Source organism: Lontra canadensis, unplaced genomic scaffold (genome assembly GCF_010015895.1).
Source record: "Lontra canadensis isolate GAN:19392208 unplaced genomic scaffold, GSC_riverotter_1.0 scaffold125, whole genome shotgun sequence".
Taxonomy (NCBI): Eukaryota; Metazoa; Chordata; class Mammalia; order Carnivora; family Mustelidae; genus Lontra; species Lontra canadensis.
Window position 1 is genome coordinate 3,946,500 of NW_022631119.1, and position 538,675 is coordinate 4,485,174.

At 51.4% G+C, this 538,675-nt stretch overlaps 15 protein-coding genes across 46 annotated transcripts in view; 9 read left to right on the forward strand and 6 right to left on the reverse strand.

The window, feature by feature from the left end:
- Nucleotides 1–15,913: 15,913 nt before the first annotated feature.
- Nucleotides 15,914–31,911, reverse strand: LOC116857687 (WD repeat-containing protein 87-like). Of its 2 annotated transcripts, XM_032841997.1 has the most exons (6): nucleotides 31,831–31,911; nucleotides 27,124–27,245; nucleotides 26,085–26,252; nucleotides 22,606–25,484; nucleotides 21,884–22,143; nucleotides 15,914–21,519 (listed from the first exon to the last, which is right to left on the reverse strand). In XM_032841997.1, the coding sequence occupies exons 2-6, from the start codon at nucleotides 27,196–27,198 to the stop codon at nucleotides 16,142–16,144; spliced, it is 8,760 nt and encodes a 2,919-aa protein (XP_032697888.1). In that variant the 5' UTR covers nucleotides 27,199–27,245; nucleotides 31,831–31,911; the 3' UTR covers nucleotides 15,914–16,141. The 2 variants fall into 2 exon arrangements, with proteins under 2 accessions (XP_032697888.1, XP_032697887.1); XM_032841996.1 differs by lacking the exons at nucleotides 26,085–26,252; nucleotides 27,124–27,245; nucleotides 31,831–31,911 and having other exon boundaries at nucleotides 22,606–25,521.
- A 646-nt stretch (nucleotides 31,912–32,557) lies between these two features.
- Nucleotides 32,558–262,602, forward strand: SIPA1L3 (signal induced proliferation associated 1 like 3). The gene is made up of 22 exons (XM_032842051.1): nucleotides 32,558–32,730; nucleotides 120,644–120,715; nucleotides 163,068–164,896; nucleotides 168,984–169,114; nucleotides 177,108–177,296; nucleotides 178,161–178,335; nucleotides 181,047–181,150; nucleotides 183,791–183,948; nucleotides 190,871–191,447; nucleotides 197,595–197,869; nucleotides 204,655–204,906; nucleotides 205,880–206,017; nucleotides 214,786–214,913; nucleotides 220,695–220,813; nucleotides 222,181–222,608; nucleotides 234,825–235,046; nucleotides 249,809–249,974; nucleotides 250,745–250,991; nucleotides 253,326–253,469; nucleotides 258,347–258,482; nucleotides 260,231–260,312; nucleotides 261,491–262,602. Exons 3-22 carry the CDS (start codon nucleotides 163,378–163,380, stop codon nucleotides 261,632–261,634), a joined length of 5,334 nt encoding a protein of 1,777 aa, XP_032697942.1. The 5' UTR covers nucleotides 32,558–32,730; nucleotides 120,644–120,715; nucleotides 163,068–163,377; the 3' UTR covers nucleotides 261,635–262,602.
- Nucleotides 262,603–266,074: 3,472 nt separating this feature from the next.
- DPF1 (double PHD fingers 1) lies at nucleotides 266,075–279,601 on the reverse strand. 12 transcript variants are annotated; one of them, XM_032841942.1, is made up of 12 exons: nucleotides 279,470–279,601; nucleotides 273,383–273,543; nucleotides 273,179–273,286; nucleotides 271,541–271,668; nucleotides 271,187–271,270; nucleotides 270,698–270,776; nucleotides 270,366–270,497; nucleotides 269,433–269,483; nucleotides 269,220–269,339; nucleotides 268,062–268,174; nucleotides 267,381–267,492; nucleotides 266,075–267,227 (listed from the first exon to the last, which is right to left on the reverse strand). In XM_032841942.1, the coding sequence occupies exons 1-12, from the start codon at nucleotides 279,499–279,501 to the stop codon at nucleotides 267,157–267,159; spliced, it is 1,191 nt and encodes a 396-aa protein (XP_032697833.1). In that variant the 5' UTR covers nucleotides 279,502–279,601; the 3' UTR covers nucleotides 266,075–267,156. The 12 variants fall into 12 exon arrangements, with proteins under 12 accessions (XP_032697833.1, XP_032697834.1, XP_032697830.1 ...); XM_032841943.1 differs by having other exon boundaries at nucleotides 267,381–267,462; nucleotides 271,187–271,276; nucleotides 279,470–279,600; XM_032841939.1 differs by having other exon boundaries at nucleotides 271,187–271,276; nucleotides 279,470–279,600.
- A 14,018-nt stretch (nucleotides 279,602–293,619) lies between these two features.
- On the reverse strand, nucleotides 293,620–297,796 carry PPP1R14A (protein phosphatase 1 regulatory inhibitor subunit 14A). 2 transcript variants are annotated; one of them, XM_032841921.1, is made up of 4 exons: nucleotides 297,551–297,796; nucleotides 295,322–295,402; nucleotides 294,741–294,773; nucleotides 293,620–293,877 (listed from the first exon to the last, which is right to left on the reverse strand). In XM_032841921.1, the coding sequence occupies exons 1-4, from the start codon at nucleotides 297,749–297,751 to the stop codon at nucleotides 293,767–293,769; spliced, it is 426 nt and encodes a 141-aa protein (XP_032697812.1). In that variant the 5' UTR covers nucleotides 297,752–297,796; the 3' UTR covers nucleotides 293,620–293,766. The 2 variants fall into 2 exon arrangements, with proteins under 2 accessions (XP_032697812.1, XP_032697811.1); XM_032841920.1 differs by having other exon boundaries at nucleotides 293,620–293,857; nucleotides 297,551–297,793.
- A 7,132-nt stretch (nucleotides 297,797–304,928) lies between these two features.
- SPINT2 (serine peptidase inhibitor, Kunitz type 2) lies at nucleotides 304,929–332,646 on the forward strand. Its single transcript, XM_032842039.1, has 7 exons — nucleotides 304,929–305,437; nucleotides 325,874–326,044; nucleotides 328,281–328,340; nucleotides 329,624–329,677; nucleotides 330,261–330,422; nucleotides 330,757–330,795; nucleotides 332,045–332,646. The coding sequence occupies exons 1-7, from the start codon at nucleotides 305,332–305,334 to the stop codon at nucleotides 332,209–332,211; spliced, it is 759 nt and encodes a 252-aa protein (XP_032697930.1). The 5' UTR covers nucleotides 304,929–305,331; the 3' UTR covers nucleotides 332,212–332,646.
- Nucleotides 332,647–341,691: 9,045 nt separating this feature from the next.
- On the forward strand, nucleotides 341,692–342,488 carry CUNH19orf33 (chromosome unknown C19orf33 homolog). Its single transcript, XM_032842040.1, has 4 exons — nucleotides 341,692–341,827; nucleotides 341,941–342,047; nucleotides 342,146–342,220; nucleotides 342,334–342,488. The coding sequence occupies exons 1-4, from the start codon at nucleotides 341,806–341,808 to the stop codon at nucleotides 342,442–342,444; spliced, it is 315 nt and encodes a 104-aa protein (XP_032697931.1). The 5' UTR covers nucleotides 341,692–341,805; the 3' UTR covers nucleotides 342,445–342,488.
- A 253-nt stretch (nucleotides 342,489–342,741) lies between these two features.
- Nucleotides 342,742–349,673, reverse strand: YIF1B (Yip1 interacting factor homolog B, membrane trafficking protein). Of its 3 annotated transcripts, none has more exons than XM_032842035.1 (8): nucleotides 349,587–349,673; nucleotides 345,886–346,124; nucleotides 345,697–345,801; nucleotides 345,416–345,494; nucleotides 345,224–345,281; nucleotides 343,973–344,128; nucleotides 343,786–343,879; nucleotides 342,742–342,937 (listed from the first exon to the last, which is right to left on the reverse strand). In XM_032842035.1, exons 1-8 carry the CDS (start codon nucleotides 349,636–349,638, stop codon nucleotides 342,782–342,784), a joined length of 939 nt encoding a protein of 312 aa, XP_032697926.1. In that variant the 5' UTR covers nucleotides 349,639–349,673; the 3' UTR covers nucleotides 342,742–342,781. The 3 variants fall into 3 exon arrangements, with proteins under 3 accessions (XP_032697926.1, XP_032697927.1, XP_032697929.1); XM_032842036.1 differs by having other exon boundaries at nucleotides 349,596–349,669; XM_032842038.1 differs by lacking the exon at nucleotides 349,587–349,673 and adding an exon at nucleotides 349,427–349,519.
- Nucleotides 349,674–352,895: 3,222 nt separating this feature from the next.
- On the forward strand, nucleotides 352,896–362,429 carry KCNK6 (potassium two pore domain channel subfamily K member 6). The gene is made up of 3 exons (XM_032842034.1): nucleotides 352,896–353,272; nucleotides 359,952–360,347; nucleotides 360,483–362,429. The coding sequence occupies exons 1-3, from the start codon at nucleotides 352,951–352,953 to the stop codon at nucleotides 360,704–360,706; spliced, it is 942 nt and encodes a 313-aa protein (XP_032697925.1). The 5' UTR covers nucleotides 352,896–352,950; the 3' UTR covers nucleotides 360,707–362,429.
- Nucleotides 362,430–364,876: 2,447 nt separating this feature from the next.
- CATSPERG (cation channel sperm associated auxiliary subunit gamma) lies at nucleotides 364,877–390,161 on the forward strand. 10 transcript variants are annotated; one of them, XM_032841712.1, is made up of 28 exons: nucleotides 364,877–365,206; nucleotides 366,625–366,908; nucleotides 366,996–367,049; nucleotides 370,993–371,137; nucleotides 371,781–371,853; nucleotides 372,736–372,891; nucleotides 376,096–376,267; nucleotides 377,392–377,529; nucleotides 378,528–378,587; nucleotides 378,784–378,903; nucleotides 379,458–379,508; nucleotides 379,614–379,743; nucleotides 380,459–380,570; nucleotides 381,537–381,695; nucleotides 381,786–381,898; nucleotides 382,749–382,962; nucleotides 383,270–383,332; nucleotides 383,430–383,628; nucleotides 383,770–383,891; nucleotides 384,017–384,097; nucleotides 384,189–384,245; nucleotides 387,237–387,393; nucleotides 387,594–387,657; nucleotides 387,779–387,874; nucleotides 388,149–388,238; nucleotides 388,323–388,375; nucleotides 389,268–389,360; nucleotides 389,450–389,552. In XM_032841712.1, exons 1-27 carry the CDS (start codon nucleotides 365,004–365,006, stop codon nucleotides 389,351–389,353), a joined length of 3,252 nt encoding a protein of 1,083 aa, XP_032697603.1. In that variant the 5' UTR covers nucleotides 364,877–365,003; the 3' UTR covers nucleotides 389,354–389,360; nucleotides 389,450–389,552. The 10 variants fall into 10 exon arrangements, with proteins under 10 accessions (XP_032697603.1, XP_032697600.1, XP_032697597.1 ...); XM_032841706.1 differs by lacking the exon at nucleotides 388,323–388,375 and adding an exon at nucleotides 389,634–390,161 and having other exon boundaries at nucleotides 364,883–365,206; nucleotides 389,450–389,549; XM_032841708.1 differs by lacking the exon at nucleotides 388,323–388,375 and adding an exon at nucleotides 389,634–390,161 and having other exon boundaries at nucleotides 364,883–365,206; nucleotides 376,096–376,228; nucleotides 389,450–389,549.
- Nucleotides 390,162–396,302: 6,141 nt separating this feature from the next.
- PSMD8 (proteasome 26S subunit, non-ATPase 8) lies at nucleotides 396,303–403,400 on the forward strand. Its single transcript, XM_032841891.1, has 7 exons — nucleotides 396,303–396,680; nucleotides 397,716–397,788; nucleotides 397,907–398,009; nucleotides 399,188–399,353; nucleotides 400,362–400,462; nucleotides 402,003–402,114; nucleotides 402,843–403,400. Exons 1-7 carry the CDS (start codon nucleotides 396,318–396,320, stop codon nucleotides 402,978–402,980), a joined length of 1,056 nt encoding a protein of 351 aa, XP_032697782.1. The 5' UTR covers nucleotides 396,303–396,317; the 3' UTR covers nucleotides 402,981–403,400.
- Nucleotides 403,401–403,914: 514 nt separating this feature from the next.
- Nucleotides 403,915–407,139, reverse strand: GGN (gametogenetin). Its single transcript, XM_032841825.1, has 3 exons — nucleotides 405,543–407,139; nucleotides 405,052–405,359; nucleotides 403,915–404,111 (listed from the first exon to the last, which is right to left on the reverse strand). The coding sequence occupies exons 1-3, from the start codon at nucleotides 407,118–407,120 to the stop codon at nucleotides 403,994–403,996; spliced, it is 2,004 nt and encodes a 667-aa protein (XP_032697716.1). The 5' UTR covers nucleotides 407,121–407,139; the 3' UTR covers nucleotides 403,915–403,993.
- A 1,779-nt stretch (nucleotides 407,140–408,918) lies between these two features.
- Nucleotides 408,919–418,835, forward strand: SPRED3 (sprouty related EVH1 domain containing 3). The gene is given in 7 exon segments (XM_032841824.1): nucleotides 408,919–409,011; nucleotides 410,543–410,666; nucleotides 410,668–410,724; nucleotides 411,831–411,999; nucleotides 412,097–412,173; nucleotides 414,451–414,594; nucleotides 415,371–418,835. Coding segments are annotated over 6 exon segments (1,233 nt in total). The 5' UTR covers nucleotides 408,919–409,011; nucleotides 410,543–410,546; the 3' UTR covers nucleotides 416,037–418,835.
- A 1,866-nt stretch (nucleotides 418,836–420,701) lies between these two features.
- Nucleotides 420,702–423,482, forward strand: FAM98C (family with sequence similarity 98 member C). 8 transcript variants are annotated; one of them, XM_032841779.1, is made up of 8 exons: nucleotides 420,740–420,866; nucleotides 420,990–421,138; nucleotides 421,218–421,493; nucleotides 421,800–422,005; nucleotides 422,242–422,319; nucleotides 422,407–422,523; nucleotides 422,864–423,031; nucleotides 423,143–423,482. In XM_032841779.1, exons 1-8 carry the CDS (start codon nucleotides 420,802–420,804, stop codon nucleotides 423,185–423,187), a joined length of 1,104 nt encoding a protein of 367 aa, XP_032697670.1. In that variant the 5' UTR covers nucleotides 420,740–420,801; the 3' UTR covers nucleotides 423,188–423,482. The 8 variants fall into 8 exon arrangements, 4 of the variants coding, with proteins under 4 accessions (XP_032697670.1, XP_032697671.1, XP_032697673.1 ...); XM_032841780.1 differs by having other exon boundaries at nucleotides 420,741–420,866; nucleotides 421,218–421,371; nucleotides 422,165–422,319; XM_032841782.1 differs by having other exon boundaries at nucleotides 420,742–420,866; nucleotides 421,218–421,371; nucleotides 422,273–422,319.
- Nucleotides 423,483–424,510: 1,028 nt separating this feature from the next.
- RASGRP4 (RAS guanyl releasing protein 4) lies at nucleotides 424,511–437,181 on the reverse strand. Its single transcript, XM_032841778.1, is given in 18 exon segments — nucleotides 424,511–424,784; nucleotides 425,278–425,384; nucleotides 425,504–425,638; nucleotides 425,743–425,779; nucleotides 426,574–426,718; nucleotides 426,825–426,943; nucleotides 427,073–427,177; nucleotides 427,257–427,337; nucleotides 428,375–428,650; nucleotides 429,475–429,591; nucleotides 430,854–431,027; nucleotides 432,250–432,372; nucleotides 432,374–432,404; nucleotides 432,512–432,643; nucleotides 433,256–433,318; nucleotides 433,447–433,552; nucleotides 433,980–434,164; nucleotides 437,035–437,181. Coding segments are annotated over 18 exon segments (2,016 nt in total). The 5' UTR covers nucleotides 437,058–437,181; the 3' UTR covers nucleotides 424,511–424,727.
- A 5,359-nt stretch (nucleotides 437,182–442,540) lies between these two features.
- The window catches only part of RYR1 (ryanodine receptor 1), a 110,039-nt gene continuing 13,904 nt past the window's right edge, over nucleotides 442,541–538,675 (forward strand). Inside the window, 93 exon segments of the mRNA XM_032841976.1 lie at nucleotides 442,541–442,692; nucleotides 447,554–447,673; nucleotides 448,779–448,883; nucleotides 449,973–450,047; nucleotides 450,134–450,212; nucleotides 450,512–450,624; nucleotides 450,939–451,032; nucleotides 452,151–452,244; nucleotides 452,401–452,475; nucleotides 452,809–452,965; nucleotides 453,106–453,270; nucleotides 455,145–455,266; nucleotides 455,734–455,929; nucleotides 457,953–458,088; nucleotides 458,169–458,264; nucleotides 458,347–458,465; nucleotides 459,157–459,290; nucleotides 460,372–460,613; nucleotides 461,150–461,342; nucleotides 462,345–462,561; nucleotides 464,135–464,239; nucleotides 464,415–464,518; nucleotides 464,918–465,001; nucleotides 465,823–466,130; nucleotides 467,046–467,248; nucleotides 468,474–468,648; nucleotides 468,820–468,986; nucleotides 468,988–469,029; nucleotides 472,072–472,466; nucleotides 473,416–473,548; nucleotides 474,395–474,555; nucleotides 474,983–475,148; nucleotides 476,824–476,910; nucleotides 477,071–477,297; nucleotides 478,817–479,429; nucleotides 480,975–481,235; nucleotides 481,570–481,770; nucleotides 482,101–482,212; nucleotides 484,034–484,180; nucleotides 485,208–485,481; nucleotides 486,461–486,578; nucleotides 486,676–486,808; nucleotides 487,177–487,271; nucleotides 488,310–488,445; nucleotides 488,666–488,852; nucleotides 488,943–489,051; nucleotides 489,439–489,559; nucleotides 489,661–489,830; nucleotides 491,522–491,742; nucleotides 491,835–491,925; nucleotides 492,835–492,975; nucleotides 493,378–493,541; nucleotides 493,660–493,738; nucleotides 494,010–494,099; nucleotides 494,526–494,666; nucleotides 495,036–495,068; nucleotides 495,070–495,111; nucleotides 495,213–495,288; nucleotides 495,616–495,739; nucleotides 496,320–496,435; nucleotides 497,972–498,039; nucleotides 498,134–498,255; nucleotides 498,679–498,728; nucleotides 499,145–499,205; nucleotides 499,302–499,540; nucleotides 501,541–501,622; nucleotides 502,154–502,284; nucleotides 502,517–502,849; nucleotides 503,759–503,999; nucleotides 505,232–505,319; nucleotides 505,401–505,493; nucleotides 506,255–506,269; nucleotides 507,458–507,628; nucleotides 509,160–509,219; nucleotides 509,485–509,622; nucleotides 510,136–510,248; nucleotides 510,427–510,523; nucleotides 510,786–510,892; nucleotides 512,310–512,361; nucleotides 512,494–512,562; nucleotides 514,023–514,122; nucleotides 514,412–514,491; nucleotides 514,585–514,661; nucleotides 515,212–515,285; nucleotides 515,898–515,915; nucleotides 517,023–517,103; nucleotides 519,316–519,404; nucleotides 519,499–519,627; nucleotides 519,731–519,835; nucleotides 521,938–522,019; nucleotides 523,243–523,430; nucleotides 535,790–536,131; nucleotides 538,379–538,645. Of these exon segments, the coding sequence (XP_032697867.1) occupies nucleotides 442,645–442,692; nucleotides 447,554–447,673; nucleotides 448,779–448,883; nucleotides 449,973–450,047; nucleotides 450,134–450,212; nucleotides 450,512–450,624; nucleotides 450,939–451,032; nucleotides 452,151–452,244; nucleotides 452,401–452,475; nucleotides 452,809–452,965; nucleotides 453,106–453,270; nucleotides 455,145–455,266; nucleotides 455,734–455,929; nucleotides 457,953–458,088; nucleotides 458,169–458,264; nucleotides 458,347–458,465; nucleotides 459,157–459,290; nucleotides 460,372–460,613; nucleotides 461,150–461,342; nucleotides 462,345–462,561; nucleotides 464,135–464,239; nucleotides 464,415–464,518; nucleotides 464,918–465,001; nucleotides 465,823–466,130; nucleotides 467,046–467,248; nucleotides 468,474–468,648; nucleotides 468,820–468,986; nucleotides 468,988–469,029; nucleotides 472,072–472,466; nucleotides 473,416–473,548; nucleotides 474,395–474,555; nucleotides 474,983–475,148; nucleotides 476,824–476,910; nucleotides 477,071–477,297; nucleotides 478,817–479,429; nucleotides 480,975–481,235; nucleotides 481,570–481,770; nucleotides 482,101–482,212; nucleotides 484,034–484,180; nucleotides 485,208–485,481; nucleotides 486,461–486,578; nucleotides 486,676–486,808; nucleotides 487,177–487,271; nucleotides 488,310–488,445; nucleotides 488,666–488,852; nucleotides 488,943–489,051; nucleotides 489,439–489,559; nucleotides 489,661–489,830; nucleotides 491,522–491,742; nucleotides 491,835–491,925; nucleotides 492,835–492,975; nucleotides 493,378–493,541; nucleotides 493,660–493,738; nucleotides 494,010–494,099; nucleotides 494,526–494,666; nucleotides 495,036–495,068; nucleotides 495,070–495,111; nucleotides 495,213–495,288; nucleotides 495,616–495,739; nucleotides 496,320–496,435; nucleotides 497,972–498,039; nucleotides 498,134–498,255; nucleotides 498,679–498,728; nucleotides 499,145–499,205; nucleotides 499,302–499,540; nucleotides 501,541–501,622; nucleotides 502,154–502,284; nucleotides 502,517–502,849; nucleotides 503,759–503,999; nucleotides 505,232–505,319; nucleotides 505,401–505,493; nucleotides 506,255–506,269; nucleotides 507,458–507,628; nucleotides 509,160–509,219; nucleotides 509,485–509,622; nucleotides 510,136–510,248; nucleotides 510,427–510,523; nucleotides 510,786–510,892; nucleotides 512,310–512,361; nucleotides 512,494–512,562; nucleotides 514,023–514,122; nucleotides 514,412–514,491; nucleotides 514,585–514,661; nucleotides 515,212–515,285; nucleotides 515,898–515,915; nucleotides 517,023–517,103; nucleotides 519,316–519,404; nucleotides 519,499–519,627; nucleotides 519,731–519,835; nucleotides 521,938–522,019; nucleotides 523,243–523,430; nucleotides 535,790–536,131; nucleotides 538,379–538,645 (12,894 nt within the window). The 5' untranslated portion in view covers nucleotides 442,541–442,644.

Genomic DNA, 538,675 nt, shown 5'->3' on the forward strand with positions numbered 1-538,675 from the left:
AGAGAGTCAATTATCATATGGTTTCACTTATTTGTGGAGCATAACAAATAACATGGAGGACATGGGGAGATGGAGAGGAGAAGGGAGTTGAGGGAAACTGGAAGGGGAGGTGAACCATGAGAGACTATGGACTCTGAAAAACAACCTGAGGGTTTTGAAGGGGGCGGGGATGGGAGGTTGGGGGAGCCAGGTGGTGGGTATTATGGAGGAGCCTGCTTCCTCCTCCTCTCTCTGCCTGCCTCTCTGCCTGCTTGTGATCTCTCTCTCTGTCAAATAAATAAATAAATAAAAATCTTTTTAAAAATTTTTAAAAATCCAGTTTTATCAAGAACCCTGCTAAGTCAGTTTAGCAAAACCACGCCCCACCCTTGAGATCTGATCACCCATCATATCTAATGGGGTTCCTGCCAGGTGATGTCTGGTTGCCCTGGCCTGCCCGGGGCAGGCCTTTGGTAAGAATTTCATTAGGTCAGTTTGGCCAGAATCCCATCTTACTCCTGATGTTTCCTCTTAGTAATTTCCCTTCCACTGACCCCCTACCCTGCTCCTTGGCTATAAATTTGCACTTGGCCCTGTTGTACTCAGAGCTGACCCCAGTCTCTCTCTCCTGCTGCAAAATTCCATCACAGTGGCTCCTATATCTATCTGGATAGTCTTCCCCTGCTTGAATAAAATCTTCCTTATTGTGCCTTAACAAGCGTTAGGGAATTTTTTTTCTTAATTTCTTGTCACATCTACAGTCTTACCTATCTTTTCTTATCCCTCTTACCATATTGGAAAGATACACCCCCTGCCCTTGTCTGAAATTAATTCCAGCTGGGCTCTGGATCCCATTGTTTTCTCAAGGACCTCACATACACCAATATCCCCAGTATTCTGCTATACCTTTAAGACTACCATCTCCACTGAGTTGGCCCTATCAGCATATCAAACATGCGGGTTTCTCCCATACCTTCTGTTTATGCCCTCCCTCTATTGAGTTTACATTATGTTTTGTTCTCAGTATTCATTCACTTCTCAACCCACTGCTGTCTGGCTTCAGGCCCAATCACTACACTGAATCTGCTTTGGTCAAGGTCACGTGAGGGCCTATTCAGCCAGAGCAGCCCCACCCCGGTTGAACTGCCATTTTGCTGTAAAGCTTAAATTGACCTTGCCCCCCACCAGGGGAACTTACATCAAAGCAAGTCCGGGAAACCAGTCCCAGGTAACAAAGTCCAAATACAAGGGTGGGTCAGGCCAGGTGGAGGTAGTCAATCAGTGGGGGCGCATACTGTCTCCTAGCTACCAAGGAGTATGGGCCCCCGCCCTTTGGGAGCCTTTTGGCGCCAATCCTAACCAAGGTGTGATAAGCTAAATCAAATGTCTACTAGGGTAAATTGTAATTCAGTTGGTCACCTAGCATCACTGTGGAGTTTCCTGTGTGTGTTACAATCTAATTGGCCACCTGTGTGTGGCCAGGCCCAACCACATGGCCTTTGCTCTATAAAAGTTAGTCTGAAAAGCAAGGAGGGGTTCTCCTCTCTGTAGGAGCGGCCCCGGCCGGTCTGTTTGACGGTCGGTCTGATTCCTGATGCTTGGCGCGAAATAAAGCTTTGCTTGACGTTCGCTTTGTATCAGTCTCGCTCCTTTAATCACGGACCCATTATTGGGGTACCCAATTTTGGGGGGACTCAACAGTCATCACAACCTTCTTGTTGCTAAATGCAATGACTCCCCTTCAGTCCTTTTCACACATGTCCGAAGTAACAGACCTTACTGACCACTGTCTCCTTCAGACATTTGTCTTCTCATGGCTTCTCTGGTCCTACACTTTCTTCCTTTCTTTTTTTTTTTTTTTTAAGATTTTATTTATTTATGTGACAGAGGGAGAGAGAGAGCACAAATAGGCAGAGAGGCAGAGAGAGAGGGAGAAGCAGGATCCCCGCTGAGCAGAGAGCCCGAAGTGGGACTCTATCCCAGGACCCTGAGATCATGACCCAAGCCGAAAGCAGAGGCTTAATCCACTGCACCACACAGGCACCCCCGGTCCTACACTTTCTTGATTGTTCTTCTGCCTCTCTCTGGTTTTCCCATCAAAGTCTCTGTCAGGGAAATAACACTCTGAAAATTGTCACGTTTCTGCACGTTTTGGTTTCTTGAGCAAAGGAGAATGACATGCTGGGGGAATGTCTCCTTTTCTCCAGACCCATTTACTTCTCACGTTCCAGTGATGTTAGACCTAGGGGCATCTGCTTCTGTTCAAAGGGTAATAAAAATTCTCTCTCAGAGCTAAATGCTTGCATTATAAGGTAGAGACTCTACTCTTTCCCCCCCGGGGAGAATTTATTTATTTTGGGAGGGATTTCCTTACTTTAGGGAGATTGAATTTCTTTCCCTCTCTTAGGAGGGAATGGTGGCAGAAGGCAGCATGTAGTCTGTATAAACTCAGATTCATAATTTTCACATTTATCTCTTGTGATAAAAAAAAAAAACTTTTACATGAGTAGGATCGGTCTGGTTCCCATCATGTCACCTGTAGGGTACTGGACATGGGGAACTAATGCAGTTATTGTTATAAGTAACAATAAAAAGTCTGGTCTCTGACCCAGAAACCTCATGTTTCCTTTCAGAATAATATAATCAAATGTAGACATTAGAATTTTGTCTGTCTCCTCTAGTTCTACCCATTCATTAAATGGTGCTCTATAGAGTTACAACCTACACTCTTTTCTCTTTCTGGTTTATGCTGCATGGATAATCTCAACAGTTCCAAGAGTTCAGTGACTATCTCTATATTGATGACTTCCCAACTTCTATCTCCAGCCCAGGATTTTCTTCGAATTTCAGACATTAATTTCCCAACATTCACTAGACATTTCCATTTTCTTGCTCCATAGACCCCTCAAACTCAGCATGTCTCATACTGGGCACCTTTTCTCTGCCTTTCTTTCATCTTCACATAAAAACTCCTCCCTTTTTTCAGGAAAAACCAGCATGTGTTCAAGTTACATGAGATGAAAATCTTGTCACATTTCTTTCTTTCTTTTTTAGAGAGAGAGAACAAGCACACATGAGCAGGGGTGAGGGTGGGGATAAGAGCAGAGGGAGAGGGAGAGAGAGAGAGAGAGAATCTTAATCATGGTCCATGTGGAGCCTGATGCAGGGCTTGATCTCATGACCTGAGCCAAAATCAAGAGTCAGATGCTCAAGTGACTGAGTCACCCAGGTGCCCTGGAATGTGTTTTCATGTATTTATATCTTCTTTAATTTCCTTCAGCAATGTTTTGTAGTTTTCACCATACAAGTTTTTCACCTCCTTGGTTCAGGTTAGTTTCTAAGTATCTCACTCTTTTTGGTGCTATCATAAGTTGAATTATTTTCTAATTTACTTTACAGATTGTTCATTGTTACATATAGAAATGCAACTGATTTTTGTGTAACTTTGTATCCTGGTGCTTTGCTGAATTCATTTACTAGATCTAACAGCTTATTTTGTTTATAGTGTCTTTAGGATTTTCTACATATAAGATTATATTATCTGCAAACAGAAAATTCTACTTCTTCCTTTTCAATTTGGTTGCCTAATTGATCTAGCTAGAACTTCCACTACTCTGTTGAATAAAAGTGGTGAAAGCAGTCATTCTTGCCTTGTTCCTAATCTTAGAGGGAAAGTGTCAGCTTTCACCAGTGAGTATGTTGTTTGCTGTAAGTTTCTTACATATGACTTTTATTATGTTGAGGTAGTTTCCTTCTATTTCTAGTTTTATGAAAGTTCTTATTATGGAAGAATGTTGAATTTTGCCAAATGCTTTTTCTGTATCAACTGAGATGATCATGTGGGTTTTTTTCCCTCATTCTGTTAATGTGGTATATTACATTGATTGAATTTTGAATATTAAACTATCCTATCCTTGCATCCCAGGAATATATCCCATTTGGTCACAGTGTCTAATCCTTTTAATATGCTGCTAAATTCAACTTACTAATAGTTTGTTGAGGATATTTGCACCAACATTCATAAGGGGTGGCTGTCTGTAGTTTTCTTTCTTGTAGTGTCTTTATCTGGCTTGGATATAGCATAATGCTGGCCTCATAAATGGGTTAGGAAGTGTTCCCCTTCTGTTTTTTGGTAAAAGTTTGAAATGGATTAGTATTAGTTCTTCTTTAAATGTTTGGTAGAGGGGCACCTGGGTGGCTCAGTCAGTTGTATGTCTGCCTTCAGCTCAGCTCATGATCCCAGAGTCCTGGGATCAAGCCCTGTGTTGGGATCCCTGCTCAGCGGGGTGCCTGCTTCTCCCTCTGCTGCTTCCCCTGCTTGTGCTCTCTTGCTCTCTGTCAAATAAATAAATAAAATCCTTAAGGAGTAAAAAAAAAATGTTTGGTACAATTCATCAGTGAAGCCACCACATCCAGGACTATTCTTTGTCAGGATGTTTTTGATTACCGATTTGATCTCCTTACTAGTTAGAGATCTATTCAGATTTTCTCCTTTTTTATGATTTAGTCTTGGTAGATTTTGTGTGTCTAGGAATACATCCATTTCATCTAGGTTATCCAATTTTTTGGTGTGTAATTGTTCATACTATCTTTTTATAATCCATTTTATTTCTGTGTTTTCTTTATCTGGCTTTGAGATTAGAGTAATTCTGGCCTCATAGATGAGTTAGGAAGTTTTGGGCATGTAATTTTTTGGTGTGTAATCATTCATACTATCTTCTTATAATCCTTTTTGTTTTTATAATATCTTTATTTGGCTTTGATATTAGGGTAGTACTGGCTTCATTAATGAGTTAGTAAGTGTTCTCCTTCAATTATTTTTGGAAAAGTTTGAGACAGATTAATATTAGTTCTTCTTTAAATGTTCAGTAGAACACAGACGCCTGGGTGGCCCAGTCGGTTAAGCCACTGCCTTCGGCTCAGGTCATGATCCCAGGGTCCGGGGATCAAGTCCCACATTGGGCTCCTTGCTTGCCTGGGAGCTTGCTTCTCTCTCTGCCTCTGCCTGCCACTCTGCCTGCTTGTGTGTGCTCTCTCTCTCTCTGATAAATAAGCAAATAAAATCTTAAATGTTCGGTAGAACCTTTAGTAATGTCCCCATTTTCATTTCTGATTTAGTAATTTGAGTCTTCTCTCTTCTTGGGGGTTGGGTGCTTGAACTCACAACTCTGAGATCACAATTGGATGCTTAACTGACTGAGCCACCAAGGTGTCACTCCTCTCTTTTAGTCCAAAAAACTAAAGATTTGTCAGTTTTGCTGATTTTCAAAGAACCAACTTTTGGTTTCATTAATTTTTTTCTGTTGTTTTTCTATTTTTCTATTGCAGTTATGTCTTGATCTAATATTCTTTTCTTCCTTCTGCTATCTTCAAGTTTAATTTGTTCTTCTTTTTCTAATTCCTTAAATTGTAAAGTTATGTTGTTGGCTTGATATCTTTCTTATTTTTAAATGTAAGAATTTACAACTATAAATCTCCCTCTTAGTACCACTTTCACTTCATTTCATAAGTTTTTGTTTTCATTCAACTTCATTTCATTCAACTAATTCATTTCCCCCTGTCATTTCTTCTTTGATTCATTGGTTCTTTAAAAGTGTGTGTTTATTTCCCAGTTTGGTGAATTTTCAGTTTTCTTTCTGTCACGGATTCCTAACTTCATTCTTTTGTGGCTGGAGAAGTTACTCTGTATGACATCTATCTTTTAAAATCTATCGAGACTTAATTTGTGGCCTAACATATGGTCTATCTGGGAAAATGTTCCATTTTTCACTGGAGAAGAATGTGTGTGCTGTTGTTGGAGAGAGTGTTCTGTATATATCTGTTAGATTTGTTAGTCTGTTGGGTTAAGTCTTCTGTTTCCTTACTTACCTTCTGTCTCGTGGTTTATCCATTATCGTGAGTGGGCTATTGAACTCTCCAACTATTGTAGGACTCTCTGTCTCTCCCTTCAGCTCTGTCTCTTTGCTTTATATATTTTAATGGGATGTCATTAGGTATATAAATGTTTATAATTGCTGTATCTTTGTAGTATATTAAAGTTTTTATTAATACATACAATGTCCTTTATCTCTTGTAAGCATTTTTTATTTAAAGTATATTTTGTCTGATATTAATATAGCCACTCTTGCTCTTCTGATTACTATTTGCATAGAATAGAGTATCTTTTCCCATCCTTTCTGCTTCAGTCTATTTATGTATTTGGATCTGAATCGAGCTTCTTGTAGACAGCATACAGTTGGATCATTTTTTTAAAAATCTCTTCTGCCAATATCTGCATTTTGATTGGAGAGTTTGATCTGTTTGCTACATTTAATTACTGATAAGGGAGGACTTATTTGCTATTTTTTCTCTATGCCTTATTGTTTTTTTGTCCCTCATTTCCTGCATTACTGTCTTATTTTATGTTTAGTCACTTTTTTGTATTGAAATGTTTAAATTCCTTTCTCATTTCATTTTGTATATATTCTATAGCTATTTTCTTCCTGGTTTCCATGGGAATTGCATTTTACACCCTAAAGTTACACACTCTACTTTGAATTTATACTGTCTTAACTTCTACAGCATACAAAAACTCTGCTTCCTTACAATTCTTTCTCTACTGCTTCCAGTTGTTGATGTCACAGAATTAATTACATCTTTATACATTGTATGCCCTGAGACAAACTAATAATTCTTTAAATATTTTAGTTCCTTAAATTGTGTAGAAAATAAGATTTTGGAGTTATAAGCCAAAGTTACAATAATACTAACTTTTAAGAGTAATAACTGTTTCTATTTATTATTTATTTATAAAAATCTATTTATTTATTTTAGAGAGAATGGGAGAGAACATGAGTGGGGGAGAAGCAGAGAGAGAGAGGGAGAGAATATCAAGCAGATTCCCCACTGAGCGTGGAGCCTGACACGTAGGACACTAAGATCATGACCTGAGCCAAAAACAGGAATCAAACACTTAATCAACTGAACCACCACAGAGACCCTGTTTTATTTTTAATATTTTTAAATGTATTAGTCTCTTAAATCATGCAGCAAACAAGAGGTGCAGTTACGAACTATTTTTACCGTATTGCTAGCTTTTAAAAAAGATTTTATTTTTTTATTTGACACAGAGAGAGAGAGAGATCACAAGCAGGCAGAGAGGCAGGCAGAGAGAGAGGGGGAAGCAGGATCCTCACCGAGCAGAGAGCCCAATGCGGGACTCAATCCCAGGACCCAGATCATGACCTGAGCCAAAGGCAGAGGCTCAACCCACTGAGCCACCCAGGTGCCCCAGTACTGCTAGCTTACATAACTGCCCATGTATATATCTAATTGAGATCTTTATTTCTTCATATGGCTTTGGGTTACTGTCTAGTGTCCTTTTATTTTATCTTGCGGGACTCTCTTGAGCATTTCTTGTAGGGAAGGAACAGTAGCAATGAACTCTACTCCCTCAGCTATTGTTTATGGGGAATGTCTTAATTTCTCACTCATTCACTTCTTCTTTTTTTTTGTTTTTCTAAAGTAAGCTCCACTCCCAGCATGGAGCCCCACACAGGGCTTGAACTCACAACCCTGAGATCAAGACCTGAGCCGAGATCAAGAGTTTGATGCTTCACTGACTGAGCTACCTAGGCACTGCTCCCTCACTTTTAAGGACAGTTTTGCTGGATATATTATTCTTAGTTGACAGTTTTTTCTTTTTTCTTTTCTCCCCCTGCTCATGGTCTCTCCCACTCTCTCTAAAATAAATATATCTTTGTAAATAAATAAATAGAAACAATTATTACTCTAAAAGTTAGTATTATTGTAACTTTGGTTTGCCTTGCTGTCTCCACAAAGTTTCTGATGAGAAATCTGCTGGTAATCTTATTGGTGGTGGTGGGGTCGGGGAGTCCCTTGTATGTGATGATTTGCTTCTCTCTTGCTTGCTTTTAAGATTCTCTGTCTTTGTCTTTTAAAAATTTGATTACAGTGAGTCTTGCTGTGAGTCTCTGAATTCATTTGACTTGGAGTTCATTGAACTTCTTAGACATTTATAATCAGTATTTCATCAAATTTGGGAAGTTTTCAGCCATTATTTCTTCAGATGCTTTCTTTTTTGAGAATTCATTTCTCTTTCTCTTCTCCAGCAATGGATTCTTTGTCCGCTTCATGCTGTCCCATAGGACCCAGGAGTTCTGCTCACTTTTCTTCAATTTTTTTCTATTTCTCTTTCTCAGACTCAATAGTTTCCTTTGTCCTATCTTCAAGTTTGCTGATTCAAGTTTCTTTTCTTCTGCCTGCTCAAATCAACCATTCAATCCCTCTAGTGAGTTTTTTTTAACTTCAGTTATTATATTTTGCAGCATTTCTTTTTACATTTTCTATCTCTTTGTTCATATTTCCACTTGCTCATATGTCATTTTTTTACTTTCTCCACATCATTATTTAGTTCTGTGAGCTCCTTTTTTTTCTTTTAAGATTCCAGGTATTTATTTGAGAGAGAGCGATCAGAGAGAGCACAAGCAAGGAGAATGGCAGAGGGAGGGGGAGAAGCAGACTCCCCCCCTGAGCAGGGAGGCTGATTCAGGGCTGAATTTCAGGACCACAGGATTGTGACCTAAGCCAAAGGCAGATGCTCAACCAACTGAGCCACCCAGGTGCCCCTGTGAGCGTCTTTAAAACAGTTACATTACGGGGCACCTGGGTGGCTCAGTGGGTTAAGCCTCTCACTTCAGCTTAGGTCATGATCTCAGGGTCTTGGGATCGAGTCCTGCATCGGGCTCTCTACTCAGTGGGGAGCCTGCTCCCCACTCTCTCTCTGCCTGCCTGTCTGCCTACTTGTGATCTCTCTATGTGTCAAATAAATAAAATCTTTTAAAAAACAGTTACATTAAAGTTTTTGTCTAATACATGTACAGTCAGGTCTTTTGTGGGGACAGGTTCTGTTGATTGGGTTTTTACCCTTTGAATGTGCCATACCTTTCTGTTCTTTATATGCCTTGTATTTTTTTGCTGGACACTGGACATTTGAATTTAATAATATGAGGATTGTAAATGAAATTCTTCCCTTCTCCCGGGTTTGCTGGATTTTTATTTATTATTGTCCCAGGCTATCTCTGTGATGAGGCTGACCCTAAACCTCAGGTCTTCAAGGGTTTTTTTTGAGCCCTTCCCTGGCATGTGTAGTCACTTTTTTTTTTTTTTTAAGATTTTGTCAGAGAGAGAGAGATCACAAGTAGGCAGAGAGGCAGGCAGAGAGAGAGGGGGAAGCAGTCTCCCCACTGAACAAAGAGCCTGATGTGGGGCTCGATCTCAGGACTCTGAAATCATGACCTGAGCCAAAGGCAGAGGCTTAACCCACTGAGCCACCCAGGCGCCCCATGTGGTCACTTTCTGATTCCCTCTGTATATGCAGTTGTTTTTGAGTATCCTACCATTTAATGCCCATCTCCCAAAGGGTGGGGAGGAAATAGAAAAAATGAAGAGGGGAAATAAACAGCTCTGTCCCTTTAAATCCCCTGGAAGTCCCTTCAGTCAGAGGGGAAGGGCTTCCAACAATAGAGGAGGTACATTGTTGAAATGGTTGCCCAACTCTTTGTCTGCACCTCTGTGATCAGAAACAGCACTCAGAGGTGAGAGCACAGATCCCTTTATTTGAAGAGAGGGGTCTTTTTGCCTGTCTTGGCTCCTGGAATTTGTGTGCAAGCTGCTCCAAGAACACATGCACAGCTGCCTGCCACTGGGCTGGGGCTACTGTGCTAAAATCTGAAATTGACACAAATTAACTGCAGTTTACCATCTAAGCATTCCTCTGGAAGTTGCAAGCCTCAGTGGACTCCAGAGTTCCAGCATAGTTCTATCAGACAGATTCAGCCAGTGCGATTGTTTTCTACAAGGGGAAGCAAGGAAGTATGTTCGGCAAAATGGGGTAGATGGCATATGGGAGAGAATGACACTCTCTGAGTATACTTTTTGTGTACTGTTGACTTTTGAAAGTATGCTAATATACTCAAGCAAAAATAAATTAGTGAGAATTAGAAGGTATGGGATCCTATAACTGACAGCAAACTAACAGAAATGAAACTAATTCTATTTCAAATAAATAACATAACCCTTAAGGAAATAAGGAAGGAAGGAATGGAAAGATGAACTAGGCCACTATCTTATGTGCATAGCATTTGACAAATACTCTCAGGCTTGGGCAGGGTAAGGTATGTATGAGAAAAGAATTGCAAACAAATTCTGAATTTTTTTGAAGAGTGTATTTATTTGACAGAAAGAGATCACAAGTAGGCAGAGAGGCAGGCAGAGAGAGAGGAGGAGAAGCAGGCACCCCCCTGAGCAGAGAGCCCGATGCAGGGCTCAATCCCAGGACCCTGAGATCATGACCCAAGCTGAAGGCAGAAGCTTTAACACACTGAGCCACCCAGGCACCCCTTGAATTCTTTTTAATAGGTTTATTTATTGTAGTGGTATGGATAAGCAATTCTGAAACTTTTTAAAAAATTTTAAATATTTTTATTTGAGTGAGAAAGCCAGCAAGAGAGAGCTCAAGTGGGGAGGAAGGACAGAGGATGAAGCAGACTCCTTGCTGAGCAGGGAGCCGGACGGGGCGCTCCATCCCAGGACCCTGGAATCATGACTTGAACCAAAGGCAGCCGCTTAGCCAACTGAGCCATCCAGGCACCCCAAAACTATTTTTTAAAGATTTATTTTAGAGAGCACGAGTGAGAGGGACAGAGGGAGATGAAGAGCCTCAAGCAGACTCCATACTTAATAGGGAGCCTGATGTGGGGCTTGATCTCATGACCCTGAGATCACAACCTGAGCCAAAACCAAGAGTTGGACACTTAATTGTGCCACCAAGGCACCCCTGAAACCATTTTAAGTACACCATAGACTTGAGTAAAAATCAGTGTGTTTACAGTGTTAGGAGTCAGGGTACTGACTGTAGAAGAAGAGACATACTAATACGAAATAAGGACAGACAACAATGACCCCTCTGGAAATGGATTGAAATTGCAGGTACTAGTGTGAACTCATGTCTAAAATATATTTATGTAGATAAGCATGTTTATGTGCACATACATACATCTTTATGTGTATGTATATATGTGTATTTATACATACACATATTTCCGAGCTGTGTCTGCTGAAGGGGCCACAAAGCAAAGTCACACCAGTAGCAATGAGTACACTTAGTGCCCAGATCTTGTTTCCTAGGGCTGCCATAATAAATTACCACAAACCAGGTGGCTTAAAACAGAAATTAATACTCTCACAGTTCAGGATGCCAGATGTCCAAAATCAAAGGGTCAGCAGGGTTGGGTCCTTCTGGAGGCTCTGAGGGATAATCTGTTTATTGGGGAAAATCATCAAAAAGATGATGACAGCTGATGAAGTGGACCCAGTCACTTGGAGGCTCCTGACCCCCTCCTTTACCCTTGCTATGGAGGTTCTGCTTGCCTTTTCCAGAGGCTCCCAGAGGCTGCTCCAAGGACAGATATAAGGATGTGATGCTGAAAACACTTCATGGTATACACAACTGAACTTAGGGCCTCTTTATAAACTTTTAAGATTTGGTGGGTGGGATCCATTCATCTTGCTGCTGCCAAGATAAGCCTTGTATGTAAGTTCCTTTTGCCTATTAAAACTGCCACCTACCAACCTGGAGTGTCTTCTCTCTTTCTTCTCTCTCTCCCTGCTCTCCTTGTATGGGGACCGGTTTCAGATTATACCTAGAAAGCTCCCAGGAGGGCTGGGAATCAACACTGTTCTGTGCCTCTCTCATCTTCTTGTGGTTGCTGACAGTCCTTGGAGTTCCTCGGCTTGCAGTTGTGCTACTCCACCCTCTGTCTCTGTCATCACGTAGGCTTCTTCCATGTGTGCCTGTGTGTTGCCAAATCTCCCCCTCCTTGTAAGAATACCAGTCATTGGATTTATGGTCTATTCTGATCCAGTAGGACCTCATCTTGATTACGCCTGCAAAGACTCTTGCCAAAGAATATCACACTCCTAGGTTCTGCAGGTTAGGACTGTAATATACCCTTCTGGCAGGACACAATTCAACTCACAATAGTTTCTAGTACCATTCCCCATTAAGAGGAGCCAGGTCTCCCCAGAGCAATAGCTAATTCCAGAGCTGGAGAAGGGTGGATATAAGATGAACCTGGAATGTCTTGTTATACCAGAAAGTAATGAAGTGCTAAAAAATAAATGAAGAGAGCATGTCACAAAGAACATAAGAGGCTGAGGGCTGACTAGAAAATATGGTGGGTATGCTGGAGTCAGAAAATCATTTTGGAGCCATTGTGCTTTTGATTGGATCAACTAAGAATCATGAATGGAGGTTCAACCTGAGGAGAAATTTTGATGAGCCAAATATTTGTCTTAGAGTGCCTTCTCATATACAACTTATTAGTGTAAAGAAGGAGAATTAACAGTAAAATATAATGCAGAAATTGGGTAACCATTTACCAAGTGATCAAAGTTAACATGACCAATCTGGGGTAAATGGACACTGGATGCCCTATATATGATGCCCTAGGAGGACACATCATCATCTATACAGTATTCTCAAGAATGCACAACTTGGGGGGGGTGCCTGAGGTGGGTCAGTTGGTTAAGCATCCAACTGTTGATTTCAGCTCAGCTCATGATCTCGGGTTGTAAGATTGAGCCCCTCATTGGGCTGTGCTCAGAGCCTGCTTAAGATTCTCTCTCCCCCTCTCTCTGCACCTCCCCCTGACTCTCTCACTCTTCCCCTCCTCCTTTCTTAAAAAAATGCATAACTTTGATCTGTTCATGAAGAAACACCAGACAAACCCCAAACAAGGAATGTTCAGCTAGGGACGTCTGAGTGGCTCAATCAGTTAAGCAGCTAACTCTTGATTTCAGCTCAGGTTATAATCTCAAGGTGGTGGAATGGAGTCCCAAGTCAGGCTCTGTGCTGAGTACAGAGCCTGCTTAGGATTCTTGGGGCGTCTGGGTGGCTCAGAGGGTTAAGACTTTGCCTTCGGCTCAGGTCATGATCTTAGGGTCCTGGGATCGAGCCCCTTGGGCTCTCTGCCCAGCAGGGAGCCTGCTCCCCGCTCTCTCTCTCTCTGCCTGCCTCTCTGCCTACTTGTGCTCTCTCTCCCTGTCAAATAAATAAAATCTTAAAAAAAAAAAGGACTCTCTCTCTCCCTCTGCCCCTCCCCCTGCCCCCCTCTCTCTCTCAAATAAATAATCTTTTTAAAAAAAATTTATTTTTATTTATTTGACAGACAGAGATTACAAGCAGGCAGAGAGGCAGGCAGAGAAAGAGAAAGAGGAAGGGAAGCAGGCTCCCCGCCGAGCAGAGAGCCCAACGCCGGGCTTGATCCCAGGACCCCGGGATCACAACCCGAGCCGAAGGCAGAAGCCTTAACCCACCGAGCCACCCAGGTGCCCCTCAAATAAATAATCTTTAAGAAAAATGTGTGGTTGATGGGGGGATGATATTTTTCAATAATGGCAATGTTATAATCAAAATCCTAACTACAGAAAATAGAATTGTTGTTGCCAGGGACTGAGGGGAGGGGAAAATGGTAGCTAGTGTTTAATGTGTACAGAGTTTCAGTTGGGGAAGATGAGAAAGTTCTGGAGAAGGAGGGTGGTGATGGTTGCCCAAGAATGAGAATGTACTTAATGCCACAGAACTGTACATTTAAAAGTGGTTAAAATGAGGGGCACATGGGTGGCTCAGTGGGTTAAAGCCTCTGCCTTCGGCTCAGCTCATGATCTCAGGGTCCTGGGATAGCCCCGCATCGGGCTCTCTGCTCAGCAGGGAGCCTGCTTCCTTCTCTCTGCCTGCCTCTCTGCCTACTTGTGATCTCTGTCTGTCAAATAAATAAATAATTTTTAAAAGTGGTTAAAATGATAAATTTTATGTGTATTTAGCCACAGTAAAAGTGTGTCAGTGTAGGGGCACCTGGGTGGCTCAGTTGGTTAAGCCATTGCCTTTGGCTCAGGTCATGATCCAGGATCGAGTCCCACATCAGGCTTCCCTTGCTCTGCAGGGAGCCTGCTTCTCCCCTCCCTCTGCCTCTCCCCCTGCTTGTGTGCACTCTCACTCTCTCTCTCTCTGTGTCAAATAAATGAATAAAATCTTGGTGCGCCTGGGAGGCTCAGTGAGCTAAAGTCTCTGCCTTCGGCTCAGGTCGTGATCCTGGGGTCCTAGGATCGAGCCCCACATCCGGCTCTCTGCTCAGCAGGGAGTCTGCTTCCTCCTCCCTGCCTCTCTGCCTACTTGTGGTCTCTGTCTGTCAAATAAATAAAATCTTTTAAAAATAAATAAATAAATAAATAAATAAATAAAATCTTTTTTTAAAAAAGTGTCAGTGTTATGAAAGGCAAATAAAGGCTGTTAAATTGTTCCAGATTAAAGGACATTAAAGAGACATGACAAGGAAATGCAATATGTAACTATAGACGGTCTCCTAGAACAGAAACAAAATAATTTACAAAGGACCCTAGGTCAGGGGACAACATTGAAATTGAAAAATATCTAGAGTGTCACAGCCAGTACCAAGGTTTTGAGACTCCCTGAAGAGTCATCCGTAGAATTCCTGATTCTAGGACAACAAAAGCTAGACTGCTTTTTTGTTTTGTTTTTGGTCACAGTGTCTTATTTTTGACCAGGACACCCACTGATATCCTGCAAAATGAGATTAAATAGGTATTGCTATGGGCGCCTGGGCGGCTCAGTGGGTTGAGCCTCTGCCTTCAGCTCGGGTCATGAACTTGGGGTCCTGGGATCAAGCCCTGTGTTAGGCTCTCTGCTCGGCGGGGAGCCTGCTTCCCCCTCTCTGCCTGCCTCTCTGCCTACTTGTGATCTCTTTCTCTCTGCCAAATAAATAAATAAATAAATAAATAAATAAATAAATAAAATCTTTTTTAAAAATAGGTATTACTATTTCCTTTCTGGGAGTTTCAATGAATTTGTCCATTTCATCTATGTTGTCAAAATTATGGGCGTAGAGTTATCCATAGTATATAATCCCTATCCTTTTGATGTCTGTAGGGTCTCTAGTGTTGTTCATGCCTCTTTCATGCCTGATACTTGTAATTCGTACACTGTCCTTTTTGACATAGACAAAAAGAGGCCAGAAAGAAATGATTTAAATCAGAGCTGAGAGAGCCAGCTGGGCCATCCTTATTTTTGCTGCCTTACCTGGCTGTTGGGTCAGTCTTCCTTTTTGAGGCTTCCTGTCCCTGGCCCATAGCTTTTGTACCCTCCATGTGGGTCTGTACTGCTTGGCCTCTGAGGTGACTCCAAATTCTCAGAATGTTCTCCTGCCCTCTATCCCTGGCTTCTCCCACAAAAGCAAACTCAGGTAGAGGGAATAGAATAACAAAGGAGACATCATGATGAAGTGTGGCAAATGGTAAGAAGGGCTCCCTGATAGAAGCTGATGAAAGGCTCAGCTTACCTGGAGAAAGGCAACTCTGAAGTTTCCATGGTGGGGAGTGGAGCTCACAGAAAGAACACAGTTACTGGCAAGGACAACTTCCTTCACTTTACTACCCCATTCCTTCAACTCTTATCTTCTTTGTTGTTAGAGAGAAGGGACTCATGAGATACTCTCAGGGCCCCCTCAACACTCAACACACCTGCTGTTTGGGACTCCAGTCATCAGCATGCAGAGCTACGAACAGGGAAACAGAGTCTGTCTCCACTGTGAAACTCCAAGAACTATGCCAGGTCTTCTGATTCTAAAGTCCATTTTCTTTCTACTATATCAGCGCCTCTTATACTAATGCCAAATATTCATTCATTTTTGTGCCAGGTGCTTTCCTTCCTGTAGTCTTTAGGGGAGGATGGGGGAGGCAAGTAAGGAAGAGGACAAGGGAAGACTCTTCTGCCTGAAGGTCTCCAGAGGGTGAGCACCCACTAGCTTTTGGGATATTTCCCCACTCTCAGGAGTATATATCTGGTCTCTCTGGCTACCTTTCTGGGGAAGCAATGTTTGAGGTAGAGGGACACATTACAGCGATGCTACAAACAGGAACCTCCTCTTTATTCCACATATGGAAGCTGGTTTCTGGAGCTAGTTAGGAAAAGGGCTTTGGCCTGGCCCTACCTCTGTGTGGGCCCTACGGATAAGGGTCTAGATTAGGGCGACAAGGCCTTCCCCCAGGTGGGAATGAAAAGTCCTGACCTCTCGTCAGTCCCAAATTAGGGGGTGGGAGCAATGATGTGGGGCATTTCCTTGGTGAGATGAATATCTGCTTGGGGCAGGCTCTTCCAGGCAAGTTCCAAGATCCCATACTGAGCAATACCCATATGATTGATGGTACGGATGTTATTCTGACCTGGGAGGGGAACCACCTCCTGGAACTCCAGAGGACCTTTAGGGTTTTGAGAGCCACCACAAAACAGGTGGTAGAACAAGCGCTCCCCGGGAACCAGCTCCATGGCCTTTCGGGCCTCCTCGTAGGTGATCTCTTGGGATTGGGGTTCATCTCTCAGTAACAGCTCCTGCAGCAGCTTCTGGATTCGGGGGGACTTAAGCTGGTACAGGTCCACGAGCTGATGGAACTGTTCCATCCAAGCAGCGCTGTCTTTTGCATATCGTTGCTGCAACATCTGCAAGACGTGGTACAGTGCCACAAATGTCTCCCAGAGAGGAACCTCTTCCTTCTTCTTAGCGATGTCCTGGGCCTTCTTCTCCAGCTTGGGCAATCTGGGAAACCTGCCTTTGTCCTTAAAAGCCCAGAAGTCTTTTTGAAACATCAGGGCAAGGGTTTGTTTTTCCACAGAGGCCTGGGCACCTGTGACAGTGTCTCCCATAGCAGGAGGAAAGTGTGGCACCTCCATCTCCTTGAGAGCAGTGGATATCTGCCCTGCCCAGGCACTCCTGTAAGGCTCTTCTAGAAGATGCCAGTTTACACCCTTTGGGGTGGGGATCCCTTTGGTACCTAATGGGGACTTTGGTGTGGGGCCACTGAAAGGTTTTAACCAGCTTTCCTTTCTTTTTATAGGTGGGATAACTTTCGGGTACTTTGGACCCAGAGACTCCTTACTGGATTTCGAGATACGTGCGCTTCGTGATTCCAGGATCTGCCTGTGACGGTACACAATGGCTTTAAGTTGGGCCAGATGAAGCCAATCTAGGTTTCCCTTTGTGGTGAGGTCTTTGAGAAGCTGGCACAATCTGTGGAAACTCTCCCTAGAAAGCTGTTCTCCTGCCTCCATCCGTTCTAGAACATGGTGGATCCAGTCTATATCTGAGAGTCCTACCTGAGCACCTACTTCCTTGGCCCAGATTTGGGGCAAAGGTACACCAGTCTTTCTCATCAGGACTGGATGATGCTGCAAAATCCACTGCAACTTGGGGTCTAGTGGTTTGCCTTGGAGTTTGTGAGCTTCCATGGTCTGCCTCAATATGTCAGGTAAATATGGAGTCTTTAAGTCTCGTTCTGGGGACTCCAAAACTGTATCCAAAACTTGTAGAGGTTTGGGCTTATATTTCTTCAACAGTTCTCCTTGTCTGTCCATAAACCTTGACTCTGGAAACATCCTGGATGCCTCAAGTGCTCTGGCCTTTTCTTCCGGGGATACTTGTTTTGTAGACACTGGCACTGGTATCTTCTCTTGCGTGTCCAGAGCTATTATTTTCTTGGAAGGGACTTTCAGAACTTTTAGTTGTTTAGCAGTGTCTCTGATATCAGAGATTCTTTTTCCAATAGAAGGGATTATTTCTCTTTCCCTTCGGTCCTTTTGTCTTTCTGCTTGTGACTTAAATAATTTTCCTGTTTTTAAGATCTCTTTTTTCTTGTCTTTTTTCAAAGAGCTTTCCCCCTTTTCTTTCTCACTCAGACTTTCTGACTCTTCCTCACTCAGACTTTCGGACTCTTCTTCACTCATGCTTTCTTCCTCCTCCTCCCCTTCCTCCTCCTCCTCTTCCTCTTCCCCTTCTTTCTCCTCCTCCTTCTCTTCCCCCTCCTGCGCCTTTTTCTTTTTCTTCTTCTTCTCCTTCTTTTCCTTCTCTTTCTCCTTCTTCTTTCTCTCTTCCACCTCTACCTCCTTCTCCTCCACCATCTTCCTTTCCTCCTCTTCCTCCTCCTCCTCTTCCTCCTCCTCCTCTTTTTCTTCCTCCTCCTCCTCCTCTTTCTCCTCTTCCTCAGACAAACTCTCTCGCTCTACTTCATCCAGTAAGTTTTCTATTTCTCTGGATAGGCTAATTCTACTCTCCTCTTGACTGGGAAGCTTTTCCTTTGGTGTATCAAGTGTCTTTAGCTCTTTTCTCTTTTTCAACCTTTGTTCAAGCAGTGGTATTACCTCTTCATCCTTTGTTAGTTCTTCCTTCTCTTCTTCCTGTATGACTTCTCTCTGTTGTCTGGCCAATCTGCTTTCTTCCTCAGTTATTTTTTTCTCTTTCTTTATCATTCTTTTCATTTCCTTGGCCAGTTTTCTCTGCTTCTTAGCCAGCTTCTTCTCATCTTTGGTTACTTCTGGTTGTTCCACAGAAAAATCCCACTGTTTGGCATCAAGCTTATTTTGTTCCTTGCTCAATCTCCTTTCCTTAACCAAGAAGTTCCTCTTCATCTTTGTCATCTCTATTTCTTCCTGGATCACTTTCATTTCTTCTCTGGTAAGATCTTGAAGTGCCTTTAAGACTTTGCTGCTCACTTTTGATTGTGCCTTGGAAATGCCTTCCTTTTCTTTACTCAACTTCCTTACTACTTTGGCCAGCTTCCTCTCTTCCTGGGCATACACTCTTCCTCCTCTGGTAAATTCCAGTTTTCCTTTGGCAATGTCCCTTTGCTTTGTGGCCAATACCCTATCTTCATACCTCAGTATCTTCTCCTCTAGTGACAATTTCCTCTTGATTTGTTCTAGTTCATTCTTGGTTACTCTGAACTGTTTTAAGGTTTCTTTAGTCTCTCCTGTGGAGAGAATTTGGCTTTCCTCAGCCAGCCTGACCTTCTCCTGGGCCAGTTTCTTCATTTCTTTGCTCAGTGCCTTTTTTTCCTTAGCACTATCCCAGTCTCCTCTGAGCACTTTCAGTTCTTGGAAGACACCTCTCTTTTCCATAGCTAATTCCATCTTGTCCCGGGCTAGATTGTGCTGCTTCTGAGCCAGACTTTCTTCTAATTGGGTCAACTTTTTCTCAGCCTCATCCACCTTCTCCTTCCTCTGGGCAAGTGTTTTCTTTTCTTCCACAAGCTTCTCCTCTTCCTGAGCAAGTTTCTTCTTGTACACGTCCAGTTTCTCCTTTGCTTGGACTAATTTATTTTTGTTCTGGGCAAGGTTTTCTGTGATCTGGAGGAGATTCTCTTTCCTCTGAGCCAATCTCACTTTCTCCTGGAGCAGATTCTCCCTCTCCTGCGCCAGAGACTTCCCCCTCCAGTATAGTATATTCCTGTTGTTTTTGAGTTTTTCCTTGTCCTGGGCCAATTTTTCTTTTTCCTGGACCAGTTTTAACTTGTTCTCCATCAGTTTCTTCCTTTTCTCAGCAAGCCTTTCCTCTTCCTCAGGCAGTTTCTCCTTGTCCTGGGCCAGCTTCTTCTCCTCCTGAATCAGCAGTTCTTCTTCCAGGACCAGCGCTTTCTCTTCCTTACTCAGTTTCTGCTCTTGCCAGGCCAGGGTCCTGTCTTCCTGAGCCAGTTCCTCCTCTTCTTCAGCTAGATCGCTCAAGTCCTGATTCATTTCCTCTTCTTTCCGAGCCAGTTCCTCCTCTTCCCACATCAGCTCCTTCAATTCCTGGGATAGTTCTTTTTCTTGCAATGCCAGATCTTGCTCCTTCTGGGTCAGTTTTTCCGTTTTCTGGGCCAGCATCTTTTTTACCTCAGCCAGCTTCTCTCTTTTCTTTGCTATTTTCTCTTCTTCTCCAGCCAGTTCCTCAAATTGCTTGGCCAGTTTCTTCCTCTTCTGGGCCAGTTTCTCTGCTTCTTGGCTTAACTTCTCCTCTCTTTGGGCCAATTTTTCCTCATTGTGGACAAACTTCCTCTCTGCCTGGACCATTGTCCTGTCTCTCTGAGCCAGTTTCCCATATTCCCTGGCTAGTTTTCTCTCTTCCTGGGCCAGTTTTCTCTCTTTCTGTGCCAGCTTCTCTTCTTTCTGTGCCAGCTTCCTTTCTTCTTGGGCTCGTTTCCTTTCAGCCTGGGCTCGTTTCCTCTCAATCCAGGCCTGATCATATTCCTTTCGGATCTGTCTCTCCTCTTTTGACATCAGCTCTTCTTTCTCTTCTCCTTCTTCCCATTCCTGAGACACTTCTTCTCCCTTCAGGGTCAATTCCTCCTCAGGTTTGTGTTCCTCTCTGGACCTGTCCACTATCTTTTCCCAGAGCTCTAACCACTCATCCCATCTCAGCTTCTTCTTGTCCACATCCAGCTTTTCCTCCCCTGGGAGTGGCTTCCTTTCATCTGTTTGTTGTTTCTCCTCTTCTTCCAGATGCTTCTTGTCCCAGGCTTTCTTCCATTCATCCCAGGGTACCTTCTCATCCTGGGCCTGTTTCCACTCATCCCAGGACTTCTTCCACTCCTGCCAAGACAGCTTCCTCTCAGCCATAACTGGGCTTTCTTCTTGCTTAACTACTTCCTCTTCTGGTTTGGCCACTTCCTCTACTGCTGGGCTCACATCCCTCTCTCTTTTGCTCACTGTCTCTTTTTCATCCACTTCTATTTCCTGCTGAACTTCTTTCCTCTCTTGCTTAAAGGGTTTCTTAAAGGATTTCTTCTCTTCTTTCTTCGATATTCGTTTTCCCTTGGTTAGACCACCTGGTCCTAAAAAGAGAACTTTCTTTTTCTTGACTTTTTTGGGAATCACCTGGGTTTCCTGCACAGCTGGCACGTCCCCTGCTTCCTTTTGCTCTTGCACCTCTGGTATCTCGTATTCCCTTCTGCTTATTATGTCGTCTCTAATTGCCCTTTCATGAATAAAAATTGGTTTCTCCTCTGGCCAGACTACATCCCAGTTGAGGTCCTCAAGCAGAACCTCACTTTTTTCCTCCAACAAGGGGCAGATCTCCTGGAAAAGCTCCCAGCTGGGCTGTCGATCTGCCAGCACCTCCTGAGCCATGGCCACCAGCTCCATGTTTAGAGCTTCTGACATGTGTGTTTGGGAACCAGATATTCTAAGGGTCATAAGACGACATAGATCATCCCGCCATGATGAGCTGTCTTCAGGGACGGTCTTGCGGCCAGGCGCCCCAGCGGCACCCCGCCCTTGGGCTTTCAGCAGCTTCACAACTGGTTCTTCCTTTACAGCAGCCAGAGTTTCCTCAATTATAACTTCGGCTTCTTTTGTCTTCTTCTTGTGCCTCTTTTTGGGTTTCCGCGCTGTTCTTTTCTTGCCTTTTCTCTCATGGATTTTCCTTAGCGTCTTCAGGGTCAATGCAAAATGGTCCTTTGAGGTGTCTTTCTCTGGAGGTTGTGGCTCACCATCTTTTGAACTCTTTAACACACTGATGGTCGAAGAGATTCTAGGATGGACGGCTGTCTCCTCCACCGAAACTGGTGCAGCTTCCCTCTCATCAATTTCACCCTCTAAGAGACCTTGCTGTCTGCCAGCCTCTTTCATCTTCTTGAGGGCCCGCCACAATTTTCGGGCTGTAGGGAAGATCAGGAGATGGAGATAAGAAAGGCATGGGAGGCTTAAGTCACTTCTTTCCCACTAATGGTATGAGTAAGAAGAATTGCCGTAAAAGAAGTAGCAACAGAGGGAGCTGAGGCCTTAAAAAAAAAAAAAAGAGTTCTCCTTACTTTATTCTGGTGCTCCCCCACTTCTAAATCCTGTGGAGATAAGCATTGGAGTCTCCCTGAGTTTGGGTAGATTCTTCCTAGGAAGTTTGTGTGAAAAGATGCGTCTACTTGTCTCTGGTCCTACCTGATTGATATCTCTTGACCCATGTTAGCCCTAACTGTTTTGCCCCTTGGGAACGATGAGGCATGAATCGGATCACCCCATACGTACCATGCTTTTTGCCCCCCTTTTTGCCTTTGCCAGACTTGATGGGAGCTTTAGATTCTTCAGGAATTACGTCAGGTTGCTTGGAAAGGGATAGACGTTCAGAAACCCTTGAGACCTCTAAAGAAAAAGCAGGCTTTTCCTGTCCCTCTGACAAGGTCAGGTTTTCATTCAATCGCTGCTCCACCTGAGTGTGAAGTATTTGGAGATCTGTGGCCCTTATCCCCAACAGATGGTCTAGGGATTCATCCCCAATCATTTCCTGCCTGTAAAAGTCAAAGGAGGGGAAAGACCAGGATGAATCAGGGAAAGGACAACAGGGAGAATGAGAAGGAAGGAACTGCAAACTGCTGTGGAACAGGCAGGGGGCTTGTCACAGTGGCCAACAGAGACAGTGTACGTTGACATAGAGGATGGCCAAGAAAAAAGAAGAAGTCTAGAAAGCCAAGGTGGCAATGAACGGAGTGGTTTTTATGGGGAATGAAGAGGTAGGAGAAAAGAATGAGCAGGGGAACTCAGGAGTTAGGGGACAGACAGGAATAGGAGAAAAAGTGGAGACAGGAGTGAGCCATCAGGATTGTCAGGACAGTCTAGGAATGGAAAAAGACAATGAAAGAGAAAAAGGACAGTAAGAGTTAATGGAGAGGTATGAAGAGAGAGTGAAGGAAGGGAAAGGGCGAAGGAAACTAGAGGCTAGTCAAGAATTGCAGAAGGCACAAAGAACTTACTGCATCTCCCGGAAGGTCTCTCGGTGCTGGATCAAGCTTAAGAGTGAGGACTTACAGTGGATTCCAGTGTCAGGTATGAGGGTCAGGGCCTTACTCCTCACCCTTTGGTCCTTGTCCATCAATCCTTGGGCCAGAGGCATGGCAAAAAGATGAGTAATCATTCCTAGACGCTTTAGCCCTTCCCAGGCTAGCTCTCGGATCAGCGGGTTGGAATTGGCGGTATCATCCAGTAGGCGACGGGCTGTTTCAGAGCGCAGGGATGAAGACACCTCATAAGAGGCAAAGATTTGTCCCAGGGCACCAATGCAGCATTGGTACTTCAGTGGGGAAGCATGGATCATAATGTTGAGGATTGTCTCCACCAGGCTATTAATAGCTATTTCACTCATCTTTTTCCCTAGCCAACTACGGTTTGCTGAGTCTGTAAGGACACTGTAGGTTACATCCTTGGTCAGTCTCATTTCTATGAAGTTGTCATCCTCCTTTTCATAGGAATATTCTCCTGCATCATCACTTAGAGACTTTTCCCTACTGTGCCAGAAGAAGAATTGCTGGGACTTGTCCCATTCCGTTTCCCACACAGGTGAATGCAGGTTGCACTGTAGGTATATTGGGCTTCCCTCTGGCCAAAGACGGGCACGAATCACTGAGTTGGGGATGTAGCAGTCAGGAGCCAAGAGCCATTTCCGCCCATGACCAAAGTAGCATCTCAGTATTTGGTAAGGGTTGAGTCCATCCCAGGTAGACAACTGTAGTTGGGGAGGAACCACATAATGGGGAGGCTTGCTCACCTTCATCCCAACAGTCTCCTCTTTATATGAGAAACCGCGTCTGAAGGAAGACAGTATCATGGGGCTCCCTTGCTCATCTTCTTCTATGACATGTGGCACCGTATGATCAAAGGCAATGGCCCGCTTATTGACAAGTTTCTCTAGACCTGCTAATTCCTGTTTCCCTTTTCCAAGGTAGATGTACTTGGGCACAAACATGGTCTCAAAGGAGAAGAAGAAGCTTGGGGCAAAAGGCTTAGGGGCCTCTAGCACTTCATCTGGCATGCTCATAAAGGAAAGGCGAGCCAGCAGGTTTGGGTGAAGCAGTTTGAGACAGGACACCAGATAAAGACTCTGGTTAAAAGTCACAAGCAAGTCACCCCGGTCGTTTGCAAAGCAGAGTGGGCCAAAGTGCAGTGATGAATCCAGCATGGCTACAAGTCTGCCATGGAAGTTCCAGACCCGGACAGACCCATCAATACCCCTTGTGACAAAAAGACCCAAGGACAGGCAGACATCGAAGGATGTGATGGTACACTGGTGCAGAGGCAGTGTCTCTATATACATTGAGCCTTCTTGTGACTCAGAGGACAGAAAATCATGGAACTTCCAGAGACGCAGACAGTTAGTCTCCGTGATAGCGCCCACAGAGGTGGGTAAGAGTATCAGGTGTTTTAGGTGACAGCTGCTGAGAATGCTGGCGAGCGTCTTCAAATGCACTCGCTTCCCCTCGAGCACAGTTTCTGATAGGTGTATGTAGTCATCCATTCCATAGGAACAGAGCAAAGAGTTTTCTCGGCTACCAAAAAGCCCTCCAGGTAGTGTAGAGAGTGCCAGGATAGCTCCAAAGTGCATGAACTTCTCTATTCGGGCACAGTAGTTCTGGGAAAGCACTCTGATCACCCCACTCTGGTGTCCAGAGAACATGAGTCCTTGTAGACCCCGCCCCAGGTGGAAATGCCCATAAGCCAGACATTGTACCCAGTCCCGAGAGTCTGGGGAGGTGCACAAGAGATACTTGGCTGGGCAAGGGCAGCGGGTCGTGTCAAACACCAGCACCTCTGTGGTGCCTGTTGCTACAAAGAGCTCCTCTTTTTCTGGGTCATAGGCCCAATCCACAGCCCGGTCCAGGATCGAGAAGGGCCAGGTGAGGACGAGCAGATCCCCCGTGAGTGGGGACACAAAGCGCAATAAGCCATCCTCAGTAGTGCACAGGATCCGGAACCAGTTCTCACCGCAGCGGACCCGACGCAGCTGCTGGGGAGCAGAGCCGCAGACGTTGAAGAGGCTGTAGAAGCAAGGCAGACAGCGCAAGGAGAAGGTGTGGGTGGTTTGGCAGAAGAAAGTAGTGTTGTCAATAAACTCGAGTTCACACAGCGCCTCGCCAAGTTCTAGCCGCCGCAGCAGGTTGCCCAGAGTCATGTTCCACTCCTTGATCAGGCCTTCCTTGCCGGCTGTGAGCAGGGTGTGGGCCTCCGGCCGGCTGCGAATACAGATCACCGCCGAGACGTGGGCCTTGAATCTGTGGAGAGAGTTTCCCCGGGCGATGCTCCATACTTGGATTTCCCCACTCTTATTTCCAGCATAGAGAAAGCCCTGGTCCGAGCAGGTGAAGCAGCAGGTGATAGGGGAGCCGCTGGTGGTGGACATGAACCTCTGAACCTCTCCTAGCTGGCCTTGGCCCTGGCGCTCAAGGACCCTCACCACCGTCTCACACAGCACAAGGATGGAGCCATTGGGACCGTTCAGACTGATGTCCTGGACGAGCTCATCCCCAGGCATGGGGACCATGTGGGCTACTTGGAGGCCCCTGCCGCTCCGCTCAATGATCCAGGTGACCACTGCCCCCAGGATGCCCGACAGAAGCATCTTCATCTCCGGGTCATAGCAGAGGCAGTTGATGTTAAAGCGGCAGGGCACTATACCCAGGGGTTTGAACGACCGGAAGTGGTCCCCAAAGAGCCGCAAGATCAGGTCGCCACAATAGGCCACGAGGATGTGAAAGGAACCCGTGTGGACCATGCACTGGATGGGCGGCAGTCGTTCAGTCATGGAGAATATTCTCTTCTCGACCATGTCATCAGTTTTGCTCTTCATCCATACGACAGCCTACAAGAGAGTAAGATGGACCCTGACTAGGAGAGATAGTAGGAGAGGAAAGGGCTGACTATGGGGCTCCTTTGCCCTGTGCTTGTGCTGAGGAGGACTTGGAAGACTCTCGAGTGTTTTTACCCCCTCCCCCTGGTTATGGGAATTGGAAATACTGTAGCAGCAGGAAGTCTGGGACCCTTTCCCTAACCTTGGTCTACTTGAGGGAAATCAGAAAATCTCTTCAAGGAGAGATGGTAAGGGAGGAGGGGGGGATCCCTAGATCTCCGCCATTTTCTTTTCTTTTCTTTTTTTTTAGGTTCTATTTATTTATTTGACAGAGAGAGACACATCAAGAGAGGGAACACAAGCAGGAGGAGTGGGAGAGGGAGAAGCAGGCTTCCCGCTGAGCAGAGAGCCTGATGCGGGGCTTGATCCCAGGACCCTGAGATCATGACCTGAGCCAAAGGCAGACGCTTAATGGCTGAGCCACCCAGGTGCCCCATTGGTCATTTTCATTCAAGAGGTAGATCTCCCTTTGTCAGTTTGGGATGAGAGCTTATGTGGTCACGGCCCCTGTCGAGTGAGCTAAGAAGGAGAGGGAAGGTGAGGTAGTTTTACCTGTATTTCTTTGGTGCTTGTCACCCAAGAGAGGGAGGCGAAGAAGTTGGCATCACTGAAGTAATAGCATATAAGAGGCATATTTTGAGGATGGCGAGACTCTCTGAACAGTATCTGGGACTGGTCACTCAGCACGACCACTTCATTCTTTGGGTCTTCTGACGTTTGCTGAGGAGAGGCCTGGCATGAATTGACAGACCAGGACACACATGCACTAAATATACTCTCACACAAGTCTCAACAGAAGCCTTTCCCATGGTCGTCCTCATGCCTTGTTAACACCCACACACGCACGACTTGTCACTCGTAGTACGCCTGCAGTTTGCGAGCAGGTAACACAACACGAGACATAAGAGAGAACCAAACCCCTAACAGGGCCTGAATGGACAAATTTCATGGTGTGAGCACAGGGGAAAACAGATGTTCTTCCCAGCATACCCGTTTGCTAACACTCCTTTTGTCTACAAGGTACAGATGTCATAAAAGACGTATTTAACACATTACCCAGGCAAGTACTCCACTGCGGACCTACACGAAATGTAATCAGAGTGTGACAAAAGTCAGTGCAACTTTAAGTTCTTAAGGCTTAAAAGTGCACAAAGTTAAGACTATAACACACTACCTTTAAGCTTGATAGAGGAAGATTATATGCAATATGTATTATCGCACAGCAATAAGAGCGTGCGCTGTGACACATTCACCTGGTAGTTCACACAGAGCCAACCAGAGCAAAACTGAGCTTGGCCAGTGTTCTGCCTGCTGCCTAATCCCTTCTGTTTTAGAAAAATCTCTCTCCACAAAGGTTTGGTTCCTCTGACAATGCTCCAGAGTGTTCCCCTTCCACTACCAAAATGTACTTGTGAGAGATCCCTAGGCTCGTTTGGAAATGAACGGTCCACTTCCTACTAAGGGGACAATTGTTTTATGGTCTACTGGGCTGCTTTCTGCTTCCCCAGAAAATCTATGCTCTTCTGAAGTGCTCATAACAATTAAGGTATATAGAGGCCAATAACACACTTATGTCCTATATATGTATTACCTTGCTTTTATGTATGATGTCATTTAGGAGGTATTTAAAATCCTTCCATAGGGGAATGAGTCTGGTAGAAGACATCACCTTGATTATTCCTTGGTCCTCCTCAGGACCGTTGCTTAAAATACCTGTAGGAATCCAAAGGATGCCAGCTTAGATGTTACTACTTTTTGAGGAACTAGGGCTTAGAAGTCAAAATCCATGAACTCATGTGTATTGGATATTTCTTGAACGTCAGGAGCCATCCATAAGACACATCTTCTCATTTAACCTTCACTGAGGCCCAGTAAGGTATGTATAACCCCATTTTATAGATGAGGAAATTGAGGCTTGGGGAGGGTGAATAAAAGAGTTGAGGATTGAATCTTAACATTGGCTGTCATGACCCTGTAGGATATTATGGGCGAAGGAAGCAGGGAGGGGGGGCTAGAAGGGAATATCGTCCCAGACAAATAACATTTCTTTGTTGCTGGTGATGTGTCAAGAGAGCATTATGCCAGGACTTGGCAGTTTCTGGAATGCAGTCCTTGGATCTCCTGCTCTGGAACTCCTAGGGAAAGAGTGTGTCTTAAAATACAGATCCCCAGGTTCCATTGTAGACCAAGAGAAGCAGAACCATGGCAGTGGGACCCAGGGACCTTCACGTCTAACAAATTCCCTAGGTGATTCTATGGACATTCAAGTCTGACTATTAGAAGAGGAAATTGGGATGAGGGGGTCTCCCAGGACTAAGAGCCAACCCCACTTGCACCGCTGGAGAAAGGATCCAGCCTTCTGGCTTTGCTGGCCTTCCCAGGTTTGTGGAATAAAGGAGCTCTCACACATGAGGCCTCTGCCATGCATCTTCCCCATGCCCTTCTCCTTGGCCTTCGTGAGGACAAACCTCTACTTTTCCTCCTTGGATTGGGAAACCTACTTTTTAACAAGTCCCCTCTGTCAAGGAGTCTGTCATTACTGGTCTGACGATCGGCTTGTTTTCACTTGTAAAAGGAAAATGCCAGCCTTGCCTACTTCACGGGGTTGTTGCAAAGATCGAATAAGATAATTCCTGTTAATTCCTCTTTAAGGGTACTCTGAAGCAACAAACAATTAACAATTGCTGTTTGTAGGCTGGTCTGGTTCTCAGACCTAAGCGGTTCTCTCCATGACAGCTAAATTTATAGTCTGGCCAGCAGAGGGCAATGGAGGCCATCCTTGTACCTGCCAGAAGGAGGAAAACTGATGCACTTTGAGTTTGGAGAAGTAGCTCCTTCCAGAGTGAGATCCCAAGGCCAGCAGCATCTGCACCACCTGGGAACTTGCTGGGAATGCAAGTTACTGGGCCCCACATCAGACCTACTGAACAGGTAACTGACGGTAGGGCCCCCAAAGCTGGTGTTTACAATCTCTCTGGCTGATCTTAGGCACACTAAACTCTGAGAAGCACTTACCTGGGGTGCTTGGAGTTCCAGATCAGTTTGGCCCGGGCCTCCTGAGATGAGGTCAACAGAACCCACCCTCTGGCATGGCTCGGCCTAGGCCCTGTGTTGCCACAGAGACTTGGTGGCTGGATTTGGGGGAAGCAGTACGCAAAACGTATCATCCTCTCATGTGTAGAACGGGTTAGGGCCCCCCACCCAAAGTTTTCACATCAATCACTTCATTCCTTTTCAAAAGAATCCTGAGAGGCAAATAAATAGTATTATCTCCATTATACATTATGGGGACCATGAATTCAGAGTGGGAAAGGGATGTTGTGTTCAAGGCTACATGGGACAGATTCAAGACGAAGAGCTGATCCACAGGTCAGGCTGCTTCTACCATATCAGAGGAGGAAGAGGCTGCCAGCTGATGCCCAGGAAGCTCTCCGACCCACGGGCTAACTAATGGGAATTGGTAACTGGCTGTCAGAGACACTAATGTCCCCTCCGTCTCTGTACTCTGCCCAAGGCTGCATGCTGCCCTCCTGCCATTCCATTTTCACATTCTCTTCCCCTACAAGCCTACACTTGCCGCTCCTTTGGACCACTTTTCAGGAGCCAGTGTGAACTGCCTCAGATCCTGCCCATCAGTGGATGGCCCAGTGGGCCAGGCCCCACAGCTTATATTTACCCCAATGGCTCCTCCTTGAGACCCCGGAGCTACTGAGAGAGTAGTGATTTGTAACAAATTTGCAGTCACGCCATCACTTTCCATTGTTTCTAACATCTCCTCTGGGTCCAAATTCTCTTGGATAGCCTGCAAAAAGCAAGTGGTTAGGACCCTTTGTGGGCACATTCCTTGGGGGTTAGTGGGAAAGAAGGCCTTCGAAACCCAAGCCTCTGTGTGTTTTTTTGGACACTCTCTCCTACCCCATTTACCACCTCTCTCCTAAAGTTCCCCCACCTTTGATTCCCTAATCCCATTATCTGCCCTTAAAAGCAAACGTGGAGTGAGCTCCAGATGCCTTTGTCCCAGTAGTCTTGACTTTTTTGTATCGTGATAACCCAGGGGTTATCTCTCAAATGGGAGAATTCAGGCTCTGCAGTCAATTTAGGGGAGTTAATATTTGAAGCCAAGATTTGGTATGTCCTACTGACTATGAAGGCAAACCAGGTCTGTGACTGGGCACCGAACTACATCCTTTTCTTAGCCACAGTCCACTCCAAGACGTTGGGATGGAAGGCCAGACTCCAAGTCCTGTCTTTGTAATAAAGAGAATTGCCTCTAGGGGGCACTGCACTCCATGACAGTATTGGGCCCCTGGTCTCCTTTTGGGTCACTCAGTGGCTCCATATGCTATTGTAGGAAGGTGAGGGCATACAGTTCTTACCCCATAGAGCTTACAGTTCAGCAGGGAAGGCGAACATCAAAGAATTGTCATAAAATTTGACTACAATGAGAAATTCTGAGTGTTGGGTTCTATTATTCTTTGAACTTTTCTGCAATTTTTAATCTTCCCAAGCATAAAGCAAATTAAATTATGCTATTGATTCACTTTTAAGAAAGAAAGGAAAAACTGCTGAGAGTATATATAGCAAGGAGACTTGCCACCCAAAAGGATTGGGTGATGTGTGCTCCACTGTCAAGATAATGCCCTGCATGAATCCCATGGCCTCATAGGTGGCTCTCACAGGAGGGGACAGGGATGCAGAAACCCAGTATCAGAAGGGCCTAGTTAATTAGTCAGAGGGGCTATAATGCCACAGGCAATCTTGGAAAAGGAGTAGGCATTTTAAATACATTGTTTCATTGAATTCTTATGATGATTCTATGACTTAGCTAACATCCTCCATTTAAACTTTTAAAAATGGATGTGGTATGCGGCGCCTGGGTGGGTTAGTGGGTTAAGCCTCTGCCTTCAGCTCAGGTCATGATCTCGGGGTCCTGGGATCAAGGGCCACATTGGGCTCTCTGTTCAGCAGGGAGCCTGCTTCCTCCTCTCTCTCTGCCTGCCTCTCTGCCTACTTGTGATCCCTCTGTCAAATAAATAAAATAAGTCTTTTTTAAAAAATGGACTTGGTAAAAAATATTCAAAAGATACTATGGAGCATAGATTCAAAAAGTCACCTTTTCACACGTGATAACCTATCTTTGTTTCCCCTTCACAAAGGTAACGGTGGTTGTATCTTTCCATGGCTGTTCTGTATATACCCAAGTGTGTATGTGCAAGATAACCCTTACAAATAGTGGTGAACTACACACTGTTCTGCACCTCTTTCTCACCTAATATATCTTAGAGATGAACTCATATTAATACATATAGCTTGCTCTCATTTTTCAGCAGTTGCCAGCGGCCTGGTATTGATCATTTATTTATCCAACCTTCTATTAATGGACATTGGGCAGTTTCCAACCTTTTGCTACAACAACCCATGCCACAAATGAGTATCTTTGTTTATGCCTCAGAGTTTTAATTTTATTTTAGCTAAATGAAATTTTAAAATTGGAGCCATGTAAATGTTTTCTCATTAAGCATAACTTATTTTGGATATAGTGGGTTAAATAAAATATTAAAATTAATTTTTCCCATTCCTTTAATTTTTTAATGTAATAATTAAAATGGCATATGTGGTTGCATTATAATTGTGTTGGATAGTCTTGCTTTAGATTGTCTCTCTCTGGTGATGTTCTGATACCCCCCACTGGACTTAGCTCCCTCAGGTAGGAACCCTGTCTTAACTTCCCACTGTCCCACAATCACCCAACCTGGCATGAAGTACGGGCTTAATACAGTTCTGTTGAATGAATGAGCAAATGAATGACCCTCTGCCCTCTCCCAGGAAGAATATATGCTTCCCAGTTTCAAGTCTTACTGAGCATCTTCTTGGAGGAAACAATGTTATTGGTTGGGTTTTCTTGCTTGAGGACCTTTGCGCTTCAGCAATCCCCTCGGTAACACCTATGGAGTTGAAGTGGTAACATCCATTTTTTTTTTTTTAAGGGTCGGATTCTTGATTATTTCTGCAGGTGAACTAAATTTGAACAAAATTCCCAGGCAGTAGGTACTCAACAAGCACCAGACACCCTCAGAATGTGTGATCAACGACTGAAAGGTGGCTCACAGGGCCTCCAGGGCAGCCCTCTGGATGGTGGTCCTGAGGCTCCCATGGAGGAAAGAGCTCTGGAGATGCCTCGGCCGGCGAGAGGCCAGCACACCCGAGTGTCTACACGCTCGGGCGTCCCGGCCCTCGGCGTGGGTAGGAAGGAGGGCGCGACCGCCTGTTCAAGGCTGGAGCCATCCGTGCCTATTACCTGCGACGACAGGACTCCCGACAAGTGACGGGTACAGCGTGTGTGGAGATACCCGGGAGCTCCTATGTGAACGAGCAGACCTACAAGGAGCGCCTGGGTAGCGACCTTGGGGATGCTGCGGGAAGGCTCCGCGGACCGAGCGGTTACCCTCCAACCCCGCGCCCAGTAGACAGACCCAGGCGAAGGGAGAGAGCGCGCGTGCGCACTCGCGCGCGCCCGGTAGGAAGAAGCTCAGCGCGCGTTCGAAAGGGAAAAAAAAAAAAAGCCTCCCCCGCGGGGGCCCGCGGCATTTAGGCCGGTGTTGGCCCGCGAGCGCGCGTGCGCGAGCGCGCAAAGACGCCCTCCACTGCCGCTCCCCTCCACTGGGGGTCTAGCGCACAGCTCCGCTGTCCCCGCCTCTCCCGAGGCTCGCGTCCTCGGGGTAAGTACCTCGCGCCTGGCGGAGAGAGGGGGTGAGTCCGCCGGAGGAAAGGTGGAGGCAGACAGGGCTGGGAGAAAGGGAAAAGCCGCTCTTGCAGAGCGAAGAGCTCGGCCACGGGGCTGGAGTCTGCAGACGACACGCCTCCATCCCTCACGCCCCTCGGGGCTGCGGAAGTGCTCTGGAGACTGGAGCGGCACGGAGGCGACAGGTGGACTACCATTCCCAGAAGGCGGCGCGGGGCTGCGCCTACTGGTCCCGGCAATACCTGCGCGCTAGGCCTTTTTTTTTTTTTTCCCCTCCCCAGTTTGCTGCCGCCTAGGGCGAAACTACAGTTCCCAGAAGGCTTCGCGCGAAGCGGCTTGGAAGTGGGCAGCCTGGAAGTCACTCGGGCCACCCGAGCTGGCGGCGTCTCCAGCGAACCGCGCGGAGCCGGACGCCGCGGTCGTGGGGCCCGCGGGGCGGGCAGCCGGGACGCCCAGGTATGTGGGTTCGGGTGCAGGGGCGGCCTCACGGAAGGGTGGCGGGCAATCGGTGTCCACTCGGACCTCGAGGGTCAGCGCGGGTTGGAGACTCGGCGGACGGCCGGGTGTGGGCACCGGTTGTGGGGGGCGGCGGCGCCGGGACTCGCGCCCTCCGGACCTGGCCAGACCTGTGCCCGCATGGCTCAACTTTCGAGACGTGCTACCAGCAATGTATGGAAGAGCATGGGTGGGAGTCGGGTAGCGGTGGGTTCGCGTCCTGCCTCTGCCACTCGGGATCTGCGATCTAGGGAAACCGCACCGAACCTCAGTTTCCCCTTCGGTAAAAAGGGAATAAGAGTGTCTTTTGCTGGGGATTCTGTTGAGATGTTGAGGTATGGCGAATAAGGCGTTTGGCACATGGAAGGCACTTAACTACATGTTTGCGCTATTGTTGGCTCCCATGAAATTGGGTGAAGGTGTTAACATCTACAACATTGGGTTAGTTGAGGGTATGCATGTAAAGGGCCGAGTCCATAGTTAGTACTCAGTGGAGGGTGACTCCTGTTAATCGAAATTATTTTAGGGGCTTTGGTTTGGGAGGCAGAGACCCAGATTCAAATTTAAGCTGTGCCATTTGTCAGCCATGTGACCTTGGGCAACTGGCTTCACCTCTCTGTGGCTCGGTTTCCCTATCTGTGAAATGGGGATTTCAATAGCAGCCACCTCATGGAGTTTTGTGGATGCAGCGAGAATATTGTGTGTAAAGTGCTTAGAGCAGCATTTGGCACATAGTGAGCATTCAATAAATGGTACCATTTATTCAGCGTTTTTCCTGCGACCCTGAGACCCTCTAAGGGTGGGGCTCTGGCTCTAGTCTAGGTCTGGCCCACGGGGGCGGGGGCACCTCTGATCTAGTTGATTTTCTCTTCGGCAGCCTCAGGTTCCTTGTTTGTAAAATGGGATGACAACATCAGTCTCAGCGGGTTGTAAGGATTTGCTGAGATGGTATTCCTAGTCCAGAGCCATCTCCTACTAAGTAGCAGCTCTTATGTATTATAATTGTTCTTCTTCAATGTTCTCCATCTGGCCCAGAGACTGTCTAACTGTGGGCTGTGACATGACAGCCCTGAGCTCCCCCACATATTCACTCCCAGCCTCAGTGTCCCATCTGTGAAATGGTAGTCACAGGATTTCGTGCCAGGGCTGTTTTGATGATTCCAGGAGATAATTCATGTGTAGCGTTTAGCACAGGGCAGGGTGCATAGTAAGCACTTAATAAACATAGCTTATTTCTCTTAATAGGCTTTTGCTGCTTCTGTTTATATGCAGAACAGAGCAGGGATGAAGTTAGTGCCTCCCCCTAATTTTTATTCACCAAAGATTAAATTTTGAAACAGGTGCTGTGTAAGAGCCTGAGAAAAGATGGTACTGGCCTGCGGTCAGCAGCCCTCTGCTTACCTCTCCCACACTCCTCCCCGCAAGCCAGCACATTCACCCCAGTGCTTTATGTACTACCCCAGGGATGCAAGCACTTAACCCTGTCTCAAAGCCATATTAACCCCCTGAGCTCCAGCTCCAGATGTAGAGCCTGTGCTTTCTTGATGTCCCCTGGTGACTGTCCCTTGGGCACCATGAACTCAACATGTTCAACCTAAACTTCTCCTCCCAGACCCAGGAGTCACCATCTGGGCAAATGGGCTAACTGTGACCCAGTTGCCTGAGCCAGACGCTTGGGACTTGCACTTCTCCCCCAGCCTTCCCAGGTCCAGCTGACTGGCAAGAGGAATGGAGCTGCCATTTCAGAGAAACACCATTTCATTGGCCCATCATGGTCTCCCATCTCGTGGGCACCAAAAGTCCACCTTGGCCACTGGAGATGGCCTTTTCTGACAAGGTTGAGTTGTTTCTTTTAGATCACCAGAGATTAATGCCTGTAAAACATTATTAAGGGTCAGAGAAGACAATATCGACTTGGCCTGACCGCAGTGGCCACATGTGTGGCGTAAAGGCCTGGTTTCTTAGGGGCCCATTTTTACCAGTGGGGGCGAGTCATTCATTTCTTTCTCAAAAGTTATAGTGTGTCAGTGAGTTAGAATATCCTGTATGGGAAGGCAGCCATCCTGGACATTTGGGAGGCAGCGCACATGCCAGGGAAGAGGCTGGGAAGGGAATTTATTATATCCCTGTGTAGGTTTAAGTCTGTTGGCAGAAACCTGTCATTGTGATTTCATTTGATGATGGGAACCCGTGATCCCAGTCACATTTGTGATGGCCACCAAATTTACCTAAGTGTTTTTTTTGATCTGAGGAAACGAAGCAGTGACTTTTAAAAAAATCTTGGTCTTAATTGTTAGTGACAACAGCACATGGTTTTTTAGCAGTCTGTGTGGAATGGTCTAAGAGTTAAATGTGAGCCTGTTTTTCAGACATTGCAGTTGTCAGGTGGTAAATCAGAAATGGAATTTAGAATGTGCAGTAATTGGCGCCTTTTTTTTTCTGTACAACATATTTCACTGGTAGATTTCAAATTGGGGTTTGAAAAATGACACAGGTTATGGTAACAGCTTAACCTTGTCATATGTTTAACTAGCAGGATCTAAGTTAAAGGTATTTATGTTTTTAGAAGACAGTGTTTTTAGGTTTTAGAACGAGAGACTACTGGACGAGTTCGTGTATCCCCGCTTTCTTTGAGACTGATGCAGCTGTTACTTAGGACTGCTGTGGTCAGAGACTTGATTCGCGTGTGTGAAAATGGGTTGAATTTGGCTTTAAAAAGGTTATGCAAAGATATACGCGCTTGTTGTAACATGTCAAACAACGCAGAGATGAATAAACAAAGTAGTAGGTGCCGCCCTCCACTCTTAAAATCCCCTCCCCTGAAGGTAACCATTTACTCAGGCAAGGAGTATTTATTAAGTATCTGCAGTCAGGATTGGAGAAAATGGTAGTGACCAGAATGGATGTGCTCTGCCCTTGGCAAGTTTGGTAGATGCTCTCCCTTGCCTTTTTCTGTAGGCATCTGTTGTTTTCTTCCTTCTTCCTCACCGCTCCCCCATAAAGGAGGAGTAAGGATCAAACCACACATATGTATAACTTGATTTTTTTGAATTGATAATAGGACATATCCCTTCAAGTGATTGTATACAGATCTGACTACTTCTTCTTTTTTTTTTTTTTCAAGACTTTATTTTTAAGTAATCTCTATACCCATAATGGGGCTCAAACTTACAACTCTGAGATCAAGGGTTGCATATTCCACTGACTGAGCCAGTGAGGTACCCCTGGCTCATTCTTTTTAACAGCTAGACACACATTCTTCAGTATGAGGAAACCATGCTTTTATACCACCATTCCCCTGTCGCTGGGCGTTTAGGTTGTTCCTAGGATTTCTTTCGCCTTTGCAAAGATACGTCCAGTAAACGTTCTGGTACATACACAGTAGAGCATAGTGACTGAAAGCATTTGGACAGTGAACAAGACAGAGAAGATCCTCACTGTCCTAGGGTTTACATTCTAGCTGAAGAGATGTGCAATAAACAAGGTAATTTTTGATGCTCAAAGTATCATAGAGGAGTTAACAGGGTGAGGGGCTAGAGAGTGGTTGATAGGGCAGGCTGGTAGGGCAGGGAAGGGGTGGTTACTTTAACTGGGATGGTATGGGCAGGCCTGCATGAGCAAGAGGCACCAGCTTTGCCAAGAGCTGAGGGAAGAACATTCTAGGCCCCAGGAACAGCAAATACAAAGGCCCAGAGGTGGGAGTGAGTTGGCTACCAAAACAGAATCATTGTGGTTGGAAAAAGGCGAAATCCCATTTTTCAAGTTCATGCTACTTGAATTTTTATAAAATAATGCTAATTATGGTAATAGCACGTAACATTTCTTAATGCTTCCTCTCGACTAGTTGCTCTTCTAAGCATTTCACGCTTATCCTCACAAGACTCCCGTGAAGTTGCTAAGTGTATGGGACTCACTTTACAGATGAGGAGCCGATTCCAGACTCTAGACTCTGCCCACACACCAAACTGCTGCTCTTCCCAGGCCCTCCTTGCAGGGCTGAGGCAAGTTTACGGAGTGGATGCAGCATTTCCTTTCCAAGTTGTCTGACATGCAGAGCGCCGTGGACTCTATTTAGTACATCATTCATGTGGCGGCTTGCGTGGTCTGGGGAGGTGGTGGCATCGTTTCCACGGACAGACACGATGCGGTCCATTTCTGTTGGGATGTTGGTTTCAGAATTGAAGGCCCTTTCGCAGAGCCTGTCCTCAAATAAAACAAGGGTGAGCGTGCTTGAGGCGTGAAGGAGAGTGAACAAGGTGAGCGTCCCGTTTGGGTGAGCTTGGAAAGGGGACTTGGGCGGGTAGGGGAAAGCATGTTTCTGAGCACCAGGCCAGCATTTTTGGCTGTCATAGTATCAAAATACGTTCTAGCAACTACAGAGCCACCTACCACAGCACCCTGCTTCCACCACTGTAATTGTGTCCATTTTGATTTGATATGGCTTGGGCCTTATGGGTTGTTCGAATGAAGGGCAGGCCTTACCAGACATGGAGACAGTGGTGGGTGCTTTTAACACCAGAAGTGTGGAGAGCATCTTTCATCCCACCATCTAGGAAACATTTTTTTCCTCCCTAGCTTGTGTGCCAGGCACCATGCCAGACGCTGACAATCTGAAGTCAAATAAGAAGACACTGGCTCTCAGGGGTCTGCAGTAATATTGTCCATTAGAAGTACTACGTGAACCACCAATGTGGGCCATATACAGAACTTAACATTTTATAACAGCCACATTTACAAGAGTGAAATGAAATGCAAGAAATGAATTTTAATAATGTATTTTATTTCATCTAAAATATTACCATCCACATGTAATCAGCGTAAGAGTTATTGAGATGTTTTACTCTTTTCTTTTTTCATGTGAGGTTTTCATAATACAGTGTGTGTTTTACACCCTCAGACCATCTCCATTTGTGCCAGCCACATTTCAAGGGCTCAGTAGCCACACGTGTTGGACAGTGTGGACATAGGGCCTGAAACTCAGACGGAAATCAAGAGTGGTAGTTCATGGTGATCAGAGATGCCGTCCCTGTTGTAGCTTGGTGAATAAAGATGGGTGAGGGCTGAAAAGCATATTCACTGTAGGCAGGTATAGCTAACTACCTGGCTGTCGTCTGTCATAGGTGCCTTATGGGTCTGGCACTGTGCTTCGTGCGTGCCGTGCGTGCTGTGCGTGCCGGCAGGGACCATGATTATCCCTGTTGTACACCTGAGGAAGCAGCGGTCTGGCAACGAGAGGCCACTTGCTCAGGGTTCCTAAGTGATGGAGGCAGAATTTGAACTCCGTTCCAGAGACTGTTCTCTTAAATCTCTGTCGTCTCTGCTGTCTTAGTGTTTAAGGGGGATGGGCTCTGAGTTTTGAGCAATAAAAACCACTGGAAAGAAACATCACACACAAAATGAATTCCCAGAGTTTGTCAGGATCGGTCCTCGGCCCACATCGGTGCTGGGGTGCTGGTGTAGAGATGAGTGACTGATATTTGGATTCCTAACTTTGGGCTCTAGGTTTGGTGGAGACCGGTCTTATCTCCTAGGAAAGAGAGGGGACTTTGGGGACTAAGGAGGAGGGTGGGCAGGGACAGTGACGGAGGCAAGGAAAGGGCCCAGCCTATTGAAAGCTCATTCTAAACTGCTTCTTTGGGCATGAAGCCTCTTTTCTCTTTCCATTACTGACTGTCCCTTGAGGCTGTGGCCCTCTGTGAGAGCTTTGTGGCACCTTCTAGTGAGCCCAGCAACAGCAGCACTTACCCAGCAGGTGAATCTCCCCTTTGCTCTGATCCAAAGAGGTATTGCTGGGGCGCGTGGATGGCTCAGTCGTTGAGCGTCTGCCTGCAGCTCAGGTCATAGTCCCAGGGTTCTGGGATCGAGCCCTGCATCAGGCTCCCTGCTCAGCGGGAAGCCTGCTTCTCCCTCTCCCACTCCCCCTGCTTGTATTGCCTCTTGCTGTGTCTCTTTCTCTCTCTCTGTCAAATAAATAAATAATAAAAACCTTAAAAAATAACCAAAGAGATATTGCTGGATGAAGGGATGGGGTGAGGGGACACCACAGAGGTTTCTTCTTTCATCTGTGAGAGTCATTGTTCTACACTTCTAATGACTCTCCTGGTGCCCCCTCTCAGAAGCAGGATGAATCTGGGTCTCCTACCCAAACAAGGCAGGTACTGGAGATTGCTCAGTTTGCTCGTGTCCCCAGGTGGTGGCCTAGTGCCCGTCCCTGTCCCAGGTGGTGACTCATGAGGGTTTTAACCTCTTCACCACTCCCCTCCCCTGCTAGACAGTGCCTGGTATGCCACAGATGCTCAATAAAGTGTCTGTTGGCTGAAGTAATGATACTAGCCAGCAATCACCGGGCTCTCATTGTGTGAAACACACTGCTGTTTGTGCCTTTCATGTAATTTCTCATTTAATCCTCATCACTCTCCATGGGGTAGGTACTGTTATTACTCCCCTTGCCTATATAGGGAAACAGGTCCTGAGGAGTGCAGGTCCTAAAGCTGCAAGTGTCCCAGCCAGGACTCAAACCTAAGCCATTGGCTCCACAGTCTAGGCTCTTAAACACTCACTCTGCGGGCTCTTGTGGCAGGACAGGTGGATGGATGGCGTGGACAAGCTGGACCTACTGACTAGTCCAGCTTCTCCTCTCCACTTGTGCTCTCTGTCCTCCTGTTCTGGGATAGCCTTGCGTCAGGTCTCAGCACCTTTGGGCCCGGAGGTTTGAGTACCACTCTGGGCATGAAGTTTCTCTGTGATTCTGGAACCTGCACTTCCCCCTTTCTTTCAATTAACCAGAACTAACTGGATATTTGGTATTATGAAAGAATCCTGATTTTTTTTTTTTTTTAGGTACAATAATGCTGCTGGGGTTCTGCTTAAGAAAAAACCCTTATCTTTAAGACCCACATTCTGAAATACATGTGAACTGGTAAGGTTCAAAATAATATGTATTTGCTTCAAAATATAATGGACAGGCTGGAAGTTAAAGGGACAGGGGACAGTGTGTCTGGGAGAATGAAGAGATGAAGTAACTGTTGAAACCGCCTGTGGGGTTATTATATGCTTCGTTCACCTTTCTGTGTTTGAGATATCTCTTCATGAAAAGTTAGAATCAAGGACAACAAATTTCACTCGGAATTTGTCTATTTTGAGCTCAGGTGTAGGTACGGGAGAGTTTCTTGCCTCTGCCCAGTCCACTTGTATAATAAAAACAGGGTTTTGGGGCTTTCTTGTTGTTGCTGTTTCCAATATGGGAGTCAATACTTGGCCCAAGGCCTTTGAAAACCCCTTTGGTAAAGCAGTGTCCGGGAGCATTGATGACACCAGTGAAGGTCCCAGTGGCCACATGTGTCCCCGGCTGCTCTGAGTACTGGCCGCTCGGGGCCCTCCGAAGCAGTTTACAGAGCTCCCAGTTCCTGAGATCTGTTTCCTTCCAGCACCTGACTGCGGGGGCCCCTCCCACATTTTTTCCAAAGACGTGTTTCAACAGGAGGCCTCAGATCCTCCCCCAATCCTTCCCTCAGGGCAGAGATGCACAGAGTCTTCCTTTGATGGGTCTTTGTTAAGGCCCCACAGAGAACCAGAAGCCGGCTTTTGGTTTGCCTCTAGCGTGGCAGCAGGATGCAGGGAAGGTGCCCCCTTTCAGTTCTGACTTTTGAGAACAGAAGGGGCAAGATGCAGCTGTGACAGACAGTGCCTCAGACCTGATGGTACTCCTCAGCCAGCCAGCAGTTAGAACTCCTTTACCATATATGCACCCTCCCCCACATTTGCAGAGGCTCCTGTTGCCTTTGTTTTTGGGGGGACTTTCGCTTAATCCACATGTGGCAGAAATCCTTATGTGGAAATGGCAGGAAAAGAGGATGCCCTCGTTTGGTGGGAGTGGGATCTCTGCTTATCGTTTGCCTGCCAGGTCGGTAAACATGGTTGACGGGGACAGTCGCTCTGGTCCGATCCTGCCAGAGGCTGGCATTTGTTCCATCTCCTGATTTGTTCTTTTCCTCAGTGCCCGGTTTCTGTACACCACACTCTCGGCGTGTGGGCAGGAAGGCAGAACTCCTCCCGCAGCCCTCCGGCTTCCTCAGCCTTCTGCCCCCAGCATCCTCTTCAATTCTGTCCTGTATTCTCCTTTCAAAGGCTTTGAGGCGAGTCCAGTGTGGAGAAGACGTGAGGAGGCACTGTCACTAGCTTAACTTCCCTGTTGCCGGTATAGACTTGCACATGTGGGCTCCAAGAGTGGCAAACCCCAAATAGTCTGATTTTTCAACATAGGCATTTGGTGGGTATTCACGGAGCCGAACACTTTTCTAGGAACGAGGGAGACAGTAGTGAGCACGATAGAAAAGCTTCTCACCTCCTGGGGCTCTCATTCAAGGTGGTGGGGGGGGGGTTCAGAGAGTAAATGAGAACTCAGGAAGGTGCACTAAGCTGAAGAAATTAAACAGGGAAAAGGGATAGGAAGTATTAGGGGGGAAGGTGTTGAAGTTTTAGACAGGGTGGCCAGAGGTGGCCTCCCTGGGAGGTGACACAAATACAGGCCTATAGGAGGTGAGGCAGTGAGCAGTGGGGGTGTCTAGGCAGAGGGAGCAGCTGGTGCAGAGGCCCTGAGATACGGGCCTGGTGAGATTGAGGAGCTCCTAAGGAGGCCCATGTGGCCGGAGCAGGGGATGAGGGCAGAAAAGTGACAGGCTTGATGATCTCTTAGAATCCAGTACAAGTTTGTCTTTTCTTTGAGATGGGAAGGTATTACAGGGCTGATTGATTTGTTCATTAAATTTCAAAAAGTGCCCACATATGCCTGGAACCAAAAGAACAAAAATAAGGTACTTACCTCCCTTGCGCTGAGGCCACCACCGTCCTAGTTTCTTGCTGGCGGCCAACTTCTTGACCCTGCATTGAGTGAGTTTCCTGGCTTGCATTAGGTTGAACCTTATGAAATCACCTTTTTGCAGGGCCCAGAGTGTTTGAATATTGGCAGTTTTATGAGGTTCAGCTTAATAGCTTCCTTTCCAGAGCCTGAGAAATCGACCAGTGCTTTCTTGGCGTAGGGGTTAGTAGTCAGAGGTCAGGACCTCCTCCCCTTTTCTGCATCCCACGCTGCTCTGTCAGTGACGGCCCAACCGTGTCAGCGACGACAGCAGTGAGTACAGAAGGCCAGAGCCCCATACCCAGTCTTGCTGTTAAGCCTGACAAGAGGCTGTCTCTTCCTGCCGGGACCTTACCTGGGGGTGGCATTAGTCATTCTTTGGCTTTCTGCATCTTGGTGCCACCAGTTTTGAAATCACAGAGCGTTCCCAGAGGGAAGGGCACCCCTGGACTGTTGCCGGATGTTTAGCATGACTCACATGGTGGGGGAGCCCTCTGGGGCCGGGCAGAACTTCTGGGCATTCTGGATCAGTAACTGGGCAGAGTAGCTGGCAGAGCGCCCAGCCTGGGGTGTCCGTGGGGTATCTGCTGGACTGCAGAAGCTCAGGCTATGGGAGGAGGTCCAAGGAGTGATAGAGAAAGGCCTGTACCCCCTACTGCGTGCCACACCTCTGCACTGACCAGACAGTCTCACATTTCTAGAAGCCCAGGGCACTGGGCTGGGTTCTGGGTTCGGGGTGTAAAATAAAGGTAAAGGAGTTTTGGGTCCAGCCTTGGAGGTACTCAGTCAGGAAGTTGTGTCGGTTGGTCTGCCTTTGGTTGCAAACAATGGTAGTAGCAACAGCCACAGCAGCAGCAAATAGGTAATTTATGTAACATCGACTCTCCACCAGGCACTGTGCTAGGCGCTTCCCGCGAAGTGACTCATCCCAAGCCTCCCAACAAGCCTGTAAGATAAATACTCTTATTAGTCCCCTTTTTGCGATGGGACAATTAAGTTTAAATAACTTGCCCAACATCGCACAGCTAGAAAATGGTAGTGACAAGATTTGGACCCAGGGTGTATGACTCCAGAGGCCTCACTCTGAACTCACTGTATGTTTCTGCATTGGTTTGCCGCCCTCAGACCTGAGCAGACAGCAGAATCCCCGGGAGTGCTTGTTGAAATACAGATTGCCATACCTCACCCAGAGTTTGATTCAGTAGGTCTGGCTTGAGAATCTGCATTTTTTTTTAAGATTTTATTTATTTATTTGAGAGAGAGGGAGAACATGAGAGGGGAGAAGGTCAGAGGGAGAAGCAGACACCCAGAGGAGCAGGGAGCCAGATGTGGGACTTGATCCCATGACTCCAGGATCATGACCTGAGCCGAAGGCAGTTGCTTAACCAACTGAGCCACCGAGGCGCCCTGAGAATCTGCATTTAAAAATATGTATTATTTATTTGAGAGAGAGAGATTGAGCAAGCACGTGAGAGGGGAGGGACAAGGGAGAGGGACAAGCAGACTCCCTGCTGAGCAAGGACTCTGACATGGGGCTGGATCCCAGGACTGTGAGATCACAACCTGAGCCGAAGGCAGATGCTTAACCGCCTGTTACCCAAGCACCCAAGAATCTGGATTTTTGTCAAGTACCCAGGTGCTACTAGTGCTCCTGGGCCCGAGAGCACATTTTGGGAACCACTGACCTACTGGAATAGGAAACCCAGATGATAGTGGCCTGGTCAGATTTATGATCTCACATAACAAGCCCATAGATCGGCAGCACCAGAATTGACTAAGCACTTCCACAATACCTGTAAGCAAGCCCTCTATGTTGTGCCACTCCGCCATCCTTGGTTTGTCTCCCATGTCCTCAGACTCATTCTCATGGCCACAGGGTGACTGCCACAGCTCCTGTAGTCACACCTGACAAGGCTATATCTAGCAACAGAAAGAGGGCATCTGTTACTGACCATTTAGCTCTAACAAGTGAGGAGACCTTTCCTAGACACCCTGACTCTCAGATTCCCCTCATATCTCATTGGCCAGCATTGTGACACGTGACCAGGCCTGGGCAAATCACAGGCAAGAGCCCATCAGGATTTACTCTCAGGGCTGGAGGCTGGAACCATCTTTCCATGAAGCACATGACTGTTGGGAGGAGAGTGGCGATAGGAATAAAATTGGAGTAATATTTAGGAAAGAACTTGGAGAGGGGTTTGGAATTGGTAGGCAAATGACTGAATCTGCTGCAGAAGTTAGTAAAACAAAGTAGAAGCATCAGACTCATACATTTTCATGTCATTGTACTTACACACTTTGTTTTATAGTTACCTGAATCAGGACATCGCTTTTGTTCTCTACTCATGTCCACCTTCGAGAAGGTGTACCTAGTCTCAGTACCATAGGAGATGCTGGTCTTGTTGAGAAATCCAGTATATATTTTTTAAAGATTTTATTCATCCACTTTTGCAAGAGAGAGAGCATGCGTGTGCATGGGAGGGGTGGGGGGTGCGGCAAAAGGGGACACAGGCTCCCCGCTGAGCAGGGGGCCTGACTTGGGACTCCATGCTAGGACCCTGGATCATGACCTGAGGCCAAGGCAGATGCTTAACCGACTGAGCCACCCAAGCACCCGAGGAATCCAGTGTTTTATCTGAAAATCCAGGCACATGCAAGCTGAATAGTGAGGCAGCAGTCTGGGGCAGTGTGCTGGTGTTTGAGAGCATTTGCTCTGCTCAGAAACACTTGGCTCTCCCTTCTCCTTGACCAGTTGCTGTTCGAAGGGCTCCTCGTAGAGGCTCAGTTTCCCCTTCTAAGAATTGGCTCATAAGGTGGCTGGATGGATAAAAGGAAAAGAGACTGGTCAAGTGCTTACCCCAGTCGCTGGCACATGATAAGTGCTCACGAGTATGACCTCTGCTATTAACAAATGGGGCCTTTTTTTTTTTTTTTTTTAAGATTTTATTTATTTGAGAGAGGGAGCATGAGCAGGGGGAGGAGGGACAGAGGGAGACGCAGACTCCCACGGAGCCGGGGCTTGGGGCTGAATCCTGGGACTCCAGGATCACGACCTGAGCTGAAGGCGGACCCTTAACTGACTGAGCCTCCCAGGTGCCCCAACAAATGGGACTTTTTTTTTAAGATTTTATTTATTTATTTGACGGGGGAGGGGGGAAGCAGGCTCCCTGCTGAGCAGAGAGCCCAGTTCGATGCAGGGCTCAATCCCAGGACCCTGAGTTCATGACCCAAGCCGAAGGCAGAGGCTTAACCCACTGAGCCACCCAGGTGCCCCTAAATGGGACTTGTTAATTGAATAATTAAGTTACCATTTAATAAGCCTGCCCTCTCCTTCCAGCAGTCTGTGAAAGTGACCATTTTGCAGACTGTTTCCTGTGGATGCCTGTTGCTTGTGCTTATGGTCACAGTGTAGATACACGTGGGCTGTATCTACTACCTGAAGCTGGTAGTGATTCTGCCTTCTAGGTTGTTGGGTGGATTCAGTGCATGAAAGTATGTACAGCGCTTAGAACCGCAGAGAGCACTTAATACACGCTGGACAGTAGACCCTTGAATGACTCAGGGGTTAGGAGAACCAGCCCCCTTATGGTCAAAAATCTGTGTATAACTTTTGATGCCCCCCCCCAAACTTAACTCCTAATAGCCTGTTATTGACCTGAAGCCTTACCAATCACATTCACATATTTTGTATGTTGTATTATATGCTGTATTTTTGTAATAAAGCTGGAGAAAAGAAAATGCTATTGAGAAAATAAAAAAGAAGAGAAAGAACGTTTACACCGCTGTACTGTAAGAGCTATGCAAGTGGACCTGCCCCGTTCAAACCCATGTTCAAGGGTTATCAGTATTTTTTGTGTGTGTGAATGAGAAGGGCAGTTAAGAATCTTTATTATTTTTTCCCCACTCAGCTGCCCAGGATTTAAACACCATGACCATGATCACCCCCTATTTTCAAGGTTGAGGCTGAATCTGATTGAGGGCAGCATGTCATAACTACAGCTGATGACTGTTGAGCATTTTTTGTGGGTTAGGCTAAGTGCTCACTCTACTGACCTAACTCTCCCATTCACCCCATTTTACAGATGCAGCAGCCAGGGCCTAGTGGGGGACCTCTCTCATCTTGCAAGGAGATCTGGTGCAGTGGTTAAAACTGGAAACCCAGAGCCTTGCTCTTCTGGGTTACCTCTGCTCCAGACCACTTCCTTGCAGTGTGACCTCCAGCCTATGACTTCTGTTCCTGAATTTTCTCATTTGTGAAATAGGAATGATAATAGTACACACTAAGAGGGTAGCTGTGAGGGCTGGGGAAGAGAACTCCTGCCAAGTGCTTACAGGAGTGCCTGGTGCAGGGTGAGCCCTCCTGTTTTCTGGCCGTTGTTATTATTAGGCAAAGCCATGAGGCTGTGCTTGCAAAGCTGGCCGGAGGGGCCCAGCAGCGGTGCTTAATCATTAAGCTGCGTTGCCTCTGTGAGCGAGGGAGCGAGCGGGCGGGGAGAGGATGGGAAGACCGCCCAGGGAAAGGAGCCCACCTTCGGATGGTGAGTTTGTGAATGGAGCCGGCGGGCGCCAGCCGGGGGGCCAGGGGAGGCGGTGGGCACGGATCCAGCCCTGGCTCGCCCCGGGGAACAGGTGGCCCGCTCCTGGGTCGGCGCTCGCAGGCGAGCCGTCTTTGTTACCTTTGAGCTTTCTCTGCAGTCCATTCAGGCTCCTCAGACCACGTGTCTGGTGAGTAAGGAGTCCTTCCCCCGATCTCTCCCCGCTCCCTCCGCCCAGAGACTGTGGGCGAAGCGGCCCTCCTTGGGAGCGCGCCGGTTCGCTTCGCGGCGAGCGGGCGGGCGCGGGGAAGTCCGCGGCCGCGGAGTGCTTGCGGCCGCTGGGAGAGTCGCTGATGGGAGCCGGCGCGGCAGGTTCCCGTTTCCGCATTCCAGACACCCGCGGCCGGCGGTGGCGGGGGGCGGGGAGCCGGCGGCGGCGTGCGGGCAGGTGGCCTTGCCCCTTCCCGGGAGCAGACCCGGCGCCCGCGAGCTCCCCTAGGTCACCTGCCCGGTCACCGGCCGGCTCTGGGATCGGGGTGCGATCCGGCCGGCTCTGGGGTGAGTGACGTTTGCTAAGTTTGCAGGTAACTTGTAGAGCAGAGAAAGGTAACAATGTGTTTCTCGGTTTCAGGAATGAGACTGGTGCCTTTTTTGTTTTCTTTCTCCCGCCCCCCCCACCCCCTCCTCTGGCGTGAAATGTTTACCTGTCTGCTCCTAACTGTGAAGAAAGGTGGGTGGAGTGTTGAGGGAGTGAGAAGAAAATGGAGGCTATTTCTCCCCCAAGGAAGGAATCATTCCGTGAATGCTGAGCACCTGTGGGATGCAGACTTATCTGCCAGGGGCTATGGGACATCCCTGGTACAGAGGAGCTGTGTGGCCTCAGGTGGGTTCCTTTCCCTCTCTGGGCCTCCATGTCCTCATCTGATGAAGCGAGAAATAGGAGCACTATCCACAGGCCTTTCCAATGACTCTTACTATGTAAAATGCTCACAGCCTGTGCACTCAGTGGTACTCAGTGTCAGCTGTCCCTGTGCCCCCCCCCCCCCCCCAATTCTCTGGCCTTATCTCTGACTTCTCAACTGCTGCTGGCTGTATTCCAGCAGCTCGGGCCTCCTCCTGTTCCTCCTCCTGTTCCTCCCTCAGGGTCTTTGACCTGGCTGTTCCCTCTGCCTAGAACACTTCCCTTAGTATCCCCTTCAGGTCTCTGCTCAAATGTCATCCTCTCCATGAGGCCTCTGTCCTTACTAAATAGCACCTTCTCCACGACTCTTAGCCCTTTAAATGTGCTTTATTTTTCTTCATAGCATTTATTAGCCCTTGACATAATTGCTTATCATTTGCTTCCCCCCCCACCAGCTATAGGCTCCATAAAAGCGTAGGGACTTGTGGTAGGTGTGGGATAAATTATTTTATGAATGAATTTATGATATCAGGTGCAATATTGTCAGAGGACGGACGGCTGTCCGCTCTTGGGTTTTGAGTTAGAGTGTCACCGACCAGCAGCTGTGGGGAGGTGGCATACCCACACCCTCCCTTTGATCCTCATGGGGCCTGCCCGAGGCGTCCAGGCCTCTGGCTTCCTGCCCGTCAGCCGCTTCAGTCTGTTCAGTCCTGGCCCTGCCGGTGGCTCATCCAGGCAGCCTGGATTCACGTGGCAGGGGATGGATGGCCTTGGCCCTGGTAAGTGTGGACGATGTGTGCGGGTTCATTCAGGTGGGGAGGCTTTGTGGGAGACACCACCCAGACATACACATGTCCCCCTGTATATGGGAAGCCTGCCTTATTGCCACATCCTGCGTGGTGTTCCTGCAGAAGGTCGGGGAATGCCTTGGAAATAAGAATTAACCGGCCAGGCACTGTTTATTGGTCTTCCGTGCTTTACCCGGCCATCATTCTCGTCCTGGGGTTGAACAGATTTTAATTAAATGGTGAACTCGGTGAGTCTCTGTCGTAGCTGACACCCCATCAATCCTCTGGCTCCTGGTGTCAGCAGCTGGTTCTGTAAAAATACCGTGGGCAGGGCTTCCCCAGGCTCCGTGGATCCAGGTTAGTGGCCCTCTTGGATTTCTCCCGACAGCATGAGACACTGAGGGACTGAGGTGCTGGCGGACTTCCCGCTGCATCATACACCATCACACCTCTGGGCCTGCCGCTGTATTAAGGATGTGCGAAGTGTCAGTGAAGCGGCTCCTGCAGCATCGAACCATGCCCTTTGAGCTCCAAGTGCAGTGGTTTTGGAGCTGGGTTGAGGCCCCTCCTGAGAGGCCACTGCACACAAGGCTCAGGTCCCAGCACTGCCCACGCTCTGGGCACAGTGTTTACCTTCTCTGGGCCTCTGTTTCCTTATCTGGAAAATGGGAATAATTGATAATTCCTGCCTTCAATGAGAAGTTCAAGTGAGATCAGGTGACCTAGTTAGCACCATGTCTAATACATAGAGAATAACTGCTAAATGGGAGTGAGAATTAGGAATCCAAGCCCCCTTCAAACTTTTTTCTGTCCCTGTTTTGTGGACTCCTCTCTGCCCCACGTCCATTTCTGCATCCTCCCACAGTCCTGTGCTCAGAGTAACAACCAAGTACTGTATAGGTCTTTCCACATTTGCCCCCATGGTTATATAATCCTGTAGAGAGAAATGTTATCCCATAAGGGATAATATTACCCTCATTTTCCTGCATTTGGCTTTTCTGACGCAGCAATACCACGTAGAAATGCCTTCAAGTTCATAGGTAGCACTCACATTTGCGCCTTTTTTTTTTTAAGATTTTATTTATTTATTTATTTGACAGAGATCACAATTAGGCAGAGAGGCAGGCAGAGAAAGAGGGGGGCAGCAGGCTCCCTGCCGAGCAGAGAGCCCTATGCGGGGCTTGATTCCAGGACCCTGGGATCATGACCTGAGCCTAAGGCAGAGGCTTTAACCCACTGAGCCACCCAGGCGCCTCCACATTTGCTCTTCTAATGGCTGCGTAACACAGGGTGGTGTGGGTGTACCATAATTTATTTGGCCAGGCCATCCCTCATGCTCATTCTCTTTGTTTCTGTGGCTTTTTTTTTTTTTCAAATTATTATTTTTATCGATAGACTTCTTTAATTAGATTGCAGGCATCCAACCTGCTTTGCCACCTTGTTAACTTAAGCTCTCAGCCTTTGAGAATGAATATGAAGTAGCATTAACATAATGATAGCTCTGGTCCAGATCGGAGATGTATTTTCTGGAGGGTTCTCACCAGGTCCAGCACAACTTTGAACTGTCTACTTTAAATGCTTTTTAATTATAAAAGTGATTAATAGATTCATCACCCTTAATACAGATCAGTTGTGCCTAATGAATACTTGTTAACAAAATAAGAGGAGGTTTGTGCGTTTTCATTTTAAGGATCTTTGTTATCCATATCCACCAACCGATTTGGTGGGGATCTTGGATCAATGGGCATGTTTGATTTCCTTTAATTATGGAATATATTGGGCTTTGTGAAGCTTGCACAGCAGTGTACAAGGTAGAGGTTTCTTCCAGTTCTCTATTACTACAGGACAAGCACCCCAAAACATAAGGCCTTAAAATGACAAACCCCGGTTTACTGAGCCTTATGTGGATGGCTCTCCTGCCGGTCTTGATGGGGGTTTCTTAGGTGGCTACAGACAAAGGGTGGATGGAGCTGGGACCCTCAAGCTCTTTTACTTGTGTGACACCTTGGAGATGGCTGGGCCACCCTCACTGTGGTCTCGGTTCTTCTTCCGTGTGGCCTCACTAGCCAGTAGACTGGCTGTGGACTTACAACATGGCAGCCCAGGGCTTCCTGAGCCCTCTGACGGCCTCGTCCAGAACTGGCTCAGCTCACTTCAGCCTCATTCAGTTGGCTCAAGTGAGTCACAGGGTCAGCCCTCATGTAGCATGGAAGGGCTTACGTAGGACTTGAGTTCCAAGGGGTGGGGCCTGGGGGGGCCATCTTTAGAGACTACCACAGCCTTCATTTTCTCATGTGAGGAGAAGTGCCGAGGTGAGCAGGAGAAGGTGGTGACACAACTTACCATTGCTCCTGTGTCCTGGGCTCCTCTCTCTCTGCGTCGCTGCTGTCCTTCGCCTCACAGTGATAGGAAGGCTCTTCTGCTCCAGCCCCACGTCCTTGTCACAGGCATGAAGAAGCAAAACTCTTAAGGGAAGGGAGTCAGTGTCTCTATCAGGAAACTACGACCTTCCTTGAAAATCTTCAGCTGACTTCTACTTGTGTCCCTTTGGCTAGAGAACCCCACGGCATGCCACCCCTAGCTACAGGGAAGTCTTGGAAATGAAGTTTTTAAAGCTGGGCTTTTCACCGGGGCATCTGGGTGGCTCAGTCAGTTGAGCGTCTGTCTTCAGCTCAGGTCATGATCCTAGGGTCCTGGGATCAAGCCCCACATCGGGCTCCCTGCTTGGCGGAGAGCCTGCTTCACCCCCTCCCTCTGCCTGCTGCTCCCCTACTTGTGCTTTCTCTCTGTGTGTGTATCTAATAAATAATTAAAGTCTTAAAAAAAAAAAAAGAAAAAAAGCTGGGCTTATCACCACCCTAAATGAAGGGTCAGTATTGAAGAAAAAGAGAGAATGGACATGCCAGTAGCGGCATCTAGAAGTGTCTGTCCGGACAGTCTAGGAGGCAGTAAGGCAGCACACATTCATTTGCCGTCTGTTAAGGAAGTGCTTGGGATAGGCCGGGCACCAGGCCCCTTACAAAGGCTGCAGGTATCTGGGAAGGGAGCACATCTGGGGGTTAAACTGATCCTTTGCAGCCCCTAACTAGATAATTGCTCAGCTCACACCTCCCTGCTAGATGTTTGAAGTTAGACTAATGATAATAATAATAACCAGTCTCATTAAGGGCTTACCTTGTGTAGAGGAACTATGAACCAACCCACTTTGTCTTCGCCACGGCCCCACAAAGTAGGCACTGTTACCAGCCTCCTTTTCAGATACAGAAACAGACCCGCCAAGTTAAGTGACTTGCCATAGGCCCTCCCTGCTTACCTCCCTCCCGCTTACTCCTGGGGAGCAGTGCAGTCGGCACGTCACATGTGGTCTCTGGTGGTCTAGCTCTGGAGTTGCTGAACCAGGGCGCCATACTTTTTGAGTTTATTTCCAGAACCATTTCTTGTGGAAATGAATATGTAAGTGACGGTGGGACAAACCATGAAGTAGAAGCCACCTACTACTTTATCCCCTCCACTCCTGCGTCCTCCCTCACTGGTTCCATCTGTCAGTCACTTGGTGAACATGCTTCCTCACCGCTTTCTCAATGTATTCCATTTTTTAAAAGATGGTCTCTGGGCACACAACAGCAGATTAATCAGAATCCTTAGTGCACGATACACTGGCATTTTGGGGTTCACCTAAAATGTCCGTTATAAAATATCTGCCTGCCCAGGAATGAGAACAGGAGCAGTAACACATGAACCTGTGTTGTGGTACTTCCCATCCCACCCCCTGCCTGCCCTCCTGGTGGTGACCAGCACCTTGAATTTGTTGTTTGTCATTCTTTATCTTAAAAACAATTGTGGGGGCGCCTGGGTGGCTCAGTGGGTTAAAGCCTCTGCCTTCGGCTCAGGGCATGATCCCAGGGTCCTAGGATCAAGCCCTGCATCAGGCTCTCTGCTCGACGGGGAGCCTGCTTCCCTTCCTCTCTCTCTGCCTGTCTCTCTGCCTACTTGTGATCTCAGTCTGTCAAATAAATAAATAAAATCTTTATAAAAAAATTATGTTTGAACTTTATACTAATGATATTGGCTACAAATGATGGATAGTCTTGTGGGACTTGCATTTTTCACATAATATTGTGATTCTAAGATTGAGCCAGACTGTTTTCGGGTAGCTGTAGTTCATTCTGTTTTTTACTGCTGTGTGATATTTCACTGGCTGAATATGCCACGTTTTTTGTGTTTGTTATTTGCATGCCAATGAGCGTTTCACTAGTTTCTAGATTTTTTGCTATTCATGGGCTACTGTGAATGTCGTTCCACATATTTCCTAATAGGCATCGATGAGAATTTCTTTGGGGGGTGTACAGGGCACCAGATTAATGGGTTGTAGGATGTGATCATCTTTGACTTTGCCAGATATTGTCAGACTGTTCTCTAAACCTTGTCGCCAAGGGCTCGGTTTGGTAAAGCTTTTTTTATTTTTTGCCAGATACAAAATGAGATTCTGTGGTTTCAGTCGTGCTTCTGTGAAGACTAATAAGACAGAATATCTTTTACTCTTCTTCGAGATGTAGCTTGGTCATCACTTTTGGCTACTTTTTAGTACTGATCTGTAGGTGTTTTTTACGTACACTCGATCCTAGAACTAGGTGGGGGTTAGGGGTGCATACTTACCATGTAGTTGAAAAATCCACGTATAACTTTTCACTCCCCAGAAACTGAACTACTAATTGTGTACTATTGATTAGAAGCCTTACTGGCAGCATAGTCGATTAACACATGTTTTATATGTGATACGTATTATGTACTATATTCTTAAAGTAAGCCAGAGAAAAGAAAATGTTATTGAGAAAATCACGAGGAAGAGAAAACGCATTTATAGTACTGTATGGACTACGTGGACCTGCATAGTTCCAATCTGCGTCGTTTCCAGGTCAGCTGTATTCTGGTTATGGACCCTGGGGCAGCCTGTTTAACCTAACTGTACATTTTGGGATTCTCATGTCATCCTTTCCTTGGTTGTTCCTTCTCCCCTGTTTGCCCTCTCCCCAGCTCCGTGATAGCTTTTTGTGTATCCACAGCTCACAGTGATTCTCTCTTCTTTGGAATGGTCCTCAATTTGTGGGCATTGTTATACATGGATGTAGATGTAGGACCCGTTCCACTCACTCTGCAGAGCTTTTTGATCCCGATAGGTTCAACTGCATAAAATAGAAAACTGCATATAAAACAAAAGGACAGTGGCCTAAGCAAGATAGAAGTTTAGTTCTCTGTCACATAAAGGAGCCCAGTGCTGCATTCTTATCGTGAACCCGGGCTTCTTCTACCACTTTGATCCATCATCCTTGTCCTCCTGCCTCATGATTCAAGATGGCTGCTCAGGCTCCAGCCATGGCATCCCAGCAAGCTGGGAAGAAGGGATGAACTTGGGCACCCCTGTCTCTAAAGGGTCTAAAAGACTTAATGGAAGGAGCACACATGTTTTCTACATTCAGATTCTTGCTCAGTACTTAGTCCCAGTACCATTTATAGTTGCAAGGGGTCTGAGAAGTATAGTCTTTATTTCACAGGACCTTGTTCTAGGCTAAGAAAACCTGCTAAGTTAAAAGGAGAGATTCACTGTTGGATTAGGCAGCCAGCAGCTTTACTAGTTCAAAGTGTTCCCTAAAGAGGAGCTGCCAGAAAACCAGGATGGTACCTCAAGATGATGCTCCTTTTGATTCTTTGATTTATTACACAAATACTTCTTGAGCACCTGTTTTGTTCCAGCACTGTCCTGGGAGTTGGGAAGTCAGTAACGGACAAAACAAATGAAGGTCCTCATGGGGCTTACATTGTGAAAGGAAAGATAGTAAAGAAACAAAGAGTATATAGTAAGTCCAAAAGAGAGAATGGGTGTGAAAAACAGTAAAGGAGGCTACACACAATAAGTAGCATGGGGTGGTCTCTAATTTTTGAAGACATGTGATGCTGTTGTAGAGAGCGGGGGGTCAGGGCAGGCCGCTTTCAGGAGATGACATTAGAGCAGAGGTGAGGAAGGGGAGTGCGGGAGTTGTGTGGGTATCTGAGGGAAGAGCATTTGGGGCAAAATAAGTACAGGGAGCGGGGGAGGGGGAGGGAAGAAAGATGGAGGGGAATGAGAGGGGCCGATCGATTGTGTGTGGCCGCGGGGGCCACAATGAGGACTCTAGCTTTACCCACACTGACATGAAGCCCCAAGAGAAAGATGCCATCTGATCGTCAGCTGTTGACAGTGACAGTACTCACAAGCCACTTCTCTGAGTCAAGCTTTCTCTTTAATCGCCTCTAGACACCTTGTGAAGAAAAATAGTTTCAGTTTACCTAAGACCACGCTGGTTTTATTTGTAAGGGCCACCATCTGTCCCCATGGGATGATTTTAAAGTTAAATAGTTTGTTTTTTATCTATGAAAGATAAGAATTTTTTTTTTAAGGGCACAATGACAATATTATGGTCCTGATTAAAATAACTAACAATGGGGATGCCTGGGTGGCTCAGTGGGTTAAGCCTCTGCCTTCGGCTCAGGTCATGATCCCAGGGTCCTGGGATCAAGCCCTGCTTTGGGCTCTCCCCACAGCCTGCTCCCCCCCCTCTCTGCCTGCCTCTCTGCCTACTTGTGATCTCTGTCTGTCAAATAAATAAATAAAATCTTAAAAAAATAAAATAACAATAATAATAATAATTGCTTGATGTCATCTGGAATCCAGTTAGCGTTAACATTTCAGATCATCTCATAAATGTCTTTTTAGCATTGATTTGTTCTGATCAAGGTCCACTGTGGGATTTGGTTCACATGCCTATTAGTGTCATTTAATCTGTGGGTCCCCCCACCATTCCCCCCGTGTTTTTTTGTATAGTTTATTTGTTGAGAAAAGCCCTGTAATTTGTTGTTTGGATCTCCCAGAGTCTGTGTCTGGGATAGTATTTCCACGTTGGTAGTGAACTTGTTCTTTTGTTCCTCTGTTTTCTGCAAATGGGTGGTTGCGTTTGGAGCCTGGGTCGGATTCAGGTTTGAGATGCACACACACGCACGCGCGCGCGCACACACACATATTTGTGTGTGTGCGCGCGCGCGCGCGCGTGTGTGTGTGTGTGTGTGAGAGAGAGAGGCGGGGATGGCAGTGAATTCTCCAGGCTGCTGTTGCGTGTTCTGTCAGCAGGTGGGCAAAGCCCATGATCTCTCTCTGTCATGTTCTGTAGAGTTACTGGCTGCAAATAACCATTTCCTAGACCCATGATATCACTTGGGGTTTGCAAAAATTGTGACATTTGTAGTTCTGTCCTCCTCTTCATTTATTAGCTGGAATATTTCTCCAGAGAGAAACCTCCCTCATCTATTATTCAGGTATCCTGAGGGTATCGACTCTTTTGAACTTTTGTTTACATTAGAAATGAGTATCGAACAACTGGGCTGGTGGCTTCTGATCTGCAGTTTTTCCCTTTGGTGATTCAAGTCGTCTTTGTTTTCACATTCATTCATTCGTTGTGTACTGGTCTCCGCTGTTGGCAAGCCTCCTCTTGGTTTGGGGATAAACAGACGAACCATCACAGATACCTCATTGTTTAGGCACAGGTGCTGCGGGCCTTACCTTTGGCCAGGTGGAGCCTGTGTGTGTCACCCTGTCACCAGGGAGAGATGACTCCAGGCTGCTGTTGACATTTCCATTTTTGTTCTCTTTTACTGGCCACATATTATCAGACCTACAGCCTCTAGAGAGTTCTTGCTTCACGCCAGGGGATTAAACCCTTATGCTTGGGTTTTTGAGCATCTGAATTTCTTGTGATCAGAAACTCCATTCCTAGACAAAAGAACAAAAAAGGGCTCTGCTCCGTTGGAGGGGCTCGCCTTCTAGTAGCCCCGCCAGGGGCGAGCCGTGACCCCAGGCAGTGTTGTCTGGGTCATAAATTCTTTGGAGCACGAGCACGCATGAAATCACTCATGAAATCACTCGGATGCCTTGGGATCAGTTAGGCATTCTGTTGCCCGCTACCTAAGGGCTTTCTTTTCTTCTGGAGATTACAACACATTTACTCCCTCGGGGGGGGGGGGGGGGGGAAGAGTTGATCCAGAATGTGGTGGAATTCATTAATTCATCCAGTCCCTGACTTGTTCCTTTGGCAGATACTTACTGAGCATTGCAGGCCTCCTGAAGGCTGGGGTCAGAGCCTGGGAAGGCCTGTCCTCCTGGAGTGTAGGTTCACGTTGAAGGTCACAGAAGAGAGAGTAGTAAACAGATGAATCCGCTGTTTAAGGTGGGGATGAGTAGTGCTATGAAGTGATTAAAGCAGAACGATGAGAGGCACCCTGGAAGGTGGAGGGGGCTGTGGGAGGCTGGATAGCTGGGGAGCTTGGGGGCGAGCTTCACCCTGGCGGGACAGAGGTGCCAGCCTTGCGAGAAATCTGGGGCAAGAGGCGTGCTGGCGTGAAGAACAACCAGCGCAGAGGTGCTGAGGTGGGAGTGAGTTAGGTGTGTGGAGGAATGGGCGAGTAGCCCATGTGGGTGGTGTGTCGTGGAAGGGGGTGGAAGGGTGGGCAGGAGCGGGAGCCTGGTAGAGGGTTCTGCTTTTATTCTGAGTGTACTCGCGGACATTGCCTCTTGTTGCCTTGGAAGCTTGATGGAGGGGTGACTGTGGGAGGAGGAGGGAGGCAAGTGTTATCAGAGGGAGGGGAGGGGTGGTACCTGACCCCAGTGTTGGCATCCACGCTCGAGACAAGTGCATGGCCTGACATCTTGCTACGGGATCAGTCAGCGGGTGGTGAGTGGGGTGAGAGATTGGAGGCTTCGGTCTGCAGGTTTGGGAGGATGGTAGTAATGACCATCCCTGGCCCCCTTTAACACGGGCTGAGGTGTCCTACTCACACACATCTCTTTTGACCCTCTTTATGGTGCACTCTTATTCCCCATTTTACAGATGAGGAAACTGAGGCCCAAGGAGACTAAAACCTTGGTCCTTGTCATTGGGCGAGTCAGGGCTGGGTTGGAACCTGGATAGCCCAACCCGCGGTCTGACCTTGCTCCCCTTTCTCTCAGTCCAGACACAGCTGTTAATTCATGATGCTGACACAGCCCATTCCCAGGAGGAGCTGATGTCCGTGTCCTACAATGATGAAGTCAGGAAGGGCTCAAGTCCACAGAGGTGGCCCTTCCACAGTCCCCACTAACCTAGATCCTGATGTGCCTTTTATTACAGTATTCATTACAGGGCAGAAAACGGACTTTCTGGGTGGTGACACATAGGTAACTTTAGGTGTGGGCCAGATAAGGTGTTTGTAGGCCCTAGGACTTTGAGCCCCGAGCCTGCTTAACTGATTGGGCAGAAAGTCTCCTTGTCCATCAAACCCTTCTTATCTCTTCCTCCAGGGATCCACGTGTAAAGGGAGCTCACTCCCTGTGTGGGTGTGACCCATGGGATACCTGAGCCAGCCACATGGCTTTACATGGTGTCCTCTGGGAGAGAGGGGTGTCCCCCACCTCTGTCTCCATGTGGGGTGGGTGAAAGGTGGTGCACTTTGGCCCTGCTCGCTGCTCAGCATTACTGAGAGCTGCTGGTCCTCTCCTGTTCTTTCTTGCATTTAGGTCACGTGGCAGAAATTTAATATTGATCGTTTTTTTATTGATTTAAAACTTACAGAAGCCACATGGTGATTGTAAACGTTTCAAGCAGCAGAGCAATATGTAAAGCAAAGCATGGCAGTTCCCTTTTCCCCTGGTGGCCCTGGCACCTGCCTGGAGTGACACTAAGTGTGCCTTTCTTGCTGTGTGTGTAGTAGATGGTGTTTAAGAGCCTGGGCTCTGGGGCCACAGTGCATGGGTTCAAACCTCAGTTTTGTTATGAACTGAGTTGGGCCTTAATCATCCTGTGCCTCATTTTCCCCATCTGTGAAATGGTGATGGCCTTAACCTCTTGGCTTGTAAGGATTCATCATGTTAATATATGTAAAAGTTAGGTGCCTGGCATGTGGTAAGTACTCTCATGTTAGCTATTTCTGGTACACGCATGTATAATTGTTCTAGAAACATACTCTCTAGGTAAGTTGTTCTGCAGACTACATTGTCCTTTAAGGATCTGCCTTGGAGAGCCTACCGCAGCTTTGGGTCAAGGTCAAGGTCCACCACATTCTTTCTTTCTTTCTTTCTTTCTTTCTTTCTTTCTTTCTTTCTTTTTTTTTAAGATTTTGTTCATTTGAAAAAAAGGACATGAGAAGGGGGGAGAGGCAGAGAGAGAAGCAGGCTGAGCAGGGAGCCAAGTGCGGGGCTCAAACCCAGGACCCCAAGATCATGACCTGAGCCAAAGATAGTTGTGTAAGCCACTGAGCCACCAGGTGCCCTGGCCACATTCTTTTTAATGACTTTTTGGTGTTCCATCCTGGCAGTGCCCTGGACATTCTGTTCATTTCCACCTTTCCTTATTATGACTCTGAGCACATAAAATCTTTGTTTGCTCCTTAGATTTTTGTTAGGACAAAGTCCTGGGGTCGCAATTACTGAAACAAAGTGTAAAAGTATGTTTAAGGACTTGTGTTATTATTCCTCGCAGACTTGCCTGTTTCTGAGCCATCTGCATTTCTTTGTTAGTTTTCTGGGTTTCTAGGGGGTAGCTTTTAATTTCTTACTGATTTGTAGGGGATCTTTATATTACTAAAGGTAGAAATCATGTGTTATAGGATGCAGGTTTACATCCCTAGTGAGTTGTTTACCTTTGAATTTTGTTGTTACTATTTTTTTTTTGGTTGATGTTGTTGTTTGCTTTTGTGCTTTGGCCTTTAAGATGAGATAAACACTATGTTTTGTTCCTAGTTACTTTATCTTTAAAGTAAATAAAATAAATAAATAAAGTAAAAAAATAAAAAAAGATTTTATTTTTAAGTTATTTCTGCACCTATTGTGGTGCTCGAACTCCCAGCCCCGAGGTCAAGAGTCGAATGTAGAGCTTCATTATTTATATCCAACACCTGGATTTTTTTTCCCCTCTGGTGTTAGGTGTGAGATACGGATCTTAAATGTGCCCCCTGCCAACAGTTAACCAGTTGTCTCTGGTAGTATTGATTGAACAATCCATCCTCTCCGACCAGCCTGAAAAGCTCAGTACCAGCCCGGCCCCTGTCTGCATGTTGGAGTGTTTACCTCTCAGTCCCCGGCAATAACTAGGTGTCGGAGTTTGGTGACATCGCCATCCATAGTGAGGAGCCTGGAGCACAGACCTCGCTTAACACCTCACCACTTGGATGAGGCAGAATCTGTTTGGGAAAAGGGTAGACTGAGTCAGTGACCGGTGTCCTTATTGCTAATGTATTTTCAGCAGCTTTTCCTGCAGCCCCTCGGCAGACCTTCCTTTTGTCTGGCGATAGTCCCTGTGATTGCCCCTGGGCTGTCGTGGCTTGGGTTAGGTCTGTTCCCTGCCTCACTGGCCCAGCCAGGACTTCTGTGACAGGGTTAAATGCCAGTAGAGGTCACAGGCAGGTGTGGGTGCCCTCAGACAATTTAGCCTGCAGGGCCCCCCTTGATGGGGGCCCGGTTTTTGTGGGTACTCTTCAGAAGAAGTCCATGGTGGCCACTGTGTGACGTCAATGAAAGACTCCTCTGTCACCATGGCTGGATTAAACCAAGGGAAAAGCTGGCATCAGGTGACAAAACTTGAGGACAGGCAGCAGGGGGGAGCATTCTGGGGCCTTGGTTGTGGGGAGCTCAGCAGGAAGTTAGCATAAGACAGAGGGAGGACAGCCTCAGAGCTGCTGGATCTGTGGAACTGCTTGCCCACCTGCATGGCATGAGGCCTGACATGCAGCTGCCAGCTTTGCCGCTCAGCTTTGCCTTGTCTTGGCTGGGTGTCCTTCGGCAAGTAACTGAACCCCTCTCTGTGCCTCAGCTTCTGTATAATGGAGTAATAGTAGCTTCTGCCCTTGGTTTTCCTGAGGATCAAATGATCCATGCAAAGTGCTTAGAACTGTGGCTGCCACATAGTAAACACTCAGATAAATATGAGTCATTGTTTCTCTCTCTGTCCCCCCCCCTTTCCGTGTTTCAGAGGGTGGGGATAAAGGGCCCAGGAGATGTACTGAAGTGTGTGGGGCAGATATCATCACTTAGGTATTTCCTGAACACCTACGACTCGGCACCCAAATGCCCGGGCCGCAGCAGGGCCCAGGACAGGCACAGTCCCCATACTTGGCGCTGACATTCTGGAGGGGAACTGGAGCCTAAACAAACAAATAATGTCATGTTAAGTAGTGAGATGTGCTGTGAAGAAAACAGACTGGGGGAAAGACTGGAGAGTGGCAGAGGTGATCAGGGCTGACCTCCAGAGAGGTGACTCTGATCAAGACCTGAATCTAAGGAGCCAGCTGTGGAAACATTGGGGAAAGAGCATTCCAGACAGCATAGCAAATGCAAAGGCCCTGAGGCAGGAGCTTGCAGAGCATGTTCCAAGAACTACAAGGAGGCCATGGTGGCCAGAGAGCTATGAGGGAAGGGAAGGGAAGGGAAGAATGATAGTAGATGAGGGCAGAGAGGGATACAGGTAGGAGGTTCTTAGCCTAGGTTCTCTGGGTTGAAAATGACAGAAGCCCATGTCCAAACCTAAATGAATTCTGAGATGCCTCCTGGAGCTTGGGACAGGCATTGTCTGCTGGCCTCATGATCCACAGGTTCAGGGCCCCGAGACAGGGGTCTGATTGGCCCAGCTTTGGTCACTTGGCTACCTCTAATCCATTGAGCTCTGGTGAGGCAGTAGGCATGACACACACATATCTCATAAAATAAGGACTTTCTTTGACCTCCTGGCCTAGGGCATCATTCCTCTTCTTCCGAATACGGCATCAACATGTGCTGGTTAAAAACAGGGGTCCAGTGGCTGGATTCAAAGCTCAGCTGCTTGCTAGCTGTGTGACCCTGGATTTATCACTTTACCTCTCAGTTTCGTCACCTGTAAAATGTGAATGATGGAGGTTTCTACCTGAAGGGGCCATTCAGTGCATTAAATAAGTGTACGTAAAGAATTTAGTTTGAGCCTGATGCATCTTAGGCACTCAGGAAGTACTGTTTAACATCATCCGCATCTTTCCTCTTGGATAGCGCTCTGTAGTTCAAGCTAGGGCTTGGGAATAGAGTCTGGAATTGATCCCAGCTCCACCACCTGCTAGCTCTGTGATCTTGGCCGATCTATTCTTTCTGCAGAATAGAAAGAAGAGCCGGGGGAGCCTGGGTGGCTCAGTGGGTTAAGCCTCTGCCTTCGGCTCAGGTCATGATCCCAGGGTACTGGGATCAACATTGGGCTCTCTGCTCAGCGGGGAGCCTTCTTCCCCCTCTCTCTCTGCCTGCCTCTCTGCCTACTTGTGATCTCTCTCTCTGTGTCAAGTAAATAAATAAAATTAAAAAAAAAAACCCAACAAAAAACAAAAAAGAAGAACCAGCCAACAGGACTCATTCACTGAATGTATGTGTGTTGTCTACGGTTTGGGGTTATTGTAGAAATTCAAGTGATCCTGATGTAGGAAATGTTAGGGTTTGAAGCCAGTGGCCAAGAAAGAATTCTTGAGATGTCTTTGGTGCAAAAAGGTGGTTTTTTTAAAACACAGGGACAGGGTCCATGGGCAGAAAGAGCTGCACTGGGGTCGTGAGGAGTGGCCCATTATATACTTTCAAGTTGGGAGGGGGTCAAGGAGAGCATAAACCTCCCAAGTTTTGGAAACAAGGTTTCCAGGATCCTGAAGGGGCCAGCTATTGTTAGGAAAGGTCGTTTATTACTGTTGAGTAAAAACCCAGTCATGAGACCCTTCAGATGTGTATCGGTGGGTCATATATTTGGGGGATAATTACTAACCTGTATCTTGGGGGGTAGAGATAAAGGAAGTTTCCAAAGGAATTTTTATATGTTAAAGTAGACTCACAGGCTTGTTGGGGTCGGGCTAAGATGGCCTTTAGTCCTTAGCCAAGTGTCAGCATTGAGGCACCTGGGTCCCTAGAAGAAGGTCTCTCTTCTGGTTTCAAGGACTTGTCAGTGGGCTGTAGGGAATAAGGAAATTTAATAATTTCTCTTCTGCCTTTGTTTCCCACATCACTCCCAAGTGTCTGGGTGCAGTGCAGCTCTGGCTCCTGATCTCAGCCCCTGAGTGTGACCTGATGGCGAGGGTCATGCTGGGACCTGCCTCACCTCCTTCACGGTGGCTGGTGCGGCGGCTAGTGCAGGGCCCTCTTCCCCGTGCCAGGCAGCCCACTGCTCCCTGTAGGCACATCTGCCGCCTCCTAGGCTGTGAGCAATATGAGAGCAGGCCCCAGGCCCGACTGCCCCCACCCCCACCTGCAGTGCCTCGTGGGAGTGCAGGAACATTCACCTTCCTCAAGTTTCTCCTCTTGCGAAAGATCTGAAAAACAGCTTTCTCGTTGGATCACACCCATTCCCTGGACAGTGAGGCTCTGAACCTGGGCTGGGCATTGGCACCACTTCCGGAGTCTTGGGAACAGCTGGGATTCTCTGGCTTTGCTCCTGGAGCGTCTGTTTGGGCAGGTGTAGTGGATATCGGCTGCTGGTTTGGCCCAGCAACCACTCAAAGTTCTTTTGTGTTTTCCTTTTGAGAATTGCTCCTCGGTCATCCAGTTCATTCATTCACTGAGCACGGCTTTGTGTGCGACACTCCTTACTCTAGGCCTGGGGGGCGGCAGGGGGTAGCAGTGAATCAGACACAAGCCCTGCCCTGGAGAATAGAAGGAGGTAACTATCTTATAAGTTGGAAATTATAAGTTATACAATGGATAACTGTACGTTAGCTGGCAGGATTATCGCACTGGCACTTTCTGATTTCAATAATTACACAGTAATTGAGAGAATATCATTGTTCTTCGCAGACACCCACAGCTTTCTGTAGGGATTCAAAGCAAGAAGAAATTCAGGGGAAAAGGGAGGCAAACCCATATTGGCTGAACAGTCATAAAAATGTCTAAAATATTTGTCTTTTTTCAGTTTGGGGGTATTGTTATTGAAGACTCAGCCTTAATGAAATGCTCTGTCATACAGAATAGGTTTCTACTCAACAAATCAGTGCTTATATGCACAATTTTGAGTTTACAGATTCTAAAAACTTCAGTAGTTCGGGTATTTGCAGATTATTTTCATTTTTCTCTTTATATGTGTATGCATTTTGCACATTTTCGGAAAAGAACTTTTAGAAACTGGAATAAAACAGCTTTTTTTTTAAAAAGCCCCCACCCACCTACCCACCTTGGGAAACATTCTGGTCCAAGAGGTTTGGATGTAGAATGGGCACAGTCGGGCTCTCTGATTGTTCCGCTCCTCTCTGCCCCAGTGATTGGCTCAGGAAAGGGCTCATGAGCCCTGTCAGTCTGTTCAGAATTTATACATGTCTCTTGCTAGAGTTGCCAGGAAAGAGGTGCTTGCTTTCTCCCAGGGTGCTAGTTGTGGGGCATGAACCTAATGCTACAGGGGCCACATTTGCCCAAAGGGTGAAATAGAAATGACATTGGAAATGATTGGTTCTTGATAAATTCTTTGGGCAACTGGAAATCAGAACAACCCCTGAGCTTTTCAGTAACATGAACCAAAAAATTGCTTTTTCCTTTTTCTCTAGCCAGTCTGTACTGGGTCTCTGCCACTTGCCGCCAAGAGTCATATAAGTGATACAGGAATTCTTGTGGGCTTTAGAATCTGTATTTTAAAATTCTCCATAAAGGAGCACCTGGGTGGCTCAGTTGGTTTAGTGTCTGCCTTGGCTCAGGTCATGATCTCAGCGTCCTGGGATTAAATCCCACATCAGGCTCCCTGCTCAGCAGGGAGTCTGCTTCTCCCTCTGCCTACCTCCCCCCCTGCTTGTGCTCTCTCTCTGTCAAATAAATAAAATCTTTAAAACAAAATTTTCCATAGTTTGTATGAATCAGGTGTTTGAGAACCACTTTGCTAGGCTTTTCCGAATGGTGGTCTTCAGACTTCAGTGAGCAACAGACTTGGTCTGGGCAACTTGTTAAAAATACAGGGGCTCTGTTCTGCACTGCTGACGATTCTGATCTGGGGTCTAGGTATATCTGAGTTTTGAGCAACATTCTGGGTGATTGGACATTCATCAGAGTTTGAGAAGCACTTTGGTAACGGTACAGGGCTCATGCCCAGTGTAGGGCCTTACCCACAGAGGGGGCCCAAGGATCTTTCTCAAATGAGTGAAATAGTATGAGTCTAGGTCTTCTCTGGGAAATCATTCCTTTCCTGCCTGTTACCCAGCCTTGCACATCACATCATGTTTTAGGGGACACTTGGTTAAATATGTGAGCATTATTAACATAATAGTTTTGCCAGTATGTAGCCCTTCAGGTAACTTTGTAAAGAGCTGGATATAGTGCATGCTGAAATACTGCTTGAGATTGAGAACAATCGTCTCTTGAAGAGGAGTTTTTGGTAATAGTGGAAACTGTTCAAGAAGATAATTACTCACTGAATTAGTCCCAAGTAATTTACGGTGAATACGTCCCTCGCATGCATATGTGTGTGTGTGTGTGTGTGTGTGTGTGTGTGTGTGTGTGTGTGTGTATACACAAATGTGTACCCATACTTACGTGGAGGTGAAGGAAGGGCCACAGCTCTTTTACTTGGGTGAAAGGGAATCTTTTGAGTTGACCCATTGGGCCAGAAAATCCCTTTTCAAATACTGTCTTGTAGCAGCTTTGCTTTTGAGGCCCCTGATAGCTGAGAGGAAGGGGGTGTGGAGCCTGACTGACTGCCCGTTTGGCTCTCACCCCAGGCACGTGTGACTTTGCCGTTGTCTGAAGTCTTTTCTCCCCCAGGATTTGTACCCCATGCTTAGTTCATATAGCTCAGCTACCAGGAATTAGGGCGTGGGCTGGCCAGGATTATTCCTGATCATCTTCAAATATTTTTGTTTGTGTTCCCTTAAAAGAATTTTGATAAGCCATACTTCTGTGTGCATTATAAAGCTAATGTCTAAAATAATTTGATGGTAACTTTACAATGTCATTATTTGTGGGAGAAAGAAAATAATAGTATATATTTTGTAAGATGAGGCAAGATGGAGATTGTAGTTGAAATATGTTGCAATATGCCTAGATAAAGTAGGTTTCACCACTTTATTGTACAAAGCACACAGAATCTAAATCATGTACATTTTACCCCTGGGAATTTTTTTCTAGGGTACTCAAAATGTTGATGATCCTGTAAACTATTCCAATAAAACAAATCAGGGCCACTAACCTCTACAGCTTTGAATGTTCAGAATTTAGGGGAGCCCAGCGTGGGCCAGAATACCCTGTTTTTAAAGTCAAGATTCATATTTAACAGAAAGATGTGTAAGTCCCGGAAGGACAGACAAGTCTGGGGGCTTAAGGAGCTTTATTATTCATTAGACAACTTCCTTCAAACCAATATTTTGATGTTTTGTGTTGTTTGGAGTCCTAGAGGCTTACACACCCCCTGGGCAGTGCTCCTTGGGATGAGGCAGGCAGGTGTATAGTATGGGCTGGGCAGCTGAGAAGGTGGGTTGGCTTGCAGTCTGATCGGTTTTGGGAAGGGGAACTTGGGGCCATTGATGATCTGGATGTTGCTTCACTTAGAAACATTCGTGCCTTTGGATCCATTAAGAGTCTCCATAAGGGCACCTGGGTGGCTCAGTCGGTTAAGCATCTCAGTCTTGATTTCAGCTCAGGTCATGATCTCAGAGTTGTAAGATTGAACCCCATGTCAGGCTCCCCATTCAGCATGGAGTCTGCTTGAGATTCTCTCTCTCCCTAGACTCCTTCCCATCCCCTATTTGTGCTCACACATGTGCTCTCTCTAAAATAAAATAAGTCTGCACAAACCCTGGGGATAAGCACATTCAAGCCTGAACACTGTCAGCTTAAAAAAACTGGGTGTTGCTTATCTCAGAGAGGAGGAAGTCCAAAGGTTACAGAGATGGTTGATTGTTTCACCACCACCACGGCAGCCATTACGGACGGAGTTTCTCTCTTTTCCTGGTTCTGGAAAAGTCTTCCTGTGTGCAGCCCTAGCCTGAGCCCTGGAGCACTCTGGCAGTGTTGGGCATCCCAGCCAGACAAGATGGTGTCTACAGGAGGAGGAAGACGGGCACCCATCTTCAGAAACCTTGGTACCTCACTCCTCATATCTTATTGGCCCAACAGACTTGGGCCAGCCTAGCTCCTTAGGCTAGCCTTATCACTGAGATAAGTAACAAACTAATACCTGAAGATATAAAACACACAAAAAAAGTCACTTCCTGAACACTGAACAATTAACATGGTGACTAAAAACAGCTTACACATCCTTCATACCACCACTGCCCTTCAGTCAATAGCATCTCAGGCTTGCATCACCTCTGTTGACCTTAGTCAACATTTTCATGTCCACATGTGGTTCCAGCCTTCTACTGATTGTATTTAAAATGTAATCTTGAGATTTCCTGCTTATTGTTTTGTTTAAAAATGTTATTATTGTGTTTTGAGAGCATACAATTTTCCCATATAAAAATTAGATGGAAACGTATGAAGAATTATATACATTCTGCAAAGTTTGAATTAAAATCCAAAAAGACATTTTACTGGGAAAAAAAATATTATCCTGGAAGACATTTCTTTGTAGTGGCCCCTGGTCCATCATAAGCCCTCAATACATGTTGCTGTTGAGTGGAATTAGGTGGTGAGTGAATTGGGAAGAAGTAGAGGGGTAGTTATTGAATTGACAACTTTTAAGAACCCTGGAACCAGAACTAAATTCTAATCCTGCCTCTGCCACCTTTCAACTTGTGTCCTTGAACAAATCATTTAACTTGTCTGAGCTTCACTTAATCTCCTGGTTAAGAGGATTAACTCAAAGGGTACTGAATCAGTAGGGGTAGCCTACCTTCTGCTGCTGTAACAAATAACCCTAATATCTCAGTGGCTTAAAAGACTTTTCATTAAGTGATTAATTCCACTGTTCTTCATGGTTTGATGGTGGTCTCTGCTCTACATCATCTTCATTCGGGGACCCAATTTCCACCATCTGGAACAGGTTTGTTTATTCAATAAGGGGGAGATAGGGGCTTATATGTCAGCCCTCAAATGATCCCACATGGAACTGATTCCCATTGCTTTTGCTCTTGTTTCATTAGCTAAAGCAAAGCTTATAGCCATAGCCAGCTTCAGGGTTCTGAGGAAGTGCAGTTCTACCCAGTGCCTTAAAAGTGAATCAGAAATAATAGTAAGAATATTATCATCTACCACAATTGCCCTGAAGTTTAAATAAGGTAAATTGTATGAAGCAGTCATCATTAAGTCACAATAAAAGTAGGAAATTGAACTACTAGTTTGTCATGGTTGAGGGTGATGATAGGAGAATATCATCACCACTTTCATCCTGCAAATTGCAGTGGGGACTGGTGGATAGCTTGGTGAGTAAGGAGCTGGCCTGGGTTCCAGTCTCATTTCCCCTACTTGCTAACCCTGTTAATAAGAGTGATTATAGTAATGAACTCCTGGGGATGTGGCAGTTTGATGTTTGTGCATGGAAAGGATCAGTCCAGAGCCTGAGCTGGACACAATTAAAAGTGGGTTGTTTTTCAAAAATAAGAAAATACCGGGCATCTAGGTGGCTCAGTGGGTTAAGCCTCTGCCTTCGGGGGGGTCATGATCCTGGAGTCCTGGGAATTGAGTCCTGCATCAGGCTCCCTGCTCAGTGGGGAGTCTGCTTCTTCCTCTAGCCCTCCCATGTCTCATGCTTTCTCTCTCTCACATTCTCTCTCTCTCTCTCTCTCTCAAATAAATAAAAATCTAAAAAAAAAACCAAACTCAAAATGGATTAAAGACTTAAATGTGAAACTTAAAACCATAAACATTCTAGAAAAGAGCACAAACAGTAATTTCTCTGACATTGGCCATAACAACATTTTCCTAGATAGTTCTCCTAAGACAAGAGAGACAAAAGCAAAAATAAGCTATTGGGACTATATCAGAATAAAAAGCTTCAGCACAGCAAAGAAAACAATCAACTAAATGAAAACCTACTGAATGGAAGAAAATATTTTCAAAGGACCTATCCAATAAAGGGTTAGTATCCAAAATACATAGAGAACTTCCACAATTAACACCAAAAACCCAAATAGTCCAATGTAAGAAGGGGTAGAAGACATGAACAAACAGTTCTCCAGAGACATACAAATGGCCAACAGATGCATGAAAAGATTTTCAACATCACTCTTCAGGGGAATGCAAATCAAAACCACAATGAGATATCACCTCACACCTGTCAGAATGGCTAAAATCAATACCCAAGAAACAACAGGTGTTGACAAGGATGTAGAAAAAAGGAACCCTTGTACACTGTTGGTGGAAAGCAAACTGGTGCCGCCACTGTGGAAGGCAGCACAGAGGTGCCTCAAAAAATAAAAAATAGAATTATCACAGGTTACAGTAATTCAGCTACTGGGTATTTACCCAAACAATACAAAAAACACTAATTCAAGGGGCGCCTGGGTGGCTTAGTGGGTTAAGCCTCTGCCTTCGGCTCAGGTCATGATTCCAGGGTCCTAGGATGGAGCCCCACATCGGGCTTTCTGCTCGGCAGGGAGCCTACTTCCCCCACCCCTCTTTGCCTGTCTTTCTGCCTACTTGTGATCTCTCTCTGTCAAATAAATAAATAATTTTTTTTAAAACCCCTAATTCAAAAAAATATATGCACCCCTATGTTTACTGTGGCATTATTTACAATAGTCAAATTATGGAACACATACACACACACACACACACACACACACACACACACAGGAATATTACTCAACCATAAAAAAGAATTAGATCTTACCATTTGCAACAACAAGGATGGATCTAGAGATTATACTGCTAAATGAAATAAGTCAGAGAAAGACAAATACCATGTGCTTTCACTCATGTGGAATTTAGAAATAAAAGGGAAGGACAGACAACAAAAGAAGACTTAACCATAGAGAACAAACTGTTGGTTGCCAGAGGGGATGTGGAAGGGGGAAGGGTGAAATAGGTAAATGGGATTCGAGCACGCAAGATGAGCACTGAGTAATGCCTCTTGCTGAATCATTGTATCCTACACCCAAAACTAATATAACAATGTTAATTATACTGGAATTAAAAAATTAATAAATAAAAATACCGTTGCCAAGGGGAAAAAAAACGGGGTCGTTACTTTTGTTGTCACCAATATTGCTTCACTAGGTAGCCCTGAAATACCCTACATCAAGTAAATTTAAAATTACTTCTTGCTTCTCTCTTGCTTCTTTCCCTCCATACTCCATTTACTCCCCATACATACCCTGCAGGTTTTGATATGTCATTTTTCAGGAGTCCTTCATTTCTAAATGATGTGCAATTTTTTAAACTCCTTTTTAGAGGTGGGGGGAGGAGCAGAGGGAGAGAGAGAATCTCAAGCAGGCTACATGCCCAGCACAGAGCCCAATACGGGTCTCGAACCCGCAACCTGGAGATCTTGACCTGAGCTGAATCAAGACTCAGACACTTAACCAGACTGAGCCACCCAGGTGCCCCAACGTTTTCTTTTTTTTTTTTTACTGTAAGCTCTACACACAGTGTGGGGCTTGAACTCACAACCCCAAGATCAAGAATCGCGTGTTTTACCAGCTGAATCAGCCAGGTGCCCCGAAATGATTTGCAAGGGTTTTTTTTGTTTGTTTTTTTGTTTTGTTTTGTTTTTTTAAAGATTTTATTTATTTGACAAACAGAGATTACAAGTAGGTGGAGAGGCAGTCAGAGAGAGGAGGAAGCAGTCTCCCTGCTGAGCAGAGAGCCCGATGTGGGGCTCGATCCCAGGACCCTGGGATCATGACCTGAGCTGAAGGCAGAGGCTTTAACCCACTGAGCCACCCAGGCGCCCCATGATTTGCAGTTTTTAAACATGTTTCCTGAGGTAGGACTTTTTGCATCTGGCTTCTGTCACTTTGTGTAATGTTTTTGATATTTTCCATGTTGCAGCATGTATCAGTATTTCATTCCTTTTTATTGCTGAGTAATAAATACCTCTTGTACAGGGATGTCAGACTTTGTTTATCCCTTCACCAGTTGATGGATATCTGGATTGTGGCCAGTGCTGGGCTATTATGAGTAATACGGTTGTGAACATTTAGGTACAAGTCTTCTTGTGGATATATCTTTTCATTTCCACCTAGGAAGAGAGTTGCTGGGTCATTTGATAACTGTGCTGTTTAACTTTTTAAAGGACTGTCAAATTGTTTTCCAAGGTGACCACACCATTTGATAGTCCTAATAGCAATGTACTGAAGATTCCAGTTTTTCTGTATTCTCACCAACACTTGTGCTTATAGTCATCCTCGTGGACGTACAGTGATGTCTTACTGTGGTTTTGATTTCCCTGAGGACTAATGGTATTGATCATCCTTTTTTGTGCTTATTGGCCATAGGTATGTCTTTCTGAATCTTTTGTTCATATCTTATTGAGTTGTAAGAGGTCCTTTTAATGTTCTAGATAAGTCGTTTATCAAATATGTAATTTGCAGATATTTCTCCTCATCTGTGACTTTCATTTTATTTCTTTTTTATCTGGCTGCTTGGAGTTTATGTCCCACCTGGTACAAGGCACACGTTACAGGTTGTCAGGAAGGCTCACGTGTGACTTGGATAGTAATCCTTTTTGGTGTTTTGCTGCTTCAATATAAAAGAACCCAACTGCTTCTGCTTGCTGCGGCCTGTCTAGTCCCCCAGGTGGGGTGGGGAGGGGCCCTGATGAGCTTAAGGCCTCCTGAAGTCTGGTGGGAGTGGTGGTCGGTGGTGGCCACTCAGGACTGGGGGCTGCTAGGCTGCTTCCTCATGGCCAAGCCAAGTCACGGGATTGTGCCGCTTGAGGTCTGGGGAGATTCCGAGAATTCTGGGGACTCCCAACACTGTGGCCACAAGCCAAAGAGTGGACTTCCTGAGAAAAAGGCTTGCCCAATAATGACTTGAGAGGGCCTTGGGGGGCTGGGGTGGTATGGAATGGCTTCCCCTTAAAGTTGAAGTTCAGCAGTTTTCCTTGAATGAATGTTTCTCAGGTCCTTAATATGCCTTGGATTTCTAGAGCCCTCAGATGGTTGTATTTTACAGTTTTATTCAGTTTTATTGTTGGATTTTAGCGGAAAGAATTTTCTGAGCTCCTCATTTCACCATTCCAGAGGTCTGGTTGGCAGTTGTGGCTTTGATTTCCTTTTTAAGACATACAAAGAAGTATTTGCAAATTTCAGATACATAACCCTGGCTACACATGGCGATTCATTGGGAAACTTCTAAATTTTTTTGATTTTTTACATTTTACTTTTTCTTTTATTTACTTAATTTTTTAAAGGTTTTATTTATTTATTTGAGAGAGAGAGAGAGCATGGGTAGGGGGGAGAGACAAAGGAAGAGTGTGAAGCAGATCCCCACTGAGCAGGGAGCCGGACCAACACGGGAGTCAATCCCAGGACCCTGGGACCATGACCTAAGTCACAGGCAGATGCTTAACCCACTGAGCCACCCAGGCGCCCCCATTTTACTTTTCCTTAGGAGCAGTTGCAAATATAAGAAATGGAGTGTATGTCACCTAGTTGTGACCAGTCTTGTCTCATTTATATTCTGACTTTGCCCTCCCCTGCCCATTATTTTGAAGCACACACTATATACATCATATCATTTTGCCCACCAAGATTTCAGCATGTAGTTCTAAAAGGAGAAGTTCTTTTCTTTCTTTTTTTTTTTTTTTTAAGATTTTATTTGTTTATTTAACAGAGAGATACACAGTGAGAGAAGGAACACAAGCAGGGTGGGTGGGAGAGGAGGAAGCAGGCTTCCCGCTGAGAAGGTAGCCCTATGTGGGCCTCCATCCCGGAGCCCTGGGATCTTGACCTGAGCCGAAGGCAGACACTTAACGATTGAGCCACCCAGGCGCCCTGAGAAGGTCTTTTTTTAAAACATAACCACAATACCGTTATTACAGCTGAAACAGTGAATAGTAATTCCTTAGTATCTTGAGTAGACTGGGGGAACTTTGAAAAATAAGCTGCCCAGTCCAGTGAGATCAGACTCTGGGGGGGGAAGTCCAGGCATCAGAGTAGGTTAAACTCTTCAGGGAATTGTGATGTGCAGCAAAGGCTGACAACCATTCTGTTAGATTTCTCTCTCCCTTTACAAAGTTGTCCTTCCTTACCAGTTTAAATGCATTAGAGTCAGAGTATTGTGATAGGAAAAATTCTCTTTTAAGGGGGAAGGGTTTTTTTTTTTCCCCTAATAAAGAATCAGTTTTGATGAACATTCAATGGATAATTTTATAAAGACTGAGTCTCATCTGTATTCTGGTAAAAGAGCTTTATATAAACCTTTAAAACCAAGTTGCTGGTTTGAGTTATTTGAATTTCTCTAGCCTTATTTTTGGCCAACTTTATCCATTACTCTCCTAAAAGAAGTATGTTCTCACAGTGACTGATTTTGTCAGTTCTTCTATCTCTGAACATTTTAAACATTTAGATTCCTATTTCCTTCCTAACTTTTTGCCATGTAAAGTGAAGGAAAACAGCAAACTATCTTCTCCCCCCGCCCCCCACCTTTTGCATTTTCCAATCCGTAGTTGCACTTGGAATGTTTTCTGATGTTGGTGTCATTCACTGTGTTGGGTGACATCAAATGCCATTTCAGCCCTTCTGTCACAGGCTCCCGTCCCTGCAGGGTTCAAGTTAGGGAGCCAGCCTTCAGCTCTGTCTTCAGGACGTCAGGACATTGCCGACGCCTGCCCCACTCAGAAGTCCCTGCTGCGTTTCTGATGCTTGTGTGTGGTAGGCGCTTGGAGGAAATGTGCACATTAGGAACAGCAAGCTGTGATTTAACACACAATTTTGCGTGGCCCGGGTGTGTGCTGGGCTAGTTCCCCACCCACTCTGTTCGTACCATTTGGTCTAGACACAGAATCCCCCCACTCCCCTGCTGTGTGATACATGGCTCACTGTTTTTCCCAGAAGTGCTAATAATTCGTTTCCAGTTCCTCTTGGATTTTGATGCTGCCCACAGCAGCCTTGGTCCGGAAACACTGACCTGTTTGAAGACAAGTTCCTCGGGAGGGAGAATCAGCATCGCAGGGCTCTGCCCTTCTCAGCTTGTCACGGTAGCGCTGGGCCTCAGCCAGCCTCGTGTACCACCTGCTTGGGCTCAGCGAGGGATGCCTTGCAGTGACTTGCTCCTGATGGCAAGGACAGGTTTGGACAGAGCTCTCTGTCCTCAAGGGAGAGTCACAGGGCCTTGATTTGCAGGGGCCGGTGGGATGTCATGTGAACAGCTTGGAGTGCTGGGAGGTGGACTCCTGAACTGGGATTTAGGAGCATTCCTGTGTCTTCCAGATGACTTCTGCCGCGGGCCTCCCTCCCTCTGTGTTGCCTGTCAGGGGCCAGCTCTGTCTTGCAGTCAGCCACAGGAGAGAGAGGCTGGATCGTGTCATACCAGCCGTTCGGGTGGGGAGGTGATTCTGACTTGCCTCCACTCTCCTCCCCAGTGCGTTCTTCTGCTCAGAATACCGTTCTGGATGGTCTGGCTTCTGTGCGGCCTCTGGAGGCCTGCTTCTCTGCAGCCATTCTCTTGTTCTCCTCCCCTGTCAGGCAGAGGGGGAGGGGGCAGGCAGATGTCCCATCATGCAGACGGAAAACAGGGGCACGTGGAGGGCTCAGGACTTTTCTAGAGCCCGGGGTTGAGGGCAGAGCAATTTCTGCAAGGCCAGACGAACAGCACGGTGGTTGGAAACATGGCTTCCCAAGGTGGGCAGACCCGGTGCTTCCAGGGTCCCTGCCGACCGGGGAATTTGGGGCAGGCTACCATGGCCCTCCAGGGCCTCGGTTTCCTCCTCACAGTTTTGTTTGCTAGGCCTGCCATCACCAAGTACTATGACTGGGGGGCTTAAACAGCAGAAATGTACTGTCCCATAGCTCCAGAGGCTGAAGTCCAAGATCGAGGTTAAGACAGGGTTGATTCCTTTTGAGGTCCGTGAGGAAGAATCGGTTCCACACCTCATTGCTAGCTTTGCAGGTAACATTTGGCGCTCTGTGGCTTCTGCCGCATCGCTGTAATCTCTGCCTTCATCTTCCCACGGCGGTCTCCCTGGGTGCGTGTCCGTGTCTAGATTTCCCCTTCTTAAAAGAACACCAGGCCTTTTGGAGCAGAGCCCCGCCCTACCCCAGTGTATCTTCACTCCAACTTAACTATGGCTGCTGCCACCCCAGTTCCAAATAAGGTCCGATTCTAAAGTACTGGAAGTTAAGACTTCAACACACACATTTTGGGGGGAGTCAGGTCAACCCAGAGCAGGGAAAGGCAGCAGTGATACTACTGCCCTGTACCAGCGTTGTCCCGACGGACCCACTGCTTCCATCCCTGCCTCTTCCGTTCCATTCTCCATTCCAATAGAAATGAAGTCCTGTCAGACCCCAAATGTAAACACTTCAGTGACCTCCCGTTTCTAGAAGTCGGTGTCTTGGGGCTGCAACTAACAGAACACCCAGCCCAAACTGATTTAAGGATATCGTGAGATTATTGGCTTAACAGAACTGAAGTCCAGGGTGAAATCTGCTTTAGGTGCTGCTTGATCCACAGCTCAAATACTGTTAGTGCCAACACTGAGGTTTTTCTTTGTGATCTCACAGTTGGTCTCTCTGGGCTGTTTTTTGTTTTGTTTTGTTTTGTTTTTTGGGTTTTGTTTTTTAGATTTTATTTGTCAGAGAGAGAGAGAGAGAGAGAGTGAGCACAGGCAGAGTGGCAGGCAGAGGCAGAGGGAGAAGCATGCTCCCTGCTGAGCAAGGATCCCGATGTGGGACTCCATCCCAGGATGCTGGGATCATGACCTGAGCTGAAGGCATCTGCTTAACCAACTGAGCCACCCAGGCGTCCCTGGGCTGTTTTTATTGGCAACACTTACGACACCAAATGTATGGAGCTTTTCCTCATTCTGACTGATTCTCCAACTCCCCAGATGCCAACCGGGTGTGCTACCTACCATTCTGTTCAATTCTGACAAAGCCACCCGAGCCCTGAGGGGCTCATTGCCACTGCAGACATCAGTAGCAAATCCCCGATCGCTCCCTGTACCTCTGACCACTGGGCTGTAAGTTGGGGGGTCCAGTGACCCTCGTCTCAGATTTGATGATTTGCTGCTGGAATGGCTCACAGAACTTAGCTGACACTTTCATTTACTGCTTTATTGGGAAGGATATGACTCAGGAACAGCCAGATGCAGGAGACTAGACAAGGTGTAGGGAAAGAGGCTCCGATCTTCCATGACCTTCCCCCCCACACAGTACCGCCCTGCTCCTGGACCTGGGTGCTGTCTGCCCCTGTTGTTGATCAAATCACAGACCGGTGCTGGTTAGCTTCATCTCCAGCCGCTCTCCCTTCCTGTAGGCTGAGGGGCGGGACTGCCAGTTCCAGCCCTTTTATCATGCCTCGCTAGTTCTAGTGACCGGCCTTCATCCCGAAGCTGTCTGGGGCCTCAGAGAGATTTTATTAGCATAGACTCAGGTTGCCAGAGGCTTGTTTGTTAAGAATAACACTAGACGTTCCCATCACCCCTGTCATTGATCAAGAAATTCCAAGGGTTTTAGAAGCTCTGTGTCAGCACCTGCGACAAAGGGCCGCCGTTTCAGTCTCAAGTTGGTGGTTCTCTGATGGTTGTAAGATGATTGCAACAAACCCCAGCCTTGATTACGAGGCACAAGGCCAGTGGAAAAAGAGGGCAGGAGACCTTTTTTGTGGGACCTTTTCTACAAGTGCTGAAACGCACTGCGAGCCAGCTTAGGTCACGTGCTACAACTATTACCATCACGATGACCGAAGATGGGGGAAGGCTGGATGCCTTGATGGGCTTTGTTAGGCCTGGGTCAGGGCCTGAGCTCCCTGGCTATCACGTGGCCTGAAGGTGGTTGGGGGGGGCGGAGCATCTGAGCTCCAAGGGAAAATAGGGTGCTTTGTGGGAAAAAGTCCTTGTCATGGCGAAGGGCACCGTGATGCAGCCCCTGCCAAGTCTCACTCATGGCTCACCAGCCAGGCTTTCATGTAGCTTCTCCAACAAGCCAAGCTGTTTTCCGACCCCCGAGCCTTTGTACGTGCTCTCCCTTGTCCTTAAAATGCGCTGACTTTTCACCTGGCCTTGTCCTTCTCATCCTGTAGACCACAGCTTAAATGTCAGGTCTTCCAAGAGGCCTTTCCAGACCATCCTGAATCTACACCAGGGCCCCTGTTCTTCTCACCCAGCAAACCATCAGAGTAGTTATCGTATTTAATTATGTGTTATGTTTGCATGTTTCATGTCTGTCTGCTCCACAGGAAGGTCAAGCCCAGGTCTATTTATAGTTCCTCCCATTGTATCCTTAGTACATACTAGGTGCTCAAAAAAAAAAAAACCTGTTGAGTGAAAGTGGTTGAATTGGAATGGTTTGCTCATTTTTTTTTTTAAAGGTTTCATTTATTTATTTGACAGAGAGATAGAGAACACAAGTAGGCAGAGCAGCAGGCAGAGGGAGAGGGAGAAGCAGGCTCCTTACCAAGCAGGGAGCCCTATATGGGACTCAGTCCCAGGGCCCTGGGGACCCGAGCCGAAGGCAGCTGCTTAACCGACTGAGCCACCCAGGTGCCCCTGGTTTACTCATTTAAAATTATGGCTAGCCTATCATTGACCTGGAGCAGGGAATAAAGTAGTATTAAAATAGTATTAAAGTAAAGTAGTATTAAAAACCGTGGTAGTGAAATTTCAAAGGGCAAGTTTTACTCACTGCTGAACTAAAATGCATGCTTCAGCCGTATGTTTGTAGGCCTTTTGGCATTAATGATGCCCAGACCCTCCTTTTAGAGTCTTGGGGCCAGCTGACATCTTCCTCTCCTAACACTAAAAACTTCACCACATTGGCTGGAGTATGACAATTAACACATGTTTTTAATTAGCCTATTATCGGAGAGGGCCGGGGAGTGGAGAGCTAAGGCCAAGTGTTTTAACACATGGCTCTCCAAATACCTCCAAGGAACCAGCTGCTGAGACTTCAGAATCTCGGCAGTCCGACAAGGATGGGAAGTGTTGTTCCGGGTCCCTTTCCACCTGCCTAAAGCCACAGCCAGCCTCCTAGTGCAGAGCGAAGTGATCACCAAACTGGGAGAACAACGAAGGTGGCTGAATTTTCCTCTCTGGTGGAAGGCAGGCGTGGGGATGCTCAAGGATGTTAGGGATCATCTCATGGAAGAATTAACTTCGGCAGCCGTCAGGTCAAGCAGAGAGGCTGTAAAGCGAGATCACCTTTAACCTTTCCTTAAGATGTTGAGGATTCGTTAACTCTAGGTTTGGCTCACCCAAAATGCTGACCCAGAATAGCAGTGGTGTAAATGAGAGAGCGGTTGATTTGTCTTTCGTGAAACAGTTTGAGGGTGAGCAGCCCAGGGCTGACGAGGCAGCTCTGCAGTGTTGGGGGCCTGCCAGTTTGTTGCTCCCTGTTCCTGGGATGTTGCCTTCATCTGCATGGTCCAGAACGACTCCCCGCCATCATGCACATTCCAACCCGTGAGAAGGGAAGATGTGAGAGAGGACAGAGTGAAATTTCCTGCTGCCTTAAGGCAGGAAATTTTTTTTTTACCTAAAATTCACATAAAATTTCCCCTTTTAAGTGTCCGATTCAGTGGTTCTTAGCGTATTCACAAGGTTGTGCCCTACCGTCATAATCTAATTGCAGAACATTTCCGTGACCCTAAAAAGAAACCCAGAATCTATTCACTCCCTCTTTCCCCCTCCTCCCAACCCCTGGCAACCACTAATCTACTTTCTGTCTCTATGGATTTGCCTGTTCTAGACGTTTCACATAAATTGAATAATGCAATATAGGGCCTTTTGTGTCTGGCTTCTTTCACTCAGCATAATGACTGCCAGTACTTAATTTCTTTCTGTGGCTGGACATTCTTTTGTATGGATGGACCACATTTCGCTTATCCATTCATCAGTTGATGGACCTTTGGATTATTTCCACTTTTTGGCTATTTTGGATGTAGTGTGAATGTTCATTTATGTACAGATTTTTCTGTGAACGTATTTTCAGTTTTCTTGGATATATGCCTAAGAGTGGGATTGATGGGCCATGTTTTAACTATGTTCTAACTTCCTGAAGAACAGGCAGAGGTTCTTAACATAGGTGTGCCATAGACTTTTGGGCATTGACTTCTCAAAATCTTGTTTTTGAATTCATAAAACACATGGTATTACAAAGTAAACCAGTTGTGTTGAAATACGGTTTTGGAGATGTGAAGGTAACAAATCTGTGATCTAGTATGGCAAAATCAAAATCCAGTGATAGGTCTAGTAACTGTGTGATTTCTTTTTTTTTTTTTTTTTAAGATTATTTATTTACTTGAAAGAAAATGAGAGAGAGAGAGAGAGCATTGACTGGGGGTGGGGGAAGTTGTCAGAGGGAGAAGCAGGGAACTCGATGTGGGACTCAGTCCCGGGACTCCAGGATTGTGACCTGAGCCGAAGGCAGTCACTTAACCAACTGAGGAACCAGGCACCCCAATAACTACATGATTTCCAAGTACTAAAGGGTGTGAATGTTCTTTTGAGATGTAAGAACTAATGTGATTTTATAAAAAAAAAAAAAATACCTGTGATCTCTACTGGTGACAAATTCACAGGTGTGAAAACTGTGGTTTGCCTGTGTTCATAGTTGAAGGAAATGCTAAATTTCAGTTAAAGGCTAGTGAAAATAGGTCTTTTTCCCCCCACTCTAAATTACTGGAGCTCCTGAGTACTATTACACTTCAAATGGGTGACCCAGAAGTCACATACACCTCTTCTGGTCCCATCTTGTTGGTCTGAATTTAGTCAGGTGCCCACACCTTGCTGCAAGGGATGCTGGGAATTTTAGTCTTGATTCACATCTGCCATGTGCCTGGCTAAATGTAGGAGTTCAGTTTTTAAAGGAAGAGGGAGAATGGATATTGGGAGACAAGAAGTCAATATGGCACTATACTCCATACAGCCAGTTTCTTCCCTGGGTTCAAAACATGTGTTCTTTCTTCTGAGATGTACCTGCCAAAGGGGTTTGCCCCTTAGAGGCCATGTTGTGCGAACAATGTGCTGCGGCTTTTTTTTTTTAAATAAGATTTTATTTATTTATTTATTTGAAAAATAGAGAGCATGCATGAGCAGGGGTTGGGGGCAGAAAGAGAGGGAGAAGGAGCCTTCCTGCTGAGCAGGTAGCTACACGCGGGGCTCAGTCTCAGGATCCTGAGATCACGACCCGAGCCAAAGGCAAATGCCCAACCGACTGAGCCACCCAGGCCGCCCCTATAGTGTACTTCTTGAGGCCACTAGATGCTACTCAGAGGGGCGATCCACTCCGTGATGAACTGAGCCTGCCTGAGGGAAGAGCATATGCTTGACTCTCATCTCACATTCACACCGCAGCAGATACTCATGAAGTGGGAATGGACGTCTGTGCTCTTTAGATTATTGTCCTTTTGGGGGAAGTGGGAGGATGTAGGGGGCCAGGTGCATCATTGAGTAGGTTGAGGTAAACATCTGATGCAACCACTTTGTACCTTTATACTGTGCCAGAAGATGTGCGGTTGGCTTCTCAAATGACTGGATGTTGGTGTTATATTGAAATGCTTGATTCGAAGTGTCCGGGCTCCTCTTTGGGTCACCCGAGGCAGATGAGGGACTGATTTATTGGCTCAGAATCCAAGAAGGTCAGCAACAAAGAGAGACGGCAGCTTAGGTGTCAGGGGTGGGAAATGGCAGGACGTGTATGGCCCATTGGCAACGTGACCTCCCCGTGGTCTTGCTTGTGGGGGTTGAAGAGCAGTGATACTGCTCATAGTAACAGTAATGGCTGGTCTGCAGTGCTTGCTTCCTGTATGCCTGGCCGGGTGCATGGATGAACTCATTTTACAGCCTCGTGAGCTCGATCCTGCCGTGTCCCCATTTTTCTGAGGCACGGGGTTAATTGACCCACTCAAGATCGTATGTTTGTTTATTTGTTGTAGAGGTGGGATTTGAACCCAGAGGGACCACTTTTGGCCTGTGCTTTAAATGAACCTTAAAAAGGAAGATGAGGGAGGAAGCTACAGGGCAGGAGTTAGAAGGCTTGAATTTCTGGACAGAAGTTTGTGTTCACTTTCATGCTTTTGCTTCCCCAGTATTTATTTTTAACAATGACTTTTGAGTTTCCGTAATTGTGCCATCACAGACCCCCTCCCTCCGTTCTTGCCACTGCACAACCCCCCCCTTCCTCCGTGGCACCAAGTAAATGCTCACGTTGACTACTGAACTCTTTCTCCCTTGATTCTAGGCCAGCCCTCAGCCTGGTTTCAGGTTTTAAGACCCAGTGTTTAGCTGTCCTAGTTTTAAACATGAATTTTAAAAAAGCAGTTGATTTGTTACGCAGCAAATATTTACAGGGCACATGCGGTGCCAGAGCTGGGCCACCAGACACAGGTACATCATTAAGCACGTCCCTAGCCTTCCTGGAACGGACGATCTGGAGGGGAGGCAGGGATTCAGACACTCAACAAATAACTTCACCAACACTGATTGCTGCTGTGATCAATGCCATGAAGGGAAAACACAGGGAGCTTGGAGAGCAGATTACTACATGGAAGAGAGGGCCTGACCCGGGGATCTGGGAAGCTGGTAAGGGGGGGCTTCCTGAGGGAGCACAGGTCTTTTCCAAGCCCCCAGGATGAATGGTACAAGAGGGCAGCGTCCGGGTAGAGGGGAAGCAGACCACCTCCAGGGTGAAGTTGAAAGTCCTAGGCATCGGTCAGAACCCCCACCTCCCACTGGACTCTGAGGACACCACCTGACATCAAGGCTCCCTCGCCTGCTAGCAAGTCCGTTTCCTCCTCTTTAAGCTGGGTGCAACACTGGTCCTGGTGCCCACCTCATTGGTGGCCATGACGGTTAAATGAGTCCTTATACATAAGACCTCTAGAACCCCCTCTGGCATGGAGCAGGGGCATTAATAAATAACTAAGCCTTTTATGTCATGGGACTGAAAACCGCTAATAGAAAACCGGAATCCACGTTAGACCAGGACTTGACAGGGACTGCCAGACAGGGGAACTTGGTGTGGGGGTCAAGGGTGCAACCATTGGATACTACCCCCTAGGAGGGATGCGGAAATATGTTTGGTCTTACAGTGGCCTGGAGGCCAAGAATGCTTAACTTCCTGCAGTGCAGAGGATTGGTGTTAAAGGATTGGTCCACCCAGAGCACCAGCAGTAGCGTCCCCCCTTTCGCCTCCGGGGATGGTGTCTGCTACTGTGCGTCCTTGGAAAGATGGCTGCTTTAGCAGGTGCGGGCTGCCCCAGACGCCCTGACCACCAGCAGCCCTCCTGAGATGTTCCCGAGCCGCCCCTGCCCTTGCAGCGCTTGGAAGCACTGCCAGCTCTTTGGCAGAAGGGGTGAAACCAAGAGTCCTGGTTTATCAGTCCGGGTTCTTCGGTTGCAGGCAACAGAAACCCGCTGGGCACCTGCCGTAAAGCTGAGACCTGGGTCCAGCAGCTCTGGGGCATCTTGAAGACCAGTACTCGGGGCCGCACCTTCAGGGTCCTGGCAGAGGAGGAGGCAGCAAGGTGGCAGGAAGACCTCTGACTGTCGCTGGGCTCCTGGGCGTGATTCCCAGCCTCACCACCACTTCACAGGTTTTCCAGCTTTCCTGGGCCTCAGTCTGTCAGCTGTAAGACAGGGATAGACAGGAGGGTTGCTGCCAGGAGCCAGCAAGCTGATACTTGGGACCTTGAAAACAGTGCCTAGTACAGAGCATGTGGCCAAGTAAATAATAGCCAGGATTTTTATTTTATGCTATTTTCATTATTTGGTTATTTGTGTCATTATTATATTGTTAGCATTAGTGCTGTTTTTATCAGCAGCTTGGAATTCGAATTCCTGAGCAAGAGCAGCTGATTGGCCCAGCTTGGATCACGAGGCTGAGTGGGGCCTGTGATGGGCCAGGCCTCCCCCAGCCCCCTTGGCCAGGAGGAACTGGAGAGGACCGGTTGTCCCCAGAAAAAGTGGGCTGCTGCCACCCGAAGTTAGGGCAGAGACACCGGTCAGGACCCCACTCCACATGTCCTCCAGGCTCAGTCACTTGACCTCATAAATTGCCCTAATAAATATCGTTTATTTGCCTGATTTGCAAGAGGATATTGAGATAGGCAAGGTGTCTTCCTGGCAGGTCTCCCAAGTTCAGAGGGAGACAGCTGGAGAATGAGGATCCTGGTTAAGACCAGGTGGCTGGAACAAGGCTTGGCCCTTAGGAAGTCAGTAAGTGTTTCTTGAATGAATCAACGCACAGGGAAATGCGAGAGGTTTATGGGAGCACACGACCAAAGTGGCTGCTCTCCTGTCCCCCCAGCGATTGCAGAAGAAGCCTGTGGTTGTACCTGCAGCCTCCAGGGGAGGTGCAGAGGGCCGCATGCCTGTATCTCCTTGCACACAGTAGGCGTTTAATAAATGACCGCCTTATGATCTCCCGGGTGCACAGTCCTGCAGTCCCCCCTGTGTGGCGGTCGGGGGCAGACCCAGAGTTGGGGAGCTGGCTGCCTTCTCTGTGGAACAGGATGTGCAGATGTGGCTTCAGGATGCATCTCTGTGGAATGCGGTTGCTAATACAAATGAGCTTCCTCACGTCACAAGGCGTTTATTATGTGAACAGTTGGATGACTCGCCGTTGGACTGGGCGGGCTCTCAAGGGGAAATTCATAGCCACAGTTACGCTTCAGGCTTCCCTTCGGAGAAGGCCTTTTCTCCACTAAAGACTCTTAATAAGGAAGTTAATAATAGCCCTCACTTTCCAGGTGCCTGACACCGTGCAAAAGGGTTAAGCCACGGAATCCTCCCAGCATCCCGTGAGGCCCGGATTAACATTAGCCCGTGGTGCTGAGGCTCAGTGAGGAAAAACAACTTGCCTTTCGGGTTCACAGCAAGTGAGGAAGAGAGCTGGGATTCCAGCCGTGGCCTCTCACTCAGAGCTCAGGCCCTTCACCCCAGACACAGTCTCCCCTTTCTCTCTGTAGTACTGACTTTAAAACGGTCTTTTATTCATTTGCACGTGGCACATTATTTAAAAATAAAGTCAGCTTTCTTCCTTCCCCTGAACCCTCCACTGTGTCCCGCCTCCTTTCAGAAATTCTCTGTGTATGTACAACTACGATATGAATGACAGCCATGCTCGTGATCTACACCAAGGGCAGCCGACTACAGCCCACGGGCCTTAGTTGGCCCACCTCCTGTTTTTATATGACCTGGGCTTTTACCTTTTTACATTTTTAATGGCTGGGAAATAAATCAAAAGAACCTCTCATGACATGAGAAATGGCATGACCTTTGGGTTGCGCGTCCACGAGTAAAGTTTTACAGGAGCACAGCCGTGTTTATCCGGTTAGGTATTGTCTCTGCTGTGTCCACGCTGTCTCTGTGTATGACTGAGGTGGGCCCGGTCCTGCCTCCGCGCATGCTCACTCAAAGCATTTCTTGGGCACTCGCTGTGTGGCAGGCCCCTGGCTGGCAGCCATAGCAGGTCTAGGCCTGCCCTCTGGAACCCACAGGCTGCTGGGGGAGTCAGACGGTATCAGGCAGTACCACATAAGGATGTATTTAGGGGCGCCTGGGTGGCTCAGTCTTTAAGCACCTGCCTTCTGTTCAGGCTGTGAGTCCTGGGATCGAGCTCCCTGCTCAGCTGGGAAGCCTGCTTCTCCCTCTCCCACTCCTCCTGCTTCTGTTCCCTCTCTTGCTGTGTCTCTCTCTGTCAAATAAATAAATAAAATCTTAAATTTAAAAAAAGAAAGGACCTATTTAGGTACCTTCTCTCACCCTCTGCCCATTATTCCTGCTTTGTTTTTATTTGTGACCCTTTTTTTAAAAAGCAGGTCATGCATTTGTACACTTGAGAAGTCCATGTGTGTGTGTAGACATACACAGTGACAGGTCTTTCTCTGCTGCTCCCTTTCCTGCCTACCTCATTCCTCCACCCCTTAAGCAACCATTTGTATTAGTTTTTTTTTTTTTTACATACCCTTCTAGAGTTTTTTTTTAGGCAAATTCGTATATCTATTTTTATCTTCCCTTCCTTATGCAAAATGTAGCATACACCCTATCCTACAATTTGCTTTTTTTCTTTCTTTCTTTCTTTTTTTTTTTTTTTTTTTAAGAAATCTCTCTTTATGCAGCCCAGTGGTTGAACACTAAAGGTTGGGTAGGAGTTAATTAGGGGAAAGAGAAAGGTGTGTATTGAGGAAGAGCATTCCAGGCAGAGAAACTAGCCTGAACAGAGTGTGTGGAGGTCCTGGGGAGCATGGATTCCTCCAGGCTTCAGGGAGGGGCCTGTGAGGCTAAAGTAAAGGAGGAGGGGCCTGTTCTGGGTGCTTGCGCCTGAAGGCCAAGGGAGGGACCATGGCCTCGATTCTAGGAGCACCTGGGTGTGGAGTTCTGCTCTGTTTCCTTTCATGCCCTGCTTTTCTCTGTGGCCAAGTGCGTGTGGCCTTTATCACGTGTGGCAAAGGAGAGGCCAAGAATGTCCTTGAGAGCAGGTTATTGACTGTGGTTAATAATGAAAGAAAATTTCTCTTGTGAGTTCTTCCCAGGAGGTGTATGGGGGGGGGGGGCGGTTTACAGGATGGTACCTCCGGCTTCCATGGTCCTTATTGATCATGTGACACCGGGCAAGTCCATCACCACTCTTTTTCAATAGACACAGTCATGGTGCCAGCCACAGGGCTTCTTGGAGGATAACATGCACGCTGTGCTCAGTTCCAAGGTAGACGCGTACTGAGCACTCAGTATGTGGCAGTGATGGCTTCCGTTTATTTTCACAGGCCTGCCTTGGGCTCAGACTTTGTTCGAGAAGCTCACAATGAAGACTTTTGATTAGGGAGCAACATCATCTGGGTCCTGATAACCCCTCTGCCAGTTACTGTCTCCACTGGGCAAGTAAATTATGCCCTGTGTCCTTGACTTTTTCCATCTATAAATGGAAATAATAATACCTGCCTCGTGGTCCGGTGCTGAGGAGGAAATGAGTTAACATTTGTGTTGCACTTAAAACAGTGCGTGGCCAGTGGTGACGACAGTGGCTGCCGGCTATTATCGGCAATGTTACTGCACACTCTGCTTTCCCTCAGGAAGTCTCTACATTTCTCTGTGGGGAACTTGGCCGTGATGGCAGTGCCACCGTCATTCAGGGCAACAGTGACTTTTGTTACTGGGAACACCTTGCCTCTTCCGAGAAACACTTTCCTACACGCACGTATCTGGAGCAGAGGATTGTCTGTTTAGTCAGGAATGGAAATCCCACTAGGCTCCCATTTTTATGTCCTTGGCCATATAAAGCCACGTGATTGCTCTTAACTGCAAGGAAGGCTGGGAAATCTAGAATTTTCTTAATTGTCTCTCCAGTAGAAGAGAATTAAGAAAATTCTAGATTTTCTTCATTTTATTAATTAATTTTCATAATCGCAGGGGTGCCGGTGAATATTTGCAAGCACGTGAATCCATTTACCAGTCTATCCCTCACTCCTCCCAGCATATTACACATGTCCATGTTGGGGTCAGTTTGCACAAAGTGACCCCTGGAATATGGCAAAACTGCTGGCCTCCAACCCAAGGTCCTGGAAGAAAGCTTGTGAGCAACCCAGTTCTAAAGCTTCCTGAGTTGTATCTGTCTAATCAGGGAAAACAATTATACCTCCTAGATCAAAGTCTAGAGGCAGTCTCTGGGAATAGCTCCTAAAGCAGCCAGAGAAAGGCTGCGGAACCGGTTTTTTCTAGGCAGGGCTTATTTACCTACTGGTCTGATTGCCTGAAGGACAATCCCATTGGTTCCTTGAGGCCTTCCAGGTCTCCTCCTCCCTTGGGCTGGGCCTCTCTCAGCAGACGGCTTCTTCCCCCGGGTCAGGGAGTGCCTACTGTGTGTCAGGGTACTGTCCAGGGTGCTGGAAATAATAATAGGAAATAACCCTGCGTTCACCAGGTGCCAGGCATTGCAGGTGATTGGGGTAACTCATTTAACCCTCTCGGCAGCCCCAAGAGATGGGTCTGCCTGAGGCCCATTACAGATGTTTGAAAAATCAAGTCTTAATTAAAAAGGAAACCTGATTTTTCATAATGTTCAATTTTTCTGAAATATAGATATCTGGTATCTTAGAATAACATGAACCTTTTCACTGATGGCTTATTTCAGTAGCCTGATTTTTTTTTTAAGATTTATTTATTTGTCAGAGAGAGAGAGAGAGAGAGAGCGTGCGCGCCCGTGCGCGAGCGAGCACAGGCAGGCAGAGTGCCAGGCGGAGGCAGAGGGAGAAGCAGGCTCCCCGCCGAGCAAGGAGCCCGACGTGGGACTCGATCCCAGGATGCCGGGATCATGAGCTGAGCCAAAGGCAGCCGCTCAACCAACTGAGCCACCCAGGCGTCCCCTGATTTTTTTTTTTTTAATAGATTTTACTTTTTAGAGCAGTTTCAGATTCGTAGCAAAATGGCTACCCATGCACGACCCACCCATGCACGGCCGCCCCCGTCATCAACATCGCCCACCAGAGTGGTACATTTATTACAGTTACAATTCACGAACCTTCTCTGACCCATCGCTGTCACCAGAGTTCAGAGTTTACATAGTTTCCACACTCTTGGTGTACATTCTGTGAGTTTGGACAAATGTGTAATGCCACATATTTACCACTGTAGTATCATAAAGAGTAGTTTCACTGCCCTAAAAATCCCATGAGCTCTGTCAGTTCATTCTTCTCCCCTAACCCCTGGCAGTCATCAGTCTCTTTACTGTTGCCGTAGTTTTTTGCCTTTCCCATGATGTTTCAGGATTGGAATTATACGGTATATAGCCTTCTCAGATTGGCTTCTCTCACTTAGTAGATATACTTAAGGTTTCTCTATGTCTTTTTATGGCTTGAATACTATTCCATTGTTTGAATGTACCATACTTAATCCACTCACCTCCAGAGGACGTCCTGCTTACTTGCAGGTTTTGGCAATTATGAATAAAGTTGCTGTAAACATCAGTGTGCAGGTTTTTGTGTGAAGAGAAATTTTCAGCTCCTTTGGGTAAATACCAAGGAGCATGAGGAGTGGATCCGGATCATAAGAGTATGTTTGCTTTTGTAAGAAAGCGCCAAATTGTCTTGCAAAGGGGCCAATCCGTTTTACATTACCACCCACAATGAATGGGAGTTCCTGTTTTTCCACATCTTCACCAGCATTTGGTGTCAGTGTTCTGGATTTGACCATTCTAATAGGTGTGTGGTGGTTATCTTACTGTTACTGTGTTTTTGTTTGTTTTTAAGTAAGCTCTAGGCGCATTATGGGGCTTGAACTTATGGCCCTGAGATCAGGAGTCATGTTCTGTACCAACTGAGCCAGCCAAGTACCCCTCTCATTTTAATTAATCTGCATTTCCTGGATGACATATAATGTAGAACATCTTGTCATCAGCTTATTTGTCATCTGTAGGCTTCTTCAGTTGGGTGTCTATTAAAACATTTTTTAATGACCCATTTTTTTAAACCTTTTGCAAATATTTTCTCAGTCTGTGGCTTTTCATCTCATCCTCTTGATATTATCTTTAACAGAGAAGTTTTAAACTTTAATGAAGTCCAGCTTATCAGTGCTTTTTTTCATGGGTTATACGCCTTTGGTGTTATATCTAAAAAAATGATTACCCAAGGGCACCTAGGTTCTCTCCTGTATTATCTTTTAGGAGTTTCATAATCTTTTGTTTTACCTTTAGGTCTGTGATCCATTTTGAGTTAACTTTTGGGAAAGGTGTAAAGTCTGTGTCTGGATTCATTTCTTTGCATGTGGACCTGCGGCTCCAGCGGCATTTGTTGGAAAGATTATCTTTGCTCTGTTGTATTGTCTCTGCTCCTTTGTCAATGATTAGTTGACTGTGCTTATGCGGGTCTATTTCTGGGCTGTCTCTTCAGTTCCATTAATCTCTTTGTCCTTTTACCAGCACCGCCCTTTCTTAACTACTGTAGCTTTGTAGTAAGTCTTGAAGTTGGGTAGTATCAGTCCTCTGACTTTGTTCCTCTCCTCCAGTATTGTGCTGGCTATTCTGGGTCTCTGGCTCTCCCTATAAACCTTATTTTATTTACAGCTTTTTAAAATTTATTTAGAGAGGGCTGGGGAGGAAAGGGGGTGGCAGGGGGAGAGACTTTCAAGCATATTCCCCACTGAGTGCAGAGCCTGACAGATTGATCTCATGACCTTGAGACCATGACCTGAGCTAAAATCAAGAGGGGAACTTAACCAACTGAGCCCCCCAGGCGTCCCCTCTCCATATAAACTTCAGAATCATTTTGTCAGTATTCAGAATTGCTGGGATTACATTGAATCTACAAATGAAGCTGGAAAGAACTGGTATCTTTTTTTTTTTTTTTTTTTTTTTAAGAGATGGGGTTTCACTGGGTACCCAGGCTGAAGAGCACTGGCTATTCATAGTCACAGTCCCACTACTGAGGGGCACAGAAGTTTTGACCTGCTCCATTTATGCCTGGGCCAGTTCACCCCTCCTTAGGCAACCTGGTTGTCCCGCCGCTCCTGGAAGTTTACCATATTGATGCTGAACTTAGTGCTGACATCTGATGGGTATCCTCCTGCCTCAGCCTCCCATGGGCACATGTCACTGTGCCCGGCTAGAAAGAATAGGTATCTTGACAACATCGAATCTTACCATTCATGAACATAGACTATCTCTGCATTATTTAGTTCTTTGATGTCTTTCATCAGAATTTTCCTCATATAGTTCTTGTACATATTTTGTTAGATTTATCCCTAAATATTTCATTTTGGGGGATGCTAATGTACATGATATTGAGTTTTTAATTTCAAATTCCACTTTTTCACTGCATTATAGGACAATGGTTGATTTTTTATATTAATCTTGTATGCTACAACCTTGCTATAATCACTTACTCGTTCCAGAAGCTTTGTGTTTTGTTTTTATTTGGTTTTCAGGATTTTCTACACATATGATCATGTCATCTGTGAACAAAGACATTTTATTTCTTCCTTTCCAATCTATCTTTTACTTCCTTTTCTTGTCTTATTGCATTAGCTACGGCTTCCAGCATGATGTTGAAAAGTAGTGGTCAGAAGGGACATCCTTGCCTTGTTCCTGATCTTACTGGGAAAGCTTTGAGCCTCTCAGATTAAAATTGAAATTTTAATGAAATTGTCTTTTCAGTCATTAGTTCACCTAAGCCAAATGTTTGGAAGGTGGGAACCTTGCGTCCACTTCCCTTAGCCCAACCCTGACTGAGCAGTATGTTTTAAAAACATGTCTGAATGAATGAGTGAATGAATGACTCTGGTGGTACAGTGAACAGCTAAACAGAACTGATGTGCAATATCTTCTGGGCAGATGTCAGCTCAGGGTTAGAGAAGCAGTGGGGGACAGTGATTGAAAGCAGACCCGAGCCAGGGGCTGAGGTTCAAATCTGGTTCTGCTGCTTACCTGCTGGGTGATCTTAGGCAAGGGACTTCCCCTTTCTCGGGACCTTACTGTTCTCCTCTGTGAAATGGGGATATTAATCAGACCTACCCTCAGAGGTGGTTGTGAGGGTTAAATGAGTTGGAATTGGAAGGTGTCCGGCACACAAACACACACATAACAGTTTTCTGGTGCTGTCAGGTCTTACGTGATAGTTTTGAGCATGAAGAGCAGTTGAGTCTTGGCTTCAAGTATGTCGAGTCCTAAGCTCAATTGTAGTGGAAGTGAACCCCAGTTTGACCAGTAACTTTGGCTAAAAACAGCTACCCAGCAATTATTTTCTATTTTACATATAAAAACGTAAAATTTGGGGGCACCTGGGTGGCTCAGTAGGTAAAGCATCTGCCTTTGGCTCAGGCCATGATGGCGGGGTCCCGGGATTGAGCCTCATATCAGGCTCCCTGATCAGTGGAGAGTCTGCTTCTCCCTCTCCCTCTCTTCCTCCTCCCCACCCCTCTGCTCCTGCTCTCTCTCTTTCAAATAAATAAATAAAATCTTTTTTAAAAAAAAAACATGAAATTTTATATCCAACTTTGGTCAATAAGCTTGCTTAGTACAGATATGATTATAGAGTTGGAATTTTGGGAGTTGTAAGCAACTGTGTGTTCTTTGTGGGAGAAGGACACGGCCAGGCTGAATCTCCTGAGAATAACAAGTCACTTTCCCAGACGCCCTGTCATTCCAGTCTCAGGGAACAGCCCTGTGCAGGGTGGGGGCTGGGCCGTGGTTAAGGGCCCCATGCTGTACTTGATCCTTACTGAATTGTGAACTTGGGCAAGTGACACAGCTTTTTCAAGTCTTGGTGTCTTTCTCTGTAAAATGAAGAACCAAGTTCACCACAGGCTTGTTAATGAACTCTAAACTAGTAAAACACCTCGTACAGTTCCTGGCACATAGTAAGTGTGTGTTAAATGTTAGTTGTGTTAATATTATTGTAATCATTTTGTTGTTTTTATTATCTTTTAGTTTCTGTGGAATATGACTGGTCTGGTATTCCACAAGTAGAGTTTACAACTCTAGAAGATTATCATCATTTCATTAACCTGACTAGAAATAAAGATCAGTATATTCATTCAGCAAATATTTACAGGGCTTCTACTCTGTCAGGCACCTAACTAAAACAGGATACTGTGTGATATGAGCAGTTGGTGAGAGGGATACCTCAGTGGGGTCAGAAGGGCCTGTCTGAGGAAGTGACATCTGAGCTGAGACTTGAAGGATGAAAAGGGGCCAGCCATGCAAAGAGTTGAAAAAAGAAGGTTCCTGGGGGAGAGGGCTGTGGGTGCAAAGGCCCTGAGGTAGGAACAGGTTTGGCAAGTTGGAGGAACAGAGAGGACGCTGGCATGGCTTGAGTTGGATAAACAAGGTTCAGAATGTAATGGGAGGGATTTGCTCCCTGAAGCCTCTACTTTGTTCCATCCCTGGGAGCGTTTGGAGGAAAGGGTTATTGGGAAGCTGACTTTGGCATGTAGGAAGAGGTATGAGGGGACCAGAGTCTGGCACTTGCCTTGCTTGAACCTTCTGGAGGCCCTTCCTCAGGAACTCCAGTTCAGGAGGAAGAGACCCTTCACCCCACAGCTAAGTTCTCTGATTTCTCAGACAAGAATGTGGTTCACATTTTTGTCCCATCAGTGGCCCAGCTGTGCTCTGATGCTCTGTTCCTGAAGCCTACTTTCTCCTTCTCCAAAGTAGGACAGCGGAAAGCTAGCTGCCCTGGAGAAGTGTCAGAAAAAAGTCCAGCCAGATGGAGTCTGTTTCTTGGTGGTGTGGGGGATTAATGAGCACTTTCCTTTGTGCCAAAGGTAAGGAAGCTATTAAAATCCCAGGGCTTGGTGCAATAGAGTAGCAGGTAGGAACCTAGACATGGGTGTCAGCTCTGACTTCACCACTTCCCCGCCCATGTGACCTTGGAATAATTTACTTGTCCCTTGTCTTTGCTTTCTCATCTGTAGAATGGGGACTGTAGTTCCCATGCTCAGAATAGTGCCCACTGGAAATGCGGGCTACCATTACCATCACCTTCTGATTTTAAGTCAGTGTCACCGTGAGATGAAGTCCTCTTTCCTCATTTTTTTCTCAGCAATTAAGAGGCTTGGATTTGACTCCTATTTCTCCACACTTGAGCCGGATTCTTGCCCAGGAGCTTGGCGTCTGGCAGACAGCCAGGCCTCTGGTGCCAGCAGCAGCTCTGCTCCTCGGGGCGGGGACAGGTTATTTGATGCCAAGAAGCTGAGAGTTGACAGGATATTTGTCACGAGCCATCAGGAACCCTGTGACACCCCCACAGTGGTGATTGCTCCTGCCAAAGGGCCTAAGACCCAGGAATGGAGTTTTTTTTTTTCCCAGGGCTCCCTAATTTCCATTCACTGTATGTACCTGAGAATCACCTAGGAATCTTGTGAAAATGCAGATTCTGATTCATCAGGTCTGGGGAAGGGCTGAGGGTCTGCATTTCCATGGAGCTCCCGGGGGATATGGATGCTTCTGGATACCACTGCCCCCCAGACCAGTTCCCACCTGGACTGCTTCTCAGACCACAGAGGGCCATCCTCACTGAATCCAGTCTGCATTTTCACCAAATGCCTTGATAATTCACTGTTTTTTATAGTTTGAGAGCCTAGACCCAGGGTTTCTCAACTCCATGCCTTGACCTTGTAGACACGATCGTTCTTTGTTGTGTGGGCTGTCCTGTGCCCCACCCCCAGTCCTGACCAGAACTGTCTACCAGTGTTCTCTGGAGTGGGGGTGGCAAACCACCCTCCAGTGAGAACCGGCAGCCTACAGCCGTCAAGCTCGGCTGTGCCCACAGATGCGCAGACCCCGAGGCAGAGGTCATGGCTGCTTACTTTCTGGGCAGGGTCAGGATCACCAGGCCTTCCTAGTCAGGATGCATTCAACTCATGACATCATTGCTTGTTGGCACAGCACATGCAGACTGGGCCTTGAGTTTCTACCCACCAAGTGGGGGTGCGAGAACCTTAGTGAGCCAGCCTTCCAGAGGAAAGGATATGGGGTTCACCACTGAGTTTGTTGGCGTTGCTTAGAAAGACACACGTGGGCCACCCACCTGGCCTTTTTTGCTGGGCCCAGTGTTGTCTGTTTGCCTGAGCGGAGCTCCTGTGTCTGCTTAGGGCTCTGTGGGGCAGGGTCAGAGAGGCATATCCTCTGGTGTCTGCTCCGCAGACTTCTGGAGTGCTGTGGGTTTCTGTTTCTACCCCTCCCCTCGCTCCCCTCCACTTCTCCTGGCTGCCGAACCACCCTGGAGTGTCTCTGAGTCATTTTATACCACGTCTTGATCTCTGTGACCAGAAGGACTGATGCCTGGCAGCAGGGATAGAGGCATCTTTTTTTGGCCTCTTAGGCCTGGCAGGTGGCAGGTGCTCTTGTTAAATGGGTCCAAGAACCTCATTTAGTCACTGGGTATCTCTTTGGGGGCCTCTTGTGTGGCGGGCACTGTGTTGGGCATAGCACTTAAGGGGAAAGCAACAAATTGAGACCATGGGGGGGTTGGAGGGTTTCCCTTCACACAAGACCCTGGCCGTGGAGGGAACATTTATTGAATTCCATCTCCTGCCAAGTTCTGTGGGGCCTGGAACACTACTGGCCTTGCCTTCATGGCACTTTCTGTTCTTACTGGGGGTGGGAATGAAGAATAAACATACAAGCAGCCAAACAAGCCAAATAATTGCACATGGGCTAGAATTACTGCTGTCTCACCGCTGGTCCAGCAGGAACCAAGAACCCTGCGCCAAATGTAAACTCATGTGCCCTTTGCCACTGGCAAGCCAGTGGGTCCTTTGAAAGAGTCTGCTTTTCCTTGATGTGTAGCTGGTGGGTGATCATAGGGTCTTAGGTGCTCAGTGGACATCTCTGCCCCCCAAAAGGGTGGACGTGTGTTTTATTGAGTCACTCAGATGAACAGTAATAAACATTCATGTAGCTCTGAGTGCCTCCATTCTAAGTGTTTTAAATTCCCCCAGCAACCTTAAGATGTTGGTACTATCTCTGTCCTCCTTTTTCAGATGAGGCACAGAGAGGGGAGATAACTTACCTGAAATCCCAAAGCGGGTAAATGGCAAAGCTGGGATTTGAACCTGAGCTATCTGTCTTTGGAGTCCTTGTTCTTAATGCACTCTGGGAACACATCAGGCATTTGGACATGACCGATACTGCTCACCGGTTGATCCAGACCAGAGGAAGGCCCTGCTGGGGCAGGAAGGCGAAGAGTTCCAGTGGCAGACCTTCAGGGAAGAAACCCGTCCTAACACCCCCAGAACCAAGGCCAGAAAAAAACCTAACAGCCAGGCTAGGGAGAGAGCAGTGGCTCCAGGTAGTTACCGTCTCCCTGGAAGAAACTGGCCTGGCTCCGGGAGCCCCCCCTCCCCACATGAGCTCAGTGGGTTCATTGCTGAGACGGCCCCCAAGACTGTGCCGAATAGCAGTTACCAGGAGAGAGGCTGCTGAGCTCTGTCCTGCGCGCTGATAGCCTGTTAGGGGCATGACAGGCCACCCTGTTTCCTTGGAGCTAGAGAGTGATTTCTCTTAGGGACTTGCTGCCAATAGGGAGATTGGGGACCGAGTTTGGATATGAGGCTTTGGAGTCACACTGTAGCTAACCACATCCTGGCTGCACCCCCTGCTGTAGTGTGACTTTGAGCAGGTGACTTCACCTCGCTGAGCTTCAGGCGCTTTATTTTTTAAATACCTACCTTACTGAGGTCTACGTGTATGGGAGTGGTGGCGTTAACTCACTGAGGTCATCTTATGTGAAGTGTTTAGTCCAGAACTTGGCCCTACCGTTGAGCGCTCAGTACACGGAGAGATTATGTTGTGGGAGGCAGTGTCACCAAGTGGGTCAGGCAGGGCCTCTGGAACCACCACTCCCAGCTCATTGGCCCGGGACCACTGGCTTTAGCCTCTCTGCGGCCGCATTTCCTTATCCTAAAACAAGGATACTGTTAGTCCTAAAGAGGGTGAGCATTCAGTGAGTCGGTGCTTGTGAAACATAGAGCACACTTTAGCGCGCGGCGTGACACTCATGGTCAGCCCCATAAGCATTGGCTGTCACGATGACGGTCAATTAAGAATGTGGGCCTGGGACCTAGCGACCAGGTGAGGAGAAACCTTCCACAGAAAGCTACTGTTGGGTCAGCCACCTCCCCTGTGGGCGTGAGGGTTGGTGATGGGAGGCTCTGGTTGTATCAGGGACTCTTTTCCTCTTTTCAGAGGAGAGTTGGCCTCTCCGAGTTGAGTAATACAAACTCAAAGGGGACAGTGAGGAGAGCCAGGGAGTAGTGTACACCATGACCTCCAGGAGTAAAGGAAGGTTCCATTCAGGTTGAGCTGTATGCTGGCTCTGTGGTCAGTTGTACAAGGCGAGAGCAAGCCTGAGAGTTGGCAGACCTGGGTTGCGGGTATTCCCAGCTACTTGACTTGAGGTGATTTCCTCAGACTTGCTCACGGCAGTGTCCCGTCAGCATAGAACTTGGTCAGTGCTGGCTGTGGTGGGGACAGCAGAGTAGCGAGGTGGTCAGGAGGGCAGGCCCCAGATCAGTCCCCTGGATCCAGCCTTCTCTGTGTCATGTCCGAACAGTGGGACCTTGAGCAAGGCACTGAATCCCTTCTGAGCCTCAGTTTCCTTATCTGTGAAGTAGGGGTGTTAGCACCTGCTTCACCTGGTGCCGGTTGAAGATCATGTTAATCTCTATAAAGTCCTTAAAGCGGCACCTGGCACAGAGAAAGTCCTCGAGAAGAGCACGTTGGCCTTATTGCTGTTACTGGTAACCCTTCCCAGAAGACAATGTAGGAAGCAAGTATAAACCGTGGATATGTTCCAGGGGAACAGCACCCTGATGAGGGAGCTTGGGAGAGATCTCCCTCTGGTAGGGTTACTTAGAGCTGACATTTGAGCTTCCGTGTTGCTAGAATGTTAAGTGAAGAAAGAACGTGCAAAGGCAGGGGGGAGGAAGAGCGCGTTGACTAGGAATGATGTCTTACTGCCACAGGGACAGCTTTCCCAAGGTCAGATCATTCCACGAGATAATTTGAGGTGGTGTATGAATAAACACTTTAAACATTTTAATAGTTGTACTTTTATTTTAATGCGTAACAGGAAAAGAATTTCAATAGCACATCAAACCCAGTGTTCCATGGCTATTTCTGCTTTGGGTGAGGCTAACGTTGGCATGTAAGCCAAAATAAACGTGAATGCAGTTAAAGAAAACTGCAGAGTAAGTGATAGCACAGGTGGTCCGGGGATGGACGCGGCAAAAAGGGAGCTGGTGCGTGTAGATCCTAGTGGCTGGGGCGCGTGACAGTAGGAGGAACCAGCTGAGCGGGGCTTTACTCTTGGCATTCAGATGTGAAAAGGCTGAGCTCCCTCCGGGGGTTGCTGAGCCGTCGGCCACCCCTTTGCCCCCTTCTCCTCTGCTCTTTGCACACGTGATGGCACTGAACCCTTACTCTACGAGGCAATCTGCTGGTTGGGACACGTTGGGACACAGGTGCCAAGATGCCGGAGATGCTAGGCTAAGTGATGGAGATGATGAATTCTCTCACTGCAGAGTGTGACAGAGACAAGCTCTGTGGCCAGTGTAGAGGTTCAGCGACCCCTTGGAGAACTGGGTGCTTTCTCTCTATTCCGCGGCCCTCGTGGACATCCGTATCATCCCGACGTTGGCCTTGTGTGACCTTGTGTGGTCACAGGATAGCTGCCCCAGCCTGAGGGTCACATCCTTACACACAGTACCCCAAGCAGGGGAAAGCGGCAGGGGAAAAGGCTTTCTCTCCCTGTGTCTTTCCTTTCCAAAGGGAACATGTCCTCATAAACGTTCCTAACCCCGGCAGACCTCTGTTTCTCATTGGTCATGAAGGGACCAGTGATTGTCCCTGGTTATAGGGGAGGCTGGGGAAGCAGATATCTCTGTAGTGAGAGGCACCGAGAGACAAGGGTCGGGAGTGACTGTAAGCCACACAGCCAGTACTATTACTACCCACCTCCCCAGATGAACAAAATCCAGGAGCAGAGAGAGGAGAAGATGGCTTGCCTCCGTCTCTGTAGAGTTTGTATGTCAGAGCAGGGATCTGCACTCACATCTTTCCTCCTGCGGAACCCACGGTCTTCACCTTTGCCTGGTACTGCCTTCCTGGCAGGGGACACCCAGAGTGTCATAATGCAGGGTGATGAGAGGCATGCACCAAGTTCTGCAGGGAAGCGGAGGACAGAGATCCTGCTCAGGCATGGGCAAGGGGAGTGAGCTGGAGAGGAGAGGAAGGAGTGTGTAGAGAATCAGGCTCAGCAACGGTGCTGGCCTTTGAAAGGACTTCCGCTAGGTACAAAAGACGTGGTGTGAGGAAGGTGGGCCCCAGCATGAATGAAAGTGGGTAGTGGGACAGTGAATGCCGGGTAGATTAACCAAGGCTCCTTGGGATGTAAGATCAGTTGGTCTTAAGTCACTGGGAAGCTTGGAGGAGAGAAGCTTCAGGGCCAGCCCGGGTAGGGGGCTCAAACATGTCACTGGGGCTCTGTTTCTCTCCCTTGCTCCACTTGGCTTCCCTGTCCACACATGCAGGGTTAAGGTGCAGATCCTCCTGATTTATAAACCTGGGGGAAAGAGGATTTCTTGTCTTCAACATCTTTACACAAGGCCTAGGGAAGACTCAAGTTGGGGATCTCAGTCCATTCTATGTGCTATAATGAAAATACCATAGATTGGGTAGCTTATAACCCTAGAAATTTTCTCACTGTCCTGGAACCTGGGGAGTCCAGGATCAGGGTGTTGGCAGATCTGTTGTCTGCTCAGGGCCAGCTTCCTGGTTCTTAGATGACCATCTTTCTGCTCTGTCCTCACCCATGGCAGAAAGGGCAAGGGAGCTTTCTGGAACCTTCTTTATAAGAGCATGCATGAGATTGACCAAATCACTTCCTGAAGGTCCCACTTCTTTATACCATCGCACTGGAGATTAGGTTTCAATATACAAATGGGGGTGGGGGGAGACGTGCATTCGGTCTGTAGCAGCAGGTCCTGCGCCCGTCTCCAAAGGTGGGATGAAGGATGAACCCAGGGCCACAGCCTTGCCAGAATGGTGGAGCAGGGTGACAGCAAGGTGGAGAGGGAGCCGCCTGAATGAAAAGGTAGAGAAGCTAGGCTCACGACATATGTCCACTGGCACATGTGCAATCTGTGTTGGGTGCCTACAACTTCTGTACTTGAGTTTCCTAATTTGCAAAAGGGGGACTCCTGTGACCACCCTTAAGTCATACGTGGAGTCTAGGGCAGGCTGCACCTAATCAGCATTCGCGAGGATGGGTAGGGAGTGCTCCGTGGAGCCTAGAGCAGTGGCCTCCCCAGTGGAAGGCCCAAGATGATACTTTGCTGGGACCCAGTGTTACCCGTGAAACCTAGATGGCTGGAGTTTGGATAGCAGCTCTGGCCCATCAGAGTGGTATAAGCCCGGGCACGCAGCTTGACCTCTCTGTGCCTCCATTTCCACATGTGAACCAGGGAGCCAAGTGCTCGGCACACTGCCAGGTACGTGGTAGACATCAGCAAATATTTTCTCGATGAGCGCATGAGTGGAAAAGCTGAGTCAGAAGGCACACACAGGTTGTTAAGCCTTTTGGGGTTTGTATGGCCAGGCGGTCCTCCAGAAAGCCATTACTCCCATCAGTAGAAGATGAGATGACCCATTTCCCTGTTTCTTCATCAACACTTCCCTTTGAGAGTCTTATTTCCTGGAGAAAAATTCCTTGTTCTCTTGATCAGTAACAAAACCAGCCTGATGTTATGGACACATAAAACGTCCATATTTTTCAGAGCTACAAACTGTAACGTGTAAAACAACCTGATGTCTGGGACTTTTCCTTCAGCAAGAAGGAGGGGAGGGGAACAACAGTTAGATCTAAGGAATCGGTGAAGCTTGTGGGAGGGATCTTGGTAATTATTGAATCTGGGTTAGAGGACACGGGAGTTCACTGTACCTTTCCCTCTACCTTTTTTAAGAATGTTAACAAAACAAACCCAGCCCACTCAGTCCCCAACACACACACACACACACACACACACACACACACACACCCCTAAACAGCTACTTAACTCCTGCTGCCCATGGGCAGTTGGAGGACCCAGTGGATCCATGACAGTCTTACAGGTATTTCTCTCCCTGGAGCCCCTTTGTGGGGAGATCCTTTGGGCTCAGCTTCTGGAAGGGTAGTGGCTTTCAGGCCCAAAGCAGCAGTTTCTCATCTGACCAGGGCATTCAGCGCTCTTATTCTGAAATGAAGGTCTTCTCTTCCCTCCATGGGAAAGTGGGATGACAGACTCCCTAGTGATTAACTCCTGGGAAACCCCCCTTTTGGAGGTGTGGTTGTGCCAGGGGGTGGAGGGAGTCACGAGAGCTACTCGTGTCCAAGGACCTGTGTGCTGGTGGCAAAACAGAACCGGCCAAGCCTCCTTCTGCAGTGACTGGATCTTGATCCCAGCCCCCCTAGTCCTCTGAACCCACAAGATCAGGCCTTGGCCAACCCTGCCAGACAGGCTCTGTCCCCAGCCCCTTTTCCAGACTGACTTGTGAGTAGGTGGCGGGCTGTGAGTTTTCCAGCCGGGTTTGTTCTGCAGGGAAGTTAGGGAGGGGCTTTCCCATCCCATCTGGTGCTGGGTGGGGTCTTAGTTGGCAGAGGGTGAAGGGCCTGGAGCTAACCCTAGACCCTCAAGAAAGGTCATCATTTAAGAATGTTTCTTAGGCAGCCCCACAGGAGACCCACATGTGGATGTGGTCAGCTATAGTTTCCGGCTGTCTCACTTCTGCTGAATTTCGGCCATTTCTCATTTCCTTTAGGAAACAAAATTTGTCTGGAGAGAAGTATGAATAATCATGATGACACACTTGGCAATAGGGACATTGGAAACCTTGCCCTGAAGCTCACAGTTGATGTCATTGTTGCCAAGGTCTTGAGCAGTGTAGACCAGGGAAGGGGAATGACTGAGTCACAGGACCTGGGTTCAAATCCCAACACCACCACTTCACAGCCAAGTGACCTTGGGAAAGTCACTTAACCTTTTTAAAAAATTTTATCTATTTAAGAGAAAGAGAGAGCAGAGGCGGTGGGGAGAGGCAGAGGGAGAGGGAGAAGCAGGCTCCTGGCTGAGCAGGGCATCCAACATGGAACTCCATCCCAGGACCCCAGCATCACGACTGAGCTTAAGGCAGATGCTTAACCGACTGAGCCACCCAGGTCCCCCAGTCACTTAACCTTTGTCTCAGTTTCCTCATCTATGAAATGATGATGATACCTGCCTCGTAGGATTGTAAGGTTTAAATTAGAGAACATGTGTCAGATGTTGTAAATGGCCTCTTCTGTAGTAGTTGCTCATTCAATCCTGACCGTGGCAATTGCTGTTATGAACGGGCACAGTTGAGATTGAGAACTGCTAGTCTGTAGTTGGGTTCAGGTGCAACCAGAAATTGGAGGAGAGGAACAACAAAGCCTCCTTCCTCCCCAAGTCTGTAGTTTGGGTAAAGAGGCTTAATTTTGGCATTTAAAAATATTACTTTTCAGGGGCGCCTGGGTGGCTCAGTGGGTTAAGCCTCTGCCTTCTTCGGCTCAGGTCATGATCCCAGGGTCCTGGGATCAAGCCCCGCATCGGGCTCTCTGCTCGGCGGGGAGCCTGTTTCCCCCTCTCTCTCTCTCTTGCTGCCTGCATCTCTGCCTACTTGTGATCTCTGTCTGTCAAATTAATAAATTTAAAAAAATCTTAAACAAAACAAAAGTATTACTTTTCACTTGATGTTTAAAATCTCATAGAAAAGCACAGGTGGGAGACTTTAAGGGGGAAAAAAAAATCTCTCTCCACTTCTCTATGCACACCCTGCTAACAGTAGGAAAAAAGACTTGAAATAAACCAACATATTTACAGTGGTTATCCTTTGGTGGGGAGATTATGGATAACATTTTATTCTTCTTTGCACGTTTCTTTATTTTCCAGGGTTTTCTTTAAAAATTTTACTCATTTATTTGAAAGAGACAGAGCAAGAGCAGGAGGAAGAGGCACAGGGAGAGGGAGAAACAGACCTCCCACTGAGCAGGGAGCCCAATGTGGGGCTCTGTCCCAGGACCCAGGGATAATGACCTGAGCTGAAGGCAGCTGCTTAACCATCTAGGCACAACCCCCCAGGTTTTTTTATATGCATATATGTTTTTATATATATGCATTCTCACTTTCCTTCTGCCCCTCCCCACCTCCTGTGCTTGCTCTCTCTTGCTCTCTCTCAAACAGATGAAATCTTAAAAAAAAAAAAGGTTAAATGATCTTCTCAATGCCTGTACCGCTTTCTTTTTTTTTTTTTTAAGATTTTATTTTATTTGACAGAGAGAGAGATATCACAAGTCGGCAGAGAGGCAGGCAGAGAGGGAGATGGGAGGAAGCAGGCTCCCTGTGGAGCAGAGAGCCCGACGCAGGGCTCGATCCCAGGACCCTGGGATCATGACCTGAACCGAAGGCAGAGGCTTTAACCCACTGAGCCACCCAGGTGCCCCTGTACCACTTTCATAAACAGAAAAAATATGTTCAAAAGTACAGAATCACCGGGCACCTGGTAACTCAGTTAGTGGCCAGCTCTTGGTTTTGGCTCAGGGCCCTAGGATCAAGCCCCAAGTTGGGCTGTGTGCTGAACAGGGAGTCTGCTTGAGATTCTCTCCCCTGCCCCAAATAAAAATAAATCTTTAAAAAAATAAAATGAGTGATGCCTGGATGGCTCAGTCCATTAAGCGTCTGTCTTCAGCTCAGGTCATGATCCTGGAGTCCTGGGATTGAGTCCCACATTGGGCTCCCTGCTCAGTGGGAGGTCTGCTTCTCCCTCTCCCTGTGCCTCTTCCTCCTGCTCTTGCTCTGTCTCTTTCAAATAAATGAGTAAAATTTTTAAAGAAAACCCTGGAAAATAAAGAGCAGGCCTCCCTGCTCAACTGGGAGCGTGCTTCTCAGTCAGCCTACCCCTCCCCGTGCTTATGTGCTCTCTCTCTCTCTCTCTCTCTGACAAATAAAATCTTTTTTAAAATAAATATTTAAAAATTGTAAAAGTAAGGCATCGTGTGAGCTGTGGTTTCTGGGGAGATTGGGTTGAATTCTCCCAGAATACAGCCATCTGTTTAATGTTTGTGTCCCAAGAAGCCTGTGTTCCAAACTTCCTCGATGAGGTGTACTTCAGCTCTATAAAATTTCTGCTCAAAAAGTTGTTAATATCAAGGCCAGGTACTAATCAGCCACCCCTCCACCTGCCCATCCCTGCTCTAGGTACTCACTTCGTCTCCCATCCTTCTCTTGAGATGAAAGAACTCCACTGCTTTTGTGACTCTGACCTCAAGAAGGAGTCTCATTTTTAAAATGAGCGTAACAGTATTAAGTACGTCCTAAACTGTCACACATTTCAGTTCATTGCCATGTACATCTGGGGGCTTACTTGTCAGCTGACGTTATGAATAGCAACAAAATGGAGAACAAAACAGTGGATTGATGTATTCAGCAAACATGGATTGAAGAGCTGTTCTAGGCCAGGTACCAGTGAGCAAGGTCGACACGGTCCTCCTCTCCGCAGAGAGAGGGGAGAAGACATAAGAAACACACAGAGCCACACAGACGTGTCCTGTGTCCTAAACGCTCAGAAGGATAGGATTTTTTTTTTTTTTTTTTTTTTTTTTTGGAGCCATAGAACAGGGGCTTCCCATAGGCTCCCCAAGGAAATGAGGTTGAAGTAACATGTTCTGGGTGCAAATGGAAAAAGTGAATTTGGTGGACATCTCTAGATAAGCTTCGCCTCTGAATGTTTCCAGCTGCGGGCAGGGAGCTCCAGATGGGCGTTGCTATGGAAGCATCTCCCAGTTCTGACTTCCTGACTGAGTTTATTTCCGAGTTTCCCGTGCCCGTGCCAGTTCCCAGCTGTAAATACAGACGTGGTGGGGTCCCTTCTTCCTGCGGCCTCATAGCTGTGCAGAGAGCGGATGTGGCTGGAAGCCAGCCTGGGAGCCTCCTCCCAACAGAGTTCATTGCAGAACCTGCCGCGTTGTGCCTTCTCTTCCATCCAGGCTCTTATTCTCTTTTTTTTGTCCTCTTGTGGGACTGTGCCAACATGCCCCAGCCTGTGTTTTGAAACTTTAGACCCCAGCTTGTATTTGATGGAGAAATGAGCTCATGAGGGCTTCCTCCACCACCCAGCTACCCGGAGAAGTTGAGTCAAATCTCTTTCATTCCGATCTCCCACTGAGGCTAGATTTGCCACCCTCCTGACAGAAACTGGGCTGGTTGTTCTTTGGGACTGTTTGCGAAGAAAGGCCTTGGCTGACCTGAACAAAGAAATAGCAAACAAGATGGGGGAGGGGTGTAGCTAATTGCTTACGGAGATGGAGACCTTTCAGTTACCCTCCAGTGCTTTAGAATAATAATTGCTGATGTGTTGAGAATGTACAATGCGCGAGGTATTCTTTAAATCGTTTTAATCCTCTTAACAACCCAATGAAGTGTTTATCATTATTATCCCCATTTAACAGCTGGGGAAACTGTGGCCCGGGCAAGTTAAGTCCTTGGCGGAATTGCTGGACTTGCTCTTAGAGCACCTGGGGCTTCAGGTGAAAAAGGAGGATTTAACCAGAGGGTGCTGGATGGTTCAGAAAACCAGAAGCAAAGCGGAAAGGATTGTGTACTCGGCAGTTACCTGGTTGCAAGTAACAGAAACACCACAAGCCCTATGGGAAAGGATGGGCTCCCGCAACTGGAAGGCCCAGAGGGGTGGGGTCAAATTCTGGGCTGGTTGGGCCAGGAGCTCGGGGCCATCACCAGTGACCCACTTTTTTCCGACCATCCATTTTTCCCTCTGATGATCGGGTCCTCCTCAAACCGGGCTGCCCTGGAGGATGCAGACTGGCTGTCAGCACTGGTCCAGGTCTGAGACTCCCTTCCTTCCTTGAGGGAGAGGGGAGGTATCCAGGCCTCAACGGTAGTGGAATGTGTCAGAGCTGCTCTCTGATTGGACTGGCTCAGGTCATGTGACCTTCCCTGAACCAGTCACTGGCCAGGGTGGGATCGCGGTCAGGCTGGTAGCTCCCGCCCAGAGGGTCACAGAGGAAGGGCAGGATGGGTGCTGGGAATGGCCAAGGATGGGAACCAGAACACCAATGCCACTATCAGGATTCTTTCCTTACGGCTCCCGCCCTCCCTCTCACCCATGTCTGCTTTATTCATTCTCTTATATTCTCTCTCTCTCTGCCTTCCCTTCCACTGGGTGGGAAAGCTGGCTATCAGCAGACCCCCAGTTGTACACCTTGCAGGACATGTCCCTGCAGAGAGCAGCTCTGTGTTCTCTCAGACCAACCCTACCACAACCCAAGGAAGACAAGATGTCTCCGTTTGGCCCATTAAACAGGACCAGGAAGGAGTTCTCAGGACAGGCCCAGCTGAGACCAGGTGCGCTCTCCTTGGGTTGATCAGCTGTAGGCAGGGATGGGGTCCTTGTTCACTCTGTCCTCTGTCCTCTCCTGGGTGCCTACTGTGTCCTCTTCCCAGGACCTCTGAGGTGGGACTCCTCTAAGCAAGACCCTGAGGACGGGGATTGGGCCGTACTCTTTTACCATAGGGACACTAAAACTTCATTTCACTCCTGGGCCACTAGAGGATGAGGGTTGTCCCACGCAGTGTCCACGTTTCCAAAGCAGCACCCTGTGGAAAGACAGGCATGCTGTGGCCCCGGCCTGCCGCCTGCCCCTAGCCCCATCCTGCAGGTCCCTCTGCGTCTGCCTTCCAGCCACCTGGCCGGCTTCCGGTTCCTTTGATGCAGGGCATTTGTGCCCTGCCCCTGGCATGCTTCCTCTTCTCCCTGTCTTCCCCTTACACCTCCCCGCCCAGTTCTGGCCGGCTCAAGCTGACTCTTCTTTCAGATCTCTCTTTAAACATCGCTGAAAGGGGCCTGGTCCTGCTGCACACCACCCTTCTTCCCTGAACTCCTCAGCTGGAGTATTTGAGGCCAGTCATACTCTTGATGGTATCAGCTCCCTAAAGGCAGGGGCTACATCGACTTTGTTAAAAGTGTAACTCCTTCCACCAGATACACACTTTACTGAACCTTGCTGAGGAAATGAATGAAATTGTAATAGTAATGTAATAAAAACAATAGCTACTTCATAATGGGAATACTACTAAGCAAAGCTTTTAAATAATGACTTCCATTTATCAAATATAATAACAATACTAGTTTATTAAGCAGTGAGTGCCAGCCATTATTCAAAGTCCCTTACCTGTGCCATCTCATTGAATCTTTCTTTTTTTTTTTTTAAGATTTTATTTATTTATTTGACAGAGATCACAAGTAGGTAGAAGCAGGCAGAGAGAGAGAGGGAAGCGCTCCCTGCTGAGCAGAGAGCCAGATGCAGGGCTCGATCCCAGGACCCTGGAATCATGACCTGAGACAAAGAGTGGAGGCTTTAACCCACTGAGCCACCCAGGTGCCCCTGAATCTTTCTTTTTTCAAGATTTTTTTTATTTATTTGAGAGAGATGCACGAGATGGGGGAGAAGCAAACTCCCCGCTGAGCAGGGAGCCTGATGCAGGGCTCAATCCTAGGACCCCGAGATCAGGACCAGAGCTGAAGGTAGACGCTTAGCCAACGGAGCCACCCAGGCGCCCCAAGGAACACCTTTTAGTAGTAATTCTCATACTGGAATCTGAGGGAAGAGTGTAGGTTTTATGAAGATGCCAATCCCAGTCAACACTCTTAACTATAAAACTAGATCATTTTAGGTTTCCACGGTAGACATTGTGTTCTCGGCGGTGTGTGTATGTATTTTATATACAGACAGACGTATCTAAAATTATATATCTGTATGCATGCACATAGGATCTCATTACTTTATTCAGGTCTCTGCTTGAATGGCTGAGACACTGCCTCAGGCAGGCCTTCCTGAGCACCCTGCCATCCCCTTCTGTCCTCTGCTGTGTTTCTCTTCATAGCACTTATCCTCTGACCTCATATGTTTGTGTGCTTTGTGCCCCGTTCTCCTTGGCACGTGAGCTCTGAGGCAGGCGTCATTGTTCATTCCTTGTGCTCATCTCGGAGTCCAAGAGCAGCATCTGGCTCCGAGTAGCCCGGTGAGTGTGTGCTGAGTGACTGTGAACAAGCTCGAATAGTGACTGTTGTCCGCTTGTTACGGATGTGGACCTGCGGCCCCCAGAGGCCTGGCCCTCCTTGCATAGAACAAACTGGGGCCCACTGCTGTTCTCACTGGAGAAAAGGCGAGAAACTTCCCTAGACCACCATTTGTGCTGTCAGTCATGCTTCTCCATTGACTCCCATTTCCCTGAGAGAGGCAGATACGGGCCAGGGTCTCTTCTGCCGGGACTTCTGCTCACGGGGCACGGACACGGAGAGGTGGGCGTCAATGGCTTGGATGGTGCTTGTTCTGGGCAGTTATTCCCTGAAGAATAGACAGCAGGAGACAGAAACTTCCATTCTGAAGGCCTCCCTCCTCAGGAGGACCCTGCACTTCAGCCCTGTGCGTAATGTCGTCCAAGCCCAGTTTGTCTGGGGGACACCCTCAGATGTCGTTCCGGATCTTAGTTGCCATGACAGCTTTGCTAACATCTTTTGGGCCACCTTTCTGCCGGGCACTTTGCCAGTCACTTGATACCTGTTAGCTCATTTAACCTCCCAGCAGTCCCATCGAGGATAGAAATTACTCCCCCTCTCCGCTCCCCACTGTACTGTAAGGAAGCCTGGACTCAGAAAGGTCTGGTGAGGAGTCCTGGGGTACGCGGTGCTAAGAGGCCGAGCTGGGACTTGATTCTGGCTCTTGCTGGTTCTGGAGATGGCATTCTCCTGGCCACGTGGCCTTACCGCTCCTCCGTCTGCCTTTGGGATTCTCCTTGTGACTGGAGGAGGACAGTCTGGTTTCCTGTAATGTGATGTGGCTTGTTCATCATGTTGTAAAGCCCTGCCAGCCCGCACGACGCCTTGATGGGTTGGAGGAAGTGGGTGGAGGGCTTTTTGCTTGTTTATTTCTCACAGACATTCACCACACAAATGACCAAACTTCTCTTTCTCCTTGAGACTGGTTTCCATCTTGGGCAGGGGAAAGAGTTGGAAAGCTGCCAGAGGAACTCTGTTATCGTCCAATCAGATCTATCTATCCACGGCTGAGAACCCTCCCACATGGCTCCATCTTACCCAGAGTAAAAGCCACGGTCCTCACCATGGCCAACCAGGCCCCACGTGATCTATCCCCATTATCTGTGGCTTCATCTCCTCCTTCTGTTCTCTCACTTGCCCTGGTCCAGGTCCCGAGCCTGTCTCGGGACCCTTGCACGGGCTCTCCCTACTACCAGGAAAGCTCTCCTCACCTACCCACAAACTCCCTAATGTCCTAAATGCCTTTGTCTATATGTCGCCTCCTCTTCTCTGTTTTTCTCTGTACCACTCTTCTAACCCATCTTTTACTACCTTATTGTTCATCTTCTCCACTAGAATCATCAGCTCCAGGGTCTGCACCTGGATCCCTATGGCCAGAACAGTGCCTGACACTGAATCAGCTGGCACTCGGTACACATTTCTTGAAAGAGTGAATGGGCTCCCAAGTACGGAATGGTCCAGTCTTGCACTGTTGTGCTGGGGGAGGAAATGGGTGTGTGGGGGGTCATGTTTTTGCTCCTCAGGCCTCAATGAGCTACTCCCCTACCAAGCCGCAGCTCTGGGCTCAAATGCCAAGGTAGATAAGCCCTGGTTCTCCAGGCTGATTTAAGCCATGGAGGGAGGATGCATCTGCTGAGTAGAACACAGATCCTGCACCCATGGCCTAGCTGCAGGGGAGGCTGTGACAGCCAGTCCCTGGACTTGGTCATATTTGGTCAGGGGAGGTAGGGCCAGCCTTCTGCTAAGGCTCCTGGGTGGGATTCCCAAATCAGAAGAAGGATAATAATTTATTTGCAAAGATTATGCAGCCAAAATATCTTAATTCTTTAAACATTTTATTAAACTATATCTATATGTATATAGATAAAGTTGTAGATACAGACATATATATATAAAGATATAGATACAGATAAATAATAAATAAAAGCAAGGGCACTTGCTGAAAATGTGTAGTTAGATGAACTTTTACAAACAACACAGTGATGTAACCAGCTCTAGAAACAATATTTCTATCCTCCAGAAGTCCCTTTCCTGTTCTCTCCCAGTCATTCCTCCCTTCCAAGCAAAACCACTCTCTTTTTATTTTTTTTAAGATTATTTATTTATTTGACAGAGAGATCACAAGTAGGCAGAGAAGCAGGCAGAGAGAGAGGGGGAAGCAGGCTCCCTGCTGAGCAGAGAGCCCAATGCGGGGCTGGATCCCAGGACCCTGAGATCATGACCTGAGCCGAAGGCAGGAGCTTAACCCACTGAGCCACCCAGGCTCCCCTAAAACCACTCTCTTGACATCTGTCTCAAACCTGGCTTTGAACTTTATGTAATTGCTCCTTTGTGTTTGGTCTTTCTAGTCAGCATTAGGTCCATGAGATGTCCTTGTCATTGCATGTATTAGATTTCATGCCCTCTCACTCCTGTACACAGTCACAGGGAGACCTGACTGGCAGGAAGAAGCCAGCCTTGAGAATGGATAGAGCAAAATGTGCAAAGGCCCTGGGGTAGGGATAAGTTGGGAAGGGAAAGGAGGCCAGTGTGCTGGGAGGATTTGAGCAATGGGTAAAAGGAAGGGGATGAAGTTTGAAGGATGTTTAAGCAGGAAAGCTATCCGATATGATCTCTGTCCGATTTGATTGCTCTGTGTGTGATGAAAACCTAGGAAGGCAAGAGTGGACTCTGGGACACTAGCAGTGGGTCTGATGGAGTTGTCCAGGTGAAAAGTGAGAGTGGTAGCTTGGCCTAGGAAAGAGGAGAAAAGAAACGGATTCAGGATGTATTTTGGAGACAGTAGCAACAGAACCTGCCAGTCAACTTGCCACGAAGGACAAGGGAGTGAGAGACCTAAAATTCCATTGTGTGTCTGCATCTCATTTTATCAGCTCATCCCTGCTGGTGGCCACTCAGGTTGTCTCCCATTTTCCTCACTCAGTGAGGCCGCTCTAGCCAACACCCACAGGCACACGTTCTTGCTGAGCTGGGTCTCGAAGGATCAAGGGCAAGGGCTTCCCAGCCAGAGGGAATCACTCAAGCAAAGGCTGGGCCCTCCCTTGCACGCGCCCAGCTCAGACCCGAGCATAGGCTGCGGCACGGGAGCACAGGACCTGAATCCACCACTTGCATGGGTGGATCCGCTGCCTATTTTGAGATGTTTTTTCATGTTCTCCCATCCCCCATCTTCCCCAGAGCTGCTTTTGCCTTCAGTCCCCTCCCCTCTGTAGGTTAGTCCGGGGTGCCCACCAGCAGTGGAACAGCAGGTGCTCCCGTCCGAGCTATTGCCCAGCGCGGGAACCTTGCTGTGCACGGGGTCAGCTTTGGTGTCCTGTCTCACGAGTCATGGCAGGGCTTAAAAGCATTGGCTGGTGAGGCTGTTGGTTGAGAACCAGCCATCAAGACTGCCTGGCCTGTAGGAAGTAGATGAACAAGAAGCCCTCTCATTTCTATGAGCTGGATTCACTTGTGTTCTTTGTCCCCTGTTCCCTACTGTTCCTTGTCTCTGGCCTTGTTCTTGAGAGTGTGGGTCCCTCGGGCAGCCGCAGCTGCTGCTGGCCTCCTCCTTGGCCCTCTCTGAGAGACTTCAGGCATTTGGGGCAGCTCAGTCAGCATGAGTTTAAAACAGTGTGGCCTGCAAGCATCCGAAGAGGGAGAGCCTTGGGTGCCCTCCGGCCCCCAAGGATCTGGCTCCCACCCTGGCTCGGGCTCCTCTCTGTTGGAGGGTCTGGCTAACACTGCCTTGTCAAGATGAGCACCTCGGGGAGTCTGCTTTCTGCCCGCCCAAGGGCTGTGGAATAGGAGGAATTGTGGATCACGGGAAGGTAAAATCTGACACGTTTCAGCCCCGGCTAGGTTAAAAAAAAAAAAAAAAAAGGGGGGGGGGGGTGGTCAGAAGGGGACAGCCTTGAAGGAGAAAAATATAGGGCATTAATGAGCTCAGCTGAGTACTCTCCCAGCTGCGGGAGGACGTGTGAATCATCGCAACCTCTTTAGAAGACAGCCTGAAAAAGAATTTTTATTTATTTTTGAATGAGCAGTATATGCACGTGATAAAACATTCAGATGGCACCCAAAAGGAGGGACGGTGAAAAGTAGGTGGCTCTCTCCCCACCCCTGCCCTGTCATCCATTATAACCTAGTTCCCCTCCCGTGAGGACACCCATTTTTCAGGTGTGTTCTTCCGGAGATGCTGAATCCAAAGATAAGCACGTCCTACACACACAGTTCTACACCTTGATCTTGGAACCGTTCCGTAAGAGAACTATCTAATATTCCATAAATAGCCTTCAGCGCAGCACCCCCACTCCTGAGAATCTACCCTACAGGAAAGAAATGGCCCCAGTACCAAAAGATGTTCATTACAGAATGGTTTGCAGTGGCAAATGAATAAAACCCTGGAAATAAAATTCCCATTTTTCAGGGAATGATAGAGTAGAACCAGGCACATCCGTACTGTGGAATATCCGCTGCTAAAAAGGTGGGTGAAAGCCTGCTCGTTGATTTGGAGGCGTTTTCGTGATATGTTTAAGGGAAAGCAAGATTCAGAGAAATCAAGTGATATGATCCCACTTATGGAAAATCCAGTGACAAAAGCTTATGCGTTTTATGTGTTTGAGTGGTGGTATCGTACCCCCATTCTCAGTCCACCTTAGGGACCTGCTGGGAGGGTGCCCTGGCCAGCAGGTGGAACGTCCACGGCATTGCTGTTGGTGAACCCACACCCGGACCTTGGTCAGACTAGGAGAGGTGAACGTGGGTGCCACGTGAGAAGTCCCTTCTAACCGACCGTGACAAGCACTTTGACCTCCTTCCAGTCTCCGTAGAATGAAACATGCAGAGTTCAGCTGTTTGAAGCGTTCAGCGCGACCAGATCTGCCGCCCATAAGAATAACACGGGGAGTTCTAGAAAGTCGACGCATCGGGGCCCTGGCTGCGCTCCAGCTGTAGCTTCGTGGAGCAGGCAGCGCAGACGAGCCTGCCATACGTCCACAACCAAGCCCGCCACACACGAGCCACCCGTGACATGATTCTCACATCCTCTTCTTAAACCAGATGAGCCCTGTTGGTGGGGAGCGTGGAACCAGAAGGAAGGCTCTGAGTGGGCACACCCTGGCAAGACCACTGCATGGCACCATTCCGGGGGCACTGTGTGCGCTGTGGCCTGTGACGGCAGCAGCCATGGCTCTGTGAGATGCCGCATGTCTTCCCCTTTCCAATTTCTGGTTCCAGAATAAGGATGCATTCTTCCGGGGTTTTGGTATTGCCCTCAGAATGGCTGTGGCTGCAGTGCGTTGGGGCTAATGACCCATTCGGGTTATAACTTGTCTTCTGCTGGGCTGCACTTGCAGTGGCAGGGAAAGCTCGTAGGGGCAAATAGAGGCTCGCTGACTAGACCATGTTTATTCACGGTGCTTGCTCCCCTTCTTGACCGTGTCCCTCACCCCGGCCCACTCCCACTAACAAGACAGGGGACACCTCCTGTCTCTGGAGCAGCAGCTCTTCCTCTCTCCCCTCCTACAGTTTCATCAGAAGTAAGAGCTCCCTTCTTCCTGGCTTATCCGCTCCTCTGCCTGCCTCAGAGGTAGAGGGGTCTGCTTGTCAACGACTTAGCAGCTCTGTCCCACACAGGGTATTTATATGTATAAAAGGACAACCCTCAGGTTTCTGGTTTGAGCAGATGGGTAGTCGATGCTGTCTAGTGGCCACTCTCTGCCAGTGGATGGGAGAGACACAGGAATGGGTAAGGTAAGGTAAGGACACATAGATGTTTCTATATGTATATATACATGGGGAGAGAGAGAATTTAACATTTTTATTGAAAATACAAAAATGTGCCCCCAGCCTGAAAAAGCCAGGTAGCAATTTTGTTCATTTATTCAATTCATTTAACAGACGTTTGGTGACCTGCTCTTGTTCTGTGCACAGTCTGAATCTGGCAGAAAACCACTCTGGAAAAACTCACGAGAGCTGTGCCGTCTTCCTTTTTGGTCTAACCCTCCCGGCCACCCCATCAGCAAGGCCTGCGTGTCCTCGATTTGAAATTCACGTCTTTACCAGCCTCCTCCGCCCCCAGCCTGGTCCCAGCCACCACCGCCTCTCCTTGCACAACACAGCGGCCACCTCGTTGTTCTCCCTGCTTCTTCTGAACCCCGACAGTCTCTCTGCAAGAACCAGAGGGATCTTTCACAAATGTAAATCAGGACATGTCACGTTCCTGCTCCCCATCAGACTTAGAATAACAAGCATGTGTCTGAGCTGGGCCACAACGATCTAGCCACGCAGGCCTCCCATGGGTTCCCTTGAACAGACTCACACATTCTCCTCCATCTCCTGGGATACTCTTTTTTTCTTTCTTTTCTTTTTTTTTTTTTTTTACTTACATGAGAAACTATATTATCAACACAGCGATTGAATCAGGGTGGCCCCTCGAGTGTCTTTTAATTGAGGTATAATTCACAGGCCATAAAATCCACCCTTATTAAAGTATACAATTCAGTGGGTTTTGGTGTATTCATGAGGTTGTGCAATCATCGTCAGTATCTAATTCCAGAATGTTCTCATTGCCCCCTCCCCCCAAAAAACCTGTACTCATCAGCAGTCACTACCCCCTCCTACCCTCCCTCCTCCCACCCCCTGGCAACCACTAATCTACTTTCTGTGTCTATGGATTTGCCTCTTTGGGACATTTCATGTAAATGGAATCCTGCAGTCCATAGTCTTTTATGACCGGCTTCTTTCAGCATGATGTTTTCAGTGTTCATCCACATCGTGCATGAATCAGTACTTTATTCTTTTACTGGTTGAATAATATTCCATTGTGTGGATGTGTCACGTTTTGTTTATCCGTTCTTCAGTTGATGGACATCCTGGGGTGTTCTTACTTCCACTTTTCAAATGGCTTCCTTCTCCTTTCTCTTTAGCTCTGGGCTAAAATCCACCTGAATGAATGAATGAATAAATAAATAAATAAAATCCACTTGCATTTCCTGAATGGTACTTCTTACCATTTCCACTCAAAAAAGTATTTGTTCTTCCTGTTTATTTTCTGTCCCCTGTTCTAGATGGTAAGTCTCGTAAGGACAGGAATGGTGCCTGCTTTGTCTACCGTATCAAGCGCCCTACCATGCACAGTGTCCAGTGTACAGTAGTGCTTAATTATTGCTGAACGAATGACCCAGTAGATCTCCCCTAGTTCTTATTTCACCTCCTCATAAGGCAAAATGGTGGTAACCCTGTTCTGTGGGAAATTCTGCGTCTAGCTTTCTGCCCAGTGCTGAGGAGAGATCGAGGGTCCTCTAAAACCTGTGAGCACTGTACATGGTGGCCACTTTCTAGAGGGATTTCTCTGGCGTAGAAGGCTCTCCCACTGGCCATCTGCTGCGTAAGGCCACAGTATTGTCTGAAAGTACACTTGGCTGCCGGTAGCGGAGTTGAAACAACACCAGTACAAATTCCATAGAAGATCATTGCTCTTGTGAGCAAAGTGTCCAGAGGTTGGCAGCCCGGGGCTGGTGTGGCAGCTCCACAGGACCCTTCTGTCTTTCTGCCTCACTGTCCCCAGCAGAAGGCCTTCATCCTTAAAGTGGCATCATGGTCCAGTATGGCCTCTGGAGTCAAGCCAGTGAGTCGAAGCCAGGTGGGAATTGGGGGGGGGGGGGCATAAAAGCATAGTCCGGCTCCAGGGCTCTGGTGAGGAATTTTCCTTGAAGTCCCACCTCTTGTTGGCCACCCCTAGCTGCGGGGCAGGTCAGGAGATGTGGTGTTAACCGAGCACCTGGAGAAGAAAGGGGAGAATGTCTGCTGGGCGGGCAGCCAGCACCCAATAGGTCCATTTTCTGCCCACAGGACCCCGGGCCCTGGAGCCAGCTTCTCCTCACTGGCCTGGACCTTCAGGCTCCCTTCCTTCCCTACGTGGCCAGAATCAGAACAGTGCCTTTCTCTGCAGAGAAGGGGGTTTTGAAGCTTTTCATGGGCCTTCAATGTAAGAAATTTACCATGTCACCAACAAGAATAAACATCAGCTCACCTTTATTGAACGCTCACTACATGATAGGTTCTGCTCTAAAAATTTTTCATGGAGTAATTTCCGTAGTGCTCACAACGCCCCTATTATTACCCCCATTTTTTTAATTACCCCCATTTTATAGGTGAGCAAACTGAGGCACTGATAGGTTGGTTGAGTAATGACCCTACATGGTCTTGCTGCTAATAATGTTTTTTTCATTCTTTCCTTTTAATATATGGTGAATAAGAGGATTAACAAATAAAGCCTGACCTATTTTGGTAGAGTGACCACTGTTCTACCTTCCATCTGATTAGCTGAGATCTGGGGAGCGCTTTGTGGAAAAGCACCCAACAGTCAGCCACACTGACAGGCTGTTTTTATGGAGTGCAGGAAGGGGCTTAACTGTTGGCATATCCAGCAAACGGCTGGTGACAGGAGGAAAAAGGATCCACAAGCTATGCAGGATTTCCCCAGCCTGTGAGCCTGGGGCCAGCAGAGCACAGTGTGGTGCCAGCGGGCCGGGCTTGGCCCCTAGAATCGCAGTTTCCTTGACCACTCTTAGATGCCCACAGGGAGAAGGAAGGCTGTTCCAAATTCAGGTCCTCGGGGAATTAATTCAGGCACCCAGGTCCTCTCTAGATGCCTGTGATCACTCATGCTTAGTGGAAATCTGATTCCCAAAGTTCATCCTTGAGCCGAGTCCTTCGGAGACACCTTCGTATTGTGTTAGTGGCTGTGAGAACCTTCTTGGGGGGTGGTACGGCACGGCACAGGGCTGCCAGAGCCCAGCTGTGACCGGGTGAAATATTAGTTAGGCATGCCTGTGGCTGCAAGTATGGGTCTGAAGTGGCGCTGTCATTTTGGTACAAAAGATGTGTCCAATGACATGTGGTTCTGTGGTGTGGCAGAGGGCAGAGTGAACACCAGCCCTGCTCTGGCTCTCTTGCCCCCTCCTGGCCACAGATGGCTGCTGCACCCACCTTCCCTGGGGGGCCGGGGCACCCGGAGTGTTCAGTCCTTCTGTGTTGGCTGACTGGTGTTCTGGGGACAAGAGGGACCCTCTCAAATCCAAGTGTTACCTCCACATTCCAAGCTGGAACCAGACCGATAGGGGAAGGGACGAAGGTCTATGGGAATGATGTTGACCACTTTTTTTTTTTTTTTTAAGATTTTATGTATTTATTTGACAGAGATCACAACTAGGCAGAGAGGCAGGCAGAGAGAGAGGGAGAAGCAGGCTCCCTGCTGAGCAGAGAGCTCAGTGTGGGGCTTGATCCCGGGACCCTGAGATCGTGACCTGAGCTGAAGGCGGAGACTCAACCCACTGAGCCATGCAGGTGCCCGAGGCTGACCCTTTTTATGAGGAGAACACTCTCCTCAAATCCCTGAAGGAGAAGCCTTCACCTACACTAAATGAAGATAAGAGCCAGACCCACTGGGTTCAAATCCCATGTGCCATCACCTTGCTCTAGGATCTTGGGCAAGTTACCTCTCTGTGGCCTCTGTTTGCTGGTCGGTTAAAAATGGAGATGCTACCAGACCCTCTTCACAGGGCTGTTCTAAGGGTTAAATGGGTTGATAGTTAACTGAACACAGTGCCTGGCATGTAGTCAAATCAAAGCAAAAACCTCGTGCTTCAGGCCAGAGTGAGAATTTGCAAGGCCACATGGGTCTGGGAACTCAGCAGGGAATCCCAGACCCCAGCCAGTGGGGAAGTGAAGTGTGTCACTGAGGTTACGGTCTCTTCCTCTTTACAAGAAATTGCCAACTGCTCTCTTAAAATGTCTCTTCCTATGTGTGCTCCCACCCACGGTGACAGAGAGTTCCCCTCAGTCTACGGCTTCAGTACATTGGGTGTGTCCAAGTCCGACGTTCTGGCCAGGCTGCTGTGCGGGAAACGGTCACACAATACCACTTTACCTCAGTAGTTCTCGGCAGACCTCTGTCTTGTGTCACGATTCCACGGAGTCGCTTGGGTGAGGCTGGAGGCGGGACGGCCGTGGGACCCCCTGGCACAGAGAAGTCCTATACTGTGATCCTTCTTTTCGGTGGGGGTGGTGGGGGACAGGAAACAAGGACATAAGACCCTCCAAGTCAGTGCACCAGCCTCAGTCATTATCTGTGGACTGAATCAATAAGTGAAAGAACTAGCACTAAGTCGTTAGCGTGTTATTAATAGAATATAGGTCATCAGAGAAAGCATGATTAATTGCAAGATGATCTCAGCGGCTGCTGTACAGTATAGCAGCCGAGGACCTAGATTTTCCCAAGGCAGAGTCTTTGCACACAGCAGCTTTGCTTTGTTGGCAGGTGGGTAGAGGCCCACCTCTATGAACAGATATCTTCCTATCACTCTTGCAAATCCCTCTTTCAAAGATGGGGTGAGGATGGGTATAATGGGAATCTTCTCTAAATGAAGGATGATTGAACCACTTTATTATAGGCCCCTGATGCCCCAACGTGAAGCCCTGGTGAAGTCTGGAAAGGAGAAGGCAGCTTCTAGCAAAAAGCCCCAGCGAGCCGGGTTCCCCCATCCGCCGCTTACACGATGAGCTGCGTGGAGGACGAAGGTCTGGCTGCCCCCATCAGCGTTTGGTCAGGAGAGGGGTGTACGTGTGGCCAGGCCCTTTTAGGGGTTGGCCGAACTCTGCCCAGAGTGTGTGTCCTGCTCCAAGACAGAAAGCACAAGAGAAAGCTGCCATCTCTGGGTGCAGGGAGAGAAAAGAGGACGTAGGCATGGCTCTAGGCTTTGGGGCTCACAGGCCTGCCCGCTGGGAGAACAGGTGCCAGCAGTCAGACTCTCTGACCCGTTGGATTAGGAATCGCATCTTCACTTGGTCTTCCGGGAGGACCAGGCGGAGGGGAGTGGAGAGGTTTAAGTGGCTGAAATGCCTGCTTCACAAGATCACAGTGAGCATCAAAACCAAGGGCAGTAGCAGGTAAATACTTTGAAACGTGGTATGAGACTGATTGTCCCTGTTACTGTGGAGCAGCGGATCTTCTGTCAGATACTCCCCCGAAAGCCCAGTTTTTAAAGCAGAGGGAGCGGCCGTCGGTAAATAGGGGTCTGGGGACCTGTAGCCTCACCCGCTGCCTCCCCTTCCCTCTGTAGTATCCCCCCTGAGGACCGCACCTCCTCGGGCTCTGGAGGGGCCTGGCTCTGCCTCCAGCTAGGCCTGGGCCCCACACAAGTCACGTGAGCGTTCTGAGCCTCAGTTTCCTCATCCATCGAGTGGGCAGTTCAGACTAGGTCGGGTTGTTCTTCACCCAGTTCCTACAGACAGGGGCTTCAGAGAAGCCTTTGTCATTGATGAAACAGTGTTTTTGTTTTTGTTTTCTGGAGAGACATGACATGACACGGTTTTGTTTTGTTGGCTTAGAAAGGATCCCAGTCACTGAAACATGAAGGAATCACTGTTGATTGCTGACGTTCCCTTCCGGTTGCATCAGTCAGTTATTTCTGTCTTGTAAGTGACAGGATCTTCCCAGCACAAACTGACTGGAGCTGCAAAGGGAAGTTAATGGCTCTAGGACCTGAAAGTCCCCGGGCTGGCCTGACCAGAGTCAACACTCAGGTGTCCTCAGGAACACACCCTTCTCCACTTCTGGGCTCTGCCTCTCTCAGCTTTGACTTCATTCTCTGATGCCCCCCACCTCTCAGGTGGCAGAGAGCCCTCAGCAGCCCCCGCCTTTCATCCCAGGCCCTCCCCCCAGTACTTCCCACACACTTTCCAGGGCCTACACTGATTGGCCCTGCTTGGACCCTGTGTCTCTCCCAGAGCCAATCACTGTGGCCGAGGGGAGAAACCAGTCAGGTTGGGAGTCAGGCCAAGATACCCTCTCACCCCCAGGTGCTGTCCTCTGGGATTCTGTTTCTTGGGGCAAACCCTGGGAAGCGAGATGTGTGGCCCTGTGAGTGTGGCCTGTGTGACAGACAAGTGGGCCAGCCGGGCTGTGGCTGTGGCGGGTGTGCTGGGATCACTGAGCAATTTCCAAGGCCATCCTCCTTTCCCAGGTGGTGTGAAGAGGGACTTCACTGGGAGCTCTGGGGTCCTGGCTGAATTGCTGGCCCCATTGCCCACCTTTGCTGCCGTTGGCACTAACCCCTCAGTGTCCTCCCCATGGATGAGGGACCCCGTACTGAGGGACAGGACAGCTCTCCCTGCCACACGTCACTGCTGATGTGCTTATGAAGAGTCATAGACCTCACTTTAGAAAAGGGAAGGGGGAGAATGTGAGTGGCAGAAAAGCAATTTCCACTGTCGTTTAAAAAGGCAGCCATTAAAATTTTACAGGAGCTTTATTGCAGGGGCCTCCCGATCATCCCAAGAAATTTTTTCTTAATGGAAAGTCTGGCGATAAAGGGAAATGTTCTGGGTGCCTCTGATTCCCTCCTGCCCTGCAGAGCATCTTAAAACCCACGATTGTCAGGGCTTCATAGATCAGCACACCCAAGAGACTATTTCTGAGCTTTTAAAGACTATGTGTTTTTCTGTTTGGTGTTTCTATGTACAGTAACTGTATCTAATTTTATTTTGTGCTTTCCTAAATGGCTTGGTAGTGAGCTATGGGAATTGTCAAGAACTGCACTCAACTCTGCCCTTCAGTGTTAATCGAGTCATTTGGTTTTGTGAACAAATGGAAATTCAAGTCCGTCTGCTTAGGTATCAAAGGAAGTGTTTCAACTCAAGGCCTGGGACAGTCTGTACTGAACGACTTCAGGTGTGGCTAGATCCAGAGCCTCCCAGGTGGTCAGGGCCCTGTTTCCTTCTTCCTGGCTCTGTTTGCCCCTGTGTTGGTTTTGTTGTCAGAAAAGCTCTGAGGCAGCTCCGCGTATCTATCCAACCAGCTAAGCAGTGCCCCAGGAGAAACGAACCATCTCTTTCCCTATAGTCCCAGGACATGGCCTGAGGCCACTGTTTATTGAAGCCAATCACCTTGGCTTCAATGCCAGGGCCACCCTGAACTCTCTCTGAGGCCAGGAGCAGGGACAAGGAGGTTCAGTGGCTTTACTGGCCCAGCCTCGATCATATGACCACCCTTTCAGTTCCCTGCCAGCTCATGGTGGAGGTGGGGGGCATTCCCATAGGAGTCCCAGGTGCTGACAGGGAAAGGTCAGGTTCAGGGGACTGACTCGGAGAGGGAGACGAATGCAGGGTGGACCCAAACTGTAGGTGCTCACAAGGATCTGAGTCTGTCCCCACACTCACTGGTTATTACCTTCCCAGGGGACCTGCTGCCCCGTTGTCACTCTAGCTGGTGTCTGGCTTCAGGATTCCTCATCCCAGGTCCTTGGACTCTTCCATCCAAGGACGGAATTCAGAGGACTATAAAGTTGGCCAGGGGAAGAAGTTACGTCTTTATTTCCTCTACTGTCTGAAATTGAGCATTTCCTTTCTTTCCCAATGAGGGGCACAGGCCACATTGTACCAGCAGTAACTGTGACTTTGTCACCACAAGAAAGTAAAAATATTTCAGTATCACATTACAGTTGTTGCAGATATTGCAAAATATCACTTACGCCCATCTGTTTCTAAATTACTCTAGTTATTAGACCCACCACTAGGATCTCATAATTTAAAGCATTCATAAAGAAGCACGAATATTACTGTATCTCAGATTAGGGGTTTTTTCTGCAGATACTTTGATATCTGAGTATAATTGGTTTCCTTTATAACCTTGTGTGTTGTATTTTGTGCACTTAAAAAGATGATTCCAAGGAGGAGTCCGCACTCTTCTTTAGCAGGTTGCCAATGGGGGTCTGTGGTACAGGAAAGGCTGAGAAGCCCTTTTGGCTTCTCCAGGAATCTCTAGGGGCAAGATTATTGAAGATAACCTGATTCCTGGATTCTGGAAAGTTGGCTAGCTGCTTGCTAGTTTTCCTTCTGGGAGCTTCCTTGAGCTGGCTAGAATTTGAGCTCGGCCTTAGTGTTGGGTAGCGTTCAGACATTGCGGTGCTGGGGAGGTGGGGCAGGGAGGCATTGTTAGCCTGTAGTTAGCTCTCTCTTCATGGACCACCGTGACCATTGGCCCAGCCGAGTAGTCAGGAGCGGGCCCTGGAGCCAGGCTGCCTGGGTTCATCCCAGCTGTAATAAACTTCTGACTGGCTGGGTAGCCTCAGCCAATGGACTCTTTACCCCCTCTGTGCCTCAGTTACCTTCTCCATAGCACGGATGAAATCATAATGTCTATTTCTTAGAGTTATTGAGAAAGTGAAATGAGTCAGCGTGTGTCTGCTAGGACAGAGCCTGGCACCTACGGAGTGAGAGTCATTAATTTAATGGCCATTCCCTACAGGAAGGTTCTAGATTATCCCCTCAGATCTCACCTCCCTGCCTTAGTGAGTACCTAGCCTACCTGACAACTGAAACGTGAGGGTGAACAATACGGACAGTGGTCGCTCAGCCTGGAGACATTCATTCATCCATAAAATATCCATTTAAATATGAACAATCCTACTAAATATTCAAAAACATAAATTAATAATATAAAGTTTTCATTGAAATATCCATTCATATATGAACAACCATACTGAATATTTTAAAACATAAATTAATAATATGAAGTTAAGTCAGGACAGATGCCACTCCTCTGCTCATAGTTGTCTGAAGGAAACATCCTCATAGTGGCCTTCCATCTTCCCCTGTCACCTTCCTGCCCTCATCCCCTCACCCACCCTGCGCCGGGTACACAGGCCTCCTGCCGCTCCTACAATGCTCCACACGCATACTTTGCCTCAGGTCCTTTGCACTGGCCATCCCCGTGGCCTGGAAGTCTCTTGCCCGGACAACCATGGTCTCCTGCATTGACATGTCTGTCCTCTTCTCAGGCCTCCTCTGACCAGTCTGGGACGCAACGGGCCCATCACTCTGTTCACCCTGTTTGGTTTCCCTCAAGACACTCACCGCTCCCTGACTCCACATTATTTGTTTGTTGTCTTCCTCCTCTTTTGGAGTATCTACTCTCTGAGGACAGCGACTTTGACTTTGGTTTTGTCCCTAGCCCAGAGCACGTATTCAGTAAATATTCGTTGAGGGAGTGAGTTTGTGACTGACGGAAACTAGAGCAGGAAGGCTCAGGTTGGCCGAAGACGTGACCTTGCGTTGTTCTTCTCTGCAGATGCGCAGCTTCTGACCAGCCTCAGCTCTCCTGGGACCCTCAGGAAGCACTAGTGTCCGGAACACACGGAGGGTGAGTACAGTGTGGCTCTTTTGTTTCTGTAAATGTTGCAGCTAGGACACGTAGCCTCTTGTTATTTTATTTAAATTACTTAAAAAAAGGATCAAGGGGAACATGGAAGTCTCCTTCACTGTCCTACACGTCACCCGCAAGCCTGCTGTCCTCCCTGGGAGGTGGTTACATCAGCGGTCGAGGGCAGGAGGCATCCTGTCAGGCCTCCTCCCGCACGTGAATGGCCCCCCTCCCGCAGAGGCACACTCCCTGCTTTGCAGTCTGAGGAGGGAAGAGGCCACGCTCCACGTGGGCACGTTTCCCGCCATGCCCAGCAACGGCGGAGCTTCGAGATCTTTGGTCATCGCATCTGTTGGTATAGCACACTTCTTTTAAAATTCAGTTTTAATTTCAATTTTAACTCCATTGACTTTTTAAAATAGTCCCTCTTTGATGTCCAGTTCTTTGGGTGTAAGGAAATGCACTCGGCTGTCACCCCCATCAAAGTACAGAGTTGGCCCCTTTGACCGCCACCCTCACCTGCCTACCCTGTGCAGATGTGCCATTTCCCTTCGGGCTAAAGATACAGTACAGGTACTTGGCTGTTCCCTTGGCTGTTTGTTGGGTCTCTTCACATCCCTTCATCCTGGCCTAAGGCTCTGCGCACTTACCCGGAGTGTGTCTGTGGGACAGTGTCAGGGGTCCACATTTCCATCAAATAATGCTTCTTAGCACAATTCTTTATGAACTTTTTTATTTTGGGGGTGGCCAGGTGGCTCAGTCAGTTAAGCATCTACCTTCAGCTCAGGTCATGATCTCAGGGTCCTGGGATTGAGCCCCGCATCGGGCTCCCTGCTGAGCGGGGAGTCTGCTTTCCCCCACCCTCAAATAAGTAAACAAAATCTTAAGGAAAAAAAAAAAACTTTTTTATTTTGAAGGGATTTTAGATTTCAAAAAAGTTACCAAAATCATATGGGAAGTCCACATATCAACCCTTCACCCAGCATCCCCTCACGCTGCCATCTCATGCACCGTGGCGTGATTACCAGAACCAGGAGGTGAGCGCTGGTCCAGTACGATGAGCTTAATAGCAACAGGGTTTGGTCACATTTTTCCTCTTTTCCACCAGTGACCCTCCTCTATCCCAGGAGCCTACTCAGAATGGCGCACTGTGTGTGGTTGTCCTGTCTCCTTCATCTCCTCTGGGCTGTAATGGCTCCTCAGTCTTCCCTTGTGTTTCCTGACCATAACAGTAAATACGCATTTAAACCCCTACTGTGATGTCCTTTCTAGGCACTGGGGCTTCAGGAAGGAACAAAACAGAATCCTTTCCCTGTGGGAACCGACATTCTTCTGGAGAACAAAGCAATAGACAGACAAACAAGTGAACATAGGAGAAGTCGGGTGGGGAGAAGAACTACAGCGATGGGTAAAGCAGGAAGGGGGCTGCCTGGGGGGAACACGGGCGATTTTAGGCAAGGTAATCCGGGAAGGCCTCTCTGAGGCAGCCCCGAATAGAAGCAGTAGGGCAGATGCCCAACCTAATTCTTCCACTGGCCAGTGGGAAAACTAAATCAATTATCTCACTTTGGAAGGGGGTTTCGGGAATCCTGGCAAACAGGACAATGCGTTCCCTCTCCGAGGGACAGCCCCTCCTTAGCTTTCTCCCTCTGTTGCCCTGTGAAAATGCCGAGCATTGCCTGTTCTTGTGATTTTTTTTTTCCTTGATAGAAAGCAAAAATGAAGAATTCTCGCTAGTCCAGTGAACCCAAATTATGCTACATCAGATAATTTTCAGTGATTTGTGGATGAACATGTTTTGTTTGTTTACATTGTATTTGTTATTATTAGTTATTAAGTTACTTTTGCAGCAAAAGATGCCAGCTTTTCATTTTGGTGGTACTGTAGTCTTTCTTTTAAATTGTGTGTGTGTGTGTTGTGGTGTGTGTGTGTGTTTTGTGTGTGTGTGTGTGTGTGAGTGTATGTTTAAAGATTTTATTTATTTATTTGACAGAGATCACAAGGAGGCAGAGAGGCATGTGAGGGGGTGGGGAAGCAGGCTCCCTGATGAGCAGAGAGCCTGATGCAGGGCTCGATCCCAGGACCCTGAGATCATGACCTGAGCAGAAGGCAGAGGCTTAACCCACTGAGCCACCCAGGCGCCCCTATATATTTAAGTTTAAAATGAATTGGTTTACTGGGGCGCCTGGGCTGGCTAGTTGGTGGAGTTGCGTGTTTCTTGGTCTTGGGGTGGTGAGGTCGAGCCCCATGCTGGGTACAGAGATTACTTAAAAAAAGAAAAATTTTTAAATTAAAATGAAGTATTTTAAAGAAAATATTAAGTGAGTAATTGCACAGATGGGACTAGATGCAGCTGAAAAGGAAGAGCAGAATATGGTGACTGAGGCTTCGCAAACACTGTTCAGCCCCCGTCTCCCCCTCTTTCTTCCTCTAAGTCGGGGTTCTCATGCAGGGACCTAAATGGAGGTTGGCAAACTATTCGTGTGGACTTATGCCCTGAGCCATTTGTGTTACGGTGGGTGCATCAGGCAGGAGTGCTTTTATTTACTTTTTTTTTTTCTTAAGATTTCATTCAACTGGGAGAGACTCAGCAAGGGAAGGAACACAAGCAGGGGGAGAGGGAGAAGCAGGCTTCCCGCCAAGCAGGGAGCCTGATGTGGGGCTTGAACCCAGGACCCTGGGATCATGACCTGAGCTGAAGGTAGACACTTAATGACTGAGCTACCCAGGCCCCCCCAGGAGTGCTTTTAGCTGCAACAACAGAAAGCCCAGCACCCACCTGTTGAAACAGATGAGGACTGATTTCTCTACCGTCACAACAAACCTGGAGGCACTTAGCTGGGGAGGCTTATTCAGGGACTGATAGTGGTGTCCCGCCTGGAGCTTCTTGGATTTGCTCAGCCTTCCCCTCCAGGCCGCAAGGTTGCTGCTGTGGCTCCAGCTGTGACAAGGAGGGGGAAGGTCAACCCCAGCAGTACATGCCAGTCATGGACTGCTTGAGCCTTCCCCCCACCACCACCAAACATCCCCCCAGAAGATTTCCACTTACATATCACAGGCCAGAAAAGTGTCACATGGCCTCCCCCAGCTTCAGGAAGGTGGGAAATTTCAGTTAGCTTTCCAGCCTCTCCTGGGGCAGAAGCCAGGGAAGAAGGGACTTGAGCATGTCAGTTGGGTTGGCCGGCTAGCAGTGTCTGGGTCCACAGGGGAAGAAAACAATAATCATTAACACTAATGGGTCCCAATTCTGCGTCCACCCCTTCCCTGAGCACTTCCCCGTGCATGATCTCATTCCCTGCTCCCGCCCCGCACTCACCCTATGACGTTGCTGCTCTGATCCCCCACACAGTAATGACTTACTGAGGCACAGAGTGGTGAAGCCACTTACCGAGTAGAGGAGCTGGGGTGGGGACCGTGGCAGTCTCTCTCCAGAGCCTTGGCTCTTGGCACTGCGCTTTGTTACCTCCCAAGAGGTCGCAGGATCCCAGACTACTGGCTCTGTGACCTCAGTTGAAATCCTTCTAGCCAGGGGAGGAACGGGGCTGCATCTTTTGCTTTAGGGAAGTTTCTGTCATTCCAGAGCTTTCTCGTGAACCACATCCATGCTGCGAGAACCCCCTCTCCCTGGTTGTGGTCTAGTCTTGGTGAGCAGCACCAACCCCACATCTCCTTCCTGGCTTGCCGATCGATGGCTGAGAGGACTCCTGGCCTCCCCCTTTCCAGTTTGTACCTGTGCTTTTAATTCCTCATCCTAGAGTGAGGCTCTGGCCTTATTCCCTTTCTGGGGGGTTCTGCTGGCCGATTCATTTACCACACGCCTCCTCTGTGCCCAGCCCTGTACTGTGCTGTGTGGAGAGGCCGCTTATGGCGGGATCGACCCTGCACCCGCGGGCTCCTCATCCAGTGAGTGGCAGGGCTGTGTGGGGGAAGCCTGAGGGTGGTGGGCTGCCATCGGAGCTGCCTAGCCAGTCTGGAGGTCAGACAGGCCTCCCAGAAGCAGCTTTGGGCCTTCGAGGAGGAAGAGACTCATCAAAGAGCACTTTCTCCTTATCCATGTCCCCTGTCTTCAGTGAAACTGCCCCTTAACAGCTCTTCTTTCTGAATCCCCACCCCTTCCTCTATAAAATGAGGGGTTGGGATGTGGGTCACCATCCATCCATTTTACAGACTTGGAGCATTTCCCATTTTCCGGTCTGGGGCTGGGCCCTGGGCTTACAGGGATGTCTTCCAGGAGAGACTATCCCGGGAGAGCTCTGTCGGAAAACAGCCAGGAGTGAGGAGAGCTCTAAAACGGAAGCCCCAGGGCTGCGGAAACTCAGAGGGGACACCAGAGCCTGCCTTGGAGTTTCAGGGCAAGCTTCTTAAAATCCAAATGGCAAAATCAAAAATGGTTTGACATGGTGGCCAAGAGCACAGGCTTCAGACTCCAGCCAAGCCCAGGGTAGGGAGCTTAACCCGGGAGCCTCCTAACCGTACGGAATTGAAAAGCAATTGCGGAGCTCCGATAGAGAAGTGCGGAGCATGGCATGAAGCAGTTACATAGTAGACAAGGCAGTGGGTAGTCACGGCTTACATGTAGTAGCCCTCACTGTGTGTCAGGGCTCAGGCAGCTTAGTCTCCAGCCTGTAAGATAGTAAGCACTCGCTTATTCCCAAATATGACTGTTTACTTTGTGTCCGGCCCCAAGCTGGATATAGCAGTGCCGTGCTCTGGGAACGGAGCTTGCACAGCTGAGGCCTGGGTCGGAAATCTCACGGGAGCAGAGCAGAGCAGCTCTGGTGTGTCTGAAACTCACGACTGTTGGCTTCCCCTTCCTTTTCCAACTCAGTAGTCCCGGGGCCTTTCAGCACTGGCCTCTAGCATGTGGGCTGCCCTTGACCTCTGTGGCCAGAACGCATGGATGCTCTGCTCAGCCCATCAGGCGAATCCCAAATTAGACCTGACAGTGTGATTTATTCTCTGGGATGGAACCGGGAGGGCAGAGCCCCAGTGGGTGATTCCGCGGGAAGGTTGTCAGCCCGAATTAGCCCAGGCCCTTTCCTGCAGCCTTGCTGCTTCAGCTTCCTCTAGCTAATCGGGTTTTCCAGGCTGTTGCTGGCTTGTGAGCAGCCTCCTCCGGTCCCCAGGGGCTGAGACTTGGCCGTGATCCCTAAGGAGCCGTGTTTGATGAGGGTCCTCAGGCAGGCTCTGTCTGGAGGGATCGAGGGGCTCTGGGTCCTTTCATCCCTCACATCAGGAATTAAAAGTGGCGTTTCCCGTGCTCGCTTCGGCAGCACATATACTTAAAAAAGTGGCGATTCCCCAGGGACAAGTTGTTCCATCCCCTTCTCTCTTCCCTTCCCTGAGGTTCCTTTCTGGCGGCCAGAGGCCACACCGCCTTGCTCCTCACCTCCCATCTGTGGTCCCAATTGCCTCTGCATCGAGCTGCCTGCCTTCATTCACAGGAATGCTAGTGATAGGCAAAGTTCTGCTGCAGCAACGGGTTGACCCCGAAGTCCTAGAAATTGGACCCAACAGATGTCCTTCCCTTACTCGTGACACCGGGCAGGTCAGGTGGGGGGGGTGCTTTATACTGTACCTCAGAGACACAGATTGATGGGGGCTCCTATCTCGAAGCCTCACGACTAGATCACATAGCTCCCAGGGTCACCACAGCAGGACAGGGAACGAGAGAGTCACACAGCACTTAGATGCCAAGGCCCAGAGTGACACAGCTCATTTCCGCCCACACCCAGAGCTTGTTGCAGGGGCCTGCCTCTCAGCATGGGGACTGGAAAGGTATTCAGTGAGCACTAAGTGTCCTAGCCACGATAGTCAGGTGTGGTCTTTATTAAGCACCTTCTGTGTGCCAGGCCCTCTAGGAAATACAAAGGGGTCCCCACTTTTCTCAAACTCAGTTCAGGGAAGGAAACCAGAATCTGAGTAAGTAATTACAGAAACAGCTGTGTCATTGCACCTGTGCTAAATGCCCGGACCATGAGGGCAAATCCAAGGGAGGCCTGATGTGTTTGGCGGGGTCAGGAGATGCCTGTGGTAAGGCACTTGACGGGAGGCCGAAGGTCATGGGAAGACCTTAATGGAATGGGAGAGAGCGTTCCCGGTAGAGGGAACAGCATCCACGCAGTTCTGCACTGGGAAGAGCTCGGCTCTGTGGAAGAGCTGGAAGGCTGGTGGAAGTGCAGGGTGACGAGGGGGGGGACGTGGGGAGGAGCTGGGTATTTGGAACACCTACCTTGTGGAGCTGCTGCAAGCACTGAGCGCGGGCATTGTTTCCGCAAATACCAAGTCCCTGCTTTTTGGCAGGCAGCGTTTTAGGTACTGGGGACAGAGCGGTGAACAGGACAGCAAAACCTGCTGTTTTAGAGCCAGTGAGAAAAAGAAATAAGGTGATTTTCCCGAGTGAAATGATAAGACCAATAGATAGGGTACTTCCACAGAGAGTGTAGAGCGCGCACGCTTTTGGCTACAAATAACCGAAAACCACATTGGTTCTAGCGTAAGCTGTCAGGGAACAGGTGGGCTCCCCAACTCCCAAGTCCAGGGGTTCTTCAGGTGGCCTTCTGGGCCTGTGACTTGGCAGTTCCACAGAAGCATGGAGGACCCAGGTTTGTTCTGCCACAGCCCTGCTGTCCGTGATGCTGCCCTCCCTTGAAGGCAGGCCCCGTCCACAGCCCTGGTGTGGCACCGAGGGACACTGTGGGCAGCCTCAGTTGGAAGCAGAAGCTTTTCAAACTCTATGTGCCCCAAGGACCTCCACTAGCTCACTTCTGTGGCTAATGAATTGTAGGGGTGGTGGCTGCTGCCGTCATCCCAAAGGGAGACCATGGAGAACAGGACCAAGGTGGGGCAAGGAGAGGGAGAACGAGGGGCAGTTGGGAGGTGGAGTGGACAGGGCTTGCTAGTGGCACGGCTGCTCGAGAGAAGGAATGCTGAGCAGACAGACACAGACTCACGCAGGCGTCCACCTTGCACTGTGGCTTCTTCCCACACAAGTCATGGTCCTCATTGGTATTTACAGGTTCAGAAATCTATTTTTTGAAGATTTTATTTATTCATTTGTCAGAGAGAGCACAAGCAGGGGGAACAGTAGAGGGAGAGGGAGGCACAGGCTCCCCGCTGAGCAGGAAGCCTGAGGCAGGGCTCAATCCCAGGACCCTGAGACCATGACCTGAGCTTAAGGCAAATGCTTAACCATCTGAGCCACCCAGGTGCCCCAAGAATCCTGCTTCTTTGGCTGTGGGACCTTTTTGTTTTCTAAAAGACACCTAGTAACACATTCTACCGAAAAGATTGGAAATATTTTGCTTCCGTGCTTCTCCTCCAAAATATTTTGCTTCCGTGCTTCTCCTCCTCACTGGCATATTAGAGTCATGTGGGGAGTTTTAAGACATCGCAAGGCCTGGGCCCCACCCCGGACCAGTTAATTAGAATCACCGAGGGTGGGACCAGGCGTGGGCTGTTTTTCTTTTAAAGCTCCCCAGATGTTTCCAGGGTGCGGCCAAGGGTGAGGACTCCCACTTTATCATGTCCTTGGGTGAGCTTCACGTGTATAAAGCTGTACTGTTTGCATCTCTGATTATCAAATCCTTGTGTGTTGTTTAAAAAAAAGAAGAAGAAAAAAAAAAATCAAAGGACCCAGAATCCTCCAAGATGATCATGTTTGCAAACTAATATGTTCTTCCCCCGTTTTTTTGAATACTTGTGCTAGAAGACCCATTCGTTTCCTAAAACTAGGTGTTCCCTGTCTTTTCAAAGAGATTTTTAAGAACTTTCTGGGGACTACTTGAGCTGTGTAGGGATTGTAGAGGACATAATCAGCTGTCTGCTTCTCTTTGTAAGTTTTTTAATTTTGTGACACATTTAGAATCATTATGATATAAAAAATGGTGAACTGTCAATGTTGCTACGTCTTCTCACATATCAGAAAACAGCATTCTACTCTTCACAGGCAGCCTTCGTGCAAGAGTCATTTTTGGGGCCATTTTATGTGTTTCCAACATCCGTCGTTTCCATGTCCATCTGAAAGTGTGATACGGCTCTTCTTTTTTTTTTTTTTTTTTAAGATTTTATTTATTTATTTGACAGACAGAGATCACAAGTAGGCAGAGAGGCAGGCAGAGAGAGAGGAGGAAGCAGGCTCCCTGCTGAGCAGAGCGTCCGACTCGGGGCTCCATCCCAGGACCCTAGGATCATGATCTGAGCTGAAGGCAGAGGCTTTAACCCACTGAGCCACCCAGGCGCCCCATGGCTTTCCCAGTTTTTAATCCCGTTCATTCATTTCTTCATTCGCTCCTTCAAGCATTGATTAATTTCCCGTCAGCTACCCCAAGAACTGGGGTGGAAGACTATAGGGAAAATGGCCTGTGTTGGGACTCTACCCTTCCGGTTCCACCTGTGTGACTGTGACCAGAGCACTAAACTGCCTGTGCCACAACTTCCCGGTCTATAAACTAGAGGTGGAGAGTCAGGGATTTCACACAGACCCACCATCCTGGGTGGAACATGATCTGAACTGACAGATTATTTGCTGCAGAAACATCCACGTGATGGAGGCTTCCCCAGGCCTTGCCGGGGTGCAAGCTCTTTTGCCTGTCTAAAATCCAGATTACCCAGAATTCCAAAATATGTCTGGCCCAAGAGGTTTGGAAGGGATCCTGCAGCATAAAAGCACTTAGCACGGTGCCTGGCACATAATTAGTCCCGAGTTAATGGTACTGGTTTATTATTATTATTATTTACACACATACCTCACCTTCCTTAATCATCATCATGGAAATGCAAATGATAACCACGGGGAGACACCATTACACGCCCACCTCAGTGGCTAAAATAAAAGACAACATGGGAGGAGATGAGGTCAGAGAATTCCATGGGAAGCGTTGTAGGGACTGAGGCTTTCTCCTAAATGTATAGTGGGAAGGTCTGAGCACAGGACGGACGTGATCAGAGTCATGTTAACAGAGCCCCTCTGGCTGTGTGTGGGAGCAGGGGTGGGAGCCAGGAAACTAGGGCAGAAGCTCCTGCCAAGTCCATGGTCCAGGCAAGAGACACTGTGCAGGGGAGTAAGCAGATCCTAATATTTTCAAGGTGGGGCCCACAGTAAGTCTGAATGGACTGGGTTGGTGGGATCGGGGGCAGGGGGACTGCCTGGGAAGGATGCACTAAGGTTTTGGCCCCAGTACCAGGTGAAGAGTGAAGACATTGAGACAAGGAGCACCTGAGTAGAGGTTTGCAAGGAGAAGGCGAAGGTGGTATGAAGAATCGAGAATACACGTTTGGGTCTGTTAAATGTCGGATGCCTTTTTGGCAGTGGGGCAAGCCAGCCAGGAGGCACCTGGATGTTCAAGTCTGGAGTTGAGGGGAGAGGTCCGGGCTGCAGAGGGAAATGTAGGAGTCCTCAGCGAAGAGACAGCATTTAAAGCCAGGAGATTAGACGAGATCACCAAGGGAGGGGTGTTGCTGGAGAAGAAAAAAGCTGTCCAGAGTCATGGTGAAGAATCCGCCGAGCAGACTGGGAAGGGGAACCGGGGGAGGGGGAGACCCGGGCAGCACGAGCTCCAAGGCCAGGTGTGGGCAGGCAACGTGGGGGACAAGTGGGAGACGTGGGGGCGGGCTCAAGATGGCTTTGGAGGGGGACGGGGGGGCTTTTTGTTTCTGAAGAGCAGTTTCAGGTTTATAGAAACTTGGTCCCAGAGAGTCGTCCCCACCACTCGATAGCCCCTGGTTGTTACATCTCCCCTTCGTGTGGTGCATTTGTCACAGCTGATGAACTGATGTCCATTCTCCTTAGCTAAAGTCCCTCATTTGCATTAGGGTTCACTCTCCGCATTCTCCGTTCTGTGGGTTTTCACAGATGTGTGACATGGATCCACCAGAGCAGGACAGAATAGTTTCAAGCCCCACCTGTTTGTTCCTCCTGCTCGCCCGTCCCCACGGCGGCCACTGACTGATCTGCTCCGAGACCCGGCCTTGCATCTGCCTCCCCAGCAGACATGAGCTGAGTGAACGTGGGGCCCCGTGTGTCCTGTTTGTCGTTCTGTCTCTAGTGCTCAGGCCACATCTGACACACTGTAGTTGCATAGTAAAAATGTTTGAAATTAATGTCTTCTCTGATTTGGAGAGGGACCAGAACTTGAAGGAGACCTTGGAATCAGAGGCTGTCACTCCAGAGTGTGACAAAAATGTGTCTTACAGACCTAAGCTTCTGTCCCCAGTGAGCCTCTTCCCTCCTCCCCTCCAGATGAGTGTTAGGGGATAGGAATGATTGGAAATGTCACCCAGACATTGGGTGCCCCCACACTAACCAGTGTCCCCTGGCAGGACTGACATGGCTTCCCCATCTTTGAAATGGGATAATACCAGTATTGACCCCACAGAGCTGTCCTATCAAGTCAGGGAGATAATGTGGTGAAACACCAGAGGTGTTAATCAGTGTGAGCTGTTGTTGAAAGTAATAATATCATTACCGTTTTTCTGACTTCACGGCACTCACCAGCTGGTGGGGGAGATAGATATCAAATCATCCCTCAAATAACCACGTAATTTAACTGGCAGTTAAACTCTTAAGGAAAAGCCAAGTTGCCTTGAGAGAGTAGCAGGGCGGGAGATGAGGGTCTTATTTGAAGCAGAGGAGTGGGTCTGGGAGGGTCTGAGGAGACTTTTCCTGAAGAAGTGCCTCTTCAGCCTAGACTTGAAGGATGAAGAGGAACTTCCCCAGGGGCGAGGTGTCTGGGGCAGAGAGAATAGCTTGTGCAGAGGCCCTGAGATGGTGTGTGGCTAAAACATGTTGGAGGGACCTGGTGTGTGCCCTGAGTCGGCACGGGGCAGGGTTGGGGGGCGGCACTGAGTCCGCAGGCCTGGTGGTAAGAGATTTAGACTTTAATCCCACAGCCCCTGGGAGCCACGGAAGGGTTTTAAGGAGAGCAGTGACACTGTTCGGTTCGGTTTGGTTTTTAGCTCCTGCTTGCACTTTCAAGGCTCAGTGTCCTGACTCCTTTCCCTAGGACAGTATGTATTGTCGCTGCAAGCTCAGGGGGCGGGGAGACAGCGTGTACCACCTCTGTAAGCTGGGGGCAGTGGGGGACAGTGGCTGCAAGGTGGCGCCAGCGGGGGGTGGGGGGGGTGGCATGAGCAGACGCTCCAGCCCTCCCCGGACCCTGGCACCTGGAAGCGCACTGTCATCTGGCCACTCAGTGTGTAGGGTTGAAAGGAGCCTTCGATAAGAAGAAGGTGCCCTGGTTCCAGGCTCAGATCTCCCTGGGAAGGCAGTGGCTCGCCAGCCCAGGCCAGGCCACGGGGAGACCCACAGCACAGGTCCCAGCAGCCCTGTCTCCGCCTCAGAAAGTCTCTGGGCCTTGCTGACCCGGGAGCTCTTCCTCTTCAAGAAGGGACCCAGTGCGCTCCCCACGAAGATTGCCTTGTTTCCCCCCAGACCCGGAGCTGCCAACAGCACCCTCCTTCCCTGGTTCCCTGTTTGTTTTATAAGATGCCAACCAGAATGTTCTCTCGGTTCCCTCTTCTGGGCCAGGCCCCAGGGAGGAGCAGGACAGGATGGGGAGGGGAGTTTCCTAATTACCTTTGTCTCCTCAGCCCGGCCCAGGAAATAGCTGCTTTTGTGGGCCAGTTGTCTGGGGGGCCCCCTGCCAGCGCCCCCTCCAGCCTGGGCATGGTGTCAGACTCCTGGGGTGCAGAGATATCCCGGTACCCTGAGCACCCACTCTGCAGGAGGGGCCTCTGTCGGTGGCTCGGTGAGTGGGGGCCCTCGCTGCCCCTTGCTCTGCAGTGCCCACGGCTGCCTGCTCCCAGAGTGAGGAGGGTTCTGATCCCAGGGAGGGTGGCCTCCCTCCAGTTGGGTGCCTTGAGTCTTAGGAAATCCACAAAGCTTGCAACTGGGGCTCCTTAGCTGTGCTAGCCACGCAGCCAAGAGACTCTTACAGAGCCTCTTAAACAGATGGGCTCCCCATCCAGGCCCGGTGCTTGCTTTAAGTGTGTTCTGGCTATTGTTCACTCATTTAGTCCTCCCAACAGCCCCAGGAGGGAGATACGATCAGTTTTATAGATGAGGAAACAGAGGCACAGATAAGCAGCTCACTCATCTGAGCCACACAGCTAGAAAGTGGCAGAACAGGATTCAAACCCAGGCCATCTGGCTTCCTAATTACTGTGCCGTGACCGGCCCCCCTCCCCAACCCACCCCCCCCCCCCCCCCCCCCTCCTCCCCCCCCCCCCTCACCGACCCCCCCCCCCCCCCCCCCCCCCCGCCAACCTGCACACACACTCCTTATCGCGCTGCTGTGGATTTTCTCCGCTGCACTTATCATGATCAGTTTGTTGTCTGCTGTGTTGCCTGCCTACACTCTTCAGCATATACGATCCTCTGGTGATATGGATTACATGCTACAGATTACGCGTTTTGTTCGTTACTGTAAACCCAGAAGAATTTCTAGGGTAGTACCTGGAGCACAGGAGCTGCTCGGTCAGTCTGGGTTGAATGAATGAACCAAAGTTGCTGATGAAAAGGATGTCAAGAAACTGGCGCTCTAGTACCGCTGGTGGGGATATCAAATGGTAAGCCACTTGCCAGCACAGGTTAGCAGTTTCTTTCTTTCTTTTTTTTTTTTTTTTAAAGATTTTATTTATTTGAAAGGGAGATTGAGAGAGAGAGAGTGCACAAGCAGGGGGAGGAGTAGAGGGGGAGGGAGAAGCAGACTGACTCCCCAATGAGCAGGGAGCCCGACACAGGGCAGACGGGCAATTTCTTTAAAGTTAAATATGCAACTATCCTGTGACCCAGCCGTTACAGTCTTGGGCATTTATCTGTCCCAGAGAAATAAGACTCACATTCACACAAAAACCTGCACACCGTTGTTCTCCCAGCAGCTGGAAACTGGAACCAGCCTAGATGTCCTTCAGCTGATGAAAAGTTAAACCAGCTCTGGTACCTCCATACCATGGTAGCCTGCTCAGGAGCCAAAGGGAGCAGACTATGGATAACATGTATCAGTGCAGATGAACCATTACACAGATGTCATCTAGAACTTTCGTAGCTAGAGGGGAGAAGTCAATGCCTGGCTTTCAAGCTTGGAAGGACAGGCTGACTCTCCCAGTAGGGGGAATGCAGCTGGTGACTTCAGTTGAAACCTGTGCTCCTGGACTGTTGTTGTTGTTTTGTTTTTGTTTTTGTTTTTGTTTTTAAAGATTTTATTTATTTATTTGACAGAAATCACAAGTAGACAGAGAGGCAGGCAGAGAGAGAGGGGGAAGCAGGCTCCCTGCCGAGCAGAGAGCCCAACACGGGGCTCGATCCCATGGGCTCGATCCCAGAACCCTGAGATCATGACCTGAGCCGAAGGCAGAGGCTTTAACCCACTGCGCCACCCAGGCGCCCCTCCTGGACTGTTTTGAAGATCCCAAGACCTGGACGAGTTATGCCCCATCTTACTCTGCCTGTGCTCTGTACATGGAACAGCCAAGCCCGGATGGCCACACATCTGTTTACAGCACGGTCTTCAGAATGGTTTAAACCTACTGCTGAGACCTGCTCAGAAACAAAAAAGATTCAAAATATTACCGCTCACGGACAAGGCACTTGGTCACCTAAGAGCTCTGATGGAAGTGGACAGTGAGATCAGGGTTTCCTGCCTGCTGACAGATACAATACCCATTCTGCAGCCCACGGATCACGGAGTCACTGTGGCTTTCAAGTCTTACTATTTAAGAAACATGTCTTATTGGGGCGCCTGGGTGGCTTAGTCGGTTGAGCGTCCGACTCTTGGTTTTCGAGGAGTTCCGCACTTCAGTGGAGGAAGCCGCTGCAGATGTGGGGGAAACAGCAAGAGAACTTGACCTGGAAGTGGAGCCTGAAGATGGGACTGAACTGCGGCGATCTCATGATCGAACTTTGATGGACGGGAGCTGGGAGCATGGGTGAGGAAAGGAAGTGGTTTCTCGAGATGGAATCTCCTCCAGGTGACGATGCTGTGAAGACTGTTGACCTGAGGATTTAGACCATGACATAGACCTAGTGGATAGAACACCAGCAGGCTCTGAGAGGACTGACTTTTCTTTTAAAGCAGGTCTCCTCGGGGGTAAAATGCTTTGAAACAGCATCGCATGCGAACAGTAATCATTTGTGAAAGGAGGAGTTGATCAATGTGGCAAACTTCACCATTGTCTTTTTTAAAAATTACCACACCCCCCAGCCTTCAGCAACCACCACCTCGATCAGTCTGCAGCCACCAACACCGAGCTGAGAAAACCTCCACCAGCAGAAAGATTACTACTCTCTTAAAGCGCAGAGACGATGGTCCGCATTTTTTAGCAATAAAATATTTTTAAATTAAGATAGCTACGTTGGGGTTTTTTAAACATAATGTTATTGCACACTTTATAAAAAGACATTATAGTCTAAATATAACTTTTGGGGCACCTGGGTGGCTCAGTGGATTAAAGCCTCTGCCTTTGGCTCAGGTCATGATCCCAGGGTCCTGGGATTGAGCCCACATCGGGCTCTCTGCTCAGCAGGGAGTCTGCTTCCCTTCCTCTCTCTCTGCCTGCCTCTCTGCCTACTTGTAATCTCTGTCTCTCAAATAAATAATAAATAAACTCTTTTTTTAAAAAATCATAACTTTTATATGCACGAGAAACAAAATTCATTTGAGTCACTTTATTGAAATAATCACCATATTACTGGCCTAGAACGGACCCTGTGGTCTCTGTGGGGTGTGCCGGTATGTGGCACTTTATGGTGTCTTACACGTACACGTGAGTCTGCAGTTTCCTCGATAACAATTTCTGTTTCAAACAAGTTGCCAGTGAGACTGAAGGAGAGAGTCAGGGGGAGTGGAGGGTGGCTCTGGTCAGAGAGGAGTGGCCGTGGATTGGAGAGGTTATCCGTTCATCCCGAGGTCAGCCTCGAAGGGGTTCGGGCAGGGGAGGGACCAGGCCACATCAGCATTTCTGAATGAGCCTGGCTGCTGCAGGAGAGACCGGGGTGTAAGAATCTGGTAGGAGAGAGCTACTGCAAGGGAACCTGAGCATGGAGACAAATGAACCTGCTGGTGAGCCTTTTAGGGGTGCGGCAGCCCAGCGCCCCAGGGAGAGGAGTGGAGGCAACTTGAGATCCTAATTTGCGGATTTAGCCGCATGAGTCTGGGAAGGGGCTTTGTGTGCAAGGAAGGTGTCCTGGCTGCAGCCTTGTCATTCAGATGGGGAAAATGGCTTGATGATCACCCACAAGCCACCACAAGTCCCTAAGAACACATTTTACTCCGTTAGTAAGAGTTATCAGCCAGCCCCTATGTCTTGTTCGGTGTGTAGATCACACAGGTGTAGACATAGGTCAAAATTCATTAACCTGTGCACTCAGAACAGGTGCACAGGTGATCAGACCCCAGTAATTAAATATCATCCAGCAAATCATAATGATAATAAAACAGTTAATATTTATTGAGCCCTTGCTCTGTGCCAGGCTTCACACTAAGCACTTGACACGTGTCCGTCCACTGTGTGGGCACGACAGTCCTGTGAGAGGGGTACTTCCGTTGGTGTTCTATAGCCGAGACCATGCTGGTGAACTCTCTGGCTCATGGTCACGGGGCTGCCAGCACAGGCTGACCACAGGGCTTGGGTCTCTCTGAGTTCTCAGTTGTTTCGGCTGGGCCTTTGCCTTGATCCCAATGGAACGGTGATCCGCCGGAGCTGGTGGGGTCTCCTCGCTGACGACTTCGGGCCACGTGCTAGTTCAGAGAGCCCCGCGGTTGTCAGATCTTCGGGGAGCCCGGGTCCAGAAGTCCGACCTTTGATTCAGGAGCAGAGCCGCCACAGGAGGGCCCGGGCTGGGCTTTCTTGTCCGCTGTCCTCTGTATCTCCAGCCAGCTGGGGATTAACCCCCTGCCGGTATCCGGAGAAATAGAACATAGGATGCTTACTGCAGCTCGGCTCTTGTGATGAATGAGGGCAACAAAGTCACCCGCTGTGGGAGGTTCCTGAGTCCTTGCGCACAAAGGACCGCGCAACCGGCTGCATCTGCGACATTGCGTGTGGGGCCGTCTGCGCGGGCAGGGGACGTGCAACCTGAGACCTGTAAATAATCTCCTTGTGTCGGGATCAGGGTGTCTCCGAAGCCCCCCTTTCTCTCTTGCAGAGATGTTTCCTTGGTAATAGAAAATGGCTGCCTCGTTTGTGGGTCCCAGTTAGGATGCTCTTAGTCACAAGTAGCAAAACCCTGATGTCATTTGGCCAAATAGCAAAGAAATTTAACATGTCTCAGGGTCCATTGGGCGGTGGCAGTCAGGTGGGGTAGGATCAGCAGCTCAGATGTCTATCATCAAGGACTCAGGTTCTCAGCATTAGCTTCAACCTAGTATGGAGAGATACAGATACAGGAATAGCTGTAGATGTAGATAGACATATGCCTCTTTGCCCCAGAATGGCTGCCAGTGACCGTCAGGGCCACTTGCTTTCTTGTCCACAGACATTAGAAAGGGGAAGAAAAGCCCAACCCTCATCGGTTATAAATACTTCCTTTAGTCTGTGATCGGTCCCGCTTGGGTCATGTCCCCCCTTTCACCAGGCCAATCAGATCACCTGAGGAATGCCATATCTTGATCGCCTTTGACCGGTTGGGTCCATTATCCAGGAGGAGAGGGAATGGGTAGAGAGCAGAAAACCAGATGCCTGCCACAGCTGGGAAGAGCCTCCAAACTCGGTCCCTGACCCAGGCTCATTAAATTAAAAAACTGTCAGGCCCAACAGCTGGTTGCATTTGAGAACATGGAAATATGGTTTTCTTTTGAAGACATAGTGATTTGTGTCGTTTCTGCCATCTGCCTGTTTATCTACCCAGACAGGTAGAGTTGGTCTCCCACAGACCACGTGTCTGTTGGCAGAAACGGTGTGTGTGCTGCCTCCTTTCTCAGTGGTTGGGTTTTTCTTCCTTCTTCCTTCATTTTCTGTCCTTCCCTTCCTTCCCCCACTCTGAGGTGTGTGTGGTGTGTCTAGAGCTATGCACATATCCTTGCAAAATATACGTTGAGGTTTGAATAAGAGCTTCCAGAAGTGGTTTGGGGCTTCGTATCTCAGTCTGTTTCTTCTGTTTTTTCCCCCAACAGCAGGTTTTGAGATAAGCCGGGTCACTCTGTGACCTCCAGCGTGTTGTGTCTGTCCACTGGGCAGTGGTACCTGAGGTGTATCTGTCACTCCTCGTGTTTCCAGTCCCCGGTGTGGCACCCAGGTCATCCCCAGCTCCCCACCGCCATAGACGGTACTCTGTGAGCACCCCCATACCTGTGTCCCTCTAAGTCTGTGGGGTTTGGATCCAGGGTTCATGTTAGGGCAGGAGACAGGCATTGCTTTCCCCCCAGGAATGGCCAGGGTGTTGTCCGTGAGGCGGCTGTGGCCCACGCGCCACCCCAGAGTGCAGCAGAGTCCTGCGTTCCCCATTCACTTGTCATTGTTTGCTTTTCTTCAACTTCCTTATTTGTGCCACACCAGTGGAGCTGGGGTCTCAGATTGCTGGTCTGGCTGAAGACTCCTTCCTGCCTCCTCCTGCACCTGTTACCAGACTCAGGCCTCCCTCGGCATGAGTGGCCCATCCAGAGATGAAACGAAGCAGGAAGGACACGGTCATCAGGGCCATGCTCTGGAGCGGGCTGGCCAAGGTTCATGTCCTGATCCTGCCATCTAACCTGGCAGGTTGCTCAACCTCCCTGAGCCTGAGTTTCTTGAAGTAGAAAATGGAAATGACAGGGTCACCTGGGTGTCTCAGTGGGTTAAAGCCTCTGCCTTCAGCTCAGTTCATGATCCCGGGGTCCTGGGATCGAGCCCCGAATCAGGCTCTCTGCTCGGCAGGGAGCCTGCTTCCCTTCCTCTCTCTCTGCCTGCCTCTCTGCCTACTTGTGATCTCTGTCTGTCAAATAAATAAATAAAAAATCTTAAAAAAAAAAAAAAGAGGGGCGCCTGGGTGGTTCAGTGGGTTAAGCCTCTGCCTTCGGCTCAGGTCATGATCTCACGGTCCTGGGATCAAGCCCGGCATCGGCATCATACTCTCTGCTCAGCGGGGAGCCTGCTTCCCCCTTCCTTCCACCTGCTTCTCTGCCTACTTGTGATCTCTCTCTCTTTCTGCCAAATAAATAAATAAAAATCTTTAAAATAAAATAAAAATAAAGGCTTGGGGACAGTAGCTAGCATCTGTGTGATGTGAACATACCAGCACTTACTATCCCCGTCGTCACGACTGAGGGTTGTAAAATATCTGAACATTCGGATATTTTACCCTCTCTTTTCTTTTAATTCACCGCAGTTTATCCGCCTGTGGAGGCATTTCTGGCTTCTCTCTGCCGGCTTTTTAGGAAGCTTGAGAGAGATTATAGTGAAACTTGTAAAAAGACAAATCGGGCCTGGATATACTCCTCTCTCCCACATTTGGGTGGGTGGTATACACTCATTTGCACGTATGTGGTTTTATTTTTAATTTTTTAAAATGCGATATGTGAATGTTTAAAAATGTCATTATAGAAGTATAGAAGGTAAACATTGAGAATCTTGCTCCTCCTTTCCCTGCACCCCCCTCCAGTCTCACTTCCCGGAGAGAACAGAACCACTGTGAACAGTTTGCAGTGTTGTCGCCGTCCTGTTAAGGGTGGCAAGGGGCCAAGTGATCTGGGCCTGCATCTTGATTCCGCTGCCCAGCTGCTTCTGCCCGTGCGGCTTGCGTATTCGCACCCGCACTCTGTGTCCTGGTCTCTCCTTACAAGGACACCAGTCAGATCGGATTAGGACGCACCCTGATGGTCTCCTTTTAATTTACCTCGCTGAAGGCCTTAATCTCCCAACTCAGTCACATTCCAGGGCACTGGGGTTGGGACTTCAACCTCTCACTTTGACATCCGGAGCCTCAGGTTTCCTCCTCTGTAAGACGGAGACAGTAACTGTATCTAGCTCAGGGGCTTTATTTTGTTTGTTTGTTTGTTTTTTAAGATTTTATTTATTTGACAGCCATCACAAGTAGACAGGAGGGGGGGAAGCAGGCTCCCCGCTGAGCAGAGAGCTCAGTCCCAGGGGCTCAGTCCCAGGACTCTGGGATCATGACCTGAGCTGAAGGCAGAGGCTTTAACCCACTGAGCCACCCAGGTACCCCTAGCTCAGGGGCTTTTATAAACATGTGATGTATAATGTGTGTATGAAGTGCCGGCCTGTGGTCAGTGTTATTAAGTATTCATGTCTGCACTTCTCTTGATGTTGGAGTCGCTGGGTCCACAGCTGTGCTTGGTGTTAATAACTGACAAATGGCCTTCAAAAAAGCTTCTTCCAGTTAGTACCCCCACTCACAGAACAGGGACCAGTTTTTTCTTGCCTCTTGGTTTTTGTCTTAATAATGGAAAATTTCAAATATTTCCAGAGGTAGAAAGAAGAGCATACAGAACCCGCAGGTACAGGCTTGTCACCCGAGCCTGTCGTTCCTGGCACATGGCCAAGGACGCTTCATCCATCCCTGCACCCCCGCCTTCGGATTTTGGATTAGTTTGAAGCAATTCTCCAACATGGGATTGTTTTGTTTGGGAGGGGTTTGAACGCCAGTCTCACCATGTGCCTGTGCCTTGTGGAAGAGAGGAGGCTGTTTCCATAAAATAATCATTGATTTATGTGGTGCTTTCCACCTTCCAGGTGCATCTCCTCCCTTCATTCTCAGATGCCCCTAAAATGCAAGCGAGACAGGTGTATCTCAGGAAAATGGCATCTAGGTATTTCTAGGTATTACTCCAGGTATTCTAGGTGGAGGGAATTGGACTCCAAGAATCTGGTTAAAAGAGTGATGGAGGAACAGGGAAACCAAACAGGGACAGGGAGGCAGTCCTGAGACTAGACCCAGAGCTAGAGGGGTTCAAGGGGGAGGTGGTATTACTGAGCCAAGGGCAGTAGGGGTGGAGGGTGAGAGGGAGAAGCACCCCTATTGGCTGAACTTAGCCAGGAATCCTGGGAAATGTATTCCCCTGTGATACAGATCAGGGCCAGAGGTGGCCAGGCAATGGACCAGTCAGGGAAATTGATACCCATTGTATAGATGAGAAAACCAGAACATCTAAATGGCCTGGGCAGGGGTGTGTTGCTTGGTGATAGGCTCCATCTGGGACCCTGGAGTCCCTTGGTCTCCTGAGAAACCTGAGGCCGATCTTTGGGCCTTGTCTGCCAGCTGCTGGCCACTGCTGCCTGGGATGGGCCTCCCTTGGAGGCTCAAAGCCATTTGCCCATGGTTACAGTTTCTTCCTTTGCTGGAGAGATCTTCTCCAAGCTTCCCCCACCCTAGATTTGGACAACACACTCCCTTTGTTCCTGTCAGAGGACTGGGTAGTGCTGTGACCTAAGGAACGCCTTCCCCAGGACTCTGTGCCTACAGGCAGAGCCACACACTCCTGGAGCTCCCAGCTTTGTGGGGTTCGGGGAGCCTCCAGGACCACAGGTGGTGCCAGATATGCAGACAAGGGAGTTCAGCAACATGCGGGAGTTAAATAGAAGGGTCGGCAGTCCGTCCTCAAGAGAGCCCCCAGTTAGAGATGATGAGGATTGCTAACAGTAACTGGGTGCTTCTCAGAGGCGCCTGGGTGGCTCAGGAGGTTTAAGCATCTGCCTTTGGCTCAGGTCATGACCCCAGCGTCCTGGGATCAAGCCCCGCATCAGGCTCCTTGCTTGGCGGGAAGCCTGCTTCTCCCTCTCCCACTCCTCCTGCTTGTGTTCCCTTTCTCCATGTCTCTTTCTCTGTCAAATAAATAGATAAAATTAAAAAACAAGAAACTGGGTGCTTCTCATAAAGCAAGCCTGTTCCAAGTACTTCACACTTCACGTGGATTAACTTCTTTAGTTCTCACAGTAATCCTGTGAGGTCAGTATGACTAGTACTCTTAGAGAAGAGAGTTAAGTCGCTTGCCCAAGTCACATCAGCTAACATTCCTGGTGATCACCTGTGGAGCCAGGCTCTGCTCCACAGCTTTATGTATTAGCTCATTTCTTAAAAAGATTCTTTTCATTTACTTTTAGAGATAGACCATGAGCTGGGAGAGGGAGAGAGAGAATCTCAAGTAGCTCCACAGCTGAGCGTGGAGCCTGACATGGGGTTCGATCTCACAACCCTGAAATTGCAACCTGAGCCAAAATCAAGGATGGGACACTCAACTGACTGAGCCTCCCAGGCGCCCCTACATATTAACTCACTCAGTGTTCATGTCAGCCCTGTGAGGGAGGTACTTCTGTTATTTCCATTTTACAGGTGAGGTAACTGAGGCACAGGGAGCTTGAGTCGCTGGCCGAAGTCATATGGCCGAGCTGGGATTCGAGCTCAGGCAAACTGCACTCTGACTCGACGCTCTTAGCTGGCACACCACGCTGAGTCAAAGATAAGAATTGCCATTTGCTTGCAGGGTGCTTTCTCCTATACTTTTTCAGATTTTATCTCCTTAAAGGAGAGACAGATCATGGTAGCCATTTGAGAAGCAAGGAGACCGACAGGATGAAAGAAGTGGAGGGCAATAGCAGCGAGCACACATTCCCGGCATCACATCAGGTCCTGTCTAAGAGCTGCACATACAGGGCTTATCAAAGTTCCCTCCCAGGGGTGCTTGGGTGGCTCAGTGGGTCGAGCCTCTGTCTTCGGCTCAGGTCATGATCCCGGGGTCCTGGGATCGAGACCCGCATCGGGCTCTGCTCAGCAGGCTCTCTGCTCAGCAGGGAGCCTGCTTCCCCCTCTCTCTCTGCCTGCCTCTCTGCCTACTTGTGATCTCTGTCAAATAAATAAATAAAATCTTAAAAAGAAAAAAAAAGCAAAGTTCCCTCCCAAACCCTGTGAGGTAAATACAGCTAAGGGAGATGAAGCCACCTTTTTCAGAGCTGGGAGGTATGACATGGTACTGTGGTCTGGTGCAGCAGACTCTGGTGCCTGCGCTGTCAGCGACCCTCTGCAGATCTCCAGGGAAGTCGGTCAGGATCATTCACCAGACGCTGACTGTGTGCCGAGCACTGTGCTGGTGCTGAGAGACAACGTGAACAGAATTGGCATGGATACTCATCCTCAAGGCGCTTGCATTCAAGTATTTGGATTCAAGCAGGACTGGTGTTTGGCAGTGCTCACCAGCTGCCATCCGTTTTTATTGCCTATTGCCTGTGCCATACTGGTTTCTAAATACTTTGTATCTCAGCCTTGAATATAAGTAATAGATACTCTGCAGTTCTGGAATGCTTCAACAGCTCCACATGTCAGAAGCCCAGGTGTGTGCTTCTGAAACCATTTTTAGCCTTTCCTCACGGTTGCAAGATGGTTGCTGTGGCTCCAGCTATCACATCCTGTCATAGCCACAAGGCAGGACGCAGGGAGCCAATCAGGACCATGTTTCTGCTCTTTTATCAGGAATCTCCCCCCACCCTCCCCATCTAGCAGATTTCCAGCAGATTTCTCAGCAAGAAAAATGAATGTCTGGTTTTTTCAGCATCAATATTGGCAGGTAAGCAAAGGAGAATAGGGTCGGAATGTTATGGGGACGCCAATGAGAATGTTTGCTCTGGCTTAGGGAGTGACCTCCGCCTTCCGCTTAGGCCTGACCCCGGGGTTTTTTCTTCCTGCCATGGACATGGGTGCATTTGCTCATGCAACAAGGCAGCAGAGCCCAGAGGTTAGAAGCACGGACTCTGGAGTCAGTCAGCAGGATTGGAACCCAGCTTTGCCATTTACCAGCAGTGTGACCTTGCGCTTCAGTTTCCTGGTGTATAAAACGGAGGTGTAAGTAGTACCTCTCAAAGGATTGTTGTGCTGAGCGAAAGGGTTAATCTGCATAAAGCTCATAGAACAATGCCCGGTGCTTTGGAGACCCAGATAAATGTCAGGTCATGTGATCATCATTCTGCTGTTCACCGGATGTCCACGAGCATCTCTTCTAGGGGCCCAAAGCCCCAGGGAGGCGGGAGAGGAGGGGTGGTGCCTGCTCCCAGCAGCGGGGCTTGCGCGGGCAGATGCAGTGCTGGCCACACCCAGCAGGAGTCCCAGGTAGATGACCTCTGCAGACACCGCCTCTGAAAGAGGCTAGGCCAGACTGGGGCCCCCAGGGCTTCCCAGGAGAGGGGGTGGGAGGTGGGGTCAGGGAAGGCATCACTCGGAGGCAGCTTGGGAAGCGGGCCTAAGGAAGAGGAAGGGTCAATGTGCAAAGTGTGGGGCGGTTACTGCAGGCAGAGCCCAAGGCTGAGGAGGGAGGCAGGGGCACTACTCCAGGTCCACGGGTTGGGACTTAGCTGGGAGTCCTGCCTGTGTTTGGCCTGTGAGTTACAGATATTTGGCAGAGAGAAATCATCTTTGGACCCAAGTTAAAAAAAAAAAAAAAATCATCTAGAGGTGGCAAAACCGTTGTTTGGTCATGAGGAAGGGTCTCTGGAAGAGGAGGTCTACAGCCTCCATTTTGGTAATATGGAATCTCTTATTGGGCACTTAATTGGACCCTGTGCCATGTGGTTTATAGTTATTCCTCAGTGAGCCCTCCCAGCCCCCTGGGAAGTTAAGGGGAGGCATTCCTGTTCTCCAGAAGAGTCACTCGCCCTTCTCGGGGTGTTCAGTCATTGCCCATTGAACATGTGTGTTCAGTGCCTGCCACCTGCCAGCGCTGTTCTGTGTGGTGGGGAGGGAGCAGTAGAGAGTCTGCGTTTTGTGGGGCTCATGCTTCTGGTGTGGGGGATCCACAAGGCGGCAACGAAATGGAGAAGCGAATCGAAGCCAAGCTTTCCCCAAAGCCAGTACTCCTGACTGAGATTCAAGATGCTGCTACAAAGTGGTTAGGGATACAGGCTCACATCCAGCCTCATCTCTTCCTAGCTCTGCGTGACCTTGGGCTAGTGAAGTCCCCTCATAGAGCTTCAGTTTCCTTATATGTAAAATGAGGATCCGAGTGGGACGTCAAGACTGGAGTCTGCTACCAGTAACAGGAAGCCAGCAAGCCATAGCTTAACTACAGCGACAGTTCTTCTGTGGCACGTAGGAAGGGAAAGGGGGTATGGGGAGCCTGGGGCAGGGCCCCTGGCTGGGAGAGTGGGCTCCTCTGACTCCTTGCCCTGCCGTCCTCAGCATGTGGCTCACGATCACAAGATGGCTGCCTCACCTCCAGGTATGGTATCCACATTCCAGGGAGGAGAAGGGTGGAAGAGGAAGAGCTTACTCCTTTCTCCTGGAAAGCAGGAGCTTTACTAGAACACCCCACCCCCACCCTGAGCAGACTTCCACTTAACCTCTCACTGCCGAGAATGGGACACAGAGTTGGCCCGAGCTGCAAGGGAACCTGGGATAGCGGGCTTTTTGGATGGGCATCCTGCTGCTGCAGACAGATGCGGACTTCTCTCAGGAAAGGAGGGGGCGTTTGGATTTGCACAGCACTGGAGGTCATGCACCTGCAAGTGTGAGGCCCTTCGGTGTCCGGAGCAGCCCCCCAATGGCGCGTAACGTAGTCTCCTACTGAGGTCTTGAGGTCTTGAGTTCTTGTCGAGAATGGATGCTGCCTGGTGCTTATTCTCCTCTTCTGCCCATTGGGAGTGAGGTTCCTGGCCTCCAGGCCTCCTGAGCAGCGCCCGTGAGCGCATGAAGACCTGCATGGGAAGGACTTTGAGGTACATCCCACGCCGTAGGAGGGCTGGGGTTGGCTTCTGTTTGGAAGGTTGTCTGTTTTTTCTTAAAGCTGAGCCCAGCCCTGGCAGCTGATGTTGGCCCAAACGTACTGACCTGAAATGGCTTGTGTGTTTGTATCTCCATCGTGCTCTGGTCTGAGGAGTGCGGGAGCAAGAGAAGGAGTGACAGCCTGCATTTTGGTGACATGATCTGGCACAGCGCCCTGTACCCACCTGGTATTCAGCTGCGGACTGAGGGCCGTGGAGCTCTTCTTCTTGTGAGGAAATGGCCAGATCCTCTTTGGTCTGCGCCTTCTCTGTGCCATCGCTGTCCCTGTTCTGGGCCATGTCCCTCTTTCCCCTCCCCCTCCAGGGTTGGCCGACCAGCCTCCTCCCGGGACTCTGCTGCTCATTGGGTTCGTTACCTACATGCCTCCAACCATGCTGGGGCCTTTGCACCTGCTGCCTCTGTCCCCCTCGCCTACCACCACCCCTTCTGTGCAGCCTTCCTTGACCACCCACATTGCAGTGCCGTGTTTTACCCTTTATCCTGTCCCCGGCTCACTTTGTGCTGACACATGTACTTGGTAAAGACACTCAGGTCATGCGTGTGAGAAGGGTCTACGTCCTTCACTGCTTTCTTACATAGTTGGTTCCCAGGAAATAAGCATCTGGTGAATGGAAATCAGTTATGTGAATGGATACTTCCTGCTTTGTTTCCCTGATTTTGAAAACACATTCATTAAAGGCAGTTTGGGAGACTACAGGAAGGTAGAATGAGCACATTTTCAGAAATCACTGGGAGTCCCAGCATCAAGACATAACCCCAGTTAGCATTTTTGAGCATTTTTTTTTCAGGCTTTTTTCTGTGACTGCATCTGTACACGTATATAAATGTTTGACATCCTAAGGTTGTGCAGTGAGACGTGCGGTAATTTATTTACCCATTCTCCTGTTGTTGGACATTGGGGTCGGTTCTCCTTTTTTACTTTCTAACCAATACCATACATTTTTTTCTTCATTTCCATTGTTTCTTTGGGATCAGTTCCCAGAAGTAGCATTACAGGCTCAGAGGGTAAGAACATTTTTAAAAGCTGTTGCCAGATTGCCTCTAGAAAGGTTCCATCAACTGTGAACATTTAAAAAGAAGAAAAAGAAAGCTGTCCTAGGAATGAGTGGCTGATTTCCTGGTGTCCTGGGCTCCTGGAGAGCCATTGTTTTAGGCTCCTGAGGGCCTACTACCCGCTTCCAGCCCTCCTGCCTTGGTCTTTGTCCCCTGGGGCAGGATGTTTGATTATAGTGTTGTCCAAACAGAGCTGCAGGCTTTCGCCATCTGCCAGCTGGTCCTCGGGCCCATAAGAGGCTCTGCCCCTAGTCAAGGGTCAGGACTAGAGTCTTTCTAGAGCTCACTGTGGGATCCCTGCAGGGACAGAGCTAGGATGAGTGCTAGCGTGGTCCCACAGCTCCTCTGCCCTGTAAGCCCTCTTCCGGGTGGACATGGGTCCTTGCCTCTCTGTCCCCTAGTGTCATGTGGTGAGCTGTCCCAGAACCGCTGCTGTGCATGTAGCCCCTGCTCTCACCGCCTCCCCTGGGCCCAGGAGGAAGTGCACGGTCCCCCAGCACACCCAGGATGTTTGTGCTCCGCTGGCCCAGTGAAGTGGCTCTGCCGGTTCTGGGAAGTGGAAACTCTTGTCGTGGGAGAGAAAGTGAATTTTGAGCCAGGGGAGTGAGAGTGACTGGGGTGGCTCTGGGTGTGCGTACGAACACACACAGATCTTCAAAGAGGGTCTCATCTTTTTTTTTTTTTTTTTAAGATTTTATTTATTTGTTTATTTGAAAGAGAGCTGGCAGGGGTTGGGGGGATGGAGAGGGAGAGGGAGAGAATCTCAAACAGACTCTGCACTCAATACAGAGCCCAATGCAGAGCTCCATCCCAGGACCCCAAGATCATGACATAAGCCGAAACCAAGAGTCGGGCCCTTAACCTGCTGAGCCACCTAGGTGACCCTCAAAGAGGGTCTTATCTGTTTTTTTTTAAATCGCATGTGTCATACAAGAGTACAAGCTCATTGTTTAAAATGAACTGATACAGTGCAAAAGACTTTAAAACTTTGGTATTGAGAAACCTAACACTTGCACCAAGAAGTGTGTAAAAGGTAAATACACAGTTTAGTGAACAGTGATGAAGCAAGCATGCATATAACCCCCACATCAAGAAAGAGAATCTTGCCAGTACCCCAGAACCATCTCTGTAACCCTACCATCCGAACCCTCTCCCTCCCCCGGAAGCCTCTATTCTTCCAAACTTCCATGGTCACCATTTCTTGCTTTTTGAAGGTTTGTTCACCGAGGAGAGTAGCCCTAAGTAACATTGCATCCTGCCTGTTCTTGAACTTCATATAAATGAAATCATGCCTCTTGCTCAGAATCCTGTCTGAAAGCTGCGTTCTGGTTTTGACGTCAGCACATTTCTGGGACCAAAGCTCATTTCCACGGACACACGGACAAGCTTTACAAATGTTCATATTCATGAATTTTGTTTGAGGAGCCTTAGAAAAAAATATAATGACTCCAATACTGGTGCGATTATTAAGGTTTTAGTAAGTGAGGTGGTTGAAAGGATTATCTTAAGCAAATATTAGTACAGGTGGTCCGCGATGGTGGCCAAGTGGAGACGCGTGACTTTGAGAAGGTTGGGAGCCAGGAGGTTGAGGATAGGACGATCACACGCGCACACACACTGTCCCTCCCCTCCCTGGAGTGACCACTTACAGTAGAAACCGCTTTTCCAGATCTTTGCTCTGCATCATCCTAGGTGGTCATATGGATATAAAATATGTAGCATGGATATTTTTTTAATACACATTTTTTTTCTAATTATAAGAGAGAGTATGCCGTTCTTTTGAACCACTTCCAAATATGTTCTTCGTGAAGTTGTGAGATTATTCTCTGATTAAAGCAGCCAACCAGCCAACTTCCTTGTAGGATTCCATGTCAGGGTGGGGGTAAGACTGGACAAGACCTGCGTAAATCCTTCCTGGAATATGAGAAATTGGGAGCACCAACAGTGCCACATGTGCCAGTGGTGATTTTACTCAGCAGATAGTTTGGGATCTGCCTCCTGCATTATTTATTTATTTATTTATTTTTTTAAATAATCTTGGCCAATTCCTTACCCTCTCTCCCTTCTTGCAGATTCTGGGAACTGGGAATGTGGGAGAGAGTTAGGAGGGACCAGGCAGAGGCTGCCTGGCCTGGGACACAACCTCAGTGGTGAGTTAACATGGGATCGTGACTCAGGAGCCAGAAAGCAGCAGAGCTATGGCCGTCTGTGTGTGCACATGTGTGAGAAAGAGACACACCCAGAAGGACACAGACAGGTGTGGACAGGGACGTAGAAACATGGGATGGCGATGCAGAGAGATGGGGTCGAGATGGAAGTAGACAGGGACAGGGACACAGAAACAGGATATCAGTTGGCTAGTTAACCAGTTGGTTGGCCGGCTGGCTAGTTAGTTGATTAACTGGATGATTGGTTGATGATTGGTTATCTGGTTGGCTGACTAGTTGGTTATCTGGCCAGGTCGCTGACTGGTTTGTCTGGTTTTTTCTTTTCTTTCCCTTTCCCTTTTCTCTTCCCCTTGCTTTCCCTACCCTACCCTTTCCTTCCCTTCCTACCCTTCCCTTCCCATTCCATTCCATTCCATTCCATTCCTTTTCCTTCCTTTTCCCTTCGCTTTCCCCTTTCTCTTCCCTTCCCTTTCCCCTTCCCCTCCTCCTCCCCTTCACCTTCCTCTTTCCCTTTTTACTGGACTCAGCAGAGACCTATGGAGGACTCCCCTGATCTCAGCACTTCTTTGAACCTGGGCGAAGAGTGGTGAGCAGCGGCTGTGGGCCTTCAGGTGTCTGACCACTGCTCCCCGCCCCTCCCCCATGAGGGTGCTGTGAGTGCAGCTGCTGAGTGGTTCTCATTGATGTTTTTCAAATCCTGAGTAGGGATGTATGTGTGCTGCTTCTGTGCCCTTACCGTGGGGAGTGGTATCGCAGGGCGATCATCTCGGGCTCCTCCAGCAGTGTGACGAGGTGGCATTACTGCCTGCTCTGGTCTGTGTTGGGGCCAGGATTTAATCATCAGGATCCCAGCATGAGCCTGATTTCCGTCTTAAATCACCGAGAGATGGAGAGCAGGTCTTTATAGAGGCCCATCATGTTCACAGCTCTATCCCGACTTTTTATTTTTTTATTTTTGAATATTTATTTATTTGAGAGAGAGCAAGCAAGTAAGAGAGAGCACGATCAGGGTGAAGGACAGGGGAGAAGCAGACTCCCTGCGGAGCAGGGAGCCCAATGTGGGGCTTGATCCTGGGACCCTGGGATCATGACCTGAGCCGAAGGCAGATGCTTAACACCTGAGCCACCCAGGCACTCTATCCCTGCTTTTTAGAAATGACAGTGGTTCTGGTGGCCATAGATTGACCTACCTGGTTCCAGTCCTCCCTCTGCCTTTTACCTCACAGGTAGCTAGCTTGCCTCTCTGAGTCTCAGTGTTCCCTTCTGTAAAATGGGGAGAGGAGTAGGGTCCTCACCTCAGGATGCTGCATGGTGTGAGTAGGGCCAAGCATGAGGCCAGTGCTTCTCAGTGGGGCCGCCATTATTTCATGTAGTTTCAGGAACTGGACCGTTGGAACTGGCCTCCAGTCTGGGCTCCTGGGGGCCTGAGCGCCAGTTTTTGTTCTTACTTTGGACAACCTGTCTCTCAAGTTGGTCACGGGGTAGACCCTGGAATCAACCAGAGCCAGGTCTAGCCCCCGCTCCTCCTCCCATTCTCTGTGACCTTGAAGAAGCAGTGTCCCCTCTCAGAAGGTCAGTTTCTCCATTCTGAAATAGTGGTGATGAGACCACGGCCTCAGTGGACCATTAGAAGACGGGTTCTGTGGCAGCGCTTCACCCCGGCTGGGGACTGGCCTTCAGCAGTCCCAGGGGTCAGGGGCAGGTATGGTGATTACTGCTGGCAGATGGTGCCCCCCAGGATAACAAGCTTCACTCCCCTCCCCTCCCACCGCAGGAACCCCCCACCCCCATCCCTCCACAGAGCTCTTCAGGTGAGGAGAAGCAGAGCCAGAGATGCCCCCGGCTGGCCCCCAAGAATAGGATGGAAAGAACAGGGCTTTAACAGATGTTCCTTGACAAGGATTCCCTGGCTGTATTTAATCAAGATTGTCAAATATTGATTTAATCTCCTAGCCCAACAGATGTGATCTTAGCAGGTTTCGGTGGCAATTAGCTGGGATTAGTGTGCAAGTCAGGCTCCATGCTGACAAGACACCATCTTCTGAAGGAGGCTTGGCCTGGTCACAGGAATGAGCCCGTCGGGGGACATACTAAACATCCAACCACTGCTCCGGCCTGGGCAGCAGCAGCCGTGGGAGCAGACCCCGAAGTATTGCCCCCTACAGTCATAGTGGGGACTCTCGGGGTTCTAGGGAGCAGCTGTTCATCAAAAAGTTTGAGCATCAGAATAAATGTCATGGCTATGCCAGCGCGTGTGGCTTGACCGTGGGCCTGGCTAGAGCGGGCCAGATCCCTCTAGGGCCGGCCGGCCGGCCATGGAGCAGCGGTTGTGGCGCTGACGACGTCTCCCCAGAACTGGCTTCCCCGGCCACAGAGCCCTTATTGGGCCTCCAGCCAGCACAGCCCGGTCCCGTCACCAGAGTGCACACGCTCTGCTGCAGCTTCTGGGTGGGCCTGGCACGCGTGCCCCTGCTCCAGGAGGCATCCTTTTGTAATTCTGCATTTCAAAGTCTCATTTGAAGTGAGTAGGACTGTGCCCAGAATTGGAACAAGATGCTTCCTCCACATGCGCTTTGGGGGCCAGAGCAACACGCTCTGGTCTCACCCACCCGACCCCCCATGGACTCAGAAGGGGCACCTCCCTGTGGCCCTGGCTCCGGGCCGCTGGGAAGGAGGGGCTGGCCCAGCTTCTGGTTCAAAGCCGACCACCCTGGGTGACCTGGCTCCTGAGCCCTGAGCCACCAGGGTTCATGCCAAGGCTACATTTGGTTCTATTTGTTTGCTTGAGGTTTCGTTTTTTATTATGTAAGTAAAACGTTAATAGCTAATACTCACGCAGGAACACTCGAAGTCTTTGCAGTCATTACCTCACAACATCCCTAGGAGTGAAGTGCTATTATTACCTCATTTTACAGATGAGAAAACCAAGATGTAGTGAGGCTAAGTGACCTGCCCAAGGTCTAGGTAATTAAGTGGCAGAGCTGAGAATTGAACCTGAGTCGTCTTGGCTTCTAACCCCCGTGCAACAGCTGCCACAACCGGAAATCTCCAAGATCTGATAATAAGTAAGAAAAGCAACTATTGAGGCTGTTTATTATTTTTAAATTCATCTCTCTATATGAGCACGTAATTATACAAGTATTTAACCCACATGACTCCGATTGTACTGGCTCGCAGGCTAAAACAAAGGCCAGATTGCTGCTGAAGCATCTGTTCTTTTTTTTTTTTTTTTTAAAGATTTTTTTTTTATTTATTTGACAGAGAGGGAACACAAGCAGGGGGAGTGGGAGAAGGAGAAGCAGGCCTCCCGCTGAGCGGGGAGCCTGACGCCCTTCTCCATCCCAGGACCCTGGGATCATGACCAGAGCTGAAGGCAGAAGCTTAACAACTGAGACACCCAGGCGCCCCTGAAGCATCTGTTCTGTGTTCTGTCCTCCCAGGGCTTTCTAGGGGCAGGCTTTCCCTCCACCCATGTTTCTCCTCACAGGCTCACTTTCACAACTGTAGACCTGAAGCCTGAGACGCCCATGCCCTGGGCAGTTGTGAGCATTTCCTTGTAGACGCACAGAAAGGTCTGGAAGAAAGCATACAGACCTATTCACGGGGCTCCTCTCCAGGATGCGGATTCAGGGCAGGCCTCATAGGGGGCCTGGAGAGGGCCTTGAACTTACATATTTATAAGAATTAAAGAACAAACACGTAGAATTTAAAAAAAAAAAAAAAGTTGTCCTTTTATCTTCAACCTGGGTTTTACTCCTTAGAAGTAACCACTGTTGGGCGCCTGGCTGGCTCAGTGGGTTAAAGCCTCTGCCTTCGGCTCAGGTCATGGTCTCAGGGTCATGACAGAGTCCCGCATTGGGTTCTCCGCAGAGAGCCTGCTTCCTCCTCTCTCTCTCTCTCTCTGCCTGCCTCTCTGCCTACTTGTGATCTCTGTCTGTCAAATAAACAAATAAAATCTTAAAAAAAAAAAAATGTATCCACTGTTAAACAGTTGGGTGGGTATCCTCCTAGGTCCTTTCCTTATGGACATTTATGTTCTCTCGCTTTCACTCTCTCTCTTAATGAAATCCACCCCCTTTTGTTGAAGCCAAATCCTTTTATTTTTTGTTTCATTCTGCAGTTTGCCCCTTTCCCTTCACAAGTGGAGGAACTCTGGAGCAGGGTTGCCTGGGTTCCAACCCCAGAGCCACTGCTCTGCAGCTGAGTGACCTTGGGCAAGTTACTCAGCCTCTCTGGACTCCGTTGGGTGGGCTTTAAAAGGAGGCCAGTGGGGCGCCTGGGTGGCTCAGTGGGTTAATCCTCTGTCTTTGGCTTGGGTCATGATCTCCGGGTCCTGGGATTGAGCCCCACATCGGGCTTTCTGCTCAGGGGGGAGCCTGCTTCCCCATCTATCTCTGCCTGCTACTCGGCCTACTTGTGACCTCTTTGTGTCAAATAAATAAAATCTTTAAAAAAAATAAAATAAAATAAAAGGAGGCCTGTGATAGCCTCTCCCTCACAGGGTTTCATCAGGATGAAATGAGTTAATGTGTGTAAAGCACTTAGCACAATACATAGTGAGCACTCCTGAGTGTGAGCTCTACCTGTTCACTTCCAGCCACGTGGGCCTCCAGCGCTCACGGCACGGGGCTCTGCCTCTCTGTTCATCTCTGTTCATTGCTGCATTGTGTCTCTGGAGTAGAGGCAGCCAGACCCATTTAGCCCGTCCTCTGCCGAAGAACTATTAGGTCTTCCTACGGCTTCCATGTTAACACATTGTGGCGGCGTGAGTGCCCCCGCCGCAGAACCGCCGTGCACCTGTGTTTCCACATGCACTGGCGTGACTATCTGAGCGACAGATTCCTAGAAATGGAATTGCTGGGTTAAAATAAAATAGTTGCACACCTGATGTTTGAGCACATAATTACCGTTCTTTCTCCCCACTCTCCCAAGGAAGGGGAAGAAGCTGTACTTGATTTATACACTTGGAAGAGAACAAGCCTCTCGGGAACTCAGACTCCCAGGCCCCTCACCGGTGTGAGTGAAGGGGCTGTTAAGATTTCAGTTAGAAACATCCATTCTCTGGGTTCTTTGACCTTAAATACGAAAGTGCAAATAAAAAGTATATATATTTGGTCTCTATTCCCAGTTCCTGGCCCAGGAGCTTCTAAAACCCTTGGAATTTTCTGAATGATGTGGGTGATAGGAGCCTCTTTTGTTCTGTAGAATAAGCCCCCTTTCAACCGTACCTGAGTTTATGCTAATGAGGTGATTCTTGGTGGACTCCTGGATAGCTTTGGGATAGGGGCTGGTTGCCAGGGAAACCAGCCCTGTGATTAGAGGGTTTGAACTTTCAGCCCCACCCCCCCAACCTCTGGAGAGGAGAGGGGGCTGGAGATCGCAGGCGTCGCCCATGGCCAGTGATTTAATCAATCATGCCCACATAATGCAGCCTCCCTAAAACCCCAAAGGACGGAGTTCAGAGAGCTTCTAGGTTGGTGAGTGTATCCACGTGCTGGGAGGGTGGTGCACCCCCAAATTCCGTGGGACTCAAGACCCTTCTGGACTTCATCTTGAGTATCTCTTCATCTGACTGTTGATTTGTACGTTTTATAAGAAACCAGTAATAGTAGGTGAAATATCTCTCACTTCTGTGAGCTGTTACAGCCCATTACTGAGCCTGAGGAGGGGGTTGTGGGACCCCCAGTTTGTAGCCAAGTCAGACAAGTTGTGCGTAACCTGGGGACTCCTGATTAGCATCAGAAGTGGGGGGCAGTCTGGTGGAACTGAGCCCTTATACTGCACGGACTCCAGGTAGTAAGTGTGGGGATTAAATTGTGGGACACCCCGTCAGTATCTGCAGAGAACTGGAGAATTGCTCGGCATGGAAAATCCACACATGTGGTGTCGGAAGCATTGCGAGTGTAGTACTCAGCCAGGTGGCCCTGCTCAGGGCCCTGCTGCGGGTGTTGTAGCTGCTGGAGCGATCTCTGCCTGGGGGCTTCCTCAGGGGACATCTGGAAGTTCCGGCCATTTTGTTTACTGGGAGCTCTAAGGGGTCCTATGGATGCTTGAATTTCCAGTAAAGTGGAGGAAGACATAGAAGGGAGAAAACAGATTCCTTTTTTTTTTTTAAGATTTTATTTATTTGAGAGAGAGGGTGCACGAGCTGGGGGTGTTCAGAGGGAGAGGGAGAATCAGGCTCCCAGGACCCCCGATCATGACCCAAGCTAAAAGCAGATGCCTAACCGGAAGAGCTACCCAGGTGTGCTGAGAAAACAGATCCTTAACCTGAAGTCAGCCGAGCTGTTGCTGACGTCCTAGAGTTTTGTCCTTACGAATTAATTTTTGAAGATACTCACATCATTTGTGTATTCACACAACATGCTCATTTGGGCTTCCACCTCTTATTTAGAGTGAAGTGGCAAAGGTGTGGGAGGCAAACCAAGGAGACTGGGGATCCTAGCTGCTCCACCTACCTACCTACCCGCCAGGTGACGTGGCCATGTGACCTTTGCCTCATCTGTAAAATGGGCATGCCGGAAGTCCTTGCTTTATAAGGTCATTACAGCACACGTCCATACATGCCAAGTGTGTGCATTACCATCAGCATTATGTTATCACCCCCTCCCCTGCCTGCGTGTGTGGCAGGAACACACGTGGTAGACCCTCGTCCCCTGCAGGCTTAGAGCCGCTCCAAGTCCAAGGGGAACCAGAGCTACTCAGAGGCTTAAAAATCCATTGAGCTAATCCCATAGCCCAGGGTGTGTGCAGACCCCTGGGAGCTCAGCGAAGGGAAGGATGAGAGCCATTGTGTCTGTGGTATGGGAGGAAGTTAGGAAGGAGAAGACAGGGTAGGCCGGCTGCCCTGGGTGGGGCCCAAGGGTGTGGACAAGACGTCCCAGAGCAGCAGTTCCCTGAAAAACCTCCTGCCGTGGTCCCCATGCCCTTCAGACCCAAGAATTTTCATTGTATGTGACCCTCTCAGCAGCCTCCAGCCCTCACCTGCCCCTTCCCAGGCGGCAGCCACGGCTGGGGCCACGGGGACACCGGCTCTCCTTCCCCTCTATGTAGGCCTGCTCTGGCTCACGAGTCTGCCCCCTCTTGCATTTGCGGCAAAGCAGGGCTTGGTGTCAGACCCTCCTTTCTTTGCCCTCGGTCCTCTGTCCTTGGCCCTGGCTACATAATAGAATGAGCTGCAAAGCTTTTAAAAGGCTCTCAGGCCTGGTCCCCACCCCAGACCAGCTGATTCAGACTCTCTGGGGGAGGAGGGTGAACACCTGTATTTTTACAAAGCTCCCCTGGTGCCTCTAATGGACAGTGGGGGAGGGAACTGCTGCCTGGTACACTGGCCACTCCCAGCCTTCCTGCTCCGGCATGTCAGCCTCACTCATCAGCATACCCGGTGCGTGGCAGGTGCCCTCTCTCAGGATCAGATAGCACCCCCACAACCAGCCCTTCTGACTGTCCCCTATTGAGAGCAGCCCCCCACCCTGCCCTGTCACATCGGTTTAGTCCTTTCAACTGCTTATTGCCCTTTGAAGTTAATTTGTTTTCTGTCTTGATTGACTTATTTCTGTGGCTTCCCTCTCCTGGAAGTAAGTTCATGGCTGGGCAGGGGGTTGGAGGGGGTCTCTGTCCCGCTCAGGGCTGTATCTTCAGCACCTACAATAGCACATAGTAGGTGTTTGAAAAATGTATTGAATAAGTGAGCAGATTTTTGGTGCTTGGTGTTTGTGAAATGAATGAGTTTTACATGCCTGGTCAATGTTCAGTAAAAGAATAAGGTTTTTGTGCTCTTTTGACTGAATGAATTGTTTGGACTGAATGATTTGTAAGAATGTGATAGGTGTCTGTTGTATGAATGAATAAGCTGGAAGGACTAGTTCTTACTGGACAAATGACTTGTATGTGCGCAGAAACTGCTGGATTGCCAAGTGCATGCAGTGGGTCATCTCCCCCTGGGCCTGAGAGTAGCCCTCAGACTTGATGCCACAACCCTGAACTGACCAGAGTTCTTGGGTCCCACTGAGCCCCACTGGTAGTGACTGGCTCACATTTCCATGAAGGGGTAACACTTGAAGCGGATGGGGGCAGCCTTGGACACAGAAGACTGCGGAGGAAGGAAGCTTTGGGTGCCTACCTGCTCCTCCAACACATGTGGTCACCCAGTGTGTCTGCCCATGTGAAGGGGCAGCTTGTGCATACACACACACACACTCCATGCATTACTTTCAGCTTCGCAAACATGCCTCTTCCCAGGGACAGACACACTGGGTCACCCAGCAGGTACCACCTACCCTCAGGTCAGAGGCTCTGACTGAGCCTGTGCTCTTCCTGGTCTGTAAGGTTGTCATCCCTCCACTCATGGATTTAGCAGCACTCATGTATTAGTGGCCTACTGTGTGTCAGGCCTATGCTGGAGATGCAGGCAGAAATAAAGAGACTCTAGTGCCTCACAAACCTTATGGCAAATGGCTCATTATGTGGTAAATTACATACATACATTGATGCAGGTAACCCCAAAGAGAAATGCCCAGAGCGTGCTCTGGGAACTCAGGTTGGGGATGGAACAAGGTTCATGAAAAGGGAAAGTCATGGGGAGAAAGAACTATCTAGGTAAGGGCAAGGGCAGTGGGCATGGCCTGTGCAAAGGCCCTGAGGCAACAGGGAGAATAAGCAGTGGGACTGAAAGAAGGACTTTGTGGCTTGGGCTCCCAGAGCAAGAGGAGAAGAAGAAAGGAGTCTTGAGGGCTGAGGTGAGGATTTTGAATTTTATCCTAAGATTTGAATCTTTATACTAGGATTCAAATGTGAATATGAATTCTACTGTGTGGAAGAGGGCAGCTAGGGAAGCAGACGCAGAGGGAACAAGGAGGCTGTTAGGTGCTTTAGCCATGTGCCTTACCTGTGAAATTGGCTGGGTCTCATGAAAGGCCGGCTCTATCCACTGGGAGTAAAGCAGGCATGCGAAGGCCCTTGGCCCACCCGTGTTGGACATGCAGAATGACAAAGAAACCTTTGTTGTGTAAGCCCCTTGTACTTGGGGTTCTCTGTTCCTGTGGCATACCTTAGCCCACCTTGATGATTTCTGAGGAGGAACAAGTTTTGTGGGTGGGGAGAGATCAGGAGTTCAGGGTGGGAATGGTTAGTGTTACAGTATAGGCTAACATACATTCGTGGTGGTGTCAGGTAAGCAGGTGGCTACTAGAGCCTGGAACTCAGAGGACCAGTTGGATCTGGAGATATTTTATGGTGTGTCACCAGTGAGGAAAAGGAGAATGAGAGGTCCAGGGCTTTGCCCACTGGGCAACAGGGAAGGCTGGTGCTTGAACTCAGAACTGCCTAATTTCAGGAATGAAGCTTCTGAGTCATTCCCAGCTCTGCCACCTCGTGGCCATCTAGCCTCAGGCACATTACTTCACCTGCCCACTTCAGTTTCCTTACATTAAAATAGAGATAATACTACTTCACAGAGTTGCTGTGGAATTAAGAGAGATAATAAATGTGAAGTGCTTGGAAAAGGATCTGGACTATAGAAGGATCACATTTGTGGTAGCTGCTGTTATGGATACTGTTTTGTTATATAACTAAAACATCTGGTGGTGGGAAGTAGAATAGTGATGGCTTCAGGTCCACCTTGACTCAGACTAAAGTGATGACTGAAGCCCCCAGATCCCCCCTCTTTCAGCCCCTTTCACAAATGGTTCTTCCCTCATGGTTACAAAATGGCTGCAGTGATTCCATCCCTCACATCCTCTCAGACTCCAGGTAAGAGAGAAAAGCATAGCCTTCAGCCTTAGGACTCTTGGCAATGATGTCACTGGGTCTCACTGGTTCTGATTGCCTTACGTGGTTAGTTCCTGAGCTCAAGAAGGAGCTCCTCCTCTAGCCCACTGGGTGGGAATCAGAGAAGGTAGGTTCCCAAAGTGAAATCTGGGCTGTTTTGGACAAAAGAGTCCTAGAGACCAGGGAAGCAAACCACAAGTGTCTACCACTGGAAGGCTTGTGTTTTTCCCTTCTACTCTGCCCTTAGCCATGTCACTTACCTGTGAATTTTTTTTTAAGATTTTATTTATTTAATTGACAGATCACAAGTAGGCAGAGAGGCAGGCAGAGAGAGAGGAGGAAGCAGGCTCCCCGCGGAGCAGAGAGCCCGATGCAGGGCTCGATCCCAGGACCATGGGATCATGACCTGAGCCGAAGGCAGAGGCTTCAACCCACTGAGCCACCCAGGTGCCCCCCTTACCTGTGAAATTGGCTGTGTCACTTGCTCTGAGGAGCAAGGCCCCTCAGAGCCAGAACACTGCAGCTGAGGCATTTGCCTGCATGTCCGCTCTTCCAGCCTCCAGGCTTTGGGAGCCCGATAAGGGAGCACCCTCTCAGCTTAGACTTCCCCAGCGTCTTTACAAGTGACAGTCTGGGAGCATTTACACATATACACTAGTGGTCCCTGGTCCTCCAACAGACCCTGACATTTTTAGGGAGCCAGTGTGGCCAGCCCCAGAGGTAAGTCCTCCCTGGTCTAAGGGCAGTCAGGACAATCCCAGATTCAAGGCTTTCCCAGCTTTCCTTGAGCTTGGAATGGCCGTATGTGACCACATTCTGGCCAATTAGGCCAGAGAAAGAAAGAAAAAACAGAGAAAATCTGTTGAGGTGTAGGAGGAATGTTCTGGCAAACATTCTCCTTCCTGACTAGGGTCAGATGGGTAAGAAGTAGAACAGTCTTACCTTATCCGTTTCTTTCCCCACTGGCCGTGGTTTAGTCAGAAGCATGGGTGTGGCCACCAGCTTGCTACTCAGAGGCCTCAAGCCCAAGATGCAGGCCAGCAGCACACAGAGGGAAGCAGGGGAGCATGGGGGCGTGGGGAGAGAAAGTGTCTGACATCATCCCAGTGTACCAAGAGTGGAGTCACCGTATCTGGCCTCCTGCCGACACAGGATAATGAGATGTCTTCATTGCCCGAGCCACTGGCAGCTGGGATTCCATCACTTGCAGCCACATGTGTCCCAGCAGCCTCTCCCACTGCCACTCGCCTCTCACTGTGCTACCGTCCCCCGTGTTTCCCCGTCCACCATCCCCAGCTGCCTCCCTTGCACGCCACACTGTGCGTTAGTCAGGGTCCTCCGGTACCAGCTGCAAAGCCACACTGGGACAGTCTTGGGCAGAAGCAGAATTTATCAGGGGCTGACAGAGCACCAGGAGGCCAGAGGAGCAGGTGTGGAGAACAAGCAGGAGCCAAGGAACACTGGAGAGAAGACACTGTGCGCTGACATCCATTTGGAGAATGCGCAGCCGCCAAGTCCACCCCTGGCTGTGCTTCTGTAATTGAAGGGGGAGGGAGAAGATACATGAAGGAAGGAACCGTGGGGATAGGAGTGGCCAGGAGATAGGCAGTACTTCTCCCCATTTTACAGACTGAAACAGAGCCACAGTTTTAGTATCCAGCCCGTGGCACACTAGGATCTGAACCCAGCAGTCTGGCTCTCAGAATGGGGGCTTCCCCATCTGGAGGATGGGGTGCTCTCGGAAGGGGGACAGCATTGGACAGCAGGCAGCTGGAAAGGGACCAGTGTGCAGCAGTCCCCAAATCCCACGGAGGCTGTGGGTATCACTCAGCCTCTGAGCGTCACAGGGAGACTTGGCTACACCTGGTCGGGGAAGGGATCTGTGGAAAGACACCGGGGCCTCAGGAACATCTGTGTGTTCTCACAGAAGAGAGCAAAACAGATGGGGGGTTTCTGACTGAGCTGGAAACAAAATGCCATCAGCAAAGCCCATCTGTCGGGAGGTCCTTGCATAAGTAATTCAGGGTCGCATCTGGGCCACTGGTTTTCTCAGCCAGCCCCAGTGTGGCCTCAAAGGGCTAATCCCGGGGTGCCCCTGGCCCAGTTGCACACCCCAGTTTGGCCTGGGATCCAGGGCCCAACAGAGTATAGGACAGGCCTCCGGCCCTCTTCTCTGGCAAAGCCGCTGAGCTTACTGGTCACCTGAGATCACAGACCAGCATCCTCTGCCCAAATCTGGCACAGATACTTATTTTATTGACCCTTACTTGGTTTTTGTTGGTAACGTTCTTAAGTTTTTATTTATCAGGTAGAAGTACGTGCCGGTAATTCCAAAGGTAGCCAGTGGTGTACAGTGAAAAGTAAGGCTCCTTCCTTCCCCTACTTTCGAGAAACACATTTAGATCCTGGGGATACAGCAGCAGCTCACGTTCTCATGGGGTAGGAATCAGAAATAAATAAGAGAAATAAGTGAGTACCTTCAGAAGTACTAAGGAGCTGAGTGCAGCAGGAGAGGGGGCTGGGCTTGGGGTGGGGGGGCAGTACCTAGTTCCCCTTCCCAGAGGCAACGACTGTTAGCAGTTTCTTGAAAATCCTTGTAGATCTCTTCTCCGCCTGGTAGTTGGTTGTCGTCGCTGCAGTTATTTTTGTATTTCAAACTGGGAGAAGTTGCATACAGTTCAAGATTTCTGATTTCTACTTAAAAATCCAGTGATCTGGCATCCACATTCCCGCAAAGGGTGGTCACCAGAGCTGAGGCCTACTTGTCTCTGTAGAAATGCAGATGGGGGCACATGGGGGGCTCAGTCGTTAAGCATCTGCTCCCTGCTCAGTGGGGAGTCGGCTTCTCCCTCTGTCCCTCCCCCCCTGCTTGTGCGCGCGCTCTCAAATAAATAAATAAATACAATCTTAAAAGAAAAAAAGAAATGCCTCTGCTGTCCCACTCACCCAGCCTCACCTGGGTGCTTCTGTCTTCCTTAACTAACCCAGCCCTTGGGGCTTCCCTCCTCCTCCTCCTCCCCTGTCTCCTCCCCTGTGCGCCTCCCTGCAGCATCTTCAGGGATGCTCCTTTGGGAACTGGGAAGAGGAGTGCACTCCTGCTCCCCACTCCTCTCCTCCCCTGCCCTCTGAGTCTGACTTTTTCAGTTGTTACAGACTGGCCTCGCTGTTTTGCTCCATGAATCTGCTTCATGCTGCCCCCTGGTTCTCTCCCAGCTTGTTCCGTACCTATGGACATGAGTTAGGAAATGCCCCCTACACACACACACACACACACACACACACACACACACACACAGACACACACACATGGCCTTCCCCTTCCTCAGAAAACACCGGCAGTCGTTGGTGGGCTTCTCTTCATTGAAGAGTTGACATCATTCAAGGGAGCCAGCCTGGTGAAGAACGGAAAGAAGCATATCCAGATATCCTGGGTGGGGTTTGGTATGTCAGCAAAACAGAAAAGAGGGCCAGTGGGATGGGATCTTAGGGGTGGGGAGAGGCCTCAGGGAGACTGGCAGGGGCCAGAGCCTGTGGGGCTTGTGGACCAGCAGAAGACTTTGGATTTTATTCTAACACAGTAGGGAGCCACTGGGGAGATCTCAGCCAAGAAGTGACAGGAGCTGATTTACTGGCTTACGGTATCTATTAATCACCTAGGGTTATCCCCTCCCCCAATCTTCCAGTATTCATGGTGACTCATCTGTCATTTTTTACTTGCTTTAATGGGGGGGTGGCTGGCCAGGCAGACTGCAGGACAGATTGACAGCAGTCCAGCCTCTACCTACAGGATTCACAGGGGGCAGAGGAATGTGTTTAATGACACCACAAGGGAAAAGGCAGCCAGATCCTGAAAGTGGGAAACTCCACGGGACGAGTGATGTAATTCCTTACACAAGTGAATAGCCTCACAATAATGGTGATGGGCGTGGGGGAGACTTTATAGAAGAGACTTAAGAAATATATTCCCCGAGGGGCTCCTTGGTGGCTCAGTGGGTTGGGCCTCTGCCTTCGGCTCAGGTCATGATCTCAGGGTCCTGGGATCGAGCCCCACATTGGGCTCTCTGCTCAGTAGGGAGCCTGCTTCCCCCTCTCTCTCTCTGCCTGCCTCTCTGCCTACTTGGGATCTCTATCAAATGAATGAATAAAATCTTAAAAAAAAAAAAAAAAAAAAGAAAGAAAGAAATATACTCACCGAGGTAGAATAGGGATCTTGTTTGGATCCTTATTTGAACAAATCCACTCTAAAAGACACCTTTGAGACAATGGGGAATATGTAATGCAGATATGGGGTATTACATGATATTAAAGAATTCTTGTTAATCTAGATGGGTGTGATAAAGTACCGTGGTTAATAAGGAAAGGACTTAACTGCTAGATGTATAAACTTAAGTTTTTTCAGGTGAAATGAGCTGATAGCTGGGATATATTCTAAACTATTCTGTTAAATAAAAGTGTTTGAGTGAGTGGGTAGATGAAACAGGAATGGGGAATCATTAATGGTTGTTGAAGCTGGTGGTGCTCTTCTCTGCTTTGAGTATGTTTGAAAATTTGCATAATAAATGGGTTTTTTAAATGAGTATAAAGATGTCACACACATACACACACACAGTCTTTCCTCTGGGAATAGTAATGTCACAGCTCACCTTTGCCTTCTCCCCTTTTGCAGCATGGCAGGGAGGACAGCCCTGCAGCCTGCCGGCTCTCACCCGAATCTCCTGCCTGCTCCGTCCCGCTGAGCTGCTCAGACTGGAGGCCCCAGGACAGCACCTGCCTCCTGAGGTTGTCCTGGCTCAAGTTGTCCACCGCGATGGTGGAGAACTGGACTCCACAGGCTCACAACCTTCCTGTCAGGCTTCAGGGGCCAGCATCCTTCATCCTGGGCCTGGTGGCCCTGAACAATGGCTGAGGGCCAGGGGACCCCATAAAGTCACTCCACAGCTCACAGGGGGCCAGCAGCACTCCAGCGCCTGTGGACTATGACCACTTATCGGCCCATTCCCAATGATGGTGTGGATCTGGCAGCCAGTTGTGGGGCCAGGGGGGCTGACGTCCTCCCTGGGCCCCACACCGGGGACTATGCTCCCATGGGATTCTGGGTCCAGAACGGCGGCATGCCCCAGCCCATTGGTGAGAGCCCAGTCAGCGCCACCACCCGCCCCAGTCCCACCACTCCTGCAGTGCCCAAGATGGGCGTGCGTGCCAGAGTGGCTGACTGGCCGCCCAAGCGGGAGGCCCTGAGAGAACAAAACAACCCAAGCCCCTCACAGGACTCAGATGGCACGAAGGCCACAAAGGTGGCCCATTCCATGAGGGGCATGCAGAACGGACAGCCCCCCGTCAGCACCCAGGCTTCCTCAGGACCCAAAGCCTTCCACCGACTCTCCAGGAGAAGGTCCAAAGATGTGGAATTCCAGGACGGATGGCCCCGGTCCCCTGGCCGGGCCTTCCTGCCCCTGCGGCACCGCAGCAGCAGCGAGATCACACTCAGCGAGTGTGACGTGGAGGACACGGGGGAGCCCCGGGGACCCCGGCACACGGGGGCCCTGCCCCTCTTCCGGGAATATGGAAGCACGTCCTCCATCGACGTGCAGGGTGTGCCCGAGCAGAGCTTCTTCGACATACTCAACGAGTTCCGCAGTGAACAGCCTGACGCCGCGGGGCCCCAGAGCCTCCGAGAGCTGCTCCAGGCCAACGCCGGCCCCCACGTCCCCGGGGGCAGCGGCGGAGCCAAGGGGGACCCCCGCAACGGCCAGCCTGCCAAGGACAGCCTCCTGGGGCTCCAGCCCGCCAAGGAGAAGGAGAAGGCCCGGAAGAAGGCGGTGCGCGGCCTGGGCGGCGGGGACGCCGCGGACTCGTCCATCTTCCGGAAGCTTCGTAGCGGCAAGGCGGACGGTGAGGCGGGCCGGGCGCCAGGAGAGGCGGAGGAGGGCCGCAGCGCGCCGGACGCCGGACGCCCGTGGGTCTGCCAGAAGAGCTTCGCGCACTTCGACGTGCAGAGCATGCTGTTCGACCTCAACGAGGCGGCCGCCAACAGGGTGAGCACCGCGCAGCGGCGCAACACCACCACGGGCGCGTCGGCCGCCTCCGCCACGGCGGCCCTCCCGGCAGCGCGGACGCACGGCCTGGGTGGCCTGGACGCCGCCTTCCCCAGCACGGAGGACCTCAACTGCAAGGAGAACCTGGAGCAGGACCTGGGCGACGACAACAGCAACGACCTGCTGCTCAGCTGCCCTCACTTCCGCAACGAGATCGGCGGCGAGTGCGAGCGCAACGTGAGCTTCTCGCGCGCAGCCGTGGGTTCCCTGGGCGGAGGCGGCGGTGGCGGTGAGGGTCGCGCAGCAGAGCCCACGCTCAGCGCCCACCGCACCAACGCCAGCATCTCGGTGCTGGAAGTGCCCAAGGAGCAGCAAAGGACGCAGAGCCGCCCGCGCCAGTACAGCATCGAGCACGTGGATCTGGGCGCCCGCTACTACCAGGACCACTTCGTGGGCAGAGGTGACGGGGCACGCGGGCCGCAGCTTGTCCCCGGGGTCCCCCCCGAGGCTCCAGCAGAGGGAGGGGGTTCGCTGCGTGGGACAGAGGGCGGTGAGGAGGCAATGAGCAGAGCACCCAGGGCTAAAGTCGCCAGAGCCTCGGGAAGCAGGAGACAATAGATGTCCGTTTATTTAGCAACTGTGCCGGGTTCAGCTGTATGCCAGGCACTTTTTTGAAGAAGCTTGAAACTAAGATTGTGTCTTCCTAGTGCTTAAGTGGGGGGAAGATAAAAAAAAAAACTAGATTACTGCGTAAAATATATAAGGTGTCCTAGGGTGGCTAGCGCTATGGGGAAAAGTAAAGCAGGGGAGAGGGGAATAGTGTCCAGGTCATAGGCTGCATTTTCAATAGGGAATGGCTTGGGAGGGTCTCCTGGGTAGGTGCCATTTGAGTACCGGGCTGAAGGAGGGAGCTGTGTGGAGACTGGGGACAGTGTTCTGGTGCAGGAAGGGCAGATACAATAGTTCTGAAACACTGAAGGAGGAGGAAAGAGGGGGAGAGGAGGAATGGGGGCTGACTTGACAGATGTTTTTGCCCTTACCCTTTCCTCTGCCTATATTAGGACAGAGTGACTGAGAGAGGGTGGAAGGAGCCAAAGTAGAGAGGTGACAGGGGCAGATCGTTTGGGACCTTGTGGGCCATGGTGAGGACTCTCGCCTGCACCCTGAATGAGGTGGAGTCATGAGAGGTTTCTCAGCAGTTGAGGGCCCTGAGCTGACTCTCGTGTTCGCAGCCTCCCTCTGGGGCACAGACGTGGGGAAATTGGGAAGCAGGGTAACCAGGGGCCGGGGAAGTGGCAAGGCACTAGTTCAGGCAGGAGATGATGATAGACAAGTCTAGGTTGGGAGCCCATGCATGGGGGAAAAAGCCAGCAGGTTCTGGATCCCCTTTGAAGGTAGAGCTGTTGATGTGGCCAAGGTGTTACCACCAGAGAGAGACGGGCAGCCCGCATGACTATGTCCATTGGTGCGGGTGGGGCAATTGCAGGAGGCAGCAGAGCATAATGCAGAGACCACAAACCCAGGCATCTACATCAGGGGCCAGGCAAGGACTGAGCAAAGGGCAACTCCAGCTCGCTTCCACCTCACTGTAGGCATGTAGGAAACACAGGCAAACCCAGTGTTGTCAGCCTTTCTGATTTTTCCAGATTCTCCTAAAATGAAGTTGTTTCTTATTTTTAATGTGAATTCTCCTAATTTTTAAATGCTGACCACTACATTGATTTGGAATTGCTTATAACTGCCAATGACAGGCAGGCTTTAAGGACATAGAAGTTTATTTCTCTGATACAAAGAAGTCTGGAGGTCAGCAGCCGAGGGGGCTGGTATGGTTTCCCCTCACCATCAGTGGAATGCCAGCCTTAGAGCATGGCCTCCAGCCCCGGGAGTAGTCTCCTGGCCCAATATGGCTGCTGCAGCTCCAGCTGTCAAAGCCATGTTTCTAGGCAGAGAAAAAGGGAAGGGTAAGGACAAAAAGATCTGTCAAGTCAGCCCCCTTTTAAAAAGTTTTCTTATAAGCCCCATCCAACCTGACCGCTTCTGTCTACAAGGCAGGCTGGGAAATGTAGGTTTTTAGCTAGACACATCTCCTCTCTTTTCTTCCCCTAAGAGGAGAGGTTTTTTCTTGAAAAGGAGGAAGGGAAAAATAGAGTGGGTAGGCAGCTACTACTCCACAGCAGCGAGTCAAAAACATTTTTTTAAACCAGTGTCCTAGTCAAACCTAGCAAAACGTCAACTAAGTTATTTCGTGGGATTCAGTGTGTGCAGTCGCTGGAGCTCCAGTGTCTTGAGCCAGACAACCCTGGGTTTGGGGTGTCTGTGTCATAGCTTACAGCTGTGTGACACGTTTCACTCATTGGACTCTGTATCCTCATGTGAGGAATGGGGGTGATTGTAGCAGCGTCACATGCCCCAAAACAGACACAGAAATTAAAAATGAAAGGATTGGGGGGGAAAAGTTCCAGACAGTTGCTCACCTGGAGAAGAGAGACTTGAATAGTTGTAAACCTTGGTGCACCTGGCAACCTGGGTTGGGGGATAAATAAATTAAAAACCGACAGGCTGCAGGGAGAAGTGAACAAATCGACCATCAGTAGCAGATGCCTACAGCGTCTCTCCGAAATTGACAGATCTCGTAGTCAAAAAAATAAGGCTGAAGAGGATTTGAATAACCCAATCAAATAACCCAATCAAAACCTGATTCTGTATTTATATATATCATATATATATGTTATTATTGTATATATAAATGTAGAATCCTCTTTTGGTTGGGTTACTAATGATACATATTATGTCATGTATATAATTACTAATTTTGTAGCTAACCAACAGAGAGCACGTTCTTTTCAACTCACATATTCTTTTCAGCTCACACGTGGAAATACCTTCACAGAGGACTGTGGTGAGGATTATATAAGATTGTACATTAAGACAGTTCTTCATCAGGCAGGTAGTAAGTACTCATTACAGAGCTTCCAAAAAAGAAAAAAGCCATTTTCTTTCAAAAATGGACTTCTCTGGAGTCCTGGAAGCTTATAAATAAATGACTCATCCGTCACTGTTTATTGAGTGCCTACGGTATGCCAGGGCTGCAAGGTGCTGGGTATGCATTGGTGGAAAATAAAACCACCTGCCCAGCTGTTTCCGGAATGAGCTCTTCTCTGTGGAGCAGGTAATTCTGTTCTCCGACCAGCTGCAGAGATGGTTTAACCAGGTGCAGGTGTTGGTCTGACCGGTGCCTTTAATCACCACACATTATTTGGGCCTTAGATAAGTGTTTGATTCACTAAGAGCACCTTGTGAGAACAGGAACCATCCGTTAAATATTCAGAGCCCTGGGGTGAGAAGGAATTCCCAGCAGCGGTTAGACGTTGACTGCGTGGACTTGAGTTAAGCCTGCTGGTGGGCTGTCTCCTGCAAGCAGGGAGTACTTGGATTATACATTGGGAGAAACTGTTTGCCTGGAAGGATTTTTTTTTTTTTTTAAGATTTTATTTATTTGACAGACAGAGATCATAAGCAGGCAGAGAGGCAGGCAGAGAGGGAGGAGGAAGCAGGCCCCCTGCGAAGCGAAGAGCCCGATGTGGGGCTTGATCCCAGGACCCTAGGATCATGACCTGAGCCGAAGGCAGAGGCTTAACCCACGGAGCCATCCAGGTGCCCCACCTGGAAGGATTTTATTTTATTTTTTTTTTATTTTTTTTTTCCTGGAAGGATTTTAAAACAGCAGCATGTTTAGAGAAACGGGGGAGACAGCTGTTATTTAGGGAAGAGAAGAGGAGACTTGCTCTGTGGTTCAGAGGTGCTATCCCCATAAGGAAAGAGTAGTTTAAGTGTCTGAGGTGTCGTGGAAACGTTGCTGGATAAAGGTGATGTTTAGAGACTTGATTCTGGTCCCTTTCCTCTGACCAATACCATGTCCTGTGATGATAACAGCATTTCTGTCATGCTGTGTCCCCGGCCCTGTGCCGAGTGCTTCGTGCTTATTAACCTATTTAATTCTGATGACCCTGCTGGGAGGCGGGCCCACGCTTTCCAGTCCTGTTCTCAGGAGAATGCCGTGGAGCACCTTGGCCTGGGCCATCTATCCAACCTAGTGGCAGACCCCAGATTTGAGCCCAGCGAGCGGCTTTCCAGGATGGAGTCTAAACCAGTTCACAGGGCTAATCAGCCGCTAAGCTAACGAAGAACATTTGCAAATCTGGGATAATCATAGTGAGCTAGGTTTTTACATGCCAGACACTGTGCTAAGCATTTAATATTTGTAGCTTCATTTCACCCTCACATCCACTCAGTGAGTGATGGGTGGCCTCAGGGCCCCCCATTTCTCAGATGAAGGAGCCGAGGCTCAGAAAATTGAGGCTCTGTGAACTTGGCACAGGAGGCCCAGTCCAGTCTTGTGGTCGCTCTGTCAAGCGTGGTCGTGACGAGGCAAGTTTGTGTGAATGGGATCCCATAGGTCACACAAGAACCTACCCCCAGGCCTGGGACATCACCCCTCCTTCCCAGAGAGTTTACTCTGAACCCCCACCCCTGCTCTTCCCTCTCAGAACATGCCAATTACTTTGGTGTGGACGAGAAGCTGGGACCAGTGGCTGTGAGCATCAAGCGAGAGAAGTTGGAGGACCACAAGGATCACGGACCTCAGTACCAGTACAGGATCATCTTCCGGACCCGAGAGGTAGGTCCCATCACCATTGTTGGCTTCCATAAATTGTAGCTGCTCACCTCTGTGAGCCCTTAGTCTGCGACAAGTGCTTCCCCAGCTACATCTCATGTCAGCCTCCCAGTAACCTCCTGAGGGCAGTCCTGATAGTCCCTCCCTTTTACAGAAGGGAAAACTAGGGCTCAGAGAAATTCAGTGACTTGTATGGGATCAGTAAGTAAGGGGCCAGGCTGGGACTGGAATCTTAGAGAGCCCAAGATTGCTACCCATGCAAGAGATTCACTCTGGTTAGCATAAGAAATAAAGAGCGAGCTGTAAGGGAGTCTTTCAGGATCATGAGATGTCCTGCAGAATGGAAAGAAGGCAGCAGGCCTCAGGCAGGACAGGAACTGGGGACTCTCAGCCAGAGCAGGCACTGCTGTCGACACCGTTCAGCTCAAAACAATCCCAGTGCTTTCACATGTGAGTAGAGAAACCCGTTGTCCTGGTTTGGTTATAGGCCTTCGCCTAAATTAAATATCAGCTGTGGCTAGGGAACAAGGCCTGCTGGGGGCACCCTGCTCAATCAGGACTCTGAATTGTAATGGACAGAAATCTAGTTCTAACTGGTCTAAGCCAGAAATAGAATTCATTGGTCCATATAACTGCAAATCCAGGGTATGACTTGCTTCAGGCATAGCTGGATCCAGGCACTCAAATGATGTCAACAGAATTCGGCCCCCTGACCACTCTGCTCCTCTAAGCCCTGCTGCTTTTCTGCACTGTGAATGTCATTCTCTTCTGCCATCGGCAAGCCATCTCCATGTCATGGGAAAATGAGACTGGCAGCTCAACTCTCCTGCGTCTTTATACGTTCTCCTCCACAGGGAAGGGACACTTGCTGCCAAATCTGTGGGGAGGACTCTCATTGGCTCTGCTTGGATCATGTGTGCTTCACTGGGTCGGGGGGGGCAGGGCAGGACACTGAGCTTGACAGTTCCATTAGAGCCACCTGGAGGAGGGAGCCGGGGAGTTCTCCTGCCAAAAGAGGGGAGCTAGGCCAGCAAAAACAATAGAGACTTCCAAAAGACCCAAGTAAGGATGACTTTTCCAGAAAGGGGGTGGTAGTCAGCTGGGCAGGCCCCCCAGAATGGGTCTCCCTTGGCTCTCCCTTGCCCCATCCCCCTTGTTCCTGGCCTTTGCCCAGACATGGGAATCCCACAGGCTGCTGCCGCCAGGGGCTTTGGGTGTGAAGCCAGCTGAGCCTGGACGTCATCCAGACCGACAGATGCTGCGCTGAGGGCCCTGGCCCCGTCCCCTCATGACGACCCTCTCACTGAGGAGGAATGAGATGACACAGAGGCTTTGTGGCAGTTGAGGGGGGCAGACCTCAAACCCTGTGCCCCCGACCACAGGTGGTCACCAGCCCCTCTGCCTCCCGGTCCCCTCCCCCATCTCCTCACCTTTATGGCCACATAAGCACGAGCGCAGAATGTGAGGTGACAGCTCACACTGCCTCAGTTGTGTCATGACATCCAGGGAACTGCTGGATGGGATGACCACAGTCAAAGGCTAATAAATAACGTTTATCACGATGGCTGTTATGTTGCAGATCTCTGTAACACGGTGTCACATAGTAGCTTTACCCTTTATGTGTATTCACACACTTGAATGTCACACAGTCCCATGATGAAGGCACTGTTAGTCTCATTTCCGGATGATGGAATGGGCTCTGGAGAGGTTAGGGGACTTGCTCGAAGCACCCTCAGGAGTCCACCTGTTCTCCGGCCCCGACACAGCTGCCTCTGGGATGCTGCTGACTTCGGCTCTGACTGCCCAGCAGACCCATCGCTGAGTTGGGAACTCACCTTTGTTCAACACTTTGGTGCTGTTAGTTTTAATTCATAAAAGTGGAACACGGAGAATGAATTTTTTTAAAAGCCAGCCTGTGTCACACGTACCGAGGGTCCTGAGACTTGGGTGAGAGCATACTAGATTGGGGTATAGTATTTTTGCTGTGGGTCCTATTCAGTAAGTATGAAACCAGCTTAGTGCTGTGCCTGTCTTGTGCCTGCTTCTGTCCACTTCCGAGCCCCAACACCCACAAAACTTGCCTCCAGTCCTCTGCAGAGTGGGCAGGGGGCCTTGAGTCTTTGGGCCACAGGTCTGGGATATATCCCCTTGGCACCACTGTCTGCCAACTGTGCACGGGGCACTGAGGGCTCAGTAGTGAGTGAGGCAGCAGAGATGTTTGTGGAACCGCACTCCTGTGGGTGAGGCAGGCAACATACACATTAGAAGATCATACAGTGTGGTAAGTGAGGACAAGGTAGAAAATAAAGCAAGGAAGAGATAGGAAGTATGAGGGGTGGTTCAATTTTTAGGCAGAATGGTTAAGGGAGGTCTCACTGGGAAGGTAACAGTTGAGTAATGACCTGAGTATGAGATGAGAGAAGGAGCCATGTGGAAATCTGGAACAAGAGCATTCCAGACAGAGGGAACAGCCAGTGCAAATGTCCTGAGGCAGGACCGTGTCTGGCACCCTGGAAACCTGGTATGGATTCCTGATTTGGCCACTCACCAACTGTGAATGTGGGCACCTGGCTTCACCTCTCAGAGTCTCAGTTTCCCCCTTGGGAGTCCCAGTCTCAGGCCTGTGGTGTGGGCCCTGTGAGGTTACACATACAGGCAGCGCCATGCCTGGCGCTCAAGAAGAGCCCAGTGAGGTTAGTTGGCAGGGGGTCTCTGTCTCCTGTCCCCTTGTCACATTCCTGGCAGCCCTGTGAATTTCAGCCCACCGTGAGGTTCACAGCCACAAGCCCTTTTTCTGCCCCCGTATCTATGCAGGCCATGCACAGATTTAGCCTTGAGCCTGACTCCTTCCCCAGCTGCCCTGCTGGGCACTGGGACCTGAGAACCTCCTCATTTGGAGTTGAAGGAAAGGCAGCAGCCAGCGAGGTTTGCCTTGCCTCTTCCTCGAGCCCTCCCTGTGGCAGAGGCAGACCGGACAGTCACGCAGTCAGCAGTAATAGCAAACACTCTCAGCACGTCTTCTTGCCATCCACTGTCCTGAGTGTTGCATACGCGTGGAGCCTTCAGATCCTCTCAAAAGTCTCATGATGTGGATCCCGTTGTTCCCATTGTGCAGATAAGGATGGGAGGTTGAGACCCAGGGAGGTAATCATTTGTCAGGGTCACCAGTGGCAGAGCCTGGATGTGGACTCCGGCTGCCCCGGGGCCTGACCCATGCTCTTCACCACTCAGCACTCTGCCTGTTGGGTCGAGTTTGAATTCTGTGCTCTGGGAACAGACAGCCCTGGATTCGGTCCAGCTCTGCCACCAATGACCATGTGACCTTGGACAGATGGCTTTGCCTCTGGGCTTCTCCGTTTCTTCGTCTGTAAATAGGCTTTATGCTGTTGGCTCCCCGTCTCTCGGAGCAGTGGAAGGTTCTCTCCCACCAGCACATGCGGCTGCAGGACAGTGAGTGCCCTGGCTCTCGCCTTCCCCTAGGAGGTCCAAGGGCCATGCTGGGGAGTAAGGGTTGAGCTCACAGGCAGAGTTCTGTCCTTGTGTCCACATTCACAGATCTCAGGCTCCTGTAAACCAAGGTGTGAGGTCCAGAGTGAAGGGCTCAGGCTGTTTTCTAAGCCAGCAGGCCGCCAACCCCAGATCGCCACCCCCAGCCGCCAAGCAGATAAGTCTTAAGTGGGCCCGCATCTCCTGGCAGATGGGATGTGAGCATTGGCAGTCCCGAGCTTCCCGCCAAGGCAGGAACAGACTGGGAGCTGGACTTTGGCGCCACGCACCTGAACATCAGCCCCCCTCCCAACCCAGACAGGACCAGCCCCGGGCCAAGGCTGCCCCGTCCTGAGCCCTTTGCTGGCCTCTCTCTCCCAGGACAGAGGGAACCCCAGTCAGCCAGGGACGGTCTAGCCTCCTGACCCAGTAGGTTCTCCCTTAACCCAGCAAACATGAGTTTTTGACAGACTTCAGTTTTGTTAGGGTTAGAGATTTGGATTTGTCTTTTCTTTCTGATTTAAAAAGTAACAGTGACTTGTTACTGTAAGTGTGAAAAGTAGAAAAAAGAGAGTAGAAAAAGGAGAAAAGGGAGAGTCTCCTCTATTAAGTGAAAAAAGCAAGGAGCAACAGTGACCTCATTTGTGTTCAGTAGGTAGCTCTGATTGTGTGTGTATATAGAAATAATCTCCGAAGCATATTGTTAAGTGGGGAGAAAAGCCAACTGTATCTTCCTGTTAAAGGTTAAATTTAAATTCTTAACTCTGCATATGGCTTTGTACAAACACATTTGACGTGTGTGTATACATAATAATGGCTAACATGTATTGAGCACTCACTGTATGCTAGACGCAATACTAGCACTGCACATGGACTGTCTTACCGAATCTTTACAACCCTTGGAGGTAGGTGCTGTTATCCCCATTTTATAGGTGAGGAAACAGGCACAGAGAAGTTAAGCAACTGGCCCAGGGTCACAGCCAGGGAAAGGGTAGAGTCAGAATTTGAACCCAGTCAGACAGACTCCTCAGTGACCTCCCAGGAAACATTCCTGACGGGTACACCCACTGCCCAGCAGAGAAGGGGCGGTGTCTAAGTCAGGAGTCAACATTGAACAACCTGTGCAAACCTCCCCGCTTACATGGTCTCCCGAGACCTTCTTACAGCTCACTTGACCAGTGATCCTCCGTGAGATGATGACAGGTGTCACTGAGAGAGAGATCACGCAGGGCCTTGCAGTCTGGGCAGGGTGTATAGATTTTATTTGGAGGGAGATGAGAAGCCACTAGCCCGTTCTGTGCAGAGGAGGAGCGTGGTCTCACTCAAGCTGCTGCAGAAGAATGAATGGTGGGGCGTGGGGGCCGAGGAGGGAGACCAGGAGGAGGGCTATTATCATAGGCCAGGTAGGTGATGATGGTGGACCGGACCAGGTGGAGGTTAGAGATGGCTGGCCACTCGTTGCATCCTGCCGGTGCCCTACTTATTATCGCCAGCAGAGAAGGAAAGGCTGGGAGCTTTTTTCAAGTCTTGGCTTATGGTCAAGTCTTCAGAGCCAGAATGTGACCGGAGGCCACCTGTGTCTAGTGCGGGAGAAAGAATGAGGTGCAGGACCAGGCTTCCCCTTGGGCCCAGCAGAGGGCGCTGCGGGCCAGTGTCAGTAAGATACAAAAAAACACTGATCCTGTTGGTGCATTCATTGAAACCCAAATCCCAGGGCCGCCCAGACCAGCAGTGCTTTGCCCTCATTGTCATCATTGCTTTTCATGATCCTAGTTCAAGATCATGATAAGAAAGCCTTGTTTATTAATTACTGGGGCCAGAACTGGGAACTCCCAAACACGAGATCATTCCATTCCTTCCATGTATGCCTGTTGCCCAGCTCCTGTTTGGAAAGGGTAGGCTGTATGCTTAGAGGTGACGTCATGACACATTGTTTTTGCTGCCTGCTGTGTCCACATGTTGACTCAGGGCCAACATGTTTTTCCAGTCACCACTGATCCTCCTTAGTCTTTAAACCATAGCCTCAAGTGTGTTCTAAGTGCTTGTAGCAATTCCCTCAGGGAGGCTGTTTTTCCTGGTAGAACCCCTGTTGTGCTGTCTTGGGGGAGCTGGAGCTGCAGGGCCTGGCCCTGCCCTTGGCGTCACCTGATGGCCAGCTCACATTGTGGACAGAAGCCAGAGCTGGTGCAATGGGGACGTGAAGCAGCCAGGGCTCTCAGGGCCAGCAGGCCGTAAATTGGTACAACCACTTGGAAAACTTCGGAAAATTAAAGATTAACATGCCCGGTGACTCAGCAGTTCCTCTCCTAGGTATAAACCCCCCACAGAATGTGTTCATATGCAATTCAAGGTGCTTCTGTGTGTGCTTCTCACAGCACGTTCACAGTTGTCCGACACTGGAAGCAGTTTCTGGGTTCAGCAGTAGAATGGATCCATCGGGACAGAACGTCTGCTTCTCACGGCAGCATGGTCGAATCTCATATCCATAATGTTGTGAGAAGTAAGCCAGATAGAAAAGAGTACAAACTGCATGAAGCTCAAAAACAGGCAGAAATAAATTGTGGAGTTAGAAGTCAGGGTAGGGTTGCCTTTGAGCAGGAGGAGAAGGGGTTTGGGGGACCTGGAGATACTTATTTTTTTGATTTGTGGGGATTACCTAAGTGTTCACTCGGTGATAATTCCTTTAGCTATGCTTACGTATGTTGTGTACTTTTCTGTATGTGAGTTATACTTTACAGTAAGAAAAAAATTAAAAATCTTCAAAGAAAAAAGTCAGGAGTTTTGGGAAAGTCAGGGGTCCATTGGAATCCTGGTTCTGTCACTTAATTATGGTTGCCTTAGAGAAAGCACATAACCTCTCAGTGCTTCAGTTTTTTTTTTTTTCCTAAGATTTTATTTATGTATTATTGAGAGAGAGAGAGAGAGCAGGCACATGTGTGCACATGGGTGGGGCAGAAGAAGAGACTCTCCAGCAGCCTCCCTGCTGGGCACGCAGCCCAACGAAGGACTCGAACCCACAACTGAGAGATCATGACCCGAGCTGAAATCGAGAGTCAGAAGCTCAACCAAACCCACTGAGCCACCCACGTGCCCCAGAGCTTCAGCTTTCTTTCTTTCTTTTTTTTTTTAAGATTTTATTTATTTGACAGACAGAGATCACAAGTAGGCAGAGAGGCAGGCAGAGAGAGGGGAAGCAGGCTCCCCGCTGAGCAGAGAGCCCGATGCGATGCCGGGCTTCATCCCAGGACCCTGGGATCATGACCTGAGCCGAAGGCAGAGGCCCAACCCACTGAGCCACCCAGGTGCCCCGAGCTTCAGCTTTCTTATCTATACAATGGAGATGACAAAACTTCCCTTGAACAGACCTATACATTTAATTAGATAATTATTCTTGGACCTGGTATATACCAAAGTCAACTGTACCTTCACAAATGTGACTTTGTTATAAAGTCTGTCAGAAACTGCCTTGTCTGTAAACCTGAAAACCTAACTAACCATAGCTAAAACAAAGAGAGGGATGCTTTAATTTTCTAATGAGATCTCTGGAGGTAGGCATCTGGAGAGATTGACTTCTCTGTGGTTTTCTTGTCTCTTTCCTCATGATCACAGCATGCCTGCCACAGCTCCAAACATCTTATCCTCACACCAACATCCTTAAGAAGAAATGGGCAGGTGGGAAGGCTTTCCTTTAAGGGAGGCAGATGTGTCCAGAAGTCCTTCACAAGCTGAACTCCCCGCACATTTCATTACCTGGAGCTAGTCATGTGGCCAGCTGTAGGAAAAATGTAGAAAGCACCATCTGGGAAAGGGGAGTGAGATGGCCGTGATTGGCTTGACTCAAGGTTTTCAATCTTGGCTACACATCAGAATCACCTGAGTGACACTGAAAGATTATGTGTGTGTGTGGGCGTAAATATACCCCTGTGTAAATCTGAGAACATACATGCACACATACACGCATCCCGGAGCCCCCCCCAAAGAGCAGCCATGTTATGATAGCGACATGTTTACACATACTGTAAGGAAGGCAAAGTGTCCATTGAGTGCTCACCTTATGGAGCCTTTTTATTCATTATACACTTAAATGACATCTCCCCACTTAAATGCAAGTTGGGTGTGGGGGAAGGTGTCTTTGTTTCGTTCACTGCATCCCAAACAGGGCTGTACTTCAAGGGCACTCAGTTGGTATTTGTTGAACGGACAAAGATGTGCTCCATCCATTGTCTCAAAAATCTCATCAGCTTAGTCCTCCTGGCACCCTTCAGGGCTGTGATGCCATCACTGTACTCATTTCATCACTTACAAAAAGAGAAGCTGAGGCCCAGAGTTTTGAAGGCACCTGTTCAAGATCTCATAGGGAGGAGGGAGCAAGTTCAAGTCCTGGTCCAAACCCAGGGCTGGCCCTGGGGCCCAAGCTTCGGACCATCACACACGTTGCTCTGAGAACAGGACTCTCTTCCCTTCTTGGGTCCGGAGAGCCTCCTAACCTTCCCTTCTCTCCCAAAAACAGCTCATCACTCTGCGGGGCTCTATCCTGGAGGATGCCACCCCCACCGCCATGAAGCACGGGACAGGGCGGGGCCTCCCCCTAAAGGACGCCCTGGAGTATGTCATCCCTGAGCTCAACATCCACTGCCTGCGACTGGCTCTCAACACTCCCAAGGTGACCGAGCAGCTGCTGAAGCTCGACGAGCAAGGGGTGAGCTGGGGGCCAGCGTGGGGGGCCACCGCAACCCCATCCTGTACCTCTTTCTGTCCTTGTCTTTGTTTTTTTTTTCTTTTTCAGAACAGCAACCCACCTAAGCTAGTTTAAGGAAAAGGGGAGATCTATTTTCAAATTCCAAGGGTGCCAGGAGCAGGGATGTGATGGCGTCTGAGGAGAAAAATGGTCTGGGAATGAGACAGCCACTGGGGTGTGTGTGTGTGTGTGTGTGTGTTCCTTCCCCCGCCCCCAATCTGCACACAGGCTCCCTCTGCTTCTCTGTCCTCCCACAGCTCCCAGAGTGTCTGTGAGAATGACAGCTATCTGCAGACCCCAGCTGGGTCACTCTCAGTCCCAGGAGAGTGTCTGACTGGCCCACACTTAGGTCAGGCATCTATCCAGATTCTAGTCACCAGTGACCGGGGGAATGAGTGAGACACAGAACAAAAGTGGTGATTGGAGGCCCACCTCCTAAAAGCAGCATTGACTGTACTGAGCCCCGAACTCTCAAGAATTTCCTTCTGCAGACATCTTAGCCAGTTCCAGGCCACCTTCTATAGGGGCAGCTAGCCAAGTCCACTGTCCCTTACTCTTGAAAGAATGGCATGGCACTGTGTCGAGAGAACAGGAGCCAGCCACACGGGCGCCCTGTCGTGCCTCTCTGGAATAGGAAGGAGAGAGAGGGACAATGGGGATATGCCCCCCCCCACATGCTTTCTCCTTCCTCTCTGGCTGTGCCGCTACTCGACGGCTGTGGGACCCCAGCAGCCACCTGGGCACTGTGCCTGAGGAAGCCCCTCTGTTCCGTCCCCCTGATGTCCCTGCCGGGCCTGCCTCACAGAGCTGCTCTCGCCTCTGCAGCTGTGCCGGAAGCACAAAGTGGGCATCCTCTACTGCAAGGCTGGCCAGAGCTCGGAGGAGGAGATGTACAACAACGAGGACGCCAGCCCTGCCTTCGAGGAGTTCCTCTCCCTGATCGGGGAGAAGGTCTGCCTGAAGGGCTTCACCAAGTACGCCGCCCAGCTCGATGTCAAGAGTAAGTGGCGCAGTGGCCTCGCGTGGGGGGAGGGAGCGGCAGTTAAATCACAGGTGGCCACCAGTGCACCCCCACCCCGGGGGCAAAAGTCACAGGGTCTGGTGGTCCCTGGGTAGGGATGCAGGACAGCGGGAGCTCTCAGCCTCCGCTGACGGGGACGCGGATGGTGCGACCCCTTGGGAGAAAAGGAGGGTGTCGTCTAGGGAAGTTGGCAGACGCACCTGCTCTGGGAGTCAGCAGTCACGCTCCCGGAAGCGTCCTGTGCGAACTCATGCACATGCGCGCTGGGAGCTGTCCCAAGCCTCCGTGACTGCCGGTGCCCGACAGTGCCCAGCACGCATGCGCAGAATCGTGGCGTTGCATGCACAGTGCTGTGTGACAGTGACAGAAATGACAAGAGCCTCAGGCAGCCAGTCCTCTCCCCAAGGAGCTGTGACACGAGTTCAGTTTGCTCTTCCACCCCCCCAGACTGCCACAGAACACGTCCATCCTATTCGCCGCATGTACACATATTACGTGCATATATGCATACGTATGTACGGAAACGCTAGAACGAATATGCTGGGTCTCACACCTGCTTTAAAGCAGACGGCCACCGATGCTCCGTGTGCCTTCTGGTTTTCCGGTTATATCCACCCTCTCCCTGGAGGCAACCGCTACCCTGAGCGTGGCCGTGTCCGTCACTGCCTTGCTTTTCTTTAGAGTTTTACTGTGTGAGAACAACCGCCTCAGACAGTACACTGTCGAGTGTGCTTTAAAAATACCAGTTGGGTAGAAGCCACCGCTCAGTGCCCACTCCTGTGAGGCCACTATCCGTGCTCACTGTCAAGCAAGTGGCCCTTGAGCATTAAGACTGTGGGCCTCTTGCTCGTTCTTTCAGGAGACTTGTTATCCCCGCTCTCGGACAGATGCCTGCTCCTGAGGCTCAGCGTCCTGCCCAGAATGGCAGGCGTCCTGTTGCCATGAGGATCGGGGCCGGCTGCCGCCACGTGGTTTCTGTGGGAAGTGGATTTTCTCAGAGGACCCCAGGGAGCACAGCGCTCCTACCCAGTGGCCCCAGCTTACTGGATAGGGATGCCCCCAGCTTGCAATCACCCAGAGGTCACTCGGCTCCAGGCCTGGCTCTGGCACCAGCCAGCGGTGGCTTCAGTGCCCTCGCCTGTCCCAGCTTCTCCCCAGAATGTAAGGCCGCGTGATCAGGGACTCTGCAGGCTGTTCTGCCACTGTCTCTGCAGCCCCTTTGGTTGAATAAAGCTTGGTGGCCTTGAATGCCTAGAAGTGCCAACGAGTGGGCTTCCTGAGGTGAACGGGACACCCTGGAGTTCTTGCAGCGTGGTTTGCGGATTCCCTCCTACGTTCGACAGAAACCTCCCAGCCTTCCTCCCTGGGCAGGAAGGAGCCGTTCAAGATGAGAGGAGTATGCATGGGGAACCTGATCTTAGGTCCGGGTGGGGAAGGGCCCCCGGAGAACATGGCCTGCGGCCTGAGAGGGGTGAGGCGGAATAAAAGAGGTAGAGAGGGAGCAAGAAAAGCATTCCAGGATAAAGGAGCACACACGCAGAAGCTCTGAGGTTTAAAGGCAGTTGCCCAGGGAATTAATGTGGAGGATGGAGTGAGGAAGGCAGGCAGGACCTTTAGGCTCAAGTTTAGGGACTTGGGTCTGTTTCCTATGAGGAATGTGAAACCCTCAAGAGCAGCGCCAAGTACTACTAAGAAAAGACCATAGTGTCAGTGTGAGTTCCAGTCCAGACTCCACTGCACCTTGCAAGTCCCTCCCTCCCTGTGCCTCAGTTTGCCCCTCAGAAACATGGAGCCAGTAGTCAGCTGTGCTCCCTGGTCACAGTCCCCTCTCATCGGGGGCAGCCAGTTTCCTGACTCTCAAGATTATCACGTGTCTCTAACTATAATTTGTTCGGCATGGTTTTGAACATAATGTGAACGGAATCCTTTAGGATGTGCTCCTTTCGTGTCTGGCATCTTTCATTCGACACTCTATGTGTGTGATTCACCCCTGTGGTGATTATGGCTACCTTCGAGGCTCTGTGTTTCCCTACCACATCAGTATGCCAGTCTGTTCATTCACCTTTTTTTTTTTTTTTAAGATCTTGTTTATTTAACAGAGAGAGAGATTGCAAGTAGGCAGAGAGGCAGGCAGAGAGAGAGGGGGAAGCCAGCTCCCCGCTGAGCAGAGAGCCCAATGTGGGGCTCGATCCCAGGACCCTGAGATCATGACCCGAGCCGAAGGCAGAGGCTTAACCCACTGAGCCACCCAGGCACCCCATTCATCGTTTTGACCGACGTTTGAAGGTGCTTATTACGCATATCGCAGGGCACGTGTGTGCGATGTCTCTCGGTTGTGAACCCAAGAGACGAAGTGCTGGTCATCAAGTAAGCTGCTCTTCAGGCTTAATTACTGGATATTACTAAGAAGTTTTCCAAAGTGCTTGTACCATTTTGCACGCCTGACCAGCCACAGAGAGTGATTCAGTGGCTCTCCGTCCCCACCAGCCCTTACTATGGTCAGACTTTGAAATTTTTACCAGTGTGCCGGCTGTGTAACAGAAGGTTTCCTTTTTACCTAAATTTACTGAATTTTAAAGAGTGGAGTTAAGTGCAAACATCAAGCTGAAAACTAACGCAGATGGCCTGTGGGACGTGGCACAAACCCAGAGGTTTGGGAAACGCGGTGCTAACTGGTGTTTCTGTTGCAGCTGACTCCACGGGCACCCACTCCCTCTACACGACATACCAGGACTACGAGATCATGTTCCACGTCTCCACCCTGCTCCCTTACACCCCCAACAACAGGCAGCAGGTCAGTGGGGCCCAGGGCGGGGGCCCCCACATGATTTCCAGTGGATGCATAGCTGATCCCCAAGTCATTCTTCCTCTCTGGGGCTGGAAGCTGGCTGCCTGGAGGGCACTGGCTCTCCTGCTACCGTCCCACACAGCAGGTGACCCCTGTGGGGGCCCATGGCCTTAGAGACCCTCCACACCACGGTCACGTCACCTGGGGGTTGGAGGCTAGGCCAGGTATCGTTTGATACCAGTGTTTTTCTAGCTGTTCCTGGGCCACCTTGCTTGCGTCTAGAAACCCAACTCAGCAGTCTCTTTATATCATCAGGGGTGCTGTGGAAAACAAGTTGTATCAGTCAACATTATTTTGACCAGAAGTAACAGAAATGCAAACCAAACAGCTGTAAGCAAAAAATGAGTCTAACTGGGTGGTGTAACTCTCAAGTTCCAGGATAGGGTTGGCTTTAGGTATGGCTGGATCCAGGGGCTCAGACAATGTTAGGAATCCTTTTCATTTCTCACCTCCGCTTTTCTTCACTGTGGCCTTATTCACAGGTCTTCCCAAGTCATGGCAAAGATGCCCCCCTAGCAGCCCTCTGCTCACATCCCACCAGCAGACCCACTCTGGTAGGGAGAGGGCTGTGCCTCCCTAGTGTCCCAGAGACGTTTCAGGCCTGACTCTTGTTGACCATTCACTTGCCAGTCCCTGGGCCTGGGGCAGGGATGGAACAGGCTGACTGGCCAAGCCTGAAGCACGTGCCCACCCCTTGGGAGGTGAATGGGGTCAGCTCAATGTGCAATGTTGATAGGGATCATGGAGGGGCTTTCCCAAAGGGCATGGACATGGCTGCTAGAAGAAGAAGAAGGAAAAGATACTAGGTGGGCAAGAGCAGCAAACACCTGCTTCATGAGGCTCCTCTCCTGGACATGCCATGCAGACCCTGTCCTGAGACAACAACTCCTAGTTTCTAAAAAACAGAAGCCCCACAGACTTGTGATTTAGGAAATGCCTGTTTTTTCCATTGGTACAGATGACACTGTAGATTTTACAGAGCAAAGATGGTCAGAGCGGAGTGATCCCATAAGGTTAACCTGTAGCATTCTGTCAGAGCATTGGTCTCAGAGTTGGCCCTGAGTTTGAATTCTTTCTTCCCCTCTTCTTAGCTGTGTGATCCTCTCTCTTTGACCTCGGGCTCCTCCCCTATAAAATGGGCAGAATGACGGTCCCTGCACAAGGCAGGGCCCGACACCCAGGTGGGGCACAGGAAGCAGTCCCTCATGCTGGGTATTTGGTAGGTAGGGAAAGCTTGGGTTGCAGAGTCAAGCAGAAGTGGATTCAAATCTAGGCTCTTTGTCCCCATGACTGTGTGACCGAGGGCAAGTCACTTAACCACTGGGAGCCTCAGTGTTCCCATCAGTAAAGGGGTAGGATAAGTTCATGCCTCACGGGGTTGTTGGGATAAGAGGAGCTGGCCACTTGAAGATGCCTCACCCGGGGCTGGCCCCAGCAGACGGTTACTTGACCTAGCAATGTCACCGGTTGAAAGCACACATAAAGAAACGTTTGGTAGTGTGAGTCATGCTGCTCAGAGTAAGTGTCTGGATTCCACATTCTGGGTCACTTCATGTCGAGCTACACAGGACGCCCATCTGTGGACCTCACGTTCCCAGTGTGGATCCCTGACCATGAGAGTCGTACAGAGGCTTAACTAGTGTAAATAGGAACATTGTGATGTCAGCAAATAAGTAAAACACCGTGACCACATCTTCGCCTGCAAAGGTTAACAGTCTGTTGGTCAGAGACAGTGAGAAACAGAGGCGAGAGGACTGGATTCCCATGGGCCGGTCCAAAGCCACCCCTGCCCCAACCATCCCAACCCAAGTGTCCAGGGCAGGGGCAGCAGCAGCCTGGGATCAGCCCGGCAGGCGGTGTCCGATCTGCCGCCAGGAGCCATGAGCCAGGCTGTGAGCAAGTGAGCATCTGCCAGGCCCTTCCGACCGCCAGAAGATACTTCTTGAGCACCGACTGTGCCGGCACTGCTCTGAGCACTAAGCACACAGTAGCGGGCCACAAACGAAACAGACCAGTGTTAGTGGGAGGGAGTAGAGGAGAACCAAAAAGAAGAGGGAAAAGCCACCGTGTGCTCAGTGTCAGGAACTGTTGAGTGGGGCAGCAGGAGAGTAGAGATGGGGGTTGTCGTGGGGATCCAGCAGCCAAGGAAGGCCTCCATGGGAGGGAGGTGTTTCAGCAAAGACCTGAAAGAGGGAGCCCCTGGGGTCTCTACAGGAGGAATGTTCCAGGCAGAGGGAACAGCCAAGGCAGAGGCCTTGAGGAAGAAGTGTTTCTGGCACTTTTGAGGAGCTGCAGGAGGCCAGCATGGCGGGAACAATGAATGAGGGGGAGCGTGGGAGGAGATATCAAAGAGGTGGGGGGGGGCAGGTGGCGTGGGGCCCCCTGGGCCATGTAGGGATTCTTTTACATTGATTGAGGCCAAGCCACCTGAGAGCTATGAGCAGGAGAAACATGATCCAACCTGGGTCCATGGTTCCCACTGGCTGCCTGTGGGGACCAGACCAGGGAGGAGTAAGAGCAGGAGGTGCCAGGGAGGCCCACAAGCCAACCTGTGCCACCCTCCTCTCCCCCATTTCCATTTACCAGCTACTGAGGAAGAGGCACATAGGAAACGACATCGTGACGATCATCTTCCAGGAGCCCGGGGCGCTGCCCTTCACCCCCAAGAACATCCGCTCACACTTCCAGCACGTCTTCATCATCGTCCGAGCCCACAACCCCTGCACTGATAACGTCTGTTACAGGTAGGCACCACTGCACAGGCTCCCCCAGCCCTACACGCACAGGAAGTTGCAGCCCCTGATGTCCAGCCTCTGGGCAGCCCCCCGGTTGGTGCCACTATGTGTGCCTCAAGGGAACTCTGTCCTTATGTCCCTGCACCTTCTCGGGAGCCATCCTCAGGCAGAAAGGGGCATGGCATCCCAGTTCTCATCAGTGATTCATATTTGCCTGGCATCTTTTGGTCGCAAGTGACAGAACCCCTCCTCAAGCTGGTTTAAGACAGAAAGGCCTTTGTCTATGTCAGCTCTCCCAAATGACAGGTTTGAGCATAGCTCGATCTGCTCCGCTTTCCTGTACATTGCTTCGTTTGCTCGCAGCTCTAAGCTTAACCTCCTTCCAGCTGCAAATCCAGCAAAAGGAGGGCTTTGCTTTCCTGGGAGGAGAAGCTCCAGAACTGAGGCTTGCTGACCTGGGTGGGGGGTGAGGAGAGCCCATCATGGAGCGAAACCACCACCCAGGCGGGCGGGGGGGGGGGGCGGTGGCAGAGCACAGGAGTGACGGCTGGAAGGAGGCTCAGAAGATGGAAGGGTGGGGCAGGGCAGACACACGCACGGACATACACACACGCAGTACTCTGGACACAGAGCTGAGGTTTCAGTTCACAGAGCAACAGGCAGCATGGGCCTCAGACCCATTCAGCATCCTTCCTGAGGGCCGGGTCTCACCTAGGGGCGTGGCCAGCAGCCAGAGGCCAAGTGGAAAGTTCTCTGGGTGTGGGGTGAGGATAGAGCTATAGTCCTTGGAAACCAGCTGACCGTCGACCTAGGCCCAGACCAAGGGCAGCCCGTGTCCCTGGAGCAGCATCACAGACTCTGGGGAGTGGGCTAGGGGACACTCTTCTCCATCTTTTTGGAAATGGTTTGAAATGCAAAAGATACAAAAAGTAAAATTAAAAAGTTAAAAAAAAAAAAAAAAGTCACAGTCTCCTCCTACCCCACCCTGCTCCCCCCACCCAGTCACCCTGTTAGCAGTTTCTTGTGCAACTGGATGTCTCGTATAGATGCGGGCAACTACTTTTAAGTATTGCTTTTCCCCGTGTTAATATACACGGAGTGTGTCACACATGCTCACCGACCCTTGAGATCTCTGCAAACCAGTACCTAAAGTGCTTTTTTACTCCTCATGACCACGTAACCTGCTCTCATGTGGGTGCACAAGACTCTTCCCCCAGCTCTGGGCACTGGGCTTGTTTCCCATCGCCCACAGTTCCACTCCGTCCTGCAGTAATAATCTCACGTATGCTCTCATTGCACATGCGTCCAAGTACACGGCTGGGAAAATTCCTAAAAACGGGGTTACTGGGTCAAAGGGTATGTGCACAGGTGCCCTGGTGGTCTGGCAGAATCGCCAGAATCTGCCTTTTTCCTCTGTCAATGAGGTGAAGGAGAGGAGGGAGGGGGGTCCCGCCACGGGGCGGCGCGTGCGGCTGCTTGTTCTGGGACAGGGAGAAGCAGCCACCAGTGCCCCTGCCTCCGGGCTGGGTGAGCCCAGACTCACCCACGTGCCCTCCCGCCTGCCTCAGGAGCTGGAAGGTAGTCCTGGTGAGGGAAGTGGACTTGCTGACACGCGCGCACACACACCCGGAAGAGAAGGCCGCCTTTTCCCTGCATTAGGGGCTGGAGCCAGGCTTGAACTGCGGGAGTGAGGGTGGGTTCCCCCACTTCCCAGCTCTGGCCTGGACTATCACAGCAACCCACGGCCAACCCCCCACCTCTCCAGGCCAGCCTTTCCATGGCCTCCAGGATGCTGGCTTTTTTCTGATCCACAAACCCTGGTTTTTTTGTTTTTTTTTTTTTTTTTCTGGTTTTTTGGGGTTTTTTTTGTTTTTTTTTTTTAAAGACTAATTTATTTGAGAGAGACAGTGACCAAGCAAGCACCCCACGCGAGCGGGGGGAAGGGCAGAGGAAGAGTGAAACAGGCTCCCTGCTAAGTGCAGAGCCCATTGCCAGGCTTGATCTCATGACCCTGAGATCGTGATCTGAGCCGAAATCAAGACTGCACCAACCAGGCGCCCCTAAACCCTTCCTGTTTTTTACAGTTTAAAGTATTTATATTGTGCAATATTTTAAAACGTTCTGAAAAGCTCAGAAAATAATATAACAGACACCCATGTGCCCACCACCAGATTTAACAGATGTTAACATTTTGCCATATTTGCTTCAGTTCTCTTTATTTTTAATGAAAGAAAATGTTAAAGATACAACCAAAGCTGCCCTCACCCCTTCTTCCCTCCTTCTCCACAGACAGCTGGTCCCCGGACAGACCACATCCTTGTCCCCTCCCCGCCCCGAAACTCCCACCGTGTCCCCAAACACATTTCCGTCCCAGCACCCATCATGCTATAAAAACGACCCCTTGGGGGCATCTGGGTGGCTCAGTGGGTTAAACCTCTGCCTTCAGCTCAGGTCATGATCTCAGGGTCCTGGGATTGAGCCGTGCATCGGGCTCTCTGCTCAGCAGGGAGCCTGCTTCCTGCCCCCCTCTCTGCCTGCCTCTCTACCTACTTGTGATCTCTGTCAAATAAATAAAATCTTTAAAAAAAAAAAAAAGGCAACAAAAAACGACTCCTTGGCATGGCCCTGGCCTCTATTAAAGGTAACCCCTGTCACGTCCCCCTCCGTGTATCCGTCATGACATGGGGCCTGCCATCTAGTGGGCCCTAAAGAGATTTTTGCTGGCCAGACAGTCATAGGCCCTGAGGAAATGATTGTTGAAGGAATAACTGTGAGTATTCTGGAACTACTTCCTGGGCTACAGTGACCTGGTTGTGTAGTGAGGTGCCATCCTTTCCAGCTCCCAAGTGTGCCATTTCTGAGGGGTACGCTGGTGCTCCTGCAGCCTGGGAGCTGTGAAAACCTAGTCCCACCTGCTGGGATGTAAGGGACCAGTTGTTCTGCTTGTCTAGAAATCTTCAGCAGCTTGTAATTTCACGATTCTTCAAATAGTGAATCAGGACTGTGGGAAGCACCAGAGTGTCTGTCCAAGCAGCCAAGTGCTGACTGGTAGAAGTTGCAAAGCTGTTCACATCTGTAAAGTACAGTGTGGATGCACCTTGAATTAGAAAGACTTGCTGAGGCATCCCATCCCTCCCCCAGGCTGTAGGCGAGGCCTCACCCATACAGTTTTGCACAGAAGAAAACGCACCTGGTTTGTGTGGCCTTCGAAGAACCTTACTCCTGGGAAATGCCTTTTTCTGTCAAACCTACAGAAAATCTCCTGTGCATTGGTAGAAATCTGTTCCTCCTTGGCCTGTTCAAGTTTAAGTTGTTGGGTTTGGAGTTTTTTTATTAAGATTTTATTTATTTGAGAAAGCGCAAACGCAGGGGGAGCCATAGAGGGAGAAGGAGAAGCAGGTTTCCTGCTGAGCAGAGAGCCCGATGCGGGGCTCAATCCCACGACCCTGAGATCATGACCTAAGCCAAAGGCAGACGCTTAACTGACTGAGCCACCCAGGCGCCCCAAGTTGTTTGATAATCAGTAGTGAACACCTGTGCTGGTGCTGGGCCTCAGCTAAGCTCCAGGTGGCACCTGCTGACGTGGCACTCCTGAACTGGGGGAGGATCGCTGTACCGTGAACAGTGGAGGTGGCGATCAAGGGATCTGGCCTGACCAGCCTCGGATGTGCAGGAGCTCACTCAACGGTGTCCTGCCCGTGCTCTGGTCCCTTCCAGTCCTTTCTTCATGGGACAGCCACAGTTATTTTCGCAGATCGTCAGTCTGGTCAGCACTCGTTGTGAGCACTTGTGTCTGTCATGGACCCTGAAGGGACAGATGCCTCTCTTGGGTTTTAACTGAGGATGAACAAACAGGCTGCTCGCAGGGGGGCCTAGGTCAAGGGAACCAGTATAGGAGCGTGAGGCATCCCGGAGCCAGCAGCAGCAGGGACGCAGCACCCACCCCTTTGGCGAGATGAGGGCGCAGAGAATGGGCGAAGTGTGGCTCCAGTAAGAGGGGCCCCCAGACAGGAGCTGTGGCTGTGAGTTGAAGGATCAAGGACTGCAGCCACTGCCACCAGCCCAGCAAGAAGGCCCCAAAGAGAAAGTTATCTGCCAGCTTTTCTCTCCTGTCACCTCCTCTTGCTTCAGCTGCTTCCTGTTGGCAGAATTCACTGGAAGCCGCAGGGCATGGGAAGCCAGGTGAAGGTGATAACCCGCAGAAATCCACCTTCCAGGGCACTGAGAATGGCAGAGACCACATCTGGGGGTTTAGGGAGTGAATAGCGAGTCCAGATGGTCAAAGCATGGCAAGCTTTCCCGGTCAAGATGAAAAGCACTGGGGCGCCTGGATGGCTCAGTTGTTAAGCACCTGCCTTCGTCTCAGGTCATGATGCCAGGGTCCTAGGGTCAAGCATCGGGCTCCCTGCTTGATGGGAAGCCTGCTCCTCCTCTCTCACTTCCCCTGCTTGTGTTCCCTCTCTTGCCGTGTCATTCTGTGTCAAATAAAATCTTTAAAATATACATAGATATTTTAAAGGTATAATAATAATATATATAATATATTATGTAATATATATTCACTCAAAATTAATACATATTACATTCCATAATATATGTTATGGAAAAAAAAAGATGAAAAGTGCTAACATTCCGTCAAGGCCCTCTGAGGCCTGGCTGCCATCCTGCTCCTCACTTTCTGGGCTCAGACCATCCCAGCCTCGTCTTTCCCAGTCAGGCCTTGCACCTGCTGCACCCCCTGCTTGCAGAACCCTCCCCTCAGCCCTTCCTCTGGCTCCGATCCCAGCATACATAATTATCACTTCCTCAGAGAGGCCCTCCTGGATTCCCCATCTACATTGGGTCCTTCTTTTGTTTTGCCTGTACCCTATTCACTTTCTTTTTGTAAGTGTGTGTGTTTGGTACACATCTGCTCCCAGATTAAAAGTTCTGGGGGTCAGGGACTACTCTACCCCCAGTGCCCAAGAGAGGGCGTCCCAGAAATGCTTGTTTCATAGAGGCAGGAGTGTTACACTGGCCCCCCCCCATGTCACGTGGCAGGCGGCTAAGGGGCTGGGAGTCGGAACCTGAACAAGCCTTACACCGTGTTCGGGTTTCATGGCATATGTTTCAGTCAGGAATCTCATTATTTAAAAATTATTTTACAGTTTGGGGAGAAGCATTGGGAAATCTCTCCTAACACTGTGCTCACAAGGTGACATCTTTGTGGAGGAGACTACAAAGCTCTTTAAGAAAGTCGTAGCAAGCTGACTGCTCACGCATTTACAGGGACTCCTACTGGTTTTAATCATCACGGAAACAGCCTAGCTCCAGGAGTCTCCGCTGCCCCTTTACACCTCTTCCTGGAGAGTCCTATTCCCCTGCCCCCGGGTGGTGACTGAGAGGGGCTGTGGTCTCTCTGGCTACCTTAAGAAATCCACTGAGTCTCCACTCAATCAAGCCCTTGGAAGGACATGTCGGAGATAGTCATCGAATCTTCTCCCACCTCCCAGCTCAGGGCCACTTCCCAGGGGAGGCCTCAGTGGTTGGGGTGCCTGCTTACCTCTCCTCCGTTCCTCCATGTTGCACTGTCCCCTGCTGCCAGCTGCTGATTTCTGACCTGTCCAGGACTGGAGCACTGGCAAGGAAATGTCACCGGACTGTGAGAACAGCTGACCGCAAGTTCCCTGGGCTGTGCAGGGGCTCCTGGCCCACCCTTCCGGGCAGGGGGCCAATGACCCCAGGCTCCTCCCAACTGTCCGTCACCTCGGGAGGCGCCTGCTGCTGGCGAGGGTGGATGCAGGCATCATGGGGCTCACTGCCAGCTTTCTCCAGAGATGTTCCTCCCCATGGGCTTTCTCTCTGTGGTTTGCGTGGGGAGTGAGGGGGCTCACTGGTTTGGCAGAACACATTTTAGATCATTTCCTTTTTACTTTCTCACTCAGTGGCTATTTGTTTCTGTCACAGTAGCACCTCAGCCAAAACTAAAGTAAGAAGGGTCTCTTCAAACTTCTCATTACAATGAATTTTCCAAGACAAGCTGTATAGAGATGATTTACATGTTAAGTAATGTTACACAGGTGTGTGAAAGAAGCAAATCACAGGGCACCCGGGTGGCTCAATTGCTTAAGCATCTGCCTTCGGCCCAGGTCATGATTCCAGGGTCCTGGGATTGAGCCCCACATCAGGTTCCCTGCTCAGCAGCGAGTCTGCTTCTCCGTCTGCCCCTTCCCCTGCTTGTGCTCTCTCTCTCTTTTTCTTAAATAAATCTTAAAAAAAAAAAAAAAATCACATAAATGTCCCACATCAGTCAGGCGTTCCCACAGTAATGCTTAACAAAGCACCCCAAAATTCAGTGGCTCACAGACACTAGCACTTTCTCTCTGGCCAACACATCCACAGGTTGGCTGAGGTCTGGCTGGCCTTGGCTCCAGGTCTGCTGCGGGTATCCCTCATCCTTCTAGGCCCCTGGGGGGCATGTCAATCTCACAGAAATGGCAGGAACATAGGAGACAAGCCCACCTCCCTCCCCACCCACTGCATTTCATGCCTTGCTTGGAAGCCATTGGCCAAATCAAGCTACGTGAGACCAGCCCCAAGATCAGTGGGGTGGGCATGTACCCTCCATCAAAGATGGAGAGGGAGGGGTGAATTTTTGCCAAACTATAATCTATCACATAGTTTATATGTAATATGAGAGTAACTGAAGTGGAACAATGCTAGGAGAATTATTCTTGGTACATTAATGGACGTTCTGACATCTGTCCGAAGTAAACATGCACGTATGTGCCCTAAGGCTGTCTTGTTTCCAGTCTAGTTGGCCAGCAACTTACTAGATAGATGTCAATTTCCATTCTTAAAAAGCAAATTCCTATTTCTGATTGCATGTTTTTTTCCTACTAAAGAGAACCTCAAGTGCTTTTTTTTCTACCACCTATTTCTCCCTCCTCAGTATGGCTGTGACCCGATCCAAAGATGCTCCTCCTTTTGGTCCCCCGATCCCCAGTGGAACCACATTCCGCAAGTCTGACGTCTTCAGAGACTTCTTGCTGGCCAAGGTGATTAACGCCGAGAATGCTGCGCACAAGTCGGACAAATTCCACACCATGGCCACCAGGACCCGCCAGGAGTACCTCAAGGACCTGGCAGAAAACTGTGTCTCTAACACACCCATTGACTCCACTGGCAAGTTCAACCTCATCTCGCTGACCTCCAAGAAAAAGGAGAAGACAAAAGCACGGGCAGGCGCTGAGCAGCACAGCGCAGGGGCCATTGCCTGGAGGGTGGCAGCTCAGGACTATGCCCAGGGCATAGAAATCGACTGTATCTTGGGGATTTCTAATGAGTTTGTGGTGCTCTTGGACCTGCGCACTAAGGAGGTAGTGTTCAATTGCTACTGTGGGGATGTCATTGGCTGGACCCCAGACTCCTCGACACTCAAAATCTTCTATGGGCGAGGGGACCACATCTTCCTGCAGGCCACAGATGGCTCTGTGGAGGACATAAGGGAAATCGTCCAGAGACTGAAGGTAAGGGGAGAGCTCCACAATGGTGCAGCTCTTCCATGGTTTGGCCGAGGCCTTGGGGAAGCCCTGGTGCTCCCAGCCCCGTGATTCAGGCCAGGTCACTAATTGGCCCCAAGGAAGTCAGAATTGTCACTTACACACTGGGGGGTCTCTTGGGCCCTGCAGCCTGGGTTCTTTCTGGGGACATTTCAGGCCAGGGATCCAGGGCTCTTTATGCCTTCAACTTAGGAAGACAAAAGATAGGTTTATTCACTGTGGATCTTGATAGAAAACACAAGTGCACGATTATGTTCAAAATGTAAGGGTACTTCTAGAAGAAGTAAAACAGAATGAAAAGCTTCCAGGCCATTAAAGGTTTGGGGCATAAACAGGGTGGGGGGAGTATAAGAAAGCATGGTAAAAGAAACAGTTACATAGGAGGAATAATTCCACATCCGTAACCACGATAAATGTGAATGGCTTAACTTCCTCTATTAAAAGACAAAGATTCACCACCTGGGTAAAGTCTTACCTTGAGCTCCTAATAGACAGCTCAGGCTCAGACTGTTGGCCAAACCAAGAGTGGCACATTGGTTTCAGGTTATAGCTTCGTAGGTGGTGGCCTGAAGCATTGCTGAGAAGCACTGGGGCCACATGTGAGCCGTGTGGGAAGGAATGCTATCATTGACGATGGGCTCCCAGTGGGTTTCACAGAAGGACACGTCATGCGTGTGAAATAGGGAAGGGAGCCTAACATAGACACAGGTTCTGGCATCACAAGTCCTGGCTTCAGGTCCTGGCACTGCCACTGGCCAGCTGTTACGACCTTGAGCCAAGTTCTTAACTGCCCTGTGACTGACATTTTTCAGATGTCCCTGTCTGAAAAATGGAAACAAAAATTACCCTACGTCATGTGAAAATTTTAAGGATTGGATGAGTTATGTTACCCAGAGAAGCTTGCCTGACTCAGTGGGCTGTGACCTCCACATGCCAGTGCATTCACCCTTTTGGGCCTTTGCATTCTCTCATTAAGTTCAAGTTGGACTGATGGAGCCCTTCTCTAAGCTTCCCTGACCCCAAAGTTCATGCTCAGTGTTAGACAGCAACCTTGGTTATGAGGTCCAAGAACCAGCGCCTCCATCTGTTTTGTTCACTTGCTTATGCCCTCTGCATAAATCAGGGTTGGCACATAGTAGGTGTTCAATAAATACTGATCGGTTGGTCAGTTGAAGGAGTTTAATTGAACCCTGAGTGTGTGCTGATAAGTAGCATGCTTGCGTGAGCTGAGTCGTCCGCCCCACGGAGTGTAGGTACTGTTCTTGTCCCCACTTGACAGGACGAGATTGAGGCTCTGAGAGGTATAGACTCTTGCAGAAGGTCATGCAGCCAGCAGGTGGCAGACTGGGGTCTGAATCCAGGTTTTCCTGACTCTGAAACGCATTTGTGCCCGAACTCAAGACTGGTAGCTAACTGCTTGCTCAGTGTCCCCACCCGGGTGTCTCCGAGCCCCTGAAACAATATGTCAGAGAGCAGCTTCCTGCTTTTCCTCCACTGCCCCCAGAGTTTTCCTGTCTCCGCAAAGGGCAAGTCTATCACTCCATTTGTCGAGGTTGGAAGCCTTGGCATCTGCCCCACTGTTCTCCTCTCACTCCCATATCCCGTCTGGCAGTGCCACCTCCAGTGGGCAGACTCCAGATCCTCTTCCCCTTCCACAGCCTCCCCTAGCCTCTCCTGGCCTCCTCAGTCACCTCCTCACTGGTCTCCCTTGCCTCCAACCTTGCTTCCCCATGGTCTGTCCTCAGTAAGGCAGTCCAAGGGATCCGATCCTATCACTGCTTTGCCCAAACCCTCTGCCCCCTCTAGATGGAACCCAGAGTGCTTTTGGTGGTCTCTGAGACCCTATGTGACCTGGCTGCCTGTCAGTCTCTCTGCTCTGGGAACATAGACCTTTGCTGCTTCTTGTATGTACCAGGCAGGCATCCAGCCTCAGGGCCTTTGCACTGCCCATGCCCTCTCGCTGGAGCACTTTTCCTGATCCCCCCAGCGGCTTACTTCCTCCTCTCCTTTAGTCGCATGTCACCTTGTCAAGGAGGCCTCATTATATAAAATTGCAACCCCCCAGCTTGGCATATTCCACCCACTTACCCTGCTTTAATCTTCTCTATAGCACTTACACCATATGAAGCGTATTTATGTATTTGTTGTTTGCTGCTGTGTCCTCAGCACTGAGGTTGGAATGCAGCATTCACTCAGCGAACTTGAATGAACTGGCTGCATACTGCCCCGTAGTAACAGCAGAAGCGAAGGTCCGCAGAGGGCTGTCACACCCTGCGTGGCGCCTTGCACAACTCTGCACTTTTTCCTCCCCAAAGCCCAGTGAAGGAGATACCCTTCTCATCCCTGCTGAAGAGTATTCTTCCTCTCAAAATCCTGACAGCAGCTCGAGTTTCTTGAGCAGTGACCATGCCGGGCACTGTGCCAGGTGACATGTTTTACCCACATCCTCTCTCTGCTGCTCCATCCCACGCCCACCCCCGGCCCTTTAGGCAGTGCAGCGGCTTACAGCCCATTGCCCCAGCTCCCCCCCCCCCACAGTCTCTGTGCCCCAGAGCCCACTGAGCATCCAGGTGGCCAGGATGCAATGACGTAAGCCATCTTCTGTGAAGGGACAGCCCATCATACACGACTCACGACAGCAAGTCTGCTTTGCCGAGTCCTCCAGGGGAAGGAGTCCACGCCCTCCCCAACAGAGCTAGGATTCAGACATCCTTCATTCGTTAAGTCAGCAAGTATTATGTGCGTCTTTCTGAGCCAGGCGGTGCTGGGACAGCAGGGACCGTGCTAGGCCCTGGCTGCCCTCCTGGGGCTCCCCTCTGAGGCAGAAATTGAACAAAGAGTTACAAGTGCCAAGAGGTTAAAGAGGGAGTATTGAGCATGCCAAGGGAACCTGTCTTGGGGAGAGGTCTCAAAGCCACAGGTCAGATGCAGCCCTAAGACCTATTTGGTTAATTACCAAAGCTTGACCTTGAGAAGATTTCCCGTGTGGGTAGCTCTCCATGACCTCTGGCTATGCTGGGTGCATGTTGGCACAGGGCAGCAGGCAGCTGAAGCAGGCCCATGGGTGCCCCCTTTCAGTGGGGGCACAAGTATTCTATTTGACCACAGGCCTATCAGCTTGCTTCTCATTTACCCTACCCACCAAGTTCCCCAGCTGGTGAGCCTGGGCCAGGGGGTTCCCTGAGGAAACAACTTTGAAACTGAGACAAAAGTAAGAAGTTGGAATCATCCTGGTGCAGAGTGAGGGGGAAAGGAGCAAAGGGGACAGCGGGGAATGCAGCATGGAGGCCAAAAGCAAAAGTTAAAAAAGTCAAGTCTGCACAGGTCTTATATCTGTAAGATAAGCAAATCAGTTGTACCTGCCTCACCAGTGAGAGATTGGAGACATTAGGCCTATGAAGGGCTTAGTCAGAACCTGGCACACAGAGGTCAGTCCCCAGGAAAATTAACTTTAAAGGGGGGACTGGGGCAGTGTGGCCGCATGGCGTGGCACATGTTCCTATGAACCGATACGTGTTTGGTCTCCTGTGTTTGGCTCCCTGTGCCAGGGGCCTTTCTGGAATCTTGGAAACATCAGGAGTGCTTCTGTTCTTCAGTTGGGGGTTCCTTAGGTTCATTAGAAAAGCAAAAGGGATGGAAGTTGCAGGACCACAGAGACTCCTGACCAGCTCTCCCTTCCCTATCCAGAATGGTCCAGAGCAGCTATAGTGGGGGGTTACAGACTGGGCTGCTGAGAGAGAGACTGAGAGATCCGGGAGATGAAACAAGGTGGAGTTTATTTCCCTCAGTTAATGACCTGGTCACGGTGGCAGGGACAGCTCAGGGACTTCCGTCCCCTCCGTCTTGTGGCACCTCTTTTTCCTTCCATATTGCTTGGTACCACTCTATAGGGACGTCCCTGTGGGCAGGAAGGAAGGCGTGAGTGGAGGGCAGGAAGTTTTATTTGGAAGAAAACGAAGTAGAAGCGCCTTCACATCTGTCCTCTTGGCCCCAACCAAGTCATGTATCCCAAGCCAGCTGTGACAGAAACAGAAATGCAGGCCTCCTCTGGGTGGCCACGTGCCCATCCAAGTCTGTTGTGCTGTGGGAGGTCTCATCACCAAAAGCAGGAAGGGAAGAAGGGAGGCTGGACGGCAGCTGTCAGGCCTGCCGCGGCCTCCAGGGAGGTGGGGCCCTCCTCATACCCCCTCCAGGGATGGTGTGGCCTCATTGGTCACCGGCGCAGACACACGGGACATTTCTCTGTCACCCGCAGCCAGATTCTTTGGCCACAAGGGTGACCACTTCATGGGTGAGAATGGGAACTCCCAAAAGCAGAATGGGCTAGGACAGAGCCAGTCACAAGTTTCCCATTCAGTGCACTGAACACTAGGCTTTCCTTTCCAACCAGTTTAAACTTCTTAATTCTGGACAACGTCAAACAGCCACAAAGGAGGACTCAACCTAGCAAACCCCCAGGCCATCACCAGTCCCCTTGGCTGTCAGCCAGCCCATGGCCACTCTCGTTTCTTCCTTCCCTCTTTTCCCTTCCCCTGATGATTTTGAAACAAATCTAGGACATCCTATCGTTTCATCTGTACATATGTCAGTATTTCTCTCAAACATACAGCCTATTCAGAAAACAACTGTTTTGTCATTACCATCCACCGAACAGTCACAGTAACTCTTCAGTGTCCCATGAACAAGTTGGGCTGGGAAATCAGTTGCTGGATCTTGATCCAGAATTGTGGAGGACAGGCTAGGAAAGGATACAGTCTCCCAGCCCATCCCAGGGAGGAAGGATAAGTACTGTTCTGGGGTGCAGTGCCGGGTCCCACGTGTGCCCCACACTGTGCAGACTGTCGCCTTCTAAATCAGATGAGGTTACAGCCGCAGGTGAGTGCCTCCCCATCCACGTTCTCGTTTCCGGCCGCCCACGCTCAGCAATGTGGCTGATTTGGGTTGCAAGGAATACGTGTGTGTAAATGGAGGCGTGAGTGTGTAGCGTGGTTTGGGACCTAAAATGTCCTCTCGGGGCATAGTGGTCAGAGAAGGGTGAAAGCCCCCGCCGCAATGGGTCCGTCGGCGGCAGCATCTCTAACCACGGAATGGCTTCCCACCAGTAACTGGAACTGTTACGTGTTCTCTTTCCTTAATGCAGTTTCCAGGGAGTGTAGACCAATCTTGATGTGACTTGTTCAGCAGCCGTAGCTGTGGCTTGTTAAGTTAATCCTTTTCTCCCAAGAAGAGAAGGGGATTCCTAAGGACACGCTGAGGGACCAGAGTTCTCCTTGACGGGTCCTCTTACCTATAGTCATACGTGGTCGTGGTAACAGTCACACACAGAGGAAGCAGGGAGTGAATTGGAGGCAAGGCCTGGTGTGGTCTGGTCAGCTCCAGGTTGGAGGACGGTCTGAGGAGGAGCCTGGGGAAGGGGTTTTTCTTTTAAGAATGGCACCATGAAGTAAAGAGTGAGGCACGAACCCCCAACCAGAGAAGATCCCAGGATCTCTGGTCCGCTGCTTGCCCCGCCTACTTTGGTCAGAGTCACTGGGTCAGGATGAAATACTAGCGGCTTAAAATAACAAAGATTTGTCTGTTGCTCACACTCCCGTGTCCAGCTTAAGTTCAGTGGGGGTCTCTGCTCCACATTGTTCTCATTCTGAGACCCCAACTGAGCACAGACAGCCACTCTCTGGAATAATCCCAATAGCCATGGCTGAGGGGAAAGGCCCACAGAGGGTCTTGCGCCGGCAGTGAAATGCCCCAGCCTGGATGACGTGGCAGTTCCACTCACAGCTCATTGACCAAAACAAGTCCCAGAGCCCACCCCCCACAAGGGGGCCAAGAAGTATAATCCCACTGTAGCTAGCCCACGGAAGGCTAGGGGCATTTGGAGAACAGGGCTCATGACTGCCATGGTCTCCGCCAGCTAAGAAGCCACGTGGTTGCCTATCCACGTGTCTTCGGAAGTCAAGAGCCCAGGCTGGGACTAAGTGGGTGTTTGTGCTCCTATATCCTGACATCACCTGGGAGGTCAGGGTCTTTGGCCCTCAAGGGGGGACATCTGTGCAGGGGTCATCCAGAGCTGGCCCCCAACAGCTTCGGAGGCTAGATCCTGCCTGTTGCCTACAGGTCATGACCAACGGCTGGGAGACGGTGGACATGACCCTCCGGCGGAACGGGCTCGGTCAGCTGGGCTTCCATGTGAAGTATGACGGGACGGTGGCCGAGGTGGAGGACTATGGGTTTGCCTGGCAGGCCGGCCTCCGGCAAGGCAGCCGACTGGTGGAGATCTGCAAGGTGGCCGTGGTCACACTGACCCACGATCAGATGATCGACCTCTTGCGTACCTCTGTCACCGTCAAGGTGGTCATCATCCCCCCTTTCGACGACGGCACGCCCCGGAGGTAAGGACGTCTGCCTTGCAAGGTGGGAGCCAGGTGGTGGGATGGCAGCTTCCAGAATGCTGGCCCCCAAGGTCCTTTCTCAGCAGGAAGACTGGTGACCGGGAGAGTCAGCATCTGGCAAACACCTGCCAGATGCCACTTAATGGTTGAAGCTCTCCAAACGCCACTGTCCCCATTCCATGTCCACGAAAGCCCCATGAGGTGGGTCTCATTTTCTAGGTGATGTGCACAGCGTTCAAAGTAGCTTGCGCCGAGGACACACTGTGCTTGGTACACCGCTTCAGCACAAGGTGCGAGCTCCCTTCAGAGTGTGCTGGGGGCCACAGGGACCAAAGGGAGTGAGCGTCCGCTCCCTTGGAGTTTGTGTTCGAGAGGTAGGGACAGTTAGTAATTACATAGATACGACACAGGACCAAGCAGTAATGAGGTTTAAGAAGAAGATCAAAGCAGGCTGTATAAAGGGCCTGCAGCATGGTGGGAGAGCTGCTCACGGGTCAGGCAAGGCTCCCGGACGAAGGCAGCCACGTGGTCTTGTCTGGGCCAGGGGCTCCCCAGCAAAGCCTGCATAGAGTCTCGGGTGTGTGAGTGTGTGCGGCTCATCCGTCTGTGCAGCATGGAGACCAGGGTGACTGGGAACGGGTGAGAGGTGGGGCAGCCTTCCGGGGGCCTCACGGGCGTGGGAACAGACTTGGGTTTTTTTTTTTTTTTTTTTTTTTTTTTTTTTTTTTTTTTTAAAGATTTTATTTATTCACTTGGCAGAGAGAGATCACAAGCAGACAGAGAGAGAGGAGGAAGCAGGCTCCCCGCAGAGCAGAGAGCCCGATGCGGGGCTCGATCCCAGGACCCTGAGATCATGACCCGAGCCGAAGGCAGCGGCTTAACCCACTGAGCCACCCAGGCGCCCCCAGACTTGGGTTTTATTCCACATGTAGTGGGAAGACAACGGAGAGTTTGTCTTGGTTTTTTTGTTGTTGTTGTTTTTGTTTTTTTAAGATTTTTTATTAATTTATTTATTCAACAGAGAGAGATCACAAGTAGGCAGAGAGGCAGGCAGAGAGAGAGAGGAGGAAGCAGGCTCCCTACCAAGGAAAGAGCCCGATGTGGGGCTCGATCCCAGGACCCTGGGATCATGACCTGAGCCGAAGGCAGAGGCTTTAACCCTCTGAGCCACCCAGGCACCCCTGTCTTGTTTTTTTAATGGAACACTTCCAATGTATCAAAAGTGTACTGAGCCCCATTTCAACACTTAACCAACACTGGGCCTGTTTTTTTGTTATTTTTCAAGTTCTGTACCTCCCCTCCCCTTGGATTATTTGAAGCAGTCCCAGTGATTAGACCGTATCTCTACCCAATAAGAACCTCTAAAAAATTAGGACTATACTTAAAATTTTTACCAGTAACTCAGGATCAACTATCCATCAGTGTTTACCTTTCTTTTGTATCAGAGAGATCTTTTATAGAAAGAATTGTTTTGTTAATCAGGCTACTCCTGTTGTATTTGGTTGATGGGTCTCTTCAGGCTCTTTTAATCTACAAGCTTCCTTTTCCTGCTTTTTTTCCCCCCTTGGAATTTATTTTGGGAAGAAACCCGGGTTACATGTTCTCTGGAGTTTCCCACTTCCTGCATTTAGCTATTTGCATCCCCCTGGTGTCCTTTACCCTGTTCGTCTAGCACATGGATTTCCTATTTTTGATGTAGAAACTTGATCCAAATCTGGTGAGATTTCTTCTGGTAACAACACTTCTCAGGTGTGTGTCGCGAGGCACCACGTGTCTGGTTGTCCTCCGTGAGTGGCCCTAAGGGCAGAGGGTTCAGATGGTGGCACCTGACCCGTCATCATACACTGTCCCCCTCAACAGCTATGTGTCATTATTGCCTCTATCAGCTATTTCATTGTGGGTCACAGAGTAGCAAGTACTGGTCTCAATTCCGTCATTCCTTCTTCATTTATTGGCTGAAATCTTTCGGTAACTATTTGGTTACTCTGGGGTAGAATTTTTCAGATAGGGAAGGCAGGGTAAATGCTGCTTTTATATCGGTGAGTCAGTGCCCTAGCGACCTCCAGCAGTGGCCAGAGACAGAGAGAATCACTACATCTCAAGCACTGGGCACACAGCTGCACAGAGGACAGTCAGGCCTTGGCCCTCGGGGAGCTACTGAAATGGATTAGGGGAAGCAGACAGCAATCAAGGGAATGAGGTGATTTCATACAGCAAAAGCGGGAGGCAAGTGAGTGTCATGGGAACGCAGACTCTGCAGTGACATTACCTAGGGTTGACTCTCAGCTCTTCCTCATTGTGAACCGTGGCCCTGGGCCAGTGGCCTCATACCCTGTGTCTCAGTTTCTTCATCTGTAAAATGAGGGAGGTAACAGGTCCGTTCCCCAAAGATGGTGTTGAGTTTGGAGAAAAGCTTTGCAAATAAAGCACATAGACCAGCACTCAACCTGGAGGGGGCGCTCTAGAGACACCAGCTGTGAGCTACTGGGTGTGAGGAAAGTAAAGAGCGCAGTCTGACTTTGGAGGGTGAGGAGGAGCCAGAAGAAGGGCCTTGCAGGGACTGAGTGGCCATCACAAAAGTGAGGACAAAGGCCCTGGGCTCGTTGCCAGGCCGCCAAGAGGGTCTGGAGCAGAGTGAGCCAAGAGGAAGGCTGACATGAGGTAACATGTGACCCCCCCCCCAGGGCTGGTGTGACCCTCACTTTACAGATGAAACACTGAGGCCCCTAGGGGACCCATCAGTTGTGCAGAGTTGTACAGCTCCTCAGCGGCAGACAGTCCTCAGTCCAGGTTCCCAGCTGCGTCGGAAAGTCCGTGAGAGCTGTGCGCATGCCCGGTTGTGCTTGCTCCACCCGCCGCTTCCTGCTTGCTCTGGACTTGGTCTGGGGCAACTCTGAGCATGCCTCAGCCCTGCCCCAAGGGCTCCATCTGTCCTCACCCCCCACCCAGTCTCCCCTTGGGACTCCAGTCAAGCCCCCCACGTCCCCGTCTCTCAGCCCTCTGATGGCGCCACGGCCCAGCCACACCTGCTCCGGGCTTTGCAGGGGCAAGTCGAACCGAAGCAACTCCACAGGCCAGCTCCCCAGCAGACTGCCCCCCCCTCACTGTGCCTTGCTCTGCACACACCCTCACACCCACGTGTGTGCACACGATAAGCCAGCCCTCCTGTCCGACGACTCTCTGTGCACCGGAGGCCACAAAGACATCCCTGGATCTGCAGGTAGGGACCAACAGAAGCAAAAGTAAAAGTCTGCAGGCTCCCTTCTCTGGCTTTGGGGAGACCAGGCTGGAGAGGGTGTCACTAGACACAGGAGCCCAGTTCCCTGCCCTCATTCGGAGAGAAGCTATCATCCTACCTCCCTTGGCAGAGCAGCCACAGAAACAGGATCTCCTGTTTGCAGGGGCAGGTATGGGTTGGGACTTGCGTGGTTTTTGTTGTTCTTGAAATGCAGAGGGGTCTGGCTGACCTCATTTGCAGAGCTGATCACCCCAGCTCTGGGGTCTCTCCCAGCCTCTTGCTGCAGCCCTGGCCTCCTGGGTGGAATGTCGAAACAAGCCCTGAGGGGGGACACACGGGGATGGGCAGAGATGCTCCCGCTGCCGCCAACAGGGCTCTGTATGGTGTACCTGGAACCCACACTCCTCAGACACCGAATGGTAGAGTGGCTCATCCACACACTCCCAGGCCATCGGACAGGGCTTCTCAAGTGAGCGCTGCACCACTGTCCATAGCTGAGCTGGGAGAACGTCCCCCAGCCTGATAAGTTGGTCATCATGACGTCGGCCACTTGCAACAGGCCAGGATGAATGCTCTCGTCTCACTTTCTATGCCGCTTCCTGATGGGGAAGGCCATCTGGGATGCTGTTGTCCCCTTCATTTGGACTCTGGAGCTCTGGTCAGGGGGGTTGGAAACTCCTCCCTGAGAAGGGATATTGAAGCCCCACAGGTGAGGGAGCAGGAGGGGTAAGAAAGGAGGCGGTGAGGAGAAGAGGGCTCTGGGCCCAGGGGCATCCTCTCTCAGACACGTGAGCCCACGTGGCTGAGGCCGGAGGGCGCTATCTGCTGTGGCATTGCTGCCAAGACTAGAAGCAACCTAAGTATCCAGCCGCGCTGGGTATTCAGCACCCACTGGCTGAGTAAATCCCAGGTCATCGTGTGATGGGATAGTACTGGATTGTTTAAAGGAAGTAAATTGAATTTGTACCGAGAGGGTCTAGTAAGAAATATCGTTAGTTGGGGGACCCGAGGGGAAAGCCGGATGGCTTTTTATTTCTGTTTTAAATAATATTTGCATAGAAATACCTGCCTAGGATACTTCTGAAAGAACATATAAGAAACTGGAAGCTGTGGTGGGTTCTGGGAGGTGAAACCGGGAGACGGGGAGGACCTTTTTGTCCCACTTTCACCAGCTTTGTCTTGTGTCAAAATCATCACTAGCAGCTTGGTAAAAATGCAGATCCCCAGGCCCCCAGCCCAAGGAGGACTCTGACTCCTGTGGGCTGAGATGAGACCCGGTGTCTGCATTCCTCTGCTGAGCTCTCAGGGTGGTGTGGGTGTGCTGGTTCTCAGACCAGATTTGTTCCAGAACCCCAGCAGAGTGTGGTTGGACTTTAGAAGGTGGAAGGGAGACTCGGCCTCTGAGCATGTGGGAACAGCAGGCAGACTGGCCACAGAATCAGCTGGAGAAGGAGGCAGTGCCAAGTCCCCTTTGTTAAGCACCTGGCGGGCACCAGACTTTGTCCTAGTGCCGTGGAACACCTGCAGCCACCACTGTCTTACAGATGAGGAAACAGCTTCCGGAAGGAAGTCCTTCACCCAGGGCCATACGGGCTGGGGTCTGAATTGGCCATCTGGCCCAGAGCCCTGGCTCCCCACCACCTGATGCTGCCTTCAAGATGCCTGGATAATACTTCCCTCTTGGAGATCATGCGCAAGGGCTCCTGGCCAAAGGCCATGTTGTCAGTAACTGGGAGAGAAGTCCGGCACCCAAGAAATCTCACTGGCTCCCAAACCAGTCTTTAGTGGCCCATGTGGATAGTGATTAAAGTTGTGGCCTTTGGAGTTAACTTAGTATATTTAAGTCCCGTTTCCCCCTCTTACTGGCTGTGTGACCTTGGACAGGTTACTTAGGTTCTCTGTGTCTCAGTTTACTTCTCTCAGAAGTGCTGTTGTCAGCAGTCGGGATTCTGGTTCCCAACAACAGAACCAGCTCAAGCTTGGTGAAGCAAAAGACAGACTTCCCTGCTTTCTGTTCGTGACAGACAAGGAGATAGAGTGAGATTTAGACTGGGCCCGATGCAGGGACCCGGATGCCCTCACCGGGAATCTTCATCACCTGTCTCCTTTTCCTAGCTTGCTCTCATTCTCTTGGGACAAAGGTGACCCATCCTTCTTCCCAGTTGCAGCATAGGACTCCCCAGCACAGCAGCTCCAGTGAACCCCAGATCTTCACCCATTAGTTCCAGGAACAGTTCCAGAGTTGATGCCATCTCCACTTGGCCACACATGGGGCACGGGACAGTCCTGTGCCGATCCTTGTGCCCAGGGGAGGGGGAGGAGAGGTTTCTGATCAGCCAGGCCTGGGTGACATTCTCACACCTGGAGCCAAGAAGTGGGGTCTGCCCCACAGAACACACAGACCTGTTCCCCGATGTAGGAGCTGAGCCGGCCGGAGCTGCAGTGCCGTGATGGTCCCCTCATCCACTTACGCCTGGGTTCTGCTGGACATGTGTACTGTTGTCATTCCTCCTGTGGTACCTGGTGAGGCGTTGGCACCTACCAACCCAGAAAGATTGCCAGAAGGAGCTCTGACCCTAATGGTGCAGAAGGGCACAGCATGTTGGGCCCAAAAGCCCCAGCACCTCCTTGGGTCACCTTCTGAAGACTCCTCAGCAGCCATGTCCTGAGCCCCCAGCCACCAAATCCAACTCATCTTTTGCCAGTCCTGAAAGTCCCCTGGGCTCCAGAGGACCCAGGAGAGCCACAGAGGCTCAGCTCGCTGAGGGCATGAGTGCTTCCAGGCTGAGGGCCCCCAGCTCTGCTCTGGCATCTGCTAAGACATGGATTTTGGGAGCCTGGGGCACTCCCCCTGGGCTCGGAGCCCCCTCCTGTGCCACACTGCACGAGGGATGGAGAATGCGGGCCGTGGATCACCCAGCCTCAAGCCAGCAACACCGCGGCCTGTGTGCCAGCCTGGTCTGGGGGGAGTCACAGGCCCTTCTGCATCTATTTCAAGGTTCCGGATTTCGTGGCTTTTTTTTTTTTTTTTTTTTTTAACCACCCTACAAAGTAGGTCACCTGCTCCTCTTCCATCTGCCTTTGAGCTTCTTTGGAACAAGGCAGATACTATCCTTTGATTCTGAGGGCATCCGCCTTTCTGGCCCCCCCCCCCCCGAGTACCGCCGCAGGGGGGGTGAGTGGAGGGGGAGGCTGAGCCATTCCATGGAGGACACTGGTCCACTTGAGGCCTGGGTCAGGGAGAAGGGAGAGGAAGGAAGACGAAGGGAGAGCAGGGAGCTGGTGAGAGAGAGAGGAGGAGGTAAGGAGAGAGGGCCAAGCGGGCAGAGCCTCCGGGGTGGGCCCTGTCCTGGCTGACTTCTCTGAGTTGCAAAGTTTCAGACCAATTTAAAGGGCACCTACTCGGCCTTTAAAATAGGCCCTCGTCGTCGTTGAGATTTGGCCGGGAAACCCAGCCCAGAGTGACCAGGCAGCGCTCTCTCCTGGGCAGCAGGCATGTGTGCTGGGGGGCCAGGGCCCTTCTGAATAACGAAGTTTTTCTTCCCAGGGGGTGGCTGGAGACTTATGACATGAATACCTCGGAGCCCAAGACAGAGCCGGAGAGCATGCCCCCCGGAGGCCGGCCCCCCTACCGCAGCAACGCTCCCTGGCAGTGGAGCGGGCCGGCCTCCCACAACTCGCTCCCAGCCTCCAAGTGGGCCAGCCCCAGCGCTCCTGGCCACGCCCAGTCCCTGAGCCGGCCCCCGAAGCAGACCCCCATGGTCCCCTTCCGGGAGCCCCAGCCCCTGCACAGCAAGAGGTAAGGACTGATGAGGGGGCCACCCCGTGTCCTCCCGTCTGCATCCCGCTTTTATCCCAATTCTCCCTCCTCCCTCTTTTGTCCAGTCTCTTTCTCCTCCCCTCCTCCTCCTTATGCTTCCCTCCCTCCCTTCCTTCCTTTGTTTCCTTTTTTTTTTTTTAATTATGTCAGTCGCCATACAGTACATCATTAGTTTTTGATGTATTATTCCATGATTCGTTGTTTGCAAATAACTCCCAGTGCTCCATGCAATCCATGCCCTCCTTAATGCCCATCACCGGGCTCACCCGTCCCCTACCTCGCTCCCTTCTAAAACCCGAAGTTTGTTTCCTGTGAAGTTTTCCTTATGGGCCTCTTCTGTGAGGGCTCAGTGCTGGGGAGCTTGGTATCTGAGGTGGGAAAGCCACACCACGTGTGATGGAAACTATGTATTGTTTGAAAGCTCAAGGGACTGATAAGCACCAACTCCAGGGTAGTGATCACTTCCGGGTGGAGGCAGGGAAGGGGGAAAGCCCACAGGCAGGCGTGTTAGGGGTGCTGCCATTCTAGTTCATGGGTTGGGGGTAGCTTTGGGAGTTTATTAGGATGGTGCATACCTTACAGACAAATCGTCCTGTAGGTGGTATATATTTTAAAATAAAGAAAAGTTGCTAAATGAAGGAATGAAGGAAATGAAGGAATCCAACTTGTAGAGGTGCCTTCTTGCTTCCATGGCCCCTGTCGGGCCTCTGTCAGAGCCCCAGAAGCTGAGGGGCAGGCACAGCCGTAATGGGAGAGGGAGGCCAAGGGCTGTCCCCGCTCTCGGGCCCCACCCTTGCTCTCCGCAGCTCTCCCTGCATCCTGATGGGTGCATGGCCAATGAAGCAGATGGGATGTGGTTGGGCCCAAGGGAGAGGTCTGTCTTCCATCCTCTGAGGCTGCTGGTATCCTTAACTCATCCTTCCCTCTGCCCTCCCTTCTGTTTCTGTTGCAGGCCTGTCAGCTTCCCAGAAACCCCTTACACAGCATCACCAGCAGGGGCCGACAAAGCCCCTCCCTACCGGCAGCCTTCTGGGAGCTTCTCCACCCCCGGCTCTGCCACCTACACGAGATACAAGCCATCCCCAGAAAGGTCAGAGTCTCTTCCCTCTTAACAAATTAAGGAATCTATGAGAGCTGGGGATCCTTCTTCCCCAGGAAATCCACACACCCTGCAAGTTTATTTGCCATTTGATGGGGTTTCTGGATCCCTGAAGGTCATCAGAGGACCTCCAGGAGGATTGGCTATTTTTTTTGTTGAGATTTAGGGCCGAGCTCCTCTGGGCACGACTCACCGCCGGCTTTTCTCGTAGCAGGATTTCTGCTGGCATACTCTTGACCTGTATCACTTGCTTAAGCAAGACCATTTGCCTTCTGGCATGGCCACTCAGAGATCTCTCCATCTCCTAGTCCATGACTCCGTGGTGCCGTGTGCCCTTGGTCCTCCAGGATCCTTGTCTCTGTCGGGGCAGCCCCACCATCCCCCCGTCCTCAGGCCAGGGCCGTGGGCTTCCTCCTGGATATCTCCCTTCCTCCTCCCCCCACTACAAACCATCCATTTGGCCTCCTGAACAGCTAGCTCTGCCCCCTACCCCCTCCTTTACCCCCCAGTGCCCCACCCTGGCCACCTCCCTGAGCCCCCAGCCTTCGTCCCAGCTCCTATGGCCCACCCTCCACTCAGCAGCCAGGGGGATCTTTCTATATGCAGCCATGTCTGTCTCCTGCTTCAGACCCTCCCGCGTGTCCCACAGCCCTCAGGACACAGCCTCAGTGCCTCCGTGAGGCCCTGCCTGCCTCTCCAGCCTCGCTGGCCGCTTTCGCTTCCCCGGGGAGGCTGTCTGAATTTCAGAGCCCGCCTCCGTGTTCTCCCTCTGCCTACATTTTCTTCACACTCTTCACCCCACACTCCCCCGTCCTGCCAGCTTGAGCACTGATGCTCCTCCTCTGGGAAGCCTTCCCCGAACCTCCCCCGGCATAGATGAAGGGCCGCCACTGTGTCCCTCAGTTCCCTGTGTGTTTGCGGACCGTGGCCTTGAGCACTCTTCGTGCCGTCAGCCAGGTCAAGAGTGTGTGTGCTCGTGTGTGTGCGCTCATCTTCAAGCTCTGGGGCCTTCCCAGTGCGTCTTTGTGTGACCCTCATGCAGCACAGAGGCTGACCCTGGTAGGTCTTTGGTGTCTATTTGATGAAAGGATGGGTGAGTGCGGGAGTTGGGCTAAATGAGACCTCCTGCTGTCAGAGCAGGGATCCGTCCACTGATCTCCAGTGTGCCTCAGGATCATCCCAAAGGGGACCTGGAAATAAGCATTTGCTGGTACCTCCCCCCCCGCCACCTCAAGGCTCCGACTTGGTAGGTCTGGAGAGTAGAACACACAAGGCTGATGCTGCCGGTCCAGGGAACACATGGCGAGAGCCACTGAGCTAAACCGTTGTCAGATCTCAGCCTCCACGTCAAATAGGGGAAAACAGACTTCCTCTTCCGGCTCCTGGCCACCACCATTCAGCTTTCATTCAGCAGGGGGTCTCAGGCACTGTTTGAGGTACTCACTCGCTGGGGGCTCCTGTGGACAGTGCCGCTGGCTGCGGTGAAGGGAGCGCCCCGGATATCATTTGCACCCCAGTGAGAGCACTGATAGACTAAGGCCTGGAAGAGGGAGCCCAGCCCAGCCCCAGAGGTCTAGGCTGGCTGCCTGGAGGAGGCAGCGTTTGAACAGGGCTTTGAGAGGTCCCCAGGAGTTTGCCACAGAAAGGAGGGAGAAAGACATTCTGGACAGAGCAGAGGCCACAGGCAGGGAGTAAGCAGAATGGTGGAATGCAGGAGGAATGGAGAGGAGTCTGGGGTGTGGAGGCGCCTGGGTGGCAGCAGCGGCCGAGGCTGGAAATGGCAGCCGGTACCCAGTGATTGGCCAAGAACAGAGGTGGTGGGATTGATGTTACTGATAAATCCAGGGGGCATTTATTTTTTTCAAAGTCTTGGGTGTCCCTTCCCTTTATTATTAATTTTTAAACTTTCTGAAATAATTGTAGGTTCACAGGAAGTTGCAAAGAAACGTGCCGGGAGCTCCACGAACCCCTCACCCAGCCTCCCCCATGCAAATAGCAAAGCAAGACATTGACATTGGTACAGTTCATAGAGCTTATTCAGAATTCACCAGTTGCACGTGGACACGTGTGTGTGGTGAGTGTGTGTGGCTCTGTGCGGTTTTGTCACATGTGTGCTGTTGTGTACCCACCACCACAATTTGTACACTGTACCTTCCCTGCAGAGTTCCGTCCCGCTACCCCTTTAGAGCCACACCGTCCCCTCCCCCATACTTAATCTCTGGCAACCCTTAATCTGCTCTGCATCTCTAACTCTTGCCATTTTATAACTGTTATATAAAAGGAATCACACAGTATACATCCTTTGGAGATTCTTTTTCACCCAGCATAATTTCCTCGAGGTTCATTCAAACCCTTGTGTGTATCAGCAGTCAGTTCCTTACTGCTGAGCTGGATTCCATGGTCTGGAACTAGCCCAGTACGGATAACCAACCATTTGCCCTTCAGAGGATATTTGAGTGGTTTCTGGGCTTGGGCATGTTACAAACATGCACCTTCTGAACATACATGAAAATAAATTTTGCTTTCCCTGGAACAAATGCCCAAGAATACAGTTGCCTGCCAAGATACGGAAACAGCCTAAGCTTTCATTGACCGATGAATGGATAAAGAAGATGTGATATATATACAAGCCATGGAATGTTATCCAGCTATAAAGAAAAGAAGTCCTTCCTATGGATGAACCTGGAGGTTATTACACTTAAGTGAAAGAAATCAGACAGAATAGGACAAATACTGGAATGGTGTCCCTTATACGGAGAATCCAGAAAAAAGTTGTTGAACTCCTAGAAAAGACAGAATAGTATGGTGGTTGGCTGGGGTGGGGGAAGTAGGGAGATTTGGGCCAGAGGGGACAAAGTTGCAGTTACGAGATAAGTAAGTTCAGAAGATCTAACGTACGTGTAGGCATGGTGCCTCAAGTTAATAATTCTGCACCATGCGTTTGAAAGCTGCTAAGAGTAATCTTCAGCGCTGTCCCCAAGACTAGGTGACTCTGTGTCAGGAGAGATGGGCTTGTTAACTTGATTGTGGTTATTGCTTTGCACTGTGTACATCCATGTATCACTGGTTTTCACTATAGTTATTCTGATAGGCAGGTAAGGAGGTCTCGTTGTGTTAATTTGCATTTCTCTAAAGGCTGATGGTGTCCAGCATCTTTCCGTGTGCTTATGTGCCAACTGTGTATCTCTCTTTTTTTTTTTTTAAAGATTTTATTTATTTATTTATTTGACAGCGATCACATGTAGGCAGAGAGGCAGGCAGAGAGAGAAAGAGGGGAAGCAGACTCCCTGCTGAGCAGAGAGCCCGATATGAGGCTCAATCCCAGGACCCTGAGATCATGACCTTAGCTGAAGGCAGAGGCTTTAACCCACCGAGCCACCCAGGTGCCCCAACTGTGTATCTCTTTAGGAAGTGTCCATGCATGTCTTTTGCCCATTTTCTAACTGGATTCAACAGTTTTCAGCTTTGGAGAGTTCTTTGTATATACTAGACACGAGTCCTTTGTCAGCTGTGTGACTTGCAAATATTTTCTCCCCGTCTTTATGTTCTTTCATCTCCTCAGTAGGGTCTGTAGCAGAACAAAGGGTGTCCACTTTGCCGAGCTCCAAGTTACATTGCTTTCCTCTGAGGGTCCGCATTTTTGGTGTGAAGTCTAAGAATTCTTTGCCTAGACTGGGGTCCTGAAGATTTTTCCTTTTTTTCCCCCTAGAAGTTTTATTTATTTATTTTTTTAAAGTAGGTTCCACACCCAGCATGGACCTTGAACTCACAACCCTGAGATAAAAGAGTCGGATGCTCCAGCCACGTATCCCTCGATGTTTTATCGTTTTGTATTCCGCATTGAAGTCCATGATCCATTTTGAGTTCATTTTTACGTAATGTGAGAGGTTTAGGTTGACGTTACTTGTTGGCCTACTGACGTCCAGGTTGCTCCAGCACCGTTTCTGGGAAAGGCTCTCCCTCTTCCATTGCATCGCTCTTGCTGCTTAAAGCAGTAGATCACTGGAAGAGGAACTCAGTTGACATGTTTGTGTGGGTCTGTTTCTGGCTCCCCTGCTCTGTTCTGCTGAGCTATGTACGTGATCTTGGTGCTCCCAAGCACTCCACAGGTGGGGACTTAATTATCCCACGTGACAGAGTGGGGGTAGCAGGCTCCATGAATCCCCTTGGTCAGGGTCACTCTTCCAAGAAATGGCCAAGTTGGGACAGGAACCCAGGCCCATGCGACTCTGGAGAGCAGACATTGACCTGAGCAAGACTTGTCCTGACAGAGGACTCTGAGCTTATTCTCCAAATCAAAGTGAGATACACGGTCCCTCCTGGGGTCCCAGCCCCACGGTGATACTTCATCTCTGTCAACATCAGGGTCCCGAGTTTGGCAAAAGGGTGCTAGCATGGTGCATCCCCTCCAACCTCAGAAGTGTCATTCACAGCCAGTCACCAGCCTGTGCCAGGAGGCCCAGGAACCGGCCGAGGCTGTGCCAGTGGCCTTTAGTCTTAGGTCCTTTCCCCTTTCCCCTCCGCATGGCCGCCCCATGCCATCCTGGAACCTGTGGGAGCCCAGCCAGACATTCCCACCCAAACCTGAACGTCCCCTGCTTGGGACTCCTCTGTCTCCTGCTGTCTCTGGCAGGCCTGCTACTTGCCAAATTCATCAAGCTTGTAGGGTTGTGGGGGGTCTGTATGCACAAAATCTGTCCCAGGGCCCATCTTAGATTCTGTGGGAGACAGGGTGGTAAGATGGCCTGCCCTCTGTCGGCCCCGTGAGCGTGGGCCAGTGTCTTCACCTCTCTGCACCTTGGGTTTGCTCCCGTGTAAAATGTCTGTCCCCAAGCAGCACTGAGAATGTTCCCGGAGGAAAACGCTGTAGAGCACTCAGAACTGGGTCTGGCACACAGTAAGTGCCAGGCCCAGTTAACATTTATGACCGTTACTGCCCCGCGAGCGCCTGTCCTGGCGGCTGGGGGACAGAGGCTGGCAGATGACATCCCCGTCCTCAGGAATTGGCCACCCTTTTTCACAAAGTGAGCGAAGCACCGAACTTTGTATGGAGCGTTAGGACAGAATAACACGCCCAGCGCAGCAAGCCTGCCTGGCTGGACTGGACCCCAGATGTTTGCTCACTGGACCAGCTGGCTGGCCTTCTTTTTTTTTCTTTCCCTTTTTTTTCTGCCAGCTCTATAGAGTGGTACATTGGTGAGGGGGCATTTGACTGCAGGACAGAAAAGCTGACTCGAGAAGGCATGAGGCATTAAGGGAATGTGTTGTCACATAGTAGGTCCACAGGTGGAGCGGCTGTAGGGCTGGTGAATTCTTCAGGGAAGACCTCAGAGACCTGGTTCCACTAGTGACTCATGTTGGCTCTTGGTGCCCCAGGCAAAATCAGTGCCCTGTAGAAAAGGAGGGAAGAGCTTCTTTTGGTATCTAAGAGGAAGGGAGCTGGGTCTTTTTGCCTCCCCCTGAACCATCCCCTTGCAGGTCACATTGGACCCCGCACGACTATCTTCAACTGTCAGGATTTACTCAAGTTGTATGGTTGGGGGGTGGCCACCACAGGGGACCCTGGGCTTCCTCAGCAGAGACCAGGAAGGTTAATGGTTGTTGGTGTGGTGGCCCATCATGGCTATATCATCCATCTACCCTCTCCCTGGTCATCTGGGAATTCACCCGTGAGTTGTCCCATCAGTCCCTGTGGGAGCCTGGCAGAGTAGGCTGGAGCCCTCCCCTCCAGAGAGGCTCTTGCCCACGTCACATCTGTCTTGGTACTCTGCTCTTTGGCCACAGAGGAAAGTACCATGCTCAAAGCCAGCACCCTGGTAGCCCAAGCGGGCTGAGCCAAAGGCACTCCCTGCCTGCCTGCCCGGGTCGGTAAGCACAGCAGCTTTTCCCAGATAGTGCCAAAAACATCAATGAGTTTCTCACTGAAACCCAAACCCTTTATATCTGATGTGGTGTCATCTTCCAAGAAAAGATAGAAGACATTAACATTTCTCAGATGAGCTTGAGGACAGCTCTGGTCTTTTCCTCTGGGAGTTTTGCCCAGAGCCGTGCATGCTGAGGTAAAGAACGGGTCCAGATTTCCAGTCTCTTGTCCATGCCTTGGCTGTGATCGAAATGGCCCCAAATGGGGACATATCTGCACCCCCAAAGAATGGGCAGCATAAGCCAGTCAGTTTCCCTCAGGCTCACAAGGTTTGTTTGAGAATTATGCAATTGCACAAAATACAGATTGTCTTCATGCAGGACAGTAGCTGAGCGATAGAGCCTGGTGAAACCCTTCCAGGTACAGGCGGTCTATCGTTAGGATTAGGTGTAGCTGCCTACAAGAGGAAACAATGACTCGGACAGGACATGCTGGCAGAGACCTGGGCTCCCTCACCCGAGCTCTGCCGTCCTTGGCCTGTTGCTCCGCGCTCTTACCGTGGCTGCTGGAGCTTCAGCCTTGAGGAGGAGATGAGGCAGAGGCACCCACAGCACACTGGCAGATATTTCCTGGAAGTCACACATGACGCTTTCATCCCCACGGCCAGAACTGCAGGAGAGCCTGAAAATGCTGTCTGTTAACCGGTTACATTGCGGCCCTGGATACGGCCGGGGTTCTGTTACGGAGGCAGAAGCCGGGACTGGACACTGGGGGAGCTTCCACTCGGGCCTTGTGCTGGCTGACCCCAGCGGCCACGGCCATTTTCCTTCGGCACGCAGGATTTGATCCAGACATCTTGAGAAAATGGAATAAACACATCGACCCTTGAATTCCCTGCCGTGGCAACTGGGGCCGCATTACCTACCAGCAGTTGGGTGACCGATAAGTCAGTATTGTGCATGGCTGTGCATTTTCTTGTTTTGGCCCTGTCTTCCTTGCCTGGAGGGCTTAGAGGTCAGGGTTTGGGCAGGTGGGGAGAAACAAGTTTTTCCTCCTTCCACCCCCACCCCCCACCTCCCCACCCCCACCCCCCTGCAGCCCAGTAGACAAAGCCTAGGGGTTCAGAGTTAGTCTTTGTGGAAACAGCCCCGCCTTGAGGCTGGCAGGACGACCCTGGAGTTGCAAGTATAGACAAAAGGAACCAAATGAGAAATCACAAAGCCAGCTCTATTAATGGGAGACTTGTTAAGTCTTCTGAGGTCCAAGGCCTGTGTCAGTAGGGCACTTCTGACTGCACATAGCTAGGATCCGGCCGGCTCCAACACCTTACAAGCGTATTCTCTCCCAGAAAAGGAGTCTCAGAAGTAGGTCAGGCTCCGGGAAGGGTGGCTCTAGCATTTCGGCCACAGTATCAAGGCCCCTGTCCCTCCCACCTCTTGTTTTCTGCCCTCAGTGGCGGCCACCTCCTCAGGCTGGCGGCAGGAGGGCAGCAGCAGCTCGTGGTGTTCTGTCTGGCCCCAGCGACACCTGGGGGAAGAAGAGCAGCTGTCCTTCCTCATCCTCTCTCTGAGGACCCGGGAAACTTCCTGGAAGCCCTCCCAGCACCCTTGCCCCGTGTCGGTCACAAACACCCCAAAACATCAGTGGCTTAGATCAGCCAAGGTGTGTCTCGCACCCACACTGGAGGCAGCTCCACTTCTGATTGGCAGGGGACCCCCTGGGACCCCGGCTGCCCGGGCAGCCTCCAAGTCACTTCCTCACAGCTCCCGACAAGATCAGGTGTAGCCCCGACCCAGCCTGTCGCAAGGGGCTGGAAGTGCGGTCCCACTGTGTGCTTGCCAGGGGGAGGGCCAGGTGTATTTTCTGAGAGTCATTGTGGCTCTTCTATTCTTTCACGTCAGATTAGCCAAAATTGAGTCCTTTGCCTGTGTCTGAACCAACCCCAGGCAGGGAGAAGGGTTTTGGTCATGATACCTCTGATCTGAGGCGGAATGGATGTTGGACCCGCCCTTAGGATTCACCCCAGGGTGTGGAACCGCAGGGAGAGCTTTCTGACTTCTGCCAGTTTCTCCTCTAGATCTCAGGCCTCCCTGCTGGTGAACAGAGCCAGCCTCCGGGAGAATCCATGTTCAGGAGATAACTTCGGTATTTCTTCCGTCCTACAGTCCTGTGAAGTAGAAGGTGTCATTATCCCATTGTTCAGGTGGGGAAACTGCAGCTCAGGCTAACGAGCACTTGCCTGACCAAGGTCATGTAGCTAGGAACGGATGAAGCTGGGGTTCGAGCCCCACTCTGCCTCATTCTGGAGCCCAAGTGTAAGCTGCTCTCCTGCAGCTCCTTCCTCCAACAAAGGGACAGGCACGGAGTCCCGGCCCACTGGCCAGTTGTCACAGCTGTGTCTGCGTCAGCCTGAGGCTTAGGGTTGGTCTTCTGAGGAAAGGTCTACCGCAGCTACCTCTCGACAGTTGAGGGAGACTGCAGCTCAGGGCTGGGAAGGGACTGTCCCCGGCTGAGAAAGGGGCCAGGCCTCCTGTGCCTACAGATGCTTCGGCCCCGAGACAGGCCTGCGAGGCGGGGCTGCTAACAATAGCTCACCCCCACTCACAGCTAAGAAACAAGCCCCCTGAGGAAGCTGTGGGTAGGGCCTCCACCCTGGTGGCTTCTGCCCCTGCTTCCCCGGTGGACCCCGCATCACCCGCGCTCCCTGGCATGCTTCCCAGGCGAGACTCATTCCTGACCGTCCACTAATAGCACGTTTCCAGGATTACTCATCTAGCCTCCCCTCCATGCGGAGCCTCCAGTGTGTTTAAAACCCCCCCAGGGAGCAAGTCTCTGGCTCAGGTGGTTTTTGTCACGCCAGCCCTTCACCCTGTGCTTGCCTCCCACTCCCCTGCAGGTATGCGGCCGCCCCACACCCACTGCTGTCTTTTGACCCCCACTTCAGCCACGATGGGATGTCCAGCGGCGACTCCTCCTCGGGCGGCCTGACCAGCCAGGAGAGCACCATGGAGCGTCAGAAGCCAGGTAGGGCCTCCCCAGGCCGGCTGCGCCTGCCCGCCTGGCCCAGCGGGACCGCTTCCCATCTGCCAGGGGACACCCCTCCTCCTGTAGGCAATGGATAGAACACAAGAGGAAGCCGCTGGAGCCGCACACGAGATTAGGGAGGTCACCTGAGAAAGCAGCAGGGACCTGGGAGCCCGATCCTCCTCCATCCAGACAGGGCATCGGCCGATGGCATTCGCTCAGGAGCCCGAGTGCAGATGTGTGGTGCGGAGGTGGCAACCTCCCAGGGAAACAGCTGAAAACGGACTAAAATCGGAGCTGTCAGGGGAGCAGAACCAACTGTGTTCTGAGGATTTTCTTTACATAAAGCTTCTTGTGCTCGCTTCCCACTGTCGTGGCTATACGGCCAATGCCGAGACCAGAGCCCCAGTCCTCAGTGTGCAACGGGGATAACACATCCCAGAGTGAATGCCCCACACCCCACCCCCCAGGCGAGAGGCCCACCTCGGCCAGCCTCCCAAAGCCCCCCAGGCCCCTCCCAGTCAGCACCCCCAGAGGCCACCCTGCCCGGCTTCTCATGGCCAAACTTAGTTCTGCCTCATTCTGCATTTCACATATATGAAGCCTACCCCTGCTGGCTAGACGCATCATGTGTGCGTGTCTGGCCTCTGTCGCTCAGGGTCACGTTCTCGAGCGTCGGCCTCGTGCTTGTGTGGAACAGTGTGGTTTCCGAGGCGTATCCCATTATATGAACAACCCACAGCTTATTAGTCCGTGCTGGACATTTGGGTATTTCCAGCTGGGGATGGCTTAGAATGGTGCTGTGGGGGATATTCTCGAATCACACTTCGGTGGAGTGTCTGCCTGGGAGCGGAGCGGCTGGGTCACATATTGAACGTTCCAAGAAGCTGCCGCACCTTTCCCCAGAGTGACAAACTATGTCACGCTCCCACCAGAGACTGGAGCGCCTGAGTTGCCCCATGTCCTCACCCACCTTTTCACTTCGGCCATTCTATAAGTGAGCTCCTAGTGGCATCGCCTTTTGGTTTTAATGTGCGCTTTTCTGGGGCTCAATGAGACCGAGCATCTTCTCGGTCTGTTTATGCTGCTTTGTGTGATGATTAATCGTGCGCATGTACACTTAGATGAAGATTTGACGTAATTCCACACAACAAACTTGTAGACCCTCCGAAGCCTGAGAACTACTAGATAAGTGGGTGGGTTCAAAAGAAAAGAAATCAGTGAATTGTCCAAGAGCATTGACATTAGAGGGGGGAGGCATGGAGCTGTCCTCTTAGACGTTCGAGAATTTCCAGGCAGCCCGGGGGATGATCACGTCAGCATGTCACCAGCTCCCTCAGGGCAGGGAAGCGTTTGCATGTCCCAGGATTAGTGGCCTGGGAATTCTTGGAACCCCAACCCCTGTGGTTCCCTTCAACCAGGGAAAATTGTTGAACTTCGGGCAAGCAGGCCTCACTCTCCCTTCTGCTCTGGGGCCTGCAGACTTGGCTTGCTTCCCTCGGTACAGCCCTGCCCGCCACTGCCACTGCCCACCATTCTGTGCTCTCTGCTGCAGCACACATGGGTCTGCATCTCTTTTTCCCCACCCCTTTCAGAAAAAGAAGAGCGTTTCATGGTGGTCTCATGACACCAAAGTGTAAAACGGGGAGGATATTTTTCCAGTGTTCACCCAAATAGGGTGTCACGGAAACTCCCCATTGTCCTTCCCTTCTCTCTCCTTTCTTAGAGCTTGGTTCCCCATTCACTTCCTTGGGATTGTTACAAGTTAACTTAATAGCAGCCCCCCCAGCCACAGGAATCAGGGCAGTCTGTGTTTAGAAATCGTCATGAAGCCTAGAAACTGCTCAAGACGTAGAGACAAGGCAGTTCAGGTTGGGGAGCACCAGCCACCATGACAGACATGGGGAATCACCCAGATCAGAGGACAGTAATCATAGGTACAGCAGTATGATTCTGCATATGTGTTAGATGCCTGGTGCTATACTCAGTACTCCCTGTCCTCTCTCTCTTTTTTTTTTTTTTTTTTTTTTTTGAGATTTTATTTATTTATTTGACAGACAGAGATCACAAGTAGGCAGAGGGGCAGGCAGAGAGAGGCAGGGAAGCAGGCTCCCCACCAAGCAGAGAGCCTGATGCAGGGCTCAATCCCAGGACCCTGAGATCATCACCTGTGCCGAAGGCAGAGGCTTAACTCGCTGAGCCACCCAGGTTCCCCTCCCCGTGCCCTCTTATTCAGTCATCTCAGGAAAACGACATAGTGGGTACTTGATACAGCCCCGTCTTAGAAGTGAGGAAGGTGAGGCCCAGGAGAAGGTAGTCACTGGTCCGAGGTCTCTGCTGGTACCTCCGTAATTGTGATGGAACCAAGACCTGTTGGGTGCTAGAACCCCTCAGCCCCCAATGTCCACAGACACCACCCATGGCCCCTCACCTGCCAGGTGTGAGCATTTCTCTGGCTTCAGAGCACCCAGGCTGGGAAGGTGGCCCCTGGGTCACCAGCTGCCCCGAGTCAGCCGAATTCATGTCTGTCACTTGCCCAGCATAACAAGGCGGAATCATTCTAGCAGGAGAGCCAGGAGGTCATCAGGGGCTGGTCCAGAGACCCAGTGAAGGGTTCAGTTACCAGGGTCTGTGAAGGGCAGAGCGGAGGCCCCTGGGATAGCCCAGGAGGGAAGGAATCTAGCCCTTCATCCCTCTGTTCATTTGACATGTTGCTAATCATAAACTCCAGACTGGGCACCAGGGGCACACAGTGGGAGCCAGAGAGGCACATTTCCTTCCTTCTTGGAGCCAACAGGCTGGTGGAGAGAAAGACAACAAATGGGCACACAGTGATAAATGCACACAGGAATGCTAACAAGTGGAAACTATAATACAGTGCTGAGAAAGAGATGGTCAGGGTTTGGGGGAATCTCTGAGCAAATCATATTTCAGGTGAGGCTAGAAAAATGCAAAGGAGTCCGCTGGGAGGAGAAGATTCAGGGGAAAGAGAATAGTCAGGGTATACCAAGGTAGCCGTGAGTGTTGGAGGAACAGTAATGAGGCCTGTGGCTGGAGAGGTGATAGAGGCTGAGGTCAGGGAAGTGACAGGGCTAGAGCCTGTGGGGAGGTCTCTGTCTCTGTCCTTTGCTCAAAGTGGGATAGGGGCTTGGTCCTTCCAAGCAGAGGAGGGATGGGATCTGACTTGGATGTTCATAGGGGCCTTCTGGCTACAGATTCTTGTAGGGTAGGGGTGGGGTGAGGGAGATGGGCAGGTTCTAAAGGTAAAGTTGACAGAATTTCCTGATCTTCTACATGGATATGGGAGGCGGGAGTCAGGGGTGATACCGGGGAGCCACGTGGACTGAGCAGGAAAGACAGTGAGCGGTGCAGATTTGGGGGGAGATAAGGAGTTGGCTTTGGCCACGTTCAGCAGGAGGCGTTGAGAGGCAGCTGTATAGACAAGTCTGAGGTCAGGAGTAGTCCAGGCCGGTCCTCTCCCAGGAGTAGTCTGGGAGAATGGAAATCACCAGTGTAACAGGTGGGAGTTGAGGCTGGATGCAGCTACTGTGGGCTCGGCTGTAGAAAACATGGTCTCCAGCATGATCCGGCCACCTCCCAGGAAACCAGTACCTCCTAGGCCTGTGGGATGCTCCACAGAGGAAAACCGTCTCTGAAGGTGGCAAAGGTGGATGAAGTGGGCAGTCTCCCCGCCACCATGCGGACAGAACACCCTTGGCTGTGCCAACCAGGCTGTTCTCTGAGGTGGCCCTGAGCACTCCACCCAGCGCACCCAGAGCAGGAATCTTCCTGGCCAGGAACCTGAGCCCACAGTGCACTGGGGCTGCCTGGAGGCAGCAGAATGTGGTCGTGAGCTCAGGCTCCAACAGGCCCTGTGGGAAGTTCAGAGTCGGCCAACGTGACCTCAGTGGTGACCTCATCTGTCCCGGCTTCAGGTCCCTCCTCTACAGTCCCTCCTCTACACCCTAACTGTCTTTCCTTCCTGCATGATTTGGGGGCCCAGTGAGATCACTCCTGCCCAGCCCTCTCAGCACAGGCTCCAACCCATCATTAAGAGAATGATGATTCCTGTTTTGGAAGCATGTACTCTCCATCGTTGCCAGTGTTGTCCTTGTTGGGGAAACACAGAGAGGGTGCAGAGGTGATAGCACAAGTCTGAGGCCCTTTTTCTGTGACCTTGGACTAGGTATGTAACCTCTCTGAGTCTTGACATTCTTCATCTTTTAGAAGTGATGTAATATCCACCCAGCGGCATTACTGGGAGGACTTAGTAAGGGAATGTGTGCAAAGCAGTTGTGGTAATACCTAGCACAGGTCATGTGCATATAGTCATCTTTATTACCATTATTTTCAATATAGCAGTGATCAAAAGTGTGTGGGCTCTGGGGTCAGACCACCAAGGCTCCAGTCCTCTGTCCTCTATCCGTGCATTCGTGTTTGGTAGATACTAACTAGTCCTCCCCTGAAGCTGTACAGTTTTTTTGTCTGTTTTTTTTTTAAGGTCAGTTGCAGAGTTGAGGCACATTGACTGCCTGGAAATGTAGACTCATTTACACCCACACCAGCTGTCCCGATTTTAAACCTATTTTACCTTGGAACCAGCAGCTCCAGTTGTGGAGTTCTATCCCAAAAGAGTCCCACACTTGCTCAAGGGCCACCCTAAAAGTGTTGTAAGGAAGAACTAAAAACCACCTGAATGTCCATCAGTAGGAAACTGGTGGCTCAGTGGGTTAAAGCCTCTGCCTTCGGCTCAGGTCATGGTCTCAGGCTCCTGGGATCGAACCCCGAATCAGGCTCTCTGCTCAGCAGAGAGCCTGCTTCCCCCTCTCTCTCTCTGCCTGCCTCTCTGCCTACTTGTGATCTCTGTCTGCCAAATAAATAAATAAAATCTTTAAAAAAAAAAAAATGTGGCGTCAAGGAATGCCTAGGTGGCTCAGTCAGTTAAGCCGCTGCCTTCGGCTCGGGTGTTCCCAGGGTGGTGCCCTCATGATCCCAGGGTCCTGGGATCAGTCTCGCATCAGGCTCCTTGCTCGTTGAGGAGCCTGCTTCTTTCTCTGCCTCTGCGTGCCACTCTGCCTGCTTGTGCTCTCTCTTTCTCTCTCTGACAAATAAAGAAAGTCTTTAAAAAATTATATTAAAAAAAAGTGGCATCCATTCACATGATGGAATGCTGTACAGCCGTTAAAAACAATGTAACTTTATGTTCGGTTACATGAAGATAATATTATGAGGCTGTAAGGTCAAAAGCAAGTGTAAGTATAGTGTAAAGGGAGAAGTCACATTGTAGGACCAGGCTTAGTGTAATTCCCTTTTTGTTTAATAATATAAGTTATGCCCATTTAACCAGCAAAGGATTGCTACCTTGTGTACATAAAGAACACTACTTGCCGATAGGATAAAAGAGGTCAATCCCATGGAAAAAGAGGAAAGGGAAATGAACAGGTAATTTGCAAAGTAGAAAATTCAAATGGCCAGTAAGGATGAAAATGTGCTCAACCTTCTCTGGCAGTGACAATGGAGGATAGTCCTCAGGCTTCAACAAATTAACCCATGTGAAGCTCTAGGGTAGTGTCTGGCACATACTAAGTGCTTAGTAAGTATTTCATTACTGAGTACTGTTATACCCCAGGACATAAGTTGATGGGGCCCTGATCCTGTGGGAGCTGAGCAGACAGGCTGGCAGAGGGGGTGGGACCATGTTTAGGGCCAAATTCCTCAGGTGGACTCAGGCCAGGGCTTGAGTCACCTCTAACTGATGATATGTCTCCTGTCTTCCTGCAGAGCCTCTGTGGCATGTGCCCGCCCAGGCCCGGCTCTCCGCCATGGCTGGAAGCAGCGGGAGCAAGCAGACCTCCAGGCAGGACACAGCAGGCAAAGATTCCCCCAACAGACATTCCAAAGTGAGTCTGGGCCTCACCTGCCTAATCCCGGGGAGCCAGGGCCTCAGGAGCCGGCTGCCTGGTCTCCCTGACCGCTGTGGGCTGGGCGGTGTCACGGAGTGTGGGCCTCTTAACGCCACACGTGAGCACCTCCTCCATCTCCACCTCCCCTGCTCCAGCAGAGGTCTGGAACCAGCCAGTGAGCCTCTTTCCAAGCAGCGATTCTAGAACCCAGGCTCGCTGTCCCTCAGGGCCTCAGAGCCCTCTTCCTGGACCCTGCCTCTTTCTGGCAGGTTGGGTGGGAAGAAGAGAGGATCAGGTGGAAGTCTCTGTAGCCCACAAAGCTGACTTCCCAGTGGGAACAGTGAGCAGGAAGCAGATGAACACATACGTTCTGTGACACCAGGAGCTGGTCTTCTCTGTGTGAGAGAAACAGAGCTCAGTTCAGGGGAAAGAGAGCATCAGGCACTGCTGCTGTAGGGTGAGGTGGTCACTGAGGGCCTCTGGGGAGGTGATGAAGCCCTGCGTGAAGTAGGGGGCAATCCACAAACACACCCGAAGGAAGAGTGTTCCAGGCGGAAGGAGCAGCTGGTGCCGAGGCCTGAGGTGGGGGTAGGCCTGACCCACACAGAGAACAGTCAGGAGGCCTGTTGGGAACAGAGGGATCAGGCAAGAGGGTACAGATGAGGTTAGAGGCCAGAACGTGGGGTCAGATAGCGCAGGGTCTCTGGGAGGACTCTGGCTTTTCCTGTGAGTGAAGTGAAGCCACAGGAAGGTTCTAAGCAGGGAAGGGATATGAAACGGGGCAGGTGTTCACAGCCTCCCTCTGGCTGTTATGTAGGGAACAGACTGAGGGCCGGAGGACAGCAGGGAGGCTGTTGCCGTGGTGCAGTGGGAGGTGGTAGTGGATGGGCCCGGGGTGGAGCCAAGGAGGACCAGAGGTGGCGGGTCCTGGGTCCCCTTTGAAGACGCAGGCCACAGGATTTGCTGTGGGGCTGGACATGGGTGTGAGAGCAGAAGCAGGGTCCAGGGTGACTCCAGGACTCCTGCTTGGGGTGGCTGACAGGATGGAGATGCCTTAATGAGGCGGGGAAGAGATGGATCCGGGAGGGAAGGCCAGGAACACAGCTGTGTGGGTTGAGCCTGTGCTATGGGCGGCACCTTGCACATGTAATGTCGCGATGCCTCCGAGCAGGCCCACGAGGCAGGTTATCAATGGCCCAATTTTACAGATGTGGAAACTGAGGCATGGGAGAGCTCTGTCACTCACCCAAGGTACCATGGCCAAGAAGTGTGGGAGCCAGAGCTTAGGGGTGGGGAGGACACCGGGAGGGGAGGTCCGTGCCCCGGCTGTGGAGTCTGGGATGACACACTGTCTCGCCTTCCAGGGGGAGCCTCCGTACTCCAGTCACTCCAGCAGCAACACCCTCTCCAGCAACGCATCCAGCAGCCACAGCGATGACCGCTGGTTGGACCCCCTGGACCCCCTGGAGCCAGAGCAAGACCCCCTCTCCAAGGGGGGCTCCAGCGACAGCGGCATTGACACCACCCTCTACACCTCTAGCCCCAGCTGCATGTCCCTGGCCAAGGTTCCTCGGCAGGCCAAGCCACACAAGCCTCCGGGAACCATGGGCCTCTGTGGGGGCGGACGGGAGGCCGCCGGGCGGTCCCACCACGCAGACAGACGGCGGGAGGTCTCACCGGCTCCTGTGGTTGCTGGCCAGACCAAGGGCTACCGCCCGAAGTTATACTCCTCAGGCTCCAGCACCCCGACAGGCCTGGCAGGGGGGAGCCGCGACCCGCCCAGGCAGCCTAGGTAAGGCACTGCTCCCTACCCCGGTCCTTCAGGGAGTCCTGACCACCATCCGCTCTCCCCACAATCCTGACAGTGGGGTTCCCTCCCTACACACAGGGTCATAGGCGGATCGCTTACACACTAGTTTGCTTCCAAAGTCGGGAGGCTCGTGGACCACCCACTACAGCCCATCATTCAGCCCTCACGTACCCTGGGTGAAGGGAAAGAAGCCCTTGGCTGTCTGCTTCATCTGTCTCTGGTTCATTCTGACCCTCGGTCTCTGTCTGCTTGAGACTAGTGGTTTTATGCTTTCTGAGGGTAATTGTACATGTTAGGGGGGCCTTTGGTTGGAGGTAACAGGACATCTGATCCACAGTGGTTTAAACAAGTAGAGGCTTCACAGGCCCCTGATGGGAAATCCAGAGGGCAGAGCCAGGTTGCTACTGCAGCTCAGGGAGGGCCTCAAGGCCTGGACCCTGGGTCTTCGTGTTTCACTATTCTTACCCTGCAAGCTGCAACTTCCTTGTCTGATGTTTCCGTGGTGCCCGTGGGGTGCATGGAGGATCACTTCTTGTAGCTCCCTTTCTCTGGAGAAAGCAAGAGCTTTCCCACAGGCCTTTGAGCAGGTGGTCATGAGGAAGTCTGAGAGATCACGGTTTAGCCTTCCAGCCCTTGGAGGGCTGTCGAGCACAGACTGCAAGACCCCAGTCAGAGTTAGTTAGTTTGTTTGTTTGTTTGTTTCTTTCTTTCTTTCTTTCTTTCTTTCTTTTTAAGATTTTATTTATTTATTTGATAGAGACACAACGAGAGGGGGAGCACAAGCAGTGGGAGTGGGAGAGGAAGAAGCAGGCTTCCCGCCGAGCAGGGAACCTGATGGGGGGCTCGATCCCAGGACCCTGGGATCATGACCCGAGCCAAAGCCAGACGCTAAACAACTGAGCCACCCAGGCACCCCCAGTCCAGAGTTTCTGATTCAGTAGGTCAGAGTGGGGCCTGAGAATACGAATTTTGTTAAATCCCTGGTAGATGGTGATTCTGCTGGTCCGGGGACTACGCTCTGAGAACTACTGGTGGCGAGGCAGGCAGGGGAGTAAGTGAGAAGGAGCTGGCATTGAGCGGTCAGTCTGGGGCCTAGACCGCATACGCCTTGAGCATCGGGTGAAAGCCGCATACCATCTCCCAGGAGAATGCACAGAGGTGGGAAAACAGTTCTGCCCTCACGGGGCTCAGGGCTTATGTGGTTCTGGCACATGTGTCCCCTCGAGGTCTGCAGCCCCAGGCAGGGATTCCTGTGCTGCCGTCCCCAGTGCAGACCCCGGAGGCCCCAGCCTTCCTTCCCTTCCCCGCCACACCTAAGCAGGGGCCAGCCCAGGACCCCGATACAGGGGGCGGGGTGGGGAGGGTCCTCTCCTTTGATTCTCTCCTTTGCCAGCCCTCAGACCTATGGCCTTTGTCCACGCAGAACTCCTGCACCCAGGCAGTGGCCCCAGGCCTTGACCACAACCTATAGTGGATTTCATCTGTGTCTCTGCAGAAATAGCTGTGTTTGTGAAAAGGCAAAGCAAATATGCCCCAAACAATGCTTAGCTTTTGTGTGAAGCGCTCTGAGGTAGTTGCATCAGTTGAGAATGGGAGTACATCTCGACACCTCCTTAAATGATCTCATGACTTAGCAGTGGTTCTGACAGATTTGGAAACCACCGTGTTTGAGGGTGCCCGTATTGTGGGTGCCCCCCAACCCTGGTGCCTGACCTCCCTGAGTCAGGAGCCCCGAAGGGTGAAGGCAGAGAGGTCTCGAGTCCCAGTGAGCTTAGCCTTTGGCTCAGTCCACCTCCCCTAACAGGTGGTTCTCAGTCATCCGAACTCTCGGACTTTTGACCAGCTCCTTTGTCCGTTAATTTATCCATTTGTTTCACTCACAGATCTTTCTTAGGAATCTGTTAGGTCACAGGTGCTGGGGTGGGAGCTGATACTGAGATACTGTATTTCCGACAGATACTGAGCAAAAGCAGATGCGTCCCCCAACCCCTGTCCTTGCCTGTCTCCTTTGAGGGAGACAGATGACAGTCAGGCCATCACTGAGACAAATGTCAGAGTGTACCCATCCAGAAGGCCTCTGCACCAGGAGAGTCCTGGGTGCCACGGGGGTCCCGGCCCTCAGCTCCCCTAGTCCTATGCTGGGCCTGGGACCAGCTTAGTAAATCTGAGCAACGGGAGGGTTTTGAAATCTGTGCTATAAAGGCAGCAGGCTGGGGAGAAGACTGTGGCTGAAGCCAGGGGGTGGGTGTAAAATTACCCTGTGTCTGCCAGAAGGATTTGCTGAACCCAGAAATGAAGGGAATAAAACGGGAGAGGAGCCCACTACAAAAGAGGGCCCTGCAGTTGGGAGCTTTAATTTGCATACAGACAATTGATGCTAATTGCAAATCATTCTTATCTACTCATTAAGCTGCTTCCCGAAGTTTTCTCCTAGGCAACCAGGCTCTAGAGTGGAACAGCATTTCCCAAAATGGGGTGCTCGAGGTGATTTGGGTGGTACAGGAGGAAAATGTGTTTTTTTTAAATGGATATATGTTTGCTTTAATGAGTATTAGGAAAGTGTTCCCCGCCCATCCCGATACCGTCCTGGACAAGTTTAAGGAAAATTAAATGAATTGATTTAAGAAACATCTGCCAGTAGATGAGAGAATGGACCTCCACCGGGGTTCAAGCCCTCCCTCTGCCTTGCCTTGGCTATGTGGCCTTGAGCAAATGACTGAACTTCTCTGGGCCTCAGTTTCCTCGTCTGTAAAATGGGGGATAAATCACATAATCTGCCTCCTAGGGATATGGTAAAGATTGAATGAGCTAATGTTTATGGGACCCTCAGGACAGTATGGGGCACCTTGAACCTCCTATCATTGAACTCACAGGGGATTGTTCTAAAATGAATTAAAATCAGAATATTTCTCCAGAGTTGTGCCTATTACAGGCAGTGCTGGGGACACCACAGTGACTTGAGGGCTCAAAAGTCCAACAGGGGAGACAAACCCATCCCCGGACAGTGATAGCGGGGAGTGGCCAGTGCCCCGGTGGGGGAAGCACTTGGAATGTGGGAGCCCAAAGGGGGGCCAGACCCCATTGTGGAAGGGGCTCTCCTAGAATAGGGAGGACTAGCGGGGGTAGAGTGTCCCAGACAGAGAAGATGTGCAAGTCCCACGTGGGTCCTGCTCTGCTGGCCCTCCCACAACCTCACCGTCTTGGCAGGGGAGCCAAGTTCCCAGATGGTCACTGGGCATCTGCGCCCTAGAGGCCCACACGCGCCTCTGCCTGCCATGGCCGCACTGCCCCTGGCCCCAGGCCCCCCACCAGCCTTGTGCTCCCACCATCATTAGTCTTCTTCCTTGGGCTAAGCCATGGGGACAGCCTGGTTCGCAGCCGCGGCTCCTCAAGGGCAGGCAAGCCGGCTCCACAGCTGCCCCTGGCTCCACTTGACCAGTCCTTCATAGCGGATCCCCCCACCCCCGCCCTGCCCCGTGTTTGTTCGCACAACAAGGGCCCATTGTGTGCCCGGCCACCTGCTGGGGGCTGCGGGCACGCAGGGCCCCTGCTGTGCTTACACACTGACCAGGTACCAGGGAGACAGCAGGCAAAGAATGATGAAAGTAATGACTGGATTGTGCTAGAGGAAGGCCTAGGGAGAGAAGACCCACTGGGATCTGAGGGTGAATGTGGGGCAGGGCTGGAGGGAATGTCAGATCTCATCTGAGGGGCAAAGGTGGTTTCTGTGAGGAGGGGTCATTTCTGCCAAAGATGAAAGCAACAAGGAGGAGGGCACAGTTGAGTGGTCTCTGAGGGGCCGGTGATACATTCTTGACCCAGGATCCAGTTATATGGTGTCTGCTTAGTGACTATTCCTTCAGTTTTATGTGTATGTTTTGTACACTTTGCTATATGTGAGCTATTATGCAGTTAAAAAAAAAGAGAGAGAAAGGGGCTTCTGGGTGGCTCAGTTAAGCGTTTGACTCTTGATTTCAGCTCGGGTCATGATTTCAGAGTGGTGAGATGGAGCCCTGCATCGGGGTCTGCTTAGAGGGGAGTTTGCTTGAGGTCCTCTCTCTCTCTCCCCCCTCCCCTCTCTAAAATAAATCTTTTAAAAAGAGAGAAAGAGATAGTTGGGGTATGGAGAGGGTGCTCCTATGAAAGGGAGTAGCATGTGCAAAGGCCCTGAGGTGGAAAGGAGGGTGGATGCCGTCAGGTCACTGAACCACAGGCTCCTTGGCTCAAGGGTAGAAACTCAGGGGGCAGCTGATGGGTTTTTGGGGAGGTCAGCAGAAGCCAGACCACACAAGGTCCTGTCAGCCACATTACAGAGTTTGAATTCCATCGTCAGAGCTATGGGCAGTAAGGAAAGTTCTCAGCAGCAAGGGCAGTAGAAGCAGATTTATGATTTGAAAAATGGTGCTGGAGATGGGTCTGGAGACAGCCTCAGGGATGGGGCTGATGCTGAGATATGAGTTAAAAGGAAGGGGCCCAACCGGGGGACAGAGTAGCTGTGACCGTGTCAACAAGTGGCTTTGCTAGGACATAAGGAGGGAGGAAGACACAGGTCTGGGACGCTGCCAGAGAGCTAAGAGTGGGGAGGCTGCTGCAGACATGGAGTGGTGAGGTTCTTAAGGTGAGGAGAGCAGGGCAGATCCCCTATCCCCTGAGTGGGAGGTTATTCTTACCACTAAAGCACCCACTGTGTGCCAGGGACTCTTCCAAACATGGTGACATGGCAGGGAACAAAGTCAAGTGTTTCTCTTGTGGAGCTGACATTTTCTGGTGAGAGAGGAAGACAGACTGATAGCTGAGGAACCACGTGATCTCCCTGTGCTGGGGGCTGATAAGGTCTGGGGAGAAAAAGCCAACAGGATGGAGAGCCGGGAAGTCCTCTCGGAGGAGTTGGTGTTTTCCAGGAAGTAAGGGATTGACCCGGGCAGAGGAAGCAGCAAATACCAAGACCCTGAAGGGGAAATCATTTGCGGTGCCTAAGAAATGGTCAGGTGGCCAGAGAGGGAGGAGCAGACAGGGCAAAGGGGAGAGGGGCAAGGAGGTCAGTTTTGCAGAGCAGGCCAGGGCCCGGTTCTGGCAGGTTTATGGACCACGGTCAGCTGCTGGGATTTGGTTGTGAGGGACGTGGGAGCCATGGGAGGCGTGCGAATTCATAATCTGACTTCAGTTTGAAAAAGATTATTCTGGACAGTTTGAAGAGTAGAAGGAATTGAGTTTGCCCACAAACTCTGAGGACTGCCAGGAGAGGGATGGGCCGTGCCGTGCCCGAGCAGGGAAACAGCCAGCCCTGCCCTACCCAAGCTCCGGCCCTGCTTTAGGAGTTGCAGGAGCCTGTAGCAGCTTGTGCCTGCCAGGGGTTTCGGGGACTTCGCAGACGCTCTCCCCAGACATTCGTCACGGGAGCCCGGCTTCCAGGCAAACGGCCAGGCGCCAGCGCCTGCCGTGGGCACCGCAGTGGGCCGAGTGATCCCAGGCAGGCAGCCACCTGGCCCCCCGCCCTCTCCGAGGCAGCGCACGCCCCAAAGCTTCCTGGGTTTCCAGAGCAATTTGTCAGAGCTGTGAGGGGCACTCGGAGGCTCTTCGCTCCACGAGGAGCTGCCACAGCCAGGCAAGAAGCACATGGCTTTGCTTCCCCAGGCTGGGCCAGGAGGGAACCTCAGGGATACCATTCTGGGGACACAACCCTTAAAGATAATGCGACGGCCTCGCATCCACCGGGGTCACATGTGACAGAGACACGCTTGGAGAGTCACAGTCAGCCTGGGCGAGGAGTCCAAGCCCTCTCAAGGAAAGGTGGGAGCAATGGAAAGGCCCTGAGGCCAAAATGTTTCTGGCTGGGAAGAGCTTCCAAGTGGCTGGAGCCTGGTGAGCGGGAGGAGCTGAGGGCAGAGGGGGCGGGCCAGGTGGTGTAGGGCCTTGTGGGCAGAGGGGAGGACTCTGACTCTCCCCTGAGCAAGGCGGAGCCCCACAGGGTCCTGGGCAGAAGAGAGCTGTGATCTGATGCAGGTGTTCACAGACTCCCTCTGGCCATGTTTGGTGGGGGGTGGGTAGGAGGAGGCTGCTGCAGGGGCGGGGGCGGGGCGTGCGCGGGGCATGCGTGGGGCAGAGGTGATGAGCCCTGATTGGATTCTGCATCAGTTTGAGCCCATATCCCACCCTGGAGCATAACTCCAGCCACAGGCGGGGACTGATGCAACACTCCAGGCCTGCCAGATGCCAGGCTGGGAGGCCAAGGGCGATCTAGCAACTAAGGCCAAGCCGTGAGGGGTACGTGGGGGAGCAGTGTTATTTCCCGGGCTCTGGGAAATGTCCAGGTTACAGCTCAACAACTGACCCAGCTGTATGACCTCCAACAAGGCTACTTAGTTTCTCTGTGGCTCAGTGTTCTCATCTGTAAGATGGGATTAATAATGGGATCTGTGGTCTCCGGCTGCCAGAATGAACTGACATCATGCATTTAAAGTACTTCACACGGGGCCTGAGACACACTGGGTCCAAAACCATCCCCCCAATGCTAGGTTTCGTTTGCACTTTTATCATAACTGCCGTTGTCCTTGAAAGTACAGGCTTGTGGTTGAAAGCCCGGATTCTTGAGCCAGACTGGTTTGTGTCCTGGCACCCTCGCCTATCAACTGCATCATTCGGGGCAAGTTATTTTATCTCTGCGGGCCTCAGTTTCCCCACTGAAACATGGGTGTGGTGGTGACTCCTGCTTCATGGGCCTGCCAGGACAATTAATGGAGGGACACCTGTAAGATGCCTAGAACAGGGTCCCACCATGCTCACAGGCACAGCCAGCTCTGTCCCTGCCTCCCAAAGGCCTGTCACCCACCCTGGGCCAACCACCAAGACTGGGGGGTTGCATGTGTGAGCACAGCTCTGGCTTCTCCAGCCAGCACGTGGTTTTGTCAACTTTTTCCCAAAGCCACAAAATCTTTTCCTCCCACAAAATCCGAAACACTCCCCTGAGACATAACACAGATATGCACAGCGCCTCCCGGCAGGTGGGTTGGAAACACAAAGCAGGACACCCCCAGCCCAGCCCTGGCCAAACCCGGAGTCCCAGCTTTTTGCCCCGGGCGCACCACATCCCTTCACAACTTTGCACACGTGACTTCAGGCCATGGTGCTGCTGTCCCTCGTTTCTCAGAGAGGACAGGCTCACTGAGGGGAAGGGACCTGAGCTAAGGCCGCAGGGTGGTGTTGGGAGCTGGGGTTGGGACCCGGGTCAGATGAGCGGGGCAGCCCGAGTTCTTGTCTACCTCATGGTGCTCCCTGCTTTTCAAGTCCTGGCTGAGGACTTGTTGGTGCTTCAGAAAGGGATCAGTTGGTGGGGTAAGAACTCCCCCCGGGGCTGGGGGGACTCATGGTCCACGGATGTGTGGAAAGCGGCACCCACTTCAGGGCTGGGATGAAAGACACAGCATATTCTGGGGGATTGTTTTGTGCTGAGGCCGTACTGTGTGCAAAGCCACCATCCACCCCCGAGTCTCAGAGACACTGAAGATGGGGACACAGTCATGGACATGCCTTTAGCTATAAGTTACAGAAATCCCCAGCTCAGTCAGACATATGTCCTTGTTCATAAACAAACCTACCTCATTCTTTGAACTGGCTGCATAATTTTTTTGTTTTTGTTTTACATTTTGTTTTTTGGGTTTTTTTTAAGATTTTATTTAACAGAAAGAGTGAAGGAGCCAGGGGAGGGGCAGAGGGAGAGGCGGACTCCCCACTGAGCACTGCACCCAGCCGAGCCTACCAGAGGACGGGGCTCGATCCCCAGGACCCAGGGATCACGACCTGAGCTAAAGACAGATGCTTAGCGGACTGAGCCACCCAGGCACCCCAAACTGGCTGCATCATTTTTGATCATCAAGATGTGCTTGAAACTTTTGTTAATCCCCTGTTAAAAGACATCCAGGCCAGGTCTAACTTCCTTTTTTTTTTTAAGTTTTTATTTATTGTCTTAAGTACTCTCTACATGCAGCATGGAGCTTGAATCCACGGCCCTGAGATCAAGAGGCCCTAACTTTCTCGATTACACACAGCACTGCAGTGACCAGCCCCAGTGACCGTTCCCGATGACCATCCACAAGTACTTGGGCAGACTTTTCTGTGGCATGGATTTCCGGGAGGTCCCATGTTAGAGTGACACAGCTCATTCTTGAGTTCTCGGCTCAAGTGGCATTGCCTCCCTGGGTGGGGGCCTTCTGATCACCCTGACGTCCCACACTCCCTGGCTCCCTGGGCATGGCCCCATTAATAGATGTTGCTAAATCTTAGAAAGCATGTCTAGTTAGACCTTCTTTTAGTCCAGTCTGACAATCTCTTTCGTTCACTTCTGGTGCTGAAACATTCACTTTTAGGGAAATCGTTGATAGCAGTTGGATTTATAGTCCCCATTTTGCTATTTTCTATATGGTTACTCTCAGATTCTCTGCTCAGTTCTTTTATTTTTTTATTTTTTAAAGATTTTATTTAGTTGAGGGGCACCTGGGTGGCTCAGTCAGTTAAGCATCTACCTTCGGCACAGATCATGATCCCAGGCTCTTGGGATCGAGCCCCGCATCGGGCTCCCTGCTCTGCGGGGAGTCTGCTTCTCCTTCTCCCTCTGCCTGCTGCTCTGCTTCCTTGTGCGCACGCGCTCGCTCTCTCTCTCGCTCTCTCGCTCTCTCTCTGTCAAATAAGTAAATAAATAAAACCTAAAAATATTTATTTAGTTGAGAAAGAGTGAGAGCAGGACGAGGGACAGAGGGAGAGAGAGAATCTTGAGCAGACTCCACGCTGAGCAGGACATTTAGCTCAGTCTCATGACCCTGAAATCATGACCTGAACCACCCAGGGCTCCCGGTGACCTGTTACTGCCACCTTTTGTGTTAAGTAAACTTATTTTGGCGTACTGTTTGGATTCCACTTTTTTTTTTTTTAAGATTTTATTTATTTATTTATTTATTTGACAGAGGGAGAAAGAACACAAGTAGGCAGAGAGGCAGGCCGAGGGAGAGGGGGAAGCAGGCTCCCCACTGAGCAGGGAGCCCGATGTGGGACTCGATCCCAGGACCCCAGGATCATGACCCAAGCTAAAGGCAGACGCCCAACCGACTGAGCCACCCAGGTGCCCCAGATTCCACTTTATTTTTTGACCATATTTTTTTAGTTATTGTAATATGCATCTTGACATTATAGTTTAGATCTAGTAACCCAATTCTAGTAAAATATAGAAACTTTTCTCCAGGGGCACCTGGGAGGCTCAGTTGGTTAAGCAACCAGCTCTTGATTTCAGCTCAGGTCATAATCCCAGGGTCATGAGATTGAGCCCCATGTTAGGCTCTCTGCTGAGCATAGAGCCTATTGGGTTTCTCTCTCTCCCTCTCCCCCCTCCCCGCCTCTCAAAAAAATATATGTTTTTTTTTTTTTTTATTTTAAAGAAATAAACTTTTCTCCAGTGTAACCACATTCCATTTCCCATCCTTTGTGCTATTTTTGTCATTTTATTACATCCATATATGTTATAAGCCCAACAATATAGTGCTGTTCTTACTGCCTTTTATAGTCTTTTTTTTTTTTATCTTTTTTTTTTTAAAGATTTTATTTATTTGACAGACAGATGACAAGTAGGCAGAGAGTCAGAGAGAGAGGAGGAAGCAGGCTCCCTGCTGAGCAGAGAGCCCGATGCGGGGCTCGATCCCAGGACCCTGGGATCATGACCCGAGCCGAAGGCAGAGGCTTTAACCCACTGAGCCACCCAGGCGCCCCTGCCTTTTACAGTCTTATGTCTTTAAGGATATTAGAGAAGAAATAAGAAAACATGAATCTGCAGTCTTATTCTAACCCACAAATTCACCATCTTAGACCTTTCGTTTCTCTGTATGGATTCAGGTCACCATCTGGAGTCATTTTCTTCTTTCTTTTTCTTCTTTTTTTTAAGATTTTATTTTTAGGGGCGCCTGGGTGGCTCAGTTGGTTAAGTGGCTGCCTTCAGCTCAGGTTATGAACCCAGGGTCCTCGATCCCTGCTCATCGGTGAGTCTGCTTCTCCTTCTCCCACTGAGTCTCGCCTCCCTCTCATGCTCTCTCTTTAGCTTGCTCTCTGTGTCTCCAGTAAATAAGTAGAATCTTTTTAATTTTTTTTTTTTAAGTACTCTCTACCCCCAATATGGGGCTTGAACCTGCAACCTGAGATCGAGGGTGTCACTCTCTGTGGACTGAGCCAGCCCAGCACCCCTGGAGTCTTTCAGCTTGAGGACTTCTTTTATAGTTTACCAGGCAGATGAGCTGGCAATCGATTTCTCTGTTTATCAGGGAATATTTTTATTTTGCCTTCATATGTGAAGGATAGTTTTGCTGGATAAAGAATTCTTGGCTGGTGGTTTCTTTCTTTCTGCACTTTGAAGATATTCCATACCTTGTTTCAAAGAAGAAGTCAGTTAATTATATTGATGTTTTGCTTTATGTGATAAATCCTTTTTCTCTTGAGATGTTCAAGGTTTTTATCTCACTGACTTTGAGCTTTCTGGATAGGAATGTCTGTATTTACCATACTTAGGGCTTGTGGGGCTTTTTAGATGTGTAGGTAAATTTTTTTTCATCAAATGTGGGGAGGGCGCGTGGGTGGCTCAGTTGGTTAAGCGACTGCCTTCGGCTCAGGTCATGATCCCAGGGTCCTGGGATCGAGTCCCACATCGGGCTCCCTGCTCAGCAGGAAGTCTGCTTCTCCCGCTGACCTCTCTACTCTCATGCTCTCTTTCATTGTCTCTCTCTACCTCTCAAATAAATAAATAAAATATTTTTTTTAAATGTGGGGAGTTTTCAGCCATTATTTCTTTAAATCGTTCTTCTGCCCTTTTCTTCCCTCTCTTTCCAAAACTCTCGGTGCGCACGTGTCCGTATGCTTGATTCTCTCCCAAAGATTTCGGTATGGTGGATATCCTTATGCATTGAGCTGGGCAGGAGGATGGCAGGAGCCGCAGCCAAAATGCCCCGGATTCCCTCACTTCTCATCTAATGTGCAACAGCTTTTCAAGTATAGAAGACTCTCAGATTGTCATACACTGTTGGTCCATGCCAGAGTGCCAGAATGCTTATTTTGTCAGTCTTGTGCTTGGGGGAAGAGGATTTGCTGGTCTCCTCATTTGACTGGAGCCCCACCCTTTCATGTTGTTAAATTGACCTTCACAAAGCATTTATTGACTCAAACCCCAAAGGCATTAATTTTCTCATTAAATGCGTCTGACTTGAAGTGGAATTAGAATTTTATTTGAAAGTTTCAAATTTTATTAAATTTTTTTTAAAAGTCACTTTGTGGGGCACCTGGGTAGCTCAGTGGGTTAAAGCCTCTGCCTTCGGCTCAAGTCATGATCCCAGGGTCCTGGGATCGAGCCCCGCATCAGGCTCTCTGCTCAGCGAGGAGCCTGCTTCCTCCTCTCTCTCTCTGCCTGCCTCTCCGCCTACTTGTGATCTGTCTGTCAAATAAATAAAATAAAAGTCACTTTGTCTCAGGGGAGTAAACAGCTGGGTCCCCAGCAGCTGGGTTCCGGTTAGCAGTGTGCGGTTCACTGTAGCACGAATGCCAGGGGAATGCAGCATTGGGGATAGTGAGCTGTGGTTTTAGACTGGGTTAGCGGGAACGTTGTCTGATATGTAGTAGGTACTCCAAAAAGTATTTAAATGAAAGAACTCCTTGGCAAGCTGTATTTTAGATTAAAAAAAAAAAACAGTTACAGAACAATATAACTGCGATCCCAGTTAAACATACAGTTCTCCTCCTCCCCACAAAAAAAGTTCTACCTCCCTGATCGTAGTCACAGGTATATTTGTAATGCATAGGGAAAGGGAGAGGGCGTGCATGTGAGCGAGACAGCAAGCAAATTGTAAACCATGGACCTCTAGAGAGGGGCAGGTAGGACCCCTGCCTTCAGCTGTGCAGGCTGTGCCCAGGAGGCGGAATCTTGGGGTGCATCCACCCACAGGTGATTCCCACATGTGCTAGAGGGCATTTCTGGGGTGGGACTGGGGGCGTTGTGGGTGACTTCCCCTTCTCTCTGCTCAGGCTTCCATACTGGAATTTTCCACAGCAGCAGTGTATTTGTATCTCTCTTCTGTGAAGGAACTTTATTGTTTCCCAAGAGTAAATTTAAACCGATTGCTTTGGGGAAATGTGGAATGGATTCGACTGTTTATTTCTCTTGTTTTTACTCTGCAGTGACATGAGCTCGCGGGCTGGCTACCCCGCTCAGGTTTACAAAACTGCCAGCACAGAGACTCCTCGGCCCTCACAGCTGGCCCAGTCCAGCCCCTTCCAGCTCTCCGCCTCCGTCCCCAAGTCCTTCTTCTCCAAGCAGCCCGTACGCAATAAGCACCCCACGGGGTGGAAGAGGACAGACGAGCCCCCGCCGCGGCCGCTCCCCTTCACTGACCCAAAGAAGTAAGTGCTGGGACACCCAGCGAGGGGCTGCAGGGCCTGAGCCAGGCGTCTCTGGGTCGGGGGAAGGAGGGCAACCCCTGCCTGGCTCCTTCAGCAGGGTGCCATGGGTATAGCTGTGGACAGAAACTCTTAGTTGGACATGGCCTTCAAGGAGCTGCTGAGCAGGAGATGGGATTGGGGGCAGGCGGAGCAGGATGGAGGCCGAGGAAGGAGAGGGGATGGCTTCAGGACAGATACGCTTAAAGGGGAGCAGCCAGGGTTGGCTGGCAGACTGAATGCGGGTGGAGAGGAAGGGCGAGGTTGAAGAATACCCAGGTCCTGTAACTGGAAGGGCAGACTGGCCTTGAACTGAGATGAGCCCTGAGTGAGGACCAGGCTTGGTTGGGGGGAGCCCCCAAGTTCATTCCCAGTTGGTTTGCGTTCGCGAGGCACAGAAGCTGTGAAGGAGGCACTCGGGTCAGGAGTCTGGAGCTAAGGGGAGAGGTCAGGCTGGCGAGGGCAGGTGGGGTGTCATCAGCACAGTGGCAGAGGCTGGAGGCACACCCATGGCCAGGAGTGTGGGGAGAGTGGAGGGGGCTGTGCAGGTCGGGCAGAGGGAGCCCTCAGGGTCCAGAGTGTAAGGCAGAGCCCGGGCAAGTGTGGCGTCCTGGGAGCCTAAGCTGATGGGCCGTGAGCTGGCTTCGCTCTGAGCCTCATGGAGGTCTGTGAAGGGTACAGGAGAGAAGTGTTGGGCAGAATAGGAGGAAACCGTGTGCTCAGCTCGTTTGAGGCATTTTGCTGTAAGGCAAAAGAGAAGAGAGCAGTATGCATCAGGGAAGGATTTCTGTTATAAGTTAGAAGAATGTAGTATCTCACATTTACTGAGTACTCACTGTACACCAGTCCCGGTTCTCAGCTCCTGGTAGATGTGAATTAATAACCCGAGTCCTCACAACAGCTCTGTGAGGCGGACCTGTTATTCACCCCATTTTACCCATAAATCACAACAGCTGATAAGGGATAGAGCTGGTTCTGGGGGAGGAGGCATTCTGCCCTCCTCCCTCCGGTTCTCTGTAACATCTTTTGTGACCTGGATAAGCCGTTCAGATGCGTGGGTGACCCAGAGCTCAGAACGAGAAGGTTGGGCGAGAAGTGGGTGCCTACAGACGTCGGCAGGCGAGCCCAGAGAACTCACCAAGAATCCAGTTCATAGATGTCACTGCTGGCCCCGGGCTGTGAGCCTCTGCTCTCCTGATCAGAACTTCCTGCGGCTTCCCCCACTCCCAGGATGGATGACCCAGGCACACGGGTAGCACCAGGCAGTAGAATGGCCTGTGCTCTGCCCATACCCTGCACGACTGGCCTCTTCTCCCCCTGCCCTCTCGTCCTCCCGCCCTGCCCCTCACTGTCTCTACTCTAGTGCCCCCGGCCTCCGCTGCTCCTCCCTCTTGCCAAGGCCAGGCCAAGCTCTGGGCCATTGTAGGGGTTCTCTAATGCCTGGAGGGTTCTTCCCCCCGGTCTTGCAGCCATCTCCGGGGAGGGGGGGCTTGTTACGATGCCACCTCCTCGGATGGGCCCTCCCGACTGCACGTATCCCTCCATCACCCTGTCACTTTTCTCTGTTCCCCTGGAAAGCAGGCACCACAGTATTGGTCACAAGACGCTTGCAGGCTTCTGGTGCTCTGGGTCCTCCTTCAGTGAACACATGGGCCACACATCTCGCTTTGATCTCACCGCAACCCCGTGAGATACTGCAAGGCCCCCAGTTTTTAGGGTGATCAGAGGGGCAGGCCCCGCAGACCCCGTTAGGCTCTTCCACGTGGCGGCTGTCCTTCCCCCTTGTGCGCACTAGGGCTGCCCTCACAAGTGCCGCAGACCCAGTGCTCAACTCCAAAAAAGGATGGTGCCGCAGTTCTGGATGTCAGACGTCCAAGGTCGTGGTGCTGGTGGGGTTGGTTCCTTCTGAGGGCTGTGAGGGGGATCTGTCTGCTCGCCCAGCGGTTGCTGATTTGCAGGCCATGTATGGGATTCCTCGGCCTCTAGATGCATCTCCTCATTCTCTGCCTTCATCTTCATGTGGCGTCCTCCCTATGTACATGTCTCTGTGTTGATATCGCCCCTTTTTAGTAGGACATCAGTCAGTGGATTAGGGTCCATCCTAATGGCCTCATTTTGCTTTGGTTACCTCTATAAAGACCCTATTTCCAAATAAGGTCACTCAGATACTTGGGGTTCGTACTTCAGTATCTTTTTGGGAGGGACCCAAAGCACCAACTCTCAGGTTTTTTTTTTAAAGACTTTTTTTATTATATATATATATTTTTTTTTATTAACTTGTAATATATTATTTGTTTCAGGAATACACATCTGTGATTCATCAGTCTTACACACTTCACAGTGCTCATCATAGCATATACCCTCCCCCATGTTCATCCCCCAGCCACCCCATCCTGCCCACCCCCCTCCACTCCAGCAACCCTCAATTTGTTTCCTGAGATTAAGAGTCTCTTATGGTTTGTCTCCCTCTCTGGTTTCATCCCGTTTCATTTTTCCTCTCTTCCCCCATGATCCTCTGCTTTATTTCTCAGATTCCACATATCAGCAAGATCATATGGTAATTGTCTTTCTCTGATTGACTTATTTCGCTTAGCATAATACCCTCTATTTCCATCCATGTCATTGCAAAGGCAAGATCTCTTTTTTGATGGCTGCATAATACTCCATTGTGTATATATACCACATCTTTGTCCATTCATCTGTTGGTGGACATCTAGGTTCTTTCCATGGTTTGGCTATTGTGGACATTGCTGCTATAAACATTGGGGTGCACCTACACCTTAGGATCACTACATTTGTATCTTTGGAGTAAATACCCAGTAGTGCAATTGCTAGGTCATAGGGTAGCTCTGTTTTCAACTTTTTGAGGAACCTCCATGCTTCTTTCCAGAGTTGCGTTCCCACCAACAGTGTAGGAGGATTCCCCTCTTTCCTTATCCTTGCCAACATCTGTCATTTCCTGACTTGTTAATTTTAGTCATTCTGACTGGTGTGAGGTGGTATCTCATTGTGGTTTTGATTTGTATTTCCCTGAAGCCGAGTGATGTGGAGCACTTTCTTGTGTGTCTGTTGGCCATCTGGATGTCTTCTTTGCAGAAATGTCTGTTCATGTCTTCTGCCCATTTCTTGATTGGATTATTTGTTTCTTAGTGTTGAGTTTGGTAAGTTCATTATAGATTTTGGATACTAGCCCTTTATCTGATATGTCATTTGTGAATATCTTCTCCCATTCTGTCAGTTGTCTTTCGGTTTTTGTTGACTGTTTCCTTTGCTGTGCAAAAGCTTTTGATCTTGATGAAGTCCCAATAGTTCATTTTTGCCCTGGCTTCCCTTGCTTTTGGCTATGTTTCTAAGAGGAAGTTGCTGAGGCTGAGGTCGAAGAGGTTGCTGCCTGTGTTCTCCTCAAAGATTTGGTTGGATTCCTGTCTCACATTTAGGTCTTTCATCCATTTTGAGTCTATTTTTGTGTGTGGTGTAAGGAAATGGTCCAGTTTCATTCTTCTGCATGTGGCTGTCCAATTTCCCCAACACCATTTGTTGAAGAGACTGTCTTTTTTTCATTGGACATTCTTTCCTGCTTTGTCAAAGATTAGTTGATCTTAGAGTTGAGGGTCCATTTCTGAATTCTTTATTCTGTTCCACTGACTATGGGTCTGTTTTTGTGCCAGTACCATACTGTCTTGATGATGACAGCTTTGTAATAGAGCTTGAAGTCTGGAATGGTGATGCCACCAGCTTTGGTTTTCTTTTTCAACATTCCTTTGGCTATTTGGGTCTTTTCTGGTTCCATTTAAATTTTAGGACAATTCCATTTCTGTGAAGAAAGTTGATGGTGACTCAGTGGGTTAGGCCTCTGCCTTTGGCTAAGGTCATGATCTCAGAATCCTGGGATCGAACCCCACATCGGGCTCTCTGCTCAGCGGGGAGGCTGCTTCCCCCTCTCTCTGCCTGCCTCTCTGCCTACTTGTGATCTCTGTCAAATAAATGCATGAAATCTTAAAAAAAAAAAAAAAAGAAAAAAGTTGATGGTATTTTGATAGGGATTGCACTGAATGTGTAGATTGCTCTAGATAGCAGCATAGACATTTTCACAATATTTGTTCTCCCAGTCCATGAGCATGGAAAATTTTATCACTTCTTTGTGTCTTCCTCAATTTCTTTCATGAGAACTTTGTAGTTTTCCACGTACAGATTCTTTGCCTCTTTGGTTAGGTGTATTCCTAGGTATCTTATGGTTCTGGGTGCAATTGTAAATGGGATCAACTCCTCAATTTCTCTTTCTTCTGTCTTGTTGTTAGTTTATAGAAATGCAACTGCTTTCTGTGCATTGATTTTATATCCTGGCACTTTACTGAATTCCTATATGAGTTCTAGCAGTTTTGAAGTGGAGTCTTTTGGGTTCCACATAAAGTATCATATCATCTGCAAAGAGTGAGACTTTGACTTCTTCTTTACCCATTCGGTTGCCTTTTATTTCTTTTTGTTGTCTGATGGCTGAGGCTAGGACTTCTAGTACTATGTTGAATAGCAGTGGTGATAGTGGACAGCCCTGCTGTGTTCCTGACCTTAAGGGAAAAGCTGTTTTCCCCATTGAAAATTATATTCGCTATGGGTTTTTCATAGATGGCTTTTATGATATTGTACCCTTTATCCCTACAATGTGAAGAGTTTTAATCAAGAAAGGATGTTGTACTTTGTCAAATGCTTTTTCTGCATCTATTGAGAAGTCTGTTGCATTTCTTCACACCATCAATGAAGCCACAGGAAGAGAAATCAAGGAATCCATCCCACTTACAATTGCACCAAAACTCATAAGATACCTAGAAATAAACTTGACTAGAGATAAAAGATCTGTACTCTGAAACTGTAAAATACTTAGTGAAGGAAGTTGAGGAAGACATAAAGAAATGGAAAAACATTCATAAAATGAGTTTGGAAGTTTTCGTTCCCTTTCTGTTTTTTAGAACACTTTCAGAAGAACAGGTATTAATTCTTCTTTAAATGTTTGGCAGAATTTCCCTGGGATGCCATCTAGCCCTGGGCTTTTGTTTTTTGGGAGATTTTTGATGACTGCTTCAATTTCCTTGCTGGTTATGGGTCTGTTCAGGTTTTTTATTTCTTCCTCGTTCAGTTTTGGTAGTTTATAGTCTCTAGGAATACATCCATTTCTTTCAGATTGTCTAATTTGTTGTCGTTTAGTTGCTCATAATATGTCCTTATAATTGTTTGTATTTTTCCGTGTTGGTTGTGCTCTCTCCTCCTTCATTCATGATTTTATTTATTTGGGTCCTTTCTCTTTTCTTTTTAATAAGTCTGGCCAGGGGTTTTGATCTGTTCTACTGTTCTTTTAGTTTTTATTTCATTAATTTCTGCTCTGATCTTTGTTATTTCTCTTCTGCTGCTGGGTTTAGGCTTTATTTGCTGTTCTTCCTCCAGCTCCTTTAGGTGTAGGTTTAGGTTGTGTACTTGAGACCTTTTTTGTTTCTTGAGAAAGGCTTGTATTGCTATAATACTTTCCTCTTAGGGCCGCCTTTGCTGTGTCCCAAAGATTTTGAACAGCTTTTTTTTTTTTCATTTTCATTTGTTTTCCATGAATTTTTTCAATTCTTCTTTAATTTACTGGTTGACCCATTCATTCTTTAGTAGGATACTCTAGTCTCCATGTATTTGAGTGCTTTCCAACTTTCCTCTTGTGATTGAGTTTGAGTTTCAAAGCATTGTGGTTTGAAAATATGCAGGGAATGATCCCAGTCTTTTGGTACCAGGTGAGACCTGATTTGTGACCCAGGTTGTATCTGTTCTGGGACTGTTCCATGTGCACTAGAGAAGAATGTGTATTCTCTTGCTTTGGGATGAAGTGTTCTGAATATATCTGTGAAGTCCATCTGGTGTATTGTGTCATTTAAAGTCTTTGTTTCCTTGTTGACATCTTCTTAGATGATCTGTCCATTTCAGTGACGGGGGTATTAAAGTCCCGTACTATTTCTTTGATTTTGTCATTAATTGTCTTGTATAATCGACTGCTCCCATGTTAGGGGCATAAATATTGTTAGGTAACAATTGTTAGATCTTCTTGTTGGACAGACCCTTTAAGTATGATATAGTGTCCTTCCTCATCTCTTATTACAGTCTTTGGTTTAAAATCGAATTTTTCTGATATAAGGATTACTACCCCAGCTTTCTTTTGATGTCTATTAGCATGGTAAATGGTTTTCTACCCCCTTACTTTAAGTCTGGAGGTGTCTTTGGGTCTAAAGTGAGTCTCTTGCAGACACCATATTGATGGGTCTTGTTTTTTTCTCCAATCTGATACCCTGTTTCTTTTGATTGGGACATTTAGCCATTTACATTCAAGGTAACTATTGAAAAATATGAATTTTTTTTAAGATTTTATTTATTTGACAGAAATCACAAGTAGGCAGAGAGGCAGAGAGAGGGGGAGGCAGGCTCCCTGCCGAGCAGAGAGCCCATTGCAGGGCTCGATCCCAGGACCCTGGGATCATGACCTGAGCCGAAGGCAGAGGCTTAACCCACTTAGCACCCACAAGCACCCCGAAAGATACGAATTTATATCTCTTTATAGATGTTTATGTTTGTATGTTTTAAAGATTTTATTTATTTGAGAGAGAGAGATCGTGAGCAGGGGAAGAGAATGAGAAGCAGACTCCTTGCTGAGCAGGGAGCCCAGATGTGAGGCTCAGCGCCAGGACCCTGGGATCATGACCTGAGCCAAAGGCAGACATTTAACTCCCTGAGGCATCCAGGCACCCCTAGATGTGTATGTTTGTATAAACATATCTAAGCTAAATATATAAAATATGTCAATATATAAATATATGAAATATTTGGGACAGCACATAAAGTAGTTTCATGGCTTCTTATAATATTTGATAATTTAGTTATAGGTACATTTTTTTAAAAGTTTGTATTTTTAAGTAATCTCTGCTCCCAATGTGGGAATCGAACTCACAGCCCCAAGATCAAGAATCACACCTCCACTGACTGAGCCAGCCAGGCGTTTCATATAGATACATTTTTTAAATCACATGTGGAAGATAATATGTTAATTTAGAACCGCTTTTGTCCACATACTTCCATTTCATAAAGCTGTCTTATTCAGACGCTCTCTGAGCATTTTGGAGATAGTGTCTTTTTCATTGTTAAAGATCCGTCTGAGTCACCTAACCTAGTTTTCCAGAAAACATCATCTTCAAGCTAAATTATTTGAGGTTAAACATACTTTTTTTCCTCCCGTGTATGAAGCTGTCACTGACATTTTATCCCAAGGTACAGGGACTCGTTTGCATAACTTATTTACCTACGTATGTGAGTACCTACTTTACCAAGTACTGTCATAAGCCCTTCACCTACATTGACTCATTTAATTCTCACTGTAGAACAAGGAGATGAAAGTACTTTGCTTCCCATTTTCCAGATAAGAAATACTGAGGTCCAGAATGGTTAACATCACTTGCCCAGTTAATCATTGCAAATACTGTGCTTGTTGGTTTTGTGATTTGTCCCCACAAGGTCACCACATATTACGAGCTTATCCCCTGCCCCACCAGGAGTAATTCCCAAATCTGTCTACTTCCTTTGCTTCCCTTGCGGTTGATTTCAGTCAGGGACCTCTAACACACCCAGCAGAGAAATGCAAATGGCCTCATCCAGCCCAGAGGTGCTCCCTTTCCGCCACGCTGCTGGGCTGGGGCTGGACAGACCTGGCCCCTTGATCCTCTGGCAACCCCACTAGAGGGATCTTGTTCTTACCCCCATTTCCAGATGAGGAAACCGAGGCACAGTTAGAAGTACATAGCCAGGTCTGCAGCCAGAAGTGGCAGAGCTCGGATTCATAGCCAACAAGGTAACTAACAGAGCATCTCGTCATACGAAAGACCCAAGGAGGACTCCTACCCAGGGCAGTGACTCCTCTTTCCTCAGGACAATTTCATGGAGGGTCTCCTCTGTATTTGGTCTCCTCTGTATTTGGGCACGTGCTCTAGCTGACCAAATGACAGAATAAGCCAGTGAAGGACAGAGAATCTGTCTCCCACATCCGGCCCTTCTCCTGCAGGCCTTGGTCAACACCCAGGGAGGGACAGGCCAGCACCTCTGCCTCAGGGGATGGCCACGCGGCCCCATTTTGGCCACTTTGTCCCTGGGCTCATTAATTCGTTGGCCTGCCTTCTCCGAGCCATTAGAAGGGCAGAACAGCGGAAGGGTCAGGATGCTTACCCCCACCTCAGGTGTAGCCCCTCAGCTTCCCACTCTGTAACCTGGGATGCCAGTCTTCCCTAGCTCCAGGGTTCTGAGGACTTGGTGAGTCCATCCATTTGAGCCCCCAGCACCGTGCTGGGGCTGCACACGGCTCAGCAGGTGAGGGCGTGACTGGGCCCACAGGTTTCCCTTCTGACGGGAGGGGCCCGGCTGGAGCCTTGCAGGCTGGGAGGTGGAGCTGGCAGCCCTCAGCCCTCCTGGGCACCGCCTCCTCAACAGGCCAGTCTGGACTGGACTGCAGGGCTGGAGAAGCCCCTGTGGGCTGGCGGCCCTTGGGCCACCCTGAGAAACCTGCTTCATCCAGTGCCACTGCAGGGGTGAAGTGAAATCACGTGTGTGAAGGCCGCCCAGGGCCCAGGAGTGACTGAGCACTGGGGACATGAGCTTTGTCGCTGCTGTTACTACACCTGCACAGCAGAGTGGTGCCTGAGTTATACCACCTGGGTTCGCGTCCCAGCTCTCCCGGCACCAGCACCGTGTGTCAGAACCTCTCGGCATCACCAGCCCTCACCTGTGGGGTGAGATAATGGTAGAACCAGCCTCTTCCAGCCGCCATGAGGAAACAGTGCAGCTGCAGACGACACACCAGCCCCACGTCCCCGGGAGCCCCGGCTACCAGGAACCACACGCAGCCAGCCCCTCTTTCATTAGGGGTGAATCTTGGGGTGGCTCTGAGCATCTGGCATATGTGGATTCTGAGTTCTCTCCGCTCACCGTGCCTGTTTCCCAGCCTCAAGAGGGGAAGACAGGAGCACCTATGTCCCAGAGGTGACGTGAGGATTTCAGTGAGTCATAGGGAAGTACCAGTCACTGTTGGCTGGGCTGACAGGCACAGGCATCTTGTGGTTGACACCTGGCATTCTGGCTCCTTCCTTCCTCAGATTTAGGTCCAGCTCCATGCAGCCGCAGAAGGAATTGGGGAAGGCCTCTCCCCAACATCCCCACCCCATAGCAGGGCAGCATCCCCCCAGCCCCGCTCCTGCAGGCCTCTCTCCCAGCCATCCTTCCAGGAATATCTGCCTGCCTCCCCTGCTGTGCATCCTCGCCAGCCACGTTGGCACAGCCCCTGGCCCAGACAGGCTGACAGTGGTGCTAATTAGCTTAATTAACTTGGCCCCGGGGGAGCCGCCCCAGTTGGAGGCCACAGCCCAGAGTCAGCTGGGAACAGGCCCAGCCAAGTCAGAGCTATTGGTCGCCGTCCACCTCTGGCCCTCCTGTCATAGGAAAAAGGAGTCACTGTTGTCTGGGACCTTACCGCAGAGAGCCACCTTTGTAAGTTGTCTGCCTTTGTTTTCTACTGTCAGTGGTGTAATTCCACAACATGGCCAAGTCCAAGTTCAGGCAGCTCAGGCAAATCAGAGATGATGTCTGGTGCTGTCAGGCAGAACCCAGAGAGAAGGCACATCCTTCCGGGTGTTCTCTTCATTTGTATTGTGAAAGGTAAACCGTGCCCAGGATGAAAACCAAGCTAGTACCAGGGGTTCGTGGCACAGGCCCAGCCTCTCTCCCTTCCCTGGCCCCCAGCCATCCAGCACCCCCCTCCCCAGATGCAACCATGGCCTTCATTTCTTCCGTGTCCATCCCAAAGTGTTCCAACCATGACAAGCCGGTGGGACCCCATGTTCTTCCACCCTCATGCCCCTTCTCTTGGCCAGCGTGGCTCCCCGTCTCTACACATCTGCCTTTTCCACTTGCTCTCTCTTCTTTGTATTTCCGGGGCGATTCCGTATTAGCACAGAGAAGGTGATCTCATCCTTTTGAACCGTCATCGAGCAGTCTGGTTTGTCCTCAGGGGTCATCAGGTTTTCACAATCATGGGGACCTGAGATCTGGGGAAAAAAGGAAACCGATCAGAATGTACAAGCCCAGTCTGGCTGGTTTTGTTAATCTGGAGTTAATTCTGTTTTAAATGATTGCTTAGAATTTGCTGTTTGGAAACTACATCAGGAAATTCTTCCAGAAGAAAGAGAGTAAGAGCGGGTTTAAAAAGAGAAAGAAATGACAATAATAATCAATTTGATGCTCCAAACTGAATTCCAGTGGACTCTTCTCCTGTAGACCAGCCCATGGTGCCCCAAGGGAGGAGTGAGGCCTGCAGCGGCGGAGATGCTTGAGGGTTGAGGCAGGATGTCTCCTGGCGAGCCAGCCTTCCTGCCGGAGAATCCCAAATGCCCCGTCGGAGTGCTAGAGGTCCTAGGAGCTGGCAATGTTAGCGCATGAAAACAAATTAAACAGAGAAAGGAAGAAATACCTGTGTTCTTTTGACTTAACTTTTTAAATATTTCTGTACTTTTTTTCTTTTATAAAAGTCATTGAAGCTTCTTGTAAAAGGAAGGGAGAGAGACACCTGGCTGGCTCAGTCAGAGGAACAGGAGACTCTTGACTTGTGAGTTTAAGTCCCACATGGGGTGTAGAGATTACTTAAGTGTTTTTTTGGGGTTTTTTTTTTTGTTTGTTTTTAAAAAAGGGAGAGAGGAGGGTGCCTGGGTGGCTCAGTGGGTTAAGCCTCTGCCTTCGGCTCTGGTCATGATCTCAGGGTCCTGGGATCGAGCCCTGCATCGGGCTCTCTGCTCAGTGGGGAGCCTGCTTCCCCCTCTCTCTCTGCCTGCCTCTCCGCCTACTTGTGATCTCTCTCTGTGTCAAATAAATGAATAAAATCTTTAAAAAAAAAAAAAAAGAGGAAGTTTGAAAGGTAGGAGGTAGGTAGGGAAGTGGGTTGGTTGGTTAGCTGGGTGGAAGGAAGATTGGCTCCCCGTGATTGACGTTGAGCCGCTATTTCTGAGGGCCTGCAATGTGTAAGGCCCCTCTCCCAACACAGAACAGAAGGCTACAGATGAGGTGGGAGTGGGACCACAAACACACTAGCACCTGGGACAAACCGCCAGGAGTTGAACACAGTGAAGCAGCACACAGGAGTGTGTGATCAAGCACGCCCGGGCCGGGAGGGGACACCAGAAGGTTGAGTGGTCAGGAGAGGCCTCCCTGAGGAGGCAACATTTGAGATAAGCTGAATAGATGAGAAGCTGCCATTCATGGGGAATGCTGGAGAGGGTAACTCTCTAGGCAGTTAGAATAGCCAGTGCAAAGGCCCTGGGGCAGGACCGTGCCCAGCATGCTAAAGGAACATTGGGAGGCCTGTGTGGGAGGAGAGACGAGGGCAGAAGCAGGGTGGGGCAGATTATCAAGGATTTCATGGGTAGTGATGAGGCACATTTTTAGAAAGCGAATCCCCCAAATACCCATCTTTTGGAACCGAGAGTTTGGTAAATTTTAATATATCAAACTAAGCTATGTGTAAGCTTTGTTTTCGAAAAAAGCTTTCACGCTGTACATACCACTTCTTTATTCCTGTGACAGATCTGGGAGAACCTCGGTCTGTGTCACGTGCCTCAGCTCCACTTCTCTTTAATAGCTAGATGCCCTGATTCCGTGGGGCCTCACCCTTCCCCTGCGGGCCAGGTCTGTGTTTGCTTGATGGACAGCACCCCATTAAGGGTCCCCGTAGACTTGGCATGCATAAGTTCACACTGGCCTTTCTGAAGGACACACCCCAGCAGTAGAGCCCCGAGGGCCGAGAGTGTGCACGTTTGAAGCCCCTCCCAGAACGCCATCCTCATAAACAGTGTCCCTTTCTTGCCATAGATGGGCTAAAGTCCCAGCCTGCTCCCTCTCCAGGGGAGGTGGGCACAACATGGGACATGCCCTATACTGAGTCACATGCTCCACCACGTCCCCCCGCAGGGGATTCTGGGAAACTGTGAAATCCCTTTGCAGGGAGGAGGGCTGAGCCCCCTTCCAGCTCCCAGAGTTGGAACCACGTATTCGTTGGGGTGTATGCCCGTCCTCTGCTTCTCTGCATATTTCTCTCTTTGGGCTCTAAAGCTTTTCATTTCACCCAGAGAACACACTTCAGAGAACACTGGGATGGAACCAGAATTACCCTAGACCTGGAATTCTAATTTAGGGAGGAATACGACCTGACGGGGAGAAACTTGCCACCCTCTCTTCCTTCTTTTGTTAAAACCCCAAGGTGGCAGCTGAGAAAATGAGAAAAATGCAAACTTCAAAACGCTCAGGAGCCCTAGACATCCTCTTTCTTCCTGGGTCCAAAGACTCTTTCATTCTTGAGTTACAAAATGATAAATTTCAGGGGTCACCTTTTTTTTAAAAAAATGGTTTTTAAAATGACTATTGTTCTGGCAAGTGATTATGTGTGGTAAAATAAATTGAGACAGTTCAGATGGGTATCAGATGAGAAGGGACAGTCCCATTTTTCCACCTCCTAGAAAGACTCCTGGCCTCCCAGGGGTCATGTACCATTGTTCATACTTTCCCCCAGAACTTTTTCTCTGCATTCAAAAAGAGTATTACTAAACCAAATGCAGTTATGCTCCCCACACAGTATATGTCTTTTTTTTTTTTTTTAAGATTTTCTTTATTATTTGGGGGCTGGGGGTAGAGGCAGAGGGAGAGAGAATCCTCAAGCTTGATTCTGCACTGAGTGTGAAGCCTGACACAGGACTCGATCCCACGACCCAGAGGTCGTGATCTGATCCAGAGTCAGGAGTCAGACACTTAACCGAATGAGCCACCCAGGCACCCCCGGTTCATCATTTTTGTGCCACATCTGTGATACAGACACAGCGGTCAAGTTCAACGGTGATACCTGTGGGCTCTGTAGCCTGGTGACCTCGGCTGGAATCCCAGCTCCTCCACTCGCACAGGCTGTGTGACCTTGGACGCCTCCTGTACAATTATTTAGTCTCCTTGCACCTCAGTCTCCCGCCTGTAAAGTGGGTGATCGTGATCACGGTTGGTGTGCAGATTTAACGAGTTCGCATACACGGAGCCCTCGGGTCAGTGGACAGGGCCTGGTACACAGTGAGGGCTGTCAGCTGTCATTATTTCTCTCCTGGGACACTTAAGGTCCAGGACCCAGTCTTCACCAGGGAAGTAAGGCCTGAGCCTGAGGGCTGAGCCGGAAAGGAGAAGGAGGCCTCAGGGGAGGTCCCAGCAGAGGGCCAGGGAGCCACTGAGGGGTGTGCGGCCTGGGGCCAGCCTCAGGTCAGCAGCTACAAGAGCAACCCCCTCTCCCAAGTGTTCGCCGTCAGGTGCCAGCCGGGCCATTAGCAGCAGTCCCCACAGGACTGCAAGGTCAGCACGTTCTCCAGAGGGTCCGAGAGATGGGGCCACCTGTCTGCGGTCCCACAGCAGCAACTGTTCACCTCCGTGGCTCCTGCATTTAACCCTAGGCTGTGCCTCGATGGCTTTTAGGTGGCAGAGTGTTCTGGAAGGCATTATGGGGTTGGCTTTGGGTGCTGAAGAAAATGGTGATCCGAGTGCCCCGGGCTCACAGACCAGCTTCTGGAATGGGAGCCCCAGGGGTAGTGACAGTGAGGGGGGCTCCAGGGCCCTGGCTGGGGTTCAGGTGCCTCGTCTCTGGATCCTCCTGGCCACCCCAAGATTCATGAACCCTCTTTCCCCACATGACAGAGGAGGAAACCCAAGTTACGGACATCTGACAACAGACCCTGGAGCACTCGGCCAGAGGTCTGCTGTCCGTGGCCCCGCACTCACCTGTGGGACCCTGACCCCCAGGAGACTGTCCCTCTGGGCGATCTCCTGAGACCCCATCCCTCTCCTACGGTTGGAAGCCTTGGTCTGGGCCACCCCCGTCACACCTGAACAACTGCAAGAACTTTCTCACAGTCTCTCTCCCCACATGCTTGGCCCTGCTTCCATAAGGGTTGCTATTCTATCCGGCCACCAGAGCGAGACTTCTACAACACAAGTCAGGACCTCATACTCACCAGCTCCGAATCTCAGAGGCTTCCTTCCTGGGGGCAGTCGCACATCTTCTCGTGGCTCACGAGTCCCTGAGAGGTGTGTTCCCCCCACCCCCAGACCTTGCCTTGCACCAGTCATCCCCTCCCTGTCCTCACTCACCACCTGCCCACAGGCCTGTTCCTCCCCTCATTCACCAAGCTTGACCCCCTCCCAGCCCAGCCCCTGCTTCCCTCCGAATGCAGCGCTCTTCTACCCTGTGGGCTCCCTCCATTCTCACCCCCTCAGAAGAGCCACACCATCCCAGCTGATCCCTCCCCATTTACCTGGCATTGTCTTTCTTCAGAATTCCTCTTTCTGCCTCACCTTATGGGATCTCTCTTCCTGTTTATCTGTTCCTCGTGGGTCTCCGTAACTGGAGGTCAGCTCCGTGTTCCCCGCTGTGTGTCCCCCGCCTGGAACAGGCAGGCTCCCAGAAAATCTTGTGGGATGAGCAAGTGGACAGAATAAATGTGAACCCTCTTCTGGCTCACTCCCAGCCGGTGAAGAGGAGAAGGCTGCGGCCCCTTCCCTGGGGGGGCAGTCGGCCTTCTTGGGTCAGTACTGCTTTGAGAAGCAGCATGAGCCTCCCCGAGGCCCCCCTGACTCTGATCATCTCATTCCAGGCAGGTGGACACTAATACGAAAAACGTCTTTGGGCAGCCACGGTTGAGGGCATCCCTCCGAGACCTCCGCTCCCCGCGGAAGAATTACAAATCCACCATTGAGGACGACCTGAAGAAACTCATCATCATGGACAACCTGGCACCCGAGCAGGAGAGAGATGCGGGGGTATGTGGAGGCCGCCCCCCACCACGTGCATGCTCGCACACAGAATCGGGCGGGGGCAGGTGGTCATGGGAGGGCGAGGGAGGAGGACAGCACTGCCTGTGCTCACTCCGGCCTCCCCCTGCCTGTGGCCCCCACCTGTGGCAGCGGTGGCAGCCCACTCCATTTGGTATCTGTGGCTTCATAGCCCGGAGTCAGGTTGTCATGGGGGTCAGAGACCAGATCCCAGGGGCCCAAATCCCAGGCATGTGGGGGATTCCTTCCGTGCTGGGGTAGCTCACGTGACTGGAAAGCGATGCTCTTATCGGCTCTCGTGTCCCTCTCCCAGATCCCAGAGTGGAAGCAGCCTCCAGCCACCCAAACTGCGTGGACCAAGAGTGGGGGAGGGGTTCCCAGGGGAAATTCAGTCTCTTGTTCCCCAAAGGCAGGGGAACCATCAGGCGCCCATAGTCCCTCGACACTGTGTTTCTCTTCCTTCTTGTCCCGGCCTGCTCCGGCTTGGCTGTGCTCTTGTGGAACCGAGCTGTCCCCAGTGGCCCCTGCCAGTGACTGACTACCATTAGTCCAGCTTAGGTCACCCCGCCTTCCCTAACCTCTGGAGCAGGAGGAGGCATCCCCAGTGGAAACTTGAGGTGCTTTGAGCAGAAAGGGACAGAGAAAGATGCTGGTTGGGTAAAATGCATGGCTGTCCGGGACACGGTGGCGCCTGTAAGGACAGGGACCGGGAGGCAGGCCAGAACCATGCCATGTGACCGTCCCTGTCTCACCAACAGTCACCACAGAAGAGCCTGCAGCGGACCTTGTCTGATGAGAGCCTGTGCAGCGGGCGGCGGGAGCCCAGCTTTGCCAGCCCTACCGGCCTGGAGCCGGGCCTGCCCAGCGACGTGCTCTTCACCAGTACCTGCGCCTTCCCCTCCAGCACGCTGCCCGCCCGCCGCCAGCACCAGCACCCCCACCCGCCCGGCGGTGGCAGCCCCAGCACCGTCCCTGCCACAGGCAATGGCTTCCCGGAGAAGAAATGTGAGCCCAGGCGTGCTGGGGCTGGTGGATGGGGGGGCTTCGCCAGCATTGGGAAGTGGGGGACGGTCTGCACTAGAGGTCGTCAATGGAGGTGTCAGCCGAGGTGGGGAGCTGGGGTGCGCTGGAGCTTCGGGGGTTACTGGTGGTGTCACCTACAGAGAAGGGAGTTATTAGCCAAGCATCAGGGGGTCTCCTGGGGGCCACCTAGCTAGAAGCCTGGACTCCCCAGAGATGGGAGTCATCTGAGGCCAGAGAGGGGGGTGGTCAGCCCCTGCAGCTGTAGACAGGAGGACCCTGAGAGTCGGGCTTCCCCTTCACTGCTCCCCCAGCTCCCTGTTCCAACACCAAGCAGATGGTTCCATAAATATTTATTTACTTACCTGATTCCCCCCAAGTCTGCCAGCTCTTGGAGGGAGGAAGTGTAAGGGTGTGACTCATCCGTCCTTTTATTCACCCAGCGATTGTTTACCCAGCATTCCCCACGAAGGGGGCACAGTGCACACGGGCCCCGTCAAAGCCCGTGCACTGGCTGGGGGTGGGCCCTGCCTTCGCGCCCCCCCCCTTCCCCCAATCCCTATTCACTACCCCCAAAGGCTCCAAAACTGAGAGACGATGCAGAAGTCCGGGCCAGGCTCATCGAGCAGCAAAACCCAACCCAGATGGCCATAGACTGATTGTCTATTGTCTGTCTCTACCCCACATGGTGCGAGGGATCGTGACTTCATTGCAGGTCCCTGGCATGACTGCGGGGTGCTGCCCGGCCTTTTGGGGGCTGGTGTGTAATAGCACCTGCACAGCGCCCTCCAATGCAGACAGATCTCCACTTCAGAGAGGCCCGTGTCCGGTATCATGGAGGTGGAGACGCTCCTGAGCCTGCTCCCACTCCGCCCCCATCTCAGCTCAAGGCATACCTACCCCTCACCGCGCTAAACCAAGACGCAGACGCCTTCATACGCGGGAGGCGCGTAGTGCTATCCCTGATACGTGCAGTAAGCCCTGGACAGTGCTGGTTATCTGGTATCTTGTCATATTCTTGCATCTGAAGCAAGCATTTTAACCCTACTGCAAGTCACACCTGCATATCGGGACTGGCGACTGGGGTTAGGGCCGAGCATTAACAGGGACCTACTGAACCCCAAAGCTTGGCAGGGCTGGGCTTCGAGCAGCGTCAGACTGCGCAATTCAAAGCCAGGTGCCCCTGCCAGCAAGTGTGAACACGAGCCAGACATCTCGCTCTGAGCCTCCTTCCCCCTCCACAACACGGGGGACATCACAGCACCTCCGTCCCGGCTACTTGGAGGTGAGGCTGTGAGATGGTCCCTGTAGCATGCCCAGCATAGTTGGGCCCTGCCTTCCCTGCCTGAGTCACCTCCTGACCTCCCTGCGCTCCGCTGCTGTCCTCTGTCCCCTCCCCTTTGGCAGCTGTGAAGCGTCAGCAAGCTGAAGCCTGGGGCCTCTGCCCAACACACGGGACTCGGCCGATGGCTGCAGCAAACGCAGCTGCTGCCACCGTCACTCCCAACACCCAGAGACTTCGGGGGCCTCTTTCTCTGCCCCACCCTCCATACAGGGACACAGCAGGTCTCCCCGCGGTGCCCCTACCACCACCAGACACTGACCACACACTGATGACCCGGACTTGTGTCTGCGGGATGGTACTGCCTCCTCCAGAAACAAACTTGGGGCCCACCCCCCACCTCCCCAGCTCAGGGCCGGCTTCAGGATCCTGAAGTCACTGTGCACTCTTCTCTCTGGCCCATGCTCACCTCCCCGCTTCTGGAAGTACGTTGGTTTGCACGTACAGAATCATTCCAGGACCTGCCATTTGTTCCTGCCTCCCCAACCCCCCCAGCCTCACACAGGCCTGTCCTGGGCAGCCCCCCACCACCTCCCTGCTCTCCACCCCCACGCGGTCTGGCCTCCACAGGCAGCTGGGGAGCATGGGAGCACCTGCGTCTGGTCGCGTGTCCGTGTGTGTCCCCCTCCACCCCCCCACCCCGCTCCCAGAGCCAGCCTGTGGCTCCGTCCCACACAGAGTGAAGGACAAAGTCCTCCTGACCTACGAGGTCCCACACGGTCCAGCCCTGTCACCTCTGACTTCACCTCCCATAGCTCTGTCCCTCTCCCCCCGTCCCCACCCCCATAAACACCTGACACTCCCACCCCCTTACCTGCTGGCATTCGGCAGCTTCTAACGAGGGTAATATATTAATTGTGTGCGCTATTAGAACACTGATACAGCATTGTAGAGCTACACAGAAGGTGAAAGAGAATGGGTGAACGTCTCTGTTTCCTTCACATTGTCGTCCTCCCATGTCCCTTCTTCCTACCCAGCCACCATCTCTGCCTCGGAGCTCTCGCTGGCCGACGGGCGGGACCGGCCACTGCGGCGCCTCGACCCCGGGATGATGCCCCTGCCTGACACAGCCGCGGGCCTCGAATGGTCCAGCCTGGTGAACGCGGCCAAGGCCTACGAAGGTAGGTGCCTTCCCCCCAGCCTGGCCCGATCCCTCCCCTGCTGCCCTGTCCGAGAAGGATCAGCATGGGGCACACGCAGGATACACAGTTAGGGGAGCACGTTCACATCCTGCCCTGTCTCTTGCTCACTGTGCAGTCCCGGGCAAGCATACTTGTCTCTCTGACCTACAGAACATGGGAACGTGCCTGGGGCCGCAGTGAGGGTCACATGAAACACCACCGAGTGTGAAACACGTCAGGCACAGAACAGGCCCTCAACAGAGGGTACCTGATACCACATCACAGGGCAAACTTGTCATCCTCCAAACTGTATTTAGGTTTGCTTTGGCTGCAAGCGGCGGAAAACCCAAGTTAACAATGACTTAAACCTGTTTGATGCCGGTGAAAATTCCTGGGGTGGGTGGCTGGGCCTGGGGGGCACTTCCACAAATGCTTCCTTGTACAGGGGGCAGGCTCCTTGTGCTTTCTGCTCTGCCCTTTCCGGGGGCCTTGCCCTCATGGTCCGAGATGGATGCTGGAACGCAGGCCACCATGTCCAACTCTGAACAGCAGGAGAGCGGACACATCCCCAAGCCTGACCCTCCCCTTACACTTACTTCCCGTGGGCCAGAGCGTCGCACACAGCCATGCCTAATAGCTCCAGAGCAGGCTGAGACATGAGGCCATACGCCGACAAACATTTGGGATTTGTTCTTATGGAAAAAGGAAAAACAGGTAATGAGGGATAGCTAGTACTCTGCCCTTTCCTTCCCCTGTGACCTTGGGCAAGCATCTTTATCTTTATAAGCATTAGTTCCTCATCTGTAAAATGGGACCTGTGGTAATTCCTGACCAACATGAACTTAGTCTTTTGGCTCATTTTTTCATCTTTTAGACGATAGTTTTGCTGTCCTTCCTTCAGGAAGCCCTTCCTGATATCTCCTAATATGGATTTGACACCTGCTCTGGGCTCCCCCAGCCCTGACCCCTCAGGGCCACCGTCTTCTCCACTGGACTGGGAGAGCAGGACCAAGGGCCATCTTGGTCACTGCTGGGTACCCAGCATGGGTCTGGCTCAGAGCAGGATCCCTTAAACCAGACCCTTCCTATTTCCTTGTTTGGGCCAGTCCACTTCTAGCAGGTGGCCTGGAGGAAGCGTCCCTCTGTGTCTGCTCCTTTGGTCGCTCCTGTCCTCTCCTGCAGCCTCTCCTGGTCACAGGGTGAAGGCAGGGTGGGAGAGAGAGCGGTCTGAGAACACCAGGCCAGGCCTCTGCTCTACCCCCACCTTAGGCTCAGAACCCCCAGCTGGGGAGTGGCTGCCAGCAGGGGCCCGATACTGCAGGTGAACTTGACCCTTCAGACCCTTTTGGTGGAGGAGAGGGTTGCTCCGCAGCACTTGTAGGAGGAGGTGATATGGCCACAGTGACATTACAGAGTATCTCCACAGAGCCAGCCTTCTGCCGCCTTCCAGAATCACTTTCTAAGCTCTGGTCTCTGGGATATGTGAGGATTCCCGTTCACAGATGAGGAAACCGAGGCTCGGAGTAGAGAGTCCCCGAACTGGCCAAGGGCACACAGGGTGAGGAATCGAACCCAGGCCTGAACGGCCCTCCAGAAAGATGGGCAGAGGAAGCAGATCAGTGGCAGAACAGGAAACTCAGATGCCCTTACACTCGGGTACATGTGCTCGCGCTCTCCTCATTGAGATGAACTCAGATCGGAACTCACCGAGCTGCAGTTTTTCACCTCAGAGCTGCAGAGACAGAGTTGGGTGACCCCGTGGGTGAGCAGGGGAAGGACGCAGGGCCCCGTGCTGCCAGACGGACCGCACACGTGCCCTTTATCCCCAAGCGTCTCAGGAGGCTTGGTGCAGGGAGGCCTTTCCTCCAAGTGTGACCCAGTCGGCCATCACCCCGTGCGCGTCCAGCCTGGCGAGGGTGTGGGCAGACCTCGCCTCTTATCCACGACCTGAGCGGCCACAGTGGGAAAGCGGGGGTGACTTGGGGGACAGAAAGGGAGCTGGTTCATTTTTTTACCCATTAGTTCGTTGGTGCCGCAGACTCGATGCTGCTGGCCCCAAGGACTTCACGTCCCCTTACAAGTCACAGGCAGTGTCAGGCTGAATGTCACTTAGGTCCAGGACTTGGGGAGGGAGGGGAAGGAGTGGGGCCAGCACAGGATGTGACGAGTGAAGGCATCCTAGTCTCCCGAGAGAGGAAGGGTCAGGTGTGGTTAAAAGGGAAAGCAGAGCCCCGGCTTCGCCGCCGATGAGCCGGGTGACAAGTGGTTGGCTTCTGCTGCCTTAGTTTGCTCACGGCAAGGTGATGCTCCTACCGTAGGGCAGTCGTGAGCATTGATGGGTTTGCACAGACTGACCGCACTTACGAACGAACGCTTACGCACGTCCCTAAGGACATTTGGGTTTTCAAACCAGGTTCAGGATCCAGGAAGAGAATCTGAGGGCCTTTATCAGTTGGACTCCCTGGGTCTCCCCAGGGTTCTCGGGGGCTCTCACTCCCTGGGTTCCCTGAGCCACTCTTTATCTGATGGAGGTGCATGAGGATTGTGGGGGTGGGTCCCAGAAGGGATGCCAGGTGGTGGGGCCACCTCCTCTCTCCCCACGGGTGTCCAGGCCTCCTGGGGCCAAGACCACTGGTCTGTGGGAAGCATCGGGGAGGCTCTGGGCGTTCCCTGAAGACCCAGATGCTGCCAGCTGCTGTCCTATTGTCTGTCCAGACACTGAGCCCCAGCTGTGGGCTTCTGGGAGGGGCTGGGGCAGCCCGAGCCCCCTCCCCCACAGCCACTCCCCCCACCTTGCCTGAGGAGCCAGCACCACTGGGAGAAAGCTGGGGGAGCCGGTTGGTACATCAGGGCCCCCCGGGGAGCTTTCTCCCCCTCCTCTGTGAAATTAAATGAACCCCAGCAGCCACACGGAAGGTTAGGTAATGGGTGATGTGGGATGCTGTAGCCAAAAAGCCTGGAAGGAAACACTGATGCCATAGTGGCAGCTACTTCCCCTGCGGAGCAGGAAGGAGGGCTGGCGGGAAGGGGGCCAGCTGCGGAATGGACTCAGGGTGGTTTCAGCAGCCTGTGAGCTTGGTTGGGGACCGTGTGTGCATTATCCTATGGGATTCAAACAAATGGAAAAGACTAAAGGAACTGTCCACTTTGGCAGGTCTGTCCGTGGCATGGTAGCTGTGGCCTAGGGAAGCTTCTAGGGGTGAACTACAGAGATATCTGGGGTTTACTTCAGAATCTTCCAGGAAAAAAAAAAAGTAAAGGGGAACCCATCTTATGGGGCTAGGAAGTAAGGAAATGCTTTAGCAAGGGTGTGGTGAGGGGGCGGGGACACAGGAGCCATCCTGAAGAGCTTCCCGATGGCCAAAGTCAGAGCAGTCGAACCACATAATAAATACGAGCAGTACTGGATGCTGACCCAAAGACTAGAGTAAATGTCCACTTGTCCATACTCACGTAAGCAGGTAACTAAATAGACAGCTATATGATAGCTCGTCCTTGTAAGAGGATCCTAGTTAATTGAGAAGGAATGAGGAAGACAGAAAGGCATCGTTAAAATAGCACAGTAATGAGTGATGATTGCTAAAATTAGTGGGGAGACTTTATGCAGAAGCAGGGTGTTTGTGTAGCCTCGAAGCATCTACCCCAAATATTTATGAATGACTGTGCAGTCACCAAGTGCTTTCATACTCAGCCCTCCAAAAGGGGAGGCTTTATTCCCCTCACTGTTGGGAGTGGGCTGGCCTCGGCGTCTTGGTCCTAACAAAGTGACTTTTGGAAAGGAACAGTCGTAACTTCACAGTGGAGAAAGCTGGCTGACAGCACCTTAGCCAAGGGAGCAAGGTCACCATTGGTGGTAGTAAGACACGTCAACATCTGGGCCGCCTGGGTGGCTCAGTGGGTTAAGCATCTGCCTTCGGCTCAGGTCATGGTCCCAGAGTCCTCGGATCGAGCCCCACATCGGGCTCCCTGCTCAGCGGGGAGCCTGCTTCTCTCTCCCTCTCCTTCCACTTGTGTTTTCTTGCTCTCTCAGTCTCTCTCAAATAAATTTTAAAATCTTTAAAAAACATAAAATAAAAACTTTTTTTAAATGTCAGAACTTGAATCGGGGGCCTGCCTTTGCCAGTGTCCAGCTTGTGCCACTGAGCTCCTGGTGGCACCTCTGTCCAAGGGGCATGCAGGGACCCAGCCCCTGGTTTTCCGTGCCCATGCACTCCACTGTCCCTGGCTCACTGAGCCAGCAGCTCTCTGGGGAGGGTCTGGCTGCCGCCAGTTCCTACCCTCACAGAAAGATCACCTCCCAGTCCCTGTTTAAAAATGCAGGTGCCTGGGCCCAATCCCCAAGGCAAGTCTAGGAAGGGACCCCAGAATTAGCTACAACAACCAGGGGGTTTCTTTTCTCTCTTCAATATGCATGGTATCCCCTGTCTTGCTTCTCTTTTCGCTTTTGAAACTTCACAAACCTTCTCAAAATCACAGTGCAAACACCTCCCCGCCGACTCATCGCCCAGCCTCAACTCTGCTTTTTTCATGCTGTTTACTTGTTGGTGGAACCAGGTCGTTCACGCCGAGTTTGGGTGGTTACTCTCTTACACTGTCAGTTTAACTTGTTTCCTATCCCTTGCATTTGGTCTAAACCGGTCATTGGGTCTAAAAGCTTGCTCAGAGTCAGGATGGGATTTCTTGGGAGTCACTTGATTGGGTTTTAGGAACCCATCCTAAATGCCTGTGTGATCAAACAGAATGATTGGGAATGTCAGAGTGGTTTGGCTGGGAGGTGTGTGTGATGGGGGGAAGGTGGTTAGTCAGTGGGGCGGGGGTACTGGGGGCAGAGGAATGGGGAGCCCTGCTGACCTCTTTTCCCTCTCTCTCCTGGGCAGTGCAAAGAGCCGTCTCACTTTTCTCCCTCAACGACCCAGCTCTGAGCCCGGAGGTCCCACCTGCACACAGTCCTGTCCACAGCCACCTGAGCCTGGAGAGGGGGCCCCCCACCCCCAGGACCACCCCTACCATGAGGTGAGGTTTCCCTGGGAACACGTGGAGGCTGGCAACCTGGGTCCCTACAACCCAGACCCCTGCCCAGCATGCTGGTGAGAGGCAGCTACTGCCCCCCCTTTCCCCCTCTTCCTCTGGCATTAGTGGGGTGGGGGCATCTGCTCTTCTCCCCTGACAGACTGGGGAGTAATCCAAGCACCGGGACACAGTGCTGACCGAGCCCAGGTTAGCCCCAGCCCCATGGATGGAGACTACACTGTAATTAATACCATCAGTTTGCTTCTAAGTCATGAAAGTCTAAGCGGTGCCCCTGCACCCCACCCTGGTCCCTTCCTCCCTGGCTTTCATCTCCCCTCTTTCTGCTCCTGGGTCTTCTCTACACACAGAATTCCTGAACTATGCAGATGGGCACCTCTCCCCAGGGCTCTCTGTGGACCCAGCGGGGACTGAGGCCCTAGCCCTGCCCTCGCAAGGCTTCCTGGGGAGGGAGGAGGAGACCGATCTCACTGTCTGTCCTCTCACGTTTAGTGCCACATATCTGACTGCACTCACTTGGCTGGAAAAACAATTAAAAAGCGGGAGACCAGGTGGAAAGGGCGTGTTTGCAAGTCCGTGGAATTAAGCAGCACTCTTCACACTCACGTGCACCCCTCGCCATGCAGGCTTTCGTGCACGTCAGCACGAAATGAAGGGGTTTTCGAGAGAAATTTCAGCTCTTCTTGGTTTTTCGGACTCTTTTTTTTTTTTTTAACTCTTCTTCACACCCCTCTTTCACTGGCTTTAGAACTCAGCCTGTACCAGAGATGTGGCCCAACTATGATCACAGGGAGGAGGCGCTACAGACTGTGCTGCTGGCAGGGGGAGGACCGGGCTGGGTGCGGGAGTGGCAGGACCGTGGCCTCTGGGCGAGCACCTGCATTCCCTTCACCCCTGAGGTGGTGACCCTTTCCCACCTGCCTCCCACCTCCCCTGCAGCTGCAGGCCCCCAGGATCCAGGACCAGGGAGGGGGCAGAAGTGGCAGGAAGGCAGGCGGGCTGAGTCCACTCCCTTCTCTCTCCCTTCTGGTCTGCTGCAGCCCACCCTCTCCCCGGCACCCTCACTGTGCCTCATGGAGCCCACCGGAGGGATTGAGCTGCCCCCTGTCCTCTTCAGGGGCCCTGCAGGCCAGGGCTGGGGAGCTGCATGGAGGAGGAGCCACAGGCTGGGCTCCCCACTCTGTGGTGGGGGTCAGGGGTAAGGACACGGTGACCTCCCAGACCACATTGGGCCAGGAACTGTGTTACACTGAGACTGTGCCCAGCGCAGGGCAGGCTCTCTGGAAGGGCACCGTTGTCGGTGTTCTTTATTGTTGTCCCCGAGGGCAGGCCCTCCTGTCGTGTTGCCTGTTGCGGACGCAGGGCCCAGGTCTGCTGGTGCTCGGTCTGCCGGGTGGGCCCCTTGTGTTGTGCCATGTGAGGCGCTCACACCGGGAGGAATTTCTCCTGGAAATACACGTGTGGTCTGTGCCTGGGGGCACACACACAGCCTTCACAGGCGGCCACAGCCCCCGTCCACATCCACAGATGGCCCCTCTCTGGGTGGCATGTCAGGGAGGAGGGCTGGCTACAAGCTCCCCTCAGAGCTCCTCCTCCAGGCCCCTCTCAGGACCCCAGCAAGGACAGGGCTCTCCAGAGGGTCCTGGCCTCTGTGTTCCTCCCAGCTGTGGGTCTGGAATCCTCCCCAGGGCCTGAGGGGGCCTTGAGTCTCACCCCATCGCTTGTCCTTCCAGCGAGGAGCCTCCCCTGGACCTGACAGGCAAGGTGTACCAGCTGGAGGTCATGCTGAAGCAGCTGCACACGGACCTCCAGAAGGTAAGGCCGCCAGGCAGCCAGCCCTCAGCCCGGCGCCGGGCTGTTCTGCTTCCCACACCCTCGGCGGTGGCGGGCAGCAAGTCGAACACTCCTATCCACTACCCACCACCCTGCCCACTCTTGGGGAGACCACCCAGCTTTGAATGTAGTCAAGAGCAAAGAGTAGAAAGTGACAATACCAAAGTTTGGTAAACATATGGAGAGAACTCTCCTAAATTCTTGGAGGAAGAACAAATTGGCTCAACCTTTTCGGAGGGCAGTTGGACAGTATTTATTTAAACAAAAAAAATGTGATTGTGTATCTTGTCGATCCTGCAATTCTGCTTGTGGGAGTGTGTCCAGCAGAATTCCAGGCATGGGGACAGAGATCGGTGAGCAGGGATGCTTGCTGCTGCTCTGCTGGCAATAGAACTTTGGCATCAGCGCAGCCGTCCCTCCCCAGGAGTGCAGTTATGTAAAGGACAAGACACCGTGCCGGGGAATATTCTGCAGCCGATTATCTGGATATTTACTGACATACAAAAGAAGTCTAGTCGCTCAAGCAGAAACCAGGCAGGACTCTTGTCTAGAACATCATCATACTTAAAAAAAAAAAAAAAAAAGTTTAATGTCTGTGGGTCAGAGCGTTACCTAGATGGCACCGTCCCAGATTGTTCCTTGTCCTTAACTCCAGGCTGCAGAAGGAGAGAAGTAAGGGCAGAGGACTTCTACTTGGTACTTCATAGACTTTTGGGTAAAAGACAAAAAGGGGGCAGAATATACTGTACGAGTCTTGAGCGCAGGAATCCGAGGGGCCCGGGTTCCAGTCCCCGCATGTAATACTGCGTGACATGGGACAAGTCGGCTGCCTTGGGGTGTCATGAAGCCTGGAAGGGCATCTCCGAAGGGCCAGTGGAGCCCATACAGGCAGCCCGCATCCGTCCACATCCCAACTCCCCGCCTGCTGTGCAAGGCTGGGTCTCCTTTTCCAAGAACCTGAGGCCGACAGCAGTCCCCAAGTCTGTGGGTGGCCATGAGGGTAAACTGAGGTGATCGTGATCACAGGTCTGTGTCCTAAGAGTTGAGGGGGATGGTCCAGAGAGATGAGGTGATTTGCCCAGGGTCGCTTAGCTGCCGAGCCAGGATTTGAACCTGGCGCCCGGCGTTGCGCACCTGCTGACACCAGCCCCGCCCCGCAGGAGAAGCAGGACAAGGCAGTGCTGCAGTCCGAGGTGGCCAGCCTGCGACAGAACAACCAGCGTCTGCAGGAGGAGTCGCAGGCCGCCAGCGAGCAGCTGCGCAAGTTTGCCGAGATCTTCTGCAGAGAGAAGAAGGAGCTCTGAGGCGGCTTCCTGGCCGGGCCAGCTGCGGGCTCCCGCTCTCCCATCTCCCTCAGCTCGCTCCCCAGTTGGGGGCATGACCGAGATGACCCAGCCAGGGCCCCACTGCCCTCCTCATGGACACAGAGACCATGGGCGGCAGTAGGCCTCACTGGGGCTGTGCGTTGCTATCTTCTCGGGGTCCTCTGGCCCCACGAGGTGACCGGGTCTCAGGCCCACCGTCTGAACTGCCCAGCTCTGGTCCCTGGACACTGGACCATGCCCACTCCGGCTTCTGGGGGCCATCTAGCCTCTTCCTGGGACCAAGCCATCAGAAGCTGGAGGAAGGGGAGGGAGGGAGGGCTGGTGTGTCTCCAAACCCCACAGCTCCAGGAGTCCACAAACCAGCTTTCTTCACTGCGTACAACAGAGTTTGGGCTTGTGGGTCCGAGCCCCCTGCATGAGAAATCAGTGTGAGGCTGGCCTGAGCTTCCCCCAGGCCCCAGAAAGGAGGGCCTGTGTGGACAGTGGCCAGGACTCTCAGTCCCGGTGCGCTTGCTCCAGAAAGCACGGACATGAACCCCTTCCAACTGTATTCTTCCAAAAAGCCGCCAGGAGCACTTTCTTCGAGTTTCATTTCTTTTCTTGGGACCCCAGGTTGGAGAGAAGAAGCCCCAGCATCCAGAGTCAGCGTCTCTGAGGGGAAACTATTTGCACATTCGGGACAATTTCTACAGTCTTTTTTCTATCAGCCCCTCAACCGCCAGAGGCCACAGCGCCTGGGCCTGGGCCCCTCCACCTTCCAGCTCCTGCCCAGGCCCCAGGCTGCAAAGCCCCATCTCTCCTCCCCGTCACACCCACTCCCACCGCACAGCCCAGGCCCTCTTCTGGGCACCAGGAAGGGCTCCACGCAGCCCTGAGGTCAGGGCTGGAGAGAAAACAGCCTTCATCTCCTCTCTGGTTTTGTTTTCCCTCCACAAGCGAGCGAGCGGCGGACGGACGTCTGGACACCCTCACTGTGCTCCCCGGGGGAGTGCTTTGCCGTGTGAACCCCCACGGGACACTGGTTCTCTAAAGGCAATAAGGGGCAGCTTGCCAGTCAGCCACGCCAGAGCGGTACTATGCTGTTCACCCAGGAAACAGAGTTTCTTTTTTTTCCTTTAAAAACAAAAAAGAGATATATATATATATTTATTTTTTCATGTGGAGTTGCGCCAGAACAAGTCTGGATGGCCACAGTCTGTGGATTTCCCCCCAACCTCAAGCTGAGGATCAAGGTGTGTCCCCTACTGGCTGGGACTCGGTGGGAGGACTCCCGAGAGATCCAGGCACAGTCAGGGGGAGCAGGCTGGTGGGCTTTCCCCTTGGGGAGGCCCCAGGCAGGGGGAGTTGGCCCCTCTCCAGGCAGCACTCTCTGGGCTGGAAGCCAGCACCAGGTGGCCCAACCCTGGTCCAGAGACCCCACCACTTTCTCTTTGGGGCCAGAAACCTCAGGGAAGGGGGCTGTGGGGACCGCACAGGACACAGGCGCTCAGAGAGATGCCAGGGTGGGCCAGCAGGGGCAGGAGGAAAGGGCACTCTTGTCTCCTTGTGATCACCCTCTGACCCCAGCAGCGGCGGCCCCATAGAAGCCCTCAGATCTGTCATCTCCCGCCCCTCACCGGCACAGTGAGAGGAGAGCGCCGCAAGGGGGGGCCCCCTTGGTCTTCAGCCCTGGCCAACTACTGTGATATCTCTGCCCCTCTTCCCCACCCCCTTTTTGGAAGGGTTCTCCAGGACCACTCCACGGCCCTTTCCTCAGACCCTAACCTGGAGGCTGCCCTCCCTTTTTTTAAGTTCTCCGTATCTTCAGATCATTCAAATCATTTTGGGGACCTAATCATGTACATTGACAAGTGTAAATTATGATTTTGTTTTTGGTTTTGTTTTCTGTTTTTTTTTTAAGGATCTCTGCAAAAGAAATCTATTTAATTTGAGGTTGGCGTTCTCTCTGAAGGCTGGAAGATAGCAGGGTTTTTTGTTTGTTTGTTTTTTCATATGTTGATTTGTTTCATTTGGCTTTTTTATTCTTTATTGTCTTTTTTTTTTTTCCTATCCCAGTCTTGAGATTTTCTGGCATGTTTCTGGAGGTTTCAAAGGAAATAAATGTTTCATAGAACTGGCTTGTGTGTTCACTAGCTGGGCAGCTGCCTGGAGTCGCTGATGGGAGGGTGTGGTCCACCATCAGCCCCCTCCTCCTGTCCCACTTGTCCCAAACGCACGCTCGCTCTCTGCTCGCTCTCTGCAGGCTCGTGCTCGCTCGCGCTCGCGCTCTCTCTCTCTCTCTCTCTCACACACACACACACACACACTCTCTCTCTCTCTCTCTTCCCTCAGCACCAGCCTTGCAGACTTCCTTTCCCTGAAACCCAAATGACAGGAATCCAGCGCTCAGAAGGTAAAAAGTACTTAAGTTGAAGAAAGGGTGAGTTTGCACCAAGGAAAGCATTTCTAGCGGCCAGAAAGCCAGACCAGGCCCACGGAGTGTGCCGGTTTTAGATTTAGTGGTCAAACTTAAAAATGTGGAGGTTGTACAGACAGCCGGATTTCCAGCTCGGTAAATCCTTTGCAGCGGGACTGAGAGCCAAGGGGCCCCTGCCTCCTTTGGCTGCGGCCTCCCCAGGCCACACCCTCCCAGCGCTGGCTTATTTGCATATCCACGCCCTCCTCGGTGGGAGGAGGCCTCCCACTGCCTGTCTTCTGGTTGGTGGTTTTGGGTGCAAATCAGCCTCTGCTTCCAGGCCGGGGTGGGGGGGGCTGTCGGGGGGCACAGAATGAGGCGGGGGTACCCCGTAACTTCGCCCCTGGGCCACACCTCCCTCTAGGGGCTCTCCCGGCCCGGCTCCGCAGCTGCCCTGTTGAAACACTTGAAGTTTGACCTGAGGATCAGGGTCTCACTGATTTTCTGAATCTTATAATTCCGCGTGAAAATCTAAGGTATAGCCTCTTGTGGGAAGTCCGGATCCAAGAAGCAGTCCAGCCTCGTGACAGGGCTGGCTGGCCAGGTGGCTAAGTCTTCCTGGCCCACCTCACCCCTTACCTGTCACTGAGTCTTCATCTCTGAGCTAAAACCTGATGCTTCTCTGACTCAGCCTCTCCCCTCCCCCCACCCAAAGAATATCTTTTTCCAAAACGGGTATATATCCTTTTTCCAGAGGAGGTGGACCAGCTATTTCCACATCTCCTAAAAATTCTAGAGTGTTCCAGACACTCTCCCAGTCTCCACCCTCCTTGAGGCCCCATCTTCTCCCCGTGCCGCCCCCCCCCCCACCCAGCATGGGAACGGTGGAACAAGCTGTTCTCACATCCTCTCCTGGCGCCTGTGACACACACCAACGTCCAACGCCCCGCAACTCGCACCCACACTGTGCCCTACTGGTCCCTTCCCCATCTTGCCCCAGTTTTCAACTTCCCCGGCCACGTCCCCATCTCTCCAGCGGGTGCCCTCTTGGACCCTCCCCCAGTCTCCCGTCAATCACCCCTGGCTCTGTCCCCAGCCAACCTCTGAAGCCCTTCATACCTTTGGCTCTCTCCACATTTCTCTATTGTCCCCTAAATTCTTTTTCCTCTCCCCTGAAGTCTCATCTCGGTGTCATTGTCCTTGGACTCTACCTGTCCCCAGATCCTGTCTCTCCCCAAATGTGGTTCCCTCTTATTCTTCTGTCTCTCTCCTAATTTATGTGCCGGGGTTCTCTGCCTCCCCTCCTTGAATCTCTCCTGCTTCTTCAGATCACTCTCGACTTCCTCCTTCTGTCTCTCCCTGATGTGTCTGCTATTTCTTCTTACTATTATTTCCTCTCCCACTGAATCTCCATCTTTCTTCTGTTCTCTTCCCCCCTGTCACTCCTGTGGCTTGCTCATCTACCTCTCTCTCCAAATCTATTTCTTCCCTCTCCTGCTCTTGTTCCGATTGTCTATAAATGTGTGGCTCTCTGTCTCTCTCTTGATCTCTCCGTGTCCTGGTTCTCTCCTCATCCCGCCTGGCCCAAATCTGCCTCCTTCCCAACATCCCTGGGATGGGGGACCCAGGTGAGGTCGGGTAGATTAGGAGGAGGTGCTCCTGGCACCCCCGCCCCCTACCCTAGCTGGGGAGAGCGGCCTCTTCATCTTTCCGTCCCTTCCCCCTAGGCCCCAGCTCCTGCCTCCCCCCTCACTGCTGCTTGCTGCAGCTGCAGCAGTCCGTTGCCAGGGCAACCACAGCTGGCTGGGTGGGAGCCCCCTCCACCCCATCCCCCCTCTCCTTTCCCGCAAGGCTGGGAGGAGCTGGGACAAAGCCAGAGAAAGGCGGGGTGCAAGGTGGGGGGAGATGGAGGGAGAGGGAGGTCGGACCAGCTCCAGCTGTTCGTCTCGGTCAGTCTCCCTCAACAAGGCCCCCATCTCCCCTTCCTGACGATGCCCCCCAGTTCAGCCTGGAGAACGAGGCAGTCGTGGGCAGAGGGGTCAGGCCCAGTTTAATACACAGAACAAGGTAATTCACAGCAGAGGCAGGCAATAAAGGAGACTCGTTTACAAGGGGGGGCATGCCTGGATTGGGGGAGACCCCCAAGCCCACCACCTCCCCCACTTGCAGTCTCAATTTCCCTTTTTTTTAAACCCGAACAACAAACACACACAACCACAAGAAACAACCACGCCCCCTCGCTACCCCCAAAATGGCCAGCGAGGGTGGCAGGGGGGCAGCCCGGCCTGGCCGGTGGGGAACTGGAGCAGGGGAAGGAGGAAAAACTAGTCCGTTGCAGAGTCTGTGCTTCTCATTCCAGCAGGCGCTGGGCAGGGGCCGCCCGGCCCCCCCAGCCAATGCCCACCAGCCATGGCAGGCCCCAGCCACAGCAGGCAGAGGGCAGGGCGGGGCTCTCAGGGAGGGACCAGGAACGGAGTTCAAAACCATGGTTCACGTCATGCAGTATCCACGGTGGGCACCATTGAGGGGGCGAAGGTGGACACCACACCCACCTGCCCTGGGCACAAGGGGGAAATGGTGCCCACTTGGGGTGAGGAGGTGGGACAGCTGCAACTCCAGAAACTGGGGGGGTGGGGCTGCTAGGCAGGAAGCTGGCATAGACTGGTGCCCAGTGGATGCGCTCAGCAGTGCCCCCTCCACCGGGCCAGGCCTTATAGGACTCTTTGTATATATTAATTTCTTTTTTTTTTTTTAACTTTTTGACTTTTTCTTTAGAAAAACGCTGTGTCAGTGCCCCGGGCTGGCATCTACCACCCCTCATGCCCGCCCAGAGGCGGGGTATGGCTTTGAGGGGAGCAGAAGCCCCTGGTGCCCATTTGCCAAGGGATGGGGAAGGAGGGAGGAAGGGAGAGGGGCCCTACTGGGCCCACCAACCCACAGGGCGAACATTCCACTTGCACAGAGGGAAGGGGGTGGCCCAGCCCCCTCTTGGGCTCCCTCCTCCCCCTCCCGCTATGGGGCACTGAGGGGAGGGAGAGCGTGGAGGAGCTCCAAGAGGCAGATCAGGAAGCACCACCCCAGAGGTCCAGGTGAGCCAGAGCCAGGCCTAGGTGAGAGTGATGTAGGCAGAGGCCTTCTCTTTCAGGTGCCGAAGACAGAGGTGACAACTCCAGCTCCCTGTGGTGAGGTGGGGACAGGGAGTAAGGCCCTGGTCCCAGAAGGGCTGTCCTGACTCCCTCCCAGCCAGCAGCCCCAGTCCTGGGTCTTCACAGGCAGGAAGACTACTTTTCAACACCCCCACCCCCCCGTGGTGCCCACCTCTTCTCTCACCTTCCGGGGGCTCCGCCATGGGGGGACTCAGGCAGTACATGTGGTAACCCCGATCGCAGTCATCACAAAACAGCAGCTGGTCCTGGGGGGTGAGACCCGCCCAGCTGGCACCCTGGGGGCACGGGCACCAGAAACCGGGGTGGGGGGGCTGGGGCAGGGGTAGGTCAGAAGGGCTGGGGAAGGTGGGCCCTCCCACAAGAAGGGGCTCCGAGATCTTTGCAGAACACCCCTGAGGTCGGCCCATTGGCAGCTCCTAGTCTGGGTCGTACAGATTCTGTGGGACACTTTAACAGGACACCAGATGGCCTGAGACCTGCTCTAGAGGCCATGGATGAGGGTTTGGGTCCCCGCTCTACTGACGTCCTAGCTGGGTGGCCTCGGGCCAGTCATTTCCCCTCTCTGAGCCCGGTTTCTTCTCTGTGAATCGGGGACCAGAGCACCTACCTCTGAGGGTGGTTGGGAGGAGTCAAGAGAGCGACGAGCACTAAGCGCTAAGTGCCGGGCTCAGTTAATGGCCACTAACAATAACAATAACACAGGTTACGAGCGCTCCCCACCGAGGGGCTGCTCCCCGGGGAGGGACTCCCGGGAGCGGCCTGAGGCCCCGCGGGCAAGGGCTGGCAGAGGGGCGGGGCGGGAGGGGCCGCCGGGGGGTGTGGCCCGGGGGCGGCGCGCACTCACGTCGTTCTCCGAGGTGCCGCACAGGCTGCACGACTTGCACTCGATGCACTGCCAGCGGTAGGTGCGCACGGCCGCTGTCATGTTCACCGTAAACTGTAAACATGAGGGGTGTCCTGGGGGCCGAAGGGCAGGGATGCGGTTAGGGGTCATCGTGCCCCTGGGGGCCGCTGAGCCCCGGGGAGGAGACGGCTCCCCCCCCACCTCCTCCGCCCTGCTCACGGGTGCCCGGCGACCACACGCTGCCGCTTCCGTGGCCACCAGGCTCCTACCCAGCCACCATGGTAACCACATTCTGCTCCCCGGAATACCATGGCAACCGCATTCCATTACCCACAGTGCTGTGGCAACCACTCTCTACCACCCACAACACCCGGGCAGCCACATTCTGTTAACCACTGTGCTGAGGCAGCCACATTCCATTACCCACAGCAGAATGGCCAACAGGTTCTGTTAACCACAGTAACGTGGCAACCACAGTCTCCCGGCCACGGCGCCATGGCAACTACCTGTCACAGTGGGGTCCCCACACTCTGGGTTCCCTGCAGCCCCAGCCCATTTTGAAGGAGACCCCAGCAACCAACTTCTTCCTGAAACTTCCGTACAATGCCGTCCCACTGCCCCGGTGCCAAGACCCCCTCAGCCATTACCCGAGGGCCCCGACAGCTACAGGCCACAGCACCCAGTCACCATGACAACCGTATCACAGCACTCCCCTTAATACCATGACAACCGCAAGTCATTCCCCACTGTGCTGAGGCAACCACAGTCTATTACCTACCAGCCCACCCTGGGAAGCCACATTCTGTGAACCACAAGCCCGTGGCAAGCGCCGCTGGTTATCCACGGTACCCAGCCAGTGGCCATCCATTACTCGCTATCATAGTCTGCTACCCACAGTGCCTCGGCGGCCAGCTTTCAGTACCCCTCGCCGTGAGAAGCGCAGGCCACTACCAGTAATGCCGTGACCACCACCTCCTATTATTCCCAGAGCCCTTCTGGCCCCCCTCAGTTTCCCGCAGTGGACTCCACTCCACCAGTTCCGGGTCATCCCCCCATCCTGCCCCACCAGGCTGCACTTCTCTGCCTTCCTACCCTCCAGATCCGGACTCCTGGGGTGCCCTCCACCCTGGCCCCCAGCAACCTCGGGTGGGGTATCACCTGATCGCCCACAGTCAGCACAGGAGATGAGGTCCTCGGGACACCCCGTCTTCTTGGAGCCACCCAGGCAGAAGTCACAGTAGCCGTTGGGGATGACAGTGCCGTCAGGTGCCTTCTTGGCTGAAAGACAGCAGGGCGGGGTTTGACGCGGACAGGCAGGAGCACCTAGTCAAAGGCTGCTGTAGAAGTCGGGGCAGAGGGAGGCGTCCCTACCTGTGTGTTTCCTCTGTGCCTCAGGGACCCAGGCCAATTCTTTGTAAAACTCTGGGGTTGGGGGGACAGAGAGAAGGGCTCTCACCATAGGCAAGGCTCCCCACCTGCCCCCAGCCTCCGCCCCAGCAGTGGACCCCTTTTTCCAGGCACGGGGGAGGTAAGGAGAGAGACTGGCTACCGCTGAGCTGTGGCCACGAGTAGAACAGAGTCGGGGACCCAGATAATTCTCCTCAGGAACCCCAAACTCTCTGAGGACAACTCACACATCCTCTCTCTTAGGTAAAACTGCAAAGAAGGGCTTTCGGAAGAGCCCCAGCTTCCCCATTCACACACCCTTCTCCCAAACCAGTGCCACCTGAGCCCCAACTAGATGAAAACCGGGGACACCACTGGCCAAGATCTGGCATAGAGACAGACGGACATTGAGAAGAAAAATCCTGAACACAGAGGTGCCTGGGGGTGGAGTGGGGACGGGATAAAGAGTCTGCCCTCTCCCACTAGGAGGTAGGTGGGAAGACAGTTTCTCCCCTGGCAGAGCCTCCCCCGGCCCCTCCCCCACACCTCAGCTGTCAGGGCTGGCACGGGGTTGGCATGGGCAGGCGCCGAGGGCTCCCAGGCCACGGACCCTGCCCCTAGGCCCAAGCTTCGCGGAAAAGGGAGAAAGGGAGGGAGGGGAGTTATCTATCACCCCCCTCCCCAAGCTCTAATTGAAACAATAAATCAGACCCAGAAATATTATGCCCGGCCAGGAGCGAGGGAGAGATGGTTGGTTGCCATGGCAACCCCAGAGCCAGCATCCCCATGGTCGGTGGGGGGAGGGGACCGCTGAGCTGGAGATTTTCCAGAAATGTCTAACGTGCCCCCTCCCTCCCAGGCTCCTCAGCCCCCACTCCCAGGGTCCCTCACTGCCCCACAGCCCGCCTGCCTGCTCACGTTTATGGTTGTTTTTCCGGTGGAAGGGCAGGGCGTGGCGCTCGGCGTTCTCCTCCCCCTCCTCCTCAGCCAGGTGGGTGTGGGTGTAGTGGTAGCTGAGCCCTGGCCGGTTCTTATACCGTTTCCCACAGACTGGAGAGCGAGCAGGGAGGGCCCGTCAACCCTCCTGGCCCCTGCGGCCTCCACCCTGGCCTCGGGGATCACGCCTCCCCCCTCTGCCAGAGGCCTGAGCATCCCCTCCCACCAGGCTCTAGAACAGGAGGGAGGGGGCCAGCGGGGGAGAAGTCTCTAGGCCCCACTCTCTCTCTTTCCCCCTCTTCAGAAGGACTCACTATCACAGACATACGGCTTGTCTCGGTCCTCCAGGGAAGCGGTGTCCTGGCGTTTCCGGAGACCCCCGATGCCGTATGCCTGCGGGGAGAGTCAGGGTCAGCGGCCAAGAAAGGGAGGGAACTCAAAGAGCTTTCATCATTTGAGCCCAAAAGGTGAACCGTGGCTCTGCCACTTCCTAACTTTGGGCCCCGACCTCTCTGAGGTTCGGTTTCCTCATCTATGGCATGGGCATAAAGTGGGTTCTAACCCACTGTACAATCTCAGCTTTGCAAATGACTTAATAATACCCAAGCCTCAGGTTGCTCATCTGTAAAATGGGTATAAAATACACACACACACACACACACACACACACACACACACCCCTTCAGGCTGCTCTGAGGATTAAATGAGATCAACCCGAGGCAGGGCCTAACCATTGTGCATGCTCAGTACATGGGATCTGTCACTGAAGAGAGGGGTGATGAAGAAGAACAGGGGGGTAATACCTTTCCTTTAGCTCTGTTCTTCCTCCTGGGAATGTCATCCTCCAAGTCTTCCACCTCGAGATCATGTGGAAACTCCAGCAGCTGCTGTTTCTGGGCACCAGGAGAAGGGAGATGGAGGTCAAGAAAATGGGGGACACCATCCTGCTTCGTAGGGGTTTTGGACACAGCTGGAGATTGCGGGGAGCAAGGGAAGTCAAGAGGTCTTCCAAAAAGAGAAGAGGTGTGGAAGGATGGAGACTTAGGATGCCCAAAAGCCCTAGGGAACTGGGGGAGATTGCTGAGCAGGACTAGGATAGGCCAGGGCAGGTGGCCGGGGGTGAGAAGGCAACTGGGGCCCCCGAGGGGTGGTCCCACCTGGCAGTCCATAATGGTCTCCTCCTCCTTCAACTCAATCTTCTTCTCCCCAGTCTCAGCACACAGTAGCGCCTCAAGAACTGGCCCTTCCGGGAGGCCGCCCTCCTTCTTCAGGGGTGCCTCACAGTCTGGGGACAAGGCCAGGGTGGGGTCAAATGGGGAAGTTGTGGGCGCCTGGGTGGCTCAGTGGGTTAAGCCGCAGCCTTCGGCTCAGGTCATGATCTCAGGTTTCTGGGATCGAGTCCCACATCGGGCTCTCTGCTCAGCAGGGAGCCTGCTTCCCTCTCTCTCTCTCTCTCTCTGCCTGCCTCTCTGTCCACTTGTGATCTCTCTCTGACAAATAAATAAATAAAATCTTAAAAAAAAAAAAATGGGGAAGTTGTCCCTGGAGGAGTCCTCAAACAGCCCAGTTCAGGGAACCAAGCCCTTTGCTTCGGGAAAGAGGCTTTCCCACACTCAACCAGTAACAAGACCCAAAGATGCAATCATACATGCTGGAAAGGCTCCTGAGACCCTGGGAAAGACCCAGCCAGACCCTCAGATCCACTCAGACCCACTCAGAAGGCACTGTCAGACCCTCACTACACGTGGATGCAAATGGAGAGATACAGATACTCAACCATGATGCACATGGGAGATACAGACCGATCATCTTGAGACAGCCAGGCACACAAAGGAAGAGATACACCCAGACACGTGGAGGAAACACATCCAAGCCCTTGGATACACACGGAGACAATCAGAAAGAGACATTAAGCCATCAGCACTCCCTAGATCCACATAAGGAAGACACAGCCAGACCCTACCCTACACCTGGACACCAGGCGGAAGAGAAAGACACACCTAGAGAGAATCACTTGGATGGTTACAGGTGAACATACACAGGGGAGACGCAGTCCCTCTGAGGCAGACAGACACACCCAGAAAGACAGACAGCCAGATACACTTCAATACACCTGCACCCACACAGACCCTTGGATACACCCAGACAAGAGACAAGAAAGTGCCAGTGACTCTGATAGCCCTTGTCACAACTGAAGTAAGGAAGCCTTGACTCTGGCTGGACAGGCACGCGTGGGCAGAAATATACCTAATACACCAGCCACTAGGGGAAGAGATTCTCACAGACATTCCAAAGCATCTGGACACTCAAAGAAGAGATGGCCAGACACCCTGATACACCCAGACACACTCAGGAACCGCTGGATACTGGGCTAGACCAGACACACACAAGACCAAATAAACCCTCGAGTACTCCTGGAAACACCTAAACACAGAGACACTTAGATACATTCCACTGTGGAAGGAAAGACACTCCGACACATCCAGACACATGCAGGCACCCATAGGAAGAAATACAGCCAGACACTGTTATATCCTGGCTCACCCGGGGAAGATCCACCCACTCTGCCCCCCATATACCTCAGCCCAAGGAGGAAAAGATACAGTCCAAGACCTTAGCCGTCACTCAGAGAAAACCGGGGAAGGTCTGGGCTACACCCAGATACAGACCTACAGACCCTGGCTACAAGGGAAAGGTAAATGGTCAGATCCCCACTGGCATCACCACACACTTATCAGCGTGGTCTCGGGGGCAATGATGGGGTCACCCTGGGCACAGTTTGAAGCTCCACCCACCAATCTTGTACTCGCAGGGCCGGAGTCTGGGGTCCTCCAGGATGTTGAGTCTCCGTTTCTTCCTCCAACAGCGAGCGGGGTATGTGTAGATCTGTCCGGGGGCCAAACCTGGAGTGAGAAGGCCAAAGGGCCAAGGGAAGGGCCATGAGAACACAAGAAGGCGGGCTGCCCCGCCCCGCCCCGCCCCCATCCTCCTGGAGGTACCAGGGCCGCGGTGGGTCTTTTCCATCCAGATGTAGCAGTTGTTCTGGGCCACGCCGGTCTGTGAGTCGAGGAACGGCAGGCGCAGGCTGCGCTCGGCGCACAGGCGCGCGTTGTAGCTGCGGCAGTGCTCGATGGCCTCGCGGTAGAAGTCCTCGCCTAGGCTGCGAGTGGGAGAGTGAGCAGGCGAGCGGCTGTCAGCAAGGGCAGGGGCACCTTGCTGCCCAGCACCCCTCTCTCAGCGCACCCCTCAGGAATGGGTGGGGAGACTTCTTCAACCTCACCACTCCCCTCCTGTCGCTCCTGGACTCAGGAGCCCCAAAACCCAGGGCCCAAGCAGGCCTGGAACCAACAGAGTAAGATACACACAATACAGAAACAGACAAAAATACACCAGGACCTATCCATATATGCACGTATCAAAATACACAACACAACCAAACCACACAGGATTCACACACAAAGAGAGACATATCCCAAAACTCACAAAGGAGAAACAGACAAATCTCACATATGTGCATACAGATATCTACTGAAAAAAACACAAACATCAAAGTCACCTAGTGTAGAAACAGACACATCACACATCTATCCATGCACAAATACACACATCTCCAAAGACACACAACATAAACAAAGCACCCTCACAAAGACACACAACATGCAAACAGATCGCACACACAGCACTATACACGCGCATCCAAAGACACACAGAGATACACAAATATTATGAGAAGAACGTTAAAACAAACTACCCACACATGCACTTACATACCCAAGGACACAACAACAAACAAACCACACACACACAATATCCAGGCACACTATACAAAGAAATCACAGATTCACACAGGACAGGCACACACACACAATCACAAAGATACACAATATAGAAACCAACATCTAAAATACCACAGTCACATAAAGATACACACATAGACAACATAGGAATAGACAAATGCACCCATATTCACACAAAAATGTACACATAAATACACACATGCCTACCAATCCAGACACAGAACACAAATGATGCAGTTTTAAAGGACATGTACACACACTCAAAGACCCAAATATCCAAAGATACCTAGTGTAGACTAAAATAAACACATATCCACATACACATTAAAAAAATAATAATAATACAAACAAGTGACACGCACTCCACATGCCAAGACAAAGGTAGTGTGGGCTTCACCCAAGTTTACCAAGGCTCCCGCACCCCCAGGCCATTTCACTCTCTCCCCAACCCGGGGGTCGCGGGGCCGGACATGACCCCCTTCCCCCGAAAAGGACCCGAAGAGGACTCCGAGTTTCTCCACACCCTCCGCTCCTCCAGGAGCAGCGCATCGGACACCTTTCTTGCCAAAGACCCACAATCACACACATTCGCACCCCCGCGCAGCACGGCCCACAGTGACAGCCCCCCAGACACCCCATCGGCCCCACCCCCGGCCGCCACACACACACACACACACACACACACACACATACACGCGCGCGCCCGCGGAGACCCGCCCGCGCGCCCTCTCCCGCCTTCCGCCGGCCCGCAGCACCTCAGGGGGCCGGGGATGACCGTGGCCATCTTGCTCCCCGGGTCCTGCCCCCAGCAGGTCCCCGCCGGGTCGGTCCTCCCAGCGCTCGGGCGGGCGCTGAGGCCGCCCATCCATTCATTCCCGCGGGGCGGGAGCACCGGGGCCACAGCCAATCACAACGGCAGGGCGGGCCCGCCCGGGCCATGCTGGGAGTGGTAGTCCCTGGCCTGGGGGCCGCCCGGACCCCGCGGAGAAGGGGGCGCAGAGGTGAGGCCCAGGGAGCGCACACGGTCAGTCACACCCGTGCGCTCTTACGCGCATCCAGTGTCCCGGGCATCCACTCACACATGCACACCTGGACTCGCACACACCCACGTACGGCAGTTTACACACACATTCACACGTATACTCACAGCCTCCCACGCAGACTCACGCACACTTCCCTCCCACTTTCACAGACTCACATACATTTACACTCACACAAACACTTCGAAGCCATGAGACTTAGAGATACCTTAGAGGTGCCCACACAAACGTCCCCACCGGCAAGTCTGCACTTGGCTCCCTGACACGTCTCCCTCCCTCATCCCCAGCACACACACACACACACACACACACACACACCCGGCCCCAGCTCTGGAGAACCTTATCTGTCCCACACGGGCGGTCCCTCTCACAGCGACCCCGCCCTGCTCCAGCGCGTCCTTCCGCAGGCCCCGCAGCTCCGCATTTGGAAGAAGCCCTACCCACACCTTGCAGGTTCAAATCCTGGCTCTGCAAATTCGATGGCCATGTGGCCTTGGGCAAATGACTTAACCTTTCTGGGCTTCAGTTTCCTCATCTGTAAAATGAGGGTAACGCCTCACTGGATTGTTGTAAGGATTAATTAAGTAAATATGCACAAAATGTTTTTATCTTTTATTTTTTCCCATGCCCAGTGTGGAGTCCACCCCATGGCTCCGGGAAATCCAGACCTGAGTTGAGATCAAGAATCCGTCGCTTGGGGCCCCTGGGTGGCTCAGTGGGTTAAGCTTCTGCCTTCAGCCCAGGCCCTGATCTCAGGGTCCTGGGATCCAGCCCTGCGTTGGGCTCTCTGCTCAGTACAGACCCCGCTTCCCCCTCTCTCTGCCTACCTCTCTGCGTACTTGTGATCTCTCTGTCAAATAAATAAATAAAATCTTAAAAAAAAAAAAAAAAGAATCCGTCGCTTAATGGACTAAGCCACCCAGGAACCCCCATAAAGGTAAAAGGCACCCTTTCTTTTAAAAGGTACTTAGCAGGTAGTAGACGTTCAGTAAATTCACTCCAGAGGATCTGATATGCAGTTAGATGTAAAATGGTGATAGCCAACCAGTTCTAGAAAGAATAATGCCTGACACAAGTAGATGCTCAGTAAGTTTTTGTCGAATGATTAAATAAATATACTGAGTACCCACCCTGTGCCTGACACAGTTCTAAATACTTCAACAGGAGTAACTCCTACAATCCTCATAATGACCCTCTGAGGGGATGCTATTTTTATGCCTATTTTCCAGATAAGCAATGGGAGGCAGAGGGAGGGGAAATTACATGCCCTCAGCCCCTGGCCACGGTTTGAGGGTGGGACTAAGAGAAGGATTCACTCCCCTGGATATCTGTACCAGAATGAATCCTACCTCCTTCTTTCTCCCACTGTCACCCACATAGACTGCACCCTAAGGGATCGCCAGACAGTGAGCTGCCCCACCAGGCCACACCATGGCTCACCTGGAATCCCCCTGGTCCAAAGTTTATGCTCCAGTTTGAGCCCCCCTGTACCCCCCCATGGATAAAAATGCCCACAAATGTCCTTGTCCACCAGGGGGCTCTCCAGCTGACTGAGAGGCAGACTAGCCTTCACCTCTTTTGTCACTTGATGCCTCCACCTACTCTCTGGTGAGAGAAACACCCTCAGTGTCTTCCACACTTATCATTTCTAAACACACACCCCCCTAGTCTTAGACCCCTTCCACAAACTCTCCCCCGATCTCCCCCAGGTAAGCCTCGACCTTCTCCCTCCCCCACTCCCAACAGGACACAGTGGGTCTTGGCTTCACATCTGGCCTAGAGTAGGTGGCAAGGGGAGTAAGTCGAGGACGCTGGTACCCCCAGGCTCATGCTGGCCTCCAGGCTCCTATACCAGCCACCCCACACCTCACCCGCAGAAAGCCCTCGCACGCCCCCCTCCCTGCCCATCAGCTCAGCTCCCAGAGTGCCCTTGCCACCTTCCTCTCACACCTCCCACCACCCTCACAGGTCCCCCAACACATTACACTTGCTCCCCACACCTCCAGCCTCAGAGACTACAGCTCCCTCCTGCCCCACCCCAGAACGCTTACATCAATTTGACCAGTTTGGGGCCTGAGTGTAGAATATAGCCCATCCCCTCCCTGGTGGCCCTTGTCTAGCAGCACGACTGACCCGCAGAGCCGACACAAACTGACACTTCCCTCCCTTTTCTCACCCCTGACACTTCCCTTCCTTTTCTCGCCCCACCCTCATCCCTGCAGACCTCTCAGAAGGTGAGAGCAGAGAAGGGTGCTGCCACTCCCACCTAACCTCATTCCGGCCTCCAGGCCCCTGAAATACCCTACACGGACAGTGGACCACGTGAGAAACCAATATTGATACTAATAATAATAATTAGTATATTTAGGCAGAGTCAGGCTCTGTACCAAGTGCTTTACAAAGACCACAACAGCCCCTTGAGGTCATAGGCACTGTTATGATTCCCCAATACACAGATGGTAACACTGAGGCTCTGGAGGAGGGGGAGAAGGGGAGTGAATTAATAGCAAAGGATGAGGTTTGAAACTGGGCAGTCAGAACCTCTAGGCCTGCTCGGTCCACTCTCCCACTCCCAAGAGGATTTGGCTCTCACCTTCCTTCAGAAGCCAGTTCCTACCCTCAACCCTCAACCTTGCAGACCTTTCCCAGGATGAAAGCAGAGAAGGGCAAAGTAAGGGCTCTGGCACTCCCACCCCAGCACTTCCTCTGGCCTCCTCTGAGAGGTCTGGGCTCCAGGGTCAGGGTGAGGAGGCCAGAGTGCCTGGAGATCCACCAACCTGTACAGGAACCCTGTCCCTGCCCGCTCGAGGGTGTTCCTCATAGCAGACACATCTGTGTGTGTGTAAGAGAGTGAGAGGGAAGCAGAAGGTTGTCACCATCACACACCTCCTCACACTGACCCCAGCTCCGCACACACGCCCTGTATGCTCTCTGGCTCACCGCAAAGCCACGCGTGTGGGCGCGTGCCTATTGACCCCCCCCCTCCCCCTGCTCTCCCAACAGGCCCCTGCCAGAAACCAGAAACTACTGGGGGCCTTGGGTCCGGCCGTGAGACACAGCCCTTGGGAGGGTGGGGGGCGCTCCCGCCCCTTCTCCCTCCCCAACCGCCAGCACGCGTTGCTCAAGGTCAAGGCGGCGAGCGCGACGGGCTGGGGGAAGCGGGGTTGGGGGGCAGGTCGCCTTAGCCCCTTTGTGCGGCGCCGCGGGCGTTCGCCCTCCGCCTCCTCCCCCAGGCCCGGGAGGAGGGGGAGGGGAGTGCCGCGCTCGCCAGCCGAGGAGGGAGGGCGGGAACGGCCGCGCGCCTGTCACTCTGAGCCTGCTGTCACCGCCAGAGGAAAGGGGGTGGGGAGCGCTGGGACCCGGGAGTCCGGGATCCCGAAGAGGGAGCGCGAGAGAGAGATAGAAAGAAGAAGAAGAGAGGTGGCCAGAGCGAGGGATGGCTAGGACAGGGGAGGGATGGGACAGGGCTGGGCTTGAACCCAGGCATCCAGGTTCCCAGCTGTCGGGCCCAGGAGGAAGCTAACGCTCGTAGGAGGGACGCGGACAGGGAGAAAGGGAGGGAATCCCCCGAGATTGAGGGCGCTGCCAGCATCCTCTCCAGAGGCATCCGGTCCCCAAGGGGATGAGAGATGCTCTTGTTAGATGTCTATGGGCAGGGAGAAGGAGCGATCCCACGGTCTAAGCTGACCTGGTCGTCAGACCTTCTAGGTCCTGAAGACCCGGGGAGGAAAAAGGGGAGACAGGACCCCCGACGTCTCAGCTCCCACCCTGCGGTCGCGCGGGCCGAGGCCCCAGAGAAAGAGGGGGGAAAGAGAAAGGTTCTGATGTGAGGAAAGAAGGTGGTGAGGACCCCGGAGACTGAGGTCTGGACTTAAGCGTTCGTACTCCCAGCCCTATGCCGGGGCAGGCCCGGCGCCCCCGGAGGCGCGGAGGAGGAGAGATGAAGGAGGAGGAGAGGGAAGCCCCTACCCCCACTCTGGGTGGGGAAACGGCCTCCGCCACCCCCCAGCCCGCGCCACATTCCTTCACTGACAGCGACAAAGAAGAGACGCCCCCGCGACCCTGAAGGGGCTCCCGCCCCCAACCCCAGGGGACAACAAGGGGCGGCGGGTCCCCCAGGGGTGGGGGGGCGCTCTGGGGTTCCCCATTAAACTACCTTCCGAGCGCCGCGTCCCCTTCCCCAGCGAGGGCGGGGGAAGGGTCGGGGATGGGGGCAGGATGGAGGGACGTGGACGGCGGGGACACTCACGACTTGAGCGGGTTCTGAATGGCGGTGGCCATGGCCCGCTCGGCTGGGCCGCCTCCGGCCCGGGGCGCTGCTGCCGCCGCGCGCGGGCCCAGCCCGGCCTGCGCCGCCCGCTCTGCCGCCCAGCGCGCTACGATTTCATTCATTCTTGGGGCTGCGGCGCGAGCCGAGCGGGGCGGGCCGGGGGCGGGGCTCGGCCAATCCCCGCACCTCCCGGCGCACGACGGGACGTGGAGTCTAGGGGCGCGCGGCGGCGCCCGAGGGCGCCCCTGGCCGGACTACACGTCCCAGGGGGCGCCGGGAGGACCACACGCCCATTGGCTGCTGAGGATACAGGGCGGGGCGGGGCTCGTCCCAGAGCATCCTTTACTCCTCCCTGAGGGTGCTCCATTCCCATCTCGGGCTCTCCATCCTCCAGGACCCGTCGGCGTGGGAGCAGGTGGTCCCTGGCCTCTGGGTCTCCCCTGGGTATGTGGATGACCCGAGGATCTGTCGTGTATCCTTGTCTGTGCTTGCGGGTCTGGTGTCTCTTCTGTGTAAGCCAACGTGTAGACAAGCACAGGGGTTAACCACTGCCTTTGTTCACTTATTCAGTGCCTGCCAGGTGCCAGGCACTCTTCTGGACACGGTGGCATATAGCAGTGACCCAACAAAGTCGCTGCCCTCAAGGAGCTGACCTTTTTTTTTTTTTAAGATTTTATTTATTTATTTGACAGACAGAGATCACAAGTAGGCAGAGAGGCAGGCAGAGAGAGAGAGAGAGGGGAGAAGCAGGCTCCCCGCTGAGCAGAGAGCCCGTCGCGGGGCTCAATCTCAGGACGCTGGGATCATGACCTGAGCGGAAGGCAGAGGCTTTAACCCACTGAGCCACCCAGGCGCCCCGGAGTGACCTTTTCATGGAGAAAGACAGGTGATAAAGAAGAAAATAAAGAGACAAAATCATTTTAGAGAATTATGAATGCTATAAAGTGGCTTCTCTGAGGAGATGGCATTCGAGCTGAGACATGAGAAGTTCCAGCCAGGCAACAGGAGGGGAAAGGGAGTGAGCTTTGACAAGGGAAAGATCAGTAAGAAAGCTGCTGTGACTGGAGCAGAGTGAGAGAGGGGAGAGACAAGGTTGGGGAGAGAGCAAGGACCCAGATCATGTAGAGCCTTGTAGGACATTACAAAGAAAATGGATTTTGTTCTAAGTGCAATCAATCATTGGCTCTCTTCTTTCTTTCTTTCTTTCTCTCTCTCTCTCTCTCTCTCTCTCACACACACACACACACACACACACACACACACACCAAGCCCATCAGCAAATCCTGTTATCTCTATATTCACAAAACAGACCCAGGATCCACCTAGTCCTCTCCTCTCACAGCGTCCACCTGGCACCATCCACCATTGTCTCCTGCCTGGACAGCTCCCAGTCTGTCCTCCCTGCCGCAGCCAGTGTGGACTACTTAAAACATATGGCATCACAATGCTCTCTAGCTCAAAACCTCCAGTGGCTTCTTTCACAATTAGAATAAAGTGCAAAGCCCTCCCTCGGCCCTCAAGGCCCTACTTGATCCCCTCCGCAACCCTCATCTGATTTCTGACCTCATCTCCCTCTCCCCTTCCCTTGGCTGACTTTGCTCCAGCCACAATGGCATCCTCTCTGTTCCTGGAAGGTACCAGTCCTCTGTCAGCCACAGGATTTTTGCACTGGCTCTTCTCTCTGCCTAAAATGTTCCTGCCCCAGATATCCACATGGCCCCATCCCTCCCTTTATTCAGGTTTCTCACTAAATGTCCCCTCCTCAGATGCAGCCTCAGGTAAAATGGCATCCCCTATCACCCTGTCCTCTCAAACGCTTTTTCCTTCAATACTTATAGTTTGTCATCGTGTAGTAGACCTGTTTAGTTATTTGACTTATTGTCTGTCTCCACCCATTAGAATATCAGCTCTGTGAGGGCAGAACTTGTTGTCCCATCTGCTGCTGTCTTCGCACTGCCTAGAACAGGGCCTGAAAAGTAGTAAATGCGCAATAATTATTTGTTGAACAAATCAGCGGATCAAACAGATGTTACGCTCCGTGTCTCTCCCTGCCTTCTAGCTCTGAGGCACGCAGCCAGCAAAGGCAGGCTCCAGACTGTGCCCTCCTGCACACAGACACGAGGACAGCCTGAATGAATGTGTTGTATTAAGGAAACCCCCCCAGCAGGGGGTCTGGAGCTAAAGACGAAGAGAAGGGAGAGGTTCACAGGCACATTCACTCCTTTCTAGAGTATTATAGTCCCTAGCTCTGAACGGGAAGGCTGGACACAGAGGTGCCGGCTCTGCCCTGGGCTCTTAAGCTCACGGTCTGGTGGGATAACAGACTCACCCCCACACAGTGACAGCCAAGACAGGAGGAAGTGCAGGCAGAGGGGTCAAGGCTGGGGTAAAAAAGCACAAGAACTGGGAGCCCAGAGGAGGCTCCTGACCCAGGCTGTGGGTCCGGGAGGGGTTTTTTGGAGGAGATTCCAAGGGAATCCTTTCAAGTCGTGACCGCTTGCCCTCTCTAAGCATGGAACTATTGTCTGTTCTGACATCCTGGGACCCTGATTCCCAATCTTCCTGTCACCCAAGTGTTGGGGACACTGATCCTGGAAGTCCCAGCCTTTGGTCACTTCTCCTAACCCTGGAGTCTGAGGATCTGGCCACCAGAGGGCACTGTGGCCCCAGTCTTTGTCCACACAGGTTGTTCTGAATCCTCAGACCTAGGACAGATACCCTCCTGGTAGTGGGGCCACAGACCCTGCACACCCTCTGTGTGTGCAGACCCCTGGGGGCTTTGCCTGGGCCTCTGAGGGAGTCTCCATTGCTAACCTCCCACCCCACATCCCCCTCTTCCGCACTAATCTTCAGAGTATACAGCCCTCCCCTCAGGTCAGGCAACTTAGGCTCAGAGGGAAAACACCCTCACCGAAAGCCCCCACCCATCAGGGCAGGGAGAGCTAGGATTTGAACCCAGGTCTGACTGAGAAGCTAACCTCACCTTTCCTCCCTGTGCTACTCTGAGGGGTGGCTTACTGCCTTCCATGTCAGAATCCCCTCAGGTGTGTGAAAATGCCATCCATGCCCCCCCTACCCCCCCATGTCCTGGCCCTAGGGATTCAGGGTGCTCTGAAAACAGACCCTAGAATCAATCCGTAGCAAGCCCCCACATCTTTCTAATGACATCAAGGCATGAGAACCACTGAGTTAGTTGGTGAGGACAAACACAGAAGAAACAAAATGCAGTTGAAGGGAAGGCTGCCAAGTGCAGGGGTGCGGAGAGGTGTGGGGACAGGGGTCATATCATAAGTCCTGTGTTCCCCTGCGGCTCCGCAGGAACCTCCTCCATCTTTCTGGAACTTTCGATTTTTCATCTGCAAAATAGGAACGAATTTCCAACTTCCCAGGTGTATGGGTCCATGTGAAGCACTTAGAGCAGTGCCTGGCACTTTAGCACATGATAAATGCGATCCTTACATTGTAAACTCCTGTGGCTGAACACCTCCCAGACACCTCACCCAGGCTGAAGGTGTTACATAGGTCATCTCAACAGCCTTGTGGGATGAGCACGATTCCATCCCTCCCCTCCCCACCCCAGAGGGGTGGCCTCTGCTGGGAGATCACAAATAAATCCCAAAGTGTGCAGTGTGCCGACCCCAAGAACCCTGTGTGCTGTCCTGACACGGGCTGGCTATGAGGCGGGGGTCCTGGTCACTGAGCAGTCTTCCCCCTGCCAGGGTACTGTCTTGTGACCCTCACAACAATCCTGAGACCGAGTTCAAGGTCGGACCACGTAGGTAGGGCCTTAAAACCCAGGGTAAGTCTATTTTCGTGTGTGGTCTAAGGAAATGGTCCAGGTTCATTCTTCTGCATGTGGCTGTCCAATTATCCCAACACCATTTGTTGGAGAGACTGGCTTTTTTCCATTGGACATTCTTTCCTGCTTTGTTGAAGATTAGTTGACCACAGAGTTGAGGGTCCATTTCTGGGCTCTCTATTCTGTTCCGTTGATCCATGTATCTGTTTTTGTGTCAGTACCATACTGTCTTCATGATGACATCTTTGTAATAGAGCTTGAAGTCTGGAATTGTGATGCCACCAACTTTGGTTTTCTTCTTCAACATTCCTCTGGCTATTCGGGTCCTTTCGGGTTTCATATAACTTTTAGGATTATTTGTTCCCTTTCTTAGAAAAAAGTTGATGGTATTTTGATAGGGATTGCATTAAATGTGTAGATTGCTCTAGGTAGCATAGACATTTTCACAACATTTTTTCTTCCAATCCAAGCATGGGACACTTTTCCATTTCTTTGTGTCTTCCTCAATTTCTTTCATGAGTACTTTATAGTTTCTGAGTACAGATTCTTTGCCTCTTTGGTTAGGTTTATTCCTAGATATCCTATGGTTTTGGTTGCAGTTGTAAATGGGATCAACTCCTTAATTTCTTTCTTCTGTCTTGCTCTTGGTGTATAGAAATGCAATGATTTCCGTGCATTGATTTTATATCCTGACACTTTACTGAATTCCTGTATGAGTTCTGGCAGTTTTGGGGGTGGAGTCTTTGGGTTTTCCATATAAAGTATCATATCATCTGCAAAGAGTGGGACTTTGGCTTCTTCTTTGCCGATTCAGATGCCTTTTATTTCTTTTTGTTGTCTGGTTGCTGAGGCTAGGACTTCTAGTACTGTGTTGAATAGCAGTGGTGATAGTGGACATCCCTGCTGTGTTCCTGACCTTAGGGGAAAAGCTCTCGGTTTTTCCCCATTCAGAATGATACTCGCTGTGGGTTTTGATGATATTGAGGTACATACCCTCTATCCCAACACCGTGAAGAGTTTTGATCAGGAACGGATGCTGTACTTTGCCAAATGCTTGCTCTGCATCTATTGAGAGGATCATGTGGTTCTTGTCCTTTCTTTTATTAATGTGTTGTATCACAGACAAATCGTAAGAGACTCTTAAAGTCAGGAAACAAGCTGAGGGTGGCTGGAGGGGAGGAGGGTGAGAGGGATGAGGTGGCTGGGGGATGGACATGGCGGAGGGTGTGTGCTGTGGTGAATGCTGTAAATTGTGTTAAACTGATGAATCACAGACCTGTACCCATGAAACAAATAATACACTATGTGTTAATTAAACAAACAAACCAACCCAGGGTAAGGAAGCCAGTGGTGTGTTCTAAGCACGATCTGAGGCTGTCATAGAAAGAGCCCCCACAGTCTCACAAGTGGGCCAGATTGCTGGGGTGGGTGGGAGACAGAGACGGGGGGAGGAGGCTCCAGTGGCTCCAGTGGGAGGAGGGGGCAGAGCAGGGGTGAGGAGAGAATGAGCAGCGGCAGAACTGTGGCCGCTGTGAGAAATGACAACAAACTCCACGGCTTAAAACAACAGAAATGTCTTCTACTGTTCTGGAGGCCAGAAGTCTGAAATCAGTATCACTGGGGTGAAATTAAGGTGTGGACGGGACCCCCGCCTTCTGGAGGTGCCAGCAGAGCACGCGGTCTGCGCCTCTCCCAGCATCTGGTGGCTTTCCCTGGCTCGCGCCGCCAGCTCTCCAGCCTTCAAGGCCGGTATCTTCAAATCTTTCTCTGCTCATCTTCATATCATTTTCTCTTCTGTGCGTGTGTGTATGTGTGTCAGATTTCCCTCTGGTTCTCTCTCTCTCTCTTTTTTTTTTAATTTTAAAAACATTTTATTCATTCATTTGAAAGAGAGAGAGAGATGACACAAGCAGGAGCAGCTGCAAAGGGAGAGGGAGCAGGAGAAGCAGACTCCCCACAGAGCAGGGAGCCCGATGCAGGACTTGATCCCAGGACCCTGGGATCCAAAACCTAGGCCAAGGCAGAGGCTCAACTGACTGAATGACCCAGGCGCCCGCTCTGCTTCTCTCTTAGAAGGACCCTCGTAATTGCACTGAGCACTCCAGGAGAATCTTCCCCACCTCAAGCCCCTTAACTTGATCACATCTACAAAGTCCCTTCTACCGCATAATGTAACATAGTCCCAGGTTCTGGAGATTAGGACACAGACATTTTGGGGGCCACTTCTCTATTTACCACACTACCCCATTGAAAATGGCAATCTTGGGACGCCTGGGTGGCTCAGTTGGTTAAGCAGCTGCCTTCAGCTCAGGTCATGATCCCAGCGTCCTGGGATCGAGTCCCACATTGGACTCCCTGCTTGGCAGGGAGCCTGCTTCTCCCTCTGCCTCTGCCTGCCACTCTGTCTGCCTGTGCTCGCTCTCGCTCCTTTCTCTCTGACAAATAAATAAATAAAATCTTAAAAAAAAAAAAAGAAAGAAAAAAAAAGAAAATGGCAATCTTGGAGGGAGGGGGCGAGGGAGAGGGTGATGGGGTTGTGGACATTGGGGAGGGTATGTGCTATGGTGAGTGCTGCGAAGTGTGTAAACCTGGCGATTCACAGCCCTGGGGCTAATAATACATTATATGTTTATTAAAAAAAAGAAGGAAAGAAAGAAAGAAAGAAAGAAAGAAAGAAAGAAAGAAAGAAAATGGCAATCTTCCTCCCACCCCTACCACTTCCCGACTCTTTGCTATGTTTGATTTTTTCTCTTTAATTTTCCCATAATTCTTAGGGGTGCCTGGCTGGCTCAGTCAGTAGAGCATGGGACTCTTGACCTTGGGGTTGTGAGTTCAAGCCCCACGTTGGGCGTGGAGATTACTTAAAAATACCCCTCATTGTTATTTTAATTAGCTTCTTTCAGATTACTATTGATAATCCCTTGCATATGTTCCTACCAGGATTCTTTTTGTTTTGTTTTGGTTTTGGTGTGAACTTTTTTTTTAATTCAAATATAATTAAGATACAGTGTTATATTAGTTTCAAGTATACCATATAATGATTCAACAACTCTATACATTTCTCAGTACTTATTTAGATAAGTGTACTTTTTTTTTTCCCCTAAAGATTTTATTTATTTATTTGACAGAGAGAGACACAGTGAGAGAGGGAACACAAGCAGGGCGAGTGGGAGAGGGAGAAGCGGGCTTCTCACCAGGCAGAGAGCCTGATGCAGGTCGATCCCAGGACTCTGGGATCATAACCTGAGCGGAAGGCAGACACTTAAGGACTGAGCCTCCAAGGCGCCTCTAGATAAGTGTACTCTTTTTTTTTTTTTTTTAAGATTTTATTTATTTAGTAGGCAGAGAGGCAGGCAGAGAGAGACAGAGAAGCAGGCTCCCTGCTGAGCAGAGAGCCCGATGTGGGGCTCGATCCCAGGACTCTGGGATCATGACCTGAGCCGAAGGCAGAGGCTTTAACCCACTGAGCCATCCAGGCGCCCAATAAGTGTATTCTTAATGCTTTTTTCTTTTTTTTTTTAAGATTTCATCCATTTATTTGACACAGAGAGAGAGAGAGGCAGCAAGCAAGAGAGGGAATACAAGCAGGGGGAGCGGGAGAGGGAGAAGCAGGCTTCCCGCTGAGCAGGGAGCCCGATGCGGGGCTTGATCCCAGAACCCTGGGATCATGACCTGAGCCAAAGGCAGACTCTCAACACCTGAGCCACCGCGGTCCCCCTCTCTTAATGCCTTTTTAAAATTAAGGTGTTTTTTTTTTTTTTTTTTTTAAGATTTTATTTATTGGGGCACCTGGGTGGCTCAGTGGGTTAAGCCTCTGCCTTCAGCTCAGGTCATGATCTCAGAGTCCTGGGATCCTGCCCAGCGGGGAGCCTGCTTACCGCCCCCCACCCCCACCCACCACCTGCCTCTCTGCCTACTTGTGATCTCTTTCTCCGTCAAATAAATAAATAAAATCTTAAAAAAAAAAAAAAAAAAGGAAGTCATTGTTCTAGGGCACCCAGTGTGGCTAGTATGGGATGCTCAGAAGGGAGTCTGCTCCTCCCTCTCCCTCGGCCCCCTCACGCCCGTCCGTCCACCCCCCTCCCCGATCATGAGACGGAGAAAGGGGGAGTACACACATACTCTCTCAAATAAATAAATAAAATCTTTTAAAAAAAAAGTCACTGCTGTAAACTGAATGTTTGTGTCCCCACCCCCCCATTCATATGTTGAATCCCTAAACCCCAGTGTGGCGGTGCTTGGAGATGGGGTTTTGGGAGGCAATTAGGATTAGAAGACCAATCTGATGGAACTAGAGTCCTTTTAAGAGACACCAGAGAGTTTGTTCTCTTTCTTTCTGACTGTGAGGATACAGCAGGAAGACAGCCATCCGCCAACTAGGGACAGAGTCCTTGCTGGGAACCTGATCTCAGACTTCCCCACCTTCAGAACTGTCAAAAAATGCATTTCTTTTTTTTTTAAAGATTTTATTTATTTATTTATTTGACAGAGAGAGAGAGTCAGGCAGAGAGAGAGGGGGAAGCAGGCTCCCCGCCAAGCAGAAAGCCCGATGCAGGGCTCGATTCCAGCACCCTGAGATCATGACCGGAACTGAAGGCAGAGTCCCAACCCACTGAGCCACTCAGATGCCCCTCTTTCTTTTTTATTTTATTTTATTTTAAGATTTTATTTATTTATTCTACAGAGAGAGAGAGAGAGATCACAAGTAGGCAGAAAGGGGGAAGCAGGCTCCCTGCTGAGCTGAGAGCCTGATGCAGGCTTGATCCCAGGACCCTGGGATCATGACCCGAGCAGAAGGCAGAGGCTTTAACCCACTGAGCCACCCAGGCGCCCCCTCTTTCTTTTTTTTTAAAGTAATCTCTACGCCCTATGTGGGGCTCAAACTCGTAACCCCAAGACCAAGAGGTGCACGCTCCACAGACTGAGCCAGCCCCGAACCCACATTAACTCCATTGTTTTATACTTTACATTTAGGTCTTTACTTCGTCCGGAGTCTATCTTTGTATGTGGTATGAAGTAAGGATCCATTTTTTTTTTCTCCATATAGAGACTCGGTTTTCCTAAAGTCACGATGAACAATCCATCCTTCCCCCCACCAAATGGAAGTGCCACCTCTGCCATTTTACGGCCCTATACACACCTGGGTCTGCCTGTGAGTCTGTTCTTTCCTTTGGTGTGTTCATCTGCTCTTGCAACGCACTATTTTTACAACTATGGCTTTGTAGTTTGTCTTAAAAATTTATTTATTTGACAGAGGGAGATCACAAGTAGGCAGAGAAGCAGGAAGAGAGAGAGGGGGAAGCAGGCTCCCTGCCAAGCAGAGAGGCTGATGCAGGACTCGATCCCAGGACCCTGAGATCATGACCTGAGCCGAAGGCAGAGGCTTAACCCACTGAGACACCCAGGTGCCCTGTAGTTTGTCTTAATATTTGGTAAAGCAAGACCTTCCCCTTTCCTCTCTAATGTGAACTTAGCTATTTGTATACCTTTATTCCTCCATATAAATTTTAGAGCTGGTTTATCAAGTACTCTAAAAATCTGCATTTTTTATTAAGATTGCTTCAAAGTTACTGGCGAATTTCGAGAGAACTGAAATGTGGATAATATGAAGATACCCTATCCAAGGACATGGATCGTTCCATTTTTTTCAGATTACCTTCTGTATCCTTTATTGACATTTTCTTGTTAGTTTTGTTTTTTGGGGTTTTTTATTCTTTTATTTTTTTGACAGGGAGAGACACAGTGAAAGAGGGAACACAAGCAGGGGCAGAGGGGAGAGAGAGAAGCAGGCTCTCTGCTGCGCAGGGAGCCCAACGTGGGGCTTGATCCCAGGATTCGGGGATCATGACCTGAGCTGAAGGCAGACGCTCAGCGCCTGAGCCATCCAGGCGCCCCAAGTTTATTTTAATGTTTTGAAAGTAATCTCTGTGCCCAATGTGGGGCTCGAACTTACTGAGATCAAGAGTCCCATGCTCTACCGACTAAGCCAGCCAGGCACCCCTAAAGTTATATGTTTTAGTTGGTTATTACAGTGTTACTGAGATGATAATGATCTTTGTAGGTTGATCTGTTAGTAACCATGATAATCTCTTTGCTAAGAGCCCTCTTACCTCAATTGTGAATACCAGTCATATCATTGATGAGAGCCCACTTCTAGTATTCTCATCCTAATTAGCAAAGCCCTTAGTGTTGATATGAGATGGATGAGTGCCTTATAGCACCTGCCTCTGGAGCCTGCTCTTGTAATTAAATTCCGGCTAACAACCCTGCCAGCTCTGACCTAACCAACCTGTGGGGTGCAGTTTAAACACAGTCCTCATATAGCCACGAGGGGGCGCTGAGGCCTCACTTAGCTAGGAGACCTTCTGCGGGTGGAGAGAATGTGGCCACCAGGGGTCACTGCTTGCGCCAAGCACCTACTGTGTGGGGCCCGCTCTTCTAGATGTTAGGGTAACCATGCTCAAGGCAGGAAAGGAGCTAATATTCTGAAAGTCGAGGAGTGTAGGCAGACAATAAAAAAACTAACTGATTATATCAGGGCTGGGCTATCCAGGCTGCACAGTTGTGGGGTCCGACTCTTGGTTTCAGCTCCGGTGGTGATCTCTGGGTCTGGAACGAGCCTCCCGTTGGGCTCTGCACTCAGGGCAGAGTCTGCTTAAGATGCTCTCTCTCCCTCTTCTCCTTCCCCCTCATAAATAAATAAATCCTCTTTAAAATAGATTATGTCAGGGTGTAATAAATTATATGGAGAAACTAAGTCAGGGTGACCAGATAGTGACGGATGGAGGCTCCTTACACAAGGAACTCCCAAGTATCTGAGATTACATTAAAGGAGGATGCGGGGGTGTCTGGGTGGCTCAGCCGTTAAGCGTCTGCCTTCAGCTCAGGTCATGATCCCACCATCCTGGGATCGAGTCTGGTATTGCTCTCTGCTAGACGGGATGCCTGCTTCTCCCTCTCCCACTCCCCCTGCTTGTGTTCCATCTCTCTGTGTGTCTCTCTCTGTCAAATAAAATCTTGGAAAAGAAAACAAACATTAAAAATAAAAAATAAAGGAGAATGAGGGACTCATGGAGAAAAGTACTCTGGGCAGAGGAAATGTGTCTGTGGGTCTGGAGGGGAAAAACATGGAGGGAGGAAGGATGGGAAGGAGACAAACGTAGACAAAGAACAGAAGGGAGAGGGGGTAAGACAGACTGGTGACAGGTGACAGGTGACAGGGAGGAGTGTGTAAGTGGAGGACTCTGGCTTTTGTCCTGAGGCCGGGGTAAGCCTCTGGAGGGGTTGTGATATGAAAGATCTCAAGACAGTTATGTGAAAATGAGCAAGGTTAACATAGTGTCCTAATGTTCACCTTAAGAAACAGGATTTGGGGGCGCCTGGGTGGCTCAGTGGGTTAAAGCCTCTGCCTTCGGCTCGGGTCATGATCCCAGGGTCCTGGTATCGAGCCCCGCATCGGGCTCTCTGCTCAGCAGAGAGCCTGCTTCCTCCTCTCTCTCTGCCTACTTGTGATCTCTGTCTGTCAAATAAATAAATAAAATCTTTAACAAAAAAAGAAAGAAAGAAACAGGAGTTGGGGGCGCCTGGGTGGCTCAGTAGGTTAAGCCTCTGCCTTCAGCTCAGGTCATATCTCAGGGTCCTGGGATGGAGCCCCGCATTGGGCTCTCTGCTCCGCGGGGAGCCTACTCCCCCCCTCCACCTGCCTCTCTGCCTACTTGTGATTTCTATCAAATAAATAAATAAAATCTTTAAAAAAAGAAAGAAAGAAAGAAAGAAACAGGAGTTGGTGGGACAGAATCTAGGTTCCCACTTGTTTTAATTTGCATCAAGAAATACTATAACAAGGGTGCCTGGGGGGCTCAGAGCAAGATCCCAGGGGTCCTAGGATGAAGCCCCATGGGCTCCCAGGTCAGTGGGGAGTCTGGTTCTCCCTCCCCCTCTGCCACACAAGTAGGAGGATATACTTGTCCTCTCACTCTCTCAAATAAATAAATCTAAAAAAGAAAAAAAAAAGAAAAAGTCCTAGAACAATACCAAGAAATTGATGTTTTAAAATGATGAATTAGAGGAAGAGGGGACAGAGAATGGAGTGGACGGAGATGAAGGCGAGAGGGAGGGGAAGATGTCCTATGGCTGCCGAGTGGGAAACAGCACAGACCCTGGGAGGCAGGGAGCTTGGTGACCCAGCAAGTGGGGGACAAAAATGCAAGGACGGCAAGTCGGGTACACTGTGTCCTTTGGAGCTTTGCCACAACAGAGGGCCTGAGAATCAGTGTTCCCAAGGCACATCTTTGCTGGCCAGGGGTGATGGCTGGAGGAGCTAATGGTCCAGCCCCTCCCTACAAACATTAATAACGATGTTTATTAAGTGCCTGGCACTAGTCTATGATGTGTACTTTTAAACCATGTAAACCTCGCAACACCACCAGGGATAGGCACTGTTCTAACCTCTTCATTTCATAGGTGTGGAAACTGAGGCACAGAAAAGTGACTTGTTCTAGTTGACACAGCTAGGAAGGGGGACAGATGGCATTTGAATCCACGCAAGAATCCCACAGTCCACGCTCTTACCCACTATGGTATGCTGCTTCCCAGTGCTTCTGTTGTAGCCTTGTTCTCAGTCAGGTTGTATGGCCTCTTGGATAGGCTATCTCAGGAGTGTGAGCAGTCACTAACAATTTAGTATGAATTAGTTACCCCCACTCCCCCTTTCCTGACACTAATGCACAGCCATCACCGCTACGGTTTATGGGAGCACTGTAGTATAGGAGTTCAGTAATTGAGCTCTGGGGTCCTATGCTAGGGACTGAAGCCCGGTGCCACTTGCCAGGTGTGTAACTTTGGGCAAGTAGCATCACTAAACTGGGCCTCAGTTTCCTTCATGAAGTCCCCATTTTCCAGAAGAGGAAACTGAGAGGCTCAACACAAGCGCACACCCAGGACTTTAAGATCTGGGTTTTGAGCACATAATCACCTCCACAGAATGAGGAACCAAAACCAGGTTCTGTGAGAGGAAGTCAGGCCCAAGAGAAAGTTCTGGGGGACACGCCCTGGTGATTGGTTGCCAGGAGGCCTACGTCCATTCTCCACATATCTGTTCTCTGTGCATCTGGGTGGAGGGAAGGGGACCCTGGGAGCCTGAGGTCTGCCTGCGCAGGGACAGCAAAGCCACCCACAGGGCTGGACAGGTGAGGTGTTTCTGCCTTCCTCCTCCTTCAGTGGCATCCCTTCCTGCCCCACTAGAGCTCAGACCCCTTGCAATGGGTGCCTGATCCAGCTGCTGGGTGACAGAGTATGGGTGGGGGCCGGGCCCCAACATCAGTCAGTAGAGGGAAGATGTGAGGTGTGCTTTGTTCTGGTGGGGGGAGGGGGGACACCATAGCTCTGGCCTTGCCCCAGTCCTTAGCCCGGCATAGCACCCCTGCCCCCCATCTCCTGAACACACACAGGCAGGGCCGCGGCTACAACTAGACCTGCCATTAAAATACTGAAATACCAGGGCGCCTGGGTGGCTTAGTTGTTTAGCATTCGCCTTTGGCTCAGGTCAGGATCCCAGGGTCCTGGGATCGAGTCCCACACCAGGCTCTCTGCTCTGGGGGAGTCGGCTTCTCCTTTTCCCTCTCCCTCTGCCTACTTGTGTGCTCTCTGTCAAATAAATAAATTCTTTCAAAAAAAATACTGAAATACTTCCACAGTTTGGGGTAAATAGGTTCCACCCACTTCTGGTGCTCTCACCCCTCTGCTGGAGCCCTTCGGGCCTCCCCAACACCCAGCCCAGGGGCCTTCCTGATCCAGCTCTGGAGGACCTGCCCATCCTGGTGGGTGGGTGGATGGCTCCATCAATACCTGGTATGTTCCCTGCATTAGGCTCAACATCAATCCCTCCACCTACAAGGTTCAGAGTCCTCAGGTATGGGTACCCATTTCACACGAACTCCTACGCATCCTTCAAAGCCTTGGCTCAATTGTCACTTTCTTCAGGAAGCCCTCTTGGTTTGTTCATGATGTGTTTTGGTGATATTGGGCACGTCTGGGTTCGCGCATCTCCCCTGGTACGAGGACCACAGGCCATCATTCCCACAGGAGCCCCAGATGACACCCACTGGGGCCCTGCTGGCTTGCACTGGGGAAGGCTGAGGGGGAAGTGAGGACAAGCTGAGTCCTGGGAGGGGAGGTTGAGGGGGGGCAAGGTCAGCAGGGCCTGTTCTCATGCTCTCTGGCTGAGGAGTGATTCTCCATCTGTCAGGCCAGCTGCGGGTGCCAGGGGAGATACAGCAGGACAGAGGGAGGTGTGTTGGGGAAGCTTGGGGAAGTCCACGGTAATCAGGGAGAGGAAAAACAGGCACACCGTGTTGTTACAGAACCATTACATACAACTTACAAAGAAGCCAGGACAGTGTGGAGGGTAGGGGAGAAGGCAGGAGGCCACGGAGGCAAGGTCAGGGTGGCGCGGTCCGGGCCCGGTCCTGGAGGGGGCTCAGACTGCGGTCCCGGGAGGGGCTGGGCGGGCGGAGGCCAGGCTGCTTGTGGAGCCCTCGGAGCTTCCCCAGCAGCTCCTGGACGAAGTCCTGAGGACAGGGCAGGGGTCCTGAGAACACAGGGAGAGGCGGGGCTGCCCCTGCCCAGCCCAGCCCAGCCCCTCTGATCTGGGCCCCTACTGCTCCTGCCTCCCCTCCCAGGCAGTGAAAGAGCCCGGAGGTAGGTTGGGGGGGTGTCAAAAGGCAGAGATGGGGAAAGGTGAGGAACAGATAGAGAGACACAGGGAAAGACAAAGCTACAGACAAGGAGGGAGACAGAGACCTAGAAAATTAGACCAAGCCAGAGGCACAGAGACAGAGGGAGAGACAAAAGGACAGAGAAAGAAACAGCCACAGAGAGACAAGATGTTTCTCAGGCCAAGGGATCGCCAGGAGGATCCCCAGGGACAGAGGCCTTAGCTCTGGGGGCAGACAGACACACAATGACGTTTGTCCCTCAGGCAGCCCAGAGCTGGTTGGAGAAACATGAATATTTTTCCCTTTTAAAGCAGGGAAGGAAGTGGGAGGGGTTGGGCTGCTCAGCTTCAGGGCTTGGAGGGATGGGGGTGGGGGGCAGAGGTGGGGAAGGGAATCCAGGGGTGGGAAGCAGCAGGAGGAGAGAGAGGCGGGGAGAGGCTGAGCCCCAGGACCAGCCGCCCAAAGGAGGGGGCAGCAGAGGGACCAGCAGAAGCCGGACACAGATGGGGAGCATCTCTGTAGGGTGGAGATGACGGGCCCCAGTGGCAGATGGGGAGAGACAAGCCAGGGTGAGGAAGACAAAGACACCACTGGAGACGGGGAAAGGGCTGAGCGGCTCAGAGGGCTCCCCAGAGTTCCCCCTGCTGCCCCTGGGCCAGGCAGCTTCTTCCCTCCTCCCCAGGGACCCCCTTCTCTACCAGGAAGCAGGGGCCCAGAGCAGGGAGGGAAAACTCACCTCTGTCGGGTTCCTGCACGACTTCAGGAGTCCCTAAACCCCCGCCCCCCACAAAAAAAAAGAAAATCGTAAATAACTAGCCCCTTGGCCCCTCCAGCCCCCTTCTCTCTCCCAACAAAGCCCGGAGGCAACCAGACAAAAGGGAGTCAGGCTCCAAGGGGCACTTCCCATCTGGTCACTGGAGGAGAACATGGCCCCAGGGTCTTACAGAGTGAGTGGGGGGAAGGTTGAGTTAAGAAACTCAGCCCCAGGATCAGCTCTAAGTCCAGAGAGGGTCAGAAGGTCACACAGCGTTTCCTGCCTCTGGGAGAGCCACAGGCCCTAAACAGCCAGGAGACAACAGGCAGGCAACCTGTCTGGCTTTGACTCCCAGCTCTGCTCCTTCTGAGCTGGGACCTGGGGCAAGGGATTAAATCACTTTCCTCATCTGGAAGATGGAGGTCTTAAACCCTTCCCATGATTTGTGAGGATTAAATGAGTTAAGTGGAAAGGAATGGAAACAGTGCCTGGCACATAGGAAGTGCTCAATAAACATGCTGACTATTGTTGGGGCTTCGAGGGCAGCCTTTCCCTTCACCTACCTGGATTTTCCGGCTTCTGTCCTCTTCGCTCTCTAATTCCAACAATTCGTCGATGTTGACCTCATCAGGCATGTCTGCCTCCTAAGGCAGAGAGGGAGGAGGGGTCAGGGTCCCTTGCCTGCCCCTCCCTCGCCTTTGTCCAGGCCTCCGGAGAAGCTCCACCAGCCCCAGGGCCCAGCTGGCCGGTTCTGGAGCAACAATGTGGCAGTCAGGGACAGCACCGCCAAGGCGGGACATCTGGGTGCTGGGGGGAGGGGTGGCAGATGGGTTGACAGAGGCCCAGCGGTCTGTACCAGCTCAGATGCCGGGGCCCCCAGAGCCCAGAGAGCCTTGGGGCTGGCACAGGTCTCTCTCCTTGGCCCCAGTTCCCATAGAGGGAAACAGGCCTGGTCGAGTCTCGGAATGTCAGATTCTGGGATTCAGGAGAGGGGCTGGTTCTGCCCTTTCAAGGAAAAGTCTAAGCACTAGGTGTGGGGGAGGGGCGCAGGCCGGTTAGAGCCTGCTGGGGGAGGCCCCTTGCCTAAGAGGACCAGAAGGGAGGGTAGGGCTCCCGCCAGCTCCCAGGGCAAAGAGTGCACCTCGATCGGTCCAGAGAGATGACCACCAACGCTCCCCAGAGTGGGTGAGTGGGATGAGCCATGGGCCCAACTTTGAGCGGCCCAGAGGGGCATTCCTCCTGTAGCCTGCCGGGGCAAAAAGCCAAACGCAGGCTGCCTCACTCTCCCTGTGGGGGACAGAATCCAGCTGTCAAAGCAAGAGATCCCGGAGGCTACAGATTTTTTCCTCCCCCACCCAACGTCCTTCAGACTTCACTGTGGGCCTCAGGGCTGGGTGGTCCGGATTTGTCTGCAGGTGGGGGGGGCCGTCGGCAAAGGCACGGCTAGTCCTTAAGTGGGTCGCACACCTGTGTGAGGCTCTGCAGGTGAGCCAGAGACTGAGGCCAAGGGGCCAGCGCCAAGGCCAAGGCCAGGGCCGGCAGGAGAGTGCAGAGCTCTGGGGCGTCATGAGCAGTATGCCCGGGGGCTACGGTCCGAGGACTGCAAGGCATGTGGCTCTGGTTTAGTGTGTCACAGCAGCTAAAAATGTCCGCCATCGGAGGATGACCTTAGAGGATGCCACCTACCAATGGCCACTGGACTTCTCCGTCCACTTAGAGGAGTCTCCTTGTGTGCCTGACAACATTGGGACCTTGTGTCGCCATCAGGGGCCCTGCCTTCCATCACCTTCGAGCCGTGCGGAGGAGCATCTGTGTGCCTCCTGTCTGTCCACTGACACAACCCCCGCGTCCCTGGGATTGTGTTTCGTGTGTGGCGCAGTGTGACTTCAAGCAGAAACTCAAGTGGAAGGTGTGAAATGCACATGGGTAGCCTAGGCGTCCCCACACAAGGCTGTCGCTCACGCCCAGTGTGGCCACCGACAGCTGTAGTCTCTGCCTTGCCAGGCCTGTGTCCCTACAGCTTGTGCGGTTTTCTGCCTGCGTGTGGCTGTAATTTCGGCTATTTTCTGTGAGCAGCTGTAGTGCCTGTCATTGTGTCTGCATGTGGTCCTTCCTTTTGCTTTCAGGTGGCAACGGAGGGTTTTCCGTGAATCATTCCGTGTAGCAGGGAGTTGCCCCAGCTCTGGTGTGCGTATGACTCCATGGAGGGTCTCTGAGTAGCTGGAACCGGAGTCCTTTTGTGTGGGTGTAGTTGTGCGGAGTGTCGGCATACGCCTGTGGCCTGTGCTATTGTGTCTGTGGGTGCTGATCTGTAGGGGACCGCAGCCTGTGTCCCTGAGAGTCTGTACGTGGCTGCTGTGTCTACCAGTGGCTCTAACTCGTCTCTGGGCACGTCTGTGAATGTTGTCGCTTCCTTTGTGGTGGGTCTCTGGGTCTCATACCCTCCCGGTCCCTTCACCGGATCTAAGTTCGGCTTGAAGACAGACCCTCCCCCACAACCTCTCTCCAGATTCGGCCGCTCTGGCTCCCCAACTTTGCCTCCTTGCCCTCCATAGGCTCAACCGCTATGCTCAACCATCTCTGGAGACCCGAGCGGGTGTCTGGGTCCACAAGCAGAGACCCAGGGAGGGGACACAGCAAGGGCCAATGAGTCCCCGAGCGCGCGTTCCCTTGTGTGACCGAGGCCAGCACAAGCAACCAGAGACCCCGAGGGCGTAGGGAGTCCGGACCAAGGGTGTGTCACTCTGCGGTCCCCACACCCGCCTTTGCCCCCGTACCCCTCCCTGCCTCACCCTGCCGCGGTACAGCTCCTCCAAGCGCCCGTCAATCCACTTCTCCACGTCCAGCCGCCGCTGCAGCTCCCGCCGGTCGTACTTGACGGTGACACGCGCGTGTCGTTTCTGCAGGCCCCCGGGGCTGCCCCCCGGGCCGCGAGCCCGCGATGGAGACTGCAGCTTGCTCAGCACCCGCTTGCCCAGCCGCTGAGCTGCCATAGCGGTCCGGGTCCCGGGCCCCTCGCCGCGCTGTGCGGCTCCGCCGGCGCCCAGGGGGCCTCTTACGGGCCGGGCCGGGGCGGGGCCGGGCGGGGGCGGGGGCTTGGGCTCGCCCGGGGGCCAGCTCCGCCCCAGTCGCCCCGGCCTCAGTTTCCCCGCCGGCAGCGCGGGGACTAATCGCTGCACCGCGCAAAGCCCGCAGCGGTGTTCAGTCCAGGTGTGCGCGCGGTCCCAGAGTCCCAGGCTGGGGCCGGGCGGCTGGGGCTCCCGGGGCTTGGATCCCGGGGGGCGGGGTCCCGGGACAGGCTCTTGGGGACCGGGCCTGTCTGCGCCCCCTGACGGCTGCAAGGGACAGTGCAGGAGCCCGCGTGCCGCCTTTCTCCCCAAGGGAAGATTCAGCCAGAGTACTCACAGTACATTTATTCGTTCTTTCATTTATTCGCTCATTCATGCAGCTTCCGTTCACTTACTCACTCACTCTATTCAACAGATATGTACTCGTTTGACATCATGACATCTGGTAGCCTGTCATATCACACTCCTCAAGCCGGATAGCATCCAGATGGTCTTTCCTCCCTCTGGTTATTATCAGGCCCCTCCTCCCCGACTCCCCTCCCCATGGGTTTCTTAGTGACCTGCGCAGGGGGATTCGGCACCTGCTCTCTTCAGTTCTTTCAGATTTCTGAAAAATATATATATATATCCCCCCCGAGATATATATATATATATGTATATATATATATCACACACACACACACACACACACACACACACACACACACACACCAGGCACTGTTCTAGGCACTAGAGAAAGAACAGTGAACAGGAAAGCCTAGTCCTCGAGGAGTTGACATTCTTATGCTGGGGACAGTCAATAGGAAGCACTAGTATACAGCTTATTAGAATATGATAAGTTCTATGGAGAAATACGAAGCAGAAAGGAGGAATTAAATGAGGCAGGGGTTTGCAATTTTAGCAAGGGAGATCACAGAAGTCCCTTACTTCACCAGTCTTTCCACTTCTAATTATGAGCACTAAGAACAATTCTTTTTACGATTCTAATTATAAGCAGCAAGAACCCAGGCGCCCCTAGAGCTTACTTTATTTTTTTTTTAAGATTTTATTTATTTATTTGACAGACAGAGATCACAAGTAGGCAGAGAGGCAGGCAGAGAGAGGAGGAAGCAGGTTCCCTGCTGAGCAGAGAGCCCTATGTGAGGCTCAATCCCAGGACGCTGGGATCATGACCCAAGCAGAAGGCAGAGGCTTTAACCCACTGAGCCACCCAGGAGCCCCTAGAGCTTACTTTAAAAAAAAAAAAAAAAAAAAAAGGTTTGTTTTTTTTGTTTGTTTTTTTAAAAGATTTTTTTTAAGGATTTTGTTTATTTATTTGACACAGAGAGAGATCACGAGTAGGCAGAGAGTCAGGCAGAGAGAGAGGGGGAAGCAGGCTTCCTGCCGAGCAGAGAGCCTGATGCGGGGCCTGATCCCAGGACCCTGAGATCATGACCTGCAGAGGCTTAACCCACTAGGCCACCCAGGCGTCCCCCCCACCCAAAAAAGAAAGTTTTGTGTTTCAAAGGACATCATGAAGAAGGGGAAGCGATGGGAGGCCTGGGTGGCTCAGTCATTAAGCCTCTGCCTTCATCTCAGGTCATTATCCCAGGGTCCTGGGATCGAACCCTGCATCTGCTCCCTGCTCAGCAGGGAGTCTGCTTCTCCCGCTCCCCCTGCTTGTGTTCCCTCTCTCTGTGTCTCTCCATGCCAAATAAATAAATAGAATCTTTTTAAAAAAATTTTTAAAAAGAAAGGGAAGAGACAACCCCCAGAGTGAAGAAAGAATTGCAAATCATGTACCTGATAAGATACTTTTTTTTAGATTTTATGTATTTGTTTTCTATTTTTCAAAGATTTTATTTATTTATTTGAGAGAGAGAGAGCACGCAAGCTGGGGCAGAGGGAGAGGGAGAAGCAGGTACCCCTGCCGAGCAGAGTCCGACATGGGGCTCCATTCCAGTCAAAGGCAGACCCTTAACCAATGGAGGCACCCAGGTACTCCTATTTTTTTATTTGAGAGAGAGAGAGAGGGAGGAGGGGCAGAGAGAGAAGCAGCACAGAACCCCAGGCAGGCTCTGCACTGTGTGCAACAGCCCACACAGGGCTCAGTCCCAGCACCCAGAGATCATGACCACAGCCTAAACCAAGAGTCAGGGGCTCAGCCATCTGAGCCCCCTAGGTGTCCCCTAATAAGGTTCTTGTACCTAAAATAAAGAACGAAGTGGTGGAACTCAATAATAATAAGACAAATAAGCTAGTGAAAAAATGGACAAAGACTCTGAATAGACATTTCTCTAAAAATGATTTATACAAAGGCCAATAAACATATGAAAAGATGCTCAACCGGTTAATTATCAGGAAAATGCAAATCAAAACCATAAGGAGATACCACTTCACATCCAGTAGGATGGCCATAATTTCTTTTATTTCTTTTTTAACATTTATTTTCTTTTCTATAGTAATCTCTACACCCAGTGTGGGACTTGAGTTACAAACTCCCAGATCAAGAGTCACACACTCTTCCAGCCAGATTCTCCAGATGGCTATAATAGATTTTATTTATTTTTTTAAAGATTTTATTTATTTATTTGACAGAGACAGAGATCACAAGTGGGCAGAGAGGCAGGCAGAGAGAGAGGGAGAAGCAGGCTCCCCGCTGAGCAGAGAGCCCCATGCAGGGCTCAATCCCAGCACCCTTGGGACCATGACCTGAGCTGAAGGCAGAGGCTTTAACCCACTGAGCCACCCAGGCGCCCCTATAATAGCTTTTAAATGGAAAATACCAAGTGTTGGCAAGGCTGTGGAGAAATCACAACTTTCATACATTCATGCTGGGAATATAAAATCGTGCGGCCACTTTGGAAAACATTCTGGCAGTTCCTCAAAAGGTTAAACTTAGAGTTACCATATGACTCAGCAATTCTACTCCTAAGAGTACACTAGAGAACTGAAAGCATATGTTCACACAAAAACTTGTATGTGAATGTTCATCACGGCATTGTTCAGAATAACCAGAAGGTGGAAACAACACAGCGCACCAACTGATGAATGGATAAATAAAATGTGGTACGTCCATAAAATGGCCTGGAATTTGGCAATGAAAAGAAATTAAGTATTCATACATGCTATGCTATAGATGAACCTTGAAACAGTGCCGAGTGAGAGAAGCCACACGCTGTATGATTCTACTTATATGAAATATCCAGAATAGGCAAATCCATAGACAGAAAATAGATTGGTGGTTGCCTGGGGCTGAGAGAATTGAGGGGAGGGGAGTGATTGCTGACCAGTATGGGGTTTCTTTCTTTTTTTTTTTTTTTAAGATTTTATTTATTTGACACAGAGAGAGTGGGGATGGAGGGGGGAGAACAAAGCAGAGGGAGAAGCAATGTCCCTGGTGAGCAGAGACCCCAATGACGGACTTGATACCAGAACCCTGGGATCGTTACCTGAGCCGAAGGCAGAGGCTTTAACCCCCTGAGCCACCCAGGCGCCCCAGGCCTGTGGATATTTTGAGGTGGGTGGCCTGTGGGGCTGTATGGATACAGTCAGGGGGTCACTGTGGGCCCTTGTGCCTGGGTCAAGTTTCCATTGCTCATGCCTGCTGTCTCAAAGTAGCCTCTACAAAGCATGGTCCTTTCTCAACACGTTTGCCCGGATGGTTCTTTCTATCAGCAGGGTTCATTCCTTCATCTCCCTCAGATGTCACCGGAGCAGTGGGGTCTTGTCTGAACACCTGCCTCACTCACATTCTGAGTCCCACGTCCCTTATTTGGCTCAATGTTTTATCCATAACATCACCTTTCCACATTGTATATAATTTACTCATTCTATCTATTGTCCGTTTTCCAGCTAGCCATGTGCCGAAGGGCAAAAGGAGTGTTCTACAGGAGTACAGGCAAAAAGGGGGTACACTGCCTGTAGAGAATTTAAAATATAAACAAATAGGGGCACCTGGGTGGCTCAGTAGGTTAAACCTCTGTCTTCTGCTCAGGTCAGGATCTCAAGGTCTTGCGATCAAGACCCGCATTGGGCTCTCTGCTCAGCAGGGAGCCTGCTTCCCCCTCTCTCTGCCTGCCTCTCTGCCTACTTGTGATCTCTCTCTGTCAAATAAATAAATAAAATCTTAAAATAAAATAAAATAAAATATAAGCAAGTAAAACTGACTGAAAGTTGGCCCAGTTTTTATTAGACCATGCACTGACAAGTTCTAAGGCGTATCAGTGATAAAATAATCCTCCAAAATAATCCAGAATCTTTTTTTGGTCTGCTTGTAAACAATTGATACAATTACTGTTGAGTTTATTTTTATTTTATTTTTTTAAGATTTATTTATTTATTTGAAAGAGAGAGAGAAACAGAGAGCAAAAGTGGGGGGAGGAGCAGAGGGAGCGGGAGAGAAGCAAACTCTCTGCTGAGCTTAGAGCCCAACATGGGCATCATCTCAAGACCCTGAGATCCTGACCTGAGCTGAAATCAAGAGTCACCTGCTTCACTGACTGAGCCACTCACACTCCAGTTTTTGTTTTTGTTTTTTTAAGATTTTATTTATTTGAGAGAGAAGGGTAGAGAGACAGAGAGAGAGCAAGAGAGAATGAAGAGGGGAGAGGCAGAGGGAGAAGCAGTCTCCCAGCTGAGCAGGGAGATGATGTAGGGCTGGATTCCAGAAGCCCAAGAGCCTGAGCCAAAGGCAGCCACTTAACCGACTGAGTCACCGAGGCTCTCCCATCCCCCATTGAGTTTTGATAATAGGCTTCCAGTTAGTTATTTTCATTACTGTGTCCTTTAGTAAACGTTGTATTTGTAATAGTTTTCTTTTTTTTTTTTTTTTAAGATTTATTTATTTATTTATTTGACAGACAGAGATCACAAGTAGGCAGAGAGGCAGGCAGAGAGAGAGAGGAGGAAGCAGGCTCCCTGCTGAGCAGAGAGCCCGGTGCGGTGCGGGGCTCGATCCCAGGACCCGGAGATCATGACCTGAGCTGAAGGCAGAGACTTTAACCCACTGAGTCACCCAGGCGCCCCTCAATTGCTAATTTTAAGACTAAAGAACAAATTAATGACTCTTACATGATTGTTGTTGAAAATAATTTTCTGGTAGAGAGGAGGAAGTATAAAAAAGTTAGCCCCTCCAGGTGTCAAATATCCTAGTCCTACCACTGTTCCCTACATTACAAAATGAGTTCCGGGGCGCCTGGGTGGCTTAGTGGGTTAAGCCTCTGCCTTCGGCTCAGGTCATGATTTCAGAGTCCTGGGATCAAGGCCCACATTGGGCACTCTGCTCAGCAGGGAGTCTGCTTCCCCTTCTCTCTCTGCTTGCCTCTCAGCCTACTTGTGATCTCTCTGTCAAATAAATAAATAAAATCTTAAAAAAAAAAAAAAAAGAGCTCCAACAGGACAGGGATTTTGCTTTGTTCCTTGTTGTATCTTCTCCAGCATTTACAACAGTACCTGGCTCATAGTAGGTGCTCAATGAATATGCCAAATGAACAGATGCGCGAATGAATGGACCTGTGACTCCTTTCCAGCCTCAACTCTCACCACAGTCCTGTTTCTCGGCTAAAGACCTGGCTTAGAGAAATGGAGTGGGGTCGGGGGGTTCAGGTGCTGGAGAGATCTTTGTTCTCACATTGAGACTCTTGACCTTGAGTCCTTGGACCTCACTAAAAGATTAAAGAAGATGGTGGGCAAAAAAATTTTTTAATTAAAAAAAAGTGGTGAGGACACCTGGTTGGCTCAGTTGGTATAGCACATGACTCTTGAACTTGAGGTTACTGAGTTCCTGCCCCATGTTGGGTGTAGAGATTACTTAAAAATAAAACAAACAAACGGACACAAAAGCTCAATTGCTTCAGTTAGACACCATTTTGATAACCCAATTAAGGCTCCTCACAAGTTATGCGAGCAGGGAGCCTGAAGACTGGGAATGGCCCTGGATCCTGCAAGGCACTGTTGCCTTCCTTGCCTAGGGCCTTTGCATTTGCTGTTCCAGATGCTTAGAATGTTTCTCCATCAGCGCTTCGGATCCTTCTCGTTCATTATCAAAGCCACCTCCTCACTCCCACCACCTCAGTCCCTGATCATTCAGTCTTCCCTCCCCCGTCCCATCCCCAATCATTCTAATCAGTCTGTCCTGTGCTTCTGTCGTCACTACTCTTGGTTGTTCCTGTTTGGTGAGGAAAGGACTAGTCTGGCGTGGTCATTGCTGGGTTCCCAGGAACGTGCCCAGTAGGCGTTGAGTGAACGTTCAATTTAGGAAGGAATAAATCCCTCACCCTCAAAGGAGGGCAAACATGAGGCAAGCTTCACCGCCACATTTTCAGGAACCACAGATTTCCAGGAAGAGCCTTCTGTACCCTCTTCTCCTACCCCGAGGCCCAGCCCAAGAGTGAAGGTACTGATGTAGGAGAGACGATGTTAGGATTCGAAGCCAACAGCCAAGAAAGAATTCTTAAGATGTCTTTGGTGCAAAATGGTGGTTTATTAAAGCAGGGGGACAGGACCTTTGGGCAGAAAGAGGAGCAACCGGGTCAGGAGGAGTGGCCCCTTATAGACTTCTGAGTTGGGAGAGGCAGGTAAGGAAAAAGGGAGGTTTCAAAACAGCTTTCGTATGCTAAAGAGGACCTGCCAGATACTGGAGGCCCTGCCATTTTTCAAGTTAATGTTTTTCCCCTCTAGCAAGGGATTAACATTAAGATAGCTGGGAGATTCTTGGAAGACTTATCATGAGTCCCACCCAGGAGTGGAGGTGGGGGGAGGTTGGAGCTAGAATTACCTTTTGGCTCTAGCCAAAACATCAAGGCAACTGAGTCCTTAGAGGAATGTCTCTGCCTGTTCAAGGACTGGTCAATGAGCTCTAACGAAATTTAATAATTTTTTCTTCTGCCTTTGTTTCAGTAGTAGGACGTCACCAAGCCCAGGATCAGGGTAGCAGGAGGCCCAGGGCTCAGCAGGTTTGCTTCTCTCCACAGGCTAGGTCCCACCCCTGGGGAACTAAGGCAAGCCCCGCCCCCTCTCCCCCATCCTGGGGCCAGCCCAGGTGCGCGGAGGGAGGAGGATCCTCGCTCAGGTGCCTGCTCCCTGCGCCTGCGCTCTACGCGCCCCGCCTCGCCAGGTGCGCCCCGCCCCCCTCCCGACCGGCCACCTTCCATAGCTGCGCGGAGGCGGACGCCATTGGCTCTAACGCCCACCGAGTGCTTGGGAGGTTGGCGGGGTTCTGAACCGTGGAAGAGTCGCTGAGTGTTGCCGGGGCAAGGGGCGAGTGAAGGGCGGACAGAGGCGTCGTGGCCGTAGGAGGCAGCGTGTCCGCAAACCGAAGGTCCGGCGAGGTGGGGGGTGGGGGGTTTTCCGGAGGCTTCGGCAGGAGCGCCGGCGCAGCACCTCGCTGACCCTCTGGGAGCGCCCGCACCTGAACACGAGGCTCTCTAGCGCGCGTGCGCGGCGAGGGTCTTCCCGCACCTGATCGCGAGACCCTAACGGCCAGCGGCTCGAGGCTTCCCCTGCGCTGCCGGGTGGAACCCGTCATGGCGCAGCTGTGTGGGCCGAGGCTGTGCGGGGCTCTCCTCGCCCTGTTGGCTTCGCTGCTGCTCTTCCGGGCTGAGGCGGCCGACGGAGAACGTGGCGTCCACGGTGAGGGCCAGGGCGGGTCTCCCGGGAGGAGTGGAAGGCCGACAGGCGGAGGGCGGGGCGCGAGGGGACTTGGGCAAGGTCTGAGCCGGGCGAATAGGCGGGAGAGGGAATTGGGGGCGACCTGGTGAAGCTCGGGGGGTGTGGTGGAGCGGTCTGTAGGAGATTGAGCCTGGGGCTGAGGTTTGGGAGCCCCTGGGACTGAGGGCGGGCGGCGGAGCCAGAGTTGGGAAAGTTTCCTGCGGGTGAGGGAGGAGACTTAGGAGTATTGACCAGGAAGGAGTGGCATTGGCCCTTCCTGTGGCAGGAAGGGGGTGAGAGGCCCAACAGAAGACCAGCCTTCTTCTGGCAGAGGAAAGTTCTGCGGCCCAGGGGAGCCCTGAGAGGCCGGGCCTGAGAGGGTGGGGATTGGATTAGGTGACGTAATGGCAGTTTTAGCCTCTGGCAAGAAGCCCCCACGCCCACCTCTTCAGATACTGGACCACAGCCTCTCGAGAAATCTTAACCTGGTTCAGTTGCAGTAGAGTGCCTCCAAAATGATGCCTCTCAGGAAGAAGAAGAAAAGCAAAAGTGTTGGAGGGGAGAAACTTTGCAAAGGTGCAAGAGTGGGGACCCCTTGGTATAAAAAGAGTATTGGCCTTGAGAAGCTGGGGTTGGGGTTGTGCAACTGGTCCTTACAGGTTGGTGGAGAATAAGGCCCTATTTAAATCTCTATATTCTCCAGAAGTTTGGCCTGGGAAGGTCATTTTGAACAAGTGTTGTCATAACCTCAAATGCTTCAGACAAGCACAGCCAGGCTTTGGAAAAAACCCCTCTTTTCAAAGGAGAATTCACTGATTCAGCAAAACTTACTGAGCTCCTGCTGTGTGTCAGGGATGATGCTGGCACCGGTGGTAACAGTTGTGACTCAGACAAGCCAGGTCCCAGCACTTAGCTTGTATTCTAGTGGGAGAGACAGAGACAGTGAGTAAACATTTAGGTAAAGAGCAGTCACCGCAGTATTAAATTACTAAGAAGTAAATGAACAAGGTGAAGTACACAAACAGCGTGATGTAAGATGATGGGGCTCTTTTAACTCAGGTGATCAGGGGAGGCCTCTCTGAGGAGGGTGACGTCTTGAGCCCTAACACAAAGACCTCTGGTGGGTGAGAGTCCATGGAGATAATGGAGTCAGAGGCCTCCAGGTTGGAGGAAGCCTGGTAGTATTCAAGGAAAAGACACAGAATCATCCTAGTTGGAGTAGAAGTGGGCGTGGGGAGAGAATTGGAGGAGGATGTGAGATGGGAGAAGTAGGCAGGAGACCGGTGGCTTTGTAGGCCAGCGTTTTGGGTGGAAAGAGAAAAGCAGGGTGTGTGTGCCGCTCATCACCTGTGGTGACTTCTGTAATTTATTTATTTTTTTAAAGACTTTATTTATTTATTTGACAGACAGAGATCACAAGCAGGCAGAGAGAGAGAGAAGAGGAAGCAGGCTCCCTGCTGAGCTGACCTGAGCTGAAGGCAGAGGCTTTCACCCACTGAGCCACCCAGGCGCCCCACCTGTGGTGACTTCTGAAGTCTGTTAATTTACCCACGTCAGAGGCAGAGAGGGAAACATGAGCTAATGGGGATGTCAGGGGTCACTGGGGAGAGAATCAGCTCTGTAGGTCAAGGAATCAAGAGTGGAGGTAGGTGTTGGGCACCTGGGTGGCTCACCAGTTAAGCGTTTCCCTTTGGCTCAGATCCTGATGCCATCCATCATCCTGCTCAGTGGAGAGTCTGCTTCTCTCACTTCCTCTGCCTTTCCCCCCTGCTTGCGCATGCTCTCTCAGAAAAATAAATGAAATCTTAAAAAACAGATAGATAAAACAGGGACGCCTGGGTGGGTGGCTCAGTCACTTAACTGTCTGCATTCAGCTCAGTTCATGATCCCAGGGTCCTGGGATGGAGCCCCGTGTTGGGCTCCCTGCTCATTGGAGAGACTGCTTCTCCCTCTCCCTCTGCCTGCCACTCTGCCTACTTACGCTCTCTCCTTATCTCTCTGTCAAATAAATAAAATCTAAAAAAAAGTAAAACAACTCATAGGAAAAAAATTCAGGGAGTGCCTAGGTGGCTCAGTAGGTTAAAGCCTCTGCTTTCAACTCAGGTCATGATCCCAGAGTCCTGGGATCGAGCCCCGCATCAGGCTCTCTGCTTGGCAGGGCGCCTGCTTCCTCCTCTCTCTCTGCCTGCCTCTCTGCCTACTTGTGATCTCTGTCTGTCAAATAAATAAAAATCTTTTTTTTTTTTTTTTTTAATAAAAATCTTTAAAAAAAAAATTCAGGTGCTGAACATACTTGCAGTCTGAACTAGAATTTGACATGACTTTTTTCAATGACATAATCATGTTAGGATGTGCCTTTTAGTTACCTGTTCTGGGACTTAATCAAAACTGAATTTAGGGTTAACCTCTGTTGCTTACTGAGTTCTGATCCTTGAAACAGCCTGGTTGGGTGGTCAAGCTACAGGTCTTACCTAAGATCACACAGTTGTAATTGACAAGTCAGGTCTGGCTTCAGAGGCCTTCTCTTTTCCTGGTGGCCTTTCTGGCTGCTGCAGCTGGGTGGACCTCCTGACCTTTCAGAAGTACTCTTGTCTCGATGGGTGAACTAATGACCTTGCTTATCTGAAGTTCTGTTTGTTTGAAAGCTTTCAGTAGTTTAATTTGAACTGGGAGGTAGTTTTGATTTTTTTTTTCAGGCAACAGGGTCTTCCACTAAGAGTGACGTGTTTCTCCAGCCCCATTCAACTGCATAGGTGCCACTAGATGAGTATGGTGAGGTGGGGAGTGTGTAGTGAATGTGTGTGAGGGGGTGATGGTAATGGTTGGTCAAGGAATTTGATCTTTGTGAAGACGTGAGGGGGCTGAGGGGTAGAGGAGAGGAGATAGGGTCGGTGAATTGTTGGAGTTGAGGTTTTGGAGGGCATGAACTGGAAAGAAAGGATATGATGGGCAGTGAGTGAGATGCTTGAAACTGAGATTCCAAGAAGTTGTGTTTCTTGAGACAAGGTCTAGGCATAACCATTGTGGGATGAAGCTGAGGGGAGGGCAAGATCACTGGAGAAGAGGTCTAGGAACCAAGAGGCCAGGATGGTCTGAGGGTCACCAACCCGGATATGGAAATTAGCTGGGAATGATGAGGGAGGCAGCATGAGAGACAGTGAGCCAGGAGCTAAAGTCATGTAATGAGGAGTAGTGATCTGGGAAGATGATGCACAAGGTGGGGTACAGACTGCTTTGATGGTGATTAATAGCTGGACTTTGGAGAGGGCAGAAGTGTAGAAGCAGCACCAGAAGCAAGGAGACCTACCCTCTTGGAAATGTCCTTGAGGGAGGAAGGGTTTGGTTAGAGTAAGGAGAACGTGATGATAATGTTCAGAGAGGAGATGAGGAAATAAGAGATTTTGCTTAAGGCAATTGCTAAGTTCCCAAACCCTGGAAGTTTGGGGGAAGAGGGATGGGAACAGTCTAGGATGTATGGGGATGAGGGGAGTTAAGTCAGGAGTCTGGGCTGATGTGGTGATAAGCAAGTGATAGGAGTGCCGTCCGGTTCAAGGCTGACAGTGTTGGGCAGGGACTGGGTGTTGGAGGGCAGATGGCAAGGGGTGTGGTAAGTAGTGGATACTTGGACCCTGGACAGAGGGTGTCCTGAAACTGGACCCTTGCAGCTGGAGGTGGGGGAAAGCTGATACTGCTCTGCGTGTTTCTAGCATTCAGGGAGGGCGCCAGTCTACCATGGAAAGCACACAGATTATAAACCCTCCGCTCCCAAGAGGCCTCCAACAGGCTTTATGTGACTTGTAGTTTGTAGAATTGGGATTTTTTTTATTTTAAAGATTTTATTTGACAGAGATCACAAGTAGGCAGAGAGGCAGGCAGAAAGAGGGGGAAGCAGGCTCCCTGCTGAGCAGAGAGCCCCATGTGGGGCTGGATCTCAGGACACTGGGATCATGACCTGAGCTGAAGGCAGAGGCCTTAACCCACTGAGCCACCCAGGCGACCCTAAAATTGGGAATTTTTAATGGAAAAATTTGGTTATGGCTCTGCCTGAAAAATGTGAAGATCAGTGGCACCAGATCAGTGTTCCCGCATGGGACCCATAGTGCTCTTTTTGGAAAGGACATACACTACTCAGTCTTTATGTACTTGGCCTGCCCACCATATCTCTAAGCATTTAAGTTGTAACCTCCCCCATCTTAAGAATATGTTCCATTTTGTAAATGGAGGTAGAGGAAACAGCTCCTTACAAATTGTATAGTGTAGGTGCATGTGTCATTGCTGTTAGGGAGGGAAAAGCCCTTATCAGTTGGCCACAGATGTGTGTATTTTTTTTTTTTTTTTAATTTCTTCCCAGGTGATAAGTCCTGTTATCTGGAGTGTCCCAAACTATGTGATTTTGATTTCATTCAATTTAAGGATGGATAATACAGTTGGCCTTCGAACAACACAGGGGTTAGGAGCAACTCTGCAGTTGAAAATCCACATCTAACTTTTGATTCCTCAAAAACGTAGCCTGCTGATAGCCTGCTCTCTAAGCCTTACTAATGACATAAACAGTCAATTAACACATATTTTGTGTTACATGTATTAAATACTGTATTTTTCTGTTTTGTTTTGTTTTGTTTTGTTTTTTGAAGATTTTACTTATTTGACAGAGATCACAAGTAGGCAGAGAGGCAGGCAGAGAGAGAGCAGGAAGCAGGCTCCCTGCCAAGGAGAGAGCCCGATGGGGGACTCGATCCCAGGACCCTGAGATCATGACCTGAGCCGAAGGCAGAGGCTTAACCCACTGAGCCAGCCAGGTGCCCCTACGACATATATTTTTAAAAAGATTTTATTTATTTATTTATTTGATAGAGCACAAGCTGGGGGAGCAGCAGGCAGAGAGAGAGAGGGAGAAGCAGGCCCCAGCTGAGCAGGAAGCCACGTGGGACTCTATCCCAGGACCCTGGGATCATGACCTGACCCAAAAGCAGACACTTAACCCACTGAGCCACCCAGGCGCCCCTATTTAAACACCTACTATGTGCCAGGTACAGTTTTAGGCCCAGGAAACAGAGCACTGAACAAAACAGATTACCTCCTGATGCATGGCAGCCACGTTGTAATGAAAGAAAGTACAGTCATAAAACGAGCAGTGAATATGTATCTGGTGATGAGTACTGTAAGAAAAGTAAGGTAAGATTTGGTGTGCTTAGTGCTGAAAACATGGCCTTTGGAAGCTCAGATGGTGATGGCCCCTAAAGAACGTTAAGGGCCTCACTTTCAGGTCCACTGAAGGTCCATGGAAAAGATTCCTTTGTGAAGTGAAGTAGACTTCTCCTCTTTCACCCACTCCCCACGCACTTCTCATCTTTCCTCTCCTCGGAGTCATTTACAACTCTCACACTTAAGGTAGTTGGCAGGGCATCCAGGCCTGTGCCTTGTGCTGAGGCCAAGTAAGTGATGTGGTAGCCAGAGATTCATGTGAGAAGGGAGTGACCCCTGATTTCATGGACCCTAGGAAGCCTTGGTGGCTCACTGGTCACATGACTAACGCAGTTTTCACAGTGACCCCAGAAGCAGTAGCATGTGGATTATGGGTGTCTGTGCAGTCCTGGTCACAAATGTCATTTCATGTATTGTTTCTGACAAGATCTTTTTGAAAACTGAAAAGGGATGCTGGAACATGGATGCTGAGGCCCCGTAACTTTAGAGTTTTAAATTACTTGAAGTATATTTTTCATGATTAGAAATCCATTTTAGAAATGAGGGCAGGGGCGCCTGGGTGGCTCCGTGGGTTAAAGCCTCTGCTTCGGCTCAGGTCATGATCCCATGGTCCTGGGATCAAGCCCCGCATCGGGCTCTCTGCTCAGCAGTGAGTCTGCTTCCCCCTCTCTCTGCCTGCTTCTCTGCCTACTTGTGATTTCTGTCTGTCAAATAAATAAAATCTTTAAAAAAAAGAAATGAGGGCAAAAAAATTTAGCTGTTGTTTTACACACTAGTGTTTTGAGATGGATCTCACCCAAAGAGGCCTGGCTTTGGCTTCTAAAGTCCTTGAGTTCATACGGCATATTTTATGTGTGTCCCTGGGTCTGTCATTTAGAGTCCAGGACATGCACTTAAGGGGGCGAAAAATAATAACATCATGGTTTGTGACCTCTCAAGGGACCACTCATAAACAGATGCAGAGTATGTATGTGGTATTGAAATTTAATGGGACATAATGGAAAAACATGTCTGAAAAGGTTCCTCAGGGATGATAATGAAAAAAAAGTTTGAGAAACACTGTTCCAGGGAGAGGGTATGTTAGCTTTCATCAATTTGTGAAAATGGTCCATGATTCAGAAAAGGTTAAGAATCCCTTGAATTGGGGTCCCTGGGTGGCTCAGTGTTAGGTTAAAGCCTCTGCCTTCGGCTCAGGTCATGATCTTAGGATCCTGGGATCCAGCCTGACATCAGGCTCTCTGCTCAGTGGGGAGCCTTCTTCCTCCTGTCTCTGCCTGCCTCTCTGCCTACTTGTGATCTCTGTCTGTCAAATAAATAAATAAAATCTTAAAAAAAAAAAAAAGAATCCCTTAAATTGGGTGCCTGGGTGGCTCAGTGGGTTGAGCTTTTTTTTTTTTCTGCGTTTGGCTCGGGTCATGGTCTCAGGGTCCTGGGATTGAGCCCCGAATCAGGCTCTCTGCTTAGCAGGGACCCTGCTCCTCCCCCACACCCCCCCACCCCTGCCAATTCTCTGCCTACCTGTGATCTCTCTCTCTGTCAAATAAAAAAGAAAATCTTGGAGGGAGTCCCATGAAAGACATTAAACTGCCTTTCCAAGTTACTCAGATGGGCTACTGTGATTGTTAGGTAAGGGTAGAATTTATAGTCTTGTTTGATGAATATGCGGTGACAGTGGGTAGGAGTGGTGGTTTGCTTTGTGCCAATGGTTTCTAAAGTGTAAACTTCTATATCGATATTTTATAACTAAAATGCCAAGGTTTTATATCTAAAATGAGATATTATGAGTCTTATAATTTAAGTTGGATTTGTCATTGTAAATGTTCTTTCCTCATAAATACCCAAGGGTTATTTTAAAGTTTCTGCATTATTTATCCTAATAATGACAACTTCCAGGCACCCAAACCTAGAGGAGATGGGTAGTTTGTAGTTTTCTTTCTTTCCTTTTTTTTTTTTAAGATTTTATTTATTTACTTGACAGAGGAAGATCACAAGTAGGCAGAGAGAGAGAAGCAGGCTCCCTGCTGAACAGAGAGGCTGATGCAGAGCTCCATCCCAAAGACACTGAGATCATGATCTGAGCCGAAGGCAGTGGCTTAACCCACTGAGCCACCCAGGCGCCCCATTGGTAGCTTTCTTTACGGAAAACAGAAGCACTCAAGTATGTAGGACCTACCCAGCTAACCCAAATAGGTGAATTCCTAGATCCCTTTGAAATCAAGCTGATTGTAACGTACATGTCAACTCTGGAATTTGGCACAGTGGGATTAAAACAGCCATGATGAGTACCTCCCGGATACTCAGTACCTCTTTGCTTACACAGAGCTTTTAAAGATTCTCTCATTCTTCAGTGAAGAGATACTAGAAGGTCCAAATGGGTAACCAGGGCATATTTTTTCTTATTTTCCCCAGGCCCTGAACACTTAATCTCAGGATAATGTGGGGTTGCAGGACTTTGATCTGTGTGATAGTTTGCCATTGTCCTACACTGGTGAAGATCAGGAAGGTCTCACTTCAGGTGTGGTAAATGGTCAAACAGCAGAAAAATAAAGGGAAGGGTGATGGTTTAATAGGTTTTATTGACTCTGACTTGAGGTTTTCCATACCCCCGTGTCCTGTCAGCTACCATACTCAGTTGGACTTTCTAGTGAACTCTGTCATCCTTTTTGTACCTTCATTCCCACTGTCCCTGTATTAGTCTGGCCTCATAAAAATATATTATCTACTCTTTATTCAAAGCTTTGTTCTAAATTTTTAAGATTTTATTTATTTATTTGACAGATCACAAGTAGGCAGAGAGGCAAGGCAGGCAGAGAGAGGAGGAAGCAGGCTCTCCGCTGATCAGAGAGCCGGATGCAGGGCAGGATCCCAGAACCCTGGGATCATGACCTGAGCCGAGGGCAGAGGCTTTAACCCACGGAGCCACCCAGGCGCCCCTGTTCTAAATGTTTTAAGGGCTTTATTTATTTATTTATTTATTTGGGGGTTGGGGAGAAAAAGAAAGAAACAGACTGCTGAGCAGGGAGCCTGATGTGGGACTTGCTCCCAAAACCCTGGGATCATGACCTTGAACTGAAGGCAGATGCTTAACAGACTGAGCCATCCAGGTGCCCCTGTTTTAAGAGTTTATAATGGAATATAAAACTCCTTCAGTCTTGGGATGCCTGGGTGGCTCAGTTGGTTAAGCGGCTGCCTTCGGCTCAGGTCATGATCCCAGCGTCCTGGGATCGAGTCCCCACATCAGGCTCCTTGCTCAGTGGGGAGCCTGCTTCTCCCTCTGCCTCTGCCTACCACTCTGTCTGCCTGTGCTCATGCTCTCTCTCTCTTTCTCTAACAAATAAATAAAAATAAAATCTTTAAAAAAAAACTCCTTCAGTCTTCACAACACTCTTATGTTATTGTTCTGTGTGTAAAAGAAATCCCTCCCATTTGAGTCCCATTTGAGTTGTTTTAAAGAAATGCATCTGTGGGGATGCCTCAGTGGCTCAGGTCACAATCCCAGGGTCCTGGGATCAAGTTCTGAGTTAGGCTCCCTGCTCGGTTGCGGGGGTGGGGGGCGTGTTGCTTCTGCAAAAAAAAGAAATATCTGTGCATGCTCCCAGAATTTATCTCAGTAGGGACTGTGGAGGAAAAGCTGATGAGTCTCCTTGCTTTGTTACCCAATAGTGAATTCAAGTGCCTTTTCCCAGACAAGCCATTGTCAGGAGAGCCTCAAGATTAATAGTGCATTCTGAAGCAGGCAACATAAGTCTAGATGTCACACACAGAACGGGACTTTTTGCTAACACACTTGCCAAAAAACACTTTTATACTAACTAAATCCAGAATATGTATAAATCACAGAGAGACCCTCACTTAAGCTTGGGCTGCGTTCTAATGTCCTCAGGGTAGTTATCTTGCTAACATTCTCAGCTTTTACTGCTAAACTAAGTAGATTTTAAAGAGAAAACTGTTCATTGCAGAATTTTTCTGACACCAGATGGAATGGGCTTTTCCACAGTTCTCAGTGGACACCCATTTAACTCATTTCTGACACCCAACTCCACGGAGTTAGCACAGAGCCCACCGGTTACCAGCTCAGTCCCACAACCTGCTTCTCCCACACCTTCAGTGGAAAGTCCCAGGTTGTCACCTGTACTTCCAACCTGTGTGCTATAAATCAAAGGTTCCCACAACCCCCTTGGATTTAATAATTTGCTAGAATGGCTCACAGAACTCAGATACATTTAGCAGTGTATTATAAAGGATAAGGATGAACAGCCAGATGAAGACATGGAGTGAAGTCTGGGAGGGTCCCCAGCACAGAAGCTTTGTCCTTTTGGAGTTGGGGGTGAGCCAGCCTCCTGGTACATGATGTGTTCACCAACACACCTCTCCTAACTCCTTTGGTTAGGGTCTTTTAGGAAGCTTCATCATGTAGGCATGATTGATTATTAACTCAAACTCCCATCCCCCACCCCTTCCTGGAGGATGAGGGTGCAGCTTAAAGTTCCAACCGGTCGGTCTTTCCCTTGTCTTTCTAGCGGTCAGCCCCCATCCTGAAGCTCTCTACCACCACCCCCCACCCTCCACCAATCATCTCATTATGACACCACAGAGATTCCCAGGTTCTTAGCTCTTGTGTCAGGAACCCGGCTCAAAAACCAACGCTCCTAGTACTTAAAAAACCACAAGGGAGTGGGGAAGAAACCACAAGGGAGGGGGCGCCTGGGTGGCTCAGTGGGTTAAACCTCTGCCTCAGGTCATGATCTCAGGGTCCTGGGATTGAGCCCACATTGGGCTCTCTGCTCAGCAGGGAGCCTGCTTCCTCCTCTCTCTCTGCCTGCTTCTCTGCCTACTTGTGATCTCTCTGCCAAGTAAATAAAAATCTTAAAAAAAAAAACAAAACACAAGGGAGGTACAGTGGGGGTGTGGGGGGTTGGCCAGATCTGTTTGTCTTACTGTGTCAGAGATAGGCTGAATCCATAATCAGAGCTTCGCCTTATCTTCTGGTTTACGGACTCCAAGCCTCTAAAAATCTGCCTTTTTTTTTTTTTTTAAGCAGCCAGGCCTAAATCAGTGAATATGTGGCTTTCTGAATTAAAGTATATAGGGTTTATATATTTTCCGGCTTTATTGTTTGGTTAGTATGCGTTTGTTGCATGTACTATTGTTCCCACATTATGAGTGAGGAAATAGGCACAGGAGGGTTAGAACTGCCTCTAGGTAAGACAGCGGGCTAGTAAGAGGCAGCCAGGGATTCCTGCACACACAGATCCTTTACCGGAACAGAGGATCTGTCCTACAGGCTTTTGTCCAATGCCTCCAGTATGTGTCACTCCCCTATCCCAGAGCCTTTGGTCATTTCCGTTGTACCTTATGTTGGCTTACAAGCTCTTTGAATTTTAGATGTGATTGTAGTATTTAACCTTGTGTGATTTTGTTGTTCTGTTCTCTTTTTCTGCCCAAGTGTGTCTTTTTTCTACTTGTAAACCCCTGGAGGTCAGATGACCGCATCTCCAGTCAGTGCCTTCTATATAGGATGGCTGCTCAGCCCAGTTTACCCTGGACGGTTCCAGTTTATGCCACCATATGTCACAGAGTGACTATTAAGAATACCCCCTTTCCGGGGTGCCTTGGTGGCTCATTTGTTAAGCATCTGCCTTTGGTTCAGGTCATGATCCCAGGGTTCTGGGATCAAGCCCCGAATGGGGCTCCCTGCTCAGTGGGAAGCCTGCTTCTCCCTCTCCCACTCCCCCTGCTTGTGTTCCCTCTCTCACTTTGTGTCTCTCTCTGTCAAATAAATAAACACAGCCTTTATTTTTTTAATTTTAAGATTGTGTTTATTTATTTGACAGAGGGAGAGAGAGCACAAGTAGAAAGGCAGGCAGAGAGAGAGGGGGAAGCAGATCAGAGAGCCTGATACGGGGCTCCATCCCAGGACCCTGTGATCATGACCCGAGCCGAAGGCAGAGGCTTTAATCCACTGAGTCACCCAGGCGCCCCTATTTATCCTATAGTTTTAAGTTTTTTAACTGAAAGTTTTAAACAGAAGGGATTGTAATCCACTATCCTGATAAAACCACTGCTGACCCTTAAAAAACAAAAGTAATGCCTTCACAAGATTAGAATACTCACACTGTACTGAAAGATCCAGATGGAAAAGAAAAACTGGAAAAGGCTCTCTCCCTCCTTCAGGCCCTTTCCTTAAAGGTGCATTCATACACGCATCTAAATTAAAAGCTTAGAAAGGAATTAAAATAGTAAACCATTCTCTTCCTTTTTCCCCCCTCTTAGTTTTCCATATTTTCTATACCAGCACACATGCCTTCGCCTGTTTTGAACAGCGCTGAGTATCCCCTTGTGTGCAGGTCTCACAAGTTACCGAACCAGCACAAACCAGATGTCTTGATGGTGAATTTGCAGCTGTTAAAGGTCTGTGAACACCAAGCCCTTTGTGGATTTGGCAGTCCTTGCCCCCATTCTTAAAAACATTTGGATTAGGTGACTCTTCATTGCTTTCTTTGCTTTTTGATACTGAGGAGTGACCTGTACTCTTATTTTTCTGTGTATAAATAGGATTTTCCAATGTCTGAGGATTATTATAACAGAACTTCTCTTTGGCCATTGTCCTTAGAATTCTTTTTTTTTTTTTAAGATTTTTTATTTATTTATTTGACAGACAGAGATCAGAAGTAAGCAGAGAGAGAGCGGAGGAAGCAGGCTCCCCGCGGAGCAGAGGCCCCGATGCGGGGCTTGATCCCAGCACCCTGGGATCATGACCTGAGCCGAAGGCAGAGGCTTTAACCACTGAGCCACCTAGGCGCCCCGTCTGTAGAATTCTAAGTTGCATTAATGGAGAGAGTAGTGCTGTTTCTAGTGCTGGAAGGGCGGGTTACAAGTTCTTGGCAAAGGATAATCCCGAGGAATGCATGGTCAGTGTTGTTATTAGAAATGTGAACCGTGGGAGTCTGTTTGATAGCTTCTGACTGCACATATAAGACCGCCTGAGTTCTGTAATGACAGGGCTGGAAAATCTGAACAGGGTGTTTTTATAAACACTATAGAGAAGAGTTTGGGTTTGGGTTTGCTGCCTGTGTATGGCCTGCGAGCTAAGTATGGTTTTTACATTTTTTTAATGTTTGAAAAAAATCAAGAATATTTCAAGACACGTAAAAATTACATGATAAAATTTTAGTGTCTGTAGGTAAGGTTTGACTGGAATGACAGCTATGCTCATTCATTTACATGTGTGTCTTAAGGCTGCCTCCATACTGTAATGACACAGTGGGGAAGTTAGAACAGACTGTGACCCATAAAGCCTGAATAAACGCGGACCTTGTTTGCGTGGTTTTCAACATGCACAGATTTCAGTTACCACAGTGTATTAACTTTGGGTACTTGGGTCAAGTACAAGTTTCAGCAACTAGCTCTTCAAGCACAGATCACTGTGTAGATGACATACATGTGTGGTGATTAATCACTGCACATCTGTGGCTCTGTTCACACACAAGGCAAAGCATTTGGTTGTGTTGCCTGCTTGTTTCCCAGTGATAATTCTGTGTTAGAGTTTACAAAAATGCTTAATCGATAGAGGGGATTGGCCAAAAAGGATGAAAAGTGCAGCCAAGAGAAAAAGTGGTAATGCTGGAGGCATGATTCCGATGGAACAGAGGTGGAATGATGGAAGCACTCACCAGCCTCGGGACTGTGGACACTGTCTTGATTTGGGAGACCCGGTACACAGCCAGAGGAGCCCTAGTGACAGAAATGAGGAAATCAGGGGTACCTGGGTGGCTCAGTGTGCTAATCCTTTGCCTTTGGCTTGGGTCACGATCTCAGGGTCCTGGGATCAAGCCCTGCATCAGGCTCCCTGCTCAGCGGGGAGCCTGCTTCCCCTTCTCTCTCCGTCTGCCTCTCTGCCTACTTGTGGTCTCTCTCTCTCTCTCTCTCTCTCTGTGTGTCTCAAATAAATAAGGAAAAAAAGAAATGAGGAAAGTGATGACAAAAAGGATGATTTCCCAGTGGAAGGAATGATGGCAAAAACTTGACAAAAAGTAAAGCAGCTCTCAGAGCAGTTGAGACATTGAAATAACGAAGGATAAAATGTTGGACGCTGATCCAAACCTAGAAAGATGTAGGACAATTCACTAAGATGAATTGAAAATAATGCTTGTTCTGAATCCGGAGTTAACATGGCTTAAGAACATCGCCGCACTGTTCAAACTACTCTTGGTAATTTTTTTTTTTTTTTTTTACAAAGAAATTTAAACAACTTAATTGTCAAGTTTCTAATACTTTAGCCACATTGTACTAAGTAAATATTAATTTTACTATTTTTCTATATATTTGTAACCCACAGTTTTTAATGTTTTGACAAATTTTAAAGGACTTAGAAGTTACAGATTTTCCTGTTGCTTTTCACACTATAGTGCAAAGCAGGTACTGCTTGTGTTCACTGGCGCACCATAAAAAAAAGTTTACTGAGCTTTGCTCTAGAAAAACAGATGGGAGGAAGAGAACCATTTCATGAGTGTCTTCAGGCTGGTGAGATGCTCTCAGGCTCTCTTTTATTAGGCAGACAGTGAGGCAAGATGTCAGGTTTTTTCAGTGTGTAGCACCCAGGGGAGTAAAAAGTCTATCAAGAGCTGGACTCCTAGGAAAGAAGTACTTGTTTTAGAAGTAAACTTACTCTGAAGGGGCATAAAAACACAAATAAGTCAGGGTGCCTGGGTGGCTCAGTGGATTAAGCGTCTGCCTTCAGCTTGGGTCATGGTCTCAGAATCCTGGGATTGAGCCCCACATGGGGCTCCTGGCTCAGCAGGGAGTCTGCTTCTCCCTCTCCCACTGCCTGCTGCTCCCCCTGCTTCTACTCTCTCTCTCTCTCTCTGTCAAACAAATAAAATCCTTAAGAAATATATTGAAAACAAAACAAAACAAAACAAACACAAGGGGCCCCTGGGTGGCTCAGTAGGTTAAGCATCTGCCTTCGGCTTAGGTGGTGTTCCCAGGGTTCTGGGGTGGAGCCCTGCATTGGCTCCCTGTTTGGTGGGGAGTCTGCTTTTCCCTCTCCCTCTGCTGTTAGCATCCGTCCTCCCGGCCCTGGCCGTATTCTTTCTCACTCTTTGTCTCAAATAAATACATAAAATCTTAAAAAACAAAACTAAAAAACAGCAAAAGAACGAGTTGGAGGTGGTTGGGTGATTCAAGGGAGAGATCAGGTAGGATTGAAGTTAGGGGTATACTGAGGGTTGGAATTTGGTAAAGCTGAGAAGTATATACACTGGTGGTACAGTATTTTCTGTACTTTTCAGAATATTTGAAGTAGTTTATTAAAATAACTTAATTTTCTAGAGTAGGCATTGCAATAGTGCCTTTTTGGAGAATGATTAGATACAGTCGTCTTTTTTTTTTTTTTTTAAAGATTTTATTTATTTCTTTGACAGAGATCACAAGTAAGCAGAGAGGCAGGCAGAGAGAGGGGGGGAAGCAGGCTCTCTGCTGAGCAGAGAGCCCAATGCACACCTCGATCACAGGACCCTGAGATCATGACCTGAGCTGAAGGCAGAGGTTTAACCCACTGAGCCACCCAGGTGCCCCTAGATACAGTCGTCTTAAGCCTGTAAAATTAAATTAGGTTGGTAGTGCCTGGGAGCCTGAAATCCCTGCGATGTTGTCGTTAGCAGGTGACAGCAGGTTATTCCAGCCCAGTGCACGTGGCGTGAAGGTGTCTGAGCCATTGGCTTGTGGTCCTGGTTACAGCTCTGGTGACTTTTGAGAACCAGAGTAGCCTGTTCTCCATGACAAAGACCAGGCTGTTCGGCAGTTTTATCACAGCTAGTGTTCTAAATGCCTGTCAGAGTTTTGTAATTTAGCTTCATATTTCAGATAATGCATGATTTTTAACCATTTCTGATGCTTTTCCAAGAGAATGTTAAGGTTTCCTGAAGACAGAAGTACCATTTCTACGTATTCTGAAGCGAGTATTTCCAAATTTGGTGCTCCTCAGCTTCTCTCCACTTTGATCTGCATTGAAAACTTACAGGATATACATTCATTTTGCACTAGCATTTGTGAGCATAGAAATAGGGCTAGAGACATTTTTCATGATCGTTTCCCAGTTCTGTTCTAAGACCAATATATTGTCGTATCTCTTAATAGTAATAGAATTATTTATTAAAGAATAACTTCCTGAAAATTGATTGTACCAAGTTCCCCTCAGCCTTGGCCAGTTGGTGTGGTGCTGTCCAAGACCTTGTCATTGAGTGACTATAAACAGGGCCAGCAAAGGGCCTGGCCTGTTGAGTCCTCAGATCGCGTTAAGGGCCCTGAGGAATGTTTTGGTTTTTAGGCATCTTCAGTTTCATGTTTTCCCACCGCGTGTTACTATACTGCCTTTTTCTCTCTGTCTGAGGGAGGGGTTGTCATGTTAATGCCCAGCTATAATGGGACCAGTGTGAATTCAGATTCAGCTCTGCTTCTGGTTGACTTAACCACCCCAAGCCTTGGTGTCCTCATTTGTAAAGTGAGCGAGTTACTACATGATCTGCAGTTTCAGTGTGACTGTTAGAAATAGTGCACATAATGTGCCTAGTGTAATGCTTTACTGAAGGTAGCAGAGGGGTTTCAAGACATAAGTAATGCTCAGCATGTTGGTTCTTTTTCTTATTTTTTTACCTTCAGATTTTATTTCTAAGTAATCTCTACACCAAACTTGGGGCTTGATATCACAACCCTGAGATCAAGAGTCACATGCTGTACTGACTTCACCAGCCAGGTGCCCCCATTTTGGTTCATTTTTATTTTAATCTGGATCTACCAAAGTACAGTGCTTTAATTGAGGGGGGAAAAAAAAAAGCCTTTAAGGAAAATGCTAACTCACGGAAGCCGTGTTACATATCACAGTATTTCTGACTTTTTGTACAAGCCATTTGGAGAGCAGTGAAGGAGAGTGCACTGATGCTCTTTGGGGTGGAGGTGAATTGAAGAATGTGTGGCCTGTGCATCTGAAAGGACACTGTCTTCTTTGGAACAAACAAGCAAACAAAACCAAAATGCTTTTTCATGAGTTCACTTAAGTCTAAACAGTGAAAATTTCTGTCATAGAGTCTTAAAAGCATAGGGCAAAATGAGAATTTTCTCCATTTCACAGGGAGTTTCCAGACTCAGAGAAAGGATTTTTTTTTTTTTTTTTTTAAGATTTTGTTTGTTTATTTGACACAGAGAGAGACACTGTGAGAGAGGGAACACAAGCACAGGGAGTGGGAGAGGGAGAAGCAGGCTTCCTTCAGAGCAGGAAGCACAATGTGGGGCTTGATCCCAGGACCCTGGGGTCATGACCTGAGCGGAAGGCAGACATATAACGACTGAGCACCCCAAGGACATTGTCTTAACACTTGACACTTGGTTAAATTTCACCTTGATGGAACCTAGCTTCAGCTGATTATTCTACTACTTGGAGCTCTTAGTTACACTCTAATCAAATTTGTGTGAAAAGAACAGATAAGATTTTTTTTTTTAATAGAAGTTTTCAAATATACACACAGTTCTGTGAGCCCACATGGCTCATTACTTAGCTTCAGCAACTGTCAACATTCTGTCTTTACAGGCATATTGTGTTTTTAGTCAAGTTCTCTCTCAATAAAGAGACATTTCTAGGGGCACCTGGGTTGCTCAGTCAGTTAAGCATCCGACTCTTTTTTTTTTTTTTAAGATTTTATTTATTTATTTGACAGAGATCATAAGTAGGCAGAGAGGCAGGCAGAGAGAGAGAGAGGGGAAGGCAGGCTCCCCGCTGAGCAGAGAGCCCGATTGGGGCTCGATCCAGGACCCTGGGATCATGACCCGAGCCGAAGGCAGAGGCTCAACCCACTGAGCCACCCAGGCGCCCCAAGCATCCGACTCTTGATCAGTCTTGATCTCAGGGTTGTGAGTTCAAGCCCCATGTTGGGCCCCACGCTGAGTGTGGAGCCTACTTAAAAAAAAAAGAGAAATTTCTAAATTGCCCTGTGACAAAAGTAAAGTGTCCCTCCCGTCCCGTGTTCCCCATCTCCTCCTACCCCACCCAGGGAACCTAAAAATAAGGCTGTTTTCTGAAACTTCAACTGTGAAGTCAATGTGTCATTAAGAACAGATGAGAGCTGCTCTCTGGGACTTAGTGGCCTCCTAGGCCTACAGGGTTTGTTGTAAAGAGACCATCACATCTACTGGAAGAATGTTCCAGTCAGGAAAAGAAGTGTCCCAGAGACATACCTTGACTGGTATCTTGACTGTGTGTCCTGAGTTGTTTCCTGGGAGCCTCTGGCCTTCTTGGTAGGTCCTAGTGGAGGAGGGAAACTCACAGCACACTTCTCCTTACTCTGACTCCAAGGGACGGGCTCCGTTTCTGCCTGCTTTCTGAGGTGGTCTGCTCATTGACCGGTACATCCAAGCTGCTTGACCGTTCTTTCCCGGCATCCTCCTACGTGCTCTGTCAGCCGGTGACCGCATCCCTGCGTTTGGTCAGCTGGGCCTCCATGAGTTAAGTGTCTGAGAGACAGAGATGAGGGCCAGATTCTGGGCAGTGTGACTTCACTAAGCTAAATGCTCTCCAGCCCTAGAGAGGTTTTTTTCTCCTTTTTATATACCCTCAGCCTTGCATAGAGCGTGTACCTGGCCCCCTTGCTTTAGGAAAAGTTACCGAATTTCCACCCTTGACGAGGTAGGTGGTCAGCCTGTGGCCTTCTGTGCTGTGGCGTTGTCTGGTGGGTCCCACCTAAGCTGCTTCGAGCCTCGTTGGGCATTCTCTCGGGGTTTTGTTTTGAGATGTAGTTCACCTGTGATACAGTTCACCCATTTAGAGTGTGCAGTGCTTCTCTCGGGTTTTTTGTCTGAAAGACTGTCCCTGAAACTGCTCGGGAAGCAGGGACACCAAGCAGTCCGGGTGAGTTGCAGGCGCTCAGCTTGGCAGGGCGTTGGATAGGCTGTTACCTCTGTAGCAGTCAGGGCCTGTGTCTGTGTCTCCCTACCACCGCCACCCCCCCAGCGGCCTCTAGGTTGTTTTCACTTTGGGTCACATGTGGTTTGTTGTGTGGCTCTGCTCCGTCTTGTCTTGCTGTTAACAGCAGTGCTGGCTTACATTTGACAGCCGGGATTGAGTAAATTCTACACCAGAGAACCCTTTTCCTACAGTGTTTTCCTTGGGCCTTGATGATGATGTGTTGTTTGACCTTTGGCATGTTGTCAAAAGTATCTGCTCCAGGTGCACACCTAGCTCATCCTGGTTAATGTGTTATGGACAGGAGATGCCCCTGTTTTTTCTTAAACTGCTTTATTAAAGTATTCACATACCATAAAGTCAGTTGTTTTGAGCATACAATCCAGTGAGTTTTAGTACATTTACAGAGCTGTACAACCATCCCCACAACCTAATTTTAGAACATTTCCATCATCCCCAAAAGATCCCTGTGCCCGTGTGCAGTTCACACCATCCCCCAACCCCACAGCCCTAGGCAGACAATAATCTACTTCCTGTCTCTCTTGAGTTCCCTTTTCTGGACATATTAAATGATTCATATGAAATATTCATATTCATATGAAATATCCAGATAAGGTACTTTTTAATTGGTGATTTAAAGGATGGTTGCTTTCAAATTAACAGAAAGTTTAAGTTCAGAATATGCATTCTCTGCTATACTAGTTTCTTGTGGTTTATTGGTGTGTGTGAGAGTTCCTTGAGGTTTTGTTTTTTATTTTTAAGATTTTATTTATTTGACAGAGAGACAGAGACGACAAGTAGGCAGAGAGGCAGGAGGAGAGAGAGAGAGAGAAAGAAGCAGGCTCCCTGCTGAGCAGAGAGCCCGATGTGGGGCTCAATCCCAGAACCCTGAGATCGTGACCTGAGCTGGAGGCAGAGGCTTAACCCTCTGAGCCACCCAGGCGCCCCTTCCTTAAGGTTTTTGCTCAGTACTACAACCTTTTTGTCCATAAATCGATGTTTTGTGGAACATTTGGTTTCATGCCCGTTGTTATATTTTAGGAGAAACAAGATTTTGCCCTCTGCTTTCAAAAGCTGTCCCCTAGTTAGTGAAGTAAATCTCACAAACATGAAAATAATTAGGAGTAAATGACAGCATATAACCAAGTGCTGGGCCCTGGGGTACTTTTATTTGAGCTGATTATTAAGCATCCTGCTCAGATTGCAATGCCCTTGTGGCAGAAGACGAGATGGGTGGAGGCCAGGGAAGTAGGGGAGGTGATGTAGACTCACGATCCCAGAAGAGATAGGGTGGTACTGTGGTACTGGGCAGACGGTGAGTCACGTAGTTGGGTCACTCCCTTTTCAGCTTGCTTTCTATCCTTCTGATTCCTCCAGGAGAAAGTCTGTCTTTGGTGCAGACGATGTACCTCCAGCACTTGCTTATCTCTTTCTTTCTTTCTTTTTTTTTTAAATTTGACAGAGATCACAAGTAAGCAGAGAAGGCAGGCAGAGAGAGAGAGGAGGAAGCAGGCTCCCTGCTGAGCAGGGAGCCCGATGTGGGACTCAATCCCAGGACCCTGGAATCATGACCTGAGCCAAAGGCAGAGGCTTTAACCCACTGAGCCACCCAGGTGTCCCTATCTCTACCTTCTTAAGAGACAGGAGCTGTCTAGGCCTTTCGGAGGCAGATGTAGCTGGCTGGAATTTTATAACATTTTTTGGTTTGTTTCCCTTGTCTAGAGTAGGGTCCGATTTGGGGGCTCCTCTTGGAATGTTCAGATAAAAGCCTGGAGCAGAGGCGTGCTGTCAGTTGCCTTGGGAGGCGGGAGGGGTAGAGTGAGGAGCTTCTTTATGAGGCTCTTGTGGAAATTTGAGGGTGAAGTGGCTGACCTGGTCAAACAGTGGATAAGGAAGGTTAAGACACATCCTTCAGTGCTAAGTTCCCCCTTAGCGTCTGGTGTGGGTTTTTTGCCTTCGAAGGCCTATTTCTACACTGGATGTTGTGTGTCTTTAATAATCAGGAGCAGAGACAGAAGGAACATGCAACTGTAATATAGTTAAATTGGGTGGGTTGGTATCTTTGTTGTTAGATGATGTGTTTCTTGCCTATACAAGGAAGGAGTCGCTAAGGCTGGTGGCTGCACTTAAGAAGGGGCTCGCAGAGAAGCTGTGCTGGATCTTGGGGTTCAGGAAAACTGGGGGCCTCCTCCTGTAGGTCTGTGCGTCTTTGTTGGCAAGATTGCCCTGCCAAGCCAACTGGTCTCTGCTTTGTGTTTTAGACTTTTGTCGAGTTCCGAAGAAAGTGGGAAGATGCCGGGCCTCCTTCCCTAGATGGTGGTACAACGTCACTGAGGGGTCCTGCCGGCAGTTTGTGTATGGTGGCTGTGACGGGAATAAAAATAATTACATGACCGAAGAGGACTGTCTTGAGAAATGTGCTGGTGTCACAGGTAAGACATTATTCCCTGGGGAAATGGTATAACCTAGAGATCATTTATTAACTGGGATGTGATGCCTTTTGCCTTGTGCTCTTTCTTCCTGGCTGAACTTGAGGGATGTTTTTAAAAAGCAGAAGAAACAGGCGCAGTTTGAAGGTCGCCCACACGGTGGTTTCATAGCGGTCTTCTCCCTCTTCTTCCCAGAAAGGAGAGTAGACCACAGGCTGGAGCTGGGGGGAGGGGACATGGCTGCCTTGACTTCCTTTCTCCCCCTGCTGAGCGTAAGTCCCACCTAGAAGAGGGGAGTCCTCCAGGCCATCAGGCTGCCCACCTGCTCCCTGGGCATTTGGGTTATTTTTACTTCTGGGACAAATGACTTGAGCTTACCCAGCCAGCCAAACTATGAGTCAGATTAAAACTGGAACATACTTGGGGTGCCTGGGTGGCTCAGTCGGTTAAGTGTCTGCTTTCGGATCGAGTCATGATCCTGGGGTCCTGGGATCCCTGCTCTAGAGATGGGCCTGCAGCCTTGTTGGGTTTTATGTCTCCTCACACACTGGCTTTAATCTCCCTTGGCTTTGAGTTCTGTGTTCAGAAAGCAGATATGCTTATTAAAGTTGTAAACGGAGAGGGGTAAACAGCAGTGGGCCTTGGCTGTGGCCTGAGGTTCAAAACGGTGCTCGAGCACACAAGCCCAGAGTGACGGAGCACCTCGAGGAATGTTTTGTTGATCTTTGTGTTGCACTGCCCCGCAGACATTCAGTAAGTATTTAGAAAACTGTGGTGGCCGGGTATTACTTTGGGATCATACAGCCAAGTCCCTTACCTTTTGGGGGGTAACCTTAACAGATGGTGACTGAGGAAAATACTTACTGGTTTTTTTGTTGTCTGCTGTGACTCCGGTATGGGAGCAGGAATTAAAGGGAAATATTTTTGCTACCTTTTCTCTTCCTTCTCCATTAAGAGTTATCTGTAGCAAATGTGTCTGCCTGTTTTAGTTTCTCCTTACTTTTCAGGAAAATGGTTGAAGTTTTAAGAACATAGGCAGTGAACAGTGGGCATTCCAACAGGATGTTGCTACAAAGGGTCACATGTTGTTGTGTTTTGCTGGAGAGGTGGTCCGTGGTCCAGGGCCCCAGAGATCTCCTGTGTGGCACCCAAGTGTGGCCCCACTGCATGTCTCATGGAAGCTCACCCACGGGTTTGGGAGGAGGAACCAGTCGCTGGAGTCTTTTGCCAGCATATTCTCTCCCAAGCAGGCACCCTCTGTGGGAAGCCAATATCATGAGAATGTCAGTTTATTAATTTATAATGAGAACCAGAACTACCCAGGGGACCCAACATTCACGTCTCTGAGTCGGCTGTACCTTTGCTCCGTGCAGGCAAACCGCACGGCCAGATTCCCAGAAAATTGCTGGCTGTGCAGAGGCGTGGAGCGAGGGGCATGGACTTGTGATATGGATGTTCAGTGGCGTCAGGTGATGCCGGCCCCGTGCCTCTGCCCTGGGTCTGCTGGGAACCTCTGGGAGGCAGGGGAGCCAGGTCCTGTCCTTCTGGACCCTGCCAATGCTTCCCTTTTTGTACCTCCTTCGCTGGCTGGCCTTTCCACCCCACCCCATCACTTCATGTGTATGTTAGCAAAAAATAGACGTAGCTTAAAATTTTCCTATTTCCCACAGTTCGGTGGCATGAAGTATGTTCAGACTACTACATACCTCACTTTCTTAATTCATTGGGTGAGTGAATACAGTTAAGCAGATTATTTGGCCCTGGAAGCCATTCTGTCTTTTTATTTTTTATTTTTTTATTTTTTGACAGATAGAGATCACAAGTAGGCAGAGAGGCAGGCAGAGAGAGAGGAGGAAGCAAGCTCCCCACTGAGCAGAGAGCCCGATGCAGGGCTTGATCCCAGGACCCTGAGATCATGACCTGAGCCTAAGGCAGAGGCTCAACCCATTAAGCCACCCAGGCGCTCCCCAGTCTGTCTTTTTAAAGTCATTTCATGCATCTTTGCTCTGATTACCAGTGACGGATCTTAAAGTTGAGCCCACAGGGGCCGTCTTGGTTCCTTATTTCCAAGTTCTTGCAGGCTTGTGGTCCAGCATGTACATCAAAGGGCCCACATAAAGGAGAAACGGGAGTCTCGGTGAGAGGCACCTGGGACCATGGCGGCTCAGAGGACTTTGCCTGTTCTGTGTCATGGCGCATTCCTGACGTGCACTTTCTCATTGTGTTTGTCCCCTCGCAGAGAACACCATTGATGAGCTGGCCACCAGGAGGAATGGAGCGGATTCCTCTGTCCCAAGTGGTAGGTTCTTAAAGCAGTGTAGGATAGAATGAGGGCCATCTGGACCACGGAAGGACATCTGTAATTTGGGAGTTGTGTGAGGGCTTCCACCTCCCTGTCTGGGGCTCTGCCTGGGCAGTAGCTTCTAGCTCCTGGCTGGTGTCCTCTCACCAGGGAGTTCACACTCCATCGGATGAGGGGGCCCAAGGGCGCTATGGGGCTTCCGGCTTGCTCTGCTTCCTCCTGGGAAAGAAGGGATTGTGGCTGTTGCTGCTACCTGCGGCTCAGAACCCTTCCGTCTCTCTGGGCTGGCCAGGCCTCAAGTCCCCTGGCCTCTGCCTGCTGTGTTGTCTTCACTGCCCCTCCCTGCCTCTCCTTGCCTCATCTGTCTCCTTTGTTCTTGGTTGTCCTTTCTGTCCCCCTCCCCATACGGAGTCCTCTGTCTTCTGCCACCCCGCCTCCATTCCCAGGGCAGTCCTTGATCTCGAGCTTTGTGTTAGCTTGCTTTGTAGTGCTGACAACAGCTGCCCCATTCCTCCTTTATGCTTAAAGGACTCTGCATGCATCAGGAACCTGGGGTGAGTGGTGCAAATGCACTGGCAAGTCCAGCCCAGCTTTCTTGAAGGCCAGTTCCCAGGCAGTGGGCTCTACTGGGCAAGACCTGCTGTGGAGGGAGGGAATCTGCCCCTGTCCCATTTGAGGGCAGCACCCCCGCACCCCCCCCCAACCCAGTTGGCCATTGGCTCTGCACTGATTGCAGCCTTGACTTTGGTCCTCTGGTTCTGGCACCAGTGCTCAGGTGAGAGTGAGCATTTATTTGGTCAGTGGTTTGCTGGCTTGTTCGAGTCACTCTTGAGTTGTCCTAGGCCAGGAATCCTTTGACTGTCCTGACCATTGCTTTGCCTGGGTTCACTCTTTATTCCCAAGCTGGCCTCCAGGGTCATCTAGAACCTCAGGCATTGGCATGGTCTCTCTAGTTTCCATCCTGTTGTAGAAGAAAGTATCTACAGGAGGGTGCTCCTCACTATGTCAGAGAGTGAACAAGACCATCTTGCTCATCACTCCAGAAATTGTGGCCGGGATGAGTTCCCTTGGTAACCCCTGAGGCGACAGGCAGGCCTCCCCATCCAGCATTCATTGCAGTGTGTATGATAGAACCTGTGAGGCCTGGGAGGCGACAGACCTACCCAAGGAGGGGACTCCACTTCTAGGTGCCAGAGTGTCCGTGCTTCCTTAGTGGGCCCTGCTAGTCCCCATGTACTGTGTCCATCCCAGCCTCCCTGACTTGGATGTTTCTGTTTTAGTTTCCAGAAGGCAGGATTCTGATGACCTCTCCAGTGACATTTTTGACTACGAAGGTATAACTTTTTAAAAATACTTGTGTATGGGAAAAATGTGTTTTTTTTTTCTTAGTTGGGAATTGAGACACACTTGAGTATTTCCATTAAGGAAGGTGTAGAGCAGAGCTTCCTGACCTCTCCCAGGCAGTAGAACTCAGAAGCATGCCCCAGGGCTGCTGGAAGTGGCTGTGGCACACGTGGGCGGTGAAGCTTGGCTTCGGAGAGGCAGTCTGGTGGGGTGGCTCTGCCTCTCCCCAGCTGTGTGGCAGCGGGCAGAGGCCTGCATCTGCCTCCCGAGTATGAAATGAGCTGCTCACAACAGATCTCTTAGGGACCAAGTTAATATATGTGCAGTGCCTAGAATGGTGCTTGACAGCGTGATCTCCTTACTGACGGGAATCTGGCTGTAAAGAGAAAGATTCCCCCAAAACATAGAGGACTGTCAAGTGGGCCAGACTAGCCCTGTCTGTAATTTACAAGTCCTTTGGCAGAGAGCTGTTTCTCTGTTGGCTGGTAGCAGTGTGACTGTTCGGGAACATTCCAGCTCCACTTCACATCTGAGCCCTGCTAACTCGTACTCTTTGGGTTGTGTCGTTCCCAGAATACTGCACTGCCAAAGCAGTCACTGGGCCTTGCCGCGCGTCCTTCCCACGCTGGTACTTTGATGCAGAGAAGAACTCCTGTGACAGCTTCATCTACGGAGGGTGCCGGGGCAATAAAAACAGCTACCTCTCTGAGGAGGAGTGCATGCACCACTGCCTTGGTGAGCCTGCCTGATTCCTAAATGCAACAGACAGTGGTGTGTGGACGAGGCCCCTTGAGAAGACATGGGTCCATTGCCCTGTCCCTAAAAGAAGACTTCAGCAGTGCTGCCATTTGGACGCTACCATTCTCTGGCTCCCTTGTGGGGAAGAGGTGGGCTTTGGGCCCAGCTGTTGCACAGACATGTTCTAGGTCCCCACCAGGATAGTAAAGCCTCAGAACCTCAAAAGAGCTGGAAGAAATCCCTCAGAGCCTCCTGTGAACCCCTGGTTGGTGGCAGCTCTGGAGGGCAGGAGGACCATGAGCTGACCTTGGTGTTATGTGTTCTTTTCCAGGCAAGCAGTTGTACCCTTTCCTCCCCCGTGGCTCTAAAGGTAAGAGGCCTCCGGCCCTCCTCCACCTGCTTGCCCTGACTAAGCTCAGCTGTGTTTTTGCAGGCTCCTGTTGTCTCTGACACATAATCCTTCACTGTAAACCCCTTTTGGGTTGAAAGTCCTGTTTCTGCATGAGAACGGTCAGGCAGCTTGAAACATATGGTGGATGTTTGTCCTGCCACGCATTGTAGTAAATGAGGCAGAGGAGTTGGAGGAAGGCAGTCTCCACTTGGGCAGCCCCGGGGTGACTGGAAGACAAGTCCTACTGTTGGGCTTATGCCTTCTGCTGCACACAGGCCTCAGGCTGTCTCTAGGTTTGGAGGGAACTTAGCTGCTGAGGGGTGTGCGGAGTTGCTCGTGGGTGACAGGAAGTTGGAGAGCCCTTACTATGTGTGGGCTGAGCCAGGCAGGGCCAATGCTGTTGTCCCCAAGCAGGCTGGTCTGACAAGACCCTGGGCCGCCTCTCGCTTTTGTTTCTGATTTGCCTGAGTCATGGATGATGGTGTTTGCACAAGGACTGGCCACACTGGTTTGGCCTCTTTACACCTGTTTTCCTGTTCAGGAGCCCAGATCTGGCCTGCACATCTGTCTGCTCTGTTCTAGACCAGCGAAGCTGGAATCTGGGTTGCTAGGCACGGGGCAGAAAGCAGCTCAGCCATGGAGGGTTGCGGGTGGAGAAAGAACAGCCCCTGTCCATTCTGTAGCCACATGGCTTCACGTGGGAGAGGGAGCCGGGGTGCTGGCACAGCAGGCCACATTCTTAGCTACAGCCCCACCTGAAGGAAGGCATCGTAGCTGATGCCTACACAAGCTGTGCTGTGTGAACACAAAACCTCAGTGTTTTATGTTTACACATGAGCCAGAGGTGTGTGCTTTTTACATCCTGGTACCCATTTGGAGGCTTTGGATTCCTGCACGATTTGCCCCCGAGAGGTGGAAGTACAGAGTGGAAGTGGGATTTTTTTGTTCAGAAAGAGAGAACACACACAGCTACTGGGTGCACATAGCACGGCACCTCCTTTTCTCAGTAACCTCCTCCTCAGGACTGTAGACTCCTTGAAGACTCCTCAGGCAGGCGGTGTCCTTCCTCCAGACCCTCCGGGGCTGGGGTCCAGGGAGGTCTGGCACAATGGCTGCTGGTCCTTGCCCTGAGCCCGCGTGCATGAGTCCTGTGTGTGCCCCGTGCGGCTACGCGCTGGCTGTGCTTCTCCTCGCCCTTCCGGTTCTGAAGCCTTTCTCTGCTCCCCAGTGGTGGTCCTCGTGGGGCTCTTCGTGATGGTCCTGATCGTCTTGCTGGGCGCCTCTGTGGTCTGCCTGATCCGGGTGGCCCGGAGGAACCAGGAGCGCACCCTCCGCACCGTCTGGAGCACTGGGGATGACAAGGAGCACCTGGTGAAGAACACCTACGTCCTGTGAAGGCCCTGCCAGCCAGAGGCCGCCCTTCCTCGGGCCTCTCTGCAGATGGCGAAAACCTGGGGAGGGAGGGGAGACAAGTGTAGCATGTGTGTATGTGCTTTTTAAAATAGAGTGATTGGTTTGTGCTTGTACGATCATTAGGGCTTCAGGTCTGTTTGTTACTCCAGAAGGTGAGGGGGCTTCTGCTGTCCTGGCTGGGTCTGCTTTGAGAACCTTCTCGGAGGAGGGCTCTGCCTCACACTGCACGTGGTCTGGCCCCAGGCCAGAGTCGGCTGTTCTTCACTTTAGTTCTCTGCTCCAGGTCTTAGTTTTTTGGGATTACATGGAATCCTGTAGTGTCCTTTCCCACCGCAAAAGTAATGTCTTCATAGTTTCCTTTGTTTGATGTATGTGTTTTTGTTTTGTTTTGTTTTTGTAAACAGAAAATTTTTTTTTTAGGATTTTGAAAGGAAGAGAAGAAAATGTGCAAGTTTAATAAAAAGGGTCTTCCTTTTAAAATAAATTTCAGCAAGTGCTTTCTTTCTTTATAGGATTGCTGATTTAAACTCTACCAGAATTAACATAGAGCACTATGTAAGATGTCCCATTCTAGAAATGGCCTCCTTAAAAAAAATATATCTCTTTCAAATCTTTTTGAATGAAATACATCTTGCATCGCCACTGAGTGCCCATAAAGATTCACCAAACAACACCTGCGATAATCTCTGGCATTTCCTTCTGTCACTTTGTCTAGCCATACCCCACTCTGTTGGTTTTTGTTTTTTTGTTTTGTTGTTTTTTAAATAATGACCCACTATAGACTAACCCACACCTTGAGACACTGCCTGCGAGGGCACAGGAGGACCGGACTGAGGGTGTGTCCTGGCCAGGGGAAAACTCAGACCTTTCTGAGACTGGAGTGGCTTTGACCAAAATCACTTTGGCATCCATGATTGTAATCTTTCCCCATGGCTCTGCAGTCTTTCTCCGGTCTCCCATGTGCTTCTGCGGTGAAATGGGGACAGGGTACCACCACCTGGCTGAATTCGGCCTCCAGGCTTGGCCCCCATTCTGCTGCCTGCCTGTGGGTCTTCCCTCCCTGACCCTAAACTCTGGAGGCTCTTCCTTTCTTCCTCCCCATTGTCCACACGCATAGTCCCGAATGTGGAGCAGTGTTGGGGGAACCCATGGGGTCAGGCAAGTGGCCTGGGGCTTACACTTGCACAGGTGACTGAGGAAACTGAGCAAGGCCTCCTTCCCTTCACCTTTCCTAGAAATCCCCTCAGGCCAGAAAGCTCACATTTTGTGCACTGGGGGAGAGACCTGCACCCCATAGGGCTTAGACCTCTGTTCCAGAGGCAAGTTGGGCAAATACCTTACGTCCTCCTTTGTAGTCTTCCTCATTTGCGGAGATGTTGCTCGGGGATTCTGGCCCTCTCCCTGCCAAGCTTCCTAGCCTGGCCATCTAGCCTCAGAGGTTGGTGAGCAGATGAAACCTGCCTGCTGTATCCCAGATAGATGAGGACCCAGCTCAGAGAGAGCCTGTGGTCCCAGGAAGGAGGCAGTACTGGGAAGAGACTCTCCACCCACCATTCCAGGTGTGCAGCAGGGAGCAGGTCACTCAACTCCTTTGAACCCCCAGTTTCCTCACCTGTACTCTGGGTGGGTGTGAGGGTTACGTGAGATCATAGGCATTGGGTGGCCCAAGGGAAGTGCTCAGCAAGCCTCCTTTAGAGAGCTGGTGTCCACCTCTGCCTTCCTGCCTGTCTCCTTATTCCTCCTCAGTAGCTGGCAGCTCTCCTCTATACCTATGCTGTCGCCCTCAAGCTCCCTACAGGGGACTTCAAGCCCAGTGATGCCTCTGGCTGAGCAGGGGGCCTTTCTCCACCTATTCTAGCAAGACTTGTCTTTCCCTTAGTCGTGTGAAAGATAAAAAGCGGATTTTATTTTTATTTACTTAGTTTGTAAAGATTTTGTGTATTAGAGCAGAGCAAGAGAGAATACAAGGCAGGGGGCAGAGGGAGTAGGAGAAGCAGACTCCCCACTGAGCAGGGGGCCTGATGCGGGGCTCGATCCAAGGACCCTGGGACCATGACCTGAGCCGAAAGCAAATGCTTAACCGACTGAGCCACATAGGTGTCCCCTATTTATTTTTAAAGATTTTATTAAATTATCTCTATACCCAATGTGGGTCTCAAACTCAGCCCCAAAATCAGAGAGTCATGTGCACCTCTGGACTGAGCCAGCCAGGCACCCCCGTGTTTAGATTTTAAAAGAAACTGTTGGAAATTACTTTGTGTTGTAGGAAGATCAAGACCACCCAGACCACTGAACTTTTAAGGTTCGTACAGTGTCCTTTCATGTTTCCCATGCAGAAGTCGTCATGCTGACTCACTTCTGCCAACATGTGTCCCGTTTGTCTCACGGAATGGGAGGCCCCATGGTCCCCTTGCTCCTGGCCGATGGACTATGCTGGACCTGCAGCCTCTGCTTGGCTGGCCAGTGGTGTCTCAACCACCGTGTCTTTTTCAGGCCTTGGGGCTGCTGTCCAGCCTGGGCAGCCAACTCCAGCCACGCCACTGTGGCCCTTGAAGTGAAACCAGGACTATCTGGACTTTCTGGACCATTTACAGGCTAATAGTGGTACACTTGTTGGAAAGACTGCCTAACAGTGGGACAGTAGCCAGGGTGTTCAGTGGCCATTTCACAGTCTTTGTCATCCCTAGGCTATTGGTATCACCAGGTGGTGGAATGGATTTTTTTTTTTAAAGATTTTTTTATTTATTAATTTGACAGAGATCACAAGTAGGCAGAGAGGCAGGCAGCGAGAGAGAGAGGGGGGGGAAGCAGGCTTCCCGCTGAGCAGAGAGCCCGATGCGGGGCTCGATCCCAGGACCCCGGGATCATGACCTGAGCTGAAGACAGAGAGGCTTAACCCACTAAGCCACCCAGGTGCCCCAGTGGAATGGGTTTTTAAAAAGTCACTCAGCAAAGACCTGTCACCGTTCCCTCCTGCTCCATACACTTGAGTGAGGAGTTTGTTCACCGACTGTGGCTGCCCCTAGAACGGGGTTACTTCTAGGCCATCCCCTGGCTAAAGATCAGGTCAGAGGGATTGGGAGCTACAGAAACTATTTTGAAAAATTTGGGATTCTTTACTCCTCATCCACACGTAAGATGCATCTTTCTCCCCTCCAGTGTCAAGCCAGCCCACCTGATTGATGCACCTTCTGGGTGGCCGGCCGACCAGAGGGGGCCTCAAGAACCGACGTGAATTTTGAAGAGTCTGCCTGGATTCTTCCTTGGACTGCCTGGTCCTAATCGCAAAGGCAGTGACCACTTGGTCGTTGAGTGCCCTGCTCGCCAAGTTTCCTTGCAGTGGTCCACATGGTGTGTGGAACTGCGTAAACACACCAGCTGTGTTCACACGGGATCCTTCCAAACAAAAGGTCTGGGGGTGAGTAGGTGATAGGAGAGGGGCAGCCCTACCTACTGGGATGGAAAGCCCTCAGGGGAGGGAACCCCTCAGATCCGGACAGTAGGCGGTGCATCCAGTGCCTGTCCTCTAGATCCTGCACCACCATCTGCCAGTCACCTGGTCCCCTGAGCCCTGTGCTGGGCAGCGTGGCCCAGCGACATGGCTGGGCCCAGATGATAGTGCAGTGCCTGACGCCTTCAGTGGCAGCCCCTGAATGTGGGCCCCACCCTGGTTAAGGACAGACCGCTGGACCTGCATGGCCTTGCTCCAGTCTGGCTGATGACAGAATCACACTTGGGAGGCAGCCCCGGCCTCTGCCAGTGTCCTGAGGTGGTGGTCCAAGTCAGGCTTAACAGATCCTTCCCTGGAGCGCACTGTGCCCCAGGATTCTGTGTTCGCATGTGGGAAAGAATGAGCCACAGCGTCTCCCCGTCTGGCAGGAGGGTTGCTGTGGAGCCTTGCAATTACTGGTAAGGACACCAGAGAGCTGCACGTCGGTCTGAAGTCCCTTGTGTGGGTCCTGGTGGAGGATAGACTGGTCTCCGACTACCTCCTGGCTGGCTGAAGTATGCCCGCTCCTTCAAGGGTCCTGGACAGAAGGCTGGTGTACCCGCAGGACTTGCTGCTGCTGGCAGGCCTGTTCGCAGGCCACTTTAAATAAATGTGTGAGAGAAAGTGAATACATTCGCTCTCGGGCTGTTAGATTAATCAGAGCGGCATACTCGTGAAAATTTACCAGGAGGCAGGCAGGATGGATTGTTGGTAGAGACAGGCCTCCGGGGGGTCTGTCTCCCGCTGCTACAAGGCCTCCTGGGCAGGCCAGGAGTGTGTGACCCTGACAACTGTTTACCTGGGCCATTTCTCAGAGTTGGGTCTGCAGTGAGCACCTTGAGGGATGAGGGAACAGCTCCCTCTAGGACAAGGAGCAGGCTTGCCGGCCGCTTACTGTCAGTAAGGAGGTTCCCCCAGCTCACGTCCTGCTCCTGGGGGTACCACCCACTGCCCCCCCACCGGGCCAAGGAAACCAACACACGCTGATGTCTAGGCTGCTTGCTGCAAGTAACAAGGCTTTTTGCCTCTGATCCAGGAAGCTCCGGCTTCTGCCAGCATTTTGAAAACAGTTACGGGCTAACTTGTTAGCTTGCAAATAGAGTGAAAGCAAATCCCAGACACAACAGTCAGCTGGGTGGTGGCCAAGCTCGGCTTTCCCCCGGCCAGGCTGTCCACCTCTTGGCCTGTCCCAAAGGGCGGCGCGTTATGATGTTGTGATCATTAGTGTTCCAGAACAGCCAGGGCCAGGGTAGCACTTTGGTCTTGTGGGAAAGAAAGCGGAGTCCCTGTATGTGGGGTGCTTAAAAGGCTCCATCTCCTGGGATGTGGTTAAGTTCAAAGAAAACATCCCAGTCCCAGGATTATGATGTCTATAGGACCAGGGCGCTCCGTTCACGTAAACTTCAGGAAAGAGAGGAAAGCAGGCCTTGAGCAAGTTGCTTTTCCAGGGATCCGTGGCGGTTGACTGAGCGCAGCACATCTGTGGAGGGCTGTGTCCCAGCGGCCCACTCCTTGTTCCTACTCCACCTTGGCTTCCCTAGCCACTGAAGTTGGCATCCGGCAGTCTCTTCCTAAAGTGGTTTAAGTCCAAACTTCAGGGCTGGGATGAGCCTCCTGAGAGGGTCTGCTGGTGAAATGCTAGAGAAAGGGGGAGCTGATCTAGGGAATGGCAGCACTGCAGGCAAGTTGGGAACACAAGTCCCTTTCTCCTACAGGGGAGAAGGCATTGCTTATACCCTTAACACTGAGTCCTGTTGGGCAGAAATAAGGAGGAAACAAGCGGAGGAGGGTAGAGCCATTAGAGGTCAGGGGCAGGCTGGGCCTGGGGAGGGCTGTAAGCTACTGTCCCTGTGCCTTTTAGTGTTCTAGGTGAGTACTGAATGGTGGGGGCTATTTTCCCAAGAGCAGAGCAGAAGGCTGTGTTAGGCCCTCAGCCCTGCTTTTCATCGAGCATTTGGATTCACCTTCCCAGCTTTAATCTGACTCCATCTGTAAGTCTTCTGGGTTAGAGCCAGGGAATGAGGGTATTTTCACTGCCGCCAAGAGGGAGTCATGACCGACAGGCTCCCGTGTCCATTTTCCCTTTCCTCCTTTCTATAAAGAAGTCCCCAGATTTTTGTGAGATATGTGGCTGCCCAACTTGGAGCTGTGTTCTCTGAGCCTCCCCTGCTGCTAGATGTGACCTTGGGTCTGATGGGGCCAGAGGGACAGGTGCTGCTTCTGGGTGTGGCCCTTGAAAGGGACTAGTGTGCCCTCCACTTGCCCTTTCCCTTCCCACGAATCTGATGGTGGTGGCCAGTGTCCCTCTTTGTTCTGACCATACCCGGGAAGGATGCAGAACAACTAGAGTTAGTCTAGGTCCCTGGATGATTTTATGGAGAGAAAAGTACAGCTATCTTGTTAAGGCTCTTTCTGGTCTAAGAGTGGCCACATCCTAACTATGATGCAGGAGTGAGGGAGGGAGGGGAATGCGGAGGATTAGGCCATGCCCTTCCCTGGGCCCATTCACCCTTCCCACAGTCTTAGCTAAGTGGTTAAGGAGCTACTTTGTCTTAGGTCTGGAAGGTCTCCCACTACCGATCTGCAGTCTACTAGGCCAGCGTCCTTGGACACGAGACCATTTTTTTTGAGGCTCCACTGCCTCATACAGAACATGGGATCCTACTGCCAGGTTCACAGGTAAGCATATGAGATCGTGTTTGTGAATAAAAATTTGTATTTGCTGAGCCTCTATTTCCCTTGTGCTGGGCAGGCCCCAGAAACAACCATACTTCATGAAGTAAGTCTGCCGTTTTACAGAGGACAAAACTGTGGTGCACATTAGTTGACTTACTTAGCATAGGGCAGTAAGGGATAGAGTGAGGTTTCACCTTGAGCAGACTGACCTCCATAACACAAACTCCTAGGCACTCTGTGCTTGCTCTACCTTGCCATTACATTAGCAGCGGTCCTGGCATCAGGTAACCTCACCGGTTCACCAAATGATAGTACCAAATTCTGAGTCACACAGTTCTGGGTGCTGAGCAAAGCGGAAAAGGTCCCTAACCCTCGTGGAATTTGTTTTGCTTGGGAAAACACTTCTCATATACTGCATCCAGTTATGCATAAAGCCATAATCATTGTTCACCACCACTTCTTATTTGGAGGGGTAAAGATCAAAGGCCTTTGATGTACTAGTCCCCCAACTCTCCACCACTACCATCCCGCCTCTCCTGTGTCTTTCCCTCCATTCTCACTGCCACTGGGAAGTCCTTGCAGTTCATCACTCAAGTACATTCCCACCTCGGGACCTTTGCACTTGCTATTCCTGCTGCCTAGAACACTTCCTCCATGTGTTTGCATGGTTTATCTCCTCATCTTCAGATTTTTTTTTTTAGAGAATCTTTTTATTTATTTATTTTTTAAAAATATTCTATTTATTTGACAGAGAGACATCACAACTAGGCAGAGAGGCAGGCAGAGAGAGAGGAGGAAGCAGGCTCCCTGTGGAGCAGAGAGCCTGATGTGGGTCTCGATCCCAGGACCCTGGGATCACGACCCGAGCCAAAGGCAGAGGCCTCAACCCACTGAGCCACCCAGGTGCCCCAGAATCTTTCTTTTTAAAAGATTGTATTTATTTGGAAAAAAAAAAAAAAAGTATTTATTTGAGAGAGAGCAGAAGAGGGGAGAGCGGCAGAGGGAGAAGCACACTCCCTCTGAGCAGGGAGCCCGATGGGCTAGATCCCGGGACTCTGCAATCATACAACCAGAGCTGAAGGCAGAGGCCCAGCCGACTGAGGCACCCAGGCACCCCTCATCTTCAGATCTTTATTCAAAAAAGACTTGAGTGAAGCTTTCCTTGGTAACTCTTACCTAAAATCCAATATCTCTCCCACATACCATGTAGTTATTACCTAGCCCCCTTTCTTACTGTATTTCTCTTCTTAGCACATATTACTTATGCCTTAAGCATAAGTTACATAAAACTCACCCATTTTAAATGTATACTTCAGGGGCTTCTAATAATTTTTTTTCAAGATTTACTTATTTTTAGAGAAGTTGGAGGGAGGGGCAGAGGGAGAGGAAGAGAGAGAACCTTGCACGGACTCCTTGCTGAGCATGGAGCCCAACATGGGGCTTGATCCCACCACACACAGATCATGACCTGAGCCTAAACCAAGAGTGGGACACTTAACTGACTGCATCACCCAGGCGCCCCAGTTTTTAATCATTTTTACCAAGTGGTGGAATTACTACCATAAATCAGTTTTCAAACATGTTTTCATCCCCCACAATTAGCTCTCATGCTCATAGTTAATCCCCATCTCCCGTGCAGCATCCAGCACCCCCTGACCTGCTGCCTCAGTAACCCTTCTCTGAACACTCAATGTGAGCTCTGGCCAACAACAGTATGTGGTCCTTTGGGCCTAGCTACTTGCGCCTGGGCAGAACGTTTCTGCACAATGCAGTACATGTCAGTGCATTCCTTTGTTTGGTGGAGTAGAGTCCTGTTATGTATTCACATTTTGTATATCCACTTACCAACTCATAGAAATCTTCATTTCCAGTTGTTTTCAACATTCTGTACATTTTACACCTTGTTTCCCCCACTAGAATATCAAGTCCCATGTGGCTGGGCTTTTGCTAGTTTTGTTAACCTCTGTATCCTCAGCAGCTGAGCTGTGCCAGGCACATAGTAGGTACTCAGCAAATACATGTTGAAGAAATTGACGATAAAGATAACTTTTATTGCCTTTAAGGGCTAAGCTGGTCATCAAGCAGGGGAAAGAGGTCAGAAGTGACAGGCCATGTGGAGCCAGCAGTCAGGGCAGGCCTCTCTGAGGAATGTGCCTTAGAGCAGAGACCTGAGTGCACGGGTTCTCTTCATCCCCAGGCCCCAGCTGTCACTCCTGCCTGCCTGGGTCCCGTCAATGTGGGGGCCCAGCTGCTGGTGGCAGAGCTGGCCTCACAGCAAGGGGAAGGGATGGCTCAGGCCTCCCCTCCCCACCCCCTCCCAGCAGCCTGACTGGCACAGCCCAGCTTGGGGAGCCCTCCAGGGAGAGCCACAGGGGCCAGAGCCTTGGACTTGAGCCACACTGGGTGTGAATCCCAGCTCTAGCCATTCATACTATACTGGCCCCTTGTCACCTTGTTTGGTCTCAGTGGTCTCATGGGTAAAATAGGGATAGTAACTAATACATACCTTCTAATTTAAAAAGCCTAAACATTATCTTACAAGCTGTGGATTCGTTTCTAGAACTGTGCCGAGCACAGTCCTAGAAACGAATCCATGACAACAACCCCATAAGGAGGCTGCCATGTACACGAAGAAACTGAGGCACAGACGGGCAAAATGACTTCTGAGCTCATCCCACTACTGAGTGATATAGTGGGTCTTCAAATTCAGGAGGTCGGTTCCAAGTTCCCGCACTTAACCCCTTAGGGCATAGCTTCTCACAAAGCCATCCGGGGTGGTTAAAGCGAGCTAATGTGGGGCGCCTGGGCGGCTCAGTGGGTTAAGCCTCTGCCTTCAGCTCAGGTCATAATCTCAGGGTCTTTCTGCTCAGCAGGGAGCCTGCTTCCCCACCCCCACCTCTCTGCCTGGCTCTCTGCCTACTTGTGATCTCTGTCAAATAAATCAAATAAAATCTTAAAAAAAAAAAAAAGGAGCTATGGTGCGTGACGCCCTTGGACCAGTGCCTGGCCCGCAGTTAAGTACAGAGTGTTAGCGTTACAATGGTACAGAGGGCCCTGGGAGGCGCCCTCTTATTTCTTCAAAAGCAGGCATCTGACCCTTTGGGGAAAGCGGGTGACGGCTCCAGCCCTCTCCCCAGATATCTACAGTTGCCCACACAGCAACCCCCCTCACTTGCCAAGGCTCACCAGGTGGAAATTTAGCAATCAACTGTCCACCCACCCCATTTCCCACAGAAAAAAAGCTGGGTGGTGCTGGGGAGCGGCTATGAGTCAAGGCTAAGGACTCTGACCCAGGTTGGGTGGGGCTCCTCAGAAGTCCCTGGGCAGGCAGTTCCCGCTGCTCCTCCCCTCGTCCTTCCCCCTGCCCTCCGGGCACTCGCGGCTCTCCCCACAGACCTCCTCTCACCACCATGGAGTTCGACTTGGCCGCAGGTGAGCTGGGAAGTGGGGCATTTGAGACACAGGGGGCCAGGCTAAAATCCAGCAACCTCCTTCAAGGGCGCATGCGCAGCACCTGCACCAACCCACCCAACTTCTCTCCACAGCCCTAGACTCCAAGAAGACCCAGGGGACGGGCCAGGGGGGAGACCATAAACACGGCCCCCACAAAGTTCAGGGCGCGTCAGAGACAGGGGCGGCTGATAAACCAAGGGTAAGGCACCTTAGGACCAGGCACATCCCTCCCAGGATGAAGGGGACAGCGGCGGGGTCAGCGGTCCCAGCCTCACTGCTTCGCCTCCCAACTGGCAGGGCCACGGTCACCGCAGCTCCTCGGACTCCAGTAGCAGCAGCGGCAGCTCCAGCGACTCGGACATGGAAGGAAAGGTAAGAGGCTCCCCGCGAGCAGGCGCTCCAAGTGAGGGGAGAGTCCCGGCCAGTCGTCTCACCGTCCTAACCCTGGCTCTCCCCTTCCATCCCCTTCACTCTCGGCTCCACAGCCTCACGCGGCCGCCTCGCAAGGACACGAAAGCACGCCGGCCAAGGTCAAGAAGCCCAAGGTGAAAAAGAAGGAAAAGAAAGGGAAGGCGAAAAAGGAGACTTCTCACTGACCGGCCCGGTGAAGTCTCATTAAATCTTTTCTCGACTCTCGGGTCGTCTTCTGGTCGCCAAGTTGGGTACCGGCCCCGCCCCGCCTCGCCCGTCCCCCTTCTCGGGGCAGGGCCTGCCCCCTGCCGGGCGGCCGCGCCAAAAAGAGGTGCGCACGCCGTTCCCATCACCGTTTATTGTTTCCGGAACAGCGGCCGCTCTACCGAGCGGCGGGCGCCGCTGGAGATCTCGGCACCTCGGCGACGGGGGGTGCGGGGGCAGGGTCTCGGGGTGGGAGCGACGCCGGAGCCCCGGCGGGCGGAGGAGCGGCAGCAGCCGGGGGCGTGGGCCGGGCCGCCCTCACCGCACCAGGTGGAAGGTGAGCCAGTACATGAGCAGGGGCTGCGCCGCCGCCACCGCCATGGTCAGATACATGCGCAGCTGGTTCCTGGCCCCGCGTACCGGGACGCCCTCGGCCGCCGCCTCCGCCAGGATCTTCAGCCGCAACGTCCGGATCTGGGGCGGGAGGGGGTTCGCCCTTGAGTCCCGGGCTGGGCTGAGGCGCCGGCAGGTACTTCCAAGCCCTGCCTCTCTCCCTCCACCGGGGCCGCTGGGTGGGGAGCCCAGGTTTCCCCCCCATATTTCCTCTAAGGGATGGTGAGGACTTGCTTCTCCCCAAGGCCCAGGAGCAAATGTGAGGGTTCTGAGCTGAGTGAGACGCGGAGCTTCATACCCTACCCGAGGAGGGCAGCAGGCTCGGCCGTGGCTGCTGCCACCCTGCTTATGTTGGCCGGATGACAGTTTTCAACACAAGCCAGGAAGGTTTTTTGTTTTTTGTTTTTTTAACCTTTAAGTAACGACCTCTAAGTCAAAGTTTCTCTGAGGGTGAGATTTGACCAACCAATTTTGCCCTCTGCTCCTCACACCTGCTCACACGGCCTACTCCCAGGGCCCTGGGGTGCCCTTATCATCACCCCCCTTTCTGCAAAACGGGAAACATGTTTAAAGAGAGGAAGGAATTTGTTGGGGATCCAGAGAAGCTGTTTCCAAGGGTACCAAACCTCTTTTCATCCTAACAAACTCTGGCAGGAGAGCCCACCATGGAAGGGTGGTGTGAGGCTGAGAGCCCAGCATGACAGGCCGGCTGGCTCCTGCTCTGCCTTCCTGTCCCAACTTAGACACCCCCTCTTCCAGGAAGCCCTGCTGACCCCCAGGCTGAGACAGGCACTTGAAGCCTCCTCAGTTCAGCAACGGTGCTCTCACCTCAACTCCTTGCCTAACATCCTCTGCTTGGATGCCCCAGGGGACCCCAACTCAGGGCTTGTGCCCTCAACCCTCCTCCTCCCTAGCCCCACCCGGCTCACCATGAACACAAAGATAGACACACAGCACCAGCCCAGCACCAGGTAGTAGCCAATCTTCCCAAAGAGCAGGCCCATAAGGACCCCGCCAATCATCCTGGGGAGAGAGGGGAAGGCTGGTCTGAGGGCAAGGCCTCAGGGCTGGGGCGGTGGTGGGGGGTGGGGTGGGAAGTGGGAGGGGGTTACTCACCCAACATATTTGTAGCCCAAGAAGGCCACCAGATCGATAGTGGTGAGGTCAGTGTTGACAGTGACCAGGTAGAGACTGAGCAGGATGGCCAGCACCTCCAGGGTCAGCCAGGCCAACGCAGAGCTTGCCTGCAGCCCGAGGAGGTCTGGGGAGAACCTGCGGGCACCAGGCTGTCACCCTGATGGCCGGCTCACACCCTCCCAGAGCATCCAGCTGGGGACAGCCTGTGTTGGGTGGGGCTAGAGATTGAACAGTGACCAAGAGGGATCTGGACTCTATCTTCCTGGAAATCTCGTGCCAGGGAAGGTGGACCTGTCCTCAGTGACAGCTCCGAGAGGTTGGGGCTGGGATGAGGGAAGCACAGGGCATGGGAAGTGCCTGACCCACTCAGGAGAAGGTGTCAGAGAGGGCACCCCCAGAGGAGAAGACACCTGAGCTAAGGCCTGAAGGAATAAGGAGTTGACTGGCAGGGAAGGACCATGGCCTCTGCCATATCCCAAGTACAACAATTAACTGATTCTAATGACAGTTCAGTGCCACAAAAGAAATGAACTGGAGCCTATGAGCGAGATGTGGGAGCTTCACCCAGTTGGGGGTGGGAAGACTTCCCCAAGTAACTGACACCAGAGTTGAGACATCGCAGGTGAGCAGGTGCTCAGCAGGTGATGCAAGGGAGGAACATACTCTGGAGCAAAGGGAATTGGATGTGCAAAGGCCCTGGGGTGGGAATGGACAGCACCAGGCCCTCTGGAGGATGGAACAAGGACTAGAATGGTGAAGCAGAGTCAGGACTCTGAGTCAGGACAGAGAGAGGCTGCAGGGAGGCAGTGCAGTGCGTGAGACTAAGGAGCCAGGGCTAGATCTGGGGATGGGAGAGCTCTGGGCAGCTTCTGAGCAGGGTAGACAGGGCCAGACCCAGGTCTCAGACCAGATCTTCCTGGCTGCTGTTGGAGTCAGGGTACAGAGGGCCTGTGAGCAAAGCAGCTGGTTAGGAGGCAGTGAGGAGGAGCTGGATCTGGTGGTGGAGGCTAAAAAGGATGGAGTCACCCACCACAGGTGTGGTGATGGGCTGCATGTGGGTGGAAAGCAAGGGAGGAGGCGAGGGTGACACTGACCGTGACCCCAAGGGCTCTGTCCTGGACCAGATGGGTGCGTGGTGGTGCTGTTCCAAGACAGATCCAAGAGACCTTCCTGACTGTCCCTCAGCCCCCCAAACCTCACCCCACTCTGCCTACCCCAGGCCTCCCTTACCTATCCTGGGTCCCCAGCGCCAGGCCAGCCACCAAGACATAAGTGATGAAAGCCATAGCTGTGGGAGGCAGACACACAGACACTGGTCAGAGGAAGATGGACCATCCCAGGCCACTGGGCACCTAGACCTCTGCCCTAGACGTGCCCACCCAGAGGGAGGAGGGTGCGGGGCAGTGATGGGGAGGAGGAGACCTGGAATGTAGAGGTCAGGAGCATTGACGTCAAAGCGGGGGGCCACAGGTGTGTCTTGCTGGTACTGCACTTCCCAGTCCTGTGGGGAGAGTGAGGGGAGCAGGTGGGACCCACAGAGTGGGCTCCTCCCATGCTGCTTCCAGGCCCCCTCTCGGGGCAGACCTACCCCCCCTACACCCAATACCTGCCTGGCCTCTGACTCACCCTCTACCCCCACCCCCCACCAGCCCCAGACGATCCCCCTCCTCGGATGGCGTTGCCCTCCATGGCGCAGTGCTGACCTGGTGCAGGTAGGGGAAGACGAGCAGGCCCAGCTTTTTGCCCACATACATGGTGTCCACAGCAAAGTAGTACTTGAGCTTGGTGACAGGGATGAAGCGGTCGATCTAGGGGGAGGCAGAACCCAAGCCTGAAGCCCTGGCCTCACGGCCCCCGCCTTCCCCCAACCCGGGGCAGCCCAGTGCACTCACGTTCTTATCCACCAGCTCCTTGCCCTGGGCAGCCAGGCTGCTCCCGTAGGCCATGGCCATATTGGACACAGGATCCGCCAGGAAGGCAGCCTGGGTCGAGGCGGAGGCTGCAGGGTAGCCCAGGCCACCAGGTGCTCTCTGGGCCCTGTAGCCTTGGCTCTGGGTCGAACTTGTATCATCGAAGAGCTGGTGGGGGTCGGCCATGCCGGGCTGGGACACTGGGATCCTCCGCTTGGACGCTGCAGGGGAAGAGGGTGGGGGGGCGTCATTCAGGCCGTAGGCGCTCTCCTCCATCTGCCATGAAGCCCTGGTTTGCAGGTCAGATGGGCGTCGAGGCAGGCGCGGGGTGGACTCTGTCTGTCTGTCCTCAATCCATCCAAATCACCACAGTGACGATGATGTCGAGAGCTACTTTGTGCTGGGCCTGCTGTCCACAGGATCCTGTCCTAAGCCTTTTACAAACAGGGTCTCGGTCAGTGTCTCCCTTTGCGCTCCCCTCCTTGTTGGCTCTAGCTACATGGGCTTCAGTGGCCAGCGAAGACACCAGGCATGCTCCACCTCAGGGCCTTTGCAAGGGCTGTTCTCTGCCCGAATGCTCCCCCACCCCCTCCCCATGGCTCCCTCCCCTCCTTGAGGTCTTGGCTCTGCAATGCCTTCCCTACCATCCTGTCTCCGACCACATGGTCCTTGACAGCACTCCCCATCCCCCTTCCCTGGTGCACTTACTATACCCAGAACACACTAGCTCATACACTGGCCACTTGCTTTATTTTGTTCACTGTCTCCCCACTCAAATGGGAGTCCCCCAAGGTGGGGAGCTTGGTTTTGTTCATGCCTGGATCCCCAGCCCCTAACACAGAGCTGGAGTAGAGGGCTGATGAAATGCTGAGAAATGAGGGCCCACCCCAAGTTACAGAGGTGGTGACAGGCCAGGATGGGGGGAGGGCGGGGGTGGGGATGACCTATGTGCAGCGCCAGGCTGAGCGAGTGACGGGACAGGACTCTAGCCCAGGCAGGCCTGCTCGATGTTAAAGGTAATTAAACCCAAAGTGAGCACTTGCCACATCCTGGGCAGTGTTCTACGCACAATGGACTAACTCATTTATCTGCGTCAGTGCTATTGTCCACCCCCACCCCCCGCCCCTGCTTTACAGACAGGAAAAGCCAGCCCCAGAGAGGTTCGGGCCCTTGCCCAAAGTCACTGGGCCAGAATGGAGCAGAGCCAGGCTTCAAGTTTTTAAAAGGTCCCTCTGGCTTCTTGTGGGTAACAGATTGGGGTGGGGGGGTAGGGGGAGGGAGGGAACTGCTCCAGTGGGGGAGTCGTGGGGGGAGAAGAAGGGATGGAGGGGTAGGGGCAATGGTGGAGAGGGGCCTGCGGGTCGGAAGGTCAGGACTTGCTGGAGGCGTGCTTAGTCAGGGTAGGGTAAGGATGAGAGAAGAGAAAGGGAATGTGGAAAGGATGAATTTGAACCCAGCGCTCTGGCCCCAGGGTCCCTGCTCCCAACCCGGAAGCAACGCCAACCCAGCAGTTACTGAGTGAGCTCCTCCTGTGTCCCAAGCGCCACCGTGGATCCAGGGAGCAGGTAAGAGGGTTACAGTTGGATGGGGGAGAGGAACTCGATAATCTGTGTGCTGACTCTGTCCTCATTTCAGTTCTCTCTTCCGTGGAATAGTTCATGGCCCAAAGCCCAGTGATGCTCATTAACTCCTCAAGCCCTGGCCTGTCCATCCCTGCCCCTTACTGTCAATTACAAGGCCCTCAACTCTTCCTCTCAGTTATCTGTCGCCTGAAGACAGATCCAAGGGCGCCCAATCCCAAAGCCAGCAGCACTGATCCCAACCCACTTAAGCCCAAGGCTCACCGGCCTTTCCCCCTGCCCCTTCAGTGCAAGCCCTTCCTTCCTCCCTGTTGCACCTCTTCAGCTCTCAGTATTTGGGGTTCTGCCTCCCACTGACCTCCTAAACACCCCTCGACACTGCCAGCCCAAGGCCATTAGCCACTAACACCCGGCTCGAGCAGCATGTGACGCCCCCGTGCTCTCTGCTCTTTTGGCTTCCGAGACACAGCACCCACCTCCTCCTCTTTCCTGAGCCCCACAAACATCTCTTAAGCACCCCTGTGTGTTAGGCTCTGCTGCAGGCGTGGTGGACAGAGCAATGATCAAAAAGACCAAAAGTCCTGCCTTTCCAGAGCTGAGGGTCTCCAGTTTGGTCACTCTCCACCCAGCACTTTTTCTTTTTTAGCTTCCTGAAACGTGTGGCCCAGTTTTGCACACTTCTGGCTTTGCCTCTCACCCACCCGCGGCTTTCCCAGCCACTGTGCGCCTTGGGCGGTGGGCCCTGTCTCCAGCCACCACTTCTCTCCTGGCCCCACACCCAGGTCCGTCCAGCTCCCGACAGTGCCCTCCCCCCAGTGTCCAAGCCTCTGATTCCCCTTCTCTCTGGCACCCAACCACCTAATCGCCAGTTCTCACCCACTATGTTTCAATGTTTACCTTCCCCTTGCAGACTCCATGGTCTTGAACGTGACTTAAATGTCCTCCTCCTAAATCCCCCTGCCCGTTCTTGCTCTGCCAACCTTCTCTCCAGTCAGCAGCCACAGTGATCTTAAATGTGCAAGGAAACATCTCTTGTCCCCTGCCTAAGATCAGTCCCCACTGTGCTGGGAATAAAATCTACAGGCCTACAAGGCCTGGCATGACCCCAGCCTGGCCAGCCACCTTCGTTTGCTACCACTTGGGCCTCACTGCACCCAGTCACACACTGGCCTCTTGGGCCCCGACTCTGCCAAGCTCCTGGCCCACACAGGCCTTGGAACATGCAGTGCCAGCACTGTGGAATATCTTCCCACGATTGATTAACACCTGCAACATAGCACTGAGGCTCTGTACTGGTAGCTCCCTGAGGACAGGAACCAGGGCTGTGGCCACAGCATCACCCACCACGTGGCCCACCATGCACCTTATTAATGGCTGAAGGGAGGAATGAGGACATCAGGCCTCTGAACCTCCACTGCATCCTGGATTCTTCCCTTTACAGGGAAAAATCACTCCCCACATTTTCCGGCTGACTTGCTTGTTCCGAGTTTAGCATCTGTCTCACCGCTAAACTCGGAGTTGGAAGTTACCAAGGACTACTGCTAGGCTGGTTATTACCAGGTACCCAGATTCCAGCACAGGTCCTGCCTGGCCCTAGGGGAGCTGAGGCAGGATCTGCTCAAGGAAGAAATGAGATGCACGCGCACTCGCCGAGATGAATAACTTCAAGAGAGATACAAATTAAGAGACGGAAAAAGGAGTGTAGAGTACAAGATATACAGGTTCAAATCTTAAATGAGAGGTAAACAGGGTCCTCTCAGCTCACGAAGGGTCCTGCGGAGCGTGGGCGACAGCCCGAGGCCACCGGAGGCTGGGGAAAAGGCTGATCGCTAACTGCAAATGAATGAAAGTCCCGTTTTCCTGCACAGCACAATATCCTGCCCAAAGTTGTTTTCTTCCAAAGGAATTTCCTAAAGAAGGATCGACCCCAACGCGCCCCCTACCCGGTCCTGGCATCCCAGTGCAGTGCACACCCCGAAGCTCCAGCTCCCTGACCCCGTGACCTCCGACCTGCAGCGACCTCGCCAACTGCCGTGGAGCCCCGCCACGCCCCCGCCAGCCACCCCACCCCCACCGCCCAGATCTCCACGACTGGCCACGTACGCCACTTACGCTGCCGGGGCGTCCCCGCCGCCGCCAAGCCTGCCGGGTGCATCCTTCACCGTCGCAACCGTCGCAGCCGCCGCAGCCGCAGCCGCCGCCGCCCCAGCCACGGTTCGAAATGTGCCCGCCCGGCTCCCGTAGCCACGGCCCACCGACGACACGACAGCCAATGGGTGTCAAGATAGCTCAGAGGCCACGCCCCTCGCGGAGGCCTTTACGAGTTGGCAGTGGGTAAGAGGCGGGGACTGGAGGCCGGTGGCGGAAGGCAAGAGTGAGCACTAGTTTAGCCGGAGGGCGGGGCCGAGGACAATCCTAGGAGTTGGCTCTATCGTGCATGATGGGAAGTGTAGGCATCGAGGGATGAGACCGACGGGAAATGGAGACAGACGATCGATTTGGGTCGCTGAGAGCTTTGGGGAGCCAGGGAAGGGTGTGGAGCGGGGGAGGAGAGATCCATTTGTATTCTCGAGGGGGCTAAGCGGAGTTGTGCAGACTCTAACGCTTATACAATTTCGGCAGACCTTAAGTATTAAGGTGAGTATTTAGAGTGAGAAAAGGGCACCTGATAAATTAGGTAGGAAGAACCAGGTGTCGTAAAAATGCTCTTGCGTCGCGACCTGGCTTCGGCGGGTTTGCCAAAACTACTGCACAACCTCCAGCCACAAGGAGCACGCAGAGGCACACCCGCAAGCGAGCAATCCTAAAAATGGAGGCTCCTTAGTCTCTCTCTGTCCCTCAGTGTCCCCCTTTCTTTCCCCTTTCTCTGTCCCTCAGTCCCCTCCGCCTGTCTCAGGCAAAAGTAACGGTAGAAGCTACTTCTGGGCAGTGATAGGACTCCGGAAGGATGTCAGCAAGTGACCCTGTCACTGTGGCTTTCCATTTCCTCCTCTGAGATGTCTTTTCTAGGGACCTCGAGGACTGGTCTGGCCTCTCAGTTATGAGTCCTGGCTCAGTCGCGGTCCTTTTTTCATGACTGAGGTACCCCCATTCCTCCTCTGGACCCCTGGCTTAGCATCCAGCTCTCCCCCCACCATTTTTCATCCGCAGCTTTCCCTGTCTTAAGTTCTTCCGTGAATATTTTGTGATATTCACAGTATTAATAAAGGAAGCGTTTTGGCTTCCAGCTGGCCTCATATTTACCCCTTACCAGTTGTGCGACTGGACCCTTTTTCAGCCTAAATGTTCTCATCTGTTTAATGGGAATGATATAGGAGAGGTTGAGGATTCACTACAAGGCCACTCTGTCCACAGGGCCTGACATAGTGTAAGCCTGTGATCACTGGCAGCTGCTGTTTTTCTGTTTTTTATTATCAAGTGTCTCTTCCTGTGGGTTGTCAGCCTCAAGTTGGGCTCTGTCCCTAGAACTGTCACAGCTTCATAAATAGAACCAGCTGGGGTGTGTCCAAGCCAGGTCCCAAGCCCTGCTCCTTTGCCATTCTTATGTGGTCGGGATTCCTGGCTGCCCTCCAATGGCCGTTAGGGAGAGTACTGAGTTACAGCTGGAAGTGTATGTGGAAAAAAACAGGGACCAGGGAAGAACTCCCACCCCCCTAAATAGAGGGGTATACTGTGGTTCTGCTAGGAAGAGGGACCCTGGCTCACTCCTGTTCTCCCTTAATGCCTCAGTCCAGACATCCCTTTCTTTAGGAAGCTCTCTTCACCCCATCTAAGCTGGATCAGTTATCTCCTCTGGGTTCCTGGGGGATCCATCCCGTCTTTTCGTATCCCCCATCCCAACTCCAGTCACTCTGTGCTTCCCTTATCACACCCCTAACCTTCTTGGCTGCCACTCTGGGAGCACCCCCCCCTCCCCGCCCGCTGCGGTCAAGGTCTAGAACTTGAAGTGCTGGGACCCCACCCCACCCCCTGCCAAGGTGGGCTAGGTCTAGAGCTGTCTGGATCACTGCTGTATCCCCACCAAAGGGCCAGACATGAAGTAGGTGCTGAACAGAGATTTGAGCTAAGGATACCCACTCTGTCCATGAGGGATAGGGGACACCTGCCTTGTGGTGTCCCTTGTTGTGAATTATTATCATTATTATTTTTATTTAAATTCAAGTTAGTTAACATATAGTTAATTTCGGGATAGAATTAGTGATGCCCAGTGCTCATTCCATCAGGCGCCCTCCTTTAGGCCCATCACCCAGTTCCCTATCCCTTCACTTATTTCCCCTCCAGCAACCTTCAACTTGTTCTGTACAGTTAAGAGTCTCTGAATTTTTTTTTAAGATTTTATTTATTTATTTGACAGACAGAGATCTCAAGTAGGCAGAGAGGCAGGCAGAGAGAGAGAAGGAAGCAGGCTCCCCGCTGAGCGGAGAGCTAGATGCGGGGCTCGATCCCAGAACCCTGGAATCATGACCTGAGCCAAAGGCAGAGGCTTTAACCCACTGAGCTACCCAGACGCCCCTCTCTGAATTTTTTTTTAAGATTTTGTTTATTTATTTGACAGACAGAGATCACAAGTAGGCAGAGAGGCAGGCAGAGAGAGAGGGGGAAGCAGGCTCCCTGCTGAGCAGAGAGCTGGATGCAGGGCTCCATCCCAGGACCCTGAGACCATGACCTGAGCGGAAGGCAGAGGCTTTAACCCACTGAGTCACCCAGGCGCCCCCTCTGAAAAAATTTTTTAAGATTTATTTATTTTAGAAAGAGAGAGGGATTGCGCGCCTGTGAGCAGGGGGAAGTACAGAGGGAGAGACTCTTCAAGAAGATTCCGGGCTGAGCCGGGTCCAACCCCAGCAGGATCCCACAACCCATGAGATCACTACCTGAGCGCAAACCAAGAGTCCTGCGCGCCCAGCCCCCTGAGTTCCCCAGGCGCCCCCCTCCTTGTGAATTATACAGTGTCCCCTCCGGGCGGGTGCAGCCCCAATCCAGAACGCAGGACTGGGCGAATGGAGCAAGGACCGAATTTCAGTCTGTCCCCTTGTCTCCAGCCACGCGCCCCGATGCAGTGCACAATCTTCGTGATGGCCCCGGGGAGTTGGGGAGCGACTTCCCGGTCTGCCAGAGGAAAAGAGTGGAGATTTTCTCTAACTTAGGGAGCCCAGACTACTGGGAGGACGAGAAGGAAGGAACGGAGGAACCCCTCCACCCTGTCCATCCTGTTGGTGTCCTGAGTCCAGGAGCGCGGGGCTCCGCCCTCCCGGCACTCAACACCTGGCGCTGGGGCGTGCCTCAGTTTACCGGAGGCGGGGCCTTCCTCCCCCCCCACACCCCTCCCCTTTTCCCTCTTCCTCTTCGGGGCGCCGGCAGCCGCGCCTCGAGCCCTGCCGGAACTGAAGCTGGGCTCGGGGCGGCTGGGAGGCGGGGGCCACGTCAGCGGGGCGGCGGGGGCGGTGGAGAGTAGGTCGCGGCAGGCGCCATGCGGCGGGGCGCACTCCTGGCGGGCTCCCTGGCCGCGTACGCGGTCTACCTGGTGCTGGGCGCGCTGCTGGTGGCACGGCTGGAGCGGCCTCACGAAGCTCGCCTCAGGGCCGAGCTGGAGACGCTGCGCGAGGAGCTGCTGCGGCGCAGCCCGTGCGTGGCCGCCCCGGCCCTGGACGCCTTCGTGGAGCGGGTGCTGGCAGCCGGACGTCTGGGGCGCGCCGCGCTCGTCAACGCTTCGGGGCCCGCCAACGCCTCGGACCCCGCCTGGGACTTTGCCTCGGCGCTCTTCTTTGCCAGCACGCTGGTCACCACCGTGGGTACGTGAGCGCCTCCCCACCTGGGGACCCGGGCGTCATCGCGAAGTACTCTTATCCGGGCAGATCGCTCCCAGTCCGCTCTGGGACTAGGATCCCCCAGGAAAATCCCCAACGAGGATCTAGCACGTACACCGGCGAGAACCCCCCCTTTGGTGAACCATCGAATCTCTTCCTCCCAGCAGGAATCCCCTAACACGGTTCCTTTTTGGACTAGGGCTGCCCTCAGAGTACCTTCCAGGGAGCATTTGGGACCCCATTCCTCTGCCTGAACCCCCTGGACCCATGCCCGTCCAGTCTCCTCTGGGCCTAGGATTACATTAAGAGACCTCCAGCAAAAGCCTAGGACCCTGCTTCGGGGGACCCTCACCCCCTCTGGACCCGGACCTCAGACACGCAGGGACCTCTGTTCTTGTCTCTGGGCTCAGACTGCCATTCTGTCCACAATGTCTCCTGAGTCTCCAGATATGTCCCTCGGGGATGCTCCTTGGGAAGTCCTACCCGCAGCCTCTTCCTGGTCCTGGTGCCCCACTGAGGACCGTGAATGTCTACATCCTCTCAGGGCACCGTTGCTAAAGACCGCACTGCCAGTGCAGAACCCTCAACAAGGACCTGGGCCCTGATGGGTGACTTCCACCCCCCTGGACCTAGACCACTCCCCAGCAAGGGCACCCTGCCCTCCTCCAGACCAAGGACCACCCCTCAGCCTCATATTACCCAGCAGGTAGCCCTGACTGTAGATACAGGACCCCTCCGTCTTGACATCTCCCCTGTATTGGGAGCCTTCAAGGCAGGGGTTTCCTCCCAACAGGACAATCCCATTCCCTCTGAACCTGGGGCTTCCAGGTCAGCAGCTCCCAAGGGTGGATGTGTGAGAGGGACCCGCCGTGGAGGCAGCTAGAGCGCCCTCCAGAAAGGACCTCTGACTTTCCCACCAGAAGCCTCTCAGCCAGGACTTCCACCTCTGCAGTCCCAGAACCAGCTCCAGCAAAACTTCTAGCACTTTCCAAACTAGGGACATCTCCATGGGAGCCTCTTTGAACCCAAGAACCCCTAGATGAGACTCTCGCCACTCTCTGGACCCTGGAACACTTCAGTAAGAGCCCTGGAACCACCTGGACTTTCTATCAGGAGGGACCCTGGCGCCTCCCACACACACTGTCATCGAGAGCAGAATCCCGCTTCACACCCCCCACCCCCCGGGATGCCAGCTGAGAGACCCTGTTCTCTGCACCCACTACCCCTGTCCCGGGACCCCCTGCCCACCCTGGACTTCCTAAGAAAGGGAATCTGCTGGGGACCTGACCCCCCTCTAGTCTTCTCCAGACCCACAAGTGGGACCTCCATCTCCACCCCAACACTGCTCCCCTTGGCTTTGGACTGGAAACTCTCCCCTCTGTCAAGGACACTCCAGGCCCTCAGCACCCTGGAACCCTTCTCAGTATCCACCCGTGACCTCTTTCCACCCTTCACACTCTCAGCCAGGACCTGGGACACCCGCCCCCTCCCATCATCCCTGTAGCATTGTCTGCTCCCATCACATCCCCTCAAGCTTCCATAGGCTCAGAAGCACCCTTGCCTGAGGATTCCCCTCCCAGTCCTATTTCATAATTGGCAAGATCCCACCAGCAGTGCCTGTCCCCTCCTTCCTTGGGACTCAGGATCCCAGCCCTGAGCCAGGACCCATTCTGAACCAGGACGCTGGCCTCTGATTTCAGGTTACTGACTCCCCTTTCTCTGAACACCCCTTTCCACCAAGTGGAACTGACCTCCCCCCCAGCCCTATTCTAAAAGTCCTTTCCTGCTTCAGAGCCCAGACCTGGGAAATTCCTTTGTCATCAGGTTCTGCTGCTCCGCCCACTGCCCTTCCCCAGCCCCCAAACTTCCCCTTCACCTCTACTGGGGATTTGGACTGGAGGAGGAAGCTGGGACAGGCCCAGACTCTTAACTTGGCCTCCTCCCAGAAGTAGCAGGTGGTTACCTGCTTTGAGCTCTGTGGTGTGGACCAGCAAACCAAGACCACAGGCAGCAGGGCTGGGTGCTTCTCCCAGACTCTGTTCTACCCAGCTGGCCGGGCCTGCCCGACCTGCTCCTAGGCTCCACGGGGTCCCTTCAGCGTCTCCCTATGCCTCCTCCCAGATCCTGGCTTCTGAGAAGTCATCCCCACCAGGACAGGTGCAGAAGCCAAACTCAAGGCAGGCACAGCCTGGGTTTGCCTTTCTGTGCAGCTGATGCTCTTCTGGGCCTCGGGGGTTGTCGCTCATCTCTAAAATGGAGATCGTAACAGTCCCCGCATGAGGACCTATAGAGGACTTAGCGCGGACGGCCTAAGTTAGCACATGGCCTTGAGAGGCAGGTACCATTCGTGGCGCTGTTTTCTCATGGAAATACACTGAAGCCCAGAGAGATTGGACAGTTTGCCCAAGACCGCACAGGGTAGGGATGTACAATGTGGAGAGTTGAACTGACGCCATGAGGGCTCAGAGTCCCGTGCTTTTAACCAACACACCACATAGGGCTTCCTCGGCTTGCACGGAGAAGGGTGATACGCGTGTGTAGTGTGGAAGGAAAGGTTATTTTCACATTTGTTAAAAATGGTAGGTTTTTGCCATAGGGGAGAGAGACTGACCTCAGCTCCAAACATAGTGAAGGCAGCTGGAGATTTAGAGCTGAGGGCGGCCTCAGGGGTTCAGTGGTTGGAAAAATGACTGAGTGGTGACGCGGAGGGGAGGAGGGATTCTTCCCAAAGTGGCTTAGGATTGCAGCTAAAACTCAGCCTGAGTCAAGACGAGAGCACAGAGGAACCTGACTGACCGTTTGGTCAAGGAGAGAGTCCTCGTCCGCGGGAAGTGCTGGTAATAACAGGTTTACTGAGCCTGCGTTGTCATCATTGTCGGTGAACCCGGAGCCCTGAATGTATCGAGAGAAGCAGAAAACCAGACATGATTCAGAGAGCGTCCTGGTTGTGTCATAGGCCCGTGTCTTCTGAGGAAGACCTGGGCCTGGACTCCGCCGAGGCAGCCGCAGCCGGGCCAGTGTCTGTAGTTGAGGCCTTGGTGGAGGCATCAGCCCCCCGGAACTGGGAACCAGGAGAGGGGAAGTGAGCATTACAGTCACGCTAACTCTTCCCATGCCCTTGCTCAGTGCTGCGCCCTGTCCCAACCAGGGAGGGTTACTGCACTTGTCCTTGAAGATGGGGGCTGTTCATGAGCCCATTTGGCGGTACTGGGGGCCAACTGGGGCTCAGAGAGGAGAAGGCATGTGACCAAGGTCAGGCAGGGAATATGTGGCAAAGCCCTGATTGGCACTCAGCTATTAGAGGAGGTCGGTGAAGGCTCACAGCTTCTGTTCTATGTGAACTCTATGGTTTTTCTGTTTATAAGGTTGTGTCATTTGCAAACCTGTCATTTCAGCTGGGCTGCTGGAGTTTCTCCATCCAAATCCTTGTGCTTAATGAGGGTTGGAGCCATAACTGATAAATCTCACAGAACAGTTGCTTATATAGATGAAAGTTATTTCGTGCTCACATTCAAGGTTATCAGTTCAAGACCAGAATGGTACTGCATGGTCAGAAACCCTTGTGGTCCTCTCTGCAATTTCCATTCACAAGGTCACCTCATGGTCCAATATGGCTGCTCAAGTCCAGCCTTCATGTTTGTGTTCCAGCCAGCAGGAGGAGGAAGGAAAGAAAGGGGATAGACATCCTCCTCTTTTTTTTTTTTTTTTTTTTAAAGATTGCATTTATTTGAAAAAGAAAAAACAAGTGGAGGAGGAAGGTCAGAGGGAGAGAGAGAAGCAGAACCCCGCTGAGCAGGGAGCCAGAAGTGGACTTGACACTGGACTGGAGTTTTGGAGGGCGCCTGGGTGGCTCAGTCAGCTGGGCTTCTGCCTTTAGCTCAGATCATGATCTCAAGGTCCTAGGATTGAGCCCAGTGTCAAGCCAGCTTCTGACTCCCTGCTCAGCTGGGGGGGTGGTCTGTGTATTTTAACACAGCTTTTAAAAACTGGGGTAAAATGAGTCATCTGAGTTTTGCTGGACACCCAGAATAAAGACATCCCCTCCTCCCTTGAAGCTAGGCATGACTTCCGGAATAATTTCTGATCAGTGAGTTATACCTGAGAGAAGCAAGCGACTTCTAGACATTTTTGTCCAGCAAACACCTAAAATTTACCATCTTAACCATTTTTGTGCGTACAGTTCAGCAGTAGTAAGCACATCCAGACTGTTACACAACCATCACCTCCGTCCATCTCCAGAACTCTTTTCATCTTCCACAACTGAAACTACAGGGGGGCCTGGCCAGCTTATTCGGTGAAGCATGCTACTCTTTCTCTCGGGCTTGAGAGTTCAGGCTCCACATTGGGCACAGACCTTCCTAAATAAAGAGAACACGGGCATCTGGGTGGTTCCGTCGATTAAGCATCAGATTCTGGATTTGGCTCAGGTCTGATGTCAGGGTCATGAGATCGAGCCCTATGTCCGGCTCTGCCCTGAGTGTAGAGTCTGCTTGGGATTCTCTCTCTCCCTCTGCCCCTCCTGGCCCAGGTCACGTGCATACTCTCTCTCTTTAAAAAGGAGAGAAAGAGGGGTGCCTGGGTGGCTCAGTGGGTTAAAGCCTCTGCCTTACGCTCAGGTCATGATCTCGGGGTCCTGGGATCAAGCCCCGCATCTGGCTCTCTGCTCGGCGGGGAGCCTGCTTCCCCCTCTCTCTCTGCCTGCCTCTCTGCCTACTTGTGATCTCTCTCTGTCAAATAAATAAATGAAATCTAAAAAAAAAGTAAATGAAAAAGAGAGAAAGAAAGACACCTGAAACTATACCCATCAAACAGTATCTCCCCATTCTCCGCGTTCCGCAGCCCCTGATAACCACCATTCTACTTTCTACTTTCCGTTTCTATTTCTATGAACTACTTAAAGTACCTCAGATCAGTGCAAACATAGTGTTTGTCTTTTTGTGACTAGCTCGGTTCACTGCGCATAATGCCCTCAGGGTTCATCCTGCTGTAGCATGCCTCAGAATTTGCTTTTTCCGGCTAAATAATACCCCATTATATGTATATCCCACCTTTTGTTTACCAGTCATCTGTTGGTGGACCCTTGGTGCCCTCGTGTTTTGGCTGTTGTGGTCTCTCTTTAGGCCTGGCTTCCGGTTCTTTTGAGAAAGGACAGGTGAATGCCCGCTTGTGTGTGCGGGTTCCGCATTTTCTTATTGATCACAGGGTGAACCCATGGTCATTTTGGCATCAGATTTTTTTTTAAAGATGTTGTTTTATCTATTTATCAGAGAGAGAGATTGAGAAAGAGAGAGAGAGCACATACACAAGCAGAGGGAGCCGCAGGCAGAGGGAGAAGCAAGCTCTCTCCTCACCAAGGAGCCTGATGTGGGGCTTGATCCCAGGACCCTGGGATCATGACCTGAGCTGAAGGCAGCCGCTTAACTGACTGAGCCACTCAGGAGTCCCTTGTCATAACATTTTACTGTCAACATAAACCAGGGCCCTTACCACCCCCAGTCGTATCTCTGACCCTTTGATTTTATTTATTTGTGGAAAAAAAAAAAAGAGAGATTTTAAATTACACATGGCCGAAGTAGGCCAGTGTCCCCCATACCCGAACTCCCTTTTACCCTCTTTCTGTTTGCAGCGCCCACAACCACACCAACCTTCCCTGCGTTCCTACAGCCCTCCGGGAACCCAGTGAGGCTCATCACACCCATTTTAGAGAAAGGGACATGGAGGTTCTGAGCTAAGCGTAGAGCCTACACCCTTCATTCATTATTCTGACTATAGATCGAGGGCCTGCTCTGGGTCAGATGCCGGGGCTTTGGCAGTGAGTGAACCAAACAGGCAGGAGCCTCTCCTGTCCTGCAGCTGCACTCTAGTCATGAGAGGGATGCCAACCAAATAAGTAAACCACATGGTTTACCAGAAGGTTGAAGCACTATGAAAACAAACCAAAAAAAAAAAAAAAAAAAAAGACTTTGGTCAGAGGGTGTAACAATTTAATAACGGAGTAAGGAAAGTCCCTACTGAAAAACTGACATTTGGGCAAAGACCTAAAAGGAGGAATGGAGGGTACCAGCCCTGAGGGGAAAGCTTTCCATGGGGAAGAAGAATGGTTGTGCACTGTGCAAAGGCCCTGAGGTGGGAGTGTGCCATGGGGGCCTTGTGGGTCGTGATGAGGACTTTGTCCTTCACTTGAATGGAATGGAGCCACAGACGGGCTCTAAGTGTGGGAGGATCATGACCTTACTCAGGTGTTCATAGGGTCCCTCTGGACCCTATGTATGAGGTGGGGGGTGGAAATGGGGGGTTTGACGGCAGACAGACTCAGGGCAAGGGCAGGAGTGAGGGAGAAGGGAGACCAGGGAGGGAGGAGGCTGCTGCCTTAGATAGGCCCAGGGTTGGGCCGTGGGGCTGGGGTGGGGTGAAGTGACCGGGTTTAGGATTGCATGGAGTTCAAGACAGCAGGATTCCCTGGCAGGTTGAAAGTGGGTGTGAGAGTCAAGGATGACAAGGCTCGCGGCCTGAGCAGTGGAGGGATGGCGGTGCCATCGCTGGAGATGAGAGGCTGTGGGAGGGGCAGGTTTTGGAGTGAAATGAAGTGTCATTTAGGGTGGCCACAGACCCCCCCCCCATAGATGCACCAGGCCGATGGCAGGATTTCCCCTTGCTCCCCCAGGCTACGGGTACACAACGCCGCTGACCGATGCGGGCAAGGCCTTTTCCATTGCTTTCGCGCTCCTGGGCGTGCCGGCCACCATGCTGCTGCTGACGTCCTCAGCCCAGCGCCTGTCGCTGCTGCTGACCCACGCACCCCTCTCCTGGCTGACCACGCGCTGGGGCTGGGGCCTCCGGCGGGCAGCCCGCTGGCACCTGGTGGCGCTGCTGGGTGTAGCCGTGACCGTCTGCTTCCTGGTGCCGGCCGCCGTCTTTGCCCACCTGGAGGAGGCCTGGAGCTTCCTGGATGCCTTCTACTTCTGCTTCATCTCCCTGTCCACCATTGGCCTGGGTGACTATGTGCCCGGAGAGGCCCCCAGCCAGCCCTACCGGGCCCTCTACAAGGTGCTGGTCACAGGTGAGCGTATCGACTGGCCGGGGCTGGGTGGGGCTGGGGTGGGGGACACAGGCTTGCCCTGGAGGGTCTCCAGGGTAGGGGGGGCCCTGCCCTGCGGGTCTGAGCCTGCCCATTACCCCTCCACCCTCTCCGCAGTCTACCTCTTCCTGGGCCTGGTCGTCATGATGCTTCTGCTGCAGAGTTTCCGTCACGTGTCGGACCTTCATGGCCTCACGGATCTCATCCTGCTGCCCAGTCCGTGTCCTGCCAGCTTCGGCGAGTCTGAGGATGATCATGTGGGCATTGTAGACCCCCAGCCAGAACCGCACCAGCAGCTCGCTGCCGACACCCACCCTGACTACGCCTCCATCCCCAGGTAGCCGGGGCGGGTGCCCTGAGGCTGGTGGGACCCGGCCCGTGGCTGAGGGGCCCCCGTGACTGGAGCGGCTCTATTGGACCATCCTTGAGCACAGGCCTGTGTTCGCAGGGTTCATGAGGCATTGCCACCAGCTGTCCGTCCTTTGTTGTACCTGTCCCAGGCTCCACGGGCGCCGCCATGGCCCTGTTTTAGGATCCCCCTCCCTGCCCCTTCTCTTACTCCCCTAACTCTGGGCTCTCTGGCTTTCCTTCTCACTCTCTCTGTGTCTCATTCTATCACTGACTCCATCTGCCTCTCCCTCAGCCACTCTTCACTGGCCCATTCTAGCAGTTTCTAGGCTCAGACCTCATGTCTGGCACCCGATGGGTCACTATACTTTGGGCAAGTGGCTGCCCCTGTCTGGGCTTTGATCTCCTCATCTGTCAAATGGAAAGAATATATTCATTCATCTAGAACTCCCTCTGGGCAGGCTCTAGGCTGGGCAGCGTGAGGGACCCAGGAGCATTAAGGTGGCCCTGGGCCCGGCTCTCCAGGGTTCCCAGTCCAGTGAGGAAGACAGATCTGTCCCCACATAGCAGCCACCCAGTATAGGCAGGACTTCAAGGAGGAGGCAGAGAGGTCAGCAGTGTGTTCCAGAAAGCATAGGTGGAGGGGGCGGGGTTGAGGGGGAGGAAGCACAGAGACTGGGCCCAGTCCAGCCTGCAAGGTCGGGGAGGGCTTCTGGAAGAAGGGATAAGGACTCAGGGGAAGGTGGTGGACCCGACTTGTTTTTCTCAAGTGACGCTAGGGAGCAAGATCTGTGTGGAGGAGCCCGGGCATAGGCCTGTGGGACAGAACCCTCCTTGGCCACCCAACCGGCTGGAAGCTGAGACAGGACCCAGCCTGGATCCGGACGGCGCAGACAGCCCTGCTCTGAGCTGAGACCCCTGCTCCAGCTGTCCCCACCCTCCCGAGGCTAACTGTATAAGGTACACTGGCCTCTGGAGCCAGTCTGCTTGGGCTCAGATCCCAGCTCGGCTGCGTCCTGCCTCTGTCCTCGGGCAGTCACTTCACCTCTGTGATTCTGAGTTATGTCATCTGTAAAATGGCCACAAGAACAGTAATTACTTCCAAGATGATGTCACAGAGCCGGCCCCGGTATTCTGTGCTTTCTTTGGCCAGGCCCTGCTCCGGGTACTTTCCATACGAGGAAGGTAACATCCTCACCTTTTTCGGCAGATGAGGAAACTGAGGCACAAGATCTCAGACACAGAACTAGGAGGTGACAGGTTTTCTGTGTACTGGTACGCAGCTGGTACGTCAGAGCACTTGCTGCCATGGGCCCATCTACTGAACCATTCCTCTGCCAAACCCGGTGGAAGTTACGGAAGGGATGGGGCATTTGAGCCGGACCTTGATAACATTCAGGAAGAAAGGGCATGGGAGGCACTCCAGGCAGCGGGAACTGTGTGTGTTTGGAGGTAGGAAAGCCTGTCAATGTCAGCTTCAGGCAAGTGGTTTACTGTCACCGGAATATGGCGGGGGGGGGGAGGAGGGAGGAGCGGTGGACATGGGTGGATCTTAAGTGTCCTTAAATGACCAGTTTGGGAACCTGGCCTCTTTCTTGAAGGCACTAGAGAGCCATGGAAGGTTTTTGAGCAGGAGAGGGCTGTGGTCGGGTTTGGGCTTTAGCTGCTGTGTGGAGGTGGACCAGAGGGGGAGACTGAGCTGGGTGCACAGGGGAGGTTGGCCCTGTTGGAACAGAGCAGGGGTACGATGGCGTGGGCAGGGCCGAGGGAAGGGAAAAGGGGCCGTGGAGGGGTCATGCGCAGGAGGCCAAGTGGGCAGGCCCTATGTAGGCCTTACAGTCTTGGGCAAGACAAGGCTGGAGAAAGGCACAAGGATGGTTGGCTGCCCCTGAGATAGGGACCTGGGAGGAAAAAACACATTTGAAGGGAGACACTGAGGCTTGTTTGGAACATGGTGGGTGTGAAGGGCTAGAGGGGCATCCAGAGGAAGGCATCAGAAGGTCTCAGGGTGTGGTTGAGGCCGGAGACAGATGGGGGAAGTGAAGCCGAGAGGGCAGGTGTGGCAGCCCTGGGTTGGGGGAAGAGAGAACACCAGCCTTGAGAAGTCAGCTTTAGGGTATTTCTGTATCTATATCAGTAAGGAAACACTTGTGATGAGTGCTGGGCGTTATATGGAAATGATGAATCACTAAACTCTACTCCTAAAACTAATATTACACTAGATGTTAACTGACTAGAATTTAAATAAAAATTTAAATAAAAACTTGAAACATTATAAAAAACTAAGGAAAGATTTGGTCTCCAAGTAACAAGATCCTGACTGGCACTGGCTAAAATAATGAGATGATTGTATATTGCCCATCACCAGAGTTGGGGAGAGCTCTGGGCAACCATACAATCCATAGCTCCAGGAGGATCTGTGGCCTGAGGTTACCAATCTCTTTTTTCTGCCACCTTCAGCTGAAGGCTTGGCTCCACATGGGCTCTCCTCATGGCCCTAGAGTGACTGCCACAGGTCCAGATATCACAACCAGACGTGATCATTTTTAGTGCAGGAAGAGAGGGGCATCTCTTGCCATATTGTCTCTTTGGAAGCAAGGAAACCTTTCCCCTAAAGCCTCCCTGCAGAGACTGCCTCCTCTCATTGGCCCAAATTGGCTTACATGCCCATCCTGAACTAATCCTTGGCCATTGTGATGGAGCCACCACAATTAACTTGGATTCCTCAGGATTCCCCCTGCCACCTGGAATTGAGGCTGAGCCTGAGATTTTGGTCTGGAAGCTGGTGATTGGACTTCTGTTAGAAAGGCAGGAGGCGGGAGAATGGGCAGACATTGATTAACTAAGCAGTCGGGGTCATCATGTACAGTTGTGCAAGTTGGGAACTACATAGGGGATGTGTGGCTGGCAGGGTAGAAACAAACAAGGGCTGAAGTTCAAGGCTGAAAATGACCCAAAGGGACTCCTCACTGCTTCTCCTTCCAGATTCCTCTAGAAAAAGAAATCAGGCCCCGTTTATTCAAGACATGGGGGGTGGGTAAAATTTCAGGCTAAAAACTCGAAAGGTACAAGAGTGTGCAGTGGAAAGTCAGTCTTTCTCTAGCATTCAGGCTGTGTTCACTGATTTTGCAGGTTTTTCGGGTAAATATCAGCAATATGTATGTGCCTATGTGTGTCATTTCTTTTTCCTTCACTCTGCTCGAGTGAAGGAGTGAAGGAAAGGTGGTTAAAACCACAGACTGTAGAGGCAAAGTCCCTGGGTATAAGTCTGAACTCTCTCATTCCCAAGCTCTGTGGCTTTGGGCAAGTGATTTCACCTCCCTGTGCCTGAGTTTCCTAATCTGTAAAACGCGTTGATAACAGCACCTACCTCATGGACTTGTTTGAGAATTTAGCAACTTAATATCTGTAAAACTCTTAGACCAATGTCTGGTACTCAATAAATTGTTGACTAATGATTATTATCCTCTTTGCTGCACCTGACTTTTTTTCCTTTTTTTTAAAATTTTTTTTAATGTAAAACATATAAATATACAACTTTTTTTTTTAAAGATTTTATTTATTTATTTGACAGACAGAGATCACAAGTAGGCAGAGAGGCAGGCAGAGAGAGAGGAGGAAGCAGGTTCCCTGCTGAGCAGAGAGCCCTATGCAGGGCTCCATCCCAGGACCCTGGGATCACGACCTGAGCCGAAGGCAGAGGCTTTAACCCACTGAGTCACCCAGGCGCCCCTATATACAACTTTTTTTAAAAGATTTTTTTTTATTCAGTTGAGTGAGAGCCCAAGAACATGAGCAGGGGGGAGGATCAGAGGGAGAGGGAAAGGCAGACAGGGAGCAGAACGTGGGGCTTGATCCCAGAACCCTGAGATCATGACTTGAGCCAAAGGCAGACGCTTAACCCACTGAGCCACCCAAGTGCCCCACTAAGATTTTTTTTTTTTTTTTTTTAATAAAAGCCTGATGGGGGGATGCCTGCGTGGCTCAGTCGGTTAAGCAACTGCCTCCGGCTCAGGTCATGGTCCTTGGGTCCTAGGATCGAGACCCGCATCGGGCTCCCTGCTCAACTGAGGGCCTGCTTCTCCCTCCGCCTCTACTGCTCCCCCTGCTCCTGCTCGCACACCCTCTCTCTCAAATAAATCTTTAATTAATTAATTAAAAGCTTGATGAGGGGCAGAGGACGAGTGAGGGCTGCCAGAACAATCGGTAGAAACTACTTGAAGACCTTCCCATCACAAACTCTCATCCCCGGCGCCCTTAGCCCTCCAGGCCCGTGGCGCCAGGGTGTTGATGTCGCTTTCGCCGCTCTGCCAAGTCACAGGCGCTGCTAAGCCACGAGCGCTGCTTGGGAAGCGCGTTACCGTGGAGACAGGCGCAAGAGGCGGGCAGGTCCCGGCAAAGGCGGAAATCGGTTGCGGAAGTTTGGGCGGCCATTTTGAAACCGGGCAGGAGGGGCGGGCCGCGACGGTTGACCGGTTTCAACTAAGCGACTGGTACCGCGGGGCGGGGGAGAAGAGGGAGGTGCCTGGGTCTACCCCAGGGAGGGATGCGGGGGGGCGGGGGGCGGAGAGAAGGGGAGGGAGGAGAGGGAGGCGAGAAGGGGAGAGGCAAGAGAAGGGGAGGGGAGTGGAAGGACCGAGCAAAGGAGGGGAGGGGCGGAGAAAGAGCGGGGCCACGCGCAGGGAGAGGCTAAGAGAAGCGAGGAGATGAGTAGGGGCGGGGCTACAGGAGTCGGTACGTGGAGCCGGTAGGGGTCCGAGGTATGGAAAAGGGTCGTGAAAGGGGAGAGTGGGGCCAAAAGGTGTCGCGGTCCGGGGGAAAGGTGAGGATCGAGAAGGCGCTGACCGACAAGATAGCGCCCGCGTGGAACGAGAAAAAGGTGCAGGGCGAGGAGAAGGCGCGGGGCGAGGGGAAAGCCAGTGGCGAGGAGAGATCCCGAGGCAAAGTGAGGTTATCTAAGGAGAATGGGCGTGGTTCCACGAGGGGGCGAGGTGAGGGGCAGGCTCGAGATGAACAGCTCTCCAAAGACCCGGGGAATGGGCGGATGGACAAGGGGCGGGTGGAAGAACAGGGACCGAGCCCGGAACGGGGGCGGGGCAAGGAAGGGAAGCCGACGGAGGAGCTTGCTCCAGGCGAGAAACAGGGGCGGGGACAGGGAAAGGGGCGGGGCGTGGAGAAAATCTGGGCTTCGGAACCCGAGAAGGGGGAGGTTAGATACAGGACCCGGTACCAGGGCAGGGCCCGGGCCAGGAGAAAGGGGAGATGCGAAGAGAAGTTGGGGGACGGGACAAGAAGTGGGGGCGGAGCCAGGTGCAGGTGCAAGTGCAAGTGCAAGTGCACGACCAGAGAGAAGAGCAGGCCTGGGGAAAATAGGTGGAGCACAGTCAAAGCCAGAAACAGAATCGGAGACCCGGTGAAGAGTAGGGGCGGGATGCAGAGCAGAGGAGGAGCAAAGAACAAGTATGGGGCAAGGTTAAGGTGTGAGGCGAGGAGGCGGGGCGAAACTAGGAGCAGGGTCGTGTCCAGGAGCAACAGTAGAGGAGGGACCTGGAGTAAAACTAGAGGCGGGATTCAGAATAGGAGCAGGTGCAGCGTCTGGGTCAAGGGCGAAATCTGGAGCAGAAGCGGAACCAGGAGCAAGAGCAGGGCGGGGGCTAGAAGCAAGAGCGGGGGCGGGGCCAGGAGCACGTGCAGGGGCGGGGCCAGGAGCAAGAGCGGGGGCAGAGCCAGCAAGTGCAGGGGCGGGGCCAGGAGCAAGAGCAAGGGCAAGAGCAAGAGCAAAGGTGGAGCCAGAAGTCTGAGTAGAGGTGGGGCCAGGAGCAGGGGTTGGGCGACGCGCCGAAACTTGGTAGGCTATCTGAAGGTGGCTCCCGGGCGCAGTCTGGCTGGCAGGTGTTGACCCCCTCTCCAGGTTCGAGTCACGTTGCACGCTGCCCCGCGATGTACCCTGTTGGCCCTGCGTGGCCGAGATTCCGAATTCTGCGGGCGCTGTGGGCACTACTGGCGGTACTATTGGCATCGTGGAGGCTGTGGGCGTTCCAGGATATCCAGGAGTGCACCTGGCAGGTTGTCCTGAACAAGTTCGAGACAGTAGGCAAGAATGGCATGAGCGACCGTTTCTTCCATCAACAGCCCGTGGCGACACTGGACAGTGTGTTCAGCCCGCTGGTGGATGCACCCACCGACCAGGGCGAGGTGAGGGGACCGGGGTCAGGTGAACGGGAGAGGTCATAGATCTGCACCCCACTGGGCTCTGGACATTTGCCCAACCTTTTCTTGCAGAAATACCTGAGCTTCCCATACTACCTGAAGATCAACTACTCCTGCAATGGAGAGGTGAGTGCAGCAGGAGTGAGCTCATTCTGTGTGGCCCTCAGTTTCCCCAGTCGCTCACATTTTAATAGCGGTGACACCACCAGATCTTGGGGACCCTAAGGATACAAGAAGATTCCCAGTATCTCACCAGTCACATAGTAGGTGCTCAAGCAAGCTTTTTTCTTTCTTTCTTTCTTTCTTTCTTTCTTTCTTTCTTTTTTTTGCCATTAAAAATTGAGATGGGGTGCCTGGGTGGTGCAGTGGGTTGATCATCATACTCTTGGTTTTGCATTGGAACGTGAGTCCCACCTCTGCTCCACTCTCAGGGCAGAGTCAGCTTGGGGATCTCCCTCCCTCTCCCTCTATCCCTCCCCTCTCCCGCCTCTGTCTCACTCTCTTTTCTCTCTAAAATAAATAGATAGATCTTTTTAAAAGATTGAGATGTAACTCACATATCATAAAATTCACCATTTAAAGTATACAGTTTGATACTTTTTAGTATATTAACAAAGTTGTGCACTCAATTACCACTAATCACAGACCGCATTCATCACCCTCAAAAGAAACCCAGTACCCCCATCCTTCAGCCTCTGGAGACCACTGATCTACTTTCTGTTCCTATGAATTTACTTATTCTGGACATTTCATTATAAATGGAGTTTGTTGTCCAATAGGCAGCCTTTTGTGTCTGCTTTCTTTCGCTTGGCACATTTTCAAGGCTCGCCTATGCCGTAGCATGTATCAGTGTTTCCGTTTTACTGGCTGATTTATATTTAATTGTAAGGATGTGCTACATTTTGTTTAGCCATGCACCAATTGATGGACATTTGGGTCATTTCCACTTTGTTGGCTATTATGAAAAATGTTACAAATGTGTGTACAGGTTTTTCTGTGGACACGTGTTTTCACTTCTCTTAGGGAAATGCCTACAAATGGAATTGCTGGGTCTAACGTTAACTCTGTCGCACTTCTGAGGAACTTCCTGATTGCTCTCCAGAGCAGCTGCACCATTTCCCATGCCCATCAGCCATGTCTGAGGGAGGGTCCCCTTTCTCTGTATCTTCACCAACGATTGTTCATCTCCTGATGATGGCTGAAAGGTGTGGGTTCGAGGTGGTATCTATCTCATTGTGGTTTTGAGTTACATTTCCCTCATGACTCCTGATGCTGACCATGTGCTCACGGGTAACTTATCTATCTTCTTGGAGAGATATCTACTCAACTCCTTTGCCAAATTGGGTTGTCTCTTTATTGTTGCCCTGTTAAGCTTTCCTTATAGCAGATGGATGATTTGTAAATATTTTGTCACATTCTGTGGGTTCTTTTTTTAAAGGTTTTATTTATTTATTTATTTGACAGACAGAGATCACAAGTAGGCAGAGAGGCAGGCAGAGAGAGAGAGGGGAAAGCAGGCTCTCAGCTGAGCAGAGAGCCTGATGCAGGGATTGATCCCAGGACCCTGGGATCATGACCTGAGCTGAAGGTAGAGGCTTAACCCACTGGGCCACCCAGGTGCCCCTCTGGGTATAATTGTCTTCCATTGCTCTATATGTCTGCCTATATGACAGTATAACATAATCTTGATTCCTATGGGTTTGCAGTAAGTTTTCCAATCAGGAAGTTTGAGTTCTCCAACTTTGTTGTTCTTTTCCAAGATTGTTTTGGCTCAGGTGAGCTTTTGGAGGACAGTAGAGTGTTGTGGTCTAGAACTGAAGATCTGGAGGCAGCCAACCTGGGTTTGAATCTGCCATTGACCGACATTTACTTGGAGGAAGTTGGCATGATAGTTGATACTTCGGGCTCTGAAGCTAGGCTGCCTGGGTTCAAATCCCAGCTATGCTACATAGTAACTGTGTGCTCTCTGGAAAATTTCTTAAGGCTTCTCTATCAAAGTTTTCTCATCCTTAACAAGGATTCAATAGTAATCATACCCACTTCCCAAAATGATTAAATATGTGCGAAGCACATAGCACAGTGTCTGGTCATAGGAAGAGCTCAGTGAATGGTAGCAAGAAGTTTACAGAGTGTGACCCCAGGCAGAGACTTTTACCCCATGAACCTTCTCTTCTTATCCGTAAAAGTGTGATAATAATACCTCTATCTGGCCATTCAACACCTATAATGAGTCAGATCTTTTTTTTTTTTTTTTTAAACACAACGTGGGTGATATAATAATTAACAGCATGGCTTGGTTTTTCTTATGGATTCAGGCCATCAGGGATGCAATCAGCAAGTAAACACATAAAGTAATTTCTGAAGAGTAATCAGTGCAAAGAAGAAAATAAAATGTGATATGTTAGAAAAGAAGGTGTTATGGGATGGTTGGGGAAGGTCTCTGAAGAGGCTTGAGCAGAGACCTGAGTGATGAAAAGGGACAGTGGAGGAGACTGGGAGGAAACACCCCAGGCCAGGGGAGAGGCTAGCACGAGGAGCGAGGAGCACGATGGTGCTGAGGTAGGACAGGGGGTGCTGTGTCCGAGGAGCCCTGAGGGAGGGCACAGTGGGAGGGGACAGGGCAGGGAGGTGACCCCAGGCAGAGTGAGGACACGGTCCCTGTTCTGAGTGAGATGGAGGCATGAGGAGGTTCTGAGCAAAGGCCTGCCTAATCTGACTCAGGTGTTCCCGAGCTTCCTCCTGCTGGGCGGGGGGCAGGGTGTGGGGGCAGGGTGGGGACAGGGAGACAGTGAGGAGGCTGGCCGGTGCTCTAGGCAGGAGTTGAGAGTGACCAGGACCAGGGCCACTGTTGCTCCAGTGGGAGAGGCCCTGCTGCCCTGTGGTTGAAAAACCCAAGGGGCGCCTGGGGGCTCTGTTGGTTAAGCATCTGACTCTTGGTCTCAGCTCAGGACTTGATCTCAGGGTTTTGAATTCAAGCCCCATGTTGGGCTCCATGCTGGGCATGGAGCCTACTTTAAAAAAAAAAAAAAAGAAAGAAAGAAAGAAAGACCCAGAAGTAAGGCTGGGACAGGTGCAGTTGGCTGAGCTGATGAAAGCCTGTGCAAAGGTGGTTGGACCCATTATTTTTTAAAAAGATTTTATTTGAGACACGCGTGTGCACGCACGTGCGTACACACACACACACACACACACACACACACGAGTCAAAGGTGGGGAGAGACAGAGGGAGAGGGAGACTCCCTGCTGAGCAGGGAGCCTGATGTGGAGCTCTGTAGCAGGACCCTGACCTCAGGATCATGACCTGAGCTGAAGGCAGAGGCTCGACTGACTGAGTCACCCAGGCCCTGCCGTTGAACCCATTAAATCTCTCTCCCTGGTCCCACAGCTCATTCCCCCCCCAAGAAGGCTGCTTGAGTACAGCCTTCTCGTGAAGATGCCTCTAAGCCTTTGCTTATGCTGTTCCATACACCTGGTACACCCTTCTCCTTCCCTCCTTCTCCACTGTAAGCCCAGCCTTCCTTTCTCCCCCCACCAGCCAGGACCCTGGAATTTCTGGGAGGCTGTCCCTGGCTATCTCTTCCCACTCCTTCCCTGTTGCTTTCTGTGTAATTGTCCTATCCCACTGTCACCCACAGGCTCCAGGTCCAAAACCTGGCTATCCTCTGACGGGATGGGGGTGGCAGACAGTCAGATTTCTGCAGGGAGGGTAGAAGCTTCAAGAGTGGGACTGGGGACCCAGAAGTGAGGAACAGGCTACCAGCAGCTCTGAGTGCCATGTTCATTCCTACCTGCCCATGTTTGCTTTTCCCTTAGCTGCCATTCCCTGTGCATTCCCTCTGTCCAAATTCTGTCTGAAGACAGTGGCTCTGGCCTTACCCCCTCCTGGGACTCGCTTCACAGCCCCTAGCCCTTCTGCCTGTCTCCTCGCCTGGCCTGTCCCCACCCCAGCCCCAAGCCTAGACCATGTTCTCTCACCTAGTCTGAGAAGATAGGCTGCAAAGATGGGCTCAAGGCAGGGGTACCCAGAGCCTCTCTTAAATAAACACCTGTGGGGCCATCTTGCCTTCAGTCCTCCGAGGCCCAGGTCCGCAAGGGCCACCTGACGGGGCTGAAGCCCGTGGTGCTGGTGACCTTCCAGTCCCCAGTCAATTTCCATCACTGGAAGATAGAACACCTGCAGATCCAGATGGAGGCAGCTCCCTTCCGCAGCAAAGGTGGGCCTGGGGGGGGCACCTGGAGGGGCCACAGCCTGGCCAGGGTGTGGGGAGTTTGCTGGGGGCCTCCGTAGGGTCCATGACCTAGAGGGGGAGGCTGACATCCTCAGAGGAGCCCGTGGCCTGGTGGGGGTTGTGGGAGTTTGGGTGGGGGCAGTGGGGCCTATGACCTGGAAGGGGCTACAGGGAGGCCTCAGCAGGGTCCATAGCCTAGAGAGGGGTCCTAGAGGGAGGAGGTATGGGGAGGTGCAGGGAGATCCCCGTGGCCTGTGGCCTAGAGGCGTCCTCGGGGGGCCTCAGCAGCCTCAGCGTCCACTGCCCCCCCCCCCCCCGCAGAGCAGTGCACCGCAGAGCAGGTGTGTGTCATGAGCTGGTACACGCCCATGCCCATCAAGAACGGCAGCGTGCTCATGCGCGTGGACGTCAGCAGCAACGGCCTGGGGCCCTTCATTCCCACGAAAAGGTGCCTTTTCCCAAGTCCGGGCAGGGGGGAAGACTCTGGGAGGGACTTCCTAATCTCCAGATCCCCCAAGAAGCCAGGAGGAGAGCAAAAGGAGGGAATGGGGTGGGGAGATGATTGGGAGCTATGGCAGGAGCCTCGGAAACCGGAACCCTCGCTCTGCTCGTCCGCACCTGCTGCCAGGTTTCAGGTGAACATCAACGGCTTCCTGCAGAGACAGCAGGACAACACCCTCCACTTCACTGTGGGAAATGAGGTGAGGGGCCTAGACAGCAGAGAAACATGGTAGAAAATGTGGGTAAAAACCAGGGGGCTGGGGCCCCAGTTACTTCCCAGACAAGTGGCAGACCCCATCCCTCATTACTCTTTGTGCCAGGCCCCAGGGTAAGCGCTAAACTAGGTGTGCAGCCACGTTCCGTCTTCACAGTGACCCTGTGTAGGAAGGCGCTCTCACAAACCCATTTTCAGGAGGGGAAAACAGAGGCCCCTAAGGGGCGGAGCCATTTGCCCCCAGTTTCTCAGCACTCACACAAAGTATGCCTGTGCACGGTGCATTCAGCAGGCACTTAACCGAGCACACAGTGTGGCACCATGGGAACACGCCAGGGAGCCCACGGACACAGTGCCAACATTCTAGTGGCAGAGACAGACACCGCACAATAAACATGAAATCAAGTAAATTCCAGAGTAGGTGAAGGGGGGTAAGTGCTCTGGAGAGACTCCAGGATGAAGGGGGTTGGGTCTGTGCAGGAAAGGATTGCAAAGTTAATGGGGTGGTCAGGAAAGGCATAATGAGAAGGTGGACGTTTGAGTAAAGTCTAGGAGGAGGAGAGGAGGGAAGCATGTGGATACTAGGGAAGAGCATTTCATACACAGGGAACAGCCAGAGCAAAGCCTCAGAGGTGAGAGGGTGCCCAGTGAGTCTGGGAAGCAGGGAGGAGGTCCACGTGGCTGGGCGAGGGTGAGCCAGGGGGAGAGCGATGGCGGGTGGGGTCAGAGAGGTGACAGGGACAAATCGAATGTGGCCTCGTGGGTCAGGTGAGGACTTTGGTTTTTTACCCCGAATGAGATGGTGCCATGGGAGGGAAGGGGAGTGTTGAGCAGCACCCCCTCCATCCCCACTTGCCCCCACCGCCAGATCTTCGATCTCATACCCCGGTACTTCATGAACGTCCCGTCGAGGCCCCTGTGGTACACTGTGGACCAGGCACCGGTGCTCATCCTGGGGGGCATCCCTGAAGAGAAGTCCGTCCTGCTGACTGACACCAGCTTCAAGGACTCCTTTCTTGTGGAGGTGAGTGGGGCACAGCCGGCAGTGGGCGACCCAGGGCTTCCTGGAGGGGGCTGCGCCTCAGCCTCTAAAATAAGGCGGTACCTGGCTCTGTGGAAAGACTCTCTAAAGACATAGCAGCTCCCACGAGAGGCAGATAGCGGGAAGGGAAGACGTAACACCGCAGCCAGACGCCGTGGCTTCAGATCCAGGTTCAGCCTCCACCTGGCCCTGTGACCCTGGACCAAGTCATTTCTCCTACCCGGGCCTCAGAGTCCCCATCTGTCCCATCAGGAAAATACAAATAATCTTTATATTCACCTCATAGAATCCTCGTGAGCTGGGTATAAGTTAACATCAGTCAGGCACAGAATGAGCACTTTACGAAAGCAACACCACAAGGCCATCGTGATACCCAGCTAAATTAGATAGAACCCATTCATATCATCTAACATGGCCAGTGTCAGTTTTCCCCAATTATCTAAAAATGTCTTAAATTTTTTGTGGGGGGGGAGCACCTGGGTGGCTCAGTCATTAAGCCTCTGCCTTCAGCTCCAGTCATGATCCCAGGATCCTGGGATCGAGCCCCGCATCCTGCTCCTTGCTCGGCGGGGAGCCTGCTTCGCCCTCTTCCCTGCTTGTTATCTCTCTTTCTTTCTTTCAAAGACATAAATGAAATCTTATAAAATTTGTAAAAAATTAAAAGAAAATTTTTTATTGGAATGTAGTTGACCACGATGTGACATTGGTATCAGAGGTACAATATAGTGACTCAGCAAGCTTGTATGTTGTGCTGAGCTCGCCACAAGGCTCCCATCTGCCCCATACGACGCTGTTGCAGTATCACGGGCTGTGTTCCCTGAGCTGTACCTTTCATTCCCTTGGCTCATTCATTCCTTAACTGGAAGCCTGGATCTCCCACTCCCCTTCGCCCACCTCCAACCCCTCGCCTCTGGCAACCATCCGTTCATTCTCTGTATTTATGAGTCTGATTCTGCTTTTTGTTTGTTTGTTTATTCACTTTTTTTGGTTTTGTTTTGTTTTAGATTCCACATATAAGTGAAATCATATGGTATTTGTCTTTTTCTAACTTATTTCACTTAGCATAACACCCTCTAGGTCCATCCATGTTGTTGCAAATGCCAAGATCTCATTTTTTGTGGCTCAGTAAAATTCCATTGTGTGTGTAAACCGCATCTTCCTTATCCATTCATCGATGGATACTTGGGTTGCTTCCATATCTTGGCTATTGTGAATAATGCTACAGTAAACGTAGGGGTGCGTATATCTTTTCAAATTAGTGTTTTCATATTCTTTGGGGAAATACCGGGTAGTGAAATGACTGGATCATATGGTAATTCTACTTTTAACTTTTTATGTATTTTTTAAATTTATTTTATATTTGACAGGCAGAGATCACCAGTAGGCAGAGAGGCAGGCAGAGAGAGAGGAAGGGAAGCAGGCTCCCTGCTGAGCAGAGATCCTGATGCAGGGCTTGATCCCAGGACCCTGAGACCATAACCTCAGATGAAGGCAGAGGCTTAACCCACTGAGCCACCCAGGTGCCCCTAATTTTTTTAATAAAGATTTTATTTATTTATTTGACAGAGTTCACAAGTAGGCAGAGAGACAGGTGGGGGTTGCGGGCGGGGGGGGGGGGAGCAGCCTTCCTGCTGAGCAGAGAGCCCAATGCGGGGCTTGATTCCGGGACCCTGAGATCATGACCTGAGCCGAAGGCAGAGGCTTAATTAACCCACTGAGTCACCCAGGCGCCCCTCTACTTTTAATTTTTGGAGGAACTTCCATACTGTTTTCCATACTGGCTGCACCGGTGTGTATTCCCCACCACGAGTGCACGAGGGTTCCTTTTTATTTTTTTTTTATTTTTTTAATTTTTAAGTAATCTCTATACCCAACATGGGGCTCGAACTCACAACCCCAAGGTCAAGAGTCGCATGCTCTACTGACTGAGCCAGCCAGGCGCCCCAGAGGGTTCTTTTTCCCCCACATCCTCCCCAACACTTGTTGGTTCCTGTGTTGCTGACATTAGGATTCTGACGGGTGTGAGGTGGTATCTCCTTGTGGTTTTGATTTGCATTTTCCTGATGAAGAGTGATGTGGAGCCTCTGTTCATGGGTCTGAGAGCCAGCCACTGTGGATCTTCTGCAAAATGTCTTTTAAAGTTGGTTTGAATCAAGAGTGACACGTTGCATTTGGTTAAGTCTCTTCATACTCTCCTCACCTGTAAGTCTGCCCCCTGCGCCATGTCCTTTGCCTCATCTACCGCCTTTTCTCAGGCACGTGGAGAAACCAGGCCTTTTGTCCTATAGAGCTGAGCCGCTTGCTTCTTCATGGAACCGCTTAACTTGTTCCTCGGACCCTACGTGGTAGTCAGCTCGGGCTGCTGTAACCAAATACCACAGACTGTGTGTCTGAAACAAAAATGTATAGTCTCACAGTTCTGGACAAGTCCAAGATCGAGGTGTCAGGAGGGTCGGTTCATGGGGAGCCTCTCCTCAGCTTGCAAGCACCTTCTCACCGTGTGCTCACCGGCAGGGAGACGGAGATCGCTGGGGTCTCTTTCTCCTCTCATAAGGACACCAGTCCCATGGGATCAGGGCCCCTCTTTATGACCTCAGTGGACCTTAATTATCTCCTTAGTGGCAGGGTTAGGGATTCAACATATGAATTGGGGGGGGGACACAGTTCCGGGGATAACACCCCATAGAGTTATTGCCTTTATAAACTGGTACTGAGCTCTAGAAGCTTGCTTCCATCTAGATTCTTTTAGTCAAGAGTCCTCCCTTGATGGTGCTTTCCCACGGTTAGTCTGTGACATCGCCTGTGTTAGCGATTGGTCTGTGGGTTCAGATAGTGGCAGCCTGACAGCCAGTTGTGTCCCAGGTAATATAGGGTGGCTGGGCCAAGCACGAGATCTTTGGGATCTGCCTGTGGTCTGGGGGAACTGAGATTGCTATGCACCGTTGAGTATGTTACACACTGCCAAACTCAAGGGAGCACGCCTAGTCCCAGTTGCCTCTGGCTTGGGTCATCTGCATCCCAGGCCCATGCTGGGGAAGTGTGGCCACAAGGTCCTACTTCATGGTGCATGGGGAGGGTGCCCTGGGGGTGCCTGTGTCCATCCTGAGCAGGTGCCTCCCCGCTAGGCTGGACGTGGGGGCTGAAGCCGAGGTGAAGCCGCATCTCACTGACTCTGCTCCCCTGCAGTTGAACATTGACAGTTGCTGGGTAGGCTCCTTCTACTGCCCTCAGGCCATTTTTACGGCTACCATCTATGACGCCATTGCCACCGAAAGCACTCTCTTCATCCGGCAGAACCAGCTGGTCTACTATTTTACAGGCACCTACCTTACCCTCCATGAAAGCAACCACGGCAGTGGTGAGGGGCCCTGGCATCTCGGGGAAGGGGTCCTGTCTGGAGGAGCCCAGGGAGGGCACCCCAGTGAACCCACCCACTGGCTTTTCCATGGGTGGGGAGGGGGGGTGTTGGAGGGACTTTCCAAGGTCCTTGATCATCACTACCTACCCTGCATGGCCTTCCCCTACCCTCTGTATGTGGGGGGAAGGCTTTCCTCTAGACCTATGAATCAGCAGATGGGAGAGGGAGGTGTGAGAGGGAATGGAGGGAGCACAGAGAGAGAGAGACAGACAGGCATGTGTGCACGCACACACACACACACACACTCACACAGTATCAGAAAGACAGAGGAAGACATACATAGCAAAGGAGAAATTTGGAGGGTGGGACAGAGGCATGGAGAGTCAGAGAGAAAGGCAGACAGAGAGAAAGTGGGGTGAGCAGTTGGAGACGAAAAGCCACGAAGGAGACTGATCTCGGAGGAAAAAGAAAATTTTGATTCAAGCTTATCTTTTAAATGATACCCAAATCCTCCTGGTCCTCAGCTTCCCACCCCCTCCGCTATATAAATGAGAGATATCATTTTATAGGGTCCCAGAAACTTGTATTATAACCTACATTTCATTAGGGGTTATTCCCAACAGCTTCGTTTTTGTCCCTTTCTTACTTAGGACATTTGCCAGTAGGAGGAACCAACTAAAAATGGACTTAAATCAAAGAAAGGGGTGTTTATGGGCTTAGATAGATGAAAAACCTAGGAGCATTCGGTTTCAGGTACAATTGGATCTAGGGGCTCACTGGAGCTTAGACAGGTCCCTCTGGGCTTTTATCCTCTCAGGGGCCCAGGGAAAAGCATCTCTTCATTAGCAGGTGTAAACTTGGGACTGTCTCAGATTGGTCCAGCTTGGTCACATGCCTAGTTGAACCCGCTGCTCTGGCCAGGGGAATACAAGGTGGGGTTAGCCCAATCTGTAGCTCACGGACGGAGTATGAGCAAGGGAGATTTTCCCAAAGGCAGCTGGGCCCTATGGCGGGGGGCCCCTCAGACCCCACACTGAATAGCCATCAAGGCCATGGAAATGTGGATGGGGGTCAGGTCCCAGGTCTATAGACCCAGGTCTGAGGTTCTATGCTGGCCCCCACAGGGAGCTGGGTTCGTGTCCTGGCCAACGAGTGCATCAAGAGCCTGTGCCCAGTGCATTTCCATAGCAATGGCTCAGAGTACATCATGGCCCTCACCTCTGGCAAGCGGGAAGGCTATGTTCACTTTGGGACCATCACAGGTAAGGACGGGGGCCTCTGGCAGTCCAAGAGACCCCTCCATACCCGTGTGCCTCTGAGAATTCCAACTGCTGGCCCTCATGCCTCACCAGGTGCCTTCAGGGGGGGCCCCAGGCTGGGGGTTGTTCCTGTGAGCGGGGACAGGTTTATGCATTTTATAGGAGTAGGACTCCAGTGTGTTGTATATCTTTCATGATATGCTTGGTTTCAAAGGGAAGAAGCCTAATTCAAAAAGTCATTTAGGCATATTTGTGGATTTGATAAATGAGAAGACCGGAGTCCCACTTCAGGCATGGCTGGATCCAGGGGCCCACAGGGTATATCATTAGGACTCTGTCTATCTCTTGGCAAGGTAGTGTAGTATAGTGATTATAGTAGAGAGAGATTGCTTGAACACACCCAATCCAGGTCACCTGTGGCTTTGGACAGGTGACTTAACCTCTCTTTTTGGTCTCATTTTCCTCATTTGCAAAATGGGGTTAATGATAATACTAGTAGCTGACTCTTTGGCTTGATATAAAGATTAAGTAAGTTGGGCTAGGTAAAGGTCTTAGGACAGTGCTAGGGACACAGTGGATGCTCTAAAAAGGTTTATTATTATGAGCCCTGAGGTTTGGCTTCATTTGCAGGTAGATACTCCTCTGGGGGTTGAAGATGGTCCAGAAAGTTGGGGGGCTCACATCTTCCACCAGTTCAAGTCACCCCAAAGGGATGAAAGCAGCCTCTCCCATTAGCTCTAGCATGAACCCAGGGTACACTCTGATGGGCCCATTCTGGGTCAGTGCCCAGACCTAAGCCAATTACTGTGACCAGAGATGGACCCACGATGGTAGGCCAGGTGTGAGTGACTATCAGGTCGGGGGTGAGACTTGCCCCCTGAAGTCCCATGACTCAGGGGGCAGGAGGCACGGGCACCACACCTGGTTGATTGCAGACCTGGCTTGGTGGGATGCCAGGTGGACTGGGAAGGGCCTGAGCGTGGACCTGCTGTGCTCCGCAGATGGCCACGTGTCCTTCCAGGTGCTGCCCAAGCATCGGTCTGTGTGCGAAGGGATACAAGGTACCTAGCTCCCGGAGGGGTCTTTGGCGGGCGGGATCAAGAGCTTGGGAGAGCAGGGAAGGTTGGGAGCGGTCATGGGAAGGAACATTGGTGTCTTGGGAGGCATGGAGAGTCACAGGGATAGGTGTGACAGTTACAAGAGACCCTGGAGAGGGGTGGATCCAGGGATGCTCTGGACCTCACCCTTCCTGTCCAGTTTTCAACTGCTCCATAACCTGGGCTGTATTCATTGCTGGTGACTACATTCTCCTGATGCTGGTGGAGATCCAAGACCCCACCACCAGAAGTTATTTCCAGGTGGTCAGCTATGACTTGGGTAATTGGGATGCTGGGGGGGTGGCGCTGAGTGGGAAGGGGCAGGAGCCTAGATTATGAACTTTGTGCCTGTCTGGTGGGATCTGTACTAGGCAGACAGGGGGAGGGAAATATTGTTCACATCACTCCTGGGTAAGAGGTAGTGGTGGAGAATGGGCTTGGTGGGGTGGAGAAACAGAAGAAAAAATATGCCTGGAACAGAGGGGGAATGGGGAGGGAGGGAGATGGGAGAGGTGAGCAGAAGCCAAATCTGGAAGGGCCTTGTGGCTCACAATAAGGATATTGTATTGTATTTTATTTTACCTGAAGAGAATAGGGCTGCCCTGTACAGTTGTATAGGCTGTGGACTGTACTCTACAGCCAAGAAGTCAGAGGAGGCAAGTCTTATGCCCTAACATATTCACATAAAGAAACCCTAAGGGCCAACAGGCCCAAATGAGAAGCCACTGGAGGGAAAATTTTTTTGGAGGGCTTGGGAAGGTGGTAACTTGCCCAGTTTCAGATTTTGAAAGCTCAGAGCCTCAGAAGATTTTACTGTGTTCTCTCCTGCTATAGTCAGTGATAACCTGGTGATCCTCTACACCATCCCGGAGTTCATCCCTGATGGTAGGAAGGGAAGGCAGAGGGGGCCTCAGAGGTGGATGAGGGCCAGGAGGGGCCCAGAGGACCATGCCCTCACTGCTGTGTCCACTCTTCCTCTGTCCTGGCCAGCTCGAGGCCTGGAGTTTCTGATGATCCTAGGAACAGAGTCTTACACCAACTTCACGATGGTACCCAAGGGCATGTTCTACAACCCGTATAACAACCTGCTATTCATCTGGGGCAACTTCCTCCTGCAGAGGTATGGCGCGGGGCCTATGCTACCTCTCCTGGGCCCATCAGGGTGGGGACCCTTTCTGAAGTCATCAGATTTGCAGAGCTTGCACATTTCCAGAAGTTATGAGAATTGTGATGAGAAAACACGGGCCACGGTGATCAGGGGTAGGATGGGGAAACTGAGATTTTAAAGCTCTGGGAGAACTTTTTTTTTTTAAGTGATTTTTTTTTTAAATGTATTTATTTATTTGACAGAGACACAGCGAGAGAAGAAACACAAGCAGGGGGAGTGGGAGAGGGAGAAGCAAGCTTCCCACTGAGCAGGGAGCCCGGTGCGGGGCTTGATCCCAGGACCCTGGGATCATGACCCAAGCTGAAGGCAGATGCTTAATGACTGAGCCACCCAGGAGTCTCTGGGAGGCCTTTCTTAAATGAAACCCAGTGTAAGAATCCAACCTATGCAAAGGGCATTTTCGGGGGGAGAGGTCAGGACACTCTGCACCCCTCAGGAACTTAGGGGCCCCTGGGACTGCTTCATGGACTGTTGGCAAAGTGCTGCATTGGCCACATGCTCCTGTCTGGAGGTGACAGGTCACCCAGGCTTCCTGGTATGTTCTTACCAGGCTAGCAGAGAGCTGAGTAAATGGGTCTTGGGTCCCATTAGGCCCAGAGCTGGGGGAAGCAGATACTCTGCAGGAACCTTGCCTGGGTGTCCCTCGCTCCCATCTCTGCCCTTGCAGCTACAACAATGAAGACTTCATCTACCTGGCGGATTTCCCCAAGGATCAGTCCATTAAGTACCTGGTCAACTCGTTCCATGGAGAAACAGCTATTGTCACAGAGACGGAGGAGGTGGGCTGCCCTGCTCCTCTCCCCAAACCCCAGGGGTCTCCCCTTCTCCCCCTGTCAGGGTAAAGGGGTTCAGAGAAGGAAACACCCTCAGGGATTCCAGAGAAGGGCAGCGGAAGCTCCATCTATAGCTGAGAACCCTGCAACTCAAAGAGAAAGTCATTTCCCCCCGTAGTCTTTCACCAGAGTGAAAGACTCAGTCATGACCTGATTTCCAGAGCACGTGGTTCACTTCATAACACTAAGCACTTACTGTATACTTGACCCAGCGCTGGGGGTACAGTGGTGACTGAGTCAGCCCTGGACCTTGTCCTCACAGGGTCCCAGTCCTACAACAGTTCAGAGTAGCAGGAGCTGCAGGGAGGAAGACAGTACCTAGGGAACTTCAGAAACGGGGTGCTGCTGAATTTCTAGTTCAGTGTGTGTGTGTGTGTGTGTGTGTGTGTGTATGTAAGTGTGGCGTCAGGAAGGGCTTCATAGAGGAGGCCACATGGAGGAGGGGTTTCGAGAAATCCTCCAGGCTGAGCCTCAGAAGGGGCTAAAGTCTAGAGTCAAATGTGTGGTGGGGTGGGCATCAGTGCAGAGACAGGAAACTGAGGCCAAGGGGAGGGTGAGAACTCCAGAGAGTGCAGAGTGAGAAGAAGACAGGGCTCCCCCCTGGGAACCGTGGAGGGGTGTACCTATTAGGGATGCTTTAGTTTCAAGTAATAACCACTCAAGCTGACTGGAACACAGAAAACATTTATCGTGGCGAGCTGGGGCTGGAAGCAGAGGTGGTCGGGCTCTGGGGAGGAGAGATGGCGTCATAGAGAGAAGGTGTGTGAGCTCACCTGGCACTGGTTGGGAGTGAGCTCTCCAGCCTCACCCTCAAGGAATGGGGCCATCACACTGGGTAAAGGGAGATGTGGGTCAGAGGTCCCCGTGGCGCACGAGCACACACACACAGACATCTGGCTGTCGCACCCCCAGATCTGGTACCTCCTGGAGGGCAGCTACCGGATGTACAGGCTATTCCCATCCAAAGCCTGGGAGGTGCATGTCAGCCTACAGGTGATGCAACAGTCCTCTTTCTACACCCGCATTGAGACCATGGTCACCCTCTTCTACGAAGACCACCAACTGTACCAGGTGCCTGTGGAGGGGGGTAGGGTTGGGAGGGTCACAGGGAGGCTGCCTGAGCGCAGCTTACCTGGGCCTGCCCCCCCCCCGCCCCCGCAGCTGGTGTATCTCATGAATGGTGGGCAGGGCCGGCTTGTCAAGAGGCTTGTGCCGGTGGAGCAGCTCCTGATGTACCAGCAGCCGGGCAATCACTACCTCTTGGAGCGACGGGGGTGAGATCCCGGGCCTGGGCCGCAGTGGTAGTCAGGGGGCCTAGATGCTGCCCACATGAACCACCTGTTCCTGGAGGGAGATCGAGTCATCCCCAAGGACAACCTCAGGGCTGTGGTGGGGCAGCTTAGGGCCCCTAAAAGCTCAGAGGAGGGGCCAGATGGAGACGGGAAGGTGGGTGCAATCAGGGAGAGCTTCAAAGAGGAAGAGGTGCAGGAGCCTCTGTGGGCTGAAGGGGGAGGAGGGATTAGCCAGGTAAAAAGATGAACCGTTCTGGCCAGGGGGAGCCACATGTGCAAAGGCCTTGAGAAGGAAAGGAGATTGGGTGTTCAAGACTGAGAGAAGGGTACAGCGCAGACAGAGTGCCGCGCTGGAGGCAGGGTGGACAAGGGGAGCCTGGTGATGGTAGGGAGGAACTTGGACTTCATCCTGAGGGTGCTGGGGAGCCACGATGGGACTAAGAGAAGGGATTCCATGGCCAGATGTTACTGTGTTCAATAATGATCCTTCTGGTCACCTGCGGAAGCGCCTGGGGGTGGGGGGCAGCTGGGAGAGGGAGCAGGGAGAAAGGGGAGGTGGGAGAAGGCCTAAGAAGTTGGTTTGGGGGGTGGGTGTCTAGGATGAGGTCCAGAACTCCGGTCTGAGGGACCCAGGGACGTTCAGGAGAAATTGTCCAGGGGCACCAGGGGCTGAGGCTGAGGAGGAAGGTCAGGGATGCACTAGATTTGGAGAGTCAGCAGCGCAGAGGTGGGAGGAAGACCTGGCGGGTGGGGGTAGGTCCGCGGTGCGCCAGGCGCGGAAGAGTCAGCCTCCGTGTCCACCCCCCCCACCCCCGCAACTTCGCCGGCCCAGGAACCACCTGACGCTGTCCTTCACCGACTTCTGTCCCTTCACCGTGATGCACTTGCGCGACCTGCCCGACCCGCAGATCTACACTCGCCAGGAGCGCTACCGGGCACACCCGCCCCGCGTGCTGGAGCCCTCGGGCTTCCACGACCAGAACTCGCTCGCTGTCTACCAGGGCCTCGTCTACTACCTGCTTTTTCTGCACTCCAAGTACCACAAGGTGGGAGCTTGGCGGGGGCCGGGTCTGATCTGGGACTGAGGAGGCCTAGAAAGCAAGGCCCAAGTACCTCAAGACCCCCCGTAGAGGGTGGAACTGAGCCGAGCCGCCTGGGAGAGTGTGAAGCTAAAGGGGGGGGGGGAGCGGACATTTGGAGAGATGGCTTTGGGAGGGTGGCTGTTGAGCTGAAAGTAGGGCTCGGGGACGGGCCAGGGTCTGGTAGCTTTGGCTTTGGGTTAGGGGCTGGGCACGCCACCTCCCTGGGGCCAACTCCGCACCCCCCAGCTCACGGTGCGGGCAATCCCCACAGCCTTACGCGGACCCGGTGCACGACTCCACCTGGCGCTGGTGGAAGAACAAGAAAGTGGACCAGGTGCGTGGAGAGGGGTGGGGGTCCGGGAAGCTTCAGCGTCAGGACACCCCTCCGGGTCCCCGCTTCGGCTCTGACTGCCCCGCATCCCATCCGCCAGGATTACTACTTCTATCTGGCTAGCAACTTGCAGAGCACGAGTAACGTGTACATTGACATGGCCAGCTACGAAAAGATCTACGACCTCAAGGCCGAGCACGAGCTGCCCGAGCGCATCTACCTGGACAAGGGCACCAGCTACGGCTTCTCCATCTTCGTGACGGTCCGCGGACACTCGTTAGAGTTCCAGCCGGAGCGCGGTCTGTGGGCGACGCTGGAGCAGAGTCCCGGGGGCTGGGCGGGGGCTGCGGCCTGGGGATAGTCTGCGACGCCAGGGGGCGGAGTCTGGGGGCGGGGCAGCGTCCCGGGCGCGAGGCCCTAACCTCTCCCTGTGCTTGTAGTGCTCACCACCTTAGAGCTGCGCAGCAAAGTGGATCTGGGCGTGGTGCTGGCCGATGCGGACTGCATCGAGGTGGTGGTAAACCAGAAGGTCCTCATTAATCGCAACTCGGTGCTTTTCTGGGTGAGATAAAGCGGAGAGGGGGTGTCGAGGTGGGGGCGGAGCTCCCGGGGCTGGGCACCGTTAGAACTGTCCCTGGGGTCCTCACGCAGGTTTGTTGACGCCTTCATTTCTGCCTCCAACCCCAGGTTACGATCCATGATAAAAGGTCTTGCTTTGATCAGGGCCTTAGTGGACATCACCTCATGAAGACCTCCGTGTTGGTCAAGGTTCAGTCCAAGCCTGGAGGGGAGGGGACGCGGGAGGAGGGGAAAGACTGAACCCACGGGGCCCACCACCATCACCTGCTTCGACCCACAGGTGGTGGGCGCGGTCGGGCACTGCTTCCAGAACACACATCGGGGACTCCACATGCAAGTATTGGACCTCGGGGTATCGGGACCAGTAGTGGGAGGGAGGGGATTGGATTGAGTCTCATCGGAGCTGGTTCTAAGTGCTCCCCCTGGAAATCTCACTAGTGCCTTCCTAATTCCTTTTCGCTCATTCACCCACCGACCCACCCATTCACTCCTTTTATCCATTCATGTTTGCAGAAAAGGCTGCCTTTGTGGTTGCATACATTGCACTCAGGCTTGTATGTTTCTTCTAATATTTTTCTGCATGGGAGTAAAGCATCTGCGACACAGGCCTTTTTGTTCCCAGCCGGCCCAAAGGAAGTCACGTGGGCCAGCTGGGCCCTTCTTTCACATGTTGCTCTTCATTTGCCCTCACACGTGCTTTGTTCACTCCAGTGGGTCCTTCATTCTTCGCTTGCTTACCCATGCAATACCCCTTTTGCACAGAGGAAGACACTGAAGCTCAGAGAGGTGCAGAAATCTGTTCAGAGTAACCCAAGGAGCTAATAAGTGGTAAAGGAGGGACCTGACCCAGGTGCCTTGTTCTCACCCCCTTCCTTGGCCACTCATTTGCAGACAGACCCTGCTGTCCTCCCTCCTGGCTTGGTATGACCCAGGACAGTAAAAGAAAAAAAAGGGGGGTTGTAATAGCCCTCAAAGCCTTGTGGGGAGGAGGAGAGTGGGAAGGAGTGTCTGACTCAGCATCCAATAAGTATTTCCTGCTGGCCTTGGTGATAGGCAGTATTTTCCTCTTTATGATAGCCCCAGAAGGTCAAAGTTAATATCCTTATTTTTGACCCAAAGAGTCTAATCTGCAACACCCTGTTACAGCAAAAGGTTGGGAACAACCTCAATATGGGTAATAAGGGAGTGGTTAAACACATTTCGGTCCATCCGTGCAATGGAAGACTATGCAGTTGTAAAAAAGGGGAAAAAAGATCTCCACATACAGATGTGGAATAGTCTCCAAAGTGTATTTTATTTTGTTTTTAAGATTTATTTATTTAAGAGAGAGAGCCAAGTGAGCGCATGATTAGGGGGCAGGGGGGCAGAGAGAGAAACTCAAGCAGACTCCACACTGAGCGTGGAGCCTGATGCAGGACTTAATCCCATGCCCCCGAGATGAGACTTGAGCTGAAACCGAGAGTCAGGTGCTTAACTGACTGCACTGCTCAGACACCACCAAAGCATATTTTATCCTAAAGAGAAGAAAACTGGGTACAGAAGAGTATGTATAGGGGCGCCTGGATGGCTCAGTGGGTTAAAGCCTCTGCCTTCAGTTCAGGTCATGGTCCCAGGGTCCTGGGATCGAGCCCCGCATTGGGCTCTCTGCTCTGAAGGGAGCCTGTTTCCTCCCCTCTCTTTCTGCCTGCCTCTCTGCCTACTTGTGATCTCTCTCTCTGTCAAATAAATAAATAAAATCTTAAAAAAAAGTGTGTATAAAACATTAGCAGGAAGGAGACTGAGAACATACATTCATGTTGGATTTCATTTGCATGAAGAAACTGGGAAAATAAGTAAGAAAGTCCTTATGGTAGATTGCTGCCCTGAGATGGAGGAGAGGCAGGACATTCGGGGAATGGGAATGGAAGGGAAACTTGTCACCGTGTGTGTCTGTGTGTGTGTGTGTGTGTGTGTGTGCGCGCCCACATGCGCACGCCCAGAGGAAAGTGGAGAGAGATGAGATGAAGTAAGGGGGCAGATCACATGAAGCCTAGTGGGCCACGCTGCCCCAGGAGCTGAGGAGGGACTCAGGCTTTCCCAGGCTGCATGCAGGGGACAGACTGGGGGGAGGGGCTGGAACAGGAAGACCAGGGAGGACAAGGTTGGGCAAGACAAGGGGCGGGGTGGGGGAGCACAAAAAGATTGAGGAGGTTAGGGAGAGAATGGCTCTGTTTTGAAGTCTAGAGACAACAGGATGTCAAGATGTACTGGATGTGGGTGAGAGAGAGAGAGAGGTTTCTAGGATGAGGCTTTTAGCCTGGACGTGGAGGGATGAGGGTGCCATGAACCAAGATGAGTTGTAGATAGACAATCTGAGATGCCCTTTGGACCTCCCAGTGAGTGAGCGGCTGACAGGTGTAAAGTCTTAGGCCCAGGCCTAGCACAGGGAGTGCTTAATCTATGGCCACCAACCCCTGTCCACATTCACCGCTGGGGCCATGCCACAGTCTCTGGATGTCCGTGTCCCTTTGACAAATGAAACTTTTGGACCCTGCCCCTGAAGTGGGCAAGAGGCTGTTCATTTTGAAGACGGTGTCATGGGAATTCCCTAACCTCTGACCCCCATCCCAGCTTCACTTTCCTTCTATAACCCAGGCTCCTCCCCAATCTATTATTTGAGAATTCAGGCCCAACCTGAGCCCTGTGCAGTCCGATACCAGTAGGTGTTAGTGATGTGTCTTTTCCCAGAGGCAGCTGGAGCCAACCTCTCAGCTCCAATTCCAGCTCTATCCACTTCAGGTGTGGCTTTAGATAATTAACAGATGAGGCGGGCGCCTAGGTGGCTCAGTGGGTTAAAGCCTCTGCCTTTGGCTCAGGTCATAATTCCAGGGTCCTGGGATGGAGCCCCGCATCTGGCTCTTTGCTCCCCTGGGAGTCTACTTCCCCCTCTTTCTCTCTGCCTGCCTCTCTGCCCATTTGTGATCTCTGTCAAATAAATAAATAAAATCTTTAAAAAATAGATAATTAACAGATGGCTTGACCTCCCTGTACTTTACTCTTGCCATCTGTCATGGAGATGTGAATAGTCTCTACCATACAAGGCTTAGTTTGTTTTTTTTTTTTTTTTTTGAGGGTTAAATTTGAGTTTGAAGCACTTAGAACATCACCCAGTGCCTTGCACACAGTAGGAACGACATAAATATTTTGCAGTTTTAGAGTATTGTTTTAATGCTAATAATTATACAGCAGCTGGCCGGGTGAGTCTGGCCGGAAGTGGCGGGGTGTGTGGGAGGAGGCATGTCTGCCCCCGCCCCGACCCCCAGTGCAAGGCTTTTCTCCTCTCACTTAGGGCAACTTGATGATTCCATTGCTCATTGGCTGTCCCCCAGGCAAGCGCCTGGCTTTCGACATCACCTACACGGTGGAGTACAACCGCCTGCAGAACAAACACTACTTTGACTGCGTGCACGTTGACCCCGAGATGCCCTGCTTCCTCTTCCGTGATAGTGCGTGTCCAGCCCCTTGCCCCATTCGTTCGAGGTCCTCTGTCCCCACAACTGCCCCTGCCTTCCCTCACTGCCCACTCAATTCCTCACTTACCCTCTGCTCCTCCCCCTTGGTCTTCTCATCTCTCCTTCCTCTCCTCTCCATCCTCCACTTCTGGGGCCAAGCTTATTCTTCTCCTGGCCTCCCTCCAACCCCACAGCCTTCTACCCTTTCTTCTTGATCCAAGACTTGGTGACAGGAGATTCGGGCAGTTTTCAGGGCAGGTAAAGACGTGGCCAAGCCAGGGACTGATGGAAGTTGGGGGTGGGGATGGGAGTGGGTGGTAGAGGTGGTGCCGGACTCTGGACTCTGAAGCCAGTCCACGTGCACCTCTGCACCTGGCAGCTACGTGTTCAAGGTGGTAGGCGGTGGGCCCACGATGGACACTGTCATTGAATACAGCGAGGAGGAGATTTACCGCTTCAACAGCCCCTTGGACAAGTAATGTTTGTGGGACCCTGCCCACAGTCTGCCCTCTTTCCTCGCAAGGCTTCTCTTGCTTCCCAGCCACAGACCTGACCCTGGCTGCAGGCACCACTCACCTGGCATCTCAAGGCTCCTAGGAGGGCACAAATGCTTGCCCCGCCCTCCTAAGTCTCCCCCTGCCCCTTCCCTCCTCTGCTCATACTGCTGGCCTCTCTCTACACCTGCAGCAGTGGGACCCCCAACCCCGCCCCTGTCCCCCACCCCACTGAGATTACATGGTCCTGTACAGAACTAACAGCCTCATCTGGACCACCAAGAACACAACGACCACGAAGGATTTGGCCTTCAACATCATGACCCACCAGAGTTTGGGCATCGAGTGAGTGCATGGCCTGATGGCTGGTCCCTTTATCCCCCACCTGTCCACATGGTCTGTCTGGGCTGTTGTCCCTTCTCTCTCTGGGAGACCTCTTGATTTTCAAGCCAGACTGACTACCTTCGTGTCCTTCAAATGGGGTGACTCTTTGTCTGCAGGGCTGGTCCCTCTTCCTCTTTCTTCAGGCCTTAGTTCAGATGTCCCTTCATCCAGGGAGACTTTTCTGCCATTCTAAATGGGACATTGGTTCCCATGTCCTCCTGTGCTTTGCCCCTTCTAACCCTCACCTCTCTGCTTGTACCTCCCCCATCCCAACCTGCCCCTCTGGGCTGTCCCTCTCTCTTGTGGGGTCTATCTCCCTTATAGATCCAGGTCCTGATAGACTAAACATAGTATTTGTTGAATGAGACAATGAAGGAATTCATTCATTCATGGTAGGCATTTATTGACATTTGAATGGAGGTCATGATGAATGAATAAAACAATGGAGGAACAAATTAATATACAGAGGCTCGATAACTGTTTTTGATTCAGTGAAAGTAAGAAAATGATACCATGAGCAAATGAAGGAAGTGAATGAATGAATGAATGAACCAACTTGCCCCAAGTCAGTAGTCAACCTAACTTACTGAATAAATGAATAAAGGAAAGCATAAACGAATGGAGATATGACTTTGTACCTAGCAGGTACTCAAGGTATATTTGTGGGATGAAGGAATGAAGGCAGCAAGGAATAAATGAGGAGTTGGGACCTGATAGATACACACTCTGTAATCTAGAGGATTGCATTGTAATGGAGGAATTGACAGATGGCGATGTTAAGGAGGGAGGACATGAATGAGTGAACAGCCCGTCACATGGTAGACATGGAGTCAGCCTTACTAGATGAATGAATGAAGGAGGGAATCAGGGGAAGGGGTAAGATTACATCTTGTTGGTGCTCACCTAGAGTTGGTGGGCTGGAAGGAGGGATCAGAGGTTGGCACGTGCTAGGCAGGATCTGTAGCACGTTGCCTGAACTTGGGTCCCCAGGTGGCTGTGTCTGGAGAACTCCCCCTGCCATGACACCATTCCCCACAGCATCTTCGCCCCCGAGTTCTTCTTTAAGGTGTTGGTGAGCAACAGGTGAGCCAGGCATGTGGCCAAGGTAGAGTTGGGGCTTCCTATGGGTGCCCAACCCCTCCCCCAATGCTGAACCCCATCCCCCCCCCAAGAGGTGTGGACAAGAGCACATACTGTGACCACCAGCTCATCTTCCTGTTGCATATCCATGGCCTCCCACTCAGTGCCAATCGGGCCCTCTTCATCCTCATGGTGAGTGGCTGCCTGGGAGCTGCGCTGTTAGGAGAATTGGGCTCGGGCTGCCTCCACCCCATGTCTGTCATGTGGTGTCTGCAGGTGTCATTCATTGTGTTTATCGGCCTGGTGACCCTCTACATCATCTTTTGCCTCCTGCTGACCCCAATGGTGAAGGCCTGCAACATCCTCCGCTGGAAGATCAACAACATCATCACATCAGAGTCCTACTACACCTATAAGTCCTCTTCTAGAATCTTCAGTGGGACATCTGGGACCAAATCCAGGGCCAGCTCCAGCATCAGCTCCAGCGTCAGCTCCAAAGTGGTGGAGGGGAACCAGGAGGTCCCTGAGGAACCCTCGGAGAAGCAGTATATTACCTGAGCCCCTTGCCTGCCTCAACCCCGACCTGTGCGCTCCCCTCACTTCCTGGACCATATTGGAAATCCAATTATCACCCATCCCAGGCTTTTTTGGTTTTGTTTTGTTTCGATTTTCACTTCTCCTTCAGACCTAAATCCTCATATCAGAACCAGCTGTGGGCCCTTGTAAGGGCTCATGTTCAGTTAGTTTGTACCACACAGCCCTATAGGTCATTAAAATCAAAATCCTTCTGTGCCATCTGGTAAATAGCATCTTCTCTGTGTGTCTGTCAACCCCACCCCTCCCTGGGCTGCCCCCAACCTCCCCACAGTCCAGCAAAGTCTTCCATGACCCAGACCCATCGCTGTGGCCTACAGTACATTCTGATTGTTCGGTGCCGAGGTTTAGTACCAATCATTAAATATTTTGAATTTCAATACCTATCTAGTGTCTAGCTTAAGGAGGCGACTCTGGAGAGGTTAGGATTTTTGTTTTAGTTGTAAGTAGCAAAAATTTCACTTAAATGGCCTACACAGAAATGGTAATTTATGGGCTTTAATATAGGCTTCAGGTATAGTTTGATCCAGAAGTCAATGTCTGTAGGGTTCTGGCTCCATTTCCCTGTAGCTTTTCCTGACCTTCCCTCCTCTTAGTGTAGTCTCTAATCTCAGGCCAGCCCCCTTTACAGTCTGAGGTCCACATATGTTATTGTCCAGAGAAAGAAGGGACTGGAGTCCAACATTCCCAAGCAAGTCCTATCAGTCACTCTGATTGGATGGGGATGGGTCCTGAGCTCACCATTTTACTACTCACACTGCCGGAAGTTAAAGCCAATTGAGCCCACCCCTGGAGCTGAGGACAGTCCTACCCTAATCTCTTGATTATGTGTGAGGAAGGACAGTTCTTGTAAGGAAAATGTGCTGTCAAGAAGGGAAGAGACTGAAAGGCAAAAACAAAACAAAACAAACCCCTGCCCCAACAAAAAGGTCCTGGGCTCTGCCATGCAGACTGAGGGATGAAGCGGTTGTCCTTGAGATGAACACCAGGGAGAAGGAGAAGGTTTTGGGGATAGACTGAGGCCTTCGGGGTCATGGCATTTATGGCAGTTCAGGTCTGAGAGACTTCTGGAGGAGGTCATCCAAGAGGCTGCAGGATGTCAGATCTGGGGCTCAGGAGGAAGGTTGGGGATGGTCAAGCTGCATGGCACCATAGTCCCCAGTAAAGACCCAGCAACAATATTAACTGCTTTGAGGCAAATAAGGAAAATGTGATAATATCCTGTTTTGTCCTATCTTAGTCCGTTCAGGCTGCTATAACAGAATACCATAAACTGGGTGGCTTACAAACAACAAATTTATTTCTCACTGTTCTGGAGGTTGAAAGTCCAAGATCAAGTTGCTGGCAGATTCCATGTTTGGTGAGAGCCTGCGTCCTGATTCATAGATGGCCATAATTTTGGTGTGTCCTCATGTGGTGAAAGAGTTAATGGAGGTCTCTGAAGTCTGTTTTATAAGGGCATTAATTCAATTCTGAGGGTTCCCAAAGGCTCCACCTTCTACTACCATTACATTGGGGGGTTAGATGTCAACATCTGAACTGGGGGGGAGGACAAAAACATTGACATTAGGTCCATGGCAGAGCCCTTTTCTTCAGCAAAATACATTTTCATCTCAAGCACACATGAAACATTCTCCAGGATAGAGGATATGTTAGGTCATAAAATATGTCTTTTTTTTTTAAGATTTTATTTATTTGACACAGAGAGATCACAAACAGAGAGGCAGGCAGAGAGAGAAGGGGAAGCAGGCTCCCTGCTGAACAGAGAGCCTGATGCGGGGTTCGATCCCAGGATCCTGAGATCATGACCCGAGCCAAAGGCAGAGGCTTTAACCCACTGAGCCACAGAGGAGCCCCATAAAACATGTCTTAATAAAATTAAAAATATTGCCTATTAAAAGGCAGAGATTGGCAGATTGAATTTAAAAAATGATCTATCTCTTCTTTATGGAAATAAAAATGATTAGAAGAGCATGTTATGAACAACTGCACACCAACAAATGGAATAACCTAGCTGAAATGAAAAATTTCTAAAAAAATACTAAAAAAATAAATCTTTTAAAAAAATTACAGATTCAATTTCCTTGCCTATTCTAGACATTCTCAGATTTTCTATTTATTCTTGAGTCAGTTTCAGTAAGGTTTTTTTTTTTTTTTAAGATTTTATTTATTTTTCAGCGACAGAGGGAGAGCGAGCGAGCACAGGCAGACAGAGGCAGAGGGAGAAGCAGGCTCCCCGCCGAGCAAGGAGCCCGATGTGGGACTCGATCCCAGGATGCTGGGATCATGACCTGAGCCGAAGGCAGCCGCTTAACCAACTGAGCCACCCAGGCGTCCCAGTTTCAGTAGTTTTTACAAGATGAGAAAACTAAAGGCCAATATTCATCATGAGTATAAATACAAGACTCCTCAACAAAACATTTCCAAACTGAGTTCAGCACTGAATTCTAAGGATTATATCCTGAGACCAATTGGGATCTATCCCTGGAACATAAGGACTTAACATACAAAAAGCAACCAGTGTAATACATCGCATTAATAAAATGAAGGAAATACAACCATGATCATTTCAACTGATGGAGGGAAAAAAAACATTTGACAAAACTCAACACTCTTTCATAATAAAAATACTCAACAAACTAGAGTTAAATAGGGTTAAATAAGGGAAATATATACAAATCCCAAAGCTAACATCATACACAGTAGTGAAAGACTGAATGCCGTCCCCTAAGATCAGGAATGATCATGGACACTCACTTCTACTCAACATACTATTGGAAGTTCTAGCCAGAGAAGTTAATAAAGAAAAAGAAAATAAGGTCACCCAAAATAGAAAGGAAGAACTGAAGTTATCTCTGCAGATGACAGGAAATTTTATGTAGAATACACACAGAGCACATAAGTGAATTCAGCAAACTTGCAAAATGCAAAATCAACACACAAAAACCAATTGTATTTCTATACACTATCAATGAATAATTTGAAAAGGAAATTTGTTTAATTTTTTATTTTTTTATATACATATAATGTATTATTAGCCCCAGGGGTACAGGTCTGTGAATCGCCAGGTTTACACACTTCCCAGCACTCACCATAGTACATACCCTCCCCAATGTCCATAACCCCACCACCCTCTCCCTTCCCAACCCCCACAACCCTCAGTTTGTTTTGTGAGATTAAGAGTCTTTTATGGTTTGTCTCCCTCCCAATCCCATCTTGTTTCATTTATCCTGAAAAGGAAAATTTAAAAAACCCAATTCTATTCACAACATCAAAAAGAATAAAATATGAATAAGTTTTATAGGGGTGCTTGGCTGGCTCAGTCCATAGAGCATGCAACTCTTGATCTCAGGGTTGTGGATTTGAGCCCCATGTTGGCTGTGTAGAGATTACTTAAAATCTTAAAAAAAGGATACGTTTGCACAAAGAGGTGAAAGACTTGTATACTGAAAACTCCAAAACATTGCTGAAAGAAATTAAAGAACATGTAAGCAAATGGAAAGACATCCCATGTTCATGAACTGGAAAACTTAGTATTGTTAAGAAGATAGTACTACCTGAATTCATTCTCTAGGGGTGCCATAACAAAATACCACAGACTGGGTAACTTAAATAAAAGAGATTTGTTTTCCCACAGTTCTAGTGTCTAAAAGTTCAATATCAAATTGTCAGAAGGTTTGGTTTCTGAGGCCTATCTCTTTGGCTTGCCAATGACTGCTCTTTTGCTGTATTCTCACATAGTCTTTCCTCTGTGTGGTCACATCCCTGATGTCTCTCTGTGTGTCCAAATTTCCTCCTCCTCCTCCTCCTCTTCTTCTTCCTCTTCTTTTTTTAAGATTTTTAATTTGTTTATCAGGGAGAGAGAGTGAGAGAGTATGAGCAGGGGTAGGAGGCAGAGGAAGAGGGAGAAGCAGACTCCCCGCTGATCAGGGAGCCCCACATGGGGCTTGATCCTAGCACCCTGAGATCATGACCTGAGCCAAAGGCAGATGCTTAAGTGACTGAGCCACCCAGGCACCCCCAAATTTCCTCTTTGTATAAAGATTCTTGTCAAACTGGATTATGGTCCACTCTAATGGGCCTCACTTTAACTTCAGCACCTCTTTAAAGTCCCTATATCCAAATACAGTCACACTCTGAGGTATTGGGAGGTTATGGCTTTAATATTTACATTTTTAGGGGATTTCAGCTCATAACAAGACGAAAAGTGATATACAGATTCAAAACAATCTCATAATCCCTGTGGCAATTTTGCAATCATAGAGAAACCCATCCTGAAACTGATATGGAATTTCAAAGGACCTAAATAGCCCAAACGGTCTTGAAATAGAACAAAGTTGGAGGACTTATACTTCCTAATTTCGAAGCTGCAAAGCTACAGTAATTAAAACAGTGTGATACTGATATAAAGAGAGACATATAGACCAATAGAATAGAGAGCTCAGAAAATAAGCCTTTACGTATACAGTCAATTGATTTTTGACCGGGATGCTGAAACCACCCAATGGAGAAAGGACATTCCTTTCACCAAATGATACTGGGAAAACTAGATATCCACATGCACAAGAATAAATTTGAACCTTTATACCATACACAAAAATTAACTTAAAATGGATCAGCTTCTTAAATTTAAGATCTAAAACTGGGGCAGCTGGGTGGCTCAGTGGGTTAAAGCGCCTGCCTTCGGCTCAGGTCATGATCTCAGGGTCCTGGGATGGAGCCCCGCATTGGGCTCTCTGCTCAGTGGGGAGCCTGCTTCCTTTTCTCTCTCTCTCTCTGCCTGCCTCTCTGCCTACTTGTGATCTCTGCCTGCCAAATAAATAAATAAAATCTTTTTTAAAAAAAGATCTAAAACTATAAAACAGGTGAAAATCTTGACCTTTGATTTGGCAATGATTTCCTAAGTATGATACTAAAAGTCCATGCAACAAAAGAAAAAATAGACAAATTAAACCTCATCAAAACTAAAAAACTTCTGTGAATCAAAGGACTCCATCAAGCGAGTGAAAAAACAACCCACAGAAGGGGAGAAAATGTTTGTAAATTGTATGATAAAGACTAATAGCTAAAGGGGCACCTGGGTGGCTCAGTCAACTTTCAGCTCAGGTAGATGGAGACCATGTGGGGCTTCTTGCTCAGTAGGGAGTCTGGTTCTCCCTCTCCCTTTGCCCCTCCCCCCTGCTGTGCTCTCTCTTGCTGTCTTTCTTACTCTGTCTCAAATAAATAAATAAAATCTATAAAAAAAAAGTATAAGAAAATGCAATGACCACACAGAAAATTTCAAAGAGGAAATCCAAATATTCAATAAACACAAAGGATGCTCAACTTCATTAATATGCTAATGCAAACGAAAACCACTAAAAACTAGTGGTTGTCTCTTATCAGACTGGCAGGAAAAAGAAGCACGTTGCTTTTTTAGAAAATATGTGTAGCACGACTCAGTTTTTGTTTAAAAACTCTTAAAAATAACACAGCTAACTGGAATTGAAATAAAAACTTTTAAAAAAGTGTTTTTTTAAAAAGGATTTTATTTATTTATCAGACAGAGATCACAAGTAGGCAGAGAAGCAGCCAGAGAGAGAGGGAGAAGCAGACTCCCAGCTCAGCAGAGAGCCCGACGCGGGGCTCGATCCCAGCAACCCGAGATCATGACCTCAGCTAAAGGCAGAGGCTTTAACCCACTGAGCCACCCAAGCACCGCTAAAAAAAAGTTTTCAAAGACAGACAATTTTACATACCCATTCATTCACTCATTCAACAAATATTCATTGACTGTGTACCACATACTGAGAATACAGAAATAAAGAAAACCGGTAGATACCCCTGCTTTTGTGGAGCTGACATTCTAAAGGAGAAGACAGAGAGTTGGGTTTGAGAAAAGGGGACATGTTGAATAGGTGGGTGTGATATATGCAGAGGAAACGGGAGTAGGGATAAAAAAATGGGAATCCTCCGCGTATATGTGGTATTTAAGGCATAATACTGGATGATTTTTGTACAGTTTGTGCCTATTTTTGTAAGCTTGGAGAAAATGTAGAAGGATGTACTGAGAGACTCCACGGAGACCTCGGTTCAAATCTCGACGGTTAGTCTCTGGGAAAGTTACCGAGCCTTTCAAAGCCTGTTTATAAAATGGAAGTAATGACACAGCTCCACTACCGCCCCCTCTTGGCTTAAGGAAGCTTCTGAGAAGGTGGACTCTCGAAGACAGCAACGTAGCGTCGCGAACGCCTAGACTGAAGCCATGGCAGCCATATTGGTTACGGGAGGCGGGGAGGCGTTGCGACTGCTGCCATTTTCAGTTAGGGCAGGAGAGGACTTCCGGTCACCATCTTGAATGACAGCAGAGGCGGAGCACTGACTGACATGTTCATTAAGGGCCGGACTCCAAGGGCACCTCCCCGAGAGGGACTGAATACGAACCGCGGCGGGCGGAGGACGGCAGCCGTAGCCCCGCCCCCAAAGCTGGGCTCCACCTCCCGGCCCCACTTCCGCCGGGCGAGCGTCTGTAGGCGACGCTGCCGTAAATCGGGCCGGAGGTTTGCCGCATCACGGAAGATGGCGGCCACGGCGGTGAACGGGGCGCCGGGCGCCTCGAGCTCGGGCTCTGCGGCGGCCTCGGGTGCAGTCCTTCAAGTCGCGGCCGGCATGTACGAGCAACTTAAGGGCGAGTGGAACCGTAAAAGCCCCAATCTTAGCAAGTGCGGTGAAGAGCTGGGCCGTCTCAAGGTAGGGGTTGGCGGGGGCCTCTCTGAGGGGTCTAGACCTAGCTGAGTTCCTGGCCGCGGGCGAAACCAGGGCGTGTTGGGGGATCCAGGAAGGTGAAGGATTCGGAACTGCCAAAGTGCGGACTTAGAGAGGTGAAGAAGAGGTTTGGAACGGATCAAAGACGGCTCCACAGTGGCGGGGCGTGGGGGGAGCCAGTGATGAAAATGTTCAGGCATAACTAAGTGGGGTTTAAAGTTTTGGTGCTTGGAGGCCTAGCTGGCTGGAGTGGCAGGATGGGCGTATTGGAGTTTTTCTGATGGTGGGTTCTTGACGAGAGCAAGTGGGGAATGAGGACGGGACAGGGTGATGAAAGGAGGCTGAGATGAAAGGTTGCGTGGTTAGACCAGACCAGGTCAGGGTCTGAGAGTATCTGGGGCGTAAGGACGCATGGCGGGGTGTGGGAGAGGGTGGACAGCGGAGTTTTGAGGATAGGACTGAATCTAGAAAAAATATTGTTATAGGAGAGGACCAGAATGGTGTTCAGGGTGCTTCAGACCGAACGTTGTTTGGGAAGGAGTACAAGTATTGTGGGCTGAACTGAGTCTGAATGGGGCGTGTCTGTTAAATGATATGTGGGCTGGGTGATGGGGGGATGTTACCTCCCTTCCCTCCCGGATGTAGATCTGGGGGTAATGGGAGGTGTAGCTGGGCCCAGCCCAATAAATTGTGGAAAAGGTCTGCCAAAAACTGAAGGTGCTAGCGTCCTCCCACCCCCTTGATTCCATTGAGTTAGGGATGGAGGGTGTTTCCTGTTTTCCCAGTGGGTCTATTTATAATTGTAACCTGAGGTCATTCTACGTGGGCACTCAGTGTGCCCAGGCCTGTTCTGAGTGCTTTCTGAGGACTGACTCCTTTAAAACTCACAACAGCTTTGAGTCAGGGATGATGATTAGTTCTTTTTCCTAGGTGGGCAGACTGAGGCTTTGCAAAAGTAAGTAAACCTGTACTTGAGGTCCCAACTTCTTTCTTTCCTTCCTTCTCTGCTGTCCTTGTCAGCTGGTTCTGCTGGAGCTCAACTTCTTGCCAACTACAGGGACCAAACTGACCAAACAGCAGCTCATTCTGGCCCGTGAGTGTTATTGGGGCTGGTGGGGGGTGATGGGCTGGGGATGATGGGAGGAACGGCAGGAGTGGTAGTCAGGAGAGGGACTCAGGCACCTCTTGAGAACCTGCCCTGTCACCCACAGGTGACATTCTGGAGATTGGGGCCCAGTGGAGCATCCTTCGCAAGGACATCCCCTCCTTCGAGCGCTACATGGCCCAGCTCAAATGCTACTACTTCGATTACAAGTGAGGATGGGTCCTGCCCCTGATTGGGTGGGGGCAGGGGGTTATATGGTAGTTTTTTGTTTTTCTTTTTTCTTGTTTTTAAATCACTGGTTCTCCAGCGACTCAGGTCATCTTCCTTCAACTGGAAACTCCCTGTTTGCCTAACTCTGTCCCCAGAGCATACAGGGTCAGGAGTTTGAGTTTCCTGGAGGTCCTTATCCTGAGATTGTACCATCCGGTCTCTGTTGGCCTCCAGTCTCTTCCCCTCTCCATGTTCCTACACTACATTTCTACTCCGCACTGTAGCTGCCTTTCACCTGCCCTGGCTCCAGCTTTGCCCCCTTCGATTCATCCCCCATGACAGCCAGTAGAATCTTTGCGATGCTAAAATTTGACCAATATTGATACCCTGATTGGAACCTGTCATGGCTCTCCATAGCTCTCAGGCTCCAGACTAAACTTTCCTGCAGCCTCCAGTACTGTCTGAGCCATGATCCCTCTGACTCTGCCTCCCCTATCTCAGCTGGTCTCTCCCACTGAACTCCTAAAGTCAGAGGGGTCTTAGTCACTGCTGCATTCCAGTACTGCCTAGCACGAGGCTGGGCCCAGAGCAGGGATTCACTGAATATGTGTTGAATATAAAACATAATGTTTTTTAACTCAATGGTGCTTGAGTGGATTAATAATTAAGAATTTGACATCAGAAGTCAGACAAACCTGAGTTTGAAACTGATTTTGCCGCTTCCTGATTATGTGGTCTTGGGCAAATGACTTCACCTTCTCATACCTCAGTTTCCCCCTTAAAGTGAGGTTGAGAACTCCTAATATCATAATCACAGCTAACGCACAATATTTGAGTCAAGTACCGTTCAGATCACTGTACCTGGTTTAAGTCATTTGATTCACTTAACCCTAATTCACTTGACCTACCTTCTAAGAGATGGCTGCTGTGGTAATTCTCTTTTTATAGTTGGGGAAACTGAGTCTGAGTGACTTTACTGAAGTGAGGTCAGTTTCTTGGGCCCATATGACTTGTGACTTCTTCATGCCTCTCTGGACTTCAGTTTCATTTGAAAACTCAAGACCCCATACTTCTGCAAGGAGACACCACGGGTCCATCAGGGTCTCTGGAGGCTGGAGTCGGGGGCTCATAGGTACTTAAGCCCTCCTCACGTTGGTTCTCCCATCGTGGTCCACAGGGAGCAGCTCCCCGAGTCAGCCTATATGCATCAGCTCTTGGGCCTCAATCTCCTCTTCCTGCTGTCCCAGAACCGGGTGGCTGAGTTCCACACAGAGTTGGAGCGGCTACCTGCCAAGGACATCCAGACCAATGTATACATCAAGCATCCTGTGTCCCTCGAGCAAGTGAGGCTGGGGAATGGGCGTGGAGGGAGGATCTGGAGGGAGTGGTGCAGGTGCAAACATTAGGGAAGATTTCCTGGAGGAGTGAGCTGGGGTCAACTGTCTTTAACTTGGGGACTCATTTGCTCATTTTTTCAACAGCTGTTGAGCCCCAGCCACGTGCCATGACACTGATTGGTTTTTAGACTGTTCTACAAACAAAACATTAAAATCCGGGATCTGGTGGGCATGACATTCAGATGAGGAAGCAGACAGTAAACAAAAAGATTAAGTAATCTATGTGTTGTGTCAGATGTTAAGTGCTATGGAGAAGAACAAAGTAAGGAGGGTGGAGAGTTGGGGCAGGGGTGAATTTTTTTGTAGCGTGGTCAGGGAAGACCTTCTGAAAAGGTGAGATTTGAGAAAGATTTGAAAGGGGCCATGAACCCAGCCACGTGGACATCTGAGGGGAAGTGAACCGAATAGAGGGAACAGCCCAAGGTGCCGAGGCAGAAACATGCCTGGTGTGGCTGAGAGTAAGCCAAGGGGAAAGTATTTCTCGGACAGGGTGAGCATAGTCAGGGAAGAGCTCTAGTACCTAGTTTAGGAGGTAGTTCCTAGAGCTGAGGTCTCATGGAGGTTTGCTGTGGTGAGAAGATGGGAGCGGGCAGTTATGGCTGGCTGCCCAGTGCAGGTAAAGGACTGGAGGGATGAGCTCTGGGGTGGGTCTGGCTCTCTCTCCTGTGATTGGAGAATAGGTAAGAGAATTAGCTATCAGCACAGGGCAGTTTGGAGAAAGAATGTGCGCGCGCGCGCGCGCGCGCGTGTGTGTGTGTGTGTGTGTACACAAACCAGGGAGTGCTTCCTGGAAGAGGAGGTGCTCAGTCTGCCTGGGGAATCATGACTGTACTCTAAGGGTGTTCTAGCAGAGGGGATTATGGAGGCACTGGGAATGTGGTGAGGCCTCAGCTGGCAGGCCCTTATGCTACCTCCTCCTTATCCTCTTTTCCTCTCCACCCCTGGCCTCTACAGTACCTGATGGAGGGCAGCTATAACAAGGTGTTCCTGGCCAAAGGCAACATCCCTGCTGAGAGCTATACCTTCTTCATTGACATCCTGCTTGACACTATCAGGTGTGTGGGGTGGGGCAGGGTCCTGTGGAGTTCAGAGAGTTTGGACTCTGGAGTCAGACAGCCCTGAGTTGAAGCCCATTCTGGCCACTTGTGGTCTGGAGAGGTTGGGCACATCACTTCTCCTTCTCTGTGAACTGGAACTTGTCATGAGATTGTGGAAACAGCCCTCATCTCACTGGGGGCTGTTTATCTGTGTGCCCATATGATCCAGGCTTGGGCTTAGCACCCAGACAGCACTCAGCAGGCAAGACCCAAGCTGCCTGTCTTAGAAGTGCTCCAGTCCGTGAGGCATGTGACCTCACCTCAGGTCTCTTAAATTGTGGAACCCTCAGTTTCTTCTTCCTTAGAATGGGGTCATTAAGTCCCGCTCAGTGGTTGCTCTGTGCACAAGTGACGTGACATGGGCAGGTGGGCATGACACTGACACATCCCTTGAGGAATAAAAGGGTCCAGGTGGTGGCAGAGCAGGTTCATGGATGCAAAGTGCCAGACTGAGATGGGTTTCCATTTCTTGGATGGCAGAACCAAGCCCAGAGATGTGGTGGGAGTGAGGAGGGCTAGCTTATGAGTTTAGGTTATTTTTATTTATTTTTTTTTTAGAAATATTTTATTTGTTTGACAGACACAGCAAGAGAGGGAACACAAGCAGCAGGATTAGGAGAGGGAGAAGCAGGCTTCTCACCAAGCAGGGAGCCTGATGTGGGGCTCAATTCTGAGGATTCTGGGATCATGACCTGAGCCAAAGGCAGACACTTAATGACTGAGCCACCCAGGCACCCCAAGTTTATTTTCAAATAAATACTTAGTTCTCCAAGGGGCGCCTAGGTGGCTCAGTGGGTTAAGCCTCTGCCTTCAGTTCAGGTCATGATCTCAGGGTCCTAGGATTGAACCCTGCATTGGGCTCTCTGCTCAGCAAGGAGTCTGCTTCCCCCTCTCTCTCTCTGACTGCCTACTTGTGATCTCTCTTTTTCTGTCAAATAAATAAAATCTTTAAAAAAAAAAAATTTGGATCTCCAAAATGAACAAGGAGTAGTATGCAGTGAGTGTCTGCATACTTGCTGCTTGGTCTAAGATAAAATACATCAGAAAGGGATGCACCCTCCGTGTCACTAACTTGTCCCCAGAGCTCATGCCTTTGTTTTCAGTGACTTGATCTTTGCTGTTTCTCTACTTCAGTGTTGATCTTCTGCTTCTTAACAGGGGTGGCAAGGAACCCTCTCAGGATTAGATCTAGAAATGGGGTACAGCAAGCACCCTTGGGTATATAGGGGGGTGATTCAGTAAAGAGATCCCCTCATGTGAGTCCCAGCCTGGGTTTCAGACAACCTGAAGTCCTAATGACTGGGAGTGGGATTCAGAGTTCGAGCGCAGTAGTCTTAGAGATCTGGACCCTGCTGTGGCCCTGGCTTTGCACCTCCGGTCACGCTCCTGCCCCTTTCCAAGCCTGGATGAAACAGGGCAGGAAGCATGTGTCAGCCCTGGGAGGACAAGGCCTGGAGAGTTGTCTGTGTTCAGTAATGAGAACCTTGTCTTTCCTCAGGGACGAGATTGCTGGGTGCATTGAGAAGGCCTATGAGAAGATCCTTTTCACTGAGGCCACCCGGATCCTCTTCTTCAACACACCCAAAAAGATGACAGACTACGCCAAGAAGGTGCCTGGGGCACAGGGCAGGGAGGCGTGGGGCCAGGGGTGCACTCACAGTAGGGTGGGGGGGCCTGGAGGGACTCTGGAGCAAGACCGCACATGTTTAAATCCAGCTGTGTGACCTCAGGCAGGTTGCTGAACTTCTCTGAGCTTCAGTTTCCTGATCCATAGAGAGGGGGCTGGAATTTAACATGTGGGATGAGCTTAGCATAGCACCTGGCAGGAGGTGGAGTGGACGCTGATGCCCAGGGCCTGTTGAGCTGTTGTCCTTAACAGAATTCCTTAGAGGATGCAGCTTTTCTCTGCAAAACCTTGCCTCATTTGGCCTGGGGTGTTTATGCAGCAGTAATGCCCTTGGAGGTGCTAGGGCAGGGGGTGAAGGATAACTGAGGAGGGTCAAGACCAGACTAGAAGAAGTGAAACTGAACTTCAGCTGTGGTGACAGCTGATATTTAGTGATCATTTACTTTGGGCCAAACGCTGCTCAGCGCTTAGAGGTATTGGTTCACGGAATCCTCATAGCAGACCCAGGGAGCTGTGTGATTAGAGTCCTTGCTTCAAACGTGGAGCAGCTGAGGCACAGAAAGGTGAAGTCACTTGTCTAGAGTTGTGTGGGTAGAGTAGAGTTGGCAAGGAACATGAGCCAGGGCCCAGGTGGGCAAGTGCTGGCTCTGTGGGGTGGGGAGGGAGCCTGTGTGATCACCCCACCCATCTGTCACCCTTCCCTTCCTGCAGCGAGGGTGGGTTCTGGGCCTCAACAACTACTACAGCTTTGCCAGCCAGCAGCAGAAGCCAGAAGATACCACCATCCCCTCCACGGAACTGGCCAAACAGGTCATCGAGTATGCCCGCCAGCTGGAGATGATCGTCTGAGCCCCCCCCCAACCCTGGCGCCGGGGCGAGGCCAGGCCTGCGGCATTTAAAGCAGTGGCAGGGCAGGGCTTCCTCCAATAAAGGTGGATTGACCTTCTCTCTTGTAGGCCCTTGTCTCCCCGGGTGGAATGGTGGGGAGACAAGTTCCTTATCTTGGAAGAACTTAGAAGTTTGGGGGCCCTCTAGGGTGGAGATAACCCTCTGTTGGGTCAGCCTCTGCCTGGTGGCCGTTGCTGAAGCTCTCCGATGGCAGCCATGACGGGGCCCCGGTGGCAGGAGAGCCCAGGGTCCAGGTAGAGGGATTGTTGCAGCCGGCTGTGGACCCACGGGACTGCCAGGCCAAGGCACGAGTTTTTCAGCGAAGGGGGTGATGCATCACAGTTTTAAAAACGTTTGCAATTAAACCAGTTTTTGTTCAATGACATGTGAAATGGAACCCGTCTGTGGGCTACCAGTTTGAGACCTCTGTGGAACGATAGGTGTGGGTGCTGGCAAGCCTGCCCTGGTTCCCAGCCTTCCTGAGCCGGTACTGTTAACTTAGGACCCCCGGTACTGCCCCCAGCCTGTGTTTTCTGCCATGACGTTTTCGAGGAGGTGTTTAAGGCAGCTTCCAAATCTGGCTGAGCCATTTGTGGGACTTTCAAACAAAGTCTTCTGGAGTCTGTTTCCACACCTGTATAAGGGAGTGATCACCCCTGCTGTCCAAGGGGATTTGTGCCGAACATCTCAGCTTGGCCTCAGGTTGGCTCAGAAATGGGGCTGATGGTATTAAGGGTAACGAGACTGTCTAACCCGCCGGGCCCATCAGTCCAGGTGCTGGATGCCTGGACCTCCGTGACTGCTGTCAAGGTCCAGTCTCCTTAACTGTTTCTAAGACGGGCTTTCGTGGTGGCCTCTGCCCTAGCCCACCCCATCCCTTCAACCCTGAGGAAGTGACTGACAGGTAGCTAGACATCTGGATGGTTATTTTATTGTCAAGGACAGGGAAGCAGAGGGCACTGAGCAGACTGCACTCAGTTGGAATGGGTGGCCTGCAAGTCGTAGTGCTCCAGCCCGGCCACCAGGGAGCCAGCCAGCTTGATGGTGGCAACCCAGGGTGGCTCGCTCAGGTGGTTGGTGGGCGTGCTCAGCCTAGGGGGAGGGTAGAATCAGCAGGGCCTGGCCATGTGGTGGAGCCCTTGCCCCTCCTAGGTTCACTTGCCCCATCTGTATGAGGGGCCATGTATCACAAAGGCAGTCTAGGGCAGGGTTGTATCCACTTAAATTTAGGAAAGCGGGCTAAGGATTGGTGATATTGTCTGTGTCTCTACTCCCCTCCCCACCACCTGGCCCATCCCTACTGAACCCTCAAGGGGTCCAGAGCAGAGGGTCTCTTGGTGATTCAGGATCTTTGGGAGCCAAGGTCAGATAAACCCTGGTGACCAGATTCCGAGATTCAGTGTGTGTGTGTGTGTGTGTGTGTGTGTGTGTGTAGGGGGAGAGTGTAACAAAGATACATTATCTTTCTGGAGCTGAGGACTCCGGTATAGCCTCCGCAGCATGGGGATGGGACATCTGTGCCCTCTGGCTGCAAAAGCCTTGGAACCCAGAGTCAGGAGAAGTTCCTAAAGGCTGGAGGGGTCAGAAGTGTGAGGGCCTAGGCCAGGGACTTCTTTGGAGGTATGCATTCATATCCTCTGCTCCTATCCCTAAAAAGCTTGGGACATGGTCCTTCTTGGTACCCTGAGGGACAGGGTTAGGCTATGTATGGCATCAGTCCAGCTGGCACCAGCTTCCCTCCCTGACGGCTCCAGAAGATCACAGGGCCAAGAGTCAGCTTGGAGATCTGTGTACCAAGAGGCTGGACCAAGGCGTACACTGTCCCTGGTCAGGGGTCAGTATGGTGTCAAGTTTTCTCTTGGTGCTGAAGGATTGGAGCTCAGCTGGGTTTGAGATACAGCCAAGGAAAGGGTCAGGGGTCAGCTGGCGTCTAGACTCCAGAGGGGTGAATGGGACTCTATCCGGGAAGGTCGGGTTCAGGACTTCAAGGGGTATACCCTTCCCTCCCTACTACCCAATGACCTTCCCTCACCAGGCAGACACGTTTCGTGGTAGACGGCGATGACGCGGCTGGTGGCGGCAGTAACACTTGCAGGGACAGGAGTTAAGCACCTGGAAGGGCGGCCAGTGGCGTGTGGTGCCCGCGTTAGCCATCCCTGCTGGAGGGGTCCCGCCGCCACCACCACCCCTTCCACCGCCACTCTCAGTCACGGTAGCTGCAGTACGTTCGCGAGGACCATCTCCCGGGGCGCCATCCTCACGGGTCGCGCCTCGGGCTGCGCGGGCACCCTTGCTCCTTCGCGTGCGGGCCTTGATGGGCGCAGGCGCAGGCAGCGTTGGCTCCATGGTGGGAGCTGGAGCCGGGGATGGGGCGGGGGCCGAAGCGGGAGCGGGAGCCAGAGCGGGGGCTGATGCCAGAGCCGGAGCCGGAGCCGGGGCTGGAGCCAGGGCTGGGGCCGGGGCCGGGGCAGGGGCCGGGACTGGGGCCGGGGCTGGCGTCGGCGCTGGAGCAGGAGCCGGGGCCGGAGCTGGGGCCGGGACCGGGGCTGGGGTCGGGGCCGGGGCCGGGGCGGGGGTCCGGGTGGGGGCCTGGTCAGCAGCCAAGGCGAGGGGCAGAGTGGGAGCCGGGGAGGGAGCCAAAGCCAACTCCAAGTGGCCTGGGCGTGGAGTGGGAGGGCGGGCTACGGGCAGCCGCGTTGGCAGGAGCACCGGCGGCTGCGGTGTCAGCAGCGGCGCGGGAGGCGGCGTGGGTGGTGGCGTGGGCGGCGGCGGTGGCGGCACCTCCTGTGGGCCTCCCGGCCGGGTGCTCACAGGCTCACCATTGGTGGGCGCCGGGAAGATGAACATAGGCGGCGCCAGCAGGGCTGGTGCAGGCCTCCGGGGCCCGGGGGTTGGGTGCATCTGCCCGGGCGGAGGCGGTGGGGACCCCCAGGGCCCTGAGAGCGCTGCAGCGCGCCGTCTGGGCACCCCGACACCGCCGCCGGCTCCGTTGAAACGGAAGTGGCGTTCAGGGCCATCCGGAGGGCTCACCCAGTCAAATTTGGGCTTCGAGCCTGGAAAGGTGGTATAGGGTGGCGGCGGAAGGGTCCTGGCGTGGGACACAGGCGCCGAGGGGGTTCCAGAACACTCCTCGCCGTCTCCATCACCGTCTTCTGCTTCCTGAGTCCCCCGAGGGACCTCTCCTGAGGGTCGAGCGACCCCAGGAGCCAGGGGCCCCTGCTTCAGGACCTCAGCGTAAGAGATGGAACCCGAGGCGGCAGCGAAGAGCCCTCCGCCTCCTCCACTACCCCCGAGCGAGGCTTTGGGTGCTAAGGAACTCGAGGCTGCCGCAGGGGCCAGAGTGGGCCCCGACTTGAAGGTGACTTTACATAGCAAACTGAGGCCGGATTCAGAGACCGCAGGCCGGGCCATTTCTCCCTCGCCCGCTTGGGGAGGCGCCCCTCTGCGAGCTCCAACCGCCGTCTGGCCCTCGCTGCGGTACCCGACCTGACTTTCTGTCGGGGGTGTGGCGGGTGTGGCCAGAGCAGGAATGATTCTGTGGTCCGGGAGCTGCCGGTCGGAAGGTGGCGGTGGTGGCAGCTTCCGCGGCTCCAAGGGCAATGGAGTAGGGGATGGGGCCCTCGGGACAGACTTGGGGTCCTCTCCAGTTAGTTGCCGGGGCGGCGGAGGCAGCGGACGGAGGCTCGGAGGATCGCCCTGGCCGCGATGGCTCGCCTCCAGCAGACCGCGCATCCGGGGCACTGGAGTGCCCGTGGGTTTTCGCCACTTAGACGGCGCGGGCAGCAGGGTCCCCACGGGGGGCGGGGGTGGTGTAGAGACCGCGGCCGCAGCCGCCTCCTCTGAAAGGGGCGTCACTGGCGAGGGCAGTTGTAAGGTCAGGGGCGAGGGTGAGGCCTGGGGCTCCGGGGGTAGCAGGATTCCCGGGGGCGCGGAGCTGCCAGGGAACCAGACACCCAGCCCGCGGGCCAGGCGCATCGCCGGGGAGGAGGGTGTCACCTCGGGCTCCACCAGGGATGTCCGGCGGGACTCAGAGGAGCGGTCGGAGGCCTGTTCTTTTCGGGAGCCCCCGCCCGCGGACGGCTCCGACTGCACGTTCCCCATTTCTGACGGAGGTCGGGGACTGTGGTCAGAAAAACTTACGCTTGTCAGTCTGCTAAAACTGTGGGGACTCCACGATGCTGGCTGTGTCTGGTCCTACCTGTCCACCCCAGACCGGCCCCTATGTTCCAAGGTCCTCTCAGGCACCAGTCGCTAGCCGCATTCCTGTTCCCTGACTCTCGAAGCTCAATCGTTCTTCCCCATTGCCCCATTCAGCTACTGTCATGCCTTCTTCCTCATGACCCCATTCAGTTGCTGTTCAGACACTTAAGCTCCATTCTCTTAGTGTACTAAGGTTCTGTCCCTGTCTCCCCATCCCGGCTTGTCCCTCAGGTCACATCCCTACACTTTGACCATATATCCCCGGTCTCTAGGCTCCAAGCTGCAGGTCGTGCCCGCTTTCCTGTCCGTCACTCAGGCCACATCACTCATGATGATTGTGCTCAGTAGCCTGTAAGGCCTGCAAGGAGTTCAAACTTCTCTCCCAGTCTTCTAACCTGGCTCGGAGGCCCAGGCCCCGCCCCTGCTCTCTGGTCCCGCCCCTGATCGTCAGTATCTGCCCTCATCACCGGCCCCAGGTCTGGCCACTCCTCCGCAGTATTCTAGTCTTGCTAACCCCCTAGTCCTCACCTCTAACCCTCCGATCCTTCTCTCAGAGTCGATCATTTGCGTCTCGCCCTCTTCGCAGGCGACGGCAAATCTTCGGGCCTCGCTCCTAAACTTTTCCTGCTCCTGGTCTACCAGCCGGCTTCAACACTCAGGCCCCACCCCTTTCTCCAACTCCGCCCTGGCCCCGCCTTCGCCCAGAGGTTCCCACTCACCGACTCCTCCAGCCGACCAAAGTTCAGACCGCGGCCCCCTGGGCCCAGGGCAGGGCGGGGAACGGCCGTAGCAGAAAATAACCGAAAAGAACGGGAGTGAAGCGGTAGATGGCAAGTGGGCGAGACAGCGAGGGCGGACCCCGAGATCTAGGCCCCGCCCCCGGGCTCGAGGCCCCGCCCTCCCGTGAGACAGTTGCAGGCCGGCCCCTCACGAACCTGGATCTCCCTTTGAAATATTCCGACGTCTTCTTCCCCGCCCCCAGACCTTGCAGTCCTAGGCCACACCCCTTTAGAGTATAATCCTTAGCCCCTCCTCTTTAAAATGCTCCGCCCCCGTCGTTAGTCCCTCCCTCGAAGCTCCGCCCATTACGAACACTGCCACGGAACTTCTCCCTTTCAGCGCTCTCGTGGGCCCCGCCCATAAGACAGTTTACCTCTAAACTCCACCCTTCAGGACCCCACAACATCTCTTCCAAAGACCCTCACTTTCTTTGGGCCTGCCTAGAAGGCCCATCCACTGCGGAGCCGCCCCTTCCATGACGCAAGCGCTTGTACGCGCCCTCGGCGTCCTCACCGACTCTCCTTTCCAAGGCCCTCCGACCCCGCCCCCTTGCGAATGCTCCCATCTCGCCCCACCCCTTTTCGAACTCTACCAGGTACTCAGCTCCTCCCATTTAGAACCCAAAGCAAAGACCCTCACCTCTTTAGAACCCTGAGACCCGGCCATGTCCCGGACCTTTCACCACATCCTCAGGGATCAGTGGCTCGAATAGGTGGGAAAGTGGGGGATCTTTTCTGGGTACTGAGAAAATGGGGGCTGGGGGCCTGTTCTCTGTAGACAGTGGCGGGCTCTAGGACCCAGCGGGCAAGTACGCCGCCTCGCGCTTACCCCTCCCCCAAGCCGCCCCCTCCCCCTCACCCATCTTCCAGGTTCCCCCTCCCTCCCCCGTCGCCCCGGCTCCCGGTTCCCGTCTCTAGCGCCGCTGGAGCCAGCGAGGGAGCCGGAGCGAACAGGAGGAGGAGGAGGAGGAGGCCAAGTCGCCGCCGCTCGGAGCCCGGCCGGAGCCTCCCAGGCAGGTGCCAAAGGGGGGGCGAGGGGGCGGGGGCTGACAGACTGCCTGTCTTGGTGAGGGGGCGGCCTGGACCGCGCTGCGCCTCCTGCCCACCGGGGCGCCCCCCCGGACCGCGGCTGGAGGGACAAGGGGGTGGGGGCCCCCAAACTGCGCGGCAGCCATTTGGGGTACCAGTCTCCATTTGGGGGCCTGGACTTCTGCGAGGACGCCCCATTCATAAAATTCCGAACTGGACCCCCACCACTGAGGAACTCTGGGGACCACTCCCCCAGGGAAACAGATGTATGGAGAGCATAGGGCATTCAGAAATCCCGGCGTCCCATCCCAGCTAGGCCCTGGGGGACCCCTGCCCTCTTTCTCTGCTTCACCTGTTGTCGGGGGAGGCGGGCGGACAAAGGAAGCAGCATCACGTGACTGCTCATTCACAAAATCCCATCCCATTGAGAAAAGGGGGCTGGGGGCGCTGCGACCGCCCCTTCCCCTCCCAAAGGGCCGGGGAAAACCGACAGCCTGCAGGTGGGGGAAGGGGCTAGAGCTCGTTGCCTGGGTCCCTAAGGTTGAGACGCCAGGGTCCCTGCGCTATGTGGTAGTGAGGGGCTGGACGCTGATCCCGATTACTGGGCGGAGGGCTACGTCCCCTGAGCTGGGGGGCGGGGTAAGAAGGTTCTGAAGGATGCTGGGGCGGGGGGGGGGAGGAGGAGGGATCAATTCTTCACCTCCCCTCAATCTCTCCCCCTTGCCTTCCTTCGGCTGGGACCTGAGGGAGCAGGCTTGATTTTTGTGAATGAAACGCACTCTGGTTGTGTCTCGGTCGCCCGTTCTCGGTCGCCCGTTCCTGGCTTCTTCTGCCTCCATCTCCCTTTCGGCCTCTCTCTGGCCATTTCTGGTTCTCTCGCTTCTCCCTGCCCATCTCCCGTTGCTGGGTGACTCAGTGAGCTTTGCATCCGGTCTCATTCATAAATCCGGGAAGGGGTGGGGGGGGAAGAGAGCCTGGGTTTCTCACCCAGCCAGTGGCCTGGGCGGCAGAGTGTGGAGACAGTGTAGGGGGGATCTGGAGCTGAGTTGATGGGCTCTAAGAAAATACATATGCGCAGGCACCCAGCTGTGAGGGGGAACGATGGGTGGGGCTGTGGGAATGTGCTGAGGGATGAGAAGGAGACTGGGTTGATAGGGGAAGAGCTGGAGGGGGAAGGGAAGTGGAAAACTGAGGCTATGGGGGTCAGGATGGGAACGATGGGGAAACAGATGAAGGTGGGTATGGAGAGGACAGGTAGATGTGGAGAAGATGAGCATAGGAGAAAAGAGATGGCATGAGGAAGAAAGAAGCCATGCTGGAAGAAGGTGGGCATGGGGAGGAGAAGGCAGGCATGTCAGAGAAAGTGAGAATCATTGCCTGCGAGTGTAGTGGATCCAGACCTGAGGGATGAAGATGGGGGATGAGGGTGGGGGATGAGGGTTGGGGGAACGCTGAATGGGAGAACAGCACTGCAGCACACTGACTGTATTGTACCCATTTCCCCACCCCCTCCAGGTACATGGTTCAGGTCCGAGCCGTGGTGATGGCCCGAGATGACTCCAGTGGGGGCTGGCTGCCTGTGGGGGGCGGGGGCCTCAGCCAGGTGAGCGTTTGTCGGGTCCGAGGGGCCAGGCCCGAGGGGGGGGGCCCGCCAGGGGCACTACGTCATCCACGGGGAGCGCCTTCGGGACCAGAAAGTGAGCCACCCTGGGGCGTGGGGGTAGGGTGGGGTGTGGGGGAAGTAAGGGGATGGGTCTGGGAGTGCAGAGATGAGGTCAGGTCATCTCCCAGCCCAGAATCAAGCCGGGGTGTGGGACGTAGTTTGGAACCAAATATCTGTCTGATGGAGAACAATTGGGCGTTCTGAGAATATCTGGGGGTATCAAGCAGGGCCTGTCCACTGCCATTGTCCAAAGGGCCATCAGGGCAGCCTCCTCCCTGGTCTTGCCCTGCTCCTGCTCCATCCCCCAACCTCAGTCTGTTCTGCAGGGGCCCTGCTAACACCTGACTCAGAACATGTCCTTCCCTCTGCTCAGAACCCTCCGGTGGCTCCATCTTGCTCAGAGATCCTTACCAGGAGGCCCTACACCACCAGCCCCTGTCTGCTCTAAGTATATGGAGGCATTTGGTGGGGGACCATCTGGATGGGTCAGATAGGGTTTACAATCCTATATGTGGGTTCAGCAGGAATATTCTGGGCTGCCTGGCATGATTTGGAAGGACAGTGTTGACGTTTCAGCTGGGGGTGTGGTAGAAAGACTTGGATTATTTGAAAAGGCTTGGGGGACGGCTTGCATTTCAGAGCAGGGGTCGGAAGGAACAATGTAGGGGGATTTGAACTGGTGTGAAGGAATATGGTGATGTTGGGCAAGGATGTGAGGAAACACCTAGGGTGTTGACCAGCGTCCAAGGGGAAAGCTATGGGAGTTGATAAGAATTTTGAGGTAGCATTTTGGGAGATTGTTGGGGCATCAGAAGGAGATTAATGGTAATATTCTGCGCTGTTCAGTAAAGTTCAGGGAGTATTACTGAGTCAGAAGGAGGGACATTGGGTTATCAGAAGGGGGTATGAGGAAAATATAGGGTTCAAGGGACTTGGTGGGAAATATTGGGATATCAGAGGTGTGCTCAATAAAATTGGGAAGTGGTGTTGGGTTGTTGATCAGGGTTCAGGGGTACACCTAGGATTGACAAATGAAGTTTGTGGGATGCTGAGGTATGCAGCTAGGCAGAGGGGTGAGAGGAAGTCACAGGCATGGCTGGAAGGGGGCTGCTGACCTGACCCCCTCTTACCACCCCTCAGACCACCTTGGAGTGTACCCTGAGGCCAGGCTTGGTTTACAACAAAGTGAACCCCATCTTCCATCACTGGAGCCTGGGTGACTGCAAGTTTGGACTGACGTTCCAGAGTCCCGCGGAGGCTGATGAGTTCCAGAAGAGCCTGCTGGCTGCGCTGGCTGCGCTGGGTCGAGGTGAGTGGCACAGGCAGTGGGTGCTGGAGGATATGGCGGGACTGTGGGAGAAGCTGGGACCCAGGGAACTCACTATCTGCCTCTCTTCCTGCCCCAGGCTCGCTTACCCCCTCTTCCTCCTCCTCTTCCTCCTCCCCTTCCCAGGACACAGCAGAGACCCCCTGCCCTCTGACGGTGAGTCCAGGACACCACTCTGCTGGGAGGGCAGGGGATTATTTCTATTCTCCAAACATTCTTGAGCATCTCTTGTGTATCAGGCAGCATGCCACATGCTGGGGACTCAAATTTGGGCCCAAACTATTAATATCAGCGTAATGCCTGTTATCCTAGCTTTCCTATTCTGTTGTGGGTCACATATTCATTCAAGAGTATTTATTGAGCACCTGTAAATAAGTAGTGTTTTAGGCACTGGGGATACATCAGTGAACAAAACAAAGTCCCTTTCCTCATGGAGCTTCTATTCTAGTGTGGAAAGGCAGAAAATTTAAGAAAAAGATAAAAGAAAAAAAAGATAAGCCATATTTTTATAGTGAACAAATTAATGACAAGTTCATCCTCCCAGTTACTCAGGGTACCAACCTTGAAGTCATCGTTGACTTTTGTCCTTTTTTATGCTCTTCATCTAATCTCTCATCAAATATTGGCTTCGCCTTCAAAATGACTAGAATCTGCCTCCAGCCTGGTACTGTCCAACCTCATCTGCCAACCAGAGCATCTCGCCAGCCTCTTATTGTTAACTGTCCCCCTCCTATTTCCTACTGTCTAGAAATTCCTCACATGCAGCCAGAGGGACCCTATTGACATCTAAGATTGTGGCCATCCCTCCACTCAGAACCCTTTCAGGGGTCCATCTCACTCAGGGTAAAGGACAAAGCATATAAGATCCCAGGCCATTTAGCCCCCCTGTTCTCCCTTTTGCTCACTGTGCTCCAGCCACACTAGCCTCCTCACTGTTACTCCAACACGGCAGGTATGTTCCTGTCTCAAGGCCTTTGCACTGGCTGTTACTTCTGTCTTGGAATACTCTTCCCCAAATTTTCACATGCCTCATCCCCTTACTTCCTTCAGGGTTTTATACACATATCTCCTTCTTAGTGAGGCTCTTCCTCAGTAAGCTGTTCAAAATTGTGATGTCCCAATGCTTCCTATCCTGTTCTAATTTTTTCCCATCTTCTAAGATATTTTTCTTATTTCCTTCCTACAGACAGTTTTCTTTTTCTTTCTTTTTTTTTTTTTTTAAGACTTTATTTATTTGAGAGAGAGATAGCAAGAGAGAACATGGGGGGTGGCGGAGAAAGAGAGAAGCAAGCTCCTCGCACAGCAGGGAGCCCAACTAGAGGCTCAATCCCAGGACCTGGGGACCATGACCTAAGCCGGGGACCATGACCTGAGCCAAAGGCAGATGCTTAACTGCTTAATCGACTGAGCCACCCCAGTGCCCTAGTATAGACAGTTTCTTATCTGTTAGCTTATTGCTAGAATTCCAGCTCCAGGAGGGCAAAGGATCTTTTGTTGCTTTCTTGCTGCATGTCTGAGACCTAAAACAGTGCCTGGTATACAGTAAGTGTTCAGTAAATATGTGTCAAGTACATTTATTGAATGAATAAATGCACATAATGTCAGATGTGATTTGGCCTTTGCTGGGAACAAGTGGGAGTTGCTGAGACTTAGAAGAACAAAACTGGTTCCCTGGGCAGAAAAGTGGGAATCGCAGGGTGGAGGGAGAGGCAGATGGGGCCACAGAAATCTCGTGGACAGGTCCCATGTATTTGGTGCTTACTCAAGAAAGATGCTGGACTTCCCATGCTCCATCTTACATCCTTGCAATGGCCTTGTGTGAGCCTGGCATGCCGTAGGTGCTCAATGAATGTTTACTGAAGATACATGGATGAAGTCAGAATGATGACCCCCGCCCAAGCTACAGAAACTGAGGGTCTGAGAAGTGACATTTCCCTTTGTAAAGGACAGGTGGTTTGGCTGGGAAGGAACACCTTCCTGTTGGGTGGCAGGGAACCCAGTCAAGATCTGGGGATGGGAATGAGTCAGGAACGTGGCCGACTGGCCAAGGGAGAGGGGTTCTGAGAAGGGGAAAGATATTTGGTTGTTCCGTAGGTCAGCGAGCGAGCTGAGCAGATAAAGATGAAGGGGTCTTTGAGAACAGTGACCATTTCCAGCTCTTCCTGTTGTTTAGGCATGTGTTATGCCCTGTACAGTGGGTCCTAACCACATCCTTATGAATAGACACTATTATGATCCCCATTTTACAGAGAAGGAAACTGAGGCTCAAAGAGATGAGCTCACTTGCCGGAGGTCACACAACCAGTCAGTGGCAGAGCCGGGGCTTGCACCGAGGCCTGTCTGGCCGCAGCTCTCGCTTGCCATGGGAGGGGGTCTATGTGAGGGCATCAGCTGTGCCGGGGGTCCGGCTCTGAGGCCGCCACTCTCCCCCAGTCCCATGTGGACAGCGAGTCCTCCTCCAGTCACAGCCACCAGGAGACGCCTCCCACCGCCGCGGCGGCCACTATCATCACGGTGGAGTCAGCTTCTGGCTTCGGGCCAGCTACATCCCCCCAGCGCCGCCGCTCCTCCACTCAGGTGCGACCTCCTGCCTCCACTGGAAGTCTGGGGCTCGTGGGGGTGGGGAGGAAGTGGGGAAGGGTGCTGGGGTCCAGAGGTAGGTGGGCGCTGAGACCCCAGAAGGACAAGAGACTGCAGACAGATCCTCAGGGATGGTTGGCTTGAGTTCGTGGCAGTGATGGTGGAGAGGGTGCCTGGGGACTTAGGTTCCTTGGAGCGTCTGTGTGGGCTTTCTCTGTGTGTCCTGCGCTCTTGGAGATTTTGGAAAGTTCTGAGTTCTGAATCAGAGGGGCTTAGGGGGTGACTTAGACAATTCTTCGAGTATATTAGGGAGTTTTTCATACTTGCGGAAGGAGTTCTTTAGATTGGTTAATTCATTAGGTGGGGCATGGACTCCAAGGGGGCTAAGCTCCCTGGGGACTGGATTCCTGTGTCCTGAAGGACATGGCTGAGGTCCCAAGCTCCCGGATCTGGGAGTAGGGGGGGTCTGGGTGTTGGGACTTCCTGGGTCTTGAGAGAGGACAGGGCTGAGAGCCTGGATCACTGGGTCCTTAAGGTGTGGGCTTGGTGCCTGGATTCTTTGGTCTGTTCTTGGATTTGAGAGGATTGGGCTGGAGGCTTGGAAGTCTGAATGCCAGACCCAGACACTCAGGATCCCGGGGCAGCTTCCTAAGATGAATGAGGCCTGAAGGCTGGGTCTTTGGATTCTCAAGTCTTCTGAGACTGGGATGGATTGTGGTGGAGCGTGAGGGATCACAGACCCTGCTAACCTGTTCTATCCCTTCACCCCACAGAGCTACCCTCCGCTCCTACCGTTCACGGGGATTCCGGAGCCCTCAGAGCCCCTCACTGGGGCAGGGGGCCCGGGCTGGGGTGGCCGTGGCTATGAGGATTACCGGCGCGCCGGGCCGCCCGCACCCCTCGCCCTGTCCACCTGCGTCGTGCGCTTCGCCAAGACCGGCGCGTTGAGGGGCACAGCCCTGGGGCCCCCTGCCGCACTACCCGCCCCTCTCGCCGAGGCTGCGCCTCCAGCGCCCCCTGCTCGCCCACCCCCGGGTCCCGGCCCTGCCCCTGCGCCTGCCAAGGTTTCCCCCGAGGCGGAGGAGGCGGCGCGCTGCGTGCACTGCCGGGCGCTCTTCCGCCGCCGCGCGGATGGGCGTGGTGGTCGCTGCGCGGAAGCCCCGGACCCGGGTCGCCTGCTGGTGCGCCGGCTCAGTTGCCTGTGGTGCGCCGAGAGCTTGCTCTACCACTGCCTGTCGGACGCGGAGGGTGACTTCTCGGACCCGTGCGCCTGCGAGCCAGGCCACCCGCGTCCCGCGGCGCGCTGGGCCGCGCTGGCCGCGCTCTCCCTGGCTGTGCCCTGCCTCTGCTGCTATGCGCCCCTGCGCGCCTGCCACTGGGTCGCGGCGCGATGTGGCTGCGCAGGCTGCGGGGGTCGCCACGAGGAGGCGGCGCGGTGAGAACGGCCTGGTGGGTCCGGTAGCTGCACCAAGGACCCCAAAATGAGGGTCCAGGACCCTGGACTCCGTTCGGACCCCCAAACCCAAACCTAGGCACACCCGGAACTTGGAGCTTGAGTTTGGATTGAGAGACCCCAGACCTGGAACCTGGACCCCAAACCTAGGACTGAGAGACCCCAGACCCAGCTTCATTGGGATGTCTGTCCAAGAGGTCCCAGGCACCCTGAGTTCTGGCACCCCCATCCTGCCACCAACCCCCTCCCTGACCTAGACTGGGGAGACTCCAGGCATCCCCAAACCCTTCACCTCAGGCAGGCTGGGAAGCACATGTATCCCCAAGAGACGCAGGGCCCTGAACCCCGACTCCCTGTTGAAATAACCAACCCAGACCCTATGATGCCTGACACATGAGCCCTCAGATTACAGTGAGTCAGGACCTGTCGATAACCTGACCCTGCCTTCATACAATTAACTCCCGGATCTTGAGACCATAGAACCCAGATGCACCCCAAATGGTCCCTGAATGCTCACCTAAAACTTGGGGTACCCATATCTGAGATAGTCTTGTAGCCCCCTAGGACCCTAGAGGCACCAAAAACCCTCTCAAGATGCCCTGAGTCCATAGGTGTGCCCAGACACATGTTCTCTGCCCAAAATGACTTGCAAGACTCATCTCTGAGCCTCCCCGTGTTTTCCCCACCAAGATCTAGATGTCAGACTCCAGGATGCTCTGGGAACCAAGGATCAAAGACCTCTGTAGACCCACTCATCCCAAGCCAGTGTTCCCAGAGCTTTGGATCTCATACATAGATTCTGAGGTGCCTAATACTCCCAGATGTAGTATTGAAGGCCCCCAACCCCTTAGGGCCCAAGGCACTGGTCTCAAGTCCTCAGATAACCCTCTTTCAAAATCTCTTAGACTCGGATTTCAAGCCCCAGAATGGCCTGGAATCTTTGGCTGCTTTGTACCCACAGATCCCCAATCCCCTCAAGGCTGGAAGCTCATCTCCCAGATGATGGGATGTTCATGGCAACACAGGCCTCTCACCCCTTGGCCCCCAGCTCCTGAATGACCCCGAGGTGCTTTGGGAGCACTGGTCCCAAGACCCCAAGGTGCCATTGGTCCCCCAAATTCAGGGCTTAAGCCTACACAACATTGAGATTGTCCCTAACTCAAGACCTTGGTCTGTCCACACCAGAGACAACTGAGGTGCTTCAGGACAGTAGCACCTTCAGATCCCAGATTTCTGTGGACTCAGACCTCTTCAGCCTGATATTTCCTGATACCTGCTGCCCTTGAATCCTGCTGTCCATAAGCTCCTGAAACCCCAAGGTCCCAGACCTCCGAATTTGAACTTTAAGGGCCCCATCCCAAGCCCCCAGCATCTCACAGAACTACTCCTTTACTACGGTAAAAACAAAAAACAAACCCCATCATCTTGAGCTCATGTTTCTGGGTTCCAGGAGCATCCCAGAACTCCACGTCCATCTCTAGGACCCAGCATTGTCATAGATGACGGTGCAAACTGTTTGCTAAGCAAAGACACACAGTCAAGATGGGGGTGGCTGGAATGCACACCACACTCTGCTGGCTGCACAGTGCACAGAGTGGACACACACACACACACACACACACACTCACTCCCTTTGCACTCTACCCCAAGGCCAACCTTAAGCCCCAGCCCTAGTCCAAGCTTTTTATGTTCTGCCCTGTTAACCCCTTCCCTTCCATCTCAGAGTTGGGGGTAGCTTTGTGAAGCTTGAAAGCCGGTTTCATGGCCCTCTGTGATGCCACAGTCTCTTTTCCCTGAGTGGAATGGGACTTTCAGGGTACCTCAGATATGATGATGGCCTGAAGATGGCCTTCAGATGGCCTGAAGCAGAGGATCAAGGTCTTGGGAACAAGACAATTTCAATGCTGTATGGGCTTGGGACCTGCCTGTGGTCCCAAGCATCTGGAAATGTGCATTTACCTTTCTTCATTACTCAGACTTGGATGGCCTTGTAGGGGTTTCAAGGGATAGGTCAAGGGGGTCAGAGGGCTAGATCCTTCTGTCACTTCCTTTAAATTATTAACTATTTATTACATCCGGAACCTGTGAGATTCCGCTCTCCCAACCAGACCCTGGGATGGGTGAGAGAAAAGGGGGATGTCCCTCCTATCCCCACTCTGCCCAGCTCTTGTCACTGGCAGACCCACCAGAGCTGAGGGCGGAGGGACCGGGGGCTGGGGCGGCCTGGGTCCCCATCCCCTTCTCTGTGCCTCGGTCTCCTCCCTTCCGTGGTGGGCGGGGGGAAGCTCCATTCTTAACCTACCTCGTTTTGGGGAGGGGTGGGACGGGGACCAGAGTGCTGTAAGGTGCTGTGGGATCTGCGGATGAAGCGGTGGGAGTTGGGGAAGTTTCCCCCAGCCCCCACCTCCCAGCACCGCCTCTCCCAGGTCTCCCAGTCCTGCTCCCTGCTGATACCCACCTCTGATCCATGATTACTCTTCATCACCCCCAAATCAGGGGTGTATGGAGGGCTGACCCTGGGAGCCAGGAAGACCTCAGACCCTGGAGCCCCCAGGCCCAATTTCCCAGCTGCTTGCCCCTCAGATTGGATGCTTGGCCCCCAGATTTGGGGGAGGCACCCCGACATTTATCTTCCTGATCTTGATTCCAAGCCAGTCTGTGACCTCAATATTGTTATCATCAGTGCAGGCTGCCATGGCGGGGGAGGATGGGAGCCAAAGACCCAGCCTTGTCATTGGGGAGGGGGCATGAGTTATTCGCTCCAAGAAATGTCTGTGACAAAGTCTCAGCCTGTGTCCTTTATTTGCATTGATGCACCCCATCCACTCACCTTCCTGAACCACCAAACCAGTCGCTTACCAGATTTGTCCTTTCTCCTTCACATCCTTTAGTCCCAAGCAGACCCTCCGGCTGAGTTTTATACATTTAGTCACTCAAGTACACTGACCGAACATCCGTCATATGCCAGGCTCTGTTCTCAGCACCAAGGACAAGGCATCGAACAGAACAGACAAAAATCCTTCCCCACGAGCAGCTTATGAACTTTACAGTGGAGACAATAAATGACATGTTAGAAATGGTATGCGCTGTAGAGAAAAGTAAAGTGGAGATGGGGGATACAGTCATTTCTAGTCAGGGTCACCAGGGAGCTGGCATTTGAATAAAGCCTTGAAGGAGGTGAGGGAGTCCTGTGGATGTCTGTAGGAAGAACATTCTAGGTAAAGGGGTGTGTCTAGCATGTCTAGGTAAGTCTGAGGGACTTCAAGGGAGGGAGTGTCTGGAGGGGACAAAGCGGGGAGGAAGGTATTTAGGGGATGAGGGGGGAGAGGAGACACGGCACATCTGTGGGTCCTTGAGAGCCATTGCATGGATGTTGCTGGTCACCCTGAGTGAGCTGGAGTTACTGCAAGGCTCCAAGCATGGGAGGGCTGTGACCTGACTCAGGTGTTTACATACTACCTCTGATTGCCCATGGGGAACAGACAGTTGGGGGTGGGTGGCTGGGGAGGGAGCAGGGAGAAGACTGCTGTGATCCTCCAGGGGGAGGACAAGGGTACAGGAGATCAGGGTGAGAACAGTGGGGGCAGGGAGAAGTGGGCAAGGTAATTAATCCATTTTGAAGGTAGAATCCGCAAATGTAGATGAAGAGCTTGCAAAGAAGAAAAGAATCAAGGCTGCGATTCCACGGTTTTGACTTGAGCAATTTTTAATGTTTTATTAAGGTCAACAAAGGTACCAGTACCCAGCCTTGGGGTAGGTAGTACTATAGAGAATTATAATTTTAACAACAGCAACCAAAACAGTAACAGTATAACAGTACTAGGTTAAGTGATTAAAAGCATGGACTTTGGAGTCAGATGTGAATTTGAGTCCTAGCACCACCACACATTCACTCTGATTTAGCCTGTCTGAACCTCCGTTTCTCCTCCCTAAAACGGATCTAAGATACTTAGCCTAGTAGCACAAAATGTTCAACATATGGTTTAACTGAGTACCCCTATATATCTTCTAAACATTTACATACAGGACTGTCATCCTCACAACTCTTAAAAGGTAAGTTTTATTCCCATTCTACAGATGGGAAGCAATTTGGCGGGGACACAGAGGTGGGGAGTGGTAGAATCAAGCCCTAACCCTTGTGTGCCTGACTCCCAGGGAGCATTCTCTTTATCACGACAGTATATTGCACCTGTTACCTCTCCAAGACCTAGGGAGAAAGAGGGGTGAAGGCTCCACTGATGCATTGTGATCGATGAGGAGGGCGGGTGTGTGTGAGGGGGCGAGCCGGGCTTCCTGAGTCCCTGACGTAATTCCAACCCTACGCTGGAAAGGAGGAAATAAGTTAATGCACTTGGAGCGGAGTTCGGAGAACACTAGAATCTGCCTCAAGAGCAGAGGGCATCTGAGCGAGACTGAGAAAAAAAAAAAAAAAAAAGCTGTTTCTAAGTCGCTGCAATAGCGACACCCGCTGGTCTGTCGCGACAGCTGGGATCCTGAATGCACGCGCGGATTTACAGACCCGGGGCTTTTCCACGGTCTAGACTGGGTTACCGGAACCACCGCGCTCTAGCTCAACGCGCCTGCTGACCTGGGGGCGGGCTCTGCGGCCGCCTGCACCAATCGGAACGCCGAAGGCCCTTAGGGGCTGATTGGTCGGAGCCTGCAGGGCGCCGACCGCGCACGCCGCTCCTGGGGCGGGGCCTCCCGCCGGCCGGCAGGGGGCGCGCGCCTGGCGAGGAGGCTACGCTTTCATGGAGGGGGCGGAGGCGGAAGCGCGGGAGGGGGCCTCAGTGGCCCGGGACCTGCTGGCCTTGGGGTAAGGGGAATGGTGTGTGGTAAGGGGGGGGTGGAGGCGAGGATACGGGAAGGGACAGGTTTGCCCTCAGAAATTGCTCTGAGGGCCTTCCCAACCCCCTCCTGCTGCCTCGTCCTGCCACAGGTATGAGGGCTTCTCGGGGGCGCCGTCTCTGGGCCCCTCGTGTCCAAACTTCAGGGCGCTGTGCGCGCGGCTGGCGGCGGAGCTGGCGTCTCTGGGCGCCCTGGAGCGGGAGAGAGGAGAGAGCGCGGAGGCGCTGAGGGCCGGCGACGGTACGTGTGGAGCGGGCTGCCCGGAGGGGTGGGGTTGCGGGGGTCGCCGCCGCGGCCTGACTTCTCCGGCCTCCTGCAGGCCCCGACGCGGAGGAGGAATTCCTGCGACAGTTGCCCGGCCTGCTGCAGGAGTTGCATTGCCCAGACCGCGCGCTCTGCGGCGGAGAGGGCGCGGCGGCGCTGCGGGATCCCAGCGCGTGCCTTCGTCTGCTGCGTGAGCCGGGGATGCGGAAGTGGGCGAGGCTACTTGGCTCTCTTGCCTCCGGAGGGGCGGGCTCAGCACAGCCGAGCGGAGCCAGGGTTCGCCCCCTCCAGGGGGGCGTGGTTAGAATTGAGGGGGGCGAGAGGGTTCGAGGTGGATGGGGTTCGAATTTTGGCCCAAGTGTCTGGAAGCTCGAGTGGGTTGGATTTGATGTAGCCGGCCAGGTGGTCCTGATGTGGGCGGGGTTCGCAGTCCGAGCGGGGGACTGGAGCTCCGAATGGGGGACTGGGGCTCCGAGTGGGTGGAGCTCATCCTGGAGGTGCTGCCAGGGTTCTAGGTGGGCGGAACTAGAAGGCCTGAGGATTGGAAGCCTGGAGGTTTTGAACCAGCTGGAGCTTTTTGACCCGGGTCGGTGGGACGGCAGCCCTCCTTGATTGCAACACTTCCTTTCCCTTTTAGGCTTTCTCTGCTCGGAGCTCCAGGCTGCCCGCCTCCTCTGTCTGTATCGCCGGCTGGATCCCAGCCCCGCACCGCCCTGTGGGGAGGGGGTAGAGGAGGGAGCTGGCATGGTTCAGGAACTGGTCCTTACCCTCCGAGCTCTGGGGCTGCCCAGGCCGAAGCCTGGGACCGCCGCCAGCCGGCTGCTGTGGGAGTTACACGACAAGGTAGAGAGCTGGAGGTCCCTTCCGTACTGGGGCCACACCACTTTCGTTGTAGGGGTAGAGTCCTTCTCGAAAATTCGTTCTGGCCGGAGTGCCCCAGCCACGGGGATGTTTTTCTAGAGCTGTGACCACCATTATTGATTCCAAGGCCTGGGTCCTGAGGGCCATGGGGAACTGGAATCCACGGAAAGTACATCTGGTTTCTGCCTGGTCAACCTCAGACTCCCTTCTCCCGTCAGATCTCTGAGCTGCTGCCTTCCCTGCCCCCAGGGTGCCTGCAGCCCCTCCTCAGCTTCCCCCTGGATGCACCCAGATGGGTAAGACCGTGTATGACTGTATACCAACAGCATCCTTCTCTGGAGATGGGAGTGAGACCCATCTCATGACTGAGACCTTTTCCCCAGGAGGCACTGGAGTCTCTGTGCCAAAGGTTGGGAGACCAGTACTGCTGCCGCCGCTGCCTGCTCCTGAAACGCCTGGACCTCACAACATCGTCTTTCCACTGGAGTGATCGGGCAGAGGTGTGGGAAAAGGACTTGGATAGGAACAGGAAGCCCAGTTGTGGGGGCTACCACTACAGGAAGGAAGAACGAGGGCCAGGAATATGATCTTATAGCAATTTCTTAGAATCTGGTAAGGTTTGGGGCTCTAGAATTTCAGGGCCTCCAGGAAATTCTAGAATTTAGAGGCCCAGGGCATTCTAGAATTCCCAGCTCCGAGCTGGGAGTGTCTTGAGAGCTATACTTCATATTTAGGAATGTGGGAGGTGAGGCCCTAAGCAGAGAGAGAGAGATGCTTGCAAAGGGACAGATCCCACCTGGGGAGGGCTCTTGGCCACCATCTCCATGCCCCCCTCCCCAGGCCCAAGGAGAAGCCATGAAGGCAGTGCTGATCCCAATTCGAGAGGCTCTGACCCCAGAATCAGATGTCTCCATCGCACACGTCCTGGCTGCCCGAGCAGACCTGTCTCGTCTTGTCCCAGCCACCAGCAAGGCCGCCCGCCGAGGGACCTGCTGTGCCATCAACAAGGTGGGTGCCTAGGAGTGGGGAAGGGCCCCCACATCCTTGGCCTTCAAACTTGGCTCTCTGGTCCCCTTGTTCATTTTTCTTCCCTGAAACTCAAGTCTCATCAACTCACAGGTGCTTATGGGCAATGTGCCAGACCGGGGGGGGCCGTCCAAATGAGCTGGAGGCTCCCATGCCCAGCTGGCAGAGCAGAAGAGAGGACGGAGGTGGGCGAAAAGCAGGCCACCAGAACTGGGGTCGCAAGAAGAAGAAGAAATAAAGGGGGACTGGTGGTTGGGTGGGGGGATCCTTTGTGACATGCCATTGGTAATCCTTGGGAGTCACTTTGAGTTTTTCTTGGCATCTGACTTCCAGGCCCCACATCTCCTGCTCCTAAGGTCCCACATGTCCTCCCCACATCCCCCACTCCACAACAAGGACCGTGTTCTCTGGAAAATAAATTTAATTGATGACAGCTGTAGGACTTATCTCTTGCGGGGCGCAGGTCTGGGGTGCTCAGATTTGGGGAGGGGTAGGGATGTGTTTGTCCCCTGGGTCTCAGCAGGCCCCTATTGCTCTGATCCTCACAGTCCTCTGCTCTTTAGCTACACGTTTTTCCCTTCCTGGGGGCCTGGGGGCGCGGGGAAGGAGACATGTAGGCATTGAACAAAGACTTCTCAGGTACCTGCCATGTGCCATGCCCTGTTCTCAACACTAGGGATACATCAGTGAAAAAATACAGATTATAAAACCCCTGCTTTTCTGGAGTTGACAGTTTCTGGTGAAGAGGAGCAGACATTCAACAAGATAAATAGATAAGAAGGATAGTTAGATGGTTAAGGACTTTGGAGAAAAGGCAAGAGCAGGACTGCAGGGTGGATTGCAACTTTGAGTATGGTCGGAAGGGCCACTCTCAGAAGGCGACATTAGACCTAAGTCCCAAAGAGGGAGCCTTGTGGGCCTCTGGAAGAGCATTCTAGGCAGAGAGAATTGCCAGTGCAAAGGCCCTGAGGTAGGAGTATTTTTAGCATGTTCAGGGACCACAGAGGCCAGTGTAGCTGAAGCAGGATGAGTAAGGGGGTAGGTAAGTGGTGGTAGGTGAGGTCCGAGAGGTGATGGAACAGATTGTGGGAGGTGGGCCACAGCAAGGGCTCTGGCTTTTTCCCTGAGTGAGAGGGAGACATGGAAGGGCTCTGAGCAGAGGAGGGACTCAGGTGTTCACATGCTCCCTGTTCCACCTCTACTCTAGCCTTCTCTCCTATCTCTGGAACCCCAGAGTTAGGAATATAAGTGCCCGGCCTGACCCGTGCTGACTGTCAGTGTAGCATACTGGTGAGGAGCTTTCTTCTCTGAGGACTTGAGTCCTGCCTCCAATACTTAGGGGCTCTGCCACTTTGGAAAGCAGCTTAACCTCCCTGGGCCTCAGCTTCCTCATCTGTAAAATGGAGATGTAAGGAGGTGGTGGGGTAATACCTAAGTCTACACATATCCAACCTTGAGATCATACAGATAAGAAGTGCGGGGAAACGGGAGTATAGGTTGTGGCCACTCTGAGGCAAAGGAAGAAAATCACTTTCCCAAGGAAGAGATGATGAACTCTTTACCGAAGGTGGTGTGGCTGGGAAAGCGGCGGTGCCTTTGGGGGTCCTGCCAGAGGCCGAATAACAGGACTTGGGACTGACTCTGGAGAAAGGTGAGACACAGCAAACCCAAGCGGGGGCTAGGAATTCAGCTTGGAGGACTGGGAAGGCGGCGAGGCGGTCGTTGGGAGGGGCACCTGGAAGGAGGAAGACACTGGGTCACGGGGCGGTGGCGGGGGGGGTGGCGTCTAGGAGTCTGGGCACTGCCAGGAACAGGCAGAGCTTCTCCCCGACTTTGTTTAGGAGATGAATAAAAACTTCTCCGGGTGTTCTGGTTTTTGAACTCAATCCGAAGGTCTCTACCTTCACAGAGTAAGATTTCCTCCACTGACACCAGTTACAATTCCTGGTGTGTTTGGCTTCTTCTTTGCCTTTTTCTTCTTTTTCTGTTTTTCTCCTTAAAATCCTTTTTCTGTTCTACTACTGGCTACCTGCTACTCCAACATACTGAAAATTTTATTTTTCAATCAACATTAGAAATGAACCACGATCTGTACCCTCCTGCCCATACAATTCAGGACTCTTGCATCTTTTTACTTTCCTATGCTTCCCCAAATCAGCTTGGATTTCCCCCCAAGCAAATGGCTCTCCCCTGTATCCAGGTGACTGTGCGGGGCAGTTCCTCCTTACTGTCTCTGCTTCCAGGTGCGGGGGCTCTGTCTGCGTCCACGCATGGCAAAGGTGGCACCCTGTCTCAGGTTCCAGGGATAGTGTGTAGGAGAGACTGTCTTCTGAGCCTGTTTGTAGGGTGATAGATGAGAGGGATGTGGGTATGATGGGAAAGGCCTCATGACCTTGGACTTACAGCCCCATCCATTATGCCCCCTTCCCAGGGCAGCCACATCCTGGGTCTTACCGCAGCTGGCATGGGGAACTGGTGTGGGTGGGATGGGGGCTGCAGGGGGGCTCACATCGCCCTTGGCCACTGGCCTCTTCTTACACTCCACCTTCACGCGGTCCCTGCAGTGTTTGTGGCAACACAGCCCACAGTCTGGGGGAAGGTCAGCAGTTAGCGGGCAGAGGCCCAGCCTGGGCACCCCCTTCATCTGGCCTGTAGGTGCTGGCCTTCCTTCCCACCGCTGAGGCCTCACTCACCCCGACAGCGGTAGCCTTGCTTGGTGACGCCCCAGAGCTGGGAAGAGAAAGCAGAATTGGTGACATAGGCTGTGGGGGAAGAGGGCTGTGGATGGGGCTGGGGTTGGTCTCTGGGAGTGTGGAGACTGTCTGGGAAATTCTCAAGGTTGGAGGCTTAAGTGGGGACTAAAGGAATTTGGGGTTGTAAGTTTGGGGAATCACCTGGGATATTAGATAAAATCTGGAATTAATGAGCCATGAGTTTTATGGGCAGGGATGGTGTCTGTTGTGTCTTCTGCTGTGTGCCCCCCTCCACAGCCCTCAAGTCTAGAACAATCTGGCACGCAGGAGGTATTCCGTGAATAGGAAGTGAATGAAAACGTGGGTTTGGGAAATAATCCAAGGTTTGTGAATTAGTCTTGGTTTGGAGATTGAGAGATCAGTCTGTTATCCAGAGTTTGAGGATGCCTTGAATTTGAAAATTATCCAGGGTTTGAATTCTCTGGAGTCTAAAGACTTAGAAAGGGATTCTGCTTGGAGATGGTCCACCCAGGTCTGTGGAATTATCTAGGGTTTGGGATATTCATAGTTTGGCAGTGATCCAGGATGGAGATCATCTGGGATTTCGGCTTTATCTAGACTCTGGGCATATTCAGTGTTTAGGGTTTATATGAGATGTGGGGATTATTTGAGACTGGGGAATTTTCTGGAATTTGGTGACCATCTGGGGCTTGGGGCCTGGGAGCCCTCTAGGGCAGGGCTGGCTTTCGGAACCCGGGCTGTGAGGAGTCAGGACCTGGGACTCTCTGGGAAAGATGGGCCGCAAGGCCGATAGAGGGGCAGCGTACTCACAAAGCCATTGCAGCTGTCACAGAAGGTGGGCTTGCGGAAGGTGACCTCCTGGAAGGTGTGCAGGAAGGCCAGGCCCAGCTTGGAGCAGATGGCGCTGGCCCGGAGCAGGTAGCCGGTCAGCTCTTCTCGGCTGTAGGAGCCATTCCTAGGGGCAGAGGTTGTACCTCAGCGTGACTGGTCCCTTTCTCCCAGGAGTCCTGGCAGCCCCAGTGTCCTCATCTTTGGGGGACCTAGAAGTCAGGAGTACTTACCCCTGGTGGGGGGGTGGGTGAAGCCCATGGCAGGCGAAGGGGAAGTTGCCTGAAAGTCGCTCAAAGTCCTCCTGAGAGATGGTTCCTCGGCCTTCAGGGTCGTAATTCTTGAACACAGACTTCAGAGGAGTATGGAAAAGAGTAAGGCCAAACCGTGATCCTCCTGGTCTTGGATCTCTTCTGGGTCAGGACTGTACAGATGCCTTCCTTCCTGGCCCCCAGTGGCCAGGCCACAGTCCCCTCCTTACCTCCACTAGCTGCTCTACGTGCCGACCCAGGGTGGCCCTGTCGGGCTTAGGTGTCACGCCAGGGGCCCACTCCACCACCAGGGGTGCTTTGAAGGGGGAGGGTGGCTGGGGCAGGGACAGAGGGGAACAGTTAGTCAGTGCGTGGGCTTGGGCTGGTGGGCAGGGGGCAGGGGTCAGTTCTTACCAGACTCTTGAGACAGCGGGGCTCCCGGGCGTAAGAAAGCTCATAGATCTCATCCTCCGTGTAGAAGAGATCCAGGGAAAGCTGTGGGGTGGGAGGCGGGGAAGGGCGTTACCGATCCTTGTCTCCATCCTCCTACCTATGGCCTGTGCCTTGCCTGGATCCTCATTTGTATCCTCTTCCCAAAGCCCCTCTTTTCTGGGGATTCCTAGGCTCCCCTCTCCCACCGAGGTCCCGGTCCATCTCCACACCCCCTTTTCCTAGGTCTAGAAATGCCATCTTCTCACTGAGGCTTATTTTGGGTCCTGTTTAAACTTGTAAACCCCTATGACTTTCCTTGCTGGTTTCTACTTTAGTTTTCACTATTAGCACTTATCCTCTGAAAGGCCATATGATTTACTCATTTACTTTGTTTTATTGGCTGTCTCTCCTACTGGGAAGTCAGCCCCACAAGAACAACAGTTTTTTTTCCCCTGATGTGCTAAGCAGTGTCTGGCTCACAGCAGGTGCTCGATAAATATTTGGGCTCGATGGCCTTCTAGAATCAGCAGAACACAGAGCTTTGGGCACCAGTCATCTTAGGGCAAGACCAACTTCACAAGCAGGCCCCACATTCGGAAGGGCCCCACTTCACTTAATCCCCTGCTGTCACCATCCTGAAATTCTGAAGAATTTTGAGTAAGGAGCCCCATATTTCATTTTGCACGGGGTACTGCGAATTACATAGCTGGTCCTGTCTTGGGGTCTGAAAATCAGTCTTAGACTCCATGGCCTTCAGAATCCCAGTCTCTCTCAATTTCTAGATTCATGAGCAGAGAATACATATATAAAATTATATAAATAGAATGCAGCCAGAACCACACACTCCCAGTCTGAAGATGTAGTGTGGTGGTTAGCATATGGTAACACACAGGTTCTGAGGCTGACCTGCTTGGGTTCGAATCCAGGTCTTACTGCTGTGGGACAGCAGATCAGTGACTTCACCTTGTGGACCTCAGTTTCCCAATCTGTAGAATGGGCATGACAAGGACTCGGACCCTCCTGCACCCAGGACCCTAAGTCTGCAGAGCCTGCAGGTGCGGTCTCTGGGCCCCCAGCCTGGGCGGGGCCAGGCAGCTCACCGTGAGCAGGTGCAGCAGGTCCTCGCTGGCGCTGCACGGGGGGTGCTGCCTCTGGAGGGCAGCAAGCTCCTGCAGCCGCAAGTAGAGGTTGTTGAGTTTGGGTAGGTGTACGCGGCCGTCAGGCAACCTGTCGGGCTGTGCTTCATGCAGGGACACCAGGTCTTTGAGGTGTACACCCAGGACGGGCAGCCGGAAGCCCGTGCAGTCAGCCCAGGCCCGGCGGTAGCGGGCGTAGTTGTTGTGGGCAGCAAGAAGCTCAGACAGCTCCAGCAGGGCCTGTGTGGGAGGGCATATTGTGGGGGTCGGGTGTTGTGAGGGAGGCCATTTCTGCTCCCTTGGCCCTGGGAGGGGAGTGTCCTGGCAGCCTCCCATTTGGGTTCTGCACTCCTAGGGGCCCAGGGGTAATTTGGACATCTATCTCCATGTCCCACATTGGCCTCAGCATCCCCTCCCCCCACAACTGCTCTTCCTTTTGGGTTCCCATCTCAGAAAAGTTCCATATCCCCCATTCCCCAGGCTAGAGTGATTTTTTTTCCCCCAAACTGAAATCTGTCATCATTACTTTTCCCAAAACTGAAATGAGTCATCATTACTGAACCTTTCCTAGCTCCCCATTGCCCTCTGGATAAAGCCCGGAGACCTTAGTTCAGCTTGCAGATCTCAACAGGATCTTCCCCTGGGCATCTCCAGCCTAATTTCCTGCCAGATCTTGACCCCTACACTAGACTCTCCCCATACACTTCCCGGGACACGCCTAACCTGTGCTCCTCCCATGGGTGGCCTAAATTCAGTGTCCTTAGGGGCATCATTTCAGTCCCCACCTGGGACTCCCAAGTTCTCTGCTACCATCTCTCTCATCTGTCTCCCTCCAGTCCTGCTCAGGACTGGAAACAGTGGAGAGGGGTCAGCGTGAGGTGTGCATGCTTGAAGAGGGAGGAAGAAAGGTAGAAGAGGACAGTCTGGGGTTCTGTCCCATTTGGAGGGGCAAGATCTCCAGGTGGCTCCAGGGCCCCTGGGTAGGGATGGAGGGGATGGGGGAAAAGTGTGGGGCTTCAGGATAATTGACCGCTGGAACTTTGGGGAGAATAGTGGGGGTTCACCTTGGTGCTGTCAGGGCTCAGGTGGGCATGGGAGTCCTTGAGTCTGGAGATGGCACTGTGACACAGGCCCCCCGTGACGGCCATCAATGTGTTGAAATTCTGCAGCTGGTGGAGCCTCTAGGAAGGGAGGGTGATGCAGAGATGGTGGGTATCACAGGGGGAGAGGCAAAATGGGGGTTCCCACGACGGCATCCCAGTTGAATTGGGGTGTCAGGCATGTGTGGGTATGGGCCACTGTGAGCATCAGGTGGGAGGTGGCAGGAAGTGGAGTGGCTGGAGGTCGGAGTGTCAAGAAGGAATGGGCAGCAAGCATGTGTACAGGCATTACGTGGGGGGTCAGGCGGGTGACAGACTGATATGGGGTCAGAAAAAAATGGGGGCGGGAGTCAGGCAAGTGTGAGGAGTTAGGTTTGAGGATTAGACAGGTGTGGGGGATTCAGACATATGTCAGGTGACAGGCGCTTGGTGGCCAGACAGCTCTGAGAATCAGACAGCTGAAGGGAGATGGCCTGGGTTCTGGGCCGGAGTTAGGAGCCCGGCAGAGGTGAATGGGGCCAGAGTGAAATGGAAGCGTCAGGGGGGTTAAGAGGGACAAGTGTGGGGTCAGCTGAGCATCAGGGCCAACTGCCCCATCCTTCCCTTTTCCAAGTTTGCAGGGCAGAGGTCGCTGTGGGGATGGGGTGGAGCCAGAGAGGAATGGAAGACCCCCTGACAGAGGAGACCCCTGGCGGATGCTGGAATCCCCAGGTCCGGGGGACCCGCACAGGCAAGGCAAGGAGAATGCACACGCGAGAGGAAGGGCGTGGCCTGAGAGGAAGTACGCGAGGGGTGTGGCCACGGTGGTGGCAGCACGCTTCCCTTTTCTCCAGAAAGGAGCGAAGGTATCTATTTAGGGAAGGGGAAGAGAGAGGTTGTGACACAATGAGGCTGGGCCATAGAGAGACCTGACGTGATGCGGAGGGAGGCATGCAGTCTGTCCCGAAGGGACGGCTGGGACCTAGAGACGGAGGTGGGGGGTGACACAAACGTGGGGGCCTGCCAGAGACGCTTTCGCTGCCCTGTGGACAGAACATTCGGCTTGGGGGACGGGCCAAGAGAGGACATCGTCAACGGCTACGTCAAGGACCAAGTGGGGCCAGGGCGGGTGTGAGTGGTGATATCAAGGTCAAGGAAGAAGTGCAGTCACAGTCCCGGGTTAGAACCTCCCGACAGGGACCTCAGGGGCGGAGTCGGGGTGGGCGTGATGCAAAGGGGGCGGGGCCGGGGCCAGGGTGTGGATAACCTCACTCCTGGGCTGGTCAGCAGCTGCGAGGCTGGTGGGTCAGATATCTGCGACCGGCGGTTCTTTCAGTCCCTCAGCCCCTCCGGGCGGGCCTCACCTGTGCCACCTGTATGAACTTGTCCAGCACCTGCGCGCGTTGTGCGGGCCCAGGACGGCTCAGCACCATGACCTGCACCCAGCGGGACACGCTGTTGCTGAGCCCTACGGATCCCTCCAGGGACGGGCAGCCCCGCACGGAGCCCTGCAAAACATAGCCCCGCAGGTCCTGGGGCTGGGGGTGAGGTGGGCGTCAAGGTGGGCAGTGGCACCTCGGCCTTGCCCTCACACGCCCATCCCCCTAGCAGTTAGGACCTCTGGGCCCTAGTCTGGCTGTCATATGTCCTTGACATCACCGTGCCCCTTCCCGCAGAGGAGAAATGTTTAAATAAAGTCAACACCGTTCTGAGCCCTCTGTCCTATCAACTAATTTAATACTCACATCAACTCTACCGAGTGAATACCCTACTGTATTATTCGCGTTTTAGAGATGAGGCCCGTTGAGTCACAGAGAGAGATAATTTGCCCAGGGTCACACAGGTGTGAACCCAGTCTGTTGCTCATAACTATATACCTGACTGGTATTCAGTGAGCAAAGGGAAGGATGGCAAAGAGGGCATGAAAGCAATTTCTATTTGTCCTGCTCAAGGGGTCAGCGTTCCATACCTATGCGTCCCGCACTCTGTGTGCAGTGTGTGATCGATCAGGAAATTTCCATGTTAAGGAACCCGATCACCGCCTTCCCTTGAAGTGGTGATGGCAATAGCTAATATTTATATATAGGTTGAAGCATACGAAATTGTCATTTGGGTGGGTAAAATATGGCAAAACATGGCAATTATAGATTGTTCTACCAGGTAGCATTCACTCTGGACAAAAGACTGATCCTATGAGGCAGGAAGTGTTAAATTCCCCTTTTTACAGATAATGGAACTAAGGCACAGTGAACTTAAATGCTTCTTGAATAAATGAATAATTAATAAAATATTTTGAGCACTTACTGTGTGCCAGGCACTGTGACAGGCAATTTTTTTTTAAGTAGGCTTCACACTCAATGTGGGACTTGAACTCATGACCCTGATATCAAGACTTGAGATCAAGAGTCAGTCAGATGACTGAGCCACGCAGGCACTCCCTGACAAGCATTTTTAAATGGACATATTAATTTAATTCTCTCAACCATCTAATGAAGTCTTATGATCTCCATTTTATAAATGAGAAGTCTGAGTCCCAGAGAGGTTGAGAAACTAAATCAAAGTTACACAGATGAGGAAGGGCTGATGGATTTGAACCCAGGAGTTCTGTCCTCAGCCAGCTTAACTTATTTTTCCGAACCTCCTAGCCCCCATGTTTGAGAGTTTGAGATCTCTGCCTAATGCCCATGTAGGGGTCCTCTGAGTCTCCCTGGGCTCCACCCCACTCCCTGTCACCCACAGGTGGGGGAAGGGACTCCTCACCGTGATTGCCTGGAAGGACCGGAACTCCAGGTAAGTGAGATGCTGAGCCAGCTCCCCCGTCTCCAGGTGGTCGAAAAGCAAGGACACTTTGCGCTTTTTGCCTAGGCCTGGGCTGCTCATGGGATGCGGGGGGGCCAGGGCCACCGGGACTCAGGCTGGGAGCAAAGAGGGGCAGGGTATCGGGCAGGGTATTGTACAGGGTGGAGGATGGGGGGGGTGAGGAGGGAGATGACAGAATGCGGGTGGAGAGTGACTGACTCACAGGTTGGAGGAGTCTCCCAGGCTCCTCTGGGCAGAGTTGCCCTCCTGCTCCACAGTGGCCCAGAAGCGACCTATCACCTCTTCTAACTGAGGCTCCTGGTGTACAGTCTCAGGGTGTTGGGTCAGCCAGTATCTGAGGGTGGTTTAGAGGTGGTGAGATGAGGCTGGGCATGGGGAAGTTCTCTGAAAGGGGTCTCTTGGGCTGAGGAGTCTCTAGGTACTGAACTAGGGGTTTCTGGAAGGTTAGGGTTTGGAGAGGCACCAGATGGGGCTGTCTCTAGGGCTGGGGGCCTATAACTGCAGGCTGGGGACTCAATGGGAGAGAAACTGGGGGGACCTTTTGGAGATGGGATTGCTAGGAAGCAGGATAGTGGGAGGTGGGTCTCCAGAACTAAACTGGGGCTTCTGAGGGGTGAGATGTTTGGGGAACAAGGTGAGAGTGGTCTTAAAAGTTAGGCCAGGGCATATGGGAGGTTGGGGGATCAGAGCTGGAGGTCTCTGGGCATCAGTTATGAGAGGGTCTCTAGGATCTGGTCATGGGTCTCTAAGAGGTAAGGGCTCTAAGGAGCAGAACAGGGAGGGTCCTGGGAACCAAACAAGGCCTATCTCAGAAGTGGTATTTGGGGGAGCAGGGCTAGTAGGTCTGTGAGGAATCAGTCTGGGGAATCTCTGGGAGGTGTTTTTGGGGGTAGGGAACAAGACAGGGGTCTTGAGTCATGGGAGTGCAGTCTGGGCCCAGCCCTACCTGAGCAGGTGACAGATCTGGAGCCGCCTCTGTTCCTGTGTGTTCCCTGTGGCCTCCTGGTACTTGAGTTCCGGTCAAGGCTCTGATATCCAGCATCCCAAACCTGCCTGTTCACCCTGTCCCCTTCTCCCCCGACTCTCGGGTCTCTGCCCTCTACCCTCCATGCCCTGCTCATGGCCTTGGGAGGATATAAGGTCAGCAGACGGGCAGCGAGGTGGGTAGAAGGCAGCACCCAGCTGTGCATGGCCAGTACCATGTTGAGAATGTGGTCCCCACGGCGCAGGCTGCCTGTTGAGTCTAGGGGCGGGAGAAGGGGACTCTGTGTCGGAATGGGTTCTGGGCAAGAGACTGCACGGTCTCCAGAGCCCCTGGGATTGGCTTGTTCGAACTCCAGCTCTCCCTCTTTCTCCCTGCATGAATTAGGGCAGGCAGCTTGGACACCTGAGGGTGTCTCGGTTTGCTTGTCTGTACTGGGCAGAGACCAGCATAGCACCTGGCAAGTCACGGTGTAGATGGAAATAGCATCAGACCTCCTCCCCCTCCGCATCTCAGGAAAAAGAAACGTGTGTGTTTCTCTTGTCCTGAATGTTGTGGTTGAGATTCATTCCACACACCCTTGCTACCACTTTATACCTCCCCCCGCACCCAAAACTGAGGCCTAGAAAGAGGTGGCTGCTTTGCCACCTTAGGACTGGGGCGGCTGGCCAGGGAAGGGGATACTCACCGAAGGACTGAATGCATTTCTCCAGCATCTCGTCTTCGCTGCAGCCGCCCTCATTCAGCATGCCCAGAGCCATGGAAGCCATGACCTTGCTGATTTCCCGTGGGCTGGGGCATGTCTTGTGGCGCCGGGCCTGTCGGGGCCGGCCCCGCCCCCCTGTCTTTCCTGGGCATTCCTGGTGGGACTTCCTGTGGGCACAGCCCCCCGGGGAATCATGGGAACCCCGTCCTTCGGGCAGACCCCCAGAATTCTTCTTGACCCCAAAACCCCAAGACATCATGGGAGAAAACCCCTGGAGTGTTCCAGATCATGGGAGCCTTCTCCTACCAGCAAACTCAAAGGATTACTCCTGCCCCCTTCAAGGAATCAGGGGAAAAGACTCTCAAGACCACCCTGAACCCCAAGGAAATCATGGAGAAGTAGCCCCCCCAGGCTTAGTAAGGACCTTCCAGAGAATTGTAAGAACTCCTTCCTCCAGGCATTGACCCCAAATTCCCCTTGACTATATAATTCCAAGGCCTTATGGAGACATTTCCTGTTGGCAGAATCCTGGAATGACTCTTGACCTCCCAGGGAATCATGGGACACCAGCATCCCACCCCTCCTACCCCCACTCCCCCAATCATTCCTTCCTGTCCTTGCCAGGTTCTGCCTTCAGGGAGATCCTCAGAATTCCCCTTTGCTCTCCAGTGGTGGTCCCTCCTTCCCCCAGGCTTCATGAAAGCAGCAGACCCCTGAGAGTCCGTCTGTCCCTCCTCCCCAAGCTGGACTGCCTCCTAAGGTGATAGACCCCTCCCCTAAGCCAGTACTTTGGCAGGACCTGAGTCTTAGCCACCAGCCTGGGTCCCTAGGTTTGGAGAGAAGATATGGGTGCAAAGTGGCCTCACCAGGGCTCTTCAGAGCTGGGAAGGGTCCCTGGGGTGAGGCAGCTTCAAGGAAAGTTTAAAAATAACCCTTGCTCTGCCCTGTGCCTCCCTGAGGCTTGTGTTCCAGTTGGGGAAAGAGGGTAATGGAGAGACAGGGATGGTAGAGGAAGGAGGGAGCAGAATCCAGGCTGAATGGGCTTGGCTTCCACAAGGGTTAGACAGAGTGGGATTAGAGGAATTTATGTTGGCTGTGTGACTTTGTGCTAGTCACTTAATGTCTCTGAGCTTCAGTTTCTGTCATCCTTAGACTTTCCCCAGGAATTTATTATGAACATCCAATGCTTTGCTTTTCAAAAGTGCTAAATAAGGGATTTAGTTTGGGGCACCTGGGTGGCTCAGTTGGTTGTGTCTGCTCTGGGCTCAGGTCATGATCTCAGGGTCCTGGGACCAAGGCCCGCATGGAGCCACACCTGAAGCCTGCTCAGTGGGGAGTCCACTTTTCCTTTTCCCTCTGCCCCTTCCTCCACTCGTGCAGGTGCTCTCTCTCTGTCTCAAACAGACAAACAAACAAATAAATAATATCTTAAAAAAAAAAAAATAAGGGACTTAGTTTGCTGAAGCTGTTAAGTGGCCAGAGATGGGGAAGTCGAACTTGAGATACAGAGAATGTGATGGGGCAAACTAGAAGCCAGGCCTGGGGTACAGAGTGAAAGCAGAAGTGAGGCGACCCTCATCACAAGGGCACTGCCATGTCCCTGGCGCATCCTAAGGGTTCAGAGAATCAGTCCTGAGTGTTCTTGAGCTGGCATTTACTGAGCATTGAATATGTGCTGGTCGGAGGCTTGTGCATTTGTCTAGATCAGTGGTTCTCAAAGCATAGTCCAACTGGTACCACCAGCAACACCTGGAAACCTGATAGAAATATAAGTTCTCAGGGCACCTGGGTGGCTCAGCGGGTTAAGTCTCTGCCTTCAGCTCAGGTCATGATCTCAGGGTCCTGGGATTGAGCCCTGTATCAGGCTCTCTGCTCAGCAGGAAGCCTGCTTCCCTCTCTCTCCCTGCCTGCTGCTCTGCCTACTTGTGATCTCTCTCTCTCTCTCTGTCAAATAAATAAACAAAATCTTTAAATAAGAAAAGAAATACAAATTCTCAGGTCCCACCAGAGAACTACAGATTCAGAAACTTTAGAGGTGGGCCCAGTGTATGTGTGTGTTTTAAAGACTTTTTATTTTTAAGTAATCTCTGTCCCCATCGTGGAGGCTTGAACTCACCACCCTGAGATCAAGAGCCATCTGCTTCACCGACTAAGCCAGCCAGGTGCTGCTGACAGTCTGGGTTTTACAAGCCTTCCAGGTGGTTCTGATGCATGCTCAAGCTTGGGAACCACTGTTCCAGACTGTCTCACTGAGGACTTCCCAGGCCCTCCTGGGGGGTGGGGTGGGGGGGTGTTATTCTATTAACAGAGGAAGAAACTGGGGCATGGAACAATTAAGTGACTTACCTAAGGTCACACAGCCAGAAAATGAGGCAGCCAGGTCTCCGCCACTAAACTGCTGGATGTTATGGGGAGGGGACCCCTCTGCCCATCAGAGACATGCCAGAGGAGGCTGGAGGAGTTACTCAGGCTAGGGACCCAGCCACCATCGCCCCTGGGAGGACAGGAAAGCAAGTTTGTCCAGGTCATGGGAAGCCCATTCCAGAACCTGCGAGGCCCTTACCGGTGGACGGTCTGCTCTCCATAGTGCCTAGAGCAGCCAGGAGGGGTTTAAGAAGCAGGAGAGCCTCCTTGCCCTGCGTCATACTCCCCTCCCCTGGGGCAGGTCCCGGCAGGAGCCTGGAGTTTCCAGTTTAGGAGCAGGGGGCAGCAAGGGACGCCAGGAAGAGCCCCAGGAGGACAGAAACACCTAATCTAGGGAGCAAGGAGGAGTGGGGGTGGGGCAGAAGGGGATACAGAGCAGCTGAAACTCCAGAGACAGCAAGGACCAGCCTCAGATGCTCAGACACACAGCCCCAGCCCTAGCAGCCCTGGACTCCCTGAAGTACTGTTCACCTGTGTCCCCTGCCCCTGCTCCAGCTCCTGTCCCTAGAGCCCGACCCCCTGCCGGCTGCCTTAGTACTCCCCAGCCTTCCTGTGCAGCCAGACGCCCAAGGCCTTAGGGTGCTCCCGGTCTCCTTGGGAAGGGTCCTCTCACCTCTTGCTGTCTTTCCTGTTCATGTTTCCTGGTGGGGGGGAGGGGGTCTTGCAAGAGTCTGGCTCAGTTCTTCCCCCTCCCCAGTGCTCCAGCTTCTTAGCCCCTTGGGAGCTGGGGCCTCCTCAGTGCTTGGGAAGGAAAGAGGAACTGCCCCTCCCCACCCAGCCCCAGGCCAGGGGGAAGGAAGAGGCTGGGGAGAGACCAAAGGTCCCCCCCTCCCCCACATGGGGATCCCTTCAGGCTGAGGTTTCCGGTGCTGCCGCCCCCACCCCCAGTCGCCCAGCGGGCTCTCTCTCTATCTCCTCCATCTTTCGGTCTCTAGACCCGTGATTCTCTGTTCTGTCACTGCTGTACTTCAAGGAGAGCAGTTTTTTTTTTTTTTTAAAGTATGGCTATTATGACACATTTATGTAAAAATATGTGCTCAGAAATTCTGCATTTCTGTAAGGATATATTGGTGTATGTAAGACACAAAGGTTTGAATGGAAAGTCACGGAGACGTAATACCTTGTACATTTCTTCTTATGTTTCTTTTAATCCTGGTTTCCTTTTAAGAGTACCATTTGTATCCCAGAAAACATTTTCACTTTATTACTTTTGTTGTAACAAGCCCTTAAGTAGTGCCTGCTGTATGCCACACAATGTTCTAAGGGCTTTTAAAATATCAGCCCATTTCATCATCACACAATCTTAAAGACTGTTATCTTATTATGAAAAACATTATAGATGGAGGTAAGCCCTCTGGGGGCCCCTTCCCCCTTAGGCAGGGGAGACCAGTATCACATATTGCTGGGTTTCATCTGTTCCGTTGGCTGTACATTTGTTTAGGTACACAAATACGTGCTCATAGAAACGTAGACTTTTCTTTTGAGTATGTGCGTTTTTTTTTTCTTTTGCTTAAATGTGTCATGCTTGTCATTTGTAAACTGATGTACAGGAAAAGCACAAATCCTAAGGGTTTAGGTGCATGAGTTGTGATAAACTGAGCATATCTCTGTGACAGTGACAAAATCAAGAAACAGAAACTTTCCATCCTGCCCAGAGTCCCCTGCACAAGCCCTGTCCCAGCCCTGCCTCTGGAAAGCTGCCCATAGCCTGATTTCTAGCAGGGTAGTTTTGCCGGGGGTTTGAGTTGTTTCTAAATGGAATAGTTTATTGTGTCTGACTTCTTCCCCTTGATAATCATGTTTTTGTGATTCTTGCATGTTATACTTGGTTATAGTTATTCCTTTTGGTTCCTGCGTTGTGTGACTTTTCCACACTTTATTGAGCAATTTTCCTGTCATGGACAGCTGCGTTGCTTCCAGCATGGGGCTGTTGTGAACAAGGCTGCCGTGAACCTTCTAGCACCTGGTCTTTGCTGAATGTTCAAGTGAGCAGTGCTGTAGGTAGATACCCAGGAGAGGAATAAATGGGTCATAGTAATTAATATGCTTCTGCCAAACCTCGGGTGCTAGTTAGTTCAACCAGAGCTCTCCTAGACGGATATTTTTACTCTTTTCTTCTTTTCACTAAAAGAATCACCATGGATTATTTTTTCCATGCCGGAACATTTAGACAAGCCCAGAGCTCATGCCATTTAACTTTTCCGTGACATGACATCTGTATAGTCTCAGGTCCAATCTCTCTTCCTCTCCCTGCCTCTCTACCCATCCCCTCACCCTCCCCCCACTCACCAAGTCTCTAGTGGGGCGGGCCATGACATGCTGTCTATCTGTCTCTCAGTCCATCTCCCCAGCCCCTTCATCGCACCAGGTGATGTAACATGCGGGTTGAGCAGAGCTTGTGGTGTGTCCACACCCCGCCCCCTAACCCCAGGGACCCAGAGAAGCGTCAGGAAGGGAGGTTGGTACGAGCACCCCTCTCAAGGCCTGGAGGGATGGTTGACACCCCCAAGAACACCGCCAACCACAAAGGAAAAGGCTTCTGAAGCAAACCACAAAACTTCATAAGGCATTAGCACTTGATAATATCAGAATAAAGATTTCTTTTAAGGACACCATGGGACAAGTATCAGATGAGATGACAGAGTGGGAACAGGTATTTTACAAGGTCTAAAATCAATGAGAAATGAATCTTTAGAAGGTGACAGGCACAGCTGCAAATCAACAAGAAAAAGAGACAGCCACTCTGATAGAAAAATGGGCCAATGGGGCACCTGGGTGGCTCAGTGGGTTAAAGCCTCTGCCTTCAGCTCAGGTCATGATCCCAGGGTTCCAGATCGGGCTCTATGCTTGGCAGGGAGCCTGCTTCCCCCTCTCTCTCTCTGCCTACTTGTGATCTCTGTCTGTCAAATAAATAAATAAAATCTTAAAAAAAGAAAAGAAAAGAAAAATGGGCCAAGAGGGTGAGCAAATGACCAGAAAACCCCAGGACTCTGACAGGCACCTGAGAGGATGCTAGAAATTCTTGGTAACTGATCAAGGAAGTACAAATTAAAACAACAGTGAGTCATCCCATTGGTCTGGCAAAGGTTGGAAGCTGGAAAATGTCAAGTGGAGATTGGGGATGTGGGGCCCTGGGAACTCTAATTCCCAAGGACCACTTGGCACAACTTAGTCGAATTCAGTTAGCTCCTGGGTGTGCGTACCAGGACATTTGCTCCCAGTCTCGTAAAGGGACACAAACAGATCCTTCTATGAGCTAGGGGCAGCCTGGGTGCCACCCCAAGAGGAGAGTCACCAGGAAGTCCTGAAAAGCCCCCACAAACCCAGAACAGGTGTCCACAGAGCAACATGGCTAGGTCTTAAGACACATCATGATGACTGACCAAAAAAAAACCAAAAAAACAAAAAACCAACGCTATTAATATCTTATGATATAATGTACAATGACACAGAATAATTTTGTTATACATTAAATTCTGAGGAAAAATTTAATATTTAATATGCAAGCATATATAAACATAGTTACATTACATTGTGTGATTATATTAGCCTAAATATATAATTATATAATTATGTATTATATATATTTTTATGTGTGTGTTCTTTTTTTTTTAAAGATTTTATTTATTTATTTGACAGACAGAGATCACAAGTAGGCAGAGAAACAGGCAGAGAGAGAGGAAGAAGCAGGCTCCCTGCTGAGCAGAGAGCCCGATGTAGGGCCCAATCCCAGGACCCTGGAATCATGACATGAGCCGAAGGCAGAGGCTTTAACCCACTGAGCCACCCAGGTGCCCCAATTATGCATTATGTAATTCAAAAATATGGTACAAACTTATGTGTTATATATGATAGTTGCATCAGTATATCAATATTTAAATATATGACACATACCAACCTATTATACATTTGACATTTAAAAAAAAGATTTACTTATTTAGTTTATCTTCTTATTTTTTTTAAAGATTTTATTTATTTATTTGACAGAGAGAGAGCAGGAGCACACAAACAAGGGGAGCTGCAGAGGGAGAAGAAGGCTGCTGGCTGAGTAGGGAGTCTGATGCAGGGCTCCACCCCAGGACCCTGGGATCATGACCTGAGCTGAAGACAGATGCAGGTGACTGAGCCATCCAGGGGCCCCTACTTATTTGTGTTAGAAGAGAGTGAGCACAGGGAGGGGCAGAGGGAGAGAGAGAAACTTTAGCAGACTCCATGCTGAGTGCGGAGCTGGACACGGGGCTTGATCTTATGACCTGAGCAGAAATCAAGAGCTGGAGGCTTAAGTGACTGTGCAAGTCAGGTGCCCCTATACATTCAACATTTTATGTAGAATTTTATTGAAGTGCAAGATATTGTTTTGTATAACTTAATAGATATCATTATGTGTTAATAATCTTTTTTTTTAAAGATTTTATTTATTTATTTGACAGAGAGAGATCACAGTAGACAGAGGCAGGCAGAGAGAGAGAGAGGGAAGCAGGCTCCCCACTGAGCAGAGAGCCCGATGCGGGACTCGATTCCAGGACCCTGAGATCATGACCTGAGCCGAAGGCAGTGGCTTAACCCACTGAGCCACCCAGGCGCCCATGTGTTAATAATCTTAATATTATCAGTAAGCTCCCTGTGTCAATAAGTTACCATATCATAGGCTCTAAAAGGTCTTCTCATGGGATCTTCCCCATGAAACTCCCCCCACCCCGCCCCGCCGCTGCCCAGTGTAGGGACTATTCCAAATTAGCCCAACTAACAGGTGAGGAAACTGAGGCCCAGAGCCATGAAGGTATATGAGTGGCAGGAGGCCCAGGTGTGTGTGGTATCCTGCACTGGGCCCCCAAGCCTTACAGAGGCCTCTTTTAGGGAACAAGCTCCCCGAGAGCCGGTGGGGTCCTGGGGGGAGCCAGTGCACCTTCAGGCCATGGAGAGTCCTAAGCAAGAAAGTAAGAAGGAGCAGCTTACCCCTCTCAGGTCTCTCCTGTTTACAAAACCCAGGGAGCTCATCTGCATAAAACAGTGGCCCAGCTAGTGGCCCTCAGTGGCTCAGGCAGCCCCTGGGGAGGAGGAGGGTTAGAACTCTGGTGGTGGTTGGGGGGAGCTGGCCCTCGGGAACTGGGTTTTTGTTATAATTAGATTTTATTATATATCAGGACAATAAAGTAGAATGGGTAAGAACGCTAGCACTGTGTTCAGATCCTTTGCTTAGCCTCTGTGAGACCTGGGCAAGTTACCCCACCTCACTGTCCTCAGCTTTCCTCATTTGTAAAATGGGCACCACAAGGCTACTGACTTCACAAGATTGTTGTGAGAACTGCATCATTCATTCCGGTCCTTAAAATTATACATGGTAAGGACTGTGCATTTTGGTTTCCTCCTCTAATAATGTGAATAATAGCAGGATTGTCCTGACAACTAAATGAGATGCTGTAAAAATATCTTTGTTTGGAGCCTCAAATACAACGGGCACACAAAAGACGTCTGCTATTGGCTATTTTCCTGCCTCAAAAGATTTTATAATGATGAGGATGATGATGATAATAAACACACTTACATAATAACTTTTACTATGCATTGGTACTCTTTAAGTGCTGTAAATCAGTTATCTTACTGAATTCTTGCAAAGGCCCTGTGAGGTAGGTATTATTAATAATCTCCTTACCTGTTGGGGAAACTGAGGCACAGAGCAGGGATGTGACTTGTCCAAGGACACATAAGGGCGTGACAAGCCTGGGATTCAGATCCAGACTGTCTGACTCAGAGTCCTTGCTTTTAATCACTAAGTCTGGTGCCAGACCTTGGTGTGCATCCCAGCTCCGTTGTATGGGATCAAGCAGAGGCTTCCCAGCTCAGAGCCTCAGTTTGGTCTCTATGAAATGGGAGAATGGCCGTCCTTACCATGGAGGTGGAGAGGCGGCAGCTAACTTCCGGTCTCTCCCCCTACAGCCTCCCAGGACACCACCTACTTGTAGCTCTGGCCAAGGTTTGGAATCTGCGGGTCGGGCTCCGGTGAGGGGCGTGGCCTTGGGCATCCTGGCCCAATGGGAGCGGGGGGGGGGGCGGAGACTTCCTCCCAGCTCTGTCCAGCACGCGAATCCTCCTCTCAGTTCCATCTACCTCCCGGGTGCCCCAGAGGTCTCCGACCCCAGCCCACCCCCAGCCCACCCGCCCAGCCTACAGCCCCGTCCTCCTATTCCCTGACCTCAGCCCGTGCCCCTCGGGCCTTGACATCATGGGTGACGGAGGAGAGGGCGAGGATGAGGTCCAGTTTCTGCGCACGGTGCGTATCTCTGTGTTAGGGGGTCTCTGGGGCTATCTCTTGATAGACACTCCTCTGAGTGTCTCTTTTTCTTGGGATATCTCTGTACTGATTGCTGGTGGCCTTTGAGTCTCAGGGTCTATTCCTCTGTCCCTCTGGGTGACCGTCACTCTTTCTCCTTTTTTTGTCTCTCAGTCTCGCTCACCTTTCTCACCATAGAGAATTAGAAGACTTTGGGACTGCAGAATGGGGAGGGGGATCTTCGGCCACACTCTCTTCTGATATTAGTTATTTGTCCTAGAGAAGAGGGGCCGCTGAGGGAGCACCTCCCTCCCACCCACTCCCCACCACCCTGGAAGTGGACACTTGGGGAAGGTGATTCTAATTCCTGAGCTTAATTTAGCTGTTCCCCCTCCCCCAACGCCACACCACCTAGCCTGATTCTCTTTTGCTCCAGACTCTGACCTAGTTTAAATTTTGGGAAGGAGGCTGGGGTGGTATGGAGGACCTAACTTCTTGAAACTTCCAGCCGTTGAGGGTCTCCTGGGAGGGGACCTTCGGGTTCTGTGTCTTCTTTCTTCCCTCCTCCCTTTTGGGTAGTAGGACCAAATATGGCTGCTAATGGTCTTTGGGTAGTGTCTCTCCCTATCCATCTTTTTGGGTTCTCTGTCTTGCTGTCTCTCCATCTCTGTCTCTCCCTGTCTCTGTCTCTGTCTTTGTTCTTTGGCTTTAGGCCTTCTTCATTTTGTTCTGCCTCCCTAGCTCTGTCTCCTGGCATCTCTGATCCCCTGCTGGGGGGCAGGGATGGGAATTGGAACAACAGGTGTCCCTCCCAGAATAGCCAGCTTTTCTGGGGCCTGGGCAGGGGACAGGGAGAGGATGGGGAGGGGAGGGGCTGTCCATCTCAGAGTCCTTCCCACTTTTCCCTCCCAGTGGCTGATCTGGGTGTGGGGCTGAGTGTATGGGAGGGGATGTTCTCTCTTCTGGGCCAGGTCTGCTGACCCTGCACTAGCCCCTCCCCTCCTCCACCCAGGCCCTGGGAAATGCTGACACAGCATTCCAGGCCCCAGAATAGGACCCTGGTGATCTGGGTCCGGTTTCCTGGGAGGGAGGAACAAACAGCTGGGACTGGTAGTGAAGGATAGGGACAGCTGGCCATTCAGCCACAGGAGGAGGCCTGGCTTCACCCTAGACTCTTGCCCCAGCTCTAGCCCCTAGTGGACACCGCAGGTTGGGCTCTCCCCTCCTCCCCGTCCCTAATAAGACCATGGCCATGGTATTAGCCTTGAGCGGCCACTCTACATCAGGCCCCATGCCCAGGGCCTCAGTCTCCTGAGACATCTAATTATATCCTCGCCTGCCCTATCTTCTGATGTAGGCCCCTATCTTTATCTCCCTGGGAGATTTGAGGGAAACCAAGACCTGAGTGGTAGAGTCACTTGCCCAAGGTCAAGGCCAGGAAGTACCATCTCTGGATGCCCCTGGGACCCAGCCCCTCTGCTTTCACAAGAGGAGAACTGAACTCACACTTGCCAGGTTAAGCTGTGCTGGGGTCTAGAGCTCTGGCCCCAGGCATCTCTTGGGCCCAGACTAGGTCTGTTTTCCTGAGCTTTATTGAGATGGTGTGGTATTTCTCTCACACTTTTTGGACCTCATCCCACCAGTCAGAAATACATTTTACCTCGCAACTCAGTGCATGCAAATACACACATACATTATTTTTAAAACCCAACTTTATTGGGGCAGAATTGACATGCAATAAGTTGTACCCATTTTAGGTGTCCTAGTTCAGTGAGTCTCGAGAAACTTCACATAGGCATGGAACCACCTCGTAAGCAAGACATAGAACATTTCCTTTACCCCCAGAAAGTTCCCTCTTGCTCTTCTCAGTACTTGCTCTGTCTGTTTGCTGTATTTCCCTGTAGTCTCCATTAGGAACGTTGAGGGTTTCGTAGACCACATCTGCTCCTCTTCCTTGCTTCTTTTGCTCAACCTGTTTTGATATTATCCACGTAGCGTGTGCCAAGAGCTTATTTCTTTTTGTTCCTGAGTGATACCGCACTGTGTGAACGCACCACAATTAGTTTCTCAGTTCACCTGCCAATGGACATTTGGGTCACCTCCCAATTCGTGTGATTATAGACAAGTTGGGTGCATTCACATGTACCTATTTTTTCCCAGAAACAGGTTTTACAAAATGTAGGGAGCTCTTAGAACAGGCGGGGCATGTTACTCTGTTCTACTCTACTTGATTTCACTTTTTAAGCATGGTGGCCATGCTCCCCCACAAATGATTTCATTTCTGTTTGATGGGTGATGACCTCTAGCCCTGTCTGTGCTGGGGTTGCTCAAAGCATGGCCAGCGTCAGAGCCAGAAGGCTGGTAATGGTCCGGATTCCCTGCTCCCCTCCCTGCAGAGCTGCTGAATTGTGCCCTTGGTGTCAGATGGGAAACCAAGGCAGTAAGGGAGCTGCATTTGTAACCAGGCCACCTCCGTTCATTCTGCTCCAGGAGGAAGTCAGAGAATCTTGATGTATGATTGGGCCTCCGGTCTCTGGCTGATATCCTGGCTAGCCATTTGCTTGCTTCCTAACTTTGGGCAAGTGATTTGAAGTTTTCTCTCTGAGCCTCAGTTTCCTAAGCTGGGCAATGGGGGCAAAAATAGGTACCATAAGGATTCAAGGGGCTCCATGTTAATTCTCCCTGAGCTCATCTTCTCTTGCTTTCTCGCTCCTGCTTCTACTGCCTCCTGTGTCCCTTGCTATTCCTCAGCACCCACATTGTCTGCCCCTGGTTTCCAGAATGTTCTTTGCCCCGAGATGAGCAGGCCAGATCCTCTTCTTGTTAGTTGGACAAGGCACAGCTCAAATGTCATCTCCTTGGAGAGGCTGCCACTTCACCCCCTCACTGATGTCATCTCTACCCCCAAAGCTACTCATTACACCAGCCTGGGTTATTTGTTTCATAACACTGGCCACTGAAGTGAAAATGATGCATCTATTCCCTTGTGTATTGTGTGTGTCCCCTAAGAGGATGGCAGCCCCATGAGGACAGGGACTTGATCTGCTTTTTTCGCTGCTCTATATCCGGTGCCTAGATCAGGGCCTGGCGAGAGCCACCATCAATAAGTGTCTGCCGAAGGAACGTAAAGCTCTGAGCGTAAGGCCGAGTAGACAGTAAGCGCTTAATACATGCAATGTATTAGACATGTATTAATATACATGTCTAGCCCTGTGAACACACAAGTGCCCGGCGTGTGCCGGGAGGTTGGGGGTGAGCAGTGGGCTGGAGGCCGCCTGTGTGCTCGGGAGCCCAGGACTGGAGCGAGTTTGTGTGATATGCTGGATGGAAGGGCTGGAGGCTGTGTGTCCTCAGGAAGGACTCCAAACTTCTTTGAGCCTGTTTTCTCAGCTGTAGAAAGGAATAACCGCTGCCTTACTCAGTGGTTAAGAGCTGGGGTTTCTATCACTTTTGACTGATGTCTAGGTGTTGGGCATTCTCCCATGCACATTTATATTAGTTATAACTGGAGCTATGGGCTACTTTACTAATATAAGAAGAGGTAGTCTAGTGTTCAAAGAGTGTGGCATATAGAGCCCCGGCATTGGGATCCAATCCCAGCTCAGCCACAGGACAGCTGTGTGACTTCAGGCAGGTTACTTGACCTCTCTGGGTCTCAGTTTCTACAGGTTCACATCCTGGAACTTTTCTCAGAGGATTCAGTAATGAGTTCATGTGTGTTAAGTTCTTGGAATGGGACCCGGCACATAGAAAACACTTTATTTTACTTAAAACTTTAACTTATAATCTTGAAATCATTTCCAGCTTAGAGCAAAGTTGCAAGGTTACTTAGAAGAACTCCCATGTGGCCTTAGGTAATTTTTCCCCACTTGTTAAGATTTGGCACATTTGCTTTATCTCTCTCTCACTCCCTCTCTTTGCACATTTCGCCCCTAAACTTTTTGAGAGTAAGCTGTGGACATGATTCTTAAGTCCTAAAACACTTTCAGTGTCTGTTTCCAAAGAAACAAGGGCAGTCTCTTACAAAACCGCAGGACAGTCATCAATGTCAGGAAATGTAGTATCACTCTGATGCTGTTATCTGTCACAGTCCTGGTCGGGCTTTCACCAGCGGTCACCAGGAGTCCCTCGTAGCCTGTCCCCTACCACCCAGGATCTAGTCTGGGCTTGGCATTGCATTCACACGTCATTAGAAGGCACTCTTCATGGTGACTCTTGGTATCAGTTCAGGTCTTGATCTTAGGATCATGTGTTTGAGCCCCGCATTGGACGCCATGCTGGGTGTGGAGCCTGCTTAAATAAGAGAGAGAGAGAAAGAAAGAAAGAAAGAAAGAAAGAAAGAAAGAAAGAAAGAAAGAGAGAGAGAGAAAGAAAGAAGAAAGAGAGAGAGAAAGGAAGGAAGGAGGGAAGGAATGAAGAAAGAGAGAGGAAGGAAGGAAGGAAAAAAAGAACTCCTTAATTGATCGCCATTACTGAAACACAAGAGAGACATTAGAGAAGGCTGAGCTTAAAAGGCATTGAACTTGGGGTGCTTATAGTTTCCACCTCCAATGGCTCACCTTGCAGACCTCACTGGAGCCAGCAGGACTGGGGTTCAAATCCCAGCACCTCCCCTTGTTGGGTGTATGGCCTTGGACAAGCTCTGCCAGTTCCTTGAGCCTCAGTTTTTCCATTTTACAATGGGGATGACTCTAGTTCCTGTCTCCTGGGATGTTAGAAGTGTGTGGAGTCCTTGGCATGGGCCCGCATGTGACACATGGTGAGGTGGGTCTCACCAGAGGCCATCCCTTTCATGAGGAGAAGGGTGTGGTGTCGGGCCGCAGTGTCTGCGGGAGCCCTGACCCCGCGGCCCGTTCCCCAGGACGACGAAGTGGTCCTTCAGTGCAGCGCCACTGTGCTCAAGGAGCAACTGAAACTTTGCCTGGCCGCCGAGGGCTTTGGAAACCGCCTCTGCTTCCTGGAGCCCACCAGCAACGCCCAGGTCTGTGTGGGAGTGTGCGCGGGGTGGGGGGTGTCCTGAAGGGGCAGAGTCTAGGGTCCAAAGAAGAAGGGTCTGGGTCTGAAGAGGGGTTGCTGACAGGAGAAAAAACAGAGAGGGGCTAAGAAGGAAAGGGGGCTGGAGGTCTGAGGTAGGTGGGAGTGGGGACCTGAGGGGGAGTGGGGGGTCTGAGGAGATAGAGAATCTTGAGTTCAAAAAAAAGAGGGGCTCTGGAGGCGGCTGCTGATGGGAGAGAAAATGGGGAGTTGCAAAGAAAAGGGGGCCAGAGGCCTGAGGTAGGTAGGTCTGCGGAGAGAGGGGCAGGGGCTCCGAAATCTTAAGAGGCAGGTGTCCAAGGGGGCAGAGGACATTGGATCCAAAGCAAAAGGGCCTGGAGTGTTGGGGGGTGCTAGCAGGGTCAGGGGGCTGACTGGAGAGGGAGTTAGAAGCTGAGAGTGGAGGGAGCCCAGGTTTGAGGGGGAGGTGGGCTCAGGTTCTGACAGTAGAGGTGACCTGGGGACAGGGGAAAGGGAGGGGCCATAGAGTCAGACGGTGGAGGAGGCTGAGGGTCTGAGGGGGTCAGAGAGTCTTGGGTCCAAGGGAGAGGGTACTCATGAGTCTGAGGTGACTGAGTGGGAGACTGAGGAGGAAGGCCCAAGGTTGGACCCTCCTGTGATTTGGAAGTAGTGTTCACCAGTGTCTGAGGGAGGAGGCAGGAGTTGGGACTATCCGATGGTGATGGCAGGGTGGGGCTTCCTGCAGGGTCTCAGAGATTTGGGTTATCTGCAGGGGAAGGCCATGGCATTGGAGCAGGTGCAGTGTGTCTGAGAGAGGGCTGAGGCTCCTTTGGAGATGAGGTGGGGTGTGGGGTACTCAGGCGGGAAGGGTAGTGTGGAAGCTTCTGTGAGGTTCAGGTGGGGTTTAGGTGTTTGAGGGAGGAGGCATGTTTTCTGTGATGTTGGTATAGATTTGGGGTATCTGAAGGGGTGGCAGAGTGTAGGGGCTTCTTGGGGGATTGGGGTCAGGTCTGGGCCTCTAAGGGGTGTGGGTATTCAGACTGGGGCTCAGGGGCCTTCAGGCCCCCCACTCACATCTCCCCCCACCCCAGAATGTGCCCCCCGATCTGGCCATCTGTTGCTTCGTCCTGGAGCAGTCCTTGTCGGTCCGAGCCCTGCAGGAGATGCTGGCCAACACCGTGGAGGCTGGCGTGGAGGTGAGGCTCCTGCCCCGGCAGGGTGCAGGGGCAGGGCACAGGGACGGGGCTCAGGGGTAGGGCTGGGCAGGAACACCTGGGGCTTGTTCACCATCTGCTCTTCTTCCTCTCTCTGTCCCGACCCTCACAGGCCCTCAATTTGGATAAGTGGGTAGGTCTGGCCTTGGGTGTCACCTGTCCTTCCCCCCTCTCCTGACACCAGGCCCGCCTCCTGGGCCCACATCCTGCACACAGGGTCTGGGGGCCTCCCCCACGCCAGTTGTCAGGGGCTGTGGAGCCCAGACAGGCCAGGCAGGAAGGAAGGAAGGGGGTAGGGGCTTTTGAGCCCCCGTGCCCCAGCTTGCTCCTTTCTCCTCTTTCCCATCCTTTCCTTCAACCCCAATCCCAGCTCTTCTCTGCATGGGACCTCCCCTCTCACCTCCCCCTGTCCTGAGTGTGGGTCCCCTCTGCTCCAGGAGTGGGTTGGCCATGTGATCTTGGGGCCCATCACATGGGCCTTCAGAGCATGGGCATGTGAGAGCCAGGATGGGAGGCATGATGCCATCAAGAGACGGGTGGCCTTCCCCCTAAGGAGGGGCCAAGTCTCCTTATGCTTGGTGGGGGTGGGGGGAATGTGACAGCACAGCCACCCCTATGCGAGGTTCAAAGATTTGACAGCTGGCAGGATTATTCCAGTGCACACTGGCTGCAGCTCAGCTGTGTTATGACAGGTTACAGCAGAAGGGGCCAAGGCCCATGGTACACGAGGTATTGGGGCTTCCCTGAGAGTCCCCATGGAACGGGAAGTGGGCTTCAGCTTCCCTGAGGGCCTTTGGGACCTGGTTAACAAGATGAAGGAGACAAGGAGGACAGAATGGGCTTTGGGAAATATAAAACACCCTATCCACAGGCTTCTTAGAGACATAGACCCTACTTCCACGAATGGGGAAACTGAAGCAAAGAATCTGTTGAGGTTCTGACCTAAGGCTTCCTTGTGCCCAGGCCTGAGCATGGTGTTTTATGGGGAGCATATTGCCACCTGGGATAGGCCAGATGCCTTGGGGGGTTCTGTGCTCACTCTGTGCCCTCTCTATCCTCCCCTCCCCCCAGTCATCCCAGGGCGGAGGCCACAGGACACTCCTGTATGGCCATGCCATCCTGCTCCGGCACACACACAGTGGCATGGTGAGTGCCAGAACGAGGGCGGCTGGGCAGGGGCAGGAGACGCAGGGTCTGCGGGAGGAGGCTGACCCCCCCCTCTACCACCCTAGTACTTGAGCTGCCTTACCACCTCCCGCTCCATGACTGACAAGCTTGCCTTCGACGTGGGACTGCAGGAAGACGCCACAGGTGCAGGGCTGGAGCGGGAAGGGCCGCAATGGGGAGACTGCGGGCAGGGGCTGGGGCTCAGGAGGTGCAGGACTGGGGGGCGGGGCAGGGATGCGGGGGACTAGAGCAACTTGGGTCAACATGGGGGAACCCGAGGCAGAGGGTCCGAGGGCGGAAACGGAGGATGTGAGGCAAAGAGCAGGTAATCAGAGATGACTGGAGAATTCGGGACTGAGGGGCAGGAGGCTCCGTGGCTGGGAAGCCCTCGGGAAGGAGCATTCTGGGTAGCCCTCATTCTGACAGTGGGGCCCAAACCACAGGAGAGGCCTGTTGGTGGACGATGCATCCGGCCTCCAAGCAGAGGTCGGAAGGAGAGAAGGTCCGCGTGGGGGATGACCTCATCCTCGTTAGTGTCTCCTCAGAGCGCTACCTGGTGAGCAGTACACCCCAAGCCCAGCTACTCTTGCCCCCCGGGGGGCGGGGCCCGGGACCGCCCCGCCCACCTCCTCAGCCTCCTTTTGCTGGCTCTCTGACCCCCACTTCCGAGCTTCCTGACCTCTGGCATCCACTTCTGGCCTTTGGTGCCCCGTGTCTCCCGTTGGATCTTGGTTTCCTGATGTGTGATCTCTGATTTTTGTCTCCTGTCTGCTGCTTTCCCTGCTTCCGCCTTTGGTTTGTGGCCTCTGACTCTGGAACTATTGCTCACCCCGCCATCGTCTCTGACCACCACATCCTGGTTGCCCCTAGCACCTGTCCACGGCCAGTGGGGAGCTCCAGGTCGATGCCTCCTTTATGCAGACACTGTGGAACATGAACCCCATCTGCTCTGGCTGCGAAGAAGGTGAGGGTCCCAGACCTCCTGCCTCTAAACCCAGACTCCCAAAACAGACTTCTCATTCTGCCCCCAAACATGTCCATACTGAGCCTTGGAACCTCAGACCCCAAACCGAGATCTCCACATTATGACCCTCATATTTAGACGTCCAGCTGACCCCAAATCCAGAACCTTGGAGCTCAGGCCCCAAACCCCAAACCCAGTGTCAGACACTTGAATCCAGACCCCATATCTCACATACCAAATTCACCACCTGGGGATCACTCAGACCCTTACACTCAGATCCAAAGCTGAAAATATTATATTTGGAGCTTGTCCCTCAGATGCCCAAGCCTCACATGACAAACACAGATGGAGACCTGTGTCTTCATCAGCTCCCAGATCAGCTCCCACACTCAGGCTCCCGAATTTAAACTCAGATACCCAAGTCAGACCCCAAACCTCAGCCAACTGACCTCAGACCTCCAAGTTTTAACCTCAGGTATTTAAATCTTCCAAATTCAGACCCTTAGGCTAGGACCCCACAGCATGACCCCAAAATGTTGACCCCAACTCTCACACCCACACCTCACACCCAAGCTGAGACTTAAACCACTGAAACTTCTGGCCTTAATCTCAAATATACCAGTTTCTGACTTCAAAGTCCAGATCTAACTTCAGACCCCAAAGCTCAGATACCAGCCTCACACCTCCAAAATCAACACTCCCAAGTCCAGACCCTAGCCTGAGACCCAACCATCGCACCTCTAACCCCAGACCCCAAATCAAGGCTTGGAACTCAGAGCCTAGTATCCGGGAACATTAGACTCAAACCCCTGACTCCAACCTCAAAAATCCAAACTCAGATTCACAAACTCCCCAACCTCAGCCCTGTATACGCAGACCCCCAAAATTACATCCCCTACCTTGGACCCTAATCTCATACCCCCACTTCAGTCCTCGAACTTAGCCCAAATCTCAGACTGCCACTTTGGATCCCAAAACTCAGTCTCCAACTGCAGACCCCCCAAACTCAGCCCCAGCCTCCCACAGGGGAAAAGCAGGACCCCTGGACTCGTCTTTGGCTCCTGAGCCTCTCCAGGGCTCCAGCCCCTTGATGACCTCTTTCCCTTGCTCCTCTCCAGGCTATGTAACGGGGGGCCACGTCCTCCGCCTCTTTCACGGACACATGGATGAATGTTTGACTATTTCCCCCGCTGACAGTGAGGACCAGCGCAGGTCTGGGATGGGGACAAGAGGCCCTGGGGTGTTGGGGCAGGAGTTGGGAGCAGTGAGGTAGGCCGGGGGGATAGCACCCTGTGGGCAGGGGTGGGGATCACATTTTGGGGAGGCTGGTGACTGAACCCCTGACCTCACTTACTCTCGTGCCCCTAGACTTGTCCACTATGAGGGGGGAGCTGTGTGCACCCATGCCCGCTCCCTCTGGAGACTGGAGCCGCTGAGAATCAGGTGGGGGGCTTGGGGGTGAGAGCTCCTGGTGGGGGCCTGGGGGGGGAGAGAGAATCTTGAAGGAAGTTCTAAGAAAGAAACTGGAGACTTGTGAGGGAAAATCTGGGGAGCCCAAGAAGGTGATGAGGGCTTTCAGGGTCTTTGAATCCTGGAGGAAAAGGCCTTAGGGGAGGGTGGGCGTTCCTGAGGGAGAGATCGGGGGTCCCCAGTAAAAATGTGGGGAGCAGCCCCCCCAGAAGAAGGCTGGGGGCTTGATGAGGTTTGGACCAAGACGGTGGTGTCCATGGGAGCACTGGGCAGTCCTCTGACCCTCCTCGCCTTCACCCTTTGCAGCTGGAGTGGGAGCCACCTGCGCTGGGGCCAGCCGCTCCGCATCCGGCACGTCACCACTGGGCGGTACCTGGCGCTCACCGAGGACCAGGGCCTGGTGGTGGTTGATGCCAGCAAGGCCCACACCAAGGCCACCTCCTTCTGCTTCCGCATCTCCAAGGTCGGTGGGGGTCAGGGTGCCCTCCCTCACTTGGAGCCCTGAATCCAGCCCCAGCCCCCATTCTGCAGGCTCTCTGGGGCACGGCTCCCCAATTAAATACACAGGCAGAGGAGGCTGACCTCTGTGCCCCGCCCCTGCAGGAGAAGCTGGATATGGCCCCCAAGCGGGATGTGGATGGCATGGGTCCCCCTGAGATCAAGTATGGGGAGTCACTGTGTTTCGTGCAGCACGTGGCCTCAGGCCTGTGGCTCACCTATGCCGCCCCAGACCCCAAGGCCCTGCGGCTTGGTGTGCTCAAGAAGAAGGTGGGTGCCTGGTGAGGGAAAAGTGTGGGGATGCCGGCAGGGGTGGGAACGGGACTGTGCGGGTAGTCATGCCTGTGCCTTTTGGAGGTTAAGGGCAGTACTGAGAGAGAAACTGAGATTGAGAGAGACAGGAAGGAAGAAAGGAGTCGGGGAGAAGGAAGAAAGGAGGGGGAGAGAGTCAGACAGAGAGAGAGAGATACAGAGACAGAGAAAGGCAGAGACAAAAAGACATGGAAACAGGGGCACCTGGGTGGTTCAGTCACTGAAGTGCCTGCCTTCGACTCAGGTCATGACCCCAGGGTCCTGGGATCAAGCCCTGTGTTGGGCTCCCTGCTCAGCAGGGAGTCTGCTTCCCTTCCTCTCCCTCTTTGTGTGCATGCTCTCTCTCTCTCTCAAATAAATAAGTCTTAAAAAAGACATGGAAACAGAAAAACGGAGAAAGACAAAGACAGAGGAGAGATGGAAAAGACAGAGAGAGACATACAGAGAGAGAGCTAATGACAAACAGACCAAGAATAATTTTCGGCAAGTTATTGAATACCCCAGTTGTTTTGGATGTGTATATGGAAAAGTAGGCAAGCTATACAGACCTGTTTCCTGCCCTCCCAATACTGAGACATAGTGAATAAACTATCTTTAATGAAGTACACAGCCACTCTGGACAGAGAAAACAGCATATGCAAAGGCCCTGAGGTTGAACTGAGATTGGTTTGTTGCAATACCAGAAAGAAGATCAAGTTTGGCAGGAGTGCAGAGATTGAGGGACAAGTCTTGGAAGATAAGGACAGAGAGGAGATGTGAGCAGATCACGTGGGGCCTAGTGGGCCATGGGCAGGGTCCCAGCTTTTACTCTTAGTGAGATGGAGCCCCAAGAGAGTTTTAAGCAGACCAGCAAGGTGACCTGAGGTTCATGGGGTTCCTCAGCTGCTTGTGGGAATAGGTGGGGTGGGGGTGGGGAGCAGAGCTGGAGTGGGAGCCCAGGGAGGTGCCTGCTGCCATGGTCAGGTGGGACAAAACAGTGGCAGGACCACGGTGGGGACTGTGGAGTGGGGAAGTTTGTAGGTTCTGGTTATATTGTGAGGGTGGAGCCAATAGGATTTTCTGACAGACTGGTTATCGAGGTGGGAGGGACAGGGGTTGAGGATGAGGCCATGATTTTTGCCCTGAGCAGCTGGAAGGTCGGAAGTGCCATTAACTGAGTCAGGGATAGTCAAGTGTCAGCTCAGGATGACAGAGATCCAGTGTCTAGAACAGAACCCCTCAATAAAGAGTGAACGAGTCAGAAGAGTAGGGAGACACCTGTCTGTAAAAAACGAGAGTTGTAGTTGGATACCTGTTGGGAGGGTACAGAGATGGGCCTGGCCCTAGGGGGGACTGTGGGAACCGTCAACACTGGCAGTATTTGCAGCCAGGGGACTGGGTGAGGTCCTGGGGAGGTCGGCTCAGCTGAAAGCTGGAAGCCGAGATGGTCTCATCTTGCAGAAGGGTGGTCAGGCACTCAGTCAGGGACGTGTTAAGTTAGGCGTGCCGTTAGAGCCTTCTGGTGGGAGGATGTGAAGTCAGTAGTAGGTATGGATGGGGAGCGTCTGGCCTGGAAATAGATAAGACAGAGTCAGAGAGAGAGAGAGGCAAACACGGAGTCAAAGGGGGATAGAAACAGAGAGAAAGGAAGAGTCAGAGACAGGAGAGGCAGAGAGAGGGGGAATAAATAGAATGGAAGAAGAGTTAGGTGAAGAGGGATAGAAGGCGATGTCTGGCAGAGAGTCTCCCTGGAGGACAGGGGCAGCTCTGGGGCTAGAGTCTGGATGGAGTTCTGGCGGCATCGCCCTTGGTGGCCCGGCCCACGCCTGACCTCTCTGTCTTCCCACTGCCAGGCCATGCTGCACCAGGAAGGCCACATGGATGACGCATTGTCCCTGACCCGCTGCCAGCAGGAGGAGTCCCAGGCTGCCCGAATGATTTACAGCACTGCCGGCCTGTACAACCAGTTCATCAAGTGAGCCACCTGCCCACTCTGCCCCTGGTCCAGTCAGGCCCCACCTTGACCCCCAAGCTCGTGGTGGTCATACACCTGACCCCTTTACTCTCTAGCTCTGACTTCCACACCCCTAACATACACAGGATCCCTAACCTCTAAGCCTCTGACCTCTATACACTTGGCCCCTAATCTGACCTTTAAAACCATGACTTTGACCTCACAGCCCTGATCGCCCAGACCCTTGATCCTGGAGCTCCCTAGCCTGACACCTACTTTCACGACCCCCTGGCTTACACAGGCATGAGTCCCCGTCCTATCTCTGGCCTTGGCCACTGTGTGACCTCAGGCCAATGTCAGTCTCAGTCTCTCCCACTGTAAAACAGGTGTGTCCTTGAGAGTTCTTTGGGGGCCTGGGGTAGGACTCGCCAGCGCCTCGTGAGAGCGCCGGTCGGGGCTCTTTGATGACAAGTGCGCCGTCCCCACAGGGGCCTGGACAGCTTCAGCGGGAAGCCCCGGGGCTCGGGGCCACCAGCGGGCACAGCGCTGCCCATCGAGGGTGTCATCCTGAGCTTGCAGGACCTCATCGGCTACTTCGAGCCGCCCTCCGAGGAGCTGCAGCACGAGGAGAAGCAGAGCAAGCTGCGCAGCCTGCGGAACCGCCAGAGCCTCTTCCAGGAGGAGGTGAGGCTGCGGCAGGGGGCGGGGTTTGTGGTCACGGGGGGGCGGAGCCTGGGGGGGGGGCGGGGCCGCGGCCCTGGGCAGTGCGGAGTCTGAGGGACCGGGTGGGAGGTGGAGTACGTAGTGGTCTGAGAGCCTGCGGGGCGGGTCTGAGGCAGCGGGAGAAATGTGATGGTGGTTGGGGCGGGGTAGTGTTGAGGAGGGGCGGGGAATATTTGTTGATGGGCGGAGCCTTGAGGGAGGGGCAGGGCTTTGGCAGAGCAGGGGCGGTGCCTGTGAGAGAGAGGCGCAACCAAGGCGAAGGCGGCGCGGCCGGCTTAGTTCCTTCACCGGGGGGCAGGGGGCGGGGTCTAAGTGAGCCCTAAGTGAAGCCCTGTGCTGAGGCTCGGCCTGCGGAGGCTGTGGGCCTGGGAAGAAGTCAGAGGATGAGGCTGTGCGACCCAGGAGCCCGTGTCTGTGGGGGCTTGGCCTGCAGTTGGGAGACCGAACCAGAGTGGGGCATGGAGGTGGCGGCAGGGCCAGAGGTGGTTCTTTGAGCATCAGTGACCGGCAGTGCAGGGAGGGCCCTCAGTTGCAGTCAGGGGCTGGGGGTCCGTGTGTCTCGAGAGCACGAAGGGAAGAGATATGGAGGCGTCTCTGCTCAGTACCGGGTCTGAGTGAGGGGGATCGAGCCGGGTGGGAGGAGGGGGCTGGACAAAGGTCTGAAGATCTGATGTCTCCACAGGGTGATGGAGGAGCATGTTCACTTAGATGCTAAAGACTGGCCCTCCTCCCCTCCAGGGATTCTCAGTCTGATCCGGAAATGATAATAGTAACAATAACAAAACTTATGGAGTGGAATTAGTATATGTGAAGCCTAGTGCCAGCACATAGCAGATGCTATGTAAGTGTTAGTGGTTATTACTACCTGGAATTTAGCCTTTATTATGTGCTAAGGGTGCTATATGCATGACATCCTCCTGATAACCCCAAGGCGGGTTGTAATTCCCATATTACAGATGGGTCAGAGAGATGAAGTCACAGCCATCTACCCTGTGGTGGTTTTTTGTTGTTGTTGATTTTGCCGTTTAAAGTGGCCTCCAAGTGTAGTTCTGGAGGCCTGCCTAGTGTTCCTGAGCACAAGATGCTGTGATGTGCCTTACAGAGAAAATAGATGTTAGATAAGCTTCATTTAGGCACGAGTTATAGTGCTGTTGGCCGTGAATTTAATGTTAATGAATCAAATATGTATTAAATCAGTGTCTTTAAACAGACACACATATAAAACAAGAGGATGTATTGACTGTTTGACAAAAATGTTGTAACTCAGAGAAACTCCCTGTTTGGTTCAGTATTTGCTGACTCCATGTTCATGGCAACTTTATTTTTTTTTTAAGATTTTATTTATTTATTTGACAGAGAGAGAGAGAGATCACGAGTAGGCAGAGAAGTAGGCAGAGAGAAAGGGGGAAGCAGGCTCCCTGCCAAGCAGAGAGCCCGATGCGGGGTTTGATCCCAGGACCCTGAGACCATGACCTGAGCCGAAGGCAGAGGCTTAACCCACTGAGCCACCCAGGCGCCCCTCATGGCGACTTTAAAGAACCTATCTAGCACAAATAACAAGGACTAACTGTATATGTTTTATGTGCCTTTCTATATATCTGTTATAATTCATGATAAAAGAAGACAAAGATGAAAATGTAAAATGCGAAGAAAATCTCTGTGATGGTTGGTGTGGAGAGTGAGCTGGGCAGTACAGGACTCGAGTGGGGTGCTTGGAAGTGGATGGGATGGAAATACAACTTCGGGAAGGAAAAGCACAAAGTCAGTCCTGATGTTAATAAGGATGTATTATGTTGGGGACAGTGGCAGAGAGGATGAGGACAGATGTGGGGTGCTGAGGAGGGGAATGGGAGTGGATAAGGGCATAAGATCTGTGGACAAAGTCACTGGTTGTTGAAGTCAAATGAATTTGCAAATCCAAGAAAGGCAAGGAAGGGAGGGCCAGGGACTCCCAGGGTGACCCACCCTGTTTTCCCCTCCCCAGGGGATGCTCTCCTTGGTCCTGAACTGCATTGACCGCCTAAATGTCTACACCACTGCCGCCCACTTTGCCGAATTTGCAGGGGAGGAGGCAGCCGAGTCTTGGAAAGAGATTGTGAACCTGCTCTATGAACTCCTGGGTAAGGGGTCCAGGCCTGACTTCCCCTAAGGGCCCCAGGTTCTCAGTCCCATTGGATCTGACTCCTCTTTCCACCCTCAGCCTCCCTGATCCGTGGCAATCGTACCAACTGTGCCCTCTTTTCCACCAACTTGGACTGGCTGGTCAGCAAGCTGGATCGGCTGGAGGCCTCCTCTGGTAGGAGAACCCAGGGGCCGGGGACGGGCTAGGACAGGGGAAAGCCGCAGTCTCCTTACCTGTCACTCTGCCATCTGCACAGGGATCCTTGAGGTGCTGTACTGTGTCCTGATTGAGAGTCCTGAGGTGCTAAACATCATCCAGGAGAACCACATCAAGTCCATCATCTCCCTCCTGGACAAGCACGGGAGGAACCACAAGGTTGGCCCTTCACCCTCACCTCTCAGCCCTGCACGCTGAAACCTGACTTTTCCCCATGCCCTGGAATTCTCCACTTCCCTCACTTCCCTCCCCCATCTTGGACTCCTCTGAGCATGCTCCCATCTCAACACAAGGTTCTCAGACTTAAAGTTCTTAAATGGACTCTGAGCCACAGATGTGCTTTCTTAGATCTCTGAAATACTTTTAAAAATTTCTAATTTTGTAGTCTTTAGGTAGCTGTGTTTACACTCTCCAGGTCGCCACAGGTCCTACCTGTTCCTGGCGCATAGTTTCTCACCAGCGCACTTGTGTCCATTATCTAGCTGGCCCCCAAAGACACAAGTGTCAGCCCCTGCTGGTCTAAAATCTGCTCTTGACCCCCATACTCTCCCTAAGCAACGCTTTCCCTCCTCCCTCTGACCCCTCGGCTCTTACTCCGGGCTCTCCTTCCTTACGCTGCTGGTGCCTCAGCCCAGCTCCTGTGTCCCCCAACCCCCCGCCTGACCTTTCTCTTTCACCCTTGATCTTCGTCTTTGAGCCCTGATCTCCCGTGTTCACCACCTCCTCACAGTCAAAAGCCTCATCTCCTGTCTTCGCACATTATCCTTAACTTCTGGCTTCCCACTGTAGACCTTCCGTGAACTTCCTGCCTTGGTGCTTTCACAACCTGACTTCTGACCTTGACTTCCAGGTGCTAGACGTGCTGTGTTCCCTGTGTGTGTGCAATGGCGTGGCTGTGCGCTCCAACCAAGATCTCATTACTGAGAACTTGCTCCCTGGCCGTGAGCTTCTGCTGCAGACAAACCTCATCAACTATGTCACCAGGTCTGGTCCCTAACCTCTGACCCCAGCCTAACCTCACCCTGACCTCAGATCTCAGAACCTCTCAACCCTTTCCCGGACTCAGAGACTCCACATTCAGGTGGATGTCCCTTCCAACACCTCCCGCCCTAGGACTTGACACCTGGGTCTCATAGATGTCCGCTCTTTCCCCAGCTCATCCTCTGGCTCCCACTCCTCTTTTCCTCTCTTCCTGTTCCATTTCTGCCTCTGACAGTTCCCCTCTCTCACTCTCTTTTTGTGTTTGCTCACTTTGTCTCTGTCTGTCTGTTTCTCTCTGTGTCTGTCTCTGTTTCTCCTCCATTTCTTCTTTTTTTTTTTTGTCTCTCACCCATCTCTCTCATCTCTGGGTTTGTTTTTTGAGAGAGAGAGAGTGGGTGTGGAGGGGCAGAAGGAGAGGAGGAGAGAGAGAATTTTAAGTAGGCTCCATGCCTTGTGCAGAGCCTGACGCAGGGCTCAATCTCACGACCCTGAGATCATGACCTGAGCCGACATCAGGAGTCTGATGCTTAACCAACTAAGCCACCTAGGCATCCCTCTGTTGTTGTTGTTGTTATTGTCTTTTTAAGATTTTTTAAAAAAGATTTTATTTATTCATTTTGACAGAGGGAGAGAGATCACAAGTAGGCAGAGAGGCAGGCAGAGAGTGGGGGGGGGAGACGGCTCCCTGCTGAGCAGAGAGCCCGATGTGGGGCTCAATCCCAGGACCCTGAGATCATGACCTGAGCTGAAGGCAGAAGCTTTAACCCACTGAGCCACCCAGGCACCCCTTAAGATTTTATTTCTAAGTAATCTCTACACCCCAGGTGCCGCTCAAACTCAAAACCCCGAGATCAAGAGTTGCACGCTCTACTGACTGAGCCAGCCAGGCACCACTCTTCAGTTTTTTGAGGTCTCTTTCTGTCTTTGTCTCTGCTTTTTCTCTCTGTCTCTATGTCTCTGCCTTATGTTTTTCCTGTGTATATCTCTCCTCCTCTTTCTCCCTCTCCCACCTCTACCCCTGCAACAACCTGACTCTGCTCCCCATCTCTCCCTCACTCCCTCTCCTGTCCTGTCTCTCCTGCAGCATCCGCCCCAACATCTTTGTGGGCCGAGCGGAGGGCACCACACAGTATGGCAAATGGTACTTTGAGGTGATGGTGGACGAGGTGGCTCCATTCCTGACGGCTCAGGCCACCCACCTGCGGGTGGGCTGGGCCCTCACTGAGGGCTACAGCCCCTACCCAGGGGGCGGCGAGGGCTGGGGCGGTAATGGTGTCGGCGATGACCTCTATTCCTACGGCTTTGATGGGCTGCATCTCTGGACAGGTACCTGGACCCTTCCAGGGGGGCTCTCATCCCTGACTATTGACCCCACAGTTCCCAAGTTTCTCACCACACATCTTGGGGTCATTGGGATCCTGATCTCCAGAATAAGCCAACTTTTGACCCCCTTTTCCTTATTTCCTAAGACTGAAAGCTTCCAGAATCTTGACCCTAACCCATTTCCTCATAACCTCCAGAATTCTGACCCCAGGAGATGTATGATCTCTGGCCCTAGAGATCGTAGGAAACTTTCCAGACTTTATGATCCCTGATCTTTGACTTCTCATCCCAAAGTTTCCAGAATTCTACCTCCAGGAGGACTTTAATCTCAGGATCCTAACCTTAGGGGAACCTTGACTTCCTCACTAATCTCAGAGCTCCAGGGCCCTCCATGGGAACACTTGACCTTAGGGTTGCCAAGATCTAGATCCCATAGGATCCTCTAATATTTGCTTCTTGTCTCTTGAGATCAATGGTCTCTGACCAATGAGGTCTAGGGACCTCTGACTTCTGACCCCTCCCTTGTTACTCTGGTGCAGGACACGTGGCGCGCCCGGTGACTTCCCCAGGGCAGCACCTCCTGGCCCCAGAGGATGTGGTCAGCTGCTGTCTGGACCTCAGTGTGCCGTCCATCTCCTTCCGCATCAATGGCTGTCCTGTGCAGGGCGTCTTTGAGGCCTTCAATCTGGATGGGCTCTTCTTCCCTGTTGTTAGCTTTTCGGCTGGTGTCAAGTAAGTACTTGTCCTTGACCCTTGCCAAGCCCCAGACCTGGGACTGTTCCAAGACATCTTCCCTCATCACAACATGGCCTCCTAGAAGGCCAGGATCTGGCAGCCTACCTTCAGGACGGACTGGTCAGATCCTTGTGTGAAGGTCCCAGTGACCTCTACATGGTCCCAAACACTTCATTGTCCTCCCAATGATCCAGACCCTTCCAATGACCTCAGCTTCTTCCCAACCCCATATCCTTCCTGTGACCTTCAAGTGTCCCCCAAATTGCACAATGACCTAAAAGTCCCAGACTCTCCCAGTTAATTCCCAAATGATGTCAGGCTCTCTCAATGACTCTATGCCATTCCAATGACCACCAAAAGACTCCAGAATCTGACAGCTATCTTCCAGTGACCCCCAACCCTCCTAATGACCCCCCAATGATCTTGAACTCTCCTAATGACTTTTGCTCTTAACAACTTCTCAGTGACCCTGACATCTCTCAGTAATCTTCCAGTTGCTCCATAATCCTCCAGTGACCATAATCCCTCAATGACCCCAATTATTTCAAAGAGCTCTCAATAACTCCGTCTTTTTCTGATGATCCCAAGCTCTGTGAAGGGCTCTCCAGTGGTGATTATGGTTATCTCACTGTTACATCAGATTCATTGATTACATCAGAGATTTCCAAATGACATTCTTGGTCTCCCAAAAAACTCCCAATATCCCCAAATACTTTGTTGAGCCAAGGTCTCTTCCAGTGGACCTTCCCGTGACCCTGCATTAACTCCCCAATGACCCCACACTTTCCTTTTTTGATTCTCGAATGATTGTCATTGACGTCAGACATTCTCTTTGACGTTATGCTTTCTTTTTTGACTCTAAATGACCTCCATGACTCTATGACTGCCCACTGATTTTTTCCGGAACTTCCCATTGATCCCAGGATTGCTGCCTTACCCCCACTGAGCACAGATTCTCCCTGTAATCTGCCCCGCCAGTGACCCCTCTCTCCCTCTCAGGGTGCGGTTCCTCCTTGGTGGCCGCCATGGCGAATTCAAGTTCCTCCCTCCACCTGGCTATGCCCCATGCCACGAGGCTGTGCTCCCTCGAGAGCGACTTCATCTGGAGCCCATCAAGGAGTATCGACGGGAGGGGCCTCGGGGGCCCCACCTGGTGGGCCCCAGCCGCTGCCTCTCACACACTGACTTTGTGCCCTGCCCCGTGGACACTGTCCAGGTACTTCCTGCCCTGCAAGGGTTTCCTGGTGAGACAGACCCTCTTGGGAGTCGGGGGGTGGTGAGCTGAGCTGGAAGTTGGGAACCTTGTTGTTTAGCCGATGGGGAAAATGAGGCAGAGTGGAGGCAGAGAACTCTCTGCAGGCAGAATCCTGGTTTCCAGGAGTCCTCAGGATAGCCCCCTACAGAGAAGACTATTATTACCCCTGATTTACAGTTGAGGGACGTGAAGCCCGGAGAGGTAACCAAGCTGGGCAAGCTGCAGAGCTGACTTGAAACCAGGTGCTGATGCCAAAGCTTGAGATCTTTCCCACTAGTTTATTGACATCTCTTTCTTCCATCTGGGCCTTCCCAAACCTCGTGTCCCAACCTGAGCTCCCCTCCATCCCACCCAGACATGTCCCCATCAGAGGCCACGAAAGTCGTGTTCAAGAGCCTGACCATGAGGGTCTGATTTTCAGTGTGTTACCGTAGGTATGTGGGCTCCCTCCTCTTCCTCTGGGCCTCAGTCTGGTCCTCTGTGAGGAGAGGGGGATAATGGTAGAGCCTACTGATAGCATGGTGCTGAACGTTGGATGGATTACTGTCCGTGCAGTGCTCAGCACAGTGCTGAGCAAATCGTACTCAGCCCAGTTACTGTTATCGGTAGCAGGAATGATATTATTATTATTTTTTTTAAAGATTTCATTTATTTATTTGACAGAGTGAGATCACAAGTAGGCAGAGAGGCAGGAAGAGAGAGAAGAAGAAGCAGGCTTCTTGCCAAGCAGAGAGCCCGATGCGGAACTCGATTCCAGGACCCTGAGATCATGACCTGAGTTGAATGCAGAGGCTTAACCACTGAGCCACCCAGGCGCCCAGGAATTATATTTAACAGGGACCTTGCCATCCCCCTGTAGTCAGGCCAGAGTGTGGTTCTCCTTCCAGATGTCTCCCTCCCACCTCCTCCAGCTTGTCAGCCTCATGGGCCATCCACTTGGCCTCCTGGACATCCCCTCCCTGCCTCCCCTCCTTCCTATGGCCCACCCTGGTCTGAACCATCATCATATCTTGTCTGAAGAACACGAATGATATTAATATTTATTAGTCACCTACTGGTGCCAGACATTTACCTAAACTACGTAAGATTTAGTAGTTTACTCAGGTTACATCACTGAATCCTTATGAGGTCAGTATTGTTCAGATCCTCATTGTACAAAGAAGGAAAGGGACTCAACCATTCATTCAGCAACCACTTCTTGGGGCATTGCCTCTGGGCCTGGCTCTGGGCTGGGCAGGGCTGGGAAAGTGGTGGAGACTGAGTCAGTCCCCGGCCCTGTCCTCATGGAGCAACCAGTCTGCAGGGAGAGATAGTCCCATTCCCAGATAACTCCTTAATTCTGTGATTCTAAGACCTTACTCAGCTGGGTGTCAACTCTGGGGTCAGGGTCTGGTGATGAGGAGCAGGCTTATAACAGCAGAAAAGCTCTTGGGACTGTCCAGGGCTCACTTGTACATGTTCTTGGGAAGAAGGGTCATGGTGCAGGCTGGAAGGAACACAGGGACCTCCCAACCATTCCCTACCTTCCCCCCAGATTGTCCTGCCTCCCCATCTGGAGCGTATTCGGGAGAAGCTGGCGGAGAACATCCACGAACTCTGGGCGCTGACTCGCATTGAGCAGGGCTGGACCTACGGCCCGGTGAGGGGTGGCCTGCTGCGTGAGGCTGTCGGGCTGCATTTGCTGCTGGGGGAATGAGCTGGGGGGAAGGGACTCTTGGGTTTCCTGTGGCAGGGCTGGAGGTCAGGGGTCACAGGCTGGGTGTGTTATGGGGAGGGAAGGAGACCCCAAGGAGTTGACACTGGGGTTTCTTCAGGTTCGGGATGACAATAAGAGGCTGCACCCGTGTCTTGTGGACTTCCACAGCCTTCCAGAGCCCGAGAGGAATTACAACCTGCAGATGTCTGGGGAGACGCTCAAGTGAGGAGGGTACTGGGGAGCAGGCGCCTGGGCCTGACTGCTGGGGAAGAAGAAGGCAAGGAGAGACGGGGATTGTGAAGCAGAGACTGATGGAGGGCAAGAAAGCGACAGAGACATAAAGAGAGCAGAGCAGTAAGAGAAAGAGAGAGACAGAATCAGGGAAAGAAGTGGACAGGAAAAGATGGACATAGTCGAAGAAACACAGAGACAAGGAAGCAGGGAGAGACAGGAGTCAGAGAGACAGAGACTGAGACAGAGAAATGGGGACAGACATCCAGGAAGCCAGAGCAAGAGACACAGAGGGCCGGCGGGGGCCGGGGGAGGAGGGGAGCTGGGCCCAGGGAGTGGAGGCCAGGGGCCAGGAGGTTGTGTGGGGTGACCCTGTCTCCCATGCCACAGGACTCTACTGGCGCTGGGCTGCCATGTGGGCATGGCGGACGAGAAGGCGGAGGACAACCTGAAGAAGACCAAGCTCCCCAAGACGTGAGTGTGGTGGCTCGGGTCCCATCTGGGGGGTAGCGTGGGAGGTTGGGGATGACGTGGTGAGGGCGGGGTGGTTGAGGAGTTCTTGTAGGGAGGCCGAGGTCAGAGACAAAGGGGCCATAGGTTAGGGTGAAGGTCATAGGATCAGGAGTCCAGGGTCAGGGCTGTGGAGTCAGTGGTGAGTGGCCTGGGGAGGTGTCAGGATTGCAGAGGTGGGAGTTCCAGAGGGAGAGTGGGTATGAATCAGGACCCAAGGTCAGGGTCTGCCACGGAATCAGGGAAGATGAGGAAGCAGTGGTAATATCTCTAAGACAGAGGTGGGGGGAGTCAATGGAAAGAGGTGAGAAGTTGTTGGGAGTCCTAAGTAAGGGACCCTAAAATTGTAGGTTAGAGATCACAGCTCCTAGGGATAGAGGCCAGGGTTCAGAGGTCAAGGACTCCAAAGCCAGGAATTTGAAGTGATAGGGTTCAAGGTCAGAGGTAAGAAACCTCAGAGTTAGAGGTGAGAGGAGGCCAGAGTTCTAGGGTTGAGGATCAGGCTCCCCAAATCACAACGCAGAAGTCAGAGAGGCGAGAGATCAGTGAAGCGAAAGCCCTTGCCAGAGTCACAGGATCCTGCATTAAGAGGCCAAGTATCTCAGAGCTCATTCGGGGGTGCCGTGGAACCCCAATGTCAGAGATCGAGGGCCAGGCGTCCCCACACTCAGAGCTCAGGATCACAGTAGCCTGGGAGCGAGGGTCGGAAGTCAGGGACCCCGTGGTGCAGAGCCCAGAGGTGGGGGTGAGGGGTCTGCTCTCACCGAGCTCTGCCGCACACACAGGTACATGATGAGCAACGGGTACAAGCCGGCGCCCCTAGACCTGAGCCACGTGCGGCTGACGCCGGCACAGATGACACTGGTGGACCGGCTGGCAGAGAATGGGCACAATGTGTGGGCACGGGACCGCGTGGCCCAGGGCTGGAGCTACAGTGCGGTGCAGGACATCCCAGCACGTCGCAACCCTCGCCTTGTGCCCTACCGCCTGCTGGATGAGGCCACCAAACGCAGCAACCGGGACAGCCTCTGCCAGGCCGTGCGCACGCTGCTGGGCTACGGCTACAACATTGAGCCGCCTGACCAGGAGCCCAGTGAGTGCCGACCTCTGGGCCCTTGACGCTGACTCCTTCCCTGATGTGGGCCCAGCTTGCTGGCCCCAGACTTCTGACCCTACTCAGCCCCTGAATGGGCTGCATCTACAACACCGAGCCTTCTCCCCTCGCGACCCTGACCCTTACTCTGACCCCAGCCTTGAACTCAGTCTTGACCACTGACCTTGGTCATATGCAAGCCCTGCCAGGTCAGGAGCCCAGTGAGCACCAGCCTGGGCCCCGGACTCCAGTCCTGGACCCCCAGCTATGGCGCCTAACCCCCTGAACTCTGGACTGTGGCTACACTATGGAGCCACCCAACCAAGAACTCAGAATCTCTAACCGTGCCCCATAACCTGACCCCTGACCTATCATCGACTTCCAGTCACAGCTGCCATCAGCCTCCCTAGCTGTGGTCCCCAGTCTTCAGTTTCTCTACCCCGGTACCAACCCCAATTTCTATCCTCTCCCTGAGCCTGCTCTCAACCCTGGAATCTAAGCATCAACCCTAATCCTTAACCTTAGGATTAAGTGACTAAAATTGTAGGTTAGAGATCACAGCTCCTAGGGATAGAGGCCAGGGTTCAGAGGTCAAGGACTCCAAAGCCAGGAATTTGAAGTGATAGGGTTCAAGGTCAGTGACTGACCCGACTTTCTGTCCTGTCAGCATCTCTTCTCTGAGGGTTCTCACTGCTAACGAGATGGGGTGGGGGTGGGGGTCTCCCTTAGGAGGTCCTAACCACCTCTTTGACTAGTCTGAGAGTCCCCAGGTCTTCTCCTGTAACTCCAAGGAATTATCCCTCTTCTCCCAGTCCTGCAAGGCCCTTGACTTCTCTGGTGTCTCCCACCAACCTCTCAAGTGTCTTCGGATCCACTCCCTACCCAGCCCCTGACTCTGCCTGGCCCCACTTGTAGGTCAGGTGGAGAGTCAGTCTCGCTGGGACCGGGTGCGTATCTTCCGGGCAGAGAAATCCTATACAGTGCAGAGTGGACGCTGGTACTTTGAGTTTGAAGCGGTCACCACGGGTGAGATGCGAGTGGGCTGGGCAAGGCCCGACCTGCGACCTGACGTGGAGCTGGGAGCTGATGAGCTGGCCTATGTCTTCAACGGGCACCGCGTGGGTACCTCCCTGGGCTCCATTCTGCCAGGCCCTGTGGTCCCTCCCATAGCTCATACATCCAGTTCTGCTTCTGTGTGTGCCCCACTGTCCACTCATCCCTGCATCTGCCTTACCGCTCATTCATCCATTTGTCCGTCCATCCATCCATCTGTCCCTCCATCCCACCCTCCCTGTCCTTGCATATATCTTTTTTTAAAATAAAGATTTATTTAGTTAGTTATTTGAGAGAGAGAGAGAGAGAGAGAGAGAGAGCATGAGCAAGGGGAGGGGCAGAAGGAGAAGCAGAGCAAAAGCAAACTCCCTGCTAAGTGGGGAGCCCGATGTGGGGCTCGATCCCGCAACCCTGAGATCGTGACCTGAGCTGAAGGCAGAGGCTTAGCTGACTGAGCCACCCAGGAGTCCTTGTCCATGCATATACCGGTCCATCATCCGTCCCTCTATCCAGCCATCCTTCGGTTCACCCATTCCTCTACCCATAAATTCAACTCTCCATCCACCTACTCAGCCATCCAGCAAATCACTTGACCATCTGCATTTTCATCTGTTTATTCATTTACTTGTTAGTTGAGCCATTCACTTATTCAATTCACGATTCTGTTTATTTATCGAATTCTTTAATGCACGAATGCATCAATTCATCCATTTACCCACCCGTTCACTGGCCCATCCATCCACCTACCCACTTGTCTGTCTGTCCATACTTTCTTCCTTCCCCGTATCAACCCATGTAACCTCAGCTTCTGTTCCGTGCTTCCCTCCAGCCATACTCCCTGCTTCCTGTTCACCCCTCCCCTTATCCATTGATCTATTCTGGGGGGCATAGGGGTCTATATGAGTCTGTAGAGGGGACACTGGCAGCCTCGTTTTTCCTCTCCATCCCTCTCACTTGCTGCCGCCCCAACGCCCCACTGCCACTCTGGTGGTCTACATAACCCCAGCCCCAGCCCCAGGCATGGAAGCAGTAGAGAGCTCAGGCGGAGGAGATAGGATACAGAGATCAGTGGGAAGGGAGAACATGAAAGCCTGTCCCTTACATTCCAAGGATCATGGATACAAATGTGGGATACGATGGGGGCCCTGTGGGGGTGACTCCTCTTCTGTCCCCCATGCCCTGGACCTGATGCCTTGCATATGTGTCTTTACACATCTCTCCTTATTTCTGTGTGTGTCCATTTCTCTGCGTGTCTCTCCCACGTCGCATCTTCCCCTCGCCTCCTCACAGGGCCAGCGATGGCACCTGGGCAGTGAACCATTTGGGCGCCCATGGCAGCCAGGTGATGTCGTGGGCTGCATGATCGACCTCACAGAGAACACCATTATCTTCACCCTCAATGGTGAGGTCCTCATGTCCGATTCAGGCTCTGAGACGGCCTTCCGGGAAATCGAGATTGGAGATGGTGAGGGCGGGCCTCATGGACCCTTTTTGGTTTTCCTTCCTCTCACCTGACCCTATGCTGCATCCCCAGCCTCCCGCTTTTCCATCCCTTCCTTCCACTGGCCCTCCTCCCCTCCTGCCCCTGCCCTGCCCACCTTGTCCTCATCGATGCCCCTCTGTCCCCTCCCACCAGGCTTCCTGCCTGTCTGCAGCTTGGGACCTGGCCAGGTGGGTCACCTGAACCTGGGCCAGGACGTGAGCTCCCTGCGGTTCTTTGCCATCTGTGGCCTCCAGGAAGGCTTTGAGCCATTCGCCATCAACATGCAGCGCCCAGTCACCACTTGGTTCAGCAAAAGCCTCCCCCCAATTTGAGGCCGTGCCCCTCGAACACCCCCACTATGAGGTGAGGATGGACCCCACTCAGTACCCTCTGATCTGCCTCCGAACCTCATTCTTCCTGCAGTTCTCTTCTCCAAGTTTCTCCTTTCCTCCCGTGTTACCCCACAAGCCGTGTAGAAGGACAGTGGGCTCCCAGGGCTGCCTTGTGGGGTATAATTGCAGCAAACCACAACCTGTCTGACGTCCAGGTGCCTTGCCTAGTAAGTGGGGGAAGGGAAAAAAAAAGGAGCTGGGTTGAGTGACTCTGATGGAAATTTCCAGTCCTTATAACTATCTCCAGTACTTATAACTATAGTTGTAACTAGAAGTATCTTTAAGCAAAGCTTAAAGAAATATAAATCTCTCTGTACATGTTGGCACCATCTTACTAATTGCTATCTGTGTATACATTTGGGGGGGATTTGTTTTTTACCAGCTTTTCGTTACTCTGAGTACCCTAGTTTTTAGGCTCTAGTGTCTTTTATCAATTAAACTCGGCATCAGACTCTAACCATAAAAAGCTCACGTAGACCAAAGTGACAGTCCTTTTCGCTATCTGGGAGGGACCTGAATCCCACATGGCTGAGCTTCAGTGGGTAGTTCAGGATCAGGCATACCCGGGTTGGCTTCTTATTTGCTGTATGGCCTTGGGCATGTGACTGTCCTCTCCTGAGCCTGTTTTCCCATCCATGGTATTGTTCAGATCTCCTCACATAAACCTTCTCCCCCGCCTCTACTTCTGAGTCACTTGAATAAGTTGGAGACATCATACCTCTTATTAAAAAAAACTTTTATGTAAGCTCTATGCCCAACATGGGGCTCATACTCATGACTCCGAGATCAACAATCACATGCTCTACCAACTGAGCCAGCCAGGTGTCCTCATCATGCCTCTTTATCCCTAAATATTTCAATGTGATTTCTTCAGAACAGGCTACACTCTTACAGAACTGCCGTTATGAAAATTGGTCATGAAAATCAGGAAATTTAACAGTAATACGTACTATTCCCTAATTCAAAATCCACATTCAGATTTTATTAATTGTGGTGATAATGTGTCTTTTTATTTTTCTGGTCCAGGATCCAATCCAGGATGATATGCTGCATTTAGTTGTTATGTCTCTTTATTCCTTTTTCTTTTAAGATTTTATTTATTTATTGTTTGCTTATTTATTTATTTGGCAGGGGGCATGAGCAAGTGGGAACAGGAGCAGGAGCCCCAGAGGGGCTCGATCTCATGACCCTGAGATCATGACCTGAGCAGAAGCCAAGAGTCAGATGCTTAACGGATTAAGCGCCCCATGTCTCTATTCTTTAACGTCGAACGTTCCTGAGTCTGTCTTGTCTTCCATGCCGTTAACATTTTTGAAGAGTATAGACCAGTCATCTTGCAGATTACCTCTCATTTTGGTTTGTCGAATGTCTCCTCATGAGTAGGTACAGGTGACCCGTGTTTGGCAGGAATACCAGAACGTTGTGTCCTGCTCATGCATATCAGGAGGCACATAGTGTCATCAGGTCTTACTATGAATTACTTTAATTTTGACTGGTTAAGGTGGAGTCTGCCAGGGGAAGAGAAATACTATGTTTCTCTTTGTCATTAATCAGCAATTTGTGGCATTTTAAGACTAGGTGAGAATGGATGGGTTTTAAACAGGGGAATGTCCAGTTTAGATCTGAGTTTTGGAAAGGTCCCCACAGAGAGTGGATTATAGGAGGTGACAGTGAAGGCAGAAAGACCAGAGGTGCCAGGGCTAGAGAGGCTGATGGAGCGGACGTTGATCCTTCTAATTCCTGCTACTGCCAGGTGTGTTCTCTACCCAGAGAACAGCAGGCTAGACAGCCGTGAGAACGAAAAGACTAACCTACACACAACCACGTAGACGAGTCACACAGACACAGTGCTGGGGGAAAGCAGCCAGACACAAAATGGCACATCCCGTGGGTTCCCACTTGTAGGCAGTTCGAGAACAGGCAGAGCTGATCTGTGGTGTGTGAAATCAGGAGGGTGTTACTGACAAAGAATACCTCAGACGTTTGGTTACTCTGCACCCAGATCACAGGAGGGAGACGGTCAGTACACTATCGCCATGGAGCAGAGGGAAACCGGGTTTATGAGAGACGGGGGAGAGCGGAGAAGAAGACCCCGCAGACAGTCTGGGAACAGCAAATCTTGGCCACAGTTTTGGGGTCCATTCTTTGGCTGGCAGGGAGCACAGAGGTCTTGGCATTTGGTCTCTGAAGACGGGACAGGAAAGAAAGGGAGCCACTCCACCTGTTCATGGAGTCTCCAGAAAGTCTCTGAGAGTCCTTGGAGCACCCAGTCCCGGCACCTGTCCTCTGTAAGCTCCTGCCTCTTGTTTAGGCCAGGTGGGGACATTTCCCTCCTCAGAATCCCTCACTGTCTTGGCGAGGGTGGTGACTAAATGGGCACGGGGTGGGTGGTGGGGCTGGGTCAAGTTCTGTCTCTCCGTCTGGGAGCCGGGCACGCATGTGTAGTGGGGTTCCTCTAAAACCTCATTGCATTGTGCATTATGACCTGCACTTTTCTGAATGTTATATGCCCATATACAGCAAGTTTAGCAACAATTCATCTGGGGGACATTTATAAAACTCTGGCCCTTCTGGCCTGCTCTCCCCGAGAGTCTCCCCAGGAGACCAGGAGGACAGCGCCTTTGTTCTGTTCATGGTTGGGTTCCCAGCCCTGGGGAATGGTGCCTGTCACCTAATAGGTTCTCGGGAAGTATTCTTGGAATGGATGGATGGGTGGATGAATTAGTCTGGAGGAAAGCCTGTTTGTTGGTAGGTTTGGAACATTCCCTCAAGTGATTCCAGAGTCTGGCCAGGGCTGCCACTGCACGAGGGGCCCAGACAGAGCTCGGCACAGGGCTGAGCGCGCCCTACAGCCAAGCTGTGTGTCCACCGGGGAGCCCATGTGCTCCGAGGAGTGAATCTTTGGCTAATTCTCACACAGGTGTGCCAAGGCCTCATGGTCACTCTGTGTGGACTGGGTTTAGGACCAGTGGTCTAGCCTGCCTGCCTGGCTCAGATTCCTGTTCCCCCTTAGGTGGCCCGTGTGGATGGCACCGTGGACACACCGCCCTGCCTGCGCCTGAGCCACCGCACCTGGGGCTCCCAGAACAGTCTGGTGGAGATGCTCTTCCTCCGGCTTAGCCTTCCGGTCCAGTTCCACCAGCACTTCCGGTGCACCGCAGGGGCCACCCCCCTAGCGCACCCGGGCCTGCAGCCCCCCGCCGAGGATGAGGCCCGGGCAGCGGAACCTGACCCTGACTATGAAAACCTGCGGCGCTCAGCGGGGCGCTGGGGCGAGGCTGAGGCAGGCAAAGAAGGAAATGCCAAGGAGGGGGCGCCCGGGGGCAATGCCCAGGCTGGGGTGGAGGCCCAGCCTGTCAGGGTGGAGAATGAGAAGGATGCTACCACAGAGAAGAACAAGAAGAGAGGGTGAGTTGAGAGTGGGGCTGGGATGGGGCTCAGGAACCCCAATTAGGCACCCCACTTCAATAATGTAAGAAACCCCATTATGTCCTCAATGGCCCCATATATGTTAAGTGGAATCAGAATACTGAGGGGCCCGTCATGACTCAGATGAACCTCATTATCTCCTGGGATGCGCTCATCTCCCAGAGAGTAGAAAATTGGGGTACCCCACTACATCTATGGAGAACTCCACTATCCTTGGGGTACCTGGTAGGTCCCAAAGCGTTCCACCCAATGGATTTTATTATCCATGGGCTCTAAAGTGGACAGACGCTGAAGTGTCTTGGGAGAGTTGACTGTGCCCCAAGGTATCCCAGTGAACACCAGTGGTCTTCTAAAGTGGGGTCATTTCTGTGTCTCAAATGTGCCCCCCAAGAGCTAACTTCAAAGGAGACCCTCAAAAGGCATTAAACCCGACTTGAAACTAAATGTGCTTTCCCCTACTATCACAGTGGTTTTCAATGGGATGTAGGTCTCTTTCTCTTGGTGGATGTGTGGAAATGGTGGCTGATTTTGGTTATCACAGTTTGTTGGGACAGTGGTGATGCTACTGGGGGACTCCAGGCATTCTACAGGCTTTTGGTGTACAAGACAGTGCCACACAATGAAGGAATGTCCTTTCCCAAGTGCCTTTAGCATCCATATGAGAAATGCTGACTTAGGGGGAACACTGTATGCCCCAAAGAGAACCTCCCTGTCGCCAGAGGCACCTTTAAATTTGGGCATCTGCAAGCACAGAGCACAGTGTCTCCAGAACAGATTATGCTGACTCAGTTGGCAAGTTTATCCCTCTAGAGGTGGGGACTTGGGTATTAGAAATGGGATGTGGAGGTCATGAATGTTGTGGAGGAGAGGGCTGGGGGGCTGGGCTTGAGAGCTGGTTCTCACAGTAGCCTCTCCTCCCCATCACCAGGTTCTTATTCAAGGCCAAGAAGGTCGCCATGATGACCCAGCCACCAGCCACTCCCACTCTGCCCCGACTCCCTCGAGAGGTTGTGCCGGCTGACAACCGTGATGACCCTGAGATCATCCTCAGTACCACCACGGTGGGAACCTGGGGCCCTCAACTTTCCCCCAGAGACCCCTCAGATTTCCAAATTTCATGCTGCAATCTCTAGTGATTGCCATTACCTGGGGACACCCAATACACACTGAAGACCACAAAATAGAGCACGCACTCATCTAGTCCTTTGAACCCCTAAATCCATATAGCTAGGGGGCCTAAAAATTCCAAGAACACAATGAAGCTATAAGGCACACTGATAAAACTCCCAGGGATCCCAGAATCCAGAGGAAATACCAGTATAGGCTTGGGACCTGAATATTTGGGTTCACCCATATGAACTTGATACCACCAAATTTAATAGCTATTCTGGCATATTCTTGGGAACCAACATTCACAATTACCCCAGTAGAGTTTGGGGATTTCCCAAATCTGGAATGTTTTCTGAGACAGATAGCCTTGTGGTTAGGATTATGGGCTACCTGGGTGCCAAGTGGGTAGTTCACTTCATTGCTCTATGCCTTCTCCTTTATGGAAGCTTTATGGTTTTCCCAAGTGTAAAATGGGGATATAAATGCTACCCATTTGATGGGGATTATGTTAAGTAAATTTATGAACTATTTGTTAACTATTATTTATTGATAACTTTGTAATTTGGAGAGGGACCCAAATTCGGGGTTATTGCAAATAGTCCCAGAGGATTCCTGAATCTAAAAACATATCAGTAGATACAGAAATAGAGGGACATAGACCCGGGTGTGTGTATGTGTTTCAAATCCAGTAATTTCTTGCTGAACTCTCAGAGGACACTGTGAATCCAGAGAGACACAGGGAAGCCCTGTGTCACCAACCTTCTGGACTCACCACTGGTCCCCCTTTGCCTCTCCAGTACTATTACTCTGTGAGGGTCTTCGCTGGCCAGGAGCCCAGCTGCGTGTGGGTAGGCTGGGTCACTCCTGACTACCATCAGCATGACATGAACTTCGAGCTCAGCAAGGTCCGGGCAGTGACGGTGACCATGGGGGACGAACAAGGCAACGTCCACAGCAGGTGCTGGGGAGGGGTGGGGACTGTGGGAGGTGACCTGGATCTCCCCAGGCTGGCCCCAGCAGCTCCCCTCCCCCTCTTCTCCTCTTCTCTACCTGTTTACTTTCCTCCTCTGGGTTTTCCTCTTCATTTTCTATTTGGCCTTTTCCATTTTCTCTTCCTTCATCTCATGCTCCCCTTTCTACATTACCTCCTGTCTGTGTTCTGTCTTCCTGTTCCCCTTCCCTCTCTGCCTCCCAGAACCCCCAGCCAATTTCTAAGAACTCTCGCTCTGAGGGGCCTGGGGTTTTGGCACTCCGGTCTGCAGGTGGTGGGTGTCTGGGGGTGGAGTTCTGAGGTCATGGTATTCTGGGAGTTTGGGGAAGAAAGTGTCCAGGGTCCAGAGCACCTTGGCTGAGGAGCCATGCAGTGACCACTGCTTTTCCTCCAGCCTCAAGTGCAGCAACTGCTACATGGTGTGGGGCGGGGACTTCGTGAGCTCCGGGCAGCAGGGCCGGATCAGCCACACAGACCTTGTCATTGGCTGCCTGGTGGACTTGGCCACTGGTCTGATGACCTTTACCGCCAATGGCAAAGAGAGCAACACCTTTTTCCAGGTGAGCCCAGCCCTCAGCAACGTAGCAATAGTGTCCTCATGTCCCAGTATGCTGGGAAGACCCTTCCAGACCCCTCTGAGGACAGACACCGTAGAAGGCCAGATCTGGGAAGTCCCTGGGAGATCACCTGGCTAACTGTCCACTGAACTGACTCCCAGAAAGGGGGACACACAGCACTGTCTTCACCCTGGAGAGGGGTCCATAGTCCCTCTTGTGCCCACTGACATCAGTCGCCAACTTTTCACCCATCAGGGAACACCTTAAGATGAATCCTCAGATGGGCTTTTCCTTCTCAACATTTTATTATGAAAGCTTTCAGATATACAACAAAATTAAAGGAATCATACAGTGAACACCATATACCCACTACCAAGAACCTCCTACCCACACTGGCTTTATCACATATGTATCCACTTATCTATCCATTAATCCATCCAACTTGGATTTTATAAAAAAAATTGATCTTAAATGGAGAATTTCAAAAATATGCAAAACTAGGATAGTGTACTAGTCCGCCACATCCCCACTGCCCAGCTCTAACTGTTCCCCACTTGTAGCTTATCTTGTGTCCTCTTTACCCTTCGCACCCACCTTCACGTCCACACCCACCGGATGATTGGGAAGGAGACCCTGGATATCATATGGTTTCATCTCTTTTCAGTATATATCTCTGCAAAAGTAAGGATTCTTTTAAAAAGCATAACCACTATGCCACCTGTATCTAAAAAAAACCCCACAAACCCTAGTAATTCCTAACTAATCCAATCCCTGTTCACGTTTCTCTGGTTGTCTCAAAAGTGTCTTTTTCCATTTGTTCATTTGAATTGGAATCCAAATAAAGTCATATATTTCAGTTGGTTGCTCTGCCCCTCGAGTCTCTCATATGTAGATTTCCCTTCCATCTCTCTCTTCTTCTCTGAAATGTGTTTGTTAAAGAAACCAGGCTGTCTGTCCTGGAAAGCTTTGCTTCTCAAAGTGCGGTCCCCGGATCAGCAGGATCTGCATTGCCTGGGAGCTTGTTAGAGATGAGGACTCTCAGGCTTTCCCCTAGACCTGCCCAATGAGAATCCGAAATTTAATCCTGGGGATTCATGTGTATACCACCATCTGAAGAGTGCTGGCCTGGCTTCTCAGTCTGCATCTGGCTGACGCATCCCCATGGTGTTGTTTGATCATTTTCCTCTGTCCCCTGTATTCCCTGTCAACTGGCAGATGGGTCCGCGGGTGTGGTTAGATTCAGGTTTGGCAAGGCTTCTTCACAGAGGATGGTGTTTGTGGTGATGGAGGCTGTAGTGATGGAACCCATAACTGGGTTCCACTGTGGATATCAGAAGGCCTGGAGGGAAAGTGCCATCAGAAGATCTTCCTGGGTTTTGACGAATGAGTCTTGGGAGAGAAACGGAAATGGTATTCCAGGTGGAGGGCATGAAAGGCACAATGATCCGGGAGATAACGTTGCCCCTGGTGGAGCAGGAGGAGGCTGGCCCCATCTGGATCAGAGGTTGTGCAACCCATGAGCAACTCGGGGTCCCTGGGACACTTTCAGTGCCTGAGTTTGGATCTGTAGACACCAGCAGCGTCAGGCTGGGGTAATCGACCCCAGAGTTCAGGATCCAGAGTCAATATCACCTCCAGTTCACCCTCTTCCTCGCCCTGGCCTCTTCTTCCTTGCCAGGTGGAGCCCAACACGAAGCTGTTTCCTGCCGTCTTTGTCCTGCCCACCCACCAGAACGTCATCCAGTTTGAGTTGGGGAAGCAGAAGGTAAGAGTGCAGTGATGGGGCAGGCTGAGGCAGTAGGTACAGGAGTTCAGGCTGGTGGAGTGGCTGAAAATTGGGACAATGTGGGAGGTCTCCCTGGAAGCAGAGTGGCAGGACAGAGAGGGCTGGGAATCCTGACCCGTGCACACCTCTGTGTCCCTAGAACATCATGCCGCTGTCGGCCGCCATGTTTCTGAGTGAGCGCAAGAACCCGGCCCCGCAGTGCCCGCCTCGGCTAGAGGTGCAAATGCTGATGCCCGTCTCGTGGAGCCGTATGCCCAACCACTTCCTGCAGGTGGAGACACGACGTGCGGGCGAGAGGCTGGGCTGGGCCGTGCAGTGCCAGGAGCCGCTGACCATGATGGCTTTGCACATCCCTGAGGAGAACAGGTCAGGGCCAGCCCAGGCTCATGGGGGTGGGATGGAAATTGCAAGTCCTCTGGGTTCTGGAACCCTCTCAGTGTCCCCTTCCACCAGTGCCCCAGAACTCCAGCCAACACCCCAAAAGGCCCCAAGCCTACATCAGGGAACCCTGACTTAGGGTTATCCCTTATCCCCAGATAAGACTCCAGGGGACACCAGATCCACCTCAGAGGGCTTTAGGCCCATCTTAGCAGACTGCAGACTCAACTCCAGGGAACCCAGACCTATCCCACAGGGTTCCAAGGCTGTCTCAAGGAGCCCAGATCCACACTGAGGAGCCACACGAGCTCCAGGAGCCTCAAGTGCACCTCAGAAGGACATGGACAGGACTCAGAGAGGCCCGAATGCATGCCAGGTGTCTTGGGCACACTGAGAGAGGCTCTGAATGTATCCCAGGGAGATCTCAAAGCCAGTCCTGGGGACCCAGACACACCCAGGGTAGAGATGTGGTCACATGTATGGCAGGAATGCTCAGGTACCCTGAACAGACTCCCATCCCAGACACCCCAGGAAGCTCTGATGTGCTTCACCTTTCCTTTATTTATTCATTCATGCACTCAGCAGATAGCTCTGAGCTCTTCCCGTGTGGCCAACAGCACTCTAGGCTGGAAACCCCAAACCTGTGTGAATGGACATTCTAGCAATGCTCACGTATAACTCTGGGGGCTCAGACTTGCCAAAGGGGACTCAGACCCATCCCCGGGATTCCCAGATATACTCACTCACTTTATCAATCAATCTATCCATCTGCCTAAATTTATATGACAAGTATTGATTAAGCACTTACTATGTGCTGAGTCCTGTTTAGGTGCTGGGAATATAGCAAAACAAAGCAAACAAATAAAAAACTCACAACCAACCCAAAAGGCAGAAATGTCCTGCCCTGGTGGGGTTTACATTCTAGTCGTATTTTTTTTTAAAGATTTTATTTATTTATTTGACAGACAGAGATCACAAGTAGGCAGAGAGGCAGGCAGAGAGAGAGAGGGGGAAGCAGGCTCCCTGCTGAGCAAAGAGCCTGATGAGGGGCTCGATCCTAGGACCCTGGGATCATGACCTGAGCCAAAGGCAGAGCCTTAACCCACTGAGCCACCCAGGCGCCCCCATTCTAGTTGTATTCAAACATAGCCAGGTTACTCAGGTCTACCGGAGGCAGGTTCAGTCCCAGTTTGGGGATCCCAGACGTATCTTCTGGTCACCAGATCCCCTCCATGGAGTCTCAGACACCCCTGAGTACCAGACCATGCCAGGGATCCCAGATATGGCCCAACGAGTCCCCAGACCACTAGGGGCGTCCAGAACTATTACAAGACTCCTAGACCCAGCTCCGCAGACTTCACAGAACCTTGACCCAGCAGGACACTGGGATTCCCTCCTGGGATGGCCGACACTCACCTTAAGCATTTTTTTGCCTCCCTGTGGTCTGTGCCTGTCTCCCACCTCCTCTGCTGGCTCTGTCCCCGGCTATGGCCCTTCGCCGCCACAGATCCATGGACATCCTGGAGCTGTCGGAGCGCCTGGACCTGCAGCGGTTCCACTCCCACACCCTCCGCCTCTACCGCGCCGTGTGCGCGCTGGGCAACAACCGTGTGGCGCATGCTCTGTGCAGCCACGTGGACCAGGCGCAGCTGCTGCATGCGCTGGAGGACGCGCACCTGCCGGGGCCGCTGCGGGCTGGTTACTACGACCTCCTCATCAGCATCCACCTCGAAAGCGCCTGCCGCAGCCGCCGCTCCATGCTCTCCGAGTACATCGTGCCCCTCACGGAGGAGACGCGCGCCATCACTCTCTTCCCACCGGAAAGAAGCGCGGAAGACGGCCCCCGGCGCCACGGGCTGCCCGGCGTTGGCGTCACCACCTCGCTGCGGCCTCCACACCATTTCTCACCCCCCTGTTTCGTGGCCGCCCTGCCGGCTGCCGGGGTGGCGGAAGCTCCCGCCCGCCTCAGCCCCAGCATCCCTCTGGAGGCCCTGCGGGATAAAGCACTGAGAATGCTGGGGGAGGCTGTGCGAGATGGTGGGCAGCACGCACGTGACCCTGTCGGGGGCTCTGTGGAGTTCCAGTTCGTGCCCGTGCTCAAGCTCGTGTCCACCCTGTTGGTAATGGCCTCCTCCTGCTTCCCTCTGTCCCGTTCTTCCACATTCCAAATCATCCGCCAATCCCCCTCTCATCTGTGCATCCAACCACCCATTCACCTCTCCATCCTCCACCTTTCAACTTATCCTCCTGTCATCTACTCATCTCTCGTTCACTTTTCTTCCCATCCATTCATCTGTCATCTATTAATCAGTTTATTAATCTTTTCTCCCTTCTTTCCATTCATCCACCCAAACAACCATCAGTCATCATCTGTCCATCCGTCCTCCACCCTTCTGTTCATTCAGACGTACCCCCACCTTCCCATCTACAGGTGCACCCATTTAATGATCTTTATTGATCATTTATTGATTATTGAAAGATCAGTCATGCCATCCTTCCAGCTGTCCACCCATCCATCCATCCGTCCGTGTATCCATCTATCCAACTTCCAATCTAGTTGCCCATTCATCCTTCCACTTACTCATCTATCAGTATACCTACCATTCCTTCTATTCATTTACCCACCTAGCCATTTATTTATGAATCTATCTTAACTTTTGTACATCCAGTTATCATCCTTCTTCCACCTGTGCATACATTCATCCACATATCTGTCCACCCACCCACCTACAGATTCATCTGTTCATTTTCCACCTACCTGTCTGTCCAGCAGCACACCTCTCAAAACCGTATGCATATACATCCATCCACCTAACAACAAATCCATCCAACTACTCCCATTCATCTACCCACCGTCCACCCAATTTTCATCCTTTATTGCATGTATCTTTTGATTCACATACCCATCTAATGTCTCATCCATATATCCATCCATCCAAGTTTTCAAGCGCAGACCTATCCACCCATCCATCATCCAACCATCCCACCCCACCCCCTGGTTATTTACCCAATATCTGTTTTCCCATCCACTCATGAACATACTCATGCACTTATCAAATCATCCATCCACCTACCCACCTATCCAGACATTATATATCCTGTCATTCATCCACTCGTCTCTTCCTCTACCTTTATCTCTCCATCCTTTATCTGCCCACGAATTTCTCTCCCCTTCAAACCTCTACTCATTTGTTAATTCAGCCACACAGTCCTCCCTCCACATCTCCATCTCTTTTCCCCCACTGTTTTTCTGTTTCTTTTACCCACTCTCCCTCTATCTGTTAGCATCTTCTTTATGTTTACTGAGTTCTAGCATATACTGGGAGCTATGAGGGCATCCCATCAGGGCAGGGTGTGTCCTGTTCCAGAGTCACATATGCTCAAGTGTAGGAGAAAGGGTATTTACTAGTGAAGGGAGAGGTGCTCATGTTTAGCTATGTGGTCTGGGCCAGGTTAGGTGGTACACAGGCTGTGGATCTGGGAGGATCTTAAGGAGGATGAAGAGTAGGGCAGGGGGATGCCATTTCTTTGTGTAGGAAGAATCATATCTAGCCCATGCAGAAATGAATCTGACATATGCAGGAGAAGCAGGTTGGGGGGCTGAGGCTGGGACTCGATTTGCAGGTCTTGTGGGCACAGGGAAGGACCCAGACTTTGTCCTGTAGGTGATGGGCATCTTTGCCGATGAGGACGTGAAACAGATCTTGAAGATGATTGAACCTGAAGTATTCACTGAGGAAGAAGAGGAAGAGGAAGAGGAGGAAGAAGAAGAAGATGAAGAGGAGAAGGAGGAGGATGAAGAGGAAGAGGCACAGGAGAAAGAAGATGAGGAAAAAGAGGAAGAGGAGACAGCAGAAGGGGAGAAAGAAGAAGGCTTGGAGGAAGGGCTGCTCCAGATGAAGTTGCCAGAATCCGTGAAGTTACAGGTGAGCTGGTTCTTCCTCTTCTCCAGCCTCCCTCTACCTGGGCTGGGAAACAGAGGATCTGATGGGGCATGAGTCTGGACTTTGTCTCCAGGAAGTGGGGAGCTGTGGATGTGCCACAAGTGATTGGAGTGCTGCTGATCTCAAATGATCTCTCTGGTTGCCATGTGGCAGGTGGATTGGAGAGATAAGACCATGGAGAAGGGTGGCTTACAGGTCCAGGCAGTAGAAACGATGGTGATGATATCATCCTTGAAACTCTTCTTGCTTCCTCTCCCCTCTCCATGGCCCTGCCCTATCTGCCACCATCATTTCCTGCCTGGCTGTCCTCCCACAGATGTGCCACCTGCTGGAGTATTTCTGTGACCAAGAGCTACAGCACCGGGTGGAATCCCTAGCAGCCTTTGCGGAGCGCTATGTGGACAAGCTCCAGGCCAACCAGCGGGACCGCTATGGCCTCCTCATGAAAGCCTTCACCATGTCTGCTGCTGAGACTGCGAGACGTACTCGCGAGTTCCGCTCCCCACCCCAGGAGCAGGTACTCTGACACTTGACTCCAGTTGGAATTATTGCCCAAACCCCAACTTTAACCTCTCCCTGTACTGGTGGCATGACATCTTTAAACTTGTGCCTGGCCTCTGACCTTATTGATATCATTATCTCTTACTCTTCTACTTCTCTCTGAACCAGTCTGAGCTCTCGGTCACTTCAGACTGACACTGACTCCTTTCAAACCTCTAGTTTCTCAGATAGTCCTCACCAGCTCAAAACATTAAACAGGGACTCACAATTCTATCTTTGATCCTTGACCTTGGAGTTCCTGCTCTTGGGCCTCTGACCCTCTTTCTAACTTTTGACCTTCCTCTAGATAAACATGCTGTTGCACTTCAAAGATGGTGAGGATGAGGAAGAGTGTCCTCTCCCTGAAGAGCTCCGACAGGATTTGCTCGAATTTCATCAAGACTTGCTGGCACACTGTGGTAAGAGAGATGAGAGAATCCATCTCCCAGACTTTCTCTTGACACCTCTCCTAAAGTTTTCCTAAGATTTCCTGATCTTAAATATGTACAGTATTGGTGCAGTGTAACTTTTGCTTGAATGAAATAACATGTGAATGAATGAACAGACATATTCGTGAACAGATAGAGGATGAGTGGAAGGATAAGTTTGTATGGGTATTTGAGTGGATTATACATGGATGGGTGGCTACAGGCAAGTGACTAATGAGTGCGTAAATTGGTGGATAGAGAGATTAGTGAGTAAAGAAATGGGTGAAGAGGGGTGTCTGGGTGGCTCAGTGGGTTAAAGCCTCTGCCTTCAGCTCAGGTCCTGATCCCAGAGTTCTGGGATCGAGCCCCGCGTCGGGCTCTCTGCTCCGCGGGGAGTCTGCTTCCTCCTTTCTCTCTGCCTGCCTCTCTGCCTTAGATTTTATTTATTTATTTGACAGACAGAGATCACAAGCAGGCAGAGAGGCAGGCAGAGAGAGAGGAGGAAGCAGGCGCCCTGCCAAGCAGAGAGCCCGATGCGGGGTTCGATCCCAGGACTCTGGGATCATGACCTGAGCTGAAGGCAGAGCCTTTAACCCGCTGTGCCACCCAGGCACCCAATAAATAAAATCTTAAAAAAAAACAGAAAGAAATGGGTGAAGAGATGGCTGGGTGGATGGATGGATAACAGGAAGGATGATGATGGTCGGATGGATGGATAGATGGATCATTGAAAATTGGATGGAGAGGTGGTTGGGTGGCTGGAAAGATGAATGGATAACCTCCATTGTTTCTGATAATAAGTCAGTTAATAATCTTACTAAGATTCTTTTATATGTGGTGAGTGGTTTTTCTCTGGCCGACTTTCAAGTTTTCCATTTGCCTTTGCTTTGAAACAGTTGGGTAGGATATATCTAGGTGTGGCACTCTCTGATTTTATCCTACTTGGAGTTTGTTAAGTTTCTTGGATGTGTGGATTAATATTTTACATCAAATTTGGGACTTTGGGGCTACTATTTCTCCAAGTATTTTACCTGCTATTTCTCATCTCTCTTTTTGGGACTCCCCTTTTGCATGTATTGATTGATTGATTGATTTGATGGTGTCCCACAGGCTCTGAGGCTCTGTTATTTTTTCTTCATTCTTTTTTGCTCTTCAGACTAGATAACCTCTATTGTTCTACCTTCAAGTACCCTGATCCTTTCTTCCACAAGCTCAAATATGCTGTTGTACCCGCCTAGTGATTTAAAATTTCAGTTTTTGTACTTTTCAGCCCCAGAATTGCTATATGGTTATTTTTATATGATCTACCTCTTTAATACTATTCTCTATTTGGGGAGTCATTGTCATCATACTTCTCTCTCTCTCTCTCTTTTTTAAAGATTTTATCTATTCACTTGACAGAGAGAAAGAGAGAGAGAGAGATCACAGGTAGACAGAGAGAGAGGGGGAAGCAGGCTCCCCGCTGAGCAGAGAGCCCAATATGGGGCTCGATCCCAGGACTCTGAGATCATGACCTGAGCCAAAAGCAGAGGCCTAACCCACTAAGCCATCCAGTCTCTCCCATACTTCTCTTTAATACTTTAGACATGGTTTCCTTTAGTTCTTTGGGCCTATTTACAATAGTTTAAAAGACATTTAAAATGCTTCGAAGGATGAAAAAATGAACACACATACGAACATACGGAGAAATAAATGAAAAACCCAAGAATTCACACCTGAAGGAGGAATGAATGAATCCGTCATGGAAGAAGTGAATGAGTAGATGAATAAACACACAGTTGAATGACACCCTCTCCCTTCGACCAACTCCAGGAATTCAGCTGGAGGGGGAGGAGGAGGAACCAGAGGAAGAGGCCACCCTGGGCAGCCGACTGATGAGCCTGTTGGAGAAAGTACGGCTGGTGAAGAAGAAGGAGGAGAAACCTGAGGAGGAACCACCAGCTGAGGAGAGCAAACCCCGTGAGGACTGGGAACTTTAGGGTGGGGACAGGGATGGGGCAGGCACTGTTGGCAGGGCTGGCGAATACTGTAGGGGGAAAGAGTCACAATCTCTGGCTTCCAGGAGTTTAGCATATTATGACAGATACGCATATATATATACTTACCATGTCAGGTGACCATGGGGACTAAGGAGAAAAATAAAGGTGAGAGAAGAGAGAGGGATGAAGGTGGAGGGGTCAGAGCTGGGGAGTGAGGTACGCAAAGATCTGGGGAAGATCATTGGTACAAAGGGAATAGCCAGAGCCAGCGCAAAGGCCCTGAGGCAGGAACATGCTTGGCGTGCTTAAAGACCAGTGTGGCTGGAGCACAGCAAGCAAGGGGAGAGGGGCAGGAGATGAGGTCAGAAGGGGCAGGGCCAGATTGCGTAGCACTGAAAGGTTATGAATTGACACCATCATTCAGTCCCAGTACATGGAGGCTTCTCTTAACCCTGAAACATGTGAGACATCTATCTTTTCTCCCAAAAATCCTGGGAAGGAGAAGGGTTGGGAGAGAAAGAGAGACAGAGAGAGAAACAGATGCTGGATATAGGATATGAGTCCCAGGGAGATGGCCAAGGGAAATAAAACAGTTCATTTTGACATCATTTCCAAATGACACCAAAGTCCACAGGTTTTCTTTGTGTCTGTTGTCTCTCTTGATGAAAAATCAACAGTATTTTTACAGAACAAGGGGAATTATGATTTCAAAGGTGAATTATATATTCCAAAGGTGCTTGTAATATACTCTGGTATTTTGAAGTGATACATTTTCTTTTTTCTCTTGAAAGCTTTAGGGGGCCCTTACTGTCTAGGTATTAGGGTGAAGAGAACAGGGAAGCTATTAGGGCAATAAAAAACATCTTCCAGAATCTGCCCCCTTCTGGCAGGTAGAGGGTCGGGGCGTTAGTAACTGAGCAGCCCTCTGGGAAGAGGAGCCCTTTCTGCATTGTTCGGGCTCAATCTCCTGACCTGGCGGTGTCCTGACACTTATGTTCCCTTCCCAGAGTCACTGCAGGAGCTGGTGTCCCACACAGTGGTGCGCTGGGCTCAAGAGGACTTCGTGCAGAGCCCTGAGCTCGTTCGGGCCATGTTCAGCCTCCTGCACCGGCAGTACGATGGGCTCGGGGAGCTGCTGCGTGCCCTGCCCCGGGCGTACACCATCTCCCCATCATCTGTGGAAGACACCATGAGCTTGCTTGAGTGCCTCGGCCAGATCCGGTCCCTGCTTATCGTGCAGATGGGTCCCCAGGAGGAAAACCTCATGATCCAGAGCATTGGGTGAGCCAGTGCCCCCTCCCTGGATTTCGCATTCCCCCAGAAGGAGGGGCACCCTCCGAGCTCCAGCTTGTCCCCCTGGCTCATGTCCCCTGAATGCAATAATGGCTCCTTCCACCACTTCTGCCCCATCCTTGGGGTGATATACTTCTCCCAATAGCTAGCCCATCTCCCTGGCTCATGTCCCCTCCCTTCCCCTCTCCATGCAACCCCTGGGGTATCAGCTCTTACTCACCTGCAATTCTTGGCACAAGATTTACCCTCTTTGAGCTTCAGTGTTCATCTCCAAGCTGGGGAAGAGCCATGGCTACCTCGCAGAGTCATGATGAGGCTTCCATGGGCTCAGGCACATCATAATGCTATTGATAATGGCAATGATGGTATTGGGCACTCACTCAGTGTCAAGGGTGCCTCATTCCTTCACTCAGCAAGCATTCATTGAGCACCTACTCTGTGCCAAGCCCTTTCTAGGCACTTGGGGAATACAATGTGCAACGTGGTTAAGAATCCCTGCCCTAGGGAGTCCACCTTGGATCTATGCCTCAGTTTCCTTTTCTGTAAAATAGGGATAATTATAGTTCCTGCCTTCCAGAGTGGACATAAAGATTGAATGGGTTCAGATCCGTAAAGGGGGATGGTGCCAGGCATGAAGGAAGAGCTCAGTAAATGTGGTTTTTTTTTTTTAAGATTTATTTATTTATTTGACAGAGAGATCACAAGTAGGCAGAGAGGCAGGCAGAGAGAGAGGGGGAAGCAGGCTCCCCACTGATCAGAGAGCCCAATGTAGGGCTCGATCCCAGGACCCTGGGATCAGGACCCAAGCCGAAGGCAGAGGCTTTAACCCACCGAGCCACCCAGGCGCCTTGAGCTTAGTAAATGTTGACTGTTTATCCCAGTAGACTCTTCCGAGGGTCTGGGGGCTCTCCCTGGGCTTGGGCCCCACCTGGCCCCTGGCAACCCCATGTACTCTACCTGTTCACAGGAACATCATGAACAACAAAGTCTTCTACCAACACCCGAACCTGATGCGGGCCCTGGGCATGCATGAGACGGTCATGGAGGTCATGGTGAATGTCCTCGGGGGTGGTGGCGAATCCAAGGTAAGAGGCCTGTGGGGGCTGAGGAGCTCAGGGCAGGGGGCCACGGTGTGGGAGAGGGCGGGTAAGCACTAACCACTAGCCTACTCTGCCTTTCCAGGAGATCCGCTTCCCTAAGATGGTGACAAGTTGCTGCCGCTTCCTCTGTTATTTCTGTCGCATCAGCAGGCAGAACCAACGCTCCATGTTCGACCACCTGAGCTACCTGCTGGAGAACAGTGGCATCGGTCTAGGTGAGAACCCCTGAGCCCAGGCTGGGGCACTGTTCCCTACAGCCCACTCTTGGAGGTCCATCCACGCATCTGTCTCTGCTGACTCACTCACTCATTCAGCAAACACCCACTCTCAACCCATCCCTAGGCTGTAGCCCTGTGAGGAGCAGTCCTCACAGACAGCCCCGGCTCTGGCCCTCACAGGGCTCATGGCGCAGCATGGGAGACAGACAGTGACAGCCCAGAGCGGTCAGGCCAGAGGAGGCACCTGACCTAAGCTGTAAAAGGGATGATCAAGGAGGGCTTCTGGGAGGAGGTGAGACAGACAGCAGTGAGACTGTCAACTATGCACCTCTGAAGAGCATTCTTCCCACCTCTCGCCCTCACAGGCATGCAGGGCTCCACGCCTCTGGATGTAGCAGCTGCCTCCGTCATCGACAACAACGAGCTGGCCTTGGCGTTGCAAGAGCAGGACCTGGAGAAGGTGTGGGAGCAGGAGGCCTGGCCCCTACCTGGCCCCTTGGGGCACCTGCTGATTTGGGACCCGTGACTTAAATTCTCTGGGCATCTGTCTCATCTGTAGAATGAATGTAATAGTAGAACAAGGTTATCCTCAGGATAAAATGAGTTAATCCATGAAAGCATTTATAAAACAATAAGCACTCAAGAAGAGTTATCTGGTATTATAGTATTACTCATTCAACAACTATTTCCCGAGTACCTGCTTTGTACCAGGACCTGTCCAAGGCAGTAGGAGTGTGACAGTTAGTGAGACAAGCAAACATCCTTGTCCTCACAAGGCTGACATTCTATTTGGGAAGATGCATAATAAATAAGATGAGTAAGTAAAATACGCTGTGTATTAGCTAGTGACAAGAGTTAAAATGAAAAAAGTGAGCTGGGGAGAGAAACATTGAGTGTCAGGAGGGTGTCCAAGTTTAGACAAGTGTGATGAGAGATCATCTCACTGAGACAGTGACATTCAGGTAAAGCTCTAAAGGAGGAGAGGGGCCATATGGGCATAGGGGGAAGAGCATTCTGGACAGAGGAACAGCCAGTGCAAAGGCCCTGAGACGGAAGTGAACCTCATGAGTTTGAGTAATAGCCAAGAGACCAGAATGGTTGGAGCAGAGGGAGTAAGGGCTTAGTGGTGGGAAGTGAGGGCAGGGAGGTGACAGGGAAGATTGGGCAGAGGGTCTTAGTGGACCACTGAGAGGGCTCTGGGTCTTACCCTCAGTGAGATGGCACCACAGGAGTGTTCCAAGCAGGGAAGGGGCATTTTGTGGGGGGCAAGGATGGACAGGGGGCATGGATAGATGGAGGGGGGAGAGCAGGGAGCCCAGGATGGAGGGCCCCCAGATGGTCCAGGTGAGAGATGAGGATGGAGGAGGAAGATGACTGTTTGCTGAGAGATCCAGAAATGAATTGGGCTGCAGAGCTCCATGGATAGGCAGGGACATGTGAGCCTTGGGTAGGAAATGGTGTGGGTCTGGCCTCCGGCTGAGCCCCCCTGCCCCCACAGGTGGTGTCCTACCTGGCGGGTTGTGGCCTTCAGAGCTGCCCCATGCTCCTGGCCAAAGGGTACCCGGACATCGGCTGGAACCCGTGTGGCGGGGAGCGCTACCTGGACTTTCTACGCTTCGCTGTCTTTGTCAACGGTGAGTTAGGAGTTGGCGGTGGCAGGGGGCTGGGGGTGCTGATCAAAGCCTCTCTGGGGGGTGTGGGCCACCCTGGAGCCTGGGCGGGGATCCCCCAGGTGGGCGGGGCGGCAGGATGGGGGTGGGGCTGGCGTTAATCCCAGAGGTGCTGGGTCCTGGGCTGCCGGGGCGGGGTCCCAGGGCCACGGCTCAAGGCTTCTCGACCCCACCGGGCTGCCAGGCGAGAGCGTGGAGGAGAACGCCAACGTGGTGGTGCGGCTGCTCATCCGCAAGCCCGAGTGCTTCGGGCCGGCCCTGCGGGGTGAGGGTGGCTCCGGGCTGCTGGCCGCCATCGAAGAAGCCATTCGCATCTCTGAGGACCCGGCGCGTGACGGCCCAGGCGTCCGCAGGGACCGGCGGCGTGAGCAGTGAGTCTCCTGCCTCCTTCTTAGCAGAACGGGCCCCCCTTCCCCGAGCCCCTGGCCGCCTCCCCAACACGGCCCCCACTTCCCCTGCAGCTTCGGCGAGGAGCCCCCAGAGGAGAACCGGGTACACCTGGGACACGCCATCATGTCCTTCTACGCTGCCTTGATTGACCTGCTGGGACGCTGTGCGCCAGAGATGCACGTGAGACCTAGACGTCCAAGGACAGGGAGGGGCATACAGGGCAAACCTTGAACCTCTTCAGTCAGGCATTCAACAGCACTGACTGAACTCTAGCTCTGTGGGGGTCTTAGGTGAGGCAGTGCTGGGGACAGACATACCAGGGACCAAGAAAGCCCCAGGCCCAGCTCTCCCAGAGCTCCCAGACCAGTGGGGGAGATTGAGCAATGAGGGCCAGGGGTGGTCAGGGCCGTGGTGGAGAAGGATGGGCAGAGGAGTCCAGGCCAGGAATTATAGAGTTTGCCCCACGAGGGGTTCCGCTCTACCTGTCAGTGGGTCAGGAAGGGATGGATGAAGTAATGAGCAAATGGGGCCCAGGGGGCCGATGATGTGCCCCTTTCCCTCTTCCAGCTAATCCAAGCCGGCAAGGGAGAGGCCCTGCGGATCCGTGCCATCCTGCGCTCCCTCGTGCCACTGGACGACCTTGTGGGCATTATCAGCCTCCCACTGCAGATCCCCACCCTGGGCAAAGGTGCACGGGGGCAGGACTCAGCAAGGGAGGGCTGCCACGGAGGAAATAGAGGGGTCCGAAGGGCATCCCTGACCGCCCCCCGCCGCCCTCCTGGCCCGCAGATGGGGCTCTGGTGCAGCCGAAGATGTCGGCTTCCTTCGTGCCAGACCACAAGGCGTCCATGGTGCTCTTCCTGGACCGCGTGTATGGCATTGAGAACCAGGACTTCTTGCTGCATGTGCTGGACGTGGGATTCCTGCCTGACATGCGGGCAGCCGCTTCGCTGGACACGGTGAGCCCCGTAGCCACCCTCCCTGCCCCCAGAGAGGACAGGGAGATGGGTGTGGCCATAGCATCCCTGCCTCTGTTTGTTCTGGGCTTGTGTACATATCCTAGTCCTCACCACCACCCCCAACCCTGCAACCCACCCCCGCATGCCATCAAGATAGAAAACAAAGCCAAGATAAACCCTCAGTTCTAGGCAAGGGTGGGTGGAACTCTCCAACATCTCACCTAGCTTGCTTGCTTTCTTTCTTTTTGTTTAAAAGGTTTTATTTATTTATTTGACAGAGACACAGTGAGAGAGGGAACAGAAGCAGGGGCAGAGGGAGAGGGAGAAGCAGGCTTCCCCTTAAGCAGGGAGCCGCATGAGGGGCTCGATCCCAGGGCCCTGGGATCATGACTTGAGCTGAAAGCAGATGTTTAACAACTGAGCCACCCAGGTGCCCCACATTTTACATTTTTTATTTGAGAAATCATTCTTAATGAGAGCTCAGCACCAAGGAGATAGACTTGTGTACAACAGCAACAGTAATAGTTATATTGATATATAATAGTTACAAGGTTAGATTATAGGAGGGGACACAGCCCAGTAAGATGAGGACAGAACTGATGGCTGCTGTGGCCAGTGGAGGTCCCTGGTAAGCTTGTTGAGCACTTTCAGTGGGACAGTAGGGGAAGAGCCGTACTGGAGGGGGTTTATGAGGGCTTGGCAGGTGAGGTATTGGGGACAGTGGGTGTCAACAATTCTTTGAACAAGCTGGTGACGGAGGAGGCAGAGGAATGACGATATGCTGGACAGGTGACCTTGGCAGAGAGAAGACTCTTCTTAAGATGGGAGAAATAACTGTTGGCTACTAACTGGGAAAGGGAACACTGCAACTTGTCTCTGTAACTACCAGTGTATCAGAAATACCAAGGGCAGGGTTGCCTGGCTGGCTCCATTGGTGGAGCGTGTGCCTTTTCATCTCAGGGTTGGAGTTCAAGTCCTGCACTGGGCGTAGAGATTATGTAAAAAATAAAAAAAAAAATCTTAAACACAGGGAAGGAAGGAAAGAAAAGATAAGACTGAGGGCAGAGGCACAAGTTAAAGGACCCCGCCAGGATGTGACCAGCCAAACCCAAGATGTAGGAAACTCCAGTGGATAAATGACCCAGTTTTTCCAGCAAATAAATAGTATTTAAAAGTACGAGAAAGGAAACAATTACAGATGTGAAAAGACCTGAGACCCAGCAGTCAGATACATACACTATGGGGGCCTTCCAGGTGGCTGGATCCAAGCAACCCCAGCCAAATGTAAAGCAGATTTTGAGACAATTGGAGAAAGCTGATCGTAAATTTTGAGTGCTTGTTAATTCTGTGGGGTGTGAAAGTGGCCGCCTGGGATGTGAAACAGAAGCACTTGTCTGAATGGAGATACATATTTCAATATCCATGCGTGAAGCCGTAGGTGGCTAGGGCTGTATGAAAACCTTATGGGAAGAAAAGGGGAGGTTGGACCAGTCTCTACAGAACAGCCCACTCAATAAGGAGGTTCCTTCCTTGGTTCCTCCACTTCTGTATGTTTGAAATTTTGCATAGTTCAAAGTAATAACAGAGGCGGTGGGAGACACTGTTGCGCGGCGGCGGGTGGAGGGTATCCGAAGCGAGGGTCACCCCGGGAGCGCAGAGCGAGCCTGATGCCCCCCACCTCTGCGCCCCAGGCCACTTTCAGCACCACGGAGATGGCGCTGGCACTGAACCGCTACCTGTGCCTGGCGGTGCTGCCGCTCATCACCAAGTGCGCACCGCTGTTCGCGGGGACGGAGCACCGCGCCATCATGGTGGACTCCATGCTGCACACGGTATACCGCCTCTCCCGCGGCCGCTCGCTCACCAAGGCGCAGCGCGACGTCATCGAGGACTGTCTCATGGCGCTCTGCAGGTGGGGCGGGGGCGTGGGCGGGGCGGCGTGGGGCCGGCGGGGGTGCGGCCGGCCTGGGGGTGAGCCCCCGCCCCTGGTGCGTGTCCCCGCAGGTACATCCGGCCGTCCATGCTGCAGCACCTGCTGCGGCGCCTGGTGTTCGATGTGCCCATCCTGAACGAGTTCGCCAAGATGCCGCTCAAGGTGAGGGCGGACCCGCTTGAGCCTGTGCGGTCCTGGGGCCTCCGGGCTCCGGTGTCCTCCACCGCCCAGCCCAATGAACCCGCAGAATGTGAGGGCAGCGTCCCCACGGGAACATCTCGGGCGTTCTCACTGGCATACTAGAATTTCAAGGCCGGCCGCGTGGCGTCACGGGTGCCTCTGCCACTCCCTCATTGGCGCTTGGTTTGCCTAACAGGGAAGCAGGCCTCGTCTAAATTAGCGCCTGTGTGCAGGGAGTACACAGCTTTTCCTAATCAGCATGCTTATGCGCAGGCGCAGACCGCGTACCTTGCTCTTTTCAAATGAGTGCATTGATTTGAACAAATACCACCCCAACTGTTCGGAGTATCTGCGAGGTCTCTCCTATAATTTTTTTTACCTGCTGGTTTGTATAAGGAGATACCTCCAACTCAGATATCCTGACTGTTTTACATAATACATCTAAACCAGCCCCTGCTTCAGATTTGTCTAGTGGATATGGAGGCCCTGTTCACAATCACCATATATTTGCATGGGGTTCTGCCCGGGTTTGTTTGCCATGGTCCTTCATGGGCACACAGATTACTCCGTCCGTATGTCCATTCACACTTTGCACACAACTATACCTGTGGGTTAATATTAGCGTGCTTGTTTGTGTAAAGCAACACCAGACAAATCCAGCTCTGGCTGAATGGCAGTTCCGACTCTAAACTGGAAGGATAAATTTACATAGTAAATGGACCCAGACCACGCCCCAAGAAGCATACCATTTTCCCTCATTAGCATCATCTGCATAATCCAGATCGCATTCCTAATTTAAAGGCCCAGGCACCCCTGGCCTCCCTGACTTTTCTTTTGCCTGCCATCTACTCTGTGCCTCTCATCTGTGTGTCCCCTCTTGCTCCCGCCCAGCTCCTCACCAACCACTATGAGCGCTGCTGGAAGTACTACTGCCTCCCCACGGGCTGGGCTAACTTCGGGGTCACCTCCGAGGAAGAGCTGCACCTCACTCGCAAACTCTTCTGGGGCATCTTTGACTCACTGGCGCATAAGGTCTGGGCCCATGGTGGAGGAGGGGCCGAAAGGAGCCTGTTTGGAGAGTTTGGGCCCCAAAGTTAGGGGATCCCGAATGAAATTCCCAAACTTGGGGTTCAGAGAGGGATCCCCATTTGGGCAGGTTTGGATCCAGAAGAATCTATGAGTTGGGTCTCTGGTTTAATGGAAGAGGGGTTGGGTCTCTAGTTTGGGAGCTTAGAGAGGGGTGATATAGGGGTGGTTTGGAGAGTCAGGCAGGCTGAGGTTTGGGTTTTGGGGAGAGACACCATAATTGATGTGTGGGGGCCCAGGAAGGAGGGTTGATTGTTGGAGAGGTGGAGTTTGAGGTCCTAGGGCTCCAAGATTTGAAGGCACACCCAGACCCGCAGTGACCCCCACCCCCACCCCTGGTGTCCCCAGAAGTATGATGCAGAGCTGTACCGCATGGCTATGCCTTGTCTGTGCGCCATCGCAGGGGCTCTGCCCCCTGACTACGTGGACGCCTCATACTCATCCAAGGCCGAGAAAAAGGCCACAGTGGACGCTGAAGGCAACTTCGATCCTCGGCCTGTGGAGACCCTCAAGTGAGGCCTGGGGGGTAGGAGTGGGGTGGGCTTTAGGGGCTGGGAGAAGGAGAAGGTTTCAGATATGGAAGGAGGGGTCAGCCCCTACATCTGGCCACCCTATGTACCCACCCCATAGTGTGATCATCCCAGAGAAGCTGGACTCTTTCATTAACAAGTTTGCAGAGTACACGCATGAGAAGTGGGCCTTCGACAAGGTTGGCGCCGGAGTCCTCCCCTCCCCAGCAACCCCCATTCCTGCTGGCCTTTCTCAAAACCCCAGCTTTCCCCCAGACCCAGGTCTTCCCTGAGACCCTTAACTTGTCCTGAGACCCTTAACTCGTCCTGAGACCCCAACCCCCCCCTGAAACCCCTAGCCCCTCAAGGGAGTCCCCCAGGAGTCCCCCAAGCTGCTCCCTACCCCTCATCCTTCCCCCACCCTCAGCTCCATAGTGGCACTGCCCCTCCCTGTCCCCTCTCCACCTCCAGATTCAGAACAATTGGTCCTATGGGGAGAACATAGATGAGGAACTGAAGACCCATCCCATGCTGAGGCCCTATAAGACCTTTTCAGAGAAGGTGAGCAAGTCTTGGGGCCCAGTGCTAGGGGTCCAAAAATGTAACCTCCAAATTTGGGTGTTCAGGGAGGAGAGAGGCCGCTTCATCAGCTCGGATCTAGCTGGGACTGCAGGTTAGGGCTCCTTCTCTGTGGACTTTGCCTCCCCTAGACCCCGGACTTGTAGTGTTCCTTCTCTTAGAAAGAATTAGAGGGATGCAACTTAATGTCTCTGAGTCTCGTGTAAGATGGGATGAGGGTTGGTTTGGGAGGCTCTGTCACAAAGCGTGTAAGAGACTTGAGCTTGAATCCAAGCTGGACCACTTTCTCCATAGCCACGTGGTGGAGGGTTCCCCTTCTTAGGACGCTGGAGGACAGCCAGTAACGCTCCAACCTCCACCTCCCTCCCATCCCATCCCACCAACTCCTTGCCTTTCTGTCCACCCCAGGACAAAGAGATTTACCGCTGGCCCATCAAGGAGTCCTTGAAGGCCATGATTGCCTGGGAATGGACGATAGAGAAGGCCAGGGAGGGGGAAGAGGAGAAGACGGAGAAGAAGAAAACGCGGAAGATATCCCAAAGTGCCCAGGTGGAGGCGGAGTCGGCATCATGGGGGGTGGTGAGCGGCTAAGCGAAGGGGCGGGGCTAGGTGAGGGCGGGGCCTGGCAGGAGGTGGGATGGAGAGAGAAGGGCCAAGGGAGGAAGGTGGGATCCGCGGAATCGGAATGGGGAGGCCGGGAGCAGGGTACTGCACAGGGCTGAGAGACCTGGAAAGGGAGTGGGCCTGGGTCTGGAAAACCGCAAAGGGTAGAGGAGAGGAAGGCGTGGGTTAGAGACAGGGCCTGAAGGAGAGAGCGCAGAGCGGGGGTCTAGGGCCAGGTGGAGAGAGTAAACTGTGTTGCCGTCCCGGCTTCCTGCTAGCCCATCAAGCCCTCCCATCTCTCCCTCGTCCTCCCAGACTTATGATCCGCGAGAAGGCTACAGCCCCCAGCCCCCCCGACCTCAGCGGAGTTACCCTGTCCCGGGAGCTGCAGGTAAAGAGCCCTGATCCTTTATCTAAGGGCATGGAGGTGTTTGTTGGGGTTGGGGAGGACATCTTCTGAGTCTGGGCTCTGAATCTTTCATCCTTTCCCAGGCCATGGCGGAACAGCTGGCGGAGAATTACCACAACACGTGGGGGCGGAAGAAGAAGCAGGAGCTGGAGGCCAAGGGTGAGGGCGCCCATCCCATCCCGCCACCAGACCCCTTTTCACCAAAGTTCCCTAGTCATAGGCTCCAGAGTCCTAAGGGTCTAGATTACAGTTGTGTGACTTTGAACGATTGCTTTCACCCTGCCCCTTCCCCCGCCCCGATAATAACAGCATCTACTACCATAGGGTTGTGGTGAGGAGATGACAATCACCTGAAAACCATGTTTTGGTTATTCTTACCTCTGTTTTTATTGCTGTAATTATGCATGCCTTCAGCTGCAAGAATCACGTCAATGAGAGTGGCCTGGGTCTCCCCAGTCCTCTGATTTCTGGTCTTTGCTGTTCCAGGTGGTGGTACCCACCCTCTGCTGGTCCCCTATGACACACTTACAGCCAAGGAGAAGGCACGAGATCGAGAGAAAGCCCAGGAGCTTCTAAAGTTCCTGCAGATGAACGGCTATGCTGTCACCAGGCACGTGCGCTGCAAGCCTGGCGGGGGGTGGAGGGTGGCGTGGGGGAGGTTAGGGGGGGGGTGTGGGGGGGGGGGTGGCGGGGGCGGGGAATGTGGGAGGAGCTAGCAAGGTAGAAACTGGGAAATGTTGGGCTGGGGTAACAAGGCAGGGCCAGAAAAGGAAGGTGACTGCGGGGGGGAGGGGGGGGGGGGGGGATAGGACCTGGGGGGGGGGGGAGGGGCCAGAGAGGAGAGGAATCCCAGAGGGGTGGGGCCTGATTGTCAGAGAGGGGCGGGACTAAGGGGGCGGGGCCTGGGAAGGAGGCAAAGAGGGGTGGGGCTTGGGGGGCAGCTTGACGCCATGGAGGGGAGGGGCTAAGGGGCGGAGCCTGGGCTGGAGAGGGGGACAGGGGTGGGGAGGAGGCCGGAAAGGTGGGGCGTGGAGAGGGGAGGTGGGGCCAGGGAGCATCCCAAAACTTGAGGGGTATATGGGGTGGAGCAGAAGCCTGCAGAGGCAGGGCCTAGCGAAGCAGAAAGGGACTGGAGAGATTGGGAGACAGGGTGGTCCTTCCTCCGGGCTGACTCCTCTCTGTCTGCGCAGAGGCCTTAAGGACATGGAGTTGGACACATCTTCCATTGAGAAACGGTTTGCTTTTGGCTTCCTGCAGCAGTTGCTGCGCTGGATGGACATCTCCCAGGAATTTATCGCCCATCTGGGTACGGGGGAGGCCCTCCGAACTCCGGCCATACGTGCTGTTTCCCCTAAGGCCACAGTTCATGCCTTTCTCCTTCCCTCCCCCATCTCGTTATTGTGCCAGACACTGTTCCAGGTATTGAGAACACTGTTCCAGGTGGTGAGAGCAGTGAACAAAACAAAGATCCCCGTCCACCTGCATTTATATTCCTGTGGTGCATTCAGACAATTATACAGGTTTTTAAAACACTAACGTGTTTTGGAAAGAAGAATGCAGTAGAGCCAGCTAAGGAAGATGAGGTGTGGAGGAAAGTGGGGCCGGTTAAAATTTAAGTAAAGAAGACCGTGAAGGAGCTGGGAGGGAGCTGGCTGGAGGCTTGAGGAGAATATTCCAGGTAGAGGAACAGCCAGTGCAAAAGTTCTGAGAGGTCCCTAGTGTGAATAACCCAAAGCCCAAGTGGTTGAAGCAGACTGACTGAGGGAGAAAGTGTGAGGAGATGAGGGCAGAGAGGTGACAGAGCAGACCACATAGGGCTTTGCAGGCATGGGGAGACTATGGGTTCCTGAGTGGAATGGCACCATGGGAGGGTTCTGAGCAGGAGAGGACGGTGACCTGCTTCAGGTGTTCACAGACTCCCCTTGGCTGCATTGGAGACAGACTGTGGGCTTAGGGGCAAAGAGGGTGAGGACTGGGAAGATCCTGGCTCTCTCTGGAGCGTGAAGGCTGTTGGTGTGCCCTGCACATGCCTCTTATGTCCCACTAAGAATCACAGCTTGCCCCTAGAATCCCTCTCAGCTTCCCCTGGAGAGCCACCCAAGACCCCCAGGCCCCTCAGATAAGTGGCACAGCAGGACTCGCTCTTACACATCTCACCTCGAGTCCCACACGCTGATCCTCTGCGCTGAGCACTTCTCAGCAATTCCCTCTCCTCTTCGTGCCTCAGTTTCCCCACCTGTCCACCATAATGCTGGGTGACCCAGACTGAGTTATTGCACCTTAGTTCCCTTGTCTGTAAAATGAAGGAGAGGTATCGACTATACAGCTCTCCAAGCTGAGAGGCAATTAGATAAGCACATTTCTCACAGTGCCAATGACATAGCTAGTGTTTAATAATGGGAGCCAGCATTATTATTTTAGTGTATTAATTATTACTGTCACCATTTTTATTATCTGAAATTGATTTCTGCTCTAAAATCAGTTCAAATCTGTCTACGTCATCTGGTTTCATTTATTTGTTCATTCCAAACTGATTCAGTGCCAAATATCAAAGTTCAAGGAGAAAAGGACCTGTGAGGAAGGGGGTGTCCTATGGCTTTACCCCATCCCAGTTTGTCCTCCCCATTTACAGCCTCAGGAAGGGTTTGTTCAAGGAGTTAGGGGGATCAGTTGAGAGAGGGGAGAGAGGCTCACCTCAAAGGCAGCAGAGTTTACTTTATACCAAGAATTAATCTCCCATCTTTTCCAACCTTTGCCCTAGAGTCCCCCACCCCTCCATTGGAATGCCCTGAGCTCCCCAGCCTTGAACCCACTTTGACCCCTATTTTCCCTCCCCCACCAGAGGCTGTGGTCAGCAGTGGACGAGTGGAAAAGTCCCCACATGAACAGGAGATTAAGTTCTTTGCCAAGGTGAGAGGTGGGCTCAGAAGCTGGAAGGGCTGGGGACTGGGTGGGCTCCCCTACCCTTCACTCAATGCCCCTCATCTCTTCCCCACCCCCCCAGATCCTGCTCCCTTTGATCAACCAGTACTTCACCAACCACTGCCTCTATTTCCTGTCCACACCGGCCAAAGTGCTGGGCAGTGGTGGCCATGCCTCCAACAAGGAGAAGGAAATGATCACCAGGTGGGCCATGCTGTGACCTCTCACCCAGCCCCCTGATCTCACAGGATCATAATCCTGGACCCTTTCTGCCCAACCTTGGACCTTAGGGGCTCTATACTGGGTGTTGGGCGCTGACCACTCTAGCTGCAGAAGGAACTGAAGGGTGAAGGTGACCAGCTGTCCTGTTGTTCCCAGGCCCGAGGGGTTTCCCAGGACATGGGACTCTGAGGCAAATGGGGCAAATTGGTCACCCAGTCAGAAAGGCAGACCAGTCTCAGCCCCCAGTATCCCCGTTTCTGCCCCTGACCCTTCAGTTTCTTCCCCAAAATCCCTTGTCCTCCTGGTTCTGTCTTCCGTCCCTGGCCCTCTAATTGCATCACTGCTGTCCTTGTCCCTCGATATCCTCACTACATGTTGCCCCTGTCCTTCTGTCCCTTTCTTCAGCCTCTTCTGCAAGCTTGCCGCTCTTGTCCGTCACCGAGTTTCTCTCTTCGGTAAGGAGCTCTGCTCCCCAGCTCTTCTCCCTAATCCACCCTCTCTCCCTGCAGTTGCCAGCCCCACCCTGAAGAAGGAGTTCCTGGTTCAGGCCTCGATTTGAATAACCTTCACTGTGTTCTTTCTCCCCACCTGGGGATGGGTGGGGTCATCCTGGGGACAGGGCTGTGACTGGGACAGCCCTGGGCCCTGGCCTCATGGAACGCCCAGGCCTGTAGGGACACAGACTCATCATCAGATTGTGATGGCCCAGAGGGTCCAGGCTGGGTTGGGGGAGGCACAGGCAGAGTGGGTTTAGGGAAGGACAGGGGCCTCTGGGGGTCTAGGTGGAGGTGGGCCTGGGGCTGAGTTGGAGGTAGAGGAAGGCACTGCCCTCTTAGCCTTTCCTCCACCCTGGCCCATCTTCCTTTCCCAGGGACAGATGCTCCGGCTGTGGTCAACTGCCTTCACATCCTGGCCCGCTCCCTGGATGCCAGGTATGGGGCGTGGTGCCTACTCCCACCCCTGTTCTCCGCTTTCCGAAATCGAGAATCTCAGATTCTAGAACTGGTGCGCCCCGGCTTCCCTTCTAGGACGGTGATGAAGTCAGGCCCTGAGATCGTGAAGGCTGGCCTCCGCTCCTTCTTTGAGAGTGCGTCAGAGGACATCGAGAAGATGGTGGAGAACCTGCGCCTGGGCAAGGTGTCCCAGGCACGTACACAGGTGAAGGGCGTGGGCCAGAACCTCACCTACACCACCGTGGCCCTGCTGCCCGTCCTCACCACGCTCTTCCAGCACATCGCCCAGCACCAGTTCGGAGACGACGTCATCCGTAAGGGCCCTGGCCCCGAGGGCAGGGGTGGGGGGACCAATTCACCCAACATTACCCTCCCCATGCACCTGACAGAGCCCCTGGCTGTTTGTGTGTGTGCATTCATTGCTCTGAGCCAAGTGAATTGGTAGGTAACAAATGAGGGAGAGAGGGTATGAGTTCAGCCGCTCTAACAAAAAGACCATAAATCACCGTAGCTGAAACAGGAAGGAAGGGTATTTCTTTCTCATGTAATGGTCTAGTTGTAAGTGGCTCAACATGTCAGAAGCCCAGGAGTCCTCCATCTTTGTATTCTGCCATCTTGGAAATACCCCCCTTAGGCCTGTGGCCCGAGATGGCACACCATTACATCTTCACTATAGACTGTAGAAGAGAAGAAGCGAAGAGGACGGCATTGCAGTCCTTATAAAGGAAAGACCTAGAAGCAGTCTGCATCACTCCTGCTGACATCCATCTGGTTGGCCAGGATTTAGCATGTGGCTGCATGTCACCACAAGGAAGGCTGGGAAGTGGCCTTTATTCTGGAGGTCGTTTGTCGGGCTAAATATTGGAGGTCTCTTACAAGGAGGAAGAAAAGAGCAGAAAAATGTTAAGAGGAGATATTGGGAGTCCATTAGTAGTGTGTGCCATGTGTATGCTCCCAAGGGGCACATACGGTGTGTGACCCAGCCTGGGGTCTTGGGACATAATAGTGAGCAACGTGCTTTTGTTAATGAGACACAGGCAAGACACAACACCCAGGGGGGTGTCAGGTACTCAAAAGAAAGAGCCTTGCCAGATGTGGCCTGGACTATGGAGGAGCAAAGAGGGGGAAGGACAGGCGGAGCTGGTGGGACAGACACTCAGGAGGCTGAGGGGATGGGCTGTGGCAGGGAGGCAGCCAGAGGGAGGCCCAAGGCCCTGGCCCGGGACACGCAGATGGTGGGGCCTCCAGGAGACAGGGGTTGGAAGAAGTAATCAGTTTGGGGGAGATGCCGACGTCAGTTTGGGACTTGGTGGTTGCGAGGTGCTCAGGGAATACTCTGGAAGGTGTCCAGGATGGGCTAGAGGGCCAGTGGGCTGTGGGGACTGGCAGAGAGTGGGGCCATGTCTCAGCTCACTGTTGATTTGAAATCACAACCTCTTGATAAAAGTAAGAAAAGTTCCGCTTGGGTGGGGTTCTTCCCCCACCCCCACATTTCATTTAGAAAATTTTAAAGTATCCAGGAAAGTCAGAAGAAGAGGATTGTTAACAATTTGCCCCATTCACTTACCCTTTCACTTTAGGGATGGAAAGTGTTTATAAACCTTTTTGTTGAACCTTTGAATGTGAGTTGCAACCACCGTGACACCAGATCCCTGCGTCTCTGTCACGTAATCACAGTATCCTCATCACCACGTGACCTGACTGTATTTAAATTTTCATTGTTACCCTTCACATGTCTTTGATTAAAAAAAAAAAAAATTCAGAATCCGGTCAGGTTTCCCTCGTTGCATTTGGTTGTTAGGTCTGCGTAGTGACTTGCATCTAGAACCTGCCCCTTGCCCTCTTTTGGTCTCATGACATTTGTGAAGTTGTTGAGGTTCCTAACCTGGGTGGGTGGCGGGAGGGCAGGGGATGGTGGATGACCTCAAATTATAGTCGGTTTGGGTGTTTGCATTTTTCTGCAAAGAGTGTGTGCATCACTATCATCAAAGAGACCCATGACTCCTCTCTAAGGAAGGAACAACTAGCCTTTATTGAGTGCCTGCTGTGTGCCACGTTCCAACTGGCCTCCAAGCATTAACTCTTTTGATCCTCACAACCACTCCACAAGGAAGATACTGTAATTATCCCCATTTTACAGCTAGGGAAACTGAGGCCAAGAGCGTGTTGGTACTTGCTCAAGTCACAAAGCTGGTAAATGGCAGGCTGGCTCTACAGTCCTGCTCTTACCCAGTATTTGGAGACAAGGGAGGAGGGCAGGGAGCACGGGTGTGGTGGGTGCATCCCTGACCTTCGCCCTCCCTCTCTCCCTCAGTGGATGACGTCCAGGTCTCTTGCTACCGAACGCTGTGCAGTATCTACTCTCTGGGAACCACCAAGAACACTTACGTGGAAAAGTAAGGAGAGAGAGCCATAGTTGGGGGCTGGGGTGGGTACAGTGGGGGCTCAGGGAAAGGAGGGAGCAGGAGAGATGTTCAAAGCTTCAACAGCAGGTGGGCTTGGTGGCAGCTGCAGTTCACCGAAGCGGCCACGTGAGGTCACTCAGGGGAAGGCCAGTGAAGGAAGTGGCCGCCTCTGGCTCAGGGGCCAAATTAGGCCCCAGGCACTGGCTGTCCAGGATGGCAGGTGCTCCCTACTGGGGAGCGAGCTTGCCCTGGCAGGAGGTGGTACACGGGAGCCACAGCAAGCTGGGGGCACTGGGGAAGGTCCCAGGTGGTGGCCATGTGGCTGGGGTCTCCTGAGCTGGGCTCAGCCATTGGTGCAAGAGGACATTTAAAAAGCCCAGGGGAAAGGCTACCTCGGTGTCCTTGGTAATGGCAGCTCCTCTCGGGAGAGTTCTGAGGAGAGACACTTCTGTGGAGACAGAGGCTGGGACCCGGGAGCAGGCAGAGAGAGGGGCATGGGAGCTAATTAGCCCCCTTTTCCAGGCTGCGGCCGGCCCTAGGGGAGTGCCTGGCCCGTCTGGCAGCAGCTATGCCGGTGGCGTTCCTGGAGCCTCAGCTGAACGAGTATAATGCCTTCTCAGTGTACACTACCAAGTCTCCCCGGGAGCGGGCCAGTAAGTGGCATGGGGCTGGGGCAGCTGGCAGGCCTTACCTTCTCTCCAGCACAGGGCCCCGGGGTGGGGGAAGCCCTCTTTGGGGGCATTGTGATCCAGTCTGGGTTCTGAGGGCTGAGGGTTCCCCAGGTTGGGGGCACTCCAGAGCTTGTGGGGGGCCTGGGTTGGTGGTGCGGACACTGAGGTCTGGGGGCGATGGGTGAGAGTGCCCTGACTCCTCCCTGCACCCCAGTCCTGGGGCTCCCCAACAGCGTGGAGGAGATGTGTCCTGACATCCCAGTGCTGGAGCGGCTCATGGCGGACATCGGGGTGCTGGCCGAGTCGGGGGCCCGCTACACGGAGATGCCACACGTCATCGAGATCACGCTGCCCATGTTGTGCAGCTACCTGCCCCGCTGGTGGGAGCGTGGGCCCGAGGCGCCGCCCCCTGCCCTGCCCGCAGGGGCCCCCCCGCCCTGCACGGCGGTCACCTCTGACCACCTCAACTCCCTGCTGGGGAACATCCTACGGATCATCGTCAACAACCTGGGCATTGATGAGGCATCGTGGATGAAGCGGCTGGCCGGTGGGTCTGGGGGCACCAGGCCCCTGAGACTGGGGCCAATGTCCTGGACCCCAGGCCCTTGGATCTGAGGGTCTGAGAGGGAGATCTCGGGGTCGTGGTTTCCTGGGAGTTGGGAGAGGTTGGAGTCTAGGCTTGCTCAGGGTCAGAAGGCCATGGGTCATCCCAAGGGGTCAGAATCTCAGGCTCATAGGGTCTGGGGTGGATGGATGGGTCCTGGGAGTCCTCCAGACTGGATTCTGAATTTCCGGAGCCTTGGAGAGGGTAAGGAGCTGGGTCAGAGGCATGGGTTCCTTATACAAAGGGTCAGAAAACCAGGTGAGGCGGCAGGGTCCCTGATATGCATGGGGCTGTAGGTCAGAGGTCAAGAAATGAGTCTTTAAAGGGCTGGGATCCCTGGCTCAGAAGTTGTGTGTCAGGAATCGGGTCAAGCTAGGGATAGGGGGCTGGGAGCAGAGATCGGGAGCAGAGGTCGGAGACTGGAATAAGAAACCAGACATCACAGAAATCATGCGGTGAGGTCAGGTTCTGGGTTTGGACTAGGTCAGAGGTAAAAGACTAGAGTGAGAGGTCATAGAATAAGAGTAAGAGTAAAGTAAGGTATCAGGTTATGACTCAGTTGTTGGGGTCAGAGGTCAGGGGCTTCTGTCATGTTGGGACCAAGGATCGAGGACTGTGTCAGAGGTCAGGGCCTGAGGTCAGGAATGGGATCAGAGGTAGAAGCTGAGGTCAGGGGGCAGGGTCAGGCTGGGGTCCACGAGAGCTGCTGGCGTCCATGAGAGTCCCAGGCATAGGTCAGGAATCATGGGCTGGGAGCAGAGGTCAGGATGGAGATCAAAAACCATAGGTCAGGTGCCGGAGTTCGAGGCTGGCCAGCAGCAAGTCCCCTGCACCCTCCTTTTGCTCCTGCAGTGTTTGCCCAGCCCATTGTGAGCCGGGCCCGGCCTGAGCTTCTGCATTCCCACTTCATCCCCACCATTGGGCGCTTGCGCAAGCGGGCGGGGAAGGTGGTGGCCGAGGAGGAGCAGCTGCGTCTGGAGGCCAAGGCCGAAGCGGAGGAGGGCGAGCTCCTGGTGCGGGATGAGTTCTCTGTGCTCTGCCGGGACCTGTACGCCCTCTACCCACTGCTCATACGCTATGTGGACAACAACAGGTCAGCGTGTCCCCAGCCGTCCCCGTGCACAGTCAGCCTCCCACCTCTCTGACCCCACCTGACCCCCTAACTTTTGAGTGACTATTATTTTTTCTGATTCTCACCTGAGCCCACCCAGCCTTTTGACCACCCCCCACCATTGCTTCTGGCCCACAAAATCCAGCCCGCTGGTGTGCACGCCCCTTCTGCTCCTTTACACCCGCTGAGGCAGAGCCCCTGGAAGGCTGCCGTGTCAGTCGTCAGGAGCCCCACTTTCCCTCCAGCACCATCTCCAGGCCCAGGTGGAGGGGACCCGGTGGTCAGGCCTTCCTCCGTCCCTGACAGGAAGGGGAGACAGCCCAGAGCCAGCCAGCCTGGCTTCCCTCAGAAACAGGTCTTTAATAAAAGCAAGAGCAGGTGTCAGTTGTCAACATCTCCCTAAAATCAGAAGCACATTTAAAGAATTACTCACTCCTAGGGGCAGCCTGATCTGGGGTTAGTAAATAGGTTTCAACTCCAGATTCCATCCTGATGGAGAAAACTCGAAGATTGCATCAGGGCCTTGTAAGAAAGGGAGCTGGGATTGATTAGTTATGTCTGTCACAGGAGCAGACATGGGAAGCCCTGGTCCACATGCTAGATAAGTCCATGCACACCCATGGTTGTGCTCAGGAGGCAGGTACTGCTCTAGGGTCAGTACCCCGGAGGCAGAGCCCTGGGTCAGAGAGCCTGGACAAGTAAATCGTGCATTCATGCTGTGGAATACTACATGAGAGCAAAAATGGGCCAACCCTTGCAATACACAACAACGTGGGTGGATCTTACAAACATCAGATTGAAAGAAGCCAGGAAAATTCCAGACATTATCATTTATTTCTGCAGCGTTCGAGAACAGACAAAAATAGTTCATGTTCAGGATGAGGGTCACCGGGGGGAGGAAGAGAAGAGTGGCTGGGAGGGGCACGGAGATACTTCTGGGTTCTGGAAGTGTTCTGTTTCTTGACTTGGGTGGTGTTTACCTTGTACTGGTTCATCAAGTTGACTATGTTGTGTTTCCATAAAAAAGCAGAGATAGAAGAATCCCTTTTTAAAAGGAATTGTTAAGATTTTCAAATCATCCGAGTGGCCAGATTACCCTAGAAAACTCCATCCCTCCCACTGGATGGTCCCGTCCCGAGAGCTCTCTGTGAGGCGTCCCCTTCAGAGGGGGTCCCTGCCCCCATCCCTCACCGGCCCCCTCCCTGCCCATCTAGGGCGCACTGGCTGACGGAGCCCAATCCCAGCGCCGAGGAGCTGTTCAGGATGGTGGGCGAGATCTTCATCTACTGGTCCAAGTCCCATGTGAGTTCCTGCCCATTCTGCCCCTCCTTGCCAAGATTTCCTGGCCACTGCAACAGACCCTGACCCTGCTTCTCTCTCCAGAACTTTAAGCGAGAAGAGCAGAACTTTGTGGTCCAGAATGAGATCAACAACATGTCATTTCTGACTGCTGACAACAAGAGCAAAATGGCCAAGGTGGGTGCTTTGCGGTGAGAGGACTTGGTGGGGAGGGTGGGAGCACCCTCTAGGCCTTCCTGCCTGACCCCTTCACCCAGCCAGCCTGCCCTGTCCTGGTCACATTCCTTGCAGCTGTCACCACATCCCATATCTCCCTCCTCCTGCCTCCCCATCTGTCTCTTCCCTTACCCCATCTCCCTCCTCTTTTTCCTTCCCCCCATTTCCCTCTTCTTTCTCCATCTCCTCCCCATCTTCTTCTTCCCCATCACCCTCATCCCATCTCCCTCTTCCTTCCTCCCCGTGTCCCTCCTCCCCATCCCCCTCCTCCTATGTTCTTCCTCTCCTCCTTTCCCCATCTCCTTTCTCTCCCTCATCTCCTTCTCCTCCCTCTTTCCCATCTCCCCTCTCACTTCTCCCCATCTCCCTCCTCCCCACTCTCTCCTCAATTCCCTCTTCTCCCACCTTTCCCCTCCTCCATCTTCCTCCACCCTGATGTCTTCTTCTCCCATGTCTTTCCTCATATCCCCATTACCCCATATCCCCCCTTCCTGTCCCCTTATACTTCTCAGAACTGCCCTCTTCAGGGTCCTAAGGAACAAAGCCACCCGCCCTGAGTCAGGGTCTGGAAATGCCCAGCTAGGGGATGTGTGTCGGGCTGGGGCAGGGGAGCTGCCCACTTGGCAGCTGGGACAGGGTAGGGCCCACTTGGAGTTGGGCCTGGGGTTCTCTGAGGGACCAGGGTAACCCTTCTTGTCTCTGTCTGCAACCTGATGAAGCAGGCGGGAGATGTACAGGTCAGCCCCATGTCTGGGACCTTCCGCATGCCTCTTGGCTTAATACCCTCTTCTCCCCTCTCCCCAGCTTCTGCGTCCCCCTGCCCCTGTTCCCCACCCCTCATCCTTGCCTCCCAGCCCCCAGCCTCTCCCCCACCACCCCCATCCATTCCCTTTCCAACACTCAGCTTTTGGCAATTTAACTTTTTTTTTTTTTTAACTTTTGTTTAAAAAAAAAAAACAAAAAAACAAACCCAACACACCTCTGAGCTTTTCCCAAAGCATTGTGGTCTGAGGTCACAGGGAATGGGGTGGGCCAGGCACGCGCATGGTTGGGTTTAAGGCTTGGGCTCTGGGACCAGATTGACTTGGGTTCAGATCCTGACTGTTGGCAGTTGGCTGTGCGACCTTAGTCAAGTGTTTTATTTTTTGAGCCTCACCTGGCATCTGGCCAGTGGCTCCTGGCCCCGGGGCTCTGTTAGGACCCAGTGGGATGCTGCATGTGGCCTCAATGGTGTCTTGGCACATACGTGGGCCATGTTCTGTCCTATGAGCCGGGGTGGATGTGGCCAGAAGCTTGTCACTGGGGCTTATCTTTGGCATGATTGGGATGGCCTTGGCCCAGGGTCTGCACCCGAGGCTCCAGAACACGGCTGTGGGACTCTGTGCCCCGTGTTTCTGCTTCCAGATCATTCTGGCTCTCTCTTCCATCTTCTGTCTCCCCGTCTCCTTGTCTGTCTCTGTCTCTCAGCGTCTCTCTTTTCCTTCCAACTTCTTTTGTCTCTTGAGACTTCATGGTTCTGCATCTTTCTTTCATTCTTGGGAACTCACTCTTGGGATATAAAGTGTCAGGTTGTGCGTGTTGTGGGGGAGGGAAGTTGTGGTGCAGAAGTTGTTAGGGGATTCTGGAAGAGACTGCCAGAGGTTGAGAAAGGCCTGGAATTTGGGGAAATCTGGAAGGGTCTGGGATGGAGGCTGGAAATATGGGCTAGGCAGAGGCTTGGGTCTGGCAGGATCTGGGGTGATGGCTGGGGGCTTTGCTGAAAGATCAGCAAAGTCTAGGGTGGAAACTGATGCAGGCCCTGAGCTAGGGGAGGGGACATCTGGCACCCAGGCTTTGGGCTGGAAGATAGACAGTTGCAGAAGCCTGGGCTGGGGCCTGGGGCCAGGCTGGGAGTTGGGCTAGTGCTGAGCCCCCTGTCCCCACAGTCAGGTGGCTCAGACCAGGAACGCACCAAGAAGAAGCGCCGAGGGGACCGGTACTCTGTGCAGACATCCCTGATTGTCGCCACGCTCAAGAAGATGCTGCCCATCGGCCTGAATATGTGTGCGCCCACGGACCAGGAACTCATCACGCAGGCCAAGAACCGCTATGCCCTGGTGCCTGCACCACCCCATGATAGCACCTGCCAGCACCTGACCCCACACCCCACCAAGGCCCTGGGACCTTCCTGAGCCCCAAGGATCCCCCTGGGAGCCCTCTCTTAGGACCCTAATGAATCTTTCTCAAGGACCCTGAGGACTCATGGGGTCCCCTAGGATGTCCCAAGACTTTCCCCAGGATGCTGAGGACCACTCTCAGGATACTTCCAGGACCCTAGGACCTGAGGACCCTAACTGGAACCTAGTTAGGAACCGAAACTCAGGAGTATCATTAAGACTGGTGGGACCCAAGGACCATAGGGAGCCTTGAAGGACCCGATTGAATGCTGCCCCCTCCCCGACCATGCCTGACTTATTAGGACCCTGTGGCCCTGACAGGACACCATGAGCCCTCCTGAGACTCCTTTCAGTTCTCCACCAGGACCTCCCAAACCTCCTTGGGATCCATCAAGTCCCCCATGATCCCACTGGCTCTCCCCTGAACCTCAAGGTCCCTACTGAGCTCTCCAGCTCATCACCTCTTTCCCTTGGGGCCCTGGTGGCTCCACCCTCTGGATTCTGTTGATACACAAGAGCCCCCAAAGACTTGGGTTCCAGTGAGCACTCTGATCCCAGTAGCCCCCCAGGACTGGCTGCTTCCCCAGAACCGCACTCAAGCCTCGGATGTGTCAGGATTCCCGAGATGGGTTGATCCTACCACCCTCCCCCAACCCTCCTAAGCCCTCTGAGGCTCCAAGGAGGCCTCCCATGATCCCACTTACCCTATGTACGGGATAACAACCCCCATGCTTGTCAACCATAGGGATTCTAAGAATCCCCCCAGGACCCTGCCAAGCTTCCCAACAGCCTATTAACCACTCGGGGCCCTTGAAGACTACTGACTCCCACTGGTATCACAAACACCCCCTTTCCTGGAACTCTAAAAGACTCCTTCCCTCAGGACCTCAAACTCCTCCTAGGACCTGTTGGGTCTTCCCAAGAGCCCAAAGAGGCCTCCAAGGCCCCTCTGACCCCTCAACTTGGTCTTTGAGGGTCCCTCTCTCCTGGGGATCTCAGGAATCCCCCTTACTGACTCCTCCTTTGGCATCCACAGAAATCCCACTGGTGACTTGATCTGCTCGATTCCTCATGACCTCTGCTGATTGCCATTTCTCTTACAACTCCCTCACCTCCTCTGATCTTCAAAAACTCCCTTCCCACCTCCCAGCCCCACTTTAACCCTCCTCTGACCCCCAGTCATCCATCGGTAGCCTTATTTGACCTTTGAGAACAATCTCTCATTACTCCCTACCTCCTCCCACACTCCAAGCCCCTCTAATCCTTACTGTCTCTTCAAGGTGCATCTGTGGCCTCTAGGACTCCCTTCAGACCATTCCTGACCTTTGGACCCTTTCAGTTTCTCCCAGAACCCAACTCCCTCACACACATGCACACTACCTGCCAGGTGTTCAGCCTGGAAAGGAACGGGATGTGGGTTAAGGAGGATGGTGGGCCATCAGTGTGACCCAACCTCGCCATGTCTCCCCAGAAAGACACAGACGAGGAGGTCCGGGAATATCTGCAAAACAACCTTCACCTTCAGGGAAAGGTACCTTTCTTAATCTGCAAGTGAAAGGGGCACGTTTGGGATAATAGCAATTGTGAGAGGCAAGTACTCTTACTCCCTACCGGCACTGAAAGAGGGACCTTAACTTGTACTCACCCACTGAATCGGCACAGCACCGAAAGGGGGACGGGGCAGCCAGAGGAGCCCACCTCGCACGCGGAGGGGCCCTCACACGAGCCTGGATGGAGAGCAGGGAGCCACCCAGGGAGGGGTCCTCACGCTGGCCCCCTGTCCTTCCTCCCCTCAGGTCGAAGGCTCCCCTTCTTTGCGCTGGCAGATGGCCCTGTACCGTGGTGTCCCGGGCCGTGAGGAGGACGCCGACGACCCGGAGAAAATCGTGCGCAGGGTTCAGGAAGTGTCTGCGGTGCTCTACCACCTGGAGCAGGTGGCTGTGGCTAGAGGGGTCTCACAGGGGCGGGGCCGAAGCATGGGTCTCTGGGCGGGGCCTTGGGTCTGTGGGCGGGGTCTGAGGAGGAACTTTGGGTTTCTGGATGGAGCTTGGAGTTTAACTCTAGAATGGAAGTTCGGCTCTGGGGCAGGACCTGGTGCCCAAATCTTGGGCCGAGGGGTGGGGCTGGAGACAGAACCTGGGGTCTAGAGTGGGACCTGGAATCAAGACCCTTGACTCTGGGCAGGACCGTGGGTGGGTCGTGGGATGGTGGCGGGCCTGGCTAGTGACCCGGCACCTGTGGGCGGGGCCTAGGAAAAATGGTGTGGTCTGGAATTTAAAGCCCAGGGCCGAACCTTGACTCTGTTGCCACAGCCAGCGTGTTCCTCTGGCCCCGCAAGTTGGGCCTGAATTTGGGGCTAGACATGCATGGGCAGTTTTGGTCCGGGGCTGGGAGTGGGGATCAGGTCGGGGGCAGAGTTTGGGGACATGACAGATTACCGCCCCCAGATCGAGCACCCTTACAAATCCAAGAAGGCCGTGTGGCACAAGCTCTTGTCCAAGCAGCGCCGGAGGGCAGTGGTTGCCTGTTTCCGCATGACCCCCCTGTACAACCTGCCCACGTAAGACCCCCAGGGAGGAGGGAGGCTTGGGGACGGTGGAGAAGGGGTGGCTGAGGAGGCGGGAGGAGGGGGCGCCACCACGATGGGGGTCTGGTTGGGGAAGGTAGATGTGCGGGAAGATAGCGGAGGCGTGGCGGGGGCCATGGTCTCCGGGACTCCGCACGCCTTTCTCCTGCAGGCACCGGGCCTGTAACATGTTCCTGGAGAGCTACAAGGCCGCGTGGATCCTGACTGAAGACCACAGTTTTGAAGACCGCATGATCGATGACCTTTCAGTGAGCTGGATGGGACCTGCCTGGGAGTGGAGGGGGCAGGGCTGAATGGGGGGGGGGCGCTAGCTTGCTGGCTGCCCACTTACAGCGGTCGCCCTCCACATTGAGGGGTACGGGAAAGGCGGCCTCAGGCTTGGGGAGAGAGAAGGGGAAGGGATTATACGTGGGGGGGGCAGAGAAAAAAATCTAGCCCAGCAGGGCTATGGCGGAGGGAGACAGGAGGGGACTCTAGAAACCCCTTTCCCAAGCCCCACGCCTCCCCCAGAAAGCTGGGGAGCAGGAGGAGGAGGAGGAGGAGGTGGAGGAGAAGAAGCCGGACCCCCTACATCAGCTGGTCCTTCACTTCAGCCGCACTGCCCTGACTGAGAAGAGGTGAGGACCTGTCCTGCGTCCTGGGAAGGGATCTACATCCTCCCACCCCGCCCCCCTGTTCCTCAAGACAGACCCTCTGTGTCCCCGGGGAGCCCCACAGCTGATCTTTCAGTGTCATTTTCCCCTGACAGGCCCGGGCCACTGTGCCCCGTTTTGTAGGCTGAGCGCTTTGCAAACCATCTCTTCTGTTAGAGCTCACGTCACAGGCAATATTGATGAAAGCTTTGTCTTGCTCGAACAAAATCAGTAGAATATGAGAAGAAAAATCAGCATATTATAACAGATTTTCAATAAGGTGGATTGTTTAATTTCCAGACAGGACCACATGCTGGGCAGAAAGGAGAAAGTCTACCCCCCCCCGCGCCCCAGTAAGATCAAGATGTATTTTTTTTAAAGATTTTATTTATTTATTTGTCAGAGAGAGTGAAGCACAGGCAGACAGAGTGGCACGCAGAGGCAGAGGGAGAAGCAGGCTCCCTGCTGAGCAAGAAGCCTGATGTGGGACTTGATCTCAGGACACTGGGATCATGACCTGAGCCGAAGGGAGCTGCTTAGCCAACTGAGCCACCCAGGTGTCCCAAGATCAAAATATTTTTATCCAAAAAAAGGCACTCTCTTTGGCAGGCCTCTGCACAGATCTCATTGGCCAGAATTCTGACCTCAGGCCACCCCCAGCTACAAGGGAGACTGGGGCACCCACCACTCCGTTTTCCATCCTTTGGAAAGCCAGGACTCTGGAGTTAGATCATGTAGACCTGAGTCACAGCACAAGCTGTGGGACTCGGCCAAGAAGGATCTAAGTGGTTGGGTTGACTTATCTGTAAAATGAGGCTAGTAATAGCTCTACCTATCTAATCCTGTCTCAAAATAATAGGGCTATGGTGAGGATGAATGTGTTAGGACAGATAGGAAGCACTTCGAATAGGGACTGACCTAGAGTAAACACTCAATAGATGTTGGCCACTACTCCCATTATTATTATTTTCCATTATTAGTGTTATTATTATTATTATTATTATTATTATTATTAAGGCCCAAGAGGGTGGTTGGTCATAGTTGTCAAATGAGCCAATAGCCGGATGCTTGCTCCAGGCATCAAACACACTATTTTCACAAGCCCGGGGAAAGGGAGCCCCTCTACTGATCACTCCAGCAAACCCAGAATGAATTCCAGTGGACCCGCATGAAGCACAGGACCAACTTGTCCCTATTACTGCGGCCAAGCCTATTGAACATGCTGATTGGTTCAGTCTTGATCACACTCACCCCCTCTGGCAGTGGACAGTGGACCCCCCAACGCCCAACTACACAGCGTGGGCATGGGGAGGGGCGGCTCTCCAAAGGGAAACTGGAAGTGGTTATAGGATGGGGGTCCTTTCCACTGGGCCCTGATCATCTCCCCCGCTTACTTCCTCAGCAAACTGGATGAGGATTACCTGTATATGGCGTATGCCGACATCATGGCAAAGGTGAGGTCCTGCCCGCTGTCCTGGGCATGTTCCCTTCTCCCCAGCTGCAATGCCTGCCCACTCAGAGGGGTCCGGGTGAACTAAGGGATCTCCTCTGTTCACCGTCATCCTTAACTAATGTCCTTTCCCCAGAGCTGCCACCTGGAGGAGGGAGGGGAGAATGGCGAAGCAGATGAGGAAGAAGTGGAGGTGTCCTTTGAGGTAGGTGGGGTCAGGAGGTCCCTGAGGAAAGGACTAAGGGAAGTCATTCCCTGTTCATTCAGGCTGTGTTCACAGAGTAGTGCTCTGGGCCCAGCCCTGTGCTGGGTCATGTTGGGGACACAGTCGTGACTGTCGATTACCTGGAGAGAGACAGATACATCAACCAGACAGGAACAGCAAAGATTATTCAAGGTGGTGGTAAGGGAGGCTCAGGCAGAGTGGGCAGGGCAGAATGGGGGAGGCGGGAGAATCCAGGGAAGCTCAGGGGGACATAGGCTGGGGGTGGGGGGAGTAGTTATGGCGGCTGGGGAAGCCCAAGCAAGGGGCCTGACCCACTCTGGGGGGAGGGTGTCAGAGAGGGCTTCTCAGAGGAGGGGATGTCTGAGCAGGAGGATAAAGGGAGTGTACCTGGGGCGCCTGGGTGGCTCAGTGGGTTAAGCCTCTGCCTTCAGCTCAGGTCATGATCTCAGGGTCCTGGGATTAAGCCCCACATTGGGCTCTCTGCTCAGTGGGGAGCCTGCTTCCCTTCCTCTCTCTGCCTGCCTCGCTGTCTACTTGTGGTCTCTGTCAAATAAATAAAAATCTTTAAAAGGAGTGTGCCAGGGGCACCTGTGTGGCTCAGTGGATTGGGGCCTCTGCCTTTGGCTCAGGTCATGATCCCAGGACCCTGGGATGGAGCCCCACATCGGGCTCTCTGCTCAGCAGGGAGCCTGCTTCTCCCTCTCTCTCGTTCCGCCTGCCTCTCTGCCTACTTGTGATCTGTCTGTCAAATAAATAAGATCTTTAAAAAAAATAAAGGGAGTATGCCAGAGGAAGAAAAGGGGAAACGTGTTCCAGGAAGGGGGGACAGCATATGCAAAGGCCAGGCAGTGAGAAAGAACTGATAAACGTGAAGTTAACCCATCCATTCATCATTAAGGCAGTCAGCAAACATTTCCCTGAGTTTCTTAATGTTTTTGGTGCCTGGGTCCCTTTTAACATCTAGTGAAGCCTTTCTTAGAATCATCCTTTTGGTTTTTTAAAAGATTTTATTTATTTATTTTGGGGGGCACGAGTAGGGGAGAGGGGCAGGGGGAGAGGGAGAAACAGACTCCCCATTGAATGTACACCCTGATGCGGGGCTCGATCCCAAGACCCCGGGATCATGACCTGAGCCAAAGGCAGACACTTAACCAACTGAGCCACCCAGGCACCCCGACCTCATAGAATGTGTCTTTGAACCCCTCGGGGTTCCACGGGCCCGGGTTAAGATTGTTCCATGTCTGGCCCCACGCTCTAAGGACAAGAGACAAGTGGTAGACTTCAGTGCCAGGGGATAGAGAGAGCTCACAATTAAAGGAATGAGCCAGCAGATATGGTTGGAGCAGGGAGCGGAGGGCTAAGGGCTGAGGCTGTGAGGGGCAAAGGCTGGGCTACTGAGCCCAGACTCACTGGGCCCCACGGGCCTGGCTCCGCTGCAGGAGAAAGAGATGGAGAAACAGAGGCTGCTGTACCAGCAGGCGCGGCTGCACAACCGGGGAGCCGCCGAGATGGTGCTGCAGATGATCAGTGCCTGCAAAGGTGCCTTCCCGCAGGCACTCCTCCTGGGCACACACAGCCCATCCCCAGTTCCCCCCAGGCCCCCATTTCCTGGGGAACCCATGGCTTACTCTCCCACCCTGCCTGCCTGCGCCTCGCACTCCAGCCCTTGCACGTCCCACTCACCTTGCAATTTCTCGCTCTTCCTTCACTATGGCACGCGACCCCAGCCCCTTCTCCTGCATACCCTGGAACGGCTGTCTTCTGGTGGGTGGAGAACAGGGCTCCCAGACTGAGCACACTGTCTTTGCTCCGTCCCCACCCACTCCAGGAGAGACGGGAGCCATGGTGTCCTCCACCCTGAAGCTGGGTATCTCCATCCTAAATGGAGGCAATGCAGACGTGCAGCAGGTAACAGGACAAAGGACCTGGGAGGAAAGCACAGAGCTCTGGAAGCTCCCTTGTGACTCCCACTTTCCCCGATGCTCCCGCCTCCCTCTGTAGAAAATGCTGGATTATCTGAAGGACAAGAAGGAAGTGGGCTTCTTCCAGAGTATCCAGGCACTGATGCAAACATGCAGGTAGGGTCTAGCAGACCTCCCGCGGGCTAAACACCTTTGGTGTGGCTGAGGCCCTGCCCCTGGTACCACCCCCAGGAACATGGATCCACTCTAAGGTGTACTGGGAGGTGATTATCACAATAGGAAGAATGGACAGCTGGAACCAGAAGCTTGTAGTGAATTCAGGGGGCACTCAGGCAGCAAGGAATCGGGGCTCTCTTCTGATGACCCCCATTCATGTGATTACTACTGTCCGCCTTTGTTCTCTTCTGTCCACTGACTTGCCCTCCCCACCTCCTGAAGCTTTTGCTAACTGAGGGTTTCTGTTTTCTCCTGATTCCAGCTAGTACATATGTCATTCCAGCCCCACCTTACTTGATAGCGGCTGCCACGTGCCTTCTCCCAGTTCTGTTTGTTCTTCCTCTTGATTTCAGCTCATGCATGCTTTTCCGTGGCTCTCTGCCCAAATTGGATGTGTGTGTGTGGGGGGGGGGTGTGTGCCTGCGGGGCTCTGGAAGAGTGGGGCAAAGGCCTTAGCCCCTCTGCCCCATCTTTCCTTTCTTTCTCCCAGCGTCCTGGATCTCAATGCCTTCGAGAGACAGAACAAGGCAGAGGGGCTGGGCATGGTGAACGAGGATGGAACTGGTGAGGCCCTCTCTTGGGCTTCCCTCTCCTGGGACATCCTCTTCCTTCGGGATCGCCCCCTCGCCCACATTGCCCAGAGCTCCCTTCCTCCAAGACACCCCCCACCCTACAACCATCCCCAAGTTCCGCCCCTCCAAGAGTGATCCCCAGTCGTGCCCCCACATTCCTCCAGGGTCTCCCTCCTCAGGGTCCCCACCCCTGGCTGTCCTTCCGTCCTGTGTTCTCCCCCCGCCTCCCATCACCACACCGACCCAAGTCTCCCACCCTGGTTGCTGTTCTCATTAATGCCCCTAATCCGGGTTAATTGAGTCTCCTCTTTGCCGTGTTGTGATGTGTCTAACTTTTCTGCCCTGATCCTCGCCTCCTGCCTCTCCACCTCTACTTGTCCATCTGTTTCTCTTCCCTCTTCTTTCTCTCCCTCCGCTTTTACCCCCCATGTCCTACTCTGTCTCCTTATGGCTCTGATCCTCTGTGGTCGCTCCTCTCTCCGTGTTGATGTCTTCGTCCCTGACTGTGTCACTGTTTATCTGTGTCTGTCTCTCTGTCTCCTTCCTGTCTCTCTTTTGCCCTCTTTTCTCCTGCTTCCTCCTCCCATCCTGTTGGCTGCCCCAGTCATCAATCGCCAGAACGGTAATTCCCCCAGCCCATTCTCCTTGCTATGCTACTGCACCCCTCCCTTCTAACCCCCAACCGCCCCCTCCACCTGGGGGCTGAGGATCTGGGACATCCAGGGAGGGAGGAACCCTTCAGTGATGGCGTCATGCCAGCAGAAAGTCTTGAGCCGGAGACCAAGACTCGGGTCACAGATTAGCCACTAACAACAACTGGAGACTGTGAACAAGTCTCTTACTTTCTATAAGCCTGCTCCCCCCTGTGTAAACAGATGCTAGAGAAGATGGCAAAGATCCCTTTCCAGCTAGACGTTCTCAGGCTTCTAGACCCAGATTCGCAGTCCCGGGGTGGGGTAATCCCCACTGCCGCGCACCCTGCTCTCTGCGCCCGCGACCCCAGATTGGTCAAATCTGCGGCTCCCATTCGCCAACCAGATTGGTTGCCCCAGCATCCACTCTGATTGGTGCGCGTGCCTCCTCTGCGCCTGCTCTGGTTGGCCCATTCCTGTCTAGCCTCCCTGTCTCTCTCTCTATCTCTTTTCCCCTCCCCTAGAGCCCGTGGTGATTGGCTTCTTTCAGATGCCCATTCGGATTGGCCTATGTTTACACACCTCTCCCCTGCATCTCCTGGATTGGCTGCTTTCAAGGCATCTGAGCCAATTGGCTGGCTTTCGATCCCACTCCCTGTCCAATCCCCTCCTGCTTAGAGCCTTTGCTTGAAAGTGACTCCAATTCCCATAATCCATTAACCCCATCCCCTCCAGGCCCTGGATGGGGCCAAGGGAGATACCAGCTGCCTGAACCTCTGCTGGGTGGGCAGACATTCCTGACATCATACAAGTGGTGATGTCAGAGGGACAGTGATGTTTAGAAAGAAGCTTGAGGCCCCAGCTTCATGACACAGGGCCCCTCCGGTCTTCATTTGCTGATGACTCTTTAGCCGGGTCTCCCTGGTGTCATGGATGCCGGTGACCCTCACAGCCTCTTTGAAGTGGCAGCTGCTCCTCCCTACGTAGCTTTGTGCATGCGTGTGGAGTGTGCAAGGGCCGTGTGCATGCGAATGCTCTGTCCTGCCGTGTCTGACCCCATTCTGGGCCCTGTCCCCTTCTTCTCCCCCCCACCCCAGGAGAGAAGGTCATGGCAGATGACGAATTCACCCAAGACCTGTTCCGATTCCTACAACTGCTCTGTGAGGGGCACAACAATGGTGAGGAGGAGGGGTGGATGGAAGGGTGAGTGGAAAGGAGGCCAAAGTTTGGGGTCAGTCTGCAAGGGTTGCCTGAGTTCATCTCCCGGCCCCTCACCCCTTATGGATGGTGGCCTCACCAGCCATCCTTGACCCGATTGTCCATCCTTCGTTTTCAGCTGTTATCAAGCCCTGTCCTCCCACCTTCCTAAATCCCCCTCAAATTTCTGCAATCCGGCCACTTCACTTCACTTGCACCTGCTCTAGCCAGTCCAGATTCCCCAAAACCAGTTTGTCCCCAAATCACTGTGAGCACCAGATGAGTGCCTTGTCACATGCCATGTTCCCCTACGGGTGTCTTGCAGCAGCTGGCCAAAGTTATGTAAATGTGGTAGATTTCTGTGCTTGGGTTGAGTTTGTTAGAATCACTTCTTAATTTTGCTTATAAAATAGTTTGCCAGGATGAAGGCCTTACAGATTCTTTCCGAACTCAAACAAGTTTCCCCAACTTTCGTCCTGGCACACAGTTTCAGCAGATCAAGGATAACACAGCAAGCTAAGGAAACACATCACTAATGAGAACATATAACCCTGTGTGGCCCATGTCGCTCACAACATTAAAAGGACAGTCAGAATTCTGTATGACAAACATTCTACCCAAGGCTGTTTCCTATAACAAGTATAAACAGTGTCAAGGTTGTGGTTATAACACATAGCAGGGGATTATGAAACCACAGACTGCCCAGAAACTAACCTTCATCACAGTAGTGGGAGTAATCACAAGTCTAACTTCCACAGAACCTGAATCCCATTTGGCTAGTGTTCATTACAGTGAACCTTTTGTAAATTTCTTTACTCTTTATTTTCCTCTGTTCAATGGTGGGTAAGGCATGGTCCATGGCTTTGCATTCTCAAAAGCTCTTATCTCCGCAACTTCTTGCTCTTCAAGGTTTATGTAATACTGTTGTGCCATGGGACAAGGATTTTCTCTCTTTAACTGTAATTAAGGTGGAATCAGTCTTTGGGGTTTTATTTTTATTTTTTTTTAAGATTTCATTTATTTATTTGACAGAGGGAGAAAGGTCACAAGTAGGCAGAGAGGCAGGCAGAGGTGACGGGGGGGAAGCAGGCTCCCCTCTGAGCAGAGAGCCTGATGCGCGCCTTGATCCCAGGACCCTGAGACCATGACCTGAGCTGAAGGCAGAGGCTTAACCCACTGAGCCACCCGGGCACCCAGTCTTTGGGGTTTTAGGTGAATTTTATTCCCTGGATCTCTGATTTCTTGGAAACAAGAATGTTCTAACAGGTGGAATTCCTCTCTCCTACCAAATTTGCAATCCAGTCCTTTGCATGAAGTTGTGGGTTCATTAGCCAGCCCAATCAAATAAACATTTGAGAGGCACCTGGGTGGCTCAGTGGGTTAAGCCTTTGCCTTCTTCGGCTCAGGTCATGATCTCAGGGTCCTGGGATCGAGCCCTACATCAGGCTCTCTGCTCAGTGGGGAGCCTGCTTCCCTTTTTCTCTCTCTCTGCCTGCCTCTGCCTACTTGTGATCTCTGTCAAGTAAATAAATAAAATCTTTAAAAAAACACAAATAAATATTTGAAATAGCTTTCAAATCTCAGATGCTTTGCATGTCTTGACTATTTGGTACCATTCAAAATAGACAAAAGGTTTGTCTAATATATATGTCTGTGGCCGTGTTCTAAGTTGACAGAGCTCTTTACAGGAGAGGGAAGCTGTAAATGTACCCATTTAGGCATAGTAAATGCTCAATAAACTTGTAGTACCAAAGAATAAGTGGCCGATCTTCCATCTCACATTAGCATATAGCATATGCTCAATAAATACTTGTTGGATAAATGAATGAATAAATAACCAAACTTCTATCTCCCCCATCACATAGTAGGCATTCAATAAAAATTTTCAGAAACAAATCTAAGACTGAATCTCCATTTTCCCCTCATACACTGTAGGTGCTCAAGAAACATATTTTGGGGGAATAAAATGAATAAATGACCCTCTACCATATCTGGCATCTAGTAGGCCCTTGATAAATGGTTACTACCTAAATGAATAAATGACCTTCACCTTCCTCTGACACACAGTAGGTACTCAATAAAGACTAAATAAAGTAACGATGATGATTATATGCCTTTGGCATACAACAGGCACTCAAACACTGATTGCACACAGTAGACTCCCAATGAATGTATGACTTTTTATCTCCCTAGATTTCCAGAACTACCTACGGACACAAACGGGGAACACGACCACTATTAACATCATCATCTGCACGGTGGACTACCTCCTGAGGCTGCAGGTGAGGCCAGGAGGCCGTCCAGGTGCGACCTAGCTCAGGGACTGCGGGGTCCAGGAGTTGACCAGCACCCCTTCACACCCCATTGGCCCCCCAGGAATCCATCAGCGACTTCTACTGGTACTACTCTGGCAAGGATGTCATTGAGGAGCAGGGCAAGAGGAACTTTTCCAAGGCCATGTCAGTCGCTAAACAGGTGTTCAACAGCCTCACCGAGTACATACAGGTAGGGCCTGCCCACTGGTGCCAGGCGAAACGCCCCTCCCCCCTCACTCCTGCTGGACCCCGCCCCCTGCCGGCTGCTCACAGCAGCCCTCTGCACCCCCCAGGGCCCCTGCACCGGGAACCAGCAGAGCCTGGCACATAGCCGCCTCTGGGATGCTGTGGTGGGATTCCTGCACGTGTTTGCCCACATGATGATGAAGCTCGCTCAGGTTCGGGCCCCTCTCTTCTTCATCCAGCTGTTGCCGGGCATCCCCCAAGTGGCCCATTTCCAAGTCATTTTCGCACCCAAGCCTCCTGGCATGTTCCAGACGTCTTCCCTCCGGGTGGCCAAATCCATCATCCTCCTGGATGGGCTCTCTGCATGACCCCCCTGCCCCCCTGCCACCACCAGTAGGCTGGTTTCCCACCCACACTTCCATTGGTCTGATGTGTAGGCCCCGCCCCCTCCAGTTAGAGTTCCTCTGATTGGTTGGTGTTCTTTTCTCTCCGAAGAGCTTCTCTCAGATTCTGATACCCGGGGGATAGAAAGGGCTCCGCTTTCTAGGTCAGGGATTGGGACTGAAGGAGTGCTTTGTTTCTTTATTCTGCCTGCGTTAGATGACGCCTATCTCGGGCACCCATGATGTAAGGTCCCTGTCGAGCCCTTTTCCCATTTCTAGAATCCTGTGCTCCCCTTACCCTACCAGCCCCCGCCCCTTTGCAGTGTCTTGTGAACACCTTGTCCGTTGGCTCTGTTTCTGTCTGGTAAACATTCGAGGCTGCACCATCTCCATCCCGAACGTCATAAATGCCCCAGCTTCCCAGCAGATGGCACTGTTCTCTACACTGTATTCTCATTTCCCAGCAGGAAGCGTCTGGAGGGAGGGGAGGCTTGATCTAGTTATTCGAAGGGGCCACAGGGTCTGGCAGAAATCCTGTCTGGTGCCGTCGGACTTTTTGAAAGGAGTTGAACTTGGGATGCAATTCCTCTGTGTCAGTGCAGCCGAAGTTGTGTTGTTGGTGTGATCTTCAAAGTCTAGAGAATATTGGTGTTTTAGTGTAGAGTTCGAAACCCTGGGGTGTTAATTCATTAACTAAGGACTAGGGCTAGGTCGCATGGGCTGGAAATCCAATGCAAAGTGGTGGCTTAAGGCGGGAAAAAGAATTCATCAGTTCACATCAGAGATCCAGGGTCTTGAGTGATGTCAGCAGAAAGGTATGTCTTCTCTCTGGCTTCAGTCTCAAGCAGGCTCTCACACTGGCTGGAAAAAGGATGCCCCAGGGTTCTATGCACCCCTGTAACTGATTCAGAGCACAGAGGACCCCTTTTCTATGGAAGCTCAGACTTGCAGTTCTCTCATCGGATTATTGGGTCACATGCTCATCCCTGAGCCAATCACCGTGGCCAGGGGAAAGAGAGCTCTGATTGGCCAGATCTGGCCATATACCCGCCCCTGAAACGAGGAAAGTGGGGTTAGCCCCACTTGATCTGAGTGCAGTTGTCGTGCGAAGCAGGGTGCTGGGTTAGACATCACACGCAGACACACACCACAGTCTCCCATCCACATTAGGATCTTGAGATTCTGGTATGTTGGGATCTTAGAGTCAGAAGACCGAGCTTTGGAACTGTGTTAGAATCAGGAACTTGAGAAGGAGCCTGGAATAAAGGAGCCTTACCTGCCATTTATCCAGTATCCTTCCCCGCCATTTATCCAGTATCCTTCCCCCTCCTCTGCTGTATTAGGTAGAACCAGATGAGATGACCACTCGGTGGGTCAAAAATGCTCGCATATTGCCAGTTTTATGTAGCTTAGCTTGGTATAAATAGGGACCATGAGACAGAACTCTGACCATGAAGGAAGCTTATGTAGGACTTAAATGAGGCACTGTGACAGGGCAGGCAGTGTACCCCCACCTCCTCCCCAGATTGTTCACCAAAAGGCACGTGGCTGAGTCCTCCAGCCTTTCTCCTGAACCCAGCACCTCGCTTTTCCCATTGCACATTCATTCAACAAACATATCAAGCACCCTTCCATAAGCCCCAAGCTTCTGCCTTCCCAGTCCCCCTTGGCCGCCAGCTCTTGGCCCCACATGTCACCTGTCAAGACTGCTTCCCCCAGAGTGCCAGCCCCACCCCCACAATCTTGTCTCTCTACCCCTTCCCCTGCTTCCGAGGAACATGTCTGGACTCGGGTCCCCTCGGAGGTAAGAGGGGAGTAAGAAGGGGTCTTAGGCCCTGCAGGGTGGGTCAAGAGGGGCGGAAGCAGCTGGAAGTGGGGTAGGCATCTCTGCAGAGACCAGTCATCACATAACTGGGGTCTGGGGTCTCTAGGACTCCAGCCAGATCGAGCTGCTGAAGGAGCTGCTAGATCTCCAGAAGGACATGGTGGTGATGTTGCTGTCGCTACTAGAAGGTAAACCCCCAGCAGGTGGGGGTCTGGGGAGGGAACAAAGGGACCGACAAGCAGGGAATGGCCCTCTGAGACCCCAGAGACCCTAATCTTCAACTTCATCTGACATCGTGTCAAGGTCAAGTGGGTTGGTGAAGGAGTCCCAGTAACGAGCTCAGCAAACACGTACTGAGCACTCATACATCAGGCCATGGCCATATGTGCCTTAGATCATTGACTCCCCAAAGAAATCTCAATACGGTGGGTGGCCCCGACGCTTTTCAAAGTTTATGTAACTCATAGTTATTTATGTGTTTCTTTGTCAAATGTCTCAATTAGCTTTTGCTATCTAATGAATGCCCTCAAAACTTAGTGACTTAAAATGACCATAATTTATTGCTAATAAATAAAACAATATGGGGTGCCTGGGTGGCTCAGTCAGCGAAGCATCCGGCTCTTGAGTTTGGCCCAAGTCACGATCTCAGGGTCATGAGATCGAGCCTGGTATCAGGGTCCTCACTTGGTGGGGAGTCTGCCAGAGATTCTCTCTCTCCCTCTCCCCCTCCTCCCCAATAAAGCAATAAATATTTTAAAAAATAAAATCTATATAAATAAATAAAAGTGAAAGGTATAAGAAGAAGCTGGAGCCAGTGGGATCCCACTTTACCATAGTCTCCACTCCTCTCTACTGTCTTATCTTTGGCCCTACCTCACTCCTCTCTGGACCTGCTTGGCCTCAGAGGACTAGTGGAAGGCTTTGGTGTGGGAGCTCTGAGGTCCTGCAGCTCTGGCTTCAAAGCCTCCTCACCCCCTTGCTGGCTGGCATGTTGGGATCTTAGAGTGTGGATCCTGGTATGTTGGGATCCTGAGCATGTGACTTTCTTTGAGTCCCAGCCTCTTTCCTCTATACAAATGGATAGTAACACCCCTCCTCTAGAAGGATGAGAGTGTGCCAACCCAGCACTGGGCATGGCATCTGGGACCTGCTGGTAGCTTCTGGCATTGGTATCTCTCTTGGTGACTCCCCCCAGCTGTCAGGGAGGGACCGACCAGGTTCACACACGACACTGATGCAGGTCAGGAAATGAGCCGTGCCCTCCAGGGGGAGGTGTGGGCGCTGGCCAGGGACACTTCCACCAACATCATGCCTGGAGCCTGGTGGCTCCCGAGCTGGGGAAGGAGACCAGGCAGTGGGGGTCCAGAAAGCAGGCTGCCCCAGGCCACACTGACTGGTTCCTTGCCCACAGGGAACGTGGTGAACGGCATGATTGCCCGGCAGATGGTGGACATGCTTGTGGAATCCTCATCCAACGTGGAGATGATCCTCAAGTTCTTCGACATGTTCCTGAAACTCAAGGACATCGTGGGCTCGGAGGCCTTCCAGGACTATGTTACCGATCCCCGTGGCCTCATCTCCAAGAAGGACTTCCAGAAGGTGGGTGCTAGAAGGCAGGTGAATGGGGTGCCAAGTGGCAAGAGACATCCCTGTGAGCCTCAGTTTCTTTACCTGTAAAATGGGGAGAACACCGTCTTTGGGGTTGTTTTGAAGGCAAAGTCCATGAACGCAGACGAGAACCTTTATTTCTGTTATCATTATTCCTAGCCATAATATTATCATCATTAATGATCACGGTCATTCCATTGAGAAACGTTTGTTGGATTTCTTCTCCATACTGGGTCCTCTGCTGGTACCACGGACACAGCAATAACCGAGACAGATACAGCTCTGCCTTCATGGAGCTTATAGTCTGATGGGGAGGCGGTCACTAATGACCATTACAGGTCAAATAACGAGGTCTTTAGGAGGGAAGTGAAGGAAGCAGCTTTATCCAGGAGCCCCCTCATCTGTCTGTCAGTCCTCCCACCCCAGCTCTCCCCTCTCTCCCTATGGAACTCCAGGTACGTCACTCAGCCGCTCTGAGACTCAGTTTCCTCCTCTGTGACATGGGACTAGGATAGTGACATTCACTGTCTCACAAGACCTCTGCGAGGCAGACAGCATGTGGGCCGTTCCTGGAACACAGGGGCACTCAAAACATGCTCCCTACTATTTTTCCTGCCAGATCTTTCCCCTCACCCTTCTGCTAACTGCTTCTTTGGAAATAACTTCTGACCTACAGAGAAGCTGCAGGAACAATGCATAGAATTCCTGATCACCTTTTCACCCCGACCGCCCAAATGCTCACTTTTACCACATTTGCTCTCTCATGATTCTGCTTTTCTTCTACATACTTCAGTGTGTATCTCCTGAGAACAAGTTCATTCTCTCTCATAACCCCAGAACAATTATGCAAATCAAGAAATTAGCATCAGTATGACTCAGCTAGCTACAGACCTTAATTCAGTTCTCACTCAGTGAAGAAATTGTTTTTCCTGCTGAGGAGGCAATCCAGCGGTCAGGGACCACGTTTAGACATCCTGTCTCTTTGGCCTCCTTCAATCCCGCACCCTTCCTCAGTCTATCCTTGTCCTTCATGACCTTGACATTTTTGAAGAATGGAGAGCGGTTTTTTAGAGAATGTTTCAGCCCTTGTCTTTCATGACCTTGACATTTATGAAGAACAGAGATTGGTTTTTTAGAGAATGTTCCAGAATGTGGGTTTGCCTGAGATTTTTCCCATGAGTCAATTCAGGTTGGAGCTTTAGGCAGGAATGCGGTAGAAGTAATATGTCCTCACTGCATTCTGTCTGGGGGTTCTTCCTATCGCTGTTGGCTTTAGCTTGGCTTGCTCTGTTCAGGAGGCATTTACCAGGGTCTCCACTGCACGGGTACCATCATTCCCTTTCATATCCTATGAGGACATGCTTTGCGACAATATAAATATCCCGCTCACTGTCTAGGGTTAGCATCTGTTGGTGATTCTGCCTGAAATGGGGATTACTGTGGTAGTTGGCAAATGGTGGTTTTCTTTTTTTTTCTTTTTAAAAATTTTTTTAACTTTTTTTTTTTTTTTAGAGAGAGGGAGGGGGTAGGGGCCAAGGAAGAGAGAGAATCCCAAGCCAACTTCACACCAAGTGCAGAGCCCGACATGGGGCTCGATCTCATGACCCTGAGATCATGACCTCAGTGGAAATCAAGAGTCCTACACTTAACCGTCTGAGCCATCCAGGTGCGCCAACATATGGGAGTTTCCTAACCTCACCATATCCTTTCCCTTTATTAGGTACCATTTTGCTGTACTTGTCCATCCATTTATTTTTATGTATCAGTTCTTACTTTAAGCTAGGGCTAGCCCCTTTAATAAACATTAGATAAAAAAAATGTTAAACATTCAGGGTCTGCTCAGTTAAAAAGTATCCTCAGTGTCCCCAGCCACCCAGGTGTCCTGAGAGCCTCCCTGTGTCTCTCCCACTTCTCAGCCATGCCTTCCAAGGACTGTCGACCTCCGCTCACTCCTTTCTCGCCTCCCACCCCCTTGCTGACTCAGGGCTTGCTGGCTTCGGTCCCTGTCACTCTCCTGAAACTACCCTGACCAAGATGGTCAGTGACGTCTTCACCCCAGTGACCTCTACACCCTGAATCTCTCCTCTGTTATCTTTGTGGCATTGGCCACTGTCGGCCATTTCCTCCCCTCCACGATACCTGCTTCCCTGCGCATCTGGGCCATGCACTTGTGAGAGCCCTGCCTTCCCTGTCAGTCTCTCCCCACCGCTTCACTCCTTGCTGTCCCTGAGCCGTCCACCTTCCAGAAGAGCTGATAGTTACCATGGTCTCTCTCTCTGCCAGGTCCCTGTATGTAAATGGATTAGGTCACATAGTCCTTACAACAACCCTAAGTGGTAAGGACTATTTTTTATTCGCTCTCTCTTTTTAAAATATTTATTTATTTATTTGTGAGAGAGAGCAAGCACATGCGTGCATAAGCAGGGGGAGCAGTAGGCAGAGGGAGAAGCAGGCTGCCCACGGAGCAGGGAGCCTGATGCAGGACTCAGCCCCAAGACCCCGGGATCATGACCCGAACTGAAGACAGATGCTTAAGTCACTGAGCCACCCAGGTGCCTCTGTTTTTTATTCTCATTGACAGAAGTGGAAACTGAGGCACAGGGAGGTGAAGTGCCATGCTCAGGGTCACACAGCTAATAAGCAACAAAGCTGGGATTAGAACTCAGGCAGTCTGGCTCCAGAGTGCACTGCCTCCAGACTCAACCATTACTCTAGTTCAATAAAGAGTGTCCTTTCCCTCGGCATCAGGCCCTGGCCGGAAGTCCCAGCCCTACTCTCTGAGCCTGGCAGTTTTAAGGAGAGAATCTCAGCCAGGGAACCAAAAATCACCATGTAGGAACTAAAATACACCTCATTCATAACTTTGAAGTGATTCTTCTCAGAAAAGGAAAGCATCAACAAAGTGAAAAAGCCATTTATGGAATAAGAGAAAATATTTGCAAATCATAGATATGGTAAGGGGCTAATATGGCAAGAAACTTACATAACTCAATATCAAAAACAACAAAACAAAACAAAAACAACAAAAAAACACAAAAACAAACCAAATAACCTAATTTTTAAATGGGCAGAGGATCTGAATAGATATTTTTCAGATGACATACAAGTGGCCAACAGGCACATGACGAGGTAGGTCCTCAAGGGGGCACCTGGATGGCTCCATCGGGTAAGCGTCCAAATCTTGATCTCCGCTCAGGTCTTGATCTCAGGGTCATGAGTTCAAGCCCCACGGTGTGCTCCGCACTGGATGTGGAGCCTCCTTAAAAAATAAGTAAATACAAGGGGCTCCACATGGCTCGTCATCAGAGAAAATGCAAATCACACCCACAATGAGATACCACCGCATACCTGTGAGGATGCCTATTATGAAAAAGGCAAGAGATAGCAAGTGTGGGCGAAGCGAAAGAAAAAGGAGCCCTTGTGCACCGTTGGTGGGAATGTGAAATGGAGTGGCCACTAAGGAAAAACCACATTTTTTCCTTAAAAAATTAAATTAGAACTAGGAAATGAAATTAAAAATAGAACTGCTGTCAGACCCAGCAGTGCCGCAACTGGGTATATATCCAAAGGAAACCAAACCATTGTTTCAAGGAGATATCTGTGCTGCCGTGTTCATTACAGCTATTATTCACAATAGCTGAGGTATGGAACTAACCTAGGAATGTGATATGTAATGGACTGTTATTCTGCCTTTAAAAAAAAGAAGGAAATCTTGTCATTTGCAACAACATGGCTGAACCAGGAGGGCATTATGCTAAGTGAAATATGCCAGATATGGAAAGACAAATAGTTCATGGCCTCACTTACATGTGAAATCTTTAAAAAAAAAAAAAAGAAGAAACAAAAAACAAAAACAGAAACTGAACTGGTAGAAACAGAATAGAAAAGTAAGTGATGTGAAGGGCTCAGGCGTGGAGGAAATAGGGAGAGGTTGGTAAATGGGTACGAACGTTGAGTTATAAGATGAATTTAAGGGGTGCCTGGGTGGCTCAGTGGGTTAAGCCTCTGCCTTTGGCTCAGGTCATGATCTCAGGGTCCTGGGATCGAACCCCACATCGGGCTCTCTGCTCGGCAGGGAGCCTGCTTTCCCCCCTCTCTCTGCCTGCCTCTCTGCCTACTTGTGATCTGTCGGTCAAATAAATAAATAAAATCTTTTTTAAGAAAAGGATGAATTTAGAAAATGAAATGGGTAAAGATCCCTCCTGACCAGAGCTTCACACACAAGGTTTGATGTCATTTACACAACATTTTGTAGGTCAGTATCTCTGTGTCACAGAGTTATGATCTATAACTTGAAAATTGCCTTGGTTTTTTTCCAGAGTAAAGAATTCATTCACATGATTTGAACAGCAAAAATGTAACAATATATGAGGTGGGAAATCTCACTCCCACTGTTTTCTCAGCCTACTTCCCTCCTCCCCTGACCTCCCCCGCTGCTGTGAATAACATTAGTTTCCTTTATATCCTTGCATCGTTTTTTTTTTTCTTCCAGATTTTGTTATTTTCCTCCTTTCTTGCATAATTGGCAGTGAACTACATACATTGGTCCATATCACTTAATAATATATTCTGGAGATCAGAGAGAGCATATGGTTTCTTTGATGATTCTTTGCTGACAGACACTTGCTTCTCTCCTAGTCTTTTGCTTTTACAACTCGTGGACAGTTGTGCAAGTTGTGTACTGTACAGAGGTACAGTTGATAGCACAGATACTGTATATTTGTACTGCAGATTTCCAGTGGGTGGGAGTAAGTGTGCTGAGGAAGGCTTCTTTTGGACCACTAGCAATGCCGGCTACAACAAATACCCTTGTACATAATGTCATTCTTTATGTGCAGTTATATCTAAGAATATACTTCCAAAAGCAGGATTTCCGGGTTAAAGAGTAAATTCATTTGTCATTTGGGCAAATTTTGCCCTCTGTTTTTCCCTCTCATTAGCAACCTGTGAGAGTGCCTGTTTCCCCACAGCCTCGCCACCAGACCGCATTGTCAAATATTTGGACTTTTGCCAATCTGATAGGTGAAAAACAATATTGCTGTGCAGTTTAAGTCATACCTCCTGGTGTGAATGCAGTGACGCATCTTTTTCTGTTCTTTCTTTTGTATTGCCTGTCCAGTGAACTGACCATGTCCTTGGCTTATATTCTTTCTTTCTTATTTTTCTCCTTGAGTTCTAGAGCTCTTTATATATTAGGCTGATTATAACTTTGTTAATTATAGGAGTTGCACTTGTATTTCCTAGTTCATAATTTATCTTTTGACTTTGCTTATGGTGTTATTATATATATATTTGGCTATGTGGAATACTTTGATTCTCATGTAGAAAGTCACTTAAAATATCTTATTAATTTTGGGGGCACCTGGGTGTCTCAGTGGGTTAAAGCCTCTGCCTTTGGCTCAGGTCATGATCCCAGGGTCCTGGGATCGAGCCCCGCACCGGGCTCTTTGCTCAGCGAGGAGGCTGCTTCTCCCTCTCCCTCCCTCTCTGCCTGCCTCTCTGCCTACTTGTGATAAATAAGTAAAATCTTTAAAAAATATATCTTATTAATTTTTAATGAAATAGGTAAGACAAGAATAAATTCTTCTTGTAAAGAAACGCAGAACTTTTATCACTGCGGTCGAGGTCACTTTTGGCTCCCACCCACAACCCTGTTGTCATCCCACCTTTCTTTCCAAAAACTGCCACTGACAGCCACTCTGGTGTGCTTCTCTCCAGATGTTTATTTCTAAATTTCTGTTCATCCATTTTAAAAGTATAGCATTGTTATCTGGTTTCCCAAATCCTTTATGGTTGACAGAGTTCACACTTTGCAAGGCACGTCTTCATTGATAAGTAAGTACTTTGCAGATTCCAAAACACCTATTACAGTGTAGAAAGCCCTTTCTGGTGGCTGAAGACACATTTCAGGATACTAACTTATTCTTGGTCAGTACTGTTTTAAGGTTTTTTTCCTATTATTATTTTTTTAATAGTCTGCAAATATTTGGGGGTATATCTCATAAGTTCATCCATTTAAAATGTACAACTCAATTTTTTTTGGCATATTCACAGAATTGTGCAACCATAACTATAATCTAATTTTAGAACATTTTAGTCACCCCAAAAGAGAAACCCTGTACCCTTTAGCAGTCACTTCCCATTTCCCCCACCCAGGCCCCTGTCAAAGGCTAATCTACTTTCTGTCTCTATAGATTTGCTTATTCTGGACACTTCGTATAAATGGAATTGTATAATAGATGGTCTTAAAAGACTTTTCTTTTGGGGTGCTGGGTGGCTCAGTTGGTTGGGCGTCTGCCTTCAGCTCAGGTCATGATCTCAGGGGTCCCTGGGATAGGCTCCTGCGTTGGTCTCCCTGCTCAAGGGGGAGTCTGTTTCTCCCTCTGCTCCTCCCCCTGCTTGTGCGCTCTCTTTCTCTCAATTAAATGGATAAAAATTAAAAAAAAATACTTCTATTTTGTAAGGATATTTAGTTTTCCTTTTATAATAACAAACCGTAATGTCATTATCATTCCTAACCAAAAGGGGAATAAAAAAACGAAACGAAAAATATCCACAATTCTTTAAATCATCAAATATCTAGTCATTGTTCGCATTTCCAAATCTCATAAATGTCACATATACCTTAAGAAATGTTTTCTGGGGGCGCCTGCATGGCTCAGTCAATTAAGCAGCCGACTCTTGACTTCAGCTCAGGTTATGATCTCAGGGTCTTGGGGTGGAGCCCTGCATTGGGCTGGGCTCAGCATGGAGTCGTCTTGTCCCTCTCCCTCTGCTCCTCCCCTCAACATACTCTTGCTCTCATGAATAAATAAAATCTTTAAAATAAATAAATCCTGGGGCGCCTGTGTGGCTCAGTGGGTTAAAGCCTCTGCCTTCGGCTCAGGTCATGATCCCAGGGTCCTGGGATTGAGCCCCGCATTGGGCTCTCTGCTGAGCGGGGAGCCTGCTTCCCCCTCTCTCTCTGCCTGCCTCGCTGCCTACTTGTGATCTCTCTCTCTCTGTCAAATTAATAAATAAAATCTTAAAAATAAATAAATAAATCTATCTTTAAAAAATAAATAAAAATCTTAAAGATATAAAAAAATAAACAAGGTCCACCCTTTGCAACCAGTTGATATTTCCTTAAACCTCCTTGTATCTACTGCTTCCCCTCCAGCACTTTTCCTTTTCCTTGTAGTTGATCTGCTGGAGACCCAGGTGTTTGGCGCTAGAGAGGAGTACTCTCTGATAGAAATACAATGTGAGCAGGGCACTTGGCTGGCTCAGTTGGTAGAACATGCAGCTCCTGATCTCAGGGTCAGGAGTTTGAGCTCCATGGTGGGCGTAGAGTTTCCTTTAAAAAAAATTAGTAATACAAGGGCGCCTGGGTGGCTCAGCTGTTAGGCGTCTGCCTTTGACTCAGGTCATGGTCCCAAGGTCCTGGGATCAAGCCTTGCATCAGGCTTCCTGCTTGGCAGAAAGCCTACTTCTCTCTCTCCCACTACCCCTCCTTGTGTTCCCTTTCTCTCTGTCAAATAAGTAAAATCTTTAAAAAAAAAAAATTAGAAATACAGGGGCGCCTGGGTGGCTCAGTGGGTTAAGCCTCTGCCTTCGGCTCAGGTCATGATCCCAGCCAGGGCCCTGGGATCGAGCCCTGCATTGGGCTCTCTGCTCCGCAGGGAGCCTGCTTCCTCCTCTCGCTCTGCCTGCCTCTCTGCCTACTTGTGATCTCTGTCTGTCAAAAAAAAAAAAATATAGAAATACAATGTGAACAATATGCATAATTTAAATGTTTCTAGTACCCCTGCTTTTAAAAAGCAAAACACACAGGGTGCCTAGGTGGCTCAGTTGGTTAAGCAACTGCCTTCAGCTCAGGTCATGATCCCAGAGTCCCAGGATCGAGTCCTGCATGGGGCTCCCAGCTCCATGGGGGGTCTGCTTCTCCCTCTGACCTTCTCCCCTCTCATGCTCTCTCTCACTGTCTCTCTCTCAAATCAATAAATAAAATCTTTAAAACTTAAAAAGCAAAACACATGTGCATGAGGTCATTTTCAACAATATATTGTATTTAAACTTATAGATCCAAAATATTATTTCAACATGTAATCAATATTAAAAAAAAAACTTTTCCATATCTTACATCCTTTTTTCATGCTAAGTCTTTGAAATCCAGTATGTAAATCTCAATCAGCACCCACCCTGATTCAAGGACTCAGCAGCCCCAAGTGGCCCTCAGCTCTCATTAGAAAGTGCCTGTGCTGTTTGTAGAGCTTCCCACAGTTTCCATCTGGCTGAGCCAACCTTCTAGTGTCCTGTAGCACGTTCCTCCTTCCCCTGTGTTTCCTGTAAACTGAGACTTTTGGTCAAGAAGCCCATCAGATGCTGGTTCCGTTTGGTTGGCTTGTTGCTTTGTTTTGTTGGCATATCCTCTGTGGCACTACCTACATTCATCAGGAGGCAAATCCTTCCCCGTTCTCTCTCCTTTGGTGAGGTCAGCAGCTACTGATGTTCAGTACCCAGACATGTTCGTGCATGAGCGATGGCAAAATGACAATATGCTCATTTTTTGCTAATATTCTCATTTCTAGGGACCATTTGTCAAACATCATGTGGTTTCCTAAACACAAAGCTTCATAGGATCCCAAGGCGCCTTACAGATATGTGTTTCACAACATGCTTTTTGGTTTCTTTATGGTTTAAAAGGCAAGTTCAGGATTTTTAAAAGGACTTTTTAACTTTCAAAAATTGTCACGAAGGAGCAAAGTCTTCTCTGCTTTCAAGACACTTAATTTAAAAAAAAAAAGATGCTTAATTCACTTGATAAAATGTGTCCTGAGCATCTGCTGTATGTAGCAGCAAGTGGAACAGACTGAGATCCCTCCTCAGAGCGGACAGCCCAGTGGGAAGGGGCAAAAATGGGGTGCCTGGGTGGCTTAGTTGGTTAAGCCTCCAACTCTTGATTTCAGCTCAGGTCATGATCTCAGGGTGAGATCATGCTCTCAGGTTGAGATCTCAGGCTCTCAGGTTGAGCCCCACAGCACTGGGCATGGACCTGGCTTAAGATTCTCTCTCTGGCCCCCACCAAAAGTAAAGAACTAAACAAAATAATTTCAGGTTATAATCTGTAGTCTGAAGGAAATGAGCAGGATGGCGTGAGAGAGAGCATGAGTGGAATAAGTCCTGGCAACTGTGTGGACGGGGGATGCCTTTCCAGAAGAGAGCATTGAAGCTGGAGCTGAAACATACCACTTGGAGGTGTGGGAGGTTGTGGCATCCCAGACAGAGGGGGCAGCAAGTCTAAAGGCTGAAAGGCGGGAACTAGAGGGGTGCCAAGGGAGGCCAGCATGACTGGAGAGGGCTGTTGATGGGGAAAATGGGAGTGGTAAAGTGTCAGAGGGGAGGGACACAGCAGACATGCTGAGCCTGGTTGGGTGCAGGAAAGACTCCTGCACTCAATTTTTTTTTAAGATTTTATTTATTTATTTGACAGAGATCACAAGTAGGCATAGAGGCAAGCAGAGAGACAGAGGGAAGCAGGCTCCCCGCTGAACAGAGAGCCCAATGCAGGACTGGATCCCAGGACCCTGAGATCATGACCTAAGCCAAAGGCAGAGGCTTTAACCCACTGAGCCACCCAGGCACCCCCAAGTCTCCAATTTTTAACCTGAATGAGATGGAGGCATGGGACGATTCTGAGCAGGGAGAGGTGTGTCCTTAGATGTTTATAGGGTCACTGGCTGGGGATTGAGGGGGAGCAGGGAGAGCAGGGAAGAGGTTGCCGTGAGAGTCAGAGGGAGATGATGCAGGACCAAAACCAGGGTGGGACCATCGAGGGGGCAGATGTGTGTGGGTTCTAGATCTGTGAAAGCAGAGCTGACAGATTTGCTGATGAATCGGGTGTGGGTGGTGAGACAAAAAAGAGGAATCAAGGATGACTCAAAGGTTTTAGCTTAAGCAGCTGGGTGGAGAGCGATGCTATTCCTGAGATTGGTAAGACAGTGGGAGGAGAGGTTTTGAAACCAAAAGTTCAGTTTAGACTATTTCCAGTTTGGGGTAGAGATCCATGAAAAGATGTCAGGTAAGGGCATTGGCTGTTAACTATCTGGATTCTGGGGCGAAGTTGGGGCTGAGATGTAAATTGGACCATCCTTGGTGTGGGATAGTGTTCAGAGCCTTGGGCCTCAGTGAATATCTCCATGGAGAGTGTGTTTCTCAAGAAAGGGGTGCAGATTCCAGGAGTAGTGTCCCCAGCCTTTAGAAGTCTGGAATAAAGAGGAGTCCAGCGTAGGAAGCTGAAAGCAATCAGAGAAGGAGGTATTTCAAAAGAAGGGGAGTGGGAAATGGATGATGACAAAGAGAGAGCTGCAAATCACAAGAGCAGAGTCCAAGAGGAATGGAGGGGATGGAGTTCCAGGCCTTTCTGTAGGGAGGGGGTCTTTTCAGAGGGGCAAGTAACACACCACATCATAAGTGGAGAAGGCAGGTCGGTGCAGCAAAGGTAGATGGTGAGGAGTTCCTGTATGATTATGTCTCCACATTCTGTGGTTTCTAGAACCCTTCATGATCTGCAAAGCGGGTTACTCATTTAGAAAGCATTTTGCAAAGTTCTTGGCTACAAAGCACTTTTTGGAGCCAGAAGATTTCACTTCTATTCATATCCTAGAGCAGCATTTCTCAGACTACATGGTGCAATTCATCTTTGGGTCATGAAGTTAATTTCGTTAAGTCATGACCAGCATCTTTAAAAATACAATTGAATCGAACATGGCAGAGAGTGTTGCATAGCAAAAGTCAGAATTGTGTCATGAACCCCTTTCCCTGGATTCGCACTACAAAATGCATTCTAGCTGTGCGTGCAGTCAAAACATTTGACTCAGACAAACTGCTCTAGAGAACTTCTTGCCAGAAGTGCATAGGAGATCAGCACAAGACTGTTCAATGAAAGTGTTATCTGTAAAGCAAAAAAACCGGAAACCACCTGAATGTCCAGTATCAGGAGGATATATGGTGTTACATTTATTAGAAATACTACATAACAAGAAAAATGAATTTGTTTGATCGATCTGTCAACATGGGTAGATCTTTAAAAATATAGTTGAAGAAAGCAAGTTTCAAATTATATGATTATAATAGCAATTCTTTATTTTTTATTTTTTTAAATTTTTTTTCTAAAGATTTTCCTTATTTATTTGACAGAGAGAGAGAGATCACAAGTAGGCAGAGAGGCAGGGTCGGGGGGAGGGAGCAGGTTCCCCGCTGAGCAGAGAGCCCGATGCGGGGCTCGATCCCAGAACCCTGAGACCATGACCCGAGTCGAAGGCAGAGGCTTAACCCATTGAGCCACCCAGATGCCCCTATAATAGCAATTCTTTAAATTTAAAAAAAATGCAGGGGATACTATGTATTTTTGTGAGAAAATGCCAGGATATAGGTAGTGGAAGTATTGCAACATGTTGGAAGAAGAGATCAACACCAGGATAGTGGTTACTTTGGGAGAAGGTGGGGGTGGCATGGGGTGGAGGGGATGGGACAAGCATGCACAGAAGGCTCCAATCATACCTGTAATGTTTAGTTCTTAAATATATAGCATTTGAAAAATATGTGCACATGAGCATTTAATTCTGGGGTGATGGGCATATGACTGTTTGTTTCTAGTGAAATTCAGAGCCCTCCACTGCGTCGAGTATCAATGATATACTTGCTGGAAAGGGGTGGGGGCAGCCCAAATGGGCCTGGGGAGAGGTTTGGGGTGGGAGGTGATATGAGTCAGGGTCCTGTCGTGGAGGGGCTGTCCTGGAGGAAAGGGTAATTACCTACCTAACTTGGAGATAGAAGAAGCTGTGTGCAGAACTGTAGGACTGACTTTTGGGGGTGGGGAGGGACATGGCCAGCTCAGGGAGGAAGTCAGGGAGAGCAATGCCACGGCTCCATTCTCTTCCAGTCCCTGATCCCAACTGGACAGACCCTGCCTACAACCACAGGGTCCCTGCCCCGGGTGGGACAGGCCATATGTGCCACCCAGCAGGGAGGGTAGACAGCAGGAGTCCACGGCCCGTGGAGAGCCTGGGGCAGCATTTCTTGGCCATTCAGCACAACTGCTGAGTTTTTTCAATCCCCATCTTACCATCTCTGAAAAAGGAATGTATCTTCCAGGAGGGTGGCCCAGCTTTATAGACATGCAGCATGCTGGTATTTTGATAGCTGGTACAGCCCCATCTGTGCCAACCTGTGGGGTTTCAGCCTTGGGTGCTGTTTAGGGTTCTGGAATTTTCTGTCTTTATGAAAAGTCCATAACTGTCTTTAAGAGGAACACTGACGCTCACCCGGCCAGCCCTCTGACCTTTCCCACGCACCCCTGCCTGCCCCAGGCTATGGACAGCCAGAAGCAGTTCACTGGCCCAGAAATCCAGTTCCTGCTTTCCTGCTCCGAAGCCGATGAGAACGAGATGATCAACTGTGAGGAGTTCGCCAACCGCTTCCAGGAGCCCGCCCGCGACATCGGCTTCAACGTGGCTGTGCTGCTGACCAACCTGTCTGAGCATGTGCCCCACGACCCACGCCTGCGCACCTTCCTCGAGCTGGCGGAGAGCATCCTTGAGTACTTCCGGCCCTACCTGGGCCGCATCGAGATTATGGGCGCCTCGCGCCGCATCGAGCGCATCTACTTTGAGATCTCAGAGACCAACCGCATGCAGTGGGAGATGCCCCAGGTTGGTCGGCCCGTGCACCTGCATGCTCGCCTCCCCCAACCCCTGCGCATGCTCCTCGCATGCTCGGACCCCCACAGGGGCGGACACCCGCTTCATACAGCCACCCTGCCAGCCCTGGGGGGCTCTTGCTCCACCCGTGCAAGCCCATGCCCACCCTTTCGCCCCCATGTTGTGGGCTCTGCAGTGCCCTTGCACGTACCCGGGTCTCCCCTGCCCACCCCTTACAGATTTAGCCCAGAGATGGATTGCACGTGCAGCAGCGTCGCTGTGCCCCCACTCGCTGCTTGAACACCATGCCTGCCCTTTGCACGCTCACTCTGGGAGCTCCAGTGTGTCCTTAGAGTTCTAGTCACACCCACGCCGTCACGTACTGGAACATGGTGGTTGTAGATCGTTAATACATCTTCCTTGCTTGTCTTCCCAGCAGCCCTGGTGTGCCCTCTCTTTTACACACTCACCATAGGGGCTCTGGGGTACCTTGCTATGCTGGTCTGCCCCGTACCAGTCACCACGTGTTCCCCCAGATGCTCTCTGAGGTCCCAGCACATGATGTCTACTTGGGGTCCACATGTGGGTGCACACCTCTTACACACCCTGAGGATATGGTCCTGGCACACTATATGGTTGTCCATCCCTCACTTATTCACCCCCCACATGCCCTGTCTGGCATGCCCTCGATCTCCTGTGCACACTTGGACCACCCTCCAGCTTACCCCATGAACCCCAGACTGTCCTTGGTGGCCAGGCTGATCCTTGGCCCAATGTAGCCTATCTCAGCCTCTCATATGCCCACCCACAGATGTCTGAATGCACCTTTCACACCTACTTGCTGGAAGGTCACACTCGTGTGGCCCTGGCAGGCCCCCAGCCCACCTCACACTTAGCTTGCATGTCGCCCGCATTCTCTGTTCTCTTGCACTCCCCTTACACTCACACTTCTCCTTTGTTCCTCACCCACACACTCCTCCCACATGCTCTCGCACACCCCTCCCATCTCACACTTGTGACCCATGAGGTTTGCACTCTCATCACCCCCTCAGCAACTGGGCCCCTCATGTCTCCTCAGTGATACTTGGCACAAGCACACCTGGGTTGTTGTCCTATACTGAACCCTGTCCTCATATTCTGGGCCTTAGTGCACTGACTCCCAGGACCCCTTGCATGCTCATGCCTGCCTCACGGGCACTGATGCTATGAATTGTAGCCCCCTCCTGCACTAACACCCCCGTCCGGTTTAGGCCCCAGGCCCTTGCGTGGCCACCCTGTGTGTCTATGTCTACCGTGGACACTTGAGCTCCACATGCTGGCATCCCTCCCCCATCCTCCCATACCACCACCCGGTTCCTCCTTTAGTCCCTGGTGCCCTCTAACAGGGCTCTTGCACGTCGGCCCCCTCACTCCACAGGACAGCTCAAGATTTTGCACATTTCACCTGTGTCCCTCGGGGCCCGATTGCGTACGCCCCACCCTCACCCATCTGGCATAAAAGTGGTTGCACCATCCTTGCACCCAGGAGGTCTGCCACATCCCTTCACCTGCAGGAAGCCCAGGTTCAGCACAGACCCTTCACACTTTTGTACAAGCTCTGGGAGCTCCACCCGTCTTCCCCCACCTCCCCTTCTCACATGCTCACCACATGTAAACTCTTTCTCTTAATTCCTGGACACACCCAGTTCTGCCTGCTCCCCCCTCCCATTCCAATATTCTCCTGCTTGAGGCCATGTATGCAGCGTGGACCTCGGTACTTTGCAGCCTTCTAATAGCGAGCGCTGTCCGGATCCCTCGGCATCTCTGAACTCATTGAATCCTCACGCCACCCCCATAACTGAGGTTCTATTAATATCCCCCAGGTTCGGGGCGGGGGGCAGGGCGGGGGACTGAGGCCCAGAGAGTTACGTCTAAGTCACCCAGCTCCCCAGTGGCAGAATCAGGGTTGGAACCCAGGCAGGCTGGCCGGCTGCAGAACCTTCGCCCTCCACTCCTGCGCTCCATCTCTCAGAGGAGCGGATAGCCTGGATTCTGGAGCCCGCTGGTGGGCTCCAGCCCTCCATCTACCACCTCTGGGCTGGCACCCTGAGGATGTGACTTGCTAAGCCTCCATTTCCCCAGCTGCGAAACGGGGAGCCGAGCCCCTCGTCTGGGATCGTTGGTGAGGGTTCAATGAGCTCCTCGCTGTCACACCCTCGGTCCGGGGGGCTCGGTGGCGACCCGCGCGCTCACTCCGTGCCATCCCCGCCCCGCGCGCAGGTCAAGGAGTCCAAGCGCCAGTTCATCTTCGACGTGGTGAACGAGGGCGGCGAGTCCGAGAAGATGGAGCTCTTCGTGAGCTTCTGCGAGGACACCATCTTCGAGATGCAGATCGCCGCGCAGATCTCCGAGCCCGAGGGCGAGCCGGAGGAGGACGAAGACGACGGCGCTGCCGAGGCGGGCGCGGAGGGCGCGGAGGAGGGCGCGGCGGGACCCGAGGGCGCGGCGGGGCCGGCGGTGGCCGGCGTGACGGCGCGCGCGGCGGCGGCGGCGGCGGCCCGGGCGCTGCGCGGCCTC

What these genes read in the sequence shown, in the direction of transcription:
- LOC116857687 (XM_032841997.1), bottom strand. Translation starts at nt 27,198, where the DNA reads ATGTCTTCTACCAGACTCATTCCCCTATGGAAGGATTTTAAATACCTC. An exon ending in CAAGCACCAAAGAAATACAG is followed by an intron (nt 25,485 to 26,084) that starts GTAAAACTACCT and finishes ACTCTCTTGTAG; the next exon opens with GCTGTCGTATGGATGAAGAG. An exon ending in GAGACCTTCCGGGAGATGCA is followed by an intron (nt 22,144 to 22,605) that starts GTAAGTTCTTTG and finishes TGACTTTTACAG; the next exon opens with GCAGGAAATGATTGGGGATG.
- SIPA1L3 (XM_032842051.1), top strand. Translation starts at nt 163,378, where the DNA reads ATGACCACTTATCGGCCCATTCCCAATGATGGTGTGGATCTGGCAGCC. An exon ending in TACAAGCCATCCCCAGAAAG is followed by an intron (nt 206,018 to 214,785) that starts GTCAGAGTCTCT and finishes ACTCCCCTGCAG; the next exon opens with GTATGCGGCCGCCCCACACC. An exon ending in CCCTTCACTGACCCAAAGAA is followed by an intron (nt 235,047 to 249,808) that starts GTAAGTGCTGGG and finishes ATCTCATTCCAG; the next exon opens with GCAGGTGGACACTAATACGA.
- DPF1 (XM_032841934.1), bottom strand. Translation starts at nt 275,045, where the DNA reads ATGGGCGGCCTCAGCGCCCGCCCGAGCGCTGGGAGGACCGACCCGGCG. An exon ending in AGACCATTATGGACTGCCAG is followed by an intron (nt 271,277 to 271,540) that starts GTGGGACCACCC and finishes CCTGGTGCCCAG; the next exon opens with AAACAGCAGCTGCTGGAGTT. An exon ending in GCGGCACCTCGGAGAACGAC is followed by an intron (nt 267,493 to 268,061) that starts GTGAGTGCGCGC and finishes CCGTGCCCCCAG; the next exon opens with GGTGCCAGCTGGGCGGGTCT.
- PPP1R14A (XM_032841920.1), bottom strand. Translation starts at nt 297,751, where the DNA reads ATGGCAGCTCAGCGGCTGGGCAAGCGGGTGCTGAGCAAGCTGCAGTCT. An exon ending in ACAGAAGCCGGAAAATCCAG is followed by an intron (nt 294,774 to 295,321) that starts GTAGGTGAAGGG and finishes GCGGGGGTTTAG; the next exon opens with GGACTCCTGAAGTCGTGCAG. An exon ending in CGTGCAGGAACCCGACAGAG is followed by an intron (nt 293,858 to 294,740) that starts GTGAGTTTTCCC and finishes CCCTGTCCTCAG; the next exon opens with GACTTCGTCCAGGAGCTGCT.
- SPINT2 (XM_032842039.1), top strand. Translation starts at nt 305,332, where the DNA reads ATGGCGCAGCTGTGTGGGCCGAGGCTGTGCGGGGCTCTCCTCGCCCTG. An exon ending in TGACATTTTTGACTACGAAG is followed by an intron (nt 329,678 to 330,260) that starts GTATAACTTTTT and finishes TGTCGTTCCCAG; the next exon opens with AATACTGCACTGCCAAAGCA. An exon ending in GTGCATGCACCACTGCCTTG is followed by an intron (nt 330,423 to 330,756) that starts GTGAGCCTGCCT and finishes GTTCTTTTCCAG; the next exon opens with GCAAGCAGTTGTACCCTTTC.
- CUNH19orf33 (XM_032842040.1), top strand. Translation starts at nt 341,806, where the DNA reads ATGGAGTTCGACTTGGCCGCAG. An exon ending in GGAGTTCGACTTGGCCGCAG is followed by an intron (nt 341,828 to 341,940) that starts GTGAGCTGGGAA and finishes TTCTCTCCACAG; the next exon opens with CCCTAGACTCCAAGAAGACC. An exon ending in GGGCGGCTGATAAACCAAGG is followed by an intron (nt 342,048 to 342,145) that starts GTAAGGCACCTT and finishes CCCAACTGGCAG; the next exon opens with GGCCACGGTCACCGCAGCTC.
- YIF1B (XM_032842035.1), bottom strand. Translation starts at nt 349,638, where the DNA reads ATGCACCCGGCAGGCTTGGCGGCGGCGGGGACGCCCCGGCAGCGTAAG. An exon ending in TCCTGACCTCTACATTCCAG is followed by an intron (nt 345,282 to 345,415) that starts GTCTCCTCCTCC and finishes TGCCTCCCACAG; the next exon opens with CTATGGCTTTCATCACTTAT. An exon ending in TTGGGCTACAAATATGTTGG is followed by an intron (nt 343,880 to 343,972) that starts GTGAGTAACCCC and finishes CTCTCTCCCCAG; the next exon opens with GATGATTGGCGGGGTCCTTA.
- KCNK6 (XM_032842034.1), top strand. Translation starts at nt 352,951, where the DNA reads ATGCGGCGGGGCGCACTCCTGGCGGGCTCCCTGGCCGCGTACGCGGTC. An exon ending in CACGCTGGTCACCACCGTGG is followed by an intron (nt 353,273 to 359,951) that starts GTACGTGAGCGC and finishes TTGCTCCCCCAG; the next exon opens with GCTACGGGTACACAACGCCG. An exon ending in CTACAAGGTGCTGGTCACAG is followed by an intron (nt 360,348 to 360,482) that starts GTGAGCGTATCG and finishes CCCTCTCCGCAG; the next exon opens with TCTACCTCTTCCTGGGCCTG.
- CATSPERG (XM_032841706.1), top strand. Translation starts at nt 365,004, where the DNA reads ATGTCGCTTTCGCCGCTCTGCCAAGTCACAGGCGCTGCTAAGCCACGA. An exon ending in CGGTTTCAACTAAGCGACTG is followed by an intron (nt 365,207 to 366,624) that starts GTACCGCGGGGC and finishes CCCCCTCTCCAG; the next exon opens with GTTCGAGTCACGTTGCACGC. An exon ending in CCCGGAGTTCATCCCTGATG is followed by an intron (nt 379,509 to 379,613) that starts GTAGGAAGGGAA and finishes TGTCCTGGCCAG; the next exon opens with CTCGAGGCCTGGAGTTTCTG.
- PSMD8 (XM_032841891.1), top strand. Translation starts at nt 396,318, where the DNA reads ATGTTCATTAAGGGCCGGACTCCAAGGGCACCTCCCCGAGAGGGACTG. An exon ending in ACAGCAGCTCATTCTGGCCC is followed by an intron (nt 397,789 to 397,906) that starts GTGAGTGTTATT and finishes TGTCACCCACAG; the next exon opens with GTGACATTCTGGAGATTGGG. An exon ending in TGCTACTACTTCGATTACAA is followed by an intron (nt 398,010 to 399,187) that starts GTGAGGATGGGT and finishes CGTGGTCCACAG; the next exon opens with GGAGCAGCTCCCCGAGTCAG.
- GGN (XM_032841825.1), bottom strand. Translation starts at nt 407,120, where the DNA reads ATGGGGAACGTGCAGTCGGAGCCGTCCGCGGGCGGGGGCTCCCGAAAA. An exon ending in CGGTCCCGGCCCCAGCTCCG is followed by an intron (nt 405,360 to 405,542) that starts GCCCCGGCTCCT and finishes CCCACCATGGAG; the next exon opens with CCAACGCTGCCTGCGCCTGC. An exon ending in CCACGAAACGTGTCTGCCTG is followed by an intron (nt 404,112 to 405,051) that starts GTGAGGGAAGGT and finishes CCCTCCCCCTAG; the next exon opens with GCTGAGCACGCCCACCAACC.
- FAM98C (XM_032841779.1), top strand. Translation starts at nt 420,802, where the DNA reads ATGGAGGGGGCGGAGGCGGAAGCGCGGGAGGGGGCCTCAGTGGCCCGG. An exon ending in GGGGGGCGAGAGGGTTCGAG is followed by an intron (nt 421,494 to 421,799) that starts GTGGATGGGGTT and finishes TTTCCCTTTTAG; the next exon opens with GCTTTCTCTGCTCGGAGCTC. An exon ending in CCCTGGATGCACCCAGATGG is followed by an intron (nt 422,320 to 422,406) that starts GTAAGACCGTGT and finishes CCTTTTCCCCAG; the next exon opens with GAGGCACTGGAGTCTCTGTG.